At 50.8% G+C, this 511,996-nt stretch overlaps 24 protein-coding genes across 76 annotated transcripts; 14 read left to right on the forward strand and 10 right to left on the reverse strand.

The window, feature by feature from the left end:
* Nucleotides 1-2,969: 2,969 nt before the first annotated feature.
* On the reverse strand, nt 2,970-9,784 carry PARK7 (Parkinsonism associated deglycase). 5 transcript variants are annotated; one of them, XM_048967743.1, is made up of 7 exons: nt 9,716-9,784; nt 7,730-7,836; nt 6,979-7,080; nt 6,360-6,419; nt 5,806-5,875; nt 4,207-4,293; nt 2,970-3,401 (listed from the first exon to the last, which is right to left on the reverse strand). In XM_048967743.1, the coding sequence occupies exons 2-7, from the start codon at nt 7,817-7,819 to the stop codon at nt 3,241-3,243; spliced, it is 570 nt and encodes a 189-aa protein (XP_048823700.1). In that variant the 5' UTR covers nt 7,820-7,836; nt 9,716-9,784; the 3' UTR covers nt 2,970-3,240. The 5 variants fall into 5 exon arrangements, with proteins under 5 accessions (XP_048823700.1, XP_048823699.1, XP_048823703.1 ...); XM_048967742.1 differs by lacking the exon at nt 9,716-9,784 and adding an exon at nt 9,383-9,494; XM_048967746.1 differs by lacking the exon at nt 9,716-9,784 and adding an exon at nt 9,352-9,373.
* Nucleotides 9,785-9,936: 152 nt separating this feature from the next.
* Nucleotides 9,937-15,791, forward strand: TNFRSF9 (TNF receptor superfamily member 9). 3 transcript variants are annotated; one of them, XM_048967740.1, is made up of 7 exons: nt 9,937-10,375; nt 10,447-10,563; nt 11,310-11,447; nt 12,099-12,165; nt 12,247-12,383; nt 12,602-12,736; nt 14,478-15,791. In XM_048967740.1, the coding sequence occupies exons 1-7, from the start codon at nt 10,279-10,281 to the stop codon at nt 14,600-14,602; spliced, it is 816 nt and encodes a 271-aa protein (XP_048823697.1). In that variant the 5' UTR covers nt 9,937-10,278; the 3' UTR covers nt 14,603-15,791. The 3 variants fall into 3 exon arrangements, with proteins under 3 accessions (XP_048823697.1, XP_048823698.1, XP_048823695.1); XM_048967741.1 differs by having other exon boundaries at nt 14,483-14,599; XM_048967738.1 differs by lacking the exon at nt 14,478-15,791 and adding an exon at nt 12,875-14,465.
* Nucleotides 15,792-23,505: 7,714 nt separating this feature from the next.
* On the forward strand, nt 23,506-27,749 carry UTS2 (urotensin 2). The gene is made up of 4 exons (XM_048967928.1): nt 23,506-24,397; nt 26,479-26,589; nt 26,712-26,755; nt 27,285-27,749. Exons 1-4 carry the CDS (start codon nt 24,295-24,297, stop codon nt 27,399-27,401), a joined length of 375 nt encoding a protein of 124 aa, XP_048823885.1. The 5' UTR covers nt 23,506-24,294; the 3' UTR covers nt 27,402-27,749.
* An 80-nt stretch (nt 27,750-27,829) lies between these two features.
* On the reverse strand, nt 27,830-48,993 carry PER3 (period circadian regulator 3). 9 transcript variants are annotated; one of them, XM_048967718.1, is made up of 22 exons: nt 48,881-48,993; nt 48,020-48,171; nt 47,352-47,467; nt 46,290-46,491; nt 45,149-45,197; nt 43,615-43,757; nt 43,164-43,242; nt 42,336-42,442; nt 41,974-42,130; nt 40,952-41,057; nt 40,418-40,543; nt 39,530-39,656; nt 39,128-39,272; nt 38,527-38,651; nt 37,869-38,051; nt 37,087-37,338; nt 35,779-36,515; nt 34,547-34,727; nt 33,786-33,966; nt 33,070-33,220; nt 32,611-32,741; nt 27,830-32,474 (listed from the first exon to the last, which is right to left on the reverse strand). In XM_048967718.1, the coding sequence occupies exons 1-21, from the start codon at nt 48,979-48,981 to the stop codon at nt 32,640-32,642; spliced, it is 3,522 nt and encodes a 1,173-aa protein (XP_048823675.1). In that variant the 5' UTR covers nt 48,982-48,993; the 3' UTR covers nt 27,830-32,474; nt 32,611-32,639. The 9 variants fall into 9 exon arrangements, 8 of the variants coding, with proteins under 8 accessions (XP_048823675.1, XP_048823677.1, XP_048823678.1 ...); XM_048967720.1 differs by having other exon boundaries at nt 27,830-32,741; nt 37,087-37,335; XM_048967721.1 differs by having other exon boundaries at nt 27,830-32,741; nt 33,786-33,903.
* A 214-nt stretch (nt 48,994-49,207) lies between these two features.
* On the reverse strand, nt 49,208-53,029 carry VAMP3 (vesicle associated membrane protein 3). The gene is made up of 5 exons (XM_048967838.1): nt 52,904-53,029; nt 51,481-51,562; nt 50,711-50,869; nt 50,007-50,058; nt 49,208-49,634 (listed from the first exon to the last, which is right to left on the reverse strand). Coding segments are annotated over exons 1-5 (315 nt in total). The 5' UTR covers nt 52,906-53,029; the 3' UTR covers nt 49,208-49,614.
* A 2,962-nt stretch (nt 53,030-55,991) lies between these two features.
* Nucleotides 55,992-280,685, reverse strand: CAMTA1 (calmodulin binding transcription activator 1). Of its 11 annotated transcripts, none has more exons than XR_007380850.1 (24): nt 280,602-280,685; nt 277,506-277,599; nt 258,678-258,796; nt 217,256-217,323; nt 192,845-192,980; nt 140,099-140,170; nt 96,985-97,138; nt 91,092-91,232; nt 87,471-89,326; nt 86,211-86,337; nt 85,705-85,839; nt 75,745-75,884; nt 75,311-75,507; nt 74,868-74,946; nt 73,585-73,900; nt 72,688-73,211; nt 72,159-72,346; nt 71,510-71,756; nt 70,965-71,036; nt 70,056-70,076; nt 67,624-67,817; nt 67,355-67,429; nt 64,853-64,977; nt 55,992-57,742 (listed from the first exon to the last, which is right to left on the reverse strand). XR_007380850.1 is itself a non-coding variant. In XM_048967819.1 (24 exons), the coding sequence occupies exons 2-24, from the start codon at nt 277,570-277,572 to the stop codon at nt 57,710-57,712; spliced, it is 4,992 nt and encodes a 1,663-aa protein (XP_048823776.1). In that variant the 5' UTR covers nt 277,573-277,599; nt 280,602-280,684; the 3' UTR covers nt 55,992-57,709. The 11 variants fall into 11 exon arrangements, 10 of the variants coding, with proteins under 10 accessions (XP_048823776.1, XP_048823783.1, XP_048823779.1 ...); XM_048967819.1 differs by having other exon boundaries at nt 64,947-64,977; nt 280,602-280,684; XM_048967826.1 differs by lacking the exon at nt 140,099-140,170 and having other exon boundaries at nt 64,947-64,977; nt 280,602-280,684.
* A 58-nt stretch (nt 280,686-280,743) lies between these two features.
* Nucleotides 280,744-297,301, forward strand: DNAJC11 (DnaJ heat shock protein family (Hsp40) member C11). Of its 2 annotated transcripts, none has more exons than XM_048967835.1 (16): nt 280,744-280,870; nt 283,874-284,003; nt 284,372-284,445; nt 285,278-285,379; nt 289,707-289,835; nt 290,538-290,660; nt 291,276-291,349; nt 291,589-291,778; nt 291,861-291,946; nt 292,353-292,469; nt 293,154-293,309; nt 293,586-293,655; nt 293,768-293,825; nt 294,482-294,624; nt 295,029-295,158; nt 295,747-297,301. In XM_048967835.1, exons 1-16 carry the CDS (start codon nt 280,799-280,801, stop codon nt 295,770-295,772), a joined length of 1,680 nt encoding a protein of 559 aa, XP_048823792.1. In that variant the 5' UTR covers nt 280,744-280,798; the 3' UTR covers nt 295,773-297,301. The 2 variants fall into 2 exon arrangements, with proteins under 2 accessions (XP_048823792.1, XP_048823793.1); XM_048967836.1 differs by lacking the exon at nt 280,744-280,870 and adding an exon at nt 283,432-283,534.
* Nucleotides 297,302-297,455: 154 nt separating this feature from the next.
* On the reverse strand, nt 297,456-303,976 carry PHF13 (PHD finger protein 13). The gene is made up of 4 exons (XM_048967837.1): nt 303,848-303,976; nt 303,044-303,145; nt 302,243-302,795; nt 297,456-301,521 (listed from the first exon to the last, which is right to left on the reverse strand). The coding sequence occupies exons 1-4, from the start codon at nt 303,884-303,886 to the stop codon at nt 301,295-301,297; spliced, it is 921 nt and encodes a 306-aa protein (XP_048823794.1). The 5' UTR covers nt 303,887-303,976; the 3' UTR covers nt 297,456-301,294.
* Nucleotides 303,977-304,075: 99 nt separating this feature from the next.
* On the forward strand, nt 304,076-313,809 carry KLHL21 (kelch like family member 21). Its single transcript, XM_048967834.1, has 5 exons — nt 304,076-304,181; nt 305,230-306,323; nt 308,076-308,481; nt 310,215-310,287; nt 310,606-313,809. Exons 2-5 carry the CDS (start codon nt 305,300-305,302, stop codon nt 310,897-310,899), a joined length of 1,797 nt encoding a protein of 598 aa, XP_048823791.1. The 5' UTR covers nt 304,076-304,181; nt 305,230-305,299; the 3' UTR covers nt 310,900-313,809.
* Nucleotides 313,810-313,933: 124 nt separating this feature from the next.
* On the reverse strand, nt 313,934-319,925 carry ZBTB48 (zinc finger and BTB domain containing 48). The gene is made up of 9 exons (XM_048967833.1): nt 319,106-319,925; nt 317,960-318,071; nt 317,439-317,531; nt 316,877-316,963; nt 316,278-316,432; nt 315,617-315,753; nt 315,013-315,177; nt 314,769-314,857; nt 313,934-314,445 (listed from the first exon to the last, which is right to left on the reverse strand). Exons 1-9 carry the CDS (start codon nt 319,810-319,812, stop codon nt 314,149-314,151), a joined length of 1,842 nt encoding a protein of 613 aa, XP_048823790.1. The 5' UTR covers nt 319,813-319,925; the 3' UTR covers nt 313,934-314,148.
* Nucleotides 319,926-320,485: 560 nt separating this feature from the next.
* On the reverse strand, nt 320,486-325,238 carry TAS1R1 (taste 1 receptor member 1). Of its 2 annotated transcripts, none has more exons than XM_048967831.1 (6): nt 325,081-325,238; nt 324,706-325,012; nt 323,734-324,522; nt 323,035-323,247; nt 322,498-322,618; nt 320,486-321,428 (listed from the first exon to the last, which is right to left on the reverse strand). In XM_048967831.1, the coding sequence occupies exons 1-6, from the start codon at nt 325,212-325,214 to the stop codon at nt 320,497-320,499; spliced, it is 2,496 nt and encodes an 831-aa protein (XP_048823788.1). In that variant the 5' UTR covers nt 325,215-325,238; the 3' UTR covers nt 320,486-320,496. The 2 variants fall into 2 exon arrangements, with proteins under 2 accessions (XP_048823788.1, XP_048823787.1); XM_048967830.1 differs by having other exon boundaries at nt 322,498-322,621.
* Nucleotides 325,239-325,316: 78 nt separating this feature from the next.
* Nucleotides 325,317-329,820, forward strand: NOL9 (nucleolar protein 9). The gene is made up of 11 exons (XM_048967832.1): nt 325,317-325,508; nt 325,612-325,837; nt 325,930-326,244; nt 326,327-326,423; nt 326,928-327,025; nt 327,304-327,465; nt 327,657-327,945; nt 328,313-328,424; nt 328,736-328,913; nt 329,103-329,236; nt 329,552-329,820. The coding sequence occupies exons 1-11, from the start codon at nt 325,317-325,319 to the stop codon at nt 329,678-329,680; spliced, it is 1,932 nt and encodes a 643-aa protein (XP_048823789.1). The 3' UTR covers nt 329,681-329,820.
* Nucleotides 329,821-330,444: 624 nt separating this feature from the next.
* PLEKHG5 (pleckstrin homology and RhoGEF domain containing G5) lies at nt 330,445-342,798 on the forward strand. 8 transcript variants are annotated; one of them, XM_048967673.1, is made up of 22 exons: nt 330,445-330,462; nt 333,436-333,512; nt 335,803-335,932; nt 336,023-336,125; nt 336,233-336,293; nt 336,393-336,484; nt 336,560-336,696; nt 336,773-336,921; nt 338,390-338,575; nt 338,731-338,904; nt 338,976-339,071; nt 339,159-339,209; nt 339,342-339,491; nt 339,568-339,678; nt 339,743-339,892; nt 339,963-340,100; nt 340,174-340,293; nt 340,370-340,502; nt 340,579-340,694; nt 340,764-340,924; nt 340,997-341,785; nt 341,866-342,798. In XM_048967673.1, exons 3-22 carry the CDS (start codon nt 335,890-335,892, stop codon nt 341,873-341,875), a joined length of 2,970 nt encoding a protein of 989 aa, XP_048823630.1. In that variant the 5' UTR covers nt 330,445-330,462; nt 333,436-333,512; nt 335,803-335,889; the 3' UTR covers nt 341,876-342,798. The 8 variants fall into 8 exon arrangements, with proteins under 8 accessions (XP_048823630.1, XP_048823628.1, XP_048823622.1 ...); XM_048967671.1 differs by lacking the exon at nt 330,445-330,462 and adding an exon at nt 330,521-330,617; XM_048967665.1 differs by lacking the exon at nt 330,445-330,462 and adding an exon at nt 330,754-332,348.
* Nucleotides 342,799-342,912: 114 nt separating this feature from the next.
* Nucleotides 342,913-346,961, forward strand: TNFRSF25 (TNF receptor superfamily member 25). Of its 2 annotated transcripts, XM_048967677.1 has the most exons (8): nt 342,913-343,132; nt 344,806-345,001; nt 345,125-345,256; nt 345,352-345,510; nt 345,585-345,666; nt 345,732-345,790; nt 345,867-346,075; nt 346,156-346,956. In XM_048967677.1, the coding sequence occupies exons 1-8, from the start codon at nt 343,103-343,105 to the stop codon at nt 346,588-346,590; spliced, it is 1,302 nt and encodes a 433-aa protein (XP_048823634.1). In that variant the 5' UTR covers nt 342,913-343,102; the 3' UTR covers nt 346,591-346,956. The 2 variants fall into 2 exon arrangements, with proteins under 2 accessions (XP_048823634.1, XP_048823633.1); XM_048967676.1 differs by having other exon boundaries at nt 345,455-345,790; nt 346,156-346,961.
* Nucleotides 346,962-347,112: 151 nt separating this feature from the next.
* Nucleotides 347,113-358,989, reverse strand: ESPN (espin). The gene is made up of 12 exons (XM_048967675.1): nt 358,696-358,989; nt 357,375-357,568; nt 354,958-355,144; nt 354,699-354,881; nt 354,493-354,624; nt 353,834-354,397; nt 352,115-352,520; nt 350,740-350,885; nt 350,359-350,640; nt 347,902-347,981; nt 347,805-347,816; nt 347,113-347,710 (listed from the first exon to the last, which is right to left on the reverse strand). Exons 1-12 carry the CDS (start codon nt 358,987-358,989, stop codon nt 347,563-347,565), a joined length of 2,628 nt encoding a protein of 875 aa, XP_048823632.1. The 3' UTR covers nt 347,113-347,562.
* Nucleotides 358,990-359,971: 982 nt separating this feature from the next.
* LOC125703359 (transcription factor HES-2-like) lies at nt 359,972-360,740 on the forward strand. Its single transcript, XM_048967731.1, has 4 exons — nt 359,972-360,081; nt 360,153-360,248; nt 360,389-360,479; nt 360,547-360,740. Exons 1-4 carry the CDS (start codon nt 360,025-360,027, stop codon nt 360,738-360,740), a joined length of 438 nt encoding a protein of 145 aa, XP_048823688.1. The 5' UTR covers nt 359,972-360,024.
* A 1,921-nt stretch (nt 360,741-362,661) lies between these two features.
* On the forward strand, nt 362,662-369,123 carry ACOT7 (acyl-CoA thioesterase 7). The gene is made up of 8 exons (XM_048967852.1): nt 362,662-362,978; nt 363,423-363,579; nt 364,193-364,284; nt 364,388-364,502; nt 365,102-365,188; nt 366,587-366,703; nt 366,915-367,099; nt 368,503-369,123. Exons 1-8 carry the CDS (start codon nt 362,817-362,819, stop codon nt 368,605-368,607), a joined length of 1,020 nt encoding a protein of 339 aa, XP_048823809.1. The 5' UTR covers nt 362,662-362,816; the 3' UTR covers nt 368,608-369,123.
* A 378-nt stretch (nt 369,124-369,501) lies between these two features.
* Nucleotides 369,502-373,225, forward strand: GPR153 (G protein-coupled receptor 153). The gene is made up of 6 exons (XM_048967566.1): nt 369,502-369,598; nt 370,720-371,188; nt 371,329-371,758; nt 371,821-372,010; nt 372,085-372,275; nt 372,345-373,225. The coding sequence occupies exons 2-6, from the start codon at nt 370,812-370,814 to the stop codon at nt 372,975-372,977; spliced, it is 1,821 nt and encodes a 606-aa protein (XP_048823523.1). The 5' UTR covers nt 369,502-369,598; nt 370,720-370,811; the 3' UTR covers nt 372,978-373,225.
* A 37-nt stretch (nt 373,226-373,262) lies between these two features.
* ICMT (isoprenylcysteine carboxyl methyltransferase) lies at nt 373,263-376,712 on the forward strand. Its single transcript, XM_048967760.1, has 5 exons — nt 373,263-373,512; nt 373,593-373,681; nt 373,853-374,022; nt 374,584-374,801; nt 374,969-376,712. The coding sequence occupies exons 1-5, from the start codon at nt 373,279-373,281 to the stop codon at nt 375,149-375,151; spliced, it is 894 nt and encodes a 297-aa protein (XP_048823717.1). The 5' UTR covers nt 373,263-373,278; the 3' UTR covers nt 375,152-376,712.
* Nucleotides 376,713-376,844: 132 nt separating this feature from the next.
* On the reverse strand, nt 376,845-381,965 carry RNF207 (ring finger protein 207). 3 transcript variants are annotated; one of them, XR_007380842.1, is made up of 18 exons: nt 381,343-381,964; nt 381,124-381,256; nt 380,902-381,046; nt 380,752-380,833; nt 380,599-380,674; nt 380,409-380,534; nt 380,251-380,297; nt 380,092-380,164; nt 379,916-379,984; nt 379,761-379,829; nt 379,551-379,672; nt 378,364-378,553; nt 378,100-378,285; nt 377,974-378,025; nt 377,781-377,898; nt 377,615-377,695; nt 377,124-377,354; nt 376,845-377,015 (listed from the first exon to the last, which is right to left on the reverse strand). XR_007380842.1 is itself a non-coding variant. In XM_048967759.1 (18 exons), exons 1-17 carry the CDS (start codon nt 381,711-381,713, stop codon nt 377,183-377,185), a joined length of 2,112 nt encoding a protein of 703 aa, XP_048823716.1. In that variant the 5' UTR covers nt 381,714-381,965; the 3' UTR covers nt 376,845-377,015; nt 377,152-377,182. The 3 variants fall into 3 exon arrangements, 2 of the variants coding, with proteins under 2 accessions (XP_048823716.1, XP_048823715.1); XM_048967759.1 differs by having other exon boundaries at nt 377,152-377,354; nt 381,343-381,965; XM_048967758.1 differs by having other exon boundaries at nt 376,845-377,354; nt 381,343-381,963.
* Nucleotides 381,966-382,204: 239 nt separating this feature from the next.
* Nucleotides 382,205-384,868, forward strand: RPL22 (ribosomal protein L22). The gene is made up of 4 exons (XM_048967574.1): nt 382,205-382,334; nt 382,681-382,785; nt 383,448-383,572; nt 384,666-384,868. Exons 1-4 carry the CDS (start codon nt 382,323-382,325, stop codon nt 384,808-384,810), a joined length of 387 nt encoding a protein of 128 aa, XP_048823531.1. The 5' UTR covers nt 382,205-382,322; the 3' UTR covers nt 384,811-384,868.
* A 64-nt stretch (nt 384,869-384,932) lies between these two features.
* CHD5 (chromodomain helicase DNA binding protein 5) lies at nt 384,933-411,965 on the forward strand. 9 transcript variants are annotated; one of them, XM_048967477.1, is made up of 42 exons: nt 384,933-385,042; nt 385,465-385,658; nt 388,935-389,111; nt 389,862-389,980; nt 390,501-390,739; nt 390,964-391,088; nt 392,839-392,962; nt 394,275-394,441; nt 394,742-394,960; nt 395,817-396,023; nt 396,099-396,310; nt 397,192-397,323; nt 397,919-398,027; nt 398,529-398,720; nt 398,799-398,999; nt 399,390-399,527; nt 400,016-400,137; nt 400,531-400,704; nt 401,139-401,280; nt 401,468-401,599; nt 402,062-402,179; nt 402,656-402,780; nt 403,574-403,805; nt 403,895-404,020; nt 404,127-404,299; nt 405,234-405,408; nt 405,728-405,814; nt 406,248-406,336; nt 406,487-406,620; nt 406,773-406,917; nt 408,108-408,267; nt 408,422-408,501; nt 408,654-408,783; nt 409,316-409,405; nt 409,772-409,906; nt 410,076-410,184; nt 410,350-410,482; nt 410,859-411,054; nt 411,220-411,383; nt 411,468-411,600; nt 411,704-411,754; nt 411,829-411,965. In XM_048967477.1, exons 1-41 carry the CDS (start codon nt 384,979-384,981, stop codon nt 411,709-411,711), a joined length of 5,931 nt encoding a protein of 1,976 aa, XP_048823434.1. In that variant the 5' UTR covers nt 384,933-384,978; the 3' UTR covers nt 411,712-411,754; nt 411,829-411,965. The 9 variants fall into 9 exon arrangements, 8 of the variants coding, with proteins under 8 accessions (XP_048823434.1, XP_048823435.1, XP_048823432.1 ...); XM_048967478.1 differs by having other exon boundaries at nt 411,832-411,965; XM_048967475.1 differs by having other exon boundaries at nt 411,704-411,965.
* Nucleotides 411,966-412,935: 970 nt separating this feature from the next.
* On the reverse strand, nt 412,936-432,207 carry KCNAB2 (potassium voltage-gated channel subfamily A regulatory beta subunit 2). 5 transcript variants are annotated; one of them, XM_048967492.1, is made up of 16 exons: nt 432,127-432,207; nt 426,374-426,492; nt 426,122-426,163; nt 418,929-418,972; nt 418,740-418,777; nt 418,564-418,643; nt 417,498-417,542; nt 417,058-417,102; nt 416,941-416,984; nt 416,787-416,873; nt 414,914-414,999; nt 414,701-414,821; nt 414,371-414,465; nt 414,171-414,291; nt 414,013-414,101; nt 412,936-413,874 (listed from the first exon to the last, which is right to left on the reverse strand). In XM_048967492.1, the coding sequence occupies exons 2-16, from the start codon at nt 426,448-426,450 to the stop codon at nt 413,785-413,787; spliced, it is 1,104 nt and encodes a 367-aa protein (XP_048823449.1). In that variant the 5' UTR covers nt 426,451-426,492; nt 432,127-432,207; the 3' UTR covers nt 412,936-413,784. The 5 variants fall into 5 exon arrangements, with proteins under 5 accessions (XP_048823449.1, XP_048823448.1, XP_048823450.1 ...); XM_048967491.1 differs by lacking the exon at nt 432,127-432,207 and adding an exon at nt 429,913-430,165; XM_048967493.1 differs by lacking the exons at nt 426,122-426,163; nt 432,127-432,207 and adding an exon at nt 429,913-430,165.
* A 44-nt stretch (nt 432,208-432,251) lies between these two features.
* Nucleotides 432,252-453,053, forward strand: NPHP4 (nephrocystin 4). 5 transcript variants are annotated; one of them, XM_048967484.1, is made up of 29 exons: nt 432,252-432,462; nt 432,842-433,028; nt 433,544-433,681; nt 435,046-435,218; nt 435,291-435,355; nt 435,996-436,151; nt 437,017-437,159; nt 437,503-437,651; nt 437,730-437,844; nt 439,288-439,470; nt 439,570-439,696; nt 441,708-441,754; nt 442,535-442,791; nt 442,883-443,068; nt 443,645-443,832; nt 444,670-444,830; nt 445,394-445,562; nt 446,765-446,875; nt 446,958-447,157; nt 447,227-447,444; nt 447,610-447,799; nt 447,914-447,994; nt 448,134-448,290; nt 448,581-448,666; nt 449,468-449,553; nt 449,880-450,051; nt 451,000-451,179; nt 452,270-452,413; nt 452,497-453,053. In XM_048967484.1, exons 2-29 carry the CDS (start codon nt 432,894-432,896, stop codon nt 452,635-452,637), a joined length of 4,158 nt encoding a protein of 1,385 aa, XP_048823441.1. In that variant the 5' UTR covers nt 432,252-432,462; nt 432,842-432,893; the 3' UTR covers nt 452,638-453,053. The 5 variants fall into 5 exon arrangements, with proteins under 5 accessions (XP_048823441.1, XP_048823444.1, XP_048823442.1 ...); XM_048967487.1 differs by having other exon boundaries at nt 437,017-437,153; nt 437,506-437,651; XM_048967485.1 differs by having other exon boundaries at nt 437,017-437,153; nt 452,497-453,052.
* Nucleotides 453,054-511,996: the final 58,943 nt, after the last annotated feature.

The raw sequence follows: 511,996 nt of genomic DNA on the forward strand, positions 1-511,996 counted from the left end.
TGAAAAAAAAAAAAAAAAAAAAAAAAAAAAAGCCCCCACTTACATCCCCTCACCTTCAGTCTAGCTCAATACTTTGTTTGCTCCATAGCTTGTTTTCCCAAATAGCTTATATTCATTTAAAACGTATGGTAAATTTTCTGTTTCTCATAGTTCTTTGGCACTAAATCTAGCACACAAATTTTAATTATACTTATTAATATTTACTAAATACCATTGCAGAGATTTCTGGCTGCTGAGCTTGTGATTAGCATTTGTATAAACTGAGCGAGGTGTTACCACCACCCATCCTGCATTGTAATTCAGGCTTTGCATAATAACTGCCTAAATGCCTATTTTCATCCACACAGCTCATTACTTCTTCTGAATCATATACGGAAGCCACACCTGTGATTGCTCATAGACTGTTGCTCTATTATTTATATATTGGCATGCACCTTGATCCTAGTTGTGGTTAATTTTGAGAAAGGTGTTAGGTATTCCATATTTTAAGTGGTGTGCCACTGAAACATGGTAATCGTTACTGCTATTCATTTTCTTACAAAGTGATTCAGAAGAAGAGATGCTTCCCTGTTTAAAACCTGCAGCTTCTTTCTGAACATCACTCAGCATTATGGCCGTCACCCAGAGTGTCAGCATCTTAAAGCCACAAAGGAAAAAGAGTGCAAATATACTGCTGTGAAACATGAGAGAAAAGAGAAAGATGCCAAATGATCCCACTGTTGTCACCCTGAATCTATTCACAGGTATACAAAGAGCCACCAGAATAAAAAGCTGAAGCCATCAATGCACAAAACCTCCACATGAAGCTTACAATCATCCGGTCTGACCCTTCCCCCTTCCACCCCTCCCCCCCCCCCCCCCCCAAAAAAAAAAAATTACCACGTTAATGAGTTTCTTATTCTCACAACAACCTGAAGGGAAGGACCAGAACTACTGAGTATCCTTCAGAAAAGGAAAAGAACATACACCCAAACCTACATGCTGAACAGTCCTTATGCTTCAAGACCAGGGAAATCCCCAGTTCCAGAGAAGGGCACCCCAGTTTGTGCCACATTGAATCCAACTGCTGCTTAGCAATATGTGAGTGAGACACTAACGATAGGCAGGTTACTTGTTGCAGCCCCTGCATGTCATTTACTGGATGTTGAGCAAGGGCCAGAAGAAACCAAGTACTCCAACCATATTAGTTTGCACATGGTGACTTCATTTGTTATCTGTCACATTGACAAGCTACTCAAGAAAAGTTTCCCTGCATCCTGCTTGAGCACCTGTCTTTAGAGCTTAAGCAATTTGAATGGGCATTGTGCTGTTATGATGCAGAATCTGTATCACTTCAGTGCACCAACAGGCACCTGGCACCAAAGCCTCTAGCAACTCTGAGTGGAGGTCAGTGTACACCCTGACAGATACTGTTGCTCACTAGGTTAAAATTGCTGGGGTTGGGATAGGGTCTCATCACGTTTAAAAAGAAAACAAGTAAACAAAACAAATAACACCCACTGAATGGCAGTGCTCATTTCATTAAAAGCCACAGGGACAGACACGCTTGTCCAAGAGCTACTCTTAAAAATGGATGGCAATGAAGCGAGTAAGTGAATCCCAGCTTTACACAGAAGCTGATGGGGACCAGCACGAGGCTGCAAAGCTGAAGGGAAAGCCTGAAAGAAGAATGAGCTGTCTAGCTCTTAGCTTCAATTTAAATGACTTAATGCTACAGTTTTGTTAAAAAACAGCCTAAACACACGTTTTCAGGGGTGAGGAGGAGACGATTTTCTGCTACAGGTTTCATTCATCATCTGACACTCTATGCTGGAGTGCAATCCACAGAAGTATTGTCCAAGCATGGTGCCATCCTTAGGAACAACTGTGAACCCCAGTCAACCTTTTGACTGGAAGACCATACTGACGTCTGCAGCCCAGTCCTAACATTAGATAAGGACACAGAGAAGTCAGCTCAAGATTGCTCAGCCTCAGGCCTCTGATGGACCAGCCTGCTCCAGACACAGTGTATCTCTCAGGCCATACCAGCCATCTACACTTAATCAGACCAACTCGACCAAAAGCAATCGCTGCGCAAGGCAGGCTGCTGCTGCACGCTCCAGAGCAGCACGGTGAGGAAAGAAAGCTACTATTTCTTAAAAAAGCCCACTGCCAGGGACACAGCAGAGGAAGCCAGGGATGTGCAGGCCCCACATGAGGGTGAGCTCATGCTGCCCTGGGCTTCTTCCATCATCACAGCATTGACACCAAGCTGCTTGGCAGTACCCTCCGCTGCACCCACTTTTCTGTAGATGACTTCCTACCCCCTCCTCTCCACAATCAAAAGAAAAGCACAGCAGAAGAGCAAGTGAGTAACATGCTAGAAGAAACAAGAGAAGCTAGCACAAGTAACATCCTCTGTTGCCAATTTTCTTACAGGCAGCAGTTCCCTACCTAACAAATTTCCTGTTAAAAATGCAAACAATGGTGCTGTGCTTACCAGAGTCCAGATTCATTACTGTTTGAGGCAATTTGCTTCCTACCTGCCGCTCGCTATCTCACCTAGTAGCGACTTCACTGCAAGAGGACTTTCTCCAACTAACACTTTAAAAACGAAAACAAACAAACAAAAAAAACACACAGGAGAAAGTGGGAGTTTGAACTGCATGTATGTAGAAGTGAGCAGTGACTTCTTAGCAGAGCTCATAACAACTCACTTATAATGGTTTTGGAACAATCTTCCCCAAAATAACTCACTGAAATACAATACAGGGAAACTAACTAGCCTAAGAACCTCAAAAAAATACGCCTCTTCTGGGCACAGTCATTCAGAGACTCCCAAGTTCTAGAACCTGTGAGCAGTCTCTTCAAAAATTAAGGCACTTCCAACCAGGCTACATAGCAGCAAACATCCTTATGACCAAACGCGGAGCCAGCAAATATTTCATAGGTCTGGGATGGGAGAAAATGCACAAAGAAACAACACACAATCAAGGTTGGTTTGTTTTTATTTAATCAGCAACATTTATCCATGCGATTTTGAAATGCCAAGAGCTAAGATTATTTATCTAATCATGCTAATGATGATAAAGTCTTTTGCTAACAGAATTTTCTTCCAGGAATAAAAACTGGTAAGATATTCTAAGTCGGGTGAGTACAGCTGCTAATTTCATCCACAACTACATTGTGCATCTTTCAGTTATTCTAAAGGACAAGACTCTCCACCTGAAATTGTTCTACTCCACGTCCCACAACAGCATTTCAGTCTTTCAGTATTAGGGGTGCCTTCACTTGTTCAGCCACTTCCTTCCCCATCAGTGCTTCAACAATGGCCAACCCAAACTCAAAGCTGGTACCAGGGCCACGGCTGGTGAGGATGTTCCCATCTTTCTCCACACGGCTCTCGGAGTAGCAGTAGTGAGCTTAGGGGCGACACAACAACAAGAGGGTCAGTCTCCAGTACAGTGCCACAGAGCACAGACCTGCCTGCTCACAGGCTACGACAACTGAGCAGCAGCAGGCTCTGACACCAGCATCACATTTGAGAGCACACACCTCCATAGCTCACATCATGGGCTCTGACCCCTGTCCCTGCAGAACCAAGCAACTTATTGCTGCCTACAGCCCTCAGAGAGGAAGAAGCCCTACAGGAGCTCTACCAGCCTGGGTATCAACCAGGGCATACAAGTGCACCTATCTACAAGCTTATCAAGAAGCCATGTGTTCACATCTTTCTCTTCTCTAAATGTGTGCAGAGGAAACCAGAGGAATGCTGCCATCTCCTCCCCCCCTCCAGACTTGTTAACATCCATAGACCTGAACAGTGTTTCACCAGCACCTTACTTTGGTATGAGAAAGACAGCTGGGCCTGCTGGCTGCTCACAGCACCAAAGCACTGGGAAAGCAGAAAAGGTGCTGCTGGGATTTGCTGTTTGGGCCAATGAAACAAAGAACCAAAATGACAGAAGGTAACATGGCAAAAAAGTGCTTGCAGCAGCAGCATTGTTTTCCTGAAGATGAGAATGTAAACATAGCCTTGTATTTCCAAGTTAAACTGACTTAAAGATAGTACATTCAGTTGAATTTTGATTATTTATATGAAAGCACTAAGGAAACTCAGAGATACAGAATGAGATGCAAATGCTATTTGCTTTTCTTTAAATTAAGAGTTGGGATAAAAAACTTTGAGAAGAGTTTAGAAATAAATTTATAAAATTAATTACATACCTCCATTCATCATTTTATCTTTGGCCAAAGGATGTGTTGTGACTTTGCTTCCAAATCCTATCCCATGTGCCAGAAGGGCAGTAGGACCTGTAAGGACACACAGTCACATCTGTGATAAACTCTTCTGCCATTTAAGCATTAACAGATAAAATTTCATTTGAAAAGGTCTTTATGTGTTGGAATCACACCCCAAGCAGCATTTTGGACAGATGATGGGTTAACAGCTAACTTCTCAGTTTTAACATTCTTTCTCTTTCTCTTTTCATCACTTCCTCCTTTGCCTGAATTGAGGAAGGAGCTTGTGTAAAGTTGCCTTAGGTCACCAAGAAAAAATCCTTACGGGAATTCCAGAAGAAACTGAACGCAGGATTTGCCTGATTCAAGTTCATTTCTGCATATCTGATTCATTTCAGAAAATGAAGTAACAAAGGACAAACTTCCTTTGTGTTCAGCTGGAGAAGCTAAAATAAACAAAGTGTCCTGAATACAAGCAAAGGACTTCACTGGGCAACTGAGAACAATTACAGTCATTCTGCAACAGCTGTGGGTAGAGAAGGAAAAGACTACCAGCACCACATTCAGAACTGCTCACGAATTTGTATGCATAGTGCTCAACTGAAAAATGAAAACAAAATAAAAAGCAGCTATGAACCATGCAAGATATGAACACGTGCTACAAATACACACCGTTAGAGCATCTGTCACACAGTCATCATCACACTCCTCAGTCTCCCTCACATGCCCCCAGATCGCTCTCTCTGATCAGCTGGGAGCACTGACAATTTTTCATCTTGTCTTTCTTCCTTATATACAAGTCACATGAAGAAGTGAACTAGATATCTAGCCATGCAGAACACATGAGCAAACAAGCCTCTCTGCAGAGTAATTCCATATTTTAGTACTGCTCCATCAAAGGTGAGCCTGTAACACTATATTTACAGCCACCCTACTAAAGCCAAAGGGCAGAAGAGTCATGAGATAAATTTGTAGCAACGATATTCTGCCAGCACTGTGTCCTCACACAGAAAATAAGCAGATATTAAAAAAAAAAAAAAACACCCAAACTAAAAAACCTGTAACACAATGGAAAAGTCAGCAATGACAGCAGAGCAACAAAGTCCCAGGCTACAGCAAATGAGGACTTGCTCAAAGGTGGCAGCTGCACGCACAGAAACAACAAAAAGAAGCTACTTACCCTCAGAAGGCCTCAGCTACACAGGGAACTCGAGAGAAATACTCTCACTTTCACAGCCAACCCTTAAATGAGGGCTGGAAGGGGAGGATCCTGGCTCCAGCCCTTCTATTACTCAGGTTCACTGCATGCACCTGAGCTCCCCTTCGCTGGCCCTGCCTTCACACCAGGTGCTCCATCTCTGCTTCAGCTTGTGACAGCATTTCCACTACACCCAGCAAAAAGTTTTCATTTGTTAAGACACTAACCCAACCGATTGAAAAATTCAAATGCTGATGGGTTTGCTCAGTAGCACAAATTCCTATAACTAAGTTACAAGAATATAAATTTCTAAGCCAGGATGACTGCTTGCCTGTCCTTTCAAAATACCCAAGTATTTATCAAAGGAAGATGTGTTACTAACCCACCTGCACATATAGCAGCAATCAGGCCTTTTCTGCTTTCCTGATCTTTCAAGACGTCTTTAACAGCAGCAGACTGAACAAAGATAAAAAAAAAAGTCATTGCTTTGAGTTGATTATTTGGGTTGATCATACAAAGCACCATTTGAACCAATTTCTACTGCATATTTATGAACAAGATTTACAAAGAAAAACAGCCTGACAGCATTCCATCCCGTCTCAGGACAGGGAGAGTGATGTGGATTTAACCTGCTCCAATGTACATGAAATTAAATCTTCATTTGCAACCATTTCATCTTCATATGATGATGAAGACCGACCTTCTATTGAGCAGCCTTCCATTTTTACACAGCTTAACCAGGTAGTCAGGTACCAGAATTTACATCCCTCCTCTACATTTCTAAGAAAGCTTAATACTATTAACAATTACTTACCTCTTAATGATTCACTCAGAATAGAATTTTCAGTTGTTTAACTGAACTTGCATTATTACTATGCGAGTGCAGACCATCTACTGCACACGAGAATGCTTCCGAATCTTTACGATACCAGGACTTTACCTCTGACAAGTTCTGAGCTCCAAGGTTACCTCCAGGCAGGACAATGACATCGTAAGGTCCCTAAACAAACAGATAAGCTTTGTTGAACAGAGGATAGTTATCTGTCACGTTGTTCTAGGGAAAGTACAGCTAAGTGAATTGAGAAGCAAAGGGATCCTTCACTGAGAAGCCTTTTCTTCCACTGAATGACACTTGAAAAGCAAATAATTGGAAATAATTATGTAAAAAATATTTCCAGGAACAGCCTATGAAGCCTATGAACACACTTCTAAGTCCAGTGACTTTAAGAGCTTCCACAAGCAAATGGTAGCTCTTCCATTGTGAAGACAAATGTTTCTGCTGTACAGCTTTCCATCAGAAGCTTTTTTTGCTGTGTCCGATCAGAGTATTTTGGTGGGCTGACCAACATGTGAAATAAAGCTCCATGTCTGACATTGTGCAAAACCAAATCTGATCTTGGCCTGCTGTGAAGTAGAAGACAGAAGGGACTTATGTGCCATAGTGACTTGCAGAACTGCACATAACAGAGTGAACATAACATGCAACACATTTCTAAAGGCTTTAAGAATTCACAGGAAGGCCATACTGATCATTGTATCAATTCAAGATGATGACAAACCTCTTTTCTGGCATCTTCTAGACTGGCATCAGGACAAATAAGGACATCTCGACTACACTGCACCGGTTCTTTCCCAGTCAGGCCTGCAACAGTCACCTTGATCTAACAGAAGAATACATCTGTCATTACAGTTCAAGAGTTAAAGACATTTGACAAGCTTGTACTTCCTATAGAACCCAAAAAAGGAGAACATTAACAAATTCAGAAGAGCATTGGGGAAAGGTGGTTTTTATTTTAGTCCTTTCTGTCAGTGTTCAGTTATTGTATTTATTTAAAATTTTATTTTCATACTTAATCAGAATACAATACTGTGTACAACTCCTAACGCAGAAGTAACAAAGAACATGAGGAATCCCACCAGGCACAGGTCAAGTTACTAACAGAATTTTAAAAGCTCAAGTAGAGCTGTGTAACACCGTAAGCTTGAAGAGAACAAAGCAGTTCAGAACCCTACACAACAAATGAAAGCCCCTACTGCTCAGCAGGGCAGCAGACACATTTGGTAGGGTAAGACTTACTTGAAACATCTGCTGTAGTTTACTTTAGGCTCACATTTTAAACGCTTCCTAAGGACAAATGTCATTCCTCCCTATTTGCTGTGCAACACAAGTACCAGCTAACTAGTAAGGCGGCTCAGGCAAACATTGACATCATGTATCAGAGTACACTCTGAACTTGAATTTGAGGCCCAGATTTTGATGATACCAAGCAATCATGAAAAAAACAGATTCTTCATTGTCTACGTACTCACCCCAGCTCTTCTCATAACATCGGTGGGGATGACAGTTTCCATTTCCTCTGCCCCTTTCGCCAGAATCACCAATGCTCTTTTCGAAGCCATGTCTGAAGGGACTGCAACTGCAAGAGAAGTTTGTGAGCAGGGTGACATTAGAAGGCAGATCCCCTTGTGTAAAGTCTTCCTAACAGTAAAGTTTAAAAGTAATTTGCACTTCTGCACTATCTTTCAATTAAGCCATCTCAAAAACAGTTCACCAGCTTAAGTGACATTCACAGCAATCCTAAGAGCTTTTTTACAAAGCACACGCTGTGACACAACCAACACATCTGTGCAGTGGGAAGCACAGCACGTCAGCAGCAGAACATGAAACACTTCGGCCCCATCATGACCTGACGTAACTTCAGTCTGCCACAGAAGGGCTCAGGGTGGGTGGCTGGGCTGTCTGCAGTTTGCCCTCACTCATACCCAGACTACCAACTCCTACCCAGGTCAGCACTTATGAAAAGAGCTTCTGTGAGCTTTGACCTCACAGCTGGTATTTAGTTTCCACACTTTGTTAAGTTTCCTGTGACTTAATAATGACTCGACCTGTGCCCCTGCAAACCCTCAGCCATAGATTTTCTGAGTATTTCATAACTGAGTGGCGGAGAAACGTGTGCGCACATGTGACGGGGGAGCAGACCACAGAATTTAGAAAATGGAACAAACGGAGCAAACTCAGCTTAAGAATTATTTTTTTAGCTACAAAGTTCACGCTGAGGTGAACGACCAAATTTCCATTTGAAGGTTAAGTAACAACATCACGTAAAAATCCACATTAACTTATGCTGGTCCGACAGAAGTCTTTGAATGCCTCCACAATGCGAGAGGAGGCATTTGGCAGGTCTGTCACTCTGAGGTAGATCTCTTCCTCCCATGCACTGATGCAGAGCACCCAGGAGCTCCTCATAAAATGAAATCCATGCCCAGTCGTCTCCACCAAAGAAAACCATCCCTCCCTCTGTCTCAGCTGCCGTATTTCCAGTTGGCATTTGTTAGAAAGCCGTTATTTCCAGGCTGCGTCCAGCAGGACGCCCTGCGGCATGCAGACCTGACCGACTCGGGGCGTAGCGGGCGCTCCCGTCACGATGCGAGCCGCGCGTGCGGCACGGCCTGCCGGCGTCCCAGAACAGCTTCTCTGGAAGGCACACGTTTATTCTGCCCGCATTTTCTTACGGATCAGAACAGTCACAGCGCAGCTTCCCCACTCGTTCCGCGGCACGCAGCGCTCCCACAGGGCTGGCACGGCGCAGGGCCGGCGGCTCAGCCCGCCTTCGATGAAAGGTCACGTCTTTACGCGCTCATTTTAGGACGCGGCACTATTTCGGTTAGAAGCGGGCGACCTTTAAGGCCCCTTCCGACCGCGGCCGTTCTACGGACGGACGCAGCGAATCAGCGGACAAACCAACAGGCCACAGCGCGGACGGAGCACAGCAGCACAGCGGCAAACCGAGAGCGGGCAGCGACGGGCCGGGCCTTCCCGCCGGGCCAGCGGCCGAACGGGGCCGAACCAGCGGCCTCAGGGCCCCCCCACCACTACCGGGCCCGGGACTCCCTCAGCGGCGTCTCGCGGCCTAGCACGGCCCCGCACGCACCGCACGGCCCCACGCGCGACTCCCGCCTCACCTCACACCGCCGCTGCTCCGCCCGGCCCCGCCCCGCCCCGCCCGGCCCCGCCTCCGGCTGGGCGGGGGCGCCGGGAGGCCGCTGACGGCCGTGCCGCAGGGCGGGCTGCGTGCTGCTGGCGTTTACCCGCCGGGCCGTTACCCGACCATTCGTTGCTTAAATCTTCCCCGCGTGTTCTGGGGAAATGCTCCCATTCGTCTCTGTGGCACCGCGGCCAAACGGCGCTGCGCTTCGTGACGGGCGGCCTCGGCGCCATCGCTGCCGCCCCGTCCCCGCTGCTGAGGCGCGAGCCACCCGCCCCGCGCCCACCCCTCAGCCCGCGGCCGCACGCACCGTTCGCGCCCTCGCTGACGGACGGCACGTGACGCTGACGCAACCGGGGATTGGCTGTGGGAAGCCGCAGGGGGCGGGGCTTCGCATCCGTGTAGCGTCCGACGGCTCCGACAAGTCACGTGTCTGTAGCGACGCCTCGCACCCATTGCGGCGCTGCGCTTCGTCCCGCGCTGCCACCCACAGCGCGGTTTGTTTCCACGCTCCGCAGGGGGGCGGCTCGCGATGTCTCCCCTCCACCCTCGGCGGCCGCTCGCAGCTGGTCACCCCGCACCACGCGGGACGGCACCGGGCCGGACTCCCGCACCCACCGCGGGGATTCCTCGACGCTCAGCGGGAAGCCCCGGCGGGGAGCGCTGGTCTCTGCCCGGCAGCGCCGAGGTGGCGGTCCGCGCGGGCGCTGCCCGGCAGGACGAGGGTCTCGCCGCAGCCCGGAAAGCCCCGCCGGGCCGGGGTTTCCCCGCCGCCCCCGGGTGACGCAGCCATCCCGCTGGGGGCGGCTCTAAGGGCCGCTGCCCGCCGCCACACGCGCACTCGGGAGCGCCGCTCCGCCGCACACCGACCCCATGGGAGCGGCCGCCCCGCTGCTGCGCGCCGCGCTGCTGTTAGCGCTGAGCCCGGCGCACGCGGCCGCCGCTCCGTGCGCCGCCATCTGCCCCGCGGGTGAGCGCCGGGCCGGGACGCGCTGCGAGCCCCGGCGGCGCTTCTCTACAGCCTTCGTGTCTCTCCTGCAGGTACCTTCGCGGCTGGCGCGGGCTGCGGGCGGGGAGCGAACTGCCAGCAGTGCCCGTCCGACACCTTCTCCAGCGCGGTGGGAGCCAGCAGCTGCAATCTGTGCCGCAAGTGCGAAGGTATCGGGGGTTAAGAGCTGCCGTTCGGCTCGTTGTTACCGCTCGTGGGGCGCTGCTGGACGGCGGGTGGGCTCAGCCGGAGGTGCCGTGCGCTGCACCCACGGCAACGCGGCCAGCAGCACGGAGGAGGGATCCGCACCTCTGCTCTGCGCTACGGCGCCCCGCCTGCAGTGCTGTGCCAGATGAGCGGCTCGCAGTACGGGGCGGACGCAGACCTGCAGGAGAGCATCCGCGGCAGGGCCAGAAAAGCTCCGAGGGATGGAGCAGCGCCTTGCGCGGACAGACTGAGAGCTGGGCTGTGCAGCCAGAGAAGAGAAGGCTGCGGGGAGAGCTGAGAGCGGCCCGTCTGCGTCTAAAGGGGCTGTAGGAAAGAAGGGGACAGTGCTTTTACCAGGGTCTGCTGTGACAGGATGAAGGGAACTAAAAGAGATTGGATGTAAAGAAGAAGTTTTTTAAAGTAAGGGTGGTGAAGCACAGGTTGGGCACAGGTGGTGATGCTCCATCCCTGGAAACAGCCAAGGCCAGGCTGGAGGAGCTCTCAGTCCCTGGTGGAGCTGTGGGTGTCTCTTGCATTGCAGTGCGTTGGACCAAGTGACCTTTAAGGGTCCCTTCTAATTCAAACTTCTTAGACCTCTCTCTGAGCTGGGCAGCTTAATTTCTGTAAGAACAAATGACCTGGACCTTTGCTGCACCAGGTTGTGTGTGCTTGAGGCACATGTAACATCATGCTCGTTTCCTCCTTCCAGGAAGATTCAAGTACTTAAAGGTGTGTTCACCAATAAGTGACGCTGAGTGCACGTGCAAGGAGGGATATCGCTGCAGTGACGATGGCTGCTCCCGCTGTGACAGAAGCTGTGGGCTGGGCAAGGAGAGAACTGGGAGCGGTACGATCTCCCTTCACCACCTCTTGTGCAGCGCAGAAAAAATTGCATGAAGGACCTCCTGAGCTCCTGAAACTGTGCCTCAATTGGTTCCCTTTGCATGACAGCTCTTTTGTCAACACTGTGTAGGAAACTGTACCCAAGTATCGTGCTGGTACAAAGCTCACGTAGCTCACAGGGATGGGCACAGGGAAATACATACCTTGTACTCCAGTATTTGATGGAACTTATGAGCAGGAGGGAGACCTACTTTTTGTGTGGTCCAATAACGAGAGGACTGGGGGGAACAATTCTAAACTAAAAGAGAGGAGATTTAGATTAGATATTAGGAGGAAATTCTGTACTCACAGGTTGGTGAGACCCTGGCACTGCAACCCAGAGAAGTGTGGGTGCCCCATCCCTGGAGGTGCCCAGTGAGAGGTGGATGGGGCCCTGGGCAGCCTGAGCTGGTGAGGGGCAGCCAGCCTACAGCTGGGATGGAGGGGCTGTAAGGAACCTTTCAACTCAACCATACTGTGATTCCATGATTGTGTACTCACAGCAACTTATAACAATTCTATGAACGTAGATAATACCGTACAGTCATGAGTAACATTTCATGTGTTCTTTTAAATACTCACCTTGTACTAACATACCTCTCCTTGTCCGTTGCAGGTTGCCAGACTTGCCCCTATGGAACTTTTAATGATCAGCCTGATGGCTCCTGTAAAAACTGGACAATGTAAGCAACAAAACTAAATGCTTTAACTTGACTGGATTTTTTTCCATTGCTTTTCTTTTTCTTTCTTTAAATGTTTTTCAGATGTTCTGAAAACCAGGTTCTGCAGCCTGGAACTGCAACAAAAGACGTGGTTTGCAAACACAGTCCAGATAATCCCACTTTAGCCACCACTTTACCCACCACTTCTCCTGCAGTTCCATTTCCTATCGCTGTGCCAGGTGAGTCATTGTACAACATTGCTTTTAGAGCTGAAGAATCAGGACTAACTGTGAAACGTGCTATTGCTCATTCACTTACCACTGGAAGTAGGATTCCTTTCTCATACCCATTTCCAGTACTGCAGACTAATCTAGAAGCAGACCTATTGAGATGGGGACAAGAAAGCTGGCTAATTTACATGCAGTAGAATTTTGTTCTGTTGTTTGCTTCTTCCTAGGGAGGGACCTCCAGATGGACATTATCAGAATTTCTCTGGCTGTAGCAGGGCTTTTGTGCATAGCATTTCTCCTGCCTTTGTGTGTATGCCTCAGCGTCTGGCAGAAAAAGAAGCTACGCGCTGTCTTCAAGAAAAGTAAGTTAGATACACTCCGATTCCATTTTTGTTTTTCAATCTAGGCAGAAATCAGAAATTCATTTTTAAGTATCTTTTTAAAACATGTTTAAAAAAACAGTTACAGATGATGATGTTTTTTTTAATTTCCTCTGAAAGTCAGAAATAGTCATCTGGTTCAACCAACCCTGCTCACGCAGGGGAACACCCAGAGCAAGCAGGGAGATTCTGCAACCTCTCTGGGCAACCTGTGGCAGTGCTCCATCATCCTCACAGTGAAGAAATACTTCCTGATGTACAGACAGAGCCTTCTGTATTCCAGTTAATGCTCACTGCCTCTTCTTCTGGCACTGGGCACCACTGAAAAGAACACTCCTCTGTCTTCTTTGCACCCAAAGCTGGAGTCATGACTGCACTGTAGCAACAATCAGGACTTGCTGCTGCAGAGCCGCAGAGCCAGCTTGAAACCAGTACTGCCCTCCCAGGAGACACAGAAGTTCTGCACAAAGCTGTGGTGAATTGCATCTGACTTATTTTATGAGCTCTGGCATGGCTCTACCTGCAGATACTTTTGTGTTTACAGTGAACTGCAGTACCCACATTACCTATATTTTCCTATTATTTGAAGAACACTGATCTGTATTACCCTGGGTATTGACTGTAATCACAGGTTAAGCTACAAGAAGAAAACATACTGCGTTTCCTGAGTTCCAAAGTAAGACTTTCTTCTCAGTCCTTTGCAGCCAGTGTTGGTTGGTAAAGACAAAAGATTTAATAAACACATCTTAAATGAACAAAGGAAATTATAAAGGAGGCTCTGCTGCCTCCAGGAAATAGGACTCTGAAAGCTGCTGTTGAAGCTGACCATGTGTATAAGTTTCTGACTGTTGTAATGTTACAGTTGAATGTTTTTTGTGTCCTCTGTATAGCTCCAATGTGTGAATGCTGAGCCTTCATTGCCTCCTCTCAGCTCACTCTCAGTATTTCTGTCACCACTTCTGACAAGTAACACGATTTCTGTACTTGGCACTCAAACGTACTTGGGTGTAGGTTCCTTATAAAATCTCGATCAGATAAGTATGTTTTTCATCTTGAACTCAAAGAAACGCACCAGAAGTTTAGACATAATGTGCTTTGCTATCTAAGCCAAGGGTTTAAGTAAGTATTAATTGGCTCTGGGTAATTTTTCATTTACTTTTAATAAGTATTCCTTGTCTTGGATAATGTTTTAATACAAGCACAGGATTCTAAAAGGACGTAAAGGAACTCTATAAGGTTGCAAGAGCTCCTTAGATCTTTTCCCAAAGGGAGAGCATGCACTGTTCACAATTGCCAAAAGTCTACCTTTGAAGTTTGGCGCAGTTCAGTGCTTTTTAGCCTTGTAAGACAACATTCTGTTTAGATGGCATTTAGACCTTCCCTGCAGACTAGAACTGAGCAACTAGAGCAATGAAAATATGAAAGCTCAGCAAACAACACCTCTTCTCGATTTCACTGCTTCCTAGCTTTCTGCTGTATCCCTCGTTACATTGGTTGGAATATACTGTGGCAAACACAGCACTAGCAGCCCTGTCAGATTAGGGGAAACTGTGAGAAATTTTCTCTTGGCAAACCACGATGCAGAGGAATAATTCCAAAGTAGATTATTGGATCAACTGGAAGATTTTTTCTTGCTGCCTTCCTCCAGTTGTGACTGAGGAAGGGTGAAACAGGGTGGCTGAATAAAAGCAATAGGAAGTGAACATCTGCTCTCTTTCTTCAGTACAGACTACGCCTGAGCAGTCAGTCCAAGAAGAGACCTGCAGCTGCCACTTCCCTGAGGAGGAACAAGGCGAAGATCAAGATTGTGGCAAATCCACAGAATTCAGAGACCTCTTGGAGAACTAAGAATTGGACTGTCCAGGTCACCCCTATTTGTCTCCTCTTAGAACACAACCTTTCAATTTGTGAATTTCAGAGTGCTAAGTAGTCCATTTAAGGAGAAAGCACATCTTTCCTAGCTTGTTGATTGTTATCTGGGACTGGGAATCATATTTCTAAGCAGTAGTAGTACTGCTGTGCTTAAAACCAAGGCCAGTATGGCATTCTGGCTCCTCTTATAAATGCTGCCTGAGCCATAACTTACACGAAGCCTGAAAGCATTTATCCCTAAAATGGAGATCTGTAGCGTGTAGGAGAGCTGTGTGTCCCACTCATGGTCTCTGCATTACTGTTGCCAGCTCTCCTCCTCAGTCTGGAGCTGCAGCTCCTCTCAAAGCATAGCTTAAACCCAGCAGTGTTGGGTTTCTTCTGCAAACACAGATCTCATCTCACACTTTCAGTTGCCAGCAGCCATGGAAACAGATCTGGCCTGACCACCACACAGCCTCTTATGTCAGAGACAGGAAAATGTAAAAAAAATAAATAAATCTAGAGCTGCAAAGTTTTTTTTTTATAACAGCTTGTATCTGCTGTCGTAGTGCAGAGATTGCCTTAATAGAGGCAGTGGAAACACTGAGAAAAGCTGTGGTTGACTTGCTCTTAGGAAGGGATGTTTCTGCGCACTTAGACTGCAACACCTCAGTCCTACATCATTCAGCTTTCATCTTTTGGGTGATGTAAATGTGTTGCAGATGAGGTATATGTAGAACGTGATACATTTCTGGTACTATTTCTGTTCCTCTAAGGGTGGAAAGATTTTAACCTCAGACAGTATATCTGTCTTTCTGATCAAGTGCTGTTACTTTGGTCTAAAAGAGAAAAGAAAATGCTGGCAGTGACAGCATTTTTAACCTTTTTCTGAACCAAATATTTTATTTCTTCAGTAAACGTTATTCAAAAATCGAATTTAAACCTATCAACGTGTAGGTAAAGGGTGATTTTCTTCTTTATGTAATTTCAGTTTTGAAAAAAGAATACAGTTGTCTGAAGAATGACTGCTTATGTGTCTATTAGCACAAAATTAAGATTTTTTTACATAGTAATTTTAAGAAACCTACTGTTTTGTAACTTTTTTGTAACTTCTGTATATTAGACAGTAAGTACAGAAACCTGAATTCCAAAGTTAAGTATATGTAAATAAATAATTTGTTTCGAAGCCCTGGAGTCCAAGTCTCCTTTCCTTGAGTCTTTTTTTCTTACAAATAAAGTCAAATTCACAAACTGAAGGAGAGGGGAAGGAATAGGAAACCTCACCAGTAGTTATAGACATCTTAGAATAGGATAAAATAGTTCTGCCTGTGATTAGTTTACAATTCACACATTAATGATGAGAATTAATGTACACACGTTGTAACAAATCAACATACCTTATGTTTCCTCCTAGGAAAGAAAGGCAGCAGTTAGACTTTCGTATTTTGCCACTGCATTTTGCACGTCAATTTGCAAATTTCATTGCATCCTCTAAAAGCAGTTTTCTTCACTTAAAGGTCTCAGCGAAGATAATAATTTATTCAGCAATTAAGAATGACTGGTGTGAAGTGCCTTGGGCTGAACATGACAGTTGATTCTGATTAGAGCAGTCCACCTTTCTGGACCATTCAGGTCCATATCTGAAGTATTATCGCGAGACATTTCTGCCTCTGGAACCATTGCAGGAATAAGTTCAAAAAATTCACATTTTCTTCTCCTATACAGAAGAATTCCAGAGCCAAACAGCAACATAAACAAGACAGTTATTGCTTACCCAACAGCCTTAATCTGAAACTTAATTCCCATTTAGTGACATCCTATAACTTATAAGTCTCCTGACTGGCAAAAACATTACCACTCAAAACTTGGCTCTTTAGAATCATCTCTGCAGTCACAGTACTTCTTACTGCTCTAAACAACTCCAGTTTGTTCCTCTCTTTTTGATGCTCACGTGCACCTTGGCTGCACATGCAGCTTTTTCTTCAAAATATCTGAATAAACTTATCAGCTGAAAGAAGTGCAGACAGTCCTAACACTGAGCTGTAACTCAGAGAGTTTCTGTTTCGTTGCCTGTGACTGTTTCTTTTCTCAAGTCTTTTTAATTTATTGTGTAGTGAACAAAAAGGAATTGGGAATTCCATGATGATTCTTGAGCAGCCCCATTTGGCTGAAGATGAGGTAAGGTGCCATGCCAGATGTAAGCATTTCACATTTCCATTTGTTTTTCTTGGAAGTCAGGAAGGGCTCTTCTAGCCAGACTGTGTGTGGAGGCCCTGGTGATGTCAGACCAGAAGTTTAAAGGCATGGAAAAAGGAGACAGGTGCTCTTGAAAGATAAGTTTAAGCAGGGAATCGTGCTGCTTTTTTATTGCTTGCAGAACCAGTACCATTTCCTGGCACAGTTCCTGGCATCACTACTTAACACTCTGGTTGTCAGATATCTTGACCTCATAGTCCCTTGCAAGAGTTGTGTGGCTAAGCTAAGCAAAAGCGAAGCATTGATGTCCCTCACGCCCTCCATTCCACAGACAGGTCAACAACACCAGGACACACCAGTGTGTTTCCATGCCTGATACATCTGGGGAGAGACTCTGAATTGTAACAGGTGCTCTTAACCACACAAACACATATCACTTCAAAATGCATGTTATGAGTTCCTAATTTCAGCCCTTTATCAGGTCTTTTATGCCTCGCCCTAGCAACAAGCATCTCTTGCTCACCCTGAGGACCACCTCCTTCCACTTCAATTTACCATCCTTCAATTGCACGTCTACTTCCAATGGGAAAAACAAGACCTACTGTTCATTGAGTACAGACACTGTATAAAATCTCCCAGAAAATCCCTTCATGTCTGACATGGTGTCACGCTCAGGATTCCAAACGGAATCAATGCTATTTGAATCACACAAGACACAGGATGCTCTCTTGTATAGTGCATTCCCCAAATAAAGTTCTTCAGTACTCTGCTAAAAATGAAGTCATCTTTGACTAATTGCATAGCATTCTCCATAAGAAATGATCCACTCTGAGATCTAACTCAGAGAAATGATTATTAAACAATTAACTTGTAGCCCACCCCTTGCAGTTTAAGCAAGTCACAAGAAGTGGAGATAATTTTCACTTAAATACACGAAGTCTTATTTCTGTCAATAAGCATTACCTCCTATTTTCTCTCTCAGAAGCATCCCCAATACAGATGCCTTCTGCAGAACCTGTCACAGAAGCGCTCTGTCCCTCAGGATATTTGTGCAGATGCTTTTGTTTTGTTAGCTGTGTATCACAGACAGATGCTGAAGCATCCTTCTGTCCCTGGAACTGGCATGGACAAGGCTGCTGGATGCCCTCACTGTAAATAAGAGCTTCTAACAGTCGACAGATGAAATGGAAATTCCTTCTAACCTCAACGTGGCAAGAGTTAGTTATGATATCACCTACTATGTTTCCATTCACCTTCTATCTCCGGGATGCCTGCCAGTTAAAGCAACAGATCTACCTGCAATACTACAGAAAACCATTTTATTGTAGTGGAAAGGAAAACCGGCTCAAAATCCATTGAAACCAATGCAAGTATCTCCTGTTTGCATTAAGAAAATAAATCAGTTATTATTCAATGAACCAAGTGCAAAACCCCACACAAACACACCTACATCAATTTAAAGATTATTTAGTGTGACTTCAGCCTGTTAAAGCTTCTCTTGGTTTACATAATCTGAACTGAAACAAACCCTTTCAAAACTGTAATGAAATCTCAAGCCACCCATTTAAGTCAGTCTGAAACCAAACCTTAGGTTATGTTGCCAGCTCTGCTCCTGCACGCGTTTCAGCAGGCTTAGAACAAAGCTACTGCAGAAGGTGAACAGAGGTGAAAGAGACTGCATTTATCTACAGCATGTATCTTAAATTCCTTCTCATATTTACAACACCGAAGTTTGGTTGATCTATTTAGAACTATAAACCATTCAATCTGAAAGAGAATGCTACACTGGCCTGTAAACAGACAAAAGCAGCACTGCACTACTGTTACTCAGTATGGAGAATTTGTAGACATCTTAAAACAACTTTGAAAGAGTAGAACAGAATCCTATAAGAATTATACATCAGTGTCTAAACCAGAGCTTAATTAAACATCTGAAGTACAATATTTCTCCTCAAACTAGAATGGAAAATAGAGTGAAAAGGTACATGAAAGTAATGATGGGGAAAAACTATTTTACTCCAAAAGAGCTGCAGCATTGCAGTTCAGCACCACAGATGTCTCATCAAGCTGGAATTGCATCAGAAAGTCAAAGATTGATTTATTTATTATGATTCACACTGGTACTGTTATAGCCAGTCATAACAATGGATCTTTGCCACCATACACTTCAATAAATACATTACCTTGTACCAGTACAGGTGTAAGTGACCACAGAAAGTGCTTGAAGGTTCACTCAAAACACAGATTTCAGTTTTAGTAAGTAGAAAAGAAGCCAATCTCTTCCTTAGGCAGGGAATTTAAGGATTTAGAAATCCAAGCAGGCACTGCACCCAAGAAGCCCTCAGACACAGAAATAACCTCCTGTCATTACAGCTCAGGAACTTCCTGCACTCACCAGCAGCACAGCCTACAACCACTGCTCGTGTGGATGAGGCTGGAACATACAGCACATTAATTATGCCTCAGAATCCAGGGGCAGGTAAGGGATCGTTGTGCTGCGGCAGCACAAATCATACTACCCTACAACATTCCTGCTACAAGTGTTATCTGTTATTTGAAAAACTGGAATCCATCTCTCAGACAGCAAAGAGAAGCTCCTGCGTGGCTGACTGCCAAGGAATGGGCATTCATTTGCACAGTAACCTTGAAAGAACCGCTTTAAACCTCAAGTTGCTCGGTAAGACCTATGCCAACTTTCCCCTTGTTAAATACAGACATTTGTCCTGAGATGTGAATCACTGAGTCTGCAAAGATTCCATTTAATTAACAAAAAAAATTAAGGATTAAAGGGATTATGCAATTGGAAAGAAAACAAAAAAACAAAAAAACAAAAAAAAAAAAAAAAATGGTATGAGACATTCATTTACTGCCTACGCTAAGTAGGACAGAAAAATGCCAACAATTAGGAGACCTCCTTCATCAGTCAGTAGCTCTTGGCCAAGCACTGATCTGCTGCCTGAAATTTGTCCTCTAATCTCAGTTGCAGGAGAAATAAAAGCTATAGTATTTCTGCAAAAAAAGTTTGACCAGGGAGTTTGATTCTGCGCCTCTAAAAACAACATTGCTGTGTACAGCAAATAACCTGAAAAGAAAAATAAAGCAGGACGGCTCTGATGGAATTGCTGTTGCTCTGTCCCCTCAGCAGGTTCCAGCCCCCACCTGCCTGCTGCTTAGATAACGGATCAATGCCATCTCCAAAGACTCCCAAACGTTAATTCCACACCCTGTCCGACAGACTCAACCTCGGGGGCTCCACGCCTCTTCAGAAGGTTTCTCAGCGCCATCTCCTGGGGCAGCAATTTCATTATCACTGCTTTTTTATCCAGTAAGGGACAAAGCCCAAAGTTTATTTAGCTTAGTTTAGAAAACCAAACAGATGAACGTACTTGCCTATCCCAGTTCAGTCCCAACAGTTCTCTCCCCTCTCAGTTCTCACACCAGGAAATTACTGGTGCACTGTTTCTAGGATCAGAACCAACCTGAATTGCACTGCGATACTGGAAAGACTCCAAAAAGTCAGTTATTACAACACGTCCCAGAACACTTCAAGGAAGCCCAACCTGGACACACTAATGGGTTGCAGCAACACTGCAGAAGTAAACACACATCTCAAAAGAACACAAGCCCAAAGCCCAGCCCTCCACCTGGTCTGAAAAAGGAGGACAGTTGTGGGCAGTCATTGACTTGCAGCCTTACAGCAGACTGCCTTGTCCTACATTCTGTGCAGTGCTGACCAGGTAGGGAGAAAGGCTGTGAGAGTTCCATTGTGCAGAAAGGTTTCTTGCAGTGCCTGTTCTCATCGCTTCAGGTTTAAAAATGATCCGTAATTGCATCGTCAGTTCCATTACATCTTTTGTGGAACAAACCCTATTTCAGGCTCTGGTCACTGTTCCTCTGTTTGGGACTGCGTTATCCAGAGTTCAATTCCCACGAGATACTGATGTGCTGCATTTCCAAGCCCCGGTCACGCCAGACTTATTTTCCTTCATGCCAAACTTTAGTGTGCTAATTCTGCAGTACTGAGAGGATAAGGGAGTTAAGGACCAGTTTGTCAAGCCTGACTTGGAGAATATACCCAGACTACAGTGTGCCAGCCCAGCAGGGGAGAAAAAAAAAAAAAAAGAAAAAAGTTTTTTTTCTTCCCAAAGTGGTGGAAACTATACTAACCAAGAAGCGATGTTTTAGCAGCTGTGATCTTGTAGCAGACTCAGTTTCTGGACCACTTGCCAATTCCACAGAGAAACAGACTATCTTCAGAAAGGTCTGCAGGCCTCCCACCTTCATTCACCGCAAAGGCACACAGTTACACACACATACTCACTTCTGCAAACACTTTGGCCCATCACAGAACAAGAAAACACCCAGGTCAGAACCTCTGAGATCTTAAGAAACAAACAAACAAAAAACTTGGAGAGAATTTCAGAAGATAGAAGCACTGCTGTGCACACCAAGCACTCCACATTGCAGTTCCTACTGCATGTGCCACATCACAGTTTGCACTGTGGGCAAAAGGAGCATCTTCAAAAAAGGATGCTGGCCACATGTGGCTAAGGTACAGTTATTTTGTTGCCATGCAATAATCACGTAACAAAGCTGAATAATAACCAAAACAGGAAATACAAATTTTAAGTGGTTATGAGGACAAAAATTCACTAAAACCCTGGGCAGGCTGATCTGATGGGGGGCAGCCAGCCCATGGCAGTGTTTGGAACCAGCTGTGCTTTAAGATCCCTTCCAACTCAACCATTCTATGATTTTATGATAAGCTCATCCACTATTACAATTCCAATATAAAAACGTTGTACTGCGCACCTATCTTCCTACACACTAAATGCAAGCCAGAAAAATCACAGAGTTCCATATCCCAGCAGCAGCTCCTCACACAAGCACTGCAGCTCAGTCACAAGTTGTCTCATCTGAAGTTCCTCCTCTCACCCCCTGCCACACTACTTGACATATCTTGTGCTGACTTAGCACAAAGCAGCTTAAAACAGGTGAAAGATCTTTTGCATTACTGATCAGATTTCAATCTCAATGCTTAACTCAGAAGGTGGACAGCTGGCAGTTTTTCCCATTTTCTCCTCCCTTGACTTGCAGTTTATTTTTCATGAGTCATCACTTTAAATCAAGAATAGTTGTTTCTTCTGATAATTCAGGACAACTTGTTTAATGCTAGGTTAATCTGCATTTACTATTCTTTGTTTGTTCAGTAATGTATTCCCATTCCTGCTGCTCTGTTACATTAAACCAAAGCAAGTGAACGTCAATTAACAGAAACAAGAACTAACAAAAAGGTTTTGTTGTGTTTTTTGTTGTGTTTTTTTTTAAAAAAAAAAAACAAAAAATGGCACCTTTGATAAAATTTAAAAAAGTTCTCTACAGATCAGTCCTTAATTTTTTTTTTTATTAAATACAATTCCCGTTTCCTTCCTTCTCTCCATGGAGTTTCAGGGTTTTGTACCTTTATTTGGGATGAGCTGTTTCTTCACTTTGCATCCTGACGTGTGCTCCGTCCCCTCAGGAAAATGCCTTTGACATTTTGGTAGGGGAAAGAATGTTTAAGTGACAGCTTCAAAGCTGAGTAAAGGCAATAAGCCGTGGGCAAGCTGCCCAACTTCTACATGACGCACTTCATGATCGCCCTAAGAGGCTGAGTCTTCCTTGTGAGAAGACAAAGGACAGAAGCTGCTTGTGAAGAATGCTTCATTAGCTTTCCTTGGAGGATACTCAGAGTGAATATTGATAATGCCATTGTCATTGATAGTTCACTGAAGGAGAAGCATTTGTACAGAGCATCCAGCACCAACTGTGAGATCACGAATCAGATCAAACCTAATTACTGTCTGCAGTTTTGGAACAAAGAGTTACATGACTCAGATGAGGAGAGAGAATTCCTCTCTACTTCTCTCGTAGGAGAGCAAAGGGAAAGAGGCACATAAAACACATTAGGATAATTCTGTAGGGGAATTCTTTTGCCACATTCATTGACTTCAGCAAAGTCCACCACAGCAGGTTTTATAGCTACAGAACGCACGCTACAGGTGTGCAAAGTCAACATCGAACCTGTCTGTACACAAAGGACAGTAGCGGAGTTTAACGAGAAAGGACCACTGAAGTCCTCCTCCACCCCACTGCCTTTGTACTCAAAGCATTGGAACTTATGGGGTGATGCTGATTTTAAAACAGTTATGTGGCTCCTAGAATTTACAATTAAAAAATGAATCTTCAAAAGGAAATGTTAAGAAAAAAGGAAGTAGATAAATTCATTTCTTGTGTAACTTAGAAAGAACAACAGTAGCAGTAGTTAGATTTCACAGTATTTGGAAGAGTATTTGAAAGCACAAGTGTTTTATATGAAAGGCAAGGAGGGAAATTAATGAACTGCTACTATAAGTCTGAACAGATTTTTTTTTTCCCCCCATTTTAGGAAAATCATCATAAAGTTCCTTTTCAGTTTGAAGTTTCTAGACAGATAGAATGCTTCATGAGGAATGAGGATGAGGGACCAGTCCAGTGAGTTCTTCCTCTGATATTAAAAAAAAAGAAATTCTAAGTAGAGAAGGCAAAATATGCTAGATGGAAGGAAAGAGACTCGCCTTATGAGGTTATGTATTACATGTGGCAGCTACTGCATTTACTTTACAAGCAAAATGCAAACTGGAAAAGCAGCTATCCAGTATGCACAGAATAAATAAGTTAATTCCAAGTGAAGGAAGCAGAAGATGAAGCAGAATGGAGAAAGGACTCCCAGTCTAGGGAGGGACCCGAGTTTAATATCAACCAAGGTAGTTTATACATATCAAGTAAGTTTCCACATAGAAGCTCTACTTTCTCTGCCAAGACGATTCTCCAGGGCTACACTGGATAAAGTCATCTCAAACAAAATGAAAAGCTACAAGAAAGAAACCAGCCCCTTCCACTTTCATTCTCTTTGTGAATCAACTAGATGCTTTAACTCTGCTTCCCTTTCGCATCATCTGGCGCAAGAACCCCAAAAATGATACATCCATCTATTTCACAAGAGAGAAAAAAAAAAAAAAAAAAAAAAAAAGAGTATTTCATATCAGATGCTTTGCGTCAAGCCTGCTATGGCTCATAAATCTTACTGCCCTGGTCATTTCAGCCAACGTCTGACCCTTTTGTTAACTCATGATTTATAACTGGAAGTTATTTTCTTTATGCCAGATTTATAAACTTTACTGTGCTTGGTTTGATATAATATCCATTTCGTACATCAAGCTATAAGACAGTAAATTTATTGTCCATGAGGTGTTACCTTGAAAAATTACATCAATGCAAAGTGGTTTCCATTTACAATCAATAGACAATAAATTCATTGGATTTCTTTTTTTGGGGGGAGGGAGAGAAGGGGTATGACCATATTTATGAGGTCATGAGTGGCTATATAATGAGTGAAACAGGGAGCAGAGGCAGCAGTCTGGAGTTCCGAATTACAGGCGTTGACAAGACGAAATATATTCAACGGAGCAACAATGCATAAGCTGGTATTCTGCTGTCTCATTATCATCAGCTTCTCCTGTCCTCTCTTCTCTCTCCCTGTCATCAACGCCAGCGAGATGTCTTATCAACTCCCAGGTAAGCCCTTCGGATTTAGCGCTCATAAGAGAGCAAACGGAACACGAGAACCAGAGCAGCAGCAGGTATGCTTTCAAAGGGGGTCTTTATCTGTGCCGGTCAGCTGGATAAAAAGCAGGAATGACTTCAGAACACCGGCCACAAGTAATATCACTGGTGGGCAGCAGTTCTGTAAAATGGGCATTTTGTTGGGTGCTTTTACATATTTCTTCCTGCTGCTTTTAAATCTAAGGGGCAATATAATTGAGACTTGCAGTAAATGAGCGTGAGCTGGCAGATGCTGCATCTCTGAAGCAACATTAGTAGACATTAGGTAATTTACAGAAACTTGGCTGAATGGCACTTGCTGCACTTTAAAGTGAACTATGCTTAACTGAAGTGGCGTTTTTAAGGGGGTAAACCCACTACAAGGATTAATGCATTCCTACTCACATCAAGTGCAGGCAAACCTGACTTAAAGTACAAACATAGCACTGTATTGAGCATGATTTTGTACTAAGCATCATGCCTTCTGCCTGCACTAATGCAGACTCCACTCCACGCTGTGAAAGAATAAATCTTTGCTTGAAAAAGCTGTTCTCAAAGTTTGAAGTCATACTGTAAGCCAGAGTAAGATATATCATTAAACTGCATGCAGTGCCTACAGGATTATCCTTATCAGACCTGACCTGTGCTGGACGCATTGCTGAAATGAGCTCTGAAAGAACAGGCAGTTCTAAAACGGAACTCTTTCACAAGGCTAGATACAAAAGGGCTCCTGTAATATAATGGCTCTGCAGGTGAAAGGTGCAGGTGTTGTTGGTTTATAGGTATCCATCCATCACCCCTAGTTTGCTGTGTATAACTTGGACTCACTAAGCCAGCATCTTCTCAAACATTCCACAAAATAATTTGCCATTTACAGGCAGCCATGACTTAGTATGGACAGCATCTATCTTATCATAAAATGAACCAGCTAACTAACCATTTATCTTCAAACAAATGTGCTGGATATACCAGTTAGGCTAATTAAATCTTCCTTGTAAATACAAAGAGTAATACAAGAGGGTAAGATAGGAGTGGAGCTCTCTAAAGACTGTTTGTTTTGTTTGTTTTAAATCTCAAAGCAACACCACCTGTTGACACTGTTCTGAATTGAAAAACAGTATGGGGATATGCATACAAACTTCTCTCTGCACAGAAAAGGAAACTTACATTATTCAGTCAGTCCTACACTGCAACCCCCACCATGCTCTATAAGTGCCCTGACCAACTAAGCCTGCACATCAAAGGTTTGCAAATATCTTCATAACAGACCAACACTGAAATGTTGGGGAATTATTTGCAGTGTTTTTTCTTGTATATAGATCACACAAAGGAGCTACAGTTTCACATCTGCACAGGTAAAAGCAACAGAATAATCCAGAAATGCAACTGAAAAAACAACACAATTAAGAGCTTTGCAATAGCTCTCTCTCAGCATCCATTATTTTGAATAGCTGCTGTTAATTAGCAGAGAAGTTTACTGTTAACTTAAGTGTAGAACCATTAAGGGCTCCTGTTTGCAGCCTACCTTGGGGTAACAGGTTAGTTACAGAACTACAAATTCTCTATTCACATCCAAACAATTCCATCAGGTATCACCAACCCTACTTTCAGAAAGAGTAATACCAGTACTGGTACACACTGACTGAGAGACAAGAGAAACAAACCAGGAAGTACACCTGCCAAAATCTCCTTTAAGATTCCCAACATTTATTCCTGTCCTTTCCCCCATTTTATTGCACTTAAAAGGTGGCAAATAGAGTAAGTTAATAAGCCTCCAACAGTAAAATTAGTCTTCAGTCACAGAAATGCTCCAGTGGAGGAACTCATTTGTAAAGGAATTCAGATATAAACCAACCAAAAAAAAAAACAACCCACACAAATCTAGCTACTCCCTCTAACACCCATTAAACGACGATGGGTGATTTATGATTTTAAGATCCTTTTCAATAGATGGAGCTAACTTACCTGCTTGGAAATCATCTGAAATGGAATGAAACTGGAATTAAAGGTATAAGGCCTCCATCAAACAACCACCTCCCATCTTCCTCTTGCAGATGATGAAGATTCGAGGCTAAATTTGGAGCAGCTGGGCAGCTCAGAAAGTACCTCCCTGCCTCAGTTTCTGCAGGAGCTCTTGGGCACACTGGTTGAAGACAATAAGGCAGGTGAGGCTTTGCCAAAGCACCTTGCATCAGAGTGCCAACAGTTTACACATCCACCAGTCACAGCAGACACACGTAGGTCCACTATTTATAAACAACAAAACATTTTGCCTCCTCTCTCCCAGGTCTTACCTCCAGCAGCTACAATCCAAGGAAAGATATCAAAGAGGTAAGTAAATAACTGTTTGCTAAATTAAGACCTCATGTTTTAAACTACGTGGGCTTGTTACAAAGACACCGCTTAAGATCCACAGATTTAACATAGTAGGCTAACATGTGCCACGATATTCTTGAAGCTAGAATCACTGGGCAGTTAGGTTTGCAGGGGAAAAAGAGAACAATAAAAACAAATTTAGGAAAAAAAAAATCTGAGCATTTCATGCAAATAAATCCAGTGTGTCTCTCCCAGTGAATCAACTTTGTAAATGAAGGTCAGTACCCAACTTCAGCAGGCCTGCCCTGCACATCAACCAGCATAAGCCATGCATCCTTTTCCCCCCAATGCAGCACAAGCCATGCAATATTATCAGAGCTGCTATCAGCCAGTAGGTAAATTGAGAACATTCTTTCTGCTTGACTGAAGATGTAGACTGTTTTAAAAGTACATCATCTAAACCTGAGGGGTAGTGAAGAGTATGCTTTCTCAATGAGAACATTAAGCAGCCACCAGTAACCTGTCTGTCTCTGTTTGACTTCAGACTTTCTATGGAAATCACCCACGAATTGCTCTGCTGGGCCGCTTGCTGATGAAGGACAGGAAGCAGTACAAGAAACGTGGCAACCTTTCTGAATGCTTCTGGAAATACTGTGTGTAAACAGAACAAACCTCCCCTGACTTCAGCTGCATAATTTATATATATATCTAAAACCATGTACATAAACTTGCTTGATTTGAAATCAGAAGGAAGAAATTTGAAGATAGCTCCTAACTTCAGACACTACTTGGAAATTAATAAATGGTTGATGTTTTGCAAATATTCTGTGAGCAGAGTAATATTTTCTTAGAGTTCAGCACAACAGGATGAAAGTAACAGTACAAAATCACAGAATCACAGAATCACCCGGGTTGGAAGGGACCCCAAGGATCATGTAGTTCCAACCCCCCTGCCTAGCAGGGCCACCAAACATACACATATGAATGAAGGGTATGTAACATGATGAGAACTCAGCAGAAGCATGATTCCCATGGGGTCCCATGAAACATCCCCCCCTTTTTTTTTTTTCTCTCAAAAGTGGCCTTAACTGCGTGTAAGAGGAGCTTCTCCTTCATTATTTGATCCCTTGATGCAATTGGAAATGCTGGGAAGGGCGGGCTCTGATAATGCTAGTGAAGGATGGCAGCACAGGTGGTACCCAGTCCCCTCCTGTCATTCCTGAGGCACCCTTACAAAATAAGCACATGTCAGGATCAAGCGTCTATTCCTACAGCCTCTGGAAATATCACTCACAAATACAGTTTGACCAAGTCTGTTTCTCTGCAGCACCTTGACCAGCCCCAGCTGCTTAAGACAACAGAATTGCCAGTGCATAACAAAAGCTTTGCTAATTGTAGCTGAAAATGATCAAATACAGCAGAATGTAAACAGTAATGCTGTCAATGACAGGACTTTGAACTCAGTGCAAACTGTCAGTGGAGAATGAGATGACTTGACAGCAGAATTCCAATACCCAAAGATAGTGAAGAAAAACTACTGAAAAGCTTAAACAAGCCCATTACAGACGTTCATAGAGAGAATGATAAACTAGGTCTCTTCTGATCAGAGCAGTGGGCACGAAAAGGGCTCCCCAGGGTAGGTGCCACAGCACCAAGACTCCTGGATTCAAGCATTACAGACAGTGCTCTCAGACACAGGGTATGAGTTCTGAGTGGCCCTGCGAGGAGCCAGAGGTTGTATCTGATCCCCGAGGGTCCCTTCCAACATGAGACATTCTAAGATTCCTTTGTTTCCTGAGCCCTAGCACACTTTATCTCAGTCCCAGGTACACCCTGATAGTGTCTGCAATGAATAAAGCTAGAGACTCAAGAACTGTCTCTAGGCAATATCAGTCTTCATGATACACACCAATAGTTTGAGCTGCAAAGTCCTACTTCGTTCACTTTGTACTTCGCATAAACCTCACACTAATCAAGGTTCAGAAAGCTTGAATTAAACTTTGCCTAAGATACATATAACTGAGATCAATGTAGCACATACCTCATAAATCTCCACCTGTTCTGCCTAGACAAGGCCTACAGGCTCGATATAACTCGTTCACATCAGATAAGTCATAAGATAGATGAAACCAGCTGTAACAAAGAAAAATGTCCTCACGAATGCAGAGTAGCTGGATGCACTGCATAGTACATAGGTACATCAAGCCTTCTGAACATTTGTCTTCCTCTTACACAGTGCAACAAGTCAGTGTCTGACTGGAAATTACTCCTTCCCTGCCACCTCATCAGTCAATAAAAACCTGTAGGAAAAGGCTTCAAATTTATCTAAATCTTCAATAGTTATTCATTTATCTCAGAGGCAGGAAAAGGTATCCAGCTTATGAAGACTTGAAGAACAACTGTTAAAGCCTCTTCCAAAATGGCAAACAAACTAAATAAAATAATGAAGAATAAGTGAAAAAACAAGCACTGCAAGTTATCTCCAGTGTCTGAGACCAGGGAGCCTGCCCAGCTCTTGACAGAGAAGCAGCAAACTCAGCTTCTCCCCAGTGCTGCTGTAACTACAGCTCTCGACAGCTTCCACCTCAGGCTTTCCTCCCAACAGGAGTGCAGGAAGAGCACTCAAGCCAAACTGATCACTTTTGATCAGCAAATTGTTTCTCTGCAATTAAGAGCTTTCTTGCTCGAGGAGACACATCTGTGATAACCCACGAATTGCTTCTGTTTTCTCTAGAAAACAATTTTTAGCATGGTGAGGCTCAAGTGCTCTCACAGTGTTTATTTACTCTTCTCTAACAAACTCAGGGAGAGACAGAAGCTTTCAACTGTGCACACCAAAGCTGAGCACTTCATACATCCAGCAATAATCCTTCACATTCAGTGTTTGTGCCCCTCTAGCTGGGACACGTACAGAAACAAAATAGCATATCCTGGAAAACAACGCACAAAAAGTACAACAAAAAACCAACAGCATAAATAGCAATGGGGATCATTTTCACTGCACCTACAAAATACTGAATGTTCCAGAAATTACCCAATAACAAAAGCAAACATGCTTCAAAAAGTTATTGGATGTTTTTTTGTTTTGTTTATAAAAACAGGTGTCCTTCCAGGTTGTACAGTGAAAAATCACAACTGCAAATTAAACCACAGCTGAATAATACTTCAGTGAAATATTCTTATCGACTAATGCAAGTATTCATTCAATTGTGATTTAAAATTGATTCAGCTGGAGGATAAACTCACCAACACATTCATCACACGCTGCAAAAAAACACTGGGGTCCCCCTTCTGTTCATACCAATGCCATGACGCATCTGCACAGCAATTAGCTTATTTTAAACATAAAACTAATTTTGAACAGGAAAAAAGCAGCCTGCTTAATCCAAACTGCTGAAACCCCCACAGGGGCCAGAACTGTGACATTGCTGTACTTGAGTTTATCCCCTTTGGTGACTAAAAACTAGAACTTTGAGAAGCTTTAAACTGTCTCTAGTATTTTAACTATATCAGCCAAAACAAAGTCACACAAAACAGTGCACATCTGGCTGCAGTATTTACTCCGTCGCTCTTCCAGATCACAACTGTTTCACTGTGACTACTTCAGCAGGCTACGAAGAGTGAAAAACTGACATCAGCTGAAGTAAAAACCATCCGTTCCTAAAAGCTTACAGAAACAAGGTCCTTCCCAAGAGGCCTGATAAGGCACTTTGTTGCTAGATGTTGCTGTTTCAATGGGGTAAAGAACAGTTTGGAAAACTGTTTTTTGTCTTAAATTCAGTTTTGCAGATAAGACTGTGATCCTGAGCAAACGATTCAGTGTCATTATCACACAAGGCACCCATTCACCACTTGGTTTCTCTTAAAGAATCTTGCACCTAAGCTTGAGCCAGGATTATGTGCTTCGTATTTAAACTCCAAGGCTCGTGCTCCTGCACTGCACGTGATGACAGTGGGCTACAGTGGTCACACCACTGTAAAAACTGTCCAGGATTTCAGCTTTCATATGGATCTACTGAGCACAGGTTCATGCAATAGTCAGCACAGGAAGGGTTAACATTCTCCAAGAAGAAACACTATAATAACAATTTGTGTGTCCAGGTGAGAATCTTGACCATTTACAGCAAAGACAGCACTGGACAGAGTGAACCAAGATCCCTGGCCACACTCCTGGGTTTGTATGAAGTGGGGCTGTGCACCTGTGCACGTCCTTCGTGCCTCTGCCTCTCCATACAAGAGGGATAAGGACACATCCCCAGACCTATGAATTAAAGGGATTATTCAAGTTATTAGGACTAAGTTATCATTATCCAAAACTAAGTCTTGTTCTTCCATAAAACAGATGTCTTAGCATTATAACTAATCTCACTTTTCTTCTGGCTTACACATTTAAACTCTCCTGAAGGACATAAATGGCCTTATTTGGAATATTCACTTCACTGTATGAAACAGATTATTTCACTAAGCCTCAAACCATATTAAAGCAGTGAATTTAAGTACAGCTAACCAGAACTGATTCAATTAAGTTAAATAAGTTAGTTAAGAACCTTCCCTGCTAGGGAAATAACCCATACAAAAAGCATCTTACTACAGGTTTTAGAGCACATGTTTCAGGCAGTGAGGTTATAAAACCCACATTCCATGTTTGGAAAGTGCTGGAAGTAAAAACATGGGTAAGGTACCACACTTACTGTGCAAGTTGGGGACTTTCCTACAAGTGTATAACTTTCTGTATGTGAGCATCTATTGAGGATTCTTATTTTAAAAAGCATTTAAACTTCAAGCACATGAGATACTGAGAATGCATGAATCTTTGCTGATTTACAACAGTTAAGAAAGAAAAGCTCAAGATGAAAACCAAAGAAGTGCAGCTTAAGAATAAAGAGAAAGCAGTATATATAAACAAAATGAGCAGAAATACTGTAAAAAACAACACTGCCCGAGTTGAAATAGTCTTGAACACTTAAAATACAATAAAAATAACATTCCATGAAATAAGCTTCAGTGACAAAGATTTCCACTGAATTGATTAGAAAAATAGGAAAAGCCTATAGATAAATTTATATTTCTTCCACTTATCTGAAGTCGAAGTATTATTTAACTTACTCAACAAGAAGCTCATTAGTAAATAAAACTGAAAACCTTTCATGTAACAGATGAGTTACATCACACAAAAAGCTGAAAAACAACATTCAAAAAATACTTGTGAGAAGCATAAGGAATAGCTTTGCTCTTTTTCACTTCAGTTTATTGGACTTCTTTGATGGTCACAAGCTGAAGAAAGGTATTTTGATGCCCAGTAACTTACCCAGTTTTCAGTCACTCATTAAAAGGCTATGGTATTCTGCAGAACTTAAAGCCTCAAAGCATCTTCTGAACCCCTAGTTTAGATCTTTGCAGACTGAATAAACAAAATTGAAGGATGTTCTGATGTAGCTCAGATTCACTGGTACAAATACATCTACCTCGATGGACAACAAACAGGGCTGTGCCAATGTAAGCTCATAACCACTGCATCTTTTCAAACTCTTACCCGTTCAGTTAAAAAAAAAAAAAAAAAAACAACAAAAAACAAACAGTACAGCACCACCACAACACAAAAAAAATCTTTATATTTTGCTCAGCACTGAGCAATCAGAAGTTAGAAACAATCCATCCACAATCATTCGTTCTTGTCAAGTTGTCCTTCCTGACATCACAAACAACCTCCCAGTGAAACATTGCCTTCAAAATCCTGCCAGGAGCAAAGGGAGTAATGGAGAAAGGTTTAGTTTTGTGTATGATTGCTCATGGTGGGAGAAGACAGCTGGAGAGATTTGCTGCTAGCATCTTGCAAAGCCAAAGGAAAAGGGAATGGGAATTATTCCAACCAGTTTTACTGTCACAGGCAGGGATGTCTTCAGTGTTCCAAGACTGGAAGCGATTTTCCCTTGTTTTCCATATTGTCATCAGCCATTGCAGCCTCACAAGTTGCTTCCCTGATGTCACACGTAACACATCCCTTTAGAAAGGAACAAGGACATATCATTTAAATTCCCTGGATATTGCAAAGAATCCATCCTGGTAGCACGATATGCTGCAATCTCTTGAAATTTCTCGTGAATTGAATGAAATCTCTTTAAAAAAGCAGAGACCATACAGAGAACTTTAATTTTCAGAGGCATGTACTTGCACTTCCAACACTTAGCTAGTATTCTCAAGCCTTCCAGCATTCACAAGTAACAGCTATCAGTGACCCTCATGCTGTAAAAATCACATTAGCTGGAAGCAGCACTACCTCTAGCTAGCCAAGACGTGAATAAGCAGCTGATTCCTTCCACAATCCTTACTTGAGTGTTGATTTGTAGTGGGACAGTCTGTGTCCGGAGCCACGTATGCACTTCTGCAAGCTCCCTCTTTTGCCTATCTGAAAACCAAGGCTGTTGCTGTCGCATGACTACCAGCTTCTCCATATCCTCTTTTAAAACTTCCTCTTTAATTCTGTAAAACAAAACGAACCACAGACACCTGTTAATGCAGCTGCACTGAATACAACGAGGCAAGCATTGCTGATATTGACTGTGGGATACAGCTGTGTGTAAGGCTGAAGTCAGCCAATGAGAAGTAACTGTTTTGTTATACCTTCTTTTAGTTGGGAAGCTTTTTCAACACCAATTTAACTTTCAGGTTGGCTTATTTAGTTTTTTAAAATGAGGAATCTCACCACAAATTACATAGAAGCATTCAAACACCACAAATATTCTTACCCTTCAATGCAAAGTGCAGAGCAAAATCCAATCTGCTTAGCACTTCAACAAAGAGGCTTCATGTTATCATATCTTAAGTGTTAAAGAAATACAGGCAAAAAGTAGATTAAAAGAAATGCCCAGAGCCTAAAACAGTAAATGAACACAACTCCTGAGTTTTATTGGTCCATACAGTATTTCCAGGGTCTTGTTTTTAACTTATTGGTCCATACAGTATTTCCAGGGTCTTGTCTTTAACTCTACATTTCTCCCTTGCACAATTCCAAACTATATGTCAGAAAACGTTGATGCTTTCTAACCTGTGAGGCATTTGGTACGTCATTAGAACTTGCTCAGGTGTGCGATCCATCGTCACCCAGGCTGACTCATGTTTAGATTTATGAGATGTCTGTTTTTCTTTTGCTTCTTGATTAGTCTCTGTTTTGGAAGTTTCAGAAGAATCGTTACTGGCAAAATACTTGCTGCTTTTCCTACTGCCTGCTGAGAATCACCATGAAAAAAAAATCAACTCTGACAAGGCCTTCATGATCCAGCACAAATAGTAAAATTCACCAGAGTGTTTGTGCAAGCTATTTCCAATAGGGTGAACACAGGCCCTCTCAGATGACTCCTCTGGTAAGAGATTACCACTTACTGAAAATTCAAAGATAAAATCCATTCTATTAAACTGCTTGAGACCTCCAAAGTTTTACTTACTCTTCTCAAGATTTGTCTCAACTTCCCTGCTTTTGTTCCAAGAAGCCCTGTTCTATGCAGACTTATCCTTACTCAAGTAAGATGCAAACCACCCTCTAATACAAAGAAAAATAACTTGATGAGCATAAGTTAGAAGCCTAACTTACAGTTTTAAGGAACAACTTCTGGACTCTCATTTCTGACTGTTGTGACTGAACAAAATTTGGCCTCAAACACTGAAAGCTGGTGAAAAATAATGACAACACAGCCTCTTATTGGGACTTCCCACTCCCATCACAGTAATTTTTTTTTTAAATGACTTACCAACACGTTAGCAACCCACCTAACACTGGAGTAGCAAATGTCCAGATCTTAACTTCCTTACCTGTGCCACCACCAGAAGTTTCACAGGAGCGAGAGCCTAAAGAACTAGATAAAGCCAATCCACTGCCTGATGCTGCTGAACCCGCGCCTGACTGGGCGTCCTCACGCAGCAAGCGGTCAGTAAATTCACATGAAGCACAATGGCTACTAGCACTGTTACCACTATCTTCCCGACTATCGTCCTGGAAACAAAAATCAAAACAAACATCCATGGAAGTCACCCTCGAGCTTGAAAAAGGAAGTTCATGCATTTACTGAATTTGTGACATGTTGACAAATTCTTGCATCAGTTCAATAGCTTTGGAATTTCTAGCTCTGAAAATGAATGGCTAGCTAGAACTCATGATAAAACTCTTCACACGTGAAACCAACAAGCGTCCAAGACTTTCTGATTCATGCTGCAGATCTTTCCCCACAGGGTTTCCTTCAAGATATTGTACTTTTACATTAAGTCGAGTTTTTTGCGGACAAGAGTCAGTTTTCTCCATGCTCTGTTAGGTGGAACAGAGCAGCCACATACATTAAGCGATGTTGCCCTACAGGGAAAATGAAAGCATTCCCCTGAATCACTGCATTAAGCTCATAGCTTCAGCAACTACAGATACATCAACTTCCCCTCAGGACCCTACCCTGCAGTTTCAGCTGATCCAGCCTTTTCAGCACAAACTGGATTCCCGAGACTTTTTTTTTCCTTGCCTGCAGAGCTCAGATTCCTGCCTCTGAGTTTACCGCGGAAGCTGGAGAGGCCTTTTCTATGCCCATGTATGGAAACCGACCCACACGGATCCCTGTTCTTCGGTCATTAGCTGCATCCCTGGGAGACAGAGGGAGTAATTAGAAAAGTATCTTCCCTTTGTTTTAACTCTCCACAGAGACTGTGGGACTCAGTGAAAAAGATGAGAACCATGTAGTCCTAACCAAGTTCCACATGCATAAAAGCCCACCCAAAACTGCTGACAATTTAATGGGAAAAAAATAAAGTGCTGCCAAAACACTGAGCAAGAACAACTTGCAGCAGCCTAGACCAGATCTCACATCTGTGGCATTTACTGAGCACCAACTCCGCACTGCTACAAGTTCCCATGGGCTCAAGCGTAGTTTCTCTGCCTCCTTTGCTATTTGTGCCCTGCAGTCTACAGAGCATAGATATCGGTAAGAGAAGCTAACAGAATCTGGTGACTGAACATTGTGGAAGTCAGTTTCTCCTTGACACTAAAGATCTTTGTTACTTACACATTTAGCTTCTGTACTTGCTTTAAAATCAGTGTTAACTGAAGGCTCCACAGATTCTGGCAGCTCTTCTTGAAGCAAATTCAGCTGAAGCGGGGAGCTGCTCCGTGAACTACTCAGCTGTAAGGCCCAGCCATGTTGGCCCTCCGGCTGCTCCTCAGTGGATGTGGCAGAAGAGGCCGGACAGGACTGATCCGCAGAGATTGGGGCTATTGGTGATGGAGCTGGAGGAGGAGGGGCAGGAGGTAGAGTAGAGCATGGATATGAAGAAGGGAGATAAACGTTCTGAGGGCTAGGAAGAAAGGCATACTGAGGCATCTGAGTATATACAGGGAAATTGTGAAAAAACACAGCCATAAACATCCCTATGTTTGGGGGAGAAAGTGCTGGAAATGATGGTGCTCCACAGCACAGCTGTGACAGTGACATGGGCTCAGGTTTTGTTGAGCAAATAGCAAGTTCCTCTCCTGTAGAAGAGGCCGGAAAACTAGACAGTGCATCTGAATAGACAGGAAATCCCACAGGAGGAAAGCAATTCGTACTGGAGGACCTTAAACAGGACATTTCTGAGGGAGAAAGTGACTGCTTCTGAATTCTTCTCTTCTCACATTGAAGACCGTTTCTGTTTTTACTACAAGATCGTCTATCTGAGGACTGTCTCTGAGGCTTCCGTTGTCTGAATTTTCCTTTTTTGCCATTTTTACAGGTAGTTGGAGTCATCTCCTTAGAAGGAGAATTTCCTGAGGAAAAAAAAAAAAAAAAAAGAGACGTTCATTGAAATGACAGACAGAAAAAAATATAAAATAAACAAAAAAAACAGGAGATAAAGAAGAAAAAAAAAATAAAAAGAAACATCCAGATCATTGAGTGTAGCTCATTCACAGAGCTGTCTTTGTTCTGGATAGTTCTGCATAATTCTTCCACACACTACAGTGATAGAGTTGCAGACATACCCACAATGTTTTCCCTTCCTACCATCAATTTTTTTTTTTTTTTTTTGGGGGGGGGGGGGGGGGAATTATCCCAGTCAGATCTTTCATATTCTTTCAAAAGGAGGCAATAAGCTATTTCAGACAGATCAGGTTTGCTGCAGTATTTGGGAGCTTTACAAGAAGTCTGAAACAGCAACAACCAAAATGCAGCAGATCTTCAGCACGGGCAATGACACTGTCAGGTCTTGACAATTCAGAACTACTCTGTTCTCAGCCACAGTAAGATTTTTCAACAAATCACACAAAGAAGAACAAGTTTTCATTGCTAAGCTTTTAAAATAAGCCCAGTAAATCTGTATTTCTCAAAAGCACTGCCTACCTTGGTCATAGGAATGCCCATTGTTACTTCTGCTATCCCACTGAAGGCAAGTCCTAAACGGAGAGAGCAAGATCCTCCTGCGGAACCTGTCCACGTAGTTTTGCTCTTCCTTTTGCGTGTGGACTGACAAAGCCTCTTTTGTTAACCCAACTGGCTTTAACTCCTCAGCCACTGTAACAGGATTCTGAGCATTCAGAGGAGGCAGCTCGACGTGTTCATTTCCAACATGAGTATTCTCCATTGTAGTCACTTCTTTGGAGAGGAAAGAAAATAAATCAGACTTTGATCTGGCCTTCTGGGGTCAACACCCACAGTATGCAGAGGGCTAGACAAAATAAACACCTGAGCTACTGAGCAGACAGACACTGCAGGGTACCACTTACACTCAATTACATTAACACAAATTCAGCAAATTAGTTCTTTCCTCATACCTCTTACGATTGCAGCAAAATACTCGTTTTTGTGTTTCTGCATTAAGTAATATCAGCCCACTAATCACGTTTATTTTCAACAGCTCACTGTTGCATTTGAGAAGTATGTAACGAAGTGACAGCACAAAGGAAAACAGGCACTCAAAGCTTCATAAAAACACTGTAAACATTTTCAGGCTCAAGTTTTCTTCACAGCATCTGCAGAAGTGCCTCAATTGTGTTCAATTGAGATACGTTCTGATGAATATGAGCTCTGAAATACAAGTTTCCTACTGCATATTTCAGTCAGAAAATATTGTTCAATCTAAAAATCAGTGAGTCTAGTCAATATTTTCCAAGAATGAATAGTACCTGATTCAGGGTGTGGGACGTGCACAATAGTGCTGCTGTAACTGCACTGGCTGGTGGCAGATACCACACTCAGAGACTTGTTGGACAGGCTCAGGCCTGGCAGAGGAGCTCCCACAATGCCTTCATTGGTCTGCTTCTTCACCATTTCTTCCTGATCAGCAAATACTGGAGTTTGGGAATTAACTGATAAAAGAACAGCAGTATCTATTGGTAAATTAAAAGATTTTTACTTTGAATTTCTTTCCAAGCATTTCAATTGCTCCTAAGCCATCAAATCTGATTGGTTCAGAAGCAACCACTCAACCATGCAAACTGTTAAATAAAATAGATATACACACAAATAAATGTAACATTCATATACCACTACAATGGCGAAGTACACTAAATGTGGCATAAAACCAGTGAGCTACAGAAGGCTTATTTAGCAACAGCAAGTACTTTCTGATGGATTCTAAATTCGAAGACTTACTACTGTAACTTCTGCTTAACTGCACGATCTGGGCAAGGGAAGTAGATATTTACTGTCTGTAACCAAAACATCTGCACTGTTTGTGTGGCAGTGATTTAAAAAAATGAAAAGAAACCTTGAAACATACAACAGTAGCATATCAGAAAAAAATACATCGGTGTTTCCATTACAATAAGCAGCATCCTTTACCTCCCAATGCCCTGACCTCCTGCAGTCTTTGCTGGTTTTTCTTGTCACCATCTGAAGATGATGATGTATTTGTAGAAGATTTAGATTTCCTTTTCAATACTGGAACACTGCAGCTCTCTAGATATCTGAAACATAAGCATATCACAGGAAGCTCTTCCCATTTAAAAAAAAAAAAAAAAAAAAAAGAGACCTTATCCACTAAAGTAGAAGCTTTTCAAGGTGTTACAGCCATTGATACAATACTCAAGAGCAAATTATAGCTTTGCTGTAGTGCCTTCCTACAAAAAGAAAGCACAAAACTGAGATATCATACAAATGTTCTAATTGTTGCTAATATAGTGGCATATTGGTTGGCAATACAGTTTGCGTATAAGTATATACAGGAGCTGAATAAGGAAAGAATTTTTAATTACCACAATAGTTTTTCATGTTCTGGCTTTCTTGAGAAACGAGATAAAGATATGATTCACATATTTAATGCAGATATTCCAAATCAGAATTTTATCCCAACCCAAAATCCAGCCAATGCAAATTGCATACATTACCTTACGCTAACTGGATCTTCAGTATTATTCACTGTAACTGCTTTGTTGTTTCCTACCTGATGATACTATCAACACAATTAATCTGCTGATAAGAAGGAACATGTGGAGTCTTCTTTGAATCATCATAAAGTGCATTGCCCAGTTCTTCTGTGCTATCACTTCTCAAGGTCGGGAGAAAACAGGAAGCGCTGTGCCTCTTCCCTAGAAAAGGAAAAATTCTCAAAGACAAGGAAGCAACCCCCACTGAGATACCTTCAGAGGAACATATGGCCTATCACAGCACAGCTCTCGTTACCAAGTTGTTCTGCATTTTCATCTCAAAAAAGCCCCACCAAAATACTTCCCACATTCAAGCCACGTTAACATGCCAACTTCAGTACTTCAGCAGTAAGCCAAGTTCACGGCTCCAGACCTACAAGAGTTTCCATCAACTTCAGGATCACAATTACATACATTACCTTCTAGCACTTCTGAACCCATAGGCTGTTCGTTTCCATCCTGTGGCTTGCTCCTTGATGCAATATACAGCTGCTGTCCCAGATTCTTTATCCGGTTGACATCTGCACACATCTGCTGCAAAGTCACCTTGAGATACATGAAAACGTGAGGTCAGATTAAAAGGAATAGAAGTGGACACAGGAGGCTATTGAGATGGGGTTGGGTTCTTGTATACTCCTAACTGAAAGACTGTCAGCCTAAGTCTAGCATCTACTGGCATATGTAAACATACTTATCATGGCGAATTTAACTGTGTGATAAAGCCCAAACAGCTTCATCATTTAAGTTTCATCATTTTTATATTGATGCAAATTCAGAGTATTTGCTGATTATTTACCCAGCAGTCTCAAAAAGAAATTAAGTAACAATGCTTCTCTTTTAGGACAGGATCGTCTCCACTCCTACAGAAGTTAATAACACCACTCTAATGTTCTCTTGAGGAAAAAAAAAATATGGGAAAATCGAAACCGAATAGAGCCCCCCACTTATCTTGTGCAGCAACACTCTCCCTAGTTGTGTGGCTTTCTCGCTTCTTCTTCCCCTTGAGTCCCCCAGTTCTTTGAGAAGGCTAAACTTTAAGCACGTCTTCAATTTCAGTCTTCAAGCAAGTCTTCAATCTCTACAACTTCAGTGTACTGCAGCTATCTGCTCTTTTCTGAGCAAAATTAAGATCTAACCCCAAAACCAGCATTCTATAATTGACCCGCTTAAGGATGCTTAGCTTGAACACAACCACATGCCTTTACACTGAAGTAAAATTCTTATGTATGTACATATACATCGTAACTCTTCATTTCTTAAAATGTGATTTTATTACTGCACAGGCATTGATACATCTAAAAACTCACTGGTTCTGGTGTTTCCTCTGCACAATTTCCATTGGAGTCGCTTGAAGATGCTACACTGATGTAGTGCTCATAAGAACCACTGCTACCAAGGCTACCGTAACCACTAGAAACGTTGCTATGAACTGGCTGTATTGGGGAAAGAGGTGGAAGGAAAAAAATAAGCAAAGAGAAAGGAAAAACAGTTTGCAACACAGAACTCCTAGTGAGCAACAACAACGAAAAAAATTAAATGAAGAGTCAGCACTGTTTTGAGTTCTACCATTTTCTTGTAGAAAAAAAGTTCTACCATCCTCACACTCGTCCCAGGATGAAGATCTACCTTTCAACACAAATATCTGCAGAACATGTCCAAACAGCTTTCTAATCAGATGGGCTACATAGAGCCTTAGTTTTAAAACTGGCACGCAAGCCTGTCTCGAATTAAAATGTTCTTCCAAAGGAGCGCAGGCAAAGAAGTTTGCTAAACAGACCCCAGTTCCTTCAGTCTCTCATTCAAAAGGCAAAATGGTGTTTTGAGATTTTAATCTTCCTTACCTGCAAAAGCAACTTGTAGATTTGGCCTTGCAATTCTTTTATCTCTTTCTCAACACTGCTAGTTTCTTGACTTCTTGTAGCAAAAACATCTTCATTCAGAGGGCTTCTAGAGAGTCAACAGAATTCCATAATTAATTCTAAACTGATAAAGAAAATATAACTGTAAGCAGAGTTAGGAGAGTTTACTATTATTAACCTGTATTTTATGTTGACTTTCCCTGAATCAACAGAAAGGGATATCATCTGTTCCACCATCAGCTAAAGCTAGAGTAGTGAGGCTGTGATAAGAAAGCAGTGCTTAATGCAAGGCTTCAGGATTTCAGAAAGCCAATACATCAGGCACAATGACACGAGCAAAGGCTGATGAGCACCCACCCTTTTGCCTCCTTCACACTCCAAAAAGTCTTAAAAAAAAAAAAAAAAGCACTAAATTTGAGAACTCAGAGGCCATTGCCAGAAAAGCCATCTCCTATGAAAGGAACCAGGTAAGAGGAAGCATCAGTCAGTCATATCTCCAAATACCTCAGAAATCAGGGGGAGGCATCTGAAAAACATTAACTGAAACATTCAATGCTAATTCAATTCTTACATGAAATCAATCAGGTGCAGAATCTAAAGATTTACCAAGCAAACAATTCCAAAGAAAAACAAGCCAGATTTTGGTCATACATCTATCAATTACAGAATTGTAGGAATCACAGAATTGTAGGGGTTGGAAGGAACCTCCAGAGATCATCGAGTCCAACCCCCATTTAATTAGCAATTTCTTTCTCTGTTAAGCAAATCAAAACCAAACATCAATTCCTTGCTAAAGTGGTCTACCTTTTAGATAAAAGTAAAAGCTAAAAAGGAACTTCAAATTGGTGTTCTGATTAAGGCATTCTCATTGTCACAATGTTTGGACATCCAGTACGTACACACGCGGCTTAGAAAAGTAGGTTTTTCCTTATATTTCAAAGTATTGAGAATGAAAAGAATTAAGAAAACCTAGCTTCAACAATTCACTTCTACAACTGACTTACGTTCGGACTTTGTGTCGGCCAATGATGAATGCTACTTTCCTGCTCCATGGATTCACAAAACTGGACCAGCTGGTATCCAGGATGACATAATCCCCATTTTGAGTGCAAAACCTAATGGGTAGGTATTCAAAAGGAGGCTGCCCAGCAAATTTCAGGACTGAACAAAAACAACCAAGAAACAAGGGTTAGTTTACCTTATGGCACAGCAGCAATAGCACAAACACAAGTGACCGGGGTACGGTCTTGACATCTAACTGCTCAGTGTATTTGTGTCCAGACTGGAAAACAGTCACATAGCAAGCAAGAGAGTAATGAACAATGTTAGGAGGAGTTTAAATTCTTTTTATGACCATCGTACTCACTTTTACGGTGAATAGTGATCATTAAAGGACGATCTTCTGGATGCAAATACATCAGTATGGACGTTCCAACCAAATCCTGAGGTAAGTAACCCAACAAAGGCACTGCTCTGAAACACAAACACACTATCATTGCATGTAATTCAGTCTTGACTATTTACATTCTTTAACCTTCGCTGGCCAGCAAAGTCCCCACAGATGATCTACAATGACCTGAAGTACAGCCACAGAACATTCTCCAACCCAGTTATTAATCCCCAAATATGACATAAATATGCAAATATTTATGTTCCCAGAGAGGTAAACTGGAAGTTCTGTTGTGCTTCCACACATGGTGGGGTCAAGGGGGAAAGAAAAACAGAAAACAAAAACCACAGAGGTTCCAGACAAAACTATCAGTAAGAAATCCAACAGAGATGCTGTGAAGTGTGTTGTAAAAACATCCCTGGGGCTCCGCAGGAGACAACTTCAGCCTGCTCAAGTTTATAATAGGCAGCTGATTAAAGCTTCAACCTGCACTGTGATTCCTCAAACACTGAAAAACCACACTGTACATCTGTATCACCAAAGGTCCCCACTGCCCCAAGGGCAACTGACTGCAGTTATGCTTAGTTTCACTTTTTTAGTCAAAGCTGATTACGTTCTTGAAAAACCTCTGGAACTTCAATGACTAACAGATAATTACTGAAAATTAACACAAAACAATTTTGCTTCATTAACTACTGCCAGCTGCACAGTTAAATAGTTTACTACTGTTTACAGCTGCATTACCAGTGGATTTTTTGCCACCTCTCCACACACACCTCACAATCCTTAAGATCCAAATCTCACCTGTCATCTATCTCAAGAAAAACACATCCCGGAGTGTGAGTAGTGGTGAAGATTCTTTTATCCATAGGAATTCGAGGAGCTAATTGAAAAAGAAGTATTTACTGAAACACAAAACATGCATTGAAACAGAAAATCTAACTTAGCTCTCCCACGTTTGTGTGTTACAGACTTCTGAACTTTTTAACCGTTCACTTACTTCTGATCAGTAACTCAAAGAGACATTACAAAATTACAGGTGATACAAATCTCTCCCAACTGTAAATGTAGTGAGGTCAAAGGTCTCAGGACCTAGCAAAGAAGAAATGTGCCTTCTGGATAGGCATGTGTGCACTCACACTCACTGGAAGTTACACCTGTGAGAGTTTCCAAGTGCAAACGCCAATCAAAGTAAGCTGACATTCATACATTGTTTCCCTATTGTCTTGTTTTTCACTGGATCATCCTGACTTGCCTTCATATCCAGAGTGAATTTTCTCAGCCAAAGCCAAGCAGCAGGCCTCTGCATCCACATGGACAGCGGTGCAGACATGGACCAAGTATGGGGTGATTCGGAATGGGTACCAGTGCATTTCTTGTTCTTGATCTTTACCACCTCTGAGGAAAAGTAAAAGGAATTAACGTGTCGGTGTCAAGACCCAAATACTTCACACCAGCACTGAGAGCCTTACACAAGTAAATCGTGCAGAGCACACAGAACCACGTGAGGGTGAATCCCTCAAGGCTCTATGCACAACGCCCTGCAGTCACAGGCCAACACGTTCAGCAATACTGATCTTGCTTCCCCTAAAACCCATACATACTTGGCCTCTAGCACATGCACTGAAAGGCAGTTCCCAAAAGCCCTTACTCTGATAGTTAGCAACCACCTTCTAATTCTCATCCAAACGTATTCATGAGAACCAACAACTTGTTCTTGTGCTAAGTTAAATACATGTATTTTTTCTTTTTTTGTTCTTTACTCTGTACTACTTTCAGGCAAAAACCTCTGTGTCTCAGACTTCATTCCATCAACCTAATTAAGCAGGGTTTCTCCAGTGTCAGCGAGAAATTGTTGCTCTCTGATTAAAGCAAACAGAATCTGGATATAACAAAAAGAGTTTAACTAACACAAATAATTTTCATATTTAGCCCTTGTGTATGCTAGTGAACAGATACTTTTACTTATGAAGCTCACAGAATTGAATGTTTGTGTTGAAGGACGGAAAGATGCACGAAAACATGAAAAAAAGAGTTAAGCATTTCACAGTATTTGTGTACCTCACATAATTCCCCAAATTGAAACTAAAATTTGCCCCGCTAAACTTATTCCAAGCGTTAAACTGAAGAGACTTGGAGGTTTATTTTAGACCCAAGTTTTTGAAAAGCGTGACTATGTTGGTGATCTGCTGACAGATGGAATAAGTATTTTATCTGCTCAGAAACTAACAGCTCTTAATTAAATCAAGAGACACCTCATTTTGGAGAAGAGCTGCATCAGATATTACAGGCCAGCCTCTGTTATATTTTGGTTCTTTCAGTACTAAGATTAGTCTGGCACAAAGCAACAGATCCCACCCCACAGTGACAGAAAGTAGCATCTCCTGACTCGCATTTCGTGTTGGAACTCAGATGACCGAGTTTCCATTACTACCTCTGTCACAAACTCCCAAGCAATCTTAAACAAAACATCCCGGCCTCCACTCTCAAACTGCAGAAGGGGGACTCTTTCCCACGAAATCATTCTTCGACTGCACAGCAGTAGAAAAGGAAGCTGTTAGGCCTAAAAGAAACATGCACGAGCAGTTTCTTCCTCTACCCCATGCAAGCTTAATGATCACTATGGAAAAGATACTCAAAACATCCTGCTGAATGCTGATATTGAACACAGTAAGCCATTCCCCTAACAGAGTTCACACTGGTCATTGTGACAACAAACCACCACCTGTGCCCCATAGCATTCCCTGTGCCCAGCCTTCATGAATACAGAACTATAATAATATACTTGCCTGATCCTGCAGAAAAAGGATTTCACCTGGGCATAGTCATACAGTGAGGCTAATAAGAAGAACACACATTGAAGGTATCAGTTTATATCCTAAAACAGGTCACACCTACAAGAACTTTCAAACTCTTTATTCCCCAGGCTTTCTGAGCAAGAGCAAACTCCCACAGCCTTCCTTATAACAGCTATTAATCAGTTGGCCAACAGTTTGCTCCTATCTCAAATATTTCTTCCACTGCCCAGTCTGAGGAATGGCTGACCTGGAGTTAAATTCAGAGAAAACTTCAGATTTCCAAGAACTGATGCCAGAACAGTTCACCAGCTAAGCAGACAAAAAACAGAGCCTTGGCTACTCAAATCACTCACTGCTAAAGTGAGGCTCAAAAACTATCATTCAGTCACGTTTAGTACCAAACAAATAAAACCCAGTACAACCTGGGTTCAATGAGCTACTCTTACAGCAGGTTGCAAGTGAATCTGTAACACTATAACATGATGGAAAATAAAGCAATAATAACAGAGTAGCAAAGTCTACGGCTGCAGCGAATGGGGACAAGCCCAAATGCAACAGCCATAGACACAGAAATGAAGGGAAAAAGCTACTTACCTTCGAAAAGCCTTGAGTACACAGAGATCTCTAGAGAGATCCCCTCACCTCCACAGCCAACCCTTACGTGAGGGCTGGGAAGGGGGGGGGAACCTGGCTCCAGCCCTTCCATCACTCAGAACATTGCATGCACCTGAGCTCTCCTGAGCTGGCCCTGCCTTCCCTCCAGGTGCTCTATCACTGCTTCAGGCTGTGACTTAGCATTTCTGCTACAGGACCATAATAACAGAGCACCTAATCAATTCTAAGCTGTAGATTAAGCCATTCTAAATGGACAATTAGACCTTCTGTTTCTTTTCTGGAAAGCATTTGGAAAGAGTAAAATAGCAACTGCCTTTTACTTGTAGGCCATTTATCTGTTTATGAGTAAAAGGCATCTGCATTTTACTTACTCCAGGTAGGCTAGGAGTAGCTGCAAAGCTACTCAGCTTTTCCAAGTGGAAGAAGGGTGGCCTGAGTATATTGCTAGTGTAAGTATTTAGAGCAAACAAGCATTCTATCCTCATTCTGTGAAGACAGAATCATTATTATGCCCTACCTGTTTGACTTTCCGTGCACCAAAGTGGCAAGTGAGACTGATCAGTGTGTGCATAGAACACACTTGCATCCTGAGGGGCAAGAAGCTCTACAAACCGGGAGGATTCCAAGACTTTCTTCTTATGGTTTAGAATGGATGCTGCCTGCTCAGAAATATGCAATATGCGCCCGGAGAGCAGGGAAAACACAGCCACAAAGGTGTCCTAGAAAACAAACCTTATTAAAAGCAGTTCTCCCTCAACACATGGTAGCAATATTGAATGGATGAAAAAAAAAAAAACAAAAAAAAACAAGTCAAACTTCGCCCCAATCTCCTCCCACAAGAACTACAGGACAAACAACCACACACCATAACGACAGAGGTACAGAAGAGGCTTCTAAAGCCAGCATCCAAACAAAATCGCATGTGAGCTACTACAGCCTGCCATAGCGTCACAGCTTACTCATTACTTACTCATGCTAATGAGGCTGCAATATCAATACTGAAACAGATTCCACAGATGCTTGCCATTTTCCAGAACAACTGCTTATCTGGCCACAGATTTCCCCCTAGATTTCACAGGTCATGGTTCCATGTACAGAAATCTGAGAACTTTCTGATAGAGTATGTGATAGTACTGAAACTCAGCACTCTTTGCAATAGAGCCAGAAACCACAGCATGTACTGCAAATTGATTAATCAATCGAGAAATAATCCAAGAACACAAACAGAAACCAGAGACCTTCACAACTACGGATTTGATCAGGTATGAAAACATTCTGCTATGCCATCCGAGGAGATTATTATGCTGCAAGTGAATTCAAAAATTCTCACAGATCATGGTTGTGTCTGGGAAAAAAACGAAAACAGGAAACAGAAGTATTTCTTCACTTACAGCTGTTGGGTCTGCCAATTCAGCACAGATAAGCAGTAACACTGATCTACCATTACTAACAAAAACCTGTTTGCCTTTTAAAGGCTTTTTGATTTTACACTTCTGTTTCCCTAAAAGATATCAAGGTGATAGAATAGAGACTGAAACAGAAAGTGATGAACTCCTCTCAGCGTGTCTGAATTCCTTACACTGTTTTTTGGAGTGTGTTCTGATGCAACTGTCACCAACTCTCCTATGCTGTATGTCATCACACCCGTCTGGAACACTCTTCGATCACCAAGAGCCTGGAAAAACTCATTGTTTGCTAATTGAAGAAACAAGAAATGCAAAACAAACAGAAGGAAGTCAGTAAGAAGACAATTTTAAAAGTATTTCTTACAGCCCTCCTAACTGTCATTGTTTTGATGAAGCCCAAGTTGAGATGAAGAATGTTTATGGAGTAACAAAGAAAAAAAAAAAAGAGTACTGATTATACCACTGGAGTGACCTATGCTGCAGAAGAGAAGCACAAGGAAGTAGAGAGGACAGCAAGTGACAGCAAAAGAGTGATGAGCTACTTAGCTCTGCTGCAGAACACAGGAGAACTATCCAGTACATTTTCCAAGCTACAGAAATGCTGTTTTCTCAACATGCATGACAAGTTATTAGCAGTCACCTATCTGTGCCTGGATGCGGAATGGGATCGAAGCAGTAAGCGGGCATTCTGACTTTGAAGCTAAAAAAACTAGAGCAGCTCAATTGTTGACAGGATAGATGAAGTGTTTTCATTTGTTTGAATGCTATCTGTTGTCAGACGCGTCCATTGAAATCAAGCTGCTGCACAGCTCATGTGCTTCCAGGCGTTTTCCATGCTTACCTCGGACCTGCTGTACACACCGTAAAGCGTAATTGAGAGCACTAACAGTGCTGGGCTTGCTGGAACTCCTTTTCTCTTCAGGCAAACAGTTTTTGATTTCTTGGATCATCACCATCAGATCTTTGTGAGACTGACACCAATCCAGCTGATCACTGATCAAAACAGAGGTTGAACTCCGATGGGGACTTCTGCTATAGGAGATTCCACCCCCAAAAAACTATTTCCACCGTACGGCTCGACCCACAGGACTGGAGGAAAAGCCCTAAAGCTCATCTGCTCTATTTCATGCCACACCTTTTGATTTCTCTGCATTTTAACCTTTCTGTCCCCTCCTTCCGTGCTGAACCCAGCTCGTTTTGGCTGGCAGAGGCACCGTAATCCAGCCGAGAGCAGATCCTAACCAACGAAAAGCTCCAGATGTACTAAATATCGCCGGCATCGATACCAGCAATGGACGCTCGCTCCCCCACGTGCTCAGAGCCCAGCAGCTCCCCGGATCCCGGCACACCCAACGCCCGCACAACTCGGCGCTCAGCGCCTCACCCTCGGCTGCCCGGGACGGGGCCGCACCGCAGCCGGCGCGAAACCGACGCCGCCGCTCACAGCCGCCGCTCGTTTCCCCGCTCGCTGCTCATCGCGGCACGCCGCAGCCCCGTCGACTCACCCGAGGCGTCACGGCTGCGCGTTGCACCGCACCGCAAACACAGCGCCGCGTGAACTCAGCCCGGAACGGCCGACCGCTGCGGGTCCCCGCGTCTAACCCTGTTCCACGCACCGCCGCCCCGCCCGGCCGCCCCCGCCGACCGCGATTCGGGCGATACCCCTTGAGCCCCGCGCGCCCTCCGCATCAGCGCGCGTTACCCGAAGCCTCCGCCCGGCGCGCGGCCGCCGCACTCCGTCCCGCCGCGCCGATCCCCGCCGGCGCCGCTTCCCGCGCTCAGCCCCGCGCCGCAGCCGTCCATCTCGGCTCGGGGACGCGGACGGCGCCCCCCACTCGTTACGTAACGGCCCTGCACGCGGCTGTGCCGCTCCCACACACGGCGGCAACGTGCGGCACCGCCCCCCCCGCCCCGCCTCCCCACACACAGCCGAGAGGCGGGAACGGGTGCGGAGCCACTTTATTGGAGAGCGCGCGCGCAGCGGAGGCGGCGCCCCGCCCCTCACGCGCCGCCGCACGCGGCCCCCGTGCGCGCGCCAAACACAGCGCCACGTGCAGCGCCGCGCGGCCCGCCCCGAGACGGGCGGAGCCGGGAACGGCCGCTGAGGGCGGCGAGGGCCGGGGCGGCTCGGCTGAGGCACTTCAACGGGGCGGGGGTGCGGCCGACCCCCGCGATGGCACCGCGGCGCGGCGCGGCGGGCGGGTGAGGAGGACTGAGGACGAACGCGGCGCCCAGGATCCGATCCTCCTCACCGAGGCGCCGTAGGGCGGCTGTTAGTAACTGACAGGAGTGTCTTAAGGCAACCAGGTAAAGTTAACGTTTCAATCATCAGAAGAGTTTCGCTTTAAACAGCAGTAGGTGGGCTGAGAGTACAGCGGGCTTGGAGCGGGAAGGCTGAGGAAAGGCACCTTCGGTGTGAGGGTTTCCTCCCGTAACTCATTTGGGCACACTCAGGACTACAAAAAAAAAAACAAAAAACAACAGTCTCAGTCCTTTCCTTTCAGCCCTCTGCCGTAACAACCCCCCACCTTATGGGTTCTGAATGCTGCAGTTGCTCTGTGCTCTCTCAGAGTGCACAGCTGTATGAGAAACGCAGTCTGCAGCCCAGTGTGCTCACCTTCACAGCTGATTGAGACCCAGTTAATCAGCTTTGCAGCGGGGGTTTATCACTCACTGCAGTCAACAGCAGTGAAAGCAGACACTACTGCCTGAACGCAGTGTTGTCTGTAACTCCTATAGAGTGTCCCAGCTGCCTCTGAACTTCACCGGCTGGTGAATTCACCACATCTACTCTAACTCTTAGCAATCCCCATCCTGCTGAAACTTACCAATAATGATGATGATGATAATGACAACAACAGCTATCAATATTGCCCACATCTGTGAAGAAAAAGCCACTTGTCACTTGATATAAACTGCACAGGAGTACAGGACAGCAGCCCTTGCAAAGCACTTTCACTTGGTGTGGCAGACCTACCATGGCAATTAAAACCTTTTCCGTATGCAGTCTTGTCTCACTATTGCACCTAGAGATGGTAGGCTTTGTAACACAGCAACTCAGAGTAGACCAAGTTCTTTTCTACAGTGACTCCATGCAGGCAACCACACAGCAGGAATAAAGAACTTAAAGATTACACCTCCTCTTACTCTACACCACATTTTCTGTTGTCTCTGTTGCTCACCAATGAGGATTCCAACCTCCGCCAACAGCTACAACTATAAGGAGACTGTGAGCTAATTCTGCTTGCTTGCACATTAGTATGCATTTTTGGCCTTTTCCTCCTGTATCCCAAAGCCTCAGATTATTGCAGCATTTCGCTGGTCATTACCCACTCACACAAGGCCTTGTATCAAGCAGCATGGCTGGTATCCCACCTTTCAGTTACTTCACCTGACCACTGCCGTGCTTTAAAACTAGATGCTATAAAAGCGAACGCTGCCTGAAGTCCCTTTTACCTGTGCCTTTTGAGATGCTGACTGTAATACTGTTAGTTGTGATACTGAATACTGTAAGTGTACATGCCATGATTACCTTACAGTTCTTCCACCAATACTTTCTTTTCAGCTTGGCTGCACTGGTCTCAAACTGGGAAGCTCCCGCTTGCAGCGCATCAGCACGGTCATCCAACTCTGACAGCTTCTGATCTCTTTCCAGCACCTTGTCCACATTCACTCTCATGATGTCAACAACCTATATCAGTAAGTTATCAGTTTTATTAATCATTACAAAATTCATTTGCAGGGAACAGATGTTCTCATCTAAGAAATAAGGAACTCGCCTTTTAGGGTATCTAAACATAAGCCTGAAATTTGCCTGCAGCTGGAATCCCTACTTCTCAGTGTCAGTATTGCCAGTTGTGATGATATTCCCTCTAACCTGGGATGTAAATCCTGACTAGCACCAGAATGACTTGAGGCATTCAAGCACAATAGTCAACCGTATGTCACAAAACATTAGCAGCCAGACTGGCTCTTGGCCTCCCCAGGAATCAGGACTTGTTGTATTTAGAGGTAAACCTTCTTTGCTAATGAAGAGAAGCAAGCTTTTTATCTGTAAATCAAAGCTTGTTGTGTTCCCAGCTAGCATTTGGGCACTAGAAGCTTTTCTCCATTTAGTGCAGCTGGAATGGATTATTATTTTTCCAAACCTTTCCAAGACTTAAGGTGACATACAACAAAGAAAGATGAATTATAAAAGGTTTCACCTTCATATCACAGAATACCTACTTTGGCCTGTATATCTATTCAACATACCAGATTTTATTAAGGAAAAGGATTACACTTATCTAGCTAGATTTTTACCTCATCTACTTGATGCTGAGTTTGCTGAAGTCGACGGTTACTGCCAGCAGGCACATTTGTGTTTCCAGGGACACTGGCTGACCTGCAGTAAAGAAAGCCATTGATATTCTGCTTAGTTGCTCTTAGAGATTTTGTTTCATGTTGACATGCTTACAACGCATAAGTGATCTGACCTTCCTGAAAGCAGGAAACTTTGATTCCTGAAATAATCTTAGAGAAGTTTCATTTCCTTTTGGAAAAGTGATGTTTTAGCAGCTGTCTATAGGTCTAAGTCAAAGTGCATCCTAAATCTTTTGCCAATGGATTGACTGATGTACTAAAAGAGAGTAGTGATTAGCTAACACAACAGCCTATATTAAAGCATATGGCAACTCCTGTAGTGCTCAGAAGGGGCTCAGGTTCTCAAGCACAGGCTCAGCAGCATTCAGTTTTTCAGTAACAAACTATAAGCTTTAAAACCAGTTACCAAAGTACAGGAACTTCCACGGTTGTTCTGTGTTCTTGCACAGAGCGGTCATCTGTCTATTCTTTTGAAACAGTCGATATTGAGCAAGAGAAAGCACAAGGAAAAGGCACTTGGCATACAGAACAGTTAACCTCTACACAGCCACATTCTTGTTACCCAGTACAACACTGTGATGGATGCAGGAGTTCCTGTATGCATTTCCCAAACCCTGTTCACAGCTTTAATGACTTTCTGTTGTGTAGCTCCGAAAGTCCATTTGCTTTTCTGTGTTTTTCTCTGTCTCTGCATCAAAAGCATGTATTGTTCAGTGCAAACTGATATCCAGAGAGTCGAACCTGAGTATTGTTTATTTTTACATCTTTGGGCACTAAATTCAAATCTACATTTAAAGGAAGTGGACACACACAGGGACCCACGCCCAAGTACCCTACAATAACAGCACAAGGCTCAAGAGCAGTCCACGTTTGACGTAGTTGCCACTCCGGTGTTTTGATGCTCAGGTCACGCTTCCGTGCTGTTTCACTGCTATAAAGATTTAGAGGCTGCTTTCTGAGGCTCCAAACGGAACAAACACAAGAAAAAGCTGCCTCTCATTGCTCTGCCTACATCGGCAGCGCCTTCAGGAAAGGATCCGTAAGTTGGCAAGGCCGCCTGCATTGTCACGGTAAGCCGGACGTGCCGGGATGCCCCCCGCCTCCAGCAGCCAAAGGCTCTGGTAGCCGGCGGCTCGAGGCGCGCAGCTCCAGCGGAGGCCGCGCTCGGCCTCTCACGTCTCGGAGCGCAGCCGCCCCGGGGAGCCTCCACCCACGGGCGGCGCCCGGCCGTCATCAGCAGCTCGAGCCGGGCCGAGACGCCCGCCGTTCCTGCTTCACCCGCCCGGCTGCGGCCGGTCTCCCCGCCGCCCCTCCGGGCCGTTCCCCACCCGCCGGGGCTCCTGAGGCGCAGCTCCGTACTCACATCCTGCCGCGGGAACGGAGCCGCTGCGCACCCAAAGCGTTCGGAAGGGACCCGACAGGAAGTGCGAGCTGCCCCGGATGTGACGTCAGAGGGCGGGCCCGGGTGAGCCACGCCCACAGGGGCGGGGCGGGGCGGGAGGATTGGCTGCGCTGCCACGGAGCAGCGGATCGTTTATTGCTGCTTTACGCGCCCGGAGAGCCTCGCGGTCGCGTACCGCGGTTGCATTACTGAAGATCGGTTCGTGCAACTTACGTATCTGCCCAGTGCAATAAGTAGCCATTAATGCTCAGTTACTAAAATTATTGTGATACTAAATCCTGCTAGTTTTCTGCATTAGCAAACCTCGAAGTTCACCAGGATTTGCCCCCATTCTCTGTGCGGTGCTGGAGGCAGCGCCCTGCTGCCAGCTGTGCCAACTCCAGCACTGCGTCCCAAAAAGGGGATCGTTCTGCTCTGTAGGAACGAAACCGACGCAGAAGAGCTCCTCACCCCGCTCAGTGCTCACCTGTTGGGCAGCACTGCTTTAAGCTGTGACAGAAGACCTAAGCAGAACTACTGCCAAGGGCTGGTCAGGTATTTACAGACATGCAGTGTCATCACCCGATGGAACCTTCAGAGTATTTTACAACTTAAAAAAAAACACTGCATGTCACCTTGGCTTGGAAATTAATTTCCACTGAGCAAAGCTGCAGCTAGGCTGAACCTGTGTTTTTGGGGACTACTGGGTTTTTAACACTTCTGTGTTGTCATTTTGGCAAAACCTGCACTGGAAGCTTTGAGAGGATTGTTACCCAGCACCAGAGATCGAAAACAGTTCTTTTTTTGATGTAAGAGCAGCCAACACACAACAACAAAAGCTTCTGTTGGTGGTGAGGCCGCAGGGCAGCAGGGCAGCTGGCATCACACGCTTTCTCTTCAGCTGCAGGTGTTGAATGGGGCTGCTGCAGCACAGAGCTGTGCAGAGCTGGAGGAGCTGCTCCTTGCTGTGTGTTCTGTGCCCAGGCTGAAGGCTGCACACCAGAATGCAGGAGCAGAAGGGGCCGAAGATCCGGAGGCTGCGTTGCTGCCTGCAGTGAATCCCAAAGGCCGCAGACCCAGAGGCAGGCAGACTTTGGACCGTTTCAGTTAGAAGCAGGAAGAGACTAGGTGGTGTTAACAACCAGCTTCTGTAGCAGAACACATTATTTTGTGGTTTCATATGGCCACTAAAGGGAAATGTCACCTTTTTAAACTAGAACAGATCGTTTAAAAAAAGGCAGACACTTTGTATGGGGAAATTTTCTTTGTTTTTAATTTACAGCAGAAAGAATATAAAGCATTCAGAAAACATTTTCCATATTTTAAGGGCAATTCAAAACATTTTGCATGGTTCCAGCAGCTGAGTTCTTCAACAGATCCATTGATTCAGTGATGCTTTACATGCACGGTTACAAAAATAAAACTTACAAAAGAGAAGACATCTATACTAGTTTTACATGCAAGTCTTGGGGACCCCCCATTGGGCACCAGCTATTGTGTGGAACTGCCATAAGCGTGCAACCAGAGAGGGGGTTCATGTTATATTTTGTATTTCTTTCACACAGTATTACTGCTGTCAAATGCGTTTCACAAAGGAGCAATTCCATGATCAGAAGACAGAAGGTTTGGCTCCTGGCACTTGGGAATCTGAACTTTCCCGGGAAGCTGCACTGAGTTTATCTTCTGTGAAAACAGGAGTTCCACAATGGAGAGAAGGGTGAGCGAATCACTTCACTTCAGTGGGAGTCTCTGCAACTCCCATGCGATGCACTGAAGGGTTATGACCCACACAACAAAGCACTTAGAAGCTGTACTTGGCTTCAAGCAGGCAAGTATTTCTGCTGACCCTACGGAACTTCTTGCATGTTTAACACCAAGTACACGCTTAAACGTTTTGCTGAAGCAGGATCTAGGTTAGTAGATACACCACCAGGCCCATGGATCTGGAAGAGTAATTTGAAATAGCTCTGTATATTACTGAATCATTTTTCTAAATACAGGGAATTAAAATATTTCCACTGAGGTCACTACTCTTGTTAGGAAAAGATCAATTCGCATCGTCACGCACTGGTGAATGTGTGGAGCAACGTTTCAATTTCAGAATGTCAGAGTTCCTCCAGTATTAATACAGAGCATTTCCTATTCATTCCAAGGGTGATTCTTCTGCATTTCTATTTTTGTGTGTAGGGAAAATTTAACACATAAAGTCCCGATTCCATAACAATAAATTGAGGCTATGAGCTGCCCAAAGCCACAGCATGAGAACCATTCTTCTTTCCTTTTTTTTTTTTTTTTTTTTTTTTTTTTTTTTTTAATTGAATCAGGTCATAAAGCAGCAATTCAGAAATGTACAAGATAATTCTGATAATGAGCTATAGCACACATCTACTGTAATTCAATGCTGGCAGTGAAAAGAAGTAATTAAAAACAGGTACAATTATAGAAAAGGCACCAAGAGCACTGACCCCAGGTTTGTTTTTATGTTTTTTTTGTTTGTTTGTTTTTGCCACAATCTTTGTTTTTACTCTTCTTTTAAAGACACCAGTTTAAAAGCTTCTTATGTGTGAGTATCTGTAGGCTTCACAGAAAGCCTTCCGTTTAAACATTGCAGTTGGTGGCCGGGATCGAGCCAGAACGATTCCTCCCATAGGAACAATCCCAAAGTGACATCAGTCCGCTCAGAGACCTGCCGCTGCTGCTAGCAAAACAGACAAGAGGAGCAGCTTCTGACCTCAGACAGACGAACGGAACCCACTTAACGGCGGCTTCGGAGCTGCTTCCCTTACATTCCTGGGTAGCCGAGATCAGAAACTGCTTCCCATCGTTGAGAATTTGTGACAGTTTTAAATTAGTACTTCAATTTAAAAAAAAAACAACAACACTAATTTCTTTGGCTCCTCACTATGTGGAAATAGCAATATACCATGACACCCCTACGAGATCAGTTTGCATCTTTTTTTTTTTCGTTTTACTTAGTTTTTTTTTTAATTTTTTGTGCAATTTTTATTACATTTTCTGACTTCCAGCAGGAGATATGAAAATGTGAAAGATATTTTCTACTTTCATACTATTTCTTTTTTTTTTTTTTCTTCATTTTATATTCATTCTAAGTGTTCTTTATTGGAGTGAGTGTATGGTGTTAAGCTAGATACATTTCTGTACTTTTATGATTATCTGCTTTGCAAAAGTAACGTAAGTTTCTGAAGCAATATTAGCATTCACATTACTTGGCACCATTGGCAAAAAAAAATAAAAAATAAAAAGGAAAAAAAAGACGGGGGGGCAAAAAGAAGGAAGGAATAAATAACGGAAATTCAACCAAACCGAACTCCTGGTAGCCAAAATCAAATGTAAACATATCCTTTTTTTTTTTTTCTTTCTTTTTTTTTTTTTTTTTTTAAAGTAATGTTGCTCTGCCTTTTTTTCCTAAGTCTAAATACAGTAGCTCTTTTTTGCCATTTAGTCATGCTTTAGCAAAAATGTTCTTCTAAAGAACATTTAAAATAAAGTTTCTTATAGTGAAATAAAGTTTTTGTTTCATTTTACAGACCATAGCCACTAATGCTTTGCTTTTGTTCATTTCTTTTTCTTGAGTTCATGCACATATCTCTTTGTTTTAATATATACAATATGTACAAACAATACATCCACACTCTTCTCGTTCATTCAGACAAAACTATACAAATAATAATTTTATCTTGCCAAGTTATTGACCCTTTATGAATAAAATATTTAGTAATTAATCAATATATTCCCTTTCAAATATTTTTTTTCTCATTTTCCATTTCTACCTTCTATATATACAGAAACTGCCCAGATTTGATGAAAGAGCCAAAAAAAGAAATTTACTGGCCAGAATGCAGCACCACTCTGCTCTTTAGGTGGTATAAAATGTCCAGGCAACAAATGTACGTGACTCTGCAAAACGACAAGAGGTTTGACAGTTACGACAAAAAGCTACATGTCTTGCAAATTATTGTAAGAACTTAATTAAAATAACAGTACGTGAAAGTAAGGCTAGAAAATAAAGTGCTGAATATGAGAGAAAATACATGGCAACTGATACGTTTTTGCAGGTTCTAGAGTAAAAATACCAAAAAGAAACTTTTTAAAACTTGCTTAAGTTGCTCTCTCTGCTTCTTGCACGTTACCCGTTTATCTCACATGCCAACCCCTTCTCAAAGTTCCCACGGGATGTATTAAAAACCTGCAGATTTAAAAAGTTGCATTAAGTGTGCTGTAGAGATTTAAATAAAACACAAAGGACAGATGTGCAAAGGAAATGAGGATGCATGGACCCAATAAGGACGTACTGATCTAAGCCCCTCCACTGAGACTCTCAAAGCTTCAGTTTCTTGGAGATGACCGACAAGTGCAGGAACACCATTCTTGTGTTGCTTGTGCATTCCCACCTTTTCTGAACAATATTTTTGGTATAATATTTGTACAGTTCCACATGTTGTTCAATACAGCCCTATATGAAAAGGATAATTAATCGCTTCTTCCTTCTTGGAGAATGAAGCAACTCACAAATTCTTCCTGGTGTCTTTTTTTTATTCCTATGATCCAACAGAAGATTGAGTTCCAAGATGTCTTGCTGAACAAATTAAATGTTGTCCATGAAAGTGCAAATGCAATGACCAAAACATTACTGTTAAAATCCTGCAGATGGTATTTCCAGAACTGCAGTGGGTATTTTTGTTGTTGTTGCATGTCTCTGCTAAAAACAGAAAATGAAAACAGTCTGAGAAGCAATGTCACATTGCTACGGGATGCTGCTGCTTATCTTCAAGTTCCTTGGCCTTTTTCAATTCTTTCACTCTGAAAAAACAAAGAGGAGCTATATAACACTTCTAATCCAAAACGCCTTCAATACAGAAAAATCAAAGCCATTCCTCCCTCTATCTTCCAGTACAAAAGAGACAACTCTCAGAGCAATGGCAGCAGGGCTGTATGCTGCTGACACCATAAACAGTTGGAAGCGCAAGAGTGGGACAGCAGAAATCTGAGACAAAGCACATTTGGACACATAATCTAATTTCCAGCTACTGAGCTAACGTGCTCTCATTCCGGCATTGCTGTGGTATGCATGTCAGCAAAGGAGCCCAACCAAACTGGCAGCCCCTGTACCTGAAGGCAGTGTGGCAGAGCTGGGCAGGCTGCTCAGCTTCTGCAGCTCACAGCTCCCTTCCATAGAGCCACCCTGTGCCCTGCCTGCTTCCTCTGCCTTTCCTCCTGCCCTGCAAGGGGACGCCCACCCCTAAGGGAGCAGAAGACAGCTTAAATTAAGGTGATTTAGCTGGGCGTGTATGTGCCCAATTACTCCAGTTACAACTTGAAAGCACAGGTAACAAAGGTACAGTATACAGAATCACATTGGGGCTGCAAATCCACGTAACAGAATCCAATTAAAAGCAAACAAATTTAGTGAAGGCTAAGTAAATATAAATTAGACACTAAGAGGTATCAGGAGAGCTAAGCTGCAGAAATGTCCGTTTGTAGCCTCTTTAAGCAGACTTCCACTCATATGTTATCTTTTGGCTCTTCTACCAGCTTGCTCAGGGTGTGAACTGACCTTCGTGTCACTGTTTTATTTATCTTTCTGTATATACAACGACAGCAGTCGGGAGGAGCTGGCTGCTTTAACTCTGAGCTCACTGACAGCTCCAGCACTCACAGACACTCAGCTTGTGAAACTTGAGGAAACAGGAGCCCGTGAACAAATCACACTGATATAAGCAAGGTCAGACCTTTGCTGGTTATCTCACGCTGCTTGAGAATATCATGCCTGGAAAGACAGAGGGTTCTGTCAGTCCAGATGTGTGTGCCATTCTCAGAGCCTGCAGATCTACCTTCAAGAGGCCCTGCCACTCCTGAAACCCAAGTCTGGCAGAGACGAAGCCTCAGTACAGCTCTCCGAGATGCCAAGAACTGCTCTGATTTCCCGGCAGAAGAAAGGGCAAGGCAGCAAGCAGCACCATGTGCTCTGACTGCCTACTTGGGCAGTGCTGTGCTGAGCCTCAGTTCCTCCTAGTATCACAGTGATGTTTTCTACAGGGAAATTGTGGCTCTGCGCAAGCTGGCATCTAAAAGATCCTGCAGACATCAGAGCTCTGAGCGAGGGCTTCAGCACTGTACAGTAGACAGCAAGGCCCTGCTTGCCTCCAGGGGGCTGTGATGTGTTATGGTGTTACCTGCTGGTAAGTCCACATCATCCTTTCAACTACAGTAAACCTATGAGAGTTGGTGCAGTGAACTGAAAACGTTCACAAAGACAATTTGACCATCTTCAGTATATTTAGTTTTCTTGTAATAGAAAAGCAGCCTCTCCTTTGAAATCTGTAATGTTTCTTTTGCTGCACCACTTAGAAACAGAAATTGCATCAAGGTAATTGCTGTACTAGAAAAACACCTGCCTCAGGGCAGTAGTCCATTGTTAAGGTTTAGATTAACTATACATCTGTTCAAGATACCATCTATTAATGCATGGTTAGCAGTGCAACTTCCAAGTGTTTTCTGTTGCACTTCAGTACTGCAATGTAAAATTAAGCAGTTATTGTAGATCTCTTACTGAGAACATGCACATTATTTAAGCTAGTGGCTCTTTCATTGAGACATGCTACACCTCACTTTAGCACTTCAACATGCAAAGTCTATGCTAACAAAGCATTTTTGCAGGAAGAATGCAAGACATGCTTTGCTGCAAACTTTAACCTACAGCATGCAATATCTGTACTGGTGCACACCTACTGGATCTATTTAACTGGAACATACATGCCAAGGCGAGTTATTATAGCTATACTATATTACTAGTTACTGTATTACAAGTTACCATTACACTCAACATTTGCACTAGCACAGATCTGTTGAGAAACATACAACGCTTTCCTTGGTTAAATGTGTTTTACGTTGATTTACATATTTTCAGGCTGATAAAAATTCTGCAAGTGCAATAATTATTGCTTAAAAACCCAGTCACATACTAGTATTGAATTTCCCTACTGTGCAGTTACAGCCTTTGAAAAGTTGTCACGTGTACCACCACTGACAGATGCAGCTCAGTATAAAATGGCTTGAAAGAAACTATGAATTCCACCGCATTTATAAACTTCAGGATGATGACCATCCCAACTTATTAAGCTACTACATCTGTTTTTAATTAAACTAACCTCTGTGTGCAGTAAACAGAATTGGGCTCTAATGGGAGTGCAGATAGGTACCAGGAGTTCTTTATTTGCCCACTGCACCAGCAGCATGCAGGAAGACCTGCAGCCTGTGGCTGGTGTTCCCTCCTCCTCACTCTGTGGAGTAAGATCCAGGGATGCCCTGAGTTGCTCTCCCCTCTTCTGGCTGCAGGTTTGAGGCAGTGCTGCTCTGCTGAGGAACTGCAGCATAGCACAGCCAGAGTGGAACTTAAAGTAGTTCTTTACTCAGATCTTCGCTTTGATTTTGTTACTGCAGTATGAAGTGTCAACATGAGCCTGGGGTTAGCATCTCCTCTTTGTTAATCCTCTGCATAATAAACCTCCTGCATTTTCAAGTGCAGTTAAAGCTTGACAGGGGAAATAGCTCTGGACAAGGCAGGACCCTTAAAAATAAAAATACACTGATGAAGTGCTGTTAGGACAGCTTTTAAGTGAGCAGCATAGCACTGCCTGCATGTTGGAAGGCAACCTACCTTGCCTCCTGTATCTGTACTCTCGAAATTCAGATAAAGGAACAAGGCCAAAGTGTAGGACTTGGAGTTACAAGCATTAATAAAGTACTCTAAGGGAAAGCACACTAATAGATTTTACAGAACAGTGCAGACTACTGCAGAAAAGAAGAATGTTCTCAGAGAAGACATTTCAGCCTTGTTTGGCAGACTAATTGTGAAACTTTGTGTTTGTTTTAATAACAGGAAAGTGAGAGAGCTGAGAGCACATCATACCAGCAGGCCACGTGCTGACAGATGGCATACAGATCTCAGCAGACGTTCATAGGCACCAGTTTGGATCTCTTCTAAAGCACCTCCTGTTGCACGAGGACTGGTGGTGAGTTCAAGTGCAAGCCAGAGCACACCAGAAAGGGCACCAGGCTGCGGCTGTCCCCAACAAGAAGTACCACCTCACTTCAATGGCCACTAGAACCATGCACAGAATTACAAGGAATGCACTTTTGTTTTTGCACTGAGGAAGCAGTCAGCAAAAACCTCCTCAAACAAACTTTCTCTAGATGTAAGCATCTCTGAAGTACAAAGTCATTCCCTCAGCAATCGCTGAAGAGCAGATGGACAGAAAAAAGCACGTGCAATAGAGACGGTGACTGCTAAGGGGTCCGAATCACAGCCATGGCGCTGACACACGAGAGGGGACAAGAAGATGATTTCATCTCTGAGCTCAACACTGGAGAGCTACGTCCCGCTCCACAAAGCTCTGTCAGACCAAGCCTCTGCCCTCTGAGCAGTGGGACTTCCTCGGGCACCACAAGGACGTTGCATCATTACGTGCTGAAGCAATGTGGAAAGCAGCCCCAGAAGCGAGCAGCAGCTTCTCTCCCCACGTGCCCTCCCGAGTCTCGTATGGGAGTGCATCAGCAGATGAATTAGGCCTACTTACAAAGAATTACAGCAAACAATGGCTTCATGGGTAAAGCGAAACACAAAGCTGCTTCATCAAACTGACTCCATAATGCCCAGCCAGGGAAATGTTTAATGAATCTGTGAGTTTTACAGCAGTAAGTTCTGGCAATGCTGAAGATCGGTGTAACGCACAGGGTGCAGGAGCCAGGGAAGTCTTTTCCGGCAAGTTACCTGTTGCTCTGAGAGCTGAAATAGCCTGTGGGACATTTAAGAAAAGGGAGCTCTTGCCTTTCTCCAGATATCTCATTTGGGTTGCAAGACAAAAAAGACAGAAAGGCCCAATAAGAATGACACCCCAGAGTACGCGGTCTGCAATTTAACACACACATTTGAGCTCCAAACACATTCAGCCCCTGCAAGAGGGAAATGAAAGAAGAAATTACTTTGGAAACGTCTCTCACAGTGCTGCATATCCCAATATATTTCCTCCTAAACCTGAACAAGTGGGACTTTTCAATCCCTTGTAACGTTCCACCATTCTCAATATGATTAAGAAGAAATCAGGTACTTAAATGCAATTGCATATATTAAAAGAATAAAATAAAATAAACTAGAAATCCTGGTTGTAGTGGAGTAGGAAAAGGTTTGTCACTGAAATGCCGAGAAAGGGAAGGTTATGCAGAGAACAACAAAACACAGTGATCGTTGTTTTCTCAGGTACAAAATAAAGTTATACTTACCAGAGGAACTGAATTCAGGCACTATGTGCACGCTCCCCAAACTGGAGAGCAGCACTTAACGAAATAATAAGAGACGAGGTAGAAGGAAGGAGAATCTACTTCTAAACGAAAGAGGCCACCAATGAATATTTTCTGCTCATCACAGGTGGCAGCAGCTGTGCCTGTTCCGTCCCAGAGGGGACAGAAGTTTTACCGCAGGCACGAAGAGAGCAGCCAGCATGAAGAGACCTCAGGATCTGCTGCTGATCCCAGCCCAGAGGAGAAGGCACAGCTCAGGCAGACACCCGTGATCATGTCCTACACCTACCAACAAAGGTCTCCTTCACAGGGAGCTGCAGAGGATGACTTCCCCAGGCCAGCTGACACTGCGTTCCCTGAGATGAAAGCTATGACTTCAAGGCAATAATCACCGGACCCCTTTTGTCTATAAAGCTCCTTAACTTCTACACTAGATTTAGCCTCACTTCAGTTGGACAAAAACAAATCTCTCCCTGTCTCATTTCTCTGATCCTTGTGTAATGTAACCCAAACAAATCCAGGAAAATTAATGAAAAATATTTATCTCAAACTGAAACACAGACGCAAATACTGCGACTGTTTATCTGCATATGCAGACTGTACGAGCAGCGTCAGTGTACAGAATACCTCCACACTGTATGCAACATTCCTTCAGGAGGGGGGACATGTCAGCCTGTGCACATCAGAGAGCCCAAAAAGCTTTCCATGTGTGCGTGCGGAGACAGCAGATGGACATACACTGCTATACAAACTCAAGGCAGCAAAGAATTATTTGCCCTAATGGAGTTTTTTTGGCAGAACAGCAGCTGATATACTTCACGAGAGATATTTGATAGGTATTTTATGGTTAACCTTTTCCAGGCAGTGAAAGAAAGCTCACTTAAGCCAAATAAAAAGATCATACGAAGGCAAAGCCAAATGCTCTTTAGTAAGGAAAGCATCACCTATGCACCCAGAACAGTTTTTGCTGAGACATGCTAAGGTTGTCACAGCCTCCCCCCTCACATACTGCCCATTCCTCACCATGGAACACGCTAATTTTGCATGACTGACATTCTTTTCCTGATCTGTGCTTCTTTGGTGATGGGCTTTAGATGCAAATCCAAATGGCTGCACCATTGGCTGTAACAATGTATAGAATGACAAATCAGTGCCTCAAAAATAAAACACTGAGCTACCAGGAGAGGGAGGACATTACCAACACCATAAATGTACATAAATGTCTCCTTCTGCAATGCGTTCTTGTATGATTTTTAACACCAGCAAAACAATATTCCCATGAGCCCCTCACCTCACTGTCAGATGGGAATGAGGAGATGGAACACACTCCAGCATGGGGTATCAATGCTCACTCCTACAGCACTTTATATGAAGAATGCGATTACGGTCCTTCCCTTGGAAAAGCTACCAGCACTAAATCTGTCCCTGCAGGCAGCAGTAATAAAGCTAAGGGCAGACAGCTACACCACACCTAGCAGTTGGGTTTTGCTTAGTATTTTTCTCATCACTAGCTCAAAGCCTTTTTAATTCCATAATTCGTTCAAAGTTTTTGACTGCTTTTACTGAAACTTCCAATGCTGCCGTGGCACTCAGTCTCCCCGTGGAGCACCCAGTGCTACACAGCAGCTGTGCTGCTGCTCTCCTTCCCATGCACACACGCTACAAAAGGCTGAAACGCACGAAGTAGCCTTGATTTGTATTGACAGAAAATTCATTATTGTCCAACAACCACTCATGGAACAAGCAAGCTTCCAACATTCGTGCTCCAAGGTTTCACACATACACTCCTCCTAGCTGTCTCCTGTACCACTGCCCTGACTGCCACATAGATCAGCTTCAGCACATCTTGCAATTGCAGCAGCATCTGCTCTCTGACTGGGAACCACCTGCTAGCCAAAGCACATCAGGCAGCTGCAGGGCTGGAAAGCTTCAGTGTGTGCTCACCCTTCTGCTGAGCAGCAAAGCAGCCTGCCATGCGTGGTCCAGCACACAGGAGAGCAGACTGTCCACACAGAGAACGACACATCCAACAGAAGCTTACACAGCACTGATTCTAAGAGTTACAGCAATTTTTATTCATCGTTTAACTTTCCCACAGCATGGACTGACAGTAACAGCTTAGAGAAGCAGTTGTCAAAGGTCTGGCCCTGTCAAAGTAATCAACCAGGCATGTAACTTACCACAAGCAACTTCTGGGAGACAAGTATTGGTGCTTAGCCATCTTAGGATGTAAAGAGCTCTTCTACTTCACTTTGGCTCAGGCAGAATCAAATACTCATCTAGTGTAAGCTGCACCTGCACAGCAGCTTATAACCTGAACACCATCGCATTGCTCATGACAAAGGGCATCGTTACACAGTGAGGGTGTGTAAGTGCAGACCCAGTCAAGTTCCAAGATCTACTAATAGTTACGTTGGATACTGTAAAATATCCCATCAACACCAGCACCTAAGCATGCCCATGATGAATACACATGTCCTTTTTCACACACTCATGCATTGGTAACATCTACTGCGGAGCTCTGTCCTGTTATAAAAGCAGCAGTGTTAGTCATTGCAGTAGGGTTAGTTTATACAGGATTCTGTTTATATAATTAATGGAGGTGAAACTTACTGGCGCATCTTGGCTGCAGCCCCATGCAAGCAAGCAGAAAGCAAAAATATTTAAAATGGAAGAGAGGAACTGGCTAGCAGGCAGCTACACTCACCCTTTTGTACAGCCTATGGTCCACCAGTGGGCTTCAGATTGCAAAACAATACCAAAGAGCTATTAGCACACACATGGCAATAACCATACCTTACCAAGAGTTTCACTTCAGAGAGAAGGAGATAACACTTCTGCTTGCCTGGAGAGAAAGAACCCTTCCCACCTCCTACCTAACGGACTTCTTCTCTTCACCAGGGAAGAGCAGTCCTATGTTTAGGTGTTCTAGGGAAGGATCTAAATAAAACAAACCCAATACTGTCATCCCCATGGTATTTCCAGCTGCATCTTGCCTTCCCTTCTTCCAATCCAAACACTACTCCACAGAAGATACTGCAGATCATAATCACAGTAGTAATGGTGTAGATACTTCCAAGAAGAAGTAAATTTTCATACAATTCAGAGAATGAATATGAAATAGTACATTATCTTCCTGGTGAAAGCTGATTGTATGGACCATACACGGATTCTGTTCAGCTAACCCAAACCTACTCCAGAACTCTCCATTTTCCTTACAGATCTAAGTTAGTCAGAGGTCACTGAATAGGTGGAGTCTTTCCCAAACAATTAAATACGAAACCTTTGGCAGTCTGACACAGGACAGGAGACAGGCCAACCCACAGCAGCTGTCACAGCAAAGTTTGGAAGTTAAGTCAGCTGAGCAAGGAACGTGGATGGGCAAAGATCTGCTGTGAGGTCAGGAAAGTTCTATTTTTCATTCTCCACAAACAACGGTTCAGTGATGAGTCATGCTGGTACCACGTTAAGGCTGATGCGTATCCTTCACCAGACTTTTGTCAATATAACAGGAGATGGACAACTATTTTTTTCAATGTTAAATGGAAAAGATGTGTCTGATCATTAGAATGACTGGTGATGATGAATGATCACTTTTGTCCCTGTGCTGTATACTAACACTCAGCCATTAGAGCTCCAATATCCTCTCTAAAGCCAAAAACAAAAACTTACATCCTTCTTATTTTCAGCAACATCTACTCATCCATTATGAAAAGAGCTCCAGGCACAGAGCACCCGTTGTTTGCAATCATCGGGAATACTATCTGAATGGGGAACAAGGGTGGGTTCAGACCAAAATGCTTGTGATTGCTTGGAGAAAGTACCTGATCACGAAGGTGACTGTTTTCATTTCAGAAGGAAAAGAGAGGCTTTTGCTGCTCAAAGGAAAGATCAGAGCATAGGCAATAGGGAAGGATTTGCCTGCAAACTTCAGTGATGCAAATGAGTAAGTAGTGATGCAAATGAGTAAGTCTTGCACTGCAAAGGGAATAAGAAATGCTGAGAACTTGGAACAAGATGAACTGAAGGCAAGAAAAACTGCTGGAACTATGGGCACTCCTGAAGAGTCAAGGTTAGCTGACAGCTAGAGATCTAACAATGTGAGTGCACTGCAGTCTCCACAGATGACAACACAGGTGGCTTCTCCACAGACTGCCTGGACCTCAAGCGGAAGGAAGTTCCAAGTCTTTGTCCACCTCAGTGGGACCAACCTGCCTAATGAACACAACCAAACCTTCCAGTCCCTTCCACACACCCCACTGACAATGAGAAGCCATCTGTGCTTCTTTGCCAACTGTCTGACCTGCTGTTAGAGGATGAAATGCACATGTGGTGAAAATGGAGAGTAGAGTCAGAAAAATCTGAATTCACTTCTGTCCAGGCAATTTACAGTTTGCAGCCTAGGCTATTTGGTGCCTTTTAATCAGGAAATCAGAACAGACACCTGCACACGGCAGGTGCAGTAGTGAGGCACAAGGAAGTGTGTGGGCAAGTGCACTGAGGTTCCCACAGTGGCACAGAGGAGTCACTGTCGTATCTACCTGTACTCCAAGCTGCTGAGGGCTGTGTGGAGTGGCTGAACTAACTTGTCTACTGCTCTGTCGGCACATTCCACATGTCTACTATAAAGAAGCTGTATTTGATGAGAGTGACCTCACTGATGGGTTTCTGGTGTATTCCAGACATCGCATTTTGCTCTTTAGCACATACCACAAATGCTCTGTGTAGTGCACAGGTCAGTGCAGCACTCATGCATTGCTGCTATCCTTCAAAGGATATCCTTCTTTTTTCCCCCCCCTCAAGCTTCCTTAAGTCCAACTTTAAGAATCTTGTGCCTTCCTTTGCTCAAACTTCCACCCGAGTCTGTCCAGCACAACCTTGGGTGCTCTACCATACCAGCAGTGCAGCTCGGTGTGATGACTGCCTTTCTGCAGCATTCCTAAGTTAGAGATTTCCTTTCTGCCAGTTCATCTTGAAAGCAGCTGTGCTGTGTTATTCCGTAAAAGATCTGAATAGAATCGATTCTGCTCCCCTTTACACTGCACTCACTGCTGACACACATGAATACATCACATTGCTCTGCTGAAGGGCATTGACCAGAGGGTGATGTCATACCTGTGGCGGCAGCGTCGTAAAAACCGCATAATCTTGCGAGCAGCTTGGTCCTGCTTCTTGGTAAGCAGACTGCTTCTAAACATACACACACACAAAAAAAACCCAACTTTGAAGCACAAACGAAAAAGGGGGGACTAGCACTAAATGCAAGAATAATTATCCTACAAAACATGGTACTTATCCCACCACCTACGTCCATTACAGCGCAGCTCTGATCTAAGCAATGACACACACGTATCCTGGTGGTTTCTGACAGCCTGGCAGCTCACCTGAGTTTCTGCTGCACAATGGTGGCCGTCCGACGGTTCTGCCTCCTCTTCCCACATTCTTTGTAGCTGCGGTAGTACTGCTGGATCAGCATCGCGGCCCGTCGGCTCTGCTGGAATTTCTTCTGCTCATAATAGCTTCGGAATTTGCTCTGGATAAGAATGGCAGCTTGCGTCATCTTTTTATAAAGTGCATACTAGGAGAGAAACAAAGAGAGGCTGAGGCACTCCAAAAGCCCCAGTGAGAAGCAAATTCCTACAGCAAAAGGCTCTCGTGCCACTGAGACACAGTGGAAAACAAATGAGCACCTACTGACTGGTTGGGACTCTGAGAAAAAAGGCAACAGCCGATGAGAGCTGTGAAATAGGTGCAGAACCTTCTTAAAGCTCTCACTAAATCATATCTTTCGAAGGAGTTACTGTCAGAACCTTATTTGCTGTTCACAGGTGTATTTCACTGTCCCAGGACAACATTTTGAAGAACCAAATTAAATCAGCTTTGTCCATGCCATCACAGAGTGCTGCAAACATCTGGGCTGCTCACGAATCCGTTTCAGTCCAAACATCTCAAATAGAGTAACATTCCACTCTCACTTAAACCAAAAACCACAGTAATTTAGCAAGTCTAAGACTGAGCCTATGGCACAGACAAAACTAATTGTGTTTGAAGTCTGTTGCCAGCACTGACTGAACCTGGAAACCTCTACAAGCAGTCACCCGCATTGGAAACCCTCTGCAGCACCGCAGTGTTGCTTCTCTCCACACACTTCCCAGTGAAGCAGGAACCCTTTAAAAGCCAATCTGTATGGTACACCCTTTCCCCTTTAAAACAAGCAAGTAGGAGGCTGCTCAGCAGAGATCAAACACCACCACACCTATTGTTTAACAGCCATCTTTTATAAGAGTAATAGAGATGCAAAATAGTACAAAGAAGTTGCTCTCACACCTCTGAGCTGACACTATGACAGAGGTTACTTGGAAAGCTTTATCACATTCACAACTTGGTGACTTCCTGCTGTTCCGGGAAGTTCATTTTAGCAGCTCTGACATCTGCTCACTTTATTGGGCAGATGGGACACAGATGCAGCCCTGTAGGGGCAACACCTGAAGATACTGTAGAGGACTTTATGTGTCCGGTGGGAAAGCAAAAATAAAAAAGCAAACGAATAAAAAAATCCCAACATGATCCCACAAGAACCAAGAAATCCCTCCAGTACTGTCACAGACCACCATTTACCAAATTTCACTTTTTGGAATTGAAGCAGTCATTAGGTGTACTTATATTTTGTCATTATTTCTTTTCTTTTTTTCCTTCTCCTGCTTTTATACGTTTGTAATTAAATAGAGCAGACTGCAGTTTTAAATTAGCTATTTTAAATAAGTCTGCTCGCAGGTTGGCCGTGTTTTTTCTTCCAATTTTTAGCCCAGAGGGCACTTCTGTGGCTGAGTTACAAACCCCCGAATAGAAGGGTTTAAGTCTGAAATGGTGATGTGAGCTACGACTGTTCCAATGTCCTCATAGGCCTGCGCTGATCTCAGTAATGCAGTGACAAAGCAGCAGAGTATGGCATGTGAAAGAGAAAATCACAGCCTCTGCATGCAGAGCCCAGCAGCGTTCACACTTGGATGGCGTTACCTGCTCTGCTCCTGAGTCTCTGGCCTGCCCACAACTCCCTCTCCTCCTCTTTTCCCTCCCTGAGAAGAGGAAAGATGGAGAAATGACCCAACCTCTGCCTCACCCCAACAGAGGCCAGAGGAAGCTGAGAATGGAAAATCAACTGGGGATGCATTCCCTCCAGGAAAAGCACGCCTTGCATCCTGGTGAGCTTTAGAAAAAGCTCAGCTGATTTCAGAATGCTTACAGCAAGACGCTGTGTAGCTGGAAAATCTGTCTTTACAGCAGAAAATTACTGCCAGCGACCAAAGTAAGAGTGGCTGTGCCTCCAGCATGTGCAGCACCACACAGGAGATGGTGGTCTAAGGAATCCATGGCACAGTGATCCTAAATCCCAACAGTCAAAGCCTTCTGGGCAGCAGGCAGAGCACAGAGAGCAGTGGCTGCATGGTTGGGACAGGCGCTCCCCTACACTCCCTGAATGCCAAGGCAAGGATCACAGTGACAGCTAATGAGCAGCAGCAAAGGAAAGCTCCTCTTCTGGAAACAAACTCCAAAACACTGCTTGCACCTCAGCCCATCACTGCGTATATGAGCTTCTGTAGAAGCAGGAGATTTGCTTTTTCCAGCGTCCTTCTACGCTGACATGCTGTGGCACAGCAGCCCCTGCATCCCTTTCTGGAGAGGTTTGGTTTGTCAGTGATTTATCTGCCACAGATACTGTGAAAACATTTCACTGAATGCCAGTTCTCCTGCTTTATACTGAATGTGAAAGCTTTTCACCCAACGGGAACGGTTCCCAAAACAGTGTTTGTATTACCTTCAAGGCTATCCAAGTAAGCTTAGGGAGAAACAGAAAATACACAGTTAATGTTAGTTCTACAAATAAAGAATTGGAAAAAATATATATATATTAAAAAAAAATTAACCCATCTTCTTTCAAAAAGATGCGATTCCAGGAAATTCCAGGATCCCAGACAGAACAGTTTGCCAAGCAGCTTTTGAAAGGAATTCGGTTTCCTGTTTACAGGAAGCATCACTCCAGGACCGACATGGGACAGTTTGAATGTACAGCACAACGCGGTCATTGGGCACCAGAAATGCTTCTCAAATAAATGTTTTTGAAGGTTGGAAAAGAGTTCAGCATCTTGCCTTTCATCTTACACCACATGCCTGTGTGGAGCAGACAGCTCGAGTCGAAGGCACAGCAACTGCACAAGGTGGGCTGCAGCATCCACCAAAAACCCAAGCCAAACCAAAACAAACTTCTTGTTCTGGGGTTGAGAACTCAGCCTAAAAACTTGTCTCCAACCAGAGACTGGAGAACAGTCTCAGTCCTGGAACAAGCAGCAATGAGCTTTAGCACAGGACTTGCTATAGCTTAGAAGTTTAGGATGTGCAAAATAAAACAACCTCATTTTTCACCTTCACCCTCATCCAAGGCAAAACCAACTTCAATTTCACAATGAAATTTGGCAAGCAACTAGTTAGAGAACAGTCTCACCAGGCATGCATGTTGGCCAATACAGGATATGTTACTGCCCTCTGTCTCACAGCAAAGCCAAATCCTTTCAAGGAAGAATCCTCTGAATTAAGATTCAGGATACACATTTTCTTCCCTTTTTAATTCTGCCTGAGCAGGGTAAAATGCATACAGGAGAAATTCCCACTACAGAAGGCTGTGTTTGTGGCACCTGTTTGGTTCAGAAAATCTGACTTCCTTGATTACCTGTTTGTATTTTCGGTAGCAACGCTGAATGACAGCAGCAGCCACCTCTTGCTGTTCCCGGAGTGGACGACCCTGCGTGGAAAAGCAAAGCAGCAATCATCAGACTGCACCAAAACAGGACAGTGGTTTTTAACAGCAGCTCACAGCAGTTTGCAGGGCACAACTTCCAAATCCCTCCTGCTACTGTTATATGGTCTGATCCACATCTACACATTTTCCAGAGACACCTCTACATCCAATTCATGTAAGAGAGAAAACCCTCAAAATTGATCCCTGGGCTGAGCATGCAGCTCACCAGAGCTTGTACTTGGAGGACATTTTCGAGTGTTGTGGCAGCACAGAACACATGCTACAGCATGGGATACTCTCCCTGGTACAGCAGATGCTATGCAAACACCAACGAGTGGATGCTAGCAGCACTGAAAACATTACGACAGAAACAAATTTTTGTTTGACCCTGGAGTGGATATTACCCACATTTTATTCTGCAACAAACTGTACTCTCACATCTGATGAGGAAGACATTTTATGTTCTGGCCACATACCTTATATTTCCTGAAGACTGTCTGGACGAGTTTGGCAGCTTCATAGAGCTCTCTCTGCTCATGATCAGACAGAGTTAACTGTGCAAACTCATTTTCTACCTTCTCGCTGGTGGATGCACTCAGAAATTCAGACCAGTCTGCTGCCGAAGGAAGGCTGGGTTTCTCAAAAGCTATTTCACTGATGGGTGAGCCTGCAGGGCTCAAGCTGGTGTTTGAAGAAGGGGTCAAGGGTTCACTATACAGATTTCTGAAATACCAAATCACAGGAGGAGTTATTGCTTGCAAAGGAGCTGGACTGGCATCACAGACAAGGAATTCAACATTTGTGAGTTTAAGGGAGAAACTCAAGCACCCCTCTGCCTCTGCAACCAACATCCTGCATTTCTAAGCCTGCCTGTATTGCACTGCATGGCTTTGGGAAAAGAAGTCAGGAGTCAGCCCTTGTGGCATTATTGAGATTGTGCTACACTTCTCTCCTGCACGCACTTCCATTCTTCCATGAATGTGCAGCTGTGCTGGCAATGATACATCTGTGCATGAGTGCATGCCTGGCTGGAAGCACCCGCATTAAGTGCCACTGAGAAACAGCATCTGCAGCTACCCAGCACGGAGCCCACCTAAAAAGCCCAGCGCCCCAACTCACACTGACCTTATCTGTGCAGCACTCGGCAGATGATCGACATCAGCAAGGTAACTGGCCAGCCAGCTCATCGTGGTGCTCATGGCAGCACTCTCTGCTCTCTCCACCTGCGGTGACTCCATTGGCACAAAATTCTCCCGCTTGATCCTGTCAGGCGTAGCTTCAATAATGTGCTCTGCAAGTGTCATCATGTTCACCTGGGGGAGAGGAGAGCAAACTTTTGCTGCCTGGTAACAAAAGCCTTGTGTTTGTACGTGACAACCCAGCTTTGTGCCTCAGAGAAAAGACGTGCCGCTCAGCACCGGAGAGAAATCCTTAACCAAAGCTCACTCACTTTCGTCCCTTCTGACGAGGCACGGCAGGGTTCCACACTCCCCAGACCATTTTCTCACTGTGTGGGGAACCTGAGAGGTCTGGTGAGAGGTATGCACCAAGCCACTACCCATCAACCTTTGTGTGTGGGGTGGAAGGACACCCTCTGACAACAGGAGAAACTACACACTGACCTCACCACCACCGCAGTGCTACGGATGTTTACCTGCAAGTCATCCATGTGGCGTAAGCAGTCCTCATCCCCTACACTGTCCCTATAGGATAAGAGCTCTGCATCCACCAACTCCCTGTCAGCCAACATCAGCACATTCATCTGCTCTCGCTGGCGAAGCCGATGGCCCACAGCGTCCTTCCCCAGCGCAGCGCCCTTCTGGCTCCCCACCAACTGCACTGCAGACACACCAATATAAATGTCTTTTGGGTTCCATTTGATGCCCGCTTGGCTGCCAGAGCCCCGGTATCCAGCTGCTTCTGGGATGTGCTGGGAGAGCTCCCGGCCATAGTCCCTTATCCCTTCACTGGGGCTGATTGTCTCAGTGGTGGACTGCTTGGAGCTGGAGTTCTGCTTCCTGACACTTGGCTGTTCCAGGCTCAGTGCAGTGGAAAGCAGCTTCTCTTGCCGGGCTTGAAAATATTCAGGGCTCAGCTTATGTTTTTTGGGTGCAGGGTAATCTTTCTGAGTCTCACTACTGTAGTAACTGGAAGGTTCTGATCTTGGTCGTCTCAGCTCTGAAAACAAACAGATCAATGGTCAAGTGAAGTATGCAACAGGTGATTGCTACAGAAACAACTTCTGCTGCAGAGCAGCAGACAGAAGTTCATGCTGTGCTCTGCAACACCCAACAGTGTATGCAAAGGAGTCAACACCCAAGGAGGATATTATCCCAAATATTCTTCAGATACACACATCTTCCTAAGGCAGACATTCACTCCTTTTTTCAGTATTTACAAAAGAGCACGGAGCGCATAATAGAGAGCCCACAAAAAATAATTAAGCATGGACAGCAGGGCTCCTGGTGGCATCGGCCACCCAGGTGAGCCCTTTGCTCTAGGATTTCACATATCACATAATCAGCAAACAGTGCTGTTGGGTTTTTCTTACCCGTGTTGGTACTGGAAATCACAGTGACTCCCTTCTGAGGCTCTTGAGAGGCAATAAGCTCACTGTGCCACTGGGACACCCAGCTTTCTGTGCTGGAGTCGGTGCTCGAGGGGCACTGAATTCTGGGGTTCTGTCCAAGCTGAGTTTGCTCATCACGCTGCAGCTGCTCCAAGCATTCTGCCAGCTTCACGTGGCCCCGAGAGCGGGCAATTGCCAGCGGCAGCCTCCCAAGGGAGTCAGGAATAGAGATGGCTCGGCGGTCCCACTTATACAGCACAACAGCTGCATCCATGTGGCCCAGGGCACATGCCCACATCTGAAAAAAACAATTGACCCATTGTGAGATTTGTTATTTCCTTCTCTTCTGAATAATGCAGCGGAGTCTTATCCTCAGGTCACAGAAACTTGATTAGCAAATCACAGCATGCATCACCACCAAGGGGTTTTTACAGATGTCCTCTACAAACAAAAAGTCACTACAGAGGATTAGATGCACGCTGTTCTCTCCATTGAGAAACCTCCATCCACCAAATGAAGCTGACAGTTTCTCACCATCGAGGCCTTGATTTTTAGCTTTGTCAGGCACACTAACATCACTGCAGAGAAAGAACGGCCTCAAACGGAGATCTCTGAAGGTTGGGAACAATACAATCAAACACTCTGCTGTTGTAAACTGGCACTTCTGGTTCTACCTGCTTTGGCGTTTTACTTAAGCTCTTAGTCATGATTCCACAAACAAGATATTGTGATGACTTTACAACCTCTACAGCAGAAGAGGAAAATTTGAAAGAAGGCATGTAAAGGCCTTAACCCCAGCATGACACTGGCGAGTAGAGGTTGGGTAAAAGACAAAAGTAGAACCACCTGTCTGTCCCTTGCCCTCATGTTACTCAATTACAAGGATTTTAGATTAGATATTAGGAAGAAGTTCTTTACCATGGCACAGGCTGCTCAGACAAGTGTGGGTGCCCCATCCCTGGAGGTGCCTGAGGCCATAGATGGGCCCTGGGCAGCCTGACGGAGGGGTGCAAGCAGCCCATGGCATGAGGTTGGAATTGAGGGGGCTTTAAGGTCCCTTTCAACCCAACCATTCAGTGATCTTTCCGTCAGGACTGCCACCAAAGCTCTAGGAAGATGGTAGCACCACGTCTTAACATTCACACAGCAAGGACATGCAGGAAACATCCACTCTTCAGAATGTAACATACATCAAAAAAATAACATCAGAAAGGACTCCAGAAGGTCCTCAGACACCTTCAGAAGTTTCTGTCTCTGCTGCTTACCAGGGGGGTGCAGGAGAAATGATCCACATTCAAAGGGTCAACTTCCAGCTCCAGATCAATGCTGTCTGCGTGTTTGGTGCTGCAGAAGAAACAACGGAACAAATGATGCTCTGTAAACAAGTTAGGATAATTTCCTAAATGTACAGCTTTATCCAGTACATCACACCACAATGAAGTGGCCACGTATGTGCCCACAACACACATTTACTACCCATGGTACCCCCAATAGAGACTTTAAGTATGACACGACCAGTAACTGCACTGTCACAAGATACAGGTCCTCCCAGACAAGGGGAGAGGAAGAAGTTTGGGGATTTGGCTGTTTGTAAGGGACACACGGAGCAGTTTGTAAGGGACAAGCAGAAATCTGGAGCAAGCAGAGCTTACATATGTTTCCACCATGTCTATATTGGTACCCAAGAGCCCAGCAGGCCGCGTCTTACCGCCATTTGATGAGGGTCTGGATCAGCGTAGCGTAGCCCTGGGCAGCAGCTAGGTGGAGCAGCGTCATTCCTCGGAAAGTCTTTGAATGGATCAAGTGTTTGGACTTTGCCCAGCAAGCACGACTCATCATCTTCTCACACACCACCACCACGCGGCTCTCAAAGCAGCTGCCCAAGGTTCCAGTCCCAGAAACGCACTGAAACACCACACACAGCCCATGTTAACCATGGAGCAGAGCTGTGCTTGCCCTGAGCTGGCAACTTTCCCTTTCAGAAGTAATGAGACAGTGGCAAATGCGAGTGCAAGCCAACTGCTCTTAAAGACATCCACAAAGAAGCCTTGTGGCTTAAAAAGAAACAACTACACTTCGTTCCAACCCCCATCACATAAGAAACCATAAAGCTACTGTGATTGGGCGCAGCAGGGTCCATACCTGCACCTGTGTTCCTCCATTCCCACTCCCATTGCTCCCGCCTCCTACTCCTTGCTTGTGCTGCTGGGAGCCCGTCATTTCCGCCATTCTCCTCTCCATCTGCTCAAGACGCTCCAGTATCGACATCCTGAACTGGTTATCTGGGTTGACGAAAGGCAGAATAAGGGCATTTCCATAGTAAGGAAGTTTAGTTTTTGGCAGCCTACTGTGGAGAGCCACAACCAACCGCCTTGAAAATCACAAAGGAGATCTGCTCCACTTGGAGCAAAGGCATGAGTGCCCTGCAGCACTCTGCCTCTTCAGGTTTGAATATATAAGTAAATCCTGAGCAAATGGAATTGTTCAGACAACATCTCAGCAGAACCACATAGAAATACTCTCAGTTCTAGAGACAACCACTCTGTTTTCACAGGAGTATTGAATTAAGCTTGGCTTGCCTCCTAAAACCATGCAATCATAGAATCATAGAATCACAAGGTTGGAAATGACCTACAGGATCATCTAGTCCAACCATCTCCTCATCACCATGCAATAATGGCACTTGGAAGAAAAAGACAGCTTTGCTTCTTTCTGCACTCAGAATAAGAAGCTGTTAAAAAGGTCCACATTCCTGACCTGACAGATGGACTTCCTTGGACAACTTCAGCCAAGCCACCTGGTACAGGATTACCACAAATCTCAGGGGATGGGCACTGATAAACCAGGAACACCTCCTGCAAAGCAGAGTCGTGCAGTCTCTGCACAGATCTAAAGGATGTGTTAGTTATTTTCACCTCCCACTGTAAGCCAGCACTGTGATGCGGCTCGTATTGCTTGAACAGTGGAGTGGGGAGAATGAGGTTGCAGCACTGCATGAGGGCACTGCTAAACTGAGGCTGTAGAGATCTCTGTGATCTCAGCAGATATCTCTGTGTCTGTGTCCAGTCAGTGCAGCTCTTATGCTCCACAGCAAAGCCCATTAGCAGCAACAGAAATCTGTGCATGACAATTAAAATATTTTTATTGGGTTCTAAAAGAGAAAGTCCTGTCTGAGAGACCTGCTTACATACAGAGCCCCTAGCAGCACGCTCTGAGTCCCTGCCCCTCAGAAAGTTTCTTCACGGTTCCAGTAGTGTAGTTTAAAGTGTGACAGACTGTCAGCGATACTCTTAGAAAAAATTGCCATGAAGGTTCCCCGAAGTGCTCATCAGCACAACTCCCACTTGCCAGATCCACCCGGATGGCCTCTGTTTAGCCCAAGAGTCAGGCATCAATTAACTGAGGAACGAAACAAAGCCTCCCTTCGTCACCTAACCATTTGTCAGTGAGATGTCAGCTCTGACTTCCCAGCGATTAGAGAACAACAACAACAAAGCGTCCATCCCTATGCCTTGGCAGCAGACATCAGCTCAGCTCCAACACAAATATGTGGTAATTCAGCACTTTTGTGGCTGTGTTTGAGCTGTGGGTTGGACCCGATGACCTCCAGAGGTCTCTGCCAACCTCGATCACTGACCCCGCAGTCCCACCCGGGCCGCCCAGGAGCCAGGATCACAAGAGAATGCCGCTTCCCACTGCAGTCATCTGCCTTGTTAGGTGCCTTGTTATCAGTGCCCAATTAACAGCTCAGTTGCCCTGTGAATTGCAAACCCTTTGGAAACGCTGTCATGCGGATGCACTCTGACAGCCTCACCTCTCAGCTGCAGGCAGCGCGCAGCAGTGAGCGGAGCCGTGTTGCTCAGCCAGCCTTTGTTCAGGCAGTGCTGCAGTGTGCTGCAGTGCAGTCTGCTCCTCTGCCTCCTCCTTCCCATCGCCATGCACAGCACGTACGCTGCAGAGCCCGGCAGCGACCCGGCGCCGCTGAGCCATCCCTCAGCTGAGGGCTGTGACACACAGCTCGCGTTGTGGGGACACAGCTGCATCTGCAGGGCAGCAGCTCCGTGCTGCATCCCACACCAGCGGCCCGGGCTGCCAGCACTCGTGCTTTATTACAGCCGGGAGGAGCAACGCAGCCCAGCCATCGCATCCGAGCCACCAATGTCACACAGACAGAAGTTCTGTATGCCCCCAAACAGCAGCAGAAAACGATTCCCATGAGATACAACAGTAGGCAGTGCAGACTGAGATAAATATTGATATATATGTAATTTCTCTTTACTAGCTCCAAACATAGTAGAACAGAAATGGGACCCCAGGCCTGTGCACATCTTCCAGGCTTCCCCCAAAGGACTGCAGCCTCAGTGACGAAGCTCCCCCCTTCCTGCTCACATTAAGTGCTTCCTCACACCTTCTGCCAAGTCACCGAAGGGACGACTGTCACTGTCCCACTGTCCCCAGACAGAAATGAAGAACAAGGGAACATTTTTCAGGAAACTGTTTGAAAACAGCATCTAATATTCCTATTCAGACACGTGGGCAGCACTCCCAGGAATCATTTAGGACAGCACTGCCAGGTTTTGGGTAGCAGAGAGTCTCTGTCGGACCCAACAGGAGTCCAAAGAACAGATATCAGGAATTTGAACCTGTAACCCTCGGACTCTTGCTGGGACAACGGTGTTTTCCATGGCTAATTGTCAATCACCGCTCAGTCTAAAAGCAGATCAGAACCATGCTGCTATTAATAAAGAGGGAAGGGAATGAAATCTTCTGGAGCTTCAGCATAGAGCCAAGGGAGCCCTCCTAAAGGCTGGCAGAGGCTGCTGCTATTTCTCCAGCCTGAACTAGAAAGCTCCAGGCAGCAAAGATGGAAACGGGGTGAGAATACATAGCAAGTCTCTAACGCTGCCCATTTTGCAGGTGACGTAATGCACCACCTCAGCACAGAACAAAGACGCAGCTGATAGCAGTGGCAGAATTCTGTGCATACAGTCAGCACAGCTCCCGCAGTGCCAAGAAACCAACAGAGCTGCAGAGAGAACCTCTGTTCCCATGGCAGACTCAAAGCAGCCCACCTGCTCACAGCGCTGCTGATCTACAGCCAGCTCCAGGACCTGCATGCATGCAGCTACAGCTCCGTGCAACCATCGGACCCCACACGTTTCCTTCTGCTCAGGATCCTTTTAACCCCTTAGGGAGCACCATTCTGTAATCCCCAACTCTGTCAGCTTCAATCTAAACGTTATCACCTCTACAGTCTCCATATCGGGATTTGCCGGGCCGTATCTGCACAGACATCAGCAAGTTGAAAACGCAGTGTGCAGTGAAACCAGGAAACTGCCGTGAAACATCACTGCCCATTTGTGTACCCTGAGTTCAACATGCTGATTGCCAGAAAGGCATTATCAGCCAAGTGTCAGCAATGAACACAGGATGAAAGTGCAAATGAAAGGGGGGGGGAGGAAGGAACAGTAATTTGTTTTTACCTTTACCAACAACTGCTTTGCATTGCAATAATTAACAGAAGGGCTGTAAGCACCACAGAGGATGTCCAAGACCATTTATCCTTTATTATTTTTTATTTTGCTATGCAAATCCTTGTGTTTGGGCTCACTTCAGGGGCCGTGGGCAGCCAGCACTTAGTACTCAAGGAAAATACATCACCAGTGTTTCTACATTCTTATCTTTCATCTCCAACAGGGGGTCTCATGGCAAGTACCTGCGCACTGAAGACAAACGCTCAGCTGCACATAAATCAAGTTACCAAAACAAGCTTTTCTCTGCTTACATTACACAGGAAATCTGAGCTGTGTAAGGTTCCCTGCACTGGAAGCACCAAACTTCTAAACGCAGCAAAAATGGGTGCATGCCTGTGCTGCCCAAGGTCAACCTCATCCTATGTACTCTCACCTCTTTAAAACCTGGGGCAACACAGAACCAAATACCTTTTGCCAATGTAACATAATTTGCAGACTGAGGGGAATTTGTGGGTTCTTCAAGGCTGCTTCCAACAAAGTCGATGAAAACGACTGCATTTCTGTATCGGAAACACCTCATAATTTACAGAAAACAACCTGAAATTGCAGTCTTCTCTGGAGATTATTATTCTTCAATTTTAACCATAAAAGCCCAACTCTGAAGGCCCACACGTAACTCCTGGACAACATATTAACTCAGGAAACCTGCTCCATTGTGCCAAAGGCCGTTTGCACTCCTAGCGCTCCCACTGCTCACACAGGAGCGAGGCACTGCCCCATGGGTCACAAACTTGGAAGTGCAGCAAAACTCTCCAGAGGGGCAGGAGGAGCTGCTCAGCCAGAACCCGACCCACGCAGAGATCAGTCTGAATCTGCACATACGCACCCTGTGTTAGAAGGCAGCCAACACAGCACTTTCCAACACCTCCCAAGTTTTCTCCCACGTGTGAAGGTTACGGGGTCACTGCTGCGAATGCACGTGATTGCTGATAGCAGGTGGGACAATCTCCCCACAAAACCACCAAAACCACACAGCCACAGTGCTGCCCAGCCACGCCATCCCACCAGCAGGTAATAAGATGCTTAAAGGGTGGAGCTCCCACCCTAAATGGCACAGGTAAAACAAGAACCAAACCTTGTGCTGCAGAAGGCATTCACAACTGAAGCGCTCCTTGTGACAGAACACGCGTCCATCCCCATCTTCCAACCCAAGCCCTGTCCTAGAGACAATTATTACCCAAAGTATTTCATGCCGGGATTCTCACTTTTCAGGCTACACAGAGTGGCAACAGTGTCCCCATTTGGTGGGCAATGGCTCACACTGTGTCTCTGAGGGATCTGCACTGAGCTGCTTTTCTCATCTCTACATGCAGCTTTACTGGACGAGTAAATAACCCAAAAAGCACTTCATTACTGCTCTCTTCCTATTTTACAAATGATTGGTTGTTTGCATGTAACATTTTGCTTGGTTCCTCTGTACAGTAAAAACACCAAGCAAGTCGAAGCATTGGCTTGACCTGCTTTGTTTTTGAGGAGTCATCACTGTCAGTAACATCCTGGCTGGGTCCGTTTAATGGTGGAGCTCACAGGCAGCGATCTCAACCACCAAACAAAAGCACTTAAAATTTCTCCTTAATATTGTACAACGTATGGACAACCCTGCTTGTCAGGGAGATCGCCGTCAGGCAGAGAGAAACGCCACAAGTACAGGAAAACACAGTTCACACTGAGCCCAAGATACAGGTGAAGGTCTGTGGATCTCTGGAACGGAATCTCTGTGTTGTGCCATTCCAACTCAGCAGGAGATGGGGGGGTCAGGCTGACTTTCCCCCCTCAAGTGCCCATTACTGTCCATAACCTCCGTAAAGCACTTCCCAGCTGCTCAGAAATTCGCTGTGCTTTCCCACAGGTGCCAACACCGTACGGGATGTGCACGAAAGCACACAAGGAGCATGAGCTCCCGGCACGCTGCTCATCGGCACGGCGGCACGCGGTGCTTGCAGCGTCTGCCTCCTCCAAGACGGGCTGCAGCAGCTGTACGCAGAACTGAAACAAACCGACCCGCTGGAACCGGGCAGAGAAAAGAGGCCGAGATCTCCGACACCGGGAGCTTTTGGAAGCAGACATCTACCCCGTTTGTCCCATTTCTCAACTGAGAGTAGCCCAGATGGTCTGAATTCCCGCTCTTCCTTAAGAGCCGCTTTGCAAAACGATTTTGGGAACAGATGTGCCTACAGCATCCCCAGCTCCTCCGGGAAAGTCTGGGCCATCCCGTTCGTCATGCCCACCCAAATGGGAAACCGCGAGCCGGAGGCATTACAGCGCGCTTCTGCACGTGCGATGCTCCTGCGAGCGCCGGGCCGGGAGCCGCGTCTGTCCGTGACGGCGCCCGAGGAGCGGCGAAGAGGAAGGAGGGCACGGCGACGGACCCGACCCCGAGCAAACGCCGCCGCGTCCCGCAGCCTTCCGCGAACGGAGCGGCGATCCCCGCCCTCGTACACTGACCTGGGCGCCTACAAAGGCATCGGCGGCGGCTGCAGCCCGCGCCCGGCGGCGGGGCAGGACGGGCCCGGCTCTGTCTGCCGCGGCTCCCGCCGGGCTCATGGCACGCCGGCAGCCAGCCGGAGCTCCCCGGCGCGCCGCAGCCTCAGCAGAGCGCTCCCCGCGGCGGAGCGCGGACTGGCGGCGCGCAGGGCCATATTCCGGCGGCGGGAGGAGGAGGAGGCGGCGGCGGGAGCCGGAGCGGAGCGGCGGGCAGAGCTGCGGCGCGGGGCGAGCACCGCCTCCGGGCTGCGCGGGGATGCGGCACTGCGCGCTGGAGCCGCCGCTCCGCGCCCCGACGGCGACCGTCCGCCGCCCCGCGGCTCTCCGCCCTCAGCCCACGCCGGGGCCCCTCGGCGCCGCCATGGCGGGGTGCGGGATTCGGGCCCCGTCCCGCGGCGGCGCTCAGCGGCGGCCCGGGGCTGCGGCGGGCGGAAGGCTGCGGCCGCCGCCTTCCATTGTGTGCGGCGGCGCGGGCGGCGGCCCGGCCCTGCCCTGCCCCGCTCCGCGCCTCTCCCGGCGCCGCCGGGCCCCGCCCCGCCCGGGTGACATCACCGCCAGCACCGGGCTGGGCGCTGCCGGCGCCGAGCGGCCGAGCTCCGGCACTGCGGCTCTCATCACTCCGTAGGCGCCCCGAGGCCGACGTGCGGAGCTAAGAAACGTTAACGGTTTCTTTGCGCCGTTAAAAGCCAGCGTGAAATCCCCGAGGAGCGCCGTGCGGCCCGCGGTCCGGAGCCGTCCGGGCACCGCGGCGCGTCCGCCGGCAAGCGGTCGGAGCCTCGGGACGGGCAGCAGCCGCAGCGCTCCCGTCTCCACGCCTCCACCGCAGCGAAGCAGAAAACAGCGTCTGCGAAACGCAGTCGGAGCAACAGAACGCAGCCTTCAGAAACAGGTGTATGGGAGCTGCCTGGCTGTACGTAAAGGGACCAAAAATGCAAGTCTCAATGAAAATACGGAACAGATAAAGCCTCCATGCATCTTCAGACCTCACCAGTATGAGCACACGGTGCCTGCAAGGTCGTCTTGTCTCCATCTCACACACTCCCATGCTAGAAACAGGCATCAGGTCCAGGTGAACAAGACGCCACCAGCTCCACACACACAGCCTGGGGGCTGCCTGGGTGCTATGCATACATCCGTTGTCACACCAACAGCACCAAGCCACCACACTTCTGCATCTTCCACCCGGGAAAGGCAGCCAGAGCTCACTGAGCACCAGCGGGCTGGGAGAGCTGCCTGTCATGCTCCCTCCTATCAGTGCCATTTAGTTCCCACCACAGCTCTGCCCATCCTATGCACACCCAAACCCTCAGCTCCCTCAGTTCCCCACCCAGACTTTTACATTCTCCTTGACAATTTAACTTATTCCTTCACAACTTCCCTCCTGCAGGTGCATAATAAGCACAGCCCCAAGGAGCAACTCATGGTGGCCCCCTCTAAATGCCCCATCACACCCCATGCCAAGCAAACGCCGTCTCTACAAGTGCCTTTTGAAAGCAGCAAATTCTGCAGTGGGAAGCAAACACACTGAAAGCCTGTACTAAAAAGCCTTTCTCATTTCTGCCCTTCAGGTCAGAAGGGTTTTGTTTGCTTTTCATTTGTCTTGAGAGCGCTTCTCTACCAACAGCAAACAAGAGGAAGCAGCAGCAGCAGATCATACTAAGGTGCTGTGTGGGCACAGGGGGATCTGCTGGCACTGATGGGGGCAGGAGGAGCACCAATGCACACCAGTGAGCAGACAGATCCCTTCATGCTCCTTTTTTTCCTGCTGCTGGAAACTTGGAAACTTCTCCAGAGCTGTGATTCCTCCTGAAGAAAAGAAGCTGAAGATAAAGCATTCCGGGTATCTGCAGAGCTGAGAAAAGACAGCTGATTTATTGTCACCTCAGCGCACACCTCCCCTACATAGCATGCCTTTGTCTTCATTTTACAGGGATTTGGGGATGACACCATTTCTGCAGTACGGTGGAGTTTGTTAACCCTGCAGTGCTCACATAGCTGAAATATTTAAACACAAAGGAACTCAGAGCGTTCCTTCAGATTAAGTAGAAAGGATAATAAAATCCTGGTCTGTATTTTGGGACTGCGGAGAGTCCTTAGCATCCTTCCCTCCAGACAACAGAACCGGCAGTAGTACAAGGATTTAATGCAGTGCAATTAGGAGCAAACAAAGAAGATGAGGATTTGTGTGTTTATTCTACTGGTAGAATCAATTCACATTAGCTTATAGCTGAACTAACATCTGTACTCTTAGAATAAAAGCAAAGATGTTGCTTGTCCATTAAAAAGAATATCATTTGCTGCTTTCAGAGCACTGTGCACCACGACAGAGCCTTCTGATAGCTCATGGTTCATAGAATTATTCAGTCTTTTTCCCTGAAGGGCCTCTGCATTGCAGCGGTCCTTTTCCTTTTTTTTCCCCCCCGTTAGCAATGCCCTACTTTGTTCACTGCTGCAGTCCCCCTCCCTTCCACCACATCACAGCACTCATGGAAAGCCTGCCCGCTCCCCAGCACACAGACAACACAAGCAGGCAGCACTCAGCCACCTTCTGCAGCTCCTCCAAACCACCAGCACTGAGGAAAGGACCAAAGAAGAGCTTTAAGACGCAGCCTCTTTGCACGCCGCGCTGGAGAGATCGCGCGATGATCCACACACACCGATGAGCAGGGACTGTGATGGCCCCAGACTCACAGCTGCTGCCGGCACACAGGAAGCATCTAACTGATGTCTGAATGAGAGCAGCTTCTTCTGCCTAGGCTTCCCAGACAGAAGGAAGGAGCCCACCAAAATCCCTTCAAACACCGCCTGATGACATTTGCACACTGCTGGCCTGCATTAAGCTTAAAACTATTCAGTATTTCTTCCCTTGGCGTCAATCAGTTCTACATATCTGCCGAGTCTGTCAAAGTATGTGCAGCAATAACACAGTAACACACATTTCAAATCTTTGTGATTACAGCAACGTTTTGAAGTCAAGCTCCTATCGAAGTAATACATCCACAGCAGATTTCCCAGAGCATGCAATTCTGTGACGATTCTGTGACTGAACTGCAGTTACTACATTGGCAGCTCACAGACAAAATTAGATGAGGTTAATTGACTGAGCAACAAACAAAATCAGTGTATTAGCTCATTACTGCTCATCTTCAGTACAGCCCAGTGCAAACAACGGCTCCTGTGATTTCTTTCGTGTAACACTTTGTAGCACTAATATTAGTTTCTCAGCAATGAAATCTCTGAAGACTTCGGATCTGACCCTACCATATTTGTCTCCTGTACAGAGCAGAGAAAGCAGGCACTTAACAAATGGGTCACCTAACATGAACATGTAAGGACTTTGCTAAGAGTGCATAAAATGCAGCACTGCAGCAGTTGACTCTCTGGTGAAAAAAGACAAAAGCAGTACTGCTTGTTCTTTTCCATCCTATCATGTCTGTTAAAACAAACCAGCTCTTTTCCTTAGATCTCCTTGCTCTGAGTTGGAAGCTGCTCCAGCAATCACACTCAGGAAGGGAAATGAATTTTGTTCATGCCCATCTTGTTCAAATTGTCACCTTGGCGACTTCTCAAAGAAAATCAATGAATTTCATGCAGTAGTACAGAAATAACAGACCAGCCAGCAGATCTGTTGCCTCCTTGCAGGCCGTACTGACTTCTCATTTTCTCCAATAGCTTTTAGAAGGAGCACCAGTGGGCACAGGTAAGTGGGGATATTCAGTTCCTCCAGCCCACTGTTCCAGGCTCCCATGCTCTTCTACTATCTTTCTTCCCATCTCTCCTCTACAAAATGCATTTCAGGGGTGTGCCCAAATGTAACACTTGCAAGCACAGCTATCACATAAATCTCAAGCCCACATTTCCATCCCTCACTGCTGACATCAAGCTAACAGAGTTCTGTTCTGATCGCTCATGTTTTTTTCTGTCAACAGGAAGAGGGCTTTGATTAATGGAGTGCTGAGTGACAGACCTTCCCCACGACGCAGCCTCAGCCCCCTGCGTCCCTCTCCCATACCAGGGGCTGCTCCTTTCATTCACAGTTCTACCATTTGGTGAGCTTAGTTAAAGAATATCATGCACTTCTTACCATCCAAAGACAGCCAGTCATGCTGGGAGGAAGGCAGGGTTGGCAGAGCTCTGGCTTTGTATTCAAACACCACAGAATTGGAGATGATCTGATTGTTGAAGGCAACTTGCAAAGTCACGAGCCCAGTGTCATGAGCTAAAAGAGAAGAACGAGTGGTGAGACAGTGACCTCCCTGCAGAAATGCCAAAGTACAACGCTGTGGGTGAACTCCCCATGGGCAGCCTGGCAGCAGACGAAACGAGAGCAGAGGGTGCACTCAGCAATATTTTTGTGACTACACAACTGAAGAGTCCAAAATGTCAATCTGCATTTTAAAACAGGCAGGCTTTAAAACACATTTAGGAGCCATACAATAGGTTCTTTTGGCATGAGGTAGGATCCCATGTGCTCCAAAATTAACCAACTTCACAGCATTTCAAGTAGCAAGCAAGGATCAGTTATTCTGCATGTATTGAAAGTCAAGAACTTCCTCTGAAGCCACCAGCTGTAGGAGAGCCATTCCTTACCTGGGCAGTAGCAGCGCAGTACTCCTGGCTGAATTAAAGATGCAGGCACTGAGATCTGATCAAACAGACAGCTGTAATTATTGCTGGCTTCTTGCCATGGACCAGTGATTAGAACTTTCACTCCTCCCTACAGTGAGCAGAGGGGAAAAAAAGGGAGCATCATGAAGAAAGCCCTATCCAGGGAGGACCATGCACCAAAATGGTTAAACCGCAAACAAACTCATGAGGGCAGATACAGATCTTTGGCACCAGTAGCCAGCAACATCCCAGCGCTCTGCAGAGCCTGAATACCTCCATCCACCTGCCCTGCCAGGACTGCTCTGCTCACAGCTGCTGCTGCTGCAGCCTTTGGGACACCTCGTGGTGCCCTTCTATGGCCACCAAACCTTACACTATAGGAGAAATGCAAACAGCATTCCATAACAGAGCATCTCTGTTTCTCTTCACTCACTCTGTTCCCTCCTCCTGCTGGCAGTGATACACCTTGCACTTTACTGGGTATTGAGAAATTGGTAAAAAAAGGAAGCATGGTCACAAGGGGTGTCCCTGAAGGAGCTGTGCAAAGCAGGGGTACGAGGGGGTCCTTCAACCCCAACTTTAGCAACTGGAGCCTGTCCTAGATCTCTCTCCTTGCCCTGACATGGGTCTCAGTAGTGCTGTGTCAGCCACACAGTGCAAGGCTTTGGCATCCGCCTCTCCTGCTGGTGGGAAAGGCACCAGCTGCATCCAGCACAGATCTGCAGAAGTACGGTTGAGTTCCTCCCATAGTCCTTGTGCCTCCTCCCTGAGGCTCAGTGTGGAGCTGGGCACAACCAGGACATTCACCATGCCATGATGGGAGTGCTCCTCTTCTCACACACGTGAGCAGGAAGGAACAGACTGCAGAGCTGTGCCAGGACATACACCTGACATAGGATAAATACTACTTTGCATCATTAGCAAGATCCATCACACGCAGTTCAGTGCAGTAAGGCTGTACACAGTAGTGCATGAGGCCATCATGTGGGAATACTTGGCCTTTCAATGAAACAAAACATTTCTGTTCAGAGGTTTCTAGGTAAAGAAAAGGCCCTGTCAGGGTGACAGAGTGCTTAATTAAAAGTACACTGAGACATGCAAATGGCCTTGGATGCTCTTTCTTCTAAGATAAATGTGTTTGAAACCTAGTCAAAGCTTTAACAAAACAGTTATTGGAGCTGTTATTAACAAAGCAAGTAAGGATAAGGCAGTAAACGTTAAGGACTAAAAGCCCTGACTTACCTCAGGGTAAGACCATTCTGGTGAATAATCTGTCACCATGAACAAGCGCCCACTCTGCTGTAGCAACCCCAAAGTGCCTTGTGCTGCAGCTGCCGAGACCACCTCAGCCACATGCATGTATGCCATCGTGCTGGCTCCATTCTCTGTGCTGCTGAGCTGCATGTTGGCTTGCTGAGGACTGCAGCAAGGAATGCACATTTCAGCCTGGTTGTAGGTTGTTCTGTTACTGTCTTCAGGCTGAGAGAGTCCGGCACTGTCACCTGACACCAACTGGTGTCCATAGAGGGCATTGCTCCCACCTTCCACAGATATGAAATCATTAATTAGATCAGAAAACTGGTTGCTGAAGGAGATGTCAAAGTGGTCCAAGTTAAGCTCCATGTTGGAGGAGTTATTTAAGCTGGGATGGGCCACAGGATAGAGTCCTTGTACCATGTTTCCTTGGAGAATAGGGAGATTGTTCCCATTCCTGATACCTCCATTGGTCTCAGGTTGCAAGTAGTGTTCTGTGCTGCAGGCTTGAAGATCCCCTGATTTAAGTAGATTTTCATTCCCTTCTGCCTGCTGGGAGGTCTCCATGGGAACTTCAGCTTCTGCAGTCATAGCCTGGAAATTTGCTTGGAACTGCATGAGCTGGAGAGACGAGGTGGACTCTATTCTGGTTTCCACCGTGCCATTGCAGTTGGAAGTGGTTTGGGATGGGGACTCTGTTTTCACACTGGGGATTCCTATTGTATTCACAAATGAGCCACTTGTGTCATTCAGGTTGTTGTGGGTGTTTTGCTCAAGGGGAAGAGGTTTGCTGGCATCCTGCAGAAAGAAGCTGGGGGAAGGGGTCTGATGAACGTGAGGGCTCTGGACTGTCTGATTGAAGCTGGAAGAATAGTCCTTGTTGGAGTCAATGGCACTGAAGTCCATCTGCTCCAAGGTGGTACTTGGGCTCAGACCCCCTCCAGATGGAAGCAAACCTGAACCAGTAGTGAGGGTGAGAGTGTTAGATGCAGAAGTGGAGGAAAATGCTTCTTTGGACATCTGTTGTTCAAAAGACGTGTCCTCTGTTTTAATTTCCTTCGTGAGGGTTGTATTGAAGTTGAAGCTACGTTCTGTGGTGGGTGACTGCCTTATGTTGGTACTGATGCTGTCACCTTTCATACCCCCTCCACCATAAGTCTGCCCTTGCTTGGGGTTATTAAGAAAACAGTCTGGGTCAAAATTCATGGTGGTTTCTGGAATTTTTCTATTTCCATCTAAAGTTGTGGAGAGCACAAGTTCCTCGGAGACGGTGCTGGGTAGCATGGACAAGCTCTCTGAACTGGCTGTTGTTGGAAAAGCAAATTTGTGTCCATCAGAACTCACAGCAAGTACCAGCCCTTGTGCAGCCGCATCTGAGGACAGAAGGTGTTGATTCGGGCCGGAGGTGGGTGACATGGTGTACACAGCCTCACTGGTGACTTCTGACATAAACACTGTGGCACTTTGTGACAGGCTTCCCATAACTGATGCTACAGCCATGCTGGACACGCCAGTGACTGCTGGGCTATCCGCCATATCTGGATCGCTATTTAATCCACTGCTGATGGACACAGGAGAATTCTGGGTTGTGTCAGGGACTTCAACCTGGTTGGTGGAAGAAACCTCGGTACTGTTTTGATGGAGCAACACTGGTTTTGCCACTTTGCCATTCCTCTTCTCCCGGCTGGAGGCCTTGCCATGACTGTGCTCGTTCTTGCCTTCAGAGACATCGTTATTTTGTACCTCTGAATGAGTGCTGTACCCACCTGTCCTTGGTTCGACCTTTGGTGATATGATGCGGTGTTTGGCACTGTTACACTTGTGATGCACACTGCTTCCTGCCCCTGTGCCAGAAAACAACATTGGTGGTTCAGTAAGCACAAAATTAAACCCATGCTGGTTGCCTGTCTTACGGCTGTAGTAAAGGAAAGCCATGCTTAGGTGCTTGTGTGAGGGATGGAGAGAGCAAGTGGCACCGCGGAAGTGATTTCTTGCTCATGCCACGTGTACAGCTCCCCCTCCATCTGACACATAGATCCATTGTGCACAACGACAAACCTCGGAACAGGAACACATGCACACTTAGCTTCACCACACATAGCGCCTACCCTCACCTTACTTCTTTCTGCCCTGATAACAAATAAAGAGGAAAGGAATCAGCATCTGTGCCAAATTTCAGTTATTTAACGTGGGCAAAGTCTGCAAAGTAAGTCTGTCAGCTATGGCAGACTGTTTCTGCCTTGCAGGCCCTGTTCTGCAAATGAGGAAATCGGGCAGTCTGAGATAAACTGTTCTTTCTGGAAAGTGTCCTATCCACAAACTCCAGTGCAAGAATGGCATTTGTTGCTTAAAGAACAGCCCAGCCATTGAGGCGTGCTTCTTTAACGGTTCATTTTCCCTAGAATGAGGTAAGAACAACAACTATTGTACTCTACAATGACTAATGGGGAAAAGAAGCTCCCTGTAGCTAATGGCTACAATTATGAATGCCATCTTCTGGGCAACACAAAGTGTCTGCATAGGCGCTCTAATTTGCCAACCCTTTTGTTCCTTGCCCTTGAAGGGGAACTTCTCTTTTATGCACTCAAGATTTGAATCAGGTCACTCAAAGTAGTTCAGGACAGACTAAATGCAGTATTAAATCTCTCTATTCTCCTAGGTATAGAGACCAACAGGAACATGAGAAGCTTTCACTCTGCAGTCTTTGCCTATGACTGCAAAGAACTGGGGATGTGTGTGTCAATGTGCCAGCCTTTACAAAACAAAGTGATACTGTTATGTTAAAAACCAGGCGGCAGACTTAGCACAAGACAAAACATCAAAGGGAAGCATAAAAGGATTCGTGTTCAGATCTGCAAACCTGGATCAAATGCTGAGCCTTCAGGCTTGAATTTTAATCCAAACCCAGGTATTTCAGAGGTCATCATTCTTACTTAAAAACCTCAATTGTATAACACAACGGCCCAGAAAAGCAGAAAAAAACAAACCCTTTGAAGCACAGACAGCTTTCCTTTATAAATTTCTCTGAAGACTAATTAGTATATGATATATTTTACTTGACCAAAGTAGTAGGAAGGACTGGCTATAAAGCAGATGAGATGGAAAAAAGAATAATTCTTCTTCCTACTTGCTGTGCAAAGCTCTAACACTCAGGATGCTGCTTCCTGCCATTCTAGTCTCCAAACAAAAACATCTTTTTTAACAGGAGAGAAATCTCTCATGTCTTCATGGTAATTAAATAAAACCTGTCTTATTCCAGTGCAGCCTTGTAAGTAACCACCTGAGCCCTTCTCCAGCAAAGCAGGCTGCAGGGCAACAGTTTCTGAGGGTAATGTTGTCAGAACAATAAATTCTGAAGCATGCAGAAGAGAACGCACCTTTCTAAGCAAATCACATACAGAGGGCACAGCACAAAGTGTTTGCTGTTGGTTTTGTGGTGTTTTTTTTTTTTTAAACAGAAATTCCAGATGCATTTTTTTTTCTTAAATCTTCTATTACTTCTACACTCATTGGGTCTCAACATTTCACAATACAGCATTTTTGTGCTGCAAAACCCATTCCAAGCCTGGGTTAAGCTGCAAGCACGTCCTGCCCTCCCGTGGCACTCACCCAAGGTACCAGTGCACAGACAGTTGTGTGTCCGAGGCTGCGGTTTGGTCTGGTGACTATCGAGGATCTGCTGCACCAGCTGCTCCACTGAGAACCCTGAACTGCTGTTTCCATTGCTGCACGTCCACTTAATACCATGAACTGGAAAGGGAACAGAAAAACTCATCAGGAACTTCAAAAACACACCAGGAAACATCAGAAGTCATCCCAAAAGAACAGCAGAAAGCCTCTCCTGCTGATTTTACTCAGAGCTGATGAGATCTATGTAAAGTAACAGCACTTTAAGCACTGGTTTACCACTTTCTTGGTTTCCTATCCAAGACTTAGCAAACGCATTAAAAAATCCAGAAGCAACAATAGAGTACTTGTGCTTCACTGAAGTAAAACAATGCATTGTAAGGAACACTTTACACCCTTATTTTGTCTTTCTCTAAGCAATGTTAGGGGCACACTGCGTGCATACCCTGCATGTGCAGTAGGGCTCAGCGAACACCTTGCCACGTACTGGCTGTTGGCAGCACAGTTCCCATGGCGTTCCTTTCCTGACAGGTTAGGCTTGAAAAGCTTTTTTTTCCAATGCCTTTGTCATACTCTGGAAAAGCAGATTTCTTCTAAAATCTAAAATACTAAACCAGAAAGCCCTGCCAAAGTTGAGTCCCACTGACTTCACCTCTCAACTCACAGATCCCTGCACACTGACATCCACAAATCGATAGCATGGAATGGCAGGGCTGAGCCTCACCTCACAGCCAGGAAGACCCGCAGGCTCTCCATCAGCAAATTGCTTCATGCAAGAAAGTCAGAAGCAAACAAGGGCCTGTTCACAACATTTATTGACAACACTGCCAGAGAGTAAAGATGGCATGTGAAATGTCCTGTTCCCCTCCTGGGCCCTTCCGTATGTCATGAACAGCCAGTGGGACAGGGCTCCTGGGTCTGCCTTTTTAATCACCTGTTGTTACACTTCCTCATCACCCACTGATGTTACACTGCCTCGCAGCATCTCACCTCACTCCAGTTCTATATCAGAGTTTGCATTTTTATTGGCTGAGATGAGAAACTTGCAGAAATGCTGTAAATAAGGTTTACAAGTATTTTTCCTCCTATCACTATTTAAAGTGTTGCACTTGGTTTAGTAATGAGTCCCTCTATGCTTGCTTGACAACCACTTTTATCGTTATTGTACCCACCAGATTTTGCTTTATAGCACGCTCACATTTTGCCTTTCCTCCTAAGTCTCAGTGTCTGTTATGACATGGAAGGTTCAGTTCACACATGCTTCCTGTTCCAGTTCCTGCACTCACATCCATTTTATTATTCTCAATACATTATTCTGTCACATGTGATGTTAGGCTTAACAAGAAATGTTCAAACAGCAGCTTTGTGAAAAAAATAATAAAAACACTGAAAATGAGATTAAACTGCACTGAAGTTTTTGGTTATATAAAGTTACTGAACTGTAATTGCTACTGAGAAACTTAGCAGTGTTATCTCTGGTTACTTCAGAAATTATTTGCTGCAGAAGCTCAGACTGCTGCATACAGAAGTTCTGTTTCACAGCAGTGTATCAGAGCCTGCTTCCCACTATGACTAAATCTGGTGATGAGCACTGTGTTAAAGAGAGCAAATCTGACCAGTGATCGTATCTCATGGTTTGTGTATTCATGATGGTTCCTGCTGGACCTGAATCAAGCTGTGAGCTGGAAGCTGAAAAGCAACAGACAGTTTTATGTCTGGATATCTACAGTGCCATGCCTGTTATTTTCAGTTCCTTCCACTATAACAAAGTTCCATCGTTTGCCTACTGCAAGAATCAAGCAGAAGCCAAAGCTTTTGATCTTCCTAAACCTATCAGTAATATTCACAAAGAAGTTCTCCAAACAATGAGTCTTCTTGGGAATATCCTATCCTTTACTCAGTGTTTCTCATGGTTTCCATGCTGTCCACGCCGCTCTCCGTTCCCTACAGCTCAGCTGCTGATCCTTTGCCTCTTTTCGATAACAAGGGTCTGCCACTTGTTTTTTGAATAACGATACTGCTGCCTGCGTGGAGCAGGTCAACATTTCATCAGATTTATTTACCTCTTCTGGACACCCACATAGAATTCTGCTTTGATTTTCCAGCCCTCCTCTTGCCCTTCATTACTTGCACAGCAAGATTTCCTGAGCCTCGCTGCTGGGGATGCAGGTGAACTCATGTTTCCCATTTCTTAACATTGCTCACTGAATTTGCCCGTCTCTGCACAGGTTCACTCTTAGCTGTGCCTCATAGTCCTTCCAATAGAATGAAACCCCTCCTCGAACGCCTGCTCACATGCGGATATTTAACAGCTAATGGGAGGCGGCACAGAATCACAGAACCTCAGAGGTCACCAAGTTCCAACCCCTCCGCCGTGGGCCGGGCTGCTACCCGCCAGGTTTCGCCCACGCGGTTCTGTTACCCCCAGAGAGAACCGCCGGGCCGCCGCTCTGCCCGCCCTCACACCGACATTCGCACACGCAAATTTTCACACGCAGCCGCCTCAAGTTCCGGGCTGCTCCCCGCGCGGAGCTGCAGCGCTCCCGCCGGCCGCCAGGTGGCAGCACGCGACAAGGAACGGGGCGGCCCGGCCCACTGGAGGCGCCGAGGCGCACACGGGGCTCCTCCGTCCGCGTCACATTTGAGGATTCTTTGGCTTCTCCACGCGGATCTCCAGCTCTGTTGGTAAAACCCGGTCTGGGAGAAGCAGTGTTTGGTAAAGAGGTCACAGAAGCTCCAGCTTCCATCGGGGGTCACCTCATAGCTCCGACAAATGGATGGGAAATGATGGAAATCATCCTTGATAGAACAATTAATCTTTTAAGCATAAATGATCCTAAGCTGCTAATGAAATTGAATATAAATTTAAGTCAGCCTAGAAAAAAAACAACCACGCAACAAGAACCCAACAACTCAATTCTTCACATCACCTCTGTGCCAATTATCACTTCTCAAACCCCACACTGGGCTCAGTGCCCTCCCTCCCATTTGCAGCAGGGATGCAGTTTCAGGTCACCTCCGTGAGTCTCTGCTGCTTCATTGACGCATGCAGGACAGCCTCTGGGGATGTGAGATGTGAAATACCCAAAGGCATTAAAGTTCAACCAGTACCACAAGGAACCTCCACTGCCTCAGCTGTGGTTGTGTGCAGGCCAGGAGCAATCCGTTTGCAAGCAGCAGAGAAATGAAAAAAGTACTTTTTTTTGGGGGGGGGGGGGGGGGGGGGGAGGGAAAGACAGGTCTTACAATAGCAGATGTGAAATGAGGATGGCAAGGTAGCATTGGCTGCAAGTCTGTAACACACTTTGCCAGCTGAGGGACATGAAAGGCAGAAGGGGATGATTTGGAGAAGCCTCGGTATGAGCTGGCCAACAACCTGCTGATCACATGGAGTTTATATACTGAATTCGGCTGTGCTGAACTCTGCATTTGGCTTTTACCACCAGATACCTGAAAGGACATCTGCTGATCTGTTCAGAGAAATCTCAAAGCAAGACTACAGCAGGGCACAAGAGAAGAGGAAAACAGAAAAGCAGTCCCACATCAAGGCCCACTCCTCCTATCAGGCACACTGAATGACTCAAAGCTCCCACAGAATGTCAACTATTCATTTTGCACAAACGTCCTGAAGGGTGCCTCCCAAATTAAGAACTGAATGCTGTCCCTGACCTTGGACGAGGAAGCAGCACTGTGCCTAAAGGCAGACCTAGCATCAGCATCTCCTAATTCTGGGACGTTCACTGTCTGAATCAGGATACAAAAATCTCCCTGCAGATGCAGCACTGAGCCTCAGCGCTTTGAGCACAGCCTGGCTCCTCCATCACTACCGTGTACTGAATGTGAAACTCTTAAGAAAACAAATCAACAGGAAATCTCACACAACTTCAAAGTCTGGGGGAATGAAACTGAGACACAAGATGGGACGTGTAGGAAAGGAGGTCACAAGGTCACTGACAGATGAGCTTTAAGGCAGAGAAATTTGGAAACATCAGGCAATCAAACTGAACTCTTTGAAAGAATGTGACTGATGTGGAAATGCAATGAAACCAATATGCTTGGCTCCTTAATTTCATGGCACACCCAATAGTGGAAAGAAATCCAATGGCTTCTTGGCAAACGTGTCCCTCCGTGTTCCCTGAACATGGTTATGTGTGTCCTCTCTAAGTCTGATCAGAATATAATGCTTTTATAGTAGCTGCATTTCCAAGGATGTGCTTCCCTGGATACGTATCCATAAGCAGAGACGTGTACTTGCATACATACTCTGAATAATTGTGCAGAATTTCACTCTTCCTTTCTGAGACATAAAAAAAAGCCAAGTGTTATTAAATTTACAACTAGTTCGCTGTAGTTTTCACATAATTTTCTTGATGCAATACAAGCTTTTTTTTTTTTTTTTTTTTTTCCTTTCTTCCTCTCCCCCAAACAGGCTGCTGCTTCCCCTCCTGTTTAATGTTGAGGCTCTTGTTCAGTCTCAGCTATCCTTTCAACATCTTGGATTTCTGTCTAAGCTTTATCGGTCCCAGGGCAATATTCTGTTTAGCAGATGTGTTGGATTTTTGCTTTTTGCTTTTTTTTTTTTTTTTCCTTCCTTCTTTCCTGCTTGCTTTCTCTACTTCAACTTTTCATGGAAAAGAAATACAGGGGAGCAAAAAAAGAAATGGGGTTTTGTTTGCACGAGGAAATTACCTTGCTTCTGTACCTCGGGCATCTATGAGAAAGTGAAATTGGTTGGTGAGGCGAGTGGCATTTACAGCAGTGGACACGAAACCAATTTCTGCTGGGGAAGGGGTGCGGGACAGAAGCAGACTTGGTACTGTTGCTTCACATTAAGCACCTAGATTTGGTACTGCAGCTCTGGCAATTAATGCTCTCTTGATTAGAGACCTCCCTTTATGCCTAGTCTATCTTTCATTGCACAACTCCACGTGCATTTTCAGACATATTTTCCAAGGGAAAATATATCCATACAATATCATTGATGTTTTAGAAAATACTGTGCTTCAAGGTGGATGCATGAGGTGCACAGAGTTGCAGTGTGCAGGACACATTTCCTTACACACCTTAGCAGCCTTAATTTACACTGCAGAGTTTAGAACAATGGTGAATGATATCCATCCTGAAATACATCCTATCCACTACTTTTTCAGATGGGATTAGGAGAAATTCCTGAAATCTATAAGTGGGCTTTCAAGAACAAGCTTGAGCTTCAAACCACATTGAACAGGGGAGCTGGACAGTATAACAAAAACTCATCCTGTGGGTGACTGCAAGGAAGTTCTGCATCACCAAACCATCTGACTCCAGTTTTGTTGTGTAGTGGATAGGAAGTAGATTTACTTCAACAGGAATTTCCCTTTGACAGTTGGCACTTGAAAGGCATCTCACAGCAGGTACACCTTGCTGATAAAGATACTCAGCTCCACAGAGCCCTCCTATAAATGGCAGCAACCAATTCTGATCTGACATAGAAAACACAAACACAGAGGGCCCTTCAGGGACCCCTACTTGCTGATACTGTAGTAAAGGCCCTTTGAGAGCGAGTAGATACCTAGAAATGGCACGTGAAAAACATAAGACTGCAGGTATACTTCTTCCATAGCATGGAGTGTGCTGAGGGGAGCTTAACCATAATCCCTTTTGGGACAGTCTAGGCAGCTCTCATAGTACGTAAATGGGTGCTCAGTAAAAACTTTAATGCGGAAAGAATTGACAGCTGATACATGGATAAAATACATGAGGAAGAAAGTGCATGCAGATGCAAGTCGGATTTGATGGTGACAAATAACTCCTTCAGAGAGGTCAGTGGCAGGGAGAGGCACTGTACTCTAAATTAATCATCCAAGGAGAAGAAAAATATAACCCAGATACTCACACATGGGTTTGAGCTGTCCAATGAGTTCCTCTTTTGTCCATTTTGCCCATTCTTTCTTGTCTGTATTTATTGAGCACAAGATAGGGCCGCAGGGTTTTCCACAGTCCTCAATGGCAGGAACATTCAGGTAGTGCACCAACACGATGTCTGGGTTCTACAGGGAGAGCAGAGAACACAGGTTACATAGTTGGACCTCTACCTGACTTGGTGCTCTCTGGACTTGCTTTCCTAATGAAAATGAGGACAGAGAGCATCATGGTTAGACTGCATGATGTACCAGGTTCCCTTGAGAGCACAGCTGTTCTTGCAAAAGATACGGAAAAAGTTCCAGTCCACATCAGATTATTTCAGATACGTGGAAGTTCACCTGAAAGCATCAGTAAGAGCCACATTTCTCAGAACAGCTGCAGAAAGAGGGAGGGAAGAGGTTGGCTAGAGGGGCTACAGTATGGCAGAGTGCCCCCAAGGTCCTTCTCAGACCAGCCTGTAATTCCTTGTCTTTTGAAGAATTTGCAGGTTTGCGATGAAAACAGCAATTTGCAGAAGGTTGGGACTGGGGGGGATGGTGTCTTTAGCAGCACTGCTGCAAACCAATGCTGGGGCCAGTGCAGGGTGGTTCCTCCCACAAGTTTTTTAATGCTCCACTCTCCTTCCCAATGCACTTCTTACAGGAGCTGAGGGAGAGAAAGGAAACGCAGTGCTGCTCTGATGCTCTGCAGTGCCGTCCCACTGAGAGGGGAGATTCCAGCAGGAGCTCAGCACCGCGTGACCACAGTGCCTGTAAATAAACCATCATCACATCTACAGACACAGCTCAGCCAGCTTCCCAACAGCATCCCTGGGATGCTGTGCAATAGATAATAATGAGATTGAGAAGCTGATTTCTTTCCCTTAAGTCATTTACTCCTAAGTTCACAAACTTAAATGACTGCTTTGGAATTATTTATAAAAATAAATAGGATAATGGTGTAATTAAAACTCTAATGTTTCATTAATTATGTTAGAGCCCCATTCTGAGCAGCACTGGGAACTTGATCCATCATTTGCTTGCAGAGGTGAGCTGATGGGAGCACTCCATTCTGAAACCCACAGAGATGGAGCTCAACGTGGAGGCACCTGGCCAAGGGGAGCCTGAGCAGCACTGGAGCACAGTAAGAAGCCTTAGCACACAACTGTCCTCATGTGCAATTCAGAAAAGATCCAGATAATAAAAACCATTACCTATACACCCAAATAGTCTCCATCAGCTAATTTAACTTAATTAGTGACTTAGATGATGAAGTAATAAAAGGTAATATGCTTCAGAGATTTCATGGAAAGACATCTCTTTGCACTCAGGGAAGTTGTGAAGAAGAGCAGAAGGACGCGTTGCAGCCAGCCTTATTTCAGGTGAGAGGGAGTTTTCACCACCAGTTCAGGGGCAAAGCTTCCCAACCTGCTGCAGAAGTGGGTTGGCACTAGACTTTGTATAACAGGACATTAAAAGCATATAAAATAAACACAGAGCCAACAGGTTTGTTCACAGTGTCTATATCTAAAACTTGACTGCAAGGTTGGCACAGCAAGGCCATCTCAAATGCCATTCTACGCAGTAAACTAAAGTGTTCTGACAGAAATTAAGAGAATACACATTTTTGAAAACTCTCATCAGAAAATTCAACACGTTCCTGTTACCATCCCTGGAGGTGCTCATGGCCAAGCTGGATGGGGTCTGGTCTGATGCCCATGGCAGGGAGTTGGAACTGGATGATCTTTAACGTTCCTTCCAACATAAACCATCCTATGATGCTATGAATTATGGTTTTCACGATCCGCAGCCCCCATATTTGCCTGTGTGCACACGCCTGTAAATCAGAAACTGATGAGACATCTTATTGTCATAACTTTGCTCTGAGTCAAGCCTCTCACTTGCCCCTATTGAACTGGCTTGCTCTGGGTGCACCAAACCTGCTCTGTCCATAGTGAAGGCAACTGCCATACAGGAAACATGCCAGCATGTTGGATGTGCATCTCAGAAACCCTGCAGCTGGGCGGAAGGGAAGCCTTGCAGGGAGCCCTCAGACAGACACTGCAGGCTGGGAATGTGCCCGTCAGAAAGCTGTCAGTGATTTCATTCACACAGCCTCAACAGAGCTACGTGGCTTCCCTCAAGTCAGAAGCAAAGTTGTGGCCATCTGTCCCCAAACTGGGCAAGTCTGCTTGGCACGCTGAGCCCCAAGGCATCCTGTCCTGAGGAGGTTCTCCTTAGGGTCATGGAAGGACTTGTCCCAGTACTCCTGGCATTGTAGGACAGGCAGAAGTCAGTGCAAGAAATGGTTAAAAACACAAAAAGCTGCTAGTTTTGAAAAAGAAAAATGCCACTGTAACATCTGTCTGACTCTAGTTTGCAGCTTCATCAGCACTAAGTGGTCAATAAATCAGACTGGCGTGGCGTTACCTTTCTTCTATGGCTTAACCATTAATCTAGTGCCAGTTCTTATGAAAAATGAAGGAGAAAAAATTATGTTATAGAGAAAATGTATACATTATCCAGAAAGTAATAATAGCATGTAATGGTGCTGCAGACCTCCCAGCATGATTGCTGGAGCACAGAGGCAGCCTCCCTGTGCTACCCACTCTGTGCCATTTAAATTAACCAAGTAAATCAGCTATTGTTTGTTCCACCAGCCTTTTTCATGACTGCTTTTGGAATTAGCACAAACACAGAGCTGAAACAAGAAAGGCTTTTCTAGCTCCAATATTGTGGCAGACAAGCAGCACAGAAATGCTAAGAAAAGCATTTCCAGCTCCTAAGGGGCTGGAAAACACCAGGACAAAGAGAGGACAGGAACCAACAGCTCAAGGCTAAATCTCAATGGCAGTGCCTTCCAAACCACCAATGACCACAGCTGAAAATACGTCATTTGGAGAAATACCTCTGAGCTGAGGGGAAGTTTTGCAACTCTACTCCCTGCTAGAAAAATAAAAGGGAGAAAAACTCTCTTCAGGAGTGCTGGTTTCTATGTAATACAACCACCACTTCTTAGAGCAGAAACTAAAAGAGAACAACGTTTGTGGAATTTGTTGCATAATTGCCTGCTCTGAGTGAATTCAAGTACTATAACTTCCCATTGGTTTCATCTCCGACATTATAAAGAGGGTTTTTCTTTTCTGAGTGCTGTTCATGAAGTTTGCTCTGTGTTCCTCAAAATACACAAAGTATTCCCAACTTGCAGGGAAGACAACTCTCATCCATCACTGTGGGACATGTGGATAACAGATTATCACCCAGGAGATTCAATGCAGAAGGTTTCTGCAGTTTGAGAGGCAGCCGTTACACGATGCTTCGCTGACCCCAGAGATACTGAGAAAACCTGCTTATCTTCTCTATAGAACCTAAAAACAAACAAATGAAACAATTTCCAGAAGTACTGAGATACAGATGATAGATTCTTCTACTATCTATTAAGGGAGTTTCCTCTCAAAGCTTTGCAGGTGGAGCTGGGGACAGCTGGAGCTTAAGGCACACAGGGCACTGAGCACAACAGGCATAGAAGGAACGTGAAGAGGCTGGTGTGCTGGCTTTAGGCTACTGGTTTTAATACACCATTTTCTTCCTCCTGGAACTAATTTCCAGTTGAAGCCTTGCTACAAAAGGCAACCTGGCAGTTGATGCATTAGAATACATTGATCTTTCATTGCAGCAGCAAAACCGAAAGGGTTCCAACAGAACTGCCCAGAACTCCCACCCCAGCACTTCTCCAAGTCCCTCACATCAAAACCTTTGGAGATATTTTGTTTAAATCAACTCATGTCTGAGATGAGAAACTGGCAATGGGCTGACACAGCTCCAGGCACCACAGACAAGGAAAAAGACTGTGAAGGGCTTGGGAGATCTGAGAAATGATTTTGGACACTCAGGTAATTGTAAGATTGAGTTTCCCTGCAATTGTTTTAAGGGAATCAAGATTTCATAGGCCTGTATGTTTTATAATATGCTCCCTGGTTCCTCTTTAATACCTCGGTAAGGGAAGATAAAGTATAATCAGGAAAGTAATTGCACTGTTCTGCAATTTATGTCTCAAAAGAATGAGTAGGGGGCACAGAGCCACTGCAGAGCAGAGCTGAATTAGAAAAACACAGCTTTTCCCAAACGCTTACTAACACATCATCAACTGTGATATATTTTAAAGTATTTTATACACAAAGAGCTGCCTTTGAGTTCTCCTGGGGATCACATTTCTTTAATATGCACTTTGAATGTAGGAAAATGGAGTGCTGTAATTCCATGGCCTCCAAAGTTCCCAGCAGAAGTAATTCCTGAGTTGTCTAGACCCTTTCAGAAGAACATCTCCTGTGCTATTATGAAGCACAAAGACGTGCAAAGCAACAGAAAACAAAAGGCACTTCATTTTATCATGCAGATATTAGCCATCCAGATCTGTAACTGCCATGGGCAGCCAATGGGGACAGCAGAACCCTGCCGAGATCTTCAAGGCCCCCTCCAACCTAAGACATTCTATGATCCTATGAGAAATACCTCAATCCCAGGCTGTGGCTGCAGTCAGGGCACTGCAGATCCTCAGAAGCAAAGCCAACTTGCAGGGATTCCCCACACTCGGGGCAGGGCTCCCCTGCTCACCTTCTGCTGCCAGGAACTGGGAGACGCAGCTCAGTTCTGCTCCGCAGCAGCAGAAGCAGCTTCCCAACGTCGGCACCAACCAAGGCCTGTCAGCCCAGTGTATAAAAACAGTATTCAGACAGCAAATATTATTTAGCAGTGCCAACTTCTTTTTAGACTTTTACCCTGCTGAAGATTCACTTCTGTGTTCAGACCATATTTCTCCTATTAGATGAGGAATGAGACAGATATCCCTGCGCTGGCATTTCTAAGTTCTTTGTTTTCATCATCCAGAAGCACAGAATCTCCTCCTCCTCCCTCTGCTCCTGGAACAATCTTTGCATGCGAATTCAGTCACCACATTTCAAACAGGTTTAAACAGAACTAAACTCAAAATGTTTCCATCCTCACCTTCCAGAAATTCCAGCACTATGACACCTGCCTCCAGTGGCTTCTACCCTTTCCCAGCTAACCCAATCCAAAGATGCAATCACAGCTGTTCTGAAACAAAAAAATCTTCATTTCAAAGCTCTACTGACATTCACTGAGCACTTCTTAAAACAAGTTTTTAACAACAGAATGCACTGCTTCCAATTCTGTTTTGCAGATGGTGCAGTTTTTTCTCTGATGGTCTCATTTGCCTCAATAACTCTATTAACTTTTAAATATTAATGCATTTCTATGAATTAAGAGCAGTTCAATGTGTACCTGAAGATATATATACACATTTTAAATGGTACAGTTGTAGGCAGACCAAGAAATAGGAAGCTGACATTTCAAAATACGAAAAGAGAAAACCTCAGGAGGAGCACCCAGCTCACAATAAAGCTTTCCCTCCAGAGAAATGCTGTCCCCCAGCGCCGTTCCTAAAGCATCACTGAGCTAAAAGCTATTTTTGTATGCATGCAAATGTTTCAAAAGCATTTGGAAGCCAATTGCCTCTCCAAAGCTGTACATGTTCTGCAGCAGCAGCACAAGAGTCTCAGTGCATAGGAGCAGAGGTAGGACGAAGGACTTGCCCAAGGGTTCGTGTGAGGGTTGGATGGCAGAAAGCAAGCAGCTTCACATTTCACAGGGTGCCACGGACTCCCTGACCACACAACTCTGCTCATGCACCTCTATCAGAGGAGGATGCATTATCTCAATGCCTGCCTGGAGCAATGGCAGATAAATGCATTTAATGCTCCACACTGCCTGCATGGTACATAGTAGCCAACGAGTCCTTGTTACTTTTATACTTGGTCAGGCTCTGAGGGCTCTGTCATTCATAGCTTCTTTAAATTTGTTACCTTTGATATCAGTGACTGGTAATACAATTCCCAGGGGAAGAGCATCAGTAATGTTGAGAGTGCTTTCATAATGTTTGCTTTGATTGTCCTGCGATATTTTTGTTCCTGTGGTGCAACCCTTATGGCACTGCTATATAACAGAGTTCATTCACTGAAAGTTCTGTTGTGCCTTTGTAATCTTCCTAGACAGAAGTAACGCCCAGTGTCAAGGAGTCCAAAGTTCTTTTGTGGTACACGTTTTTCATTTTAGAGTCTAACTTTACTTTGCATCGAAGGTTCAGGTAAATAAATAAAGAGTTGAATCAAAGATGCACAGGAAGCCCAGCGATGTGCTACCCAGATTGGAGATGTCACCAGAGAGCAAGACCAGGACAGGTGGCAGCAATGTGCCAAACTGCAATGCCAAAGAGGTGCTGTCACCTTCCTCAAGGTGGAAGTCGTTCCTATTGCTGGCTTTTACTTGTAAGGCATGATGTCCTAAAAGGACTCAGAGCAACCAGCAGGGAACTGATGGAGCATTTAGATTGGAAACATTGAATCCTAGGGCAAAGAAGCATCAGACTTGAATTTCTTCTGAATTGCAAGAGAAAAACTACTAGATACCCTTCCTTCTTCTTCAGTATCACTCAGAAGTCATGCATTTCCCCAGACTGAAGAGATTAACAAACAGAGATTAGCATCTAAGAGCTCCTGCTGTAGGCTGTTAGACTGAATCTAGCTCTCTGGGCTTCCTGTACATATTTCTAAGACTCCCAAGTGGATGCCTTGAAATCTTAAAAGGAAACGCGAACCTCATCAAAGCTTTGTTATGCTGCTCTGACCTGTTAAGGTGAGTAGTTATCTCCTCATCGTACCTTTTCAAGGACTTTGAGTTCTTTATAATCGCATTGGCTCTTGGCCTTTGGGGCTTCCTTTAAGAAGATCTCTAGTACTTTCTGATCAGATTTTGTTTCTCTACTCCGTGTAAGAGTGCAAACGAAGAATTATCTAAGTGTAGCATCCTAGGCTACAGGAATGCATTGTGGAATTCCCAGCACAGGCTTCCAGTTCCCCCGTGTGCTCCACTGACAGCTGTGCTTGTCAAGCAGGGGACACGCATGATCATGTAATGCTAAAGCACTCAGCAGCAAGATCAGCCAGGGGTTCTGTCTGTGGGCCTAAAACATCTGCCAGTTTCATCAAGGGTGGGGAGTAAGCCCCAGAGCACTGGAAAGCATATACTACTGTAATTAAACAAGGAGAGTCCTGCTCCAAGCGATACAAAAAGTCACTGAAGTTACTTTCAAAGGAAAAAGATAAATAATCCAGCAGACAATTTGTTCTAGATTCTTCCCTTACACTTGGTGAGTAGTTGGGAATACCAAGTTACCCAGCACCACTCTGAAAGCTGCTCCATGCACCAAGTGCTGGAGCTTCCCAGTGTGAGGGGCTCCCTGATGCTCCAGGGAAGCTTTTGGGCTTCAGCTGCTGAACTCACCACCAACAGGCACCTAGCAATGGTTTGGGCCCTCTGCTGATCGCAGCACAGGTGCTGAACTCCCAGGGGTGTGAGCAGGACAAGCTGTGCCTGCAGGAACGCAGCCCTCAGCAAAGGCTTCCAGCAGCCAAATGCTCAGCTCCGCAGAGAGCTGCGCCTCCTGGGCCACAGGGAGGTTCGAGAACTGCGAGGATAAGGAAGTTTTGGTCCTCAGTGCATTTCTTTCATTAGAAGATCTAGAACACTGCTTTATCACAGAAGCCTTATCACAGAATGCAGGTGACACAGAACATTAATACAAAGTGTATCTTAAGGAACATTAACATTTTCATAAAGCTACCATGTCCCTGTGCTCCCTTCCAGGAATACAATTCTATGGCTCTGCGACCCACAAGCAGCTCCAGCCCACACCTCACAGCACTGCACTCAGAGATTCACTTCCCCAACTCCTTTTTGCCTGCAATCTGATCTTTCCCAGATGGAGAGGGCTGTCAGACACCGTGAGAAGTGAATGGTACGCTGGATACCCAGCCCTGCCCTGCCTCAAACTCCCAAGGTAGAGCAAGAAACTTGGCTGCCAAAGATACTGTTGTTATTATTTGCAATGAGCAGAAGGGGTGCTACAACTCAACTACAGCAGAGTAAGTCACCTTTGGTGTAATACATCAGTCTCAAATCCACTGCATGGGAGCAGCCTGGTGACTTTCTAGCAGATGACAGGACACCGATAACCTCAAAAGCCGCGTTATTTAAACAGAAGAAGGCAAGCTTTGTTTAGCCCTTGGGCTCAGGTTGAATGGATGACAGATGTCGAAGCTGCGACCAATTAGATTTTTAAGCAGTGAGAGCACATTTATCAGATATGGAGCATTGGAGGCTGTGGCACACCAGTGTCACCAGCTTCATGCTGGCCAGGTGCTGGGGATGGGGAGCAGTGTGCAGGGCTGGGATGTGGGTCTCCGCTTCTCAGACCCCCATGGCTTTCCTCTAAGCTTTACTAACAGACACAGACCATTCAGATGGCAAGGCATGAATATCTCACCTAGCTGCTGCTGGTCTCAGCTACACACACACACACACACACACACACACACACACACACACACAGCAGTATCTTCTGAGACATCCCAAAAAAGAAGCAGTAGTCAGAACATCCAGTGCCAGACATGGGAATAATTAAAGTTTAACTAAAGTGCTTTTAAGTTTGTAAATGCTGGGGAAAGCGAGCACGGATCAAAGGGATTTTTTCAACTTAGGCATTCATGCATCCAAAGCCGTACCTAAGAAAGTGGTAACTGAGGAATGAAAAGCTTATGGAGAAGATTCTTTGAAATCCCAGGACCAGAAATGCCCTCTGCTACCCGGACTGTGAGCTCCGTGCATTTCCAAATGTACTGCTTTTTCTTCCCCCCGACTTGCACACACCATCTGCTGCCAGCCCCTGCAATCCTCACCAGCAGCCCTTCGGCTAGACAAGTGGGGAGGACTTATCTCATCAAGGTGATACCAGCAATGCTCACTGAAAAGCAAAGCACAGCTTCTCACATGGCAGGGATTCATCGCACCGACCAGGATTATAAGGATTACAGGCGAGCACATCATTGTAATTTTGTGATATTTGGGTGGCAACAAAAGCAGACCCAAGAATTTGAAGGTAAGTTCTCAATCTTTTTTTTTTTTTTTTTCCTTTTCTTTTTTTTTAAGATAGAGACACAAGGAAAAAATGAAATCTAGAAAGCATTGTCAGCTTGAATGATTTTCCAGGTTCTTGACACTGAACAACCATCATCCCTCAGAGCACAAGGCAGGCAATAAAACCAATAAAACTAATAAAGGAAAACGGTGTGGAGCTTGACAGATTTAGCTGTCCCTGGCATGTGACAGCCTCTTTTACCATGCAGGCAAACCAAAGTTGCATCAGACTTGTCCATAGTATGAGACCTTAACAAAACTGTTAAATTCCACAGGTGACTTTTCTCATTATCTGCATTTCTCTGAATGCTGAAAACCTGATGAGAAGCTTTAATTACCCACTGAAAGTTGGAATCCTTCAGTCTGTGCAGTGAGCCCACTCTAAATGTTTTGCAGTCTGCTACCAAACTCCAGACTCAATCTATCCAAGAGCTTGTTAACATTTCCTCTGTACACTCACTGAATGAATGAGCTTTTGAAGTCACTTATTTACCTATAAATTACAACAGTCTGAAATCATTAACAACAAAGTAAATTGTTTTAATTGATCTGAACTTTTTTTTTTTTTTTTTTTTTTTTAAAACACAAGGCAGGAACTTTGTTTCTCTATGACCACACTTTCTAAAGAGCTCAAATTGTGTATTAATTGCTTGGAGCTAAACGTCCTTAAAACGCTCTGAAAAGCTGCATGGCTGAAATGATTTGCTAAAGCCAAGTAAAAGTTCAGAGATCTCATTCCTAAATACCCACTTCTAGCTCAGTGCCCTCCTGCCATCTTAATAATGGCAGCCTCTGCCAACAGCAGCAAAGAGGCAATCTATAACAAACAAGGTGCACTGCCAATTAGTTCCTATTCAATTTTCAGTTCAATTTGGCTGGAGGTGGTGGTTCGGAGGAAATATTCAATTTATGAATAGTTTTAATGGTGTATTTCAAAGTTCTAGGCACAGGTAGGGTCTCCATCCTTGCTGATCCTGGTAGGGCTAATCACAGCCCTAAATGGGTGCTTCAGCTGAACCTGACACTGGAAATCACACATAATTACACTGATTAAATTTGCTGAAAACATGCAGCATTTTGCTACAGAAGTATAAACATAAGCAGGTGAAAGGATGAAAAAGCTGACTGCTGCTCAGAATAAAATGCTCAGGTGCTAAAAACACGTGAGCAACTGCGTGTATTGAAAGAGCAACACTGACTGTCACACCTGCTTACTGATAGCTGTAATGAAGGCAGAGAAAAAATGGCGGAAGGAGGACTCAGGAGTACAGCTGCAACCTGCTGAATGCATCGAATTATTTGTGTATATGTAAGAACAAAACAAGATGGAACACTGTAGAAGGACAGCTGGAAAAAAGCACCAGTGGTGCAGACCATCTGCATGTTAAGAGCTGGGATTGGACAAAGAAACAGGGAGATCAAGTGGGGCAGTGCATTAAGACCAATGGAGATAAAAGCAGTGGCAGCATCAATGGATATTCTCACTGCTTCCCTGGGAGCCAATTACTTAAAGGAAATGTAACCAAAGAGATGGCGAGAGAGAGAAAAGCAAACCAAGATTTTTTGTCTTCCCTGCATAACATCAACATTTCAGAAGAACTACAGCAGTTCTAGAAAGAGACTCAATCACCAGCACCTAAAGACACAGTGCTGCTCATCTGAGGGGAGAAACGAGAACAGAATTACAACAAAACCTGGTAATTTCACCAAAAAGTGCCTCCATGTTACACGCAGCATGTGAAACAGATGCACTTCTTTATAGCTGTCTCTTGCTGCACAACATGCTGAAAAGCCACTGAAATAAAATTGCTTGGTTTTCAATTTTAAAGCTGCACTTAACCAAATACTATCAGTCTTCAGCCCTATTGGCAAGGAAGAGCAGCAAATTACCTGTTTTTCCTGGAGCACCTCAAATCACAGCAGCCATCCGACTGGTCCCTCGTTACCTACAAGTCAATGCTGATAAATCGCTTTGAACATCCTGCCTGCGTGCTGCCTTTCGGGGAGGCATCTGAGGTTCTTTGGATGGTTTGGCTGATTTACTAGCACACAGAATCAGCAAAGCACCCAAAATCCACAGAAAAGAAAGGTGGTTTTGATGGAAAACACCATTTTCTAGGTATCCTTCACCTGGAAAACTCTTTCACAGACATCCAAGCATGGTGTGCCTTGGTCTTACAAAGCAGCATTGCCTTCATCAGAGGCAGCACTCCACTCTCAGACCCAAAGTTATACCGTTTCCTCTATGGCAAATGAGCTCGTGGTGAAGACAAGACAGAGCTGAACACGTGTTGGAGCACAGAGTGCTTCAGCAGCCTGGGGGGAACCCAGGGCTGCTTCCCTCAGCCCAGGGGTAAATGAGGAGGAGGGACAGCATTTGCCTCCTCCCCATAAACATGAAGCTGCAGCTGAATACGTAACATTAAGCCTGACATGGAGAAGCTGTGATGCATTACTCGCCCTGCTAAGTTTAATGTACAATTTAGAAAGATATCACCAAAATGGAACAGAGAACATCTTAAATAGCTCTGAAGGGTATTCAGCTCAGGCATCGCACAGAGTTAATGTTTAAGAGGAGCTCCTAGCCCAGTGGCAGAGAACCACCCCACGCTGAACAATCTGATTTAGATGCGTCTCAGCACCGAGGCACTTTAGAAAGAACTCATTTATTTTCATAGGCCAGATTTAGGCTTTGCACTGTTAGCTATTACCTTGCTGTCTGATAACCAAAAGCCATCAGATCTGAAAGCCTTTATCCTCCAACTGCTGCTCGGCAGAACAGGCAGCCTGAACCTGCACCTGAGAGCTGCAAATGGTCTCAATCTGCATTCACACAGCCCTACAAGAGGCATCACCACAAGAACTCCGAGACCACAAACCACCCCAACCGTAGCACAGGAGGCAGCAACTCTTTGGCTTAAAAGGTAAGAGTACCGGTGGCAGCCAGCTTGCCAAAATATTTCAAAGAAATACTTATCTTGAGAAAAATGTGATTTTTGCAGTGCTGGGGGAGTCATCTGCCCTGTCTGCTATGGAGGGATGGTGTGAGGGAGGAGCACTGCAGCTGCTTTTTGGTTTCGTTTCAGGAGAACTGCACACAGGTGTCAGACCTGGCAGAAGGAGATCAGAATCCAACCCCTCTATGGCACAGCAAAAGCCCTGAGGAGCACAGAGCCCAGCACAGCACTCAAGCACCAGCACAGGGTGACCATTTCCCACCCAGCTCTGAGGCAGTGGGAACAGCACAACGGCTGCCCCAGAAGCAGCTGACCTCAGCTGCTCTGACATCAGACAGCATCACTCAGAATTATCTCCTCAAGAAGAGAACCCTTGTCTCAAAACCAGCCTACCTGCAGCACCCCAGACATCAGCCACGTGGAGTGCAAAAGCAGCATTAGCAGGGCTGATGTGTTAATTTTTGCTCAGTATCCATCCACAGGCCTCTCACAATGACTTTCTGCAGGCCAAGTGTGCGCTGCCTCTGTGCTCTGCAGGCACTCAGCTGTGGGCTGGAGGAGCTGTGCTGCCTCACACTGAGGCTACCAAAAGAAATAGGGGTCCATAACTGATGCAGCCCTATCCTACCTGTCACACCTGGCTACATGGAGTCTCCTGACCTGATAGGGGTTTTAAATTAGGAAGAATCCTCAGCTCCTTGGACATCCTGAGGACGCCTGCTATGCTCTGCTGAGAGGACAGCTTGGTTTGGATGCTGAAACCTGCAGAATTCAAACTCCTTTGTAGCCAAAACTGTCTGTTGCTTCTGCCACAAATGTTTCTGGTGTCCCAATGGTCACCTGGCTCAAAGGGCAGCAGTGCTTTGTAGCAGTACTCAGGCCATCCTCTTGGCAGAGGATGCCTTTTTGTTGCAGTATTTCCTCTGAAGCATGCTGGCCCTGGGAGAAGAGCAGGATGATGTCTGTGCTGGGTGGCTGCTCATTCTGCATGAGCAGAGCTGGGGCTGCAGCACTGCTGGGCTCACACACTAACAAAACAGCCTGGTGTTCTTCATCATGGTTAGCTCTCAGCATCGCACACCCTGAAAGCATTTCAGCAGTACTCAGTGTGCTGAGAAAGGAACTAGGGAGATGGGATTCCTGTGGACAAAAATAGTTTAAAAGTTACAGCAAAAGAAGACTGTTGGAACATGGAGTCCTCTTTAGCAGCATCCAGCCAAGCAGCAAGAACCAAAAGGAAATAACCTATAAATAATACACAGCAAATCTGCTCTGATCTACTAACCCACTGTAGGGCAGGTTTACAGTGAAGAATAGAAAGAATTTAAGCTTGATTGTGATTTAGAAAGAGTACAGCATCAATGTATGTTCCTTGCCCTGGTTTCGCAGCTGGAATTAATGGATAACAGACTCAATGTGATGGAAGACCAGTCCAATTTTCTGCTCATGGTGTGTGTTTTGTTTTGTTTTTTTCCTGAGAAGGGAAGGAGCACACAGCTGCCAGCTGCACACACTGCACAGGAAGGTGTGTGTTCCACTGGGCAGCTCTGAGAAGCACCTCTGGGGCAGACGTGATCCTGGATGCTGTGACCAAAGCACAAAGAGCATCTCCACCAGCACTGAGACCTCCTCATGGGAAAGGAAAGCAAACAGAAGTATGTCACCATTTATCAACTTGTAAGAGCTGCCCTGGGATAGGCAGCACATGTAATTCTCATGTACTAACAGGACATAACATCAAATAGAATATGGGTTATTAATTCCCATTATGGAATAACTGATGTTTCTTTAAAGTAATGTGACAGGCAAGAAGCAAGCTCACCTTTCCCACAAGATACAAAGCCATACTCAGACACTACTGAAGCTTTGTTTTGACTATAAGGAGGTTCTTCAGGATTGCCAACAGAACGTGGCAGAAGGGGGGTCCTCCTAAGATTGTAATGTTTTTGCTAAAATGTCCTTTGTGACAACATACTGTTGGTAAAGCTACAAGAGCAGCTCTGTTTTTACTTAAATAAACCCAAGTGATAATTATCTATATGGTTTAATTGAATACAGAAAAACGATGACCGGTTTTTCTGTGCCTTGCAAGTGCTGCCGGATGCCTCAGTTGAGAACTCCACACATGGGATGCCCCAGTCCCACACTGCAACATCACGTCCTCCCACACTCTGGCACGTCCAAATGAGGTACCAGACACCAATCAGTCACTGGATAAAATGTTCTCCAGATCACATCACACCTGCTTCGCAGAAGAACCACACGTTGCTCTCTTAGATGAGCCAAGAAACATGGCACCTTTGCCTTCCTATATCATTTTTACATTGAGGTACAGCGAACAGGAGACAGTTAACTGAGCCTTAAATAATCTCATATTTTACTTCCTCTATTTTAGCAGCTAGCTGCCTTTGATACGAGCAGAGGCAGCCAGCTCTGAGGAGCCATTTGCTGGGTTTTGCTTAAGTGCATGTTAATAATGCATTTTGCGTGTGAGGGATGGCTATTTGAAGCACAGCCTAGAAGCTCGATTGCACAGTTAGTCCAAAAGGAAACCGCAGGATGAGCAGCACTTACATGAATTTTAAAGAAAAAATAATCATGTACACAGTTTTGGCTTAATGAACAAATATTTCTTTTTGTTTGTTGACATGATGGAAGTTCTAGACAATCAAATCAATTGCCTCTATTACCTAATTTATTATGCCAGAAACCTCAAACCTGATACATCTTCTTTGCTCCTTCTATTCAGATTTCCTATTTGCATTTCCTTTAAGCCTAAAGGAGAAATTTTGAAGAGCAAAGCTACCTGGAAGGCACAGAGAAGTGCAGTCCAAGATCAGCTAGCTGCGGGACTGCAGCTTGTGCATGGCACAGGACCTCAGAAACACCGCAGTTTTGTTTTGCATCATGAGCTGGGGGAGCAGAGAGCAGCACTGTGAGGGATTGGCAGAACAGATGCAGAAAAGTTCATCGTGTTTCTAAGGGAAAAGGCAAAAAGAAGTCCTGAAGCTATTTTGCTGTAGGTATTTCTGGAGCTAAGATCCAAGTCCAGATGACAACTAAAAATAAGATGGCATTTGAAGCAGCTGTGAGAGAGCCCCAGCCTCATTCCCTATGAGAGGAGGATCCCACAGCTGCCACAACCCACAGCCTCAGTTCAAACAAAATCTGTTTGCCTGTAGATTTGCTACAATCTGATTCCCATCTGCCTATGGAAAACATCAGCCACCAATGGAGAAGTGCCCAGACTCTGGGCAGAAAATGACCCAACAAGTTCATATCACCAGCAGTGGGCTAACAGATCACCTCATTGAGATCATTTGGACATAGGAGGGGGGTGTAGGAGAAGAGGAGCATCCTGGAATTAGGAGATCTCCTGCATTTTGGTATTGGGTATTTCTTAAGCTAAAAAAACCCAAAATCTCATGCTCAAACCTTACCTACACTCCATACGAGAACACGTCCAAGCTTGTAACAAAATATTCACTCAAATTAAGCACTATATTGCATTACTATAATTTTTTCTTTTCAACACAGGGAACAGATCAGCTAATTTTAGATGCATTATATTTCCAGTTTAAGAAAGTTTAAATAGACAATATTGTCTGTGTTAGGGGATGCCTATGAACGCTAACAATAGTGACCATGCATCTCAACTCACCAGAGTTTAAACACTGATCACACCCAGGGATGCTTGGAAGTTCCCAAGCAAATCACAGTTCAAGTCACAGGGCTTCACTCCTCCAGCAAGCTGCAGGATAACCACAGACTCACTAAAGAAGCAAAAGAGTTGTGCCATGACCACGCTTAAAAGTAACACCTACAAGTAACCCTGTTTCACTAATCTGGGTTTAGATGTGTCTGGTGAGCACAGTGCTGGAAAGCAACAGCTTCGTTCACCAGGGCTGCTGTGACCAAGTATTTAGGCAGTTTTGCAAGAGTAAGACCGCTGTGTTCTACCTCTGTGAGGCAGAAATTTGAACACGGGTGGCAACTGTGCACAAGGTCTGGCTCTTCTTAAGCAGATTTCTGCTGTCCTTTAATACTTGCATTCCCCTGCTCACCCGCTGTTTGCTCGCTTTGGGGGATACCACTTTGTTTTCTCACTTGCATTTGAGAAACATTTAAGATTTGCCTGTACTGCTGCTGAATTCACCTTTCTGCCTGCTACTATCGGCGAATCTCCCAGTAACTGGCTTTGGTACAGCTACCAGCAGCATACATCACAGACCTATAGATGGCACATGAAGCTCAAATGACATCCTGGATCAGACCTGCAATACCGTCACTTAGCAGCCCAAGGTAGGCAGACTCCATGTTTTCTTCCTGAAACGGCCTACAGCCACATACAAAAACAGCTAGCAAGCATGACATTAAGCCTCTGGATATTCCTTCAAAATGAAGAAGAAAGCCATACATGTTTTTTGGTAAGAAGAGTTAATTTCCAGTCTGAGCGTGTGGGAGTATGCCCCAAGGGAAGGGAGTAATGAAGCCCCAGCATTAGTTGCAAAACAAATAGATAAATCAAAGTTTCAATTTGTTCCATGTGAGCAAATGGGCCACAGTTGCTTAGCAATTCAGGGAACATTATTGCAGGCTCCTCACACACAGCTACAAACACTACCCAACTGGCTGCCTTTTTTACCACTTTAGAATTAAAATAAAACTTACCTTCTGGTGACAGCAGCAACTCCACAGCCAAAGGAAGATGTTATTTTCATGCTAAGTTTGAAATCCTTTTCTGCCACATCACCAGCTCACAGCTGAACAAACTGGCAAATACCTTCTTAGAGTATTTTCAAATACAGTTAGCATGAGAGCTAACACTACCGTTAAAGAAACACCACGTTTCTTTAAGAAAAAGCCCTTCATTTCAGCCTCACACAGAGACACAAAGCCCACACTCCAAAGCAATGGACATTCCATCCACCAAGCCTTCCCCTCAAAGCTGGGTGCTAATCAAGGTCAGGGCTTATAAAAGGAGTCCCACAGCTGGGCTCTGTATTGGAGCAATTAGAGCTCTAAACCCCTTCAGGTGCGGAGATCCCTGCAAAGCTGGAGGTATTTGCCCCCTCCAAGCAGAAAAAAACTGCACTATTTCATGGAATCGTAGCACCACTGGAGCTGGAAGGGACCCTTAAAGGTCATCTAGACCAACTCCAATACAACCAACTGCAATGAACCAGTGAGCTCTGTGGCTGAGGAGGGCACTGTGGTCACTGGACTGCTCTGTGCACGTCTCTGCTGCCTCTCCCAGCTCAGTGTTCCCTTCTTGCAGTGGCTTTGCAGAGCCCCACAAAGCAACACCAAAAATAATCAAAGCCAAAAAGGTTCTAACTCATCCTAAAGCCAAATGTTCATCCAAACTGAGACAGCCAGATTTTTGTTACACACTCCTGTGTTTTTCTGATTACAGGAGCCTGTGCTAAACATTTCTAAAAGCTCTTTTGGCCCCAGGTAATTGATTGCTAATATCCTTTCTGGTAAATCGGTTTTGGGGGTGGGGGACTCTGTGCAGACAATCTCTGCATTTGGCTGGCAGGTCTATAATGAATAAAGGCTCCATTATTGGAGGGTACTGTAATCTCTCAATCAAATCCAAAATCACAGAAAAGCATTTCCCCTTAATTCAGTTTAAACACTGAACTGTTCCCCAGGTAATTAATAATGTTTGCAAATATGCCTTCTTTGAAGGAATATTATCGTAGTTTCAGTGACAAGCTCAGACTCTTTATTCCTCTTTATAATTCTTAACATCTACTCAGGCAGCATTAATTGGATTCAAAGCAATTACACAGCAGTCGTGTTGGCCACTTTACATCGCGTCGCATTCTGTTCCGTGCTGCTCCACGTCCCAGCGCCGCTTCCCAGCCTCTGCCCCATGGCAGCGCTGGACCTCCATCAGCTCTGCACAGTGCTTCTCTGGACACTCCAGGAGCACAGAAGCCCAGATCTGGCAAAGAAGTCTAAAAAAGCGGATGGCTGCCTCTATATGCTGCTGACCCATTTCTCAGGGCTCAAACAAGGACACTGCCCAGTTATTTTGCTGATGTACGGACCTGTGCACAGAGCCAAGCAAAATAAAGCCAACACGAGGGCCCGATGGAAGCGTGCCTGGAAACGTCTGGAGCAGGGACTGCTGAGAAGGATGGAACATTGGAAGAACATCAGCGTGATGCTCCATTCACTTATTTAATAATCATGAAGAACATCCAATATATAATCCAATAGAATCCAGGGATCCTGGCTGCTGCTGGGAACAGGCAGCCAAGCTTTGCCTTACAAACTATGCTCTATCTTTGGCTGGTTGAACATGTGGTTTTTTTCAGCGAAAAATTAACTTTAAATTGAATCTACATCTTTGTAATCAAGACCTGCTGCTTTGTTCAGGTGTATCTGCTCTTTTCTCATTAGAGACTCTTGAACAAAAGCAATTTTAATAGCAAATCTTACATCTAGCATCTACCTACTCACAGAGCTGCTGGGCAAGGAGTGCTGCCCGAGCTGGCAAGGCCACCGGAGTCCTGAATGCTTCCCGAGATTGGAATGAACAACCCAACAGGGGCCTCTGGTGGCTGGGATGGGGACACGGGGTGGGAGGAAGTGGGAATGGAAGCCAATGGGAAAGCAGCGGTGATGGGCAAAGCCCACATCAGCCACACAGTGACCGACAGGCGGGGGCCCCAGGGCCATGTGGAGCTGTTCACTGCGCCTGGCACTCAGTTTTGGAAATCAGGGGGCTTCCAACGGTGACACTGCACATAGGACAAATGTCAGCTGAGCAATAAACGGCAGAAATTTTAAGTAAAAATGAACACAACTAAGTATTCTTTAACTGTGTGTAGTTTTCTGCGCAATACATTTTGTACCTTTAGCACAGGTTGCAACTGCTGTGCTTTGCTGTTCAGCTCAGCAGAAATGAGGTGACTGGAATGAAGGAGTTGAGGCCAGGAGTAGAGATACAAAAAGAACTGGGAAAACATGAAAGACAACATAGTGCTGAAAGGAAGGGATTGCAAGTGATTCGGTTACAATTTTACACCGCACCTTTTACGAAGCCCAGCCCTGTGCCACACTGACTGCTTGCAGAAACCACAAGGCACCATATCTGCTATCAGCTCTCCGACTGCCCCCAAGAACACGCAGATCTCCTTTGGCTGCAGTTTCCAGTGTCAGTTGTGCACCCGGTTCAGAGCCAGGATCTGCAGAAGCCGCTCGGTTAGAGTTAATGGGCTGCTCTGCCAGAGCCTACTTAAAATTCCAGGCAGCGCTAATTTAGTTTTAATGGGCACAAATTCAATTCCAATGGCTAAAGTATGCAAATAACAAATAAAAGGGAACCCCTGCTCCAGCAGATGCCGGAGGGAACACGAACAGCTCTGAGCTCCCACCTTGGCCTGAGCCGCTCTCCACGTTTGGGATCCTGCAGAGCTGGGCTCAGTGCTGTGGGGAAGGGGCTCAGCCCCGCACTGCCAGCTGAGTTATTTATTTGCTGATGAATGCAGGGCTGACACCAAAGGGCCCTCGTAATATCGAGCCTCATTAAATTTTAATCAGGGCATCTCAACGCTCACTCTTCAAGACTGTGTGAGCAGGGAGATCCTGCGGGGGAAGCTCGGGCAGGGCACGGGAAGGGCCTTACAAAAATCCTTCCCAAAGGCAGCAGCTTTGCCCGCCAGGGTCACCGCATCCCTCTGCAGTGCCTGGTGCATTTTGTCTCCTGGCTTCCTGTGGGAGGAGGCAGTGATGGTCCTGGGCAAGGGGCGATGCCTCCAAAGTACACAGAAAAAGTGCTGAATTGAATATCCTTGTACCTTGATGCATTCAATCCAGGGCAAAATACCATAGGATATGCTGAGTAACAGCTGCCTAATGCAGATCTCTCTTTCAAAAACTTGCCAAGGCAGCACAAACTAAGAGCATGAGCACCAAGACTTTGCTTCCTCCACACCTCTGGGAAGCTGCTAACAAAGCCAGTAATGAAGTTGGGAGCGCAGCAGTGCTCAGGACAGCAAGCAGACAGCAGAGGCACTCCAGCCACTCCAGCAAAGGCTGCTCTGTGGTACCAACGGTCTCCATGCTCCCTACCGGACAGCAGCGGTCCCTGCTAATCCCTTCCAAAGCACTGGGTCACATAATCCTTTCTTTCTTTGAACTCATTTACTCCTTGGCAAAGGCTCCTTGTGCCACCAGAGGAGCATTACAAAAACAGTGATGGACGAAGGACTCCACAAGGATGCTCAATGCTGCCAGGCCGGGAAGGAAACTGCCGGCAATGTGCTGCAGGGCAGGAGGGATGTGAGGGCCTGTGGGACAGGACGAGCTGCACTGTGCACCCACAGCTTCACTAAGGGAATGAAGAGCTCCTGTAGGGATGCATCGTTCAGTACTTCCGTGACCGCTGCTGCCATGAACAGCATTCACAGACATTTTCAGCATCCTGACAAAAATGAAAATTTACATGGAATCACTGAGCTGAAGTATGGGAAGCGGGGGACCACTTACCCTGACCTGGTTTCTGCTCCTCTCCTTGACACTGACGGATTTCCCAGTGCAGACATTTCTCACTCCATTAAAAGTTAAATCCGAGCGGCGCTGGGCATTATGCTCATGTAACCCCTCCACGACCTCAGCAAAGTCCTTCAATGCAGTTCAGATTGAAATGCTGACACATTTTCTTTGCCTCTCACCTCTAAGGAAACCCATTCACTGCACCACGATGTTCCAACTGTCCCAGGAGCAGCTAAAGCTGTGCATGCCCATGTAAAGCACACAACGCACCACGTCAGCATCATGCCAACAACAAGGGCGTACCTCTGTCCACAGTTATCACAGGGCAGAATGGAAGCATCTCCTTGCTAACAAGAAATAACAATCTGCAAGGTGCAGAGAGCCTCAGGCACCGGGAAATGGAATGCTATTCACGTTCAACATAGAAAGCATGAACAGAAGAAATGCGCAACCTCCGTGCAAGGCTGGGATGGAGAACGGAGCAGGGGGTCCTTAAAAAGAGCTGCAATGCATTAACAAAAAAGAGTCTGGGCCTTCTTACACCTCTGTGTGCACAGTGTCATTCTTCCAGCTGTGGGATGAGCATTATCATTTTCAAAGATTGCCTCTCCCATCCTTCACATCAGCGACTTCAGCTGAAATCTGAACTCACAGTGCTGTTTCTACTTATAGGCTCACGTTCTGTTTGAGAAATAAAGGAGTTAACTTCCAAAGCAATACCACGGATACTGGAAGGTGGAATTTCCAGAAGAATTCATCTCGAACACAATGGATGCAGTTTGCCTGAAATTTAATTTTACAACTGCTGCAAGATTGCCTTCCAAAGGAGATCCCTTAAAAGGCCTCTTCAAGTCGCAGCAGCAGCTCCGGACTTTTCACTCCCGTACATCTGAGTTCAGAAAGCCAGCAGCAGCCCAAGCTGACTGACTTACCAGACTGACTTTGGCTACTACCTTTACTCTGTAAACAGCACTGCGTTTTTGGTGGCTTTCCTTGAGAGAACACCAATCCCACTACAGGACAGCAAGTGGCAAGTTCTGATTTGAACAACCTGCGTTAGAGGAGAAAAGAGAACACACAGCTTTCTCCAAAAGGGTTTTGCCTCCTGGGGGAGAGAGCACTGTGGACAAAGGCAGTCCCTGTGCTGTGCTCAGCATCAGCAAGGACAGAGTTAACACTGTGTGTGCAGGTGGGTGAGAAGCGACTGTCCCTAAATACATTCTAATGAGGCTCAGTGCAGGGGGGGAAAGCAGCCCAGCATCAAGATTCGGTGAGGGCTGAACTCATCTCTGTGGCTCAGTAGGGAGTTACTGCAATTCATTACTTCTCAGTGCCTGTATTTCCTCGGAAGGAAAAACAACACAAAGCCCAGGGCATGGGACTGGTGGAGGGGGAGTCCCCTGGGACACAGCAGGCTCCTTCTACTGCTGCCTTAAGTTTCTGCGCCAGCCCAGCTGAGAGCACCCGAGATAATCTGCTCCATAACTTTCTCGATGCAGAGAGGGGAGCAGCAGTCACCTTGAGGAGGCTGTGGCAGCGACAGACAGCAAGCAGTGCAGAAGCAGGCAGTGTAAGGGAGTCCCTGGCTCGGGTTTCCCATATGTGCAGGTAAGCAGAGCCTGCAGCGAGTCACCAGAGACTGCGAAAGGCACTCGGAGGTGCCATGCTGTCACTCCAGCAACAAAGAATAAGTAAAAGAAAAATCATCAGTTCCTAATTACATCCTGACGTTCCTACCTTTAAGCTTTTAAATCACAAGTGGCATTTCTGGATCAATCCTGTTCTTTATTGGAGAGTTTAAGAAGAAACATTTGGTCTCCAGGAGTGCTTGGATTTATTCTGATCCGTAATTTGACAAGAATCCATTAAAATATCCTGGAGGTTGCTTTACCCCCCAAGGAGATATTTTAGTCCAAGGGCTTTTTTCACAGCTGCCTTTTGGCAAAAATGTAAATGGAAACTCATTTTAGAAGTGCAACTGCTTGTAATTAGCAAGCTCCAAAATGCTAATAGCAGCAGCCCCTTTTTCCTCAGCTCCTGATTAGAAACCACACCTGAGTGTCTTCAGGGAACCGGCAGTGTTTCCCTGTGCTTCGGGCACATCCCTGAAACCAAACAGGAGGCAGAGCGGTGCTGCTGGGTCACCTCCAGCTCTCTCACAGAACAGCTCCGTTCTGAGCACCCTCCCAGAGCCAGCAGCCTCACCCAGGCACGTTTTCCCATGGCTTTCTTCCATCTTTTTGAGTGACACCGAAGCTCCGATCTGAAGCAGCCATTCTGCACTGAATCTCAGCTGCGCTTTTTATCCCCCAAAATTCCCACCACAGGCAGGAGCCCAAATGCACACCGTTGCATTTCAGCATCCCTATAGAGAACCATTATCTTCAGCACGAATGACCCAAAGCTGTGAGCGCTCCATGGCAGCGTGCCAAACAAAAAGCAGACCTGCAGCATCGTTTGCACCAAAGCTTCCAAACCCAGACACGCACTATGGGGCAGCTCTGAGTGAAGGTCTGACTGCCATGAGTGTGTGCTGACAAGGTACAACAGACTGCAGTTACTTTATCTATTTTCTATTCTATTTTCAGTTTAGGGAATTTTGCTTTATTAACTAAATTGGGTTTGAGGGCCATTACAGCAACCTTCCTCTAACCTCAGCTCTGAAATTCCTGCCCAGCAGCACTTACCAAGAAGATGACAGAGCGGGCCTCCACTTTTTGGAGGGCAGCAAGTTCTTCAAACACATCAGCACAGCAAATGAAGAGGTTCTTTTCTTTTTTAGGAAGGAAGAAGGCTGGAAATAGGAATGCGTGAGTCCTGAGTGAGTAAGCAAGTCTCGCCACCGTTGGGTGCTAGAAAAGAAGTGGCAAGGATGGCAGGATGTGCAGGATTTTAATGCATTCTTTCTTCACCTGCTTTGCACAGGATTTGGAAATCTCATTCACCACATGAGTGAGAAAAACAGTTTGCCCAAAAGCATGGTTTGGCACTTTTCAGTGCAGGTCGTTTTCTGGAGACTGCTGACCTTCTCAGCTTTTCTGCATGAAACAACTTTCCATCACTAATCAACTAATTCATTAAGCTTCTAAGAGGCAGGTCAAAGCCTCTCTAATTTGGTCAATTAATCAAGTTGCTATAGCTCCATTCAGTGTTTGGGCCCTGACAATACTTTCTGCGACCTCTCTGACCACATCTCCATCCCTCTGCAGCCCTGGACCCGCTGCATTATTCATTACCAACTGGCTGGTTGGTCACCACCTGCGCCAAGGAGAGCACCAGCAATCACATCTTTGAGTTCAAGTTGCTGCCAGTGATGCTTAAAGCTGAGAAACAGGAAAACTCCAGCTGCCAATTCTCAAACAAGGTGTTCGAGGGAAACTTCAGAAGCTTTTCTCCCTTGTCCCTGGGGAACATAAGGCCAGTTCAGTGCCACTTAACTTGTCTTCCTGGAGACATTTCTGCAGGTCATGCCAGCAGCCCCCTGAACTCTCACACTGCATTTATTTCCGCAGGGACACCTTCCTGCTGACAGGTCCTCACACAGGAACACAAGGACAACACCGTGCAAGGGAAAAGTCAGGGAACAGAGCCGCATGTGGGCTCCTGTTAACCCAGCACCACCCCTCCCTCACCTCAACACTGCCGCCTTTCTACAATTAATGACGTTCCACGCAGCACATCCTGCATGTAGGCCGTACCACCACTGTGGCCCATTAAGGGATGGTATTTTGGGATGTCATCTCTCTGAAACATGAGTTGTGGTGCTGAAATGCAGTCACTAAGAATGTAGAGTCGTTAAGGTACAAATGTTCCCCCAGCACTTCAGACAGGGTGCTAGACTGCTTTGATGGACATGAGGCTGGAGCCCCAGCCCACAGCACCGACGTGACAGCGCTGATGGATGCGCGCTGTGCTCTGCGTTCTGCAGGATGCTTGCAGATACTGCATGCATACATATGCAGTCTGGAGAACTGAGCCAAGATCAGAGATGCCTGGAGAGAAAACAGGATCCTATTAACTTGGGCTGAATTCATTTTACAATATCACAAACATTCATTTTCAATGTAGGTGTTGTTGGTTCTTCTATGCCGTGGATGCAGTTTTAAAGCATATGCAGCAGATTTGCCCTACCCTCTAGCATAAAACATCCAATCTGTTTTCTGGATAAAGTCCTGAAGTTGGAAATGCCTTCCTTAGAGGTATAAAAGGAGAGTGACCTCCTGCTCTCAGGTGATTCTCTTGTCAGGGAAAGGAAATGCTCAGTTCCTCAACAGGTTAAAGGTGCTTCTCCCTGCGTACTGCTGCAGCCTTTGAGCTGGCATTCTGGCATTTAATTCAATGCTGATCTTACTTATAAGTCAGATGCATAAAAGAAGGCTTTTAAACTAAGTTTGTTAGCACCCATTGGAATCCACAGCTGAAAAAGGCAATAAAATTCAGAAAAAGTAACAGCACAGCCCTATTCCAAAGGATCTGATCAGCAATATTCCCTAGGAAAAATAATTGAGAGTCAACACCCCGAGTCTACATGGAGATCCAAGTGCAGATACAGTCACAAACTATTAGTTGAAAATGAGCTTCTCTACAATAACTGCCGGTAGAGCCCCAGTAATTAATTGCTTATTGTGGTGCCCTTCGTTTTGTGTCTAGGCAAGGAACATATAAAGAGAATGCAAGGCACAGGATAATTACAGGATGAAACGGGCATCAATCTTTGTGTGCTGGAACCTGGCACCTTTCAGTGGGAACAGCCTGTGTCGAGTCAGCTTCATTAGGTGCTGTCTAGAGCCAAACCCTCATTTGTTTGCATCAATAATACATTCAAAAGATTTTTCTAATTTGCAAATGAGAATTCATTTATTGGTCCCACAAGAAGAAAGAACTGTGACTAGAGAAGCATTTTGTGTTACAGGTTGGATGCTAAACTGGGACTACTTGCTGAAATTTGAACAATTGTACTCCATTATAACTGTAAATATTAGCAAGATTTCTCTGCTTGCAAATACGTGAGTGTTAAGAGATTTGATTCTAAGGAATAACCTTAAATACAAAGTTAAATAACAGAGTGAACAGGTATGATTTGTATGGGGTTGCCAGACTGCCTGCGGGCAGCGCCGCCCCAGGGGCTGCTGCTGGTCCTGCCTGGCAGGGCACCCCCCTTTCACAGCCCAGCACTTTAATGCCGAGAGCTGCAGAGCTGCCCTCTCTCCTCATGCCATTTCAGAGCCCTCTGATTCCCCCTGAGACTCCTGGGGCATCAAACATTAAAAGACAAACGTTATTTTGAGCACGCAACACCACTAAAGTTCAAGATATTTTGCAGATGGATTTTAAGATCTTTTTAATCTACTGTAAAGCCCAAATCCTGCCGTAAACATTCTGCAGTGTGCTCCAGTTAACTGCTCATGCAGATATAAAGCAGCCTTTTCAGCTCCCTGCTTGCACACGACCTTGCAGTCCCCCTGCCCCATGTCACACAGACCTCGGGGGGCCGGCTGGGAATCAGATAAAAGGATTTCATTTATTTTTGTAGGCATTGTTTTTACGAAGCTTTCTTTTTATCGACAGCTCAACTTCAAAACGCTTTCAGATGCAAAGCAAAGCGATGGAGATCAGCAGGTACTCAGAGCACCGCGCTGAAGGTGTTTCTGTTCTGCCCAACTGTTCCTGCAAAGAAACCACCTCTAACCTCAGTGCCTCTGCAGAGGCCCTCAGTGCTGCCCTGCTCAGAGCCCAGTGTATGTGAATGGTCACCAGGAAGGGATGACACCAGGGGAGAGAAGGCCAGGGGAGAGACTGCTGGAAGCCCCGCGGCTCCTCTTTCCTCCTCATTTTTTTTCCTCCTTCTTTTTTTAACAAACACTGTGTCTGAGTAGAGCTGCAGGCGGCGTGCTCTGCTTAGAGCAATCCACGGAGCTTCCATGGACAGCTTATACCCTTCTGCCACCATTACTGCTGCCCTCCTCTTATCAATTTTATAGCAGCATCAGTTGAGTGGGACAGCTTTAATACATGCAAATACAGAAGGCTGTACTTTGTTTTAAAAAAATATCTGAGCCTTCCTAAAAAGGGCATTTATGTCCAGAAGTCTCCAAATGAAAATGACAGACAGCGAGATGCATCGCTCCCTATTTGTTCCTATCTGGTGCTTATCCATTCAAACTGTAAACACAACTCCAAGCTGTAATTCTGCTGACTTCAGCTTACAGGTGCCACTACCTACTTCAGCTTTTGTCTGTGACAACTGCCCAAATACAAGTGCAATTAACAGGCTGCAACCAAATCTCTGCTCAATCCCCTCTCTGAGACTCTTCAGCTTCTGGCTATAAACTCTTCACTAAAGCCAGGACACTTTTCCACCTTTAACAGTGAAAGGACTGTGATGGATACGTTCTACCAACTCAAACCTCGCAGATTGGGACAGCAATGGACTGGCAGCCATTTTCAGAGACGCCGTGAGCTGCTACTGGACTATCCAATCTGAACTTCTGCAGTATTGCACAAGATTTGCTTGGTAAGTGGCAGGGCAATGGATCAGAGCAGCAACAGTTGCCTTGGAGCCAATAACTTCAAAGGGATGCTGGAGCAGGGCATGGACACGGTTCGCTCCATGATCCAAATGTCGCTCCACATTCCTCAAGCGTAATCCCTATCCGGACTGGCACAGGAGTGGTGCATTGGCTGCTTTTTTTTTCTTCCCTAAAAGTACTGCAGCTGGACACAGGCAGAATATTGAAAAATATTTCTACACGCTTCCCTAAAATGACACCCAGCACTTCTCCATTTTGCATCACAATTTCCAGCCATCACAGCACAATGAACTCCCAAGCACACGGGGGTTAGATTAAAAAATGATCATATTGGCTTTCTACGCTTTCCCCATTTTCTGTCTAATGCTATTCCAGTGTACGACAGGAGGGAAAAGCTTTGCAGCTGATGAATGCAGACAGGCTGATATTAAGAACTGTGGAAGTTTTGTCAGCAAGAAACCATCAGGCCATCAATGCAATATGAAAGAGAGAACACCTGGAGCTCTCCCGAGCTTTCTGAGAACACAACCGTGGCAAGTAAATCCCCCTGTCAATATCACACTGCCAAAGAGAAATATTCATCATTACCACTATTCAACTTGGTAAGATCAAGCACTGTTGAGAGCACAAATCTTGTCTGCCTTGTAAATTTGATATCCGTTTTAGATAAGACCGCTTGAACATTTTCTCATTTTCTCTATTTATGTAAGCTGCTTTCTTCACAATGAAATTATACATATTTTGAGGCATCCTAAAGTGAGGACAAACTGCTTGGGGAAAAGGCTGGCTGTGCCGTATGCACACATCTGTGCACAAACAGGGAGAACGCTGCCTGCACCCCTGCACTGCAGGGGAAGTCCTGCAGGAACAGCCAGCTTTGTTCTGCTCCCTGCTCTTCCCACCCTTCCTTTCAAAGGGTTTTGAGGATTTCCCTGAACTGAGGTCCATGACCGCTCTGGCCAACCCGTCCCACTGTGGGATCGCCCGCCCAGCCAGTTCCTTTCTTACGTTTCAGAGGAATTCTCTCTTTTTCAGCTTGGGCCCATCGCCTCCTTCCACCAACAGTCCATCTCCACCCTCCTGAACTCCTCCCGTCGTCAGGGAGTAGCAAATTGTGATGTGATGAGGAAACAGGAGCAGGTTTCTTTACTCATCCCCATTTCACAGTCACATGAGCTTCGGTACCATTACTGTTCCATAAAAACACGGAGCATGGGAAGTGTGTACATGGTAATAGGTTCCAAAGGGACCAGACGGTGGGATGACAGCGAAAGAATTACTTTTTCTTCTGGTTGCCTTCTGCCTTCCAAGGAGATGACGAAGTGCTTGTACATCAAGAGGCAGCTCTGGATGTTACTGCACTTAGAAAATCCAACACCGTTCCTGGCATTCTTGCTTACAGAAATCACCCTATGTAAAAGGAAGAGATTTGCCGCTAGCAAACTCACCTTTTGAGTCCTGATCTAAAAGCCACATGACATATTACCTTCTGCCTCGTTTAGTACTCCTACAAATTCCTCCAGGCCCACCGCTGTTACTCTGCATTATTTTTACACTTCTCTTCTGTAGCACAAGTTTAATTAGAAGTGCGACTTCGGCTGATGTATTCCCCAGCGAGAAGGGGCTGATGCATGTATGTGAGGACCTGATTATGCAGGAAGGGAAGGAACTGCTCGGAGAACTTCTGACTGCACAGAAAATTAATTCTTCCTTTCTGCAGAAGTTTATAATGAGAAAGCTCCATTATCAAATTGTTAATGATTTCGCAGCCACCAAAACAGTGTCACGGAGCGAAATCTCACTTACATAATTTCTTTTCTAATGAATGACCACAGATGTTGGCCATATTCGTGTTACAACTTGAGGAAATGTTTCACAGTTCAGACTTCATCTACGTGGTTCATTTCTGCTGACCTCAGCATCAGAGGTAATCCGCACACATTTGTGACTGCAGTTATTCACAGTGGTGAGACTCAGTGCCAAAACCAGAACAGGCGTTGCTGACCTCGACAGGGAGCATCCAGCACCGCTGCTTACTGCTGGTGAAGCCACACAAAGTGTTGCTCTTGGCACTGGCAGCCTGCAGTGCAGGTGTGCAGCTGCAGCCTGGCCAGGGCGCAGCAGTGCTGCTGTTACCACATTGCCCACGTCCCCAGTGCCCCCAGAACAGCAGCACAGAGAGGAACCACTTGGCTTTCAGCTGCAGACATGAACTTTATAGTTAAATTACTTGTTTGGCTTGCCCTTAAATGCAACCAAAGAATCCCATTATCCCAGTTAAAATAACTCTTCCTTTCCTATTTATATGCTGAACTGATAAAGCTTAAAACCATTTTACTGAAAACCATAAACTCAGCTTCTCTTCCAGTCAGCTTGTGCAAGCCTGAGGCAACACTGATAATATTATTACTGAGGCTATTTGCATAGGAAGACATTCTCCTTTTGATAAGAAAAAAAAAAGAAGCCTTTCTATAATTCTTGGCTCGCTGTGGTGGAGAGAAAGATGGCAGCTTCATCACTATGCAAATGATCCAGAGATCTGAAACACTGCACCACGGCAGTTCACAAGAAGTCCAGTGACTGTATTTGCAAACTGCAGTCTGGTGTCTGCCCCGGTGATGGCATCCCTTCATTCAGCAGCCCAGGCAAAAAGGGCTGCACGCCTCAGGTGCCACGTCCTGCAGGACAGAGGGTATCTGCGTAAGCTGCAAGGAAACCTTCTGCTTCTGGTGGGCTCTTGGGTACTTCTGCTGCTTTGGTTTTAGATTCCATCGCACCTTTGGAAGTGCTCAATCAAACCATTTTGCTGAGCCTCCCTATAATAATCACATCTCCCTCCTGCTACTTAGATGATTAATGGTGGAATTTGATTGAAAACCTGGTGCCATGCCCTGTTTTCCCAAACCTCTCTGTCAAGAAACCTTATTCTACTATTCTGAGAGGAGACCTCACCTTGCTGCCCATGCCATTAATTGAATAACTATCAGTTCCAATTTATTCCACTTGGCTACAAATTAGATTTCAGCTGGCTATTTCCAAGCCCTGCTTCAACACAACCTTATAAAGCTGTGTCCCCTGGCTGATGCCACTTGTCAACCTGCATCTGTTCTTGGTGTATTAAAAGACAGCAAAGCCAGAAACCCGCCAGTCTCTTAATGAACAGAATCCAATACATTTGGATTTGTTCTTTTTAAGTTTATCGTTGCTTTAATGAAGACAACTAGGCCTGGTATGCAGAGCCTCAGCTTGCTTGCACCCTGCAACTTGCTACTGAAAGCAGAAGTTAAAACGGATCTCCAGAAAATGAGGAGCTACGTTCTCTTAGAATAAAACGCCTTGCAGAAGCAATTACTTGTTTCACATTATACAGCAGCTGATTCTTTTCCTTCTTTGCTTCTTTTTTCCTTTCCTTTCCACTCACTGAACTATGTCTGTAGCGCCACTTCCTGCTTACCTCCCTGGGTCTCTCCCCACACCAATTAAATATCCACACAAGGAAATTCTGTTGCTTGAGGAATCCTCATAGGAAGGGACGTGTCTACAACCAGTGCTCTTTGGCAGCAGCACTTGCCATGTTTACAAAGAAAGCCACATGCTTTGAAAAGCATATACTCTCACTTGAGAGGGCGTATATTCTCAAGTTCTTCTATTCCTAAATTTTTACATAATTCTGCAGCAATCTTATTTTTCTGTTCAGAGCATCTTCAGGAACGTTTTAGCCTCTGTCCCTTCACTGCTCAGTTTTATCGTCACAGTGACGTGTAACTCAGTTTGCTGTCTTTACCACCCAATGCTGATGATTCATCAGGACTTGCAGTGATTCATCAGGACTTTCAGAACGGTTCTCATACGGCATCTGTGAGAGACAGGGAGGACACGTGGTGCTGAGTAAGAAACAGAGTCCATGTGTGAGGCAGGGAAGATTTTCCTGCCAGCACTCCTTGCTTAACAGCAGCTCTTGGGGTGTGAACATCATGCACTGCTGCTGGCTTTGCACTGATAGGAATACTGTGACAACTCCTTTCAAAAATTCACTCTGTGCTTAGATGCTGTAACACAGCACTGCTCTGCATCTTCTGCTTCAGCTCAACACGTTGCCAGCCAGCCAGAGAGGAAACTCCTGCAACAGGAGGAAGTGGGCTAATTATCCATTGCTGACCTCCACGCATTCTTTCCTAAGATTGCTTTGCTGTCCGGATGAAAGACGTGTCCAGGTTTCTGATTTGGTATCTCCTATGTTATTCTAATGGAAAATGATGGAGATGCAGTATGTACAACCAGCAGCGTGCCTGCCTGGAGCGTCCCAGCACTGATCAGCGGTGCAGTATGGCACAAAGAAATCCTTCTTAAGAAATGCTGCATTCCCAGGCTTATTTGTTTTTGTATTTGCTAGAGAAATCTGAACTCTTATTGGTGTAGGAGGTCTAAATGCCAAAATATACGGTCCTTCGAGGAATGAATATATTTACAAGGGAGAAGAAGCTGTGAAACTCAATACTGCATTCTCCATATAAATTAATCACAATACAGAATTTACAAGGCATGTTTCCCAGCAAGGACTGAAAAGAAGATGCAATTAAGGAAGCCACAGTCAAGTGAAAGTCTCATCTCATCAGAAGATGCAGACGGTGTTTGTTTAGAACACAGTGCCTAGGGATAAGCTGTGTTATAATACCAAATATTTCCATCCATTGTTTGCAGGAAACTGAAGAATACTCCTCCTTCCATGCCCTAGAAGTAAAGATTGATGGGATGACTCTGAGATTTCATGAAAGCCTGTTCTTTGCACCCCCTTTGGAATGAACACAAATAAAATCCCAGCAGTTTCACTGTTTTGTCTTCTTTTTGTAAGCTTTCACAAATATGTAACAAGCAGACACTGCACTTCAGAACATGGCATGAAACCTACAGTATTGTTTTAAACATGAAATAGGTTGGAAAAGACCTTCGAGATCATCAAATCCACAATGTCCTAAACAGAATTTTGTAAGCTTATGATTATACAGAAGCTCAAGACAAAGTGGAACACAAAAGGTTCCCAACCCAACTCAACAGAAGCATCTCCAGTGCAGAGTACAAACCAGTGCTGCAATCGCAGGCTTATTCCTATTAGAGTGTAAAAATTAATAACATTAAAACACTGTGATAATCTCACGCTAATCGTGCATCTAATAAATAATTAGCTGTGAACACATTTGTCACATTGGGTTGTAAATTTCGGCAAGGCTTTAAGCCTTAAACACTGTTCCACGTGCCCATGGCCACCACTGGACATGCAGTACTGCTGTTATACAATAAACTCGTTACAGAAAAGGGAAGAGGGTCAAACTCCGCATGTGCACACACTCATCTTCCCCCCCTTGGCTCAGATGTTACTGCCCTTAGCATCCTCTGTTCCCTTCAAATCCATCTCCAAGAATGTCCAGAATGAAGGGAAAGAAGACAGGAACAAATCTCTCCTGGATGGTAGAAGTGAACTCAGAAGGAATTCAGTACAAAGTTTCAACATGCTTTCAAAGTTGATGGACAAAACACGTTTAAGGATGAGGGGATGTATAAAAAGGTCACAAAAGACCAGAACTACCAGCAGGCCAGACACATAACAGAGACAAAGCAACAGATGTTTCTCTCCTAATTTACTCCTTTAGGATCTCCTCCAGATAACGTGCAATGCTGCTTGCTAACAAAGCACTTCAATCTTATTGCTGCATGGCCCATAAATAAGCATTCCTAAGGTCAGAGACAGGAGCACGCAGAGGCAGAACGGCTCCTCTTGGGCAGGCTTTGTCTGATTTCATAAACACCACTTTTTGTCAAAGAAAATGAAATCTGTTTCCAAGTTCTGACGTGACAATTAGCTCCTCTTTGCTGGGCCTCTTCCTTGCACAGCACTGCTTCCATCTTGCCTCACACCCCAGTTCCCCGAGTTCATCAAAACTAACCTCCCTGCTATCAACAGCTTTGTATACCCAAAGTATATTTGTTTTTAAACTACAGAACACACAAAACACACCTAAAACAAAAACATATTTCAGCTCTTCTTCCCACTCGTGCTATTTTATACTAAACCAAACAAACCTATCCCAAACTCCTCAGTGCTTCAGAGTCGAGCTCCAAATGCCAATCCCTAAACGCAGTTCTCACCTTCAGAGAGTTTGTCACTGCTGGTTTTCCTGCAGCTCCATCTGCCAGGACTCTGACTCCATCAGCACGGCCCCTGTGCCAGCTGGGAGCAGTTCCCAGAGACAACCGTGGCTCAAAGGCCTCTGAACAACCTGTGGATCCAAATGAAAGAAACCCGCCATGCTGTAGCGACCCTGCTTGGCCACGAGCACATCTGAGCGCTGTTATTGGTCCACTGAGACAGAACGTTTGGGAGATGACGTTTTAGAGATGGTTTTCCAGCTCTCCATCCCCTGAAACACAGACGCATTGGCACAGCTGCCCATGGAGAAAGTGGAATCCCCAGACCTGGAGGAGTGCAGTGCAGAGATGGGCACGCGGGGATGTGGTCAGTGGGCACGGTGGGTTGGGCTGGGGATCTTGGAGGTCTGTCCCAACCTCAATGATTCTACACAAAGGTGCACAACGTGAGGCCAACACACCGCCTCAGACAGAAAGCTGCCAGAAATACACACCAAATGCACGCTATCAGAAAGTGTTTACATGCAGATTTCCACTTTAATGACACAGTTTAGAGAGAGACACTTTCAAAGTAAGATGCTTTCCTGTTGTGCTATGTCTTAATTATAATATTCTTGCAAAGAATTTCAATTTTTCCTGCTGCGGGAACAAGCTCCGTAATGAAAGGAATTTATTAGAAAGAAATATAAAACATGCTATTAGTTAACGAGGCAGTGCAGGTGTGCTCAGGAAAGAGCTTGAGCTCTGTGGACACTGAAAGGAGCAAGATGAAGGGTTGGTTAGCTGCAGCAGAACAGCCCTGCATTGCTGCACAGCCAGAAACGTGCTGTCATTGCACACCACACGTGGAACAGCGCGGTGCACTCGGATTTGAATTCAGAGAAGTACTGAGGAGCACCTGGGAAAGAGGTGGCACAAATCAGCTCCTGCGGTAACTCAACGTGACTCCTAAAACCAAAGCAGCTCTCAGTGTATTTCTGCTCCCTGAAAGGAAATCTGATGGTCAGAATTAACGCAGGATGACAGCATTAGGGTTAAAATGTGTTACAGGCAGCAAAATCAAAGTTTAGAAACAGACCTGCTTGATGCTGAAAATCAAACCCACATGGCAGGGGAGCGCCTGGGAGAAGCCCTGTCCTTCTGGCACACCACTGTGCTGCTGGGAGCCAGCACCTCATGCATACTGAAACTCCACAAAAGACACACTGAGCTGCAGCCCAGCTTGCAGAATCTGCGTTCCTCCTTCACCATTTGACTGTGGGTTCAGCACTGTTGCTGGATTGATGAAAATGTCTGAATTATGGGCATGAAGACATATTCACAGTCTTGTGACAGCTGCATATAGCACAGTGACACAAACAGCCACTTTCTGGGTTTCTTTCAACACAAGCGTTTGCAGCACTGTGCAAAGGTATTCTCAATTCATCTGTTTGCTTATTTGCTGACATGCAGCAAATTCTCTGACAGTGAGCGTGAGGTGCTGAAAGGAAGTTGGTGGCATCTCAGGGATATAAGAAATCCTGTGCTGTGTGTTTTCAGTCTGTTTTGCATAGAGTGGAAATCTTTATGGACAATGGTTATGGTGTAGGCCAGGCATCCCCTGCAAGCAAGAATGGCACTCAGAACTCGTACTGCTTCTGCTGTACTGGTGGCTCTGAGTTAGCTGAAGCCATGAGGAGATCCGTCAGATTCTACCCTTACCAAGGTTGCACCCCTCAGCACACAGAAGGGGAAGAATTGAAGTAGTGGAGGTGGCCAAGAATGAGGCGTTCTCTGCCTTTCAAGTGATTCACTTTGAAATCAAGAGATAGTGCAGCCAAAGATTGATTCTTAATATCACTGCATGGACCTCTGTGTAAAACGAATGCATGCAAACCGACCCTCTGTGTAGCTGAGATGCAGCTCCTACATTCTGAGTCCCAGCATACAGCAAATTTTTATGGCTAAGCCATAAACCTCTGAAAAATGAGGTTTATAATAGAAACTCTGACACCCTCTAATATATAGCAGCACTATTGGGTGCTGCTGTAATATGGCCCTAATTTATAAAGCACTGAGGGATCCTGTTCCATTTTGAAACTTACAGACAGTAATCTGCAAAAAGAGTAAACTACAAGGAAAAATGGTCACGGTGCCCATGAGCTATGGCACCTCGTCCATCTAACAATCCAAAAATCAAATAGGATGCCACAATATTTAGGCCGTGCACTGAATCCTGGACTGTCACAAAATAAAAACATGGCACATCACCGGACGTGGACGTATTTCATAAAGCCGTATGCCATTTCATCTGCCTTGGGGCAGTATTTCTAGAGTGAGAATTTGATATAAGAGCACTAGAAGGAGAGGAAAAAAAAGCACAGTGAAACACAACCCCAAACCTCCGGTTTTGCTCTGACATAATAGATGTTTTTGCAAGAGGGCTTCAATGTACTCCCGTTCAAATTGAAAAAAAGTGGCTAAGGAAGCAGATTGTTTACTCACAGGAGACAAAAGTTTATCACTAAACATTACAAAAAAGCTTTCAGTGTTCTGAGCCTCCAGCTCTGTGTAAAAACGCATTGAAAAAACAATAATTCACAGAGGCAGCGCTCCATCTCACTGCTCAGAATCCACTTTCCTGCAGTCTGCTGGGCCAGAAACTTGTTAGGAACCTTTGCTGTGACCCCAAAATGCTGAACACAGACTGCGGCCCTCAGAGTTATGCTTGGAGGCTGCTCACTTGGTGCTTTTCGGTCACCGCTCCCCCCAGACGCCTTTCCCTGCACTCCCACCTCTCCCAGCACTGCAGCAGTTCTGCCCCAAATCCGGTTACAGAAGGACAGCCGTCCTGCTCCTTCCTTCGGGGCCAAATTCCCACTGCGCTGCCACAGCCATCGCTTGTTGGTTAATGATGCTTGCTTCCTAGTGTGGAAACAAACGGGAACCTTTTGGCTGAGCTGGAAATATCGTTTCTTCCCACCACTCCGAGTTGGCTCATCCCAAATGTTGAGGCTCTTCCTCACACTGAAGACATGTTATTCACAGCAAGAAATAACACTTCAGCAGCTCACAGCTGTCAGGTTCAGACAAACTTCCATCGCGGCCATCCCAGATCCCTTTTGTAGTTCCCATAAGCAGTCTCCTTTTGCATGCTTGGCATCAAAGGAAAATAAATCCCAATTTATTGCACTCTCCTCGCTAAAACTGCATCACTGTATACTTGCATTAAATCAAGCTCCCCATGTTCCTGTCAGCTCCATCACCGCCCACCAGCATGGCAACGTACCGCAGGCCTACCCGCTCCACACCAGTAAGCCCTCTGCTCTCTTCATTAACAACAAGCAGTGATTCGTTTGCTTAAAAAAGCCAACAAGCAAAGCCTCCAGCAGCACTGCACAGCTGTGCTTCCCCAAAACCTCCCTGGCAGGCGCTGAAGAACCGCAGTGCAAACATCAGGGCGAGAGGCGCTGATGACTTTGCTCTTCATAAGCTGTTAGCAGGCTAACGAGGGCATCTGCAGAAGGAATAGGCACTAAAACTGAAACCAGATACAAAATAAATATTCCAGAGTTGGATTCCTTAAAAAAAGATTCTGCTGAGCTATAGTTCCACATCAAATTTTTATTGAATACATTTTCTACTGAGAATTTGTGCACTAAAACCAGTCAAAATCATACGAGAGGGGTATAAATTTCACGTACAGTTTTCACTGCAAATATCCTTCTTGAGAAAGAGCAAAAGCACTTTTTAATCAAACCTATTCCATCGCCTCTCATCCCTTTCCCTGCAACACGAGCTGGAAATGGAGCCTCGTGCAGCTCTGGTCACGGAAGCAGCAGAGGCAGCACTGAGACAAAGGCACTGCTGAAGGTCACAGCAAGGGACGGGTTGGTTTATTCATCATCGTGCCTAAAGCGCACCTCACACGCAGTGCGGCTGCACGCCGGGAGGAACCGCACCACTGCCCTCATCCCAACCTCACCGTAATCCACACAGTTCCAGGACGGCGCTGTGAAGCTCACTGCTGCTTCTTTCCTCAAGTTCAGAGCTGCCCTCCCAACACCACGCAGGTCACACACTGGACTGCAGAGTTCACGCTTTGTCACAGGTTGCAGATGTCCTAAAATCAGGACTCAAATGGGCCTCAGCTGCTGTGCTGCCCCACACGCCCTGGGCTCCCTGGGATGAGCAGCATGTGGGCTCCCAAGAAAATTACGCTGAAGAAAAGGTCAACGAATGGCAGTACTAATGATAACTACAGTTAATCAGAGTGCCTCGCCGCACAGGTAGCAGGTTACACGGCATCTCTGCTGTATTCTTTTACAAAGAGAGGAGCACTGCTGTACAATCTGGAGCTCACGCTATGAGATGTATGGCTTCTTACACTGACGCTGCTCTATTACAGAAAGCCCAATGCAGCTACATTACCTCCAAAGAAACAATCCACATAAGTGACCTTGAAAGGCGTTGCATTCATTCTTCTTTCTGCATATTTTTGTGATGGATTTAATGTTCAATAAAATTGAAAGAATAACAGCTTTTCAAGCTCAAGCTATTTGTGCAAGTGCCAAGCCCTGCAGAAAGAGTTCAGAGCTGATTTCTGTACCTTACTCAACCCATTCACATCAAAGCTGATGTAGTGGCTCCGTTCTCTTTCGTATAGGCTGAGAAGGGGATTTATTTTCCACCTGAATTCCTTTTCCTTCCAGTTTTCATATGACATATGTAAGGCAAATTCCTAGCAGGACAGATGCAACTTTTCAGTTTGCCATCCTCGGGTGGTGGTGATGGGTTTTTAGTTCTGTGTTCTTCTCTTTCTTTCTCTCTCTACAAAAAGAAAGCCTGAGCTGAGCAAAACTTGACTGATACATTTCAGGAAGGTAGCAATTCTCCAATGTATTACATATCAAATGTGGATACCGTAACGTCTTCACAGTTCACCAGAGACCTCACATGCACCTCTGTACTGGAACATGGAGATTTACACATGTGGTGACATTCAGCACTACAGCCACTGGTGTTGTGTCTTAAATCCCTAAAGACGACACAGATGGAGGCTACAAGGAGAAACAAATGTGAACAGTGTGATTACTGAGCACCTGATGTGTGACAAAGGGCAGGAAGAGATTAGCAATAATGATGGACACAGAGTGCTGTGCGCCCCTAGTGAGTCCCAGGCGCTGCACCAGAGCCAGCCCAGCACCGTGCTGCAGCCCGGTGTGAGCAGAAGCCTTCTGAGGGTCAGTGCCCAGAGCAGGTGACTGAAGGAGGTCGCTGATCAGAAGAGGTAGACAGGTACTCCTTCAGAAACAAAAGATGATTTTGAGAACGAAAGCAGCCTGGGTAATGACAGGGGAGTTCACGCAGGCAGAAGAACAGCATCAAGACTGCAGGTTTACCTGGAACACTTGGAAAAGAGTGCCTGAGCAGACAGAATGCAAAAGGAGGGGACTCACAGCAGGGCCCAACACCTGTGTAGGAGTGAGAGACCTTCCCTGTACCCACCCAAAAACGTGCTTCAAATCTCTAAACTCAAATCAAAATTTGCTTCACTTTGGAACTTCTAAGCTCACCCTCACACAGCCTTTGCAGTGAGGGTGAAACTTCAGTTGACAGTTTAACACATTCCTGGCACCTGCAGATCTCATAATTGAGCAGGGAATACGACATGAGATCAGCACATGGCTGCATCCCTTCTGTGAGGCCAAGCGTCCCACACCAGCAAACAGCTCTGCTAATGCAAGGTGTGTAATTTAATAAGCCATTAACTCAAACCTGAGGTGAAGTAAATTCAGCCCATTATACATTCCAAAATAGTATTAGAATTCAATTTAAGTGTCACCAAAAGCCTAATCCCCAGAATACAGAGAATGTTAATCAGTGACTTGGAGTTGGTGGTTTGATTTAATTTCCTGCTGTGCTGCGCTGTCGCACGGTTGTGATCCCTGCAGTGAGGATCTCTTGGTGGCAACCCATGGGTCTGAGCACACACAGCCCCAGGGGACCCTCCTGGTGAGCAGTGGGACTGCAGACAGAGCTGTGGGTGCCTCCTGCCTGGAGGTGCCTCAGGCCATGGACGGGCGGCCCCGGGCAGCTTGAGCTGCTGGAGGGCACCCAGCCGACAGCCTTGCATTGGAACTGGGTGGGCTTTGAGGTCCCCTCCAACCTAAGCCATCCTGTGGCTCTGTAACACCGCAGCAGGGATCCCAAGCATCCCTGAAAAGCCGGTTTGTTGTTTTTGTAACCACAGGAGTAAAATACAGCCCTGGTAATGCAGACGCTGCCAGAAGGAGCTGCTGGGAGCAGGCAGAGAGCAGGCGGTTTGCACACGGGCAGTGCCACGCTGGTGCCGTGCTGCCCGAAGGATGCACAAAGCGCTGCCTGGTAACACAGCTGGCACGGCACACTGCTCTCCCCCTGCATTCCTGCACCGATAGCACATGGCAGGATTACAGCGGCCATAAAGTGACGGATCCACCGCTTTCAATCCCCCCAAGTCAGATGTAAAGTGCAAATGGTGCATCATTTTCACAAAGAGCCAAAAGCGTAAAACCTGCTTTCCATTTCTGCAGCAGTCGGCCATGTTTTGGACTTTGTTATGTCGCCCCTATAATAACTCCTCCTGATTAGCAACCAAAGCACGTCACAGAGCAGTTTGGGAAATGCATCTCTTCTATAAATGACAACAGATTATTTAAGCAACAGCTAAAAAGCACTCCGACTGCTTTTTCCTTTGCTTGCATTACTGTCAGTCTTCTCGTATATCTCAAGAATGAGCCCAGGATTTTCTTTAAAATGGTGGAGAGCAATACAAAAATAGCGGAGTACTCATCTAAAATAAAGTTATACGTTTGAAATAGTTGGAAATTGTTTTTTAATCACTGCCATTCTTCTTCTGGAATATAATCTGCTGGCCATACATTTTGCTTTTCTATCCAATTTCTAAGGAAAATGCAGCAAGTGTGTTAATAAATAATTTATAAAAACATTACAAGAGATAAAGCACTCCTGCTAACCCGTTTCCAGCCTCCTCGATACCAGTTCATTTGTAATCCTCTCCTTCCCCCTTTCCTGGAAGATTGGAAGAAGGTTACTGCTGCATTTCTGCACAGCCCCACTCTACTCAACCCATAGGTGTCAAAGCACATCTTGGTTCTGAAGGCATCCAGACTGATAAAAGGGCGCAGCCCGATCTGAGTTGCAAGTTCAATTTTATATACTACAGATTTTTGTCACGGAAAACATTTTTCACCCCAAAGGGAGGGCTCACAGGTGCTGCTCCTTCAGTGCTCTGTCCTTCCTCTAATGATGGACAGCTTTGTTCTTAAAGAGGGGAAGGAGCTCACTGAAGACAGCTTGTGATGAGCTCTGCCAGATGGAACTCAATTTTAGCAAAGGCAAGGGCCCTATAAGAAGTAAAACCCGAAGGAAGAAAAGAAAAAATAGCCTTTGACTTCAACAGATCCTGAGAGTACGTGCAAGTGGAAGCATCTCTGTTTACACCTGCGCTATTTAAAAGGCTGAAAGTGGGCTTCAGTGGATACAGATGCCTTAAAGTATGTCTGCATCCACCTCTTCAAGAAGATGATGTTGGCACAGAGGTGGCCCTTGGGGTGTCCCCAGCCCCACACCCCCTGTCAAACAGGCACTGAGTGCCCAATGCCCACCGCTCTCCTTCAGCAGCGCAGCACCTCCATGTGCCGCACACCGCACGAGCATCAATGCTTCATCACCGTCATTTCCATCTACCCAAATAAAAAAGAACCATCACTGAGCAACAAGTCTGAAGATTTTTAAGAGACTGCAATATTTCCAATACACGTTTTAAAAGGCCCGACTCTTAAAGCTGTCCCAGGGCAGTGGGAGCTGAGCAGAGGATGTCCTGATCTGCTGGCAGTGCTCTGCCAAGGACAGGACAGGATGGGTCATAACAAACCATGCCAACTGCTGGCATCACTCCTGCCCCACTGCCCCACAGCCGTACAGCACAAGAGCAGAGTTGTGAGCGGGCACAGAGCTGCTGCCAGCAGCCATCCACACAGCGGCCCTCCAGGAGCCTGGCATTGGATCCATCTGAGATTCCTGGGGTGCCAATTACCACACACAGAAGGAAACTCTGCATTTGGTATTCAGCTGTGCCAGTGTTTGAAAATAGACTCTCTCTGAGAATCCACATTTTTTCTGTGTTAGTCATTATGGGTACAAACGTTTTTCTTTCCCAGCAACAGAAAATCTGGTGCTGTTTGGAAGGACTGCTCCTAGCTGTGCCCTGCAGCACTGCCCATGTGCTGAGCCCTTCCAGGAGGTGGAGGGCTGCCACAGAGCTGAGCAGAAGCACTGTGCAGACCTTAGAAAAACATCATCTGTTGTTCGCTCTTCTCTCTCTGGCTGCATAACCTTGAGAGCATGACTGAAGGATGCCCACTTAGCCTGGAAGACGCACTCATGAATCACAGGCTCACGTTCCTTGCACAGCGGAGACACAACGTGTCCTTGTTGCTAAATAAAAACACACTGCATTCACAACCAAACGTCCTGCACAAACAGGCTCACAAGGAACACACTTCCAAGTCCGCCCATCTCAATCGCGATCAATTACCAGAGCACAGAACATGGCCTCAATGTTGAACGTGGATGAGCCAGACCTCAGGATACAGGCAAGATCCTCTGATACTGCAGTGCAAGTAATTAGATACAGGGGTGCTAATTGTTTGCTGTTCCACCCACAGCCTTCAGCAGGGACAGCTGGGAGAAGCACTGTGCCGCACCGCACCATGCAGCTGGGGATGAATTTAGAATATCCTCTGAATTTTCGTGTCACATCATCCATCAACAGCAGACAGACACTAAATAATAAAACAAACAGCTGTCTGCTGCCCAAGGCAAACTGGACTCTAAGTTTAGAGATTTTGTTCAGTTCAGTGTGCTGAACTGTGAACTTTTACTTTTAATGGCTTCTTTAGTTGTGCCTTTGCACAGCTCCCCATCTCACTGCCTGCTCCATCCAACCACAGGTCAGGTCTGCTGCAAGAAAGGGCCTTGAGGTGGGTTCACTGGCTGCGCTCTGCTTTCAGCAATCACACAGCACTGCTTCCCTCCATGGAGGTAAAATACCACTGACTGCAGCAGGGGAAAGGATGCACATAAGAGAGGACAGTGATGCTGTGTGCACAGCCCCTTTGGGGACTCACAGCACAGTCACCATCACAGAACTGTGGGAGATCCTTTTATGCAGGCAGCAACAGTTCTGTTTTAACATGGAAGTGTGATTGCAGATTAAGGGGAAAACACAGGGATATTTTCCATTTTGCCTCCGCACCCTCAGCACTAGTAACCGACAGTAAGGATCAGTACAGGGAGCTGAGCACTCCTTCAGCTTCAGCCCACCCCGGGCAGAGCACAGCCAAGGGATCCCTGAACACACCAGCACACCCCAGGGTCTGCACTGCACACTGCAGAGCTCAGAAGGCTGGAAGAGCTTTGCTGTGCCCACAGCAGCGAGGACAAAAGTCAGTGGTAACTCAACAGGACTCCTCCACACCAACCATTCTGCCACCCGCTCCTGATGGAGCCGTGTGCCGTCAGGTTCGCACAGAATTCACACCAGTCCCCAGTGCTGCTTCCTCTCCCCACAGCTCTGCACGCATACACAGCAGCTGGCTTCCCGAGTCCTGCTGCACGGCTGGCTCCAAAATGGAAAAACACAACTAAAAACCTGGAAAAGGTCTCACTTCAGCTGACCCTGTTTAGGATACACATAAGCTGGCAGCAGCTCGGTACTTGCTAGACATTTATCTAGAAAAAGGAGAGACGTACCGCCTTAAGGAAATCCATATCACCTGCAGACAAGAAAATCCCCAAACCATCCAATGCCCAGCCATGCAGCTTCACTTGGAACAATAGCAGGAGGAAGGAATCCAGCATCATCCTACCTGAAGAAGCCAGTAGCACCTTCTGTGAAACGTGGGGATGATGGAGGAATGGACGTAACAGCCGTACAAGCACTAAGGACAGAAACAGAGAAAGCAGAGACAGGATTAGGGAAGGAAATCGTTATTTGGGCTCATGATGAGCAGGTTTACGAGGCAGCACCCAGAACAGGAAGGAGAGACGGCATCTGTTGTCACGCCAGTATTTGCTGCAGTCATTCCAGGGCTTCAGCTCTGCTGATATAACAGAATGGCAGCTCGCATCAAGCCAAAATTTTAGGAGAATACACTTTGAACACTGCTACAGGTTAAAGACCCAACAGTCTTTACACGTTTCTCTAGTTTGTATACAGGTATAAACCCCAGCTGCTGACCCCCAAATCATTCTCAGCCTTTGTGCCAGTCCTGAGAGCAGTGGTGGAGCTCTCCCAGCTCTCTGCAGTCCCACATTGGACCACGTCCCCCTCCAGACAGAGGAACCACCCAGCACCCGATCTGGGGCAGGGCAGAACAAACAGGGTCTGCCTGCACTGCATCCAAACAACTCAACACCCTTCTTTTCTTTTAATGCGACAACCCAACGCCTCTTGGCTTATCACCCAGCTATGTGAACTGAAAACAGAGGGCATGTAAACCCTGCCCACTGCTTCATGCAGGAAAATAAGAAAATGCATTTTTTTCTTATTCTTTACGTTAAATAAACTTTGCTTGCCCAAAAGGACCCAAAAGGACTAAGGGTAAAGAAATCTTTCTGTAGCAAAATCAAATTTCCAGTGTGTTAAAATCCTAAAACAGCACTGTCAGGTGGAAGCTGCGCCCATTACAAACCAACCACACTGAATCATTATTAATTTAAAGGATCCCAGTACAGTTCCTGTTCACAAAATAAGTTTATTGCTAAGAAAGCAATATTATTTTCTGACTCCACTGGCTTTTAATATGTGGGGATGGGGACAGGTGTGCGCATGATCACATATTCCCCTTTGCCAAAGGTGATTAGTTTTCCTTGAACGTAGTGCTTTATGCATACCAGGATTCTGCAATTACAGAAGGAAAAAAAGAATCTGAGAGGATTTTGCCCACAGTCCCACACCCTTCAGTAACTGCCCCTCCTTGAGCACCTCCAGGGACGGTGACCCCACCGTGCACCACCACTCTGTCAGACAAGAAATGGCCCCCAGTACCCAGCCTGAACCTCCCAGCACCAGCAGGATGGCATAATGGGGGGAGTGCTGCCCTCGGGTGCGTGGGTAAAGGCATGAACAAGTTCACCACCTGCAGGGTCAGCTTGAATATTAAGGGTGTTAAGGTCCGCCAGCTTCTATCACAGAGCTACTTCCAAAATATGGATGGCAAAGATTAACAGTGTTTTAAAACAAGTCAAAGGTATATTTCACATGCAAGAAAAAAGAAAAACCGAGGAGGAAAAAAGAGAGGAAAAAAGAATTCAAAGAAAAGCTTAACATCTTAATCCTGCCATTCAGCATGGGAAAAAAGCAGACTGTTTGCTTAAGATAATCCGTGACAGCAATCCTTGGCTCCACTGAAGGTCTCCACCGTGTGGCTGTGCTGACTCAGGGCTGTCTCCCATGTTGGAAAGCAGTTTGGGAGCTGTGGGGTCACCGAGTCCCAACAGCTTCCCAGTGAGGACCTGGCAAGCAGCACAGCTCTGGGCCTTCCCAACACGTGCATGCAGTGCTGCTGCCTGCCTGCTGTGGAGCCCGAGGCAGAAGTTAAAGGACATCAACCTTAGGAAAAGCTAAAGTGAAACAAGTGACAGATCCCAGAAGGGACAACTGCGTGCAGTGCGGTGGAAGATCTCCTCCTCACAAGGGTAGTGCCCTGCTCTGTGCATTGCCCAGCCCCTTGGACACCTCCTCTGCTCCAGGCTGCTGCGGCATGCTTAATGCTTTTAGTTAAAGGGGTCTTTAAAACGATCTCTTGCTCAAAACAGACAAAAGGGGTTTCATTAGCTGGGTCTTCCTTTTCTCTTTTTTTTTTTTTAATGGGGGAGGTAAAAAAATGCCAAAGCCTGTGTGTCTGTGGCTACGTTAATGCCGGCTGGGCTCTCAGCCAACACATTAAGTGAAATCGAATTCCTGAAACCAGCTTTAATCAGCAGATTTTTAAGGTTAGAATTACTCTCTCCTCTACAAGGCTTGCCAAGGTTAATTCTGTCCCGAACATGCTGAATTAATGGCCTGGACAGAGGAGAGCCGTTTTTTCCCCAATTCTCTTTCAAAATTTACAAAATGTCTGGAAGTAAAGAAAGAGCATTTCTGAGCAACTGGAAGATTGGTGATGGGTTATGGGCTCCGTGTTGAAAACAGAGCCCACAGGTTTGTGTCACTCCACATGCGAGCGCCGGGCACCACAGGACAGCTCTGGGGAGCCACAGCCACCTTCCAGGGAAGGGATGTGCTTGGCCTCACAGATTATATGAGAATCAGAGGTTTAAAATCACAGCTTCGCATCCCCCCAACCCTCGGGCAGACTATAAGCAGGATGAAGGCTTTGGCCAAAAACACCATGAGGATGCTTGCTGGGAGGCAACAGCCACGTGAAGGAGCCTTACAGAGTAGGGATGAGCTCCACTTCATCTCATACCTTTCTAAAATTGACTGATAATTGAACAAGAAAGGGCTTTTTCTGGACAGAGAGGAATAGCTGGGCAATTAGAACTGCCTGCTCTTCCATTTATATGCAGTTCACGTCTTGCATTATCAAACTCCTGAAAACTGGAGAAAAAAAAAAAAAAAAAAAAAAAAATCGAAGTATTAGTGGATTTTTCATCCTGAGCTCCTTAAAGTGATTGCAGCTTATTTAAAAATAATACAATAATGCTGAGGTGTTCTTCCTTAACAAGAACACCTTGGGAATGGAAGCAGGAGAGCAAGGAATCAAAAATTCAAGATGGGGTTGGCCAGGCTTTGAAATTCCTCTCCCCAGTGAGTTACACTAGTGGATATTTATATAAAAAAAAGTAGATTTTGTTCAGATTTTCACACTGAATTCCCAATTCCCTTAATAAGAAGCTAAATCAATCTTTAGAGAACAAACCAAGTAAGACCCGTGGCTCTAAATTATTAAAATATACTCTAGTAATCTTATGGCATAAGGCATCATTCACCTTCCAGCAGCTCACACACACTGCGTGTGCCCCATCCACGATAGAGGGAACAGATCAGGTCCTCTGCCTGCAGAAGGGAGGCAAGGGGCAGCCCTGGCTTCTTGCACAACGCTGCTGCCCTGGTGCCTCTCCTTTTCCACAGGGAATAACACAGAGCTTGCAGCAGAATCTACTGCTGCCATGGATCAGACCTCCCAGGAAAGACAAATGAGGCTTTAGCTTCATTCTTTGCATTGCAAAGATAAGACAGGGGTCTCCTAAATTAACTGTGGTACCTGAGGCCAATCAAGTTCTGCTCTCGACCTCAGCCTCCATGTTATTTCCTCACACACACCACAGAAAAAGTAGAACAGTAATTTAAGCCACGCATGCTGTACATCTGAGAAATGCAGATGTAGAAGAAACAAGCTTTCTGTCGCCTTCCACGACTTTAAATATGGGCGTACTCCAAGGGAGCGCGGCCCTGCACAGCAGCAGCACTGAATTTCACGGCCATGCAGAAGTGCTCCAGATCTCAGGCATTTGAGGACAATGCAGTGGAAAGCGTAAAGGACAGCCCAGCACCCCTCCCTGAGGGGTTCATTCTTCCAGCACTGCAACCTGTGTGTCAGAGACAGCACTCAGAACGCAATGGCAAGAACCCTGCCCTGTGATTGACGCTCCCATTCTCTCTCCATATGGACACTGTTGCTATCCCACTCTTTTCCCTGACTCCTCCACATCCTAGCAGATGCTCTGCCCAATCTTCCTGAAAACAGTATCTGAATTCCATACAGAACGTAAACGCCACGTGCAGAAGTTTGCTGACTGCTTATGTTAATGTATTTGTTTCACACGTAGGAGCCATTTTCCATTTGCATCAGTAACACCCACAACATTCTCCACCACTTTTCTCTGAAGGGGCAGAGCGTGGTTAGAAGAGCAGGGCTTTGGGCTTTATTCTGTAAGGTGAGCTGCCTATTTGCCACCAAATGAGTAAACGGCAGGGAAAACCCTCAGCCTCAGTGTGTCATCTCTCCTCTCAAACAAATCCGAAGGAAGTGCCCTCTGAGATCAGGTTATCGTGTAGCAGATGGTCTTTCCTTCAGGACACGGATGCTAAAGCCACAGACACGTTCCAAATCCATTTAAACATCAGATTACACTCGCCCCTGTCAGCTGAAGGAGCTGGGAGACAGCAGCAGCTCCAGCCCGCTCCATTAATCAAAATTCAGCGAGAAAAGCCAACATGCCGCTCTAAAATCTCCTGACTCGATGCCAGCACCCCGCACAGGGATCCTAATGCCATCAATCTTCCTTTTTCTCCCCGAGCAGTAAGATGCAGCTGGGGAGGGGGAGAGCAATTACAGAGGCTTGGCCAAAGGAGCAGAGCCAGGAGAAGATTTTTTTTTTTTTTTTTGACAACTCCCAAAATGATCCTGAGTTGATGGGTATCAAAGGGGAAACCAACCTAAGCAGCCCTTGGTGCACATCAGCCCCAACTCAGCCTTCGCAAACACGGACGTGTAACAGCGGCTGAACCCAGCAGCTTTGCACAGCCATGCAGGAGGGCAGATGGGTGACACCCCAAGGGGTTAATTTTGATCTAAAAGGAAAAAACGTGTCATAACATAGGGAGGCATCCAACGTTTCCCGCTGTGCCATCTCCACCGCAAGTCTTCCACTAAACCACTGCTAAACAGCTTTTCTCACTACTGATCTTAGAGAAACAGACAGCAGTTGAGGTTTTTCCCCCACAACATTTCTACTTTGTGCCACTGCGCAGAGTAACAGACACTGCCAGAGCTCACTGTGCCCTCAGGACCTGGAGCCAAGCTGTATCCCCACAGCAGCCATCCCCATTCGGGGAGCTTTTGTTACCAAGGATTTTTCTAGTTACCTCATGACTTGGTAGGAAGCAATTTTGAAACACTCAATATTGAATGGAGAATTTCAACACTTCATGGGTGATTTTCCAAACCTTTCTCCCTCTGTGGAATTCTGTGATCACCACAAGGACAGCAGGTTTTCATTTTCTGTTGTCGCTACTCCTGTGATGATGTCCCACCACCATCCCTGCCCGTGCAGCCCAGCAGCCCCCAGCAAGTGATGCTTTCAGCACTTTCTTGGGTTTTCCCAGTGATTACTACTTCCTTTTGATCTGATCTTCTGACAAAGGCTGTGTCTATGTACCACATCACTGCACAGGAAAAATGAGATATGCCAAACTGCACTATGTAACACTGAAGGACATGATAAATTATTGTAATAATAATAATAAAGACTCAGTAGCTGCATATTTTCCAGTATGCCCCAAGCACTCTTTTCTATGCATTTTCTTTATGCTGGTGGCCTGCATGTTTTCTGGTACTATCCATTCACTATTGAATCCTCTGGCACTCATCCATTGATCTCTTACCTGCAGCTCAATAGTAAATTAAAGTCCAAGGTCAGGCCTTTTTGAGCAGGCTGTTTACATTCAGTGCAAGTCCTTGCCTCTCTCTGAGAAAGCCTGGAAGTGGACATTGGCTGCTGATCCATTCACCATTACCAGTTTTGATTGTATCAGCCAGAGGGAAAGGGCTTTGATCCACAGGAACGGGCAGCCAAAGAAATAAGTTTCTATTTGTGCCACCTGCAGAAAGATGAGCAGGGAGTGGAGTTTCTGCAACAAAAGGTGAAAGCCCCTCCTGCAAGGTGAGGGCAAGGTGAGCAATCACTGCAGTGCCAAGACCCAAAGGCACCGGGTCCTGAGCTGCAGACATGGGATAAGGGCTGAGGAGCTGCAGTCCTTCCTTCCAGGAGGAGAGGGGAACCCAGAGGCAGCCTAAAAGCCTGAAGAGGCGACAAGCTGAGATCTCAGCAGTGCCAGCCCAACGCACAGATATGGGCAGCAGTGATGGGAGACATCACTGCACCTTCCTCAGACAGCAAGAAGCACGTCAGCTCCCTGACCTTCTACGGCAAGCTGAAACAACACAGCAGCATGCTATGTGCTACCAAACTCATTTTTTTATGCCGGTAACTCTTTTAATAAGAATTCTTTAAATATTTATGAGAAGAAAAGCATGAGGCCGGTTCAACAAGAAACGATCGCTTTAATCTCAGCACGCTCTGCAGCATTCTTGCCTGACTCCAGAGACAGCAGAAACAACTTGCAGAGTCACCTAATCCCCTGAAGATGAAATTCCAGTCTTGCTGCAGTTGATGGGAATTTCGCCAACGACTTCAACGTGGTGAGAGTTTCAAAATCCTTCTTTGCAAGTCACCTAAACATCCCGTGCTCTGTCACAATATTAAAAGCACAAGGCTCTGCTGCTCCAAAAAGGGAACATTAGACAGCATTTCTTCAAGAGCAGAATTTGATATGCATTTTATTTGCAGAGCTGTCAATTCCAAGACAGTTTCATAGGAACCGCCTCCGCTAGCCTGCTCATTTACTGTTCAAATTGATATTAGCCACACACTGCAATTGGGTTAGCCCTGAATTTTGACTGAAGCTAATCTCGTAACATCTTTCTTAAATTAAATAGGAAACAAAATGCACAGCCTGTTCCTGATGCAGGATAATTGGTATGCAATCCCACACATCTACCTGTAGTAGCTGTCTGTTCATAAACACACATTCCTTTACAAGTATGGGGATGCCTTAATCTCAGCCCAATTTTACCTTTAGGGAAGCCATATCCTGGAGCTGCTGGGAGTTAAACCCTCCAGATGCAATAGTGCCATTTGTATTCCAACCAGCAGCTCTAGCTGTCAACATGTTTGTCTCCTGTATCTGCCAACTCTTACTTATAATCCCATTCAGATTAATGAATGACTGTAGTTCTCATCACAAGAAATTTGATTAATCAATTTAAGTGCTTAATCACCCCAGCCCTGGTGAGAACTGTACAGAAGGGATGTTGCCTCAACATGGACAAAACTGCAAGACGTCGGAGAAAAATGTCACAGCTCCACCTCTGAAACGACTCAGACAGGGCTGTACAGGGACTCCTGGCAGGATTACATGGCTTCCAGGAGCTCGCAGTCTCCTTAGGGCTAGCAGTCATGGTCAATTACACACAAAACAACCTTCTGAAACCACCTCTTAGCCTGACAAAAAGGACTTTGCCTTGCAAAACTAATTTCTTGTCACTCATATGCCACCAAACAGTGAAATCCAAATCCATTGGTCATCAAACCAACGGAGATCCGCAGTGTGCAGCACTGTGCTGCTCCAGCAGCAGCTCAGGTCATTGCCTCCTGTTGTCACATGAACAAAACCATGAAGCAGCACATGAGCAGCATGAGCACAACACAGCTTCCCCTAAAGCACCTCTGGAAATGTGAGAGAAATGCTGGCTGTTCAGTGCTCAACTGCACGCATTCTCCAGCCCAGCCCTAGATGAGCGAGCACCTGGCAGCAGATCCTTCCTAAACCTAATATCTGCAGCATCACCTCTGCCCCCAGGAGTCAGATGGTGGATGCGGACATGGAACAAATAGCATGGTGGTCTGATGGTCCACTTAATGACACCCTGTTAAATATGAACTGATTTGAGCCATTTGTAAGAACAGGGCTGGATGGAGTAAGCCTGACATGAAACCTTGACATGACACCCTGGTGCCACTGGCATGAGTGAGGGGTTAATAAAAGGGAAAGCAATACGAAAGGCTGCTGTGCCCCCACAAGACAGTGCTCTCACTGCACCCATCCTGACATGGGATACACAAAACCCACAGCCAGAGCTCTGCAGCACAAACAGTGCAGGTCCTGCACACCACGCGGGCTCCAGCAGCCTGTGCCCTTTTTCCAGGTATGAGGATTTCTTGACTGCCACCACAAGGCTGGAAGAATTGTGAGCTGGGAAGCAGTGCAGCATATTAAAGTCAGTCTGAAATATGACCACAATACACAAAAGCATTTTGTATTTATTCTCTTTTAGGAATGTTATAAAGGGAATATAATGAGAATGTTGCAAACAAGTCAAGTGTTTTCTTCCTAATCCCGCAATAAAAATATGTCAAAGAAATGCTTAAAATCCTAATAGGAGAACAAAAAAATAATGGCCGAGGCTATGACAGGATTTAGCTGTGATTTTACTTGAAGGCTTTAATCATGCCTACTACAACATAAATGGAAAATCAGATACAAACCTGTACTATGAACGTCTGCATTGGCTGCTTCAGCTGCTGGAAGAGCTGAGACCAAATGGATTCAGTGGAGGTTGATGAGGGTGGGGAGAAGACTGAACACTTACATCTAAGGAAACGTTGTAATAAAGAACAAAGGGTCCCTTGATTAAATTAACGTCTGAGAAAGTTAGAATGAATAAAAAGGAAATACTTTCTTTTTTTCCAACGGACAGAGAAGCTTTAGAAGTCAGCACTGGAGAAAAGGGAAAGTCCAACATTGGAGATGGATTTCAAAGGGACGGCTGAATAATTGAACAACTCAGAGCGTAGCAGTGCTATGACGAAGGCTTGGGTGAGAATAGTCAAGGGGGACAGCATCAATAGATCCACCTGACCTTGAACCCTTTGGAAACGCAGACTGAAAAGCTGCACTCTTTTTTGGGTGCTCTCAGGTGCACCGTTCAATAGAAACACCTGCAGAGATGAGGGGGAAACAAATCCCTCAGGGAATCCGACAGTGAGCCAGGAGGGTGGGAAAGCTCACGCTGGCTTAGAGTGAAAATGTCAAATACCCAATAAATGACATCAAACACCACTTCCTGAAGCCCACCGGTCTTTGGTGCAGCTGTAACACAGTCAGGCTGTACTGAAGTTAGAAGTTGCTATTACCCAGTGGAACGTCTTCTGGGGGGGGAAATCATTACTGCACAGGGCCAGAAGGGAAACTGCACAAGATCTGGTGAAAGGCTGCCTGAGCCAGGATCTCTTGCACACATGACAGAAAAGCTGCATGGGCTAAAATGGCGGTGATGGGAGAGCACAGGGCAGGGCTGCAGCAGGGACGCAGACCAAACCCAATTGATAAATATATAAATATCTGAAATAACTTTTGGGAGCTATGAATTACGCACAGTTTTGTCATAGATTAATTTTGTGCTAGAATGGAACAGAAGTCTTAGCCAAAATCTTTTTTTGGCAGCCACTCCTGTGCAAAATTAGCCCCAGTGTTATTGCTGACTGTACCTCCAAAGCGAGGCATCCAGCTGCTTTGTGAGCTGACTTCTTGGTCCTGTTCTCTACTTAGAGTATTTCTTTAAGGCCAGAAAACACTGAAGTTGGTGAGTCAACACTCGACACACCACATCTTCCCTTCATCACCTCTCAGTTCTTCATACACGTGCCACAGTGTGCAATGCAGCTCCCACCGCACACTGTGCAAAGCCCTGCAGTTGTGGCACAGCTGCCTGTATGCCAGCAAGGGAGTGTTGAGGGCCAGCATCCACTCCTCCATCACTGGAAATATTCCTTACGTCAGTTCATTTAATGCATTCAGCAGCTCCTGAATTCCAAACACTCCATACTCTTTCCAAAGAATCCCTTAATTGAAAAGCATTAACACAACCTAAAACAAATTATTGTGTACGTCAATAGTAAATCTTTCCATTCCAATTTAAAATCCTCAGACCTTTGCTATCACTCACACACACTGGCAGGAACCACAGGAAGCAAGCATTTAAGAACGTCTTTCTGGATGAGCTGTTGTGGAAACACCAAGTTTCTATTGCTTGCAATCAACACAAATACTCTTCTCCTGCCCCACAAACACCAACGCAAGATGAGTGCACCTGAAATCTACAACCAGCAAACAGGGCAGAGTGCTTTTGACATTCCTCAAGCAGAAAAATGTCAACATTTTACTCGTGTTCGTTTGGAATGGCAGAACAGAAAGCCCGTTTGGGTGACAGGAGAGAAATGTTGGTGAAGACCTGATACTGCAAGGTGCCCCAGGTGGGTGCAGCTCCTGAGGCCTCTCCAGTCATCCCAGCCCATTTTATCTGCAGGTTTTGGTGCTGTTGCTGCCTCATGAAGACTTTTTTCAGGACTGCAATGGCAGAACCCCTTGGCCATCCCTTGAGCGTGCTCCTTTCTTACAGAGACACTGCCTGCACAGAGGAACTTCAAAAGCTTCCTGCGATTTGCACTGGCTAAAGATACAGATTAAAAGAAGATCAATACTTCCACATGTAGCTCACAGCTTTTAGACATACACAGCATTCAACAGATCGAGTTTAAGTGCTGCTTCATTTTGGTAAACAGAAATTTATTAGTCATTGGGAGAGAAGGCAAGAATACACATTCAAATACCCGCCCGCTGTCAGCATAAAGTATCTCATTTGCTCTGATCACATCCTGAGCTTTCCTTCAGCTGCCCTACAGCCCCAAACTGAAAAGCAGCATTGCCTCCGTCAATGAAACCATCTCACATTTAAAATAAAATACCCCAAAAATCAGGAGAAAGTTCTAGGTTGCCGGCTTCCCCAGACCGTATGCTAAAGCTACAGAAAGCATCATTAAAAACCGGTCCCAGGAGCAGGCAGAAATCTGTTTCCTCAGCCGTCCCATTCATCTCTTTTATCCAACACGTTGCCTGCGGGTTTACAAGTCACAAGGAATTTACTAAGCGGGCTTCCATAAGTAAAAATGGACAATAAATCACCACCGTGCCAACAGCAGCCACATAACACACAGAGTTCCACTTTTGTGCCAAATTTCATTATTGATAACTGTAAAAAAAAAAAAAAAAAAAAGTAATAAAAAGAATTAAAAATAAATCCCAAAAGAACTTCCCAGAACTGTGCTCTGCTGAGCCCCCCTTGAACTGCAGGGACATCATGGAGGAGACGAAATACAGCAAAAAGCCATTTCCTTCCCATGACTCCAAGCAATACATACGACCTACTGAAAGCCTTACAGTAACGTCTGAGCATATGTGAACTGTCACTAGTTTTCTACTTTTACACAGTCTGTTTTTATCACACTAATAGCATGAGAAAACCATCTTTACCAAGCAGAACGAAGCACGTTCCTTTCTGATCAGCTGTTACAAGAAACTCCGACTTCTCCCCTCTCTACCAGGGCCAAGAGTTGCATGGCAGCGTGATTCTCTCCCTGGGCATTTCGTCACCACGAAACACTGTTCTGCATGGGCTAAAATGGCCTTAAGCACAAAATCCCTGAGGACAAATGCATTTCCAGGGCACATTCCCCCTAGAGAGACATGTGTAGCAGCTTCTCGTTGGCACACAGTCACCGTTCCCTTCTGAACTGCTACTTCACAACAGAAAGACCAAATACCCTATGGGAGCAGTAAGCACTTCCACATTGCACGCAGTAAGCCCCGCAGATAAGGGCCATCACACCCCACTCCCTTTCCTACGAATTGCCCATTTCCCTGCCGTACCACCGCACAGCACCGTGACAGCCAGCAGCAAAGCAGCTCTGCAGGAAGGCACCAGGGCAGCAACAGGACATCATGGTGCAGGGGCAGCTCCCCACGTTTGGGATGCAGCCTCCAACTTCATTGGAGCTTTGCTTAACTGCTACAGGTATAATGATGAGCCCCGCAGTGTCTTTTTCCCACCTCTGGTTCTGTGGAGCACAGAGCCCAGGCGGCACAGCGCTGAGGACAGAGAGGCATTAAATAATTCATCTGTTCTTTTTGCTCTCGTCCCACACTTAACCCACAGAGGCAGGAACGTGGCCCACACTGGGTCAGGATTGCATTTTGCTTCAGAGAGCTTTTAAAGAGCGATGTTTTCGTTTCCATTAAGCACGAATCTCTGACAGACACCGGCGTTCCCCTGGGACTCGCGCTGCTGCTCTGCAGTCATTGCTGCACCTCCTCAAACTTTTGATAGATTCTCATCTAAAATTGCCATTAACACCTTCTGCAGGTCGCCCCACAAGATTAATCTTCTGAACATAAGATTAATGAAAACGCATGCAGAAATATTTAGAAAATATTTTCTCTATTAATCTCAATCAGCAGCAGATTACCAGTAGGGCAGCTAATGAAGATGTGATATCATTGGGGTGAAAGCAGACAGAAGCACACTGCAGCTTTCCTGGGCACTGTGGAACAATGCCTCTGACAGGAGCAGCTTTGGGTTGCTGCCATTTATTGGGGACACACCACACGTCAATAGACAACGGACCTGAGGCAGTTTAAAGGCAGCTCACAAATCTCTCATTCCGCATTTTCCCCATGTCAAGAAAGTGATGTTTAGTATTTATGAAGCTCGAATCAGTAGCTAGAGCTCGATTTTCTTTTTATTTGTATTGCACTCCTGAATCCATCTTTACCCTGTATCAGCCTCTGGTTTTCCAGAATCTAAAACACCACAGGCCCTGGTCCATGACAACGCGCTCCATTATGACCAAAGCCATCAGTTCCCCAACAGGAGTCAACTGAAAACTGAAAGCTTTCAGTTTGCAGACAATTCAACCACAGTCACTGCTTTGGTTTTGTTTAGAAGTTTAGCTGTAGATGCTCCTTGTCTAGAGAACTTTTAAACAGATGTAAAATGCTAAGAGTTGTTCAAGCCAATTACATAAAGAATTGTTTCTTCATTACCTTTTTCTGTACAGTGTTAAACTCTTAAATTGGAAATTATTTTGCTGTCACCCTTCTGTGTTCACTGGTTGCAATGCTGCATTTTGGTGCGGTGTAACAATATCTATTTTGGCTTCAGCAGATGCAAATGTGTGGCCACGTACCTCTTCTGCCTTCAGGAAGGAACTCTGCTCTTACCTGACTCACTACAAAATCAATCATGATGTGTACTTAATACTCTCCTTGAAGGAAAGCAGCAGGATGAAAAGCTAAAACCACATCCTTTGTCCTTTGCAAGGGACACAAAGCTTTACGGTGACTGCATCCTTCAAAGCTCCTTGTTCTTCCCAGGCTGAGAGCAAACAATTACAGGGAACCTGTGCTGACTTCTCCTTCACAATTCATCCCTCTTTTCATAGCTACCCTCAATCAATGCATTTTCAGATCAACACCAAAGACTTGTTTTAGGTCAGCACTGAACTGAGCAGAAGGACAGCTGAACGTAATATTAATAACAGTTATCTTCAAATCTTGGGTTTTTTTTTAATTTTTTTTAATGCACTCTTAATAAATTAGGCCTTACCTTTGCAGTAGCTCACTATTAAGGATGCCACCACCTGAAGGACAGCATTTGGTTTATAAAGTGAGTATCGCTTATTTCAAGGTTCACTTGCGACTTCAATTTGGGATAAAATAGTAAAACAGTCAAGCAACAGAGAGAGACTGCCTCGTGCTGGGGCTGAAGCTGGCTGTGACTGTCAGCTGAGCATCCCGCAGGGCTCAGGGAGAGCACAGCTTGTGACATTCCCTCCTTGAGCTGCAGGCAGACCCAGCCTTGCCCATCCTTTGGTTTGCAGATGCCCCCCGTGTGACCCACACAACCAGCTGCTCTCACACAGAGGACGGGGGGGTCCAATAAGTACCAGGTTTAATGCTACCCTATTTAAATGATATTTTCACTTCAACTGAACTGTAAAATTAACTGAGAACTTACACTAAAAAAAGAGACTTATTTTATGCTGATCATTAACTAAGAAGGTTTCACACTTGAGGTCTGTTATATTCAAGGGAACTGAAATTGCTTATATCAATTACCTTATTCTACGAGAACAGACCTCAAACTGTTTTGCTACTATGCAAAATGAGAGAATGGTGGGAAAGGTTCCCCTCCCAGCCTTGTTGTGCCAGCCCTCAGTCCAGGCATGAGACACAGCCCAGCTGCTGGGCAGCACGGCAGGCATGGCAGGAAAGGGCCGTGAGCCAGGACACGTGTGCCTGGGGGCTGCTCTGTTTGTCCATTGGGCATCGGACACCCCAGATGTCAGTTTGCACAGGACTAGGATCGAGGACATTGGCAGTGCCCCAGCTGACTGATTAACCCACAGAGTAACAGCATCCATTCCCTGTTGATGGGAAATAATTAGATCTTTGCAGAATGGAGCTGACTGGCACAGGCTGCCCAGAGGGATGGTGGTGCCCAACCCCAAGGCTGCCAAGGTCAGCCTGGAGGGGCTCTGAGCATTCAACTGGGAAATTTCAGTATTCCAACTATCAGCACAGAGAAGATACTCAAAAAACAAGTTGAAACAAACTCCAAACAACAGCTAAAAGCCTAAAGCAAATATCGGCGCAGGCTTATTTATTCAAAGAAATATCAGTGGCTGTTGCAAACAGCTAAGATTAAATGCTCTATTAGTAGAAAACAAACCAAAGGAATACAGACACACTGTGAGAACAGTAACAGCAACCCTGGGAAATTCTTATCAGTTCCAATGCCAAACCCACCACCATCTCCTGGAGAGGATGCTTTACCCTTTGGTGTAATCAGTACTGCCAAGAAAGCTGAACGTGCACCAGAGCAGAGCCAGATGCAGTCTGCAGCACGTTTGTTTGAACAAAAAAACAGAACTCAACAGTTGGGATGAGCAAATGCAGCTCAGTGAACTGCTCTGCAGGATTTACAGACACCCAGGGAGGTATCATGAAGTCAAGCCTTACATTTAGAAGTTGCCATCTCAAATCTGTAAATGAAGAGATTCATTGGGATGGTAACAGCAGCACGAGAAATAGTCATGCGGTGAAGAATAATAGAGGCAGGTATTTGTGAAGCACGGGGCTAATTGCAGCTTTTGGGGCCTCCTAAGTATTGATTACACCATCCCATAAGGGTGCGACTTCCCCAGTGCTCGGTGATGAACCCGTCACCACGGGTCATTAACGAGCACACCTCTCACACAGCACAAACTGTGCTGGAGGGGAAAAGCAGAGGGCAAAGATAAGGACTCTCCTATCTAGAAATGTAGCTTTCACCAGCATCGCCAATTTCTCAGCATGAACATCAAGTGTCACCTCCATCTGCCCAGTTCTCTTGAACTTACGCAGCCCTGTTTTCATCTTGACATGGGACATAACTGAAGGGCTTTTCCAGGGCCTCACCCACAGCTCAGCGCACCCCTTCCTAACAAAGCTGCCCACACAACAGGGTGCGGACAGGACCTCAAGGCTTTGATAAGTGGAAATCATCTCCTCATCTTCAGTTTGCGTTTATGGGCTGCAGTTCTTGCTCCAGGCAATCCTGGCACCAACGCTGTCCTTCAGTTTACATAGCTTTTAGCTTTTCACCTCCTCACTTTATTTCTTTGACATTTGTGGATGCAATGGCCATACCACCTCTCAGCCTTCGCTTTGCCAGATTAACCAAGCTAAACAAGTCTTTTATTTCTTCCCATAAAACAACCCATTTTCTTGATTAGTTTGAGTTGTCCTTTCCTGTTCTGCTTTCAGCTGGGGTTCCCTGAACACCTCGCATACGGCACTGCAAACAATGCTGCCTTGTTCAGTGCCTGCAGCTACTGATTGCCCCATCTTCCAGCATCTCAGGGTTGCATCTGCCTTTCTAACACCGAAGAGTACAAGCCATTAATCACAAAAATATTTCTGAGGGTTCCAACAGAAAAAGATGCGAGTCCATTTTCTCATTTGCTTAATAAAAGTGCTAAATAAAACTAATTCAACTTTCAGCATTGTACCACTGCTGTAAGAAAGTTGGTATAACAGCAAATTAACATATTATGTCCTCTTCCTTAACTTCCTTGTAAAATATTTTATCTCCAAGAAGTTCTGCAGAAAAGACTGCATTTGCATATAAATAATAGACATGTCAAAACATAAGCTGCTCCAATTTGGTATTCTTACCACAAGTATTAAACATAATATGTATTAATTTCCTTAGATTTCAGTGTAACTCCACAGAACTCCACTGCTGCCACTGGCACTGTACAACTAATTGCATTACCAGGTATTTACTGAAGTCTCGACTGCAGATTGTTCCTTTCAGCAACACATACTTTGGGGCCATTCAACCTGTAATTTAAACACAGCTTAATACTGCACTTTGTGGAGGGAAAGCAGGACCACAGTAGAGCTTTTGGGAGTAAAACTGGGGGGAAAAAAAAAAAAAGGAAACTTCTCTTTCCAGAGGATGAAGAGGAAGCACCAAATGCACTGGACAGCTGACGGAGCCAACAACTCAACTGCAGGCAGCTAGCAGCACCGCTTGGATCTGCCAGATCCAGCCCAAAGCACTGCACATTAAACACTCACCAGAGCTCGCAATCCAAGCAAAGAGTGCAGTTATCTGTATGTGATTAACAACACAGCATCCAGACACGCTGTCAGAGCGTTTGCTGCCAGCAGCCAGGAGATGTGGTTTGTGTGCATTTCTGTCTGCCTCGCTGCATTTCAGTTACTAGACAGAAGCAAAGTCCCAGAGGAAAGCTAATCTCTGAAGATGATGATCCACCACAATGGGCTGGAAATTGAAGTAAAAACAATCCTGAATGTTAAAGGTGAACTTGAATTAAAGATCCATTGCACACTTTGCTCTGGTCCACGACAAAGACATGAGCTTTAGGGCACAAAGGCAACACTGTATGAGCAGATGCCTGCAGGACAGTACAGAGCTGGCTCACAGCCTCCCACAGCAAACACAGCTGCTTCCACCCAGTGAGAAGTGCTTAAATGCTGAGAAAGGGCAAACATGCACTGACCATGGTAAAGTCCCTGCTTTAGAAAGTATTTCAAGTAGTTGGGCATCACTCAGAGGGCAAGTTTGCTGCATCCCTGCTGGTAAATGCTACACAGCCAACATACCCATACAGCTGAGCAGAGAAGCCACAGATAAGGATGTTGGCACAAGCAAAATGTTGATGAATTAGGCCCAACGTAGATAAAAATCTGCAACCTGAGGCCTTAAAAAAATATCAATGTTTATATGAATTAATAGTATTAAATACAGAGTGGGTAGATACTGTAAATCAGAAGCTGTTGGCAATAGGCCACCCCCAGAGCCCCTTCTGCACTCCCCATCCATCTCACTTGTCTCTCTCTCTCATCTGGAAATAGGGTCTAACAGTATTTAGATCTCCCTGAAATAGAAAAGGGATGAGAAATCATAGAATCACCGTGGTTGGAAATGCCCTCCAAGGTCATCCAGTCCAGCTGCCCACTTTCCACCACCATTTCCCCAGCCAAGCTCCTCAGTACCACATCTAAACGTTTCTCAGACACCCCCAGCGATGGTCACTCTCCCACCCCCTGCAGCCCATTCCAGCTCCTCACCACTTTTCTGAGAAGAAACTTCTCCTAACCTCCAACCTGGATCTCCCCAGCCCAACCTGAAGCTATTCCCTCTTGTCAAATCCAAGGTGATAAATAAGATTCTGGAAAATTTCCTCCTGCCTGTGAATTTATCTTCCTTAACAAAGTCCACACAACTGAACCTGGAAACAGTAAAAGAAGTGTGAAGGAAGGTTGTATCATTTAAGACCCTGACTAAAGTCAGCACCAAGAACTGATGATTTCAAAGCCACACATACCATGAATAAATACCACCAGAAAGTACTAACTAGAAAAACGGGAAGAAATCACATAGCAAGTCAGTTTATAAGAGTTTATATAACAGTGATTTGTGCAGAAGTCTCACTGTTAAGATGTTGAAAAAACACTGATGGAACCCACGAAGGAGCAGAGCAAGGGGATACTAGAATTTCTTTCCCAACACAGGGGCAGAGGCTCACAAGGCTCTTGGGTATCATCCAGCCAGTGATATCATTACTTGAAACATTTTTATAGACTCTGTAGATGTACAAAACCAGCTGGCTGCCTGTGACAGCCCAAGAGAAAACCATTCAGGAGGTCAACAGACACCCCTGAATTATAGGGAAGCTTTTGTGGTCAGTGTGCCTGGATGAGATTTGCAGCCAGGAAGATCTCTATCAACAGCTTCAGACAAAAGAAAAACAACAGACCTTCACTGAAGGCAGGGACAAGGGATGGAAAGTGCAATTCATCAACTGCAGTGCGGTGCCTTTTCTGGTTTTCATTGTGTGACAGCTTGTCTGTGCCGTCACCTGGCAGAGTAACTTTGGTGGTGTGAGACACAGTTGGCTCCAGCCAACAAAAAAAAAAGCATTTCACACTCAGGTGAGGTGACTCACACAGAGCTGTTGCAGAAGCACCAGGGCTGCATCAATTATGCAGGCACTGAGCATTAAGCTCACCAGAACTGAGTCAGAGCCGCGGGCTCAAGGAGCAAGGCTTTCCCCGCATGGATGGAACATTTCAGATGACAGAGACAGACTGAGAGAACCCTAACAGCCTGAAGCCACCGCAGCCAGACTTCGACATCCTCTGTTACAGGAGAAGATCAGCCAGAAAGCTCCTGCAAGTCCCCAGACACTCACATTCTGCACACTAATTTCTAGTTCATTTCTTGGTGAGCCTGATGCTTGCTGCTGCTTGGACAAGAGGGAACAGCCTCAAGTTGAGCCATGGGATCCACTGTATCAGGTTGGATATTAAGAATTCCTTTGCAGAAAGAGCAGTGCTGCACTGGCACAGCTGCCCAGGGGGGCGGTGGGGTCACCATCCCTGCAAGCATCCAACACAGCTGCAGTGTGGGATGTGGTCAGGGGGCACAGTGGGGATGGGTTTGGGTTCAGCCTGGGGATCCCAGAGGTCTTTTCCTGCCTTAATGATTCTGCAATTCTTATCACTTCATTTCAGGTCAACCCCCACAAAGCCATTTTTGTTTGCCTCCAAGATGATGCTGAGCTGAGAAAGCTGTGGAGGGAGCAGACAACACCAATCTTTGTTATTTGGATCGATCAATTAAAATGCCATTACAACAGGAAACGCCAGGATGTTAGGCAGCCAAACAGCCTGCATTTATGCCCGTCTGCCTGGAATTCCCTGCTTAAACTATTTACCATCACACGGAGTCACCTTCCCCTTATCCTGCTCTCAGAGCAAGACTGGGCTGTTTGTGAAACTCGTGGTGTTGGGAGGAAGGGCAGCTCTGCTGCCTCGGACACGCAGCATCCCGGCCAGACGCACCATCACGTCAAAAGATGCAACGAAAGGCACGAACCGTGCCCACATTTTCAACTTCAGAGAGGTCTCTGAAGGCAGGTCGCGCTGCTACCTCCTCTGTATGAATTATTACAGAACTCCCCTCTCCAGCTCACGGAGAGCTGCGGGTACAGCAGCAGCAGTTTCCATGGCAACAGCGGCAATCTGAAGCAGGATTTCTTTCTCTCGGCTGAGGTGGCTCAAGTATCCATTGCACATTACTGTGGTGTATTGAATAACAAACACAAATGCTGACAAATCAATGAGACACACAGAATTTTAAGCCCTGAAGAACGCTTGCTGGCTTCTGCATTCCCACGAGTCTGAGGCTCCTCAGCCAAGTTAGATTCTCAAATTTGGCAGGAATCTGGGTGACAGATCCTCATGAAGTGCAAATTGCCACAGTTCCACTGAAGTCAGCAGAGATGCGACAATTTACACCCACTTAGGTTCTGCCACAGGGTAATTAGCGCGTTGCAAATAACTGGAAACATACTCCCAAATAAGAACACTCTTCAGATTGAAGCAAGAATATTTTCCCTAGGATTAAGCAAATTTACAGGCTTCTCTGCTGCTTTACTCTAAGGTATTACTGGAGGAAGCCAAAAAATCATCTGCCTTTTGGCCCTTCTGTATCCCTACCAAAACCAGGATGAAACCATGACGTGTCATCTGCACTGATGCACCTGATACACTTCATCCAACACGTCTCCCACCATGAACAGCCAACTGCTCCTTCCCTGCTGATCTCTTCAGTTCCCACCACCTCTCTGCTGGCCCTGTGCACTCAGCCATGTCCTGTTTGCGCCGCCTCCTCCATTTTACAGCCTTTTATCTCAGACAGTGGCAATGCTGCACCTCATTTTCATGCTGAACACTCACAGGAGTGCTAAGAGCTTATTTTTACATCATGGCTCCTTGCTTTTTATAAGGGAACCAGAAACACTATTTTTGGCTGGTTTTAGTTCTTAGCTATATTCAATAAATGCATGTAATAAACAGAACTGTATATTTGTTTCACTGTTATATAGTTGCATTTGGTCCTTGTAGCACAAGAACTTTCAGTTACACCTAACGCCTACATCCTGCAAAATACATCCAAAAAGGTCAAGCAGAATGAATGGACCTCTCATTCATCTGTACTGGGCCGACTGGACAAACAGTCCCACGCAAAGTAGTGGAAAAGTGAAGGTGGAATTCAATTAAAATGGAACTAGAGGATGTGACCATAACTAATGCCAACCTGCTTTTGTGGGAAATAGCTCTGAGGATATTCAGAGTTGGGCTGACGAAGGTAATGTATTTATAAGGTACTTAAAATTTTGTACAGCATTTTACTTAGTAGCAAACAGCATTCTAATATAAAAAGAATAGTGCTATCCATTATCTGCAGCACACATTTAATGGATTAAAAGCTGGCTAGCTGACACATCTCAAAAGCAGCAGTCAACTGGAAATAACAACTGAATAGAGTTTTGGAAAAGGAGGCGCATCCAGCACCCACAAACTGTTACACTACAGCAGAACCCAGCAAGACTCAAGGCACCTTCTGCATTACTCACAGGCAAAGCTGACCTTCCTACATACGCATGTGCATTCTGATACCATTCCACAGGGAAAAGGAGCTTTTCTAATACATTTTTTCTACTCTCAATCACTGGTTCTGCTCTTTTTCTGCTTTTGAGAAACACAGAGCCATTCTTTCCCATTGGCTCCCGCAGAGCAACTGTTCTTTATTAGCTAGAGAAACAGAGGATGTCCAATAGCAAGGGGGGAATAAATCATTGTTCTCAGTTAAATGGAGTACTGCAGATCTGCTAAAAACGCTGCCTTTTATCAACAGCGCAAATAATGAAGATTCCATGCACTAAGGACAATGCAATGAGCCACTGCACTATTGATGAGGTATTTGTACAACTCCATGAGTTATGTTTCAAAGCAAGCTCTGTTAAAGGCGGCATCTTTGTTTAGAAGCTGAGGATTAATAGTGCTCCTCATGTAACGTACAGGCTTCCAAAGCTTAGAACTACAGGAGCATAAGAGAAAGAAGTGCTTTCCTGCACATCTCAGTCCTGGATGCATTTTTGACAGGTCCCCCTGTTACATGAGTGCATTCAAACAGCCACGTGCATTAATGTCTGTAAACAAGTATGCATGGAAACGTTCAAAATCTGACCTGTATGGGACTATCCATTCGCATACATGAAATAGGAACCACCACACCAGCTCTGTGCCTGCCCAGTCTTGCAGCTCTTGTTGGAAGTGGGAGACCAGCTTTCCTTCCCTTGTTTTCCCTTCTCTCTTCTCACCATTCCTTCCACCAGTGGGATGCCTTACAGCAGAGTGGATGCCATTGTTCGTAGTGTAACACAGGTTCCACAGAAACTGACATCAGATTAACTTCTCAGATATTCTTGATCTGATAAGACTCCCGCTCAAAAGGCACAAGCCATTTTCAGATTTATATAGAAGGGCTTCAATGCGCTCAGATCTCACCTCCTTTAAGCTGCTGAGAGCCAGAGGTGAGTTGCTACAGCAAAGGAAAAGCTTTTTTGAAAAAAATTAACTAGTCTGCATACGTGTGCTGTAACTTCTCATTACACAGAAGCAGTAGGAGCCTTCAGCGCAGAAAAAACCCACCCAGGCTCTAAAACCTGCCACAGCACCAGTCCTTCTGATCTGCAAGACTAAAGAAAGAAATCACTACTGTGCTGCATATGGATGCTGTGAAGGATGGTCAATGCATCCTTCTGCCACGCTTCCAGATAGCTGGCCCAGTAATTATTCCTCATAATCTCTGACACTATCGGTGCAATATTAATTAAAAAATGTATTTATAGCAGTGCTTTTAAAGGTATGTTCCTGATTTGGTGCCCCGGCTGCCACAAAGGCTGTGGAATTTCCATCTCAGCACTGTGCTCTGAGGTGACTCTCACGAGCCTGAATTCAGAACATCCAGAGAGCAGCAGCACTCCTTCCACTCAAAGGCTGCACAGACAGATTTTTACCTTCCATGACCAGCGTGCTCAATTTTTAAAACTTACTCAGAGGAGAAAATACATAAATAGCAGCAGCTGATCTGCCAGAGTGCATCCACTCAGAGCTACGCAGCCGCCCCCGAGGCGAGCAGCCACAGGCTGCCTGCCCAGCTGCCCCTGCTAACACCATCCCAGTGCAGTTGATTTCTGTCTCTTCAGCATCAGCTGTTCACACCTCTGATGGGGGGTGATGGCCGCAATACGGACAGCATTTCAGACAGCTGGAGCACAGAGCAGGACCTGACTGCACAGCAGACCCACGCTGAGATGCCTACAAATTCAGTTTTTAAAAACTCAAGTAACAGAGCTAGTTCACAGCGGCTGCTGTGCAAGTGAACGTTTTAGCTAACTCACCTGGGAAGGCTGCTCACCAGCTCCTACCTCACTAGAAGAAAGAGCAGAATGCACTCAGTCTTTTAGTTCAGCTTTTGGTGTGGTTACTAAAAGCAAGGCACACAGTGACGAGGCAGAGCACCTCAGCTATACCGGCTTAGGGCTCACCAGCTTAATGCTCTGCAGCTGTTTGCAGCAAGTGCAGAAGGTCTTGCTCGTTTGTGGATAACGATGAAAGGATTTAAATCTGTGCAAAAAAAGCACTGTGTCTTCAAAGAAGAAATACAGTGAAAAGTAAACAGTACAAATGAACACCAGACATCAGCTGCAACAGTGCTTGCTCAAGAAACGAGGAGCAGCAGATCAAACTCTTCAGGTTCACTTTTTTTTACATCAAAAGTTTCCAAAATGTTATTCTTCAAGTAGAGTTACGTGTCAGTAAATATCTGCGAAGCACAAGAAAGCAAGAAGGGTTTTCCACTGAGAGCTTTGCTGCTTAAATCCTTCCTGCTCTGCAGTGGAATTACTCTTTCTACTCCCTTATATGCATGCTTTTAACATATATCTTACAACCCTTGGGTTCAACCATGTGTTATTACGTTTTAAAGCCTTTGGATGGTAGTAGAAAAATGTTCTGCACTATAAAACAGAACACAGCTGAGGTTTGATAGGCTTGCTTCTCTTTTCTACCCCACAAAACACTTTCTAAATGCTATTAAAATTTAGCATGTGCCATAATAACCAAGCTGCATTTTTTTTCCACATTTGAGTCAATTGACTTTCAAGTTTTATCTTTCCATGTACTTTGACTCAAATAAAGTTGTTTCCTCGGTTTAAGAGGACTGTAGAATCCCTCATTCTTATGAGCAGCAGACCCATCAGTAAAACTCTGCAGGCTCAATTAGAAGCATAAGTTAAGAGGCTGCTAAGAGCCACACTGGTGCTTGTTGCTGGGCACAGCATCACTGGGTGCTGTCTGACCCAGCAATGGGCTCCTCCAGAGCTCAGACTCCTACAGGGTTTCACAAGCACACTTCCCCAGAGTGCTTTACCTCAGCTAAAGCATTTAACCCCCAGAATAAGGTCAGCAGAATCCCAGCTTCACAAACCTAGAGCTCCCTTCTTGTATCTAATTTCAAGTCACAGTAGGAGACCCCAGAGCTCCTGGCTGCCTCCCTGCGCTCGCGCTGCAGCACGAAAGAAAGTTGAAGAGCGTCCATTATCTTCAGCTGAGCAGCAGTTTAAAGCAATAAACCCTATGATCTGTATGAAAGGTGCAGACACGGCACCAAAGCTCCGTGCATGGAGCGGGCGGCTGCAGCGCCGGCAGTTGTGTCACCTGCAATTCAGCAGCCCCTGCCTGCCGAGCTGCAGACAGAGCAAGCTGAAGTGTCAACAGCCCAACCCCATCTGACAGGGGGAAAGTAAAAATAAACCTAATAAATCAAGCAGAGCGGCTGCTGCGGTGTGAGGTTCGGTTTTGTACCGCTTTCATGTCAAGGGAGCTTAGGGCAGGCTCCTTTTGCTGTTACCTGGGGCTCTGTTCTTTACAGCAAATTGGACCTTTCTCTCCGAAAGAAATAATTACTCTCTGCGGAGAAGGGAGCTGGTCGTGAATGCTGATATGACACACAATGTCACCTTGCCAGTCAAAGGAGGGCTCTGGCACTCGAGCTTGGGCTCCGTCCAAATGCCGATCTCTCTCTCATAATGGAGGTCACCTCTCCGCAGAATTTGTTGACGATCTCCAAAATGACAAGAAGAAAGCTCCCGTCAGCACTCTTTAGGAGAGAAAAAGACTGTAAAGGGAGGACAGAAACAGGAAAAAGAAATTGCAGACAAAGGTCACTTTTTGCATAAATTGGAGGGCTACTGACGCACAGCCGGTCCCAAATTAACTCCTGGAAATACCGATCCCAACACAGCACTGCTAACCTGCACAGCCTGCACCCAGCTGTCAGGACCACGTGTGTGTTGTGCCATAGCTGTGGGCTGCACTCCAAGCACCCTGCTTTCTAAATTAGCAAACGCCCGCGTTGCATTCCCTAAAGGCAGGTCATATCACAGCAACACCACTGGAGGAGGATTCCCGAACACAAAGATTTGCTTTCCCACTGAAGACTGCAAATGGCATCTCCATAAGAATCACCAAACACGAACTTCTCACCCATACGCTCCTTGCCTTCAGCATCCTGAGTCATATCTATGCGATCTGCATGCAGTTAGGTCCATCTCTGCAGCATCTCTCATATGGCAAACACAATTAACACAATCATTGTGCGAACACGTAGGAAGGGGAATAATTCACATCTGAACTGCAGCCAAGACAGAGCAGAAAACTGTTCTGAAATAGGACCTCACCACATGTTGAACTAGAAATTAGTTTCCCTCAGTCATAGCAAGCAAGGAGTCATAATGCCAACCGGATACAGAGACCAAAACGAGCTAATTCTAAACTACCTTCAATTGAGCATTAAGAGAAAAAGGAAGAGAAAGCAGCTAACAATACACAACAAGCTTCACAAGTGGCCTCCCTGCCACGCCAAAGCAAGCACAATGCAGTTGGAGCAGTGCACAAAAATGAGAGTATCAGACACTGAGGTGTGAAATACAACATTTCTGTAGACAGTCGAAAATTTATAGCGGGTAGAAATAAGGAAATTCTTCCTTGGCTCAGGTGGAGCACTGAGGAGATCTTCATGGCACTGTGATTGATGGCATTTTAGAATCACCTCCCGGCCAAGTGTCAGAAGTTTCATCAGCTGAAACATTTTAGATTCCATGCAATATTAGAAAACACACTGCAGGGCACAATCCAATTTTGGCTGAAAAGACAGGATAAATCACATAATAGATTTTCCCTATATCCAAATTCCACGATTCAAGACAGTCAAATCACAAAGAATTAAGAATAGGAATTCTGTATTATAACACATTTGATTACCATTTTCCTCAACTGATGGCACCGCTGCCAGGGCGGGGGGAGCAGCTGGAACCATGCTGCCATTCGTACAAAACAGCAGTGAACAAACACGAACGCTTTTAAAGAGGACTCATTCAGGGACAACCTGAATTAAAGGTGCCTCTCTCTCTGCAGCACCCTCCCGAGCTGCCCTGCAAGGCTCACGCAGGGCCTGCCCAGCAGTGGGATGGGAGGTTCACCCCCTGCAGCCCATTTGCTTGTGCACAGGTAACCTCTAAATGCATGCAGGATCAATCTGAGGTCCCAGGAGTGAGCCCCATCTGAAAAATACGTGCTAAGCAAACTCCTTCCCTATATTTTTCCCTCCCTACTTTACCATTACCAGAAAATATAGAAGGTGGAACACACAGCAGCTGTAAATTCAGGTTATAATCTACTGTCCCAAGGAAGCTCTCAGACATTCCCTCTAACTCACAGGAGCCAGGGACTTTTTAAAGGAACTTTCCTCTGCTACATCTGTTTGGTCTGAGAAGGGTAATTTACAGTCACTGGCAGTTCCACAAATATCTGTGATTTAGTTCCCCAAATATTTGTCTCTGTGAAAGCTGAGAACCTCTCAATTTTACAAGAGTTTTTACAAGTCAGACAAAAGCTATTCATAAGACTGAAAACTGCAATATCCCCAAAGGGGGACAGAAAAGAAATCAACACTAGAAGTAAAGATCAAGTGAAGCTCCTGTGACAGATGGTGTTCTACAAAAGGTCAGCCCTTGGCTCATTCAGCTGTTCATTATTTATTAACAATCTTTCTGACACTGGCATTACAGCAAGAGTCCGGCATCACGCCGATAATAAAATGCTGGTTTATAGTTCAAGGTCTCCTGCAGGTACAGCAAAAAGTTTACAAAGCGATTCCAACATGTTGCATGGCACTTCTGGAGGATACACATCCCAGCAGCCCGACATGCCCTGACTCCTTGCACAACAAAATTAAGTCCATTCTTAATGTCTGCTCCTGTGACTTGCACATAACAGACACCTTCAAGGTCACAGCTCGTTTAGCAAGCTGAGAGCTTTAAGTATGTGTAGGAAAAGCACCAAAGGCTTCCCACTGACCTGAATGGAACTGAGGGCATTATTGTGTCTTATTTCCCCTTTAATGACAGATTACTAAGATGTATAAATTCTTGTTCATGTTATAGACAGGGTAAGTTCTACACGCAGCCCTGCAGGATTTATAGAAGTCTGAGAAATATTAGGTTACCTTGTTTCCTATCCAAGTGAATTTTTCTCTGTGTGACAGCTCAGAAGATAAAAGAGTCCTCTCCCAGGGTTTCCAAAAGTATCTTTGTTGTTTGCAATGCAGTACCTCACAAAAAGCCTCAACAGCATAAGACTTTAATGCACTAAATGCTTCCCCCAGTCATGTGTTGATCCACCATATCCTAAGCATATGCCACTTATTTATCAGGATAGACTTCTGTATTAAACGCCCCAGACCTGACACTTTCATGATGGTTTCAATTTTCTGCTCTTTGCTTTTCTGCTTTATAGCCCGTACTGTTCAAAGCCAGAGCACATGGCTTTGCTCCCTGGTACAAAGCTCCTTTCATGTGGGCGCTTTTCCCCGTAGTCTACACCTCATCATTTGGCCATAACACCACAGCATTTACACTTCCATAAACGTCGAACCAAAGTAATACAGAACAGTTTACTTTACAATGCAGGGGGTTCCTCATGGCTGTGTGTGGAGTGAAACACCTCCAAGAAGCACAAAATGCTCTCTGTGCTTTCTTCTGAAGGCGCGGGGCCAGCTGGCATACAACATGAAACCAAGATCCTGCTGCCAGGACCTGGGACTCAGCACGGACAGAAAATCTTTGTGTCCAGATTTCATCCAGAATTACAAAATGGCAAGGTTAAGGAAAAAAAATAGCAAATAGTTATCCCACTTCCATACGCTAACAACTTTAAAATGCTGATGCAACTTTTGCACTGAGCTTTACAATTACTCTTCTTCCCCCAGTCTGAACTCATACCATCATTACTACATGCATCCTCCCCAGATCTCAGGGCACGTCAGGACCTTCGCAGTGGTTACAGGTTACTATTCACAGACTGCTGAAGTGAAAGAGGCAGTCTTTGCAGTATCACAAGAGTGAACCAAAGAACAAAAAGAAATGGGAAGTCTCTTGGTTAACTCAGAAAGCGGGCTCTGGTACAATAAGTTGAAGTAGAATCACAGAAGGGCTGGGAAAGACCACTGAGATCATCCAGTCCAACCATCAGCCCACAGCCACTGACAGCATCCCTCAGTGCCACATCCACGTGGCTCTTGAAGACCTCCAGGGACGAGCCTGCACCTCACTGGGCAGCCTGACTTCAGTCAGAAGGAATCTTAAACACCATCGAGCCCTGACCCCCCGCCACGGGCAGGGTTGACTTACAGTACTTACAACCTACTGAATAATCACCGTGGGATATCCTAGTTATCAGATGTTTCTTAGAGTTTCAGTTCTGTTGGCTATGAATGAAAGCATATATAAATGAACACAGAGTACAAGGCAACGATGTTAAACGATGCTTATATGACTGTCACTATTCTGTGATGCCATTAACAGGCAAAAGTGCAGAATTCTAATGGCCATGTTCATATCATAGATCAGATTTGTTGTCTAACTCCACCTGGCTGTAAAACATTTTAAGGTACCCGGCTGTTAGTGGCAACATAACCTGCTTTGTGCACGAGCAACACCATTCCCCTCACACACAAGGAAATAACACCTTCTCTATTCATCAACTAACTGTCAGAGCACAGACCATATTTACACAACTCCTCCTACTGCTCAGAAGCCATATTTTCTCCCCCAGCGCCATGCAAATTCATGCAGCCAGTGCAGACCAGGATCCTCACAGCCAATCTGCTGGGCCAGCACAGCACCTTTGCCCTTGCATTAACCCCAGCAACAAACCCAGGCCATTCTCCAGATTAATGGGAGTGACTGGAAAGCACCTGCACCTCAAGACAGATTGCTTCAGACCAAATAATTGTCTGAACTCTTTTATGGGGAGCATCAGCTTACATCCAAACCCATTACAAAAGGACCAGCAGCAGGACTGGACAGAGTAAGCTGGTACTGAAATGCTTTCTAGGGCAAAAGGAACCATTTTTACATCATGTAAACCCCCATGAAACCGAGTCACCACCATAGCATAAAACCTTACACAGCTTCAAGGCACTGATCCTCGTTATTTCATTTCACAACTACATACCTCCACTTAACTCTGAAAAACGTTACTTACAAAAGATGATTCCTAAAAGCAAAGTTTGGAATTTTATTATACCTTTGGGCTAGATTGGCGGATCTCCTAAAAAATAAGGTTGTACTCTTTTCATTTGATGTCCACAGGACAATATTTGAGTGGTGAGCGAGGTCAGAAGAAAAAGTTCCTCAGGGCTCTTGCCATGTGATGCATGTCTTAAGAAGTAAGGCTGGTATCAGCAGGCTCACAGGGTCGCTGCAACAGCCTTCATAAAACAGCAGAGTGGAATTTCATTGATCATTCCCTACCAAGGGGGGAAAATACCATTCAAAAGACTGAGAAGCAGCTGGAGCACATGAGAGGCAATCGGAAGTGAAGATAAATGAAAAAGTCAATCATTTTCATGGGTAAAAAGAAATCACGCACATTCCAGCCCACTCGGTTAGAAAAACTCGCTGCTTTGCTCAAGCAGAATTCTCCTCACTCACCCAAGCAGCAGAACGCAGGGGGGTCACTGAGAGAACAACTGTAATAAACTCCATCCCCACAAGAGAATTATTCCAGCCGTAGCCACTGCTGAATCATAATGGGCCACGGGCATCGAGGCTCACTAATGTCTAACAACACTCAGTCTTTCTTAAGGCAATGCAGCTCCAGGTTAGTTCATGGGAAACAAGCAGTGCAGATCCTTTTAACATTGCTGTAAGTCTCAGTCTAACCTCTTACTCAGGGTGCCTGCTTTTCTTTTTTCATACCTGCATGCCCCACAGAAACCACAAAATGCTCAGCACACCATTCAAAAGTCCAATGCAGGAGAAATTTGAGTAGAAAACAGAAGTTCTTACGGTATGTTAAGTAAAAACGGAATTAAATTACACATCATTTTCAAAGTTATTTTCAAAAACTTTTGAATTAAGAGGCAATGAATCACTGGCAATGCTGAGGACCACTGGTTTTAAAATAAAGCTGGGTGACAGCCTCGCTGCCACGCTGGGAAACTGCCCCAGCTGACAGCAGGCTCCCTCCCTGCTCGTCTTCCCCAGCAGTATGTGAACACAATCAAGACTGACCACGCAGCTTGGAAATACAACTGACAAGCCATAACTTCACAGAGTGAATTTCGGAGCCTCGCACAGTGCTTTACCGCACAGCAGTTAAACACAAAGCACAGCATGCTGGATCTCCTGGCTGTGAGGGGGATTGGGGTCTGAGCACATGGGGGCCGGCCAGGGAGCTGAGCGCCAGCACAGCTCAGCACCAGCCAGGGAACACATAAGTAAGGAGCAAGGCACTGGGCTGCAGACCTGCACACACAACATGTCATCAGTGTTGGTACTGGTGGGTAAGACCAGCATAAGCAGAAGAGCTCACACAGACCGAGAGAGCAGAACCAGAGGAAGGAATCTCATGTTTGCTGTCCATGACACCGAGCGGGTTTGCACCTTATGCCTCTGGGTTACTTTCTGACATCTGGATCTGAGTCAAGGGGAAAAAAAAAGCCCTGTGTATTCAGAACCATTTCTGAATTCAGCTGTAAGCAGGTGAATTAGGACCAGCACTGCTGAAATCCAAGAATTTAGAGCAGTGTTAAGAAGTGAGAACCAATCCCCGTGATGCTGTGTTTGTCAGCAGCTAACATAAAAAGAGACCTCTTAACCTCAAAAAAATCAAACACTTTCTCATTTTATAGAGCTCTCAGTTTATAATAAGCATTTATATTACTATTAACGCATTTAAACTTCATTTCGCCGTGCGAGCCACAACACTTGTCCCTTTCAGAGTCTTATTTACTCCTCAGAGAGGGCAAAAAGCCCAGACCAGGACAGACATGATTTAGCATTCTGCAGGAAAACCACTGGACTCTGACCAAACTGCTGAGCCAAGGCTGTCTGCAGCTAATGCATGCAGATGATGTTTATGAGGAGGGAGAACTACCAAACATTCATTCTGAGCACCTCTCATGCTATGTGCTATGCGAGGCCAGCGAGACTTGGTGAGAATTCTTCCGCACGGAACAGCTGCATTTCTGCTGCACCCTTCCAGAGCGACTCTGAAACAAGTGACCTTGCAGCTCAGGCAAAAAATGCATTCCTTCCACTTACCAGCATCAGCTGTTCCTCAGTGTTAATTATGGTCAGCATTAGTTTTTAGCTTTCATGCAATTTACTGCCAACGGTTGTGAACCTGCGTGCTCCAAAAGGACACCTGATAGCAGAGCACACGGCCTCCTCCAAGCAGCTGGGACAGCAGCAATGCCAGAAGCCACCCTGAGGTTTTGTGGCCACGCACACAGCTCCGTACGCTTTCTAAGAATGAACTCACAGGAAGGATTGTTGCAGAGATGACGAGAAGGCTGCATGAGACAGAAAACAGTGCAGACCTACGAGTACAGCATTCAGCTACTCAGGACCCAATTTATTCCGTGCTGTATTTACTGTATTCTTGCATAATTTTCATCTGAACTGGATTGCTATTAATTTTTCTACATTCTCCTAACCAGGGCTGCTTTGGATGTAGCAATTCCATACAAGATGTATCTGGGAAGAAGCAAGAACTTTGCAGCCAATCTCTAACCACTTTCATTTTCAAAATACAGAAACACACCTTTTCCCAAAATAGGGTACAAACAGCTGCAGCCTCATTCACCTGAACCCACACTCTCAACTCGTGCTCATGCAGGGCTGAAGGAATGCAGAGCACAGGGAGCTCCCGTGCCCACCTGGCACCTTCCTGCAGCTGATAGAGAGTGGTTCCAAGGGAGGAGGCACTGCAGTGAGGAAGCCTTTCTCTGGGCAGAAAGCCAGCTGCAACAAGAAGCCGTGGGCAGCAGCAGCCGTTAGCAAACACTGCCGTGCGTGGGGAGCGGCCGATGCCAGCTTCTACACAGAATCCAGCTTCAAGTCATCCCCTGCCAGCAGCCAGCCAAGAGGGAGCCAGGACTCAGCAATGTCTGCTGCTCTGGGTCAGCTCCTCCACTGCCAGGCTGAGCTGGGGGACCCACACTGCTCTGCTCCCCTGCACAGCCACCAACACATCGCTCCCACCATCGGGATTGGGGACGTAGTGGAGGCAGTCAACAAACCCACATATTATACTAAGGGACATGGATTTCTGTGGTTGATATTGGTGGTAGGCGGGCAGTTGACCTGTATGATCTTAGAGATCTCCTCCAACCTTGGGGATTCTATGATTCCACAAGGGAGGAAGAGCACAGGGACAGGGAAGCAAAACCAAGCGAGAGAGAGAGCAGGGTGAACACCAGAAGAGCTTGGAAGCAGGTCAGTCCTGTGAAGGACCTGTTCTGTCAGTGAAGGGTGGGGGAGAAAAGTGAAAGCAAAAAGAAAAAGAAAAGGAAACCTTCCCCTTCTTCAATGATCTACAGCCTCAAAAATCTCTCAGCACCTGCAGGAAAGGCTCATTTCAAGAACTACAGATCACTTAGAGTTCACTTTGAAGGTCAGAATGTACTGCTATCTTAAAATCCCATTAAGTAACATTTTTATTTCCTTACCAGTCTGTAACCCCACAGCTCTCCAATCTAAATATGTTTAAAGAAGAACCAGTGCAACAGGACATGTGGCTGTGGGTCTGGAAAAAGCCAGAAGGCATCACCAGGATGCTGACACTGCAGTGGGGATCCAGCTGCATAATACAGCATTATTAACTGAGGATTTGGGACCATATCTCCATCTGACAAAGTGCTCCCACAGATGACTATTGAAACCACAGAAAGTAGACTTCTACCATCAACTTCTCCTGAGGGACACACAGAGCTTCCTGCACCCCAGCACTACCACAGCCACAATGCAAAAAGATGTGCGAACATAAGAGGGTCCACAGGTGATCAGAGACAAGACATCAAACTGATACTTCACAGGGTCAGCATCTAAAAGTTGTCCATCTTTAGCTACAGAAGCAGCTTGAAATAGCAACATATCGAAAAATATTTTCACTCTAATTTAATCCATGCTTTTTCTTTGATAAATGCGCCAATAGGCGCTTGTTGCATATAAATTGTTACACTAAGGAAAACACAAAAGTCAATTCACTTTAAAGAAAATTGATTAGAGAACAATTATCAACATCCTTCTTTTCCCCCCCCCAACAGAAAACCAAGCATGAATCACAATTCAATATCCAACCCCAAAATTGTGGTTCGAGCATCCGACTCAGTGAGCACCGTGCGACTCCGCACATCGAACCATGTCACACTTCAGCCAAATGGGTACCAAAATGTTTCATAGCTGGGGTTCTGCAGAACAAAGCTGTATGTCCTGAGCAGACCCATATTCGCTTTAGCAAGCAGATCCATCAGCCCAAATTGCCTGCAGATTGCAAAATCAGAGCTTCCTCCTAAATCATGATATGCCATGTTCTAGTTAGAGAGTCAGCTTTCACAGGCGCTCCAGATGCCAGGTGATAAGAATTACTGATGCATTGCTTTCAGAGCAGTTTGCTTTATGGCCTGGCAGGTCTGGCTTCGAAATTCAGCTGTGTTCCATTAGCATACAGAATGGCAGCCTACAGAAAGGTTATGTTACAGCATCAAACACATCCGGCCTTGTCTATTTTTGCTGTCAGTTATAGGTCATTTTAAACATCTGGCAAGTGTATTTTTAAACTGCATCTGTAGTTTTAATTGGCCATCTTCTGGGAATGCTAGGAGAGGAGGGAGAGACTTCCCTAGGGGAAAAGCTGGCAGCTTGGGCTGTGCAGCATGGCAATAGCTGACTCGGCTGATTGTGGATCACACAGCCAACAGAGATGCGCAGGACCTCCTGCACCACAGAAAGCTGGTGCTGAACAAACACGAAGGATCTGAAAGCAGAGCCTTCCTGCTTACAGCAACACTACGGGAGCATCACACAGGAAGCAATTACTCCCCATCAAAGGAGGGCCGCCAGTGTTCAACCAGGTTGTGTCTGCTTTCCTGCTCAACTCTTTTCAGTACTCAAATGCTCCTGTAAGACAAACTGCCTTTCAATTGCAGCACTTTGAATAAGTGGCTTCAAAAGTTTACATATTTGTGCCTGTTCTGTTAGGTCTGGGCAGCTGAAACGCTATAAGGCAATGGAAAGCACAGCAATGATAGCAGAACAGTGAAGTCCCAGGCTGCAGCAAGTGAGAATAAGCCCAAATGGAGCAGCCATGACACAGAACCAAAGGAAACAATTTGCTTACCCTTCCTTGGAAGGCCTCAGGTACACAGAGATCTCCAGAGAGATCCTCTCACCTCCACAACCAACCCTTAAATGAGGGCTGGGAAGGGCAGGACCCAGGCTCCACCCTTCCATCACTCAGCAGCACTGCATGCACCTGAGCTCCCCTGGGCTGGCCCTGCCTTCCCACCAGGTGCTCCATCACTGCTTCAGGCTGTGATTTAGCATTGCCACTACAGCATCATACAGGTCTCCCTTTTGGCATGGAGCAAAGGGATGTAGCTTTCAGCTTCCCATTCATTTCACGCCATGCACTCATTGCCAAAAAATTCATTTTTAAATAGTTTTTCCTCTAATGTATATTAAGCAATCAAATGCTGACACAACAAGGTTAATTGACAAGTTAAATTTTCGTGGGATTTTCCACTAGAAAGTTTCACATACTGAGAACTTAGAAGCTGCAACCTGGCATTTGGTTTTTGCTTATTAATAAATGCAAGCAATAAAAATATGTTCTATTTCACAGCACTACCTCTTAAAATGTAAACACAGCTCAGAGATTTTGAGCAGGCTACAAAAATGCTTTATTCAGCAGTCAAAGAGAAAGGCTGTCTGAGGCTGTTTAAACTCGGCTCTGCATGCAAATACATCAGCCTGCATGTTCCACTAGAGGTCAATATCACAGTTACACACTTATTAAAGGCACTGGAATGAAGGTGACTGCCAGGAGCGCTTGCCCCATGGTTCTGCAGAGTTGGGATCCTGAAACCAATACTACAGGGAATTCAGGATGTGCTCCCTGTTACATCCAGGCTGTCACGCAGGGGTTTTAGCTCACAGTTTGTCAGAAGCTTCTCATCACAAGAACACAGGCCTGCACTGCTGGGCGAGGGGCTGGTTTGACAGACACCAGAGAAGCTCCACTGCACCCAACCCCAGATCTGCCTTGCTGCCAGCAGTGTCCACAGTCCTGGTCAACTCCTGCCTCTGAGGTCAGAAATACCCTCACAGTCCGTGTTAAGCAAGAAGTAGATAAACTAAAATTCAGACCTCCCTCATGAATAACTCACTGATGTGCACAAATGAATCACAGCCATGTCAATATATATATATATATCTCTACATATACATATGTAGATGTGCAAGTTGATACATTAAGGGCTCAAGCTATCCACAAGAAAAAGAACAGCAATATAAGAACATTTGCTTAATATCTGATCAGGATGTAAAACTGTAACTAAAGGAACATCCTGTAAAGAGATGAAAACGTGATGCAAAGAGTCCTGCTCCCACGTGCACCTGCACTGAATCAGGTGTTACAAGCCTGCCTTGAATTTTTCACTCCCCTTAAGAACACTGAAATGCACCTTGATTTCATCTCCAGTGATGACCTGCTCAGAAGCACGCACTGCTGTGTGGAGTCACCCATCACCTGCATCACCACACAGAGCTGCTCAGCAATCTGCTCCATCGCACGCTGCTGATCCGCACCGTGCAGCTCCACGGCATGAATAACAACTACAGTGTAAGCAAGGGTATTAAAAACCTTGAATTCTTATAAATGTCAAAACAATATAAATGATAGATACAGGTGTAAAGTCCATCGATCTCCCTCTTTGCAAGATAGGTGAGATTGCATTAAAAATAGAATAGACACCTGCAAATAGACTGATATTTATACAGAATATTGTGACAACTGTCATTTTGCATCAGTCAGACAGATCCCACAGGATCTGTGCAAGTCTTAAATGTACCCATTTTTGTTTACTGACAAAATATAACAAAATCCATTCTCCCTGATGGTTTCCTGGTGGGGATTTTTCCTCTCCCTCAAGTCATTCATAAAATAAGTGCATTCCTCTGAGTTTCCTGGTAGAAAGCACTTTATCAGGGCACTAGAGTATGGAGGGGTTTTAATACTCCTCTCACTTGGATTTTTCCATGTTTTTCAGGATGATTTGATTACACTGGGCTTGATTCTCAAGGAAATTTTACTAGCAAAAAAAAACAACAATAAAACACCCAACAAGAACTCACTGTGCGACACCATTCTCCACGCAACGTTAGAGGTGGGCTGACAGACAGGCCTACGCCATTTGTTCATTACAACACCAGATCCAGTCACTGCTTAAAACAAATTATGGCTGTTTCTGTTGGTACGTAGTAAGCAATTAATAAATTTATACCTATACCACCAAGAATAGAGCCAAACTCTGTCGCAGCATGAGCTACAAAGCAACATTAACATTGATAAGGAACCATAAAATTATGAGTGCTTGAAAAGCTTCAGATGATCATAAGCACCTGGCCCTCATTCGTGAGAAGGAGAGCTGGAGCACGTTACATACTTGCAGCAGCACAGCCAGAATGCAAGAGAAATAACTGACATACGTAGCATTTTTTTAACCTGAAATTTGCACAACTCTCTCATTCTAACTGTGTATCTCCTGGTGTGCACTAGTGAACAAACCTAAACACAAGACATGACAACTGTTAGAGAGAACTGAAAATACACAAGGACCAGAATGTATTCTTAGGTTCAACAGCACTGGACAAATGCATTTTTAGTCTCAAAGCGATCAGCTGCAAAGAATGGGCAACTGCATTGCACAGGCATAACACAGCTCCTCAGCCAACGCAGCTTTATCACAAGGAGAACAGCTCATACCCCAGTAATATCCCTCATTATCTCCCATGAAAATCTAGTTGGGAATTAAAATAATTAGCAATAACCACTCTGGTGGCTTCAGCCTTCCCAATGCAGCTGGTGCTCTGCCCACCTCTGTTAGCACCTGGAGGTGCAGCAGCCAGCCTGGTCAGACAGCAAGCAAAGCACTGAGCTCCAGCAGTGTTCAAAACCACCAAAATGAAACAAGATGATATGAGACTGCTGCAATTGAACCTATTTCCTGTGGCCCTTGTAACCCTAACATCTAATTATCATGATTAAATAACTAAAAACGTGACTGATTGCTTGATATTTTCCAGCAGCTATTCACTTATTTTAGGTGCGTTTAAGTACATCTTCAAATAGAACTCAAATCTCTCAGGGGTTACGATGCTGAAATCAGCCCAAATATAAAGAATAAGCTCCCAGAGCACAATAAATCTAAGACATGAGATGCTGTCCATGGCATACATACACTACGTGCCCACAAATGTACAGCATTCACAGAAGAAACAAACCACTCAGCGTGTGCAAATGGCAGCAGGACCAGCACAATGAGAAGATGATACAAAAAGGGCACCCACCCACCTCTGAAGATTTAGGCTCACAGAAAGACTCCACAAAGAAGGGACCTCCAGCAAGAGAGCCCTGCTGAGGGGCAGTCAGCCCTTAAATGGGGCCGAGGAAAGGTGCAGCCAGGCTCCACCTCTTCTGATCACACAGCTAAATTGCCTTCACCTGTGCTCCCAGGGCTGACTGCTCCTTTCCCCAGGTGCTCCATCAGTGGTTCAGGCCATGACTCAACAGTTCTGAATGACAAGCAGACATCATCAATGCAGCACAATTCACACAGGCAAAATCTGGATTCTGCCAATAATTTGTGTTGCATCCTGTTCTAGGAGATATGCATATTTTCCCCGCATTCCAATAAAGACCAAGAGCAGCACTTTGTGAGCATTGCTAGGAGGACTTATCAACTTTTATCTTGACTTTGTTGAGCTTTGCTTTTCCACACCTTTGGACTCTTTGTAGCTTTCATACACTTCCAGTGTTTCCTGGGAATCTCACACAGCTCCAGAAGGCAGGGGTTCACACCTTCCTGCCTGAAGCAAGCATTGGTTCTGTCAGTTTTGCCCAATTCCTTAATTTGCTAACCAGGGGAGAGAAACAATAAAAAGGAAACAAACCCTGATTACATTTGCCAGCTTGACCTGTGGGAAAACATCTCAAACAGAGTTGCTGAAGTGACAGAAACGTGTTGTTCCCCATTTAGCCTAACTGACAGACTGTAACAGCTGATTAATTACGGAGGGAAGGCATAGGAAATCAACTCTGCACCTTACCTTTATTTCCCAGATCTTGCAGACATGACTTTCAGTCCAGCTCTGCAGAAATGAGGCATCCAACACCTTGCCTTGCAGGGAGGAACGGCCCCATGCCAGGCCCCACATCCACCTGGTGCAGCACAGCAGCCCTGTGCCCCCAGCAGCTGCAAGCAGTGAGACCGGCACCGCTCCGTCCCCTGCCCCACAGCAGGCATGCCTTCCTGTAGCACAGCCCTCTCTTCCCCATCAAAGGTGAGGACGTTGTGCATTTTGTGCTGTTGTTATGAAAGAGCAAACTGCTATTGAAACTTTCACTGTACCAAAAAAATGGCCCCCTCCTGTCAGAATAGGGCTGGGTACACACAGCCAGCTCTTGTCTCACAGGCTGCAGTGGCACTTGCTGCGTCCATCTGCTAGCACAGGTGACCCTGAGTGGGAGCTACCAGACTTTGCTGAATACCTGATCATATCATACCTGATCGATTCTGGAATCCGGTTCTCAGATTCAGAGTTTCCAGAGCAGTCTATTACATGGAGAGCCCTCCAACCCCAACCTCTTCCAGCACTTTACAACTAGCAGCTTGGATATGTATTTGCTTCTAGTTCAGCTCCAGAGGAGCTCCCAGTGCTTGTAAATAAATCAGTGTTCTCCTTCCTCTGAAAGCAGGGGAAGAAGCACTACCGCCCTGCTCAGCAGATCCTTGGGGAGGAAAACCTGAAATCCAGAGCTGGAGTTGGTTCTGTTTACACAAAATAAAGCCCTGTGCCTGCAAAGATGAAGCACTTCAAGGTCTTGTTTGTTACCGTGAGCCTCTTACTATGAAAAATAGGACTTTGTGAAGGTCCGAGGCGTTTCTTTTACTTGGTGAAAGACATTTGCATCACTTGAAGTGCAGTGTATTCTCAATGGCAATGTAGTTCCTATCCAAAAACACACCATGCCCTACATTTTGTCGTCAGCGTGGTTAATCATTTATACAGCCTGTAAACGTACACAGTATTCACCGAAAAAGAAGGCCCCGACATGCAGTGTAGTACAGAGAAGGCATACAAGGACAAAGGAAGAAAGGATGCTCAGTATAGACAGATAGGGCTGGAAATGGTGAGAAATGAAGGACCAGGAGGAGAAACTGGAAGGGGGTGAAGGGGATTACAGAAATAAGCAAGAAATCAGGACCAGAGCGTGAATGGGGCAAAACACTAAAACATGAAAGGTGAAGAACGGGGCCTTGAAACAAATACAGGGAAAGCCAAGATGCCACTAAAGAGATTCCAAAAAAGGGACAGAATCAGAATGGCAGGCAAGGACAATTCTGAACAATTTAAATGGTCAAATGAAAGCTGCTGAAAGAACAAGAGGGCTATCACAGTGTATGGGAAGGCTTTTAGCAGAACGACTGTAATGAATACGAAAATGGGAGTATCCTTCTAGAAAGAATGACAAAAATAGTTTAAAAAAGAGGAAAGCCAGGGTGTGTGGGGAGAGAGCAGCCTCAGCATTTTGTGTGCTGTTGGACTATTCCCTCTGCTGCATTGCCTCCAAGAAACATGCTAACCAATAACGGCTTAGAGCTCATGCATTAATATTTCTTCTATATTTAGAGCTTCCACTTCTCCAACCTTTGCATGCCCCTTATCTAAAATTATGATCTCCATAGGAAGAGATAATATTAACCTGAGCATGTGTGCAGGGCTTGTTACTTATGTTCTATCAGATCAGAAATAATACATAAAAGAACTAATGTGCTGCAGCAGAAAGTACAAGAATTGACCCATCTGTTATGCAACACCGCCAGAAACATTTTATAGATACACATTAAAATTCAGGCTCTTGTTTGTGACCAACTCTCTGCTAGGTTTCATGTTGCTTGCCAAAGGGACTGAACGGGGCATGGCCTTGACTCACGCTCCTGTGCTGAAGTCCCAGACTTGCCAGCCTCAGATACACACTCCCAACAAAGACAATCTGTCAGCGGCCTTTTGACATTCAAATTTTCCCTCTTGTATTGTTCCAATTTCCTAGGCATCTGGGCATATTTGTACTAAACCACACTCGTATCGAAGGAAAGCATGTCAAGCAACTTCATATCATTTGGGCTGGGAATTGGCTTGCTGGCTTGACCGTCCTTCCCTTCTGCCTTGTTAGCAGCATTATGAAGGACACCCTACTTGAGCAACTCCTTCTCCCCGCTCAGAAGTGGGGTGAGTCATCCCTCACAAACTCTACTGTAGCTCTTGGAGCAATCAGCCTGCACTTGCACTGCTCACACACATCGATTTCCTGAACTTCTTGCCTCTTTCTGTGCCTGACTGTTAGCAGGCGGTTTCTTCAGCTCCGCTGATCCTGGTAAAAGTGCACTCTGTTCTACCCTGCAATTTTCCATCGTGATATTTTTATAACCTACTGTAATTAAACTCTGCTTGATAGACTCTCTCCATACAGCTTTGTATAAGAAAACACAGTTGTGTCATTTCTTCTCACAACACAGATCAACTTGGTGGAATCTTTCTCCTGTGCACATCACTGCCTCACCAGGACACTGGTTGTGCTGCTGTATCAGCTAAGAAGTGCAGACCTTGACTTTGCCATGTTTATGTTGTTCTGTCCTACTGACGGCTATCTCTGGCAACCTGAACAAAAGCAAGTTTTGTTTTTCGAACAAGAACAAAACTTTCCTTTTTTTGAGAAAAAGTTTCCTTTTCAACAATACGCCTCCCAAAGACCAATACAAGGAAGACAGACCTTACGAATAAGTTGGAAAAACTTTTTCTGGAAGCCAGGAACCTGACAGCCATCAGGGCAATGGCAGGGAAGCAGCGTGGATTGAGCAGCAGGGGCAGCGTATAGGGCAAGAAGCTCTGAAAAATCATAGGACGTATAAACTCAGAAATGGCACATAGATGGAAACTGGAGAAAGTGGGAAGGTTTAGCACAAGGTTCACAGAAGTATACGTGCAATCTGCCAAACTTATCTTGCTGTTGGGAATTCAATTTCTTTATGTCTAACCTATCCAAGTGAAGAGTAAGAGAAATAGGAAGGCTGTGGGCATTTTAGAAGGTTATCTTTAGTCCAGCTGGGTTTAGGATAGCTTACTTGCATGGGTTGCTCTACAATCAAAAGGCAGTTGTTCTTCCCATGGATGATTCCTCTGGTTGCCTGCCTGCACACAGCCCTCACTACAGGGAGCCCATGTGATTAATGTTTCACCTGCCCTGCAGATTCTCCCAGCCATGACAATGGCAGTGCTGACAAGTGGAAAAGATCCAGTTGTAGGCTCTTTAAACTCCTGGAAAATAGGAGACAAAATGTAGTGGCATTTGAACAGTACAAGCCATCAGCCACTTGAATCACTATTCCTAAGAATGCAGCAGATTCTCCATATCTTTAAATGGTGACCAGCATTTTTTTGTAAGATAAAGAGTAGCTCAACAAGAAAGTAAAGGCTTAAATCAGAAATCAATAGGTGGAATTTTCCGATTCGTGTTATGCAGGTCAGATGATCACAGTAGTCCTTATTGACCTTGTAATCTATATTTTAATTAACGTACCCTTCTGATTATAAGATATCAAGAAGCATTACAGCTAAAAATCCTCTGCTTGGGTTTCTCCTCCCAGAATGGACTTTCAACAATCGTTACACATTTTTCTTTGATTTTCATAATTTAACATTAAAAATATGAGCTATTTCCAAAGCACTTGAGGTTTTGTTTGTTTAATGAAGAGTTGAGCAATTTCAAAGGTGTTCTTACAATTCAAATATTAGTTGGTTGCATGCTGACAAGTTCCTTTGCTATCTGATCGTCCCTCAGCAATGGTCTCTAGGTTTGAATCTTTCTGGTATTGAAAGCAACCCAGCTGATTTTATAGACAAGTCTCTTCCCAGTTTTTATGCAAATATGTGAAATGTTTATAACTACTTTTGCCTTCAGCTTTGCGTGTTAATTTCCATAGCAAAATCAGAGCATGGCCGTGTGGAGGTAGAGAGATGAGGTTCTCTGCCCACAGCACTGCAGGGTGAGACGTACCTCTGCTTCTGCACTATTGCTTATGCCTGAGAAATGCTGCTCTGGCCACTTTCACCAGCAGTCTGCACTCCTGGACAGGACATCTATCTTCATTTATGACAAAAATTAGTAAAAATCAATCTTTTTAAATAATTGCTTTGTACAAGTTTAAATGTACTGTCTGAAAGAGAGAAAAAAAAGAAAAGAAGGAAAAGAAGGAAAAGAAGGAAAAGAAGGAAGGAAGGAAGGAAGGAAGGAAGGAAGGAAGGAAGGAAGGAAGGAAGGAAGGAAGGAAAAAGAAAAAGAAAAAGAAAAAGAAAAAGAAAAAGAAAAAGAAAAAGAAAAAGAAAAAGAAAAAGAAAAAGAAAAAGAAAAAGAAAGAAAGAAAGAAAGAAAGAAAGAAAGAAAGAAAGAAAGAAAGAAAGAAAGAAAGAAAGAAAGAAAGAAAGAAAGAAAGAAAGAAAGAAAGAAAGAAAGAAAGAAAGAAAGAAAGAAAGAAAGAAAGAAAGAAAGAAAGAAAGAAAGAGTAATTAAAACAGACTTCTTGCAATACCTCAGAGTCAGGCAATTATAAGGCACTTTTAATGAGTAACTTAGGTAACTAAATAAGTCAAAATGCAAGGAATGCTATTGATGAGTTACTGCTTCATGGCTCTGTGCACTTCGGTCTCTGACTCTGGGCTGCTCTGGCTGCAACTTGAGGGCCATCTCCCCCCAGCAGGTCCAGCTTTGGCTGGAGAATGGTTAAGGAGGATTTTCTGCATAAGCTCGGGCTGCAACTCATATTCAAGTGTGTTTAATACTGACTTGTCTAAAGTATGTTGGGTAATTGCTGCTGAAATTCAATGTGTGCTGTATCTCATCTAGGATGTGCAATTTACTGGCTATATTCTAGTAAAATAACTTTATGGCTTTCTGTCACAATAAATAACAGTTTATAGCATAAGGGAATTAATATTTACTTTGAAAGCTACATAGACTATTCAAATAAAGTTGCTATATATAGAACAATCTCAACCACTGCTGGATTTTTAAATGCTTTGAATTGACATGAGAACTCACGTAAGTATTAAATTCCAGTGCCCTACAGCTATTAATAAAACTTTAGTTTTCAGATTTGCAATCAAAACTTTTCCATACATTGTATGCCGCTACAGTAGATCAAAAAATTCAAAAGCGTGGAAAAAGAGATATTGAAGGGCCTCTGTGTGCCCCAGGGATGGAAATGGAAGGATCACGGGGACACAAACTTCAGTCAACATTCTCAAGAAAGTTCATGATTTAACACAAAAATGGTTGTAATTAGGAATGTGTTCTTTGTTACTCTAACGAGGAGAGATTGGAAAGACACTGAAATCTAAAAGCAGAACAGCAGGCCTGCAGTGCTCCTGTGGCTGTGGGCAGGATGGAGCCCCACGCATCCTGGAGAAAGTTCAGTTATGGCTGATACCATTCATTTGTTTTCCAAAGGGGTCTGCGACTCCTTGCCTTATAGCCTACAAAAAGCTGAACAAAGCAGAACCGTTGTTAAAATTAAGCCTAATGAGCACTGGGCAAAGTCTTCTGTCTGAGAGGACGTGTAGGAAGGGACGTGATGCAGGGCAGGAGAGGAGGATGTATTTCATCTTTTTAAGCTAAGGAGCTTGTTTCTACTTCGAGGAAATAAACTAAAATAAATGGCTGTGGCCGTGACGGGTAGCATTACATACTGCTGGGAAAACTGTCCCCTAGGATCACAATGAGCCTGGCTGTCAAAAGGGCACGGAAAGGGCAAAGCACTTGCTTACATCATGCACACAAAAGAGTCAGAGCAGTAGAATGGCAGCCAGCACAGCCAAATCACAGCATTGTGTAACAACCTTCCCGTGCTTACGTATACATCTGTTCTTTCTTTCTTTCTCATTTCTTCAGAATTTGTTTATGGCAATAGGCACATAAAAACTGCAGGCAAAGTGTAACCATAAACAGAAACACCCACGCGGCATTATAAAATATACTTAGGTCAGACAGAAGACATAATCTTCAGAACATTTATAGTACTCTAAAATGTTGCAGTCCTTAGCAGCACGGGGCCTTTTTATGGGAAAACGCACCGTATTTGCTGCAGTGAGGGGCAAGAACAGCTACATGGAGGGGCACCGCTGTCCTCAGCCAGTGAAAGGTTCTGTTCTCACACATCAGCACTGCCCCCCACCCCCAAGTGCTTAACAGAAACGGTTAGGTAAACAATTGGGTTTTTTGTTCATGAAAGGTCCCACACAACACAGCCAGGAGTTGAAGCCTCTGAATTGGGACAGGTCTACCTTGCACGCAGCCAATCTCATCTTGATGCAGAAAGGAGAGTAAAAACCTGAAGCATCACCAGAGTGCCCATGTCCGGTATGATATGGTGGGCATGCTGTTCCTTACTGTGCCATAGTGAGCATTAGGTTGGTAGGAACACCAGAAGCCCCAGAGGGGACGCGAAGCCCCATCAACCGCCAGCAGACCCCAAAGGCAGCCGGCACTGCGCTGAGACCCAGCCGCTCTCCCGGCAGGCAGCAGTGCCTCCCCAGTGTCTGAAGATGCAGCAGAATCCCAACCCCTTCCACGGCTCTGCAGCCCCCGGCGGCCCCGGGGCTCCGCTGTGGCAGGGATGCTGCCCACAGGCTGCTGTTCATCCTCAGCAGCCACGCGATGGCAGCAGAAATATGAAAACACGGAGATGAATGAATACATTATCATACAATTATAAGGGAAGGATATTCTGCACAAATGAGGCAGTTGCTAAACGCAACCTAATGTCCGTGGCATTTTTAAGACAAGCAGAGAGTAGAATTTTTTTTTCCCCAAATGCAGTAATTTACATTTCCTACATTACCTTAATTGCTGGCAGGATCACTTGTGCTTTTTTGTTGTAGAACAGATATTTGGTTCACGGGCAGCTGCCTGTACCATGCTCTCAGATGCTGCATATTTGTGACTGGAAAACATCACCGACCTCAGCCCTGTCTGCCCCTCACACCACCGACCCTTATTGCAGCCATGTTGCAGCAGGGGCTAATATTTCATTAGGGCTGTTTTAGTTTAAGATGCCTGCTTGCTTTTTCTTTTTTTCTTTTTTTTTTTAATGCTTTTGCAACCAGGCTATTTTCTGAGAGCTGGTCCAAGCTCTTCCTATTTTGCAAACAGTTGGCCACTGAAGTGAGACCACATACAAAAATCTGACAAAGCATCCAGCTGAACAGATCAGCATCACTCTGACCGTCTGCTGCTCACAGACGCGCTGCATCCAGCAGCACTGAAAGCTTCCCACCTCCACCACAGGGGATTTCAGCTCTGCAGCCTTCATGCACGCAGCTTTGCCATTAAGAACAGGTATACACAATTGCAGAGGACCGTGAGCACACATCAGAACACACGGAAGAGGTAACAGCGTGTCCCAAGGAACAACCAGGACCATAAGTGTCATTCTGATCTGGCTTTAAAAATGGGAACAGGCCAATATAACTCCATTTCTCTTCGTTCAGTTCCATTTCTTACAAGAGGGTGTTAGTTTGCAGGCAATGCAAACTGTGGCTAATTCACATCTCTTGTCGGCAAAAAATAAATACTGTCCTACCAAGTGGTGGCCAGTAAGAAGTGCACACAGAGAGACAAAGCCAAATTGAAATCCTGTTCTGTCCGCTTCTCCACTGTTAACTGTGTTCAGTGTCCCCTGTTACACAACAGGAATTGTCTTCTGGATAAGGGCGCCTCCCTGCACACACACTGACCAGCACAGAAACCCGATGTGTGGCAGGGAGATGGTAGGGATGAGGCAACACCAGGTGGCATCTGGAACTTCCATCACAGAATCATTGAACTTTCCTGTGCTCTGGACTATTTTTGCTTTCTTTCCTTTTTTTTAAGCGAATACTGAGTCATAACCAATCCCACACCAGTTATACCAACACTACCTACCAACAAGTAACTTGATTTCAAACATATTGGTTTTAAACTTTCATTCCCTCTGTTTATGGCTCCTGTATCCTTGGGTTCTTTTCTGCTGTACAAAGACAATACCGGATTTTGTTTAGGACCTCCAGAGCCTCCCGACCTCTGAACGTGACTCACATCTTCCTGCTTCCCCTCCCCGTGTACACTTTTGTCTTCTGAACACGAACTCAGGAAATGAAAATGTTTAATGCATCTCTGATGCATACAAAATTAGCAGCAACACAGCAAATGTGATTTGATTTCCTTTCTAACGCACCACAAAATAAATAAATAAAAATAAACACATTAAAAAGCCAGAAGTGTAACAGAACAACACAGGAGTTCCTCCTTTCCAGGGGAAGTTCTTATCTCCGTCACAGCCAACAGTGCAATTACAAGATTACAAGACACACACTGCTTCATCATCTGGATCCTCTGTGCAATCAAACGGATCCCTGCAGAAAAAAGTGAACCTCTTCATCTCACGTGGAAGCGCAGCGTTGCCCTTCGCAGCAGCTTTGCTTCAGTGCTACAGAAACTGGTGCCTACTGCAATCTCCTGCAAGGTCACTGCAGGCGCAAAAACACCAAACCAACCCACGCCGAGTCCTTCTGAGTGCCTGTAGGGACACCCATGGAAACTAAGGGTGGTCCAAAAAAGTAAACGCAGAACACTGTCTCTGACCCCCAAATACTCATTTTCATTTTGCTTTAAAGTTCCTCATCTAAACTGCAGCCATCGGGATAAAGTTCAGAGCAATAAACCTCAGCGTTCCTCTCCAGCCCCCAGCATGTTAAATAGAGCATAGATCCAACAATCCAATCTCCATATATTTTATTCTCAAAATATTTCATTTCTGCCCACCAATCTTTAGATCTCCTATTGGATTTTGCTTTCATAAATGGATTTTTCCACAGAGCTGGCAGAAAATATATTTAATTTCAAATTTCTCTAAATGGAAAAAGTCAATATAAATGTCAACGTGCATTTGTGCTGCAGGCTTCGGGTGACACCAACCTCACGTCTCAGGGCAGGGCAGGAGGGGCTGTTTGCTCGTTCCCTATCTGTGCACTTGCTCTAATGTTTTATTTAAGAAGGACCGCTGAAAGAGGGGAGAACTCTTTGATCTACCATCTTTCTTACCATTTACAGCATCGTGATGTAGCTGTAGTATCAATTACTCAAACCATTTCAATCTGTCCCGACGCTAATGTCATTAGTCCACAGAGATTCTTTTGGAACAATTTACATAGAAACCGCCTTTACATGCGAAATGAAAAATGCTCAGACCTCAGTGAATGAATTTGAATTGCAATCCTACGGCACGTGGCTCAGCTTTATTCCCATTAGTTACTAAACAGGAAAAAAGGGGTGATGCAGTCCATTGCAAAAGCACTGCCTGCATGGCTACTGCAGAGCTGCCCCGTGCAGCAGTCACCACTCCTCATGCCCCACGGCCCTCCATTGCTCCTGGCAGCCCAAACTGCAGGATAAGCTACAGCAGCAAAAGGTTGGGTGGTTACGGGGTCAAAGCTGCCCAAAACACAGCAAGTGCTGCAAAATGATGCCAGAACCCACCAACGTTTGCTATGAATTGATGCTACTGTAAGTGCACGCATTGGGAACCCAGTACAGAACGTGAGTGATTGATACGTGTGACCTCTTTGGAAGAGGTTCCTGGGTGACTCACTGCAGATCCAATGATGACCCATACGCCCTTCAGACATGAGGAGCCAACCCCTCACTCCAGCACTGCCCAGCTGCTCTGCAGGAGCTCCGCGTGGGTCGGAGCCGGGCCTTACGGTCATCAGGGACATCAGAGCTGTGGGACACAAACCGTAAGTGGGGAGACACTCCTATGCTCTGTGCCTCCAATGAATTGCAGGAGATGAAGGGGGATTCTGGTTAGAAATCATATGGCAGAAGTTAAATATTTCCAGCGACCTAAGGAAAAAAAATCCTTAATAGCGATGATAAAGAATAGATTTGTATAGGAACTGTCACTACTCCCAAGCAATTTTTCTCCTTTCATTTCAGGGCTGTGCTTTTTTGTGTTAATGTATGCACATATGTGTGTAATATTTTCAGAAAGCCTTTCACATTAAACTCTAATTTCTTCTCCAAAGCCATTCCGCGGTATTTTTCTGGAATGCATTAAGCAGCCTGACTGAACAATGTAATCCTAATTAGTTTGCAAACTACGCAGCTCACCTCTGAGGGGGAGTAAAGCCCATGTAAATTAAAGCGAATTGGATCAGGCTGTCCTAGGAATAGTTTACAAGATTAGTGCTGCTGAGCGTGTGATCTCAGAAGTTGCTTGTTGCTTTCGCCCTCCAGTAATAACTTACACGTACATTTCACTGATGGGGAATTGAAAGGTAAAAACATCTTTGGTTTAATATTCCGCGATGGGTTGTTTGCATAATGCAGGAGAGCCCACTTGGTCACCTCCTAAAAGGAGAAGTCGCCGCTGTGCATTTGCAGCTCAGCGCTGCGCGAATCGCGGCGTTATCGCACCGCGCGCCAGGCCGGGCTCACGGCGAGCTGAAGGAGCCTCTGTCAAGTCCTGACAGTGATATTCCAGGGTTTCTGTAGTAATTGAATAATCTAAAACTTCCATTTGTGTCCTTGTGGACTAATCTGTAACAGTGTTAAGGGACTGTTATGATAATAATTAAATACAAGTCCTGCATACAAAATTGGTATTCTGCATCTCCATCCTCACAAGGGAGTTTCTCTCTTAATAAGACTTAGATCAAGTTTTACCTTTTTTTTTTTTTTTTTAAGAAATTCATAAAGATTGTCCCATTGTACTGAGATAACACACATCTATACGTTAGAGAACAAGACATTTCAAACCTACAAGCTTAACGCGCTCATCTTGTTCACTGATCGCTCCAATCTTAAATCAGTGGTGCCAGACTAAATCAAAACTGATGAACCCGCCTCGCTAACGAACTGGGGCTGCAGAGGGGGGTCCTCACTGTCCAGCAGACAGCACTGCTCCTCTTCCACACAAGTATGGAGATGAGAGGCAGCGCACAAAGCGGTGCTGCTGCTGCCACCACTGGATTTTGGTAGGGCAGCAGGTTCATGGCAGCAATTTGGCACAACCACATCCCAGGCAGTGCTGCTCATGCTCAGAGCGGCTCAGCAGGTCAGAGCTCTGCCTGAAATTTAGCACAGCCATTTGCTCTAACTTCTCTTCAGGCAATGGGATTTGGAAAGAACAAACGTGTTTTCAATATAGGATAAAGAGCAAGAGCATCTGTGCCAGCCTTTCAAAACATGGCGATATTTCCCACAAAAATGCAACCAAGCATTAATTGCAGGAGCAACCAATTTGTGTGGATGTGAAATTGATGGACACCTGGAAAGACGCGTGGAAAAAGGAGCAGCAAATGCACCAAGAGCCCCGCAGCCCAACCACAACCCATAGCAGCACCAGGCTGCAACTACTTGACAGCTATTTCAACTTACTCCTTATTTATTAGTTAAAATTTTTAATTATGTGAATTGATTAGGAACATATCACCAGGGATCCTAATTAATTAGAATTTTAAAAAGGATCACGGACTGGAGATTTTTAATAGATTCCACAAAGAATTGCACAAAGATGTATATTAAGGGAAAGGCCAAATTAACTTCTTTCTGGTTTATCAAGCATTTTCTAAGAGGATTGTGCACCAGATTAACCAAGTAATATCCGAACCCCTTACTCATAGTGATGCTAAGTGAGGCAGCAGCTTAAGCATTTCAGGCAGTTATCACTTAGCATCTGCTTGATTAATTAGTTTATTCCCCTTCCTAGATTTTCTAGTTTTTCTTTATTGTTCACGCTCACCAAATCCCTCTGCATGTTATGGATGAACACAAAGATCCCAAAGTGCAACTGCTTCCATTTTTTTTCCTTACCCAAATCTGGGACAGATGCAGAAGCCATTCCCTGTATCGAACTCAGAAAGCCATTAGTGGTAAAATCCACTCACACAAAGAACGTTTCAGAATTGGCTGGTCAGTGCTCATAGGGGCCAACGTGTTTTTCCTTTTTACCTAGCAACTGCCGTTCCCAAAACTTGATTTGGACACGATCTGTGTTCTTGGCTGTCTTTGTATTTTTCCATCAGTACGGCCATGATACCTATTTATCTTCTGGCTGCAAGAACAGCGAACGCGATCTGGCAGTGCCACAAGGCAGACAGTTATTTCATGCCCTGTTAAACTCTAATGTGGTTAACAACAATATCATTCCAACTTTTAAAAGGGTCTTTTTTTATTATTTTAAATCTGTTGCCTGCATCCAAGTAAAGAACATCACTCCCAGTTAGGATGGGATCAGAAACATAACAACGTACTCTATCCATGAAGCAGCAGTGCAGGGTGCCCTGAGCCAGTAATTAAAAAGGTTAAAATACATCATTCTTTCCAAGTAACATTTTGGGGTCAAGAAAATTAACTTTTTCTACATGGTTCAGAACTCAGATCTGTAGCAATTATTAGATGCAACACTGTCAGCAAAATGAGCAAGCAGGTAGCAACAAGACCTAAGAGTGGGCTGGAGAGGAAAGCACTGCGGTGCAGCAGAGTGGAGCGAACCTGAGCTCATCCTGCAGGGAAACCTGTCCTACAGCCTTCAGAAAACACTGGAATGGTGCACCAGACCCAGACTGTTACTTATTAGCACTCATTTTTGCCTGTTTCAGCTGGAATTAAGTCAGCAAAGCTGAAAGACAAGCGAATGGGACGTACTCAAAGTACAGGAGACATTTCCACAATGGATCCAGCTCTCCTAGCTCCAAACGTATGCTGGAGTTAACTTTCTGACTGGGACCTGAATCTCTCTTTGGTTGTTCAGGTGGGTTTATTTTCTCCTGACATCAACCACTGCTACCTGAATCATCGCTTCCTTTGCGTGTTCTGATGCCCTGAGGGAGAAAACGCCCATTTCTTTTCAACGCTTAAATGATCAATCTGGATTCTGATACTCCCTTTTTGCTACCTAATGCATAGAATTATGTAGAAACTGTGTTCCACCAGTTTGGGGGCCCGATGAAAATCCCATTAATTGTCCACAGCATTGATGCAGGAACCAGATCCGTGCTTTTACCTGCTGGGAGACCCCTGGCACTGCAGCACAGAGTGAGTCCCGCATTTATCACAACAAGGAGGCCCGGGTTCTGCCTATTAGGCTTCACATTAAGAAGTCTGAAAGACAGCTTGGATTAGAGGGCACAGGTATCTCCTTGGAGGCTAAATATAAAGTACTAAGGGGCTCTTAAAGTGGAGAAAGACATAAGAATGAGTGGCTGAACTCAGACACATTCAAATCAGAAGGAAATCACTATGACCCTTATTTTCTTAAGTGGTGAAAGTGATTGACCACTGAAAGAAACTTCAAATTGGTGCATTCTCTGACCCTTTGTACATTCCATTAAAGGTGTGTTACCTTCTAGAAGCAGCAAAATAGGAATTACTGCACTCAGAGTAGAAGTATTTTACTTCAATGCAGTAGGTGCAGACATACAAGAAGTCAGGTACTAATGGCTGATCACCCTATTTAGAAAAAAAAAAAGCCATCAGGAAGTGTTCACTGAAGAATGCATATGTGTGGTTGTCAAAAGTTGCTGTCCTATAGCTGAAGTTTGCGGCGCAGGTTTTGGTATTCTGCACTGTTAAAGTTCATGGAACTTAATTAAATCCCGTTCTGCAAACACTAACCAAAAACAAACTACAATTTCTATTATGCTGACTTTTTTTTTGGCTTGTCATAATAAAACATTGTTATTGGATGTAAAAATTATGGAACAAAGTTATGTCTCCCTGGTGTAATATAATGCAATCCATTTAATACTATTTTAAAACCAAAAACCTCATTAAAACAGACAGAATGTAAGAATGACAAATTGCCTAGAAGGGAGCGTGAGCACGGAACGCATTCCATGCACCCAACTGCTGGGAGCAGCGCATGCTGAACGCAGCTCCGCGGATGTTTCTTTACAAGGAGAGTGGTTAGGCCCTGGAACGGGCTGCCCAGGGAGGTTGTGGATGCCCTGTCCTTGGACGTGTTCAAGGCCAGGTTGGACGGGGTCCTGGGCAACCTGATCTGAATGTGTATGTTTGGTGGCCCTGCTAGGCAGGGGGGCTGGAACTACATGATCCTTGAGGTCCCTTCCAACCCGGGTGATTCTGTGTGATTCTGTGTGATTCTGTGTGATGTGACACGAGCACAAGGCCCCGTGCAGCTGCTGCTCCCACCCCAGGGTGGGCAGAACCTCGCTGGCCCTTCAGCAGCACCAATTCCTCGCAACGCCACAAACTGTTCTGTGCTGTGCCTGCACAAACGGGTGCAGCCTCAGATCCATAGTGGTGCTCACAGTCTATTAACTACAAAAATCAATACAGCTTATACAAATATATACCCTTACAGCTTCACTATTCATTTGCTGAAATCAGAGCATTTCTGGGTAACACAGCTACACCGTGCTGCCGAACATTTCCTCATCCTTTTGGCCCAAAGGTCGGCATTAACGCAGAGAACAGTCTTGTTGTCTTAAGAACCAACTTTGCATCAGGACTCCAACCACCAGAACACGCAATTCCCATTTAATACAGTAAAAAAATTAAAAACCCTCATTTTTTTAATCCACATCTGCGCATCAGAAGTGATTGATGCGATCCAACAGCTCATTTCTCACACACAGATTGTAAGAGAATGGTTATGTCAAACGGTGACATATTTTAGAACAAACAGGCTCGTTCCAGAAACACCGCGTCAGGTGAAATGATCCGTCTGATTTTTTTTGAGTTGCTAAGGAACATCAGTAGAGCAACAGTCTCTTTCAAAACATTCTCTCAAGCAGAGTCTGATTCTGGTCTAAATTCAATAGAAAATCTATTTCTGCACATTCTAAGAGCAACTCTTAATGAGCATATGCAAAACGATGACAATTACTGTGAAAATTACCTGTTTGGTGAGAATTAATCACAAACACACAGCTTCCACGTGAAAAAAAAAGGGAGAATACTTGCAAAGTTCTCCTACCTCCACTCCTTGGACTTTCAGCTTCATGTGATCCTCTCGGGTGGTTTTCCCATCTTTCCTTTTTTTCCAGCAATACCCATCTTTCCTGTACTTCACCTTCTTCCTATTATACAGGATCATAGAACCATTCTGCGGTCTGCAAACCAGAAACAAAGAATGAGATAAAGCAAAAAAACACTCCAAGAGAACTTATGAAACAGCGTGCTGCAGAGCGAGGAAAGTCTCTGTAGAAAAGCAATGTTCCATATTTGGCACCTCTTTCTTTTTCACCTTTCGCTGCTTTGAATCAGGTTAACTATGTTTTACAGCCTGCCAAGTTTTACTTTAGAGTCCGGCGTGTAACAAAGCGCCAATGGCTGGTGTAAAAAAGAAGGAAGAAATAAGAATGACGATGACTTTGCAAGGGCTGCTATTCTTGGGCTCAAATACAAACTGAAAATTAGAAGGAAAGAAAAGTGCAGAGATAAAAAGGCGTTATTCTGGGGGGGGGAGAAATCTCTGTTCTCAGTGCCTGTGCAGGGTCAGGTCACACCGGTGCCTCTCACACAGCACCAGGAGCTGAAAAGTGTCAGTTCATACATCACTTTCACTGTTTGCACTCAGATCGATGTCAGACGTGGGATAACTTTCTCTTTTTTGAGCAATGTGACTTCAGAGATGTATGAAAACATTTTCCTCTTAAGAAGCACACTGACACTTTAGGGTATCAGTAAAGAAACACGGACATCTGTCCAGCAGACAGGACTTAACGCCTTCTTGCTGCACTGCATTTCATAGAAGTGCTTTGCCATTTGCTAAGCCAACACACAAAAGGGGTATCTCTGCTGAAATATTAAAAAAATACACTAAAAAGACACCATGCATCACACGCAGACAGCAGCACTGTAGATGCTGCAGAAATTTACAGTGGTACATTAGTCACAGTAATTTTGTTTTAGAACACCAAGAACAGAAAGAAAAACAACATTAGCAGCAGCTGCAATAAACAACTTCCATAGGCAGTCCTTGGCTGGAGACACGCGATAAAGCACAGCTCCTGAACCCACAGACACACAGTGAGCAAACAGGGTCCTTCCTGGGAGAGGGAACCCTCTGTTACACTGCCTTCCCTCAGAGAAACAGCACAACAGTGCGTGACAGTGCGTCACAACAGACCTTTGTGTCCACGTACTGCACATTCCTATACATTTGTGCACTTATTTCCTCTTCCAGAACTGGGAGGAGAGGCACTTCTATTAAAAAGGTACGCTGCCCATACCAGCAAGAGGCTTTGGTGAGGGATGGTGGGACGCCCTTCCCGAGGAACACTTCTGCCTCGTGACCACAGCAGAACTGCAGGGAGTTCAGAAGGCAGTAATGATGGATGCTTTGTTTTGCTGCATCCTTGCCGCTGTGTCACAGAGCGGCTCCAGGACGTGTTTGGTTTCTCACTTGCATTCCTATTAGTTCACACGTGGAAGAAGCACCAAGTTTGGATGGGATGCATCCAGAGCCCAACAAACACTACGGGAACTCAGCTCACAAGAAAAGGTGTTTGTGATCACAGGGAAATCTTCATTCGTGGAACCCAAACAAAAACACAGTATTCCCCTCCCCAGACAATCTGCGTAGGATCACAGAATCATTTGAATTGGAAGGGACCCTGAAAGGTCACGTTGTCCCACTCCTGCAACGCACAGGACATCCACAGCTCCACCAGTGCTCAGAGCCCTGCAGCCTGACCTTGGCTACGCCCAGGGATGGGGCAGCACCACCTCTCTGGGCCCCCTGTGCTGGTGCCTCAGCACCTCATTGTAAAGAACTTCTTTATATCCAACCTAAATCTCCCCTCTTTTAGTTGGAAACCATTCCCACTTGGACTATCACAGCAGGGCCTGCTGAAGAGTCTGTCCCCTTCCTTCTTACTGTGTAACAACAGTTTGTGCATCCATGGCCACGTTTAGCAGTGGGAAGCAGAGGGTTTTGTGCCAGCTGATCCTCACAACGAAACGGTCAACCCAACGAATCCAGCCCAGTTATCTGTCTCAGGGAAGCAGCCCGTGAAATGGGTGGAAATAAATACATGAAATTAAAAAAAGTCCTTTAGATCACAGCCTGTATGGCATGGGTACCTCCATAAAGCTGAAATACAAGCCATCATCAGTACAGAAATAACAGATTTTTTCTTGCATATGCAAACATTTATAACCCTAACCCTACTATAACCTGCAACAGAACCTCAGGCGCTCCCCAGCAACTCATCCTCTCCTCCTCCCTGTAAAGAAGACAGCAAGTCCACTGACTGACTGAGACAAGTCCTAGGGCCTGCTTGGAGGTCTTGAACATGTTGACATGGAAGTAAAATATTCCTCATTTTGGATGAGGAGTGGAGAGACCACAAGGTTGAGCTGCGCAACCTTGCTCCTTGCTGGGATTTTGCAAGGCTGAAATCAGTTTTTTGTTCTTTTATTTCTGTGATAAAAAAGAACACAGTCAGAGGTCACTGGAAAGCAGTTAACGAAATTTACACAAAATAAAATAAAACACGATAGAACAAAATCTCTTGGAAATCTCTGGAGCTGTCGATTCTGATAGCAGTGTATCAAGGCAGTTTAACGCTCGTGGAAAACAGCTGGTTTCTAAAGATATCTTCATAAAACGAGAGGCAATTCTAACCTGATATACATTGCTGCTATATTTCTCTTCCTGTAGGAAAAAATAGAGAGGGAAGATCTCCTGCGCTTATCTCTCTTGCTCAAGCACAGCCAAGAGCAATAAATTGATGGCTGCTGCGGGACGTGGCAGATCGAGGGCTGATAGCAGCGCTGGGCACACAGCGGGCACGGAGCTCAGGTCTCCTCTGGAGGTGTTACTGCTAAAGCCAAATGCAAAGGCTTCACCTGCACCTCTGCAGAAGGGGGGAAGGAGCTGTAAGCTTGAGCACCAACTGCTCTGCAGCTGTAATTTCCCACCAGTCCGCTCCAGAGGCGTTTGTGAGAAGTCTGCATCTGAAGTAAGGTGGGATCCTGTGCGTGGCATCAGTCACAAAAAGCAACTGCTCTCCTGCGTGCTAAAACTCCACCTGGAACCACAGCAGCAAGAAGCAGAACTGGAATGATAACAGCAATTTGATTAGGAGCTAATCTGCAGCTCCACAGTGCTCTGTTCATGAATGCAGGACAAAACTGAAAATAATCAAAGAGCATTTTAATGGGGCTGTGCAGCTGCCCATCCCCAGCACCCGTGGCCCTCAGGCTGCCCCAGAGCTGAGTGGCAGAGCAGCAGGGAAGGGCTGGAGCTCACAGCAGGGCACTGCGCTGCCACAGCCGGTGCAATTATTGCTGGTCCCACTGTGTGGAGCTTGCAGGATAGCCTACTTGCTGATGGCCCAAAATAGCACCAAGCATGCAACGAGAGAAGGCTCTGTTACAACTTTGAATTTCCTTCTTTTATGAGTCTGTGGCATTTAAAAGCTGCCTGATCTCTATTTAGGTTGCTTGTTTGTGGCCTGGGGGAAGGAGGGAAAAGGACAGGAAGAGTAATTGCAGAGCAGAGAGCCTTTTGTCTTAAGTATTGATGAGATTTGAGATGCTTCCCTCTCTCCTCCTGTTATTTACCACCACAGCTCTCAGATAAATGGGCACAGCAGTAGAAGAGCTATTTTTGCCCAAGTTGTTCCTGCTACAGCCCGGAAAGAGACACCAAATTCCACGCCAGGCTTATTTTCAAGTGTGTCCCCCTGGGCTCTGCAGGGATCCCCAGCACGGGGCCGAACGAAGCTGTGTGCGCCTTCTTCCGCCTCCCAGCCCCATTTGGAGGGGTTTTTGTTTGGTTCTTTTAATCAAGTTATTTTCTGGGATAATGAAAATCTAAAGCAGCTCATCTTGTTGTGAGCGTGGAACAGACACAAGGAGAGAGCAAAGAGAAAACAAATTAAGGTTAAGATATTTCGGTCAGCTGATGCTTCATATCCGCCTCTCTGCTGTGCTCGTAAATTAAAGCCCCCGCGGCCCAAATGACCGCGATGCTCCCCTAATCATGTTACTGCAATATTAATAAGGCTGCTCAATGCAACTAGTTCCCTCTAAATTGTCCATAAAGATTTGGTAAATGTCAGACATATCATTTAATGAAAACTATGTTTTAGTGCCGAGGGAGCTCCGGTTGCCAAAAGGGAATTGCAGATATTGCAGCAACAAAAGAGAGCTTTTTTTTCCCCCCGGATGACAGGAAAAAACCCTTCCCCTAGAAGGTCCACTGCTCTAAAACTGATTTTTATTGTGTCATCCCATCTTTATTTCAACTGCCTGGAGGTGTTCAAGACCAGGTCAGATGAGGCCCTGGGCAGCCTGGGATAGCGTTAAATGTGGAGGTTGGCAGCCCCACCTGCAGGAGAGGGGGGTTGAAGCTCGATGGTCCTTGAGGCCCCTTCCAACTCAAGCCATTCTATGATCCTCTGATATGATTCTATGATATCTAAAGCCGCTCTGTTCTTTACAACAAAACCCACAAAAGAAAGCCTGAAGCCCATCAGGGCCAAAAGCAGTGGGCGCCCACAGCTGCGCAGCTCTGCAGAGCAGAAATGGCCTCAGATGAGCAGCGCTGCATGAGGTCCAGGCGGGTCCCACCAGCACTGAGAGGCAAAGAGGTCATAAGGAATACTCTGTTACACTGAAAAAAAATCCTCTCAAAATATTCTCCGCAAGTTAATTAAACCAAAGAGGGAGGGCTGAGCTACGATACTCCTGGGAAATCACACACCTGTCTGAATACACTAAGAAAAATAGCGTGCGGCCAGCGCGGGGCGTTTTAAAATAACATAGAATGTACGTAATAACATCTGAAAAGAATGATGCAGTCCGCTAATTCCCTCATCCGGTACTCTGTCAATTTGCTTAAAAGCATCATCTATTTTAGTTCATGTCGCCGGGTCGCTTTGCTTTGCTGGGAATCACATCCAGTCTGTTCCAAACCCTTGGGTTCCAAACCCCAGGGCCTCCTGAAGCTCGTCCACCAGCAGCATCAACACTCACTGCCTGTTGGGAGGTGGGCAGGGGAAGGAACAGCCAGGGTGAGCACAGAGAACCTACATGGAAGGATGGCTGAGATCGTGGGTGGAGAGAAGCGCCAACAGCGAGCGCTCCCAGCGCCTCCCATTCCAGTTACAGCCACGGCACACAGAAACCCGGGCAGGCACATTTTTATCTTGGAGAGCTCTGCTCCATCTGGGTGCCATCAAACCTTCCAGATGATGGGTTTCAAATAAACTTTCTATTAATTTCTTTTCTCTGCTATGTGCAGCATTTAAAGCCCTTATATCACAGCTCCTACTTGCAGGGTAGGAGAGACACATGGTGACTGTCAGCTGCGATTCCTTCTGACTGACATCAAGTTTTAGAAAGGCCTCATCTCCCGTTTCTTGTTTTAACAGGGAAAAAATCTGATGACAGAAGTTATTTCTCCCCTGAGAAATGCTGCTCTGCAAGTCTTCATTTGCCTTGACATTTCTCCTCCACCGTACCAATGGCTCACCGGGAGACTGAAGTCCAGACTGAAAGCTGAAAGAGGAATCTCCATCTCAGCACATCCCCAAGCTGAGATGGTTAGCGTGGCTTTGGGGGAATTCCAAATCATGTCTGAAATTTGCCTGACCTTTGAACTCTTCACTTACGAAATAAAAACTTTCGAAGAGATGTTCTTACCCACATGGGAACAGATGCAAATCCAACAAAAATGCAAACACACTGGATTTTTTCTCTTTAGCATTAAATATAATCTGTACTTAAGATAAAAGTGAATTTATCTGATATCTGCAAAATGTAAGAGGTTAAAGTCTAAAATAACAGATTTAGCAATTTTATCCAGAGTTGCAGTTAATGCAATGACTAATCCCATCAAGGGGACATTAATTGGTGTCTAGATGCTCCTTTTCATAGCAGCAGTAGGCCATAAAACTTAATCCTTACCTCCTCTTTCCAGCATGTAGCCTCAGCGTTCATCAATAAAACTAATGCTGTTCATTAAGTATGAGAGTAATTACCTACGGCTCTAACCAAACGCGAGTGAACGGGCGCACACCAGTATGAAGGCATCACCAGACTGTTTATGGGCGGCCAAGTAAAGCACCTCCATCAGAACAGGATACATGCTGGGAACTGAAACAAACTGCAGCCACAGAAGCCCTGGCCCAACAAACTGCAGAAGCACTGGGCCGCACAGCACAGCCGTGTGCCAGCTCCAGGCAGGCTCAAGGTCCTGCCGTGCTCTCACAGAATCATACGATGGCTCGGGTTGGAGGGGACCTTACAGACCATCCCGTTTGAAACCCCTGCCGTGGGCTGGGGTCCCACCAGGCGAGGCTGCCCAGGGCCCCAGCCAACCTGGCTTTGAGCACCTCCAGGGATGGGGCACCCATCCTCCCCCCACACCTCCATCTGGATGCCATCCTTCCTCAGCCCACACCGTAGGGCACTCTGCATTAGGAAACAGTGCTCTGGGAAAATGCTGACAGCCAAACTCTTACTCAGAGCAATTTTTTTTTTTTTTTCAGGAAACAATTTCTATGTGCCATTATGATCTTAAATGGCCCAAAATATCGAACATTAAGAACCTCTCAAAGGCTAGAAATGCAGAAACAGGCAGCTGCACTGCCAGAACCTGCACTGGCAATACTGCAAAATATCCCACATCACCACAACTTGTTCTTCTGCCTCCATTTATCAGACATGCTTCGTGACTCAAATATCTGCATCTCAGGACCATAAACATATCAACAAAAAGAAAATAAACATCTACTGAAGAAATGCTTCATTAAAGAGCTTGAAAGAATTTCCAGGGAGGCTATAGGTTAAGCGTTATTTTAAATCACCTCAGTACACAGGGTGGTTTGATGTACTTTGCTCGTATAAATATATGCCATATTGATTGGGAGCACTGGTCTATGCTTTCCAAATTAGCTCTGCAGAAGAGCAGCCTCATTCAAAACCCTTTATGTCAGAGGAAGAACTTCCATTAGCTTCATGGATTTTGGAGTCCAAACAGAGCCTTTGGCTCACAGCACTCCCCATGTAAATACAGACTCTATTAGACCTTGCCTAGGGTGCAGCTTCAGAATATCTAAGTGGCACAGTTGCACCAGTTCCACTTGGCTTGTTAGACAGAGTTAAAGATGATTCTCCAAACTTTTCCTGTTGGGATAGCAGAGCAGAGCAGAGTTATCTGACACACACAGACAAAGCTACAACCAACCCACTGAAGTTTCTCACTCTATCTCCAAATAAAAGACAGAACTGAGGCTCTGAGGTTCATTAGCTGGAAATTCACGCTTAGAAATTAATGTACTGCAAACGAATCTGTACAAAAAAGAATTAATAAGGAAGAGTTCCATTACTGGGCGGCTTTTTATTGTCTCTGCTGGTCGGGAGTTTCAATTTTTCAGAATCATGGAACCACAGAATATCCCAAGCTGGAAGGGACCCACAAGGATCACTGCATCCAACTCCTGGCAACTGGGCTACGTGTTCTCAGAAGGGGCCACGATCCCCCAAAACAGGGCCAGAAGCCCTCACAGTGCCTCGATGTTCCCATGCTGCAGTACACCCCGCCATGCCCTCCTTACTGCTGAAATCACGTCTGGTATTTCTTCTGGTCAATAATGGCAATACCCCTCATGCACACAGTTTGTATAATATGACATGACAGAGGAGCTCTTTTCTTTTTACCACAGTAGCAAGCCAGAACTTGTTTTTAGTACCTTTTCATTCGGCTCACTAAACAGGAATATGCTTCTGGAAACTGCTGTCCCAGAGCTCTATCTGTAGTTCAAGCTGCAGGCTAACAACCGTATTTGGAATCTTTTTTTCTTTCAATAAAGTGATAATTCATATGCTGAGGGTTTGAAACTCTATCCCAGATTTGAAAAAAAAATTAGAAACAATTTTTATGAACTTCTCAGTATGCCAAGCAATTGAAACCTCCTTGTAACAGTATAGGAAAAAAGCTAGAATATTAAAATTGTCATTAAGTGAAATGCATATGAAATGCTAAAAAGTCTTTTGGAAAATTATTTCTTGATATAATGATGTGCTATAGAACTAAATCTTAGTACAAGGCATGAAGAAGGATGGCTGAATCAACTTTGTCCATTTAAATATAATTTTAAAAGAATTGGTGTTCATCTCTTTCTTGCTCAAGAACCTTTATCAATTTTGTTAGCCCTCATTTAGTTCTTATTCCTTGCTCCTATGAGGATGCTGCTTGATTTACTGAGAATTACTTCTTACAACTCATGAATGCTTTAAGCTGTTTCCATATTAATCATCCCAATTCTGTTGTTGTGCTGAGGGGAGCCCATCTCATCTATATTTCCAAATGCACCTATGGGGTTTCCAGAACTCCTTGGTGTTAACAGTTATTCTGTGTTATTGATTGCTCTCTTGTTGGACACAAATCACAACGCCAAAGACCTACAGCTCTGATTTGGTCAGAAATATTGTATGACAGTCAAACTCGCAGAGATGCTGCCAACGACCACCGCCTAACATTGTGAAAAGCACGACTGCTCTGCAGGAAGGTCAGCAGGAGTTGAGCCTTGCAATATTTGCTAAGTTATTTCTGTCTACGTGAGCATCCATGTGTTTGCACATTTTAAAGACAACATGCATTTGCATGCCCTTAAAATTAGCACCCAGGAAGATGTGCTCAGGCACATCTGTCTGCCTTCGCTCCCATCACTCTTTAGCATGAAAAAGGATCTCCCCCACAACCGCAGCTCCAGACTGGCACCAAATCGCTGCTCCTCTACAGACAGGACCGTCACCCCACCACAGTTCCTCATGCTCACACCTCTCACGACTCCAGCAGCTCTTGAACACCTCGCTGGGGTTGCCCACCTCCCGAGCTCCATTCCTGCAGCTCTGACTGCGCCTGGCTGAACGCCCCCGGGAGCCCCTCCTGTCTTTCAGATTAACCTCGAGAAGGTAATCTATTTATTCATATCAATTTGGTTCCATCAATTAATGATGACAAAGCAATTAACTAGAATGCCAGACAGTAAAAAATAACCACATAATGCCTTCTTCGGAGGAAACCTATTATGTAATCCCAGTCGGTCTTCATTAACACGGAGTATTCCAGTAAAAGGTAGTAATCTGGTTATGGCCTGTGAAATATGGAGATCCATACAGTAATTTTTCAGAATTAAGAGTAAGGTATTTTTATCAAATGGAAAGGAAACATTTCTGCGCTGCTCCCGCAAACCTTTTCCAGATGAAGGAGCGGCGCAGCACTGCTCAGGGAGGCAGCGGGGTCACGGTCCCTGGAGGTGTTTAAGGCAGATGCAGTAGTAAGGGACGTGGGTCAGTGGGCAGTATTGGTGGTAAGTGGACGATTGAACTGGATGACCTTAGAGGTCTCTTCCAGCCTTAATGAGTTGATGGATCCATAATGTAACACAGTGGTGCCGCGCAGGCTGTGCGCCATCACCAGCGATGCGTTAAGCTGGTCACAGGGCTCAGAGGATCCCCTGACAGCTCACCTCCTCACTGCCTGCTCCCTCGGCCACGCGGAGAGCTGGGCTGTGCCCAGGTCCTCCCTCCGTCCAGCACTCCGCACCTGCCAACATGAAGGAACCCTCAGACCTCACCACCACAGCCCTCAAAGACAACAGCACTCCTTTTTATGCTGATACACAAATACGAATGCAGTCAACCATTTCCCAAACACACCAAGCTGTTAAGCATCCTTGACTTAAAGTTTATAATAAACTAACTTTCTAAAAAAAAAAAAAACAAACCTTGAGTTCCTCCGGGACTTTGTTTACAATGCAACTCAATTATTGTTTTATTCGGATGGTTATCGTTTCTTATACCTTCTCAGCTCATCCCATTTCTGAATTTAATTACTTCGCGGTATTTTTAGTTGAGATAAAATTACATGTTTTCAGATTAATTTAGCTGGAGCTGACTTTTAATAATAGCAAATCCTTTTTCCATCGCACCCTAATTTGAGATCATCTAAATGAGTGCGAATCTCTTTTTAAAACCCCACGTCACACCCACATGGCAAGCTGCAATCACAATTTCAAAGCCTCGTGCAGCGTGCCAGACATCTAAGGGTAAATGTTGGCTGACTCTTTAATTAAAGACCCACTGTTTGGCTCTTTCCTCTGTTATTTTCTCAGCTCACGCTGACAGCGAGCAGTCAGGTGATTGCTGTTCCCTACACGCTGGCACCAGAAGCGCTGCTAAAAAAGGCACAAGGCAGGTTTGACAACACCGACCAAAACAGTTTGTGCTCCCGTGCCAAAAGCAGCATCTCTCTGGTGTCCGGTCACTGCACCGTCCTCCCAGGAGCGCCCTTGCTGGGATCGTGCAGCACGCGTGTGAGCCAGCACTGCCATCTCGTCCTTCTCGTTTTAGTAAGAAAGGTCTGATTAAAAAGCAACGAAAGGAAAAAAGAAAAAGAAAATACAGCCCCGTGTACGCATATGTTGTGAAATTTATGGAAATAATTAAGAAATAATTAAGAAATTTAATTATGATTTTCATTCAGGGGAAAAAGTCTCTCGTGAATACTTTCTTTAACCATAGTTACGTATTCCAGAGCATTTTCATTTAAAGCTCTGCAGAATTAAACCACCCTGAGGACAGCATGGACCCTACACCGCATGGGACCTTGAGGAGTTTCTGCGATAACAGAGCAAAACTGCTCTGTAAGGCTCTGGCATTCGGGGATCCACAACAGAAAATCGCGGTGATGCTCTCACAGAATCGTATCACGGAACCAGAGGACGGCTGAGGTTGAAGAGGACCTTAAGGCCCCCCCAGATCATACCCTATGCCATGCCTGAGTGCTCCCAGCAGCTCAGGCTGCTCAGAACCCATCCGTGGCCTAGGGCACCTCCAGGGATAAGGAATCTCTGCTGTCTCAGCAGCAGAACTCAGTCGAACTGCAGCTCTCCTGAGGTTCTGTGCAACGTTGAGCAAACTGAAACCTCCCTGACATACTGTAAACACCATCTTTAATTTCAGTACAGGATTTTGGGGAGGAAGATGGTGGGAATGTTTTACTGCCAGGGATGGAAGGGCACACACAATTTATTCACTCACATTGCAACTGAGCGTTCTGAATAGCAGGGAGTTTGCTTTTTTCATGAATATAAAACACTCCCATTACAATCCATGTTTCCACACTGCAAACACTGTGCAGACTGAGGAGCTCAGGTATTCATTTGCATCTGTCCCATCCAGCACAGGGAGCCGCGCTGCAGTAATGACCGCGATGGAACATCTCTGCACCCACCCAAACCCGTTTCAAGTGCAGATGAGATGACCTTCGTGCTCACCCAATTTCTTTTCAATTGCCTTGAATGCAATATGCAGATCTGAGAACCAAGATATGAGCTCTGCCACTTTTCAAACTGCTCAGAATCGCAAATCCACAATGCAGAGCACCAGGAAGCAGCTCTAACCGAACCCAAAAGCCAAAATCCACCTGCCCATTAAGTTTTGCTGCTTTACATGCTCAGGGCCTCGTCTCCATCCCCACTGCCTCTTGCACAGCCTCCCTTATCCCGAGGTCACATCTAAGTACCGCTTCTAATTTTTCCCACTTCTGATGGCATCACAACGCCATTGGGATGTAATGCATTTATTATGAGGACTCTTCACCAGCGAGTATTAAAACTTCGGAAAGTGACTTTGCAAATTACCAAACAGTCACCAAGCTAATGAAGCAGGACTTTTAAAGTGACGGAGAAATAAGTCCTACATTATAAGATGGCAATCTATTGTGTGAAGAGAGATTTGGCTCAGAGCGAAAACGCTCCGCAGCGTGAGAAATGCTAATCCATACCGAATCAGGCAACAGAGATGAAATAGGAAACAGATTTACTTCTGATGAAGGATGGCTTAGGGAAGAAATAACTTGATAGATAATAATAATAAAAAAAGCAGCAATGCTCCGTGTGTCATACTTTTACTTTCTTTCGAAACCAAATTGCTTCAAGGAAACTCGGTGATGGTTCACAAAATCCTGGCAGAACTTTCCTCGATTCAGATGGAACTTCTGAAGTTGCCAAACGAAGACATTGCAACGAGTGGCTCCTCAGCAGCAGCAACAACCAGAGTTAATCATTAAAAACAGATTTAAAAAATCCAAAATGCACAGCTTGCTTATTGGTTTGGATGTCACAAGGCCGCTCAGCAGAAACGTAGCAGGGAAGCAGCACTAAAAGCAACAAAACAAAGGCAATAACTCCTCCTCTAACACAACATCGCTCCCATGGAGCAGAAAAAAAGAGGCAGCCAAACCTTCATCTCTCAGAGCACTTCTCTGCAGAGAAGGTGAGGATTCCAGAAACAGAAAAGCATCAGCGGAGGGGAAGGGAAGCACCAAACCGCTGCTTCTGCTGCAGAGCACCAGCAACGTGCCGAGCCAACACAGGGCACGAGCCGGGCAGAGCGGCTGCGCGGTGCAGGCAGTGCCCTGCTGGGCCAGGGTCCCCTCCCTGCGATGCCACACGGATGGTTTTTAGGAGCTTCCCTCTGAAATATTGCATAATAGAACTAAGAAAGCGGGACAATGAAAAAAACAACCTGCCTCTCGGCCATGTTTCATCTGAGCGTTTCATGACCAGGACAATGTGTTGTTCAGTCAAGCAAATCCTCCCTTACACACAAACTGTTTTCCTGGTAACCGGTCCAACAGTTTCAACCTTTCTCAGCTGCTCACAAATCCTGTTACACAGCAAAGATTTGTACCATAGCTTTAATTTACTTACTGTAAATAAATTCAGCGACTTGGCCAGATCATTTAATGAGTCACCCGGGATACCAGAGGGGCCAGAAAATTGTAATCCTTATTCCAACAGCATGAGGTAAAGCTGTGTGCTATAACCTAAGGTAATGCACCACTAATAACGTCGTACAATTTCAAATAAAACCTTTAAAATCTACTTGGCGTTAATGTCACCTTGGAGTTTAAATCACGGAGAGCAATTAATAGCAGAATGATGTTAGTTTATAAAATTAAGAACTCAAAACATTCCTAAATCAGAGCTCCAGCAGCCACCTGCCAGGAGCCATGCCAGGAGCACGGCTGGCTCTGCGTGGTTCTCCCAGCTCAGTGCGCCCGCGTTCAATGCGAACGCCGCCAAGCAGCAAGCAATGAGGGCTGCCAGCTTTCTGCCAACGTCCCGCACAAAAGAAATCATTTCTGGAAACTGCTCGATGAATTCCTGTGTGCCCTGCGTGCTTCTCTACAAAACGCCCGGCCAACGCCGCAAAGAGAGGCAACCCTCACGGCACCACAGCTCCATTCATTTCCATGGCAGGCACCTTTAATCATTCTGTAACTGCTCTTTAATGAAGTTGCTTTTCCAACGTTCCAGCTCAGCCAAGCCGCCTCCAAAGGACGACGTGACACGCAGGCTCAGCAGCGGCCATGTGAAGCTGTGCCCAACCTGAGCATCCCATGGATGTGCTCAGGATGGAGGCTGTGCTCAGCACCTCAGTGCCAGGAGCTGCTCAGCCCTGGCTGGGGAACTCTGGTCCCGACATATGTGGGATCCTTGAGCTGAACTCAAGTCCTTCCAACACCACTGCCTGAGCCCTTTGTAGGAGAGCACATACCACCATCCCACCCCACCTCCTAGCACTGTTTAACACAGCCTGCTTTGTCCAGGCTGCAGCCAGAATTCTGATGACACCTCAGATAAGGGAATGCAATAGATGCTCCCAGACCTGCTTAGAAAGAAGTTTTGTTCCTCTTAATTGAGAGAACCTTTACACATTTTCTTATCACTTAACCTCCTTTATTTGTATCTGTGTAAATCAAGTTGTAATATCCTGTTTGCTCAGCATGGCAGCAAAGAGCAAAAGGAAACACAGGAGGCTTTTCAGCTAGTGAGAAAGTTAAGTAAAATATAGGGAACATGCCGCAAACACAAAACAAAGTCAATTAATTCATTTGTCACAGAGTGAGAGCCCTGCATAATCTGCCCTTTGAGCAGTTTATTTTAGCTAATTGCTTATCCAGCAAGAAGATCTCCACTGCACAACCCCATTTGCTGCACTGGAGGCTCAGCAGATGAGAAGCAAACGGTCACTTTTCAGAGGGCACAGAGACAACAGCAGGTGGATTCTCCTATGCACCACTTTGATCCTCAAACCAACAAATGACACCAGCTAAATGGGAGCACCACAGGAGGTAGCATTCCCCCCTCCAGGACAAGCAGAGTGTGCTTCCTGCAGGATGCATGTGGAAGACTTCACCTCCGCCCATCTCTGCTGCTGCGTTTGCCCGTCAAACAATTCCACTTGTAAATATTGTGTTCTTCTGTCATCTGTCCTACTTCCCCACCAGCGTTAGATGAAGTGCAGGCAAAAGCAAACGACTTCATACAACATTTGCCAACTCCTCCTTTTTCTCAGGGCTGCTGAAGAGCAAGCTGAACGTAGAACTGTCAGCCCTGCTAAGAGTCTTCCAGCCAGCAGAAAGATGGAACAAGTACAGATGTTATTAGTCTCATTAAAATTTTGTAAATTAAACAGCGAGCGTAACAGCCTTATTTGTCTTAATTTAGCTCATCATTAACATTATAACATAAATACAGAAACATCACTATGGCCAATTCATTCTTACTGGCAGCAGCAGTCGGGGGCACCCCGACGAAGTGCGATGCAGCACTGCCAGGAGCAGAGCTGGAGGGGGCAGAACGGCCCCGTGGCTCCCTGCCAGCACCAGCAACCTCGTACTGCACACAGCAACGTTAAATGAGGCCAGAAAAAAACAACAGAACACACCAACAGTGCACACTGGCACAGTTTGGCTCCCCAGCAGAAAGGCATGACAGCTTTGACAGACTCGATAGATTTTACTATTCATTTTGTAAAAATGCCAGGCGTGTAAGAAGTAAACAAGACACCCTAGGCTGACACGCCAGGGAAGACTGAGAAGTCAGTGCTTTCCAGGTAAGCAGAGTCAATTTCAGGCACGCTGGCCAGGTCTGGGCAGTGAGCAGTCCCCCAGGAGCTGCCTGCAGACCCACTGCTCGCAGGCTGTTGGGGCTGCTGGTTCAGAAGTCACCCAAAGAGACAACAGTATTTCTTGTAGGAAAGATTCAACTTATCGGTTCCTTGGGGAGGCTTACGATGGGCTTTTACTGCTGTTTTATTTCCCTCAGAATCAATAGAAAACAATAATCCTACAGCTAAACATAAATCACATTGCAAAACTTGGTGAACGGTCACGTGCGGCGCCTTGGGAGCAGGCATTTCATTTAATTCCAGAACCAGCACAGTTCATGATCTGCAGACTCGTGTTCTGCAGCCGACCGGCGCTGTGGGGCTCTGCTGCCCCACTCGTAGCCCAGAGGTGTTGGGGAGGTTCGTCCTCCGTGAAGCCCATCCCACCCCAGCCTGCTCTGGGACACAGCGAACGGCCTCAGCTCGCAGCGCCGTGCTGCACAGCGGCGCCCCCAGCACAGGGCAGCTGCTCGGCAGGCACCGCTCCACAGGGCAGCAGGAAACACAACTTCACCAACAAACTTCTGCCAGAAGCAGTGCCAAAAGCTCGCAGAAGAGCCACGTAATTTAACATTCTGACAGTAAATTACAGGAAACAAAAAGGCGCGGGGAAAGTTATCTGAGGATGTTAGATTTAAGGTACATTTTTAATTAAAATAAAAAGACCAAAGCTGTGATGCAGTATCATAAAGCAGATAATTTTACAGCTGGATGATCTCCCTCCGATGTACTGGAAAACCATTTTTAAGTGACATAAAGTTTAACATAGCGGTACATCTGCCTACCCACCAGATTCTACATGGAATTTAAAATTTAATTATTTTCAAGTATTGTTGCAGCGCAAGAACGTCAGCCAAGTGTAACTGTGAGAACCTCTGCCAGATTTCTGTAAATCTACGTTTCTCAGGACTGAAAAATAATCATCTTAAGATGATTTGGTAATGAATTATCAGTACCATTAAGCAAATCCTGGGGGTTACAGGACTATTAGTGGCATCCCTTCCTATCAGCCTCCTTGCAAGTAGCCAGACCCTGCAAGCAGCAGCTGTGCTGCATCTTGGTTTGTTACAGACATGGAGTTCCCACAGCAGTTTCCTGTAAATACAAGCAGGGGGATGTACAGACACTGCAGAACCAATCTATACCTGCAGGAAAATATATAAAGCCACAGGGAAACAGAGTATCACACACATCATAGTCAATGGATGCAGCACAGAAAAGCAACAGCAGAGGAAATGGAAAAATGTGCCCTCAAGTACCTGATGGTGATATCACGAAGAGGGCAGTAATGAGTTTTGTTAGAAGGGAGGATTTCTTCTCAGGAAGAGCAGTGGGGCAGCGGCACAGGCTGCCCAGGTGGTGGTGGGCACCCATCCCTGTGGGTGTTTAAGGGCAGGAGTGGTGCTGGGGGATGTGGGTTAGTGGGCAGAGGTGGTGGATGGATGGTTGGACTGCATGAACTTAGAGCATTTTTCCAACCCAAACAGTTCATGATTCTATGAATACAATGTTGAACAACCCATGAGAGGACTATGGGACTTTAGATTTCTTAAAAAACAACAACAACCTGAGCTAAAATCATCAGCCTCAAGAGAAATTCTAACGGTGTACAGAGCAGCAAGCAAGCGGCTGCCAAGATGGATGAGGCAGCACTGAAGACTCTGAGTGCAACATGGGTGCAGCGCAGCGAGCGCGGCTGCACGAGTTCCTCCTGCAGCACAGAGGGCCGCACAGCTGGGGCACCCGCTCATCAGTCATTGTCCATTAGCCGAATAATTAAAGCCTACAGCGCTGCTTACTTTGCTGATTGTATCCACAATTGTCTGGAACAAATAGGCAGTTGGCAATTTGGAAGCAACACGTCTAAAATAAAGAATGCCGTCTTAAAAACAAATTCACACAGAGAATTCCTCCCAGGAGCCGGGGTGAGCGCGGGACGCGGCTCCTGGGGACAAGGCCTTCATCAGAAATCAACACCACGTTCCAGGCCCAGTGGTTACCTCATGATGTTCAACTTCAGGGTTTTGCCCGCCAGTGGCAAATCAAAACCAATGAGAGCCACCGCAGCACGGCCAGCCCAAACACACAGACGCCTCCAGCACAGGACAGACGCCCTACGCACCCCTTCTCATAACTGTCATTTTCTACAGCCCCACTCACGCCATTATAACACTGGAAAGTCTTTCCATTTAAATGCAAAACAGATGCAACACGTTAATATGCTCAAAGGAAGCGATGCAGAAGCATTGTCTCCACAGGTAAACACAGCAGGTGACAGTCACTTGTTTTAGCTCCCCACGTTCCCATTAAATATTTGTAAACCACTGTTATGAGCCTATAGCCCACAGTGGTGGTTCTTTCCTTAGAGCAGCAGCCAACCTCTGAGCTCCAGCAGAGCCCGCGCTGCCGGCAGGGCTGCAGGATCCCTGTTCCTCTGCAAGGAACAAAGCAGGAACCCACCAAGGAAACACAAAGAGCGCTTCCATCTGCACAGGCAGCAGCATGGACCTCACCACCGAATACACAGCTCTTATAAAACATTGATCCCCCCAGTAGGCGGGGTAAAACATGAATCCAAAGTCCTGCAGAGATCCCACACGCAGTGGAGAACGCACAGCAAACAGAAAGGGAAAAGGAGACATCTGCAAGGTGGTCTCAGCTGTGGTGATGTCCACAGGTCTCAGCTCCACCATGGATCACCTCAGTTACGGCATCCTCCTTGGCTTCAACATCAGGAAGAGCAAGGCAAATGCGTGCTGGGCTGCAAACGTCACCCTTCCTGCTGCTTCTCTGGCAACAGCAGTGAAAAAGCCTATGATTGCACCTGATCATCTCAACTGTAAAAGCACGTTTTTCCACAAGCTCAAAGAGAAAAGGAAGAAAACAACCAGAAGCTGAAGCTAGTGCCTCAACTGGGAGAAAAGAAGCCGTCTGCTACTCAGACACACAAGAATTGAAAACAGAAACTCCTGGCTTGAGGGATGAACCTTCTGGGAGGAAAAAAAGGAACAATTACACCTTTCTGTAAATATCCACCGAGACCACAACCCATTGAGAGGAATCAGCACAGGAGATCACAAGCACAGCAGCGTGCATAGGAACAGCACATCTGTCAAACACGCCAGCTACCTGCTTAGCAAATGATTCCTCGTTCCACACGAAGATAAAGCCGACTCATTACCTACGCACGCTCTTATTCAGCACAAAAATGAGTCTCTGCAGTGAGCTGCTCATCTTCTGACAAACACGGTTTGTTATACAAATCAATTTGTATTCTTCAAGTCTGAGTAGCAGGTCCTTCATTATGCACAGCTCCCCTCCATCAAGTTCCCTGGCTGTTCCTCAAACACTTCTAGAATTTTAGCATGCACTTACTAATACACCCGAGTGCAGTTGAAATCATGCTACCCTGATGATAAATATCACACTGTAACACTGCTCCTGTCTGAAAAGGGAAGGATCCACATTCCCGACACACGACATGTCTTTCCCCTTGGAATTTAAATCCCAGTGCCAGGCTTCCTGGAGGAAAAGAGTCTTTGTCAATAAATAATCCCATAAATATTTGTTTTTAATCAGCCGGTATTCGCAGGCCATTGGGATGCAACAAGCAGCCTCAGATGCTCTCCCTGTGTGTTGTTTTTGATGCAGAGAATGTATTGGAGAAGTGAGAGGATATCATTAAAGGTTAATTATGAGCAACTTAAAGGTTATTTTTGCATGTCTCACCTCCTGGACAAAAGATGCTTCTTTACTACGGTACCAGAATATCAATTAAGTCATCGAGCATTTAAAAGAGGACAAAGGTTTTAACTTTGTTACTTTCCAATGCAGTATGAACCAGTACTGCTTCCCTGGTCCTTCTGCAGCCCTCACATATTGCACAGGCAAAGCACCTCCAAAACCATCCCTACTTCTCGATGCCCTTCAACCTAGAAGCAAGGTACAGAAACGTGTCAGGCAGTCTGGTTCTGGCCCCCAGGAGACCAAAACAAAATCTCTTTTTATACATTTTTAATCTTCCTCCTGCTTTGAGCAGGACAATAAGCAGCCGCTGTCTTACTCAGCTCACAGTCCATTAAGCCCAGACCACACAGTCCAGCATGGGGACTCAGCCTTTGAAACCCCAACCAACCTCTTGCTCCCCACTGTATTTTATCAAGAATCAGAGCCTGGCCAAATTCTGAATGCCAGTTTTGTCTGAAAAGAGCAGCTACGTGTTTTCATGGACCACATCTATCGATGGGACAAGCTTACCAAAGGCTGGGCTGAAGGCAGACAGCAGTTTGCAAATAACTCAATCACTGTAAGATAATTGCTTTTCCTGATGAGCCCGCGTTTTCCAGTGTTCAGCATCCATGGCAGGAGGAGCAATGCTGCAGGTCTGCAGCGCTGTCCTTCGCAGCAATGCCACTCTCCTGAGTTCCCAGTTAAATATTAAGTGAGACAAGTTCTCCAGTAGCACCAGCATTCACCTGCTATCCTACCTGAATAATTCATGGCGAGCATTTAAATGAAATACTTAGAGGGTGAACAGATCTGGGCCATGCATTCTGAAGGCTACCAGCAATTTTGCTATTAGGTCATTTTAAAACAAAAGGAATGAGCTGTTGAAAGAATTAATTATTGGCTTCTCAACTCTCCTGGACCACAGGGGCTAAAAATCTATACAAATCAATGCCTATTAAAACCATCCCCATACAGTTTATCCTCTTCAGGGAGGAAAAAAAGAAGTAGGAAATACTGAGCAGTAAGAAGAAAGTGTTTAGAGTCATGAAATCTTTAAAGTGTAAAAAGAGATGTGCCATATTTAGCAGGGATTATGTCAAGCAGCATCCCAAGCTAGAAAAAGCTGACAGCTCACACATTTCCTTTCATGGAGGAAAAATAGGTCATACAGGACCCCAAACATGTAAACAGAACTGTCAGCAACATGAGCAGAAAGCACAGAACTTCAGCATCAGGCATGGGGAAGGTTGAGAATCGCACACACTATGGAACGTATGAGCTGTGTAAGCGAGGGAGGACCTTCAAAGTGTGTGTGGGATCTCAAAATTGAGTTTGAGTACTGTTATTTCTGTGAATGAGAACAGGAGATCAGACATCCTGGAACCACTCACAAGTACTGTGCTGTTGGCTTCATGGGACCTCCAGCCACTGTGTAACGCACGCTGCTGCACCGCCTGCAGCCTCAGGAGGCATCTCCATTCCATTCCATCCCATTCTCCTTATCCCCTCCAGGACACCACAGCAGCAAAAATAAACAAATAAATCAGTAAATAAATGCCATGATGGCACTTCTAAAGGACTTCTCAAGACCTGAAGAGCTTTTCACCGATTGCATCGAGCTTCAGAGCCAAGGAATTCCAGGTCTTTGCTCCAACAGTTCACTCACGAGCTGTCAAAAAATAAGTGCAAACTGCAACAGACTGCTGCCTCTTATTGCACAGCTGAAAGATCAGGGCGAACTTCAGCAGCACTTTTGATGTGAACCAGCAGCCAAGTAGGTTGAGTTTAAAAAGGTTCCTGCAAGGAGTTGTGGGTACCTCGTATTTTGATGACATCAAGTTTTGAGAAGCTTATAATAATAAAAAACCACTCATAAAGGGGTGTGGGGGAGAAACACATTTTGAAACTGAATAATTGCACTGAGAAAAGCACAACAAATGCAGTGTGCCACAGCGGCTTCAGCACAGAGCACACTGGAGAGCTGGCTTGCAAAGCATCGACCTAACAGCAAATTAGCAATACAGCACAATTGTTTTCAGTCCTCACTGAAAGCCAACCTGAGTTAATCTCACTTTAATGACACAGGAAATGGAAATTCCCTTAATAAAATAAGTTATGAATATTTATTACTCTATTTTTTTTACCTGAAAATTGAATAATTCAATTAATCCTACTATTAATTATTGAATACAAAATTAATATACTGCAAAATCTCAACTTATCTTCAGGAGCCCCCGGCAATGTTGGGTAAAAATGGCTGTCGGAGATGGGACGTAATTGTGCTGTATGTGTTTGTGCGTGGAGCTGCAGAGCACAGAGCCCAATGGAGGACTTGGTGGCCTCACTTGCAAGAAGGAAAGCACTCATAGGTGAGAGGAGCTCTGCTGCTCCCCGCCAGATGCTGCCAACGGAGCGAAACCTTCCTGTGCTGCTGTGATGAAGCAGGTCCTGACAGCTTCGTGATTTATTAGGTCAGAATTTATCAGCAGGAAACGCTGTGCGGCCCCACTGTCCTTGTCTATTAAATGAAAAGCAAGGCTTGTTTTCCTTAAGCCGGGAAAGGGAAATAAAAATGCTAAAAATAACCCAGTAGGTAGCATAAGTAAGACTAAATTACTGCAAATAGATACTGACAGCGTATGCAAATCGCTATTGATTTGTATGGGTGTGCTGCAACTGAACTTTCTTTTCGTTCCCGAAATATTAATCACTGCCAAGTCTCGCTGCCTAAAAACAGCACTCAGTTCCTTTCAGGGCTGAAAATCCGCATCTGGGAATTTCCCCAACCACTTCACATCTCAGCACAAATGAGGGCTCATCGCAGTGTCAGCTTCTGGAAGCTGGCTTACCAAGCAGCACCCATCTCTCAAGCTTTGCAGCAGCTCGGAGCAACTTCTGTGCTCCTGACATTTGTTTTTTGGAGCTCTGGAGCTCACCCTGTCCGTGTGCATGGCTGAAACATCCCAGCTCCGTGCCCAGCTGAAAACTGACCTCACAGCTTCGGCTCAGCGCCTCACCTGCAAATACAGGCAGAACCTCACTGGATATTGCCAACACTTCTGACACACACTCCACGCAAAACAAAGACAGGTAATTAGAGAAGGTGCTGGGAAGCAAATTAGCAAAGTAAATCCATAGAACAGAACTTTCTGGACGAAGAGCGTCAGCTTTGTCATTGAAATTCCAATGTAAATAATGATTAAATTCTACTTGATATATAAATGTCAAGTAATTTTTGTTAAATGATTTGCATTTAAACTTGGAAATGTCAGAGATTGCAGTATTGCTGCATTAGCAAAAAAAGCTTTGCCAATTTGCGCTGATGACTGGAATACCCACTGTGGATTATCTGGCAAATTATCAACTAACCAAACACCATCACAAGGAAACATCAAGGTCTGTGCATAGGGAGAGACTTGGTAATTTATGTTGATAAACTGGAAAGCTTGAAAGACAGTTTTAATAATATTCCAGCATATTTATTAGCATGTTTCATCAACTCGAGTCGTCTAACGAGAAGTTTCATAAAAAAGCCATTTTGGACACCATTAAAAGTTTTCTTACGGCCCCCTTAATGTCATCACAGCAGCCACAGCACAGCCGTATCTGACTGCACCGTGCTGGCAGCACTGAAGCTTCTCAGTGAGACAGACCAGGATGTTCAGGCATTGCAGGCGCACACCTACGGCTGCAATAAACTCTCCCCTCTTCTCCCACCGTATGCATTAAGTTCAGCAATCAGACATTGCAGAACTCGCTGCCTGCCAGGCACGCCGCACTGAGCCACCAGTGACAGATCCTCTGCTAGAGGTTCAACCCGGCTGCAATTAAACCCAATATCCAACATTCACGGATGTTGCTCTTCAATATCCAAATTCCAGGATACACAACCAAGCGTGAGATTGCAATTATCCACATTTACAAGGAGCCCTAAGTACCAGGTTACACTTTTAAAACCAAGGCCGGATGGTGGTTTTACAGAGGCAGATACCCAATGTTCTTGTGCACAGAAGGTAAGTAGGCAAACAGTTCCCAGCCCTCCTCCCACCAACCCTGGCCAAGGGGATCCCACAGCACATCCCCAAAAAGCATCGACCCACTGCTCCCTGTGCACGCAGAGCACAGACGCCAACCTGATCCTGAAGCAGCTCCTTGGGTCAGCTGGAGCAAGTCTTCTAGTAGTGGTCCCTCAAATCACACCATGTATCATTTTATTAAGAAGCTCTATAAGTGTCAGTGGTACAATTCATTTTTATTAAATTTCTGAAAGGAAATTAGAAGCACCCACAGCAGCAAACAAAGAATGGGGAACGTTCCAGTTCAGTGCAGGATCGATGTCATTAATTCTTTAATACCAAGAGCTCTGATTGCACGATCTCAGCATTTAACTGCTCCAATTAATTACAATAATAAAAGAAATTAAAAAAAAAATCAAAACTAACTCAACAATTTGAGAAGGTCCTTGAACAGCCATCACAACTCTGTGTCTCCTGGGACATTATTTCTTTCAAGTGTAAGCACGCAGGTATTGTAATATTAATAGGAAAGTATTTCCATGCATTGCCGTTAGCAAATCTAATTCTTAAAGTCATAAACACTACTACAAACACAATGATAATCTCCTCTCTTGAATGGTGCCATGTGCACCCCAACTTCTTAATGTGTTTTCCAGCCAATTAATGGGCTCATGTGGAAAAAGGTCAGCAAGAAATTATTCGGCCTCATTTCTGAAACTCGGATTACCAGCCAGGTCAGAAAATAACCTTTTCTAATACCATCATATTAGCTGATGTATTGCAGCCAAGAAGTGGAGTGAAACAAAGCATTTATGCACACCAAAGACACGCGCACAAAAAACAACAAAGACAAAAAGAAAGAGATGAACCTCATTGCTGTCATCAGCAGAAAAGGTCAATTTACTGCATTTCCTGGCCCTTCAACCAGAACAGAGAACCATTAAGGAAACAATAGGGGTTTCCAATTTGGAAGGTGGATTTGGAATGGGGGGAAGAAAAAAAAAAGTGTAATTTTAACGTGTTACTGATAAGTAACAAAACTTTGTGAGTCTTAATGCAGCAAGAAATAGCAGAAAAACATCTGCAGTCTAAACTTAACATACCAGACCCCATGGGATGGGAGAAGTTAAACATTTATGGCAGTGAGAAGAATACATGACATTTACTGAATAATAAACTGCAAACATGTCTGTTAATTTGGCTTTTTGGGATCTCCTCACCATCAAACACTTAACCCCAACAAGAAAAACACCAAAATGCAAACAATCCCAGAGAATGCATTTTAAACAGGCAAAGCACAAGGGAAGGCTTTGTGCTTTTTTATTTATTTAAAGTTCGAGGCTGCAGGGAGAACTGCTGAGATAAATAGCCTGCAACCTCACTGCGAGCCTGCAAAATCCGCTCATCTGAGGGATACAATTAAATGTTCAACAATCAAGTTAAAACTTTAACCTGTCAAGATTGCAGCTGTTCTATTTTTAATCAATCTGATTTCATTCAATAAAACGCTCATTAAGTCAATTAATGAGACTTTGGTGTCACAAGCCATCAAGCATGACTGGGAGTTTTCACTTTGTGGCCAACGGATTGATTAGCAAGTCAAGTAGTCAGTGGAAATCAGTCAATGTACATTTCACAGGCGGAATTATTAGCAATGTTACCTTGTTTTAGGGGAAGTTGTTAGCCATTCTTCATGCTTTTCAAACGTTATTAAATAAGCTGCAATTTCCTGTAAAGAAACGCAGAAAAAGAAAGTTATTGGCGTGGCTGTCCTGGAAAAGTGAGAGTTTTGTAACACAGAACCCTTCTGAACGTCTTCAACAAGCGCAGTCCCAGCTCTGCCTGCGACTCAAAGCAAGCCTTCACACTTGCGGGTGCCTTTTACCATGGAAGTTCCCACAGCTTACAATACAAACAACGCATTTCTGTCTGTGAACTGGGATGTTGGACAACTGCTGCAGAACACACATTACTATGGTTAAAAGCGTGTCTATTCCCTATTTCCCACTCTGCTTCAGCCGCACCGCCCCATGAGCACAGAGCCGGAGCCTCGCGCACATCCGTGCACCACGGCCAGTCTGCAAGAGCAGCAAGGAAGGGCACGGCTGAGAGCCGCAGCAGGCAGGGCGGGCAGCGCCAGAGCTGGGGCCCGGCCTGGAGAAGGAAAGGCAGTGCAAACACGGACACTTGAAGCTAAATTAAATATTTATAAATAGAACAACATCACTGCAGAGAGAATTGCTGAATTATTAATTGTTGCCATAAAAAGCCGGTGGGTGACATCCGCATCAGTGGCTGTTCCCACCCGCACGGCCCACGGCTCCAACAGAGCCCGGCTGACAGGGGGCAGCCCTACAGGCCCCAAGCAGCGAGCTGTGGGTGCAGCGGGAGCAGCGTGGGGCAGCTCGGCCATGCAACGCCAATGCAAGGACTGCACTGCCGGCCACGGAAGGATTTTCTTGTTTAAATGAGAGTTCTGTGTCAGGGTTTTATCTGTGTAGCACCAAAGCTAAAAAAACCCGCAGTGCTCTCCAACCAGCTGGCCCAAGCATCTGCTGGAGCCACACAACGCAATTATATTACTCCCAAACGAGACGTAAAAATATCTTGTTTCCAATACTCTTGGTTTTAAGACTCATCCATAATGTCCTCCGGGTGTTTCAGCGGTGCCAGATCTCCGCGCTCTGTGCTTTATTAGAGCTGTGTGAATGTCATATTAATGACTCCTAACCAACATGTTTACACTGCAAATAAATCCTCCCAGAACCCCCTGCACCACAAACCAGCACGCGTCTGCCTTCCCAAACACACCAACCTGCCGCCAACAGCCTCAGAAAGACGCGGTGAGGTTGGGCTGTTTTGCACCAGCTTTGCATTGCGGGATCCCATGCTGCGGCCTCAAAGACCCGGCGGCAGCACAGCACCCGAAGGCAGAGGCTGCAGAGATGCGGCGGAGTTCGCAGCACCTGATGAGTGAGACGGAGCACCTCGCTGGCGCAGCCCCACGGCAGCCCTTGGCAGATGGTCTGTATAAGCAGGCATTTGAAGAAACAAATTCCCTTGAATGCAGAGATGAGGATGAGGCTGATTCACCCTCAACATCCTGCAAAAATAGGCAGGTTCCGAGCGTTTCAAATTAGCAGAGGATTGTGCCTATTCTTACATTCGTTTACCGTGAGGAGAATGAAAGAACTAGTAGCTCCCATGGCAAACCAAACCTGCACCATGGCACTGTCAGCACCGAAAAGCAAAGCATTTCGGGCTCATAAATCAAGGTCTCAACCAAAGGCTGATCTCCTTCCCCTTCCCAGCTGGCCTGAGCGCCGCATGCTTGAGATCTTCATCCCCAAACTGTCAGGGAAGAAAAGAACTGCAGCAACAAAACGTTGCTATTTAGAGACAGAAAAATTGTTTTCCCTCACCTCCACTCTGCTGACCTGGACTCGCTCAGCACATTTCAGCAGACAAAAGAATAAGTAGATTTAAAGTCTCCGTTATCATCCCACTTGGACAAACGGAAGCATCAGAAATAAAGAATGGTCACATAACTGTGTGTGTGTGGGAGGCGCTCAGGCAGCTCCTGCTTTTGTAAGTGGGCTTTTCTTTCTCCAGGTAGCCACAAAGAGCACAAGAAAAGCGTGGTGGTGCATCTGAAGGCAAAAAGCACTTCCTTAAAACACCAGAGGTCACCCAGCTCAGCAGGCAGGGCACAGCAGGCAGCACTGCAGGGCTGTTTCATTAAACGCACCATCGGTGCATTTTCCTTCTCTGAAACTGTAACCTGTGTCTGCCCAACAGCAACAGAAACAGCAGCCCTGCAGCAGCTCAGCCTCACTGCCCAGAGCTGGCCTGCAACTTCCTACCAGCTGCAATCCATGTGTGTGCAGTGAATGCAGAGCAATCAGTGCTGCAGGCACACGAGTGACCAACAGAAGCACATGTGCATGTACGTGCTGGGTGCTGCTCAGGGAGGCGTCCCGGGAGCTCCTGTCCCTACTCTGGTAATATGGAAAACAAGGGCTCCAACCAGGCCCAGAGCTAGATGTTCAGACGATTCAAAATGCATAATTCAATTCTTCTAACAGGATAAAAGCGGGATTCACATCAGCCAGGATAGGAGTTCCCAGAGGCTTTCTGCTTAATGATACATTACAGCCTGATTTCCCTCCTCCAGAGGAAATACCTTGGATAACAAGGAAAACCGAGCTCACAGCGGCAGTATGAATTAACACGTACAGCAAGAAGGCAGAATGCCCTCCATGTGCTCCTCATACACAGAACAAGGAGTCACGCAATGGGGCAGCAGGATGGGATGCGCACAGAGCACAGCACAGCCCAGCAGTATGGCCAGCAGCCCTGCACACAGCTTGGGGCTCAGCACAGCACCTCCCCCAGCCCCATCTGCTGCAGAATGCGCCTCCAACCCCACTCCCCACTGCCACAGCTGCAAAGGGATCCAGGATACACAAAGTCAAAGCACTTCATTTCAGGAGTGCTCCTGCTAAAATGGCTGCAAGTTATCCCAGTCAAACAACTCCACAAGACGCGGAGCAGAAACAAGCAGAAATTCCTATTTACAGTTTGACACCTATGTGCCAACTTCTGTCACTACATAAGCAACAAGAATCTGGGAAAATAATCTCTTGTCTACCACCTCACATTGTAGCAGAACCGCAAGAAACAGATGACTCAGTGATGCTCAGTGATACTTGGAGCGAACACTTGGGAAAAAATAGGCAGACAAAAAAGAAAAGCTTTCAGCAGAAGGCATGAAGTGAGCAGGGCTGGTTTCCCCCAGCAATGTTGGCAGAAGGCTCGGGGACTGCTGGGTGCCCCACAGCATGGGGAGTGCTGGGATGGAGCAGGGCAGGGGAGCGAGCCTGGAAGAACAGACGGGTGCAGGGAACTGCTGTGCAGGTGGAGGGAGACGTGCAGCTGTGCAGGCCATGGGACAGATGCTGAAGGAGTGCCTGGTGCTAAAGCACTGTTCAGCCTCACATCGTGACCCCTCCAATAGTAAAGACTGAAATTTATTTTGCCAAGCCAACAGCAGCACTGGCAGCTTGGGAGCTGCAGAGCAACCCTTGATGCAGTCGCATTACCAGTGAAATAAATTAATGCTAGAAGAGATAAGCAGACAAAGGGAATATCTGTACCTGCAGCAATGAGACGCACCAGCTAGCCCAGCGCAGCAGAACGAGCGATGCAGAGCCAACCTTTCAGAAAGGAACACGTGCAGCAATGGAAGCCCAACAGAGCAAGCAGGGGATCTGCTTGCAGGACCTCATCCCACAGCAGCAGCAGATGGAGCCAGCCAACCTGCTCCCCCTCTCCCAGTGCCAGACTGTGGCTGCACCTCACCCCAGACCAAACCTAAACCTGCTCTGGGTTTGCTCCTCTAGCATTCATACAGGCACCACAGCCATTCCCATTTCAATGTCCCTCTTACTCGCACATGGGCTGAGGGTGCCCTTAATCTCACAGCTGATCAGAACCTGTTTTTGGCAATCACTGCAGCTTTTCATATGAGGAATTTGAAAAAGAAACCAGGTTTCCAATTCTGGATAGAGGGAAGGGTACACCTGCTCAGACTTTCCTCATACACAGATTAGGAAAAACATCTGAAAAGCCAAGCAGAAAGTGGTCAGACATGGAATTTCACCAGCAGCATGAAGATGGTTGTTGGAAATTGTGGTTGTCAGTGCTTGGCTTTGCAGGGCCAGTAAAGAAGATTCAGTATTCATCAGCTCTGTTCACACACCACTTTATGACACCAACAACATTTTTCCTTTAGAAAGGGGGAAGAAATAGATTTATCACTACGAGACACAAAGTCATTAAATAATTAAAAACAAAACTATATGCACAATAAAAGCTCTCTGATTAAAAAAAAAATCCCTGCATTTTAATGTGTGTTAATTCCCCTAATGATTCACTCTATATGTCTTACAGGGTCAAATCAATGTCTTCACAAAAAATTCAATTAAATCCCATTCATCCTATCTTCCAGGCGAGCCATTGTTTGCACTTGTATCCTATCAAACCACCTCTCAGTCGCTTCTCACCCAAGATTACAAACAAAAGGCAGCGTGTCAGCAGCAAGGTCAGAAGACAAAGACCCAGGCTTTGAAAACCCAACTCTGTCCTCATCTGTGTTGTTTAATTATCAGGAAAGAGAAGCCAAAAGGACGCCATGGACACGGCCATTCCCTTTTCCCCACACCCATCTCTCCCCCAGTCCTGCAATTTACTGTCAGTGCTGTGTGAACGCATCGGGGAGCTGCGAGCTGCTCCCTCCAGCCTCGCCACAGCAGTCCTGTGCAGGAGTCCCACTCTTAAGCCCGGTGGAACCTGAGCAATGCAGTTAACTGATCTCACTACGGCTGCGGCCTGGTGCGGCAGCACCAGAACAGTGCTCTCCAACCACAGTACGTGACTGCAGCTTCTCAGCTGCTTCAATATTTTAACAGCGCAGACAACAGCACAGAGCTGCAGCAGAGCCGACCCTCCTCCTGCACAGCGCTCCTCACCTCACGCTGGGCGCCATGTGGACAAACGCCGTTCCTTCCCGCAAAGCTCCTCCTGTCTGGCAGTGCCACTGGTTTTATTCTCAGCACCCGCAGCCGCGCTGACAGACCAACAGCTGGACGTTCAGTGTGCTGCAGAGCAGCCACCGCTCCGCTTAACAAGGCTGAGAAAGTTAGAGGAGTGAAAGCATTTTCCGTACTCCCTGAAGCTGTGCTCCAGTTCTCAGCTTCCTCAGGGCTGGTCATGGCACCAAACAAAGAATAATGACTAGCTCCACAGGAGCTGTTGTCAGCATTTAGCCTCATGCCACAGATTAATTAGAAACCAAGCACGCGTGCCTGCGATCCTGGGTTGCAAAGCACCATCTTACCCTCCAGAACACCTTGCTGGAGAAGGACAGGAGCTGGATGCCCGGCAAGCAGCCCTCACTGCAGAGCATCACATGGCAGCCATGCTCCCAGCACGCAGCCCTGCACAGGACATCAGCACCGAGCGAGGAAGGCGCCGGCGGGCAGGGATCCAACACTGACTGCCTCCAGAGGAGCCCAGTACTCATCATGCTTGCAGGAAAGCTGCAGACTTTATTCTGCTTTGAGCTGAAAAACTTGCAGCAAAACAAAGACATCGTTTGGAAGAAAAAATAAATTAAAAAAGAGCTAATAAAAGTGCTGAGATTTGCAATGAACATCCCGCCTGGCAGAAGGCAATCTCAGCCTGAAGGAGATGCATGCAGGCAATAATTCCATACAGCCAAACCCAAAGTACTGTGTGCAGGCACTCCTTGGCTTGAGCTGGTTGTACTTGATGCACTCAGTCCAGCCTCCACTTGTCCAAGGCACAGCTCGACATCTCCCCCCACCCCCGTTTTTTTCTTTGCGTCTTCAAATGCATCAGAGATTCCCACCTGACCTCTGCAAAGTGAAAAAAGAAACCTGGAACCAATCTGCAATTCCCAGTGTTTGTGCCAGTTACCTCAGGCTACCTATATTGTCTCTAAGTAATAAATCAGTAGTTTAAAAACAATGCCTAAACTTCAAGTTATTAACTGGCATGAATTACGCACATCTGAATTAATAAACTTGACAAATATGCATGTTTTAAGAGAAAGCATGAGAGCTCGTATGCATCCCTGAATTTATACCACAGAGCTAATAAAATTGAGATCTCTTAAGCAAGCACATTTATCCTCTTAGGAAATCTCCACGTCCTCACTGATACAGAGGCAAATTCCAGCTCACAGATCCTTTATTGTCCTTCCACTCTGAAATAAAAATACAAATTTGTGATGATTATGGAGCATCTTCTCAGCTGGGATCAAGCAGTTCTCATTTCCTAGCAGCCTCCATCCTCCAATCCATTAATATTCTGAATATTACAAACAGAAGCAGATCTGAAAGCCACACACAGCAAGCTCTCAGTATCTCGTTGAGATCAGTGGGACAGCAAATGCAATGTGACTGCATTCGTCCAGTTGTTCCACCTAAAGGAAGCATTAAGTATAGGGAGGAATGTCACTCAGTAAGCAGGAAAGGAACCAAAGCACAAGAAAAGCAAACCAAACTTTTCACTACAGTCCTGGGAAGCACAAGTGGGGTCGGTGCGGTTTGGCAGGTACCTACCAGCAACACCTTTCTGAACAAAATGCGTGGTTTCTTTTGCAGGGTGTAAATATGTGGGTACCACTCAGTGACGTGGCATGGGCTGACCCTACAGGCAAAGGAGAAAGAAATGTGCCTCGGCACCACCGCCCTGCTGGGCTTCTATCGCTAGCACCTGAAAGCAAGCTCACACATCACCACATCACCTTTTGCACTGTGAATGAACTAAAGACAGAAATAAATTAAATCTTCATTTAAAATGTATTTTTCTAGTTGAGTAAGGGTGCACCAACTGATGTTCTACCTGATGAGGTAGAGCTGAGTTTTATCACCACTGAAGCCATGGATCAGCCACAGTCACCGCTGCGAGGTGAGCGCTGCTGCCCGCCCTCTGCTGCAGCCCTGTGCGTCCACTCAGCTGCCTGTGCAGCAGGAAGGCATCCATCAGCGCAGGGCTGACGTCCTGCAGCAGCGCTGGGACAGCGGGGCAGGATGAAGCCATGCAGTGGAAACCACATTTGGGTTGGGAGATGCATGGATGCATGCCTTATTTCTTCCAGTTACAGAAGACAACGAGTGGCTGGATTTCAAACAGTAGGATGTTTTCATTAATAACAATGTCTTACTAACCATCTGTTAAAGGTCCATACTATTAATTTAACAAAAAAAAAATTGAATAGATTACTCTTACAGTTTTCAATTAAAGTACATGATGTCTTCAAACTGCAACCTTAATTAGACATTATAAGATGACATTTAGAAATCCTGAGCTCTGATTAGCTGATAAAGTCATCTGACTGTGAAGAAGTTCCACAATAATGTCATGGCAGCAAGTACTCAATCTGCTGCCGGGATGAGAGCGCGTCAAGTCAGCAAGAGAGCGGCTGACTTTAACTCTTCAACACGCAGAAGAGTGAAACAGCTGGCAGCCCTGGAACAAAACCAGCCTCAAACACACACATTTGAGATGGAAGGGCCATCTCCAATCTCCCCCACAATGAAATGATAGGTTATTCTCAAGGAAAACTTACAGGAAGAAACAGGAACACGCAAAGAATGGTCCTTGTCCAACCCCATCCGAGCTGCAGTGGGTTCACACCAACACTTAAACCCTTCCAAAGGGCTTTCCTGGAAACTGAGGACTTCACACACTCAGATGTATGTGCCCCATGTGCCCCAATTCCAGCACTTCCTGACCTGAGAAATTGCTGGAGATGTTTATTACCTGAGGAGAGCACTGATGGAGCCGTGCAGACGGCAGGGCTCAGCGCAGAGCTTAGCCAAGAGGACAGGTATTTTCTTTGAGGTCAGCACAGTTGCACCTCTCCATGCTTAGCCCTGCCACTCCATCTTAAAGTGGCAAGCGGACAACTTAACACTTTATTTTCAAGGCCAGACCTGGCACGAAGCAACTGGAATAAGATAAGAAGTAATTTCCACTCCAAACCATTAAGAGGAGGAGGAAGAAAAAATTAATCAGCCAAGTGAGTGATGGTTAAAGAGCCTCTGAGTTGAACGAGATCTGCCCAGCAACTTTACCTGCCAGGTGCACGTGCACACAAATAACAGCAAATGCACACAAACGGGTCTTCATGACAGCACAAACAGCTCTGCACGAAGGCTGTGCTGGACTGCCTGCATTGGGCCTCAAATCAGTCAGCGCCCGACGGTGTGAAGATGGATTTTAGCCGCAGGTCCTAAGCTGAGGGACAGTCAAATCACAGAGTGGCATTCAATAGCAGTCTCCAGCAACTGGCAAACACCCCAGCTGTTACACAACGGAATCACCACTCCTGAAGTGACCTTGGCCTACCCTGCCGTGTGACAAGGCACGCGGTTCTCCTACTCCCATCCACAGCCCCCGAGCTCCGCCTGCTTTCCTGCCCCCTCCTCCCAAATTCTTCCCCCACTGAGGGTTTTTAGGCTGCTCTTAAGCACCTCCCAGTCAGTACCGCGTGTTTTTATTGTCTTCTTCAATCAAGAGAGATAAATAGAGAATATTTAGCTCTTCTGGCTTTTTTTTCAGTACAACAGCAAAGTTAATTTAAGTTGGATGAGTAGTAACTGCAGTAATACTTCAGGCAGGATCCGTGTTATTAATTTAATCTTTTCCCTCCTTTATTCAGGTTTAAGTACCACATCATCAGTAAATGCACTAAGTTTAACGTTTTATATTCTGTCTAAATTGGAAGAATTCAAACTCACTTGATTTCCATTTTTTAATGGCAAGCACGAGCTCATTGCAGGTAAGGAAGTGCTTAAAGCTAAACCCCTATCAATGGAACAATCCAATAGCAGATATTAGAGGAGATCTATAGCGAGGGAAAACTGCAAAGCTATTTACATTAACTTCTGTCAATACAAACGGGCACATTCTCTGCTGAAAGGCAATTTCATCTGCAGAATCAAGGCACTGCTCTCATAATCCTCGAGCTTGCTATAGACTTTTCATTAACAGCAATAAATGTATAAGGCTATGCAGGCTCATGAAACGAAGGTTTATTTATGGGAAGCTGATACGGACCCACTTGTAAGAGCACTGAGGTGCAATTCCTCGATGCCTTCCCAGTTCTGAACCTACATGAGGTGGAATGGCAGCACCCCCAGCTCTGGCAAGGAGCCGTCAGCAAACCCTTCCGCCCCACGACTGGGCAAGGTTCATTAGAAGGGAACTATCAGTGGTAATTGTCCCTTTCTACATATCCTTCACTCCAATATCCTCTACCGTAATAACGTTCCACATTTCTGCAGAACTGTCTTTTCAGCATGTTTTTGCATTACGCCTAATTTTGTAAGAGTTTTTCAGCCCCACATAACGACACAGTTCAATGCAAAACCAGATATAAATCTGGCTTAAGAGACTCTCAACAGGAATTCATTTAAAACTGTAAATGTTAAAAGATTCTATGCGTGATTTATGGAGTTTTCTTATTTCAAACAGGGAATTAAAATCCTCCTTAAAAGATACATATTAAATCATGATAACAACAGTTGGAACGACAGCGTGGGTCAGGCGGCCAGGAGAGCTGGGAGCAGCAGTGCTGGTGCCTTTCCCTTCTGCACTGCGCCCCGACAGAGCAGAGCTGCCCTACACTGAGCTCAGCAGTGCTCCCCACCCTGAACCCAAATCTTAATTACTGCAAAATGTTATCTTGGATGCCGGCACCTATCTAAATAATGCAGTGAGTTTACCTTAAATGATTATTTAATGGTTTTATTCCTCTTGTATTGTTTACATAGAACACGCTTCCAGCTGTCTAAGGGGCTGTGAAAATACAGCATAAATGGCCCCATATCCTTGTGCAAACAGCTCTCAAAAATAAATAAAATTTATCAAAGCTAGTCACTATTATTCTTGTAGTAATTTTTAATGTTTCGTGCCTGTGAGCAGATGAAATCGTTCTGCTAAAGCCTCGAGTGCTGTGGTATTTGCAGCACCAAAACCAAGCAAAGGGAGACCAACGGAGGAAAGCCATGGGGAGCTGTGCCAGAGCCTGGTGCTGCTCTATTTCAAGCAACAAAACCATCTAAATGGAAGGCAGACCTGCATTAAGCACAGCAGTAAACAAGAGGAGAAACTTCACCAGATGAATGCTCTTCAAATATTTATGTAAATTAATTACTCATTACTTGCAGACCACAGACCTCTCTCTTAGCAGAGATCAAGAGCTCCTTGCAATGCAGTGCTCGCAGACGTGAGAAGCCAAAGCAGAGCAGGGAGCAGATGCTCCGCGTCTGACCGCAGCCAACACCGCTGTGCCGGTACTGAAGGCCCTCCAGGTCACCTCCAAACACAGACCCGGAAATCCTTCAGCCACCTGCGGCAATAAGGCTCCCAAGTTCTATTTCCAGCACCCAAGCATCCCTCACAGGCAGCCCAGCAGAGTTTAAGGCCTTCTGCCGCCATTTTTCTTCATCACGCAGCTGCGTGCGTAAAATCAAACAGCAGCACATATTTGTTCTCCTTCCCAAACATCCACCTAATTAATCCAAATAAATCTCTAAATGAAAACCAGAATGTCAATGGGATAAAAAAGACCTTTTGAAAGTGTTGATATTATCACCTAAAACATTATAAATGACCCTATTACAGAGCTAATTGAGAAGCACGCCTACCTCCCACAGGCAGCACGGAGCTGGGACTGTTTTTCTTTCTTTTATCCCCATCCAAGCGCAGCCCAGCGCCGCAGCCTCACAGCGATGGTCAGAAAAGCATTTCCCTGAAGGCCAGCAGGTGAGAAGTGCTCAGGTGTGGAGCAGGACTGAGGGCCCCAACCAGCAGCAGATGTAAATGTGGCTCTCAGGGTAGGTTAGAAAAGTATGAGAAAATAAGACTAAAGCGTAGAGAAAAATTAAATGGAAGTGAAAGTATGAGCAGGCAACTATCGATTTCCAAGCCACTGAAGAGTACTGCTAATATCTCACCTTCTTTTTGCTTTTCCTTTACAGACTCAATAGTCTGAGAATGTTTTCAGGCTGCTACATTGATTGCTTATACTTAAATAACACGCGTGTATGAACATTGATCCTCACAGCAACATCTGAATTAATACTGGTGATATTACCAGGAATCCCAGGTCGGGTATTTGGCACAACTGCTCAGAGCAGTGCTGCGCTGGCACAGCTGCCCAGGGAGGTGGATCACCACCCCGAGGTGCCCATCGCAGAGATGTGGCATTTGGACACGTGGTCGGTGGGCAGTGAGGTGGGTTGGGGATCTTAGAGGGCTTTTCCGACCTCAATGAATCTGTGATGCTAAGCTGCAGCCTTGGGGCAGGGCCCTGCTGCCTTCCCCTTTCTGCCACCTGCTTGAGCTCACGGCAGTTTTCATGTGCCTGTTCCTCCAAGTGCTCACTTGTGCTCCTGAGCTCCTCTCTGCTGCCTTCTGTATTTCTGATAAACTGGTAAATTGTACTGTAAACCCAAACGTTAGGCTCTCTTTCCTCCTTTTTAGTGCTCTCAGCTCATTAAGATTTTCCTCCTTCTTTTAACTGTTACTTACTTGAGGTTTAAAAATGAAGAGGGGGGAAAAAAGAAAAAAAAAGAAAGAAAAATGAGTATTAGAACCTGGCTGCAATTTCCAATTCCTAGCTAGTGCTGCTGGGCTGTGCCTTTCAAGTCCTGCATGTACATGCCAGATCTAATCTAGTAAATCAGTGGGTTCTTAGCAGTAATGGGAATGATAGGTCAAGTTTCTAGAAACAGCTAACAAACGCTGATTAATGTACAGGATCAGCTCCTGTGCAACTCATTACGCTCACAGCTGCAATGAAACTGTCCTCCCTTCACAGCTTTGTGCAGCGCATAAAAGTGAAAATATTTCTGGACTACATAAGTAGCAGGCCATGAATATTAAACAAGCAGTATTATTAATCCTGTGCCATTAGTCTCGGGCAGTCACAGCAGAGCTGACCCCCAAGGCAGAGCCACTGCTGCCATCTATTTCTCATCACGAACTCACCCACCACCCGAAGTATCTGCTATTTTAGAATGGACAGTAAACAGTAAAACCCAGAGCAGCACCAGGGAACCGTGGATCCTTTGCACTCCCAGAGTCGTGAGGTTCATTCCTCACTGAGGAGAGAGCAGCCAGGCTGGAGGAACGGGCAGATCAGCATCGTGGGCAGCGCTGTGCTCTGCTCACACCTCCGTCCTTGCAGCTCCCTGCTCAGCTCCCCCAGCTTTAACCTTCGAGCTCACAGTTTTTGAAAAAGCTTTTTAAAAGCAACCCTGAGACCTGTCTGACTCCAACGTGAAGCCTCAATCCTGGCTCCAGAAATCAAATGATGTGTTTTCAGCAAACCCAGAATTGCCCATTACAGAAGCAGAACGTTTTTATGGTACTATTGACTTCAGCACGCTGTCAGGGCAAATCTGCAGCGCAGACGAAAACAACCCTCCCTCTTCTGAGGCGCTCCAAATCCAGCCACACAGAGGACACTCATCCAACCGTATGCTTTGTGCTGACAGTAATGTGTTAATTTCATAAATTATTGAAGTCAGGTACCATTTCTTAAATTCTGTTCAACAAAGAGGAGGAGACGTATCTGGGCTGCTGCACAAGGACAGGGTGGTGGCCAGGGTCCCCAGGCTCCCCCCGTCAGCGTGTGGCTGTCTGGGTCAGGTGTGACATCCAGCAGACCCGGGAGCTTCCCAGCTCCACCTGTAATTTAGTCCTCCACCGACATCCTGCATTGCTCAGTATTTACCAACAACCTTTAAAGGAAAGCCCTGAGAAGCTGAAATTTAAATGTGACAGAAAGCATTTGCAAGTCAGGATCAGACAGGCTGGAAAACAGCTGAGAGACCTAAACAAACTAGGTGAGTGATCAGCATGATAGCAACAAAGTAGTTGCTGGGAAAAGAAAGCCAAGAAATGTGCATTGGCAGATGCATTATGCATGGAGCCTGCCAGGCTCAGAGCTGGGGGCATCACCTCCAGGTGATGGAGCTCCTCAGTACACACAGCACAACGAGATTGAGGGAGGATGAGTCAGGGTGGGACAAAGCAGCAGAAGCCTGCAGAGCCAGCGGGCTCCATCCCTGCAGCAGCACCCAGCTGCCCTGCGAGCAGTGATGACTTTCAGAAGGTGACGTGTGCCCAGAACGCTTTCATCACCATATACTCATTTTGAAGGCAGGTATTTCTTTTACTCCTTGGGACAACTGATTTCACTATATGGTTTCCAGAACGGGACTCACTTACAGAGAAGAGAGAATTTAATGAATAATCATGCACTTAAGGAAAACCAACTGAAAATCCTGCATTAATTGGACATAACCGAGAGTCCAGCCCCACCACTGTTTTGATTATTAACTGCAATTTATGGGCCCACACAAATTAGCAGCTATCTCCTCCTGCAGTGACCTGCTGAGCACTAATTGCTTGGTCACCTACTGCCCGCTAATGTTTTCCCCTGCTTTTCTGGGAAAACGTCAAGGTTTACCTCATTTTCCTTTCCTGTGGTGTTAGCTGCCTTACCTGGCCCCAATTTACCTCGTAATCACTCTGAAGAAATGCTGGCTCAGGGCTCCCAGCCCTCCAGGACGCAGTGCGTGCTCAGCATGCACCAGCACAGCGCCGACTCAAGCCTGGAGCAGCTGCCGAGGGCTGCACTGCACCGCACTGCACCGCGCTCGGAGGCACTCTGAGAACAGCGCCAGGGTGAGAGGCAAACAGGACGGATTTCCACCGGGTGGTGAAAAAAGACGGGCATTCCCTGCGGAATACTGGAGTTATGGGAGAATGAGAACACGGCTTTGTCCTTCACGGCTAAAGGTCAGATGCTCGGTTAATGGAAATCAGCACGAGGCCTGCAATGCAGCAGAGCTGTGTGGGTCAGCAGAAGATGAGGATCTGGGCCCCGTAGGGCCTTAAAGGAAATGGGACTGCAGGTGCAGAGGTGCTGCCCACAGCCTTCGGGGCTGCGCAGGCCCCGTGCTCCGTCACTGTCACACAGCGGGCAGAGGCAGGCACTGCTCTGCACTCCTCTCTTCCATCACAGTCTAAAACCACAGCACTCCAACAACAAAACTCCCCTCTGCTCTCCTGCACAGGCTTTACCCGAGTCCTGTGTGCGGAAGGACAAACGTGTTCTCAGCTCAAGACTCCCCAGGCTGGGCTCTGGGCTCCTGGCTCTTCCCGATCCGTGCGTAATCGCAGCCAGAGGCCCTGCGGGTCCCTTTGAAACAGAGCAGCTCTCAAACCGTTCCGTGCTGTCGCGCTGCGCTGCTGGGAGAAGCCTCTGGCACGCAGAGATCTGCTCATGTGCACCTTAACACCCTTTGGTTAAAAACAGCCCGTGCTCAGGGCTGTGGGGAGCCCCACAGAGTGGGGAGGGCGGCTCCCAGGGCCCCGATCCCAACCCTGCACTGGGACGTGGTCTGAGGGCGCCGCCGCCATGCTGTGCCCACACCCAGCGGTGGCCGCCACGCTCGGGGCCCTCAGCTCTGCCCTCCCACTCCAGAGCTGCATTCCATCACTTACCGTATGCAAATTATGTTAAATATTTCATTCATTAAATGGCTCATTTTATTACTGAATTGTACCTTAAGCCACTCAGAAATTTAATTCTTCTTGCACTTAGTCAGTAATGTGAAATAACCAACTTAAATGAATATTTTACAGTTTGTGCTAGACAGAACATTTATTAAAAATTCCTTCCCTTTCAGAGTTATTCTTTTAAGTGGGCTTCAATGCATTATGCAATTTAAGTCATCAGGAGGGAATTTTTTTTTAATTTTTTTTTTTTAAATTTCTTTTCACCTCCATTCTGGAGGAGCCCAACGACCCACAGAGGGCACAGAAAGCAGAATTCTGAAGCTGTTTTCGCGTTCCTGTGACTGCAGACAGCTTTGCTGTTCAAAGTGACACAGCTCCTGCTGCAGCCCGTAACGTGCCACCAGTCCTCTGGGAATTTAATAAAAGTAACATGAAGTGACAGAGCTCTCGTGTCTGAGCATCGCCCCCTCCTGCGCACGCTATTATCACCCATACGTAAGCAAGACATGTTCCTAAAGGGGAAAAAAGGTGTAATTACAGGGGAGGCTCTGGTTATTTCCAGCTTTACCGAAAGATAACACAGCAGCGTCCTCACTGGTTATGACAAGGTCATTACTGCCTCTAACCGAGGGAACGCGCTCCAGCTGACTCATGGGGACAAACCAGCAGCTCCCAGCCCTGAGGGCCGTAATGCAGATCTCTGCCTGGATGGCAGCTCTGGCAGCCACCGAAGGCCCTGGCTGGTGACCCTGGGGCAGAGTAGCCCCAGCACAGAGAGCCTGACAGCCTCACGATGAGCAACAGCACAGCCAACACCCCTCATGCATGAGTTCCCATAACTCTTGTCTGGGAAAAACCTTTCAGTTTCCAATGGAAATATGCAAAACAGACTCCACACTGTAAATCTTCCTTTTCGGCTCTAAGGAGATAAGTAGGACCTATTAACCTTCCATGTTATTTTCAACTTCATTATTTGAGCTGACACGACAAGAGAGAGCGGTGATGGCTCTTTTTGGCAGAGTGCATGTAAATCGCTTTCTCAAAGGAAATTACTTCTCCAGGCTGAACGTTATTAATCTAAATTCTCCCTTAGTCAAATCGTTGCCCATAATAAATATGAAGCAGGCTGCGATACCCATCTCTGAGGGCATCCCGTCCCGATGGCACAGCTCAGTGCCTCCCTTGCACACCACAAATGGCACCACGTGCCATGGAGCTCCTGGGGGTCCCAGCACCGAGTTCTGCCTTGGGGAGCTGTGCCCCCACAGCCTCCTGGAGCCACCTGATACCAACCACACACCCAGAGCTTTGCTGAGAACCGGCATATTGCCAATGGATTCCCACTGAAGACACTCATTGAACACCTATGCCTGATCCCTTCTGCCAGAGTATGGCCAAGCTGCAGGTGCTGTGCTGCAGCCTGCATGTGGCCTACACACAGCTTCACTGTGCTTCCATGTTATCTGCAGACATTTTGCTATAGGCAGGCCTGCACCATCCTGCTGAAAGCATTCCCATCCAAGTGACACTCATGGCGCGCTGTTTTTCCTCCCTCCTAACATCAGGCTCCATCAAGCAGAGGCTGAGGAACGCTGCTGTTTCTCTTGGGCTATTCTGGGCTAACTGCACAGCCTCCAGAACCTGCTCTGAGAGCCACAGATCACTACACGAGCTCCCATCCACATCCTTTCTCCAAAGAACCACCACTGTGCCCTGCCAGGTGTGCAACACAGCACAGCGATGGCAGGAGCCGGGAGGAGAGCTCAGGGCCACGTGGTCCCTCTCCAGCCCTCCGGCAGCCAACGAAGGAGGCTGTGGGCACCTCTTCCCCTCCTTCACATGGGGCATCACCAGCACAGCCCTTCCCCCCAGCAGAGGGGAACTCGAAGCAGGAGGATTTAATCCTCCGCAGCTGAGGTGAGGGCAGATTAAGCTTTGGCACATGCAGAGGTAGAGAGAGTGTTGGGAGCATTATAAATCCACCGGTACAGAAAGCCCTTTTTCCTCATTTGTTAGTCAGCGAAGTGTGAAAATGTTAATGAAGGAAGCTATAATCTATGAGAATTTCACTATTAAAATTTAGTTCACGTCTGACGGCTCCTGCTTACGCACAGCCCATTGTACATCAATCCTTGCACCGCGCTGCTAATAATAGCCGTAATTGCCTTACTCTGTCTAGCCACCTTCACCCGGCAAGGCTCGGATTTGCTGGAACCCTCATCGTAGAAATTATTTTCATTCTATCAGCTTGAAGCTTTATTGCACATATTCCTAAAAGAAAATAAACACGGGGAGATCTTAAGCGCAGAGCTTCTCCCCTTTTGTGGGTGCTCAATGAGCAGAGCGACGACGGCGAGGGACACGGATGGGCTCACACTGTGGGGTCATGGTGTGCCCATGGGTGCCCACAGAGGTCCCATGGGGAGCTGCAGCTGAGCACTGAGCTCACAGGGATGTGCTCATGGAAATACCTTTGGCTCTCACATGTTTTCTGCTCACAGATCCCGTATTTCTTTCAGATCACACACCAGGCTCTGACTGTACGCGCCCCGATATGGGGGTGCATGGACACACAGACACATAGCAACAGCTTTCCTCTATCACTCAGTGCCACAGACCTTCACAGCTGTGGGCATTCCACAAAGGAGGAGAGCAGCAGTGGACTCATCCAACGTGCCATGGAAATTAAGCCATACAGGTAATTGAAAGACAAGTAATTTTCCTAAGACTTGAACATTTCACAAAAGATTCCTTCAGCGCTCTTTCAGCCACCAAACATCCCAGACCAGCTATCAGCTGCCTGGAAGGGACCGGCATATTTATTAGAGCTAATCACAGTGAAGTTGCAGCTCATCAGGATGCACACGCAGGCACATTCCCCTCTTGGCTCTTTGCAGCACAGAAATTTGTTCTTAGGGACTGATTTTCAGAGCAGAACGCGGATCAACCCCCCCTCCTCTGAGCTCCTGGCCTCCCCCTGCAGGTCCGGGAGCCGCTCGGTGCGATGGAGCGCCTGCAGCAGGCGCTGCTGCTCCCGGAGCCGGGACACGGCCCTGCACCCACCTGACACCCGCTGGCTCTGCCTCCAGCTCAGCACTCACCTGCAGATTCACAAAAGCTCCCCAGAGCTTCCCTGGAGCGCTTTGCCATCCTTTTTTTTCCTGTCTGAGCTGCTTTGCATTACACTTTTTCCAAGGAAGACCGATAACTTTGGAGGTGTCACCGATAACAAATGCGTTCTGCTCGGGCCATAAGCGCCGGGCACAAAGAGTGCGCAGGCAGGAGCTGCTGAGCAATGCCTGCTGCGGGGCGAGGATGCACTCCTCATGCAATCTGCAGTCAAAGCAGAAATGTATCATTGTAGTAAATGGGAGAGAAACAGCACGGCAATCTGTCAGCAGCAGCCCCAGACGAAGATGCGCATCTCTCTTCTGGCAAAGGAGTGAGAGAAGAGAACATGCGATAAAACAAAGCATGCTCTCCAAAGATTACTTCCACTGCCACAGCCCTGTGATTTTTAATTCTCCTCTAATTTCGGGACTGCAGCACTGATATAAAAATCCCTATAAGTGTTTTAGGGAGATGGTAATGGTCCTATACTAAAATAATTCAACCAACACTATAATTTTAGTACCACTATCAAAATGAAATAATGGCTGTTTACTATGTTACACCTTTCAAATGACCTTCATTTGAATACAAATTGTGGCTCGAAATTCTGAAAGCTGCTCTATTTCGGGAGGCAGCAAACCGAGGGGGTTCACCCGCGGTCGCCTCTCCCAGCGGATTCCTCACTGCAGCCACGCAGACCGAACGGTTTTTTCCTCTGAAGATACCGAGAGCCGCTCACAGAACCGGCACAGAGCTCCGAGGCGCCGGGGATCCCGGCTGAAGGGCACTGCGTGGGGCTGCCAGCGGCAAGCCGTGCTTTTCAATTACCCACAGAGCGAAATTACTGAGTCACCGCGCTCACGGGCGCTCCCGATAGCACAGCTCCTCCAGAAACCCCTTGAAAAGGGAAAATTCTTCTGCAGGTTTTGTAACATTCTGTTGTCATTCCTAATTAAAGTCGCATTCAGAGCCGGCAGAGGATGGCACACACTGCACTGTCATTACCTTTCGTAGCTGGAGTGCTACAGAGGGAAAATTTCCACGCACCAAAAAGACGGAGAGCATCTGTAAATACTCCCACCACGACACCCACAGTAATTACTCACAGGGAGAAACATCACAGCTGTGCCCCCGGGGCACGCCAGCACCTGTGGAAAGGAGGACGCTTCCTCCGGGGAGGAGAGAAGCCAGAAGGCGGTTTTCAGACCTGCTTTTGCCCCTTTTTGTTTCCTTTTTTTTCCCAAATTCCCTCCTTCGTGCATAAAGACCGCCGCAGGGAGAGCCGCCGCGGGACGCCCGCAGGAGGGCAGCAGGCAGGGGATGCCCACCCGGCACCTCCGCTCGGCGACGGCCGCGGGGACCCGGCGGGCTTTGGGGCGGATGCGGGGAATCCCAAGCTCCCCCCGCGCTGCTGCCAAGCTGTGATGCAGCAGAACGCAGCAGCGCACGGCTGCCTGCAGCGATGGGTTGAGCGCGGCGTCCGCCGACGCTGCTCGGCTCAGCCTGCCTGGTTTTGCGCCCGCTCAGAACACGGGGCTCCTCAGTAACAGTGCCGTGCTCCCAGACACCGGGAGAACAACACAGCTGTAACACCGGCACGTCCAGAGCACATCGCCTTCTGTCCGTCTCAATGACAAAAATCGCTAACCGACCGCATGCTGCACCCGCAACTACAGCGCAGCGCCTTGCTGGGCGTCCCCAGCACAAAGGCAGCGCGACTCCTGCGCACCTCTGTTCGCAGCCAGCGGTGCCAACAAACCCAGCAGCTGCAAACCAGGCTCTGCGGGGGCGGCCGCTCACTCACCCAAACCCAAACACCGGGGGGAGCAGCGCAGCTGGGAGGCATTAGCAGGAGATCCTGGAATAACGCAGTTCTCCTTCACGCTGACATTGCTGGGAAAGAAATGTGCTTTAAACAATAGGTGTTGTATAAAGCATCTGAAAACAAGACAAATTAGTCATTAAAAATTAATTTTAGAAAATTACACTCTTGTTAATAGACGCTGTTACAGCTTTGCACATTCCTTCTCAGGCAGGAGGGAGGAAGGGGATTTAAAACACACTTTATTGTATTTCATCAAAAATTGAAGAGAGAGAGATAAATGCCTTCGGAAGCCTGCGTTTCTGCATTGCACAAATTCACAGCCCAAGTATATCTGCATTTGCAATTCACACTTGCAAAGAGGAAGAGCCATTACACAGAGTGATTTCCCCCTTCTCTCCCCCAACGTTCTGCACCACTCCACTGCTGCTCGGCAGCGCAGCCAGACCTCATGGTGCACATCAAGCACAGCAGAGCCTCGGCCTGGCCAGCCGCTCTCCATGGCACGCCTGCTTTCCCCACGAGCACTTGCTTTCTGCTGAGGCCAGCACACGTTCATCGGCACTGCCAGCCCCAGCTGATGGGCTGAGCCTCACATGGGTACGGAGCACAGGGCGGTGGTACGGACAAGTGCACAGAGCTCCCCTCCACTGACAACAGGAGGGGTCAGTGCACAGCACTGTGGGCACCTCCACCCCACAGGAGCCGACTTCTTCACCTCACGCTAAAAGCTCGACAACAAAAGCACTCGCAGAACCCACTGAGTGATCGCTGCCATTATTCGCACATCCTCACCAGCAAGGACTACAGCAAAACACTCAAGGTCAAGAGACCAGCATGGTTCTAGGCAATCTGTACCTCTTAAAACAGTGACAAATATGTTATTTAATTTTAATGAGCTTTTTTGCATCTCAAATCTAATTACAGCATTATCAAGTACTGCTCTGAACTGCAGGTGGCTTCTCATTACTTGTGGTGGGGCTGTCACAAGCATTTTTCATGAATACTAAAAACTGCTTAATTTTACAACGCACTTTGGAACTTGGGCGCTGAGCCCCACTCCCACGTAAGGTTCACACCAGCACGGCACGGCTGAGCACTGAGCACAGCTCCCACCGCCGCCACGGCATCAGCCCCGCTCCGCGTCTTGGTGGCCACCATTCGAAGCAGGATGCTTCAAGGAAGCGCTCCAATGTCAGAAGCGTTTTGGCAAGATTCAAGTATTTCAATTCTTCCTCTCCTTCACCAAAGCCTGATTGTTTTTTTTTTTTTTAATGATAGTTTCTGGCCAATCCCTCTGGCCCACGGGGATCCCCACCACCTCCAGACACGGGAATTCCAGAAATGCCAATGAGAGCAGCACAGCTGAGCACCCCGGGATGGTGGCCGGCCCCATCAGCACCGCGCCTCCCGCTTCGCTCCCCACTGCCACCAGCATCAACTCCATCTCTCTGTGATAAATTATACAAAGGCAATAATATAAAGAGTAAATAATTAATATGAATACAAGAAAATTTGTTTCCAAGAACAAATCTTGCCACGATCACCAAGGAGCCTGCAAAGGAGTGGGCTGCCTGGGCTGGCACCGCGGTGCAGGGCGGCACACAGGGTGAGGCCACAGGCTGGGAAGGGCCGCTCCACGCAGGACTTACTGAACAACAGTTCAGCATCCCCAGCCTGCCCACTGCATCCTGCTCACTCCTCCTGACAAAAGCATGAGCCTACCCGGGTTTAATTGCCTTTTCCGGCCGGCAGTGTCCTTGTGGATACAAAGAGGAATTTGTAATTTCCTCTGACAGTACATTCACCTCTCCTTGTCTCTCTTTGTGCAGAAGTTAATTCTGCTTTTCTGGTCACTGTTTGTACGCACGCCTAATTGTTGCACCACACAGCTGCAGCGAAGCCCTCGGCAGGGCGCTCCTGCATTAGCAGCCCATCAAGTAATATGACAGCAATATCCCACAGTTAATTACTGCGTGCGGCACCAGAAAAACCTCCTGGTACAGGGACAGCGATCCCCAGACACCTCCTTGCTCCTTAGAGCTGCCACCTGCCTCTGTGCAGCTCTGAAGGCACTCCAAGCCACACACACAGACATGGGAGAGCTCCAGGGACCACGTGCAGCAAACAGACAAGCGCTGACCCCTCAGAGCCACCCAGCCGAGCCGGGGGGGCGGGCAGTGACCCCAGCAGCACCCCATGAGCACACACTGCTGTAACAGCGGGATCTGTTTCAGAGGGCTCTGTGGAAGCACTGTGTGTTGCAGACAACAGCAGTGAATTATGCAACAGCCCGCATACATCAGGTGTTCCTATATTCCTGGTAATGAAAAACAACATTTCCTACCTTGGCAATTTCCACAGACACGATGCTGCCGTTATCGGGCAGTTACAGAGCACATTATTAATCCCCATGAGTTACTGCTCCAAGACAACAGCACCAGTGTCCTATGGCAAAGCCCCAGGGCCAACAAAAGGCACCTGGGCACCCCTGGCCCTACTTGTTTGCACCAAAGCAGCCCAAGCAGCAGCTTCAACTGGGAGCACTCATCTGCATCCAGAGGCCGACGGAGGAGAAAATGGCTGCAAGGTGCCGTGTGCCCCCACAGCCCCATGAGCTGCCCATTGCACACAGCTGACAAACCCCAGACCTGGGACAGCTGCTCCCAGCATAGACCCACAGAGCAGCCTAGAGCCTGGCAGAGGAAAGGGCTTGGGAAGACCTGGGGCAGAGCCCAAGCTTTGGAGTGAAGGCTGCATTAGGATCAAGCTGAAGGCCCTGACAGCACACAGCAGCGTAAGAGAAAGGCAGCTGGAAGCACGCAGCCCCGCATCCCAACCCCAAAGCTCCTGGTGCCATGCTCCTTGTGCACAAGCAGAGAAGTTGGACTCCCATTGGCACACCCGACACAGGCCATAGAGTAACTGCAAAATATATCGTGCATATAAAACACACTAAAGCTCCCCATACAGCATGCAGCTTTGTATTAAAACATAAAACGCTTAATAAAAATTAATGCAGGAGGAATGTGCAGTTATCCTCATTTGGAAATGAGACCTGTTAGCACCTTCTGCCGCGGTGCTGCTGATGAGCTCCTAATGACACGTTTCATCTCTCCTGACCTTGACGCGAGCCGTAACTCTGATTGAGAAGCATCTCTCCCCTTTAACAACTGTCCCAATTATTGGCACACGATGGTTTAATTAGATTTGCCCACACGCTGCCACTGCCCCAGCACAGGGCAGAGCCCCGCAGCACTCCAGGAATGGGTGTGGGGGCAAAGAAAGGTCCTGGGCCGATGGGGCACCGGGTGGGCAGGAAGCGGCGGCGAGGCCAAACGGATCACAGTCAGTGCAGGGGAACACAGCACCAATCTGCATTTGCTCAGCTGCTCCTCAGCAGAGTTCCCCATTCTCCCTCTCCCACCAGTCAATTTGCTCAGGGAGATCGGGCTCTTCTCCAGATAAGCACATTGACTTTAAAATAAAGTGTGTGCCAACAGCTGCAGCACCGAGACTGAAGCAGACAGAGATGTGGCACTGAATGATAATTAAATACATTTTCATCATCTGTCATTTTTTACTGCAGGTGCCGGCGTAATAAATCTGCGCTTGACTCTTTTGTCAGCTGGCAGCAAACACATTTCAACGTGAAATCCCGGGGGATGAATTAAGAGTCACTTGGCCTTGTGCGGGAGGAGGATCCCACCTCCGACACAGCGAGAGGGGAACGCACACCTGACTGCTTCCATAACACCTCCATTATTTTGGTGACACACATCTGACGTCTGACGCAGCGCTTCGGCCCCGCTGGATGGCGGCCACTCAGCCCCGTCCCTGGGGGCACAGGGAGCCCGGGGACCCCCAGAGCAGCATGGCTGACCCCGAGCTGCTCCCTGGGGCTGAAACAGCTGCTGCCAACTCCGCCAGAAGGAGAGCACTAAGAAGGGCTCAGAGCATGGGAAGCTCAGCAGCTACAGCACAGCCAGCTCTGAGCAGAGCCAGAGCGACAGAGCCGAAACATCGCCAAACATTTATCTGAGCAGCAGTTCTGCTCGTGTCCTTACCTACCCTGAACACAGAATGCTTCTCATTTGGTTAAGTAACACCTGTCAGAGCAGCACCAGGCCCAGCTCCCAGCCCTCCCATTGCTCTCCTGACTCCCCCTCCCCCCAAACCCGCTGCTGTCACCCTGCCAGACCCCACTCTGAAATTGCTTTTCTTTGAAGTGCAGCTCTAACCCCAATAAAACCTACTCAGCTGGTCTGCGGGGAAAAAAAGCACAGAACTTAACAACTTCCTTGCCCTTTCTCTGCTCCCATAAATCAAAGTCATGTCCATTTCCTGACATGGTATTTTAAGAACAGAGGCTTGCCAAAAATAATGCACGCAGCCCTTTCACAGCACACCCCAACCAGGCACGGTGCAGGAGGTCCATCCAGTCCTTCCCCATCTGCCCCGCAGAGCAGAGCAGGAAAATGCCAGCGTGAATCACAGAGTCTAACCGGACAAACTGGTGTGGGATTCGCACAGATGTAGGCAGATTGCAGGCAGCAAACCTGCCGGCCACATCCCTCCGATTTTGAGAAATGAAATTTTTGGGCTGACAGCCCAAAACAACCAAAAAAATGAGAGAAATGCAGATGAAAGTCTGCCCCACTTGGCTATTTTAAATAATCAACTTCTTGTACCTGCCTTCATTCAAACACATCAACTAAAAAGCACACAACTTTTTAATCCATATGACAAAGCCTACTGGTCACACTACCACCCTGCAGGCAGTGCTGCAGCCCAATCTCATTTTCTGTATCAGTGGGGTAGAACAATTCTCAAATGGAACCATTCCATTTTGCTCCATGCGCTGCCCCCTACAGCACCGCGGTGTTTTATTTCAGGTCAGAAGAGGATTTCAGCCTGCGACATCGGCAGTCCCAGCAGGAGGCGGCCTCGGCTGCTGCGCTCCAGGCACGCGAGGACGGAGGACGACGATGCCGTGGGATGAGGCTGTGAAGCCGGAGCTCCCGCACAGCACGGGCAGCTCGAACAGAGCGCAGCACAGAGCAAACGGGAGAGATGGGAAGCGCCGACACGCGATCACCCTGCAGACTTTTACTACGGAGCGCACGCTAACCCAGCGTGCGGTGACTGAGGCTTGCCAGATGTACCGAGCTATTTATAACAAAGCACTTACATAATTAGAGCCTGACAACTTACCAGCCTGGTATCAGATTCTTTATTTATCCAGACAAACCTATACGAACGCACTATCTTTAAATGGTAGGAATTTGGCAAATCTGCAGCAAGCACTGCATCTACCGGTCACACACCGCCAAGTTGGGATGTCAGGGCCAGTTCTGCGCTGATGACAAAGCCCCCACGTCCACACGCACTTCACGAGGTCAGACTGGAGTGCACTACGATGGCACAGAGCTCCCATCTGGGGAAGCTGAGGTCAGCTCTCATGCGACCGTGACAGCACAACACTGTGCTCCCTTCCATGCGCCTTACGGAGCACCTGCAAACACCTGAGCTCAGCCCGGGGCAGCGCAGCACCCCCCAGCCGTCAGCCTGAACGATCCCGGTTTTCATTGATCCGGGTGAGCTGTAGACAGGGCCGCGGAGCTGCTGCTCCTGCCTTTGCCGCCAGAGCTGACACAAGCGCCTGCTTGGCACCTGAGCCTTCTGCCTACCGGCTCTGGTTCCCCTACAGCTGAAGCGCTGCCCATTACATGAAGAGGGACGAGCTGCCCGCACCGCCCCTCACAACGCGCAGCCCCACTGCAGCTCCGCCTGCAGGCAGTGCCTGACGGCACAGCGATGTTCCAGGTGTAAGCCTGGACCAGTGGCTCCTCATAGACACATCTCACACCGACTGCAGCACAGTGCAGCCGAACTTCTGACCTGGCAAACTACGAAGCACATCTCTGTCTCGGAGCAGCAGAGATGGCTGGGCCTTGTCGCCTCTTAGAGCAGAGCCACTGGAGTTCCCTTGTCCCAACACGAGTTGCAGCCGCAGAACACAAAGTGGGTTTTATATCCTGATTGGTAAGCAGCGCTGCATGTGGTTACTCCAGCTTTCCTCAGAGGGAGCTGCCTGTGAGCACAGCACTGGGAGCACTGCGGGGCTGAGCATCGCACAGCCGGAGAACGGCGCGCGGCACCGACGGGAAGCTGTGCACACTGCGCTGCCTGCAGCGACTGCAAAGGATCCTTCTGCAGCGGCGCCCGAAGCAGCGGGCAGGGGAAGCGCCCGCCATCCAGAAAACGCCGCTGCTTAAAACAAAATGCTCAAAACGTCTCTCAGATGGCCGATAACGCTTTGTTTAAACAAAAGAACGCTTTCGCTTTATTATAAATGCTCCCATGGATTAAAGATTTGGATGCCACAGCAAAGCAAGTTAAACATTTACTTTCTATTAAAACATCTAAATGAGAAGATTAAAAACTGTTTTACATTTAGCAGAAAGGCAATGTCAAACCAGCACAGCAGCAGCTTAACTGCATTTAAGGCTGAGCAGTTCTGATGTTAGGAGGTATTCAATTTAAGGAAGGAGGGATTTCTTAAAATTACTCAGAAATAGAGGGGAAAAAATACACAGATGTTTGAAAGAATCTTTCAATTACGTCTCCCAAAGACCTCCTTCCAAAGCCTTTCTGCTGCCAAGCCTAATAGGCTTTCTTCAGAAGACAGCTCCTGCCCCAGATTTCCTGGTACAATGTTTTCATAGCATGCTCTGTTCTGCATGCTGCATGCTTGAGCTTTGTTTGTTTATTTCCCATTTGTGGCAGCAGGAGGAACAGATCCTGTAGGACACACAAAGGTCTTCCTATGATCACAGCCTTGCCAAAATTCCTCCATGAAGCAGAAGTCTTCTACAAAACCAAAATTCAAGTCTATCTGTCATAACGCTCGGCCAACCCAACATGGGTAAACCAAGGTACCCCATGCCTGTGACACAGCACGGCCCAGACACTGCCAGGCAGCATCGCCCTGCAGTGCTCATTGGGTGATGTTTAATGGGTGCGCCAAAAACCCGCAATGACATAAAGCATCTGAGCTGAGCAATACAATCTTCCATCCCAAAATGTGACATCTCCACATCTCACACAGAAGCAGCATGCGCAGTAATACAAATAAGGCCGCTAGCAAATCCTCCTCAGTACCACACAGACCACGCATGGATTTCTGGTGTCAAGTGCATGAGTTATGGATTCTCATTTAATGACCAGCAGACAAAACACCAGAACCGCAAAGGTCGCTTCCAGCCCTCCGCACGTCTGCTTCCCCCATCCCACAGAGCCCCTGCATGTCAGCCAGGCACATCAGAACACCTTTCCTGTAAGCCACTGTGATTTAAGGCACCGCTCTGAACCGCAGTAACAATCAGACCCCCGCTCACATGTAGGAGGAAGGCTTCAGAGAGCTTCTAACATTACTCAAGTTTTAGAAAAATGGCCCTAAGTTCATGCTGTTGTTTAACAGTATTCATGCTGTTATTAAGATACAGCTTCCCACCGCCTGCAAGAGCCTTACAGAACTGAAGCTCCACAAGGCTCACAGGCCATCCCAGCAGGCAGGAATGGCTGAGCCTCACCCCAACACCTGCAGAACACACACGGCCCACTCACCTGCACTACCTGTGTTTATACCTTTGAAGCATTTGACACCAAATTCATTACTCTCGAAAGATGATGCTTCTATGAAGCAAGCACTCAGCTTCCCAAATAAGCAGAGCATTTAAAAAGCAGCAGACATGAGACAGCTGCAGACGAGCGCACTGCCACACACAGAGCAGAGCAAGAGCTCCTGGTATTCAGATGCTACAGGCACAGGAAGTGGCAGTGGGAGGGATGGCATCTCCTCACCTCATCTGCTCCACTTTCACCTAACAAATAAGTCCTTTCCACGAACTCATTCCTTCATGATGGCTTCTCACCGACAGGAACCACATTCCCACACCTTGCTCCTGTTCTCTCCCGACCCGCCTGGCCTTCAGCAGAGGCTGCTGCCCACGATCTAGTTTTACCCCATCAGTCCTTATATCTGAATTGCGACAAAAAGAACTGAGGTAGCAATGAAATAGCATTTGCATAGAGCTGAGGAGAGCTGCTGGGGATGAACACACTCCCCACAGGCTGAAGCAGAGGTAAGGCTCCCCCAGCTCACAGCCCGTGCTGAACGGCAGCTGCAGCTCGCTGCAAACCAAAGGCCAGAGAACAGGGGTGGCCGTGGGCTCGGGGTCACAGAGCACACGGGTCAGCATGGCACTGGTGTAGGTGCTGGCACTGAGAGCACATTGCCTCGTGCCGGTGCACCCATGGAGAGGCAACAACACAGAAACAGAAGGATTTCTTAGGTCTTCCACTTATGATTTAGAAAGTTCTCTAAGCTCAGAACCTGAAAATACTCAAGCCTGAAACCATTCATTTCCTTTAGTCATCCCCAAAGTAACATTACAATAAACTGCATAAGATGCATTCTGCACTGCCAACAACTGAAATATTCCAGGGATGTGATATGCATAACTTCAACTTACCACATCAATCGGAAATCAGCTGTCAGAGATGAGAGTCTGCTTTGGAAAATCCTAACATGAAACTCTAAAAATCACCTTTCCCATGCTGGAAAGTCTTTGTAACTTGTCACAACTAAATTCACCCCTTGGAAGATCAAAGCTGTTCTGCAACCACGGAACCATCAGAATTGCCTATTAGACCACCACCAGCTTGCTACCAAATCTGTCTGCCTGCAGACATCACTGCTTGTATGGCAGAGCAGAAGCCCAACGAGCACAGAAGCAACGTGGTGCACCTGGAGGCTTGGAAGCCATGCTGGGGAGCCCAGCAGTGCAGCAGCACACAGGAGCACACAGGGATTGCAGTGAAACAAAAGAAACTAAGAACACATTTTCTGTTACTGTGCCACAAAACGTGTTCTGAGGAGAACGCTTGCATTGGGTTGGAGCCTCCAATTAACTGATAGAAGATAGCACTCATTGCCCCTGTCAAAGTGCAGCACAATCCCTGGCAAAAGCAGGGCTGTTCTCTGGATGAAAACACTCCATGTTTACCTTAAAGAACATCACTTCTTCCACTACTCTTCAACCTGGCTTAGCAGATAGCAAAGCCATTCCCATCTACAAAGAAAATCTGCCCTAAATACATGGAGAAAAGGAAGGCAAACAAAATATCACATAATAAAACCTTGCAAGCTGAGGTCTTTTACTGGAGAAAAAAAAAACAAAAACTTGATAGACACCTTTATGTGCATCAAGGTCAGAAATCCCAAAGGAACAGGGGCCATACAGTGGCATGCAGACTGGCCCAAACCCAACCACACGATGCCCTGAAGAACACTGCTCCCACTTTGCTTTCATCTACATTTCCAAGAGACAAAGCAAATGCGAAGAGCACAAACCCTCATTACCAAATTACAGGTGGACCCTACTACTGAGTTCATAATTTCTTTACATCTCATCAGCCTACACCCCTGCCAATACACCATGAAAAAGAAGGATCAGACATCAGCAGATGGGCTTGGGTGAAAAACAAGCACCAGCTCTCATGGGGTGCTTACAGCTGAGCACCACAGCACCTTCCCCTTCCAGGCCCCTCGCACAGAGCTAAACCAAGTTGTAGGACTTGTTTCACATGTTTATATGCAGCAGCAGGACCAGACCAGCAAGGTGTTACAAAAAGTAGGATGCTCACCTGTCTCCGAAGGTCTAAGCTCACAGAAAGACTCCACAAAGGAGGGATCTCCAGCAAGAGAACCCTCCTGTAGGGCAGCCAGCCCTTAAATGGGGTCTGAGAGGTGCAGCCAGGCTCCACCCCTTCTGGTCACAACTGAATTGCCTTCACCTGTGCTCCCAGGGCTGACCCAGGTGCTCCATCAGTGCTTCAGGTCAATCAGTGACTCAGCAGTTCCCACACATCATCTCAACAGGAACATCTTCCAGATCTAGACTAGGTCCAAGTAATAATCACTGTAATTAGCACTTCATTCATATAATTACCTGTAGACCCCCGTAATATTTTACAAAGGAGGTAATTACCCATATTTTACAGCTGAGGAAACAGATACAGCACAGGTGAACGAGTTAAAAGAAATCATCAGTGAATCTGTGGCACAGCCAGAGATTGCAATTAGCCTTATTCCCAGCCAAGGCTCTCCTCCCTGTAATCCATGCTGAATTCGCTTCTGTCTCGTGGGAAGGAATCCAGAGAAAACAAAAACAAGCTGGAACTTTCAATGTCTGGAAGAGCTGAAAAGCAGATAAGCCAAACATAAAGGAGAAATAAAGGCACATTTTTATCAGTCCACGTTTCTTCACCCAAGGCAAGCAGCTAAGAGCAAAGGAAAGGCGAGGAATCCTGGTGCTAGCACACAAAGGAAGCAAAACACTGCACTTTGATTGGTACAGACATGCTATTTCTGTCAGCAGGGTAAAAGCAGAAGCACAGAACCGAGTCGTGGAAGGCTGCCCAATAGGCATTGGCTTCCCAATTCTGCGATCAAAGACCTTAATGCATTTTGAGGATTTGAAGATGAAAGCAATAGCAGTAATTAAATTATTTCAGCGCTTTCAAAACAATATATAGGCAGAGCAGCAAGCAGGGCGAGCCGCAGAGCTCAGTGCCACCCGAGCAGCTCACAGCTGTGTCCTCCTCCACAGGTTGTCCCCAAGCTCCCCATGGCCGATGTTCAGTGTGAGAGATCCTGACCGTGTTCCCTCAGACACTTTTTTACCCATCCTGTATGCTCCTTCACACTGCATGCTTGGATGGGTTTTATTATTTATGGGAAGAACCAGCAGTGCTTGCTTGTGTTGACTGATACATCTGTTTTTCAAAGTAGCCCAGACTGAAGTGAGCGATTTGTCTGTGGCCTATGTATATTTTATTAAATGAACAGCACGACCCCATGACTGATACACAGACATGTCTATCGGATGGAATAAAGGAGATTAGCTTAATTCTACTCTGGCTGCATTACCTGCAATGCAAGACATGCGGTGTTCTAAATCTAGTAAATGTGCAAGGTATTTCATTCCAGCCATTTAGCCTTATGCTAAAGCCAGCATATAAAAGCATCCAGCAAGAGAAAATACTGCATGAATTTCAATATTAAGAGTTGTTTCAGGAGTGGATATTATCAATATTTTAGTTTTGAATAGAGGAAAAACCTCGTAAACAGAATCATTTCTTTCAGTGGAGTATTCTCCCAACATTTAAGTACATCTCTCTCGACAATGTTCGCTGGCTTTACCAATGCTCTGTCACATTTATGCAGTTCTTTGATCAAGTATTTGATTAAAACGTGCTTTATTTCCTACCTGGAGAAAAACCACATTCAGTAACATGAATAAAGTTCTGTAATCTCAGGTTATAAAAGGGTAAATGCTGATAAGATTTACTGTCATCCAATAACAATATAGTGGAAAACTGAGGAAAGAATTCAAGTTAGGGTAAATGGCAATGCTTGTTGTGCTAACCAAGGAGCTTTGCTCACTGGTGTTTACTGCTGTTTACACACAAAACTGAAAACAATTCTTACAGCTGAATTTTAAATACGGTGTCAGCACTGAACCGAATGCTGAAACTTGCTGCAACACATCAACACCACCTCTGCTTCATCACTGCTCTGCTCTGGCTGTCACCACGGCTCAGGAACGCTCCTTTAAAAGAGCTACTTTTGGAGAGGAAACACGTGAAGTCTTTGAAACATTGCAACACAAGCTTCCCAGGTTGTATTTGTTACACTGCACAAACAGGAGCTGACCGAAATTCACCATTAGCACAGCAAGCAGCAGCAACAGAATAACTCCACACCTACCAACGTTTGCAAACATGATGGAAACGCCATCCTGCTGCACGAGGACTGAGATGAACTCAGCCATTTCTCAGGAGTGCTTACCTGATGGAAGTCACGGGGCTGGCAGTGCTGGCTCCTCAATGCACCAAGCCCATTCCCTCCAAGCCACCTTCCAACATCTTTATATCATTGATCCCAATGCCCAGCACCGCACCTTTTTATTTCCTTGTTTGTTTCCCCTTCCTGTTCCCGTTACCAGAGGGCAGCCAAAGCTGCACAGCAAGCAAGACACCCTTCCATTGCCCCATGCTAACTAAAGGTTCTTAAAAATGGCTTCCCAGAAAGTCACAGCATTCAGGTCTAACTGCTGCTGGTGTAAAATACACGTTATGAGAAACAGCCCTCGGAGTTTTCTTGGACAAAATAACTATTTTTTCCACTGAGTTTTAAAAACACCACCCTGTGTTCTGAAGACATAAGAAATAGCTCAAGATGACTCTGGAGGATAAACCTGTGAGGCTGACAGCAGTGTTATGCTCACAGGCCAATGCTCAGCACACAGGGAAGCATTGTGGGAACACGGCCTGTGTGCCCGGATGGCTTCGGGTCTGCAGAACAGTTACAGCCGTGTTTGGAACAGGACAGGAAAGCAGAAACGACTCCAACGCTTCCAGTAGCGACCAGGGTGCCGCCTTCCTCCTTGACTCTAATAACCATTGGGCTAAAAAGAATCACGTACATCAGCACGGGGGAAATACTCAAAAACAGTGCTGAAAAAGTGCTCACAAGTGCCACAGCACTGTAACAGGTGACTGTGCAAAAACAAGATGAAGTTTCATATGATCTTAAAAGCAACGATCCCTGCTGTCAGAACAAAGATCGGGACTGGCAGCATTCCTTCCTCCGGCTCTGCCTGGCCCTGAAGCAGCCCTGCCCGCAGGCTCAGCTCCCAGCTCACACTCATGCAGTGCAGTCCCAGCGATCCCAACTCAGCAGTGCGTCCAGGAAGGGACAGACAGAGCGGTAATGCCGGGCTGAGGTGACGAGCAGCAAACCTTTGCTGAAAGGAGCGCACTTCATTCGTTCTCACTTCTCGGAGTCAAGAAGCTGCAGTCGCCGTGCTGCTCCTCAACACCGACGCGATGCTTCCTACAGCCTCTACCATGGGGCAAACGGCAGCAAAAGGGCTCTCCGATGTGCTTCGGGTCTGCCAACAAGGAGCAGATGACAGCAGCAGCCACGTGAGGTCCGCTCAGATCTCCTGCTAATGGTTCCCTACAGGTCAAACTTTAATTTGTGGTTCTAATGAAAGATATAAACTTTTATAAGCAGCAACAAGGCTCAGAGAAGACCTAAATCCATGTCAGCACTCATTTAGCAACTTCAGCTGTGTGCAATTAAAACTTCAGCATTAAATGTTAGAGAATGAAATAACGAGACACTTAAAAAATAATCCGTGCTTCACTGGGGCCACACTCAGTGGATTCCTCGCTGTCCTTCATGAGAGACACAGGAGCCGTGTCCCATGTCTCACGCGCAGGACCTTCCATCAGAGCTATGGAAGAAATGGCTGCTACGCTTTGGGGTCCCCACACAGCACTGCCTCCACGAGCACATGTGTGACTGATGACCTCACAGCACTCACAACTTTCCTTTTGCCTTCAGCAGTGCAAAAATAAAAGCAAGTTGGGCTTCGATTGAGATTTTCATTTCCCGCTGATGGTCTCAAATTAGAACAGCTTTTGGTTTTAAGCTGAGCATTATGAACAGTTGTCTTCAGGACATGGAACAAACTGTGACAACGACAAATATTTTTATTCAAAAGAGAATCTTAAATGCTCCTGTGATCGCTGTGAGCTACCAGAAGTTGACCAATGAAGGAAAAAACCGCAGCAAACATCATAAACGTACTTCTGAACAAAAGAAACGTAGAGAAATGTAAATTCAAACCAAAGATGTACAGAAATGACAAAATAAATTAGTCTTGGGAGAACACAAGTCAAAAGCAACGTACCATACAGGGAAATGCACAGCGTTAAACTTAAAAAGCAAAAAACAATGAGAAGTACGACCTTTATTTCTTTTTACAACAGCTGAAGTCATTTTTATTTAAGAAAAGCCAACAACACACACCTTCACAGAGAAAAGATATACCCGGGGAAGTCAAAGAACACTACAGTTTAAAACGATGAAATGTTACAGCTTGCACAGCAAAATTAAAAATGAAATGAAATAAAAAAATGAAATGGTTACCAAAGTAATGCAGGTCAGGGGATCAAAGGTGAAGGGTCACACATTATTAAAAAGAAATCCAAAAGGACGTCTGCATCAAGATCTCTGCAAAACAAAGGAGCTCCAGTAAGTAACACTGACACCTTCCATGGGATCAAATCACATGTTGAAATTCACACAACAGAGCTGCCCCAGCACAGGCGGACATCAGCCCGCCCACAGCCGCGTCCCGCACGCTCCTGGCGCGTCGCTTCTACGCAGAAGTGCTCGCAGAGCACAGGACGCAGCCCAGCAGCGCCGGCAGCCCAGGGCCGGGCACGCAGCCGTGCTGGAGGTGAGCAGCTGCTGCAGGGCGCAGGGCAGCGCAGGCCGTGCTGCTGGGCATCGCCTGCTCCGCAGAGCGCCTACAGCAAGCGAGGAACTGGAGGTATTGTAATTATTGACACATCCCTACACCGAGTCACTAACATCATAACATGGCAGTTTAACACTACAATAAAGAAGTAATTCAGACGTGGTTGCCGAGACAAAGGCCTCTCCTGCTAGAATTTCAATTACACAGAAGCTATAAAAAAAAATCTTTGGTACCCATTTTCCAGCAAGACACAGTCAATTATCTTCCTAAATTTATGCAGAGAGTGTAATATTTACATCAGATAGCTTTAAAGACAGACACCCACCAAGGGCACCGCAGCCCTTCCCAGCTCAGCTCCCCTGTGGCCGCCCTCCTCCCCCAGCTGCGGGCATTTGGCCTCAGCAATCCCATCTGTACCAACACAGCCGTGTCTGAAGCAGACACAAACCTCTCCATCAGGTAAAGAAGCCACCAATGGTGGAGAAATCAGCGTGCTCAGAGCTGCAGCACACGCAGTGCTCTCCTTTGCCTCAGCACTGCTCCAGAGCACACACTGCATCCTCCTGCACCGCTGCTGCCCCGCACACATCCCCGCACCGCCATGGAGGAAGCGCTGGTTCCGCTCCCACGTCCCTTCCCAGCCATCTCCAAACTCTCCACTGAACTTATTGCTACATCAGACTTAAAATGAACCTCCATTATTTCCAGCATTTACCAGCTCCCCATAAGAGTTAAAACAGCCCACCAGTGCCTGTTCCCTTTCCCAGTTAACACTGGATTTTGCTCATGTCACGGTGTCATCCTGCAGTATTTGAGCATGGAAGCAGACAAACGTCGGGGTGGTTGTGAGCAGGACACAAAGGAGTCCCTGCCAGCTGGGGGGCCGCACGCCCCGTCCCAGCCCAGGCTCAGCCCCACGGCACACACTGGTTCGGAGTGCTTCCCAACAGCCCGTGGCCACATATCACATCAGAAGCAAAAATGTGCATGATAAAATGTTGACAAGGAGTGCTGCTAAAAGCACAAGGAGGAAACAAACAAACAAAACCCAGACGTTCTGGGGAACCAACCAGCCGGGCTTCCCCTTCCTTGTGTTACACGAAGGCTCCGTGCTTTGCGGCAGCGTAAGCCACACAGCTTGAAGACAGCCTCATCTTGGAGGACAAATCAGGAACAAATCAACTCAGAAACAATTTAACAACAAAGACACGGGTTTTCAATGACTCAGCAGGCAGTTAAAGCCAGAAGGCGTTAGCACAAACCTTACCAACAGAAATTCCTCAAAGATAAATAAATTAAGGATAGCCGCCACACCACGGCCACGGGCACAGCAGGCAGAGGGTGAGCACCTGGGAGTCCCCGAGTGGCTCTGACAGCCACCACATTGTTCACGAAAGGCCGAAAAAAGCCTTCCGAGATCACAGGCACCAGCCGTCTTCCTGGAGCTTTGTGCTAAGTAGGCTTTTTTCCCCATACTCACATTATCTTTCTCCAATAACCAATACCAGACACGCGCTCCCTGCTCCTGCCCTCATGACACAGCTGTGTTCGCCCACCAGCAGTGCCAGCATCTCAGCTCAAAGCTTTCCTTTTTTCAGCCTCCCCCTCACTGAAAGCGATTCCTCCCCCCTCCTCCAGAGCTGCTGTGCTGCCCGCAGTGCCCCCACGGTCACTCCTGGTGCCCAAAACAAGTTTCGGTTCCACTCAGGCCTTTCCAAGCACCGTCCCTGTCTGAAATCCGCACTTTTCCCTGTGCTGATTTTCCCCTGATGTCTGGTTCTCCTTTTTCTCCTAGATTTTTCTCTTCTAAGCAAAACAGTCACCCTTGGAAGTACCGAACGCGAGATGGAAAAGGCAGGATTTCAATCACTTACAAAATGTAATATCCTCCGTTTCCATTCAGTTGACAAGCGAACCAATTCATTTGTGTTTATACACGCAGTCCCGGCAAAGAGACATTTAAATTGACTTTGTAAATTGACTTTGTTGTAACATTTTCCTCGCAAAGCGCAGCTCTGAGTGCCATGCAGGGATCTCACTCAGTGCTGGGCAGGCTGGGGAGCCAACGCGCCACGCAGCAGCACCCCACACAAACACCTCCAGAGCTCCTAAAGCAACGCACTTCACATTCCAGGAATGGCTTTATGTAATACACAACTCTGACTTCTCACTCCCCCCCGTGCAGGATTCTATGGTTTTTGACAGCACCTTTCAGAGCAATCCTTGCCCCATTAAGGAGTAAGAACCAGAAGATGCAAGTCAGGAGAAGCAGACGACAGAGAATCGGAACTGACGGGCAAATTTAAACCCACCCATGACGACTAATCAGCTTTGCATTTGTATGAACTTCTAGGTGGGGGCTGAAACAAGTATTTGCTTTCTGAGCTTTCTGTGTGGATTCATCCTTTATAGGTTAGTTCCCATCTTCAAAAGAATGATTTTTTTTTCCATTTTATCTGGCAACAACTACAATGAGCCCAAGCTTTTAAGAATGCCAGGCTGAGTGACAGACCCAAATCCTATAATAAGGAATCTCTTTAGTGGAGAAAATAAACAGCCACGCTTCGCCGGTCAGTTCCCACCTGGACAAAAGGTGCTTTTCTCAGTTGTACATTCTCCTTTTTGCCTTATTTCCCCCCACAAACAAAGCCTATGCTGTTGTTTGGTCATGCTCCCATTGCTGCCTCCCAGCATCACACCTCCAGACCCAGCTGGCAGCACCTGGCTGCACTTTGTGGCAGGGCACATCTCTGGTAACCCAGCATAGCATCAGCAGGGCACAGAGGGAGCCAAGCCAACACAAGTGGGGTGAGCTGAGCCCGGAGCAGGAGCGTACCCACACAGCAGGCATCGGTGAGCCACTCCAAAGAGGTAGGGGAGCTGTTTTAAATGCAAAGAAAGCTTCCTGTAATTCCTGCAGCCTTCCTGGGCAAACAGTTGGATCCTCAGAAACATCCTCCTTCCTCCCTGCAGCTTCTAGAAGCTTTATAGCCCTGATATTAAAAGGTTTGCACCTACCCTACCAATAGATATGTATTTTTGAAAGAAGCTTTAACGCGCAGACACGAGCGTCCCCATAGATCTAAAACAGAGTCATCTTAAATGGTTTCAGGCACCTCTGCCAACATGGGAAACCCTTAAAATAGTCTTTAAAGGGAGAACCCTCATGCCTGGAAGGCAGCTTTCCCTTTTTTCTCTGCAGCAACAGACATCGCAGCAGGACCACGGCTGAGCTGGGGCTGCCGAGCTGCCCTCCACACGTGGCACCTTCTCCTGCAGGGCTGCAGAGTTATGCACTTTCCTTGCAGTGCAAAAAACAGAAATAAATGCTAGAATGGTATTGGCTTGAGCTAGAATAAGCTCACACTAATGAAGATTTTGTTTTTCATTTAGCTATCAACTAATGCAAGAAAGACAGGCTCGCCTGGAATAAAAACAGGAGGGCAACGCATTGCCCAAAACAATACATCTCCATCCATTTGCTTTGCTTTGCAGGACTCAGTTTGGTAGCAGGACTCCAAGATGTTAATGGCACAGAACAGCAAAATCAGCCATTCCTGAAGACTTAACACACACAGTTACAAAGTTGGCTCTAGCATTTAACAAAAGGGAAGGGAAAGTAAGGCAGCTCTTCCTCAGAGGAAGCCAAAGGATCTTTCTCCACCAGCCCACAAGTGTTACAGCAGGTATTAATGGGCTTTTGCTGCAGTTGCCAGGAATGATAACCTTTCAGTTCTGCTCAATCATGGAGCCTGCACACAACATTCACTAATTATGTAAACATGACTGAGAAACTGCAAAAGCAAAGCCAATAGCACATTTTCTGCTTTGTACATTAGGCAAAGCACAGAATTTCATTAATTTCACAAAATAAACCCGTAATGAAGTGCTTCTGTTAAACACATTTCCATCTCTTTCACTGTTCAGCCTCAAACCACCACGATGCGTGCAGCGCAAGCATGCAAACGTAGCAAAGTACTACAGCACATCAGGCTACCCAGCAAAGCCTGAAAGCTACAGGTGTTCTATAGGAAAATGAGAGAAAATGAAGGAGTGCCAATTCCAAAATGCACCTCAAAGCATGAGAAAAGCACCCACAGAAGCGGCGCCCCGCTGCTCAGGCAGCACGCAGCCAGCAGCGCTCAGTGCCCAGTGCCGCCCCATGGGGCTCCCAGCCCCACCAGCTGGGTCCCTTACGGCCCTCAGACAACTCCCAAAGCCTTCTACATCTCTGAGGAGATGGGAAATACCTCAACGTCAACTGGAAAGGAAGAATATCACCAACCTGCAAGCAAAGCAAAAGTGCAAGACACAACCAGAGACATAAATGGGTGTGCAACTGAAGTCCACGAACGCGGCGCTGCGCCTCGACTTCCCACAGCAACAGCAGGCAGACTCAGCGGGGGAAACCCGGAATGCTGCTCTTAAAGGCTGAAACAAATGCATGCAAACATGGGGCTGCAGCAAGCACTGCCACTGCAGGAACACGGATGTCCCACAGCACAAGAGCTATGCTAAGGCACGGCTCTGCTCTTCTTTACATGTTAAAGAATCACTGCTCTAAAGAATGCTCAAATCGAGTTTTGCAACTGCACTTGTTTGCACGTTACCATGCAAAAACTAAGTACAAAACTTACAGAAAACTCAATGAAGAAACTGATCTTAGATATTCTATAGGAAAAATTGCCATGTCTTGCTTGACCCCTCAAGCCAAGCCTACAAACACCTGGCAGCTACAGCAGCATGCTGTGTATCGCGCCAGCTCCAGCTTGTCCCTTCAGAGAACATAAACACAGGATGTGGCCAGAAACAAAAGTGCTAAGTCATATTTTATATTTTGGGTGCTTAACTTTTTCGTCTTTCTTTGACTGTGCCATTAAGTGTTTACGAGGATGATTAATGGCTGCGGCTGCCAACCCCATTAATGAATGGCATCTCTGCTCACAACTGCAATCCGTGCTTGGCAGGCGCGGCACGAAGGCAAGGTTACACCAACAGCCCCGGCCCCGCACCTATCTGCGCTCCGAGACAGCGCAGCGGCGGGGAAGCTCCCGGTGCCTCGATAATCTGATCATTGTACACGAAGAAGCAGGATGAATTTCCTGCAGACAACATTTCTCGCTGCCTAAAGCGATTACCGGCTAATGAGCCCGCGACCTCTGCCGTCTCCATTAGGGGACAAAGCGCAGACAAGAGCCAGCAGCAGGCGGCCCTGCAGCCCCGCAGCCGCGTGGGGAAGGCCTGCTGCTCCGCTGGGACCAGGGCTGTGCAGCAGCTCCCTGCCGGCCGTGAGCAGAGCCCAGTGCTGCGCTCACAAGCGCTCGGATCCACAGAATGTTCTGGCGATTAACGACTGCGTGAGGAATCGCACGAAGATCTCTCTCTATTCTCCTGAGCAAAATAAATAGAAGCTCGCAACTTCCACAGGCATCTCAAAAAATCTCAATCTATAATTAAACGACTTGGCTAGACTGATGATTGTGCATCGCGGGGAAAAAAATTAAATTGGAAGGAACACTTCCTTCTCTGCAAAATATAAAAACACCATGAACTTGATTTAAGAAGAGATGACATTTCGATATGGAAACATATTTCCATCAAACATTTTAGTTAAAACTGCATAATCGGACTCAAAGCAAACATCTCCATAACATGTTCTAAGCGTTAAGTGGTTGTAAATGCTCCATTTCTCTTGCTGCTCACCGCATTATTTGGCTAAGCGTGAAGTCAACCACAACGTTCCCACTTCTCAGAGGATATTGTTCCTCCGCCCTAATTACCCAACCCAGAGCAACACACGACCATTATCCTCAATCTACAGATGAAAGTGCTCAGAAAAAGTTATTTGCCTGCGTTCCCATGGTGATGCCCTGGTGGAGGAAAGAACAAACCCCAGCTGCTCCCTGACCTCTGCGCAGAGCGTTTGCAGCATCTCATTTGTAGATGTAACAAAAGCCATCAGCAGAGCCCAGGCCGGCAGGTTAACGTGCAACACGTGCCCTCTGAGCAGCATGTTAAGGAACACAGCCCATATACAGGCTGTGCTTGGAGCTCCTTGAAACACTGCCACGGAACGCAGCACAGCAAGCACAGGGAAGGAGCCCTGGCAGCCCCACGGCCTCCAGAGCTCAGAGTGCTCAGACAACGCTCCCAGACAGCTGGTCCTCACGTAGTCCTTTGCACAGCCAGCAGTCGGACTTGATGGTCCCCAGAGGTCCCTTCCAACATGGGACATCCTATGATTCCATGACCCTTGCTATCTGGGAGAGACCTTGCAAGGGGCACCGGTGGTGTTGAAATTAACACAAGGAATCTCTAAGTACCATTTCTACAAAACACGCTTTTTCCTTCAATGTTTCAAAACTTGTGCCCTCCCCAGCACACTGAGAACAACTGAGAACACCTGTGCAGTCAGATGAGAAATGTGTTCCCTCAGGAATCAACCACAAAACGCAGTCCAGCATTATTATTTGGTTATACCCTACGAAAATTCAACTTCTATAACACTGAGCATTTCAAACTCCCAGGTGGGGGACAACAAAATCTCTAAGCTACGTTACCTTTCCAATATACCCAACACAAACTGTCCAAGGCTTTCTGCAGGCATACGATTCTGCTGTTTTGCTCTGCCCTAAAAAGGCCAAAAATCTCTGACCATGATGTAAGCTCTCTGTTTTCAGTAATGCAGTGGGAAAAACACCATCAACGTGCAGCACATGCTGGAAGGGCCACCAGCAGCACTGACCCAAGCACAGGGCGAGCTCCCAGATTTTAGAAGTAAGAGATATAAATGAGTGACAAACCTGATGCTTAAAAGCACTATTTTTTTTTAATGTGCTCGTTGATTATTTACGATTACTAGCAAACAACCCATCTAGAATTAAGGCATGAGACAAGCCTACACCAACAATACGCTGACAAGCATTTTACACTTTACCTCCTCCTGTGCAGGATGCTGAACTCTCCTGTGACCCATCTGACCCTTCCACCTTCCAACCCAGGGGAATAAAGGCAAGGGATCACAGACACATTTGGCCTGCCTACCCTCACCTTCGACCACCAGGCACCTGGATCTTAAGCAGTGACTTCATTTCAGTGAACACAAACGTGCTGGCTAGCAGGAGATATGCAAACTAACGCATTCAAAGTAACTGGATTCCAGTATAAAATGTCTGATTTCTCAAACTGCAGGCAACGTATTCCTCAGAATCCTGCTTTGCAAGAAAGAATGTGCACTGTCTTGGGTTTTGTTATTTTGTGTGTGTTTTTCTTTTTAAAACAGCCTGCACACATTCCCAATAGCAAGGCAGCACTGTTTAACACCGCACCTAAGCATCAAATTTTAAACAATTCTGAAACACGTCCCTAAGATGATACAAAATTTGACTCAGACAGGTGACACACACACGAGTAACGACTCCTGCCGTACCACTGATCAGCTCCTGTGTTTGCCTTCAAGCCTAGTTTAAAGCCCGTTTTCGACATTTAATGTGATTTGATTATTTAAACAACATGGTTCAGAGCAACTGAATTCAGATTCTGTAACTTATGCAGCACGTTGTCAAAAAACAACCCGTGAGGATAAAGAGGGGACTGCTTGAGAACAGCAGAGTTAATTACCTCATTAGTGTTCCAGCGGTGCCTCTCCTTGGGTAAACTTGAGCATTTTGGTAGACATTCGAGCAACTTCTTCGGTAAAAAGATCTTTACATGACTGCCATTGCTGTTCCCATGATCATCTGGAAAGAAGAGAACACACGTGATATGCATGGAAGAGAACCTGTGGTTCCTGTTAGCAGACCCTAATCACAACCCGCCTCGGAAGTCCCCCGCTGCAGTCCTCAAAGAGCAGCAGTGTGCAGCTGTAAGCACACAGCTTCCTGTTGGAATTCACCTTTATCTCAGAAATAAAAATACCATTTAATCCTTATGGCTGCAAAGTTGAGAGCAGCTTTATGGACTTGCGCACGAGCAGACGTGTGCCTACCTGTGCCCATCTCAGCTCACCGTTTCCCCCTGAGAGAATTCTTTACAAGCAGTAGTAACGAACCATTACAGAAGCTGTGAGCACGGCGATATGACCTGCCAGGAAAGGCATCAACGAAGTCCACACTAGATGAGATTTGCAAGTAAATAACCACAGAGCTCCCCTACCTGCTATAATTTTGACGAGCTGCAGCAGAAATGCAACTCAAGGTCTATTAGTTTCTGTAAAACTCTAAGATGTGCTGCACCCGCTTGAAAACAGGTTACTTTTCTTTCCATGACAGCTCAGAAAGCAAACAGAGTTCCTCAAAACGAGAGGTAGAGGGATGAAAACCTTCCTGCCTCACGATGCCCAGGTGTCTCAATAGCATAAATACTGAAGAATGCAAAATGATCCTTTTTTTGCTGCTGAAGATGCAGACTGAAGGTGCACCGATGTCCCTTAAAAGCAAAGGCACCCAAAACACCAAAGCCCTGACATCAGCCTGGCAGAGGTGAGCACCGACACTGGGACGCCTCTGCCATGCCTCCCGCAGCACCTGGGAACGGGAGTCCAGCAGTGAGGTGTGTGCACAGCCGCAGCAGGGCAGCGCAGCTGTGCTCCAACACAAGGGCCAGCAGCTCCTTTAAGCCTCCCCTCCTTCCCTTCCTCTGCCATTCTCACCCTTCTGGCTCACCACTGCCCAGAATCCCTCGGGAGGGATCTTCTGATTTGCATTTCACCCTACAAAATTAACGTAATCTCTCATTTGGAAATATATAGGAAAAAGACAATCAACTTCTTCCTTTTACACATCTCATCATTTTATGTCACTGAACAGATGCCAGCATCATGATAAAACTCCTTCCTAATGATGTACAGCACAGCAACTTGCTGTGACCTGTAGCCAACAAAAGGGAATCCAGGCAGCAATCATTTCAGAACGCAGAGCAAGAGCACAACCCGGAGCTGAGCACACCCGGTATTTTCAGAGCTTGATTATACTCTTAGATGTGTCAAGTTCAACAATATACATGCTGTTAAATCAACTACTCGTGCAAGCACAGCAGATGAGTTTACAAGATAAGCAGTGATGTGTATGATAAACGTGAGCTGTTCTCTAATTTACGAGCGCCGTGTGCCAGGAGCGATGGGAGCGCAGTGCACGGCAGCGGGGCTGAAGGCAGTGCCCACGGATGGGCCTCCAATGAAGGTCCCACAGCACTGCTCACCTCCCCACGGCTCCCAGCTCAGCCAGCAGCTGCTGAACATTCCTGATTTTGCATCCTTCTCATTTCTCATTCAAAATAGCGCTTTGCACTCCGTTCAATTCATTAAGAAGGCAAAGTATTTTACATCATACATTATTGCTTTTATCAGCCAAACCACATCCCCAGTTACATCTCATCAGCTTATTTTCCATAGGCACATTTTAATTGACATTAATTGTATTATTTCCCCTTACCTCCATATCAGTCAAGTCCTATATCATTCATTCCATTATTTTGCAAGGCTGGCAGACCTACAATTATTCAGCTCGCTTTATTAACTTTTTTCCACTGTCATCAGTTATCAGTATTAATAATCCAGAAATTGCCTATGGAGAGATCCCTTAAAATGTTTTGGTAGAAGTTTTCAGAACTTGCTGACTTTAAACCTTCAGCTCCTACTGTCAGTACCTCCCTCCTTCGCATGACAGCGGTGGAAGGTTCATCCTCTAATGCGACTGCCCTCCACGCACCCCTTCTTTGCGTTTCATAATGGCATTTCTTCACTCCACGACATAACCAGCACTACCTCTGCCACCTCCCTTACCTCTGAGCCTGTCTGATAAAGAATCTTCAAGCTGCATGGTCAGAAAGACACACAGTGATCACATTATGTGAAAGAATGCTAAATCTGATCAAACCTAAAACAGGTCTGACCTTGAAAAATGGCCCCCCAGCTACAAGGACCAAGCAAGAGAGTGGATCACCCCAAGTGATGCATGCATATTTGCTTTGAAAGATCCCTTTCTATCTGGTGGAATTAATCAGGATAACCCCACACTGAAAATGGTTGTTCTGTGTCTTCCTAGTGTAATTCTGTGATCTGGACTTTGAATACAGAAATGTGTCACTCGGAAGTGCTGCTGATACAGCACAGGAGATGTAACACAACCACTGCCGGATGTGTTCTGCCAGGAATGCCTCGAACCCTGTTTTGTCACCTCCAAATGGAGGACTGCAGACAAAATGGCAAGGCTTGGCACGGAGGACAAAGGCTGCTCCTCTGCTGTGCCCACGAGTGTTGGCAGACCTTACCCTTACCAGGTCTCCACCCCAATATTCGGCTCCCTTCCTTGCAGAGGGTTTTCATCAGAGGTCACAGAGGCAAACTGTGTCATTGCCACAGATAGCACGAGTTAAATTCCTCCAGGCATCACTTTGCTACTTGGTTTCCTCACAACCACCACAATGCTTCCCTCTAAAACACAGTAGGGAAGTGGAACAAAGAAGAAAAGTCACAGACGTTAGGTTCAAAACAAACCCACCCTTTCGAGCTGGTGAACCCCCCCCATTGCCTAAATACTTCTGATGAAGCTGAAGAATACGAATCACCACGAGTCAGCACTCGGCTCTGACCTGCACAGCAACTGGGCCATTCCAGAGGGAATATCCCACATTTGCTTAGGACTGTATTTCCCTCTGTAGCTAAAAAAAAAAACAAAGCAGCTGTAATTTCACAACACTTATTTGACTTCATGGTGGAAATCGGGCCAGATTTGTACCTTGAACTTTCATCCTACTATGATTTTTGCTACAGATGTGACTTACGACATTGTGATCTGCTAAACCATCCAGCGCCGACGAAAAGTGCTTCTGCAAGCAAAGCTGCACTTGCACATGGAGGATTTGCCAGTAAAGCTCTATCGATGCAGTATTTATTTATTTTTTAGTGTAAAGTTGGCCACAGCTCAAGAACGCTTCCCAGGGCACGCACAGCCGGCTCGGAAAATTACAATAAGGCAGGCATGTAGGCTGCTTCACTTCAGTGTAATGGATCTCGTTATAATTCCACACGAAACTCCAAACCTTCAGTTCCATTAGCAGCGTTCAAGATTACTCATTAGCGAGCCAAAAACTCGTGTGAAATTAAGAAAGTAAAACTATTATAAAGTTCATAGAAAGTTCCATATTAATTATAGCACATAAACCCTTCGTAACTTTATGGGTTTGTTCATGCTCCTTGCGCTTTATCCTCCCAGGGGATGCAACATGGGCCATAAAACTTTAACGCACGCAACAGCAAATCACAGCGAGCCTCTGTTCCACCCCCACTCCCCAAACAACCCCCTCTGCTTCTCTTAACTGGATCTTAAATTTCCTGTGACCCAGGAAGGTGAATTTAGATCTCTGGGCCACTTAACTATCATAGTTTATCCACATAACACATCATTGGAGAATTCAGAAGCAGCTGAACAGGCGTGGATCCAATGCCGATTTGCAGACACTTCGTACCGGATGTAAATATAAAGAATAAGCCCATAAAACCGCAAACAGAAGTTTTATGAAGTCGCTTTTATGAAGTAATAACTCAGGTTGGCCATTGGGTAACCCACCCAACAGCAGAGGTGTCCCAGCACTGACAACAGGTGGTTCTCCACAAACAGCTGCAGGGCTGCTATTCGCCACCTAAACGGAGCTCAGGATGAGCAGAGCTGCCCCTCAGCCACCGCCGTCAGGAAGCAGAACCGCGGCTGCGCTGTGCAGTGGGAGCAGCCAGACCCACACGGCAGCACTGAGCACACAGCGACCTGAGCTGCACTGACCCCAGCTGAGCAGCGACTGCACGCAGCCAAGGATGTGCCTCACTGCCAGCGCCGTGCCTCTCATCCAGTCGGCATTTCCTCTTCCCAACAGCAAAACCAAACCAAATCTTCCTCTTCCAACAACTTGCCTTCATTTTCCAATAGATTGCATGTGAATAAGATGAAACTAAAAGTGACCTGTATTCAGTCAGAAGAGATTGATGCAATTATTTTACGTTCTGCACGTATGGATGTTGATATTCGCTGGGTCCATCTATCCTGCACAAGTTGTGCTATATTGTTTCCACAAAAACCCACCTGTGACTTCCCTGGGTGGCAGCGAACAGAGCTCTGCTGGGTCTCCACATCAGACACAATGTATTCAGTGATTTTTCACAAGGGACAGATTGAGCTCTCAAGATTTGGAAACATACTTGGCAGGAAAAAAACCCAAAAGCCAAACACCCTCAATGCTACAATGCGACAAGAGCAGAAGGACAACGGGCTCTCCAGAGCTCCCCGGTTGTGATGCCAGCTGTAGCAGCAGCTCCTGCGATCAGCCCCGCTCAGCACAGCCCCATTGCTGGCTGAGGACAGCCGCCCTGCCCCACCGCTGCAGCTCGCAGGGCTGAGCCAGCGCTGCCGTCAGCCTGCAGGATTCAGAACAGGGCAGATGCAGCCCAAGGGCACAGGAAGCCACGAGACCCCCGAAGCGAGGGGGAAAGGCCACCAAAACTCAGCGAGGTGAGGAGCAGGAAAGCCGGCAAACACTGACGATGCACGAAGCTGGTGGAAGCATTTTAATTCAGAGGGCGCCGCATTCCTCAATGCTCTCTCCCAGCCTCGTTCCACTCCATGCAAAGTTTATTCCCCTGCAGATATGTTTGGTTGATTGAAGCAGAGGGGACACCGACAAGGAAGGTCACATTCCTGCAGGCTGCCTGGGAAGCAGCAGCTCCTTCCCCCTCCCTGTCTCCTCCAGACAGGCCTTGGGATGGCTGCGAGTTTAGAAGGAAACTTCTAAGAATGGCAGCGATGTAAACTTCCCACCTACGCCTGAGACACAACCCAAAAACATTTGATGTAACCTCACTTTCATGTAAGACTTCCACTGTTTCCTGATACAGAAAATGAATTCCAAGTTACAACATCTGTAGGAAACCTTCCAGTAGTTAGAGAACAGCAAAGCAACCAAAGAACCGAGTAAAAGTCTTTGGGAAGACCATCAAAAACGAGAGGTGCAGAACTGGGCTACAAACCCTGAGCTCTGCACAGACCCACGCCTTACATCAGTCATGTCCTGCACAGAACAGTTGCCCCCATAACAGCACAACTAAAAACCTGCCCACAAACACACGTGTTGTTCTACTGCTGTGGAACTGAGTTTGGCCAACCTCCCAAAGCTGCACTGCGGGCTCACAGAGTCCGTGTGGATCCCAAACTCCGGCAGGCGGCGGTTTGGCTCTGCCTCCAACAACAGAAATGTGGGCAACGCTTCAGCTGCTGAAATTCAGCAAAAAATTTGGGGCAAAGAATGCACAAAGTTGAACGTCCAACTCTGCTCCTTCACTGTGGCTGCCGGGTGGGGCAGCAGTGGGGCAGCACAGCCCAACCCACGGCAAGCAAGGATTTGTTTAAGTCCAAAAATGTTACACAACACTTCCACCGAGGGAGGTAAATATCTGTAAATATCTGCTGTTTAACAACAAAATCGAGAACGTTTGGGTTTCAAAAAGCGTTGCTTGCCAAACTGCTACAGCATGCAAGAACAAAACCTGAGCAGTTGCCCAAATCTCCAACAACTCCCCCAGAACCATCATCGGTAACACCTAACTGAGCCCTGCTGAAACCCTTTCCTTGAACCGCAGCTCACCGCTGCCTATTGAGGCTCCTGGCAGGGACTCTGAGGGGTGAATGGCTCCCATCCCAGCCCCTGAGAACACCGCAGGCCGGGCTGAGTTGTGCTGTGCTCCGTGTGGAGCAGGGCCGGCCGCTCAGCCCTGCCACAGCAGGCCCATAGCCCAGCAGCACCACGGATCCAAACCCTCAGCTACAACCCGACCAGCGTGAGCAGTTATTATGAGGAACACAATGAAAATGGCACCAAATAACAGGAAAGAAAGACCAACCCGGGTGTGCTTTGGTAGCAACCAAAGAACTGAAACTTCACCGTTCAAACTACAAAGCCAAGATAAAAACCGACTCACTTCTGACATACACCAGCATCAACCAGCTGGCATTTTACTACTTCGGGGGAGTTATCATTCACATCGACGCAAATGAGGAAAGAAGAAGGCCCAGCATTTTCCAGACCACAGGAAAGATGGAACTAATGAATTTGGGAGCATCAAAGAGATGAATAAAAGATGAAGCCAATGACATGCTCGTAATCACCGCCACTATTTAAAATTCAGATTTCTGTACAGCACTGAGGTTTCACCACGAGGGACGAGGAGGGGGCAAAAAGAAACCAAAGGCAGCACGGCTACGAACAGCCGCAGCTCCATCCAAGGAAGGGAAATAATTCCCCAAAACAAAAAATCCCACAGAGGCGGAGTCGCAGCTCATCCCGAGAAGAGCTTTTCTGGCGGGAGCCGCCGATGCGTTTCGAGGCCGAGGATCTGGAGCGCACCCCAGCGGCGGGGCCGCACGGAGCGCCGTGCCCGGCAGCTCGCGGCGTCGGCGGGCATGGCCGGCGGTAGATCGGCTCGGGAGGAACGAAGCACGCGGAGCCGGTTACGCAACGCAGAGAAGCGGGAGGCGAAGCACCCCTCCTCGTAAGATGGAGGCCCCGAGGCCCTGCCGCTCGGCCGTCCACCGCCCCCGGGATCGCCGCGGTCCCGCCGCCGCGGGGCGCCCCCTCCCGCCCGGCCCGAGCCCCGCCGGGGCGACCGCTGGGAGCGGACCGGGACAAACTCCGCCACCCTGCGCTCCGCCGGAGCCCGGCGCGAACTCGGCCCGGGACAGCGGCCGCCCGCCCGCCCGGAGCGCCACGCCGGGCACCGGCGGAGCGTCGCTACCCCCCTCGCGGGCGCCCCGCTCGGCCCCGCCGCCAACTTTCGGCCGAGTTGGGCGCTGCGGCGCCGTGGGGTCGGCGCGGACGGCGCCGCGGCTCCGGTACCGCCCGCACTCACCTCCGCGGGCCGGCCGGGGCCTGCGGGCCGCGCGCTCCGGGGGGCCGCGCCGCTCCGCCCCTGCCCGCCCGCCGCCGCGCAGGCCGAACCACCCGGCTCGTCACCGGCGCGCGCCCGCGGGGCACGTGCGGCGGCGGGCACGGCGCGCGGCGGCGTTGCGGGCAGGCCCGGCCCGGCGGGGGGCGCGGGGCCGCGCGTGGCGCCGTGACCCCGGGCGGAGGCGGCGGCGGCGCGGGGCGGGCGGGCGCGGCCTCCATGTTGTCGGCGGGGGCACGTGCCGGCGAGCGGCGGGAGGCGTGCCCGGCCCGGCCCGACCGCGGGGCCCGCCGCACGCGGCCTGCCTGCCCGCCCGCCCGCCCGCCCGCTCGCCCGCCCGCCCGCTCGCCCGCCCGCTCGCCGCACATGGCCGCCGCTGCCGCCACCCCGGCCCCGCGGGGGCGCCCTCCGCCGCCACCGAACTTCGCGCTTCGGCCCCGGGTGCCGCCGCCCCGCGGCGGGGGCAGCGCGGGGGGCGGCGCGGAGGCCCGGCGGCGGCGCGGCGCGCGGCGCTTCGGGCGGCGCTCACCTTCCGGCTTGTTTTCGGCAGCCATTTCCCCTCCGCGCGCCACATCCTCCTCCGCCTCCTCGCGACCGGGACCCAGGCGCGCGCCGCCTCCTCCCGCTGCCGCCGCCGCCGCCGCCGCCGGGCCGGGCACCCCGCGCGCACGGCGCACACCCCGCGCCGCCCATTGGGGGAGCCGCCGCACTGACACCCGCGGCGGCCAATCGCGGCGGGCCGGGGGCGGGCGGCCGGAGGGGATGGGCGCGACGGACGGCGCCGCCCGCCAATGGGCGCCCGGCGGCGCCACAGCGACACGCGCCGCAGCCACTCGGCGGCCGCGCCGGGAGGACGTGCGGGCGGGACGCGGCGCCGCACTGATGGCCGCGGCGGCCACTCGGGAAGCGGCTCCGCGCGAGCGACGGCCGCCGGAGCCAATCGCGGCGCGCGCGGAGAGGGACTCCGCCGCTGACGCACGGCGCCGCCGGCGGAGGCAGCCAACGAGGAACGGCCGCCGACGGAGCGACGGCGCACGGGCCCAATGGGGAGGCGGGAGGGGCGGACCCCCGCCGCCGCTCCCGCCCCGCCCATTGGCTGCCGGCGGCCCGACAGGCGCACGCCCCGCGCCCCTAACCCCAAACAAAGGCGGCGATTGGTGCGCCGTGTCGCCCCGCCGCCAATCCCCGCCCGGCCGGTGGTCGCGGGCCTCCCGCACGGGCACGGCGGGCCGGGCGCCAAGACCCCGACCCGTGGGACTCCGGCCCACGCCGCGCCCCGCCGCTCGCCGTCCGCGTGAGCGGGGATGTCTCGCAGCTCCGCCCACCCGCATTGCCGGCCCGGGCGGTACCGGAGGGCGGCACGCACGGAGCCGCGCTGAGCACCGGAACGTGGCACGGCCCCGCTTCCACCGGCCCCGTTCTGCTCCTTGCCCTTCGCGGGTGGGCCGCTGTGCGTTCAGCAGTTAGCGAACATTAAAAGACCGTCCTGACAGTATAGTGAAAGCTGAAAAGTTTACCAAGGAAGCAAATGAAACCCGACACGTGCGAGACCTTCAGGAGCCAGGGGGCTCCTCACGTGTAAGAGACTTCGGGAAATGTAAGAAGAGCGGAGCGGGCAGCAATGAGCCGCGCCGGCTGCGGCAAATCCTGCGGGATGCAGCGGAGGGAAGGTGAGGCACACAGCTGCCACCCCCTGCCGTGAGCTCCTCAACTCAGGACAGCGCTGCTCCACCTCCAGATTGCTGCCATCGAATGAAAAGCTAACGGCCCGTTCTGTGGCTCCCCCCGAGCTCTGAACGGCTCCCTGAGGAGTTCTGCTGCCTCCGAGCACTCGGAACAAAGCCGCGGGCCAGCAGCGGTCCCGAGCTCGCTGCAAGTTAAGCCTCACTTCAGGAAATAATGGCCAGGAGATCAATGCTGTCTGCCTTCCTAGAATTGGATGTCAAGGAGCTTTTGCTGTAAAGAGTCTCCCAAGAAACAAAGTAAATTGTTCTGTCCTTTTAAAAATGGAAAAGGCCTTGCAAGAGTGATGTATTATTTGCCTGGCTGAGTTCTGTCTCCATCTCATCAAAGCCTGACGAGCACTGCCACTTCTGCCTGCTGGAGCAGCTCAGTGTAACTGGACCACATCTAATGCCTGCACAATGCAAATGAAGATTGAAACGGTTGTTTCCTTTGATGTGACTGAGCGCTCAAAAAGGATATTTTCCTTTCGACTCTCATGAGAATGGAACTTCTTTAAAAAGACCTGTTGACTTTCTGCTTTTGTTAAGGTCTGAAGCCATCCCCGAGCCAAGGCAAAAGATGAGTGTGGTAGGATGGGGCTCTTGTAAGAAAGAAGAAAAGAAAATTCCTTTTTCCTATTTCCAGCAACTGTTAATCTTGTGGAGCGTGAAAGGCACATTGCTACAGAGGCTTCAGGACAGCAGGGACTGCTGACAGTCACACAGCTGATCTAGAACAGTTTGTATGAGAAATGTACACAAACATTAATGCGTCAGTGGGATCCACTATAATTGCTTTCCTTCAGATGTTCAAGATGCCCTGTAGGCTGGCGTTCACAAGGGGCAAGAGCTTCTTCCACTTGAATATTCAGGCAAGATTACCTAACAAGAAAGAGATGAGCTAAAAGTAGAGCTCTCAGCTGAAAAGATCCCCCTTTGCTGCCCACAGCAGTGCTCTTCAGGCTGTGCTGAAGCCAGTGCTTGTGGCTGAAACAGAGGCCAGCATCTGGGGCACCACCAGAGCCTGGATGACAACTGTTGCCATGAACAGATTTCCAGTTCCTTTCTGGGAGGCCGGCACAAACAGTTCCTTCAGCCACATCCCTCACTGCACTGTTCACCTGCAGACTCTTGAGAACAAATAACCATAAGGTACTCCACATGGGGTTAGACCTTGAGATCACCACACACATATTAAATGCAAGATCAGCTACACATGGACTTAAGAATGTCCAGGTCTTCCTTCTCTTCAAAGCTAAAGCGGTTCCTTATGTGCTTCAGTGGCTCATTACAGTAATGAGGTCCATGTGGCCTGATTGACAAGGTTGTTTAGGACACCAGCTGCCTCCCCTCAGCATTGCAAGCTGGGGAAGAAGGAACTTCCACTTGATTCAGAAACAGCTCAACTTCTAGAAAATACCATGAACTTCCCTGGGGCTCTGTGCAGCACTCCTGGGAAGGCTGTCTGGCTTTCTAGATCCTTCCTGGTCTGCAACAACAATGGGAACTTACATGGATAAAGATGAGTATTTTCAAGTGGTTACAGAAAAAATGCACTACTGTCACATACGGGCTAAAAAAACTTGTTTCTCTTTCTTAATGTAAGCTTTTACACCAGGAGGAATAAAAACTAATAAACTGAAATCTTTTGTATCTGAAACTATGTGATTTTAACAGTAGCACAGAAGGGATTCCAACAAGGTGATCTACGTGACATTAGAGGCACCTTGAACATGGCTTCACCAAACACACCAGCAGTCCCAAATAATTTCATGCAATTCCTTGCACAACAAAGAAAGCAGCACCTCCATTTAAGTACTGCTGGCACCTTTAAAGATACCCAGCTCCTTCTTATTTGAAATTATGGTTCAAACACTATTGAAGCATTGAGGTACTGACCCACAAAAGACTCTTGTATGTACGGTACAGGATAACCTGAGGGTCATCTAGGGCACAAACGTGCAGCTACCTCCAGCTGATAAGCAACAGGAACACAGATGTGCCAGCAGTTTTGCAGTTTGAATCAAGAATAATTTTTAATGGTATGCTCATAAACGCTTCTACTGTTCTGTTTGTTTTTGTTTAAGAGGGAGGTAAAACACCAAGAAGGTCCTGAAAAAAATAATTGTCATTTCATAACAGGTGTGGGTCTGGCTCGGTTAATTGATAATTTGGCAAGCATAGTTATCTGCAGAAGTCAAACTGTAAGGAATACATTCAAATGCCCTGTTATGGATATTCAGCAAATTCTACATTCACAGTTGCTATGGCAAGCATCGAAAATGAAAACAATTCAGACAGTTTTAATAACTATAATGACAGCGTTGGAACCCCATTTCTTCTGAATCGTTTGCACAGTTACTCCATGATTTAAAGCAAGGAATGCAAAGTGTTCTTGCAAAAAAAAAAAAAAAAAAAAGTCCTGTAGAAATCTGTGTAAATAGAGATGTTTTAAAACCTCCACAATGACAAAAATCAATGTTTTTGCCCTTTCCTCTCTCTACCTAAAGAATCAAAAACTGTTTTTTTCTAGGGGGAAAAAAAACCCACAAAACTCAACACGTATGCATAAATCCAGTGCTACTTCACTGTATTTGTGAGGCATAATTCTCAAGTTCAAGCCAGTTCATCAGATCATCAAAATGAGGTAAATATCCCCAAACAAGCATCTCTCCAGAAAGGCCTTCCACATGTACTCTATTTAAGACTGCCTTCCAAATAATGGGCCTAAAAGCACTGGATCACTCATGCTGGATGGAACTCATAGCACAGCAGGGAGTCGGGCAATCCCCAAGTTCTGGGGTTTGCACACATTCTCCTCCCATTCCTACTGCAATTCTGAGCCCATTTTTTACTCTCAAACACAAACTACACTCAAAGAATCCCTGGTGGAGCTCTGCAGACTAGAAGAAATTTATAGAAAACTGAACTGTAGCGCAGCTCAGGAGCCCAAACCTTTGCAACAGACCTTGGACAAAAGACGTTTTTGCTGGGCAAAGCCCAGTGAAGGTTTTGTAGATACCTCAGCCAGCAGCCTCAGCTCAAAACACGGCATTCACCCACCTAACCAAAACCAGCAGCACAAACGCTTTGCTCCTGGCACTCAGTCTGGGGAAAAGCACACGGCCAATGAGGCAGTTTGCTGGCGCCCCATTTATCCTGGTGCCACTTCAAACACCTTCAGAAGTTGCAACCGCGGCGTCAACCTGCCAGCTTTGCTGCAGCCACAGCAGCAGGGCGATGCCAGCTGTGCACGCAGTGCTGCCGGCCCAGGGCTCCTCCTAGGGCAGTCCTTCAGGCTTCATTTCTTTGGATTGGGGCAGACTCCTTCACTTTGGTGCACTGTGGATGCTCCATGCACCCCGTAGCACTAAGAAAATTACTATTTGCTATAACATATGCTCATAAACCAGATAGAGGAGAAAAAAAACTAAAATATGAGGTAAATTAAAGCTTCCAACTAAGGGGATTTACCAGAAAGTCACCATAAACTTCAGATAATTTATTTTTTCAATTCTGCTGCAACTTTCTCCAGTTCTTCTGGACAAGCCATTGGACATGACAATTCAAAAAACTGAAGAAAATGCCTTTTGACCATTATATCAAATTCTAATTTTAGCCAGAAAAAAATAATTAAGCAGTGATTTACTCTGGTAGTCAACTTAAATTAACATTTTTTTCCCCCATTTATGTAATTCTGGCAAAATCTAATAATATACACAAGGCTCATAAATGCTGGCTAGATTTAGTAAAGACAATTTCCTACGCTATATTCGGGACATTTCTCTTTGCATTCTGTTATAAGAAGACAAACAAAATAATTTGATTAAGGAGGTAATATGACTGCCGTCCACAGTGGTTTCATTTATAATTTTCGGGTGGCCTTCAATAAGGTACATCCAGGAATATATTTCATTTATTTTAAAGCTGTCACCATGAAACAAGCTGCATATGCTGGCTGTTACTGCCTGGGAACGTTCTCACTCCTGCACCCAGCACCTGTCATCTGCAGAAACGCTTCTGCTGCCTGAGAAGCAAGAACCAAGAGTAAATCCTTCAGCCAGCACAGCAGTACTGGAGGAAAAGGGCATGTTCTGCAATTGTTACTTTCTCCTCACCATCTTCAAGATGCTGTAATCTTCAGGTTAGTTTGGTATCTCCAGCAACAGTTGAAGCAAACACAACGGGAAGTATGTTCAAAGCCCAAATCCCTAAAGGTATACGACTAAATTTCTGTTCCTACCTTTATTTAAATGCCTTTTCCAAGACACTTAACTCCTCTGAAATTGGTCTGCTGTCTGTATTAAGTGAATAAAAATGGATTTAGGAGCCAAACTTTAGTCACCAAGGTATGACAGTGTCAGCCTCAGGCACTGCAAACAGAAGAATGAGTAATGGAAGGAGACAAAAAGAACTGAAGGAAGAGAAAACTGATGACAGTAGTGGAGAGGCAGAAGATGCTGAAAGCCACGTGGATTCAGGAACTGAAAGCCAGAGAAAGTCAAATTGAACTGAGTCAGCCTGCTCCCGAGCAGCTTCCATGACAGCACTACCCGGCCTCTGCCCTGCAGTTATCAAACCAAGGCTTCAATCACACACTGCTGGTATTTACTCTGCACACACAACAATAATGCCCTATAATATGCTTTGTCTTCCTGTTGGGCTCACGGTGGTAAGCCAGATGGATTTGATGACCACTGTAGAGTTCCTCCAACTGAACTCTTCTAACACAGAAGTGCCATTAATGAACAAGAAAATCCTCAAGGTTTTCAGATAAGCAGCATTATCATTGAAACCATCATCTCATTTCTTTAAGGGACTCAGCCAAGACTGGGATTCTGCCATGCTATAAATTCACAATGAGAAGGAACTTCCCTTACAATAAATGTTTATTTATGAATAGATAAACCAAATGGAAGCACAATTCCAGTATCACAAACCAGAACCGACTGGGGCCTGCTGACAGCGGCGCTATGGCAGCACGGCTACTTGAATCGCCTGGTGCCCGTCTGGAGCCTCAGGGCACAAAACCTCCCAGTTATTGATAGAGTCCCATGTTATATAAAGTATCTCAGCTCAAGACAGCATGGGGGTAAAACCAGGAATGCTGTCAGAACTGCTGGGCAAGGACAGGATACCCCTGGATATCCCTCCACAGACAGTGCTTTTTATTGAACTAAGAAGTGAAAACACCTTATGAAGTTTGTGAACCTTATCAGTGCTAAGTGATATGCACTATCTTCTTTTATTTTGGACAGTGTCAGTCCGTATTTAACATTTACCTAAAGGACTATTTGTAAGGGAAACAGCACACATGCTCCAAACACACACGTCAGCATATCCTCCACCACACAATGGCCACTGCCTTCTCTTTACCCTGCTTACCTCTGTGGAAAAGCCTGCCATGCACATTTCACAGCTTGCTCCAACTGACCACAACTTTCTTATTCCCACTGCAATGGCAATACCAACACCAAGCAATTCTACAGCACCAGCCATGGATCAGATGCTACCAACCACCTGTAGGGACCACAGAATCAGTTTTAAGGCAACTTCCACCAGCTCCTCAGAAAGGGAACACACTTAAAATTAACAAGTGCTCCTCAAGAAAAGGATTATGCATAAAATTTATTCTTTTTTAATCTGGTAATAGAACCATTAGTATTAGAATTAGCTTTTCTTCTTGGGATGACATCTTTCCACTTCCATCTCTGATTAAGCAGCACAACCTGTGCCCCAGTATTTCACCATTTGATTCTGACACCTCTCTTGCTTTAAAGAAAAAGCAGGAAAATAAGATACTAAAGCTAGAAATTAATCTGTGAGATAACAGACTGTGCAAAAATCAACTGAAAAATGCAAAAAGTGAGCAGATTTAATGACATTAATTAGCGCAGTAATGAAAACAGGTGGACACCTGGACCATGAGCCTGAAGAGCACAGTTCAGGTCTGGACCTGCTACGTCTGCTGTGAATTTAAGCATAGCCCAAAGGCTGCATCTACTCATGGTGTATTCAGCACTAAAACCTTACAGCTCAGGTCAAAATCTGGGCGATGAAATTATACCCTTAACCTCAAGAATCCACCACAATCCAAACAACTGCGTTTTACACAAACAATACAAAGGCAGAACTGCCAGCACACAGTGGCTACCTGGAAACAATCTAAGCAAAGCACGTGAGGCAGCAGGAAGCTCCTGGCACAACACTGCAACCCACTGCAGCCCTCAGGACTGAGATGGACACGTGTGAGCATCCTCCTTCCTTCACAGCTGCAGCCGAACAGCACTTGCTGTGCTTGAGCTCTGCCAGTCTTGTGGGCCATGCTTTGCAATGACAAACATCACATCTCTCTGGTCTCATGAACGTACATAATTTTACCCCAAACCTTTGCCTTCAGGCAGCATATTTGCCTTTTTACATGGTGTGAGCCCTAAAAGGAGTAAAAGAAAGGTTACACTGCAGTAGAGAACAAAAAGCATTTAATTAATCCCAAAGTGCTCACTTCTGTGAGAAAACAGAGCACACTGGAACTCTGTCCTTACTGAACTAGATTTGTGGAGTTACTTCTTACAGGGCTAAATCATAGTTTTTTTCCACAGACTTCTATTCAGATTCTCATTCTGTTCCATTCAGGCCATATAGGTATTCCCACTAGAGGTATGTTTTTTACAGACAATGGTGATTAAGAAATGCTGAGAACACTCTTCATCCCTCACCAGGTGCAATGGCATTTGAAGAAATATGTTCTAGATCATCATTTGTACTTTTTTTTTTTTGTATTAACTCTGCAAAAGCTCTTATTTTCTGATTACACACAAGTCATTAGCCACACCAACCCCATAAAGCAGTGCATGAGGGGCACATACACATCATCTATTACAGGAAATCCTGTGTTATCGGTCTTAGAACAAGCAAAGAGAAAAATAATCCACTCCTTTTGTAACTCTACAATGTGATGGAAAACAGCAATGACAGAGGGGTAGCAGAGTCCCAGGCTGCAGCAAGTAAGGACAAGCCTAAGTGCAGCAGCCATGGATGCAGAAAGAAAGGGAATAAAGCTGCTTACCTTTGGAAGGCCTCAGGTACACCGGGATCTCCAGGAAGAGATGCTCTCACCTCCACTGCCAACCCTTAAATGAGGGCTGGGAAGGGGAGGATCCTGGCTCCCCCCTTCCAGTTACTCAAATATATTGCATGCACCTCAGCAACCCTGGGCTGGTCCTGCCTTCCCACCAGGTGCTCCATACTGCTTCAGGCCATGACTTAGCATTTCTGCTACGCCTTTGCTTTCTGACAGTTAGTTACCTGCTTTTACTCTAAAAAAAAAAAAGTATCCTTAGTAAGGATGAATACAGTTGGAAGTAGACAAGTTGTGTGGCAGATTATTAATACTCAGTAATTTACAATTTCAAAATTGACAAGCCCATGAAACTGAACACTCCAAAAATGGAAGGATTCTATCTGCTCCTCCTCCAACCTCCTGTCTTTGACAGTGAGGGTGAGGTCTTCAAATGCAATGACAAAGATTTTGTCTGACAAACCACTCATGGAAGAGTGATGACAGTGAACTTTACGATCCAAGTATGTAAGCAACTCACATTCTTGTCTTACATGCTCACAATCAGCGAGGGGAGGCATGCAGCTCTCAACTCCTGCACGCAGTTCTTTCTCAGATAAGAACCTTCCTTCACCACCTCTATCAAACCGCGACACCTGCGTGATCTCCCACTGCTGTCACCAGCCCCAGCAAGCAGGAGAGTAAGCAAAATAGAAGGCATATTTCCCAGTTCTCCCCAACTGCAAACCTGAATACTAACAAGATGGAGGGGAGAAAACAAACTAAAATCTGTAGGCTACCCGGCAGGCTGTCTGTCCTCAGGGTCATATAATGCACCACGTGCTGGGAAACAGCAGAAGTGAGGAGCTGGCAACATCCAAAGCACAACGCCTGTAGAAGTGATTATTCTGATGCCAAATCTGGTCCTATCTGAGCTTCCAGCCACTGCTGAGTTGACAGCACATGCAGCAATGCCAGAGCTGGCAGAGACGATGCTGAACACAGCTAGTGGCTACTGGCCACCTTAAAGCAGCAGCACTGAGCATTTCCTTGACCCAATGTCTAATGGCATCAATAGTAAAGTTCCTGTATACGGTGCTCTTTGTCAGAAGCACAGCAGATACTGAGGGACAACTCCCCACCCCCTGCTTCACCTTTGCCTCAGACTGCTGTGGTGCCAGCTTCACAGGGGCTGGAACAGAGCAGCCAGAAGTCACAGCCCTGGGAAAGCAGCACAGACACAGCACACATCAGCACTGACCACGCTCCAAATAAGGGTTACAGATCAATGGTGAAGAATGTCATACCTCAAAGCACGTAACAGATTCACATCAGAGTTCATACAAACAGCTGAATAACATTCCAACAGCCTTAACATTCACACATGCACAAAAAGAAGGAAAAAACAATCAGATCTACCAAAATATGGAATGACAACAGCGATTTACTTGTTCATATTTTAAGAACGTCCGAATTCTCAACTCCGGTGTTGTTAGATTAAAAACTAGATGTGTATATCAACCATACAATAGCTTATACCACTTATAACCACAAAAGAAGTATTCCCAATAAAATTGTTTATATATATTTCAAGCATAGGTTACATTTCCCAAACAGCACAGGGCAAACTACTACAATGGCACTAAAGGAACTGAAGCAGCTGTTGTTCCTCCATAGCAAGGACTTCAGCACATCCTATAGCATCCAGAGCTACTTACTGACAAAAATGGGAAAGCATTTCCACTAAATTGAGGTAAAAATAAACCATAACATTGAGCCCAATTAATATTTTCATTGGCACAGCAGAAATTAACTTGTCATACAGCTATTCTGCTAGAGATAAGTTGGAGACTCATTTTGGAGATGGAAGAGCTGGTAGGGAACACAAACTCCTACTTCCAGCTACGACCACAGCTCAAAACACAAAGAGCTATTAGTGGAAAATGGTTTCTTTAAGTCATTCCTATACATTTCCTACTACTGAAGATTTTCTTGTTCCCTGCCAGTTCCTTCCACCACTTTTGCTGCCATTGGTGAAATATAACCAAGGCCTTTCTACTCCATGGCTCTGTGCAGGTGTGATTAAATCCAATTCCCAAAGCCTAAGTGGACTATCATGCCTCGGTTATAATTTCTCAGAACCAAAGTGCCAATAAGGGATTCCTTGGGAGCACCTCACCAATATGAACACAAAACACAGCAAAAACAATCAGAGTAGCAGCAAGCAATTCACTCTTTGTGGAGGCAACTTGCTTGCAAGACATTTCAATCATTTTAACCATGTGTATCTGCCCAGGCTTAGGTCAGAAGTCAGAACAGCCAATTACTGCATGGTCACCTGAGGAAAACAGCGCCGGATGCAAATTAACTGGTCAAGTTAATCTCATTTCTTTTTTGTTCTCATCACAAAATACTGCAGCAAACAACCCAGGATGAGCAATTTGACAGTGTCACCTGCAGGACAGGATGAAACAGTTGCTGGATCTGCAAGAATGTACATGCAAGGGCACACGTGTGAGTGGTGGGAACTTGTAGGTATGGAACAGCGTAGCTTTAGGGAAAACCTGGCTCAGAAAAATAGGTCAAGAGTGAGGTGTCACTAAAAATTCATGCAAAATTGAGGAGGTGGGAACTCAAAACTCAGCTACGGTTGGAGGGAATGTGTCATTTGCCTCATGGGGGAAGGTAACATAAGTCCTACAGGCTCCAAAATGCACTCAATTAGCTGTTTCTTTTACCTTTTTGTTCTACCCAGCATTTCTTCAAGAGCACTGTCATCTCTGGCTTTGGCATCCTACTCATCATCTATGAATTCATGTTGCCGTTTCCTTCCTGAAAGGAAAAAGTCCCATAGTCAGTTACCTGCTACACAGAGGAAAGGACAACTTTGTCAGTATCTTTGCCACTGTTCGAGTCTGAAGACCATTGCTCCTCGAGCAGACAGGACTGCAAGTTGTGTTCTCTTCTAACATCGTTTACCCTAAATTCTCTGAGCAGCCTGTGCTGACTCTAGAAACTTACCCCAATTTTACCTGTAAGCAGCTGAAAAGCAGCCAGACACGCCTGGAAAGAAGGAGCAGGTCAATGACTCACCCAGACTAAAGAACTCCCAGCAACAAGAGAGGTTTGTGCCAAGCAAATGGCTTTGTTTTATTTTATAGCATTCTGAAAGTGTTAGTCTATAAGAAGCAGAATTAATACAACACAAAACACACAACGTTAGGAAAGTCTCCTTTCCAAATCACATGAGCCAAATTAAAAATAAAACTAGACAATTGTACAAAGAGGAGACAAAAAAATCAATTTTCTCAAAGAGATAACATGAGGGACTCCCATAGGGGTTGGCAAATTCTGGAAGAGAGAAAGAGATTATATTTTATGGGAAGAGATTCAATAACCATTCTTTTCCCATAAAGCTAGTGATGGAGGATTGTCACTGCTCCATAGACACACTGTGCACATTTCAGGACAACGGTAACCGAAAATCAATAGCATCTTTTATATGTGAAAAGACATTATCTCTATGGACTCCTAATACTAACAAATTGGGCCATGGAAGACCTGTACTAAAATGCAGCAGTCGCCGTTGATCTGGCTGCAGGAGAGGGGCAGCACGCTGTCCTACATCTGCGGACGTTTTGTTTCGTGTTGTTTGCTTTCACAGCAACAACTCAGTTCAAAGCTTCACCTTTCACTGAAGCCAAAGAGCCCCCAGATGACACTACATTAAAGTCTAACTAAGTTGGACCCCGGCTCTGTTGCTCAAAAGCCCCATCAGCATACATCTCCTCTCCTCATTGGCTGTAATCATTAGGAGGGAGGAACTTAATCAGGTGGTAACTTGACAGCATTGACAAGCTCAGCTAAATTGATGGCATCTTCTGCTTTTCCCCTCCACTGACCCGAGATAGACCCCAAATTAATATCAGCAAAAACGCTGTGTGGGGGCAGATTTCTAGGGATGACTGCGTGATTCCAGCAAGCTGCCAAACAAGGCCCAGCACGCACTGGCCACTCTCACCAGACTGAGGAAGATGGGCATCACTGAGCCCACCAACACCTGACCCTACTTTGGGAACTCTGCACTTCAAGCTAAGCACAGCGATGCTCAGTGTAACGCTATAATAGGAGGGAAAGCGCTGCAATAATAGCAGGGTAGCAAAGTCTCTGGCTACAGCAAATGAGAACAAGCCCAAATGCAGTAATGAAGGAAAAGAGCTGCTTACCTTTGGAAGGCCTCAGCTACGCAAGCATCTCCAGAGAGATCCCCTCACCTCCACAGCCAAACCTTACATGAGGGCTGGGAAGGGGAGGATCCTGGCTCCAGCCCTTCCATCGCTCAGAACAGTGCATGCACCTGAGCTCTCCTGAGCTGGCCCTGCCTTCCCTCCAGGTGCTCCATCACTGCTTCAGGCTGTGACTTAGCATTGCCACTACACTCAGTGGCATCCCTTTCTCAGTGCAGGCTCTGAACAGAGCACATGCTTTATAAGCAGAAAAGAAACATTACAGACATTACAGCTTAGGGAAAAAATAATAACGAGAGTTTCTTTGATTTGAATGGTCCAGACTAAAAAGAGCAGTTCTGTGTGAGGGGGAAACGTGCCCTTAGGTTGTGACCTAAGAAGAAACCAGTGAGGCTGCTCACAGCTTCCAAAAGCAGCACACCAGGCAGAAGCTGCAGCCACCTGAGAACACAGGAGCTGCTAAACCCCACATCTGACTACTTGGCATCTGCAGCTCTCAGCACAAAGGCTGCACCCCACAAAGCACCACGATGCCTTCCTGGGCACCGCCAGTGTCCTGCAGGGCAGTGTGGACAAGAGACTCCACACCCAGAGCCAGAACTCGGCAACTCGGAAAAGCTCAATAAATATCTTTTTTCCCCTTCCAAAGTAACCTTTGTAACCTTTTCCTACAGCAGTTACTTTTCCTCCATTTAGCTTAATGTTGTAAAGAGAAGTCTCCAGATGCTTAGAAAGCACAGTTCATATTTAGCTCACTAAAGTCTTATTGCTCTCTTCCTATGCTTCCCTGCCAAGATGTGACATCTGTGGACCGTTCCCAGAAATTGCCCCTGAATCATCCGTGATGCACACAAAGCAACGGCAGAGCTGGCAGCGGGCAGCAGCGTCGTTCAGGAACGCGTCAGGTCGGCCCAGCAAGGGCAAGGATTCCCAGTCACGCTGCCACCAACATCCCTACGAGCCACGCCGTTCCCACGCGGCATTCGAAACAGCATAGCACGGACCGGACCCGAACCGTCCGGCTACAGACCGGGGCAATTCGCATCCCGGGAACCGGAGCGGTCTCTGCATCTTCAGTCTTTGAAACCACGTGGGAAAAACGCTTCCAACAGGCGGGCAGCCGATCCGCCTCCGTGCCGAGCCTACACGGGAACGGAACGCGATTCGACCCAGGCCAGCCGCAGTTCGGGAAAAGAAAGCAGACCCAGCTTCCCGTCAGAGCACGGCAGGGCTACGAGGGGCGTCCCGGAGCTCCGTCCGAGCACAGAAGCGCTGAGGGACCGCGCAGCTCCCGCACAAAGCGGCACCACCCCCCTCCCAGCGCGGAACACAGCGCCCGGCCGCGGGTCGCGCCGCCGCCGAACTGCTCCGCCGCTCCTCGTCGGTGCTCGAGCCCGTGCCCGGCCCCACCGTGCCGAGAACGGACGCCGTGCCCCGCCAACCCGCAGCCGCCAACGGACGGCGCCGCGCCGGATCCCGGAGCGCCGCTCCCGCCTCGCGGCGCACCCCGGAGCGGAGACCGAACCGCGACGCACGAGGGAACCGCGAGGACAGAGGCGCCCGGGAGGTACCGGGCCGAGCACTCACCGCGGGATCCGCGCCCGCCGCCGCGCGCCGCGCTTCACGGCTCCCGGGGCGGGGCCCGCCCGCGCCTGCGCACTCGGCCCGGCCGGCACGCGGCCCCGCACGCACGCGCAGTAGTCGGGCTCCTCCGGGCCGTAGGGGGCGCTGTCGGGACGGCGCGGCGCATCGCTCCGCCCGGCGCGGGGTGAGAGGTCGGGAAGATGGCGGCGGCCTTGGGCGAAGAGGCGCCGGACAACGAGGACTACTACGCGCTGCTCAACGTGCGGCGAGAGGTGAGCGCGGAGGCCGGGCCGCGCGGCTTCGCGAGGGGGCCGCGACCCCCCGTGCCTGACCTCGCCTCTGGGGCGGGCCGTGGGGCGGCCCGGGCGGCTGAGAGCGACCCCAGCGGGCGGCGGTGATCGGATGGCGGGGCGGGGCGGGGAGCGCGGCCTCGTGCGGGGCTTAGATGGGGGCGGCACCGAGGGGCGTCCGGGGTTCGATGGCGGGGGGATCCTTCGTTTTGGTACAAAAGCAGCCCTCGGAGCCGCTCGCTGTGCTGGCAGCGCCCGGGGCTGAGCGTGAGATGGAGCGGCGAGGTAACGCTGTGCTAAAAGCAGCGCGTTTGAATGGATGGGAGAACCCCAGGGTTCGTGACAGCGTGATTGTAGACCCGCCTCTGTGTGCATGGACCTTCTGTGCCTTTCTGGTTCTTCATTCTGGTTCGAATCAGGGCTGTGTGAACCGTATGTGCTCACATTAAAAAAATAAAAGGCTGTCAGTGCTCTCCTGTTTCCTTTCCGAGGTGCAGCCCCTTGTTAGCCGGCACGCAGTGCCAGCAATAGCTGGTCGAGTTGCAGGAGGTCAGAACGTGTGTGCTGTGCTGAGCTGCAGGCAGGTTCACCACGGCAGTGTGCGCACAATCAGACCGCGCTGCTCAGACCCTTCAGCCCTAACAGTTAACGTTCAGAGATGAAGAAAGCTTTTATTGAGCTACTGCTGCCTCGAATGGTAGGAGTTTGAGACATAGAAGCAATTTCGTCCTTTGGTTCTGAAAATATTAGTTTGGGAATTGACGTCAGTGCTTCTGGCCGTGGGGGTGGCCTTCTGTGTCTTCTTTATGGAAGCCTTTCGTGTTTCTGAAGGAAACAATCTCTGACTGTAACTTTACACAGAGCTTTCCAATACTGTGCAGAAGAGAAAAACGTTCTTTTTTGAAGAGTGTTGTGCAGCTCAAACACGAGCACGGTTAACAGTCTGTGTGTCATACTGTTACATCAGCCAATAGCCTTGTAAATCACACTCCCAAATGCCATCGAGGTGCAGATGCAAAGGTTAAAAGAGTGAGGTAGGAAGCGTGCAGGCGCTGTGACTGCCTGGGGATGAACAGGGAAGGCTTAAAGGTTAACTTGGCCAGACTTTCAGCACTGCAACGGATAACAAAAATTCAAGTTGAGTGTAGCAGGGAACTGAAGCCGAGCTTAAAGGATCTTTGAGAGAGTAACTCTCGATGAGGGTAGTTACGTTGTTAATTATCTCCTTGCTAATTAAGTTCTGTAGTGCTGTCCTGCATGGCAGTGGTATGCAACGAGGCAACACTGCTGAATGCTGAGCCAGTTTTGTGTGCTCGGGCGGCTGGGCTCAGCGTAATGGTTAACCACTGAGCTTTGCAGCCATGGTAAGGAGAACAAGCTACTGAGCAACACATCTCCAGTGTGTCTGTATGCTTAATCTTCTATGGATTTCAATCCAGTAAAAACATGGCAAGTGTGAAACACTAAATTAAGGCATTTAAGCCCAAACAATGAGGTGACACACATCTTAATTTCGTCTAGAATTTTGGTAATAAAAATGCAACTTACATATGGTTATTACTGACTTACGTATCTCATTGCAATTTGAAATGATGTCAGTATTTCTTTAGTGGTTCCTAAGAGGTTATCTCTCATGAAATATTGAACCGGTGGCCCAATCTATTCAGAGATGATGAAAGGCCCAATCTAACCTTGTATTGAACGTGGCATTTACAAAAAATGAAATTGCTCATTTCTATTATGTAATCAATAGCACATTAAACCATTTATCATTAATTTGATTAAGGAATGTCATTTTAGAGCTCTCTCTTCTCAATCTAGTTTAAATTCAATGTCTGAGGAAGCACACAGTAGTAAAAAGAAGGCAGCTGTTCTGCATCTGCCTTGCTGTCCTGGTGGTAGCAAATTCATCAGGTCTACTTCTGCCGTATCACTTCAGAAATGTAACAGTAAGTATAAATGCAGAGACATCATCTACTCTAGACTGTCGAGATGGAACAAACCTCTAGCTTTGAGATGCAAAAGAAACTGCACATTCTCCTCACCCTTTGAGGGATAAATAGTGCTGAAATACAAGGAATGAAGTGAGAAAGGGGAGGCTGCCGAGTCTCCCCTGGTCTGAAGGCGATTCTGCCCTGCGATTGTCTCCTGGGAGCGATAAAGGAAGGCGTCCGCTCTGTTATTCCATTGATTCCGAAAGAGCCATCTAAAATCTCTGTCTTTGGAATGAGGCCAGGTGCCACCTAAAATTCTTCATGCTGAAGGACGCATTTGTTTTGTTGATGCATTTAGTGACTTACTGTTCTGTTCATCCATCTGTGGCAGCTGAGTGAATTTTTGAGGGAGGTGAAGTGCCTCCTATTCTCACAGCACCGTGGAGCATCCTTGTTGTACAGCAGTGGAAGTGCTAGGGAGCGGTGAAGTGATTGCTGTAACATGAAATGCTGGCTCATGGCCTGAAGCAGAGATGAAGCACCTGGTGGGAAGGCAGGGCCAGCCAGGGGAGCCCAGGTGCATGCAGTGTGCCTGAGCAACAGGAAGGGGTGGAGCCAGGATCCTGCCCTTCCCAGCGCTCATTTAAGGGTTGGCTGTGGAGGTGAGAGCATCTCTTGCTGTAGTTTCCTGGGTATGTGAGGTCTTCTGAGGGTAAGCAGCTCTTTTCTTTTGTTTCTGCATTTGTGCTTATTTTTGTTTGCTGTAGCTGAAGACTTTGCCTCTCTGTTATTATCATGGTACTTTTCATCCCATTTTAGCATTGCCTACCTCATAAATAACTTAGAAAGCACAGATTGCATAGCTGAATGCTTTGTTGACTTATATGGCAGCTGTGTCCTACTGTGAAGTGTAGGTCTGTTCTTAAACTTGTGTAAGTGATGGGATGTAGTGGCTGTTAGATTTCTCTTTTAAGGCTGATCTTGAAAATGGTCCTTTTGTCTTTTCATTGTCCTTAATTGTATTTTAATTCATCTGCATTGCTTTTCATAGGCCTCTCAGGAAGAGTTAAAAGCTGCCTACCGCCGGCTGTGCATGCTGTACCACCCAGACAAGCACAGAGACCCAGAGCTGAAGCTGCAGGCTGAGCGGCTGTTTAACCTGGTTCACCAAGCTTATGAAGGTCAGCAGAAGTCTTTGAGTTTGCCAGAATTTCCTAGGGGCTTTTTAGGCAGGGTTTGTCTTTGTGCTCTTTAAAGTACAAATAAATATTGTCACATTGTATTGCTATAATATTGCTGATACTTAGTAGTGCTTTGTTTCCTTTTTCTGTCCTGTAAATTAGAGGAGTGATGTATTGTAAGTTTGCAATGAAGAAAATATGGAGTCCTGGTTCTTACCTCCTATGTATTATAAGCAGTCTTGTCAATGTCTCCCTTACTTCTCTGTAGAGCGAATTTCCAGAATCTGCCTGAATTCTAAGTAACACAGTTTTGTTGGCCTGTGACTTAAGAAGACCGAGTTATCATTCTTCTTTGATTGTAATTGTAGTGCTTAGTGATCCACAGACCAGGGCCATCTATGACATATATGGGAAGAGAGGACTGGAGATGGAAGGATGGGAGGTGAGAGAAATTCCGTACTTTATGGCTGGTGGGATTGGTTGAATCCAAGTTTGTCTGAGTTTCTTGCTGTACTGAGCTGCACTGACACCTTTAATGTTTAAAATAAAATAAAAAAACAACTTGTCTGCTTGTAGCAGAAATGCAGGATGCAGTCTGCAGCAGTGATGGAGCATGTGGTAGGAAGGTAGGGCCAATCCTACAGAGCTCAGGTACACCTGGGTGAGGGGTGGGGCCAGGATCCATTTAAGGGTTGGCTGTGGAGGTGAGGGGATCTCTTGCTGGAGATCCCTGTGTACCTGAGGCCTTCCAAAGGTAAGCAGCTCTTTCCCTTCATTTCTGCATTTGTGGCTGCATTTGGGCTTGTTCTCATTTGCTGTAGCCAATGACTTTCTCACCCCACTATTGTTGCAGTAGTCTCCATCCCATTGTAACATTACACTGATAGGAAGTAGTCTTCTTTTGTTTCTTTTATTTTCCTCTCCCTGCCTCCAGCTCTGGAGCAACATGGTGGGTTTTCAGAGTACTTTTTGTTGGTGATGTTTTTCCCCAGAGAACAAAAAACATGGCATTCAGAGTTCCCTGCTAGGATATTATCATAGCAGGCAACATGTTTGGCTGGGACAAATGCATCAATATCCCCATTTCATCTCATCTTCATCTGAACTAAATCTAAATCCAGTACTTTTTCTGTCCTTAATTAGAGCCTCTTTAAAGCTCTAACTCCCTGAAACATGTAGGGAAACAGAGCAGTGGGCGCAGCGTGTTTGAGTGTCAGCAGACCTCTGTTCCATCAGCAGTGAAGCAACCAGTATTTCAATTTCTTTTTGAGCAGGTTGTGGAAAGGAAGAGAACTCCAGCTGAAATCAGAGAGGAGTTTGAGCGTTTGCAGAGAGAGAGGGAAGAGAGAAGACTGCAGCAGAGAACTAATCCAAAGGTGAGCAAAGACTTCATGCCAGTCTCAACGTTGAGCTCTTAAGTGTTTGGGAATGCAAGGGTGATGAGCCTCAATGAAGGGTTATAGTAAATAACTCCTTAGGTATTCACAGTTAATGAGCTGCTCTTTGCAGCTTATCTGGAAAATGTAGGGAAAACAACTAAATCTTTGAAATCATTTTTTCCATTTTTTTTCTTTTCTGTTTAAACATCAGAGAGCAAAAGTATCTTTCAATGCTTTTACGAAAGCATTCCTAACTCTGAGGTTGTTTTGAATTCTATCCAAATATTCCAAATAAAATGTAACTCCTTGCAGTAACCTGACAGTTTTTCCCTTTAATATTGCTCTAGTGTCACAGCAATGTGGAGAGAGATTCAGATGCAGCCTTGAAAAGAAAAAATATGAAGCAGTTACTAAACCAGCTGGATAGATAACTGTTCCCTCTCACTATAGAGTGCTTGCAGTGCAGTGAGCAAAATCAGCATGAACAAGATTGGGGTCTTGCCTGCTTCACAGTTAGTCCTGCTTAAAGAAAGCTACATCATGTTCTTAAAAGGATAATCATTGAGCATTCCATCCTCATCTCTATCTGCTTGAGCAGCAATAAATCGACCCTAAATGACCCACCTTGCTGCTTAATCTTGGCTGTTTAGGAATGATCTGTGTTAAGGATGATGTTCTCATTGTAACATGGGGATGGCAGGGAGATGTGGAAATGATGACTGACATCTGTCACCTGCTGTGACTGGAATACTCCAGTAGGTTGCAATGCTAATGGCCTAGCAGGCTCTTGGCTTGATAAGTGTGCAGGCAACCTGAGCCTTTGTCAGGATTGCCCCGACTGAGGTTTTGGAGCTTGTTGAATCAGAAAAATCTTGGTTCTCATGCAGTGAGCAATGCTATCAAAGAGTTGCATTGGCACTCACCTCGTATACTTGCACTTTAGTCTACCTCTTGTCTGTATCTTTCTCCTTTCTTCTTAAACTGTCAGAAATCATTTTGTGCCCATTTTTTTTGAAACCTCTGTTGGAAGCCTTTTCCTTCTATGCAGGGTAGAAATGCTCCATGGTGGGGAGCCTTAATCTTCCTCTCTCAGCCCTGAGGTAGCTGTGCAGACATCTACATAGGTAAATAAACTTCCTCTGTCTTCAAACAAAACTGTAGTGTGACATTGAATTTTGTTTGGCTTGCAAATGCTTGGTGGAAGTACAAAGATCCTGCATCCGAAGCACGGGTGGTGGTACTGTTCTGATGTCCTTGAAGAGGTTCTCTGTCACTGGCTTCATGCCTGGGCCTTTACAGTGTTGCAGCATAGCTCGTGTAACCCAACAAAAAGATTGCTGGTTGAGTAATTGCTACTAGAGCTGGTTTGGAAGGTTGCTCTGGTCTTTATAGTCATTATAGTCAGTGTGTTTTCATAGGGGACAGAAGTGTGAGTTTAGAACTGAATCAGAAAAATATCCCTCTGAAAAGACCTGTAATGTTTTGAGGTATTCCTTGGCACAGACTTTGAATCTGTGCTGGTCTTAGCAGAGCGAATCGAGTAATGCAGATCACCAAGCTGTTGTGAGTCGTACAGATATTAGGAACTTATTTGTTCTGAAAGGGTGGCTAAGCATAAGGTGATATGTAAATATCTGCTGTTCATGTATTCTATCCAGGAAAGGATTTCTGGGTGCCACAAAACAGGGCAAGTCCAAATGTCTGTACTGGAGATGAGAGTGATTGTGGTCAGGAGGACACTGGCACAGAGGGGCATGGTTATCTGTGTAGTGCTTCACTGTGACTTCGGTTCAACACTTTATCTGGGTATTTCACTGTGTCTGTGAGCAGTAAAAAAGTATCTGTATTGCAAGCCTTGGTCTCTGTGTCCTGTGATAAAATTAGCCATCTGGGTGCTTACAGCAACTGCTGATTGGCAGCCTATAGAAATGTCTCTCCAGGCAATGTTCCTGTGGAATTAGGTAGCACAGCTGTGATCACTTCATACATGAACACAAGTTATCTTAAAATCTCAAACATTTTGTCAGTTCTATAAAATGGTTTCAGCAAAGTAAAGCATTTTAACCAGAAATGTTGAGCAATAACCAGATGTAGGCAATTTGGCAGGTTTCAAATTGAGCCTATTATTTGCTTTTAGAGTTTTGTTTTTGTTTTCGAAGCTGTGCGGAAGGGTTGAAAAGTTCATTACTTGATTTGAGAACTGCTTCCCATTTGGAGCAGTGAGTCCCATTATCTTCCTGCTGCAGAAGGTCGACGCCTAAGAAATGCAGATTCCTCAGGGCCCGGCCAGGTTCCACGTGTGGCTTCCAGAAGGAAGGTGATCTTCCAGGAAAAAAGAGGAGGAAGGATATATTCTTCTCTGTCACATCTATTAATTTCATCATGAACAACTGTTTTGTGTTTGCAGGGATGTTAAATGTAGGTGATTTCAAAAGGTGCTGTTGGATCACAGTTCTGATGGTCCTGAAGCGCATCACGACCTCCTGCTGCACGGCTCAGCGCGTTGCTTGCCGTGTGTGCAGCCGACCTCTGAGCACAGCTTTGCAGCCTCTCCCTGCTGCTCTCACTTGGGGAAGGCTTTTCCTTTTTTTCAATGGCCTGAGCAGGTGGCTGACGGGAGGCTGTGTGGAGCAGTGCTCCTCTCTACGATCCGGTGCTGCAGGGGGTGCTGTCGTTCTCTGGGAATATTTTTAACATTGCCATCTGCTGCTTTTCCTGTGCTCGTGCACGAGCCAATTTCCTTGCCAGGACCTATAGGTCTTTGAAGGTGACTTCACCTGTTTGGCAGGAGGGAAAATACCTGGTGGAGTCTGCTGCTCCCTTCACCAAAAGGCGCCTGAACAGAAATCCTGCTGCAGAGGGCAGGGGTGGGGGCAGCTGAGGTGCTGCTTTCATCTGAATTAGTTTTGTAGATTTTCATGCATAGATTCAGGTGTTTTCCTTTTGACTTCTCCATTTTCACTGAGAGGAGTGTTTTGCAGTTCATAGTTGTGAAAGGAAGTTGCAAGATTTCATTCAAATTCAACATGGCTACTATTTAGTTTGAGAACCTTTGTTTAAATTACTCTAAATTAGTAATTCAGAGTTGCAGTCTTGCAGAGGTTCTGTGCTGAATGCAGCACCGAGCAAAAAACGTTGTTGTTGTGCAGCTGTTGTGAAAGATCCTGGGCTTGTATATTTCTGAAGTGAACAGCATCAATAAAAGAGAGGAGTGGTTCTGTTTTGATGTGCGTTCGCCTGTGTTTAAATGTTTGATCAGTCAGTCTGCAATGAAGTGATTGGACTCTCATGGAGTCAGGCTGGCCCTTCTTGCTTTCTTTGGCTCTTCTCAGTGTGCTTTGTAGGCATCTGGAGCAGCAGTGCAGGGTTTGCAGCTTCTGAGGCACTTGGCAGCCTTGCTTTGCTCCACTGTTAGGTTGGCCTTGGCAAGGAACTGTGCAGCAAGGAGGGGCTGCAGCTGAAGAAGTTTTACCTTTGGAGAGCAGGCTGCTTGAACTCCTTGAAGTGGTGTTGGAGGTCATTCCTGAGAAGTAATCTGCATGAATGGTAGTAATTTGCCATTCCTGTTTCTTTAAACAGGAAATAAGTGTAATTGATTTAAAATTCAGCGGCCTTCCAAAAATGTAAAAAATAAATAAAGAAAATAAAAATTAGGATTCAGCCCTTATTCCAGAGTTCTGGAAATAATCCCACCTTTCTGTGTTAAAATATGCTGGTTTTTTGTTGTGCAAGCAATCAGAAAATAAACAGCAGGAATCTTCACAGCAGATACGTGGTTGGCAGCTTGAATCCTATCAAACTCTGCAGTCTAAGGTTCAGAATTCTATTAGAATGGAGTGAGCATGGAAAAACTCTTACAACAAATTCTTATTTCAGTCTGTCTGCATTCTGCTGTCAGGATGTTTTTACACCTACCCTGAGTTGCTTTTGTTCAAACTGCCTGATGTTAATCCTGTGTGCACAGAGGTTCTGTTACTGCAGATGGTTGTTGCCCATTTTGAGGTGGTGCAGTGCAGGAGGTCTGTGGGGAATCAGAGCCCCTCGTAGCTGTGTGACCCAGACAGAAATCTGATGGCGCTCTTTTCAAACATCCCCACTCTTGCTAATGTTCCAAGTTGGTTCCTCCTGGGGAAAAAAGCGTTGTAGTGTTTGTGTTTAAAAAAAACAAGCTGGTTAGAATGGAGAATGTAATTGCAGAAGAAGAAAATTCTGAAAAGCAGTCTTTAAACCAGCAATGTATGTGTGAGGGTGCTTTAGCCGTGTAGCCTGAGTAAGCTGGGTGTTTGTTAATACCTTGTAATACCTTGTTTCACTTCATCCATAGGGAACCATCAGTGTTGGAATAGATGCTACGGACCTCTTTGATCGTTATGATGAAGAATATGAAGATGTGCAAGGGAGCAGCTTTCCCCAGATTGAAATAAACAAAATGCACATATCCCAGTCCATTGAGGTAAGGAGGGCAGGCGCTGTGGCTGGCTTGGTCAGGGTCTGAGAACATGAGGCAGTACTGGGCAAGCAGCAGAACCTGGAAACTGCTCAGGTCTCCTCTTTCTTTACAGGAAGTTCCATTAACCAGGGTGAGGGGGAGGAGACTGGGTTCCAGCAGGGCTGTGTTGAATGTGTGGCACGCGTTTGTGTGAGCACAGGGCAGAATCTGATGGCTTGTCTGTATGCTGCAATGCTCCCTGCTAGCAGGGAGGCTGAATTGTGATTCAAAGTGGGTATCTAGCTCTCTGTGAATGCAGGACACTTTGTATATGAAAACATATCATCCAATTTTGAGGACATAGGCAGGAAACAAAGGGCAGATGTTCCCTTTGTTCCAAACAGTTGGAGAAATTGAGTCTACTAGTGAGAATAGAAGGAACTACAGCTCAATATCGGGACTTAGCAGTTCATTAAAGCTGTCACAAGCAGCTGCTGCTGTAGAACTTATTTCACATTTCGCTGTGTTCTCACTACAAAACTTAATATGGGTGTGCCTGGCTCAAACACCTGGGTTAAGTGGATGACAGGAATGCAGCTGTGCTGATACTTGTCTCATGGTGCTCACAGTCTCTGCTGTCATCTGCAGTTTTGGCTGTGTCCTTGTAGAATAGGCGTTATGTATGTGAATCAGGATTGTTTTGGTAGCAGTGTATTCTTTTTTCAGGCACCACTGACTTCCACAGACACAGCAATACTGTCTGGTAACCTTTCTACCCAGAATGGGAACGGAGGTGGATCAATTAATCTTGCTTTTAGACGAGTGACATCTGCCAAGGGATGGGGAGAGGTAAGAAATGCTGGATGTTATGTATTGTACCCAATTTTTTTCAGGCTGCTTGGATGAGCTATCTAGACTATTTTCTCTTCAGCTTTTTTTCACCCTTGTGTGCTTCCATTTCAGAAGATAGGGAAAGCAGTGCTGACAGACTTTCTTGAATGCCCTATGAAGAGAGCTCCTGGAGATTTAGGTGGTAGCAGTATTTGTAGAGCGATACTAAAACAAACACACTGTGTTGGATAGTAGAATAATACTCGGTACATGCTGTCCAAAGTTTTCCTTCATTTCTTTTCTTCCCATTTTTGGCCATGCATGATGTGCTTGGCTTGTGCTGATAGAATGTTACCTGTTGTTTCTTGGGCCCTTCCCAAGGGCTGTGTCTTCCTATAAGTGCCTGTTGCCTGTGTGGCTACAGAAACTGCTGTCCTCTGCTGGTGACAGCCTTGCTCAGAGAAACACTTGTTATTCTCCGTGAGAAATTAGCAGAAAGGAGAGGATACTAAAATAAGTGGTGAATTTGATTCAGATGTTTTAAGCACTTCTGAATTAAAACAATGCTTGTAAAGTACTCTGTCTCTTGACAAAACCTATATTCTAATTGCTTATCACTGTGCATTTCAACAGTTGGAGTTTGGAGCAGGAGACCTTCAGGGGCCTCTCTTTGGTCTGAAGATATTCCGTAATCTTACACCAAGATGGTAAATAGTCAAAAATTGATGTTTGGTTCCTCAGTGTGGAATATTAACCTTCTTAAAGTCATTTTCCTGTTAATTCTAGATTTGTTTTCTGCTCTGCAAAAGGTTTCTCTAGCCTTTACGTAATGCTTCAGTGCTAATTGAAATGCATCTATTCTGTTCATTAGTGTCTTCTATTTTAATACCACTAGCTTAAGGGAGTCTGCTCTACATCCTGATGAGGCTTTGCTTGTTTCTTCTAGCTTCATCACTACCAACTGTGCTCTGCAGTTCTCGTCCCGTGGGGTCCGCCCAGGTCTCACCACAGTTCTGGCCCGCAACCTCGACAGGAACACGATGGGGTACCTGCAGTGGCGGTGGGGCCTCCAGTCAGCCATGAACACCAGCGTTGTCCGGGACACGAAAACCAGCCACTTCACTGTGGCGCTGCAGGTGAGAATCCTGTTGCTGTGTGCAGGGGACGTTGGTGCCGTTCTGGGAGGGAGAAGCCTCAGCTTCTGCTGTTGTATTTCAGCTGGGAATCCCCCATTCCTTCATGATGGTCAGTTATCAGCATAAGTTTCAGGATGAGGATCAGACGCGGATAAAAGGCTCTCTAAAGTAAGTGTCAGGTGGGAATTCACACTGCTCAGTCTGTTACCTCCTGCTGTTGTAGGTTTCTGGGTTCCACGCAAATTGAGTGCTTCTGTATTCTTTAGGAACCTGCTGCTCTTTAATTATATCTGTTAATGACTGAAGTGAGCCTCTTGGAGGCTTAGCTTTGTGTGTCTCTCCAGTTAAGTAAAATGTAAAATACATGCTTGTTGCCTCTGTAGTCTGTTAACTGGTTTACTAACTGAAAGGGCTGCTCTCATCTTGGAGATGCACCATGAATCTTCTGACAGCCAGCATCTGCCCCACACAAATGTATTTGTTGTGTGTTTTACTTGTTGGGGAATTACATGAAGAGAATTCAGTGATGAAAAAATTGAAGTCTGAGTCTTAGCAGTATCTGTTCTCATTCTAGGGCAGGGTTCTTTGGGACCATTGTGGAGTATGGAGCAGAGAGGAAGATTTCCAGACACAGCATCCTAGGAGCCACCGTCAGCGTTGGTGTTCCCCAAGGAGTGTCTTTGAAAATCAAGTCAGTTAAAGATTATAACTGTAGAGTGTAGAGGCCAATCATAACTTACATTATTGTATTTCAAAAATTCAGGTGAGGGGGTTCCTATCTTAGAGCAAAGCACGTATGTTGATATTCCAGTGTAAGGGTTTGCTGCTGCCCTCATCTGTAAGGCAGGTTGTGCCTACTGAAGCAAAATGTGCCTTCTGCTTGTGTTATTCTGAGCCTGAACCACCTCTTACAGGGCTTCTGTGTGTATGCATCAAAATACTCTGAAAGTACAGCTTTAAGTTTGGGGTATTATGAGTAAGAGGGTGGAATAATTCAAAAAATATTAAAGACATGTATTTAATTGCATTCCATTTGTGAAACACTGTGCGTGCTTATGTGCTTCAGTGGGTGAATTGCCATCGTTGAGTCACTGAGGATGCTTTGTTAATATGGCAGTTCCCAGGGATGCCCAACTTCTGAGGCTTCGTGTTCTGTGCTGCACTTCTGAGTTGGTGCCGGCAGAGGGCGGCTGGGATGCAGAAACTGCCGAGATGTTGCTGTTGAGACTTCTCAGAAATTAATGTTCTTCCAAAGTTCACAGTTCTGCTCCTCGTGTTTTTGGGATGACTTAATCATCTCTACCTTGTGTACTTAATCAAGAACGCTGGACTCTGCATTTCTTCTGACCTGTCCTCATGTTCTCACTCCTTCCAGGTTGAACAGGGCTAGTCAGACCTACTTCTTCCCTGTCCACCTAACAGATCAGCTGCTTCCCAGTGCTGTATTCTATGCCACTGTGGGACCCCTGGTTGTCTACTTTGCCATGCACAGGCTAATCATCAAACCCTACCTCAGGGCACAGAAGGAGAGGTGAGCTGGCAAGGCTGTGTTTGTAGTACAGAGCTGGGAAGTCCTGATGGAGTGCTTCTGGGAGTCTGGTTCAAAGGCTGGGATATCCATGGCATGGTGTTAATGCTGCTGGAAGGCTACGGAAATCCCCTGGAGGGTGGGGAAGAACCTTGAAGCCCAGCTCATTAGAGTGATAATGTGGGCCAGCTGTAATTGGGGTGAATTAGTGAATGTTTGCCACTTTGGCTGAATCCCATTTGTTGTGTAGACCTGATGTGATTTTTGACTTTATGCCAGAGAGCTGGAGAAGCAAAGGGAAAGTACTGCCAGTGACATCCTTCAGAAGAAGCAAGAGGCAGAAGCTGCAGTAAGTCTTTCTCATAAGTAATCCCTCTTGAAGCTGGTTTTACCTGGCTTATCTCTTTTGGACTCAGTGTCTGACAGTGCTGAATTTTTACTCTATCCCTGTGTTATTACAGGTTAGGTTGATGCAAGAGTCTGTCCGGAGGATAATTGAAGCAGAGGAAGCCAGAATGGGTAAAGATGATAATGCCATTTATTTGCTCCATAAATGTGGATGGAGGAAGGAGCAATAAAAAGGCTGGGTAGCTGAGGGGGAGAAATGCAAAATGCAGTTGCTTCATTTCTACTCTTAATGAAGCATGGCATAATTGCTGTTGTGCATATATTGGGAAAATTCCATTGTGATTCATCTGGTGTCTGCACTTAGGGACACCAAATATTGTCTTAGGAAAGGCTGCAAGATGATCAGCAGGACGTAGGCAAGTCTGGCTGCTTCTCTGTACAAAAGAGAAGTGTGGGTATAGGCATGTGGAGAAAGACTCTGCTCTGCTGATCTCTGATCTGCACAGTTTGCTCTTAGATTATAATGGAAATCTGAGTGTTAATGCTTATGAGCAACAACCATGAGAATCTTCCAAAGTGAAGTGGCATTTGCTTGGCCTGTCACATCAGCGTGATGTCGAAGGCAAGTCATCCTGTCTTAGTGCTGAAATACTGCTAGCAAACTCCCAGGTATAAATGTTCCTCTGTCTTGAAAAGAGTGGGTTGAGTCAAGGTGGATTCAAGTATCACTGAAAGCAAAAGAAGGTGCTGGGGTGGTCTTTTAATCCATGTCTGCCCAGCTGTCAGTGGGAAACAGCTCATTGCATTTGTCATTTCCTGAAATGCAGGTCTGATTGTAGTGAATGCCTGGTATGGGAAGTTCGTGAATGACAACAGCAGGAAGAATGAGAAGGTGAAAGTAATAGATGTGACTGTGCCCTTGCAGTGCTTAGTGAAGGACTCCAAGCTCATCCTTACAGAGGCATCCAAGGTATGTAGGTGGTGTCAGAGCACTGCTGAGACACTCAAGTGTGCGATTCAGCGTTCTGAGTCTGTCTGCTCTCCTCACAGGGTGCCAGTTTAATTCACAACCACTTTCCATACAAGTATCATAAACCTCTAGGAACTTCTGTTTCTCTGGGCATTTCCAATGTCAAACAGTGCCTCAGTGTTTATGGCATAGGACAGTGTTAGAGATTTTGGGGCTGTACGTCAGAAACTTCCTGGGTTCAGTGTTTTCTGCGTTCTTGGCACTGGGGAAATAATTTCTTAGCTTCTCATCTCATTGGCAACAACTTTTTTTGACACCTTATTCTGGTGCTAATGATATTTTAAGAGTTGTTGAAGAGTGAAAGCCTGTGCACTGTTTCCCAGCCTGTCCTTCTCTGTTTGAAGGCTGGGTTGCCGGGTTTCTATGACCCCTGTGTGGGTGAGGAGAAGAGTTTGAAAGTGCTTTATCAGTTCCGGGGAGTTCTGCACCAAGTGATGTCAGCTGACAATGAGGCCCTCAGGATACCAAAGCAATGTAAGTAACAAGGACTACTGTGCTTCCTCCTTCAGGAAGAGCTGGGGTTTCTGAAATGGACTGGGGTGGCTACAGTGTGTCTCCAGTCATTGAGGAGCTCAGTTGCAGCATTGCAGCAATTGATGCCACCTGACCTTAAATATCCAACCTGAGTTTAAAAGAAAGCAGCTTCCAGCAGCTGCTGTTATCACTACTGGGCAATTCCCAGCACCAGGTAGCCCACTGTGGGCTGATCTGAAGGCAGCTAGAGGCCTGTACCAGATTTCTTTCCCATCTGCATTTTATCTGTCAAGATGTTCACCCTATTGAGGTGATTTTGTGAATTGTCTCCTGATGGGTTTTGCTGCTACCACGTAGCCCTGGGCAGTTGGCCACGGGGCGCAGTCCTGTTAACTCCAGGCCACTTCCACAGCCCGATTGGAGGAGTGTATCCAGTTCACAGATCTGTCATAAGTACAGTGCAGTTGTAAATGAACCACGTTTAATTACTGGCCAGAATTGTTTCTGTCTGTTCCTGGTGCAGTAGTTTTAAGTTCAAGCAAGGGTGATGAGAGTGGCGTGTATCCATTTACTCTTCTCATTCAACAGCTCACAGAATCGATGCAGATGGCTAAATCTGATGAGAGCTGCACGTCTGTTACAATACCTGGGTCAGTGGAGACAGCAGAACCTTCCCCCAGATGCTACAAGCTTGAACAAGAGACATTTTTATTTTTATCTGTATAGCAGGTGGTGGCCTACCAGTCACGTTAGGATCAAAAATGAGAGAACCTGCTTCCTGAGGTGGCTTCAAAGCAATACTTCTCAATTGTGGCTCAGTAATCAATAAAGCAATGTGACTCTGAATGTGCAGTACTTTCTGCTGAGGTTGTGTGAGCAGGCTGAGCACCACCCATCATGCAGCCAAATCTTTCCTGCAGCAATTTGGCCCAGTCTGTTTGTGCAGTCTCACATAGCCTTCTGTACTTAGCAAGAAAGAAGACTTGTTCTTACTACTTCATGTACTTACTGAGGTAGGTAACATGCCTTTTTCCACGCCTGAGTGAAAATTCTTTGTGAAGGCCACCTCCTGGGAGTTTTCTGTGTAAATCCTTTCGTTGGAAAGAGGGCAGAGATTGTTTTCCACCCTAATTCTGTATTTGAAATGCACTTGTTAAGAACAAGTATGTTTGGAATGGAGTTCTTTGCTTTTTGTAATGACACGGACCTCTTCCCTATGAATCCATTCAGCTGCTCACTTCAAACACTGCTCTACCAGACAAGGACACTGGGTATAATTGTCTTATTAATTCATTTTCCTGTCAAGGTGTTCAGGAGACCAGGGAAGCAGAGCGGGGGGGAAGGACAGCAATTCATCTTATTTCTAGGAAAAAAAGAGCGTGGTTCATAGGAGTAAACCAGACCAAAGTGAGGAAAGGCACAAAATGGGGAAAAGAGCTGAAAACCCTGAATTCAGCTGCCACTTCTGCTGCAGCATCAGATGTGAGGTAAACTTGTTGGATTTGTCCTGCATGGAAGCTGTGCTGGTAATCTGCCAGCAGAAAGGGTGGTGCTGTTCCTGTGACACAGCAGGTGGAAGTGGCAGCCGTGTGCTATTCCAGTTTTGGTGGGAGTTTTGTGGTGCTTTCCTTACAGAGAAAAGGAATAATCAGGCTGTTTCTGAGCCACAGCTCTGCTCGGTGAATCCTAGAGCAGCCTCCATTGCTTCCGTGGGAGAGACAGGAAACAAAGGGTCTTGGCTGTGTGTTGTTGCATTACCATGAATCACTTCCTGATGTGCACCTGACCCCTTTTTCTGGAGTGCCATTCTCTGCTCAAGTCATGGTCTTAAGATGACAGGCAGGAGAGCATTTAACAGGACAATTAATTTTCTAAAACCAGACTCATTTGAGGTAGGCTGCAAGGAACTTCTCCCTCCAACACACATTCACACAACTAAGTGTTCACTTTTAAAAGTAAAACAAGGCTCTTCAGTTGCAACCAGTTCCTGGTGTAGGACTCTATTTCACATATGACCAATGTTCTGTTTTTTTTCTGATACTAAATGTAAAATGTGCAATAAATTATGTTCAGCTGAGCACTGGCCCATGTCCCATTCTCATCTTCTGGGCAGCATTGAAAATAAACTCCTTCCATAACGTAAGGGTTGCAAGTTCTATGAATTTAACTGCATCCTTTGTTACGTTCTGCTTCCTGCTCTTTTGTGGTCATTTATACCCACTGCTAGTTGAAAGGGACAAGAAATGCCACCAGAATTGCCTCTTTCACGTCTTGTGTTGGCCTGAAGTGGGCAGCAGTGGGAGTTGTTCTGTGTTAACTGGGATGTAACAAACTGCTCCATGTGGCAGTGCTGGGAAGGAGGAGTTTTGCAGTGGCAAGTGCAACCAACTGCTAATTAAAAAGAAAAAGCATGCTCCTGTAACTAGCAGGGCAAATACACTGAAAAGTTTGCACAATAAAACAATGCTTCTTTCTGACAAGTTCCTGAGCTCCAGTTCCTGTTGTCATTCAAGTGACTTTTTGTCTATGTTAAAAGTGCAGAGAAATAGCAGTGTGAATGTAAAACCTGTTCAGGCTGTGAAGATGAGCTATGGCATTACAGCACCTGGAAAAGAGGCCATTTCTGAGCTGTGAAGTACATCCTTAGTGTAATGGAGTCATGGAGGTACTGCAGTAATGTAATTACAGTGTAATTACTTAAATGCTTGCAGTAACAGGGTAGTGAGCATCTTTGGGTGCAAACCAGAATGCCAGATACCTGAGTGCATCCTTTGCTACCTGAGCTAGCAGAGCAAAAGGTTTGAAATAGGGTTTGAAATACCTTTATGAGGATCCGTGACTGCATGCTGGCCTTCTGATCTTGAGCCTTTAAACTGGGAATTCCTGAGCTGGAGATGCAGGTCAAGGTTTTACTTTTTGTCATCTTCCCTGTCTTCCTTTCCATGCTCCTCTGTGCCAGCCCTCAGCTCCTGCTGTCGCAGTATGATTCAGCCAATGGCCGCTCCAAGGAGCCACAGCTCTGGGTACCACTTGTGCTGTGAAAGCCTTACAGCCTCCCCTGCTGCCAGTCACCCTGAGCATTCATACCTGAGGACAGCTCAGCCGCCCTGGCAGGGCTTAGATTCAAGCAGATGCTTTCTTTGTCATTACAGCTTAGCAAAGAAAACTCAGTTCCTCTGCCTTCCCACTCTATTCTTTCTTCCCCCACCGTATCAGAACCATCGTTGTCTAATTGTAAAGCAGTTCACGCAAAGGACAGGTGAATCTTAATTTTCATCTCTTGATGTCATAATTCTTGAAGTAAAATTACTGACACAGATCTCGCCCCATTCATTTGCTAAGTGTTTACTAAGGTTTGTTTTCCCTGCCATATCAGCCCACCGAAGATTCAGACTTCTGTTTCTCCCTTCCGTGAAAGCACTACCAGTGGCTTTTCCCCTCCGTGAGGCACAGCTCCCGCAGCAGGCTCTTCTCCACAGCAGTCAACGTGCAAACTCCATTTTTGCTCCCCTGCGGTTTGCAAGTCAGGCACTGCTGAGCTGCGTCCACACGGTGGAGCCCCTTGCCCGCCTCTCTCCCTTACACCCCAGCTTCAGGCTTTCTTTCCTGCTGAATACCAAATTCCAGCCTTCCTCCTCTCTTCTTCATTTTCTGCCAGTCATTGCAAAGTCTTAAATAGACTGTGAGCATAGCCCTACTTGAGAAACTGCTCCTTTTAACAACTTTGTTCTGTGACAAACTGCCATCTTACAGCTGCAGCCTCCTCTGGGACTTCTGTTCGTTGCTCTATACATCACCAACAATTAAAACAGAAGCTGTAAGCAACAGAGACTCAGTTTTTAAGGTGATCCAAGTCTTGCTGCCACCCAGCACAACTGTTTTGCACACCAGTAAATCATACTAGCAGACTCTTGAATCCAGAGTAAAGCAAAGTCATTATTCATTTGTTTCACTTAAAAAAAAAAACATGGTTCATTAAAACAGTTTTAATGAAAAAATAAAGTTCTGAATTAAACTATAATTATATATGGCTGAAAGTGATGAACTAAATGGAGATGTTACTTTTTTTCTCTCTGCTGATACTGTAATGTGCTGGACTTGTCAGACACCATCTATTGGGATAAATCTGAAAAGGTAACAGAACAAGAGTCAGTCACATTGATTAGTATTTAACCTCTGGGAAAAAGAGGCAGTTTGCTTGGCCGTTTAACACTTAAAACTTCAGAACACATTCCAGGAGGTCCAGTTGAATTGCAGACACGCTGTAAACAAAGATGCCAGTGCTCAGAGCAGGTCCAGCCCTCGCAGTTTGCAACCAGGATCTTCCAAAGCCTTTCTGTTTGCAGAGTGAAATGGCAGCATTAGAGAACTTTGGTTGTATTTCTGGCTGCAAACAGCAGTCAGGCAGCCATAAGGGCAAGTCTTTGGCAAACTCCTCGGCGGCTGCACTTAGCCTCTGGAAGGCAGCATACCACAGTCACAGTCTAAGTTTTAGCAGAAGCTGGAGCTGGTTTTCAGAACCTACAGTCAGTTGTTACGGTGTGGCGGGGTGGGATTTGTATGCAGAACCAAGGCTGAAGAGCAGTTGCACGGCGTGCAGCTCCATCGTCCCGACACAGCCGTGCCCACATCCCACACCGGAGCCCCGGGGCGCCGCAGTGCTGAGCTGCCTGCACCGAGCTTTGGCAGCCTGGCGTTCGGCGTTCGACTGCGCGTGCGAAGACCTGCTGCTCACCAGGGCGCCGCGCTCAGGTAAGGCAGTGGTCTGACGGCCCTGTCTGCAGCGACGCCACGCGTCCGTAGCAGCACAGCTGGTCTCACATAAGCTCCAGTGCCAGCCAATGACTCTCCTCATCTCACGGGACAGAGAACACATTCATCAGGTGTAACTTCAGAGAAATGTCTCAAAATCATAAACCTAAGTTGCACAATGCATACAGCTTGCTCTGTTTGGTCACTGAGGGACAATGCCTCCATCTTGGTGGCCTCGCAAACAAGCCTGGACTCCCTGCACTCTCTTGTCCTTCCCAGCACCAGATGAATCTTTGTTACACTTCACCTTGCTAGCTGCATAGCCTGCACTTGTGGGTTTTTTTTTTATGTGTAATTAGCAGCCAACAGGTTAAAGAATTTGGTTTTCTGATTACAAGTCTGGTCTCAAAAAATAAACCGCAGAAACAAAGTCAACTCAGCTGTAGTACTGATGGAAATGATCAAATCTCGAACCAGACTGGCCAGGTTCTACATTTACTACAGCCTCTTTTACAGTCCACGCTTGAATTCTGGGCTGAGAAAAGAGAGAATCGTCATCTTAAAACAGCACCTTAGAGTTTAACAAAGGGCCAGGACACAGAGCAAATGGTTTTCCCCCCAAACACATTTGAGCCAATCATGCAGAACAAAGTCACAAAAAATCACCGTTAAGAGACTTCTAAGAAATCTGATGTCAACTAATTGCCAGCGCTGCCTGTCCAAAGAAAGGAGCCTTCTTTCTCTACACGCACCGCTCCCCCAGAGCAGGGTGAAGTCCTGTCATGACACAGCGCCAAATCACTGCACTCACCTCCTGCCCGGCCCGTGGAAGAGGAGGCAGATCACGCAGAGGTTGGTATGCATTCACACTCACTCCTACAGAGCCTTAGAATATCTAAGATCGATATATACGGACAAATGGGCAGGTATAATAATACATTAAAATTAAAACACGGGGCCATTTACTTTTCAGACTCTTCACACAGATTCCCTCCTCCTCCTCCCTCCTCAGAGGATGAGTTTTCTAGCACAGAGAAGGTTTGCAGTTTCCCAAGGGGATGAGAAAAAACTCGTGGCAAAGATATTATACATTCCCAAAACATCGTCCAACTCATAGTTGTAACTGGACAAAACCCCACCGAACCCAGAGAGCTTAATTTGTCTCTTGAGCTAATTGGTATCTAGCGGCAGTTTTGACCAGTCTGCTTCTTCCACCCCGGCCATCCACGACTCGGCAGTACCTCATCCCTGTACCGCAGGCAGGCTGGGCAGCCCTTGGCCTGGGAGCAGCAGTTCGGGGGACTCTGCCCGGCCCCCAGCCGGTGTCTGTGCTTGGCACGGCTCACCTGGCGCCCGAGCAGCGCAGCAGCACGCGCCTCCTCGCTTAGTCCAGAAAGCGCCTGCGCGAGCCCGTCCGGGAGCGGTTCGAGCGGCGAATGTCAAACTTGGAGTCCCGGCACTTCTGGCATATGTAGACCTCTGGGACGTTGGACTTGCGGATCTTGGCGCAGGAGAGGTGGATCCAGGTGTGGCACTCGTTGCACTCGATCATCGGCCGCCCGGCAAAAGGCTTCATGCAGAAGCAAGTGACCAGGTCCCAGGAGTCGTCATCTGGAAGGAAAAGCGGCAAGTTGCGTTTTTACCTCCTGATGGCTCACCAGCGTCTTTTGCCTGCACTGGGAACTCTTTTCCTTCTGATCTAAATTAACTCCCTGCCTCCCAAAGACAGGTGCTTTGCTGATTTTTCCAGGTCCTACAAGGAACCAATATGCAAGCTCTTGTCGGGAAAATACTCTTGTATGGGAACTACTGAGTCACAGCCTGAACCTCTGATTGATCACCTGAAGTGAGCCATGAGCCAGCCAGAGGAGCACAGGTGAAGGCAATTCAGCTGTGCTGCCAGAAGGGGTGGAGCCAGGCTGCACCCCTCCTAGACCTATTGAAGAGCTGGCTGCCAGTGGGGAAGGATCTCTGCTGGAGATCCCCTCTATTGGTGTTTTGTGGTGAGCCCAGCCTAAGGGTAAGCGCCTTCCATTTATTCTCTTTTGTTATCATTGTCCACTTTGCCTACCTCTCTTGATTATATTGTGATTGTAACATCTTGATATCCATTGATCATACAACTCTCAACGGCACAAAAGAGGCTGTATTCTGGGAGAGAACACCAAGCTGCCTCTTAAGGTCCCAGTAGTTCAGAACCTCGCCCCTCCCCCAAAGAACACCTACTAATTGGTTCTGAATTCTCCTTGCACTACAAGTACTAGAAATCAGTGGCAGCACCATTGCTTCCACACGGCATCTCTCAAGCCACCCCGGCAGCCAAACCACCTACCCGAATCCACCATGATGTCCTCATCATCACCGGTGCCATCCTCGTCCCGGAAGACGACCTGCTTGCCCTGCCGAATGACCGTTCGTTTGCCCACACTCTGGATCTCCACCGCCTGCTCGCCCGTCCCTGTGGGGTAGGTGACGCTGGAGGCCGTGTCAGAGTCCCAGACTGAGCAGTGCTCAGCCACAGACTGAGGGTCACCCTCAGACGAGGGGCTCATTGGTGTCTCTGTGTAAGAGTCCTCCGCCTCCAGCTCCAGCAGCTTCTCCTCATAGTCTTCCTCTGCAGACACCTCTGTTTCCCTTCTCTTCAGCTTTTTCTTCTTTCTGATTTTATCGATCTGCTTTCGCTCCGGCAGGAAGTTGCCGGGCTTTGCCCGCTGGAACAGGGAACTGTAAGGCTTTGCTCGCTTCAGCTGGCTGAAGTTTTTTCTGTTCTTGGCAGGAAGGGAAACCGAGGAGGGGATGTCATTGAAGCGGGGGTCCCAGCTATCGCTGTCAATGGTGCCACCGGTGCTGTTGGGAGGGCTGGGGCTGTTCCTCAGCGGCGTTTCCTAGAAAAACACACAGCGGCGTTATTTCCAAGCTGACTTACAGGAGGTGCTGCAGTGCTGGTATCGCACCCCTCCCCCTCCGGGGTTGTGCTTCACACCCGGGTTCAGCCCCGATCCCTTCCCGCATCCCGAGCCGCAACTCCCAGCCCAGCACAGCCCCGGCGAGCGGCCGGGATCGGGCCCAGAGGAGGGCACGAGGCAGTGCTGGGAGCACAGGGACCGAGGCGCCCACCCGCTGCCGCCCTCACCTCCTGCGGGTAGGGGATGTATCCGGCGTAGGCCAGGACAAAGGTGCAGAACTTGTTGAAGTCTTCCACGGTGCGGTGCCTCCGGGAGGTGGGGGAGAAGTCCTGCGGGGGAGGGAGGAAGGGATGAAGCGGGAGGGAGGGAGGGAGGGGTCAGCGCGGCCGCCTCCGCCGCGGGGCCGGGCCGGGCGCAGAGCCGGGAGGCCCCGCTCCCCGCTGCCGGGAGCCGCCCCGCCTCCCCCCCACCTTCTCCCCGGTACCGCTCCCGGTACCCGCCGCCCCCCCCCTCGCAACCGCTTCTCCCCGGAGCCGCTCCCCGGAACCCGCCGACCTCGCGCTGCCGGGAGCCGCCCCCCCCCCGCGCCCCTTTTCCTCCCGGTACCGATGCCGCCCCACATGTCCCCCCAGCCCCCCTCATCGCCCCAGCGCGGTTGCCGGAGCCGCTCCCGCCCGGAGCCCCGCCCGCCGCCGCCGCTCCCCGCGCGAAGCCCCACCCCCACCGCCCGCGGCGGCACCGGGCACTGCCGCGCCGCCCCCCCGCGACCCCCGGCCCCGGTCCCGCAGCCTGACCGCCACTCCCAGCCCCACGGCCGCCCTCGCAGCGGGAGGCGGAGAGAAGAAGGGGGGGGGGGGGGGAAGCACCGCCGGCCGCCGCCGCCATTCCCGTCCCCCCTACCGCCCCCACTCCGGCTCCCGGTCCGAGGACGCTCCGCGCTCGAGTGGCACAAGATGGCCCCAGGCCGGCAAAGGGAAGCGGGCAGCGGCGGGCACCGGCGGCGGGAGACGCCCCCCGGGAACGCGGCTCACCTCCGGGGCGAACGGGGAGGCGCAGGAGTCGGAGTCCATAGCCCGGCGCGGCGCGGAGGGAGGGCGAGCGGCGGGCGCGGGCGCGGAGCGGCAGGGGCGGCCGGGCGGCACCGACACCCGCGAACCGCTCGGTACCGGCGGGAGGCGGCGAAGGGGCGGGCGCTCGCGCGAGGACCGCCGGGAACAGTAGTCCGACCGCGCGGGGAGCGCCGGGAGGCGCGGGGAGAGCGTGCGCAGTGCGGGCCGCGGGGAGCGCCGGGAGCGGAGCTGCGGGAATGTGCGAGAGGGGCGGCGCCGCGGGGCGGAGCGGCGCCGAGAAGCGCGGGGGCGCGAGGTGAGCGCGGGTGCTGCGGGGCTCCGGGAGGCGCGGGGGTTTCGGCGGCGCTGGGGCGGCGCTGCCGGCGCTCGGAACGGGCCGCCCGCGCCCTTCGGTTCTTTGTGGGGCGGCCGGGCCGGGGCCGCGGGGTTCGGGATCCGCCTCTCTCGGCTCGGCTCTGGGGCCGGGCTCGGCGGGCGACGCCGCCGTGTGCGGCTCTCCGAGCCCCGAGAAGCGCCGTGCGGAGCTCCGGCCCGGCGGTGCCGATCCGCGCGGTTCCCCGGGCCGCCCGCTCCTCCCGCCCGGTGCCGTTACGCTGCTGCGGGGCGGTTCGGGGCCGCGCGGCTCCCGTTTCGGTGAGGCCGTCCCGAGGGGCTCGGAGCTCCGCCGCCTCCCATCGCTCCGGGCGCCGTCGCCGTGCCCCGGCCGTGCTTTCTCGTGTAGCGCGGTTCTGTTTGGTGGCCGGCAGCGCTTTGCCGAGCGCCGTGCGGGTCGGGGCTTCGGCTCTGCGATGACCGCCCGCAGCAGAAGCTTTGCGGGAACTCGCTCTGCGCGCGGCCCGCGCGTGTGACGGACGGCCGTTATCCGACGGGAGCGCAGCGCCGTTCCCGGTGCTCCGGCGGTCCCCGAGTTGCCCGGTTGTCGTGTCAGCGCTCGGAGCTGCCGGCGGGGCCCCGGAGCGCCCACGTGGGCGATTTGCTGCTGTGGACCCGGCAGCCCCGAGGAGCGGGCGAAGCTCCCCGCTGGGCGCAGACCTGCAGGCGACGGCCGGGCCGAGGTGCGGCGCTCCCGGAGCGATTCGGTGTGCGAAGTTACCAGCTCAGCCTGCGTGCGGAGCTCGTGGGATCCCTTAATCCCGTGAAACTTAAACACGGGCTTCTTAAAATATAATTAGCCTAAGCTGGGAAGACTGCTGGCAGCGCCAACGCGTTATGCAACTGCAGCTCCTCTGTGTCAGGGCAGGAGGATGTTTCCGAGCCCTGTTTAGTTCATCCGTTTCCTGGCCGTAGGACGTTTCTCCTTGTGCTGACCTACCTGCTCGTTTCTTTTCTCCCCCTCCCGCCAGCTGCTCGCAGTGCTGAACCCCGGTGTCCCTTCGGGCTGCGACTCGGCGTGCGCCCTCGTCCAGACACGGCATGGCAACCAGCGCGGGTGGCGGCGGGACGGCGGCGGCGGCGGGAGAACCGGCACACGCGGTGTCGCTGCTGCGGGGGCTGAGCGCGCTGCGGGCGGAGCGGAGCCTGCTGGACGTGACGGTGGTGGCGGGCGGGCGGGAATTCGGGGCTCACCGCGCCGTCCTGGCCGCGGCCTCCGGCTATTTTCGCGCCATGTTCGGCGGGGCGCTGCGGGAGGCGCGGGCGGAGCGGGTGCGGCTGCATGGCGTGGAGCCCGAGTGCCTGTCGCGCCTCCTCGACTTCGCCTACACCGGCCGCGTGGGCGGGCTGGGCCCCGACATCGCCGAGCGCCTGCTGCGTGCCGCCGACCTGCTGCAGTTCCCCGCCGTCAAGGAGGCGTGCGGTGCCTGGCTGGCGCGCCAGCTGGAGCCCGCCAACGCGCTGGACATGCAGGACTTCGCCGAGGCCTTCGCCTGCCCCGCGCTGGCAGCCGCCGCGCACCGCTTCATCCTGCGGCATGTGAGCGAGTTGGGCGCCCAGCTGGAGCGCCTGCCACTGCCGCGTCTCCTCTCCTACCTGCGTGACGACGGGCTCTGCGTCCCCAAAGAAGAGGCCGCTTTCCAGCTGGCACTGCGCTGGGTGCACGCCGACCCCGCCGCCCGCGCCCCGCTGCTGCCCCAGCTCCTGGCGCACGTTCGCCTGCCCTTCGTGCGTCGCTTCTACCTGTTGGCCCACGTGGAGGGCGAGCCGCTGGTGGCCCGCTGCCCGCCTTGCCTGCGCCTCCTCCAGGAGGCCCGCGACTTCCAGGCTGCCCGCCTCGACCGCCACGACCGTGGGCCCTGCGCCCGCATGCGGCCCCGGCCTTCCACCGGCCTCGCCGAGATCCTCGTCCTCGTCGGTGGCTGCGACCGCGACTGCGATGAGCTCGTCACCGTGGACTGCTACAACCCGCGCACCGGGCACTGGCGCTACCTGGCTGAGTTCCCTGAGCACCTGGGTGGGGGCTACAGCGTCGCTGCCCTGGGCAATGACATCTACGTCACCGGTAAGGCGCTGGGGGCGGGCGGGGAGCAGCTCTGCTCCTGCAGCAGGCCGGGTGCTGGCAGGCGTTCTGAGTCCCCCACGGGGCATCGTGCGGGCCTTTTCCAGGAAATGAGTAACTCAGCCATGGGAGCCCACTTCCCACACGGCGCCCACCTCCTGTGCTGCTTTCATTCCTTTCTTGAGAACATTTCTGCTCCTGTAGGTGGAGAAGCAGCCGGGCTGGCTGGCTGATGCTGCACGCAGGGCAGGAGCAGCACGTGATCGAGAGCAGCCTGTGCATCTCTGTTTTAACGTTTGTTCTGGGTCATAAACGGATGTTCAGGTAGGAGGCTGGTAGGAAAGGCAGCTGCATCTTTGAGTAGGGCTTAACAAGGGCAGGCAAAAGTGTGAATTGGGAGAGCTTGTATGAAAACCTCAGTGTTGAGACTCCCATTGAAAATACTGGGGTGATTGCTGTGAGAATTGGCTTTCAGTAGAGGAGCGAAGAATCTGAAACTCTGCTCCAGCACAGCATGGCTGGAGCCTGCAGAGGAGCAGAGACTCCTGGAGGTGGTGCTGGGTGAGGATTTAGCAGCTGATCTCAATCTGGGAGGTATTTGGTTGTGACTAATACTTCTGAGTATGCAGACAAGTCACAGAACTCGCGCTGGGGAAACTTTCTAACTGTTTGCTCTGGACGATATGAGTGACTTGAGAGGGGTTTTGGATTTCTGGCTGCAAAACAAGTGTTTGGGTTCAGAGCCTGCGAATTACAAGCCTGGCAGAGACAGAAGCATGTTGGAAGGCTCTGGGAGCAGTGGGCCTCTGTGCAGATGAGGCACTGAGGAGTGGCAGCAGTGTGTGTGAGTCAGTGTCTCCCTCGGCACACACCCTGCCTCCTGACGGTCTGCTGGGGCCGTCATTACCTCTTCAGAGGTGACACAGATGTGTAACTTGGTGCCTAATCCACATATAGGTACCTTTTTGAGCTAAATCCCTGTGCTCAGAGTGGCAGTCCTGTGTTTGTCGCAGGAGTGTGGGATGTGCTGTTAAAGATTTGAAGTGCAGGTGGAGTGGAGTTGAACAGAGAACGGCTCGTTCTCTGCTTTTAGCAGGAAACAAAGCTTAGATTTTCAAGGCAGCAGTGTGAAAAGGAAGATTAGTTTGTATTAATGCCTTTACATCCCTTCCGGAGCAATTGCAGGCAGATCTGGGGGTGCTCTCTGCTGAGAACCCTGCGCTTCAGCCAGGCTGCTGCCACTGGAGGTGGTTCTGTGTAACATCAGTGTCACTGCTCGGGCGGCAGGGAGGGCTGGGAGGGCTCCATGCTGCTAACAGCAGCAGCGCCTTGGCGCCTGGGTGCTGGTGAATGTTAATCTCTGCTGTGTCACAGCAGCTTCTGGAGAGAAGCAGAGGAACTGCGAAATGGAAAAGACAGTGATTGTTTGGAACAAAGGAGGATATTGTTTTGAATCATTGCTGAATACGCGCTGGGAATGCCATGGGAGAATTCCTCCTTGGCTTACTGGGAATCTGGGTCAGAAATAGCGCAGAAAGTTTGGTAGCATCTTCTCACTTCTGGTCTCCTATCTGTGTGCACAGTGCGTGGCTCTGCGGGGCAGAAATGTGTGTGGATATTGAGGAGGTGTAGCTGGAAGCCACGATAGAGTCCAGTTCAGAGCCGTGCCCTCTCCTCTGTCACCACAGAGCGCTTTCCTTCCAGGGAATGTTTTTCGTGAATCAGCACTCTTAAATGCTTTGTGTTGTGCTGCAGGGGGATCGGATGGATCGAGGCTGTACGACTGTGTCTGGAGATACAACTCCAGCGTGAACGAGTGGACAGAGGTGTCCCCAATGCTGAGAGCCAGAGAATACCACAGCTCTACGGTGCTGGACGGCCTGCTGTACGTTATCGCCTCCGACAGCACAGAGCGCTACGACCACTCGGTGGACAGCTGGGAGGCCCTGCAGCCCATGCTGTACCCCATGGACAACTGCTCCACCACCTCGTGCCGTGGCAAGCTGTTTGCCATCGGCTCTCTGTCTGGCAAGGAGACCATGGTGATGCAGTGCTACGACCCTGACAGCGACCTCTGGTCCCTGGTGAACTGCGGCCACCTGCCTCCCTGGTCCTTCGCCCCAAAGACCGTGACTCTGAACGGCCTCATGTACTTCATAAGGTGAGCAGTGGCAGCAGTTTCTCCCCATCTCCCTGCTTCTGCGCGAGGTGAGCCGAGGGTTTTCCCTGGGAAAGCCTTTGGGTCTTAGGAGTGGCCACGTGGGAGCACTGTGTCACGAAGGCAAGGCAGTGCTTCCTCTGCTCTGCAAACTACCACGCTTCTTCCTTTTAGCTCTGTCACAACTAAACCTCAAGGACATATGTTTGAAGTCCTGTAAAAATATCTGAATTTTAAAGCTAGGGCTGGGAAATAGCCAGGGTTACAAATCAGGCTGACGTTGGCAGTTGTGCTTGGAATAGACTTCTCAGTTTTCTTGGCTTCTGGTTCAGTCCCCCTTGTTGCTATAAATAAGTGAGTAAGCTCCAAGAAAACGTTGAACTGTGGCATAGCAGAGGACACCCTCTGTCTCAGCAGAGGTAGGAGGAATGAAGACGAGCTGATTGGTCACTATTTTTAAGCACCTTCCCAATTTGGGATGTAATTACCTTTCTGAAGCCATCCCGGCAGAGGCAGCAGCTCTTTGTTCTGAACCATTTTGAGGAGGAAAGGTTTTTAGAAAAGCATCCTCAGGATTTAAAATATGCCCATGTAAAGGATGTTTGGGTCTTGTTTTCTGCTGTACGTCAGATCTTGGATACTTCCTATAAAGAATTTGCAACTATAGGCCAGTAGGCTCAAGAAGGGAAGCATGCAACTCCTGAAGTCAGTTCTGTTAAATAAAGAATTGGGTGCATGAAATTGAAAGAGCACAATTTCAGAGGCTGAATGCATGTAAAAGGAAATTCAGATTGATCAGCCATTGAAGAATAAAAGATTTTCTTCTTTGCCATAGCCTGTGAAGTCTGTTGTAACTGAACTGTCTTGGGCTGACTGGCAGTGCTTTTCTGTCTGCCCTGACCTTGTCCTTCTTGCATTCTTGTGTCAGCAATGAGCATTTCTGCCTTACAAACATCTCTCACCTGTTGCTGTCGCGTCTCACAGTGGTGAGTGGCTGTAAGAAGCCTTGGGGGATTGTGCTGCCTGTCAGCTCTTCTGTTACAGTTCTCTGGCCTGTCTAAATTTGGCGTGGCAAAAAACTCCAGCAGTAGGGATCTCATTGCTTCTAAATGCATAGAGGTTTAAGTCTCTTCAGAACAGTGCTGATTTTTCTTTGAGACTCTTAAGTGTTTGGCACCGAAGCCAATAAAATACGGGCTGACAAATGTTAGTCTGTGAACACGCCTACCATATATGCAAACTGAAAACAGTCTGGGTTTGAGAAAGCCCTCAGGATTGCCTCCATGTTGTCTTTTGTACCTCCTAGGTGGTATCCTAAAGCTCAGTGTACATCAGGAAGTGCATAAAGTGTTGCTTTGCCCAGGGAGAAGCTGAGAAGGGCCATTCGGGCTCTTTCAGTGTAGGTTACTAGCACTGAGAATTAGGGCAGTGCTACTTGAGTGTTGTCTCTGCTGGCATGTTTTGTGTGTAGAGGTGCAGCACGGAGTTCTAGGGGTTTCCTGGGGTTGAACTTTACTGCTGCTATCTGAGAAGTCCATGCTGGAGACTGGGCTTTGCTTTGAGACCGGAGCCTTCATACAGCAGCCCTCTGGTCTTCAATTTATGTGGCAGGGCTGGAGGAAAGGTGCTCCAGGAAAGGTGCGTTGCAGGCCATGGCTCAGGCTGTTCAGATGTGGGCTTCACAAGGCAGAAGGTTTTGACAACACAGAAAAGTAATTTTGTGTTTTTTCCTGCAGGGATGACTCAGCTGAAGTGGATGTTTACAATCCAGTGAAGAACGAATGGGATAAAATCCCTGCCATGCTTCAGGTAGGATGCTCACCACCCTGCTGGATGCTTATCTGTGCTCATAATGGGGTTAAATTACCTTTGGAAAGCAGTGTTCTGGTTAGATGATAGCCCTTGAGCACAGAATGCATTCAGATGTATCACAGTTACCTGGACGGAAAAGTTTCTGATGAGAGGTGCTGGCAGTGCAGCAGGGCACGCGTGGCCGTGGGGGCAGCAGCAGCTTCAGTGCCACGCAGGGAGCAGCAGCTGCCGACGTGTCCGAGTGGGCAGGAGACCTCCCTGGTTGGGCAATACCTGCCCTTCTAACTGTGCTGCTTATTTAATCTTACTTTGTAGGTCCACGTTGGGGGCAGTGTGGCTGTGCTGGGAGGGAAGCTCTACGTCTCCGGTGGCTACGACAACACCTTTGAGCTCTCGGATGTCCTGGAAGCTTACGACCCCGAGACACGAACGTGGAGCATAGCAGGGCGGCTCCCCGAGCCCATCTTCTGGCACGGCAGCGTCAGCATATTCCGACAGTTCATGCCAGAAACCACACAGGAGGATGACAGCATCACGCTGGACAACACCATCAACCTGAACAGGCAGCGCCCGAACCTTCACCACCAGAACCTGAATGAGCTGCGTTAGCAGGGCAGCGTGCCGTCCCTGCCTCAATGCGAGTTCGTTGCCCACAACCGGTGTTGCTCTGAGAGAAGGCAGAGGCAAACTGGAGCCTGGAAGCAAAAATGTACTGATTAGTACAGGGAGTAAAAATGGAGTGTTTGAAATGCTGTTGTAGAAACCTAGCTGGCAGAACACGAGGCCTTTGGGTGCAGCGTTCCTCAGCCCTTTTCTTTGGAGGCCGAAGGTGCAGTGATACTCACAGAGAAGGTCTGAGAAGTGAACTCTGCAGAAAATGGCTGTGTGAAGCACCACTTAAGCACCACAGCTTACAGCTTTCGGGCAGACGCCCTTCACCTGGAGCTCCTTCACTTTGCAACGCTTTGTTTGTCACGTAATTCCTTTCTTCAATCTCTGCCGATGGGGAAAAAGAAAAGGAGCAGAAGGAAAACAGGCAGGACCAAAGCCCTCAGGAGGAGGGTTCTGCTCGGTAGGACTGGGGTCTGGACTCCCCTCCTCTGCTGTATGCTTTAGAGGAAGGCAGGCCTCTTGGATCTCTTCCTCTGTGCAGTTAGAGGGGACGAGATGTCTCTACAAGAAGCTGAATGAGAGGCTGCTGTGAGGCTGCAGCCCTTCGTCCGTCGTGTCACCGCAGTCCCTGGCTTTGTTCAATGCCTTCTGGAAGAACACGTGTCTGCGCAGCAGGGATCTCCGAGGGGCTGGGTTGTGAAGCTTGACCTTTCCTGTTGTCTGAACTTCAGTTCTTTGTGTGTTCTGCTGTTTTTTAAGTTGTGGCATTTAAACTTTTGCAGGTATTTGTTTTCCTACCCTTCTTAGAATGGCACTTTTGTTTTTCCTAATAAGAAACACCTTTATTTATTTTTTAATCACATTCTCACAACTAGGTTGCCTTCGTTTGTGATCACCTGCACCGTTCCTTAAAGGGAAAGAGAAAAGTGCCTGCCTTGGCTGGCTTGTGGAGCGCCGGGGCCCTTAGGGAGGAGCCTTTCTGCTTTCCCATTTTGACAGAGCTTGCTGGTATCAGGCTGCTCGGCTTGTAGAACACGCCTGGGCAGCTCGTTCTTCTGACCAGGGCTCTTTGCTGACAGTCCTTTTACATCAAGCTCTTGGCACGTGTGCAGGGTCAGGCAGATAGGCCCTGTGCAGCAAGGGCACGCTCTTGTCCGCTGCTGTAAAGGAACCGGGTGGAAGTTGTACTGTTTTAGAAGGCTTATCTGGAAAGGTAAGCACAGCTTCCTTAGATTTGCTGCAGACTTGTGGAAAAAATAAGCTAGTGGTGTTTAGACACCATGATGCAGAAATGCATTAACTGGTGTGAAGGAACCTACTGAACCTCTGGAGAGTCCTTGTGCCTGTCTCGTCTTCAGTTTGCAGAGGCTCTTGGACTTGGAGTAATTGCAAAATGCTGCTGGCATCATTTGGCTGAGTTGTAGGAGGTAGTGAGAGTGCTGCAGAGTGCAAGGTAGTTATTTAGGGTTTTCTTTTGTTGTTGTTTTGGTCTGTGTAAGATATGCCTTTATACTTGCTCAAGTGACCTAGCTAGCTTGAATTGTATTTCCTCTGTATACCTTCAGCTGAAGAAAAGCTGCTTGCAGTTGACTTGTGGAATGTTTCTCAAACAAGCAAACAGTTACAATGGCTCATCTGAAAATGAGCACTACGCCTTCAGGAAAAGTGAACTGTAACAGTGGCTGAAACGGTGGCTGGATTGGTTTTCTTTTTCATTCTGGTTCTTAACCAAGGGGTAAAAAGTGAATTTGAGCTTGATTCAGAAATGGAAAGCTCCTCTGTACCCTCTGGCTTGCCACCACATTGAGTACATCAGAACTATCTCCATAAAATCGACGCGTTCACAGCTTTAAAACACCCGTTTTGCCTTGGATGCTGTTTTATGCTGGGCCGTGAGACTCGAGAAAGCTGTTCATCAGGCTGGGCTGTGCTCGAGGCTGGAAGCTTGGACCGTGCCTTGAAGCCGCCGTGCACAGAGGAAGCGCGGCTGGGACGCAGCGGGGCCTCGTGGCTCAGCGCCCTGCTGCCATCGGTGCACGCAGTGCAAAGCTGCTGCTGCCGGGAGCAGCCCTGCGCCCTGCACCCCGCTGTGCTGAGCTGAGCACGGCCAGAGCTGTGCATGCTGCACACGGATGTGGCAGTGCTGAGCTCCAAGCATCCTGCATACACCACTCCTCATTCTGTAGTGCTCACTGCTGCATCTGCCACCCGCAAATTCACAACCGGTCCGACTGTTAGGGGGCTGTATTTATTTTTTGTAAAATCCATTGTGTCCAAATCTTTGCGTCCTGTTTGAATACCATCCTTTGAAACAAAGGCATTTTACATTTACAGATGATGTATTTTTATTCTCATAGTTTGTTTTTAAGTTTACTTGCAACGGTCAAGTTAAATAAAAGATGTTACATTACGTCTGCATTCCTTTTGATGCGAAAATCACCACAATTAAGCTTTCACTGACGTTTCTCAGTCCAGGCCTGAGCTGCATTTAACCCAGAGGGCTGCCTTCCAGGTGAGTGCTAGAAGGAAAAGGGTTGTGGGTGTGATGTGTGCACCCAGTCTGATGTGTGATGCTTCCCTGGATCCTGTTATTTCAAATATTTCAACTTCAACTCCCCACATCTGACAACAGGAGCTTAAGGGATGGCTGTGCTCCTGTCTTTCAAGCTGAGTAACAGCTAAATGAGTTCAGTGGGGGAGAAGGTAAGAGGACACACCATGCCTTTAATGTAGTAAAGAAACAGTAATGGGCAGCAGAAGCTTAACGAAACCACAAGGCATAGATTTAATTGAGGAAAGGGTCGTTTCAGCACGTGTTTAAGGAAAGGGACAGCGTCACACTCTTCTGGAAGAGCTTGAATCATCAGCATAAAACTAATGGAGCAAGGTAGGAGCTAGCACTGGAGCTACAGGTGAGCTAGCCTTCCCTTCCAGCCACAGTTGAGAGCTCGTTAAAAACAATCCACAGTATTACACGTATGGAGTCATCAATCACATCTCGTCTCATACACTGTATGTACATTTACTTAAGTAGTTGTTCTGAGTGGTTTCATATTTCTTAATTTGATTCCTGATTATCACTTCATTAGAAACGTTCTTTGCAATCCAGGGCTGGGATCATTACCTTGAAGGAGGAGGGAGGAGGGCTGGATGTACAACTTAGAGCTCCCGGAGGCTGAAGAGAACAAATGCAGCAGTGACTCAGGCCCGATGCTTTGTTTGGTAGGGAGGTATGACTGTTTGCAGTCACGTGGCCTCACAGTCATCGGGAATTGTTGTGATGATCAGCGACTGCTCCATCACGTCTGCCGTGGGGAAGCTGTCGTTTGAACAGAGTCTCTGCACAGGGATCTCCTCAGGCAGGGGGCCGTGGGACAGGGACTCCACGATGACCTCAGCTGAGCCCACCTCCAGCTCCTGGGGTGGCTGCAGGGCCACCACCACCGCCTTCTCATCCTCAATGATCAGATTTCGAAGCTTCCGCTGCCGGGGGTTGTAGTTCTCCACCCGGTCGTGAATCTCCATGTGGCGCCTCAAGTGTGCCTGCGAGAGGGAGAAAGGAGCAGGAAGGGTTTTTGCCTGGTGTGCCGTGCTTCTCCGAAAGGGAGGGCTGGCAAAAGCACAGCAAGGCTCCCCTGACCCACAGAGCACCAGGCTGTAAGGGCAGGCTGCCCAGCGGTGAGCACAGCCCCCCCCCCGCTGCCTGTACTGCCTACAGCCCTCAGAACCCCCAGTGCAAAGAAACCCGTTCACAGCCTGGGAGTCTGCTGGTGTCACTCACTGCAGCAGAGCAACCCTGGGTTCTTGTGCCCCCAGCAGGTAGGGGGTGTGAGTCACTCACGGCCCAGCACCGAGCTGCGTCCTACCTGCCGTGTGAACTTGTACCCACACTCGGTGCACTCAAACTTCCTCACTCCCTTGTGCCTGCGGACGTGGACACGCAGCTGCTCGACAGCTGAGAAGGAAAGGAAGGAGTTCAGAGCAGCCCTGCAGGCAGAACAGCTGCAGGCCCACGCTGTGTGAAGCACTACGGCAGAAGGGCCGTCGAGGCATGGAAAGGAGCGCAGCCTGGAACGGTGGCCCAAAGCCACAGCGGTAGGCAGAAGGTACCTTTGAATGTTTTCCCACAGATCTGGCAGAAATGGGGCCTCCCCTCCTGGTGCCGACTGGCGATGTGCCTCAGGAGGGGCCCCTTCTCTGTGAATCTCTGGTCGCAGAACTCACAGCTGAAGGGGCGCTCCCCGGTGTGGGTCCGGTTGTGTTTGTCCAGACTGGCTGCCAGGAGCAAAGGGAGAGAGAGCTGCAGGTCAGCAGCCCACTGGGTGCCCCAGTTTGGGCACAGGCACATTGTGCTACGATGTTGAGACCACGTGCTCTGTGCCAGGCAGGTTAGGAATGCTTAGAGCGGGGCAAAAGCAGGAGCTTGTTGTGCTGAGCCAACCATAGATGTGAAAAATTCACCACTGTTTTCCTCTTTTTGTGTTATGGAAGTAAAAAAAAAAAATAAAGGCAACATTCCCTCCTGAGGTGTTATCCTACATACACCAGAGCATGCCTTGCTCTAGAAGGAAAACAGGTTTCTCAGCACGGCTGTTTCAGAGGTGGCAGATACCCATGGGGGGAGCAGGGCGCTCAGCACTGCCAGCTCCCAGGTGGCCACTTGGGACAGGAGAGGGGGGCTGCAGGTACGCAGAGCTGTGTGCCCTGGGGGTACCTTGTGTCCTGAAGGTCTTGCCGCAGAGGTGGCACTGGAAGGGCTTCTCACCGGTGTGGGTACGCAGGTGCATGTTGAGGTTTGCTTTCTGTGTGAAGGCGTGATGGCAGAACTCACAGACATACGGACGCTCGTTCCTGAGAACAGGGGAAAGGCAGCTGAGCCTCAGGCAGCCCCAGTTGGAGAACTGCCACCTGCCTCTCTGTCTGTCTGACACTAGCTGTCGCAACTCTCAAAGCACTGCAATTAAATCCTACTTCAACTTATCTCCAAGTATTTTGCAGGGACACAAATGCTCCTCTGCACCTGTATGCTTCTGAAGTGCAGAGCTGGTGCTTCCTGCCCCTCAGGCACTGTACAACCAGCCCAGGAACCAGAGCTCTGAGGGAAGTGTGGAAAGCTAACACAAACTCACCACTTCACGGACAGGAATTAGCCAGGCAGGACAGCTGATGAGCTTCAGCCATCACCTGCATTATTATCCTTAGAGGAAGTGCAAACAGTACAAATTTCCTTTGGTAGAGAGGCAAGCAGAACTAAGGTTTGGCCACCCACCAACAGCTGTCAGTACCAGCAACCTGCATTTGTCACCATTCAGTCACCCCACACACTTCAGGAGGCTCCCCAGCACCCACCCCCTGGGGAGGAGCTCACGTCACACCTGTGCTTGGCCTTGATGTGCATCTGCAAGCCGTTGCGACTTGAGGCTCTGTGTCCACACTCCTCGCAGACAAACAGTTTCTCTCCCCGGTGCTTGAATGCCTCATGCAGGCGCAGCTCTGTCCGAGACAGAAAGCACTTGGAGCAAGTTGAGCACTGCAAGGCCATAGGAGAGCTCAGGGTTAGGCAGCTCACCCACACGCAGCTTGCAGTGTGCACCCAAAACAGACCTGCTCCCCTTGCAGCACAGCTGTGCCATGCAAGATGCACCCTGCTGCACCCTGCAGCAATAGCAAGCTTCAAAATGCTGAATGGGATGAGACAGCCAGCCGGAACTGAGAAGCTGGTCAGTAGATATGGATCTATCAGTTAAGAAGAGCCACAACGGCTGCTCATTTATCCAAAATAAAACCCATTTCCAGGAGCTTTTCAGCATTCCAGAACTCCCTGCCTTGTTTAGCAGAACCAGAAAGGATAATGGGAACTACTCTTAGGTCAGAGCAGGATCATTCTCTCTCAGGATCTCTACAGTACCGCAGGGAAAGCATTACAAAATGCCACCTCCACTCACCCCACCTTGTGCCAGCGTGCTCCCCTTACCGCATGGGGCTTCGGTGCGCCGTGCAACTTTATCATGTGGCTCTGCAGGTCCTTCTTCTGCATGAACTGCTGTGCGCAGGAGGAGCACTGAAATACAGGAGAGTCAGCTCCCAGCCACCTCACAGTGACTGCAACACGAGGACAGGATCGGTGACATGCCTGCACGACTGGCACGGGAGTCACTCCGACACAAAGACCTCCAGCAAGGCAGTAGGTGCCCATGCTGCAGAGCCACAAAGAACTGTCTGGCTCAGGTGTGTCTCAAGAGCCTGTTCCAGCTCAGAGGTGGGAAACGCCTCTGCTGCCGCTCGAGGCACTTGACAGCTCCCAGGGAAGGGAACCAGTGAAGGCAATATTAAGGACAAGGAGAAAGGCAGATACTGGGGAGAAAAGCCACGCTTGCAGTCAGACTTGATGCACTGCAAGCACCAGAGCGTCCCTGCCACCAGGTGGTGACACAGCCCCCCGTACAGCACCTGCCAGGCCAGGCTCCCCAGAAGAGAAAGGCTCGCCCGCCCTGCTGGGCCCAGCACCAGGCTGCACAGCTACGTGCACTGCTGACCTTATAGGGCATCTCCCCCGTGTGCGACACCACGTGGAGTCGCAGTTCCATCCGCCTCTTGAACACCTCCTGGCAGACAGAGCACGTGAAAACCTGCAAGAGAAGGAAGGCATCAGCTTCTGTGTGAGACAGGAAAGGAAGATGCCAGGAGTTGGAATGAAGCCAGCAGCCATCCCAGCAACTGAGAGCAGCACTTGCCATTTGGGCACCATGCCTAGATAATGTGTTTCACCTGCACTGCAAAAACTCCTATCTATTCCAGGACAAAGAGTGCTCTCATGTGCTTGGGGAAAAAAAACAAAGACACCTGTGAGAAACCATGTGCTAGCATGTCATGAACAGAAGAGCTGCTAACCTCTTGGACTTCCGTCACGCTCTGGGGGAGCCAGAAAGCGTGCTCCAATAAGGAGGGTTTTGTCAGCAGCTGGAAAGAGGCTGAATTCTGCTTCTGCAAAACAGCACCTGCATCTGCAGCGTTCTCCCACCCCCTGAGGAGACTGGTGGTGACTTCACACGTGTACCTGCTCAGTTCGGCTCATGCAATTTCTGGCTTCGTGCTCCAGGAGATTCTCCTTTCTAAAATAACATTTACCACACTTAGAGCATTCAAATGGCTTCTCTCCAGTGTGTTTCCTGGGGAGACACAAATTCAGAGCATCCATTACTGACAGAGTAACAGCAGCACTGAGCTCCTGAGCCCACACGAAAGAACAGCCGCTGGTCTGCGTCCTCCAGCACTCGTGCTTTGAAGAGAGGATGCAAGAACCCCACTCGCTGTCTCTGCTGCCCACAGCCTGAGGCCTCACCAGCTGCCTCTGCTCTGGTGTGTGGAACAGCTGCTGATGAACCATTTACAGCCTCCTTTTCACACACTTCTGCTGATCCCAGGGTGTCCACAAGCACCTCCATGTTCCCAGAGCACGCTCCATCACCTTGCTCGTTGCAAGTATGGGAACCGTGAACCACAGCCTGAATCTCTGATTGAGCACCTGGGGAAAAGACCAGTCAGCCCTGGGAGCACAGGTGAAGGCAATTCAGCTGTGTGATCAGAAGGGGCAGAGCCTGGCTGCACCTCTCCTAGACCTCATTAAGGGTTGACTGCTTCTAGGGAAGAATCTCTGGGTGGAGATCCCTCGCCTGAGGAGTCCTTTCTGCAAGCTGAGATCCTCAGAGATGGGTGACTACCTTTACTTTTCCTGTGAAATATCATCCTATCTGTGCTGGTCCCTTTGTTGTTACATTCTTGTATCGCCCTTCTACCACGTTAATCTTTCTGACTGTAACAGCTATGCAGCTCCTGCCTGTTCTGGAAGCCTAGGAGCTAGCAGCTCCATGCATTGCTCTCACCAAAGCCAAAGGAGTTGGCAGCTCCTTCTGCCTTCCCTGCCATCCACCTGCAGACTTATGTCCCCCCAAAAGGGCTCCTGAGCACCTTCACCCTTCTTTGTGAGCTGTGCCGGCTGATGCTCGCAGAGCTACAGCTGCCAGCAGCACCTCGGGCAACGCCTCCCACACTGCTTGGGGAGCTGAGGACCCGAGGTGCCATGGGGACGCCCAGCCACCCCTCAGCAGCACCAAGCAGAACCCCCTGCACTTGGGGTGAGCCTCTACTCAGCCCCCACCCCGCCGGGATCCCGTGCTCACAAGGATGAAGCTCACAGCGTTACCTGTTGTGCACTTTGAGGTAATATTTGCTGAGGAAGCTTTTATGGCACGTAGGGCACTCCACCGGCACCGCCGCGCCTTTCCTGCTCCCTGCCGCCCCCGCGCCGGGCTTCCCTTTACTGCGCAGCGCCTTCTTCTCGGGGAGGAGCTCCGCGTCGCTGTCCCCGGTCCCGCCGCCGCCGGCCGCGGCCACCGGGGGAGAGCTGACGGGCGGAGGAACGGGCAGGGTCACCGCGCTTTCCGGGCCGGGCAACCCCGCCGGGCGCTCCCCCTCCGGCACCGCCGGGCTGAGGACGTCGGGCGGTTCTGCGGGGCGCAACGCGGGGCCGGGGGCGCGGCGCGGCCGCTGCCGGGCGGCGGCGGGGCGGAAGGCGCGGCAAAGCGCTACGGCGTCCGGCACGCCCAGCAGCTCGGCGGCGGCGAGCAGGCGAGCGCGATTGTGCGCCGTCAGCGCCAGGCGCCCGGTGTAAAAGAAGTCGAGCAGCAGCTGGAAGGTGTCGGCCAGGCCCTCGGGCAGCGCCACCGGCCCGGCGCCGCCGCCGCCGCGAGCGCGGAAGAAGCGGGAGCAGCTGGCGAGCACCGGCCAATGCGCGCGGAACTCGCGCCCGCCCACGCCCAGCGTCGCGTCGCAGAACTGCCCGGCCGCGCGCTGCCGGTTCAGCTCCCGCAGCACGCGCACACTGTGCGCTGCCGCCGCCGCGCCCGCCATGGCCGCAACGCTACCGGGACCAGCGTCGCCACGGCGCCATTGCGGCCGCGCGCCGGATGTGACGCAGACGGAACTGGGGCGCGGGATGTAAAGAACAGGGAAATACTACGCCGGATGTGACGAATAAGGAAGTGACGTTCCGGATATGACGAACCAGGAACTAAAATGCCGGATGTGACAACTGCGGAAGTGACGAACAGGATGTGACGAACACGGAAATAGAATACCGATGTAAATAAGGAAGTGGTCCGCCGGATGTGACGAAAGCGGAAGTGACGAACAGGATGTGAGGAACACGGAAGTAGAGTACCGATGTAAATAAGGAAGTGGAGAGCCGGATATGATGAAACCGGAAGTGACGAACCGGATGTGACGAACCAGGAAGTAAAGTACCGATGTAAATAACAGGGCAATATACGCCGGATGTGACGAAAGCGGATGTGACGAACAGGATGTGACGAACAAGGAAGTAGAGTACCGATGTAAATAACAGGACAGTATAACGCCGGATGTGACGAAAGCGGAAATGGAGCATAGAATGTGACGAACAAGGAAGTAGAAGCTGAATGTAATGAATATGGAGCGGCGCGCCGGATATGACGCTACAAAAAAAATGCCGCTACCGCTCCCGGAAGAGACGTGCCGTGCTATGGCGCCTTGCCCGCGGCGGCCGTGCTCCGGCCGTCAGTCGTCGCGGCGCCGCGTGTAACTGCGGATCGCCCGCTGGAAGTGCTCGGCCGTATTGAGGTGCGGCCGCAGCAGCACCACGAAGCCCTTCGGCAGGAAGTAACCGCCCAGCAGCGCTGCCAGCGTGCCCAGCGCGCCCAGCGCCGCCGTCACCGCCGCGCTCCGCCCGCGGAAGGCGCTCCGCGTGCAAAGGACGGCGGCGGAGCAGATGAGGTGCAGCAGCAGGCTGCAGGTCAGGCACTTGGCCTCGTTGTAGTCCGCGGGGAGGTCCTTCCCCGCGTAGCTGAGCGCGAAGCAGCCCAGGCTGAGCAGCACGTTGTACAGCATGGCGGCCGTCTCTCCGGGCGCGCTGCCCGCGCCGCACTCCAGCACCACGCGCTCGGCCGCCACGCTGTAACGCCTCCGCGGCACCGCGGGGCCCGAAGCCGCCGCCGTCGCCGCGCACAGCGCCGCCTGCGCCGTTGTGCTGGCCGCGATGAACAGCGCCGGGCCGCCGCGCCGCTGCCAGGCCTCGTGCAGTGCCCGCCACCGCGCGCTCAGTTTGAAGATGCAGACGATCTGGAAGCAGCGCGTTGCCACACACGAGAGGAAGACAGTGAAGCTGATGGTGAAGAGCGGGAAGTGCACCAGGCACGAGAGCCGGGTGGGCTCCCCGAAGTTGAAGAAGATGCTGCTGCAGGTGCAGGCCAGAGCGCCCAGCATGAGGAAGCACATCTTGCCGCCCGCTGACCTGACCACTGGTGTGGAGACATTCCGGGCAAAGAGGGCAGCCAGCCCTGCCGTGAGCAGCAGCAGGAGCACAGTGGGGATCAGCAGCACCCAGCAGAGGGGATCAGCCCAGGACAGGAACTCCACGGTCCTGTTGAAGCAGGTCTCGCTCCCTGCAGGTGCCCACTCGTCTCTCCCGCAGGCCTGGCAGGCGTACGGGGCTGGAGAAAACAGGACCCAGGTGGGAGCCACAGCCCAGGTAAGTGATTTGTCCTGGTGGGGCACCCTGACCTCACCCTTCTGCATCCTCAAGCACCTCCCTAGAGCTGCCTCTGATTGTTTGCCTTTCCCTCAGTGCTTCTGAGCCTTCAGCAGCAAGGAGTGTTCTTTTTCCAAAACTCCATTGCTTGGGAGAGGCACAGTGACTTGGGAATTACAGGGCGTAGCATCCTGTGGCTGGAGCAGCACATAAAGGAGAGCCGTGGGCTGCATCGTGCCTGCTGGCCCAGAGGGACTCAGGTGAGTGGGACAGGGCTGCAGGGAGTATGGGCTGGGAGACAGAAAGGGGTTTGTGTACACAGCAGTAGTTTGCATTGGCAGTTCTCTTGCAGGTCAGAGGAATGGTGTCTTTTGGGGCTCCTCACTCCCACCATTACCCAGAGCTGGCATTTCTGCCACCCTCAGTGCAGACACACCAAGGCTGTCAGGGACCATGAGCACATGTTGGCAAGGCATTTGTCATGCTGGCTAGTGAGTCTGTGCAAGGGAAACCCTGCCATCAGCCCCAGGAAAGGGACATTTCCATATGCCCCGAGGACTGTGGAGCTGCCCGTGACCACATAGTGCGGAAGCACTGAGTACCATCTACAACACATAGGCAACACTAGGCTGAATTTCCCTCCCTGAGGATGTGGCTCAGGAAGCAGCTGTCAAACCAGACATCCCGTGTCCCCTGGCCACAGGAGAAGGGGGCTCTGCTGGCACCATCTCTGCTGGTGATTTGACTGCACGGAAACATCTGCTGACAGTATCCCTCAGGGCTGAGTGCAAGACATGAGCTTTGCATACCCACAAGTAAGCAAACAGGGAAGCCAGACTGACCGCATTTAGGTGAGCTCTGAGATTTTTTACTGCGCACAGGAAGTTAAAAGAAAAAGAAGTGGTAACTGTAAAGGCTAGGTGCAGGGAGAGGGTAAGGCAAAAGCAAGGAACTGGTGTGATGGAAAGGAAGGGTGCAGATAGAGAAACTGAGCAATAAGGGGGGGGAGAGGCTGCCAAGGGTTTACTGACCTGTTCTGTTCAGGAAGGTCCCTGCTGGACAGGCCACACAGCTGAAGCAGCACCTGTGGCGATTCTGCTGCAGCCTCATCTCCCCAGCTGCACAGGGCCAGGAGCAGAGTGAGACAGGAGCCTGCTGGGAGCACGGCAGCCATCAGGCAGAGGCAGGGCCTGTGGGGCAGCACAGACTGAGAGGACAGACTGCAGCCCAAGGTTAGTGAGCACTGGACAGTTGGCAGCTGGCCATCAGGATGGATCCTGGGCAGCTGGGAGCTCATCATGTTGTCCATTTTCTAGATATATTGGGAAAAATCAGGTTGTTTGAAGGTAAAAATAGTTGGTGGGAGCCCTTAGGTTCACGTTCCCTGCTTGTTTTGTTGGGTTTTTTTTTTGACAAATGAATATTATTACTCAGAATGTAGGTAACCATCTGTACCCCCCCCCTCCCATCTGCCTTCACATTTCTTCTGCTCTGGGGAAATACTCAAGAAGTAATGCTGGGGAGGTAGTTGGCTTGACAATAAATAAGATTTGAATGCAGAACTGTACCTGGTGATCTTTTGTGTGCCACAAGATTTTGCTCTGGTCAATGTGCAGCTGGTCAGGGTTCACAGTGAAAGCTCCAACCACATCAAAAGCCCAACTCTGGCCTCTCCAATTCCAGGCAATGATGTTATAACCTTTACGAATGTTCCCGTTGGCATCAAATGAGATCTGGCTCTTGTGCAGGCTGAAGTTCACCTGCTTGATCTTTTGTAGGAGCTGTAAGAAAGAAGAGTAAGAGTAGAGCCCTTCCTGATGACAGGGGAAGTCTTGTTTTCAGAGAGGAAGGTGCTAGCAGCCCCCTCTCTGCCTTCCTCTGGGATTCTGTTGTAAGCAGTACATGTCCAGCAGCAGATCTCTTCCAGGTTTCTGCAAGGGACTACAGACAGAAGAATGAGAGTGAGCTGAGAGTGCGGGTTTGGATTCAGGCTGCTCTACCTGTGACAGCTGGAGCCTACAGGGAAGCTGCTGTGCAGTGACCAGAGGGAAGGCTGAAGGCAGTCTCACAAGGCTGTTGGCACCAGTTAAGGGAGAGCCTTTTTTGTGCCGATCCCACAGCCAGAGGCCAAGAGACTTCAAACTCTGAGCAGTGCAGCCCTGTTCTCTTTGGCGCAGATAGGACATTCAGAGATGGAAAACCCCTGAGCACAAGGGGAAAATCTCCCTCTGGAGAGGGAAGAGGGGCCTTCCTCACCTTGCTCTTACCTGCCAGGGATAGACTCTGCCTTTGCTGCACACCCCTGAGGTACAACCCAGCAGGTCATGGAGGCCGTGGGCCACCGCATACACAGCAGAGTACACGTTGTAAGAGGCCTGCATGTCGTATACATCTGGGGTATCAGCAAGCAAGTGGCCTCCTGGGCAGTGCTGGGTGCAGTTCAGCTGGACTCCTTCACTGCTGCTCGGTCCATTTTCCCCCACCAGCCCTGTGCTGCCAGCACTTCCAGACACCCCACGTTCCTTTGCATTTTCCCAAGATTGAAGGCGTTTCAGCATTGTGGGCTCTGCCTGCTCCACCGAAATGCCAATCACAGAGCCGATATTTCGGATGCTGGGCACCTGCCGGATGGTTTGGGCTAAAGACCAGTCTTCAGAGCCCACCCACACCATTCCCGTGATGTTCTTCTGCACCACCGCCTCAAAGAAGGGCTGGGCATTCCTCCTGTTGGAGAAGACAACAGTGACGTTGACCCTGATGTCCACAAGGATTTGGATCAGCTTGTGGAACTCTGGGCTGCTGGCATCCTTGGTCGCAGGGATGATACCTCGGTAGGCAACACACACATCACTTGCGGCCAGCAGCTCGTAGAGGGCATTTAGCCCATCCCTACCATAGCTGTTGTCGCTGCCCACCAGAGCAACCCAAGTCCAGCCGAAGTGCTGCAGCAGCAGTGCAATGGCCTTCACTTGCTGCCCATCGCTGGGGATGGTGCGCAGGAAGGACGGGTAGAAACGCTTCAGGCTCAGCGTCTCCAGAGAGGCTTCGTAGCTGATCTGCAAAGGAGGCCAGGAGAGGGGGTGGTGCATGAAGGGGGGGGGGAAATCTGCTGCCCGGGCAGGAGGGAGCAGCGGCACAGGGAGCAGAGCTCGAAAGTGGGGCCGGGGAGGCAGGGACGTTTTGGAGCAAGAACCCAAGCAACGCTAGAGCGCGTATTGCCGCCAGGGAGGGGGACCGACCTCCGGCACGAGGAAGACGCCCAGGATAGCGGCCGCGGTGAGCGCCAGCTGGGTGCTGTCGGGCCCGATGACGGCCACGGCCCGCGGCTCGTAGCGCTGCAGGGCGCTCGGCAGCTCGATGCGGTGCCGCCCCTCCCGGCCGAGGGCGCGCAGCGTGGCGTGCAGGTTGGCGGCCTCCGTGCAGGTGTCGTGGATCTCACAGCGCAGCGTGACGTTGGGGAGCAGCGCGCTGGAGTTGTTGATCTCCTCCACGGCGAAGCGCATGGTCTGCGCGAGGTGGTAGCCGTGGCTCTTGAAGGCGGCGGCCCTGCGAGCACAAACGGCGCGAGCTGCGGCAGGGAACGGCGGAACTCCCACGGCCCCTCGCTCACTCACACACAGCAGCCGCGCGCCAGCGGCCGGCCGGGCCGCAGCCCGTGGATCTGGAAGAGCCCGGCCAGGCGGAACTCGCCGCGGCCGCTGAGGGCGGCGGCGCAAAGCTGGGCGCACAGCAGCACCAAGAGCAGCATGGCGCGGACAGGCGGGGCGGCGCGGGCGGCGCCTCTTGAGGGCGCGGGGCGGGGCGGGGCGGGGCGCGCGGATCTCGCGAGAGCGGCGCGGGCGAGGCCGCCATGGCGGCGCGGCGCGGCCGTCCCCGCCGGGCTCCGAACCGCGGCGCTGCCGGGGAGGGCCGCGCCGAGGCCGCGTGGTGGGAGTTCGCCGCCTCCTTCGCGCAGGCCGGCATGGTGCCGCCGGGCGGGGCGGGGCTCGCGGCCGCGGAGGCGGCGGAGGGCGCGGCCGTGCTGCTCCTGGGCCCGCAGCAGGTGCGCCGACCCGACCCGACCCGGCGGCCGCCGCCGCGCCGCCTCCGCCTGACCCCGCCGCGCCGCCTCCGCCTGACCCCGCCGCGTTCCCGCCGTTCCGCAGGCGCTGACGTTCAGCGGGAAGTGCCGCCTCACGTGTCTGTATGGCGCTGTACGGGTGCTGGGCTTCGCCGTGGCTCCGCACCAGCCGCCGCTGCCGCTGCTGTCGCCGCCCACGCACTGCGCGCTGTCCCTGGAGGCGCTGCCCGCCGCCCGCGCTGCTCACGCCGACCCCCGGCAGCTCCGCACCGCCGCCCGCAGCGCCCTGCGCGCTCACCGCGTCCGCCGCCGTGAGTTGGGGTCGCCGGGGGAGCGCGGGGCCGCCGCCGCCATTTCGCGGGCCGCCGCCGCCATTTCGCGCTCTCCTCCCCCCTTCCCGCAGAGGCGCGGCTGAAGCTGATGGCGCGGTTCTCTCCCGACTGCGCCGTGGTGCTGCTGGAGCACCTGGACACGGCCGTGACGCGCTTCCTGCTCAGCCTGCCGCCGCTCTGCCGCCTCTTCGAGCCCCAGGTGAGCCGTGGCCCGACCCCGCGCCGCCCCGACGGCCGCGCTGCGCAGCGTGAGGACGAGCCCGACGTGACGGCCGAGGCGGCGGTGCTGGCGGCGGTGGGCATCGTGCCGTGCAGCCCCGAGCGGGGGCTGCTGCTGTCCGACAGCACGCTGTGCGCCCTGCAGGAGCTGGTGCGGGTCTGCTGCGGTGAGTGCCGGCCGGCTGCATGCTGCTGCGAGCCGAGCGCGCCGTGGCGGCCCTGCAGAGCGTTTGTTGTGTTCTGTGCTAGTGGAAGATGAAGGCGTTCCGGTCATCATGGTGTGCGGCCCTAAGAGCATCGGCAAGTCCACGTTTAACAGATACCTGATCAACCTGCTGCTGAACCAGTGAGTGCTCCCGTGCTCTGCAGCTCCTTAAATGCTGCGTGCGAGCGGTGGGAGAGGGAAAGCTTGCTGCCAAAAATGGTTTTGTCGCTGCAGATTCGTGGCAGAGCAAGGTGTGCCTTTCATCTTGGCCGCTGCCTGCTTAGCGTAGATGCTAGGGTTTATAAACCTGCAGTCAGTGCTCTTAGAGTGCCCAGTTAACATGGAGAGAGGACAAACTGATTGGTACCGCCTCTGATTTATCATGCTGACTGCTTTCCTGAGGACTGGATGGGTGCAGAGCTATTACAGTATAAGCACAAGATCTGCAGTGTGGTGTAGGAGTGCCCTTTGAGTCCTTGTCTCTGCCCTTCCCTTACTTGAGGGAACGTTGCACAAGCGTGGTTTGACTGTGTCCAGTTTAATTCTGATGACCCGGAACAAAATCATATTTTGCTTCTGCTGTATTCAAAGCGGTGTTCTTTTTCTTCTCAGTGGGTGCTAATGCATGGGCTTCTTTCACTGCAGCCTCCCCTCTGTTGAGTACATGGAATGTGACATAGGGCAGACTGAATTCACGCCGCCCGGATGCGTGTCTTTAAGTAACGTAACGGAGCCGTTTCTCGGTACGTGCCTCGTGCTTCCTGTAGTTGGCAGAAACATCTGACGTTCCCAGAAGGTGCTTTTTGGGTATGGGCTGTGTGTACTTTGGAGAAGTCGCTACATGTGGCAAAAGTGCATATAGAGAGTAAAAGGCCATAAAAGTTCTCTTGCTGAGGGCATCTGAGCTCCACGTGCAAATCTTGATAAGTAGTGTGGAGCTGTTCTCCTCCCTTGGTCTTTCCTCTGTGTGTTAGCAGAGAGAAGATAAGTGGGAGTGCCAGAGATGTGCTTTCATTTCCAGGCCCACCATTCACACACCAACGGACGCCGCGTAAGATGGTGTACTACGGGCAGACCAGCTGTGAGCAGGACACAGAGAGATACATCGATGTGGTGAAGTACGTGTTCAGCTCCTACAGGAAGGAAGTACCTTTAGTCATCAACACTATGGGCTGGGTGAAAGGTAAACAATGAACCCATTCTGGAGGGGTGGTGCAGAGGGAGCCTAACAACCTGGCGGTGTATCGCCTCGCTCTGCGGAGTCGGGAGCGTGGAAATAGAGCTCACTCCACACAAGCTGTTGTCGGCCTCCTGTAACAGCGTTCGGACTCCTTAGCCTGGTGACAGTAGCTGTGTATTCTCTGCTCCCTGAAGGTGAGGGGTTGCTGCTTCTGACTGATATGATCCGGCTGCTGTCGCCCACTCACGTGGTGCAGATGGATGTGTACGACTGGAAGGCCATGGCTCCGCTCACCCCCGAGAGCGTCCATCTGGCGCCCGGGCTGTACACCAAGGGCAAGCAGCGAGCCAAGGGCGAGCGGATGGACCTGAGTGCAGCAGAGAGCTGGAAGTGCTCTGAGGGGGAGGAAGATGCGTCAGCTCCTGAGTACAAGCTGCTCTACGTCCACCCTGAATTCCCTCGAGCTGGGGCTGCAGGTGAAGCGTAAGTGGAAAATGAGTGTTGTGTGGTTCTTCATTGGCTCGGCAAAAGTACACTTTGTCTTGATAGTAAGTGCATAGGAGAGAACTGTCATGTTGGCCTTCAGAGCCCATTAATTTGGTCAGAGCCTGTGAGGCTGTTCATTCTCTTGACAGATTTGCTTGGGCTTTGATTGAAGTTTTTGGAGGAGATTGTTGAGAGCTTTTTCATTTTATTTTTGAGTAGGGGAAGGTGTGAGGACCAGGAAAGGGATTATTTGTTCCTTCCTACCCCACTCCCAGTAATTACTGCCAACTATGTAGACTTTTCACCAAGTGCAGCTTCCAATTAGAACTTGCACTTCTTCATTTGCTGTGTTTATTTTTTCTAGGCGAGTGCACAGCAGCATCTTACGTGACATGTCCATACTGGGTTACTTGGGGCAGCTGCAGCCCCCAGATGTGGCGTCCGTCCTGCCGCTGCACAGCCTCGTGCCATATCAGGTATGAGGGCCTTCTGGAGGGGCGGCAGGTGCTGCAGGGGGTCTGGCTGTTGGGAATTGAAAGTTGTACTGGGACGTGTTTTGGAAGGTGGGGTAAAAAGTGCTTTGTAATCCAAGGTAATCAGCTGATTGGTGTTTTTAATTAAAAGACGAGGTTTTTGTTACTGTGCATTCTGTTGCGCTTGCTGTAAGGTCTATCTGTAGATGCGGTTGGTGGCTTTCTAGTTGGGTTCAAGTTCAGGGTAAGTTAAGCACACAAAGCTGATGCTGAGCTGTTGACACAGCGTGTTTCTTTTCATTCCTCCCCCTCAGGTACCTTTTAATGCTGTTGCACTCAGGGTTATTCACACCGATGTTGCTCCTACCAACATCATGTATGCAGTGAACGCCAGCTGGGTTGGGCTCTGCAGGATACCAGATGAAATCAGATGCCAAACTGCCGGGCCAGTGCTGCTGACACAGACACCCATCTGTGATTGCCTTGGCTTCGGTGAGTGACGCTGGGAAACCTTAAGCCGCGTTCTCACGTGTTGCATTTTGAGCCGTGTTGCAGAATGGTGGAATTATCTTTCCAAAAACAACTGGAAAAGTAGGATTAGGTTCACGTTTCCCAAAGCAGATTCTAAGTGTGTTGCACAAAATGTGTGGGCCAGGTTTGGCTGAACGCTGTGTTTCTCAGGAATTGTCCGAGGGGTCGACATGGAGAAGCATCTCTATCACATCCTGACCCCGGTGCCTCCTGAGAACCTGAGAGTAGTGAACTGCCTTCTGCTGGGAAACATTGCTATTCCAAACTGCATTTTTGTGAGCCAGGTAGGAGCTGCCTGGGAGGAGGGTGGAAGAACCGTTGTAGGGTTAATCTTGCTGGCAAATTCTTGCTTTCTTTGAGGCTTGCACATGTCCAGAGCTGTCTGGATACTAGCATGGTCGTTACCCCTGGGAAATTGCCCTTAATGCACAGAAGCAACCAAGAGAACATTCATAGTTCTCAGATATCAACATAGGGTTGGTTCACTGGTAGCTTTCTTGTATTCATCACTAAACGCTGTTCTGTTTTTAAAGGGAGGTGCCTTCAATTGAAGGCACAGATCTGTAAAGCTGTTCTACTTCTTGTTTTGTTTTTTTCAGGAAGGAATTGAGGGAGAGATCCCTTATGTCACCTCCGAGTATAACTACAGCATTTTGGGGTCTGGGAAGCTGAGAAAGAAGAAGCATTTCAAGAAGAGGGAATGCACGTTCCAGTGTGATTACACTTGAAGCCTTTGGACTGCAGGATTTGTTTTGTGCTGCAGGAGACCCCAAGCAGCTGATCTGTAGATACGAAAACATCATTTTTAACAGTATTTTATATTTTCAGTATGTATTTTGGTGTTTTGTAATAAATGAGTTGAAAAATGGTTTGAATTCCTTCCAAAGCCTGCAGTGATGTGGATGTGGCTCATACAACACATGGGAGATTGGCAGAAGCTCTTAGTTAAAGCAGTTGTGCTCCTCCTGGCTGAAGCTGGAGCTCAGAGGAGTGTGAGCCTAACTTCACAGCACCTTAATACTGCTTTACTCGTGGTTTTAGGAGTGTGTGCTGATCTTCCTCTTGCCCGTTTTCTGCTGAGTTTTTGGTGAGCTCGATGCCTCTTCGCTCAGACTGCAGGTGGGGTGGTGGTGCAGCAGAAGCAGCGATGCTTTGGAGAGGATGGGGGGGATGGATTGCTTGGGCTTGAAAGCCTCGAGTATAAGTGCACGTATCGTTATGTAGAAAGCTCTGTGGGGCGGGTAGAGGCACGGATGTGGACAGGGATGCGTTACCTGCGTACTGCGTGGGGCAGCAGTGAACCTCAACGCAAAAATGGAAACCAACGCACCGACGGCACCGGGAGGTGCGAACGGAGCTCCGCGCGGTGAAGAGTTAAAGCTTTAACTTAATCCGGCTTTAATTCCGCCCATATGGCTGGCTCCGGCGGCGTGGGGAAGGCTCGGCCGGCACGGCGGCGAAAATAAATACGGGGCCATCTGTGCGGCGGGGGGGGGGAGCACCGGGAAAGGTGAGACGGGGCCGGGCCGGGGCGGAGCCTCCCGCTGCGGGGCTGCTGCGGGCGGGGGGCGGCGGTGCGGAGCGCGGCATCGGCACCGCGCGATGAGCGCTGCGCCCGGGCGCGGGTCCGTCCCCGCAGCCGCCTCATCCTTCGCCTGGGGACGCGTGAGTGCGCGGGGGGTGCGGGGCGACGTCCGGCCGCCGCCGTTCCGGGGGTGCGGAGGGAGGGGCGGCTGCGGGGCGCCCGCCGGAAGGGCCCGGCCCTCCCCCCCCGGGTCCCGCCCTGCGGTTCGCCGATCGTCTGCCGGGTTCGGGCACGCGCTGCCCCTCCTCCGCCTCCCAGCACGTGAGCGGGGGTTGGGGCCGGAGGAGCTGTGCCCGCCTGCCGCGCCGTGGCCGCCGTCTGCTTTCCCGGCCGCGAAAGCTCGGGAGCGGCTTTTGCTTTCGTCCGCTGCTGGCGAAGGGTCCCGGAGGCGGCGGAGCTGCGCGCAGCGTGCGGTGCTGATGAAGCTGGGCAGGAATTGCCTTCGCCTGATTTTTCCGCGCAGGTTGTCCCGTTTTAGGGAGTTTTGCCCTGCGCGGATCTCAGCTGCCTGGTGTTGGAAAGGAGAAAAATGAAACTCTCGGTCTCCACGCACGTGTGCTGCGTCACCGCCAGCGGCGCTAGGGAGAGCTTGCCAGCGAGGAGACGATGAGGCTGGAGCTCATTCCTCGGGACGGGCGGGCAGAGCCGTTTCGGTGCTGATGAGGTCCCCTCCTGTTGGGCTCAGCACCGCAAACACCCGATCCTGGCTGAGCGCATCCCGGGGTGCTGCTGACCCGTCAGCAGTGGCCGCTGCCAGCAAGTGTGGATGGTTTCACTGATGGGGGTTCGGCTCTCTTTGGTGGCCGAGTTGGCGTATGGAAAACGTGGCTTCACGTAGACAAAGCTGTGGTAGTGAGGCCGGGAGGGCTGTGCCGCTGATGCAGGGCCGTCCCAAAGGCAGTCAGGTGGGGGGGCTCAGCCTCGGCCCGGCTCCTGCCTGTCACCTTCTGTGCCTCGCCGGGGAGCCGGGGCACGCGGCTGCTGGCTGTCCCAGCTCAGCACTGCCGCCACCGGAGCTCCTGTGCGGGGCGTGGGGCGGAATGGTGTGCAGGTTCCTCCCGGGACCCGGAGCTCAGATGTAGGGAGAAAATTCCGTTGTGTGAGCCAGGGAGAACTGCTGTAAAGTTGTGCCACGATCTCAATGCATGAATTGCAGCCGAGTGCTGAGCGCAGGGCGGGGGTCCAGAGCAGGAGCTGTGCTGGTGCCGTGGGGCAATGTGCCCACCCCCAGAGCTGTCCTCACTGCTGTGCCCGTCCTCCCCGCAGCGCTCAGCCCCCAATGCCCGCAGCGTTCCCCCCCCGGCCCTGTGCTGCCGGAGCTGCCGAACAGCCGCGCTCTTCATGCCGATTATTTCAATCACAAGCGTGTCTTGTCTCCCCGGCCGAAATTTCTTTCATAGACGGCAGAAAGTGAAATTTGTGCAATGTCTGTAGGAGGCTGAAGAAAGGCCCTTTGTGCGCCCTGTGCGCGGGGCATTGGGCAGCCTCCAGCAGCACCCTCCGCCACCCCAGCGCTCCCGGCTCACGGGATGAATGCTGCGCTTGTCCGGAGAGCGGGACCTGCTCTTAAAGCCGGAGCCGGGCCCCCTGGCCAGTCCCACCGGTGTGGGCACGGCTCGGCCGAGGCAGCCCCCTGGGTGCCCCATGGTGAGGGCAGGTGCCGCGTTGCGGCCGCACGATGTTCCTGTACTGGAAGAAGCGGGGTGCGTACGAGCTGGGGGCTCTGCCCCCTGCGCTGGCAGGCATGGAGTACGGGGCAGTGGAGCGCTTCTCCTGGAGCTCCAGCCTGGACATCAGCGAGCAGCTGGCGGGTACGTCATGGGGCTGGAGGGCGGTGGCGTGGCGAAAACCCTGCACAGAGACAGAGGGACTGCTGTGCGCAGGGAGGCTGCGGCAGGGCTGAGAGCAGGGATGCCGCGGTGCAGCTGGGGAGCACCCAGAGAGCTGCCTGCCCAGTGCACCGCAGCTGGCACGCAGGTTGTGAGGTCCCGGTGTGTGTGTGTGAGCCCCTGCTGCCGGTGGTGGTGTTTGGGAAGGGCCATGGCAGTTTGCAGCGTGACCTGGTGTGGGGCGGCGGGGCAGGGGGCTGCTGTCACCGTCCTCGTGGTTTTGGTGAGTTGGGAAAACTTCCCTTCGCCAGCCTGAAAGAATTTCTGATTTGTTTCTGTTATTATTCATAATAGGTCAAGTGAAATGATGGTGGTGGAGGGGCCAAGCAGCCTGGCGGGCGCTGTGGGGTGGCGGTGGGGACAGAGTGCCCATTGTGCTGCTGCGGCGTGGGGCCGGCATGTGGGCAGCGGGGCCCCCCAGCAGCCGCACTCCTGGCTCTCTCCCAGGGGCACTGCACCCAGGGGTGCCCAGGGGGGTCCTCATGGAGGTGCCCTGGGTCGGTGTGAGCACAGCCCCCACACTGCCCCACAGGAGAGCTCTCACTTCAGCCCTGGTGCCCGCCGGTGTGCCGCGAGCTGCCTGGAGTCTGTTATTTTTAAACTATTAGGCACGACACATAACAAAAGCTTTCAAAATAGGATTTGTCCTCAAGGCCGATTTAACTGTTAGAGCTTAAAGCAGACCGTAAGCCCCTTTGGGGACTGGCGAGGAGCAGATTTAGCACTCCTGGCACTGCCCTCGGCCCGTGCCTCTCCTGGCAGCGGGTGCAGGATGATGCCCCCAGGCCCTGCTCTCTGCTGTGGCCATCCCAGCTCTGCTACCCGCCGCTCGCTGGGGCAGGAGGTTGGCAGCTTCTGCTCTCTGCTTTCTGCCCAAAAGCTGGGCGCTCACTGTCAGGGACCTGTCTTCCTCCAGGGGCCATGGGGCAAGAGCAGTGGGGCAGGGTTTTGCATGGGGTTGCAGGGCCCCATGTGTGCACCCAGCGCTAACCCCAGCTCTCTCCTGCAGATGAGCAGTGCCCAGCAGAGGAGCAGGGGCTGCGTTGCCAGAATCCCGACTGTACAGACAAGAGGAGGGCAGCCAAGGTAGGTCATGGGGTGCCGGCAGTGCTGGCAGCTTGGGCTGTGCCATCAGGAAGGCAGCAGGCATGCTGTCTTGGTGCAGATCTGGGCAGGTGGAGGCTCCCATGGGCTCGCCCTGGCTCCCAGTGCCTCTGGTGCTGGCAGAACCGGTTGGTGCAGCTGGCTGGCAGGCAGCCATGGGGCAGAAAGCCCTGTGCCGATAGGATGCGGCTAGGTAGCAGGGAAGGGCTGCAGCCACTTCCCACATGGTGGGAGCTGCATGTGGCACGCATCCCTCGGCAGCATCACGGTCCCGCTGCCCGTGTGTGCCTGCAGGCTCGTGCGTGGCTGGGATTTAACTGCGTGGCAGCAGCTTCCCTGTTTCCCCACCTGCCGTAATTCAGGCTAATCTCATTGAGCCCGTCTGTCCTGTTCCCGGTGGGAGCATCGCTCGGCAAGCCAGCACAGGCAGCGCGGCTGTGCCCAGGAGGGAGGGAACCTCTGCTGCAGCTCTGCTGCACACCGGGGCTTGGCAGCAGAGCTACACAGGGCCCCTCCAGGAGCAGCTGCGTTCATACCCGCGTCCATTGAGGCATGTGGAGGGACGGGAGCGCCGTGATCAGGCTGGGAAGTGCAGGGCTCTGGAATTAAGCAGAGCCTGCGGCTGGAAGCGCCCCATGCCACCTCTCCTAATCTTGTTGATCGCTAATGTAAAGCCGGAGTGGATTTAGGGCCCCTTATCTCTGGCTGCTCGACCTGCTGGCTCGCTCCTGGCTGTCCTCGCTGCCGGTGCCGTGCTGCTGCTCTGCTCCTGGTGAGTGCTGGGTTCCTGCTCAGTGCGCCGAGGCCGTGCTGGTGGGGAGGGCGTGCAGTGCTCAGCCGTGCGGTGCGATGCTCCCGGCCTCGGTGGGAAGGGAAGCGCAGGGCGATTGCTCCAGCAACAAGAGCGATGGTAGTTGGGCCCTGGAGGCCCGACAGCACCACCGCAGGCTTTTATGGTGAGCAGATGAGCTCTGTTTTTTGGAATGAGCCACCCTCTGCCTTTTGAGAGCATCAGGGAGGAAATAACGAAGCGGTGGCCTTTCAAACAGTGCGGGTTTCGGGAACGCTCTGCTCTCCTGCTCCTTCCAGAGCCGGGCTGTTTCCTCAGCCCCCCAGCGCCTCAGACCCTGCAGCGCAGGCAGTGATGCGGGCACCTGCCTGGGGAGGGAGCGCGGTGTGGGCAGAGCGGGGATCAGGGGGGGCGAGGCGGGCAGGCAGGTGTGCAGCGCGGGCGCAGGCGTGGCGTGCCGTGTTTGCACGGGTGGAGCTGCTGGGTAAACACAGCGCGGGACACACGTGGCACCAGGCTGCGGCCTCGTGCCAGCACCACCGGGAGCAAGCGGCCGGGAGCCATCGCCAGTGTTGGACAGTTGGATGGGGCCGAGCGGGGACGTGCAGGCGGGCAGGTTGGTGAGCAGTACGGCTGCGGTGCTTCGACCCTGCAGCCCTGGGCTATGCCTATGGGTTTGGGTTTCCCTTGGCATCCCTGTGGTGGGGGCAGCCGAGGCGCGGTGAAAGCAGTGTGGTGCTGGGGGCAAGTGGCCCCATCGGGGAGCGCGGGCGGCGGGCCGCGTCAGCATTGACCTCAGCAGCGCCGGGAGGAAGGAGGGCAGGAAGCGGGGGCGGCTCGGGGTGCACCGGCGCTTCCTCTGCCGCACAGTGGGGCCGCGCTCCCGGGATGCCGCACCGCAGCCTTTCTGCTCGTGGGGTGGCTGTGGGGCACTGCCAGATGTGGACGTACCTTGGGTGTGGGCTGACAGCCCCCGGCAGCACCCCAACCCCTGGCGCAGCCCCCAGCAGGGGGTCACGGGCTGTGCACCGCGCTGGGGCTGGCCAGGGGTTTAAAAATAAATGCCTGTGAATGCCCGGCCGAGGCTGAGGCTGGGCGCACAATCGGAGGAAATGCATCGGCTTGCGAGCATTGTTTTGCTGCAGACACTTGCTTCCTCCGTCCTGCCGTGGGGACACTGATCTTGCAAACACAAAAGGGCTCTGGAGTGGCCCTGCAGACCCCTGAGAGCACAGCAGGTCCTGGTGCACCCTCAGCCCAGCATGGGACATCATGAATGGGCACGTGGGGGCCAGGTGCCCCCAGTGCCTCCAGTGCCCTCTCTCCCTCCATGCCCAGCCGTGTGCAGCCCTTCTGCTGCAGTCCCAAGGCTCTGAGGGTCTCTGTGCAGTGCAGTGGTGATGGGGAGGGGGCTCAGCACAGCCCACGGGGGTGAGGGGGTCTCGCTGCTGCTCTGTCCCAGCCCACAGCTGCATCCCACAGGTATGCCACCATGCCGAGTGCCAGCAGCTGAACCGCAGCAGCCCGCTCAGCCTGTGTGAGGCCTGCGACGGGCACCTGCACGACACCATGCACTTCGATGGGCACATCCGCTTCGACCTGTCCCCACCAGGTAAGCCAGGCTGGCTGCACCCTGGGCCCTTGGTGGGACACAGCAGGGCCAGTGGGTTCAGCACTGCCCGGCCCCAATGCTCATTGACAGGCTCCATCCTGGCTCGCAACGTGTCCACACGCTCGTGCCCGCCGCGCACCAGCCCTGCCTCCGACATGGAGGATGACGACGAGGGACCGGCGGACGGGAGGGGGTGAGTGCACGTCCCAGCCCTTTCTGCAGTTGGTGGGACAGAGTGGGTGTCTCCGTGTTGCCAGCAGAGCCTGCAGGACACCTGGCTCACTCTGCCCATGCCTGCAGGGACAGGAGAAGCTCAGCACTGAAGCTGCCCAAGAAGAAGGCTCGGCGCAGGCACACGGATGTAAGACACCATCCCCTCTATGGGGCTCTGCTGTGGGGTTATGCTGTGGCCATATCCAAGATGGGTGGGAGCCCTTTGTGAGCTTTGTGTCTCCTGCAGGACCCCAGCAAGGAGTGCTTCACCCTCAAATTCGACCTGAATGTTGATATCGAGGCAGAGATCGTGCCGGCCATGAAGAAGAAGTCCCTGGGGTGAGCTGCCTGTGCCAGGCACAGCCCTGATGGGCACACAGACCCCACAGGACCCATAGGGATGGTATCCCACAGGGACGTGCTGCTGCCGGTCTTTGAGAGGAGGGCGATTGAGCACAGCAAGGTGGACATCTACCTGGACCAGTCCAACACACCACTGTCCCTCCAGTTTGAGGCGTACCGCTTCGGGGGACACTACCTGCGGGTGAAAGGTGTGGAGGGGGGCAAATATAAGGCCAAAACAGGCACCATGGGGCTGGGGGCTCTGACAGCTCTGTGCTCCTGTAGCCAAGCCTGGGGACGAGCTGAAGGTGGAGCAGGCGGCACGGGATGCACGCTCAGCCAGCCTGCCCATCCTGCGCCCCGCCAGCACCGCTGCACTCCTTGGGACAGGGCTGGATCCAGGGCCGGGCCGTAGGGAGGGCACTGACATCCTGGTGAGTACCCGCAGCACTCTGCGCCTCGTGTATCTGGAAGGGTGGGGGCACACCAGAGCAGGAGGGCGTCTCCTGGTTGGCCTCATGCAATGGGGGTGCAAAGCCCCTGGAAGCCTTGAGAACAGGCTCAGCTCCCAGCAGTGCTGTGCTGTGCCAGCGGTGCCACATTGCAGTGTGGGCAGTGCCCTGCACCAGGCGTGGCAGCTCAGCTGGCAGCCCTGCAGCTGTGCCACGTATGGGCTGGTACCTGAGCAAAGCAAAGCTCCGCGCCCCAGGGCCTCATGGCGGTGAGGCTGGCACTTCTGGCCAGGATGTGGCCACTGTCCCTCCTCGCCTTGGCACCTGTCAGCTGCTGTGTGCAGCCTCAGTCCTGCCCTGTGGACCCAGATAAGCTGTGGGGCCGGATCTGCTGCCACTCCCCGTGGGAGCAGATGCCACGCTCGTGTGGCCACACAGCGCCCGCTCCCCAGAATTTGGCTCTGGGGATCCCAGCGTGGGGACAGCAGCTCTTAGCTCTCTGAGCCAGAAGCCCCCGAGTGCACCAATCTGGCTGTGTGGCCGGGGCTGGTGGCTGCCCGCATCCGGCAGTACGATGCCTGGCAGTGGGACCGGCACTGCGCTGGTGGGGCAGAAGGGATGGCGGTCACAGGGCCACCTCCACAGCCGGGTCCCCGAGGGCAGGTGGGAGCAGAGCCGAACCAGGGCAGCAGGGCCAGCGTGGGCCAGGGCGCCTGGAGACACCGTGGCATGGTGAGCTGTGGGGCTGTGCTGGGGCAAAGTAGAGATTCTGCAGGGCTCACTGGGCTGTCACGGCTCGGGGACAGTAGGTCTCTGTGGCATGCAATGGCCATGCTGCACTTTGTACCAGGTGAGGAGAGGGCAGCAGCCACGTTGTGGTGTGGCCTTGGCAAGGGGCTGTGGGGATGCATGAGTATGGCGTGAGCCGAGTGCCTGGGCAGGCGGGTGCTGTGTGGCCGGGACCCAGCTCCGCTGCGGGATGGTGGGCTTTGATCTTTGCCAGCAAATTGTTCGGGTCTGTTTAGCTTATCTGGCGAGGAGGGAAATTAGGTTTTCTGCGCTGGCCCCACCTCCTTTTGTTCGGAGGAGCACAGCCAGAGCTGCCTGGCTCTGCGGTTCAAGTTCAGAGCACGGCTGGGCGGTGAGGGGCTCGGGGTGCTGCACCCTGTGGGATGCACTGAGCCACAGAGCCCCTCTGCTGCGGGGTGTGGGCACAGGACCGGGGCACTTGGCCCCCTGTATGCAGGATGCAGGTACGCAGGTCAGTGCGGGTGCGGGCGCAGCGAGCTCATGTCCCGTGGGGGCCTGGCTCTGCACACCCTAGAAAGGGATCGGCTATGGGGTGTGGGGGACACATCAGCAGGGGCAGAGCATGGCTTCGGGGGCTGTCCCTGTGCTGTGAAGTGAGCAGGGCTGGTGCTGACCTGCGGCACTCATTGTACCCATGCAGGCTCCGGGCAGGCGGCGGAAGAACATGACGGAGTTCCTGGGGGACGCCAGCATCCCCAGCCCTGAGCCATCCCTGCATGGCAGTGGCTCTCTGCCCACCAATGGCACCGACACCTGGAAGAACCGTGCTGCCAGCCGCTTCAGTGGCTTCTTCAGCTCCAGCACCAGCACTGGCCCCTTTGGGCGGGTAGGTGGGCAGGGGAGGGGTGTGGGAGTCGTGGTGCTGTGCTGGGGTGGTGGTGGGATGAGGTCCTGCATGGCTGTGCCCCAGATCCGTGCGCAGGGCCAACAGAACTGTGGCATTCTGCCACTGTCCCCAGCCCATCTGCTCATGCCTTCCAGCAGGAGGTGGACAAGATGGAGCAGCTGGAAAGCAAGCTGCACACCTACAGCAGCTTTGGGCTGCCCAAACTACCACCGCAGCTCCGCTTCGACCAGGACTCCTGGGAGGAGGATGGGGACGACAGCAGCCTGGTGCTAGAGGACAGCTGGCAGCAAATCATTGAGGGCACGGAGGTAGGGCTGGGGTTGATGGCGGTGCTGGTCGCACTCCTTGGATGGTGAAACACTGACGCTTGGCCCTGCAGGCCCTGACGCGCCGGCAGTGCCACCAGCAGGAAGCCATCTGGGAGCTGCTGCACACTGAGGCCACCTACATCCGAAAGCTAAAGGTCATCACTGATGTGAGTGCCCATGGCCCATGTTCCTCAGCCACAGGTGTCCCCCATACCATGGCTCCTGCCCCACGAGCTCCTGCTCTGTCTCCACAGCTCTTCCTCTGTTGCCTGCTGAACCTTCAGGAGTCAGGGCTGCTGTGTGAGGTGAGTGCGCTGCGTATTTGGGGCTGTGCTGTGGGGTCTGGGGGAACAGCAGTGTGGTGCATAGCAGGGGTCCCCCAGCATGGTGGGTGCATGGGGATGTGACCCACAGCGACTCCCCACCTCCCCCCGTAGGTGGATGCTGAGCGTCTGTTTGGCAATATTGGGGAGATCATCCAGCTGCACCGCAGCCTGTGGAGCAGCGTCATGGCCCCGGTGCTGGACAAGGCCCGCCGGACCAAGGTGCTGCTTGACCCCATGGACTTCCTCAAGGGCTTCAAGACGGTGAGTGCCGACCCTGTGCTGCACCATGGACTGTGCCAGGCTGTGCCCTGCAGTGACACCTCTGTATTGCCCGCAGTTTGGAACGCTCTTCAAGCCCTATATCCAGTACTGCATGGAGGAGGAGGGCTGCATGGAGTACATGCGCAATCTGCTGCGCGACAGCGAGCTCTTCCGTGCCTATGTGACGGTGAGGGGGGCGCAGCAGGGGTGGGGCCGGGGCTGGGGCTGGAGCTGACATCTGCATGTTGCAGTGGGCCGAGAAGCACAAGCAGTGCAGCCGCCTGAAGCTCAGCGACATGCTGGTGAAGCCGCACCAGCGCCTCACCAAGTACCCACTGCTCCTCAAGTCCGTGCTGAAGAAGACGGACGATGCACGCACCCGTGATGCCATCCTCACCATGGTAAGGGGCACGGCGTGGGGACGTGGGCAGGTGGGCAGCCCAGCCTCTCACCCCTGTGCCTGTGCTGCAGATCGGCTCTGTGGAGCACTTCATCAACCACGTCAACTCGCGGATGCGGCAGCGGCAGGAGCAGCAGCGCCTGGCCGCCATCCTCAGCCGCATCGATGCCTATGAGGTGGTGGAGGGCAGCACGGATGAGGTGGACAAGGTAGGCTGGGCACAGCGCGGCTGCAGTGCTGTGCTGTGTCCTGACCTGTGCTGACCTCCCTGGCTCCCTGCAGCTGCTGAAGGAGTTCCTGCGGCTGGACCTGACGGCCCCCATGCCCGGCACCTCCCCAGATGACACCCGGCAGCTTCTGCTCGAAGGCAGCCTGAAGATGCGGGAAGGTAAAGACAGCAAGGTGAGGATGGGGGGGCATGGGGAGCTCATCCCTCGTGTGTGGGCTGGCACCCATGGCCCTGCTCTCACCTCCACAGATGGACGTCTACTGCTTCCTCTTCACCGACCTCTTCCTCATCACCAAGCCCGTCAAGAAGGCTGAGCGCACCAAGGTGATCCGACAGCCCTTGCTGGTGGACAAAGTCATCTGCCGGGAGCTAAAGGACCCAGGTGAGTGGCACCAGGGGAAGGGGTTGCACCCTAGGAAAACATTGGAAGTCCAAGCCTCACAGCTCCTCATCCACAGGCTCCTTCCTCCTCATCTACCTGAATGAGTTTGGCAGCGCCGTGGCTGCCTACACCTTCCAGGCCAGTGGGCAGTCGCTGTGCCGCAGCTGGGTCGAGGCGCTGCACAATGCACAGGTGAAGACACCGCGTGGGGGGGGCGTGGGGGTCTCGTGCCCACAGATCCCTGACACCTGCCATTCCCAGAACCTGCTGCAGCGGCTGCGGCTGCAGGAGCAGCAGCGTGGGCAGTGCCGGCGCCTGCAGGAGGAGGAGGAAGATGAGGAGGATGGTGAGAGCAGCACCTCGACCGCCAGCTCGCCCACGGTGCTGCGCCGCAGCAGCACCAGCCTGGACTCCCAGCAGTGGTATGAGTGGGACAGGGGCACTGTAACCACATCTGCGGCGCAGCCTCCTCCTCACCTTCCCCTCTTCCGCAGCCCCTCGGACGGCTCCACCGAGACCATCTCAGTGGTGGTGGTGGACGGCGGCGATGAGCTCTCCTCCCCAGACTCAGACGTGGGGCCGTTCGGTTCACCGTCAGACAGCACCTCTGTCAGCACTGGTACCTCTGTCAGCACCGCCACCGGCACCTCTGGCAGCACCCCAACCCACGAGCTGCCCTCTGGCAGCCTGCCCCTGCCCCCCAGCGCCACCGCGCAGCCTGGCAGCTTCTGCTCGGCGTCCATCGACAGCGCCTACGGCACACTCTCACCCGCCTCACCACGGGACTTTCCCCGGCAGCAGGACGTAGGGGCTGAGGAGGGGCCAGAAGCCCTGGCCCCACAGCCCCCCTCGCCCCGGCTGCGCCGTAGGACGCCCGTGCAGCTCCTGCCCTGCAAGGCCCGAGTGCTCAAGTCCAAGTCAGAGGCCAGCCTGCTTCAACTGCTGGCCGGACCCCCTACCCCGCTCAACCAGAGCCGGAGCCTCTCTGACCTATGCATGGCCCCTCCTGCTCCCCCACTGCTCCAGCGGACTAGCCATTCCCCGGAGCTCCTGGCCCCCGGTGCCAGCAGCAGCAGTAGTGGTGACTCCACTTCAGAGCTCTCAGAGCCGGAGGAGCCCGTGGAGCCCCGTGTACCCACCGTGGGCCAGCCCAGCCACAGCCCTCAGCCCCCTGCCCACCGCACGCTCTCAGACTCCTCCTCAGCGCAGCACCGCAAGCTGACGCTGGCACAGCTCTACCGAATACGGACCACGCTGCTCCTCAACTCCACGCTGACGGCCTCGTATGTGCAGCCCATCCCCTCTACATGCCGTGTGCCAGGCCCCACACTGACCAAGCCTCTTTCTTTGTTGTGCCCTGCAGGGAGGTCTGAGAGCTGCCGGGGCAGCGAGGATGAGGATGGACGTGCGGCTGCTCCAAGAGCTCTTCCTGCTTCTAACCGTAGCGTAACGTCGGGGCTGGGCAGAGCGGGCACCCACCAGCTTGTGCCAGGATGTCACACGTGGGGGACACAGAGCAGTCCCATCTGGGAGGATGCATTCCTGCAGGGCAGCACCGGGCTGCCCATTGCTACCCAGGGGTGTCCGTGTGGGGCTGGACATGGCGCACTGTGTGGTCATGGGGCTGCGCCTGGGGAGGCCATGGGCTCCGCAGCTCCATGCGAGGAGGAGGGATGGCGACGTCGGCAGCAGGGAGTGGGGGAGGTGTGAGATGGCTGCGGGGTGGGCAGCACAGGGCTGCTGGCATGTGGGGTGGGAGGCGGGGGGTGGTGAGACGAGGGGACAGGGCTGAGCTGGGGCTAGCAGTGGCCACAGGGTCTGGCCAGGGCATGGTTTGGTGGCCAGGGAGTAGGAGCGTGGGAGCTGTGGTGGCCGAGAGCTGGGTGCCGTCCTGTGCTGGGCTGGTGGGGAGCTACTGCCTGTTGACACAGCCCACACCGGAGTGGGATGCCACTGCAGAGTGTGTATTTATTGAGCTTCAGGCTGTCCCTGTAGCAGTGCTGCCTGCTGGCACTGGGAGGTGGCGGTGGCTGCACTGTGGGCATGTACTGGCCGTGGCACCTGTGCTGGCTGCGGTGCGGTCCAGCCAAGCAATAAACCTTGCTGTGTGCATGCTGTGCCTGCCTCGCCTCTCCTTCGGGCAACAGCCAGGCACCGTGGGGTGAAGAGGAGTGGATGTGGAGCAGATGCCATGCAATGCTCATGGAGCCAGCCCCAGATCTGTACCCCAGCTCGGGGGTTTGGGTCAGGGTGCAGCTCTGCCTAGCAAAGCAGAGGATGCTGTGTCCCCCCTCCAGGCTGTGTCTGTGCTGCTGGGGGGAATGGGAGGGACATGTTGGGCTGGCACAGGTCTCTCCTGCGCAGTGTTCCTGTCATGTGCTTTCGAACCCTCTGGTCTCATTTCCAAAAAAGCATTTCCTCCTGCTGTGGTCACATATAAAAGCCTGCTTGGGGAAGGCTGGTGCTCATTCATCACACGTCGTGCAGCAGCAATGGGGTGTGGGGGAACCCTATACTGAATCTCCCCAGCACCGGGAACCCCATGCTCAGTTGTGCCCACCATTGCCACACGGCATGACCCAGCTGTGCCGGCTGCAAGGATGAAGCACCGCTGCCCAGGGGTGGCCTTGGTGAGTGTGGGGGGGCTGGGGGCCTGCTGGCTAGGCTGGTGTGGCCCTGGGTGCTCAGAGCAGGTGGTGGCTGTGGGTGGTTTCAGTGGAAGGGGTGAGAGATGCACTCGGCAACTTGCTGAGGGGTCCACGTCCCACGAAAGCGCTCACTCTGAGCTGTGCTGAACACCTGGAGGCTGCAATCTGCCCTCCCGCAGCCTGAGCCAGGGCACAGCAGTGGGGCTGTGGGTGGGATATGGTCACAGGGGTGATAGGTATGGTACAGCCGTGGGGACCACAGGCACAGTGCGCTTATGGGAAGCACGGGTATGGCACAGCCCCAGGGCTAGGCATGGCCACGGGTGCTGAGGGCACAGCGCAGTCACCGGCAGCGTGAGCGCAGCCACAGGGATGGTGGGCAGAGCACGGCCACAGGACCGTGGCCAGGCTGCGCTGGGAGCCTGCGAGCGCGGGTCAGGGATGCCGTTGCAGCCCCAAGCACGGTGGCAGACGGTGGCAGCGGGCTGGCTGAGTAGGTGGTGCCCCAGCCTTGCGGGGCCAGGAGCAGAGGCTGCAGACAGAACCGCGTTACGGGTAGGGGCGGCGCTTGAGCGGCACAGGAAGCGGAGGCCCCGCTGCGTAACCGGTGCCGCGCAGCAGCTGCCCACCGGGCGCGGGGACGGGGCGGCACACGCGTGCAGGTCGGGCCCCGCCGCGGGGTGCTCGTGCCCGGCAGGGCTGTGCGCTGACTCAGACGTGCCGCTGGCTGCTGGGCTCCTTGTTGTGGTGCGGCCGCCCTGATGCGATCGCAGCGTTATGCAAATGGCGCAGCCTGGGCATGGTTTCCAGTCCGGCGGCGGCGGGTTTAATAGAAAATGATTCAGTCCTTGTAATCGGGGTGATCTCGGCTGGGAAATCCAGCCCCCGGCAAGGAATCCCCTGGCTCCCTGCCTGCTGTGGCCGAGCAAACGCTGCTCGCATCACAGCGCCGTGTGCGGCTCCGGGACCCCAGCCGGGCTGCGGGTGGTGGAGTGAGGCAGGCACCCCCTGTGCCCCCCCCAGAGCTCCCCTGCACTCAGCAGCCAGCGCCCTGCGGGGTGGCGGGGGAGCAGTGACCTACTTTGGGACGCACGCATGAAGTGTGATAGCATCGGGGACAGCGTGAGCTGGGCATGGTTTCCTCTCAAGGAGGAAATCGCCTCATCTGCGAGGCAGATAAAAACGGAGGAAAGTGGAGGGAGGCGTTAACCCTCCCGTGCCCTGAACTGCACTGTGTGGGGCTGAGCACTGGGCTGGCTGGTGGTATCTGGAGGTCTGAGCTCCTGTGGGCAACGCTGGTCTGCCTGAGCTCAGCAGGACGACCCGTGTGCCCACACAGTGTGTGCCCTATGCTGAGGTCAGGAAAGCAATTACTCAGGGACCAAGGGGAAAGCCCGGCACAGGGGCTGCCCTGGGGCATTCCCAGCCGTGGGGCTGTGGGCTCGGGGCTGCCCCTGGCTGTCCTGCCCTGCTGCCAGCCCTGCAGGGCACCGGCATCTGCTTGGCCTAACACCCTGCAGATTGGGCTTGGCTGGGGCTCAGGTGCCCGTTGTCCATGGCTGGAAGCCCAGTGAGCGCGATGGCCCAGCCCTGCTGCCCTGGGATGCCCACTCTGCACCCAGGCTCTCTGCAGCCTGCCCTCTCCCTGCCCACAGGTGTTCCTGGCAGTGCTGTGGCTGCTGGCCAGCGGGTCACAGCCCCCGGGCTGCAAGGACTGTTCCATGCTACGCAGCCAGCAGGGCCTGGTGCTCCCATCCAACCGCACTCGGAGGTCCACCATAAAGTCCTCCTGCCCCTCCGGGATGAGCTGGATCCGTTCAGTTGGTCGGTGCTGTACCCAGTGTCCCCCAGGTGAGAAGTGCCCGGCTGGCAAGGCACCATGCACCAGGTGTGTCGCTTGCCATGGGCATGGTGGCATGGCACTGCCTGGGCATGCAGCAGTGGCCGTGCTCATTGTGCCTCTGCTGCCCACAGGGACATTCCTGCAAACCCCCTGCACGAGCCATGGAAACGACAACGTCTGTGTAGCCTGTCCCGCCGGCACCTTTCTCTCCCACCCCAACACCCGCCCCAAGTGCGATGCTTGCTACACGTGTGACCATCAAAGTGAGTCGGCAGTGTGCTGTGCCACACTGTACCATATTGTGCCACGCTGTGCCACGCTGTGCTTGTGCTGCCCTGCTCACCGCCTGCCTCTGCAGCTTTCCAGACTGTGGTGAGCAACTGCTCAGCCACCAGCAATATTGCCTGTGGCTGTGAGTCTGGCCACTTCCGTGAGTGCCAAAACAAGGATGATTCCTGCAGTGACTTCTCCTGCAAGAAGTGCAAGACCTGCCCTGGGAAGCTGCTTCTACAGCCCTGTGAGTGTTTCCACCCAGCCCATGGGATGCCACCTGCAGGGCCTCCACTGGCCTGACATGCACCCTCTCCCCAGGCTCAGACAGGCAAGACGCACAGTGTGGGAGCTGCAAGCCCGACTTCTATGCCGAGGGCAGCGAGTGCCGCCCGTGCCGCATGTAAGCAGCTCCCGGGGGGGGTGTGCTGGCAACAGGCACAGTGCCCACCATCCCTCTCCTTGCAGGAGCACCCCAGAGACATGCGGCGAGGAGTGCCAGCGGGTGTGCGGCCACCGTGCCCCAGGTGTGTGAGGTGGTGAGGCTCGGGGTGAGGGCAGTGGGGTGGGGAGCAACCAGGGGACAGCACTACTTCCTTGCAGGCTCGGGGCTGGAGTACATCCTGCTGGGTCTGACCGGGCCCCTCTTCCTGGGTGCCCTTGCCATCTATCACAAGCGGAAGCGGCTCCAGATGGAGACCCCAGCAATCAGCCCTCTACCTACTGCCACACCCTGGGACTGCTCTGGCCCCACAGCCTGTATGCACCCCGTCACCCAGAGGGCTGCAGCAACAGAAGTGATGCAGTGCCAGGTGAGTGCCTGCGGTGGGGTGGGTGGCTACCAGCCACGGTCGGGCGGTCTGCACTGGACCTGGCCAAACTCTCTGGACAGGTGTGGGAGCCTGGCTCCAGCATGGCGAGGAGGAGCTCCGAGTCCTCGGCCTTGCTGCACCAACAACCCAGCAGAGCAGCATTGCCCAACGGCACCACGGAGCCCTCAGTGCCCAGCACAGCGCACAGCCCGGCCCCACCACTCAGCAGCCCCCAGCGCTGTGCCCTGCTGCAGGGCAGCCAGCTCTACGCTGTCATCAATGCGGTGCCGGTGCGGCGCTGGAAGGAGTTCATGCGGGTGCTGGAGCTGCGGGACACGGAGATTGAGCTGGTGGAGATGGAGGTGGCCCCGTTCCGCGACCGGCAGTACGAGATGCTGAAGCGCTGGTGCCAGCAGACCAGTGCCACACTTGACCGCATCTTCGCCGCCCTGGAGCACATGGACCTGTCGGGCTGCGCTGAGACACTGCGCCAGAGCCTGGCATTGGGACCCTGATTTCATGTCTGCATTGTGGTGACACAGCCCCAGCGGCTGCCCCACAGCCGTCCTGGCTGCACTGTGCCCCCTCAGCAAAGCGAGCGGATCCGGCACACAGAGTGCCCTACCCCTAAGTATTGTTACTTATGCTGTGTAGACATTTTATGTCAGTTATCTGGACTGCTGGCTCAGGCTGCAGGAGCAGAGCAGAACTCCCCTTCTGGGCCACTCACCCCCCCTATTTATGTCCTCCTGCTCCCGGGATCCCGTGCTGCTCGCAGGACGAGCAGGCACCGAGCCCGCTGCAAACCCATGGGATAGTTCTCGAGGCCGCCCAGCTGGTGCACATGGGTGGGCCTGCCCCTGCCCCAATAAAGCACTGTGTTCTCCACCCCTTCACACCTGGCCCTTCTTCTGGGGCTGCTGCTGGCCTCACAGCACAGAAGTGGGGCCAACTGGGCTCCTGGATGGGAGCACCACGGATGGAAGCACCATCGGGGATGGCACTCGGGTGGCACAGCACAGCACAGGCACCACAGGAGGGCAGGAGGGGCATTGCGGGCAGCCCCAGGAAGGCGCGGGGCACCGCAGGAGGGGATTTATTGTTTTAATTGCCGAAACGCGGAGGGTCTGGGTCAGACGCGGGCCGGAAGCCTCCCTCTAGCGGCTCCGGAGGCGGAAGGAAGGAGCGCGGGGAGCACGCAGCGCGCGCCGATTGCACGGCAGCCCCCGTGCAGCGCGGCTCCAGGGCCCCGTTCTGTGAACGGCAGCGTCGGGGGCAGCAGGCGGGGGCAGCGGGATGGGGCTACGAGAACCTGGGCGGTGGCAGCGGGCGCTCCTGCGGGGCGGGTGAGGTGGGAGCGCCGGGGGCCGTTGGCGGCGGGAGGAGGGCGCGTGCGTCCCGGCGGGCACCGGGCGCGGAGCGGAGCCTCGTCCCACCGCTAAGAGCCGGGGGCAGCGCGGGGCGTGACGCTGCTGCAGGGAGCAGGGCTAGTGCTTCGCTATGTCCCCTTTCTTGAGGATGATCTGCCGCTGCCAGGGCGCCAGCTTTGTCTCATCGTACCCAAGAGTCCTTAGCTTTTCTGACTGCTCCTTTTCCTTCTCCTCCTCCTCTCGCTTCTGCTTCTCTTGCTCTTTCCTGCTCAGCAGCAGAGGGATCAGGGCGCCGCGGGTCGCTGAGCCCCCCAAGCACACCCACCCACCCGCCAGGAGAGGGGACGCATGGCACTCACCGCTTCTGCTCTCTGCAAAGGCAAAGGGATGAGACACCATTAGTGTGGGGCCGGGGGCAGCTACCCGGCACAAACAGCCCCCACCTGCCCCGCTCACCTCTCCTCCTCCAGCTTCTTGCGCAGGATGTCCCTCCTCCAGGCCGGCATGCTGGCCAGGCGTGCCTCCTCCTCCTTCTCCTGCAACAAACAGGCGCGTTACAGCCAGCCCCAGGAGCACAGCCGGGCTCCACAAGGGAAGCAGGGATGTGCCGGCTTCTGGGCAGCAGCCCTCCCACGGACATCACCCCTGGGCACGCAGCTCCAGGGAGCACAGGGAGCACAGGCACGAGGCAGCACGGCACTGGTGGGATGCAGCTCCATGGCGCTATGGGCACGGCACCAAGTGGGTCCTGCTGTCCTGGTCCCCTCTGCTGTCTATGTTTCCCCGGCACGGGGAGCACGCGTGACCAAGGACCGTGCGGAGCGCTGAGCCCTTCACAGCACACACAGCTTTATTGCACGGACACGTAGGGGCCCATGCTGCCCCGGCACTGCAAACCACACCATAGGGGAGCAGCGCTCCAAGCACAACACACAGCCACAGCAAGTGGCACACAGCAACCTCAACACAGCCGGCCACGGGACCCTCGAGAGGTCTGGGCACCTGGGACTTCACGGCACAAGGCCAAACCCGGCAGTCCTCAGAGCCGACCCGCAGCCCTGCCGCCACGAGAGCAGCAGGGCAGCCGAGCCATGCAGTGCACTGGTCCTGCTGCTGCCTGCACCCAGCTGCACGCCCAGCTCTGTGCTCAGCAGCCCCACGCCTTCACCACAGCCCTGCCGCTGCAGCACCCTGTTCGGCTCAGATATCAAACATCTCTGCTTCCTTCTCCTTCCAGAAGGAGAAGCTGCGGTCGATGTAGCGGCAGATGTCCTCATTGCTGAACTCTCCCAGCTCTGAGACCAGCTGGGCTGGCTCCTGCGTGCCCCGGGCTGTGGCTGCTGGACAGGGAGGCACAGGGCTCGATCCCACTGCTGCCACTGTGTTGGTGGGGCTGTCCCCAAAGAACTCCTGCTTGAGGTCCTCAAAGCCATCGAGCCAGCAGCGGTGGCCAGCCTCAACCCGCTCCAGTGCGGCACGGTGGAAGCGCCGGATGCACTCCCAGCTGTGGGTGCTCAGGCGGTCAAACATCTCATAGCACAGCAGGTGCCGGAAGCGCCGCTCCTCGGGACTGAGGTTCATCTCCAGCAGCTGGAAGTAGCCCAGCATGAAGAGGTCCAGTGAGAGGCTGTCGTAGGGCATGGGCGAGCCTCGCACGTGGGGCAAGAAGTGCTCGGGCCAGTAGAGCACTTCAGCACGGCTCAGCCGCCGGATCTGCCGCCCCGGCACACGGTGGGCCACACTCCTCCAGCGCGCCAGCAGCCTTGCCACTGCCTGCCGCTGCTTCCAGAGCCGCCGCAGCCGCTCGTCCCCGTGGGTTTGTGAGCCCGGTGCCTCTGCCAGCGCCCATTTTTTCCAGTGCTCCAGGAAGAGGGAGACAGCACGCTCCTTGTGCGCATCGATGCGCTCCTGCAGGCAGCTCAGCTCTGTCTGCACCGGGCGGCTCCGTCGCAGCATGCCATCCACATCCTCATCCCCATAGTCCTCCTCCAGGACGGGCTCACGGGTGCAGCCATCCATCAGCACACCGGTGGGCAGCGATCGCTTTCTCTTGGTGACCCTGGCGTGGGGCACAGGGGCTCCCACCAGCCCCTCATAGTTGGCCTTCAGGCTGCGCACTGAGACACCGCAGCGCAGGATCTCGTGCCGGGCATCCTGCTGGGTGCTGGCAGCAGCAGGGGGGGGCCTCTGCGGCACGGTGCTGCTCGCTGCTCCCCCTGCCCCAGAGCTCTCGCGGCCTCCTAGGGCAGCCAGCAGCATGGCCATGCTCCTCAGCAGCGCGGAAGTCTTGCTGCACCAGGCGGGCAGGTCCTCAGCACGGCCCTGCAGGCGCCGGGGATCGAGGGAAAAGCGCTCGGGGGCCAGAGCGGCCGAGAGCGGCAAGAGCTGCTGCAGCTCTTCCTCCAGCTGCTCCAGCTCTGTCTCCACTGTCTGCACCTTATGCATCACTTGTAGGTTTTCAATTTGCCTCTCAATGCGGAGAATGTCCTCCTCCGTCATGAGCTGCCCAAAGGGTCCCAGCATGCCCCCGTGGGCAGCGGAGTAGCGCCAGCACGGGGGGGGCGAGACGTTCCCAGGCTCCAGCTAGGGCAGGAAAAAGGGCAAAACAGCTCCTGAGGATGCACCCCACAGCCCTGCACATGCCAACCCCCCAGTGCCAGGGTCCAGCAGGGAGCCAGGACCACGCACCAGCAATAACCACACGGGATGAGTGCTCCGGAATGGGTTTGTAGCCAGGCAGGGTGCATGGCACCCACGGCACACATGGTGAGGCCATCTCCTGCATGCAGCAGGGCTGAGGCCATCCCAGCACAGGAGCCAGAGCGATGTGGTTCCACACCATGTCCACGAGCCAGGTCCTGGGCTGTTCTCACTGCACACAGCTCGCAGGACCCCACAGCAAGGTCCCCCTACCTTACGCCGCTGCTCCTCTTCCTCCTGCATACGGAGCTGCAGCTTGCGCACCATCACCTGCCGCTTCCACTCAGGGATGGGCCGGCCCTGCTCATCGTGGCTTGGCACCAGAGCTTCCACATCTGGTGGGGCCACGGCCCCCGGCCCTGGCACTGGTGAGCTCCCATTAAGCACTGGCTCTGGCGAGCCCCCTGCCATGCAGCGTGGTGGCCCCCCGGCCTCGGGGGTGGCTGGTGGGGTGGGAGTCCTGGTGGGCGATGGGGAGGATGCTGGTGAGTCAGCCTGTGAAGGGAAGGAGGAAATGAGTGCTTGCTGTGCCCCCACCCGACCCCCCAGGTTTTGGGGTACCCACAACACATCCCTCTGCCCCATGCCACCTACGTTGGCCCCTGCCTGCCCGCTGCCAGAGAATACGGTGGTGAAGCCTTTGCTCTGTGGCGTTGGCTTCAGGCTCTTCCCGGCCTTGATTTCAGCCAGGAGCTCCGAGTTGTCGCCGGTGGGGGACATCATGTTGAACGACTTGGTGCCTGGTGAAGGAAGGCAGTGGGCAGCGCGGGCCCTGCTGCTGCCAGCCCCTGCCCGTGGCTGTGTCAGCCAGAAGCCTGTAGGACCCCATCAGACCAGCACCCAGCATCCAACTCCCCGGAGCATTCCCAGCCCTGAGCACTGCCTGCAAGCACAGCCCCGTGGCACCGTGCTGCAGCGCTGTGACCGCACAAACAGTACTGCTGCCGGCAGCAGCACGGTAGGACAGCCCTGTGCTACCCTGCAACCCCCTGCAGTGCCCCAGCAGCCGGGGGCCAGCACTGTGCCCTGCGAGCACCCACCGTCCGTGCCAGCCATGCGTGAGTCCCTAACGGCCCATGGTGCCGCACCAAGGCAGAGCCCCTTCCCCACTGCCCCCTGCTCGCCCGCTCGGCTGCGTAGCGCCGGGGCCCAGACGCCGGTTGGTGCTGCGGGCACAGCCGGGCGCTCGCAATGCCATCCAGCGCCGCTGAGCCCCCCAGCCCCCGGGAGCCAGCGCTAATAAAGCAGGCGCTGAGCTGCTGCCAACCAGCGCGCTGCAATCAGCGGCGGGGGAGCGGCCGGTGCGCTCACGTGGCGAGGTAATGCCGGCCGGCTGAGCGCAAACAAAGGCTTTCTGTGCACAGGGCCGTGGGGGCCGCAGGGGGCACGGGGCCCTGCCAACCCTGCTGGCCCCACGCTCCGTGCCTGCCCCAGCCGGAGCCGTGTCAGTGCAGGGCCCCAGCTTGGCATTGCGCAGCATGTCGCCCTCGTGGCCTGGGACACATTGGCTGGGTTGCTCCATGTTGGGCTGCAGGGAACTCGCCCTGGTGGCCATCGGTGCTGGGAGAGGTCGCGTGCCCACAGCACCACGTGTGAGCGCTGCCGCGATGCCAGGCTGCCCCACTGAGGTGCCCTGCTCCCAGCAAAGAGCAACAAGCTGCAGTACTTACTCTTCATCTGTCTCAAAGCTTTTCCTTCTAGGGGGAGAAGAAGAGAGGCGGCACAGCGCGTGTAGCAGAGGAAGGATTTGGCCACCACAAGACAAGAGAGAAGAGAAGCAGCCAGCAGTGAGAGCAAGTGGGGGCGGGCAGGCGTGGGAGCCCCCGCGCCGAGACCGGAGGAGAGAAGGACAGAGAGACCGTCAGGAGCCGTGCCGCGTGGAGCGCAACGTGGTGTGAGGAGAAGCACGAGGGCGGCCGGGAGGCAGAGCCACGATCCCGGCAGCACGGTGCCCAGAGCCCCGACTTACTTCCAGTGGAGGAGGACGAGCGGCGGGGGCCAGCGGGCGGCGGAGGCGGAGGGGGCGGCGGGCAGGCGGCGTCGGGCAGCGGCGGAGGCGGTGGTGGAGGCGGCAGCTCGGTGCCAGGCTTGCTCTCCACCGGGCCCCCATTGTGCATGGCGTCCGCAGGCAACAGAGAGCTCTGGAAGAGCGCGGGCAGGGATGACGTAGGGTTGGGGCGCCGCGACGCACGCAGCTCCGGGGCCGCGCTCACCTCCTCGCTGTGCGCCATCCTGCGCGGGCCGGGCAGCTCTGCCACGCTGGGCCCCAGGTGCTTGTAGTAGTCACCTGTGCTCGGCTGCTTGCTGAAGTTCCGTGACCGCCGCGTGGAGTCGGCCCGGCGCAGGCCCTCGGGGCTGCCCTCACGCGACACCAGCTGCAAAGGGAGCGCAGCTGAGCGGTGTGCAAGGCGAGACCCTGGAATGGCCATGGGGCAGAGGCCGGGTGTGTGCCACGGGCCGGCGGTGGGCCCTGTGGGTGCCTGGCACCGTGACCCCGTGCCCAACGGCCCGGCTGAGCTTCCCCTGGGATAACCCCCTGGGAACAGAGTGCCGTGTCCTGGTCCCGCGGATTAGCCAGGAGCTGGAGCTTATCCCTGTGGCCTGGAGCCCCGCTGCAAACCTGGCAGTCAATGTCACTATTAAGGCAGCACGGCCTCAGTTCACCCCTCTGCATACCTCCGGGACTTTGCAGGCCGTGCCGTGTGGCACAGTGCTGTGTCTGCTGCTGGGCGAAGGGTCCCACTGTGTCCTGCATCCCACGCCCCACGCTCTGCTCTCAGGGCCCCACTATTTACATTTCCCTGCATGCCACCTCCACCCAAGGCGTTTGCATGGCAAGCCCGGCTGCTCCGTGCAGCCTGCAGCCTCAACTAACTCAACAAGTGCCAGCTCGGTGCTTCCTGCTCCAACGGGCGCTGAGCCAAGCCTGGCTCTGGCCCCAGCAGCCACGGCCCCAGCCCCATGGGAAGGTACAAGGGTTGGTGCTGCAGGACCGAGCGGCACTCACGCACCCAGCACCGGCTGTATCCGGGCTCACCTACACCCCATGGGCAGCCCCAATTATTAGCCCCAGGTAGGGCTGCTCATTAGCCCCGGTTCTTCTAATGAATCCTGTGGGGAGCACGATAGGGAGCTGAGCCCAGAGCAGAGCTGGTACGCACTGTGATACCGAGCCCCCAATCTGCCTGCCGCTGTGCACTAGGACCCGTGGCCGTGCTCTGGGCCCCCGCCCCCAGCCTGGTGCTGCTGTCCAAGGCCAGAGGACCCTGAGCCCCCCGCACCCTGCACCCCCCCGCCCTGGGCGGCTGCACCCCTCTTACCTGTGCGTCCCGCTGAGCCCTCTCAGCTCCTGGCAGCACCAGCAATGCCACCCGACACCTGCGGCGCAGGTGACACCGGAGCCGGGCACTCAGGTTACAGCTGCTGCTGCACCCCACGCTTCCGCACAGCCACCCACGCCCAGCTCACCCAGGGACGCTGCGTCGGTGGCACCACTGGCACCACGTGGGCTCGGCACATGCTGCCCACACAGTGCGGCATGCTGAGCTGGCACAGCCAGGGCATCAGAGCCACCCGCTGCCACAGCGATGTTGGGGCACCGTTGGCCCCAGCTTGCCACACTCCCCTGCAGTTAGTGGTTCTCACAGCCCATTGGTGGCTCGTCCCCCCTGAGCTATGGGGGCCGTACCTCTCTGCGCAGCGCCTGGCTCTCCACGTGCCTCAGGTTGTTCTTGGCCCGCACGTAGATGTCGGCGGTGTCGGGGGCAACGGGCGGTGCGGGCGCAGGGTAGCCGGGGGGTGGGGGAGGGGGCCGGGTTGCAGGGGGGGGTGGCGGTGGAGGGAAACTGGGGGGTGGCGGTGGGGGACCCTCGCTCGCCAGTCCTCTGCCCCGTGGCCGCGTCTCGGGGTTCAGCATGTCCATGTAAGCCTGCATGTCTGTGAGTGCCGGCTCCGGGACCCCTGCGGGGGGGGAGGGGGTGTCACAGCACAGCTCAGCCCATGTCCCCCCTGAACCCTGCCCCAGGCACTCACGGGCTGCAGGGGCCGTGTGGGGGCCGCCCCTTTTCTCCCCGGTGCTGGACTGGCTGGAGTTGCAGGAGTCGTAGTTGGAGAGGGTGCTGGCGGGGGAGCCAACCTCGAAGCGCGCCTGGGGCACCGATGCCGTGGTGTTGGGTGACGACATGCCTGAGTCAGGCTGACGGCACTCCCCATCTGCCGAAGGGTCTCGTGACAGCACGCGGTGCTCCATGCTCTGTGGCACAGAGAGTGGTCAGACAGCCGCACCCAGGTCCCGCACGGCCCCCACACCCCTGTGCTCTTGTCCCACATCCTAGCACGCCATGGTACCATGTTCTCCACGGTGCGCAGGTACTTGGCGCAGTGGATGTGGCCATTGTAATCGGCGAGGTCGGCCGCCGTGTAGCCATCCTGGTCACGGATGCTGAGGTCAGCGCCGTTCACCACCAGGATCTGGCAGCACTGGAAGAGGGGGCACAAGACAGGGCTGGCGCAGTGCCTCCTACCCCTGTGCCCCCCCACTTGCCAGCACCCACCTCCAGCTCGCCATTCTCAGCAGCGTCGTGCAGCGGCGTGCCGCCCCATCCGTCTGCCGTGATCTCACCACCGTGCAGCAGCAGCCAGCTCAGCACCTTGGCGTGGCCGCGGCTGGCAGCAAAGTGCATGGCCGTGGCTCCGTCGTCATCCCGCTCTGACAGGCTCACTGTCGTGAAGCTCATCTGTGGAGCGCAGGGGTGCCGTGCCATGCCGTGCCATACCCACTGCGCCACCGTGCCGTGTCCAGGCAGCACTTACCAGCCAGACGATGACGGTGTTGTGGCCCATCTGGGCTGCAGCATGCAGTGGGGTCATGCCGTCGTTGGCGCGTACGTGGGGGTCGGCCCCGCAGTCCTTCACCAAGTATTGGATGATCTCGAGGTGGCCCTCCTGGCAGGCGAGGTACAGAGGGGTGGCACCAGTCTTGGTCTGGGCACTGAGCGTGCTGCAAGCAGAGCACAGTGCCGGGTGCCTGCAGCCCCTCCGATGGGAGCACAGCGGGCACCGGGACACGTGGGGCACTGGGGTCGTGTGGCTGCAGAGCACAGGAGTGTGGGATTCACAGTTATGGGGGCACAGGGGTTCTGTACGAGGACGCGTGGTCACAGAGGATGTGTAGGACACGAGGGACATGTGGATGTGCGGGGACATGAAGTCACGCGCCTGGGGACACGCACGGCACAGAGCAGGCAGGGCAGCGCTGGGACCCTCCACCCTGCAGCCCCACACAGACACGGCGGCTGCTGCGGGAGGTCACTAAGTCAATAAGCTCGGGCTAATCGCATTCCTTTGGCTGTTTTTGGACACTGCAATCTAGCAGTATTTTTAAGTAAGCAGCTTAGGCACCTGCAGCCAGTGGGGAAGGGTAGAACTGTGCGATGGCACTGCCCAGCCCCACTGCTGGGCATCGCATCCCCTTCCCGTTGGGTGGCCCTTGACACTCCATGGCCTGAATCCCCCATCCCACATTCCCCACCCCGCATCCCAAATCCTGCAGCCCTGCTGTGCAGGAAGCTGGATTTTTTGAGTGCTCCACAAAACCTGTTGAATATTTAAAAAAGGAAGAGCAACAAATACTCCACTCAGTTATCACACAGATCGCGGGCCTTTAATAATTGATCCCTGTAACCGTGAGACGGTCCCAGCCGGCACCGGCCCCATGCTGTGCCATGCTGTGCCATGCTGTCCCGCTGAGCACTGCACTGGGGACAGGCCTGGGGGTTCAGTAGAACCCCTGGGAGGTGGTGTAGCCACGTGGTGTGGGTGCACTTGTTACGTTCCCAATCTCTAATCGCCATTTCCCAGTTACGAGGGGAGGTTAATCCATTCTGGTGAGTGCCGGCTGGCAGCAGGGAGTGCTGTGCCAGATGGCCACCACCCTGCATTGCTGCCTGCTTTAGGACCAGCTGCTGGGAACCCACAGGTGGCCAAGCTGCAGTGGGATGGGAACCACAAGCTGCCCACAGCAGTGCTGGGAACGCCACACAGCCTCCACACTGGTGCTGCAGAGCCCAGCACGCACCCACCCGAACTGCATCCACATCCCACGGCACCCCAGGATTGAATTTCACAGCTGTAACAGAGCCTGCTCCGAGGCACAGGGCGAGCAGTAAATAATTCAGGGGCCACCTCGGCAGGGGAAGGCAGCTGGCAGCAGATTAACCCCAGCAGGAACGTGAAACTCAGTGCAAAAGGGCTGCTGCTAAGAGCGCTCTGCAAGAGAACGGCACGGAGCTGTGAGGGAACAGGGCCTGGGGTGGGGAGGGTTGACTCATCTGGGCACGGGACGGCACAGGTGCCTCCACTGCGCCAGCACACCTCGGGCAAGGAGACAAAGGGCAGGGCAGCCTTGCTCGAGGAGCTGCCTACAGGTCAGGAGAGCGCTGCTGGGGGCGGTGCTCTGTGGGCAGGGGTCCTGCGCGAGAGGAAGGCGGGAGCGGGGCTGGGGGCAGCACGGGTCCCTCGTGCCCCTGAGCCCAGCGCGGTGTGGCAGGGCTGCACGTCCCCACGCCCCCCCCCCCCCCCCCCCCTCAGCCGGGGCCCCGGTTATTTATAGAGCCTCTGCCCACCGTGGGAAATGAGATTAGGGCCGCGTAATCGCATCGTGAGCCCGGGGTGGCTCAGCACGGGGCGCTGCGCTGCATCCCCAGGCACGGCCTCGGGGAGGGCTGCGCAGGGGGTGAGGGCAGCATGCGGGGGTCGCGGCGGTGCCGGGCATCGTGCAGCCGCGGCGTCCAGCGGTGCCCGGCCCTGCGCTCCTGGAGGCAGCGGGAAAGGTCGCCTCTCCTCCGCGGGCAGCTTAATCCATTTACATAACGGAGGTGGACAAAGGCGGCTGTGTTATCGCCCCGCGCCACGAGCGCAGGGAACAAACCGCGCTCCGTGCCGCCCGCGGCCGCGGGCAATATTTCTGTCAGCGCTCGCTGCGCTCCTCCTCGCCCTTTTTCTGCGGGTGATAAAGGAAGCGCAGCTGTGTGCCCAGGTGATAATGCTGCCGCGTTGCCCTTGGAGCTGTGCAGCAGGGGGTGGATGTGGCCGGCTCCCAACGCTGGCGCCCTGCCCAGCAGCCGAGGTGGGGGGGTGGCAGCGGGGCCGCCCCAAAGCCTGAATCCTCCCTGCGCTGCCGAGCTCTCAGCTCTGCCCCCCAGCCTCCCAAGGGCAGCAGGGGCCGTTACCTTGGGCAGTGTCCTAAGAGAAGTCGCAGGGAAGGGAAATCCCCTTTGGCCGCAGCATAATGGACCGGCAGCGCTCCTGTATCTGTGGCTACCGTAGGATCGCTGCCTCCGAAGCGGAGGAGCCACTCGATCACCTCGTGGTGACCGAATCGGGCTGCGAGATGTAGGATAGTGGCACCGGAGTTGTCTGTGTCCTGCGGGAGGAAGGGGAGAGGCCGTTGGCATTCGGGACAGCTCTGCACCTCCAGCCAGGGAGAGCGTGTGGGGCTGGGGGGCTGAGAGGCTTCATATGCAGCCCTGCAGATCACGAGAGGATGGCCCTGGAAAGGACGGCAGAGGATCCCGGGGCCGTAAGCGTGCCGGCTCCCCGGGGGCCTCAGCAGCGGTTTAGCAGCCCGGCGCTGCACAAAGCCCCGCTTGCTTTGCCGCGGGGCTCGCTGCTGCCCCGGCCCCGCTGCCCTCCTCGCTCCACGGGGCACAGAGCTGAGCTGGCCTCGGGCCAGAACGTCGCCGAACCGTGCTGAACCCGTCCTTCCTTCCTGCTTAATCACCTCTCCCACCCCTCCTCCTCCTCCTCATCACATGTTGTTACCTCTCAGCCAGCCCGGGGCAAGCTGCTTATCTGCCCCGGGGCTCGCTCCGGTTGTATAAGCCCGAGAAGGTACCGATGCCCCCGGGTCACAGCGCCCGGACACCCACCCCAGCCACCGTCCCCTCCTCGGGGCTGCGTGGCTTTGTCCTGCGTGTGGCGGATCCGCCGCCCCGAGTGCCGCGCAGGCAGCTCCCACCCGCACGCAGGACGAGGCCCTCCGCCGTCGAGCAGCACAGAGGCTGCGCGTGGCTGTGCGTGGCTGTCCGCTCTCGGCAGTCTGTGCGTGACCTTGACGCCGTGGGCAGAGCCCTTCACGCAGACCCACGCGGCCGGAAACGTTGCTTCCCCCGCCGGACCGCGGCTGTGGAGCTCCGGCTCCGCGGACGCCCTTCGGGGCGCCGATCTCTGCTCTGCCCCGCAGCGCAGCGGCTCTGGGGCCTCTACTGCCTCTCGGCGTGGGCTTCTCCCACTCTGGGGGCTGCGGTAGCTGAGCGGGAGGCTCCGCTCCGCCTGAGCTTAGCAGCGCACGTGGCGGTCTTTGGGGTGCGTCGAGACGCCTCTGGGCTCTCCGGTGCCCCGCCGGGATCCTCCCCGGGGCCGGAGGTGCCGCAGGGGCGGGGGCAGCCGTCCCGCCCCCCGGGGCCCCGCCGCCCGTCCCGCGCTCCCGCCGAGCCCGCCCCGTCGAGCCCCGCGCCCCCTCCCCGGCCCGCGGCCGCTCGCAGCTCGCACCTGCACGCCGCAGCCTCCCTGCGTGAGCAGCCACTGGAGACAGGCGAGGTTGCCGGTGGCGGCGGCGTCGTGGGCCGGCGTGGCCCCGTTGCGCGCCCGCGCGTCGCCGCGGAGAGCAGCCTCGGCCGCCAGGTACCGAAGACAGGCGAGGCGGCCGGCGCGGGCGGCGTGGTGAGCGGGAGAGGCTCCGAGCGCGTCCCGCAGCCCCGGCCGGAGCAGCCCCGCCGCCCGCAGCCCCCGCAGAGCCTCCACGTCGCCCTGCCGCGCCGCCTGCAGCGCCCGCTCTAGCGCCATGATCCCGGCCCCGGACCGGCCGCGCCGGGCCGTCCGGCCGCCGCTTGGCACTGCGCGCCACTCCCACGGCGCGGCGGCCCGGCCCCGCCGGCTCCTCCTCCTCCCCCGGGTCCGGCCCGCCCCGTGGCCCCCCCACCCCCTCCCACGCCGCCCCGCGCCGCGCTGCCCCTGCCGGAGCCCTGCCGTCGGGCACGACGACCCACCCGCCGCAGGACCTGCCCGCTGCCCCCTGCCCGTTCCCCGGGCCGCAGAGCCGCCTTGCAGGGTGCTCGGTGTCCGCCGGTACCCCTGACACCTCGCAACCTCCTGGGATGAGAACCGTCCCGGCGGATGGCACTGGCTGAGCTGCTCCGAGTTCCCAGAGCGTGGCTGCGGGGCGCAGCGCTTCTGTGCAGGGTGCTGCGGATTTTGGGCGGCCTGCTGGAGCCGCCGTGCCCCTCAGCAGCCTGTGGTGCCGCAGCTGCAGCAGATGCGTTTCAGCCCCGATTTGAAGCCCTCGAGACCAGAAAGTTACTTTCAGATCTGTGGCTGTAACGGGAGTCGCGCCCGGGTCCGCGCTCCTGCTGAACGAAAGAGGCGGCGAGGGAACAGGGAGCTGCCGGTCAAGGCCCGGGGTGCCTCCTCGGGTGTCCGCAGGGTGAGGACCCCGGTCTGCCACCGCTCCCAACGGTCCCCACGTGGTCTACAGCGCTCCTCCCTCCCGGCACCGCGGGGCGGGCGCCGCTGGCACCGACGGCGCTCACCGGGGTCGGGCCGAGACCCCCGCCCCGCCCGGCCCCGCTCCGTCAGCACCGCGGACAGCGGCGCCGGCTCCAGCACGGCGGACAGAGGCGAGGCCGGGCCGCCCTCTACCCTCCGCCCGCCCCCTGCCTGCCTGCCTGCCCCCTTACCTGCACGCCCTGCCCTCCCTACCTGCCCACCGCCCGTCCTGCCTCCCTGCCCCACTGTCTCCGCTCTGCCATCCGCACGGGGCCGGGAGGCGGGGCGGCCCGGCGGCTCATAAAGGCGTTGGCGGTGCCGGAGCGCCGGAGCGCGATGTCCCCGCCGGGCGCCGTCCCGCAGCCCCCGCGCAGCCCCGCCGAGCTGCGCAAGGTGAGCTCCGGTCTGCAGGAGAACCGCCTCCGGCGATGCCGGGCCGCCCTCACGGCCTCTTCTCCCCGCAGACACTCAAGCCCCTCCTGGAGAAACGCCGCCGCGCCCGCATCAACGAGAGCCTCAATCAGCTCAAAACGCTCATCCTGCCGCTCGTCTGTAAGGACGTGAGTGCCGCGGCCCGGCCCTGCGCCCCCCGCTCCTCGCCCCGTCCCCCTCACGTCGCTCTGTCCCCGTCTGACACTTCCCCCCTCCCCATGCCCACCCGTCCTTCCCGGTGCCCGGTGCCCACCGTCGTCCCCCACAGAGCTCCCTGTACTCCAAGCTGGAGAAGGCGGACATCCTGGAGATGACCGTGCAGTTCCTGAAGGAGGTGCCGGCCGCGTCCTCGGCCCCAGGTGAGCCCCCCAGCCCGCCCCTCGCCCGCCGGGGCCCGGCCCGTTGCTCACGGCTGTCTCTCCGCAGAGCCTTCTGAGAGTTTCAGCGCCGGGTACCGCGCCTGCCTGGCCCGCCTGGGCGCTCTGCTGGCCCCCGCTCCGCCGCTCCCCCCTCGCCACTGCTTCCCGGAGCCTCCACCGCCCGCCCGCCCCAAGGCGGCCCCGCCGCCTTCCACCGCCCCGCTCCGCGCCCCCACCACCCCACTCTGGCGGCCCTGGTAGCCCCCCGCACACAGCTGTACATAACCCTATTTATTTGTACAGACCCCGCTGCCGGCCGGGGGATCCCCAACCCTTTGTACAAATAAACCTTTGGCCAAAGCTGAGCAGCGGTTGCCCCAGCAGCGTCGGCACTGCCTCCCACTCCCACCCCTGGTGGCACCGCCTGGGAGCTGTGAGGTGTCAGCAGCAGCCCTGGCAGCCAGTGTTGTCAATCTGCTGCCACAGCCATGGCTAATTACCAGGCAAGCTGTGGCATGGGCCCCTTGATGCAATGGCCTGGCAGCGCTTGCACCCCGCTTCTGTGCCAGGCCTGGGCTTGTCCCTGCCCCTATGTGGGCACACGGAGGCCCAGGCAGGTCCTGGCTGTGGAGGTGACGCCCGTGGTGGGTGCACTCTGGCAGCCCAGGGCTCCGAGGAGCTGAGTGGGGCACACATTGCATCCCTGCTACCCATATTTCTCACTGGCTGACCTGCCCATCTCTGCCACCTGTTGCCTAAAACCCCAGCATTCCATAAAGCTCTCAGTTGGACCTACGGGTGCTGGGAAAAAGGGAACAAGAACTGAGCTGCTTGGGCAGGTGCTGCACTGACACGAAGGCTGCAGGCTCCCTGAGCCCCCTTCTGCCACACGCAGTGGCACAGCAGCAGCTCAGTGCTCGGTTGGGATGTGGAGCTTGGGGAGCTGGCAATGGGGGGAGCCCCATGCAGGGCTGCTGCCTGGGCACGCCGCAGCCCTGCCACCCACAGGGGCTGTTGGTGTGTAAGCAGTTTTGCTCAGCATTTCCAGTAGCTGAGTGCTGCCGGCGGCATCCAAGGGCTGAAGCAGAGCCCTGTGTGAGCGTGGGAACAGAGCAGGGCAGTGTGCCCAGGCCATGCACGTGTGTCTGCAATGCTGCAGGGCTCACTCGTGGGCCTCGGGTGTGCCACACCGCACCGCGGGTGGGCGCGGGAGCCGACGGCCGTGCTCTGTCCTGTGTGGAGGAAGGGGGGCCAGTGAAGACGCCGCGCTCCTGGGCACGCAGGGGTCACGCAGCCAACTTTGTGGCTGGGCTGTGCACCGAGGGACGGGTGGAGGCAATGAGACCCCCCGGCCACAGGACAGGGTGGGAGATCCGCGCGCCTCTGGGATCGGGAGCACCGTAGGAGCGTCTCTACCTCAACGTGGCGGTGAGAGCCCGCCCGGGGCACGGGAGGAGCGCCGAGGGAGCGGCCCGGGGACAGGGAAGCGCGGGGCGGGGCGGGGGGAACGACCTCGGTGCCGGCTGCGCCCGGGGAGGGGTTTTTCGGTCCGCGGGAGCTGTCGGAACCGGGGCAGCGCCGGAGCCCGGCGTGGGGCCTCGCGGGCAGCGGGTGGGCGCGGCAGGGCGAGGTCCGCCGCGGCCGAGGTGTGCGAAAACCCACAGCAGCGGCTCCGGCGCCGCCGGGACGCGCTGCTGCTCCGGGACGGGCGGCCCAGGGCCACCGGCCGGTCCCGCGCCCTCTCGCTCCGAGGAGCGCAGCCCGAGCGCTGCGCCGCGACGGATGCGCGCAGCTCCTCGCCCTCCGGGCCGCCGCACAGCGCCGCTCCCCGCAGCGCCCCCGCGCGGCACCCGCGGGCACAGCGGCCGCTCCACCCCCTGCGCACGGGCGGGGAGGGCGCGGGGCGGGGCGGGTGCTCTCGGTTCGGTGCCGCCGCCGCCGCCGCCGCCGCAGCGCCGTTGCTGGCGGGCGCCGGTGCCGCCATGTCGGAGCGGGGCGCGGCGGGCCCGGGCCCGGCCACCATCCAGGTGTCCAGGTAACGACGCACCGCCCCGCTGGGGGCCCGGTGCCGCCGCCCGCCCGGTGTCGGTGCCCTTGAGCCGCCCTCGGGGTGCGCCGCAGGCGCCGGGCGGGGCGGGGCGGAGCGGTGTGGCCGGACGGGGGCCGGGATGAAGCTGCTCCCGGGGTGAACCGCGCTGCCACCGGGATGGGGCCGGGGCGCGGCGCCGTGAGGGGGGCGGCCCGAGCGCGGCGGGTACCGGGCGGTTACCACGGAGACGGGCAGGAAGCGCTCGCCACGTGCTGACGTCTCCGGCATCCGGAGCGGCACGGCGCGGCATGGCGGGGCGGGACCTCCCCGCCGCTGAGCGCTTCCTCCGCAGGATCATGCGCCCCGACGATGCCAACATCGCAGGCAACGTGCACGGCGGCACCGTGCTGAAGATGATCGAGGAGGCGGGAGCCATCATCAGCACCCGGCACTGCAACTCCGGGCAGGGGGTGAGCGGGGCCGGGGGGGTCCGCCGCGTTCGCCCCTTTCTCCGTTCTGTGCTACGTGGGCGGCTCTGCCTTGCCGTGCCGCTTCGGTTCGAGACGCGCAGAGAAGCCTGGAAGTGCCGGCAGGGCAGGAAAGCGGTGGCTCCACGAGGTGCTCTGCGCCTGCCCGCCCTGTCCTGCTCTGCTGCCGGTTGGGGGCACGCAGCTGTGCAGCCACCCTGCTGCTGTGCGCTCAATTCCCGCTGCTGGAAAGCTTTTTGTTTCCTGTGCCTCCCCATAAGGGAGGACCCCGCAGCGCTGGGGGCACAGCGGGTGCTGAGCCACGGTTCTCAGGGCTCCCTGGGCTGTGGTGGCTCCGTGCCCTCCTCTTCTTCCTTCTCATCAAGTGGCCAGTGCTGGGTGCTCCCCCTCTCACTGCATCCTGACCTTGTGGTGCTGTGCCCCCAGGAGCCCTGCGTGGCTGCGTTGGCACGCGTGGAGCGGACGGACTTCCTCTCACCCATGTGCATCGGAGAGGTGGCCAACGTCAGCGCCGAGATCACCTACACCTCCAAGCATTCCGTGGAAGTCCAGGTCAATGTGATGTCTGAAAACATCTTAACAGGTAAATGGTTCACGGGCGGGCCGGGCGCTGCTGCTGCTGCATGCCAGGATGGCAGTCTGGACACTAGAGGGCTGCATTCACTGCCAGCATCCCTGCTGCTGGGTCCCAGCATGCTGTGCCGTGGCACGCAGGACACCGTGGGCACCCTGCAGCAGCTGCCTGGTGACACGCAGAGCTTTCTGTGCCACCTCCTGGGTTAAACTCTGCTCCAAAGTTTTTGGTGCAGCATGAACTCCAGGCAGGGTCTGAGAATGCCTCCCAGTCCTCAGAGCATTGGGGAAATGACTGCTGTGAGCCGGGACCACGTGCTGAAACCTGGGCTTTGCTCCTTGCAGCACCAGGCTGGGCTGGGCTGGAGGGATAGTGGCAAGTGGGGCACAGCTCTGTGGCCCCTGATTGTGTGGCTGCTGCTTTTGGTGAAAGGATCGGATCATTTAGCACACATTTCCAGTTTTGTCCTGACAAAAGCCCTTCCCTGCAGTTGCCATGGTAACCAGCTGGGCTTGTTGGGATGCCTGTGGTGTGACGATGCACTGCGTTCCAAACACCGTTGCAGCCACGTGGCTGTGTGGCACTGCTCCCTGCCTCGCTCACACTGCCCTCCTTCTTCCAGGGGCCAAGAAGGTGACGAACAAAGCGACGCTGTGGTATGTGCCACTGTCCCTAAAGAACGTGAACAAGGTGGTGGAGGTGCCCCCCATCCAGGTAGGGTTGCTGGTGGCCCCGGGCTCAGTGGGAGCTCGGATGGCAGACGGGGGTCTCTGTCCCTGCCATCAGGGAGTGCAACGCCATGCTCCTTTCACTGCAGTACGTGCACAAGGAGCAGGAGGATGAGGGCAGGAAGCGCTACGAGGAGCAGAAGCTGGAGCGGCTGGAAACCAAGCAGAGGAATGGTGATGTGATCCTCCCAGTGATCAACCCAGGTAACGAGGCCGGTGTCAGTGATTGCCATTCGGAGCACATGGTGACTGTAGGCTCTGGGGTCCAGCAGACAGGTGGGGGGCTGAGCTGGGGGCACAGAGCCAGGCTTCTGCAGCTCACTGCGTGCGAGCAGTGCTGCTGTGCTGCTGTGTGCTTGGAGCTGCGGGGCCAGGTGGGGGCATGCAGGTGCTCACAGCTCCAGCATGGCCAGAGGAACCAATCCCAGAGTGCAACTCAGGCTGCAAATGGATTTGCAGGGATGGAACTGGGTCACCTTGGCAGTAATTAATAATGCAGGTTGCTTAAATGCCTTTTCTCCCTTGCTCCTCATGCTCACAGATAGGCAGACGAAAGGTAAGGCTGTGGCACGGCGCGCAGTGGGCAATGCCTTTGAGGTCGGTTGTGAGGCGCTGGGACCAGTGGCACGGTTTCTGTCACTTAGGTTTAATGGCACTCGTGTGTCAGTGGACAGCAGTGTGTGCATGGCTGGGGGTCCTGAAATGGAAGCACGGCGGTTTGCAAAACCCAGCGCCGCATCGCCCGTAGGGTTCAGGGTGCACGGCTGGGCTGTGCTGACCCTGCTGTGTTTCCCCCTGAGCAGAGCCGCACACGGTGGGCTACAGCCAGTCCAGCCTGATCCACCTGGTGGGCCCGTCGGACTGCACGCTGCTGGGCTTCGTGCATGGAGGTGAGTTAGCAGCATGGCTCCGTCCGGGGCTTGGCACCAGGTTAGTCCATGGGCACACTGTGGGATTCAGCATTGCTTTGGTGGAGGGGAAGAAAAGCTATTCTGGCACGTGGGCACTTTGCAGCTGGTGTCTGCAGCCCTTGTTTGGTGACAATTATAATGCACCATTTACTTCATTTCTCCTGCGTCGCGCTCGCCGTCCCTGAGCGCTGCCTAATGGCACCGCGTGCGGTAATCGGCTCGCAGAGAGCCGGAATGAGCCCCCGGGAGCCCGGAGCCAGCAAATGGGCTGACAGGGTGAGGATAATTGAGGCGTGCAATTTTCTCATCTACCTACAAAGTGCTGTCTGCACAGCCAGCCGAGCTGTGAGCGCAGCGGTGCCGGGTTCCTGCTGTGTCTGGGCAGGGCAGCGGGGCGGTGATCTGCAGCGCGCGGTGAGAGCTCTGAGGCTCACTTCTGAAGAGCAGAGCTGAGATGCCACCAAACTTCAAGGTCTAATTAGGAACCGTGAGGTCTAATTAGCACCAGGTGGCAGATTGAGTAAGAATAGCAGCCGGGCGAGTCGCAGGGTCTGGGCAACATCCCGCCACGTGAAGATGCAGTGCTGGGGCTGCACAGAGCTCCGTCCTGCTCCTCAGCAAGGAAATGAAGTGTGCAGACGGCGATGACTTAACCAGCAGTGACATGGCCTGGGGAGGGCTGGGCAGCACCGCTCCTCCCCGGGGGTCGGCGCCATCCTGGCAGTAATAAAAATGGGCAGTTGCCATGGCAACTCTGCATTCCCTGCGCTAATGCTGCCATCCAGGTCGGTGCGGTGAGGCTCAGCACCCGGCGCGGCACACGGCTGCTGCGTGCCAGGCAGCACCCTGCCCTGAGAAGGGCTTGTTGTATATATGTGAAAAGAAAGGCTGTTAAGAATAGATCCTTCAAAGACTGTCGATGTGCTGTCGCTGCTTTTGAGATCCATGGGCAGTTAAATATTGCATTTGGAAAGATCTGCAGCACCAGATGTTTGGAGATGTTGGGAGCCAGATAGGGATTTTTTTTTCCCCTGTTTAATAAAATAGCCCAGGAAACTGACACAGTCAAACTGTAAATCCTACAGTTTTGGAGCCATCTTTTAAATTGCAAATCCTGGATTATAAATACTGCGTGTGAAATGACTGTAATTTGCCAGAGTGAATTCTTCTGGGCCGGCAGCTCTGCAGGGATGGGCAGGGGGGATCCCCCACTGCAGCAGCAGTAGGGGCATGCAGTGTGCACAGAGCCGGGGCACGTGGCTGTGCTGCTCTGTGGGTCTGGGGGCTGTTTTCAGGGGGAAGCCTTTGCGCTCCATAGTCTGTAGGCTTCGGAAGCTCGGTTTGAGCCGGGTCCCAGCCGCTTTCCTCCCCCCGCAGGGGTCACCATGAAGCTGATGGATGAGGTCGCCGGGATCGTGGCCGCCCGTCACTGCAAAACCAACATCGTCACCGCCTCCGTGGACGCCATCAATTTCCACGAGAAGATCAAGAAAGGTGAGGGCTGGGCACGGCTTGGGCACCTCTGCAGCCGTGAGCCTCGCTGGGCCCCGGGGCGCGCGGTGGGTCGGCAAAGCAGAAAGCAGCCCTGGGGCGGGTGGCATCCGATGCCTGGGAGATGGCGCTGGGCGTTGCATCGATCGGCGGCTCCCAGTGCTCTGCACACGAGGGCCGTGCTGTGGAACCGCCGCCGCTCTGCGCCCCACAGGCAGCGTCATCACCATCTCCGGGCGCATGACCTTCACGAGCAATAAGTCCATGGAAATCGAAGTCTTTGTGGATGCCGACCCGTTTGTGGACGAGCCGCAGGAGCGGTACCGAGCCGTCAGCGCCTTCTTCACCTACGTGTCGCTGAGCAAGGAGGGGAAGCCGCTGCCGGTGCCGCAGCTGCTGGTAAGCTCACAGGGATGGAGCTGGGAGCTTGCTGCTTTCTCGTGGCTCAGCGCTATCGCTCTGCTCTGCTGCGAGCATGGGAGCTTTCAGGCTGCTTGTTTATTAAACGCCAAATATTTTCCATACTTGGGCTTTTCATGTGATGCCCTCAGGGCTTCGCTGTCCAATAAAACCTCTTCCTTGAATTATTCAGTAGGAAAACAGAGGCTTGAGCAAGCCTCTCCAAGCCAGGCTGCAGGGTGGGTTTTCGTAATTCCTTCTGGTTGAAAACCACCAGCGCAGAGATGGGTTTTCCTTTCTGGTGATGGAGGAAAACCTGGCGCTGGGCTCCGCAGCTCCCTCGTCCCCGCAGCCATCCATGCTCCTCTGCTCCCCGGGTGCTGCCGGCTGGGAGCAGCTCCTTGATGAATGCTTTGTGCTGTGTGGTCTCCTTCTGTGCTCTGGTGTTTCAGAGTATTTTGTTGGCTAATTAAAAATCAGCCATCCCAGCTGCATTCCGTGGAGCTTTGTCCCACCTCAGCTCCCGCAGCAGGAGGTGCAGTGCTGTCCCAGCAGGATCCATCCCCTGCCCTGCGCTTTCCTGGCTCCAGCTGAAAAGCTTGGGGAATGCATGCTGCTGGGCTGAAATGTGCTGCTCGCTGTTAACCTGCTGCTGCAGATACATCCTGCTGGGGCCCGGTGGTGCCGTAGTGCTGCGGGGCTCCTGGTGCGCTGCCTTGCAGCCTAAGCATGAGCTGAGGGTGTTGCTCATCCCTCCTGGACCGCGTGGCTCCGGCCGGGTCTCTGTGTGACATCCCAAATTATGGAGGTTGCCAGAGTGGGGCAGCCCATGGCCACGCGGTGCTGCCGTGCCGGGGTCACTCCTGCATGGCTTTGACGTTGAGGTGAGCGCAGCTCTCAGCTGTGATTGCGCTGCCTGTCCAGGCAGTCCAGGCAGGCCACAGTTGCATCTTCATGCTGGCAGTAATTTAATTATTAATCTCCATTGTCCCGGCGGAGCTCAGACTAATGCATCTTTAACGAGCTCTCAGAGGGAGCCGCGCTGTGTGCACTGATGGCATTTCTTTTTTCTCTCCACTGCCTGCGGACCCTCAGGGCATCGGTGCTGTGGGGTGGGGGCTGTGTGGGGCTCCCAGCACGGAGCAGAGGTTTGCAGGGGAGCACATCGGGGTGGTGGGGCTGCAATATGGGGCTGTGGTGGGTGCGTGCCCACCGGAGCTCAGAGCACGAGGATGCAGCCAAGCCTCCAGACGCTGCTGTGGGCGACGCCGAGCCCGACAGCTGGGAGGGAGCTGCATGTATCGATCCAGCAGGCTGTGTCAATTTGCCCACGCGTCAGATCTGCCCGTTTGGCTGCTAATTAAGCTAATGCTCGTGGCACTGCTTTCTTCTCATTCTGCCAGACGGAGAGCGAGGAGGAGAAGAGGCGCTTTGAGGAAGGGAAGGGCCGATACCTGCAGACGAAAGCCAAGCGGCAGGCGCAGATGCAGCAGGCTGCCCAGCACTGATGGCCCCGCGCCGCCCCGCCAAACCTCCCCGTCCCCATTCGTGTTGTTGTTGCGTGTGCGGGGCCTCGTGCCGCGGCCGTGCCGCCGGAGCAGGGCTCGTGTGCGGATCTGGCGCTGCAGGAGGGCCGTGCCGCCGGCTGTGCCGCTTCCACCCTCGCCCCGTGGTTTGGACGGCTCAGGAGCTCCTGCGCGCTCTGCCGGGAGCATCTGCATCCCTCTGTCGTTCGGAGCCCTGCGCTGTGGTTTCAGCTGCCTGTGTGGAGCGGTGCGGGCGCACGTGGCTGCAGGAGGGACGCACGAGGCCTCGAGTCTTTGTGATGCTGTGTTACACTTACAGTATGTCCTAAAAACGTACACCAAAGCTTATTTATGATACTCGCAGCTATAAACGCGACCAAGTATTGTATTGAATGTCTCAGCCCATTCCATTGAAATCTCTAGGTAGTTTCTCTCTGCGCATCCGAGTTATTTAAGGAATACTGTGACATAAATAAAGTCTGTCATCTTTGACTGAAATAAAACCGGTGTCACTTTTTTTTTGTTCTCGAGCAAGGCAGCGGTGCTGCTTTGGAGCTTGTTCCAAAGGCCGTGCTCCGAGCCGCGGACGCCCCCCTGGGGGCGGTCGGAAACCCCCCCCCCCGGTCCTACGGGCGGGGCCCGGCGGACAGCAGCCGGGTGGGGGTCGCGGTGCGCAGCCGGGGACGGGACGGGTCAGGGGAGGGGGCTCGGCGGTCCCTGTCCCGCCCGTGGGAGCAGGGAGCCGAGCAGCGGAGCTGCGGCACCTCGGGTCTCGGGCGGCCGCTGCCGGGGCCGCTCGGGGGGCGGGGGCCGGGCCGGGGTCCGTGCCCGTGCGGCGCGGCGGGCGGTGCCGAGGCATGCGCCGTGCTTCTCCCGCCCGCCCGCCGCGGCCCCGGCTGGGTGCTCGGCTCGGTGCGGGCGGCAGCCCCGCGGCGGGGCAAGGCACCGGGTTGCGCTACGCCCGCGGCGGCAGGTACGGGCGGGGCGGCACCGGCACCGAACCCGGCACCCGCGGCGTCCCGCCGCCCGCAGGGTGCACCCGCCGTCGGGCAGCCGAGGAGCGCGGGGCTCCGGTGCCGGGCGGGGGGCGGCGGCGCCGAGGGTGGGCGGGGGGCGGCGGCGGCCGTGGGGGGAGAGCGACCGGGAGAGCGGCGCTGCGGCCGGGAGGCCCCTCCGTGCGGCCCGCGGGGAGGCAGCGGAGCTCAGCCCGACGACGCCTCCCCGCTCCGGGCCGCCCGGGTCGGTTCGGGGGGCCCGAGCCGTGCGGGGGTGCCGAGATTCGGCCGGCCGCGGGAGGCGCGGCCGGACTGCGGGGGGAGCGAGGGGGGCTGCCGGCTCCGGAGCATCCGCGGAGGACGGAGCGTCCGCTGACCGTCCGCGCAGCGGTCCGCCGAGGCGGGTGGCACCGGGGCGCTTGCAGGCGGTGTCACCCGCGCCCCGAAATCCCTCGAGACGCGCGCGGGGGGATGCGGAGGGGCCGCGGTTACATAAGAGCGGATGCTTTTCCCCTCTTCTTTTTATTTTTTTGTTCCTTCTTTTTGTTCAGCGCGTTGCACAGCCCCTCGGGGACGGCCGAGTGGTGCCCCCGTGCGGGGATTGTCACGCGTGGAGGAGCAGCCCCTGCACGACCCACGCGGCCGGCACCGCGGATGTGGGGTGTTCGGGAACTTCCCGGGGCGCCGGCGGCGTGGGCTGCGGGCTTCCCTTGTCGGCACAGCAGGCTCTGGAGGCTGGTTTTCCTATAGTTATTTTTAAGAGAGAAAATCTTCTAATGGAAAGCCCAGAATAGCTTCTGACGTTTGGCAGCCGTGCGGGTAGCTCTGGGTGCTGAGCTGTGCCCCGTGCGGGGTCCCCGAGCACTGCGCTGCACATCACAGGTCGGGGACACGGGCAGCCCCCCGTGCCCAGGGTGAGGCGGTTGTGCCAGCAGTGCCTCTCGCCGCTTCATCCCTAGGAGTCTAATTATAGCCGAGAGGCCGCAGTGCCGGCGGGCACCGTGAGCTCAGGCGTCTCCTTGGTGGGGAAAAGCTGGCCGGGCTGTGGTGGCACTGCGGGGTGCCTTGTGGTGCTGCTGACAGCCTCACTCACTTGCAGGTGTTGGCCTTGGCAGCAGCCAGCACTGCCCGCCCAATGGAGCGCAGCGTGCCCTAGGATGCCTCCGGCCGCAGCCCCGCAGCGCCCTGCCGATGGTGCCCCATCCCTCCACCATGCACAATGAGCAGCAGCTGCCTGGCAATGCGGTAGCCTGGCTGGCGTGTGCCGGCATCTCGCTGCTCACCAACGCCTGGGGCATCCTCAGCATCAGTGCCAAGCAGAAGAAGTGGAAGCCGCTGGAGTTCCTGCTGTGCTCCCTGGCGGGCACCCACATCCTCAACACTGCCATCCCCATCACCACATACGCTGTGGTGCAGCTCCGGCGGTGGCACTCAGGCTACGAGTGGAACGAGGGGCTCTGCAAGGTCTTTGTTTCCACCTTCTACACCCTGACACTGGTCACCTGCTTCTCTGTCACCTCCCTTTCCTACCATCGCATGTGGATGGTCCGTTGGCCTGTCAACTACAGGTACCTCGGCCCGATCTGCCCCATATCACACCCCCAGGCATGATTCAGTGCTTGTGCCGGAGCCCAGGGAGAGGGCAGCAAGCACTGGCATGCAGACCCCACTGTGCTTAGCACTCCGTGGGCTCTGCCCCTCTCCCCAGGCTGAGCAACACACGGAAGCAAGCCGTTCACACAGTGATGGGCATCTGGATGGTCTCCTTCATCCTCTCCACTCTGCCGGCAGTGGGGTGGCACGACACCACTGAGCGCTTCTACGCCAGGGACTGCCGCTTCGTCGTGACAGAGATTGGCCTGGGCTTTGGCGTCTGCTTCCTGCTCCTCATTGGGGGCAGTATGGCTGTTGGTGCCGTCTGCATTGGCATTGCTCTCTTCCACACTGTCTTGGGTCGACGCGGCCCTGATGCCAGCAACAGCCGCTTCCATGTGCCCAGCATTGTGGTGGAGGATGCCCAGGGCAAGCGGCGCTCCTCCATTGACGGATCTGAGTCTGTCAAGACCTCCCTGCAGATCACCTATCTGATCACCATCGTTGTCCTCATCTATGACATCCTGATGGGCTTCCCAGTACTGGTGAGTGCTACAGGGAAGGGGTGCGGGCGTGCGGGGCTGCTGGTGACGGGTTGGTGCTACAGGTGGTGAGCGCTGCCAGCCTGCGCTCGGACACCTCCTCCGAGTGGATGGTGCTGTGTCTCCTCTGGTGCTCGCTGGCACAGTCCCTGCTCCTGCCCCTCTTCCTTTGGGCCTGCGACCGCTACCGCGCCAACCCGCGTGCTGTCTGCGAGAAGTGCCGCACCGTGCTGGCCAACGAAGATGAGGACGAAGGTGGGGTGCGTGGCAGGGGGGGACGCGCTGAGGGCAGGGTGTGCCCAAAATGACAGCGCACCCATTCCTGTCAGAGAGCAGCCTGGAGGGTGCAGTGGCCGTGGCAGGAGAGCTGGTGTACGACCGCCCCTATGAGTATGGCTGTGCGGCTGAGGTCCTGGTGCTGGACCCTATTGCCACACGTGACTTCTCGGTGCTGGAGCAGAGCCTGCCCCCAGTGAGCCCTGCCAGGACGGAGCCGGGGGACCGCATGCAGTACCTGCAGGTGAGGGTGGGTGGTGGGTGCCAGGGCAGCGGAGCCGCAGCCCCCAGTGCTAACAATACTTTCTCACAGGTGCCCCCACTGCGTCGCTTCTCTCACGACGAGACAGACCTGTGGACCAGCAGCCAGGTCGCGGCATACCTGCAGCACTGGGGGCCGGGCGGAGAGGCGGCGGGGCTGGCCCGGCTCCTGGCCCCCCAACGTGACCGGCCCCACCACAGCTTCAGCCCCCACCCCGACGAGCGGCTCGCCTTCCGCCGCCGCTCCGCCGACAGCCTGGCCGTCCCGCTGCACCTCTCCCGCGAGGACCTTCGCCTGGCCGAGCTGCACGCGTTCAGCGGCGAGCGGGGGGCGGCGGGCGGCACGGGGCGCTCGGCCTCGATGGCACTGCTGCCCGCGGCGGCGCAGCACCGGGCGCTGCTCTCCGCCTTCCCCCTAGCCGCTCTCCAGCGGGAGCCCCGGCGGCCGCCCGGCCTCGCGGTACCGGGACAGCCGTCAGAGGACCCGGCGCGGCTCCCCGTGCCGATGCCGGCCGGGGGCTGCGCGGGACGGGCGCGGCGAGCGGGGCCGGGCGCGGAGCCGTGGGCGGCACGGCCGGGCCTGGGGGACGGCGGGCGGGGCAGCACCAGCAGCTTCTTCAGCTCGCCGTCCGCCTCCTCGGGGTACATCACCTTCCTGTCGGACTCCATCGGCTCGGCCTCATAGGGCGCGGCGCGGGGCCACGGCCCGAGGGAGCGCGCCGTTCGCCGGCAGCTCGGGCCGCAGCTCCTTTTCGCCGTTCGTGTTTTTCAGTTTTCAATAAAAAACGCTGCACAGAGCTGCTGGCAGAGCGGCTCCGCGCGCTCCGAGCGGCGTCCCCCAGCGACCGCGCAGGCGCGGGCTTTCGCTTTCTCGCGAGAACGCCGCCGCGGGGCGGGTCGTCTCGCGAGAACTCGGGCGAGGGCGTGGAGCTGCGCGCGCGGCCGTTTCCAGGGCGACGCGGGGCGGGGCGGGGCGTGCCGCCAAGATGGCGGCGACGGAGGCGGCCGGGCGGTGGCGGCGCGGGCGGCTGGGCCGGGAGGCGCGGGCCAGTCTGGCCGCCTTCCTGCTGGGCGCCTCGGTGGCCGCGCTGCCGCTGGCTCTGGGCTCTCCGCCCGCCCTGCTCGCCGCGCCGGGCCTGCGGGGCCGCCTGGCGCTCGCCCTGCACGTGGCCGTCGTGAACGCGGCGCTGCTGCTGCTCTACCCGCGGCCGCTGTACAAGGTGTGGGGCGGGGCGGTGCGGGGGGCGCCGGGTTGGGCCTCGGGGCCGACGGCAGCGCGCTGCCTGTTCTCTGCTTGCAGATCGCCATCCGGGCCGGCTTCCTGGGCTTCGCCTTCGGCTGTGGGCTGCTGCTGAGCGCCGGCCGTTCCGCGTGGCGGCACTTCGGCTGGTGAGGGCCGGGAGAGGCTATCGGGGGGGTTGGGTGGTGCTCCGAGGGGGGCGCCGGGAACGGAGGAGGGGTGTCGCAGAGCTGGGGGGGCCGCACCGGGAGAGGAGGGATCACCAGGCCCCAGGGCCGAGATGCGAGCGACCCCCGGGCCCCGCGGTGCCCCTCCCGCAGGTACATGTGCTCGCTGTCGCTGTTCCACTACTCCGAGTACCTGGTGACGGCCATCAACAACCCGCGCAGCCTCTCGCTGGATTCCTTCCTGCTCAACCACAGCTTCGAGTACAACCTGGCCGCGCTTTCCTCCTGGGTGGAGTTCACGCTGGAGAAGCTCCTGCTCCCAGGTCAGCCTCAGCCCCGTGCTGTGCTCCCCAACACACCCGCTCATGTGCTTGGATGGTGCTTCTGGCCGCGCTTGTCATGCTGTACTGCTAATAGAAATAGCCTTACTTAAATTACGTGTGTCTGCAAATCCGTTTGCTTTTTGGTGGAGGGTGGTGCTATCCTTCCCCTGCAGTGGAGGTGGCTGTAATGCCAGGCTGCTGAGCCTCCTGCTGAACCCCAGGGTTGCTGGGTGAGCTCTGCTCTGCCTGAGCTTTGCTTCACAACACAAAGCCAGGCCCTGCTTCATGCTGTGTCTCAGAGTGGCAGCGCTGTGTGCTGCAGACGATGCTGTTCACTCAGTTAAGGGGCAGGGGTGCAGCAGCTGATGCTTTTCTTGTTGCAGAGTGGCAGCGTGTTGAGCACAGCCTGTGCGATGTTCATTGCTTTGCTCTGAGGTGGGGCAGAAGCCCTGCCACCTTTGTGACCCTGCCTGACCTCCCTGGGGTCCCGCCTGCACCCCCTGCCCTCAGCGCGGAGCCCCCTGCTCGAACCTGTAGTGACCCGTGCTTCTTCACTTGCAGAGATGAAGCAGATCACCTGGCTGAGTACTGTAGGGTTATTGATGGTGATCTTTGGGGATTGTCTGAGGAAAGCTGCCATGCTCACAGCTGGCTCCAACTTCAACCATATTGTTCAGAATGAGAAATCGGACACTCATACTTTGGTGACAAGTGGGGTGTATGGGTGGTTCCGGCACCCGTCTTACGTGGGATGGTTTTACTGGAGTATTGGAACACAGGTACTGTATGCAAAACCCTCGGATCCTTTCCTCCTATGATCTGATTGCTTGTTAATGCTGCCCCAAACCTGTATGTGACAGAACCGCGGGCTGTCAGCATTGGTGCCCTGTGGGGATGGGGCCGTGGTGGAGCCCAAGGGGCGTTAACTGCTGTTGTCTGCTGGCAGGTGTTGCTCTGCAATCCCATCTGCGTGGTCGGCTACACGTTAGCGTCATGGCGCTTCTTCAGGGAGAGGATAGAAGAGGAGGAGATCACGCTCATTCACTTCTTTGGAGAGGAATATCTGGAGTACAAAAAGAAGGTGCCATCGGGTCTCCCTTTTATTAAAGGAGTGAAAGTGGAACTGTAGCACGGGCTGGAACTGGACCGGTTGAGAAAACCTCCAGCTCTGGGTGAGGAACTATGCATAGTGCTGGCGCCGAGCAGCCTGCTCCCATTTCCCAGCTGTCCGCTCGCTGAGGGCTGCAGGGCTGGGCGGCCTTCCAGGTCACTAGGAGATCAGCAGCTCGTTCATCCTCCTCGAGATAAGAGTCCTCCGTTGCACATTCAGGGATCTTCTGGATAACTTAGCCTATAGCAATCTTAAAGAGAAATGATCCTCCTGCCTAAAACAGCTGAATTGTACTGAAGCTCATGTGGACTGATTCCTCTGGAGAATGAGTTTTGCCCTTCCACCCCTGCACTGGAAAGATGCCAGCTGGATCGTCGTTCTGATGGCATAAATTTTTAAAGCTTTTTGACCTCACAAGCCAGACAGCACAGCTTTAATCTCTGGAGGCCTGGTCCTGCAAGCCCCTGGCTGCTTCTCGGGCAGCTTGCAGGAGCACGCCTCTCGTCTTGTCGGACGCACCGGTCTGTGGAACGTCTGCATGTCAGCTGGCGGCACGGCACGCAGTGGGGCTCCCCTGGCGCTGCTGATGGAGCTCCTCCGAGCTCCTGGCACTCCTGCATTGCCAGCACCTCCATGCCGTGCCCGGGGATGAGCGGCTCTCGTTTCTCTCCGTGAGCTCAGGAGCCATCCGGCTGCTTCTGTCCCAAGCCTCCTTGCTGTGTCTGCTCTGCGCGTGCAGACGGTGCTCGTCCAAGACCTGCTTCCAAATCACGCTGCTTCCTGCCCTGCCAGGCGTCTCCGCTGGCCAGCTCTGTCCCCAGAGATCCCAGGGCTTTGGTTTGGAGTCGGGAGGGGGCTTCCAGAGAGCTGTAGTGCTTGGTTTGGGGGAAAACCTGGGATGCTGGTGTGGATGGGAGAAGCTTCCAGGGAAATTCTCTATAAACAAAAAAAGTTTGGCTAGCTAATGCTATTTTAAACATTGCCATTTTGGAAATGGTTCCTATTCAAGCTTTGTGGTATAATTTATTCAGTTGTGATATACCAAAGAGGTTCACTGTTTTCTTGGGTTTTACGTAGTTCTTCCTTGCTGGAATGGAAATGAGTCGCTTGTCAGCACACGCTTTGGGCTTGCAGTATTCCTGGCAAGATACTGTGATTCAGCTCAGGAAAGAGGGCACTGATGGGAATCGCTTTTGTGACTTTTTTTATAAAAGAGGAAAAAAAATAATTGCCAACTTCTGTCTGGTTGTTATTTGGGGACCTCGAGGTGACGGTCAGAGCATCAAACCTTGAGTTCCTCATTTTATAACTCCCAATGGGTTTTCAGTGCTCTGCAGTGTTACACTGAAGTGTAACTACAACTCCCAGTACCTGAATCTCGTAGCTGGTGAGATAGGTGCAAATCCTTGGGCTCCACTTGCTTAACCTGTGTGGAATCCTTTCTTCTCGGGGTTGTGCTTTGTATTACAGAGCACTTTCTGCACTGGGCATCAGCTTAAAACGTTCACTGACAGATTCTTTTACTGTGTTTTTAGCTTGGAGGAGAAGAGCAAACATGAAAATATAACAACCAGGTAGTGTTGATTTCTGTGTAGTTATTTGTGAGCTCAAATTTATTTATTTTTTACAATTGTTTCAACCTTTTTTGAGAAGGGCTGCACCAACGAGACCTGGCAAACCCCTTTGCCCTGGGCCAGAACAAAGAGCAGAGTCCATTTATGCACTTTTATTTTCACTTTTCACACACAGGATGGGGAATACAAAGGAATTTTCTTTCAGTCATCCTAAGCCGGATGTTTGCTATGCGATACACTCCAAACTCAGCCACATTCAGTCTGTTTTTCCATCCTTGCTGACGGCACGAGCCACGTGTTTGAACATTCTACGAGGAAAACCACAACCCCCGCTAACAGAAAGACAAAAGCAGGCAGCATCCAGGCGTGCTGGACACAGGTCTGTGCCTCCACAGGGCAGCTCTCCCACAGCTGACCATTCCCACGCAAACCGCGGTCGCTCACAGCCGATGCTGAGCAGCGCAGCTCCCGGAGCTCAGCTGGAGCCGGGGGGCTCCTGCCGCTCTGCACTCGGGGTCCCGCTGCTCTGTGTGCTGCCACGGTGCTCCTTCCTCTTTGGGGGTGAATCCCCAGGGATGAGAGCGGGTGTGCAGCCCCCTCTGCCCAGCGCCCGCTCCCTGCTGTCCGTGCCGCCGGGTGAGTTGTCCCTAGGGTAGGGGCAGGCAGCTGAGCCCGCCGGGTTAAGCAGCTCTTTTCCCGAGCTCTAATCCCCTCCGATCCCTTGTGCTCAGAGGGCACGCAAGGGCACCTGACCCCCTGAAAGCACTTTGCTTTCCCTCCTTGCTGTCCAGAGAGGCGTGGGGCGATGCAGATGGCACCAAGGTTTTCCTGCTGCCAGCACGAGGGGCTGGAATGAGGCGTCCCCATGCCCTGAGCTGTCTGCACTGAGACCCTGGCTGTCACCTACCTTTGTGCTGCCTCACTGCTGTCATCAACCCTGAGCAGCATCTGCGTGTGCTCATCCTTGGGCTCCCGGGGCTCCTGCAACCTGCAGCAGGATGAGCCGGACGTGGCTGGGTATAGAAAGGGGAGCAGGGACGGGCCCCAGCACCAAAAGCACCCGCACTGCTCACCTGGGCTCCAGCCGCTCCTTCACCTTGGCGATGGAGCGGACGTAGGGCGCGATCTGCTTGGTGATGGTGGTCAGGCAGCTGTTCTCCTGCCGCAGCTGCAGCAGGTCGTGGAGCTGGGCTGGGGACGAGAGTGCCGTCTCTGTGCCCTGCAGCACTGAGCTGCTGCTGGGCTGGCTCTGCCCGTCAGCCGTACCTTCATAGATCTCCTGCTCGTTGGCCACCCTCTGGTACGTCTCCTCCCAGACCTGCAATGGGAACCGGTGCTGCTGGCACAGGCACGCAGCTCTGGGGGAGGGAGGAAGGGATCCTGCCCCCGCACCTCCTCAAACACGCTGCGCATCATTTCCACCGAGGAGTAGTGGGCCGCAATCTGCACATCCATCTGCAGCGACTTCTGCAGGATCTCGCTCATGATCTCCGTGCGGATGAGGGAGTGGTGCTTGGTGAGGTCACGGTGCAGCTCCTGCACCTGGTCCTTCAGGCCCTGGATCTCTGCCTGGAGCATCTGCGCGCACGGGAGAGGCACAGCAATGGGCAGTGAGGGTCAGGAGCTTCCTCCTCTCCCCCCCCACCTGCCCCATACCCTGTAGGTGTTCTCATAGTTGCGGCAGTGCTCAGCGAACGGCGTCTCACGGCCCTCGGCCAGCAGCACTTTGGTGCTGATGTATCGGTGCAGCGTCGGCTTCCGCACCATGGAGCTGCTGGACATCTTATCACCAGCGGGGGGGCAGCCGGGCACCATCAGTGTCTTGGAGCATTGGCCGCCGGGGATCCTGCATGGAGGTGACGGCGGTGGGATGCAGAGGGCAGCCCCTGGGACCTGCTGCTCCCTGCAGCTGGAACCGTGTCCAGGGCTGAGGACATCCAACCCCTGAGATACAAACTTCCAGCGCCCCCCTGGTGTCTTCCTGCACTCGGGTACCCAGGTTGGTTGGAAGCACGTTGTGCTGCCCCAAAATCAGGCTTCTATAACAAGCCCCGCACTGGTGCTCAGTGCCCAGCTCAGCTCTGGCACAAAGGAGGCAGGAGCCAGCTTGGTGCAGGAGCTCCCTGCCCACCTCTGCCCCATCCTGCACCCCTACTGCTGCCACCACCTCCCCCGGCTCCCTGCTGGCCCCGTGCAGCGCTGCAGTCCCACTAAGCAGCACCACTTCCCCATCAAGCAATGCCACGATCCCACCGTGCAGGGTTGCAGTCCCACTATGCAGCTCCGTTGTCCTGGTGCTCAGCTGCCCCATGCCGCAGAGCCCGGCCGGGTGCGAGGAGTGGTGCCCATGGGTGGCAGCGCCTGTTTGTCCTTTCTGCGGGACGAGCAGCCGGCAGCGCCTGGCAGGGCCTGCGCCACTGTGACATCAATGGGCCTAAATATATCCCAGCAAGGAACGGCCGGGCACTTCTCTGAAATTCTGATAAAAATAGTGGTGGGCCAAGAGGCTGCGGGGCCGCGGTGAAGCGGGGTGTGCGGTGAGCAGGAGCTGGCACGGCGCTGGCTGGAGCTCGGCATGGCCCTTGGTGCGGCTGCGGACTGCGCAGTGTTGCTCGGTGGCCGCTGCCAGCACTGCCTGCCCCGTTCCTAGAACTGTCACTTGAAGCCCCCGTGCCTGTCGTTCATCAGCACAGCTGCATTCTATGCTGTCCCCGTGCCACCTTCATGGGGACAGGCTCAAGGGCAGGGAAGGGGGGTGAGCTGGGCACGGCGATGCAGCGATTCGGGAGGGAACGTGTGGCACAGCATACAGCCCCTCTGCCCACCCCACCCCAGCACCTCACATGTTTGCTCCGCTGATGCCAGACCCGATGCCACCAGCACTGCCCACCACAGAGCGGCGAGGGGTGAGCACCAGCAGGGGCTCCAGGCAGCGTGCAAACTCTGCACGGTACTCAGTGTTGATCTGCAGGGTGAGATGGGCAGTGGGGCTGGGGCAGGGCTGGGGCTGGGGCTGCCCATGGGGGGGTTGGCAGGGGTCAGCCCCGTGGTACCTTGCTGGTCTGGGCTGGCCGCAGGCGGTGCGGCAGCTTGACGATCCTCTGCAGCCGCTCCATCAGTTGCTGGAAGGCAGTGTTGAGGTGGGTCGGGGCTGTGTGAGGTCTTGGCACCGTGGCATCGCACACTGCGCAGCGCCAGCACTACTCACGTAGCCCAGGTCGAGGAACTCAGCTTTGTTGGCGGAGCTCAGGAAGGCTGAGCAGATCACCAGGTGGACCTGTGCACAGCGGTGTCACTGCTGCCACTTCCCCGGGGTCTGTCCGACCCTCAGCCCAGAGCCAGGGCTTGGCACACCAAGGGGTGGGTGACCCGGCCCGGCCCTACCTGCAGGGTGGGCAGCAGGGAGGCAAGGTGGGCCAGCTGCTCCTTGAACGCCTTCTCTTTCTCCTCGTGCTGGCTGTGCAGAGCAGGAGCCGGCCGTGAGGAGCTGCTCAGGCACTCAGTGCACGCCAGGAGGGAACCCGAGGCCCCGCAGCCTCTCACCTCTGCACAGCTTTCAAGAGTGCTTTCTTCCTGTCAGAGAGCTGCTCCTGCCAACAGCACGGGCACACTTTGTCCTGCAGCTCAGCTCAACGCCAGCACCACGCTACAGGGCACGGGGCTGCTGGGACACCCACGGGCACAGCCCCACAGCCCCGCACCTGCATGCCACTGAACAGGGCGTTGATGGCTGACTCCTCCTCGCTGGCACTGTTGCGCACCTCCTCGATCATGGCCTTGAGGAGGACGATGGCCTCCCGTGTGGATGTCTGCAGCTCCTTCACTGCCTGCGGGGCAGCAAGGAGGTTGTGGCACTGCTGTGGCCCTGCACCTGACCCCACGCTCACCTACCAGCACCGCTTGGTCCAGCTTCTCGCAGCCCTGCACGTACGCCGTCTCGATGTCAATGCAGTGCGCACGGCTCTCCCTGTGGCGAGGCGGGCAGGAGGGCACGGCTGGGACACGTGGCCATGGGGAAGTGTATGGGGACACGGGGACACTTACCCCTGCATGTCCCTGAAGCAGTTGATGCAGAGCATGGACTTCTTCTCGGTGGAGAACATGATGTAGGGCTCCTCATGCAGTGCTGCAAGGGACAGGGACGTCCTGCCCGGTGCGGCAAGGCACAGCGCGGCGCCCGCGGGCGGTACTCACGGCACTTCTTGTGGATGGCTTTGGTGCGCTTGCTGAGCGACACGATCTCATGGCGGGCGAAGACTTTGGCGCGGTGCGTCTCCTCGCGGCACGGGGCGCACAGCGGCTGGCTGCAGGTGTTGCAGAAGCACATGGTGTCCAAGTCCTGCGGGCACAGAGGCGGTGACGGCGGCGTCGGTGGCGAAGTCGCAGCGGGGGTCCCGAGCTTTGCCGGTTCCTCACCGCCTCGGCGCATCGCCGGTCGCAGTTGGCGCACTGCGCGTCCTCCGAGCCCTCCGCCGAGCTGTCCACCAGGAACTGAAGCAGGCGGTCCACGGGTGGCAGCCCCGTGCCGCCCCGCACCACCGAGGGATGCCTGAGGGAAGGGGCGGGCTGAGCACCGGCGCGGGGCGGGACTCGCGGGGCAGCCCCCACGCACCGCGGCGTCCCGCCTGGCCGTACCCGCAGAGGGGGCAGCGCAGACGGCCGGAGGCGGCGCGGCCCCGCAGGCAGCTGGCGCAGAAGGCGTGGTAGCAGTCGAGCAGGCAGGGCTGCTGGAAGGGGCCGTGGCACAGCAGGCACACCAGCGGGTGCCAGGCGCCCTGCTCCAGCTCCGCGCAGCTCCCCAGCGGGGAGAAGATGCCGCCCGCCATCGGCAGCCCCTGCCGCCGGCCCCAGCGCCGCGGGGCGGATCCTCCCGGCCCGGCTATTTTTAACCGCGGGCCTCGCGGGGCGGCTCCGCGGGCTGCGGGGGGGGGGGGCAATGCCGCCGGGAACACGGCCTTGGGATGGGGCCTCGTGTGGGGTGAACCCGCGACGGGTGTCCCCGTCATTGGGGCGTCGCTGTCTTTAGGGCATCCCCGTTACTGGGGCGTCCCTTCCAGTGGGACGTCCCTCGTGACACGGCGATCCCCACGTCGGGGTGTTCCGCGGTGACGGGGTGACCCCAGTGACGGAGCGTTCCCCTTCACGGGGTGTCCCTCGTGACGGGTTGCTCCTCGGCTGCTCCGTGTCGCCAACACCGCGGGGACGCGCCCGCACCGTAACCACACATCCGCCCGGTGCAGGGCGCGGCGCCCGGCCGCACGCACGTGGCCGCTGCCGGCGGGATCCGGGCCCCGCCCCCTCGCCCCGGCCCCGCCCCCAGCCGGCGGCCCCGCCCCCTCCGCGGCCCCCGGCCTCGGCCAGGCCGCGCCGCCCGCCGGCAGAGACACGAGCGGGCGGGGCCCAGCGGCGCGCAGCGGCCGGAATCCATCGATCGTTCCGGCGATCGTTCGGCGCTGCCTACGCACGGCGCGCGCCGCCGCTCTCCCTGCGCGCGGCCCGGCGGCGGCGTGGGCGCAAGCGGTGCGGGGGGCGGCGCGTGCGCGGTGGCCGCCCGAGAGAGCTTCCGCGCATGCGCGCGGGGAGGCGCTCCCTTTTTGCCCCTCGCTGGAGCCGCCATGCCGCCTGTGGTGAGTGCTCGCCGCGCTGCTCGCCTTCCCGTCCGTTCTGGGCCGCCCCCCCGCTCTGCCCGACCGGCTTCTCCGGTCCGCCCGGCTCCGCTCTTGGGGGGCCCGGCCCGGCCCGGCCCGGCCCGGCCCGGCCTGGCCCGGCGCAGCTCGGACCTACGCGTGGTGTTGGGCCCGGGCCTCCGCCTCCCCCTTCCGCCGGGCTCGGGCGGTGCGGGGCTCCTGTCCTGTCCCTGTTTCCCTCCTCGAACCGCCGGCCGCTCCCGGCTGCCCTCACCCCGTCCCTTTTGTCTGCCCCCGGTTCCTCCCTCGTCGGCCCTCACGGCTTTTCTTTCTCCCCGTCCCGCAGAAGAAACCCGCGGCGAAGGGTGGCAAAAAAAAGAAGCAGGTGCTGAAGTTCACGCTGGACTGCACGCACCCGGTGGAGGATGGCATCATGGACGCCGCCAACTTTGTGAGTGCTGGGGCCGCCCGGGGCCTGCAGTGTGTGAGCCCTGTGCTCCTCTTGCTGCTCTGCACTCCTCGGGCAGCCCGGAGCCTCAGTGCTGGGCGCTGGTGGAGGTTTATTGCTGCTTCGCAGCTTGCAGCTAAAGCGTGTGCCTATCTGTGAGCGCTATTTAGTATCCATCTTTGTGAGGCTTTATTTCACACTGGGCTTTGAGGAGCAGCGCTGGAGGAGAGCACCGCGTTCCATCGCTGTTTGATGGCTGCTTTCAGTCAGGCTTTGCTTGTTGCTGCGTTCAGGCACGTCTCTGAGGTGTGGGTTTGTGATGAAGTGTCTTTTGGGAATACTTCATTTGGAAAGGATCTGCAAGGGTCGTTGAGTCCAAGAGAAATCAGAACATGCCTTGCTCTGCTCACAGCGTAGATGTCGTCTTACTGCAGTGCTGTGGTCACTTGGACTTTAGTGTGTCCCTTCTGTGCAGGTGTGACTGGCTCGGTGTGAGCTGTAATGTTTGCCCATGTGAGAGGATCCAGGCCCACAGGGGAAGGCTTTCCTTTGCTCTTCAGTGTCATGTGGTCCTTTTGCCTCCTCTTAGTTCTGGCCAAAACACTGAAGTGCTGAGCGTGAACAGCTGCCAGCAGCCCTGACTGAGCGTCTGTTCCCTCCTACAGGAGCAGTTCTTACAGGAGCGGATCAAAGTGAACGGGAAGGCTGGAAACCTGGGTGGTGGCGTGGTGACCATCGAGAGGAGCAAAAGCAAGATCACTGTTACTTCAGAGGTGCCCTTCTCCAAGAGGTGAGAACGTGGTGGGTGCTGCAGGACAGGGCTGTGGGCTGTGCTGAGCCCTGGGCTGTGTGAGGCAGCACTGCACAGCCCTGGGACCGCAGCACTGGGCAGTGTGTGCCGGTTGCTGGGTGTTTGGGCAGTGAGGGCTGCGGGTCCTTTGCTTATAATGGAATTGAGCTGTGCTCTGGGTTTTCCCTGTGTGCTGCTGTGGATGTGTGTCATGAGGAGGCACTTTGTTTTTCTGGGGTTGCAGTGCTTGGTGAGGATGGCGTCATTAGTGCCAGAGGTGCAAGATCTGAACCTCTAAAATGGGAATGCCTGAGGAAGCACTAAGTGATAAAGTGATGCTTTGCATCAAGGTGTGCTGACCTGGTGAAGCACCATGTGCAGATAGGTACAATGACTGAGTGATTAAGACAGATGTGGTTGAGAAACCTCAGCAGGACGGCTGTGTGAGATGCACAACTGACAGGAGCGGAATTTGGAGCGGGGTGCTCCTTTGTGAGCCTCACCTTTAGCATCCTGCTGGTGTTTTGAGGTGGCAGGCAGGCAGTCCTGGCCTTTACCTGTGTGGCCGTGCCTGGTATGTATCCAGGCTGTTCCATTACAGCCTCCTTACTCTCATACTGCTGGCCGTCTGCCTGGCTCTTGCCTGACATTTCTGTCTCTTATCTGGCCTTGATAATGTTGATTTTTAATTTTTTTTCTGTGGGTGGAGATAGCAAGTGGGGGAACTGGAAGCTTGGAGCAGTGGGAAGAGGTTGGTGTGTGATGGTGCTGCTGGTATCGCTGCGATGCTCAGCACATCCTGGGGGCTGCTGAAACACACAGGGACCGGGGCCTTGTTTTCCCCCTCCTGGAGGACAGGGGGAGGTGGTGGCTGCCAGCCCAAGGGGGGGGTTGGCCAGGTGGGGATGTTGGGGATCATTTGTGGTGCCTGCACACAGAATCCACACATTCCCCGGGGGGCTGAGGGCAGCACTGGGTGGGGGGCCTGGAGGTGGGCGCTCCTTTGCTGGCTGTGGCTGGGGGAGGTGAGCGGGGCCGGGCAGCCCACCCTTGGGGCGCTGCCGTGCGCTGGCCCAGCCGCTCTGTCCCGCAGGTACCTGAAGTACCTGACCAAGAAATACCTGAAGAAGAACAACCTCCGCGACTGGCTGCGTGTGGTGGCCAACAGCAAGGAGAGCTACGAGCTTCGCTACTTCCAGATCAACCAGGACGAGGAGGAGGAGGAGGAGGAGGACTAAAGCGGAGCCGGAAACGTTTTGTACATTTTCCTGAATAAATTGTGGGAAAGAATTGTTACCGCTGCGTTCCGGCCGATGGGGACTTGGGGGGGGGGGGGGCGGAGCGTGACGTCACGGGGCGGGGCCGCCGGCCGCCATCTTGGCGCGGAGGGGCCGCGCCCGGCCGGCATGCGGGGCCCGGCGGCCGGCGAGGAGCTGCTGGAGGAGGCGGACAACGACGAGGACGTGTCGGGTGGGCGGCGGGGCGGAGGAGGGGAGGGGGGGAATGGAGGGCCGGGGGTGTGCGCGCCGTTCGCGGGGCCGGGGTCTGACGGGCGCTGCCGCGATGCCCTCCCGGCCCTCGACGCTGCGCTGCGGCGCGGTTGACGCCGAGGGCGGCTTGAAGAAGGACGGGGTGTGAATGAGGGGCGGGCGGTGAGGAAGGCGCGCGGTGCGGCCGACGCCTGTTGGACGCCTCGCTGCGGGCCGTTCTATCGGGCCGTGCCGGGAGCCGTGCGAGGTAAAGGTGGAAGTGGCGCGGCGCTCGGCTCGCCCCGTGGGGCCGGCGGTGCTGCCGCGTCTGGTGTCCGTGGGTTCGGCCGGGCGCTGAGCTCCGGCGCGCGGTGTCGGCGCTCCTCCGAGGGCGCGGCGCTGAGCGGCTGCGGGTTTGCGCAGGGAGGGCGAAGCTGAGCTGTGCGCGGGGAGGCCGCCCACGTGAGTTGTCCTTCTCGTCCTCAGAAGATGATGATGGGGTCCTGGAAGGGCTGGAGGAGTTTTTCGCAGAGGAGCGAGTTGCTGCGCAGAAAAAAAAGAAATGCAAGAAGCTGAAAGACTGCAAGGCGGCCAAAATCAAGAGGAGGAAGAAAGAGGTAATGCTGCGTGCTCTGGGACAGGGCTGGTGGGTTCCTGCCAGCTGTGCTGTGGAGGTGGGCTGCCCGGGGCACCCAGCGCCTGCAGGGACACCTGGGGACGGGCAGCTCCCTCGTGTGTGAGGATGCTCGTGGCCCTGGGAGGTGACTGAGGATCGGGTTTGGGTGGTTCTTGTGCAGCTCTGATGATCTGCTGAGGTGGGTGCTGTTTCTCCTTGACTGTTTTTGTTCCTGGTGGAGACTTTTAGCTGTGTTGTGCAAATAAATGAATGGTACGGAAGCTTACAGCATGCAGGGTGTAGTAACAAAGCGCCAGGATGGTTCCCAGCCCATGAGGTTTGGGTGCCTGCAGTGCCTTCTGGGGGCTGCTCTCTCCCACTGCAGTTCTCTGGTACGTCTGTACCCCGCTGCACTGCACCAGGAAGGCAGGCTGTGCCTGTGTGGCACTGATGTGACAGCGAGGTAATGGGAGATGAGGAGCAGACTTCCATCTGTGCTCTGAGCCTTCCTTGTTCTGGTTGCTGGCATTTTGAGAATCTCTTCTTTTTGGTGTATTTCCTTTAATGCTGGAAACGTGTACAATAAAGGTTAGTTATGGTCCTCAGTTGTGAGAGTTATCTGCACATCATCTTGTTCTCTCTGTACTGACTCCCCTGCTCTGTGTGTCCCATGCTGCACAGTGAGCTGGTGGGGAGTGTGAGGATGAGGATGCTGGATGCAGGATGAGGAAAACACCTGTAGGCGTTTTTGTTGTGGGCTGCTTGACAACAACATTCAGCAGGGAGGACGGGAGGTTAGGGAGGTCTCAGGATTCAGCGTGTGGAAGAGTTTTTGAGTCTTATGAGAAAACAAAGGTGGGGCATCATGGCCTTGAGTCTAATGGCACCTGAGTGGTTCTTCCCACCACTCCCCCCCAACCCTGGGCTCCACCGTGTGTCCCAGGAGGTGGCTGGGCTGTCCCTGCATGCTCTGGAGGACTGGCTGTGTCTTGGCTGAGGGCTGTGAGCACCAGGCGGACGCTGTGGGGAAGGAGCAGTGAGCAACTCTGTTCCTCAGACCTTTCCCCAGGAAATTTGTGCCTGAAGATGAGCATCAGATGTTCTTACGCAGCAGAGCCAGAAGCATCCCCACCCCTTCCCTTGCAAGCAGGGGATCAGTGATGCTGTTCTCTTCCAGTCATTGCTGCCACTCCCTCTGGGACTTGTATGAGCAGATTGGCTGCATGAGGTGGCACAGCCAAGTGCTTTTGCTGCCGACAGGAGCATTATGTGCTGTGTATGTAAGAGGACCTGACTGACTCCAGCATGCTTTGACCTGGCAGCTGCGAGCAGAAGCCCGGAGGAGGCTTTTCCCCTCCTTTGTGGCCATGGTGATGTTCTGTTTCTGCAGATACCACACAAAGCTGGCTCAGGCCGCCTCGCTTCCTGTGTATTTTGCAACGTGGGATGTGGTTTTTTTCCTGTGCTGCTTTTTAACGGGGGAAAGATAAAATACAAACGTGTGGTATATTTGTTCCTGGCAGTTCTCCATTCACGTCAGCCTGCCTGAGGCTATGGGAGCAACATGTGCAGCCTGAGCCGTGTCCGACTGCTTCCTTACAGGGAGCAGGGGGAAAATAACGGGATGGATGTCAAGGGCGTTTTCTTCTTTAATTAATGCCTTGTGTGGGCAGTGTTAATCAGGCTTGGTTCTGCCTGTCAGAGGTTGTTCTGTCTTCCACCAAAGCCTGCGAGGAGCTGCAGTGCTGTGGGTAGGCAGTGAGCTGTGTTTCTGACCAGCACCCAGGCTGCGTTCCCAGTCAGGATGTAAAAGAAAAGGGAACCCTCAGTTTGGGCTCTCTTTTCCTGAATGTCTTCCTGGATGTTCTGGGGTGTAGGAAGCTCTCTCCTCCTATTAGAGGAAGGGAGAGGTGGGGATGCCTTGTGAACCTGTGCTGCGATGCAGGTGCTTACACCATGGCTGACCTCACCCCGCAACGCCCCATGTTTTTGTCACAGGGATGTGTGGCAGAAGTGATGCTGCGTTGCTCTGAAATGGGAATTTGCCTGTTTAGCCTCACTGCAGCTCATTCTGGCTTTTGTGGCAATGCTCACTGAAGCTCTGGTGCTTGAGTGCTTGATGCTGCAAACCCCAGAAAGATCTGCATAAAATAACGGGCTGCGGTTTGAACCTCAGCGTATGTAGATGAAGGCCCTCATCAGGCGAGAAAGCAGGGAGAGTGGGAATTTCAACCTGTACTGCAGTCGTTGCCACGGCAACCAATTATTCAGCGCTAAATTATAACTGCTAAAGGAAAAGCTCTCTTTTTTTTTTTTTTTTTCCAAACCAAAAAAGACCCGACATCAGCAATGGCCGCTGGGCAGAGCCGGGCTCTGCAGGCAGCCGGCGCTTCTGCGCGGCGCGGAGCTCCGGGCGTCCGCGTGCCCCGGCGCTGTCCGAGGTGCTGAACCGCGCGGCTCCTGCGGGGCGCTGCCAGGGGCGGGCAGGCTGCAGGGAGGAGGTCGGATGCCCGGTGCGCGCGTTGCTGCTGTCTTTCTTGCAACGTGGGTGAGCCGCCCCACGAGCAGTGGCTTTTGTTAGGGTGCTGTTGACTTTGTTGCAGCGAGTCTCTGTCTGTCCCAGAAAGAAACCTAAATTCTGGCTTTCCAATGCTTGGTGTGTACATAAGCCTGGTCCCTACTGACTGCGTCTGTCAGCCATCCAGCAGGGCCCAGGCCTTTCTGGAGAGGTTCTGCTTGCTGCTGAAGCTGTGACCAAATGCCTGGTGGGAGTTCCACGTGGCTGCTTGTCTCTCAACATCTGTCTAGTGAGCTGTAAGACATGCAAGTGACTCCAGTGATGACCTCTTCCTTTAGGTTCTTAACTGTTCACCCTGCGGTAGAAAAATGTTACTGTACTGTAAAACCAGAAGCAAATATGAGATGGGGCGCCACACACTACAGTGTGTTATGTCAATCAGAAAAGTTATTCAGGTTTCACCTGTCTGAAAATTGAAGATCTCTAGCTGAACGTTTAAGCACCTCTCAGAGGAGTTGCTCATCGCTTTACCGTATGGCTGTTTTTAATATGCGTGTTCATTTCTTTGCTGTGTCCTGGCTTTCTGTTTACGCCACTGCACATCAGAATGGTACGTGAACATTGTGGTATTGCAGCTTTCTGATGCTTTTAGAGGAGTGTATTACAACATGGAGGCAGAAGGGGCATCTGCTTGTGTGCCTGTGGCTGAGGGAGGGCAGGCAGGCGCTTCTCTTTGTCCACTGTCGTCTTCTGTTGTAGGGGAGCAATGATGAGATATCAGACAATGATGAGGAGATTGAGGAGAAATCTGAGAGTGAAGGAAGTGACTATTCCCCCAACAAGAAGAAAAAGAAAAAACTGAAGGAAAAGAAGGAGAAAAAAAACAAGCGGAAAAAGAAGGATGAAGAGGAGGATGACGATGATGGAGGGCTAAAGGTACCAAAGATTTGTTCTTCCTGAGCTGGTGCTCAAACGTCGGATGTCATGGTGTGGCCAGGTCCCTGCTGGCATCCGAGTACACAGTTCAGTGAGTCACTGAATGAGAGCAGAGCTGTAATTGTGGTCAGTCACCTTGCACTGATGGATAAGTTCCTTTGCTTAAGGCACGGAGGTGGAAGCGCAGTGCTCCCCATCAGGGACACCGAGTTAGCCGCCTGGCGATGTGTGCTCAGTTCCTCATGGTGCCTTTTGTGGTACTGCAAGCACTACTGAAAGCAGTGGTTTGTTTTATTTGAAACAAACGGAAAAGCAGCCATAACAATGCTAATTTTGTGGTTGTTTTTGTTTTTAAAACCATGAAGCATTTGCAATTCCAGCAGCAGCCCAGCCTGTGGTGGACTAATCAGGCGCTCTCAAGCATAGCCTGGCATTTTTACTGACAGATGAAAGGCCAGCATGATCCCATGTTATTTTTGTTAGATACAGAGATTGTGTTTCCTGGAGACATGAAACCTGGGGAGGCTTTGCATTATATTGTGTGGTATGAGGAGCATTTGGATGACGCTGTATTAATTTGCTTCTTGGAAGCATTAGTTTATTAAGCACTTGTGCATGCTTTGTTTCTTCATATTGCGGAAACAAATCTCTGTGTGTCGCTGACTTGGGAGAGCGTTTGATGTGGGGTATCTGACAGACACTGTCTGCAGAGCTGTCACTCACATTAACAGTGTCTCTCTAATTCTACAGGAGCCTAAGAGCTCAGCCCAGCTGATGGAAGAATGGGGCCTTGATGATGTAGATTACATTTTCTCAGAAGAAGATTACCACACTCTTACTAATTACAAGGCTTTCAGCCAATTTCTCAGGTACAGAACTGTAGGCATCAATGGGGTCTTGGGAATGATTGAGATTTGGATGTGACTCAAATAAGAAGTTGAAGCTGTGATGCAGAATTTACTCCACAAGCTCCTTACTGTTTTTCCCTCCATGACAAGATCTGGGCTCCATTTTAATTGCAGGATAATTGACTGGAAAACAACTGGATTGTTTCTCCCCCCATGCGCGCTCTCCACAATTCCATTTTTTGTGTTTGTTTATTTGTAAAGTTGCTGTAGGGGATAAAAATAAGGAACAGTAGCAATTTGGGCTTGTATTATGAGGTGTTCAGCACACAACAGCAGTCTGAGAAATCTAAGCACGGGCTTCTCTTTATTTCCTTGATAACAAAGTTCTGGTTTCTGCTGCCAGTAGCAGTGCCCCACAGCGACCTGCTGCCATCAGTCACGCACTGCTGGCACTCCAAGAGCCTTCCTGCAGCACGTGACAAGCAGGAGCAGGCGTGCATTTCCTTCAACCTGTGTTTTTTTCCTTTCCCCCACCCTTCAGGCCTCTGATTGCCAAGAAGAACCCCAAGATCCCCATGTCCAAGATGATGACTGTGCTTGGTGCCAAGTGGCGAGAGTTCAGTGCCAACAACCCGTTCAAGGGCAGCTCGGCGGCGGCAGCAGCAGCAGCTGTGGCTGCAGCAGTGGAGACTGTCACAGTTGCCCCAGCACTGGCTGCCAGTCCCCAGCAGCCTGCATTGCCCCCTGTCATCAGGAAAGCAAAAACCAAGGAAGGCAAGGGTAGGTACCGAGCACAGTGAGCTTACTGTGAAAGTTCTCCTGTTTCTGACAGCATTTGGCATTTCCAGCCCTGGTGCAGTTTGCTGCAATCCCCTCCTGTGTTCCAGGGTAGCTGTGTTCCTCCTCTGCCAGTTTTTTCTCCCATTTCCTTGCAAGCACCGGATCTGGGCTGGCAGTCCAAGGACTCTTGGAACAGTGGAACAATGAGTCTTTTGTTCCTCCAGGCCCAGGTGTGAAGAAGAAAATCAAGAGCTCGAAAGATGGGAAGAAAAAGGGGAAGGGAAAAAAGATGGCAGGCCTAAAATTCCGGTTTGGAGGAATCCCCAGCAAAAGGAAAAAGGGCTCCTCTGTAAGTGTGCGTTTCTGAGGGGGCCTTGGGTGTGGAAGGGTGCAGCAGGGAAAAGCCAGGACAAGTTCTCTTTGCCTGGAAATCTCCTCTGTGCAGGGCAGTGTGTGCTGCTGCAGCAGGACTGCCCTGTTCTTACCAACTTGCCTATTCCTCTTGCAGTGCCTGTTGCCTTCTAGAGATAACGTGGGTCACAAATCTCTGCATGGTCCCTGCCCTGCAGCCTTGTGCAGCACGTCCTTCCCTCAATGGCCCTCAGAGTGTCAGGACGTCCCATCTGAGGAAAGGGCCAAGCTGTCTTTGGTTGGGGGTGGCAGGAAGCCTGGATGAAGGCTGCTGAAAAGAAATGCCACAGCCTCATTGGTGCCCCTCTTTGAGATGCCAGTCTCTGTTCAGTGTGATTTTTCATCCCTTGTTAGAGACCTGCATCCAGGCTTGTGTTGGTAAAGATGTCATATCTGGGCATGTTTGCTGCTAAAGCCATATAATCACATTTATTTTCAGCGATGAGGTTGATAATGCCATCATTTCACATTTCGTTTGCAAAGGAATTCTTCAGGGCTTGCACTCCAGCTGAACTTTATGTCAAAGAGAATTATCAAATGCTTTAATTAAGTTGCCATTGCTTGCCTCCTGGCTTCTGTGGCTCTGCAGCATGACCCGGGGACAGCTGAGCACCCCAGGAAGTGCATGGGAGCAGGGTTCTGCTGCAGTTTACATGCAGCACTCTTGTCAGTGTATAAATATCAGGCATAAGCACAGCATTTTAAAGAGCAAACCTCCTGAATGTCTACTCAATAGGAATGGTGCTCCTGCAGATCTTGATCGAAGTCCCATTATTTCACCTTTGCTGGAGTTCCCTGCCTCTCTTGCTCTTGTTCACATAACAACCAGTTTGTCAGTAACTCTGTGTATCAGAAGTAGAAGAGGAAGGAGCAGGCTGGGGCAGTCACTCAGCCCCGCATCACAGCAAATCCATCCCATGTCTGGGTACCTGGATGAGGAGCTATGGGACATGGTTTAGTGCTTGTGGTACTGATAGGAATGGGAGGGTGGTTGGACTAGATGGTCTTGCAGGTCGTTTCCAACCTTGCGATTCTATGATTCTACGTTCCAGATCTGTGCACTTGCATTTCTAAGACTGAGGAGGAGCTGGGCTTCTTCCTGCAGTCACAGTGCTAAGCACACAAAGGCATACAAACTGGGGCTTTGCGTGCAAGTCTGGCCTCCAGGATAAGAATTCAGACCCTGTTGTGTTTTGAGGGAAACCCAGAACCCATCTCTTGACAGGCAAACGCAGTGTGAACTCGAGTCACTGATTGATGTATTTTAAATGTCTCTGAGATTTGCCCAGTGGCCGCACCTCAGTGGTGCTGCTGAACCCGGCTGACTGCCTCTGTGCTGTGCTGAGCAGTGTGAGATAATTGCTGTAGTCTGTGCTGATCGATTGCCTGGCTGGAACATCGATCTGATGGAGGAGATTTACCTGCTTCCTAATGCCTGGTGACACAGTCTTATGAACCCTGGCTGCCAGTGCCAGGAATGGTGCCCTGCCACCGTTCCCAACGCCCTGAACAGCCAATTCCCTACGGTGCTCCTCTTGAGGGGGCCCCGAGGAGCTCAGCTGCTGGTCGGTGATCCTGTGTGGCTTCATGCAACTGCTGGTGCTCAGCTCTGCTCTGTAGCAGAACATCCTGGAAGTGACTGCGTGCCAACACCTGGACAGTGCGTGGTTCTGTTTTCTCCTCTGCAGAGTGAAGAGGAAGAGCGGGAGGAATCCGACTTTGACAGCGCCAGCATCAACAGCTCCTCTGTGCGCTCCGAGTGCTCGGCTGGCCTGGGGAAGAGAGGGAAGAGGAGGAGAAAGAAAAAGAGGAGTAGGCCATCTCTTTGTACTCTGCTCCTGTTCTGTTTGGATTTCCCTCTCGAGATGGTGCTGTCCCGGTCCTTGCAGTTCCAAGCAGTGTCCAGCACTGATTCTGTGGGCAAGGAAGGGCTGTGCTTGTCTGTGTGTGTGGGATGAGAGGTGCTTTCTTGGTGTCCAGACTCTGCAGTTGGTTGGCTTGCAGAAAGCACACTCTACTGTAGTGCTTTTTCACAGCTCTGCTGGCAGTGAAGGAGCAGCCCGATGCCAGGGCCTCTCCATCCTCCCCTTTCCCTCCATGGCCTGGGGCTCCTCTTGCCCCATCAGCTCTGTGTTGTGGATTGCACTGTGTCAGGAGGGCAGCTGCAGTGTTGTGTGGTGCTTTGGGCACTGGGGTGCAGTGTGGGCAGGCGGGCAACTGCCACCCTCCTGCATGTCTGCTGCTCCCAGGTCTGTCCTGAGGCAGCACGGTTCTGCATTCGTGGGGCTCTGAGGCGCAGCTTGTGGCTGGCTCCTGGGGAGCAGGGCTGGCTGCAGGCGAGGCAGTGCTGGGTGGTGTTTGTCTGTGAGGTGTGTGGTTGGTGGCCAGCCGGGGCTGCGATGGCGTAGGGAGATGGAGGGCAGCAGTGAGAGGTGTCTGGCAGGCTCTGAGTGGCTGTGGGCCGCTTTGATGTGCGTGTTCCTTAAGTGGTGGAGGCTCTGTGTTGGTCTGGTTAATGACACCTCCGTGCCTGTTGAGGGAGGTCCCTCTGCACCAAGACACTGTGCTTCTGCTGCTTCTGCTGATGAGATTTGCTTTTGAGAAGCCAAAGGGTGCCTTCTGTGCTCGGGGACAGCTGGAGGCGAGCGTTCTGCCTGCTGTGAGGTGTGGGCCTCGTGGCCCTCGCTCCTTCCTTCCCTCCTCTTTTGGCATGGAGCTGGAAGAGCTCCTGTTCTGCACCCAGCGAGTGCCCAAGGAGAGTGCAGCAGTCCCAGGAGGAGGGTCCTCAGCTGCATTACTGTTGCATGGAACATTTGCTGGCGCTGGGGTCTGTGGAGGTTTCTCTGACTGCCTCCCTTGCAACCTCTCCAGGTTCTGGCATTCTCCATTGAGAGCCTGAAGGAACCAAAGGATGATACAGTGTGGAGAGAGAAAGAGAGACAGAGGTGAGATGATGCTGTGTGCGAAGATAAACTGTGATGCTGAGGGACAGAGAGGCAGGGGGACATAGCAGGAGGGGCCGAGGTGAAACATGTTGCGTTTTCCTTTACCATAGAGGAGCAGCTGTCTTGGGAGAGCCGGCGGCTCTGCTGTGCCACTGACTGCATCTGTCCCTTGCTTGTAGTTGAAGAAGGGGATGGCTACGAGACGGACCACCAGGACTACTGCGAGGTGTGCCAGCAGGGAGGGGAGATCATCCTGTGTGACACCTGTCCGCGTGCCTACCACCTCGTCTGCCTGGACCCTGAGCTGGAGAAAGCCCCCGAGGGCAAGTGGAGCTGCCCACACTGCGTGAGTGTGGGTGCCGGGGGGAGTGCTGCCCGGTGGGGGGCACTGGCAGGGGGTCTGGGTGATGGGGAGACTCTGGCCCGAGCCTGGAGATGCACAGTCAGGCTGGGGCTGGTACTTGGGAGCGCGTAACTGTCTGCGCTGGGCCTGGGCTGTCGAGCTGGGGTATTGCCTACGTGAGTGGGACGGGTGGGGTGTGGAAGTGTGCCTCCCTCTTGTGATCCCGCTCTGGGCTTGGGGCCTCCTCAGTGCTGTGGTGATGCTGCTGTCCCCCTCAGCTTTACTCTGGCTGTACTGCCCCAGGAGAAAGAGGGCATCCAGTGGGAGCCAAAGGAGGAGGAGGATGAGGAGGAGGAAGGTGGTGAAGAAGAGGAGGATGACCACATGGAGTTCTGCCGTGTCTGTAAGGATGGAGGGGAGCTGCTGTGCTGCGACACGTGCCCGTCCTCTTACCACCTGCACTGCCTGAACCCACCCCTGCCAGAAATCCCAAATGGTGAATGGCTCTGCCCTCGCTGTACAGTGAGTGTTTCCTGCCTTTGTCACTTTGTCCATGCTCCTGCACCCTTTCGTCCTGCCTGTCCCCTGCAGCTCAGCTGCCTGTGCAGGCTGCTGAGTTCCCTGCCTGCTTCTAGTTTGCCTGGCAGGTCCCATTTGATGTATGCCCAGTGTAGTGAGGGCTCTACCCCTGAGGCAGGCTTGCTGCAGAGGTGGGTGTGATTTGTGGAGCCTTGAATTGTGCTGGACAATTAAACGTGGAAATAACGAAACATTTATTGAGCTCAACCTGCTCTAGTGGTAAAGCCTGTCCCCTCAGGGGGTGTCATGGAAGTTCTCCTCAGACACACGTGCACCACTCAGCCCTCGTCCACTCTGTGCACCTCACCTCCTGATTCTGTCTGCCTAATTAGCAATAGCAAATGAGTAACTTCTGGGAGCAGAGCAGAGCAATGCCTCGGCTGTGCCCAGGGCAGCTGACCCTGTTTGCAGGGTGAGTGAAGTGCAGTCAGGGCCTGTGCTCATTCCAGCCCACGTGGTTCCCTGGGGTGCTCTCCTCTACTCTCAGCAGCAGGCTCAGAACGGGCTCAGCCTGGGGCCTGGCTGTTTTCCCCCTCACTGCACTGCTGATTGGCTGCAGCCTGTGTGGGTCCCCTGCCCTCCAGACCCCCATGCCCTGCAGACTGTCCTCCCTGTGGCAGGCTGGGGCACATCCTGCCTGCCAGAGCCTGCGGGCTCTGCGCCTCTGGGCCGAGGGATGCAGCGATGCAGTGTGGTCACTGTGTTCTGCATTCCGCACAGGGAGGGATGGGTGGGACACAAAGCTGACAGGGCTTGTGTTAAACTCCCTGCTCTTGTGTTTTTCTTTTTTCATCCTCAGTGCCCTCCTTTGAAGGGAAAAGTACAGCGCATCCTGCACTGGGCCTGGAAGGAGCCTCCGGCCCCGCCACCCTCTGCGCTGCCTGCCCCAGATGCGGAGCTGGCTCTGCCCCTGCCGAAGGTGCTGGAGGGCATCCCAGAGCGTGAGTTCTTCGTCAAGTGGGCAGGGCTCTCCTACTGGCACTGCTCCTGGGTCAAGGAGCTACAGGTGAGCACAGGGCTGGAGCAGCGCGCCCGGCGGCTCCCGGCAGCCCAGGGGTGACGCGGCTCCGTCCTGCCGCAGCTGGAGCTCTACCACACCGTGATGTACCGCAACTACCAAAGGAAGAACGACATGGATGAGCCGCCGGCCTTTGATTATGGCTCTGGAGACGAGGACAGCCAGAGGGAGAAAAGGAAGAACAAGGACCCTCACTACGCAAAGATGGAGGAGCGGTTCTACCGCTATGGCATCAAGCCCGAGTGGATGATGATCCACCGCATCCTGAACCACAGGTGGGGACTGGGAGGTGTGTGGGTAGGCAGCAGGATGGTGTGAGCCAGGGTGCCCAGGTGGTGTGAGCACCGAGTGACCTTGGTAGGGGAGAAAAGGGGCTGAGACCCGCAGAGTGAGCCCAAGAGCTGCCTTAACTCTCCCTGATGCCGACAGAACTGTGCCCAAGGAGAGCAGTTGGAACAAGTGCATTGCTCTGATCTGAAGTCTTGACATTTGCACTTCTTTTGTGCAGAAGATCTGCACAGGAGATCTGCAGTGCTGGTATTTTTTATTCTTTCACATCAAGACACCTTTTTGTTGAATCCCTGCATTTCAGGTGGCAACTTGAAATTTCAAGTGGCGACGTTACTTGGAGTCTACTTGACAGAAAATAAATAAAGCTAGCTAGCTAATTTTCCTGCAGGCTTTGCATTTTCTGCTAGCAAGGCAAGGTTTAGCTCATCATAGGTACATAATTGGCCTCTGCAGTGTGTTTGTTCATTTTTCGGTGTGGTTAAAACTTTACAGAGTAATGCTACAGAAAAAAGAAAGGAAATGGAGTCTGGTCTTCATCCAATGCTGGTAGAATAGGACTTGTTGCCCTTAGACATGCAGTCTCCACCCCTGGCTGACAGCAGTGCATACGTATATGTGAACAGTTACAGAGAGGCAGAGCTCTGTCATACAAACAGCTTCTCAGGGGCTGATATCCTGCCCTCCCCTGTGTGATTCTCCTGGGTTTTTGCAGAGCTGGCATGCCAAGTTGTATGTAGGGTTCATTTTCTCAAGGGATTTTCATTTCAAAATGAACTTTGTGCCAGTGTGGTGTAGTCCAGGCTCAGGCTGTTGTCATCAGGTTGTTCTGATTTCATTGATGTGTTTTATGCTGCATGTGTTCTAGCTTTGATAAAAAGGGGGACATCCATTATCTGATCAAATGGAAGGATCTGCCATATGACCAGTGCACCTGGGAGATTGATGAGATAGACATCCCATACTATGAAAACCTCAAGCTCCTCTACTGGAATCACAGGTAAGGGGTGGCCAGGCAGAGGGACCTGGGCTGGTGCGTGCTGCAGCCTGGGGCAGAGTCCTGCAGAGCTGCTGCAGCCTGCTTGGGCTTTGCCAAGTGGTTTGTAGGCATTGCCCTTCTGAGCACACACTGGAACCACTTGCAGGGACCTCATCACAGAGAGCAGATATGAGCTCTTCCTGAAAGCCAGGTCTTGATGAAGTCTTTCCTGAAATGCTCCACCACTCCAGGGCTGCTTTGAAATGCTGTCTGCTGGCTGTTTTACAGCTATGCTCCCCTTCCCCTCCATGTATTCTGCTAGAACTGAACTATTCATGGCCTCGCTATGCTTCGGGGAGGCTCTGTGGTGTTATGCTGGTGTGTGTTGTGGGGAAAAATCTAATTCTGTGAGATTGCTGTCCTTTATTTTGGATGATGTTGCATGAACTGTTGGAAGGGGATAATTAATGCTCCATGAGTGCCCATGGGAACTGGGCCAGAAAAGCTCCTGTGGGGAAAGAGGCAGTAGAGTTTGGGAGGCATTTCTAACCCCTGGCTTGGAAACACGGAGAGGAGTGTCTGTCTGCTTTCTCCTAATGCATGTTCACTGTTTCAGGGAGCTGATGCTGGGGGAGGACACACGTCCTCTGAAGAAGCTGAACAAGAAGGGGAAAAAGCTGAAAGAGGAGAAGCTAGAAAAGCCTCCAGAAACTCCTCTTGTTGATGTAAGTAAGAATGGCAGGGGCAGAATGAAGGTATGAGCTCACACAGAGGTTGGTCAGTCTGGTAAGGTTCTCTTCTCTAGTTCCTTCAGGGACAGGTTTTTACTTCTTGTGAAGTTATGGGGTGGCTTTACCCTGTGCATGGGGGATAACAGTCCATTTTCTGGAGCCATGGTTGAGATCCAAGAGGAGAGTTCTGAAGGAGGGCCCTGGGGTCTTCTTTCCCCAAACCTTTGCATATGTGACGTGCAGGGGGGAGCTGGGCCTGTGCTGTGAGAGGCCTTGCAGACTTTTCCAGCACGAGGGAAGGAGGCTGCCAGGTGCCATCCTGCTCAGGGCTGCTGTGGTGGCACACAGCAAAGCCTGTGCTGAGGGCAGGGCTGTGGTGTGGATAGTGTCTGCACCTCTTACAGGGCTGTTCTGTGTCACTGATCTAAAGAGGAGCGTGATTGACTGCAGAGAAGCAGGAGGGAGTTGGTTACTGCCTTGTGTCTTTTCCTTCAGCCTACGGTTAAGTTTGACAAGCAGCCTTGGTACATTGATGCCACAGGAGGCACGCTGCATCCTTACCAGCTGGAAGGGCTCAACTGGTTGAGATTTTCCTGGGCCCAAGGCACTGATACGATCCTGGCTGATGAGATGGGACTGGGGAAGACTGTGCAGACCATTGTGTTCCTGTATTCCCTGTACAAGGAGGTGAGCACCCTGTGATGGCTGTGCGCCGCACAGACTGCGGTACGGAGCAAGCAATGTGGGTTTTGTCTCCCTGGGCAGGGCCACTCCAAAGGGCCGTACCTGGTCAGCGCCCCACTCTCCACCATCATCAACTGGGAGCGAGAGTTTGAGATGTGGGCGCCCGACTTCTACGTTGTGACCTACACTGGGGACAAGGAGAGCCGCTCGGTCATCCGGGAGAATGAGTTCTCTTTTGAAGACAATGCCATCCGCAGCGGCAAGAAGGTGTTCCGGATGAAGGTGGGAGCTAAGTCTGCGTGCTGCCTTGCTTTTGGCCAGGAGTAGGAAGGAGAGAGAGCAGAATTCGACCCAGAGAGGGAAGTTTCTTTGGTCTCTGATCAGCTCTTTTCCAGAGAAGCTGACATCGTTTAGATGTAGAAGGTTTATGAAATCTGAAGATTTCTGCCAGGCCCTTTTCTGTTTCTGTAGTTCCCTGCTTAATTATGTTGTTCAGCTCTTCTGCTGGTGTGATTCGTGCTTGAGCCCTGCTGCTGGTGCCATGCAGTAAAAGCAGCCCCCAGTCTTCTCCTTTGGTTAGAACCAGTGTCACAAACAGCATCACCAGACGTGGAGGCTGTCCGCTTCTCTGCTGTCTTCTATCCTGACTTTTCTCTTCTTCTGCCCCTCCAGAAGGAAGCCCAGATCAAGTTCCACGTCCTGCTCACCTCTTATGAGCTGATCACCATAGACCAGGCGGTGCTGGGCTCCATCGAGTGGGCTTGTCTGGTGGTGGATGAAGCACACAGACTGAAGAACAACCAGTCCAAAGTAGGTGGCAGGTGTTTGTGAGCCATTCTTCCAGCCCGCTGCTGTAGCTGTTGTTACACAGCTGGTTTGGTGCTCTGTTTTTTCCTGCCTGGGAGTCAGAAGATGTCTTCAGCTTGCTCAGGCTGTGCTTGAGGCTGCATTTTGGTGGGGTTGTTCTCCCTAATGCCCTCTGGGCACCAGCAGTGATCCGTGTGCCATCCTGGCAGTGGTGCCCACAGGCTGGTGCCTGGTGCTGGATGAAGCTTGGGCTGAAGAGCTCTGCTTGCCCCTGTGGCAATGTGAAGCCAGCAGAGAGAGAGGGAAGCGCTCAATGCAGTCAGGAGCTTCGTGTGCTTTGTGTTCACTGCTCCAGCTCTGCATGCAGAAGATGCAAGGTTGTTTGTTCTAAATGAAGGGGAAACCACCAGTGCTTTTCAAGTAGAATGCACACTGCATTGCTTTGATTTGCTTTTGTAAGTGCATAATTACAACTTGATATCACTTCCAAGTTCTTTAGGGTATTAAACAGTTACAAGATCGATTACAAGTTACTGCTTACTGGGACTCCACTCCAGAACAACCTGGAAGAGCTCTTCCACCTGCTCAATTTCCTGACTCCCGAGAGGTTTAAGTAAGTTGCACAGATTCCCAGCAGTTTGCTGTAACAGTTGTGTGAATGTGTAAGGTCAGCTCAGGTTTTGTTCACATTGAGCACTGCGCTGCAGGCCCTGCAGGTAGAGCTTGCCTTCCTCTCACTGCGGAGATTTGTGGATGAGGGCTGAGATCTGCCCTGCTCCTTCCTCTCTCTGAGGAGGCAGTGGTGTTTTGGGCAACTTGTTCAGACCTCTTATTGGCATATTCAATTTCCCTTGGCTATCAGCCTGGCTCCTGCTCTGCTCAGGCACAGGAGTGTTACTTCACTGCGTGCCCTGAGGGCTTTGTGTTCAAGTCCTACAGAAACAAACAACTTTACCCCGGTGCGTCTGTTCCACTCAGCGCTGTGTGTTTGTGGCTGCTTTTACAGTAACCTGGAGGGCTTCCTGGAGGAGTTTGCAGACATCTCCAAGGAGGACCAGATCAAAAAGCTCCATGACCTGCTGGGCCCCCACATGCTGCGCCGGCTCAAGGCAGACGTGTTCAAGAACATGCCGGCCAAGACGGAGCTGATTGTCAGAGTGGAGCTGAGCCAGATGCAGAAGTGAGTGCTGGCAAAAGTGGTGGTGGGCTGCACCTGGCTGCTGCTTCCCCCCATCTGTGGTGCAGCAGGGCTTCGCTGGGGTCGGTGGGTCAGAGAAAACCTTTGTGAGGAGAGCTGAAGTCCTTTGTGTGCTCCTGGGGAGTGCTCAGCCCCTTCAGGTGGGCTCTGTGCAGTGCTGGCTGCTCTGCAGGGAGCGACTGATGCGTGCTGCACTCCTGCCTGCTGGGCACTGAGCAATCCTGCTTCCTGGGGCTGTGGTTCCCTCAGGACAGCTGAACAGACCTGACCCCAGCCTGGGGAAGCTGAACCAGTACCTGAAGAGAAGTCCCCATACCAGACATCCCTTTTGAAGCTCTGTTGATGTATCTAGAGTTTATGCGCTGATTTCTGGCAGTCCTGCAGTGCCAGTGTCTGTCCCATTCCCCTTCATACAGGAAGTACTACAAGTTCATACTAACACGGAATTTTGAAGCCCTGAACTCGAAAGGTGGAGGGAATCAGGTCTCACTGCTCAACATCATGATGGACCTGAAGAAGTGCTGTAACCACCCATACCTCTTCCCTGTGGCCGCTGTGGTACGTGAACTGCGTGCACCACAGAGGCGTTTTGCAGAGTAGTGTGTGTGCAGTCTGTCAGTGGGGATTGTTTCCAGGTTAAAAGCACAGGTTTTGGTGTGAGTGGTTTGATATCAATCCTTGCCTTTGCAATGCATGTGACTTTCTCCATGACCTTCCTGAAGAAGTTAACCAGAATCCTTCACAGGAGGCCCCGGTTCTGCCCAATGGATCCTATGATGGGAATTCTTTGGTCAAGTCTTCTGGAAAACTGATGCTGCTCCAAAAGATGCTGAAGAAGTTACGGGACGGGGGTCACAGAGTTCTGATCTTCTCCCAGGTGTGCGGTGCGGAAGGGCTGATGATAAACTGCTGAAGGACTTGGTTCTGTATGAGAGTTCTGTGTTAGGTACAGACATGGATAGATGGAAGAGCTGCTGCCAGCTCGTGTCACAGCTGGGTGCCTCAGCAGTCGGGGATGAACCATTCCCCTCCTGAGGGTATCCCTGAAATGTTTGAAACCACTTCTTATCTGCACATAAAAGACAGAGAACAGCAGTAGTGCTCCCCTCCTGGGCGGGCTGTTCAGACCCAGTTCCTTAATGTTGGAAAAGCTGCCTGTGGAGGACGAGATATGAGTGATGCCCTGGTTTGCAGGGCTGCTGTGGGCATGAGCACAGCCATGGCAGCGCCATCCCCGAGGAACGTGGGGGGCTGCAGTGCGTGCCGTGGGGCCGTGACCCCCAGCCCTGGGCAGGCTTTGGTGAGTTCTGTGCAGGGCTGCTCACACCTCACCCCTCAGATGACGAAGATGTTGGACCTGCTGGAGGACTTCCTGGAGTACGAGGGCTACAAGTACGAGCGCATCGATGGGGGCATCACTGGAGGCCTGCGCCAGGAAGCCATTGACAGGTTTAATGGTACGTGCCTTTCCTCCTTTCCACACGTGGCAGTGGGCTGTGTGTGCTGGGCCAACTTGCATCAGCCTGCAGAGGGGTCGGGTGCTGTGGGGGCTCTGTGCACACCTGGAGGGCAGTGTGCTGAAGCCCAGAGCCCTGGCATGATGCAGGGCTGCTCCTGGCACGTTAAGCCTCTCCAGGTGTTTCACACAATAAACCCCAGCCTGGTGTAGTGGCAGGCTGTTTGGCTTGAAAGACTCCTGCATTTCCCTTTGAGGCCTCAGAGCCTCCCTTTCAGACCTGGAGCTGTATTTTCTCCAGTGACTGCTTTCCAGGCAGTGATGTGTTTTTACCCTTTGCCTTCCCTGCCTGTTGCTTCTTGGCGTAGACTGGTGGTCCCTGATGTTTTATAACTAAAACATCGTGCTACACCCTTCCAAATAAGCCCAGCTCCTCTTTGTCTCACCTTCTGCCACCTGTGGGTTTGTCTTTCTCAGCTCCTGGTGCTCAGCAGTTCTGCTTTCTCCTCTCTACCCGTGCTGGTGGTCTGGGCATAAACCTTGCTACGGCTGACACAGTCATTATTTATGATTCTGACTGGAATCCCCACAATGACATCCAGGTTTATTACTTTTTCTTTTCCTTCCAGTATAGTAAGTATGGATGGGCCCTCTGTGCATTCTGCCAGTAAAATGAGCTCTCTCCTCTTGAGAGCTGCTGAGCGTTCCTGCGGTTTGCAGGACACAGTTCTGTTCAGGAGCCAGTTTCACACCTCTACTGTCCTTATCCTGGCCTGTCTGCAATGCAGGGGTGGACTGGCACCTAAAATTGGCTTTCTCCTGCTGCTTGTCTGCAACCTAGTGTCCTTCCTGTTCTGGGGGCTTTCTACTTCCATTTCCAAGAGCTGTGGCAGACCCTATCTAAGGACTGATTGCCAGTGGCAAATGGCAGCTGGGGAGCTTGAGCAGCAAATGCCCCTAAAAATAATGGAAAAGAGAGGACATGCTTTTCCCTTTCTGATTGAGGGAAGGTCCTCTCTAAAGTTACTCACAGTGTTACGGTCCAGTTGTGTGAGCGTTTCCTTTCCCTGAGTCCTAGGCAAGAGGATGTGCTGGTACAGGGCGTGATGGAGAAGTCAGGGCCTGGGCAGGCTGCAGCCAGAGGATTCCTGGGAGGAGCTTTTCTGCACTGCATTCAGGCCTTTCAGTTAGAGGCCTGCACAAGGAAGCTGGCTTGCCTGTAGTCAGAGGAGGGGGAAGGAGAAGTGTAAAGTTGGCTCTAAGGAGCCTTTCTGGCTCCACTGCCCCAGAGCAGCCTGAAGGCTGAGTTCAGCCTCTGGCTGAGGGGGTCCAGGGCTGCAAGCATTCCTGTTTGTGTTGCGTTGGCTGTTCTGCAGTGATGTCCTCTGCCTGCAGGCGTTCAGCAGAGCGCACCGCATCGGGCAGAACAAGAAGGTGATGATCTACCGCTTTGTGACCAGAGCCTCTGTGGAGGAGCGCATCACCCAGGTGGCCAAAAGGAAGATGATGCTCACCCACCTGGTGGTCCGTCCTGGGCTTGGCTCCAAGTCAGGCTCCATGACCAAGCAGGAGCTGGATGACATCCTGAAGTTTGGGACGGAAGAGCTCTTCAAGGATGATGTGGAAGGTTGGGCCGGGAAGGAGCTGGAGATGCTTTGTGCAAAGGCAGTCCCTGTTGGAGCCGCAGGGGCTCATTCCTGTGCCTTCCTCTTGCAGGCATGGTGTCTCAGGGACAGCGGCTCACCATGCCGGATGCCGTCACCCCTTTCTCTGACACGCTGTCCACCAAAGGGGGTGCAGTGACTCCTGGCATGAAAAAAAAGCACGGTGGCACCCCACCAGGTCTGTGGCCCCCGCTGCTGGGGGGCCCTGTGTCCAGCCTGATCTTGCCTGGCTCTGGGAGCACGCCGTATGATTTGCTTTCTGTTCCCCTTGCTTTGCTCTCCAGGTGACAGTAAGGACGTGGATGACAGCAGTGTGATCCACTATGATGATGCTGCTATCTCTAAGCTTCTGGACCGAAACCAGGACGCGACTGATGACACGGAGCTGCAGAACATGAACGAGTATCTCAGCTCCTTTAAAGTGGCCCAGTATGTTGTGAGAGAAGAGGATGGTGTGGTAATGTGATCAGTATCATGTCTTATAATCACATCTCTCTGTATGTCCCTGTTTGCGCTCCTTCCTCTGCCTTTCTTGTTCCTGTGGGTGTTTCTCTGCAGAGCAGTGCTCCTCCCTGCTCTTTGCTGATGGTAGCAGTGATGGTGCAGCCAGCACGACTGCAGTGGCTGAGTGTGATGCTGACCTATGGCGAATGCTTGGTGGCACTTGGGTTTCTCTGAACCCGTTTTTTCCTATTGAAAAAAGGAGACTGTAGAGAACTGTTGTTTGGGATGGAAGCAATAATGATACCCAGGTACTGATGGTCTGGATCTCAAGTGACCTGAGGAGCTGTAAAATGGCCCCATTGATTGATACTATTTCTGAGGCTGGGTCCCTTCCCTGCAACATTGCTCTTCTGGTACTTTGTTCTGCCCTTCTGAAGGCTGCTCCCCTGGATACTGGGAGCAGGGCATGGCACTGCTCATGTGCTGTGCTGCTGTCATTTATTCTCCCTGTAGCTAACAGACTTCCTTTGTCTGCCTCTCGAGCCAACAGTGGGCTGCTATTCTGGGAAATCTCTGCAGATCTGTAGTTGTTCCTCGTTGTGAGCACAGGCTCTGCAGGGCAGGATGGATGGTAGTGCTCTCAGCAGCTATTTCTAGGTGTAGGTGGCTTGCTGGGATGTTGTCTTGGCCCTTTGGTAACCGTGCACTGAGGTCAGTACATTTGGGTGAAAGTGAGACTTGGTGTGTACATACATGTAGAGCAGGGTGGAGGAGGCACACAGCAGGGTGGTCAAAGCATGTCTGAAGATCTTGCTTGCCAGCAAGTGTCTCAGTGCTCTCCTTCCCTCCCTCTTCCCTGGAGTGCAGTTAGAAGACATGCAGCAGTGTGATGCAGGGAGGTCTGCAGCTCTCTTATCTCAAGCCTTTTTTGTTTTCTTTATTTGCAGGAAGAGGTGGAACGTGAGATCATCAAACAAGAGGAGAATGTGGACCCTGACTACTGGGAGAAGCTGCTGCGGCACCACTATGAGCAGCAGCAGGAAGATCTGGCCAGGAATTTGGGGAAGGGGAAGAGAATCCGCAAGCAGGTCAATTACAATGATACCTCACAGGAGGACCAAGGTATGGCTTTGACTGCTTGGCTCCTGCTAGGACTCAAGTCTGGGAGCAGGCTCTGTGATTTTTGTTCTTTTATTCTATATCTCTCCTTGGGAGAATTCAGGAAAAACCTGTCTGTGGGCAAAATATTCTAATTTTTTTTTTTCTGTGTAGGAAACTAATAATAATAATGGAAAAGTTGAGTCTGGTTTCCTGTTTATTGCTGTGCCTTTCTCTCTGGCTGCCTGGTACTGGACGCTGGAGGCAGACTCAGGGCTCCTGCTGTCCCCCTCAGGCAAACCTGCAGGGTTCTCTCCTGACCTTGTCTCCTTGTGGTCTGCAGAGTGGCAGGACGAGCTCTCTGACAACCAGTCTGAGTACTCCATTGGCTCTGAGGATGAAGATGAAGACTTTGAAGAAAGACCAGAAGGTCAGAGTGAGTTAATGAACTTAGTGCTCTGCAGTGTACTCTGCGGGAACTTCAGTGGTGGCCTGTGATTGGGGCTGGCACTTGAATGCAGCAGGAAGGTCTGGGCTGGGGGGACCCCCTTGCTTCTGAGGGAAGCGTTCTTTGCCCTGCTGGGTGAGGCAGTTCTCAGCACAGGGAGCATGACCTGCTGGCTACTTGCAGGGCTTTGGTCTGGTCCTTGTGGTAGCAGAATCTGGTCTGCAGTGTGACCCCTGGCACGGGGAGGCCAGCTGAGTGAAGGGGCACTGAACAACCCCGACTGCTGCTCTGTGCAGGTGCTGCTTCCATCGGGAGGGGCTACAGGAAGCTTAGGGCACAGGGTTGGTCAGCATGAGCTCTTTGGCCATCCCTCTGTTGGCTGGGCACGTTTGTCACATAGGTTGTGTGACTCTAGGTGGCAGAAGACAATCACGGAGACAGCTGAAGAGTGACCGGGACAAACCTCTCCCTCCTTTGCTGGCAAGAGTTGGGGGGAATATTGAGGTGAGCATCAGCAGTGGGCAGAGCATGTCCCCTGCCTGTCTGGTCCGCTGCGTGCTGCTCTCCAGCATCAGTCCCGGCTCAGGACTCGTAGCAGCCGTGAGGCTCTGAGGTGCCATCGTTCTGAGGCCTCCCAACCTCTGCTCCCTGCAGGTTCTCGGGTTCAATGCCCGCCAGCGCAAGGCCTTCCTGAACGCCATCATGCGGTGGGGCATGCCGCCCCAGGACGCCTTCAACTCCCACTGGCTGGTGAGGGATCTGCGAGGGAAGAGCGAGAAGGAGTTCAGGTACTGCGGTCAGGCACCAGGGTTCATGATGACACACAGCTTCGTGATGCCGTGTGCCCGAGGGCGAAGCTCTGCCCCCGGCCTCTGGCGGAAGCAGGCGCTGCAGCACTCAGCAGTCCAAGCTGCAGCCAGCTCCTGCTTTCCTTCCGCAGGGCTTACGTCTCCCTGTTCATGCGGCATTTGTGTGAACCTGGAGCAGACGGTGCTGAGACCTTTGCTGACGGGGTTCCCCGGGAGGGGCTGTCGCGGCAGCACGTGCTGACCCGGATCGGAGTGATGTCACTAGTAAGGAAGAAGGTGGGTGAGTAAAATCTCACGTGCGCCCTTCAGGGATGTTCTGCATGCTCAGGGGTTTCATGAGCTGCTGAACGCCTCCTTGCCAGGGGTTCCCTTACTGAATCTCCAAGACTTGGTGCACGGCTACGTCTGTGGTATTGCAGTGATGTGGGTCAGCTGGAGGTAGAAGTGCACGGTTGGCAAAAAAAAATCATGGCAAAATCACATTTTTTATCTTCTAAAAATTCTTGGATTTATCGTTCTTTTCATTTCTGGTGGGATGATTACAGGAAGCTGCTCAGACCTCCTGTGCTGTACAGGCCAGAGACTTCTTCGCCGAGTCTTGCATTGTGCCCAGCATCTCGTTGAACCAAAGCATGTCTTTCAGAGAGACATTTGGGCTTGATTTGGGTCTGAGTAATTATTGATTGTGTTGCTAATCCCAGGCATGTGCTGGGCCCCAAGGATACTGGCAGTTAGGTGTATGGAAGAATCCTCAGCTGTCTTGCAAGGAGATCCTCTCCTCATAATCCATGTATTGACAAGTGTGGCACTCAGAGTTGCCCCAGGAAGACCATTAGTGGTTCCAGTGTGGCAGTGGGAAAGGGCAGATGCTGAGAGTGATGGCACCTGGTTTTGCTATGTCTTGAGCACTGGCTGTTACTCTGCTGGGTAGAGAGAGTGAGAAATTGCAGCCTAGGGAATGGGGTGTGCAGGAGAGGCTCTGTGGAAGAGAGCAGAGAGGCCCCAGCGCTGGGGTTTAAGCGGAGAGGAAGCAAAGAGCATTCTGATGGAGGCATGAAGCCCTCGGGGCCAGGGAACTCACTGCATGAGCACCCCCAGGGTACAGCTCACCCTGCATGCCTGCCAAGGCTTCACATGGCACCAGCATGGTCACTCACACGCTGCCCTTCTGCCACCCACACTCAGTACCTCTCCCTTACGTCCAGCACAGCAGCAGTGGACCTGCAGGGGACAGGAGGCTTTCTGTGGGACTGTGATGTCTGCTGCCATGGGCAGGCAGCACTGCTGCTGGAGGTGCTGCTGAGGCTGGGAGCTTGCAGAGCAGCAGGGCAGGGCAGTGGCACCTGCTGCCCAGCAAAGCGTGCCAGCTGGGGTGGTGGGTGTAGGAACAGCCCTGGATGGGGCTGGCCTGCTGCTGCTCTGCTGCTGGCCGCCGTGTTTGACTTGCTGTCGTGTGTCTGCCCCAGGTGCAGGAGTTTGAGCATGTCAATGGGAAGTACAGCACCCCAGATATGATTCTGGAGGGCCCGGAGAGCAAGAAGTGCAATGAGATGGTTTCTTCAGATCCCAACACCCCTGTCCCCGCCAGCCCTGCGCACGTACATGCAGGACCTCTTGCCCTTGCAGGTAAATGTACAGTGGCCTGGTTGTGGCTGTGGTCTGCCTTAGGAAGGGAGGTGGAACAGGACACCAGAAGGTTTTGCAGGTATCTGCCTGGCACTGTGCCCTTGGCACCATTGGGATTCCTGTCTATAGCTTCCTTGCTTTGCTGGTGTTACAGAAAAAACAGATCCACCGCTTGGATTCCAGGAGGAAAAGGACCAAGTGGAGCAGAAGTCCAGGAGAGCATCTGACAGCCAGGTAGGGGGTCATGAGCCTGTGCCCACAGTGCTGCCCTGCGGGCTGCAGAGCTGTGGTAATGGTGTTTCTTGGGAGGTACTGCAGCATTCCTCTGCAAGCAAGCCACGTCCCTCTGGCTGCTGGGCTAATTAGTGTGGGTGCTTGGCATTAAGGTGCCCGGAAGCACTGAGAAGGTGGAAAGTGAAGAGTACCAAGAAAACTGTGAAAGCAAGGAGAAACTGAAGGAAGAGAAACAGGACGAGAGTGAAAAAACTGAGCCTTCTCCTGAGCCCCTGGGGAAAGGTGAGTCTCTGTGGCTCAGAAGAGTGTGGGCTCCATTCTGAGCAGCATTTGGGACATCTGTGAGGGCTCTGACAGTTACACTGACATTGATGTGTGCTGGGGAATTTCTTCAGCTCAAGGTGCACAGACACAGAGCACTGCGACAGCCTCAGGTGCTTGGTGCTCCTGACAGGCAGATACTCTCTGTTGGCAAATTCTGGCACTTGCTGCTGGCTTCTCTTCTCCAAATCACAGAGGGAAACCTGAATGTCACAACATCCAGTGGAAATTCCTAAGAAAAGACTTCCTGTTGGACTTCAGATTGCTGTGTAGATGATGATACCATGTTGTCACAGATGTAATCTACACTGTAATGTTAAAGCATCAGTTTAGTATAATCTACAGGTTAAAACAAATCAAAAGTAAGCTGTGATCAGTGCTTGTACCCGATACAGTCACTTTACCCTGGAAGTTACAATCCATACAGATATATTATTTCCTGCAGAGCATTTTACACGTTATGCTTCTCTCAGAGTCCTGTTCCCTTCTGCAGATGAGGGAGTCCAAGAAAAAGAGAAGGCTTTGGAAAAGCCAGAGTCAAACAGCAGTCCTGGTAAAGGGGAGGACAAAGAAGTCAAGCCAGGTAAGGTGCCAGGAGGCTTTGGAAAGAGAAGTGGTGTGAAGTGCCCTGCTGGGCAGGGTCTCCAACTGAAGGCAGGTGTCTATGTTGTGGCACGGGGCTGCAGCCAGCACCTGCAGTGGGCAGTGTGCTCTGTGGTGCTCAGGAGCCTCCGCAGGACCTCATTACAGTGGGCACTGCTGTGAAAACATCAGGAGCTGCTGGAGGTGGCAGATGGCCAGCAGCTGTTGGCAGGAGGTGGCGGGTGGCTTCTCTAGCAGTGATTTTAGTGGGGACTTCCCCTCACAGTTGGGAGGGCAGTGGTAGCAGCAGTCAGTCTGATGGCTGCATAAGTTTGGGCAGGTGTAATTTCCAATGTTTGCCCAGCAGAGGATACCAAGGTGGAAGAGAAGGAGCAAAGTGAGGCTCAGCAAAATGGTGACAAAGAAGAGGAGGATGGAAAGAAGGATGACAGAAACGTGAACTTTAGATTCATGTTCAACATTGCTGACGGAGGCTTTACGGGTAAACACGAGAGATGAGCCGTTGGTTGTTTTACTGCTGCAGAGCTTTTACATAAAGCTCTGTACTGAGCACTGCTCCGTGGCTCCCTGGGCCATCTCCTCTCTCGCCCTGCACGCTGTGCCCAGCAGCCCTGCTGGCTGACCAGGCTGTCTCTCTTCTGTTTCTGCAGAGCTGCACACGCTGTGGCAGAATGAGGAAAGAGCTGCCATCTCCTCCAGCAAGATCTACGACATCTGGCACCGCAGGCACGACTACTGGCTGCTGGCAGGCATCGTCACGTACCCTTTGGCTTTTGGGTGATGGCTTCCCTGTGCTGGGCAGAGGAGGCTGCGCTGTGAGGGCAGTGGGGAGGGAGGTGATGGAGCGGGGAAGGGGACTGGGGAGGTGTTGCTGAGAAGTGCTGTCTGCTGGCCGGTTCTTGCCTTGACGCTCCCTCCTGGCAGCCACGGCTACGCCCGCTGGCAGGACATCCAGAACGACCCGCGCTACGTGATCCTGAACGAGCCCTTCAAGTCAGAGATACACAAAGGGAACTACCTGGAGATGAAGAACAAGTTCCTCGCCCGGCGCTTCAAGGCGAGTTGCAGGTCCAGGGCTGGTGAGTCCTTAGTGGTGGCACAGAGCAGAGCCCCATGGCGAGGTGAGCGGAGCAGAAGGCGGCAGATGTTTGCGAGGCGTCAGTGGCAGCGAGGCAGCACCCTGAGGGGCAGGGCTGGAGGAGCAGGAGCACTTGCTAGCTCCAGAATGTGGCACATGGATGGGGCAGTGCTGTGGAATTGCTGCCCAAATCTCTTTCTGGGGTACTTTAGTGTGTGATTGGGCTGCGTTGGGATGACACAAACCCAGGAGTTGTGGGGCTGGGGCGGATGGACAGATGGCAGGCATGTGGGTGGCACTGGCTCACACAGGCACAGGGTCTGGTCCTGATCCGTTGCTTTCCTGTGCCTCCCAGCTGCTGGAGCAGGCCCTGGTGATAGAGGAGCAGCTGCGGCGGGCGGCGTACCTCAACATGACTCAAGACCCCAATCACCCGGCCATGGCATTGAACGCCCGTCTGGCTGAAGTGGAGTGCCTTGCCGAGAGCCACCAGCATCTCTCCAAAGAGTCCCTCGCGGGGAACAAGCCTGCCAATGCCGTCCTGCACAAGGGTACGTGGGGGCAGAGGGCAGGGGGTGCAGGGAAGGGTGGGCTGTGCCGAGTGAGACCACGGGGCAGAGCAGCCTTGGGGAACTGCTGGAGGAGGAGCTGATGTTCAGTTGGGTCACGAGGTGCCGTGGGGCTTCGGGGTCAGCAGTTCTGGCTGTGCGTTGCAGTGCTGAACCAGCTCGAGGAGCTGCTGAGTGACATGAAGGCTGATGTGACGCGCTTGCCCTCCATGCTGTCCCGCATCCCTCCTGTGGCTGCACGGCTGCAGATGTCGGAGCGCAGCATCCTCAGCCGCCTGACCACGCGTGGCGGGGAGCCCACGGTGCAGCAGGTGCGTGGGCTGGAGGAGTGCAGAGCTGCCCTGGGGTGCCCTGTGTCCCTGCCCCAGCTCTGCACTGCACACCCTGTGTTCCAGCTTCCCTTCTTTCCTCAGGGCTCCTTTGGTTCCTCCCAGATCTACAACAACAGCTTTGGACCGAATTTCCGAGGTCCTGGGCCGGGTGGGATTGTCAACTACAGCCAGATGCCTCTGGGACCCTATGTGACAGGTAGGCTGAAGCTTCTGACGGACACAAGCAGGGAAATTGAAGTGACAGATCTTAGTGCAAAGCAAGGATGGTGGTGAGCAGCTGTTTTCTCTCTTACCAACAGATATTTAGCCCTTTCCAAGACTTTCTTCTGCTGTTCCCATTCCCACCCGAGGTAAGGCTGCACCTGTGACCATCCTCTGAGCTGTCGTGTGCTGGCAGACCACGAGTCCCTGTCTGTCCCCTCAGCAGCCCCTGGGCCACTCTGCAGCCCCGAGAAGAAGCCGCAGGGTCACCAAGGGATGGGGATGCAGTGGGCAGAGGGGATGCAGCCCCGCGCCCCTCGTCCCCACATGTGCTTCAACCCCCGTGACCCCGACCATCGCCAGAACTTCTCTGAAGGGGATTTCATTTCCTTGTACATTTTTTGCACTTTCTTATTGAAGACTTGAAGAGTTTGTCTGGAAGTGTGGGATGAGTTAAGAAGGGATACAGAATAACAGTATTTATGTCTGTTTTTATTGACATGTATCAGAGTTAAAGGGAGACCTGTTGGAAGCTCTGTTTCTAGTCCAGTTCCACGCTGACCGTTAGGCGCCAAGCTTACTCCTGTTCAGTAGCTTCCCTGTAAGTTCTATTTTTATGTCCTTTTTGTGTTTGAGCAAGCGCATGCCCACCGCTGCCCTGCTGCAGCACAGGGAGCAGAGAGGAGGAGGAGGAGGAGGAGAGGAGTTGGCTGCCACCGCTCCCAGCCCATCCCTGGGCTGCAGTGAGCCCTGCCTTGGGTCCCTCTGCCTGCAACCTGCCCTCCATGCTGCACGGAGGAGAGCACGGTTGGGCAGGGCTTCCTTCCATCCTCTCTGCGGCCACAAGCTGCCTGGAGCTGGGGGGGGGTCGTGGGGGCTGCTGCAGCAGAGCAGAGGGTGGCCGGACTGCTGCCTTTGTGCCTGGTGGGCTGCTATTTTGTGATACTGACTGCACCGTGGTGACCTTTCGTAGGAGGTTTATGGCACCTGTAACCAACACACTCACATTTACTTTGTACTCTGTGTGTTTTGGTTCATGTTCTCTGTGTTTTAATAAATCCTGTAAAAAGGAGGTGGGAGCAGCGTCGTTATTGTGCTGGCGACGAGGGGAGCTCTGCTCTTCCACCCCAGGGATCAGGGTGGAAGGAGGGCACAATGCTCAAGGAGGAGCCAGCCCCTGCCTGGACCCCCCCTGCTGTCCCCCTTGGAGCCCAAAGCCCCGGGCAGTGGCACCATGTGCCGTGGTGCTCGGTGCCATCCCAGCGTGTACGTGTATGTAGGTGTGCCTGCGGTGTGTGATGTGAGCACAGTGACACATCTGTACATTGCCTACAGATGCACGCAGATATGCAATTCTATATACCTGCTTATGTGTATTTCTGCGTGGTTTGTGCAGATATATAAAAATGGCAGCTCTCCCTTCTCTATCCCACCTGCACGCACCTTCACTGCTCCACCTCCCTGCCTCCACGCAGCAGCGTTTGCTGTTTCCCCTGCACGGGGAGAGGGACAACAGGCGCTGCCTGGGGAGGGGCTGTGTGGAGTCCCCCCGCCCAGGGGTTCCCGTTGCCCACCCATCTTCTCCTCCCTCACGCCCATCCCAGGCAAGGGCACAGACGCAGCGTGCCGGGGCTGCAGAGCAGAGCGCTGGAAGGAGGGGTGGTGGTGATTTGTTGGTGGTGTCGCACAGCAGCCTCTTACAGCCCCGGCGCTGATCCGGGCCAGCACCCAGCCCTGCGCACGTAGCGCTCCCGCGGTGCTCTGAGCACAGCTGCACCCAACGGCCTCCTTGTCCGGAAACACAAAGTAAAGAAGAGAAGCAGCAGGGAGACGCATGCAACGGCTAGGGCTGCCGCCCAGGACGGCCCCCGCCGGCTGAGTCCTCCGCACGGTGCCGGGACGCCCCCAGCAGCGCAGCGCAGCGCAGCGCAGAGCCTGGCCGTGCGCCCCGCGGCTCCGAGTCCAGGCGCGGGCGCGCGCTGCCCAGCACTCTCCCCGGCGGCGGCTTTCTTGCATTCAAAGTAAATGTTATGTAGTAAGCGTTATGTTCTCTTGCAGCGACGTTTGGAACGGTTTCTCTACACTCTTGGCGTGCTGTTCTTGATGCGGGCCGCGCTCTCCACTTTGCTTCATCCAAGCGTAAGCAAGCGATCGGGCGGCGGGGCGGCGTGCCGGGCGCCTAGGAGCGGTAGTCCTTCTTGCTGTAGGGTTTGTTGCCCAGGATGCTGTCGATCTCATGGACGATGGAAGACGACAGCTTGGGAAGGACCTGCACGGAGCGCAGCCGCAGCTGTGCGGGGTGCCCCGCCTCCCGCTCTGTGCCCGCCGCTCAGCATCGCCGCGCAGCGCTTTCGACTCATCCGCAACGTGTGGCAGCACCGCGCGGCCGTGCCGCTGCGCGTCTCACCTGTATGGCTCCGATGTTCTCCATCAGCTGGTCGGCGTTGGAGGCTCCCAGCAGCACGGAGCTGACGCCCTCGTTGCGCAGGCACCATGCTGGGGATACGGAGTGCTGAGCTGAGCGGCGCCCGGCCGCTGCCCCCCACTGCCCCCCCACCCCCTTACCAATAGCGAGCTGTGGCAGCGTGCAGCCCAGGCGCTCGGCGATGGCTTGCAGCTCCTTCAGTTTAGCCTGCTGCCGCCGGCCCTCCTCACTCAGGATCTTGTCCTTCAGCCACTGGTACCCCTGGGGTGGGAGAGAGGTGAGTGGGGGGCTCTCAGGAGCCCTGAGACCCCCACACCGCATATCTCTCCATGGTGCTCACCTTCAGTGATGCTCTTGAGTACGGAGGAATGCCGCCGTCATACTTCCCTGAGACGATGCCGCACGCCAGCGGTGACCAGGTCATGGCACCGACACCTGGGGTGAGCAGAGCAGAGCAGGGAGTGACCTGGGCACCTCGCAGGCTGCCTTCGGCCTGGGGCTGGGCAGCACTTGGGTGCTGGGGCTGATCTGGAGGGCAGGAGGAGCAGCAAGGAAACCAGCCTGGGGAGCTGGGATGAGGTAAGCAGGAGTGGAGGTGGCTGGGGCACACGGGGAGATGCAGGAGCAGTGGATGAAGCCCTTGGGAAGAGGACCCGCGTGAAATGGATACCTATCTTGTGAAAGAGCTCAGGCAGCTGCACCTCCACCTTCTCCCGCTGGAACATGTGGTACTCAGCCTGCTCGCAGATCGGTGGGATCAGGTTGAACTGCCGTGCCACTGAGTACGCCTCCTGCAACCCGGATTGGCAACGTCAGCGCATGCTGCCCCATCACCACGCAGCAGGGATTTGGGCTGTGGGACCCCGAGGGACGCGGCTCCTACCATGATCTCCATGGAGCTCCAGCGCGACGTGCCCCAGTACATGGCCATCCCCTGGTTGATGACGTGGGTCATGGCGCGCACCGTCTCTGCCGGAGGAAGGGAGAGCAGCAGGCGGGCGTTAGGGCACAGGGATGGGGCTGGGCCGTGCACATCTTGCAAGCAGTGTACATCCAAACGCCAAACGGGCAGGAGTTGGGTGTGGAAATTAAAACAAAAGGGAATGGAAATCGACCCGAGAGAGAAAGAGAGACTGCGTGGAAATGGCTTCTCCGCAATGAATGCATTTCCAGATCTATTGAAAACAGACCCAGGTCAAACCACACGGCGAGCATCACATGGAGGTGGGCAGAGGTCGGAGTGCTGAGATGAGGAGGGAGGGACAAAAAGGCGATGTATGGTCCTCAGTCAGGAGAGGGCACAGGAGGGCACTGAGGAAGGGATGCAATTGGGGACGTAGCGCTGCTCCCAGGTAATGGGGCTGGAGCTGCCTCCAGCTCATCCCAAAGTGCTCCACCACAGAAATTAGTCAAAACAGGGTTTAAGGATATACAAAAGAGAGCACCCTCCCAAAGCCGGCATTCTGTAGCTGTAGCCCATTCTGGGCTGTGCCATGGCCTGTGGGAATGGGGGTCCCCAGGGCTGCGCTGGCACACAGCGCTTACAAATGCTGCAGGAGGAGGGAAGCAGGTGGATGTTCCCACACCCTCTGGTACCAACGGGCTGGAAGCACAGCTGCTGTGCCCACTGTGGCTCAGGGCAGTAGGAAATGTGGAGCTGAGGGATTCGTTGCTCCATCCCAGAGCGATGCTGGGAGGAAGGGGTTGGGGGCTGCCACAACTTGAGGCGGCAGCAGGCTGCTTCAAACCACGCGGGCTGGGTTACAAGCCAAGATGCCATGCCAAGTGAAGGAAGCAAGAAGGAGAGCATGGCCGAAGTTCGGTTTAACAACACCAGCGCGTGCAGCGACAGCTCAGCCGAGCACGAGCTTTGTGTCAACCAAAGGCTTCAGCAGCCGGACCTGGCAGCTCGGCGTGGGGCAGGAGGGGCCTGCATGGAGGGCACCCCATCCTGCGTGCCAGCAAGGGACGCTGCGAGCAGCACAGGGGTACAGCTGGGTGCTGGGTTATGCCGTGCCCTTGGGGCGCACTGCGTGGGGACAGACTGACAGCAAGAAGAGCTGCGTGCAGCAAGGACTGACGGCTTCACCTGAGCACTGCCCAGTGCCAGAGCAGCACCAGAAGCGCAATGCTGGAGCCATGCGGGGAAGGGGAGCGGATGGGATGGGAGCACAGCTGTCTGCTTTGTTCCTTCACTTGCAAGATGTTCTGGGGACGGGGGCGTATTTTGGTTTGGCTGTTGCTGCTGTTTTCCTTTGCGCATTTTATGGAGAGGGTTATTGAGGGGGGAAGGAATCAAAATTAATGAAAAATGCAGGTTCTGTCTCATAAAATGCCACTGGGGTTTGGACTGCGGGTACGATGTACCTTCTATGATGAATGTTCTCGACTTGGAAGAACTAAATGGGTGCCCTGGTGATAAAAGAAAGATGTAGAGAGACCAGAGGTTACAGCCGCCGGTGTCACAGTGAAGGGCACAGCGGGGGACGGGGCCGCGCTCCCCCAGCACCACGGCAGCCCCCGGCCACGCTCCTGGCACGGGGCGAGGGATGGATGCTCAGAGAGCTTTAGCTGAAGGGGTTACGCTCTGTCATGGGAAACACACTTTCAGAGGAAAGCCTGCCACAAGAAGCATGGTTACAACCCACGGATGGCAATGGAATACGGCACACGGCATGCAGAAAACAGGGAAAGAAGGGACGTGGCCCCGGAGCCATGGGTCGGACACCTCGGCATGGCCGCAGCGCAGCACCCACCTTCCATGGGCGTGTTGGGGTCGGGCCGGTTGGCAAACACCACGTCCACGTAGTCCAGCTGCAGCCGCTCCAGCGACGCCTTCAGACCTGCAGCCATGCAGCACAGTCAGGGCAGCCCGCGCTCCGCGCCGCACCCTGCACCCCACAGCCATACCTTCAATGATGTGCTTCCGGGACAGACCCCGCTCCGTCTCTGCTCTGAAAGAAGAGAAGGGGCAGTGGGAGCCTGCTGCCAGCCGCAGCACTGCGGGGCAGGGCGGCTGCTACCTACTTTCCTCCCCAGAAGATCTTGGTGGTGATGACCAGGCTGGATCGTCTGCAGGGAGAAGGGCAGAGTCATAGAGCAGTAGGGTAAATAAGATGGAAAAGACCTCTAAAGCCCACCTAGGCCAACCATCAGCCTATCACCACCAAACCCACTCGCAGGAGCATTAAGGTTGGGAAAGGGCTCTATGACCACCAAGTCCAACCCCAACCCATCCCACTGTGCCCACTGACCACATCCCCAGGTGCCACCTCTCTGCACTGCACACCTCTGGGGTTGGGGATTCCAGCCCCAGCTGTGCCGGTGCTCAGTCAATGCATGAGCCCTGCGCCCTGTGGGCTCTTTCTCCCTGCTCCTCCCAGCCCACGAGCATCACAATCACCAGGGAAACCTGCTGCCTAAAAGTAAAGCAGTGTGGGATGCTGGACCTTGGCGGTGAGACCTACCTCCAGCCCTTCTTTTTGATGATGTTTCCCAGCACAACCTCGGCCCTGCAAGGAAAGGGAGACATAAGCCTTGAGCTCTTTAGGCTGGAGCAGGAATTAGGTCAGAGACGCGTCAGTAATGAGAAGTGACTGCGAGCAGCGTTGGGACACAGCGGGGAGCAAAGGACTCCAAAACAGCAGGAGCTGCTATTCTGAAGCAGCTGTGTGGGCCCACTCGTCACACCGCTCGGCACCGGGGCCGCCCCCAGCCCAGCATCAGTGGGGCTGAGCAGAACCGGGTCAGCACACGCAGAGGCCACGGGCCGGGACGGAGCCCTCACCCCAGCAGGAGACGCTGTGGTGGGATGGAACGTTTGAGCAAATGTGAAATGACTTCCCAAAACGAGCGCGGAGAGGCGGAATGATTTAATTATTTCCACTCTCCAAACTTTCAAACCAACCTGCATGACAGCGGCTGTCCTCAGAGAGCAAACGGAGGGCAGCGTGCGGTGCGGGGATGGGAAGCGCCTATCAGTGCTCCTGGGGGGAACGTTACTGCGTGCCGCAGGACAGCAGCCCTCCTTCCAAACCCTCTCTTTCAAATATTTAGGAACTGGAGAGCCTGTGAGCATGCTTGTGCAGAAGGGCTTTGAAGACTGAATGAGCACCTGGGAACCTCGGGAGTGTGGAAATGCAGAGCTGAGGGAGGGGGCTGTGTGGGGTGGGGGGCTGTGTGGGGTGGGGGGGCTGTGTGGGGTCAGGGGGTGCCCAGCCTGGAGCAATCCCTGGGTGCTGGGGCTCCTCCTGCTCAGCACGTGGGACCAAGTGTGCAGAACGCGCCGTTCCTCCCCCAGCACAGGTTTCTGCGTAATGCAGGAGTGGGTTTAAAGGGAAAAAAAGAGGCTCTGCCATTGTGTCGATACCCACAGTGCTGCTCTGCCTGCTAAATATATCCCAGCCCACAGCTGCGAGGGGGCTCAGGATGTGTCCCAGAGCACCTCCAGCTGAGAACTGGAGGGATTTGGCCGTGCTGAGGAGGAGCAGGGCTGGCGAGGAAGGCTCCCCGCATGGTGCCAATGGTACTCACTTGCCGGCAGCGTAGACTTCTGCCGTGTCGAACAGATTAATGCCGTTGTCATACGCTAAAGTCATCAGCTGCTCGGCCATCTGCAGGGGGGAGAGGGGATGCCTGGGCATGGGGACACCGAGGGCCGCAGCCCCAGTGCACCCAGAGCTGCTGCTGAGGCTGTGTGCTGTCCTTACCTCGTCTGTGATCTGCCCTCCGAATGTCACCCATGTCCCTGCAGGGAGAGATGGCACGCAGTGAGCGCAGCGTGGCCGTGCTGCATCCCCAGCACCCCTACAGAGCGGGGACAGAGCCGACTTCTGTGGCTCTGAGCGGCGGCTGGGAGCGCGGTGCTGCTTGGGGCAGGATGGGGAGCGTGCACTCACCCAGGCCGAGGCAGGATACCCGCAGCCCAGACTTGCCCAGATTTCTGAAAGATAGAGAGCCGTTAGAGCAGCAGCTGGACATCGCACCGTGCTCATTAACTCAGCTAATTGCACAGAGAACCCCTCTGGTGCTGTGCGGGAGGAAGGGTGGAACCCACTCAGGAGGGCACCAGTGCAGAGAAGGGCAGAGCACAGCAGCACTGAGCTCTGAGCCCTGAACTGTGGCTGGAGAAGTCAGGGTTGGATTTTATGGAACACGGAGAGGAGAGAAAGGGGAAAGAGTGGCTGGGAGCACCGAGCCCCAGCCCTGGTTGCTGCTCTACTTCTGCAACAGAAATAAACACGGAGCTGTCGTGAGCCAGAAGGCACCGGAGAGAATGAACCACAAAAAAAGGAGCGTGGATGCAGCTCCTTCCAGAGACAAGAACTGCTGCTCCAGAACACCGAGCAATGGGGGCTGCGTGAGGGCATGGGGCAGGAGGGGCAAGAGGGGCACCAGTGTGGGCACAGGGCAGCAGCCACCCACGGGGACACGAGGACACAGGGAGCTGCAGCACTGCCCACAGAAACACAGCAGCCCTGCGTGATACCCCAAACTCAGCAGCGAAAAGTGGAGAACGTTCTTTTGGGAAGGAATCCAGGCTGGCAGGCGTCCTTTCCGCCTTTGCCACAGTGATTGATGGCGCATTTTTACAAATCACAAAGGTTCGAACAACAAGCTTTAAAATAAATAAAGTGTAGGTGAGCTGCTGCTGCCCGCCCGCGCGCGGCCGCGTCGCGTAGCAACGTGCCACGTCCCGTGCCCACAGCAGAGGGACCCATCCCTGGGCCGAGGGGACGGACCGCAGCAACGGTTATTAATTTCAGGCTGAGATTAATCAGGATGTTTTCCTTCTGCGCTGCTGCGTTATTGTCCAACATCTGGAAGACGTGGGTGCTACAGAGCAGATGCTCTGTGTCTCGGCCCCATTTATTTTTAGCTTGCATAGCAGAGGGGCAGAGGTGATGGCTGTGGGCTCTCAGTGGGCAGAAACAGCGACATGGAGAGGAACCAACCCGAGCCAGGAGTGCGGCACTGGGGCAGTGGGAGCTTCCCTGCTCACGGCTTCCTGCATGCAAGCCTATGGGTTTCTTGCTCGCAGCAACGCAGGGATGGAATGAGCATCCCCTGTGTGGTGCACAGCCCTCCAAGTATCACTCTGAGCAGAGTTTGTATGGAGCAGAGTGGGGACATTTGGAGAGCTCGGTGGCCCTGCTGCAATGCCATCGCCGCCGCCTCCAGGGGCTGCCCTGGGGGACCCCAGAGGGGTGGCCCAAGGAAAGAGGAGCAGGGCAGAGCAGAGAGCAGCATGCCGAGTGCTGAGGACGCACGGCTTGTAGGATGGTTGACCCGGCTAATGGGGATGCTAACAGGGGCTGATGGCTGATCTCGCCCCAGCAACACGCCTCCCTGCTGCACTTTGCAGCTCAGCACCGTTCTGCTGGCCTGGAGCCTCTGCCATCCACTGCTGCAGCATTCCCTCATCTGCCCAGTGCCAGGCGCCCCGTGTGCACGCCGTGCTTCATCCCAAACCCACGCACTGAGGGCTGAGCCCTCATCCTGAGCTCCGGGGGTTCTGGCAGCACTGCACAGCCCCGATGCCATCACAGCCCATGGATGGCTGCACCGCAGAGCCCCTACATCCCCTACAGCTGCTGCTCCCACAGCACCCACACCGCGGTCCTCCTGAGCCCCACAGCGCGATGTGGGAGCGCTTTGCCTCCTCCTGTCCCACTGCTTCATGCTAAAACCACACCGAGAAGGGAGAGAGCAAACTGCAAAGAAGGGAAGGAAGGTGAACAAAGCGCACAGAGAGCAGAGCAGCACTTGTAGCACTGAGAAACCCACAGCCAGGAGGGGAGAGGTGGTCTGGGGAGAGCGCGGCACAGCCCGGAACCCCCTCCTCACAAATCTGGGGGGCATCCAACGCACCCAAACAGGCAGCAGAACCCCAAACACAGCACGTCCTCCCCTACCTGTACTTCATGCCCGGCTGTTTGATGCTGGACTCGCTGGACGACGGCGCGTTCTGCACCGAGAGCTGCCCCAGGCTCCGGGCCACCATGGCCACCGCCCGGAATTTGCTGCGCGTGCCGAGGCTGGGGCTGCTGGCATTCTGCCTGTTCAGCCGGTCCTCCGCGCTCCGGCTCTTGATGCTGTGCTCGGAGCACACAAAGGAGACCTGCATGGTGCCCCGCTGTCGGGCTGCGGGTTCGCTCCTCCCCGGGGCTCAGCCCCACGCTCCTCCCGGTGCGGCGCGGCGGGGGCCGGGGATGGCGGGGCTGGCGGGGCTGGCGGGGAGGGCTTCCCCCAGACGGGCGGCTCCGGAGGTGCGGGGGAGCTCCGGCGCTCGCCTGCCCGAGGCTGAAGGCAAACTTCGAGTCCTGCGTGCCTCTGACGCCTCCGGCGGCGCCGCGTCCCTACGCCCAGGCTGTTCCCGGACGGCGGACGCGTGGTCCCCGTAAGGTCGGTGCCCGGGGCGGGGGCACCGAGGGCACCGCGCGCCCGCGGCCTCCCGGCATCGCCCGTGACCCTCCCGCGGCCGCGGAGGCGGCAGCAGCCTAAATTTAGACGGCCAACTCCGCGCGGCAGAGCCCTCCTCCTAACGTCGGCGGAGCATCACTCAGCCAACATGACGGCTGCGGGGCTGGGGGAGCGGCACGGCTTAGCGCGGCTCCGGGCCATCAATATTTGATGAGTTTTAGGAAGCAAACAAACAACGGCGGGGCAGGTGGGGAGGCAGAGCGCGACCGCTCCCCCCGCTCCGTACTGGGGAGCCGCGCACCCCCGCTATGTCCGCAGCGCGGGCACCGCCAGCGCCCCCGGGGTCGGAAGCCCGGTGGGTTTGAAGCTGGAGCCGCTTTGAGCCGCGCCCCGAGCGCCTCTTCCCCGAAACTTCCCCAGACGAGAGCTACGGCAATTAAGTGAAACCCAAACCCGGTGTCTCCTCTGAAGGACGGAGCCGCGGCGGTGCCGATGGCCGCTCGGCTCCGGGCTGTGCGCAGCAGCTGCCCGTCGCCCCCGGTGATGCAGGCGGCTCCAGTGGTCGGGAAGTAATGGGCCGAGCGGGAGGGATCGCCCAGGCGGCCACAGACTGCGCTGATTCCTACAGCGGAGAGAAGCGGCGCGGGGCCGTGGGTCGGTTTGGGGGGTGCGCGGGGGATTACATAAACTCGGCCTCAGGCGCAATGAGAAAATTGGTAATCTGCTCGGGTTTCCCCCTGCCTCCAAGCTGCTCCGCTCGGGCAGCGGGGATGGGTGATGTGGACCCAGGGAAGCCCGCACCCGTTGCGGCAGCGCGGCTGCATCCCCACCAAAGAGCATCGCCGCTGCCTCCCACGGGCAAGAAATCACGGGCGTTTTTGCAGCCCCCCCTCCCCCAGCCCTGTGTTAATCTGCCCGCAGCCTGAGCCCAGATTAAGACTCCCACCAGCAGCTTTTGCTCAAAGGAACAGCTGGAGATCTGTGGGGGCAGCCCCACCGGGCCCCACCGGACCCTCCAGCCCCTGCACTGGGCCTAAGGCGAGGGGCTGCCCGAGGGCTGTGCCCGCACGCGCCTCACTCCATCAATAAATAACCACTGCATGAATACTGAATGAGCCATTCCACGGTGTAAATGTTACCTCTGCTTATTCTGAAGCGGAAGCTCCCACTGCCCTCTCTTCCACGGGAGCTGCTTTCCTCCTTTCCCCCCAGCAGCATCATGAAAGCTGAGACACCGACGCAGCGCTCACCGCCCTCACCTCCATGCAACATTAATGGCACCCTGCTGGCCCTGTGCTTGCAGGCGCTGTGCGCTCTGTGGGACATTGGCTCAGCTCTGTCCCCTGCCCTGTGCTCTGGTGCTGCATTTCACAGCTGGGGGGGTTGCAGCATGTGCACCATGCATTGGCACTCACCAATTCTGCGCCAGCGCTGGAGTTAAAGTGAAGAACAGACAAGAGCATTGAACTGCGCCTACAAGAAAGCACTGCTTTGCTCCAGCCTCTCCTGCACACATGTGCTGGGCAGCACAGCACAGCGCTGGGCACACGTGGAGCACACTGCCACATCTCCTGCCCCAGTGCCACCCTGCTCCTGTACTGTACAATCAACAGATATACCATCAGCAGAGTGGCGTGGTTAGGATGGCATTTTACAGGTTGTATAACTAGAAAGGGGAAAGAGATGATCAAAAACGAATGAAATGCCCACCCGTGTCCCCACAGAGAAAACTCCACAGGAAGCAATCTCCAGAGAGAGATCCTTCCCTGCTGGCAGTCAATGGGGTCTGGGAGAGGTGGAACCACTGCCTTCACTCAGTGCTTGCCTCAGCTGATCAGTCAGTGGCTCAGGCCACGATTCACCAGTTCGCAGAGTGCTGGGGGACGCCTGGCCACAGCCCTTACCTGTACTTCATGCCCGTGGCGCGCGCCGTGCAGCCGTCCAGCGAGAGCCCATGTGTCCGCAGGAACTCCTCCAACGTCTTGGCCTGTGCCGCCGCACGCACGTCCCGCAGCCGCCGCAGCTCCAGAGCGTCCGCACGGCGCGGCGGCTGCAGCCCCCAGTCGGCGTGGTGCCGGCTGGCCACGCTGCGCAGGCTCTCACTGTACGTCATGGACAGCATTCTGCTGCCTGAGCGCGGGGGCTGCGGGGCGGGCGGCGGAGCTCAGCGGGCGGTGGGGACACCCGGTTGTCCCCGGACCCCGCAGTGCTGCACGTGGCATGGGGATGGTGAGAGAACCCGGCCATGGGCAGCACAACGACCGGCCGAAGCGGGAAAGCCAGGGTGCCAAAGGAACGGGACATGCGGCGCAGCAGCGGGGAAGGGAAGGTGGCACACGGCACGGGCACAGGTGTGAGGCTCCGCTGCCTCCTGCCTTGGTGGTTGCTGCGTGCCATGTGCCAGTTACATGGGGACCCACGAGGACGCGTCCTGGCAGTGGAGGGCGCATGGCTGCCCGTGTCAGGGTGCTGCAGTCCGTGCCACCAGCCAACACCGCAGCACTGACAGCGCGCTGCGACCTCACCACAGCGGCACCAAAGAGGTGGCACTGATTTTCCCCTGTTGCTCTCCCTGAGGCTCCCACTGCACTCAGTGACTGCAGAGAGCAGCCGGCGCCTGGGAGCTCCGTGCGGCCCTGTAGTGGTGATGGGCGCGGAGCAGAGCCTGCCTGCACCCCACTGCCTTGGGGCATTCTTTCCTTTTCCCGTGAAGTTCAGTTTTACAGCAGTTCTATGGCACAAAGTGTGCTTTTGTACTCAAGTATGACCTCAAGAAAAAAGCAAGAATGGGAAAGAAAGAGCTTTAGCTTCAAGGAATTACCAAAAACCCCAGGGAGCTCCTGCGATAAACAGTGCTTTTTGAAAACGCTCTGGAGCTCCTCATGCACAGGAAAGCAACCCAGCGTGTTCCTAAAGTGCAGGGAAATGCAAAAAGAGGATCCCCTACCTGAGGTCAAAGCCACAAGGCGCTGAGCACAGCACTCCCTGTGTGCCCCCACATCTCTGCAGCGGGGCCATAGGGCTGAAAGCAAAACGCCCCGACCTCCGGCACCCCCCAGATCTGCAGTGCCGGCACTGAGCCCTCCTCTGTGACTGACGGATCTCACACACAACCCCACTGGCTGCCCCTCACTGTGCAACCGGAGGAGTGCAAAGCGCTGCTTCTCTGCCTTCATCTCACTGCAATTAAATTAAAGCGGCGGTCGGAGTCGGAGGGGGACGATCGGAGCAGCGAGGCAGTAATTAATGGCATGCCCTGCACTGACACCTCTGTGATTTCTGGCTGAGCAACAACGCCATGCGGCGGGGAGAGCACCGGGCGCACCCACAGGCACTTATTAGCACAAACTTTCTGCAAACCAAAGAGTGAGAAGCAACGGCTCAGCCCAGGGCTGGGGAAGCTGCCGAAGGCGGGCAGTGATGTGCAGCGGTGCGAAGCATCCGTGCCGGGCTCCGTGTGCTGCCATCACCCCGTGCTCCCATCCCAGCCCACGGGGCCCCAGCGCCGCACGGAGGAGTGAGGTGCGATGCACTGCCTCTGTCCCAGCCCACAGCCCGGGGTGTCACAGCCTGCAACAACAACTGCAACAACGAGAAGCCCAAAGGAAGCCCTCCCCAGCCAAGCAGCTCAGCGTTACATTGCAGCCCCAGGCAGGGAATGCAGCCCCACTCGCAGCCCTGAGTGCCGCCCTGGCGCCTCGGACTCACCCGGCTTCTGGGGTTCCTGCTCATTAAAAAGGAAAGCTCTGGCTGTTAGGGTTCCCTCAGACAGCTTTAAGGGAGGCACAGCTGTGGTTTTTTTCATGGAGGGGAGTGTCGGCGCACAGCATCCAAAGCAATTGGTGAACACAAGTCCCCCCAGAGTCAAGTTTTTGAGCGGCGCTCCATTAGCCCTATTAGGGTATTTTCTTCCTAGCGAACAGGAGCTCAATTATTCATGACTTCTTCGCTAAAAGCCTGTGGATGTGCAGCTGCTTTATGAACGCTGGCATCGTTTCCTCCGCCCGGAGCCGACCCTCACCGGCGGCTGCGGCGCGGCGCCTTGCGGTGCCATGGGCTGAGCCGTCCATCCACGGAACACAGCCCTCCCTGCAGTGCCAGGACTGAAATGCAAGCACCTCTGGGTGGACACGCATCTCCTGAGCACAGGTTTGTCCCCCTCTCGCCACCTCACGCCATCCACGCGCTGTGTTTGGGGACACAGACTCAGTGCATCGCTCCTCGTGCCGCTGTGGGCCATCCTCATACCCCACAGAGCCCTGCTGGCACGCTGCAGGGGAAAAGTGCCTTTTTAATTTTAGGCAGTAAAAGGTTGGGTAAAAAAAAAGCTATCTGCGGTCTTAGGTATCAGTTAATGACATTTCTCTTAATGCAAGGAGCAGATGAGAGGGCTGGATGGGTGCCCGGAGCACCCCCTGGGAACGGCTAACAGCCCGGGCTGCTCTCCACACAGCACCAGCCCCACATCCCGGCCCTCCCAGCGCTCCCCATGCCCCAGCCAGGTCCTTCAGCGTGCAGCTGCCCACGGCAGAGCCGGCATACACAGATGTGGGTGCCCCGGCCCAGCAGAGCCCTGAGACGGGACCTCAGCACAAGCAGGGGTTGCCCCACCGGGGGCCATCTGTGCTTCCCAGAGGCGTTTTTAGGGAGAAGGAAAGGACGCGGTTACCTGTAGAACTGGAGCTGGCGCTTGGGGCTCCCATACCTCGCGCTTCCGACAGCAAGGAAGGAGGAGAGAGAAGAAAGATGCCACAAAGCGCGTTAGCAGAGTGGGCAGCGTGGCAGCACCGCGCAGCCGAGCCGGGACGGGTCGCTGCCAAACCCATGAGCGCTGCGCGGCGTACCGGCAGGGATCAGCTCTTCTAACACGGGGTGCTGGCACCCAGGGGCTGCCCGGGGCTGCGCTCACATGGCTGCTCACCTGTAGATCATGCCGGGGGAGCCCGTCTGCCTCAGCGAGAGTCGTGCCGGGGAGTCCGTGGTGGATTCCGGATACATGGAGCCAGCCTCGCCAAGCTCGCCCCGCGCGCTGCCTCACCCCTGCAAAAAGAGGAAGCCGGGTTGAATCAGCAGAGAGTTGGAGTGTGAGAGTGACGGCGCTTCCTGCTGTGGGCCGGATGGGTGTGCGGTGCAGTGCGGGCATGGCACAGCTCTGCCATCCCGTATGAGATCCGGCACGGCCACCAGACCATCACGGCTCTGCTTGCCCCATGGCTCCCCACAGCCCATCCCACGCCACCAGCCCTCATTATGGGCTCACAAACTCCTGCCACTTGATGGAAGGCAGAGCTGCCATCGCAGCTGGTGCAGACAGCAGGACCAGCTGAGTGTGTGCTTGGGTGCCGTGCGGATGCTGTGCCCAGCCTGGCCCGTTGCTGCACTGCTGGGTGCAGAGCGGGGCTCCCTGCTGCCTGTGCCTGCATTGCTTCCTGCCCTGCGCCCGCCCTGCTGCCCTAAGTGCGCTCTTGCGACACAGCAGGAAGCAGTGAAGAAATTCAGGGCCTACAAAATTCAACATTTTGCTGATGGGAGGAAAAAAAATCTCCAACACGACGCTACAGCATCCCCCGGAGGCTCCCCCTGCAGGCTGTGCGTTATTCCCACCCGCACCAATCCCCGCGGCTGTTCTGCAGCCTTCACGCTATTGTACTGGGGGGGGGGAGGGGGAGGAGGAATGCGGGAGGGGAAGGGCGGGATTTTAATCTTTCAAATTCAAATGATCCTTCCATAAGCGCACGGCACCGAATCTTCCGCGCTGCAGACGGCGAGCTGCTTTCTGCCCTGGATTTGAGGCGAGATATTTCCGTGCCGCTTCTCCAGCGGATGCACAGCCCGGCGCGGCACGCACGCATCCCGCTGCATCCCTTGCAGCCCGCACGGCCCAATGGCAGCGGCTGCGGCAGCGCGGTCGTCCCCGCGCTGCAACCCTGCAGCAAACCCTGCGCAGAGCGGCAGCGGCCCCGCGGCCCCTTCATCTGCTCCCGGCTGCAGCCGCAGCGCCTCGCACGAGAAGGAACGGGGTCACTGCAGCTCACGGCAAGGACGGGTTCGGCTGCTGAATGCCGGGAGACAGCTGCTCTCTGCCGCACCGCTCCCCGCAGCGACGCGACCCGCGCTGCTGCAGTGTCACCCGGATGCGCGATGCTGCCAAGCGCCGCAACCCCATCCCGGCCCCTGGGGGGTGCCTGGGAGTCCGCATCACTCCTGCAGCACGAGCACCTTCCCCCCCGGGGCTCAGCAGCCCCACGGGCAGGGCTGGATGGAACGTCCCCGAACGCTGCAGGGCGTCCCTGTGAGGGGGCAGCGCGGGCAGCAGCAGCGTTGCTCCTGCAACAGAACCTTGCATGCACAGCACCTCCCACCGCACGCTAATGCTCCTGCACCGCGCTTCACACCCTCCCCAGGGGAGTGAACAGGAAGCAAAACGCTGAGGCTGAGGGGAGCTGCATGCAATGTGGGGCACCTGCAGGGGACGGACCTGCACTGAGCCACAGCCGGGCATGGACTGAGCTGTGCCTGCATAAGCAGGAGCGTGGGAGAGGCCAGAAAATGAAGGCACAGCACAGCAGTGGCTCATTTGTTCTGCATAACTGTGGCAGTGCCAGCCCTGCATTCCACAGTGGGCTGGCTGTGGGCAGCCCGGGATACACCCGGCCCTGTTTGTGGCAGTGCAGAGCAGTGACCACTCTCAGGGGGACCTGCTGGTGCCACCGAGATGCAGAAGCGGGTGGGAAGCACACAGAGTGCCTTCTTCTAGCATGGAGCAATGGCTCCTGTCCCGGCTGCAAAGGAAAGCAGTGTGCCATGGGGCAGCTGGCACAGTGCAGGGCAGCACTGGAGAGCCAGAACCAGTGGCGACCATCCAGAAGCTCAGAGCCAACATCCCTGGCCCCGCACTGCTGGCATTATCCCTGCTGGAGGCTGAGATGATGCCTTCAGCTTCAGTTTCATCAGGGCAAAACTCACAGAGAGGCCCCAGCTGCACTGATTTCTGCAGGGTGGTGCACGGAAACAGACGCGTTTTCTTCTGTGGGGTACTGGGAATAAAGGTGTGGGATGTGCTCAGGACCTGGGGGCAAGGGCTGCCCTAAATGCTCCCATCCCCATCCTCATCACAATGATGGTTTAGGAGAGCCACTGGGATGCTGGAAGGATTGATGGCTAATAAGGCCCGGAGCAGAGGCTCTGCCTGATGCATTGCTTGAAGGAGGCTTTAAGACTCATTCATTAATGTTAATTGCTGAGATCCAATGGCATGGTTTTATCCTGGTCTCCACAAGATGTAGTACGGATATGGGAACATGCTGGCAGAGATCAGGCAGGCAGCACCTACCCCATGGATGAAGTGATGCCAAAAAACCAAAGTGAGAACCCATGCCTGTTTCTTGGCCACGAGGAATCCTTTGGGTAGAGCCACCACGTGAGGCTCACGTGCCCCAGCCAGCCCCAGGCACAGGGGCTGCTTCCAGTGGCAGACCTGGCACCGTGCTGTTGGATGTCCCAACAGGATAGCACCGGCTTTGGGTGGCTGCTACATGGGAAACATCATGGGCACAAATGTCCTCCTACCAAGTCCCAGCAGGACTGGATTTACGCTCGCTCCTTCCCATGCCCTGTGCAGCTGTCATTGCCGTGGCTGGGGCACAGCAGAGCCTGGGCTGAGTGGAGAGGAAAGGATGGAGGAGCAGTGGGACCCCCCCGGGCACCCAGCCCCTGCCCAGCTCCCGGCCCTTCACATGATGATGTGGGTGAGACCACACAGAGCCTCTCCTCACTCAAGGTGCCCGTTCTGAGACTGCTAATTTTTTTCCCCTGGATCTGGTAAACAGCATCCTCAGCGAATTCTCCCCCAAACATGCTACGGAAAGATGAGTTAAGGACGATTACTCATTGCCCTGCTATGACTTGCAAATGCTTCGCATATCCTCTGCATCCCTGGGTCCCTCTACGCCTGGGTCCCCATGTCCCCGTGTCCCTGCCCGCAGCAGTACCTGCAGGGCTGCAGGCAGCACTCGTGTCCCCGCAGGTCCCCGCAGAGCCGGGCCAGCCGCAGCCACACCGCAGCTCCCTGCAGCAGCCCGGGCGTGCAGGTATGGCATAAGCCATTCATTGTAACGCCAGGAGACCCGCCCGGCAGGGACTGAGCTGCAACACGTGAGGCCGCCTGCTCTTCCCGTGCACTCCGAAACAGCACCGCTCAGCTCCCGGCGTGACAAACCCCATAATCGCATGTGGGCCCACGGCGGGCCATCGTTCCTTTTCACATCCGCGTTATGTGAGCAGCCAAGTAACGCTGCACCCCAACACCCGCGGCATGCAGCCCTGCGGGGACTCACTGCATCCATCTGGGCTGGATGCGGCACTGCACCTGCGGGCGAGGCACAAACAGCCGCACCGCACCGCACCGACCCAGCTCCGTCGCACCGCACCGCACCGCACGACCCCGCGGCGCGCACCCACCTCTCCTCCGCGGCGTGCGGGCACTCAGAGCCAGCCCTCCCCGAAAGTTTTTCCTCCTCGGTGATGAAGATGCACGGTCGGGAGGGAAAAAAAAAACCAACAAGGAAGAACCACAGAACCGAGACGTAAATCAGCTGACGGCGGCGAGATGGAGGCTCTGCAGATCTGGGAGCGCGGTGCCAGGTGCCGGTCCGCAGCGAGCGCCGAGCAGGGCGCGTTTACCCCATTCCTCCGCGCCCCAACGCGGTGCTGGTGCGGGGGGAGGGGGGGGGGGGCGGCCCCGCCGCTCGGATCGGCGCTCCCGCACCGCCGCCGCCGGAACCGCGCAGTGCGGGCGTGCGCAGCGCAGCACCGTGCGGGACAAAGGGCTGCGGGGGGGTGGGGGGAGCGTCTTCCGACCGCGCCGGTGCCGCTCTGAAGGAATAGAGAATAGGGCAGCGCGGGGATGGGGCAGGGCTGCGCGGAGCGGGGCGGAGGTGCCGGCACCGGAGCCGTGAGATCCGAGGAGAGAACAGGACGGGCACCGGCTTGGTGTCCTCAGCGCTGCTCCAGAGGAGCGGACAGAGCCAGGACGATGTGCCGGCACCCAGCGCCGCCGCCAGAATCCCACCGGGTTCAGCTGAGCTCGAGGCGCAGCACCGCATCTCGGGACCCCACGACGCCGGGTCACCTCCGTGCCACCCCGCGTGGCACCGGGACCGAGGGCTGCTTCAGCCCCGAGCCTTCCTCCTGGCACCAGCACACAACGCGTGCCTCTGTCTTTGCACCAAGAGCTCCCGGTGAGCGCTAAGAGGTGCCCCGCTGGCAGTGGTTGCTGCTTTTTAATTAATTGGCTTTTGCTTTTTTTGCCGTCTTGCAGAGCTCCTCCCCAAAATGTGTGCTTTGGAGGTGAAGGGGAAACATCTGCATAAGCCCGGTTCTATTACAGTAGAGCTGACCCTGCCCAGGTTTAGCAGCAGAACCAGAGGCCAGGAGAGCAACAACAACTGCTGCTTCAGAAGCGTGCAGCTCGCGGCTGCAATTGGGATGGGAAAGCAGGAACCCACCCTCTGTGCCACACGCAGGACATGGGGTGGCAGCTTGGAAAAACAAGGAAAGGCATCTGCCTCAGGAGTCCCAAAATAGCCCCAAATTCAGCCTTGTTGTGCCTGTAATCACACTCGGATGGGGAAAAGCCAACGGGGCTCTGTGCGCAGCCGCGGCCCCAGCAGTGCCACGCTGCCGGGACTGATGGCACCGCAGTCAGCACAGCCAGAAAATCGTCCTCTGTTCTGCAAACCCAGCTTGTGGGCGTGCTGCCCGGCACAGGGAAACACGAGGAGAAGCCAGTGCCGAGATTTACCGGGAGCACCAAACGCGGAGAGCCCCTCACCGCGCCGCAGCACTCCTGGCACGGCAAGAAACCGCGCGCGGCCCTTCCAGACGCGGCGCTGCACTTTGCTCTGCGCCAGGGGCTGCACACGGGGCAGGGGCGCAGCGTGGGGCTCGGGCACGGCTCAGCGCTCCCCTCCTTGGGCAGGATGAAACACCATAGGAAACCCACGGCTCTCGTGCATCTCCACGTGCGGCGGCGAGCAGCGGCGTTCTTGTGAGCCGGCGGGGGAATCGCCGCATATATGCATGTGTAATTCCTCGGCAATATGCGCACTTGCTACACACGCGGATTTCAGCTGTTTTGGCGCTCGCCCACGGCGCGGCGGCGCGGTTCACAGCAGCGCGCTTTACAGCAGCGCGTTTCCAGGAGCCAGCGGCAATCTGGCTCTGCTTGCTCGAGGTGTGCGGCGCGGGGCCGTGCGGGGCGGCTCGAGGTACGGCAACGGAAGGGCAGAAAGGAGGAATTTGTCGGCGCTGCCGCCGCACGAGCGGTAACGTCCGGCGTGACCCCATCCGACGGCCGCGCGGCAACGCGGTGCGGGGGAACGGCTCCGCACTGCGCGGACATCGCACCCCGCGCGGCGCCCTCGTGGGGGGCGTGCCCCGCCCCGCCGCCTCCCATTGGCTGCGCGGCCCGCCGCTCCGGCGACATGCAAATCGCGCCGCGCTCATTGGCTATAAAGGAGCGCGGCCCCGCCCCATCCCCCCGCCGAGCGGCCGCCGGGAGCCCGTAACGCCCGGGGTCTGCCGTTGCCCGCGACCCCCCCACCGACCCTCGTCCTTCGGCCCCGCATCCCCGCCGCCCGCATCTCCTCCCCCGCCGACCCCCGCCCCGCTCACCGGCGCGGCGCTGCGGGCGGTGGGACGGAGCGGAGCGGCGCGGAGCGGAGCCGGGCGGTGCCTCCCCCGCGGGGCGGCGCGCATCGCCCCAGTAACCCGACGCCGCGCGAGGCGCGACCACCGGCGCAGGGGGAACCGCCGCCTCTCCCGGTCCCGGCCGTGCCCTGAGCCCCGCACCGCCACCGCGACCTCCGGCCGTTCCCAGCGCCGCGTGGGACCGTTTGAGGGTTGCGGGATGCGGGCGGTGCGGAGCGGCGCGGAGTGGCGCGGGGAATCCCCCCTCCCGCACGGCGGTGGTGCGGTCCGGGAAGATGGCGGCGAGACGCGGCGGGAGCGGTGAGTGCGCGGCGGGGCGGCCCGCATCGTACCGCAACGCTCCAGCTGGGCACGCGCCTCGTGCGGGGGTCGGAGATGTCAACGCGTAGAAGGGCCCCTATAGGTGCCGTGCGCTCCTGCGGGTCTCTGCCCCGCGCACGCGGAGTGCGGAGCTCTCCGGTAACACCGGCACCGCCGGGTCAGCTCCTGTCCCCACCTTCAACCTTCGGCAGCTCTCACTGCTGGTTTGCAGGGCGCTGCTGCGGGTCCCCAGGGTGTCACCGTGCTGCGGGTGAGGGGGGGTGCAGGAATTCTGTGCAATTTGCAGACTTGGGGTCGTGCACTTGTGCTGCTTCACCGCTCGGCCGTGTTTCCCCTCACTGTGTGCTTTCTCTCGCAGCTGAGCATCCCCCAGCAGAGTCCTGCAGGAGGAGGTGACCCCAGAGGGTGAGATGGCTGAGTGGGAGCGGTTGTTTGCATGGAGCCGTGCTGTCCCACCTCACACCCAGCGCAGACGCGGCGTGCCGGAGCCCTCGGTGCCTTTCCAGTGTGTCCTGAAGTGCCTCGAGGGCTCTGTTGTCACGCAGGTACGGAGCTGTAAAGCCAAAAGCAGGAAGCACATCGCACTCCAGAGGCTCTGCAGGACAGTGCTGGGCTGGTTGGAAATCCCCTCCTGCTTATGGGCCTGGGAGGGTGCAGGCATTACAGGCATGAATGCTGTGTGCCCATGCAGCCTGCTTTGCACAGTGCCCAGCAGCCATCTCATGTCTGTCAGGAGAGCTGAGCAGAGCTCAGATTTCTGCTACATTTACTTCCTTTTGGGCTCCTGAATCTCCCAGTATCAAAGCAGAACTGTATGTAAATCCCATGTGCTTCCATCTGCACATCTGAGTTAGTTTTACATGCTAACCTTCAGGGTCACCAGGCATTTTCTGCAATAGAAGGGTGATGTATTACAAGTATTCATCAGCATCAGTGTAGAAACCCCAGTCAGCTGTGCTCTATCCCCTAGGCGGTGACAGCCTGCCCTATCAGAGGCATTTCCCCATGCCCCCAGGTGCAGGTGAGGAGCTGCATTCCCACACCTCTCCCTCTCTTGCAGCAGTCCCCAGCTAAGCTGCAGCTCCGCCTGTCTCTCTTTGATGCCACCCACCGCCACTTCTTTGGCCACACGTGGCACAGCAGCACCCGGACCCCCCGCAACCCCCCAGGACAGCCCCCCTGTGTGCTCTTCAATGAGGTATGGCCGTTGAGGTTGGTTGGCTTCATGCTGGGCTGTTGGTTCCCTGCCTCTCCACAATCTTGCAGCTGGGTGCATCTCCCATTATTAATTATGATGTATTCTAAAGGACAAACCCTGCAAGCTGCAGGCTGGGTGACGCGGTGCTGTGCCTCTGTGCCAGCAGCAGAGTGCACTGTTCCTTCAGACACAGATGGGCTGAGCAGCAGCTCTTGTGGAGGTGCTGCTGCTGCACAAAGCCAGGCTTTTATCCACCCGGGTCCCTGCAGAACTTCCAGCCCTAAGGCAGGACCTTGCAGGGGTCCCTGGGTGTGCAGCCAGCTGCACTGCTGCTGTGCACAGCTGTGGTGAGGCTGCAGTCCCTGCAGCATCGGTGGCAGCTGAGGCTTCATCTCCTTGGTCATGATAGTGTCTAATTATAGCCTTTATTTCCACTTGAATCAATGCGTTGTGCCAAGGATGAAGTTTAGCACAGATCAGAGCCGTGCTCTGTGATTTATGTAAATCTCTGATGGCATCTGTGGAACATTGGCATATGCATTTCATCCTGAGGTGTTTGAATCATCGCTCAGTCCATGCTTTGTGAATAGGAATGGGGGAAACTGTGGCACAGAGAGCTGCCAAGAGAGAGGAACACAGTGCTGCTCCATGTGCTGCATGAGCCCACATGTGGGGCACTGTCCCTGCGATGCAGGTGGCACTTCCCAGGCACCAGGACGTGGAAATGGAGCTCTGCATTGTGGTTCAGAGCTTCCCCAGTCTGGCACTCACCAGTTCAGCTCTGCTGGCACACTCCTGCTGCACTGATGGAGGGCTTAGAGGAGATGGGAGTGTTATTGGAACTGCTGTTGGCTCTTAGGAGACAGCTGTAACCTCTTTCTTAACAACAGATGTGCTGTAGCAGCTCCTGTTCCTGTGGCATCAGTCTCTTGCAGCCTGGCCACCTGTCAGCAGCCAGTGGTCATTATTTCAGCACTTTGCAATAAAAGATAATAGAGTAGCGATTTATTTCTCTGGGATGATGTGCTAATGCCTCTCTCTGTTATCCCTTCCTGACAGTCCGTGACTGCAGCCAACGTTTTCTCTGGGACGCTGCGTTGCGATAATGAGGCTTTACTGGAAGGGTTGATCACACTGTAAATCCCATCCCGGGGAGGTGACCACGTCCTGCCCTCCCTGTGCTGTGGTTTAGGGGCTCCTGCAGCCCCTGGGGACCCAGCAGGATGTGTTGGTTGGACCTGGCACCGCACATCAGCATCCCTTCCCGGTCCCTTTTGCAGTGCTCACGTGCAGTTGTGCCCTGTCCTCAGTGAGAGCTGTGCTGTCGTTGCTCTCGGCTGCCGCACTCTTCCTTCTCTCCCCAGGCCGTGTATTTCCACACGTCGCTCAGCCACCCCAGCATCACAGCCGTGGTGGAGGTGGTGGCTGTGGCCCCTACCCCAGAAGGGCTCTCACGGAACGTGTCGTGTGGCTTCGGGCTCATCCCACTGTTTGACAGCAGGCGGGAGCCCTCAGACCTGGCTGCCAAGGGCAGAGTGTAGGTACTGCTCCCAGGGCTGCTGTGTGGGCCTTACTGGGAATCCACTGACTGCTTCCCCTTCGGTTTCAGGCTCAAGCTGTACCACGGGACGCCACGTGCCTTGCTGCACCCGCTTCTCCAGGACCCTCTAGAAAGTAAGCAGCAGCACGGAGAGCACGTCGCTCCTTTCTTTGCACCCAGATGTGCGCTGGGTTTGTGTGATAGAGGCGGCAGATGTGGGCTCTGCACCCTTGCAGCCCAGGACAGACCGTGCCTTGTCCTTGGGCTGTGTGCGGCTGCAGCAGAGGAGATGAGAATGTGAGCCTGGGATCTGATGCAGAAAATAGCTGTTTGTTTGAATATATGGTTATTACCTTGGCTCCTTTTGAGAAGCGATATCCCCATTGCGCTGCGGATGGAAAAGAGGAAATTCTGTGCTGTTTTGGTACATTTCAGGGGAAATGTGTTAGAAACGCTTTTCTAAGCAATGTAGTGGAAAGAAAATGTCAGGGTTATGGGTTTCCATTCCAACAAGATGCGTTGGGTTTGGAAGCTGATAGCTGTGCTGTCCCAGCTGAGGAGGCTCCCAGTGAAAGTCACCTTGTGTGAGATGCTGCTGGCACAGCACGGAGCTCCCCGTGCTGGAGTGTGTGCATTGCTGGGGCTGAGATGTGCTGGGGACAGATTCTGTGCCTGCCCTGCACTGATGGGTCTTAAGGATGTGGGAAAAATGGCAGCTCTGTAGCACTGTCTCCCCACAGCTTTTGTCATTTCATCACGTTTTCTTTTGATCAGAGAATAAATACATGACTATAATGGAGAACAGCCACCTGCAGTACAGCCTGAAGCTCCACCTGCCTCTGGAGAAGGTATTTCATCTCCTTCCTGAAAACCTCCTGGTGTCTGGCCTGCAGAAGATCCCTGGCCTGCTGCCTGCACATGGGGAAGCAGGTGAGGGTCCCTCTTGTCCCTTTGCCACTGCTGGAACTGTGAGGTGATGCTGTGCTGCTCATGGCCACTTCTGCTTGTGCACCCATGCTCCGTGGCCATGAGCAGAACCCCATGCTGCAGGCTTGCCTCTGTCTGGATCAGACTGCAGGTCCTGCTGCTCTCTTTCAGCTTTAGAATCTGTGCTCAGAGCATTAGAAGCAGCTCCCAGAGCAGCAACAGGACCTGCAGGGCTCATTCTCTCTGCTTTCCATTTGGGCAGAAATGTCATGGACTTCTCTGCAGCTCCCCCACGGCAGAGGAGCAACTGTAGCATTTGCATCCAGTGCTGCAGTGTGTCTGCATGGCTTCATTTTGCTCTCTTCTCCGTTAATTGCTTTGCTCCTGGGAAACCAGGAGGGATAAATAATGGTTGGTTTAATTGGAGTCATTCAGAGGAGTCTTAAGAGAAGGCTGCACAGCTTGGCTCAGCTTGTCCTTGGTGGTGGTGCTCTGGGCAGCCAAGAGCTGGCAGGGCTGAGGGATGAGCTGCTCCTGCACGCAGCCCTCCGAAGCATTGCCTTGCAGATGCCAGCCTCGTTCCTGTTGCTGACAAAGAAATGATGTGATCTGGAAATTCACAGAACAGAACGACTCTGTCATCTATTTGGCAGTGGTGAATTCTTCTGCTGAGGGCAGGCAGCAGCGCAGTGCAGTGGTCCCATCTTGTGGCTGTCAGGAGAAATCCTCTGAAATCCTGCCTGGCTTGTGCTTCTCCATCGCGTGGCGCTGTGCTGGCTGGAGATGCTCTCTGTTCCATTTCTTGCCCACAAGCTGGAGCTGCTGGCTGCTCATCGCAGTGTGACCCTGTTGCTGTGTGTCACTGCAGGTGACATCTTCCTCAAGCCGCGGCTCATGCGGACGGTCCCCTGCTACCTGGACGAGCTCTGCGTGCTCCTGCACCCTTCTCTGGAGAAGTTTGAGGAAGAGCTGCTGGAGCAGCTGAACAGCGACCGCTTGCTGAAGGTGATGGTGTGTAATTAAATGGGGTGAGATGAGCTGCGTGCCAATGCCCGTCCTCAGGTGGAGTGGCAGCATTCAGATGTACGGCACTGCAGCACCGGTTCTGCTTAGCGCCTGGTTTTCCTGCTATGGCAGGCAGGGATGAGCACAGAGGGGCTTTATGTGGGGTGTGCTGGGTGTGCAGACCATAGCTAGCAGAATTTGGGTGGGCCGCTCTGAAAAAGGCAGGGATGTAGGGGTTGTGCAGACGGCCCTTCCAAGTCCTGTGCTGCTGGCTGTGGGCTGAGTGGGATGAGGGCAGACGTGTGCCCTGCTGCTCTCACTGCCCGTCCCCCATCTGCTCTGGCTGTAGCAGGAGGTTGGCAGCACGCTGTGCGTGCAGGAGCGGCGGCTGCGTGTCGCTGTGCACAACGGGCTGCGCTTCGTCCAGGCCCCACAGGTGGCCGTGCTGCAGCCAGCAGCTGAGGCGGCCCGGAGGCAAACCACCAGCAACACAGACAGGTAAGGGATGCACAAACCGTGCCCTACTGCCTGCAGGGTGCAGCCTTCCTCTTCCTCCTCCTCCTCTTCTCCCTGCAGCACTGCAGAGCAGGCGCTGCTGCTGCGGAGCCGCCTGCAGCTGAATGAGATGGTTGCCCATCCAGCCTTTGGGGTCTGCTTCCAGCTGGAGTACGTCGTCTGTGCTGCAGCCAAGGTAGGGCCAGGCCTGGGGGGCTTGTGGGGTGGTGGGAGGACCTGGTGTTTTTTCAGCATTTTCAGCCCCTCCCATGCCTTCCATACCCAGAAGAAGGCACTGCTGCTGGTTTCCGCAGTGGTTTACAGAGCTGCTGTGCCCCCGGGACCTCAGAAAGCAGAGGAGCTGCTTCCCCACCTCTGCTTGCTTCTTGAGTGCTGGGTTGGGCTCTCAACAGTTCCTGTGGGCAAGGAACATCATGCAGAATGCAAAGCACTCCCCATAAGGGAACATCCCACCAGCAGAAAACCTGAGTCCTAAGCACTGCTGTGGGAGGGGGGTTGAACTTGGGGGTAGGAGGAGGGCTGCTCCATGGGGATGCAGCATCTCTGGGGCTCCAGCAGTGCTCCCTTTGCTGCTGATGGAGGGATCCATCCTGGGCCGCCTCCTTGTGCTCGAGGAGCTGAGGCCAATATCTCACATCAGAATGTCAGAGTGCTTTCTGCAGCGCTGGGTGGAATGTGCCACAAATGGGCTTATTAAGTCATTTTAATTATATGGTGTTAAATTTTTTCTGCTGCCTGTACGTGGATGGAGAAACACAGGCTGCAGCAGTCCTGGGGTGTTCTGGAGAACCCAGTTGGAGAACTTCAGTTTGTTTTTTGAATTCAAAAAAAGTCTTGTCTTTAGAATTCAGCCTTTATGCTGAAGGGGGATTAACCCCTTGCGTTCTCTTTGGTTTTGCTGATTGCTGAGGTCTTTCTGGCAGCTGAAATCTGATGGCTTCTGGGTCTTGAAACCACGAAACCTGACTTTTTGCAGTGATGGGGACACGTGCAGGGCGCTGGTCCCCAGCTGCCACCTCTGGGTGCTGCTCCTGTGCCTGGATTGATTGGGATCAACTGGTTTACGAGTCCCCAGTTGTTCTGCTGAGGTGGCAGTGTGAGGGTCATTGGTAACACAGTGAGTGCCTCCCATGTGCACAGCCTAATCCCAGAGCTGATTGCTGAGCCGGTCGGTGCTGTAATTAGCAGCCGGCAGGAGCTGAGCACTGATTGCCAAGGCTGGCAGCGAGCTGTGTTTGCCTCAGGTCTGCACCCCTTGGCTTAAGGAGAGGCTGCTGTGGCACTGGGGTAAGCAGAACCCTCTGGACTCTGCTCTGTGTGGGTTTCCCATCACTGGGGAGAGAAATAATGCAAAAATACACAGCTGAGTGCAGAGGGAGGGATGCAGCTCCTCAGCTGCAGGTAGATTGCTGCTGAGTGCAGCTGAGCTTTCATTGCCTGGTCGTTCTGGTGGTGGGGGGGGTGACTCCTGCTGACGTCTGCTGGTGCTGCTGTTGGGCTCAAACACCTGGAGGCAGAGATGGCTGAGGAAGGGCCGTGCTGCAGAACGGTGTTGTTGCAATTCCCCTGAGCATGGTTGCAGGGGAGGGAGGCACTTTGGCTGTATGTTCTCCTGCAGGCTGCAGCTGGCAGTGCGTTGGGCCCAGCAGCTGCCATGCACACGGTGCGCTGGGCGCTTTGGAGCCCCTTCCTGGGGGCCACCTCCTCCCCAGTGCTGCTGCCCCTGCGTGGTGGTGCCCATCCCAGCCCCGGGCAGACCCTGGTGTACAGAAACCCTGCAGACAGCGAGAGCTCCCAGCAGGTAAGGGCTGCTCTGCTGGTGCTGGGAGCAGCGCTGTTCCCAGCTGCCTGAAGGTGTGTGTGGCTTTTCTCTAACAGTCCTCCAACTTGAACCTCGCAGGTGAAGCGCATTGCGTCGGGTTCTGTCCAGTTCCACGTTTCCACTGATGCAGAACATCGTGTAACTTCGACAGACATCTCGAGTAAAGCTGGGAAGGAGCCGGAGGAGCCTCCTACGCCATCGCTGAGTGAGTGCCTTCTGTGTTGGTGGCATTTAAAATGCAGAACGTGGCAGTGCTGTCCAATGGCTTATGAATTACTGTGCGGAGGGGACTTCAGGTTGGTTTGATTTCAACCCTTCTACCTGTTCCCTTGTCACATCCACACGTGCTGTGGAGCAGAGCCACACGCAGGAATTGCACTTGTTTCCCTCTGTGTTTTACTCTGGGTCACTCTGACAGCATTTGGGTCTCAGTGCTGAACAAAACAGCTCTTGAAGGGGCCTCGTGGCCCCACCAGCAATGTGCTGCTCCGGTGCTTATGTCTGCAATCGTAATCCTTCCAGATGGCTGAGGATGGGAGAGGTGTCACTTATAGGCTGTGAGTAATAAATAATCTCGTTGAGCTGCAGTTCCTGGAGCGTGACAGCAACGCGCGTTTAATCAGCGTGCGCCTCTAACGAGGGGGGAGAACCAGGCTGCTTGTGTGTGTGTGTGTGTGTGTGTCTGCATGCATATCTGTAGCACAGGGGGCAGATGGTGGGGCTCTCAGCACTGATCTGTGCATTTTGGAGATGGAAAGGATTTCTTTGCCTTGGCTTTGAGCGGTGGCAATCTGCTCCCTTTTGTGCAGCTTCGTTGGTCAGTTCCCCCCTGCCCTGATCAGTGGGAACAAACCTGTAGGTGTGCTCTGCTCTGTGCTTCCCACCCTACAGCGTAGCACTGGGATCAAAACCAGGCTGTGCACCACACGTCCTTGTTTGTCCAGTTCGGAGCGATTTGGTGGCTCTGCTATGGGAGATGCTCCTCTCCCACCACTCCCTTGTTGTTAACGCTTTCCAATTTGGGGCTGTGCACACGGGGTTGCTCACAGCTGAACTGCCTGTTTAAACATCGACGTGCGAGCTGATTACCTGATTAATGGGGTGTTGTCACCACGAGATGGCAGTGGCACCGCGGCGTTGCTGCGGGATGGGAGCCCGTGGCGCATCCAGCTCCGGGCTCACTGCTCTCCAGGGCTGTTTGTTGGTTTAACGGGCTTCACAGCGGAAGTCTTTGAGGGTGAGACGGCGCTGGAGTTGGTGGGCTGTGCTGGGTGAGGCTGCCAGCAGCAGTGCTGAGAGGCGTTTTGTTCCTGGTGTTGCTCGAAGGATCTCCTGAGCGATTTCCAGCTGGTGTCAGTGCACGGAGAAATGGATGTGAATGCAGGCTGATGGTGACCCTCTGCTCCCAGGCACAGGGCGTGGGGCACCCTGACCTCGCTCCCTGCCCTCGAGGGTGGATGTGGGGGCTCAGCTGTGCATGGAGCTGATCCTGGGGTCTGACAGATGGACTGGGAATCCTCCTGCAGCACCAACAGCTCCGCGCACCTCTGCGCACCATTGCTTTAATGACAGGCAGAGCCACTGTAATGGAAAGAAAACAATATTTTAGACATAAGGGAAGTGGGGTGATTTCTGCTGAACAACGGTGAGAACAAAATAGCTGTGATTAGACGTGGTTGAGAAAGCAACCTGAAGTTGCCAGAAAACATCTGTGTTCCTCCTCTGCTGTAAAGGATTTGCTGCTTACTGGAACAGCGAGTTCATCCGTGCCAGTGAGCAGACCAGCCAAATATAAACACAGCAAAACTCATAGCGTTTGGGGGCATGAATGTACGAACAGATGAAAGTAGTGACAAGAAATAATGGAGGAGCTATGAAAACCTTAAGTATCCTAAAAACTTTCACGTCTCATTAAGCAATCCACTTAGCCAGTGCCACATGGCTTTAAGGGAAACTGCAGTACTGTCTAAAGATGGAGGAGCTGTGTTTTTACAGCAGGAAAACTCTTGCTGGCAGATTCAGATTCCCAGCAAAATAACCTCCGAGTGTGGAGATGTGCTACGTGTTCCCCTGCAGGTAGCAGTTTTGCTGGGGGGGAAGGAGCCAAGCAGGCTGCTGGGAGGTTGTGGAGTGCTTTGCAGGGCTGTGCCCATCCCTGGGCAGCAGGGCTGTGCTGGGTGCCGGCTTTGCTGAGCTTCTCCTGTGCTTCTCTGCAGGTCTGCGCTCCCCGCCGCGCCCGGCAGCCTCCATGCAGGGACCAGGGGTGAGTGCTGCACGTGCAGTGCTGTCTGTGCTCTGTGCTGTCCCTGTTACCTTGGGCCTTCTGTTTTCTTCCCCTGGCTGTGTGCCTTCCCCATGTGGTCGTGTTGCTGAGCCCCATGGGCAGCAGGCAGCGATGTTCCCGCGTGGTGCAGTGCAGGTTGGTTGCTGACAGTGTGCCTGAAGTCCATTGGAAGCTGGTTTTCAAGGCTGCTGCGGTCACGCAATGCTTGGCACGTGCAGCTAAAATCTGAGTTAGCAGAGGGAGGAAAGTGAATTCTATGTATAATTTGCTGGACAAAATCCTCCAAGCTGTTTTCACACCCCAAATGTATTTTTAAGGACTGTTCTGGGTTTTGACAACCCGGATTTGCTGGGCACTGCTGTCCCATGGTGAGTGCCAACAGCGATGTGCTGCAAGGAGAGCTGTCAGGTTTTGAGACGAGCTGCAAATACTCACATCTTGTTATGGGGATCAACGTGCACAAATATTTTTGGTGTAATGAAACGCTTCATAGGACTGCATGAAACTGTTTGATCTTTCTACTGCCTTTTCCTATTCCTCCCTTTGCAAGAGAAAGTACAGCATAGCTGCTAAAGCAAGAAGCAGAGGTGTGAACCCGCAGGCAGCCAAGCTGTGCCGCTCCTCAGCGGAGCAGGGATGCTGCTGTGCCAAATCTCAGAGCAAACAGCATCTGAGCTGCACGAACTGCTGGCGGAACCTGGGTTGTGGCGTGGTGTTTGTGCATCATTGCTGCGTTCATCACAGCCTCTTCCCTTCCAGCTGTCTCTCTCACAGCTGCTGGCCTCTCCGCGGAGCAGGGACAGGCGCACGGTGCCACGGAGCCGCAGCGCCCCAACGCCCCGGCCCTGCAGCACTCAGGATGGCCGCGCCAAGCGCACTGCTGGCATCACACACCTGGAGGCTGACCTGCGTCTGGGCTCCCCACGCGCTGATGCCTCCAGCAGTGAGCACCTGTGGGCGCTGCCTTTTGTGCCGACGCAGCTGCCCGTCACGGCCATGGCGCTGCCTGCTGGGAGGTGAGGGCTGTGGGGCTGAGATTTCGGGGGGTTGGCATGGGTTGGTGCTGCTGTTACCGCTTGCTCTGCCCCGTTTCTCTGCCGCTTCCAGCACTGCACTCAGCCGTGCCTCATTGGCGCTCCTGCACACCTTTGGCTTCCCAGAGATCCTCGATGACAACAAGGAGCCCCTGGAGCTCACGGAGCCGCTGAACCCCGCGCATTTCAGTCCTCGGCTGGAGGAAGTGGATGCTCTGCAAAGCAATGAAATAATCCTGCAGTTCCTTGCGTTCAGTAGGTGAGGTGTGCGGGGCTTCAAGGAGCCTTTTGGGGGAGAAGCCTATTCCAAAATGAGCTGCTTTTGTGCTTGAGCAGCAGAAGCCCTTGGGCAGTGTGCTGCTTCCCAACTGCAGCTACAGAAGTAAAGCCGTGAAGAGCTCCCAAATGACACCATTGCTCTCTCAAGGCACTCTTACAACACATTCCAGTTTCTTTGTGGTGCACCTTGGCCACACATTGGTATAAAACTAGTTAGTGCAGGGTTCCTGCTTAAATGCATGTTACGTAGAGGAGCTGAGTTTTTGGAAAGCTATCTATGAGGGCGGCTTTCTCTCTCCAAAGCATTGCTCACAGCTCTTCCATAGATGGCAAAGGTAAAATGCTTCTTCTGCTTGGCTCTTCCATCAAGCATATGGCAGAAGACAGCTGGAACTGGGAGGCTTTTGGAAAGCAAAGACAAACCATATGCCCTCTGTCTTCAGAGAAGTCCAAGTACTTTTGATACTACCAATCTTCTCTTGTTCTTCTGCTTCTTTTTGGTGAGGAGCTTATGATCCAAACAAGGCTGACCAAAAGCACTTTTCTCTTGCTCCAGGGCTCCTCAGGATGCACTGGAAGGGACGTGGCCCAGCACAGTGTTCCTCACCTTCCAGTTCTACCGCTTCCCCCCGGTCAGCACGCCGCGGCTGCAGCTGGTCAATGCGGATGGCGAGAGGGCGGTTGGGTCTGCTGTGCCAGCACAAGTGCTGCTCCAGTTGAACGAAGATGGGACCCCAAACACTGGTGGGCTCTGGTCCTGGGGTGGGTAGTGTCCTCACACGGCTCCTCCTCTTCAGGAGGGCTGTGAGAGGAGGAAGGCTGCCATGGGAGGGTTGGTTGTGCGGCTGAGGCTGGAGGTCTCGATGCTGTTTTGCGTGGTCCTGCACGTAGTTCATCAAGTTGACTTGTTCTTTTTTGTGTGTATGGGCCATAGCATTGTGTTACTGTACAAGGAAAAGCCATCTGGGAGCTTTAAACAACATTTACTGGTTCAATTGGCATTTTTGTCAATCAGATTTAGGCATGCCTCCAGGCCAAGGGAACGGACTGCTATCTGCTTTCATAGCAAACCTCCATTAGTTTATGTGGCACATAATTAAAAATGTTCAAAACGTCAAAGCATGAAGTAAAACATCAATAAGCATCAGTGACATGATCCAGACATCAGGATTGCTGACTGCAGCTGGGGCTGAGCGTACTGAAAAAGAGGCAGAGCATTAAAGCGAAGTGCCTGGAGTAATCTCATCTGATCCTCTGAGCAAAATGCTTTGTCTTTCTCTTTGTGTCTTATTAAATTCCTGTCCCGGGAGATGCCTTCAGTGCAGCTCCTTCCCCACCTAGAGTTCTTGGTGGCAATGAGGGATCCTGTGCTGGGGTCCTTCCCAGTGTGATTGATGGGGTTAAGCTGCACTGCGTAGGAGAGGAGGGTGCTGGGGTGGATCCAGGTGCTGTCACACCATTCTGGTTCAGCAGCAGCTCCACACCTGACATCCTGGCTTTTTCTGGTCCCTGTGACAGCATGCTTGCGGGCAGGCAGGGCCCAAGGGATGCAACCCTCTATTGCTGCTCTGTTTCTTGCAGAAGCCCCAGGGCTGCAGCTGAGGTACGTGGTGGACCCCACCTTCCTGAGGCGTGGGGAGCAGCGTGTCTTCGTGCGCTACCTGGCTGAGCAGAGCCTGCAGATGGACATCTGGGACGGAGACTCGCTGCTGCTGGTCGGCTCTGCTGCGGTTAAACTGAAGGTAGGGAGCCCTTCTCCCTGAGCCTTAATGACTGCTAACGATGAGGGAGAACTGCTTAGCATGCAAGAGTTTAAAGACGAGTCTGACTCTTCCCTCTGTCCTGTGCTGAGATGCTGTTAGATTACCCTTGAGTCTTCAGTAATCAAGTTTTTATCAGCCACTCTGTTTAGCGGAGGCTGATGTCAATCTGACAAGCCTGTAATCACAGGATTTGTCATCTTATCCTTGAAAGCGACGGCAGAGCATTAACTTTCTTCCCTGGAACTTCTGTGCCGTGCTAGGGCTTACTGGATAGAAAAATTAAAGCAGGCCTAGGAAATGCAGAGACATCTTTATCCAGATCTCTAAATCTCTTGGATCTGAGTCGCCCCAGTAACTAGTTACCCTAACGCCTGGCTGTTATCCTCTCGGGGAGAAGTTGCAATGAAAAAGCTCCATCTGGGCAGCCCGCGAAGGAAATGCATCTGCTGAGAGTGGGAGATGGGTGTGAGTGTGATGGGGCTCTGAGCTGAGGCCGAAGGCACAGCAGCATCCATCCTGCCCCATCCCTGCTTCCTCCCCAGCCCCTGCTGCGCCAGGGCCGGCCGGCTGTCAGGACGCTGCACGAGCTGGAGGTGATCACCACTGAGTACGAGCAGGATGCACCACCAGCAGCAGGCAGGGATGTGCTGTGCCCTCTGGGCGCCCGTGTGGCCGTGCGAGGCCACCTGCACCTCTGCCTGGCCAACGTTGGTGAGTACACCTTGGAAGCCTTCATAGCGCTGCAAAGTGTTGTAGGAAACAAAAAGCTTTCCTGAGAGATCCAGCAGGGTTTTGCCCTGCGACTGGGGAAGGCGGATGCTGGCAGAGCTCTGAGCCTGGAGGCACGGAGCGCCCTGATGCTCTGCCCAGCATCCCTGCCACCTGCAGGGTGGCCTTGAGGCCGGCGGGATGCAGGCAGTGATGCACAGGTGGGTAGCAGGGATGGGACGAAGGCAGAGCCGCATGCGTCAGGAAACAGAGCTCTCGTGAGGGTGTGATTCTTCCTGGAGTGTAGCAGGTACTTTGTTATATTTAATTCACCGTCCTATAAATGTGCAGTGACTCCAGGTTTTAAACTCTTATCTTCAGAAGAAAGATTAGCTCCATTATAAGATATCTTAAATTGTCATTTTCCTACTTTGCCTGCAAAGGGACGATAAGCTCCTGGGAAGGAGAATCTGAGATTCACAACCCAGAGAGAGGTTTAACTCCAACCTGGCAAAAGAAGGGCGAAAGGAAAGACACTGATCCGGGACCACAGCTACCCTTTGATTTCTCTGTCCTTTCTAAAAAATTATTTGTTTTTCTTTTCTCTAAATAAATTCCAAATACCTGCAGTAGGTTTCTGAGGGCTCTTCATGCCTTGGGCTCAGGCGTGAGGTGGTGGTAGAGCAGATCTGTGAAACGCAGCTCGGGTGGTTCTGCTGAAACTTCACAAAGTGTGGATGGAAACCCGAGCTGGTTCCAAAGGTCAGCATTAAATCTCTTGGATGTCCCCATTGCTTTTCAGAAGGAAACTGCTCTGTCACTTAGAGAAAAGATAGATGGAGTGCAATAGCAGTAGGATTCCAGAGGGATCGTCGTAAAACGCAGAGAGTGTTGTAAGCAATGAGATATTTGCTTCCACTTCTTTAAACTGTCTGTGAAGATCTGCAGTGGGAATAGCATTTTCCAGTAGATTTTGTGACACTAAGAGGTCTACAACAATTTTGGGGAAAAAAATGTTGGGAAGCTACTCCTGATAATTCACAGGAGGTGGCTCTGTGCTGGCTGTTGTCTTTCTGTTGGCCTGAGCCATCACCAGTGCTGTTTGCTCCGTGTCACAACTGGCTGTGACCTGCTGTTGCCACATGCTGCTGGTGTGCACAGCCCAGCACCTGATATGGGGCTGACCCCGGTCTCTGCCCCCACAGGTCACCGCTGTGAGGAGCCCCCTATGAGCCCCAGGCACCCATTGCTGTCCCACACCCACGTCGTGTCCTCTCCAGCCTGTGGCCGTTCGCTGTCCCTGCACACCAGTGGGGGTGAGTCCTTCTCTGCCCTCCCCAGATGGGAGGGTGCCATCCTGCCCTGCGCAGAGCGGTGACCCGAGTGCTGTCCCTGCAGGTGTCACGGTATCTCGGCCACGCAGGCTGGTTGAGGTGGATAGCGAGCTGGCAGCCATTCTGTGCAGCCTAGGGCTGGAGCAGAGCACAGAACCCCTGCATGCCCCGCATGAGGCCGCGGCCATCCAGCAGCGCCAGATGCAGTGCTTGGCAGCGTTGCAGCAGCAGGGGGATGGTAACAGGAGGATCCCCCAGCACGAGGTGAGGGCGGGCTGGGTGCCTGGCACAACCTGTGCTGCCTCTGGGCTCACAGTCCCCTCCGTCCTGCAGGGCTGCTCTAAGCAGTGCACGCAGTACCTGCAGATCATCGATGCCTACCGGGAGCGCACCAAGCAGCGGTATATCTCCCAAATGCTCAACCAGGCCATCACCGTCACCCACACTGTGTACGCCATGCTGGGGACGGCCGAGTTCTTTGAGTTCGCCCTGAAGAACCCCTACAGCACCCAGCACACGGTGACGGTTGAGGTTGACCACCCTGAGCTCAGGTAGCGCCGACAACCATCCCTGTGTGTGTGCTCACAGTGCTTGTGCCGGGCTCTGTCCCCGTTGCTGGGGTCTGTTCAGGGTCTCCTGCCTGCTTTGGTGCTGGACCTCTCCCAATGCATCCGGGGCGATGGGACACCAACCAGCTCCATGTCTCGCTCCTCCAGTGTCATACTGGACCCAAGGGAATGGAGGCACTTCAAGGAGCTGACCCAGACAGCCACCCCGCTGGAGGAGGACATGTTCCACCTGCGGGATGACCTCAGGCCTCAGATCTACCTGCGCCCCAAGGAGACTGTGCACATTCCCTTCCGATACCAGATGTTCTCCACGGAGCCAGCTGTCACAGCAGTGCCGGTATGCTGGGAGCTGCATCATGCTTGGGTGCAGAGCACATGGTGGAATTGCCGAGGAAACACTGCTTATGTGTCATGGGGCTTCTTCCAAAACCAAGTGTTTTGTTTCCTGCAGGAACCGATGGGGCTGAGCAAAGAAGAGGATGCAGGGAGGGCGCAGGAGGAGCCAACGGCTGCGCAGATGAGGCTCATCGAGGTGGGGATGCAGAGACACGTGGGGCTGTTGGCTGCTGCATTGTGGAGCTGCCTCCCAGCCCTAGGAACGGAGTGCTGACCCCACCACGCTGTTCCCATGCCTGGCACTCAGCCTCTCTGCTCTGCCCCCCCTATTGCAGGTGGCTTTCTGTGTGAGCGGGGGCAAACCCATCGCCCTGCTGCAGGTGAAGGTTGAGCCCCGGCCCCACGTGGTGGATCAGACCTTCCGCTTCTTCCACCCCGAGCTGACCTTCCTGAAGAAGGCCTTCCGCCTGCCTCCATGGCACACGCTCCCAGGTGACCCGCAGGGCTCTGCCAGGAGGTGGGGTGGCATCCAGAGCGCGAGTTCCCACCATCAGGGATGGTTTCTCTGCATCTTCAAAGACCGTTCATGCTATGGCCTTGGGCTTCCTTGCTTGCTTTCTATCCATCTGCTTGCACTGATTTTATACTCTCTTGAACCAGTATGACCCGGTTGCTCTCTGATAGCTCAACGTAAGGGATTGCAGCTCACGGCTGTGCGATGGCGTAGAACAAAGCATAAATAAAACGTTCTGTGGTGTCACATGTGGTGTTGCCTCCTGCAGGTGCTCCGGTGAGGATGCCGAGCGGTGATCCTGAGGTCTATGTCCGCTGCAGTGACCCTAATGTCATCTGTGAGACCAAAAATATGGTACCAGTTACACTCCTGTGTTGCTTTGTTTTGTATCCTCCTGTGTTTTGCTGTTTTGATCAGCCCTGCACCCATGGCAGCATCCTGATCTATTGGCCTGTAGGAATGTGAAATACTGGTGGTGATTAAGACAGAATTGCCCTTGATTCCAATTAAAATGGGCTGCCTTGTTTTGGTATCTGATGCCTGATGTTGTGCCTGTTTTCCTGGAGAGCAAATAGTTGGAGGTTGGTTCCAGCCCTGTTTCCCTCCTGACCTGGTGCAAATCAATACCGGTGTCTTCTTTACTTTGTGTCTCTTTGGATCAAGCCCTCAAAGTTCACCTGGAAAATGCTTTGTGTGTCTCCCCAAACACCACTTCAGTTTTGTACTTCCCAGCAAAGATGTGAGGTCTGCAAGGCTCTCTTTCTGCTGCTTGAGATAGAAGTGGAAAAAAATAAGTGTGTGTACAAACACAGACTGTTATGAAGGGTAGTTACTAATTGCCAGTGCATAATCCAATGGTAATTGGATTATGGCTTGTTAGAAAACGTAGGGAAAATTTGCCAAAATTTGATTATGGATGCAAACCTGGAATGCAAGAGTCGTTTGTGTCCTCTTTTGTAATTAAAAATACTGGAAGAGCTGAACCACGCTGTATAATAACTTAATAACGTGGTTTTTAACTAGATGCTGAAAGCATCTGCTGTTGTAAGTGGGTTGGTGTTTTTTTCATTAATAGAAAGGAAACCCTGGAGTCCTCATTAGCTGGTTTGATCTCTGGGTTAACCATCCTAACGATGCTCTGATTTCTGTGCGCAGGGTCCTGGGGAACCACAGGACGTCTTCTTAAAAGTAGCTGGAGGACCAAGCCCACAGATCAAAACGTTCTTTGTTGTTATTTATACGTAAGTAACAGGAGCCAGAGAGAGGAGAAGGAACCACCCAGAGCACAGGCAGAGCAGGAGGGAATGTTCCCATCCATGTTCTCTTGCTTGCTGGTTCCCGAGCCCTGCTCGCTGAGCCAGGCAGGAGGCTTCCCAAAACACCTGTTTGCTTTTCCAATCTCCGTAAATAATGCTCTGAGTGCAGCAGACAGCTTCTCTGTACTCATTCACTCTCTCTGCACGAGTAAGGCTGAAATTTGCTGTGGAGAGGTTTGCCCAGAGGTTGGGGTGGTCGTGGGGCTGAACGCAGCAGGCAGGGGCTGTGCCACTGCTTCGTCTCGCTGCAGGGACCCCTGGCTGGCCACGCCGCTGCACATCTGGCAGTTCTACCTGCACTCCCTGCAGCGTTTGGATGTCAGCTGCACTGCAGGGCAGCTCTCCCGCCTGGCCGTCCCGCTGCGCGGCACCCGCACCCTGCGCAGGGTGAAGGCGTTCTGCTCCCATCCCCACGAGCTGAAGGTAATGCCTCGGGGCTCCTGCTGGGTCCCTGCGGGTGCTGGGCTGGGCTGGCAGCTCTGTAACCCTTACAAATGCAACGCGTCCCGTTTGGAGTTGGGAAAAGTGCCTTGGTGATAATTACCTCTTGATTAAAGCTGTCGTGTGTAGGATCGTTGGTACGAAGCCCCAGAGGGCAAATTATCTGCGTTAATGAGACTATCTGAAGACTAATAATTTCTTTAGAATTCATTTAGTCATAATTGTAAATGGGAGTAATGAAAGGAACAAAAACCCCATTACTGTCCCATAAACAAAGGAAAAAAAATCTCAGCTCTCTGAGACTGCAGAAGGGAATGAATCCCATTGAGGATGGCATCACAGTGGTGTGTGCCATCAGTCCAAGTTTGGGGACTGCCTGCCCCCCGTGCCATGCCAGCTTTGTGCCTTGGCCGTGCTGATGGCAGTGCGTTGGGTTCTGCTGCGGTGCTCAGAGCGAGCAGTGCGGGTGGGAGAAGATCCCTGCAGCTGTTGGTAAAGCACTGTTAGGGTCCTCTTGCTGGTCAAAGTGCAGGCTGCTGTTGGCACACGTGCCGTCATGCAGCCAGACCTGCTTCATTAGTGCAGATGGGATTAAATGTTCCAATCATAGGTGTGCATTCCTTAGTGTAATCAGAGCTCATCTGTATTCTGAGCTGGACCTCATGGAGGTGCAGATTCTCTCCCAGCTGTTCCTGCCAAGGGGTGCCAGCCTGCCATCCAAAAACGATCTGCACACAGTTTGTCTTCATTTATCCCTCTGCTTCCTCTCGGGGGGGTTCCCCAGGATGCTGGCAGCAGCTGTGAGCGGTGCTGATGCCATCTCCTCAGTGAGGACACCCTGTTCTGGCTTTTTGTGACTTCAGAGCATCAGGAGCTGAGGGAGGAGGTTCTGATGGGACCCGTGCTCCTTCCTCTGCGGTGTGTTTGCAGGTGGACCCAGCAGGTGTGTTCACGCTGCCCCCCAATGGGGTCCTGGATCTGTTTGTGGGTGTGAAGCCGCGCCGGGCTGGCAGCAGATTCTTCTACCTCAACCTGGTGGATGTGGAGTGCCACCAGCTGGTGTCCTCCTGGCTGCTCTGCGTCACCTGCCGACAGCCGCTCATTTCCAAGGTAATCATGGGGAGGTGGGGGGGTTCAGCGTGGTGACCCCACTGGGCTGGGGGTTGTGCATGCTGACAGCCTGGGCTGGCTGCTGCTTACTGCTTTATCTGCACCCGCTCTTGGTATCCATTCTCCTCCTCTGTGCGTGAGGAGGGACGCGTGCTGGGAGCCGTGCCGCTGCGCATCGATCGCCGGGCGAGCGCTTGGTCTTCGTGCAGACACTGCCATTATTCCCGACTGTCATGAGCAAGGATCCTAAAGCCAATTTCTAAGAATTACTGACAGATTAGAGATTAACTGTCCTCTTTGAGTTAATCTCCTAAAGCAGTATTGCAGAGTAACTCTGGATCACTTGTCTTTACCTGCCAGGACTGCAGGATGTGTGTGGACTCTACCCATGCTGCCTGTTACTATTTCCATTTCCCCATCTCACTTAAGCTCTGGAGCACACGTTTAGCCTTCCAGTGCCTGAATAATCTCACTGAAGACCATCATAAAATATCTTTCAGCCTGTTTTGAAGGCAATTCCATGCTGAGGAGTGTCAACTCTGAAGTATACCCAGTTGTGAAATTAAAGTTACAGCATGCTGCTTTCTATTAGCACTGTGCTAGGTTAGGACTTTGCTCAAAGATGGAAAATTAGATCTCCCAGTTAACGTGTTCGTTTTAGAAATGTTTTCCTGGAACACTTGGTGCTGGGTGAGGTGGAGAGCAGCATTTAAACTGATGTCACTCCACTCCTGATGAGTGCGAGCCCCAGTCCCTGCGCTCTGCCGTGTTATCTGAATTAGCACCACGGTTATCCCTGTGGAAATAAATTAATTAGTCGGAGCGTTCGTTGGCCGGTCCCCAGCTGCTCCTCTGGCCCTTTGTCACTCAGTCTCATAATTACTGCTGTGGATGTAGCGATGCAAACCGCAGCCCGAGGAGATGCTTTTACTCAGAGGTCGTTGCGCGTGTCGCTGATGGCAGGAACTGAGTGTGCATGGAGCAGCAGGGGAGTGGGACACAGGGCAGCAAGGTGTGCTGGGCTCCCCTCAGGTGCACAGCAGAGCAGCCCAGGCTCTGTCTGACCTCAGTGCTGTTCTGTGCCCCGCAGGCCTTTGAGATCACCATCCCTGCAGGCAGCGGGAAGGGCTCCAACAAGCGCATCACCTACACCAACCCCTACCCCACACGCAGGCTGTACTTTCTGGTCACCAGCCGGCCCGACTTGCTGCAGTTCAAGGAGGACTCCTTCCAGGTACAGCCCTACCCCCCATAGGAGCTGCAGCAGGCGCCCTGATGCCCCCCAGCCTCCCCACGTGCCCGCTGTGCTGTGTGCAGGTTGCTGGGGGGGAGGTGTACACCATCGGGCTGCGCTTCGCCCCGAGTCAGAGCGTGGGTGAGGAGGAGATCCTGATCCACATCAACGACCACCAGGACAAGAACGAGGAGACCTTCTGTGTGAAGGTCATCTACTACTGAGGCTGTGGCACGGCTCTTGGTCCTCGTTTGGGCAATGCAGCCCCGCACAGGTGAGGGCAACGTGTCTGCTTCTCATCTCACCCCACTGAGCTGTGGGGTCCCTCTGGCCCTATGGGAGCCCCGCTGCTGGACCAGGCTGCCCTGTGCTCAGAACAGGAAGGGGGGATGTTCACCGCTGTGTGCCACAACTGCAGAAGGTCTTAATTTTTGTTAGATGTTTTTAATGTTTATATTGCAAGGGCTTTAAATCTTTGTGTGTTTTTAACTTAAAGTTTACAAAATGTTTCTGAAGGATTCTGTACCCGCCATCGAATGTTGCAGAAACGAACCGTTTGGAGTTGGTGATGCTTTTCTACTCGTTTGAGACCAATAAAATTTGTGCCCTGCTCTGACAGCATCGTGGTGTCCCTTGTTGGGCAGAGCCCTCCCTGCAGCCCCAAACCCACGTGGGGGGAGCACTTGTGGTCCGTAATATGGTGTCAGCCCATTCCCACAAGTGGGTCCCAGCACTGCTGGGCTGACCTGCCCTATGTCACAGCTGTGACTGAAGAGCAATGGCCCTCATGCAATCTGTTTTAATCTTGTTTGCTAAAATGCTCCCCTTCTCCCTCGCTACTTTACACCGCATTTATTTCTGTTAAGTCACGATCATTAGTACCCAGAAAACATCAAGCAGCACCTAATTTTCTGATGGCTTCATTTTCACTAATGGATTAGAAGGAAGCGGCTGCGCTGCTGGTGAGCCTGGCAGGATTTTAATTTATCTGCCCCTACTTACAGTGCTGACTTGCTTGGCCTTGACGTAACTATTGGAAATCCACTGTGAGTTCTACGGAGGGGAAGATTCATTATGCAGAGAGAGGAAAAAGGAGATGAGAACAAAAGCGTGGAGCAAAGGAGGGCCGGATCCCTGCTGGCTGAAGGCTGTCCCCACTGCTCCCATCTCGCAGCCATTGGGGTGGCTGTGCAGCTGTGGCACTGCTTGTTGTGGGGCGTTAGGGGGATGAATTGCAGCCCCAGTGAATGGTGTGCTGAGTTACTCTGAGTTACTCTGCCTCCTTAGGACTGATGGGAAACGACAGCTCATATTTTAGAAAATTATTGTGCTGTCTGCAATGCAGAGAGGTCCCTCTGTTGGGTTATTAAAGTCGATTAGATGAAAAATTTTCATTACGTTTTCATATCATAACGTTTCTTAAGGATTATCAATGACTTGGTGCTTTATCCTTGGCTGCTGCAGATGGGGAAGGTCCACAGGTCTCCCATTCCAGGGGGGGGAATGCGAGTCACAGCTGTGCCCCCTTGGAACACATCCCTCAGTCTGCAAAGTACCATAAATCGTGGCAGGGCTTTAACGTACCCTTCTGCTGCCTATTAGTTTGTTCTCACTACATTAGCTTTAATTAAACTCCACTTTCTTTGAAGCTCAGTCCAGTCAGGAGCAGTTTAAGGGCCCTGCAGGGGCAGCGCTGCTCCTGCGGGCTCTGACAGCTCTGGGATGGCGATGGCAGCAGCGGTTACGCTGCTTTTGTTCACACTTGCTAATGAAGTTGTCCCCCTTAATGACAACACCGAGTCGTTAACGTGCAACTGATTCTTCTCCCGACGTTTCTCGAGGAGTGCAAGCGCAGCACGGAGCTCTGATGGAGGTAATTTCACAGGGGTCACGGAAAGGTTGCGGGATTGACTGGAGGTGAGAGGAGGAGCTCCGTGAAGCTCTGCCGGGTGTTTAATTCCGCCTTTGGAGCTGCCCGCCTCTCTTACAGATTCTGCTCTGCCCTCCCTCTGCGGTTTTGTCCCGGCTGTGTTTGCAGGAGTCGCTCTGCAGCACCCAATGCAGAGAGAAGGCGCTGAGCAAACCCTGCCTGCAGCTGTTTCATCAGCAGCGACCCTCCCAAGTGGGGGTTAATCAGTTAATTATTTGCTTCCATATTTATGCCCACATCTATTTTTATGCGGCCACCAATACCTGGGAAGAAAGTGCATCAATGTGAATGGAAATAACCAAAGCCCAATAAAAAGTGGAGTAAAGGGGGAATCCTCCACCACATCCCAATTCCCCCATCCTGTGCTTTTGAGAGGAAAACACATCAAAAATCATTTCCTTAGCCAGGCAGGACTTAGCTGCAGAGCATCCCTTGAACTTTGCCTATCAGCCAGAACAAACAGTGTGTTGGTGACTGTCTTTGGAAGCCCAAAACGTTCCTCTGGTGCATGACCAGGCACAACCCCTGCCTGCTCCCTGCCGTTCAGCACTCATGGGCCTGGGTTTGCAGTGTTGGTTTTTCCCCTACCCTGCACCGCCCACATGGTGTTAGGAATAAAAACGTTGCCTGGTGCTGCTGTGCTGTAATTAATCACCGTGTGTGGACGTGCAAGTGAGGGAGCGACCTTGTATTGCCTGGCTCAAGGATAAGGGGATTTTCCTCCTGAGCTGGGTGCAGGGCTGTGCTCCGTGTGGCTCCCAGCCTCCCCAGCTCCAGAGGTCAGCAGTTATCTGCTTTGCGAGAGCAGCTGTGCTGGGTGCACCAGCACTGAGTGCATCTGAAATGGGCTTCTGAAAGAGGAGAGCTGGAGCTCCTCAGCCCCAGGTGTGAGCAGGGAACGTTCCAGGTGCCGGCAGGAGGGCACAGAAGAGCTCTGGCTTTTAAGATAAGGAGGCAGGAGTGGTGTAATTACCTCCCATCAGGTTAGAAGATAAAAACAGCCTATCTCTGCCGAGGCAGCTGAGTGCAGCTGGCTTCTCCAATCAAGCTCACCCAGAATGCTGCTTGCTGGGGAGGCTGCTCACCTCACCCCGTCCCAAACTCCCATCCCAAACCTATGGAGTTTCATTAGGAAACTCCTGACACCCCTTTTCCTCCAGCCTGGTGCAAGGGTGTTTTCAAAGTTGCTCCCAGTTCCTCCTGCTTTGGAGCAAGGAAAGCAGCTCCAGCGTTCTCTGTGCTTGCACTGCAAACACCCCTGGAAGTGTGGTTTGGGTGGAAGCTCAGCTCTAAGCAATAGGTGGGATTGAATTGAGCCTCTGTGATGGATGCTACGAGAGAAGGAAGCGCCCAGAGACCTGGGGGCCCTGGGATCCATCTCCCACCAGGCTGCCACAGGGCTCCAGCTCTGCTCATTGCTCTGCCTTTGGAGAGATCCCTCGGAACCGAGCAGCACGCGCTCAGGGCAGGCCGCGCCAGGCAGCCATCCCATAATATGAACTCCCTCGGTGCCAGACATCACGCCGAGTTCCAAGAAGGCTCTTTGCCCATCAAGGCACCTGATGGCCCTTATCCCGCCCCCCGCTGGGTCGCGCCGCAGGCTGAGAGCCGCTGAATGCTCTCAGCGGAGGGGAGAAGGGCGACTTCTGGAGTGGAGCGGTGGAAGTCTGATGCTTTGTCTGAAAAGAAAGAACGGGGGGGGGGGGGGAAAGGGGAGTGGGGAAGTGAGCGCAGCTTTGAAACACAAACCCAAGCAGAAAGTTTCCATGACAAAGCTTTCGGCTCCTTCCCGGGGAGCACAAACCGGCATTTGCATGAAAAAGGGACCGCAGGGGTGCGTGGAGCTCCTGGGCAGGAGTTCCTACAGGGAGACGGGGGAGGAGAGCGATGGGCGCTGCGGGCAGCGGGGTGGACGAGGGGGGGGAGACACGTGGGAGTGGAAGGCACGATGGGGACCGCATCTTTTTTTCCTCTTATGAGGAAGAAATGGAGAAAACCCGATTTGAACAAAAGATCACCATAGCGTTGGCTGGGAGCCTGCCAGCGTTGTAATAAGATGTTACCGGGTGTCTTTATTAGTTAAAATGGGTATTCAGATTGCCTGCCAAATTGAAAGATGAGAGACTTGTTTGAAAATGGCACCGCAACAGCAAGCAAACGTTCTCCAGGCTGCTAACGAGCTTTTGCTGTGCAGGGCATTGGGAGCAATGAGGGCAGCTGGGGTCGGGGGGGGGGCAGACATGGAGGGGCCTTCCTCCACCTCATCATCATCCTCACCTCCCCTGCTAGCAGCCTTCAATGGCAGGAAACACATCCTAGAGCCCCTCAGCCAACGAGCTCCAGTGCCACCGTGGAGCCCTCCCTCAGTGCTGGTACTGAGCAGCCCCAGTCCTGGTCAGTGACAGAGCTGTGCGGGCAATTACAGCCCAGGGCATCATTTCATCAGCAATCAATCCATGACACGCAGGGGGTGGCTGAGATGGCAGCAGTGTGGGGCCCAGGTGACCCTCCAGGGCTTTGCTCACCCCTCCTGCTGAAAGGTGCTGCTCTGAACAGATTTTCCACGTCAGGAATCAGAAAAATTAGGTGTTATAATGCGTTGCCCTGGCATTTCCAGCTGAAAGTGTTGTGATTTTCGAGTCTGAAATGAGTTTTTATTTTCAAATGCATTATTCATTTTCTTTAAAAGGTCAGAATCCGAGCGAAATGCTTTGGTTCACCTCAGATGAATCTGTTTGGGTTTGTCTTTGCTGGCACACGGCGGATCGATGGCGTTGGGCAGTGCCAACCCTGCATCGCCCAGCACTGGGGGGCACAGGGACCCACGGGCAATGGGGCTGTGCCAGGGCAGGGCTCATCTCCCCACCTCCTCTGAGCACAGGACGTGAGTGAGGTGCGTGGAAGCCTTTGGCTGCTGCTCACAGAGATTATCTCAAGGTTTTCCTGCGGGACTGTGACCTTTCCATCCTCCTGTTCCCACCCAGGACCGAGCAGTGCCCAGCCAAAGCTGCCCGTTAGCATTTGCAGGCTTTGATTTGGAAATTTCAAATGCATCGCCCCTGATTAGAGGAGCAGTTGCTGAAAAACTGGAAGATGACTCCAGGGAACCATCGGGCTTCACGGAGAAGAAATATTTGCTGGTGGTAATTATATATTAGCTTTAAGACAACCAAATTATTTCTGAAGTGACAGAGCATTATGGACACGGTCAGCATTGCTTTCAGCTCTAATTCACAGCGCGCAGGAAGGGAGCGGGCAAACGGGGAAGCGACATTAATTGTGGCCCAATTCATTTCCCTGCATGGAAAGCCACAGCTAATCTCCTTAAAAGAAAAATGGTTCAATCTGGAAGGGCTGCGGGGGACGATTTGTGACGCCGGAGGGAAGCAGCGGGGGGCGGCCCTGGCTGAGCGCGGCCCTGCGGCTCGGTGCTCTCAGGTGGTCCCAGCTCCCAAAGGGACACAGAGCCACCGACGGCCCCCAGCCTGCAGTGCCCTGCACCCCTCGATCTGCAGTGCCCATGGTGGGGGATCCATGCCTCCCACCCTCCTGAAGCAATAAGTGTGCAATATTGATTACATTGATGGCCACGCGCTCTCGTGTCCCCTGGAACTTCGTGCCCTGTGGTGCTCTAAAGCGAGAAGTATAATGCTCTGCTGTGGAGAAAAATCCCTTTCTGGTTATTAACATTTAGCTCGAGTATGGCAAAGCAGTCCCAACATTTGAATTGGGAAGGTTTATTCCCCGTTTCTCCCACACATCTTCCTGAAAGCATACCAGCGACTTGATAAAAAACTGATTTAATGGCTACAAAACCCGGAGATAAAACTACTCTTAATGGCTTTCTTTGAGATCAAGGCTGTCAAATACCGGGCTCAAAATCCTTTATACAACAAGAGCAACTATATTAAGTGCACTCAATCAAAACCGGGCTGAAGGTTCTATAAATGAAACAATGGCTGTAGGAAATGCATTTTATTAACATCCCCAGGAGAAAGCAGAGGAGATGAAGAGCCCCAGAACTGCCTGCTCCCATTCATCCAGGATGGATGGAACGAGGAGGGCGTCTTCCCTGCACGTCCTTGCTGTGTGCACTGTTCAGAAGGGCTGGGGCAGCCGCAGGATGGACTCACAGGTTAATATTTGGTTTTCACCCTGCTTTTCTCCAGCTTGGAACCCTTCCTGCTCACTCATTATGAAATATACGAGTTTATCTTTGAAGTCTCATTCCGAGGATGCTCTTTCTCCTCCCCCCATCAGACCCATTCGTTGGCTCTTGTAAATGTATTCAGCCAGCGCTGGATGCACGAGGAGAGTGGACTGTGCCAGAAGGTTTGGCTTATCAAATGTCACGCAGATCTCGTCTCGGGGGAAAAATACTTCAATAATTAAATTAAATGAAAAGTCCCCGAATAAAAGCCTGGGAGGCTGCGGGCTTCTGTTTATCTCCGAAGTGCAAATAGAATTGCAAATGGGGAAGGAAGATGCCAGAAGACCACGTTAGGTCTCTGGTCCTTTTACTGTGCATTTCTGTATGTCACAGAGTGCTTTGCACTTTCATGCTGATTTTCTCTATAGAAATGATTCTTTTCCATAGGAAGCTTGGACAGGGGAACCAGCTGGGTGTGCTACAGGGGACAGAGCTGCCCTGGAACAGCTGTGCCCAATGCACTGCATACCAGGCATTGCTCCAGGTGTCCCCTATGGCTGGGAACATCGCAGCACCTCGGCTGAGTCACCTTTCCCATCTGAAGCCGTGTCACCAGGGGTCCTGTAACAGCCGTGCCCTGCTGTTAAACCTGCTTTGCTGAAGAAAGGCTGTAAAAGGAAATTGATCATAAAAGCAGCCCTCTGCCTTTACTGCTGCTTTAAGCTCCCTTTGGGACAGAGGCTGAAATTTACACCTGCTGCTGTGGGATAAACAGGATTGGGGTTAGGTGAGGATGGTGTGCGGTGCTGGGTCCCAGCAGAGCCGTGTGATGCTGTGGCACTGCTGGCACCCGCCGTGCTGCTGTTCCAGTGCTGCCAAAAGGGAAATGGCTCGAGGTGGTGGCCTCAGTGCCTGCTTATGTCACATTAACAAACAAATTCGGGACAGCTAAAGGCTCTTTGTGGATAAATAGCACAGAGAAAAGAGAGGCTAAATTAATAACATAAATCATCGCTGCGAGCGGCTTGCCCTGCTCCGCGCAGCGCCTTCCAGTAGCAGGTTTCATAGCCTAATTGTATCAGCTACTCTTTTGGCACCCATTTGCTGCGAACCATCCCACCCCTGCTGCTTCTTAATGCAGCTAATCTCCTGTTGATTATTCCCAGGGTCTCAGCCAAATAAGCACTTCAAATTAAAGCTTTCCCCGCAGCTCCTATCGGGTTTCCATAGCGATCAGAGTGGGGTGCTGCATCCTCACTGCCAAGAGGCACCGCTGTGAGCATCCCCGGGCCCCCACCCCCTGCTGCTGCCATCCCCACACTGCCCACCCCCAGATCCCCATCCCTGCCCACTGCCTGTAGGCATCAAATTGAGTTCCTGTCCCATATGGGACCGGATCCCCACCGGCTCCAATGGCGCAGTCCGGGCGGTGGTGCCGATCTGCAGGTGGGACGGCCCCAATGCTTTCACTGGGTTCAGCAGTATGGATCATCATTCTCTGAAGGGTGAATGGGCTTTGTGGTCTGGAACAGGTTTGCTGGGGTGTGTGATGGGATGGAGTGCCGTGGCTGAATGTCTCTGGTGCACGGCACGCGTCACGGCGTTGTGACAGCAGAGGTGCCCTTGTGCGCACAGCCGAGTTGGCAAATAGCTGTTAGATGGAGGGGATAATCGTAATTACAGGAACAAAATAGTTATTAATGCGCTAATTTACCTGGGAACCAGACTTTATGTAATTACACTCCAGGATCAAGATAAGGTTAATGCATTTACCTTCCTGGATATTTATAGATGTTTTACAATCGCTCTCCTTTGAGCACCACGGCACCGAGCAGAGCCACTGGGAACTCCTTCATGGCTGTGGGACTGGGACAGGAGCCCATCAGCAGCATTAGGAGGGAACTTTGCAAACACCTCCCAGCTGCTGCCTGTGTCTGTGCAGCCCCCGTGCCCCAGGAGAGCCTCAGCTGCGGTGATGGCATCCTTTGGAAATCCTTGCTCCAGCAGCGATGGCAGCGAGCGTCCTAGAAATGACAGGATAGAACAAGATGGGGTGTGGGAAGCTCAGCCCCCCCGGTGTCCCCACGTCCCCAGCGCCTGGCACTGCTGGCAGCTGCCTTGCTGCATGTCACACCATGTGGTGCTGCTCCCCGTCGCCATCCGCTCGCTGTGCGCTCCGCATGGCCGCCCCGCAGCGTTGGCTCCCAGGCTGCTCGCGAGCATCTGAGTGGTGTCACCAAGGATCTGCGTTGTGGTGCCACGCAGGGGACAAGCAGCAAGCTGCAGAAGGTCAAAACTGCTCTAAAAATACATACGTGTGAGTGTGTGTGTGTGTGTGAGTCCCTCGCTTCACTATTCAACACACATGCTGCTGTTTAAAAGGCAGAAGAGGCTGAGATTGAGCACAGGTAACCTTTAAGACCAACAGAAGGGCTTAATAAGGTTACATTGGGCCTCGAGGACCCCTGACACGCTGTTGGTTTGGCCTTTTGATAATTTACAAGGAAATAAATCTGTGAGTTATTGTTGGAAGCCCAATAGTTCAACCTCCCCTCCAGATCTTTGCAGCTCAGTAATCAGATGGAAACAGAATCTGCCAAAGGGAAACCAACGGCACTCGGAAAATTTGAAATCATTTCCTTAAAAATCAATGTGGAGATTTATTTCTCTATCTAGATGGGAAGGAAAGGCAGCTCTGGGCTGTACGTCAGGGCCTATTTAACCACATCGTGTAAAACCATTTTTACAACAAACATAAGTTTGAGTTATGTATGTTATTTTTGCTAACTGTTTGCACATGGCTGGATTTCATTATGACAGAAGTGACTAACTGTGTAAGGTTATGCAAATGAAGTGCTTAATTAAGTAGGAGCCATATAAAATAAATCCCAGCTCTATGAAGTGCCCTCTCTTTTTCCTCTAAGTGTGGGTTGATGCTGATCTCCATTCCTGACTGGGAGATGCTTTGCTGAGGGCTGGGGAGAAGGATGGATACCCCCATGGGCACGATGCTCTGCAGGACTGCCCACCCTTCTCCTTTCTCCAGAACCCATTAATCACCCTTGAAGGCATCTCATACATTATCAGGCCCAGATGTTTCCCACTGTATGTTACAAATGTTAATTATCTCCTAATTACTTATTAGCAGAGGCTGGGCTGGCACAGATTGCGGGCAAAACGCAGCCAAGTGCATTCAGTCCATGGATGGCACTGCCTCAGCCGACAGCTTCTCCTGGCTGGGAGCTCACAGGAACTTCTCATTATTTCCCCCTGCTTCTAAATATTTACTGAGGAATTCCAGGCAAGATCCAAGCACTGTGATGGATCAGCAGGTGGGTGGCTGCAGCTTGTCAGTGTGGCCATTTCACCTGGGCAGAGCAGGGCAGGGCTTATAGGAGCCCCAGTGAGCATCCCTCCTCCTGCAGGACTACCTCTGTGGTTGTGGCACTGGGCAGGAAGGTGCAACAGGAACTTTCAGGGTTGGCTTGGGATGGGGATGCTCCATAGGGGTTCCCTATGGTGGTGTGCAGCCCCTGCTGCTGCTCAGCCCTCTGTTTGTGCCTCTGCTTTATGGATCCTGATGTGTTTTGGCTGCTGCTTGTGTCTGATAGGTACTTTATTGGGAGATTCATTGTCGTCTGCGAGGATTAAAACCTGACAGGCTGAAATGATATTGGAAACTGAGGAGCTGAGGGTTTAGTGGGATGGAGCCCCGTGTGTGTGGCAAATGGTAACGTATTTCTTCTTGGCACTGCAGTCTTATTGATCGCTGTGTGATACGTGGGGCTTTGTGTGTTTAATTCTATCAGCTGGAGATGATGGATGGGCACGTGGGCACGTCTAGGCGGGCAGCACATCGTGTGTTATCCCAGCAGGCATCAGCCCACGTTGCTGCCGTGCCCAAGCATTTGATCGCTGCTCAGTGCAAGGGCCGCTGGAAGCCATGCAGGCAGAGCACAAACGCTTGGTGTGGGGCTTTCCCTACAGCAAACCCATATAAAGAGAGCAGTGTGAGAGAAGGTGCTCCAATAAAGGTCACTGAAAGGAGGTGAAAATAACTGCAGGGCCGCATCTCTGCTGGTACAGACCTGGTGTGAGGGAGCCCGGAGCGCGTGGATGCTGGCGGTGGGTCTGCGTCCCGCATCACCCCGGTGTCCCCGGAGCACACAGCAGCACTGCAGGGCTGGGTAATCCCATCCGGAGGATTTCTGCTGGATGGTTTCACAAATAACTGTTTTCCATGAAATATTGGTTCTCATTCTGCATGAAAGGGCTGTTTTATTTCAATCTGCGGAAGAGAATGATGAAATCCATTACATCCAATAGTCTGAGAACATCTATAGCGCAGCTCCTGCGAGCTCATATTTTTTCCCAGAGACCAATAACTTGGGGGCTTCGGGCTTTTGTACAACCTTTAATCTTCTGAAGTGCAGCATAATTTAGCTTAAAAAGTGGTTTGGTAAATTTCTGCTTTTTTGGTTTTTTATTTTTAGTTTTAGCACTTTTAAGCTGTGCTGAGCAGCGCCGGACCTCACGGTGCAGAGAGGCATTGCGCTCCGGCTCTGAGATGGGGAGAGCAGGTGGGCACAGCAATGCTGTGGCCCTTCCAGGTTTGGAATGTGGTGCTGGGATGCAGACAAACCCCACGTGGCAATTCTGGTGTTGCTTGGTCCACCATTTCTTTCCTTTCTCTCCTGTTCCAAAGTGCTGTGGGTGAGATGCACCCTGGTGCCCCCAGGTTGGCTAACGGGGCAGTTGGTAAATGCAGACTCATTTTGCTTCCAATGCTCTTTTTTTTTCTTGTGCCCTCTCGTCAAGAGAAGATGCCACTTGTAATTCCCCACAGTAATTACAATGATGCACATCCCAGTAGCACTGACCTAATTTGCATCCAGTCTGGATGCCAAGAAGGTGTTTTTTCTCCTGTGCTTATAAGGAGAAAATGCTCAGAAACAGTCACTGGGGAGGATTCCTTCCCCCTCCCCTGCGTAGGGAGGCTGCAGAGAGAAGCAGAGCCTCCCACAGGATGCGTGGAAACCGACCAAACCCAAGAGCAAAGAGGAAATGGAAGGCTTAGCAAGGGAGCTGGGAGAGTTAATTGGGGCGGGGGCTGCTCTTGCTTAGCTGTTAATTTGAATGTGGCACTGCACAGATGGGAGCGCAGCATCCAAGCTGCCGTGAAGCTCCCTTTGAAGCTCACTGAACACTTCAGCGTGCTAAGAAAAAAATAATCCTGCTGGCAGCTAATGGGGTATTTTTTAAAAATGTTCCTCTTTCCTACGTGCAGAATTGAACATTTTTCCTTTTTTCTCCCTCTTTTATGATGTTGCCTCACTTTTTCCACTCTGGAGGTCCCTGTTTCAATTCCTGTGACCATGGGGCATCGTGCTGGGCTCTGCTCCCTCAGCATCCTGTATTCCATCTGCAAGTGTTCTCTGTGGAATGAGATCTTCCCGGGTCCCAAGCAAATCCTCCTTCCTGAGCTCCCACCTCACTGTAGGGCTGACCCTGCATGGGCTGCTGAGAACCCTTCTGCAAAGCCAGCACCAGGCAGGGAACAAAGCAGGCAGCTCATTTAATTTACTTTCCTCTCTATTCCACAGGATTCCCAAGAGTGGAATTGGAAGGGTTTAAATTGTGGAAGTAGCTTGTTTGGTGAAGTTACAGCCCCAAATTGAGGCCATCTGTGATGCTGCACAGTTCGTGCCATGCGCTGCGTTCCCAAGCAGTCTGCTGTGCTCCATCACTTCCCTGTGGCAGACGTGCTCGTGTCACCACTGCTCATCTGCAGTGGTGCTCAGTGGGGTTGGGACAGTGCAGCAGTGGGGCTGGTGGGGCTGGGCTGGGGCCGGGTTGGGGCCGTCTTGCATCCTGGATGTCCATTGGATTGAACTGTGCATATTGGAAGGGAAGGAAAAAAACCACATCTTAAGAGTTTTGTGGAGGTTTAGAGCTTTTTATCAGAAGGCAGCGTTGATGGAGAGCTTGGGTGGTGGCTCTGTAAAGCAGAAATTTCCTATTGCTTCTCAGGCTGTGTTTGTGCTGAGCTCGCTGCTGGTGACCTTCCCAGCTACGGAGTGCATCGGTGGGGAACCCAGAGCCAGAAGAGCCTTCTGGGGAACCTTTGGAACTGATTAATCCAAGAGTAATTTCTGCTTATGGAGCAATTGCTGTGCTTTGCAAGCAGCCCTTTGTGGAGGTAATGGAAGTGCTTTTGTTCCACGTGGGTCCATCCTCCCCTCCGTGGGGCAGAGGCTGAGGAAGGCTTTGGTTTGTGGATGCTGCAGAAGCTCATAATGGATGAACCTGTAATCCCATGGAACGCTGTAAGTGTGGGCTGAGCGTTAGCAGCACTCCTAGTTCAGGGACTTCTACATCAAACAGCGCCTTTACAAATTGCTTTGCTACTCCTACAGACAAGTTTTCCTCTCTCTTTTATGTGCTCATAGAAAGGGAATTTACCAGCTGTTGGCAACCCACATCAGATCATTCTAAACGAGTTATTCAAAATATCATTAAGGAACCTCAGCTCAGAGAAGGAAATAAAACCCAAACCTGTAGCTTGAGGCAGAGCCACGGGGGGGGATGCTGGTGTGGATGTGGTGATGTCGGGTCGCTTTGGGAGCTGCCATTGCAGTGCTGGGGCTGGGCTGATCCTGAGCTGCCCCAAAGCCATGGGTGGGGAGGAGGGAGGTAAGGAGAAACACAGACGTCGCTCCGACTCTTTGATAAGGGCTGGAAATGCCGACAGCCCACAGACTGCCCTGTTTCCATGGCAACAGGAGGATGCATCCAAAAGGACAAAGTTTGGAACACTCCCACAGATGAGCTGGGATTTTGTTGTTGTAAGTCAATTATATATTATTATACCTTATTTTTGTAGCCATGATCTCCTGCCTTAATAGATTTCAGAACTTCTTACGAGCCTCTCACAGGTCTATTTTTACCTCTCTCTGGTGCAAAAAGAAAAACTAAAACCAAAACAACAACAACAAATGAGAGGAAGTCAAAAGGGGGGGGGGAATAAGGCACAGAGTTGGAGACAAATGTCAGCACAGCTTTGATCCCCCCCGGATGCAGCTCCAGTTGTATCAGTTTATAAGCATTAGATTTGCATATTCATGTCCTTTAATTTGCTCTTTGGGGGCTGAGATCTAATAATTAATGAACAAAATCTTCCTGTGTGTGCGGAGGAAACCCTGGTTATGCAATAGAGAGATAATCAGACATAAATAACCTGATGTGCTGGGGGAAAGGCAGCCTGAAATCCCAGCATACGATGGCAGATCCTGGCCAGGTTGGGGCTGTGGAGGGCAGCTCCCAGCAGCGTGAATCAAGCAATGAATCCCTCGTGTTCACCCTTAATTACATTTCTTTTAGGAGCACAATAGTTCGCAGCCTTGTCCGCCGTTTATCAGCAATTAAAGCTACTTGCACTCAGTGGTGATGCAGCGTGTGGGGCTGCAGTCCTACAGCCCAACCCACGGCACCCATCCCCCCCTGGAGCCCCTCTGTGCTGTGGCACATCTCCCACCTTCAGGACTATCTGTGAGGATGCTCTTGGCTCGGCAGCGCTTCACTGTTTGTTTTTTTTCCCCCCCCTCCTCTCAGCATCTGGGTGCTCTTTGTGTGTGCTACGTCAAAGAGCTGTAATTACATATATTGTTGTCAGCAGCAAATAAAGATTAAGTTGTCAGGAAGATAAAGCACGCTGGCTGCTGCCTGCAGGTGGGAGCCGTGTGGCACCAGGGAAGCTGAACTGCACAGCTCACAGAGCTGCTCCCCTGTAGCATTTCTGCCATCCTCCCCTGGCCCTCTGCTGAGACGAGCCATGTTGAGGCTGCAATGATCAGCTCCCACCTCCCTGGCCCCCATGAGCTTTGTCTGCTCTCCAGGAGCACTGTTTGTCCTCTGCTGCGTTGGAGATGGAAGTTCCCCTATCAGGACTTTGAGAAGGAGAAGGTGCTGTTGGCTCTGGGCATGGCTGCAGTGAGCGATGCCACTGGTGCTGCCGTGTGCTGGGGGCTTGTTTGGGGATGTTGGTACAAACATTTCTGCCTGGTGCTGTGCTGATGTGGGGATTTGTTGTGCTGCAGCCAGTGGAGGAGGAATTAAGGCTGCGTTCCCCACTATCAGCCAGCGGCAGGCTGAGAGCCGGCTCAGCTGCCAAGCTGATACACTTGGCCTTCTTCCTCCTTCTCGTGTTGATTTTGGCCTTACAAACAAAGGCATCACTGATGTCCTTTAGTCCCGCAGGCTGCCCATAGAGCTGCTCAGGGCTGGGGCAGGCCAACAGTGGCTGCTGCCCATGGGAACTCCCACCCAGCAAATGCCACAGAGCGCCTCCTGGGCTGCGCCCTTCTCCATGCCCTGGGCTGATTCCAGGGCTGCCAGCAGAGCAGGACCCTTGGCTGGATGTTCCTTCTCTCCCTTGCCCTAGGACAAAGCACAGCTGGGGCCACTGCTTTAGGGTACGGCTTTGGAAGGCTGCAGCTACTGCTCTGAGCATCCTCCTGTGGGTATTTCCCATGAAAAGTGCTCCATTCTGCCTCGAGTTTACCATTCCTTATAAATATTTTATGGCTCTTAAGTAAGAAAATGTTACACAGCCGTTAAGTGTGTTGGATGGCTCTTTAAGCCTCCCTTGTTTTAACACGAGGTGGTTTATCATTACTAATTCCTGTGGTAATTATGGTACGAGCAATTATCAGAGCGCTCACTTGGTTTTAACAGGGGTTGCATTGGATCCACGAGAACTGCCCTTGGTGGTTGGTAGGACACGGCCCTTTGGGGCAGCAATGCAAGACAGAGGGCAAAGGAACAGCAGAGTGGTGGGGTCACCATCCCCAGTGTGGAGATGTGGCACTGAGGGCTGTGCTCTGTGGGCATGGCAGGATGGGGTTGGACTTGGGGACCTTCGGAGATCTTTTCCAATGTAATCCTATGGAGGATTGTGCTGCTCCTGGCCTGGCTGAGCGTCGCTCCCTCCTTCCATCCCCTCAGCACAGCCCGTGCCTTCCTTTACAAGCACCCCGAGTGCTTTATCAGAGAGCAGTTTTGTTTTTTAACAAGTGGAGCAGGAGAGCAGAGGCGCGCGGCGCCGGCGCTGTGTTTGGCTGTGTAATGTTCATTTCATGCTCCGCAAGCAGTTGCCGTATTTAAATTGCAAATATTAGTAATGCTGTCAGACTTCAAGGGTGAATGTGACTTATTCATCCCAGCATGATTTGAGTTAAAATGCATAACTGGAGCTCAAGCAGACAAGTCACTTTTTATTGAAAAAAAAAGAAAGGCGATATGTACGTATTAATGAAATTGCTCCAGATTGATTATTTCTCTTTTTGAGTGGTTTATCAGGGAAACAATTCTAATTCCTTAATAGACAGAGATGGGGAGCTGCCGTGTGCATTTGGGCTGAGAGGCAAACCTGGCACAGGTCATCGCAGCCCTACAGCAGATCTCACAGCGGGTCTTTGCCATGGGTGGTGATGCTTTGAGGACTGATTTAGGAGCTCGGTGCTGGGATTAAGGAGCAGGAAGGAGCTGACTGCTCAGAGCTGCGCCTGCCCCATCCGTGGGTTCCAACGCTGTGCTGTGTGGGCAGTGCTGCCCACTGTTGCCCGTGGCAGGGGTGGAACTGCGTGATCCTTAGGGGCCCTTCCAACCTGCACCATTCTGTGTTAGAACCCAACCCTCACCATTCTCTGATGCTGAGGTGGAGGATTTGAAAGGCTTGCACCAGAAATTCCAAATTTCCCTGCAGGTTGCCAATTTCAGCCCATGTTCTGGGGCTCGGTTTGAGTCACTGACATCAGAGCTCAGCTTATTGAACTGCATTATCTGTTCCTAGCATCAGCTTCTGTAAAACAAAAAAATATATATTTGTAAAACAAATTTTGCTTTCTTTTCCCTCCGCTAACACGTTTAAAATAAATTCTATGATTAAAAATGTTAAAAGTTTAATTGCCTCCCCTGTTGTGCCAAAGTTCAAAAGGAGCATTTATCAGTCTCGAGTTTAGGCTGCAATTGATGTGTGCAGCTGAAAGCTTTTTAATTCACTCAACAGGAAACAATGAGCACGACTGATTAAATTTGAGCTGGTAATTTATTCACAAGCATCAGCATTTCACACCCTGTAAGAAAGTTTGCAACCACGGGGCCACGGGAGATGGAGCGGAGCGCTCAGCGCGCTTGGTGCCCATGGGAGCATCCCTGCAACCGTGGCCATATCAATTGGGATGGAGGGGACGTGCAAGGCTCGGGTGGGGAACCACTGTGCTGCTGCTGGGTGCAGTGGATGGGGAAGGCCCCTCGTAACCCAGCCCCATAATGTGGATTGCAGTATTTGGATCAGAGCAATTACATGACGTGTTGGAGCCGTTCGCCTTGTTGCTGCTGTGGCACTGAGTGTCCACTCAGACAAACGTTTGGGAACCCGCCGTGCACAGCCTTCATTACCAAATGGAGACCCGTGCAGCCCTCCCTCCTGCTCCCCTGACAACTGAGCGGGGTTTTGCTCTGCACACAGGGCTCCAGGTGAGCAGTGGAGCAGCCTTGGGATGCTTGTTCTGCACTCACAGGCAGATAAATGATTTGCTCCTATGTGGGCTACAGCCAAACTGCTCAGTGTGGATTTGTTCCAGGCTGTCCCTCCCCCGGAATAAGTTTAATTGGTGGTTAGTAAGGATCCGAACAGACTTGGTGCCGTGTTTTTAAATTAAAGGCAGTGTCTGTCACAGCATTCCCACCCCTCACCCGTAGGGCTGCTCCTCTTCCCAGCTCTGCCCTGGGCTCAGATACGCCGGCATCGCATCCAGCACAGCACTGCCTGGTGTTTGCTCTGTTCAAAACGTGCAGAGACTTTAAGGGCAGTCAGGAAATTTGAGCAGATTTCGCAGTAAAACTTTACAGTGTATTTCTGAATGATTCACCCCAGCTCTAACCTTAAAACCCCTTTATCCCTCATTACCAACACGCTCAGGTTGGCCGAACGCTTCCCTTTCCCTTCGCAGAACAATCCTTCCTTCACCTGCACATTCACTTTTATTGTCCAATAAAGGAAAGGTCAAAGCCGACATCACGAAGCTGCCGCTATTGCTGCATAAAACCACTCTTTCACCACCTGTAATTAGGGGTCGGCGCCGTGAACGCTGAACAAATACTCTTGCAAAGGTATTTCAGCAGCTCGCTTTGTATTTTAATGAGCAAAGCTGCCGAGGTGGCAGCAGTGCCTGCGATGAGCTGCTTGGCATGGGCCCTGGGAGTCAGTGGCACAGGGCAGCCCCAGAGCCATGCCAGCCCTTGGGAGGGATTCTCTGTTTCTGGTGCCGTTTCATTTTAATTTGCTGTTTCTTATTGGTGAAGCAGGGGCAGCTCTGCATGTTTGAGTTTCCTTCTCCTGAAGCTCTTCTGGCTCGGGCAGGCAGTGAGGGGTGCTGGCGGTGGGATGGAGCTCGCAGGGATCGGCGTCGTTGCTCAGCCCCAGCTGTGGGTTGGCTCCCTTTGCCCACCCTGGAGGCTCTGCTCTCTGGGCCCCATGGCCCTGCGGGTCTTCAATGAAGGATGCAGCACACGGAGCCAAGTTTGTTTTATGGCAGTATCTACAAAGTGAAACCCTTATCCATAAACACTGCTGTACTGCTAACAGCAACACAGGCAATTGCTGACATGAAGGCTATTCCAGACAGCAAGCTGCATCCGTCCTAACAACTGAAACCATGCCAGCATGCTGATCTGCTCTCTTCTTTGCCTCCTGCCCTCCCTCCTCCTCTGGCCCATCAGGTGGGGATGCCCGTGAGGAGCATCGCCAGCAGTCGGGTGGTGATGAGTTAAAGCCCTTTTATTCTGCCGTCACTCTTCCTGCTCCAGGGAAGACAAATGGTTCATTATATCCTCCATCATTTTCTCTGATGCCTGGCTGCCTCCCATAGAGATGTTGGGGCTGCACCATGGCACGTCATTACCATGATCTCTCGGAACAGACGTGGAGAGCAGTATTTCCTATTTGGATGTGTTGATTCATGCCGGGGGCAAACCAGAGCGATCAATTTTTATTTTTCTTTAAAAACCGCCTCTGTCGACAGACATAGCATGAGAAAATAAACAATAAAGTGCATCTTTCAGCAGCTCGAGAGGGAAAGAAGGGAGAAATCTGTGGCTGCAAAAGGTTTTGCAGCAGTCAAACAGATCTCGTGGTGGCGTCTTTCAAACTCGCTGACATTGAGCTTGAACAAATCTGGGCACATCCCCAGGGTCTGGGGCACCTCACCCATTTGTGTGGATGTCTTCACGTGAGTTGTTTTTGCTACCTTAAGGGAAATCTACTATTGATGCTGCTCTTTGTAGTTGTTAAAACGCATATTCACAAATGGCTTCGTGGACACTCCGTTCACATCTGCATTTCTGATGGTAAATAATGGCTTTCTCCGGGTTTTTAAGCTTGTCTGCCCCTGGGAGTGAGAGTTGCAAATGGAAAATGGTTGCACTCATTGAATCCGTGTCTGCTGGGGGAGATGTCTGCAGATATTTCAGGAGAAAATATTTGGAATGTATATAGCAGTAGAATACATACACTGAGTATTCATTGCGGTAGCTATCAGGTTCTGGTCTTCTTAAGGTAAATATTGAACTCATCTCCTCCTGGGCAATATTGCCTCTCCAATCCATGAATTATGATATTCAATTTAGCAGAAGCTACAGGCAGGGCAGAGCTGAACGTGAAGGGCAGGATGAAGTCCTCCAATGGCAGCTTTACCTTCCACAGCAAGGGAAGGAGGGCTGAGGGGAAAAAGAAAACATCCGAAAGCTTAGGGTGGATTTCTTCTCCCCTGAAAAGGTTTCATTTTCACTTAAAAGAATGACTCACTCCTGGCTGTACGTATGACTACATGTTGTTAAAATAATAGGGCTGGTGTTCCTAATGAAGTGATGGCTGGCTGTGCAAGGAAAACACTTGAGTTTTGATAGCAAAATCCTGATTGCTGTAGCTGCTACGAGTGAGGGAGAGTTCACACGAGCTGCACAAGCGGAGCACAGCGCAGGGAGCTCCAGCAGTGAAGAAATCAGCGTGGGCTTGGTATTCTAAGCGGGATTTTGGTGTGTGCCCCATGTGGTGCAATGGGACGATGCCAACGCGCAGCCAATTGGAGGCCAACGTCGACCAAAGCCTATGGATGGATCCCAGCCCCGTGCAGCTCAGAGCACTTCTCCCACACCACGGCTGCTCTGTGTGCAGCCCCATGCACTCCCCAGAGATCCCCTTTGGTTTCTGTGCTGCGCCGAATGCACGAAACACTTTGCCAGCTTGGAGAGAAACAACAATAAAAGTGATGAACGACGGGGCCCTGTTAAGACATAAAGAGCAAAGTGTGTTTTATTTTCTCACTGGAGGTTATGTTATTCCTGTTGTTATTTTTAACTGTCTTCTCCCTGGCTGCTCGAGGGGAACTGGAAGAGCACGCTTGAAATTAAGTGGAAATTGAGGTTCAGTGCAGGATGCTGCCCAGGCAGCTGAGGAAGGGGCTGGGATGGCTGCAGCTGCTGCCTGCTCCCAACCGTGTTTCCTTCCAGAATGTTTCTTCCATAAATTGGAGCTTTATTTTGAGAGGCAGGAGCCATTCCTGTTCACACACTTTCAGTATAATGTGGGAATTAGTAATTTGTAATAGTGGCTGAAATCACTTTCTAATACATAAAACATAAATACAGCAAGCACGAACAAATGAGCCATAACTCTCTCTAATGGAAAACACTGCCTCCCTTCTTTTTATGGTGTATGGAAAAAATGGCCCCACTATTTTCGATCATTAATTTTGTATTGGCCCAAACCGTGGTGCTGCTGGTTTCCAAAGTACTTCTTGCAAAATAATGAGGCTATTTATTAGTACCAACGAGGCTGCACAGAAAGAACAGTCGAGATAGTTTCTATAGTAACTCCCTGCTAAAACATTTGACATTCACCCCTGCTAAATCTGTTCTGCCGCCTTAATTGCGAGGCTCAGCCACGGAACCCATGGTGGAGGCTTTGGGTTGAGGAGTCCCCACGCTAATTTTTCTCCATCCATTACACGATCCACTTTAAGCCATTATCACCATTCCTGGCAGCTGGGCTGCTAACAGGGCGCTGTCTTCACTTTGGTCATCGCAGCCCTGGTGGCGCCTCTCTGCAGTGCGCTCCAGTTGAGGACCTGTGGAAAGATGCATCTCCTCCATTGCTTCCGCTGCCCTTTGGCACAAATGCAATTCCAGACCCCTCCCAGGCTGCCTGGGCCCTACACAGGCTCTCAAAACCCCAGCAAGGCTCAGCAAGGGAGGGAAAGGAGCTGGGCTTCCTGGTATCGCAGCACCGTTGAGAAATAATTGTGTTTGGCCATTCAGTTATTTCCACAAATAAAGGAAAACACAATTATTCACATTCACCAGTCGGATGCTCTGGGAAATAAGAACTAATTCTATTTTTTTATACGCTGCTCTAGGAAAGGTTTGTATTGAGTTAGAAAACAATAAAAATCCCTGGCAGCCCATTTATGCATTCATGCACAACAACCCGCCCGCAGGTTGCTGCAGTGCCACGCGTGCTCCTCGCAGAGCAGAGCCCCTTTCGCCCAGGTGCTGCCATGCAGCGCTGCTCCTGTGGGGTGCCCTTGTCACCCTGTCCCTATGGGATCCCACCTGCCATCACCAAACAGCTGCTGACATCCCTGCCTTTGCAGTGGGGCTGGAGTTTGGTGATTTTTGTGGTCCATTGCAACCCAGGGTGTTCTATGATTCCCCACTGCATGCGTGATGACCATAGAATCATAGAAGAGAATCAGAATCAGGAAGGTTGGAAAAGACCTCTGAGATCATCGAGTCCAACCATCAGCCCATCCCCACCACATCCACCAAGTGCCACATCCACGTGGTTCTTCAACACCTCCAGGGGAGTGACTCCATCACTTCCCTGGTGGGGAGTCCTGTGCCAGTGCTTGGCCAAAAGATGCCCACATACCCAAAATAGCCCACAGTATTCAATTACCTCCTGACTGACTTTTATTCAAATCTGTCTGAGGTCATCCTGGAAGAATTATTCATCAAAAATAGAAAAAGTTACCGCCACTTACTGAGAGCACACGGACGAGCTTGCTGCAGGAAATGAGCAAGACAGCTTTATGAGTAAATTAACAAGATTTATAACACCAGCAAGACAGAGTCAGCACTAATAGCTGCTCCTCCTGGTGCCCCACGCTGCAGATGGGCAGATAACGAGGGCAGAGCATTAGGGGTGGTTTACAGGGGCTGTGGTGTGGGGATGGCAGTGCCAACTCCATGGGAGCTGTGGATTTCACAGGCTACTCCTTTCAGCTATTTTTTTCTCAGATTGCTCTCTCTTCCGAGGAGAAATCCCTGCCATGACGTATTGCTCACAAGCAGCACATGGCAGGATAAAGCATTATAGCTAATTCTACATAATTAAAGTGTAATTGGAAGAAATAATTAGTGGGGCTACCTCTGATCCTCAGCAAGGTCCCGGAGCGCTTGCAGCCCTCTCCAGCTCTACGGGGCAGCTCAGGGCAGTGGGAACAGGGTCAGGGTAGGGGCACTGGTGCAAACCCCCCCACTGAGGGGGGCAGGCTGGGCAGGGAGCTAGGGGATTATTCTGATTATACCTTATTACTCATTACGTCTAATCACTTTGTCATGGCAGTCTCTTGTTCGGTTTCCCTCACTCCCGAGGATGCCCTGACACAGGAGCAATCAGAAGTTGATGCTCCCCAACATTTCCTTCTCCACCAGCACTCCCAAACTGAACACTCCTATGGGAAGCCCGAATGGGAAGCACCAAGGCACCTTCCCAGCCACCCCAGCCATGCATGGGATCACTGTGCTTTCAGGAGAAGAACTGGAGGTGTGCCCATCTCCACGCATCTCAATTTGGTAACACAAATTCCGGAACATCGTGCGTGCCCAAAGATGAAGGAGTGGTTAAATTTATCAAGGAAGTTTCCCACTGACAATTATCCACTTAGCTCTACATGACAGCTGGAGAAACAGGACTGGGGGGGAGGCATCCATCAGCCCCAACCCGTGGGTGCTTGCAGGGTGAGCGGAGCATCACCTGTCCCACATTGCTGCTCTGTCTCACCGGCTGCTCCCGTCCCCCATCAAACCATTATTAGAGCTGTCAAGCCATCACGAGGAATAAAGATTTATCATGGTGTGACTTCCCATGAGAGATTAATGCTGGGGAGAGAGGAACCAGTGTTAGTTCCCCATGGGGTTTCACCCCTCTGGCACCTCACCTCAGGCAGCCCCATCCTCAGCACCTTCCTCTGCTGATCTGCTGGGATGCACTCACCCCAGCCCCAAAGCAATGCTCTGGGGAGCAAGGTGCTGAGCTGCAGCACCCAGTCACAGCCCTGCTGGGAGACCGGTGCAGAGCATCTGTTCCAACATCACATCTGTGAGCCCTCGCTGTGCTCCTCGTGTGATGGCACAGCAGCTCCATCGCACTGAGAGCTGTGCTCATTTCTGTTCCTCTACGCACTTCAAAGACATTTGTTCCCACAAAGGCCGCCTGCTGAACGCTGCTTTGTTCTCTCCCTGCTTTGCAGGACAACAACAAATGCCTGGCACTGGTTAATGAGAATGACGTGTGTTCTCATCTGGCCATCACTCCGGGCACAATCACAGGTTGCAAGGGAATGTGCCATGAATACAACATTCTGGAACTGGGAGGTTTGGGGGTGATTTCTTTAAAGCCATTGCCCAGGGAAAGCTCCCCGATGCCCAGATGGAACAGAGCTGCAGCTGCAGGACCTGCGTGGCTCCACTCCTGCACCTCAGTGCTCTGCATCACCTCCTACTCCCCAGGCAGCGCTCAGCTCCCTGCGTGTCACCCCGTTGGGTCCCTTACGCCGTGGGACTGCCATGCACCAGCGGGCTGGCAGCAGGCCACGCTGTACATCACGGCAGGCTGTTGTGCCCATGATGTATGGCACAGCCCCAGCCCCGAGCATGGCGATGGTGATGGATTGCAGAGCAGGAACAGATCTGTGCTAAAATACATCGGCATGAATTAGTGCGAGGCCGGCACCTCGCCGAGCGGGAGCAGCCACACGTGCAGCAGCAGTGCCTGGGGAAGGGGAGAGGAGGAAATCCACGGAGCAGCTGAGTATTACACTCACTTATTGCTTTTTTTATAGGGAAAAAGGTGATCCGCGGGCTCAGAAAACAAGCAGCCCTCATAGACTGTGATGGAGGGGCTCGCACGAAAGGCCGCTCCTTGTTATGGCTGTTGGTGGGCACCTTTGTAGGAGGAGGGAATGCTTATAATGCCTATTTCAGTTTTGGCTGGAAAACTTTCATCATTATCATTTCAATTAAAATTGCTCTTTGAAGCAGTTTGTCTTCAGGCTCTGCCGCATGAATCTTTGCTCTCGTGAACACAGGGAACTTGAAAACTAAAAATGACCCTATTTTATCCAGGCCTGTTTTATTTCCCCTTTGATGGGTCCCAGGGTTCTCATCCAGGTGTGTTCAAAGCAGGGCAGGCAGAGCAATGGGGCCCTTTGTGGGCAGTCTTTTTGGGTGCCTTCTCTATGTGCACCTCTATGGGGTTGCTTGGGGGTTTCAGAGACCCACAGTGGATGATCCCCTTACTCTTTTTATCCTCACCCAAGATTGAGCTGGATGGTTCTCAAGCCATTTTCCAAGGCTCACTCTCCTACCTTCTGGAATGAGCGATGAATATACATGAGCTGGAGATTATTCAACACTTCCATAAAACAAACCGATGTTCAGAGCTAATTTATGGATATACCGAATTATCTCACACAAATGTAAATAGGGTATAAAAAGAGATATCAAAAAGCGGAACCTACAGTCGAGTCAGCCTTCTTAGGAATGAAGTAAGCAGAAGGAAAGAGCAGAAAGGAGTGGTGTAATTTATGCATCTGTGTGTCCCATGCTGTCCTCAGGAAGGCGAACACCACCGACTGCCGACTGTCCTTGATAACCGCTCGCAATGTCATCTTTTTAATGAAAATTAAGTGCTTTGGTTGTACTGAGTAGAAGCTGTGCGGACATGTTTAATTGCAGCACTGGGAGATGGCAACCTCATTTGAAGGGAAGTGGGTCCTCAGAGGATTCAGCGCGGTCTTTTCTTCAGAAACAACAGCACCGTGAACTTGTAAGGACTAAAAATGCTTTCCTTGTATCTGCGCAAGGCGTTTCATCTCCTCTTCGTTTTCTCTAATTCTCTTTGTCTGCAGCTTTCTGTGAGCTGATGCAGTCTTAATTACAGCCGCATCTGCCCGCCCTATGGGTGATGCCCACCCAACGCAGCTCAGCGCGGCGCTTCCAGCCCTGCTGACAGAGCACGGCGCTGGCTGTGCTCCCATCCTTCATCCGTGCTGTGGTTCCTATCAGCATCAACCAAGGCTGTCCCTGTCTCCCCGGCCGTGCCTGGGCCGGCTTTGCCAGCAGAGCTCCCAGCAATGGTTGGGATGGCTGCTGGCCCTGGGAGCCCCACAGCTGGGACTGGTGCAGCTTTTCCATCGCTTAAGAAAAGCTCGAACAAATCCAGTTTTCAGAAGTCATATATTCCACTTCTAATCTATGACGCTGTTTTTCATTCCCATCTTAAGGCAAAGCCGTGCCCGCACTCCAGCTAAAAGCAAATCCCTTGCTGGATTAGGTTAGCCTAGAAAAACTCTGTACATAAGCAATTACACATCATTTCTGAGGTGTTTTGTCTCCTCGCATAAGGAAATCAAAATCCCCAATCAACAATTCATGGGAAGAAGCAGCTCTAGCACAGAACAAAATGCGTGTTGTGTCCTTTCTTTAATCAAGTTAATGGTCATCATTTCACATGCTAATGTCTCCTCAGTGGTCCATCAGCTCGCTGCAGCTGCAGCAGTGTTTGATCTGGTGCAGTTTACCTAAGAGACCCAATTACGAGCTTTCCTCCAAGCAGGCAGGCTTGGAAACCTGGCGAATAAAACCCTGCTGTGTCCACGGCAAAGTTTTCCTCTGTCATCACAGATGGCAGGTGAATAATTTCAAGGCTTTGGGTAAAGCAACCAAACAGCAGCGTGGTTCCTGTCCCACTTTTTTCCATTCCTCGAGGGCTTGGGAACCTGCAGGAGGGCACGGGGCTGTTGGTTCCAACTGGAGATGCAGCTCTAGGGCTGCAGCGGGTGCACGCCTGGTGCTGGAGCTGCATGGCCAACAGTGCTTGCACACCAGCAGGCAGGCAATGAAGCGCTGCTCGCATCCCACCACCACCCAGAACCCCTCCATCTGACTGACGAGGCTGGAAGAACAATTAGCATTGCTTTCCCCCGGTTATTTTAATTGGATCCGTGGCGGCGTGCCGGCACACCAGCCGCCAGGCCAGGGGTTGTGTGCAGCAGCTCAGCGGTGTTCCACCTCCAGGCTGGGGGATGCATTGGCCTTGGCATTGCCATCTAGTGGCATTTGCTCACAGCTGCCCTTTGCCTTCCATTTTCTTACACAAATAATCAATAATAACCAACTGTGTATTTGATTTGTGTTCTTGTGATCTTTGCATCCATTTACTTGGCACACTGCGCCTGGAGAAAAGATGCTAACCGAAGGAAAATCCAGTACACGATCTGCTAACAAAAAGGTGCACCAGCTGTCTGGATTGGTTTCCAAGAGCTCCGTTCCCCCTTTGCTCGAGTTGAAAGTCAACCACGAAACTCTGTAAATGGCAGAATCAATTTTCTCCTGTATTATCCAGGCAAGGAGTAAAACACGCAGCAGCATACAGCGTATTTGAAGATTACAGTGCAAAAAGCAGATGGAACCCTGGGCAGCCCACAGCCATGACAACACGAGGTGTTGGCACAGCCCTTGGCCGCCTGCAGCATCCTCAGTGCCCAGCAGGAGCATCACCTGAGCAGGCAGTGATGTTGGCAGCGCGGGTGCCGGACGCAGCACCCATGCGCGGTGTTGGAACGAGGCCCCTCTGACAGCCACTCACAATCTCCAACAGCTGCAAGATAAGGGGGCCGCTAGGGAAAAGCCAAACCAGAAAGATAAGAGAGCTTATTCCGTTCAATTATTGAGCAGATAAGGCAGCAGAGGCGAGCCTGGCTCTCCTAATCCATCCCCATGTGCCGCAGAGGGTCGGCCTCTTCTGAACAAACCATCCCCACGTGGCTGCTGCAGTGTTCGTCAGGGGCTCAGCAGTTCAGACCTCCCACCAGCTTATTTTTAAATATATAATTAGCCTGCAAGGCTAACCCTCAGCACAAGATTCACTGAATGTGTCTGCTTTTAAAATGAACTGAAAGGGAGCTCGCTCAGATGGTGCCAGCCCCAACCTATGCAGGGCCAACTCTCCTGCAAGAGCCCCTGTGAGCCTGGGACCACTCTCGCCCATATTTCTTGTGAAATACGAGCTTGGCATTACTCACAACCTTTGCACAAAGGTTAGGAGAGAGCTTGCTGGGATTTTCCCATTGATTCAAAGTTGGGATGTGCTGTCAGCAGGGAAGAACAAGCATTCCTCCCGGCAGTGCCCATAGCTGGGATCGTGGGTGCAGAGCTGTGCCGAGCACAAGGTCACAGTCCTGCAGCAATGATGCTCAGCCACAGCTCATCTTGGCCACAGGGACCACTGCCTGCAACCACAAATGCTGCGATCTGAGCAGGGCACAGGTTCAAGCTATGGGGAAACTTCCTCAGATTTTTAATTATCGCAGGCAATTAAGACTTTAATTCTGCCAGGCTCCAGCTGCTGCGCTGGCAGAGCTCCAGCATTCCAGCCACCAGATCCCAGGTCCGTGCAGGGATGCTGGGCATGGAGCAGGAGCTCTGGGATGGGGTTAAGGTGGCAGACCAGCAGGAGCAGGGCCTGCTGCCTACCTGAGCACCAGGCTGAGCCCAGACTGCTTTCACCATCCCCACTGGGCAGGCTCAGAGCACACACATGCCAAGCAGAGGAAGCAGGAGAAGGAGCAACGTGGAAGAAAAAAGATGCATGGAGGAGGAACGCCGTGCTGTTCTCTTGTTTGCCTTTGCTTGTCGGCTCTCCCCTGGGCAGCAGAGCAGGCAGCTGGGAGCAGGGCAGGGAGCACTGCTGGCACAGTGCAGCGTGCACCTGGGGACAGCAATGGCCCGGGGCTCTGCTGGGGTGCAGAGCACCATCCTCTGCAACATCCTTTTTCTTTTTATGATGAAAACCTCTTTTGCAGCTGATCCACTCCAAGTCAATGTAACGCACGCACATGAGAATGTGTCTCTCCACTGTTGCCTTTCCTGTTATCACAAGTAAATATCACCTCAAAAAACAGAGGGAGCTGCGCTCTGCCTCGCCTGGCGTCCCGCAGTGCAATTAGTTAGCACACATCAGCTGAAGCCTGAAATGTGGAATACAGGAATCAGAGGAGCTCACCCAATGAAACAGAAAATGAGAAAGCCTCACCCAATGGAAGAGCTCTCTAAATATAACCATCACTGCAAAATTATGTCAGAGAATAATTCATTCTCAGAAATAGCTCTGAAACTTAGTGGGAGCAAGAGCAGCTAAATAGAGCGAGCCACAAGGAACAACACGTAAACGTGGTGGACGTGGCAGAGCAGAGTGTAGAAGTGACAATAAGGAGTGTTCCAAAATAGTCCTGAGCTGGTTTGTATGGGAATGGGAGAAGCCTTGCGAAGAGGTGGGAGGTTTCCTCCCCAGTGATCACCTTCTGTGAGGGCTGCTGCTGCTCCTCCCAGCACGGCTCGCACCGTTCCTTCACTTTGGAGTTATTCCGGCTGCTGTCCTTAATTAAATTCAGCGTGATTGGATTTGATTAAAAGGTATTGATTGCGGGGAGGGGTGTAAGGAGCTGTAATTGTGGCCATTTGTCAATAGCTGGGAGCAGATGGGATCCCATCGTTAATAAATCAGTGCCGGTGCTGCTCAACGCGTGGCCACTGCGGTGCAGAAACACAGGTGGGCTCTTCCCCTTCTGGGCTCAGTGACAGATTAATACCATTGCAAGCTGCAAGCCATTGCAGCAAGGAATGAGAGGAGCCCCAGAACAGAGGGAGGAAGATGGCCCAACGCAATGTGGGCTCCTGCTCCCCGTGTGAAGGATTTGGTTTGGCCAGGATGTGCTTCTCCAGCAGCTGAGATATGGAGAAGGTACAGAGCCGTGCCTGTTAGCTCTGCAGCGGCACATTGACACAACTCCAGCAGAAAATGGGGGACTAAAATGAGCAGATTGAACACTTCTGATGCATTTCCATTATTTTCAGCGCTCTGTCATAACTCCCAGATTGGGCATGTCCAATGGCTCCTTCCAAGCATTTCGTACGTCTTTAGAAATGAAATGGGCCGTGCTGACGCCTTCAGATGTCTACTAAAAGTGCCACTTATTGCTCCGAGACACGGCTGCAGTAAATCAATCCTATTTGCACTGCTTGTGAACCACAAATATTTTGTCAGGGCGACTCCGGCTCTCCAAGATCAAGGGCAGAGGATGCGAGGGGCCCTCAAGGGTGCAGGGTGCAGCTCAGCCACCCACCCCCAGCTCTGCCATCACCTGATGGCAACGCAGCACGTGGAGCACGAGGACTCATCACCTGCCCACCTCCTGAGCTCTGCTGCCTGGACACTGATCTGCACTGACTTAAAGGCTTCGTGACTAATGCGGCCATAATCAAAATGGACCGTAATCATTATAGCAGTAAAGTGATCCTTGCATTTCCCTATTACTAATCTTCAGCTTCTCCTTGTGACCTTTACTTTTAAATGTTTCAATATAAATAATGCACTTCTGTGAATATATCCCTCTGATTATTTCCCACAGCTCTGATTCTCCATGTGCGACAGTCCCTGAAGTGGTAATTTGTTCTCTTTCCTGGTAATTGCAATTTTAGAAACAGCTTTCTCAAACGCTCACAGCCTGATCTCTGCTTCCAAGAGATTTTCTCCTTCCTCCCCTCCGCTGCTCTCTGTGTGCCCGCAGTGACATGGGGTGGTGATACAGGGTGGTGATATGGGGTGGTGATATGGGGTGGTGATACGGGGTGGTGATACGGGGTGGTGATAAGGGGTGGTGACATGGGGTGGTGACATGGGGTGGTGATATGGGGTGGTGACACGGGGCAGAGTGGGGGCTCACGCTGCCCCAGAAGACCCCACTTCAGCTGGGAGCCTCCTAATGATTTCCAATTAACTCTTACTAATTCCAGCTGTAACAGGTTCATTTATTGGGCCGGGATGGGCAGCACGCTATTGCTGATAATAGCAGATATTTTCCCTTCGTGTGGTGATACGCAGAGGGAAAATGGCCCAGCAAAAGAGATGCTGGTGGGAAAGCAGTGAGACTTGCAGTTCTCAGTGATTAATCCTCATCATACTCATTCCTAAGAATTAACACGATGGTCACTGGATGGACCGTGCTTTGGGGCACAACCTGGCAAGCAGTGGAACCCCGAGGGCATGAAGCCCCCCCAGGCACACAGCCCCCAGCTCAGCTCTTCCCCGCCAACGGCTGAAGCATCTGCCCATGTCTGAGGTGGGGACGCTGGGGGACACAAGGAGGTTCCTGACCCCCTCCTCCCCCCCAGAACCATTCCCCATCCCTTCAGTGCCGTGCCCCTGGGCCTGACCTTCCACCCCAGTTCAGAGAAATGGCCGGTGATTAATTTCAGCTGAAGGTTAAGAGCCAACATAAGCTACAAAGTCAATGACTAATCTATTAAGCTCCCCAGTAACTTAATTTACATGTTTTTAACGATTACTTCCTACCTGGGCACTCTGAAAACTAATTGGACTTGAATCGTTAAGTGTATTCAGAGGTGGACTCAAATTAATAAGTACCACTCAGGTCTGCTTTTAGCTGCAAAAGGAAAATCAACGTCGGTTCTGTGCTGCCAGAGCACTCATTGCTATGCAAATGCTGCAGCCTCCTCCATTCACGGGGTATCTGCTCTCTAATAACGTGGATGCATTAGCTGGGGAGCCAGGCTGTGCTGTCCCCACTGCCATTTAGGAATTAAAATCCCAATTAAGGGCTCGATGCACTTCTTGAAAATTGAGTTTTTTCTTCTACTGTGGGGAAAGGAAAGAAGATGCCTGTTCAGGACTTGGGATGGGCAGCAGGCCATGCACTGCCCCGTGGCTCCCGGTGTGCACAGGACCAGTCAGGTTCAGTGGTTTCTGTCCTCCTCCAGCAAATGCAGGTGGTCAGGATGGGTCCAGGCACAGCACATGGTGTCCTGTCTGCACTGCAAGCAGATGAGGTGGGTCCCTTCCTGCACACAAGGAGAGTTCTTGCTGTGAGGAAAAGATCTGGTGATGAAGAAGGAGATGTGGTTGGAATGAGAAGCACCTACTTAGGAGTTAACATGAAAGCCCTTTTAATATAATTTAATGGCAGAAGGCAAAATGAGGCTTAGAGATGCAGCATGGTCTCTTCTTGAGAGGATGAATGCTCGTATGGACCAATCTACAGAAGGATCACACACACACAAAAAAAGCAGCGTGGTATTTATTTCCTTGAGAAGTCTGGCATCTTTGCTGGAGCTGTGGGAAGTGAAATGAATTCATTCTGCATCGGATGCATACAGCTGTCCTCTTCACAGCATGCTCCCATGGCTGCAAAGCCAGGATGCTCGTTAGAGAGGAGCATTGGGATTGGGGTCCATGGGACCCTGGTGTGAGCTCTGCTCTGCAAACACACGCACACAAGGCAAGGGGAAGGTGCATCACTGCATCATCCTGCCCACGCAGCCACAAGAAGTGAACCAGAGGGTGCACAGCTTCTGCAACCCACTCTGCACCATGCACAGGGCTTCACCCAGGCAGCCCCAGCCTGCAGGATTCATTACCATCATCATCATCACGAAATCGAGAGTTTTGCAGATTGCCATCAGTTAATTGCTGAGCAAACAGAACACAGCGGTTATACTGGGGGGGATGCTTCCCCCCTGAAGAACAGTTCTTTTAATGAGGCTTGTAATAATAGTAATTAATTTGCGTACGGCTGAATGTTCAGGTTTGCAAACAAGAAGAGGCAATGGCTTTGCGTTATGGTTGAGCCACATAAGCGATGCCCCCCCCCAGTCCTTCTGAGCCTCAAGTGGGTCATGGAGAATTTATTTTCCTGATTAAAAAGTTTATCAGGACAAATCTGCAGCCCCAGGAGGGCGTTTGTTGGGTCGCATCCCAGAGACCCACAGTGTCTCCAACGAGGGGGGGCCATGGGTGCCCCTCACCTCAACCCCTGGGGTCAGGGCAGGGTGGTCGCTGGGCCCCACTGCTCTCCTCCAGCACAAATAACGGCGCTGACAGTGGAAGCTGAATTTCCCCTCAGTCCTCAGAGGATGGAGCCTTTCATTGTGGGTTTTTCATTAGCTCACAATACAGGAGCTGTACAGATGCTGTCTGTTCCCCCCCAATAGCGAGGAAATTATGCACCTGGGCTAGCAGCCAGCATACAGAGGATTTATGCTTTCCAAGGCCTTTTATTAACTTGACAACATATGGCTCTATCCAGAGCTCTGCTCCTGTTCCCCAGCACCAGGCTGGGCTCCCCCACTGCCCTGGGGAAGCACGGAGGGGGGAAGTATTCATGCCTTGGAGTGGGTGGGGGTTAATGAGGTGACACCGAACAATTTCCATATTTAATAACATTTTAATTCTCTTTTTTCCCCCCTGTACAAACACAGAACGGTTTTTAAGTGGCATTGCCAAGCTCTTAGGAATGTCAAAGGATCTCTCTGGCATGTGCCTGAGCTCAGGGAGGCACAGCACAAGACGGGCTGACACAGGACAAGCCGTGACTCCAAGCAGCTCTCCATGGAAACCCACACTGAAGATGCTTTTTCCACTATAATTGGGACACATCCCTGCACCAACAAGAACCAACTTCTGAAGCAACAGAACCCCAAAGACAATCCTCTACTTTTTCACATTCGTATCTGATTTTTTATTCCTTGTGGATTGCTAACATGAAAGGCTCGATGGTCCCTTTGGAACCACAGCCTGCCCCAGCCTCCCCATCAGCTCCATGCACGTGAGGCTGCATTGGAAAGCAGGATGACAATTGATTTTTGTCTTTAAGATTCAGGTTGCAATTGATTCCTTGCAGATGGAAGCTTTGAATCTAATGAGCGCAGCGATGCTCCTGGAAATGCACGCTCCTGGCAGCAGGGCTGCGGGCAAAGGATGCTGCTTTTGTTTTTAAGCATAAGTAACTCCCAGCAAAAGCCCAAACGGTGGAGCTTCAGCAGGTGAAGGGCTGGCAGGAGGTGGGAGCAGCTCAGAGCAGGCAGCACTGCCAGGAGAGACCTTGCCAAAACATTTTCATATCTCAATATGTGTGGGAGGAATGTCTAACGATGTTGAACTTAAACTGGCTGGAAAAGTGTCACTTTTCTGCCTGCTGCCTGGCTTTAGGCATTTCTCTTTCCTCCTCAGCTAAATCAATGCTGCGTGGCACTGAGCCGAGCCCCAGCTCTTCCCCCCAGGCTCCCAAGCCGTGTGGCTGCCCATGCACACACCTGCTACAGCACTGGGTCCTGCCCCACGCCACCCTTGCTGACCCATCAGAGCACAGGGGCAGCAAGGAGAAGCCCTCCTGGAAGCAGCAAAGGGCTGAAGCGAGCTGAGTGCTCACACCACGCACACATCCCCCTCCATCCCAAAAGCCCTACTGAGCTTTGCAGCAGCTCATCATGGGCTGAGTGCCCCCAGCTGTGTGCCTTGCCCAGCTAACACCTGTGTGCCCCCCTGCTGTTTGTTTCTGACCTCCATCTCCATTTCTAGCCTTCCTCTGCAGCCTTGCCTGGTAGCTACCAAGTATTTCCAGCTCCTGCAGTTTTGCTTTAGGATCTCAGACTGAAAGCACAGCTTTGCTTTGCAATGTGTGAGCTGGGGTGGCTTTGGAGGAAGAGAAGAGAAGAGAAGAGAAGAGAAGAGAAGAGAAGAGAAGAGAAGAGAAGAGAAGAGAAGAGAAGAGAAGAGAAGAGAAGAGAAGAGAAGAGAAGAGAAGAGAAGAGAAGAGAAGAGAAGAGAACTTACCCACACTGAGGTACTCAGCTCTCAGCTGTCTCCTGCTAGACGTGCAGTGCTCAGGCTGTTTTCATAGATGTGTCAGCAATATACTGGAAATGCCATCAGGAGCTTTGAGTTGAGATTAAGAGCTGCCATTTATACGTACACGAAAAGCCTCAATCTGATGGAGGCATGATCCCAACCAGCCTTGTGTAAGCTTGGGCACAGCCTGGAGCTGCGCAGCCCCTGCACCCCCAGCCCTGCAGACTCCAGCAGCTCTTAATCTCACACGCTGCTTTTCCCTTCATGCTCACACCCATCCCCAAGCATCCCGGCCTGCACGCCTTCTGTTTGTGCATCCTGAGTGCTGGATGAGTTTGTTTACCAAAGCTCCTTAAAGTGTGGAGCAGGAGGATACAATGGCGTTGGAGTATTGTTGAGTGCTTTCAAGAAGATTACACCCGCTGAAGTAGTAATTAATGTTTGTTTTATTATGTTCTGGGGGATGATCGGCCAACAAGATAATTCAAATAAAGCAGAACATGCTCTGATTGAGCACTGCTTAAAAGCTGATTCATTGCAAAGTGGCCCATGCAAAGGACTAATAATTAAGAGAAAAGGCACAAGAAGGAGCATACTCACCATTCGCCTGCCCTTCTATGTCATTAAAATGATGGAAATTATAGCTTAATGAGTGCAAATCAGATGTGCTCTTGAGAATTTTGCATATTTGGTTTCCTTACCCACTGCAGTCTCCCCCACGTGCTCAGCACAGTGCGGCTCTGGTGGGGTTTTGGCAGCAGGATCGGGGCCGCTCCGCTTGCAGGATTAATTCTTTGCTAAAGTGTCATTAAGTTATACACAGGGAAATTACTGAGCCCCATTATATGGTAAATAAACCTCAGCAGGGCTCGAGTGCTGAGCGTTCAGCAGGCTGAAATCCACCCAGCTCTGCGTACTGGGATCTGGCAGCACCTCTGCTCCTCTCCGTGGAACCAAAGCAGCACGGAGCTGCAGAGCAGTGGCTTGGGGCACCACGTCCCCGTGGGGCAGAGATGTCAGCTGTGCTGCTCCCGGCACGCTGCGCTGCTCTGGTCCCACGAAACACCGCCTTCGTTCCCTTTTCCTGTTTGCTGATTCTAAATCCCCCTAAATGGGGAGGGATGAATTCTCTCTGCAACGGAGCAGGCAGGGCGAAGACGGCGGCTACACCTGCTGTCCGTGTAAATTATCTGCTGCACGGGGACGTCGGCGAGGGGAGGTGCACGACGTGTCAGTTAAACGGCCGGGAGAAAATTGTCCTCCATCTGTTGATACAAATTCCACCGCTTTTATTTCTCGGAGCAACCGCGCAGGGACGCAGTGCGTTACCAAGGGGTTTGGAAGCCGGGATGCGCTCCGAGCCGCGGTCCTGCACCGAGGGCTGGACTCCTCTCCCTCTACGGGTGAGGATTTTCCACCAGATGGAGCCTGCGGGCAGACGATGCGCAGCCGGGAGGAGAGCGGCTGTCGTCTGCCCTGCTGCACGGCCGTCCGTCTGTCCGTCTCCCAGGCGGTGCCATGCAGAGCTGGAAATAGGTTGTCCTGCCTTGCCTCGCTTTGCCACGTGAGCTCCCTGCGACCTGTTGCAGGCCGTTGCATGCATGCGTTTATCTGTGTGTGTGCATGTGTGAATGCAGCTGCCAGCTGCAACCCTGTCGCTCCTCCTTGGATCTGATGGACCGAGAGGTGCTGCCAGCCATCATCAGACACAGCCTTTAACCACTGAGAGCTCCCACCAGGACCCCCCAGCAGCCCTTCTTTCCCAGGCTCAGCGTGGACCCCTGTAATACCCTGCAGCAATGTGTCCTGTGAGCTCTGATACAAGTTGGCATGGCTGTGGCACTGAATCACGAACTAAAACCACAAACTGTCACCCAGCAGGAGCTGCTTTGCTCTGAGCAGACTGCAGAAGAGGTGAGCAGCACATCGCCCCAATCTCTGCTCCTTGGCACGGGGCTGAGGAGCAGCTGGGTGAAGTGCTGCCTTTGCTGCTTCCTGGTCAGCAGCCACTCAGTCCTGAAAGCATCATGGCCAGGGAAGGAGAGAGACTTTCCGGAGGGGTCAGCCCCATTTTGCAGCCATCAGGAATTCCAGCTGGTCAGATAGACTGGAATAGAGCTGCCAGCCACAGCATCTGCTGGGGAGATGGGAGAATCTTTCATCCAGAGGTACCCCCCCATTTGTACAGGTAAAATCCCCCAGGTGTGTTTGAGCAGAGCCCACCTCAGTGGGGCTCAGCACGCTGCCAGCATCCCCACGGGCTGGGCTGGCAGCAGGGCTCCCACACAGCGTGTGTTCCCCCTCCTCTGTTGACACATCACTCCTCTCCTTGTTCATCTGGAGGCGGGAGCACAGCAGGGATGGAAACAAATGCCAGAGCCCAAAGAATCACGTCAGGAGCAGGGGGTGCTCTGCTGAGGCTGCGCCCACGTTTCCACCTCCAGGGAAAGCCTCTCCCTCGCTGTAAGCTGGTTTGTACCCAGAGATCAGCGGAAAAAAGGTTTGTGAGCACTTCCCCAGCACCTTCAGCCACGCTGTTTCTTGTGTGGAAATGACTTACTGGAAATTTCCCTCTTGCTAGAAACTCCTGAGGAGCGGAGGGGAGGGAAGCACCGCTTACTGTAAGCAGCTTGGGTAGAAAAGAGCATTGTGCTTCACATCATTTCCACATTATGCTAATGCACATCTGTTGAATGTCTCCTTCCCATTATGAATTCCAGCAGGTCTTTTCTAGTAAGTGGGAATTACTTCCATTCTCTGTTTTTTTGTGGTGTTTTTTCTTTTTTTTTTCTGGTTGTTTCTTTAATTGCTAAGTGCTCAGTGGCCGTGGAGATGCTTGGGCTCACAGCCCTGCCCAAGGTCCCACATCTGCATGGAGGGCTGCGCTGGGAAAGCCAGCAGGTGAAAGCCTCTGATCATGGAGCAAGGCAAGAGGCTGGGATGGGTTATCCTGAATTAAACAAACCCAGGATTGCCCAAACCCCTCTGAGACCCAATGATGTATGAGGCTGCAGTGTGAGTGAGGCCGTGTGCATGTTAACACAAGGCTTAACCTGGAAGGATGGAAAGGGATTTGCTGGTGACACAGTGTGTGGGGAAGCCTGGAGCCTATAGGGAGCATGAGGCTGACGCAAGGGCTCAGAATTAAAAGTTTTTGTTAATTAAAATCGAGGAGCCCTAATCTTGTGCAGAGCAGTGCGGGATGGGCGCAGCTCCTGCATTGCAGCTGGCACCACGGGACAGCAGGGCTTCATTAAAGCCAATATAAATGGAAAGAGGATTTGGACACACAGAGGCGACAGATAAGCAGTGACAGGGAATATAGAAACATGGCCTACTTTTGTCAGCCCGGGGAAATCGGTGCTGTGTTATTAGAGAGGCAACACAGCCGCTTTGATACGGGACACCGTGCCTCCCAGGAGGGGATCAGGCAGGGATGGCAGCGCTGGGCTGCAGCCAGCAGAGCCCACCCAGCACAGCAGCACCAGGGCTGCATCTCAGGGCTCGTCCTTTGCATCCCAAAGGCTCCAGAGGCAACAAGGCTGCAGGTGTGCTCGCCTCTGTCCCGGCTCCCATTCCAACATCTCTGAGCCAGGAGGCCTCAGCTGCCCTTGCACAAAGCACAGGGAATCCTTGAAGTCTGAGCCTCGGTTCTGAGCCCAAGAGGAGCAGACAGCACAGCCTCTGTTGCTGTCATCGCTGCTGCATGCTCAGCATCCCAGCACTGAGCTTCCCAGGTGGGACCTGACAGCGTGTGCCACCAGGAGCCTGTTTTTCTCTTTCATCAGTGGGAGGTTTGCAGCAGCTCACCTTCCTTCTCCTGCTTCCTCGCACTGATGTCTGTCAGTGCTGGCCAGGAGCCCAGCAGGTGCAATTTGTTCCCATCAGGGCGCTGTGCTCACAGCTGCCCTCCTCCTGCTGCCAGTGGGTTCCAAGGCACGGCGTTGCCATGCTGTGTGTGCTGCAGTGCTGTCGTGCTGCAGGCGCTGCAGTGCCACGGGTGCCACATTGCTGTGGGTGCTACGGGTGCTGCAGAGCTGCAGGAGTTGTGGGTGGTGCAGGGACAGACGCCTGCTGCCAGCCATCCTCTCCAACCCGGCTCATCCTGCCCTTCCCTGCCACGCTGTTGATGCACACATGACTTTATTTAGCAAACGCTTTCGGTGTGAAACTCACCTATTCTGGGACACGCTGCTCGCGCTGTGGTGATTAATGAGCAAGACGAAGACCTTCTCCTTGCCCCATCACCCTTGAAATCTGCTTGATCGCGCATACTGAGCAGGAAGAAATTGTAGTGATTATCCTTTTTTAGTGCTCTTCAGGTGGATCTTTGCTGTGATTGCAGTCTCTGGGTTGGGCTGGGCTGGAGGAGAGTTTTTATCTGAACAGGAGGTCAAATGTGAATTCACCTTGCTCCAGACACAAGATAATGCCTCCAATTTTGGAGCCTTTTGGCCTTTTTAAAGGAAAGGAAAAGAAAGAAAATCCTCACTGTCTAATTACATTGGTTACAGGCAATCAGATTTAGTCATCGTCAGACGGCTTTCATTTGACATTGATTGATGACACTTCAGCAGCTGCCCCGAGCACTTTCTGGCATTGCAAAGAAGTTTTGCAGTTACATCAACACCTCCCCAGGGCTGCCTCCATCTCCATCCATGCTGGCGATGCCCAATGTGGGGCAGGACCCCCAGGTTCCTCTGTGGCTGGGAATCTGGGAGCTGGTGATGGAAACTCCACTCGGACCTGAGGTTTGAAAGAGAAGAGCAAAGTACAGCTCTGAATAGTCCCTATCATCTTTTATAACACTGCATTCTGATAATGGAACAATACTCCAAAGGAGAAGGCTGATGCAGCTGATAAAAAAGCAGATTTGTGTTTCGAGATAGGAAAGTGAACACAGAGGCTGAGCATATCGCTGTGGGGAGGCATTCCCTGACAGCAGCACTGCGCTGGTGCTCCTGCACAGCCAGCTCTGCATGCTGTGCTCTTGGTTTTGGACTAATCAACGCTGCTTGTTGGGAATTTGGCCCATTTGTAGCCTTTTTTATCCTATGGACCTAATCTAAAAGTTTCCATGCTGCACTTTTCAAGTTGGGAAGTCTCTTCTGATGCCTCAAGGAGTTTTCTCACTGTGCTGTGCTTGCAGCCCGTGACCTTGCTATGGAGCATCCTAGGGTTGGGTGCTCTGCCAAGGAGCACCGCTGCCATGAGGAGAGATAGACACCTTAATAGTCTGATAAGGAAGCCATCAGAACATCCTAATGTGAACATAATAAATAATAAATCCTTCCACGTAGCCAAGATGTCAAATTTTCAGGCCTGTTTCTTAAAATAACTGACGGCGTCTTTGAAATATGCATGTTATCTTCTAATGGAGCAACGGGGTGGGAACAACAAGTCTGAGCTGCAGGTCCCCTGGTTTCTGAAGGAAAACCTTCTGCTCACTGGGCAGAAAGCAGCACCCAGGGACAGACCCCACATCTTCCCCAGTGGGGTGCGGGGAGGATGCAGCCAACCCCTACGGCTCTGCAGATTTGTGGCAGAACACAGCCTGAATAATTGAGGGACTCAGGCAAGCCACTTTTGCAGAGTAATTGAAACACAGAATATTGCACCTAAAATTCCTAGCTATGTGTTTTAGTGAATAGCTTTAAGCAGATAATCACTTCCCTTTGCAGGAAAGGTGCAGACGGGGTCAGGTTTGATATGCTGTAAATCAGCGCGCTGGAAGGAGCAGCACCTTGTTGTTACTCAGCGTGCTGCTGCCAATTTGGAATTGATGTATTATTATTCTACTGTTTGCTTTATAGATGCCGCTCTTTGGGGGATGAAGTATTCCCCTCGGCACTCCAACTTTAACATTAAAGGTAAACTAAAACAGCACTGCTGCTCTGGGAACTGAGAACGAGGTGGAATAGAAGTGTTTTCTTTCTTTGCTAAACACAAAACACGTGCAAATGCTTTGACTCCTCGGGCTGTTTTCATGGCTAATGTCACAATTCCTGGCATTCCCTCGTTGTCCCAGCCCCACATGGTCCCAGCCCCACACTTCCTCAGTCAATGCCTCACAGCTCTCCTGCCCGAGGAGGAGGGATGGATGTGAGCTATGGGATGGGAGCGCCTGAGCATCGTCAGCACGGCAGGAAGGGAGATGCCAACAAATGAAGGATCTCCTTATTATTAGAAGGTCAGCAACGTTTGAGTCTGAGGAGACCTGGGGTTGCAGAAAAATGTGTTGATGCAGGAAAATAACCAGGAGACTGAATAGGGAATGGCACTGTGGTGGTAGGAGCGTTTTGACCTACAAAAGAGCCCCAAATCAGCTGTGCAAGAACGCGGCGGAGGCAAAGACCAAATCAATAAACAGCAGAGACCCGTCTGATAAAATCAGCCAGGGAAGGATGTGAAACGAGCTGACAGCTGGGAGGTGGATGTAGGACAGGGAACGGCTTCAGAAGTGCCACGTGTCAAAGAGAGAGACCCCGAGCAGCAGCCAGCAGCACAGGCTGTGGGGGAAGGAGGCTGATGGTCCTGGTGTCACAGCACGGTGCTCACGAACCCTTCCCTGCATGTTATACCTCTTGTTATCGCTGTCTGCAGTCGGGAACACACCCAGCAACAGATATCCCAGCCGATGTAATTGAATTATTTAGGGGCTGACATGGCGTGATGGAAGAGGCTTTCTTCCTATTTTTAGGTTTCCATCTACAGGGCTGGAAATTACAGCCATTAAAATGCTCTATTAGTAATGATATATAAAGGGGAAAAAAAAACTGATCAGACTTTTCTGGTGCACATGGAGCATTAGGATATCATTAATTTTAATGATAGAGCCCAAAATTACAAAGCCATTATAATCACACTTGAAGTTTCCAAAAAAAAAAAAAAAAAAAGAGGACCATTCTAAATTATTACTAATGAGTAAAAAAATATTTAAATCATATCTAACGGACCTTACAATTACAGTGGGTATTGCCATGAGCTAATGGTTACATTGGCTGGTTCCTCTGGGCAGCAGACGCTGCACGGCCAGAGTCAGGACTTGGTGTGATGGCGATGGAGACGGAGCAGATGAAGGACTGGTGATGTGGGAATGGGTTCCATACTGGAACATACTACACCAAGAGCTGTGCTGGATCTTTGAGCTGTATCTTCCACAAAGCTTTCTGGCAGTGCAGCAAACAGGAGGGCAGAGCTGTGTGCACGTTGTGTTGGCTCAGGCTTTGCTTTGTCTTCTCATCTTGCCGCTATTGGAGCTTTGTGTGGGGATGGTGAATGTCCTCCAGGAGTCAGCACGGCCCTCCCCTCCCTCTGAGGGATAGAAGTGGTCCATCAGCCACCGAGCGTAAAATATAATTACAGCCCAGTGCGCTCCGAAGTCACAGCAATTAGGGAGCCCTGGAGGACGGGAGATTTTATCTCGGTTTTCTTTTAAAACCATAAATGGCTGAGGAACAAAGTGCTTCCAGAAAGCAGATGGAGGAAAAGAAGAAACTTAAGAAATGAAATCCCAGGGAGCGGAGGCTGCGGCCCCCCAGCTGCCTGGGGAAAGGCTGTGAGCACCCCCAACCCTCTGCCCCACACCTCTCCCCAGAGCAGAATGGCACCGAGGGAGTCCTTCAGCCTTTGGCCCCATGGATGCTTCCAATGTCCATCCAGGCCTTTCTCTATGGAAGAGCCCTACTTACCAAGCATCCCTGCTGCATCTTGCTGGCTGCTCTCCCACAGCTGTTAAACATTGCAGAGCAGAATGCCTAGGATAAATACACCCGGCTGTAATTGTCTATGCAACATTAAAACCATTTTCCAGATGCGTGATATTTGAGATATTGCAATAAAAGGGTCAGAAACTTTTCAAATTCATTAGGCTCTTTGTACAAAATACCTGCCTCATTAAGTGCCAAGGAGATGGCCAATAATGGGAGGTGAAGCAGAGGGCCCTGGAGATTGGATGCACACACAGTGCTGATAAATGGCTTCTCGGTGGATATTCCAGAGCTGGCAAGGAGAAAAATGCCATCCCACGGTTGAACAAATTTTGAGTTTAGTGCGAAAATTCAAGAACAACCTTGGTCAGAAAAAAGCATCTCTGTGCTGCCTTGTCTGATGGCAGCGTGACCTCTGGGAGAGAGCTGCAGACAGCGAGGAGAGCTGAGCACTGACCTGAGCCCTGCTGCACTGGGCCAACCCTGCAGCTCTGCATCCACAAAGAGCTCCCACTGGATCAGCATTCCCAGCCCTGCATGTGGGATGTGCAGTGCAGAGCAGCAGCGGACTGTCAGCCCCCTCCTGATTCATAGGAGGGATGGAGACGGACAGATTCCTTTGACCAGGGCAATGGAGTCAGCAGTTTCACTCTGCTAAGCACATGGTTTTTATGATGTTCCCGCGCCGTGCCGAGCAAAAAACACCCCGGTAGCAGAAGATGTATAATGCTATCTGTGAAACAGCCTATTTTCTAAATGGAAACTTGCTATTTAAAAAGAAAGCACTTTAACACTTTGGAAAATATGAAGGTCCCCAAAGCTGAATTTTTGAGTGCTCATTTTGCAGCCTGCAAAAAACCCGAGTTCATTATGGAACGGCAGCGAGCGCCGGGTGGCACCGCTCCAAGACGCACTTACAGCACGCATAACTTCGAGCAGATCTACAGTCCCAGCGCAGTCGGAGGCATTATTCACACCCTAAAAGTTAAGCATTTGCTTAACTGAGTTTTTAAAACGAATTTACTTTTTTACCAGGGCTGGCACCAGCTTTGCTTCCAGCCTCGTTCCTGCCCTGAGAAGCTGAGACCTGCTGCAGGCAGGGCTTCAATGCCACCAGATGGAAAGGCTCCTGTCCAGGTTTCAGCCTGGCTTTGAGGCAGGGCTCCTTGTGCACAGTGTTGCCGGGTCCCCGTTGTCCCAGCGCTGCCACTCTGTGCTGTGTTGCCCCTCCTGAGCCGTCTCCATGTCCCTGCACCTTGCCCACAGCATCGCCGGTGTCCTTGCTGTCCTTCACCAGTGCTGGGAGGAGAATTCACCACCAGCTCTTCCCCTCTGCTGGAATTCCAGCATGAAGCTGTCGTGCAGTAGAGGAAGCCCCAGTCTGATTTCATCCATTGCATTGGGCTCGGCTCACCTGGCGCTGGGTTACCTTGGAAGGGGGAAGGCACAGAGGAACGCACGACTCGGACATTGGGTCCAAAGGCATTCTGGTTTTCTGTGCTGAATCTCCATAAATCTGGGCTGCGTTTCACCAAACCTATTGGTCTGATCAGATTTATGTAGCGATTCCTGGATGAGGTGAATAATGAAAATGGCTCATGAATATTTCATTTTTACAAATCACATAATTCATATATATTCACAAATATTTGCTTCGCCTTATAAACCGGATGAATAATTTATGGAAATATGCAGCAAATATTTTAAAGAAAACACGAAATTCATTGACTACATTAATCAACAAATATTATTCAACTTATATTGGGCTAGCTTGCTCACAGATAAATTCTCTGTTTATGAAAGGAGCTGGAGGAGCAGGTGATATTTCCTGTATTAAAACACAGACAGAGGAGATAAAGCCCGTGTCTGCAGATGACAGTTATTTGCACATTTCCTTCTCTGTAATGGAGATGGATTTGTGGCACAGGAGTTGCTGCCCTGCGGTTGCATTCTGGGGAGAGCAAACTCCTCCTGAAACAGCCATGATTTCAGATGGACACCCCAGAAAAACCTTATTTCTGTACTTTTCAGCCCGCGATAAAGTTGCCTTTGGGACGTTTTCCTTTGGAAGCGCCTCCAGGCTCCACGTCAAACCCCTCTCCAGCACCAACAAGACAAACCGCGCTGCTTTGTCGCGGCGGCGGCTGCTTTGTGCCGAGGACGCCGCGCTTTTATCTGCGTGACAACACAGAGCGTTTTCCTGTCATCGCTCAAAGTCATGTTTTGCAGCAAGCGGTGTTTATCCAGCGGTAATGGGAGACGGCAGAGGCTGCTCTGCATACAGAGCAATCTGTGAACACAGCGGAGGTTCGGGTCGAGCAGCGCCAGCGCGATGGAGGTGCACGGATGCAGCGCGGGGCAGCCCGAGGCCGAGTCCCTCTGTCACCTCTCTGCCTGCTGACACTGAGACAGAGACCTGTTGGGAAAGTCCTCCTGCCCGTGGCTGATAACGGGTTGCCAAAGCCAGGGGCTGCAAGCACAACGCTTTCCGAGCTGGCTTTGCTGCTCTGGGCACAATGGAGACAAATGAAGCGGAGTGTCGCCAGATTCACATTAACAGATGGGCTGCATGGAGAGAGATGGGCTGTGGTGGATGAAATGATAGCTTATTGATAGCACTTCTACTGGAGAAATATTGTCATCTGGAGAAAATACAAGTGCCTTTTTTTTTTTTTCCACCCCCTCGTGTATTTCTTTAACTTTTCATTGCATTTAGATTACAGCACTCAGCCACACCAACAGGAGCAGTTGCTGCAACAATTCGCTAGCATGCAAAATCCAGTTTTGTTTGCCGGTTGAAATCAGCTGCTCAAACAGAGATAAGGGCTGTGCCAACCACCTGTGTCCAGGAGATGATGTGATTAACCTTGCCCAAGCTCAGCAGTGGCTGCAGAATTGCCCTGGTGCAAGTGTTGCTGCATGGTCCTTCCTAGTACAGCAACAGGTGAGGAATGCAGGGATGCACTGCCCACACTGAGGTTTTGGCTGCTCAGAGCTCATTCTCCATCTTCCCCATGGGGTGTGCAGAGGGTGGTGGGCACCACAAGAGCTGCTCTTGGTCCTGCATCCCAATCGCAGTGGTTGGGCACAGCCCCCACTGCTCCCAGCTCCTGAGCCTTAGAGCTTTGGGAGGCCCAGTTCCTTGCTTGGAACGGTCGTTTCGTGCCTCTGCTGGATCCGTCTCACCAACCTGTTGTCATTCTGATGCACGGACACAGCTGGGAGCACTTCACGTCGGCACGTCGCGCTTGTGTGGAGACGCCGGCAGATGAGACAGCATCTGTCAGACAGAAGATGGGGAATTTAGCTTTAAAAGAGCGGTGTCAGTTCACATTTTTGCAATCCAAATATTTAAAGAACAGAGCTAACGCTTGCAACTAAACACAGCTCCTGCAGAGACATCCCCAGCCTGACTGAAGGAGGAACTGGGTGAAAATACCACTGTGGGGCGGGTGCCCATGCAGGGGTCCAAAGCTGGCTGTGGCTCCTTGTGCTTCTGCCCGTTGGATCCCACAGATGAAACTGAGCAACTCCAGGCCCCATTTCGGTATTCCTGTTGCTTGCAGCACGTCCATGAGCTATTCATCTGTAACATTTGTAGGCCTATTAAGACGGAAATACAATTTCATAGCCACAGATAAGAGATTAGACAGATCAATTTCTCCTCACAAAACGAGCTGTGGAGGGAAAAAAAATCACTTTCTTGATTGTGTTGTAGGAGATTTTTGTTCTCTTGGTTTATTGAGCCATGGTCCTGCTGCCAACTTCTCTGGCCGTGTTTTTATTACGAGAGCAAGAAATTCGCTGCATTAATCACACAGAATTGGCTACTGTCATCAAAAGATCATCCTCCATGCAAGAAATCTAATTCGGGCCCTTCCTGATGGAATGCACACAGAGAGGTGCCTGCTTCCTGGTACAGAAGCAGTAAGTCCAAGCCCTGCATGCTATGGAAAGACTCTGATAACTCACAGAGCCGCAGCATCGTTAGGGTTGGAAGAGACCCCTAAGCCCACCGAGTCCAAACGCCAACCTGTCCCCATCACCTCCTCTGAACCACTTCCCTCAATGCCACCCCAACACATTGAACTCCTCCAAGGACAGAGACCCCACCAGTTCTCTGGCCAGCCTGTGTCAGTGCCATAAAGGGGATGAGCAGAGCCTTACCATGAAGTGTCCTGCGTGGGCCATGCACGTGGTGGCTCTGCCCACAGACCCCACAACCCTGCCCCGTCTCCCTGCTGCCCTGGCTTTGCTGGCATCTGCTGGAGCGTGGCGAGCTGCCAGCTCTGGGAACCTTCCATCACGCTCTGCATGGCGGAGGGGGGAGAGCCGGAGGGGCTGTTACCATACGCATGACACACTGTGTTAGGTTTGGAGAAGAGAGGCTGTCAAAATATTTAGAGCCGGAGTTAAACTGAAACCGCTACATCCACAGATGGGGGAATTCTACACAATGGCTCTCAGGAAAATCAAATCCATGCAAAAAAAAAAAAGAAAAAAAAGAAAAAAAAAATTACTGCTGTGCTCCTACGAGCACGAGCAGAGCTGTCTCCCTGTGCATGCTGTGACTCACGGCTCGCAGCATGAGGTGAGGGGCAGAACTGTGCTGGTTTCCTTGGCTCAGGAGACGTCACTGCAGTGTACGCCTGTGGGGAACATCCACGAACCATGGATGTGGGAAGGCACTGCTGAGGGATGCAGCAGGGCCAAGGGCTCGGGGTGCAGGGCCCTGACCAGAGCCCCATTCTGAGGGCAGGGATGGAGCAGGGGCATCTCAGGAGAGTGTCACCCTTGGTCCTCTTTAGAGAATGGGACTGAGACATCCCCCGGGTGCCTGTGTGCTCCTCAAACTCTCACGCAGCAGCTTTGAGCTGGAGAGATCCTGAATTATTTATAACCCGTTATCATCCCTCAGGTATTATTTGTGTAACCATTAGTTTCTGTAAAGTGTATGAAAGAAGCTGTAAAATATCAAGCATTTCCTCACTTCACTTTGGAGCTGCTCATTTCCCTGCATGACTTACCAGGCTCCGGCTCTGCTCCGTCCCGCTGCCAGCAGCGCTGCTGGCCCCAGCCCCAAGCAGAGCATTGCACATGGGAGGGAGCTGGGAGCATTTGTCCTAATGAGATGGGCTCCTGGCTGGGCAGCAGTGGCTCTTATCAAGATAAATACATTAAAAAAAAAATAATAAAATTATTCAGCAGTATCATGAATTCAGTGCCTTTTAAATGTGACAGCGGCTAAAATACGTAGCCCTTCTACGGGCTGAAATGTCATCTGTAAATATCAGGGTTTTCTTCCTGCGCCATTTATTGCTCTCTCACTGCAGAGGGGTGCGTGGCAGGGCTGGCTGTGGGTACCTGGCACCCAACACCCCACGTTCCCATGTTCCTGCACCCCCAGACCCACCAAAGGGGCAGGGATGCTTAGCAATGGGGAATTGGGCTTGGAGAGAGACAAACAGAACCGTGCAGCTCAGCTGGCTGCCCAAGGGATGCGTGCCTCGTAGGGGTTTTTGGATGCTAGCATATTTCTTTTCATGTCCAAGTCAGCAAAACAAAACAGAATTACACATCAGTGTAAATTTAGGGCCAACCAAAAACAATAAAACAGAAACTAGAACGCAGACTGGAAAACAGCCCTCAAACCCACTTAGCGCAGACATGACAAGAGGCTCTGACAAGGCTTGAGAAATTACACCCAAAAACAAGCACTTTGGAAACCAAATAAGCCATTCCAAGGACAAATGCATACCCCAAGCAAACTCACAGTGATTCCAAGCATGGAATCAAAGCACAGCATCACCATGGGCAGGTGTGATGGACACAGCTGTGGGAGCTGCTCTGTGCTGCAGGCACAGAACCCTTTGTCCAGGGCGCTTCTCTTTGGATAAAAAGCCTTTCCCTTGCTGTGCACTTTTTTCCATACCTTTATTGTTGTTTGTATAAGTCTCCCACGAGGCCTTTTCCTGCCTCAGGGCACCCAAAAGCTTCCAGCCAAACACTGCTTCTGAGCCACGCTCCTTAATCTTTGTACAAAAACTTCACACATTCATCTTCCCAGGAGTTCAGACACCCAGCCCTGTGCCAGCCTGTCTATCCGCAGCTGCAGATTCCCAGCTATCTCTGGGAAAATGGTCTCTGGGGATGTCAATGTTTTTCTCAGTGCTCTCTATAGAATGCCAGGAGAGCTTGGGAAGCTGCAGGCACCGTGTGGCAGTGCCATCCCCCCACTGTCAAGGGGGTTCTGACAGCACGGACTCTGCCTTCTCCTGAATCATAGAACCATAGAATCAATAAGGTTGGAAAAGGCCACTTAAGATCACTAGTCCAACCATGAACCCACACCCACCGTGCCCACCAACCATGTCCCCAAGCGTCACCTCTCCACAGTGCCTGAAAACCTCCAGGGATGGTGATGGAAAATCACATCGTGAGGGCGAAGTGGGTTTGATGGGTTAGAGAAAAAGAGGACATAGATGGGAATCTGCCCAGAGCATCAGTCCTCCTCCTGCAGCAGCTCAGAGCAGAGCCTGCTATGGGATGGGAGCCACTGCTGTGGGACAAGTGCTGCTGCTGCTGAAATGCCATTTAGAGTGAGGCTGAGGAGCCAGGAGGCCCCAGCAGCAGGAGATAAAGATGCTGTGGCAGGGAATATAGATGCGCCTGTCAGTTTTAGAAAGGAGCAGCCTGAAATCAAAGGAAGAGACAGATAATAGCAGAGAGAGAGAGAGGCAGAGAGGAAACAGGCAGAGAAAGTGAAGAGGAGCACAGAATATAGAGAAAACTGTAGAAACAACCGTATAAACACAATCAGTCATTACCAACACCAGGGTGTGCGGAGCTAATAAAGCAGAGAAGAGTAATTAATTGCCTTTGACATGCCCCAAACATTGCCTTTTGGTGCAACATTTCCTGCACTGGTGCCATTTATACAGAGACAGCTTTAAAACACATCTTCCCTCTCCCTCCCTGCCTGACACCGGTGTTTCTGCGAAGATCGTTCCCCTCTGCTGCCCTCCAGCTCCGTGCCCTCACTGAGAGGTGGAAGGCAGCAGACCCCAGGAAAACCATCACAGAGCACTGTAAAAAACAACGACCTTTGAAACTGTTTCAACAGTTTGGTTGCTGCCCATAATACTCACAAGCCGTATCCAGGGCCTCAGCGCAGAGCCGCTGGGATGCAGCACGGGCACTCCAGCAGCAGAAGATGCTTGGCTCATGCTCATGGGCTGCTTGCTGCCATTTCCCTTTTGCTGCTGGCTCCGTTGGCTCCCATGGGCAGCAGGCAAGCTGTGGCTAATTACCAGGACAGGCTGCCAGTCACATCCTGGTGCTATTCTTGGTAGGCGTGAGCTGCGCTGCGTGGCGAGCTGCCCGGCTTGGTGAGCAAGTGCAGGGCTTCATGGCCCCAAAAAGTTCTGATTTTGCTATGATTTGGAGCTTGTCAAGTCAAAGAAATCTGGAAGCACGAAAGCAGCAATCGGCCATGCGTTAATTAGAGTCAGCCTTACCTCGAGAATATTTTCTCTCTGATTGCATTTGCAGTACGGGAGCAAACCCTGTGGTCTGGATGAGGCCGTGACCCCATGGGTTGATGTCTCAGCAACGTCTCCATAGAGCAGCACAGGAAAAATGCTGTAAATTGAACCCCATTCCAACAGCAAATACACCCCTCCAGTGACCGATACAGGTGAGAAAAGTGCAATTGGAAACTTAAGCAGCAAAAGCGTCGATGGAACATTGGCATCCGACGTTCAGCAGTGCTGGGTGTGCAGAGCTCCCCATTTGGTGCCCATTTTGGAAGGATAAATGGGCTGTGGGGTCCGGAGGGCTGGTTGTGAAGTCTGTATGGGTTTGGATAGAGCAGGGTCGGGATGCTGCAGGCCACGTGCATTGTGCTCTGTGACAGGAGTCGTCCTTCCAGGAGTGGCAGCTGGTACACAGTAAAAAAAAGTTAAAAAAAAAATGTTTTCCTTTCAGATTATTGAACCAACTGTAGTAAAAATGTGATGTTTAATATGCATGACCTGCTCCATACACTCCACTCTAATAAATTGGTGGAACATCTTGCACAGCTAAATCATCAGGGGGTGGATGGAACATTAGGGGCCAGTTGTAAATGCACAGAAAAAAAAAATCAAACCAGGCACATAAAATATGAACCAATTTTCTCATCTTGGCTAATAGATTTTAAATGGGAAATCTGATCGTGGCTGAGCACCAAGAACATTAAAAATTTGGGTTTTGCCAGGGTCCTACCTGGATCCATAAAGGAAGGTTGAAGTGTGATGGATGTTCCCAGGAACGCGATCGAGGCCATGGGCCCTTAATGGCTGTTACATTAAAGATCTGCTGCCAAACATCACGCCTTTTAGAGCTCTCATTTGGAGGTGTGTTGTAGCTTGCTGCTTTCCTAATTACCTCGTATGTTCTGCATAATTTTTGTTTTTAATTTCAGATGGGAAAACACCATAAACTAGCTAATTAATTACTTTTTAACCCCAGCATGTCATCAAAGCACGTGGTTTGCTGTGTCTCCCTTCCCTCTGCAGGATGTGATCCTCTTAGTTTTCCTGTGCTCTCGTGTCTCATGGGAGATTTCCAGCTTGGAGTTCCTTGGCTCCATCGTGTTCTACATCCAACAGTCCTCATGTGAAAAGCAGGGCAAATGGATGGACCTGGGGGGAGAAGGGCACAGGGGGGACTCAGGGTACACAGGCAGGTGAACAACGTGCTTCAGGGCATGCAGAGTGGGAGATTACTTTTTCCTTTGTTTTTATGAGTCGTTCATACTTGCATCAACTTAAAAAGCAAACAAGCAAATGTAAACACTGGGATTTTCGAATCGGAATACACTGATGCAAAAACAAATATTTATTTTCCTCTGCTATAATTCCTGTGGAATGCATGTTAATCAGGAGGAAGTGCAGCAGGAGCATTGGCTGCACTGCCAGAAGGAGCCACAGCGAGATGCACGCCTGGCTGAGGATGAGGAGGGGAGCAGAGGCTGCTGGGGATGTGGTGCAGGAGACCTGGGAGGACACTCAATGGGGGCTTCCAGAGCTGAACCCCACAGAGAGACTGTGAGAAATGTTCTTGGTGGGAACTGAAGGGCTTGGGAAAGGCTCAGCTGGGTGCCATGTGCATCCCAGGGTTGCATGGTGCTCCCTCACCCCCACCCCTCGCACCTCTGCATTCCTGCCCCTCCTGAGGAGCCCCAGTTTAGGATTTGGCCATTGGAGGTGCCTCGGCAGCTCAAGAGCCCCAGCACCTGCTCCCCTGTTCCAGTGCCTGTACCTCGCTGAGCTGTTGGCACCTCTTGCATCCCATCAATCATTTTTTCATACACTTGGAAGATTACAGCTTCTTACTGCTACCTCCAGTCCAGCTTGTCGTGGGAAAACTCCGGGGGGAGAGATTCGCACAGATGTATTAAAGCTATCTAACACTTTCTCCATGGCAACTGGGACTGGTGCAAATCCCATAAGCCCTGCCTGGAGGCGGGATGAGAGCTCCTCCTGAATTCTTCCAGGCACCCAGATAATGGCAGATAGTAGGAAAACGTCTTCATCGCTGGAGATGCCTCCCATCTGCAGTGCTCAGGAACGTCTGATTAATACTGAAACATTTCTCATGGATGAAACGCTGGCGTCTGGAGCTCTGTGGTAACTTGCACTTCCCATCCTTTCTTTAGCTTGATCCAGTACCAATGAGCAGAGAAGAAGGGATGCAGGAGGGGAGCACGCCAGATCTCATATGAGGACAATAATTATTTTAAAGCTATTCTTAATTTTACAACTTTTAAAGTTTCTGATGTCCTTTGCAGGGTTGGATGCCTCAAGGCAGGGAGAGCGTGCAGCCCTGCTGTGCACAGGGGGCTCATCAAGGTTCACATGCCTGCAGCTTGGGGAGGCTCCCATACCACCCCCCCATGAACAGCCCTGGGTACAGAGATGGGATCAGCTGGGCAAACGTCCTGCTATCTGAGAGAAAAAAAGTTGTTTAAACCACTGGAGACAATCTGCTGTTTTATTTTAACACCACATAGGTGATGGTCACCCTAACACCAGGCAGCCAAGCCCTTTGAAGTCTGCCATGTCCAATCCATTATCAATCATTGTAAATCTGCAATAATTTCTACCAGCACATTCCACTCCCTACAACCTTCTCTAACACACCCTGGGTCAGGCAGCGACTGCACCTTCGCTTCATACAGCATTTCCCAGCAGTAATATTTAAACAATAATGGGCCTCCATTTGGTGCAGTCACTTCTTGTTTTAGACGAGTACAGTCTAATATGTAAGGGACTCAGAGTTTACAGAATGGCTTTTGTTTATGCCATATTTTCTTCCCAATGCTAGTTTTTGATAATCCCCGTGAGGTATTGCATACCTCCATTTGGGTTCTGAACTTCGTGCCTCTGCAGCAAGCAAGAGAACTGCATTTTTCCACCTGCCAAAACTTGGGGCTCAGCTCTGAAAAGGAAAAGGAGCAAAACTTGAAAAGAAAATCTGGTACCTCCTCCCTGCAGACCAGCAGCACCTTGCTGAGCACTTTGGGAAGAGGGGGAAGGTGCGTGTGGGGAGCGCTCTTCACGCCCAAGGACTTTGCAGGCCAACATACGGCAGTTACTGAAAATCAGTACATTACCTCCTACCAGCCTTGTGAAGCAGACCTCGGGAAGGAAGATAAGCCTTCATGAATCTTTCCCTTGTAATGAGGTTTCCATGATTAACGCAGTTTAAAAGGAAGGAGCTGGCTGCCAGGCAGGGCGAAGGAACGCGGTGCTGACGCGCGTAACGGAGCGTGGGCATGGAGAGGGTTGTGATACTGCCACTCCACCAGGAAAGGCTGAAACCCAAGTGAGAAGGCTGTGGGATCCCTAGAAAAACTCCTCCTGGAAGAGCTCCAGCCCTTCCTTATCGCACTCAGACCCACAGCTGCTCATCATTTGGCTGGAGGTGAGCGCTGCCCTGCACACGGTGATGCTTGGCTTGCTGGGGGATCCCATGGGCAGAGGCAGCCAAGCAGCCAAAACCCCACAACATGAACAGAGCTTAAATCTCAGAGCACACTCTGACAATAAAGCATCGAATACAAGGCTGACAAACTGACCCACAGGTTTTACTGCTGTATATACAAGTGAAGAAGGAATTTAACTGCTGCTACTGCATGCCATGTATAAGCAACTTCCAGAGACTTAGCTTGCAATCTATGTCAGACAAGCTCCTAATTTGTGCAAACACCTGGCGGTGTTTATTTTGGGCAGCACTCTCAGATGGCGCTGGTACCTCTAGAGATCTGGGAAGCACCGTGCTTTGGTACAAAGCCAATTATTCACCAACGTGTGAAGCTTCTCCTGCAGGAGTTTGCAGCCCTGGATCTCCATGTGTGCCAGCACTGCGAGCTCTGCTTTGCACATTCACAGCCATCGACGGCACAGAGCTGTAGGCAGTGCCAGGGCTCCCCAGGGCTTCTCCTTGCTTGGGTGGTGCACAGCACAAGCAAACAGGAGACAGAGCCCTGAAGGCCATCCGTGCAAAGCACGGCTCATTTTCTCTCTCACTGGTGAATGAGCTCCAAAAGCAATTTGGTTTGGGAATTAACGTCCACATACCCATGGCTCAGGCACCAAATGAGCAAGTAGGGGGAGGCTGTGTTGAGCTCAGGAATTTTGTTTTCCCTTGACTTCTTCAGCTGGTGACTCAGTGCCAACTCAGACGCTCCAAGAGAAGCATCCGTGCTGCTGCTTCCAAGGACACTGGGCAGAAAAAGCTTTTTCTCCCCTGATGCTCTACATTAATCCTGCTTGTTTTCTTTACGCTTTCTCCGGTTCCCCCAGTTAGAGGGTGATTAAAAAGGAAATCAAGGAAAACTTGAGTGAAGAGCATTCAGCAGATCTCTGAACCAGCCAGCAGCTCTTGCGGCACAAGGAGCAGCTCTGGCACCTTGTAACCTGGGCACAGCAATAACATATCCACAGCTCTGCCCTTCTCCCAGGAGCACCACTCATTCCACGTGCACCGTGCACAGGTGTGGCATTCCCCATCCTTCCACCAACCTGCAACACCGGGGCCAAAACACGGCTCTAATGACTGAGCACCAGAATATTAATGCTCACCGTTTGGGGAGTATTTGGACATGCCACTTCCAATGAAGAATGGAATTAATTTCAGTTCTTGTAAGAGACAACCGAGGCGGCTTCCATTATTTTTCAGGAGCTGTCTGCCGACAGGTTGGAGCCCGCACTTACAGAAAGAAAAATGCTCCTCGCATACCTACCCCTGCTGAATTTATTTCTAGCTGGAGTTCATCATTTCCACTTACTTCCCTATATTTAGATTCCCTCTCAAAATATGTTTTGAGCAGTGTCTTCAGTAAATAAACTGCCAGGGGCAATCCCATCAGTTCATTAAAGGCGTGTGCATGGCCCATGGGATCAGAGTTTCTAATGGTTCAGATCAGGCTTCACTTTAGTGCCTGCACTGAAGTGATGGCTAATTGCATCTCCTGGGGCTCTCGCCACTTCCAATCCTCACTACCTGATTGCAGCAGCTCATTAGTTTGTTTTACAGACATGCACCTGTCACCTCCAGGCAGGGATGAGGAGCCGTGTCCCCCTGTGCCAGTGGGCCTGGCCACAGCTCCAGCATTGTCCCCAACCCCTGTGCCCAGCTCCTTGTGAGCAATGCAGGTGTTGGCACAGAGCGTGGAAGCAGCCCCTCTCCGTGCAGCAAGATGTGCAGGAGGACACGCCATGTAATTAAAGCTGACAAAAAAGCCCAACGCGACACAGCTGATGGAAATTGAGACGCAGCAGTGGCCCCTGAGATCTGCTCCTTTTGTGCCAAGTGAGCGATAACCAGCAGCGCACGCTGCCCATTGCTCTCATGCAAAGTGCAGAAGTCACCTTCCGACAGAAGTCACGCTATTGCCTCCCTGTGTGCAGCTCCCTGCATCCGCCTCTGCTGTCACCACCGTGCCAATTTGCTGAGCTGCCCGAGCAGCACACCCTGAGGAGGTGCAGAGAGACGTTTTGCTGGGCTCAGCATCCTCAGCCACAGCTCAGGGCTCGGCCTTCCCTCTGAGCACCACCAGGCAGCTGTAGTGCTTTGCCTTGGAGTGCAGAGCAGCTCCCAGCCCCGCGCTGCAAAGTCCTCCATGGATGGATGGATGGACGGATGTGGAGCCCCTCTGCCCACATGCTGGTGGACACAGTGCTGCTTTTCAAGGGCACACAGTGGTTCTTTTGTGGCACTTCTTAAATCGATGCGCGACGCAGGCTTGGCCGCAGTAACTAGCTTTTCCCAAAATATCTTCCCTCTATCGGAGATGCTCTATTTTTAGAGCTGCAAAGCATCACACTGACAAGTGCCAGGGTCAAAGCTTACCTTTAAACTTTCTGAAATTCATTCGGCCTTGTGTAAGCATCTGTTGGTTTCAGCCGGCCGTTAGCCATAACGATGTGCAGTAACTCCACGCTGCCCCACGTCACCGAGCACACAGTGGCACATGGCTGTGGTCCTGCTGCTCTCACACGGACAAAACCCGGCGTCCTCTCTCACCCTGAGCAGTCGACACATGTCTATGAAAGTGATCTATAATTTAAGCTCTCTCGCAATGAGATTTCCAGGCGGGGAAATCACTGTTCTGTGACTTTTGTGTTGGAGATGGATGTGCTCAGGCAGTGCAATAACTCCCTGGGTGTCCGAGTCCTTTTCCCCCACTACAACAGAAGCAGAAGAATGGGGCAGGTTAATTGAATTATCACAGATCTGAAGGCTGCTCAGTGGTGAAAATGCAGCCGGACTCCAGCCTGAGCTGCAGGGCTACGGTGTCTGCACTGCAGTGAGCTGAGCGTGGTGTGCAAATCTAAAAACCCAGCAGCTCCATTGCTGGGAATAAAGGACATCATTGGCATGTTAAAACATCCAGGCCTACTCTGGCAACGTTCTTCTTTTTCTTTTAACTTTCCAGTATGAATAATACGATGAAACTCTCGACTGGTGATAGGATTTTAAAGATGGCAGAGGGCTGCTTCCTCTCCCTGCCCCAAACCAATGTCTTCTGACCAAGAAGTTGGGTTTGCCCTGCTCTGCTCTGCTCATCATATTTGTGCTAGTAACGATCAATAAAATAATGGTAATACATTTAGTGACTGATGTGGAATCCTGTTCCCCAGTAATGATCAGGGAGACATCAGAAGCCGTGCCTATCTGCTCCTATTTATGTTAATGGGATGAATGTGTCTATAATAATGCTCCTAATGATTCGTCCATTGCTCACATTACTGTGTGACAGCTTTCCTGTTTGCTGAAATTAAAACATCATCTCTGCAGGCTTACATTAACCAGATCCTGCATCTCTGCCTTCAGGAACGAGGAGTTGAGTTCATGGTAAGACATTGCAACCCAGCTGGTCCTGCAACCTGGGAGCAGGTGGTATTCCATTCAAATTATCTAGGATAAGTGTAATTTCAAACAAAAACTGAAGGTAGAACAGCCCCCAGCTGCCATCCGCCACTCTGCCCCTCGCAAAAAGGAGCCCTGCACCAGGACACCACGTGCTTTGATTTCCACGTCCACTAACACTTATGGAAGTAATCTACTTGTAAGTAATGTACATAATCTACTTAGCATAAGTAATGCACTTCCCCTCATTTGCATGGGCAAGTGTTTATTAGTTTTTACTTTTATTATCTGTAACGCAAAAATATTCTGCTCAGCTCGAGACAAATTGCTTGCAGGATTTCATTAGCCAGGAAGGGCTGAGTGCTGGGCGCTCAGTTACAGCACTGCTCTGAGTACATGTCATCATGATATGGAAGATGCTGCTGAGAGCTGTGCTACAGGCGTGGGATTCGGTGTCATCACCACCAAACGGCTGCATAGAGCTGGAGGCACAACAGGACCTGGCCTGGCTGCAGCCTCCGACACCTGAAAAAGAGAGAAGTGAAGTGCTGAAAGCACAGCAGAGCTCGAGGTGTTGGGGAATGTATATTATACATATATGGGATGCTTCCATGTGTGTGTGGGAGCTGCGTCCCCGGGCTGAGCCCAAGCAGCTCGCCCAGCCCTTGCTCGTTAGCAAAGCTGTTCCATAATTAATAAGCTGCCATTGAACTGTTTCTGCCGACCTCACTTTGCATTTTCAAAAAACTGCCGTGGCTTTTTGGTTAGTTCCACTCGGTGAAACAAGGGCTAATGCTTTCCTTGGAGCAGATGAATATTTACGATGTGCTTCTGCTGGTTGTGGAGAAGGGATTATTGCTCAGAGTCCTGCAGCTCCTCACCCTTCCCAGCTCCTCTCCTGGGGTCCCGGAGCCTGAAGGCACAGAGGTGTGGGTGGCTGGGGGCCTCTGTTCCCCTCTGCAGCTCAGGGGTTGAAGCTCTTTGCTCCCTTCCTTCCACACCAGCCACTCCTTCTCCAGGAACGGTTATCACAGTTTCAACTGAAAATGGCCACAGTTTGATAGGAGGAAATGCTTAAGGGCATTCAGACAAAACACCTGTATTTACTGTGTGTATAATACCCGTAAAGATGCTATCAGGGCTCCTTAGGAGAACAGGAGAGCTCCCCCTTTAAAAAAAGCGTGCTGCGGAGATGCACAATTGCTCTGTAGTGGAACTGCTTCCCCGTGTGCTGCTCAGTCAGCTCTCAGCACCTCGCAGTGATGCTGGTGGGGATGTGGGTCCCAGCTGCAGACACCCAACCAAGGGCTTCCCCATCCCTCAATCCACTGCAGCTCTGTGCTGGGAGCAGTGCCCGGCTCACTGTGCAGCTCTGATCCTACGGGGCAGGAGCCTGAAACAGATCTGCAGTGCCTTCATTCTGCAGCAACCCAGCTGTGCACTCCTCAAACCCCCTTGGCATGCGGCAGTCCTCCAAGGATGTCACCAAACAACAGGAACAAGGCACTGGCAGCGACCTTCTTGTCATCATCTTGTCAGCGTCCTTGAAACACCGTAACGCTGCAGTGGTGATGCCAATGAAACCTGAGCTGAGAGATGCTCTCCTGCTCTCCAACAGTGTGTGCTGTCCCTTCGTTCTGCACTGCCCCTGTTCCAGGAATTGAGTCCTCCTGCAGCCTCAGCTGTGTGCTGAAAGCAGATATTTTGACTTTGCTGTTTATCCCCGAGTTTTGAAAGTGTCTTCTGAGTGAATAATAAATTCACTTTTCTGAGGCGGCTGGTGATTCTCTCTAAAGCACAAGGTAGGCTAGAAAGCAAACATATTTGCTTTTGCTCTATTATGAAATAGTAGTAGCTGCAGCATTCGCTGGGAAAAATGTAATTACTGCACAAGTTCTCACAGGCCCTAATTAGCACATCGTTTAAGCATATGCTTAAAAACTTGTCTGCTCTGTGGCAGTTCAGTGCATTTTGAGCAGGGCTCTGCACGGGCTGATGGCAGCCAGCTGAATTGGGGCCGTGCCCTCCCAGACTCACTCAGCTTTCCTCAAGGGCTGACATCTGCACACCTGGAAAGACAGAAGTTATTTCTGTGCCTGACGTGACCAAGCGGTGCATGATAACAACACATCCCAGCCATCAAAAGCAGAGGCAGCTGCAAGAGGGATGCTCAGAATGAGTGCTCCGGAGGAAATCTGCAGCCCCATTAGGGGCCCTTTGCTGTCTCAGAGCAGCACGGGATGAGTTCACCTTATTGCAGTGGAATAAGAGAGAAAAATCACTGAGCATGCAAAGCTGCATCGCCAAACATGCAGAGCTGTGGCCTCATCCACCTTCCATTGGGCGCAGCCACCCAATGACTGGATCCCATAACCCCAAGCACTGCGGCAACGATGGGAGCCAAGCAAAGGAGCTTGGGATGGGGGCATGCAGACAGCCCCAGCTCCCCAGGGCATATTGGGGGCCCTGCAGCCCCACAGCACTCACTGAAGGGACTCAGCAGAGCGGAGCCGAGCCACGTGTAAGCTCCTCTATTTACATAAGCTTTAGTTGTCTTATTTCTCGCACTGAGATACTCAGATGATGTACTCTTGTGTCAATGCTTAAGTAGCTGAAATTTAATTCCTGACTTAATATTTCCCTGGGTGCTTATTTATAATGAACCAAAGAAAAAAATATCGTCTTCCCCGGTGGAAGTGGAGCAGGCAGCTAATTGCAGGTACGCTTTGAAGCTCAGAATGAGAGTTCAGGAGGGCACGAAATCCCCTCCCAGGGAACACAGAGCTCTGTGCTCACTGCAGGACGGGGCAGCATCGCCAGGGTGGCAATCCCAGTGCTCAGAAACCACATGCCTGTGGCTGTCAGTATATTCTGCCCATCTCCATCAGCACTGTGCAGATGTGACTTCTCCGAGAGTGAGAAGGCAGGGCAGGTTCTCCCAGGAGCACAGCAGTGCTGAAATCATCACTTCTGCACGTGGAGTTGGGGACCCAGAGCTGCTTTGGGGTGGAAAACATTTCTGCATCTCCCAGTCACGAGGCTCTCTTTGGGCAGAGTGGGGCTAAGAGCCACGCTATGATTTGGGGATGGGGCAGCGCTGGTGCAGCTGTGCACGCTCTGCTCCTGCCTGGCACAGAGCCCCTGGATGCATCAGTGTGTGTGCAGCTCCCAGAGCCACAGTGCACACTTCTGGGTGAAAACAGCTCTGAAATCAGCAGATAGAAAATTAAAAACTCCCTGGAGAGTTTGCCTGAATCTTTTGCTCTGTGTTCGGGAAGAACAGCAGCTGCTTGCACTCAAGAGACCCAGCTCTGTTTTCCAGAATAAATTCAGCGTTGCCCTTTTCTACTCTGCACGTAGACTTGTCTTTCTCTTTCCCCTTTGGTTCCCCCACTCTGCCCCCATATAAGGAGCACGGAGACCCTGAGTGCCATTCCACACCCAGGGCAAGCTGAGGTTTGCACCATGCACTGCTGTGCTCCTGTGCTTGTGGGGATGGGACTTCAATGCCCCAGAGAGACCCTGCCACCTCCTCCCAGCTGTGTGACTGCAGGCTTTCCTCTGTTCTCTCCCACTGCACTTGGCATCTTGGCTCGGAATGCTTGGCTCTCCAATGGGGCATGTGGGCATCTGTAGTGGCAGTGCTAAGTCACAGCTTGAAGCAGTAATGGAGCACCTGTTGGGAAGGCAGGGCCAGCTCAGGGGAGCACAGGTGCATGCAATGTTCTGAGTGATGGAAGGGTGGAGCCAGGATCCTCCCCTTCCCAGCCCTCATTTAAGGGTTGGCAGTGGGGGTGAAGGCATCTCTTGCTGGAGATCCCTGCATAGTTAAGGCCTTCTAAGGGTAAGTAGCTCTTTTCCTTCATTACTGTGTATGTGTCTGCTGCTTTTGGGTTTGTTCTCATTTTCTGTAGCTGAAGACTTTACCACCTTGCTACTGCTGTGGTGCTTTCCATCTCATTGTAGCATTGCAGGATATATAGAGGAATTATTTGGAAAATGCCTGATTATCCAAGCTGATTGCAGTAGATTTGAATTATAGAATGATAAGCAACAAGTTCACCCCAATCCCTCAGGCTAGGAAGTTATAATTAGTGCATGCACCATAAAACTAGCTTTTAATTAAATAAGCTTCGGAATGGAGGAGGTTTTATGAGGTCCCTCTCTTGCTTACACAATAAGGAGTTTGTGGAGGGCCTCTGTGAGGGACAGTGCAATTCTCAAGCAGTGAAAGCATTAAAGAGAGTTTGAAAAGGAAGAATGAGATGGCAAATGAAGCAACACAGCTCATCACCCTGCTTGGGCAGCCACAGTGAGTGGATGGTTTTGA

Source organism: Lagopus muta, chromosome 21 (genome assembly GCF_023343835.1).
Source record: "Lagopus muta isolate bLagMut1 chromosome 21, bLagMut1 primary, whole genome shotgun sequence".
NCBI classification, from domain to species: domain Eukaryota; kingdom Metazoa; phylum Chordata; class Aves; order Galliformes; family Phasianidae; genus Lagopus; species Lagopus muta.

Bases quoted from the DNA above. Each gene is read 5' to 3' on its own strand.
- ACOT7 (XM_048967852.1), top strand. From the start codon at position 362,817: ATGGCGGGGCGGGACCTCCCCGCCGCTGAGCGCTTCCTCCGCAGGATC. The intron at 363,580-364,192 runs GTAAATGGTTCA...TCCTTCTTCCAG, and splicing joins GTCTGAAAACATCTTAACAG to GGGCCAAGAAGGTGACGAAC. The intron at 367,100-368,502 runs GTAAGCTCACAG...TCATTCTGCCAG, and splicing joins TGCCGGTGCCGCAGCTGCTG to ACGGAGAGCGAGGAGGAGAA.
- ICMT (XM_048967760.1), top strand. From the start codon at position 373,279: ATGGCGGCGACGGAGGCGGCCGGGCGGTGGCGGCGCGGGCGGCTGGGC. The intron at 373,682-373,852 runs GTGAGGGCCGGG...CCCCTCCCGCAG, and splicing joins GCGTGGCGGCACTTCGGCTG to GTACATGTGCTCGCTGTCGC. The intron at 374,802-374,968 runs GTACTGTATGCA...GTCTGCTGGCAG, and splicing joins ACTGGAGTATTGGAACACAG to GTGTTGCTCTGCAATCCCAT.
- PHF13 (XM_048967837.1), bottom strand. From the start codon at position 303,886: ATGGACTCCGACTCCTGCGCCTCCCCGTTCGCCCCGGAG. The intron at 302,796-303,043 runs GTGAGGGCGGCA...GTGTTTTTCTAG, and splicing joins ACATCCCCTACCCGCAGGAG to GAAACGCCGCTGAGGAACAG. The intron at 301,522-302,242 runs GTAGGTGGTTTG...TTTTCCTTCCAG, and splicing joins GGACATCATGGTGGATTCGG to ATGACGACTCCTGGGACCTG.
- PLEKHG5 (XM_048967665.1), top strand. From the start codon at position 332,216: ATGTTCCTGTACTGGAAGAAGCGGGGTGCGTACGAGCTGGGGGCTCTG. The intron at 336,294-336,392 runs GTAAGACACCAT...TGTCTCCTGCAG, and splicing joins CTCGGCGCAGGCACACGGAT to GACCCCAGCAAGGAGTGCTT. The intron at 340,101-340,173 runs GTAGGCTGGGCA...GGCTCCCTGCAG, and splicing joins GCACGGATGAGGTGGACAAG to CTGCTGAAGGAGTTCCTGCG.
- KCNAB2 (XM_048967494.1), bottom strand. From the start codon at position 423,574: ATGCTGTCCATGACGTACAGTGAGAGCCTGCGCAGCGTGGCCAGCCGG. The intron at 416,985-417,057 runs GTAGGTAGCAGC...CTCTTCTTTCAG, and splicing joins AAGATCTTCTGGGGAGGAAA to AGCAGAGACGGAGCGGGGTC. The intron at 414,292-414,370 runs GTGAGCACCATG...CTCCCACCCCAG, and splicing joins ACTCAAGAGCATCACTGAAG to GGGTACCAGTGGCTGAAGGA.
- NPHP4 (XM_048967484.1), top strand. From the start codon at position 432,894: ATGGCTGAGTGGGAGCGGTTGTTTGCATGGAGCCGTGCTGTCCCACCT. The intron at 437,652-437,729 runs GTAAGGGATGCA...TTCTCCCTGCAG, and splicing joins ACCACCAGCAACACAGACAG to CACTGCAGAGCAGGCGCTGC. The intron at 444,831-445,393 runs GTAGGGAGCCCT...CTTCCTCCCCAG, and splicing joins CTGCTGCGGTTAAACTGAAG to CCCCTGCTGCGCCAGGGCCG.
- RNF207 (XM_048967759.1), bottom strand. From the start codon at position 381,713: ATGACGGGGACACCCGTCGCGGGTTCACCCCACACGAGGCCCCATCCC. The intron at 381,047-381,123 runs GTGAGGAACCGG...CTGTGCCCGCAG, and splicing joins ACCGGCGATGCGCCGAGGCG to GACTTGGACACCATGTGCTT. The intron at 378,554-379,550 runs GTGAGGTGCTGG...ACCTCCATGCAG, and splicing joins GGCATCAGCGGAGCAAACAT to GATCCCCGGCGGCCAATGCT.
- KLHL21 (XM_048967834.1), top strand. From the start codon at position 305,300: ATGGCAACCAGCGCGGGTGGCGGCGGGACGGCGGCGGCGGCGGGAGAA. The intron at 306,324-308,075 runs GTAAGGCGCTGG...GTTGTGCTGCAG, and splicing joins CAATGACATCTACGTCACCG to GGGGATCGGATGGATCGAGG. The intron at 308,482-310,214 runs GTGAGCAGTGGC...TTTTTCCTGCAG, and splicing joins GGCCTCATGTACTTCATAAG to GGATGACTCAGCTGAAGTGG.
- GPR153 (XM_048967566.1), top strand. From the start codon at position 370,812: ATGGTGCCCCATCCCTCCACCATGCACAATGAGCAGCAGCTGCCTGGC. The intron at 371,759-371,820 runs GTGAGTGCTACA...TTGGTGCTACAG, and splicing joins TGATGGGCTTCCCAGTACTG to GTGGTGAGCGCTGCCAGCCT. The intron at 372,011-372,084 runs GTGGGGTGCGTG...CATTCCTGTCAG, and splicing joins CAACGAAGATGAGGACGAAG to AGAGCAGCCTGGAGGGTGCA.
- ESPN (XM_048967675.1), bottom strand. From the start codon at position 358,989: ATGGCGCTAGAGCGGGCGCTGCAGGCGGCGCGGCAGGGCGACGTGGAG. The intron at 357,569-358,695 runs GTGCGAGCTGCG...TTCCTCCCGCAG, and splicing joins AGGGAGGCTGCGGCGTGCAG to GACACAGACAACTCCGGTGC. The intron at 347,982-350,358 runs GTAGGGGGACCT...TGTTTGTTGCAG, and splicing joins AAGAGGAGCAGCGGCGTAAG to GAGAAGGAGGAGGAGGCACG.
- PARK7 (XM_048967743.1), bottom strand. From the start codon at position 7,819: ATGGCTTCGAAAAGAGCATTGGTGATTCTGGCGAAAGGGGCAGAGGAA. The intron at 4,294-5,805 runs GTGGGTTAGTAA...GTGTCCTTACAG, and splicing joins GATTGCTGCTATATGTGCAG to GTCCTACTGCCCTTCTGGCA. The intron at 3,402-4,206 runs GTATGTAATTAA...GTCGCCCCTAAG, and splicing joins AGATAAAATGATGAATGGAG to CTCACTACTGCTACTCCGAG.
- PER3 (XM_048967718.1), bottom strand. From the start codon at position 48,981: ATGGACGGCTGCGGCGCGGGGCTGAGCGCGGGAAGCGGCGCCGGCGGG. The intron at 42,131-42,335 runs GTGAGTACGATG...GTTTTTGTTCAG, and splicing joins GATCACTATTCACCGTAAAA to TCCTGAAATTTGCTGGGCAG. The intron at 33,221-33,785 runs GTTAGAAAGCAT...TTTGTTTTACAG, and splicing joins ACGTACCAAATGCCTCACAG to AATTAAAGAGGAAGTTTTAA.
- LOC125703359 (XM_048967731.1), top strand. From the start codon at position 360,025: ATGTCCCCGCCGGGCGCCGTCCCGCAGCCCCCGCGCAGCCCCGCCGAG. The intron at 360,082-360,152 runs GTGAGCTCCGGT...TTCTCCCCGCAG, and splicing joins GCCCCGCCGAGCTGCGCAAG to ACACTCAAGCCCCTCCTGGA. The intron at 360,480-360,546 runs GTGAGCCCCCCA...GTCTCTCCGCAG, and splicing joins GGCCGCGTCCTCGGCCCCAG to AGCCTTCTGAGAGTTTCAGC.
- RPL22 (XM_048967574.1), top strand. The intron at 382,786-383,447 runs GTGAGTGCTGGG...TCCCTCCTACAG, and splicing joins TCATGGACGCCGCCAACTTT to GAGCAGTTCTTACAGGAGCG. The intron at 383,573-384,665 runs GTGAGAACGTGG...TCTGTCCCGCAG, and splicing joins GAGGTGCCCTTCTCCAAGAG to GTACCTGAAGTACCTGACCA.
- TNFRSF9 (XM_048967738.1), top strand. From the start codon at position 10,279: ATGGGAGCGGCCGCCCCGCTGCTGCGCGCCGCGCTGCTGTTAGCGCTG. The intron at 12,166-12,246 runs GTAAGCAACAAA...AATGTTTTTCAG, and splicing joins TCCTGTAAAAACTGGACAAT to ATGTTCTGAAAACCAGGTTC. The intron at 12,737-12,874 runs GTAAGTTAGATA...TTCCTCTGAAAG, and splicing joins ACGCGCTGTCTTCAAGAAAA to TCAGAAATAGTCATCTGGTT.
- VAMP3 (XM_048967838.1), bottom strand. The intron at 50,870-51,480 runs GTAAAAATCTAG...TTACTGATATAG, and splicing joins CTCAGCATCAAGTAGATGAG to GTTGTTGACATCATGAGAGT. The intron at 50,059-50,710 runs GTAATCATGGCA...TTTTCTTCACAG, and splicing joins ATTGGTGGAAGAACTGTAAG to ATGTGGGCAATATTGATAGC.
- DNAJC11 (XM_048967835.1), top strand. From the start codon at position 280,799: ATGGCGGCGGCCTTGGGCGAAGAGGCGCCGGACAACGAGGACTACTAC. The intron at 293,656-293,767 runs GTAAGTCTTTCT...GTGTTATTACAG, and splicing joins AGCAAGAGGCAGAAGCTGCA to GTTAGGTTGATGCAAGAGTC. The intron at 293,826-294,481 runs GTAAAGATGATA...CCTGAAATGCAG, and splicing joins AGCAGAGGAAGCCAGAATGG to GTCTGATTGTAGTGAATGCC.
- NOL9 (XM_048967832.1), top strand. From the start codon at position 325,317: ATGGCGGCGCGGCGCGGCCGTCCCCGCCGGGCTCCGAACCGCGGCGCT. The intron at 326,245-326,326 runs GTGAGTGCCGGC...GTTCTGTGCTAG, and splicing joins GCTGGTGCGGGTCTGCTGCG to TGGAAGATGAAGGCGTTCCG. The intron at 328,914-329,102 runs GTGAGTGACGCT...TGTGTTTCTCAG, and splicing joins CTGTGATTGCCTTGGCTTCG to GAATTGTCCGAGGGGTCGAC.
- ZBTB48 (XM_048967833.1), bottom strand. From the start codon at position 319,812: ATGGCGGGCGCGGCGGCGGCAGCGCACAGTGTGCGCGTGCTGCGGGAG. The intron at 316,964-317,438 runs GTCAGCAGTGCA...CCTGTATTTCAG, and splicing joins CGGGGGAGATGCCCTATAAG to TGCTCCTCCTGCGCACAGCA. The intron at 315,178-315,616 runs GTACCCCCAGGG...TGCTCCTGGCAG, and splicing joins CAAGACCTTCAGGACACAAG to CCAGTCTGGACAAACACAAC.
- CAMTA1 (XM_048967820.1), bottom strand. From the start codon at position 277,572: ATGATGAGTAGGATGCCAAAGCCAGAGATGACAGTGCTCTTGAAGAAA. The intron at 75,885-85,704 runs GTAAGAAGTGCA...TCGTCAACCCAG, and splicing joins TGACTGGCTGTCTTTGGATG to ATAACCAGTTCAGGATGTCG. The intron at 73,212-73,584 runs GTAAGAAAAACC...GTTTGTTTTCAG, and splicing joins GATTTCCAGTACCAACACGG to AGCTGAGACGACCAAGATCA.
- TNFRSF25 (XM_048967676.1), top strand. From the start codon at position 343,103: ATGAAGCACCGCTGCCCAGGGGTGGCCTTG. The intron at 343,133-344,805 runs GTGAGTGTGGGG...CCCTGCCCACAG, and splicing joins GCTGCCCAGGGGTGGCCTTG to GTGTTCCTGGCAGTGCTGTG. The intron at 346,076-346,155 runs GTGAGTGCCTGC...CTCTCTGGACAG, and splicing joins CAGAAGTGATGCAGTGCCAG to GTGTGGGAGCCTGGCTCCAG.
- CHD5 (XM_048967475.1), top strand. From the start codon at position 384,979: ATGCGGGGCCCGGCGGCCGGCGAGGAGCTGCTGGAGGAGGCGGACAAC. The intron at 399,528-400,015 runs GTAGGTGGCAGG...ATCACTTCCAAG, and splicing joins TGAAGAACAACCAGTCCAAA to TTCTTTAGGGTATTAAACAG. The intron at 410,483-410,858 runs GCGAGTTGCAGG...TGTGCCTCCCAG, and splicing joins TCCTCGCCCGGCGCTTCAAG to CTGCTGGAGCAGGCCCTGGT.
- TAS1R1 (XM_048967830.1), bottom strand. From the start codon at position 325,214: ATGCTGCTCTTGGTGCTGCTGTGCGCCCAGCTTTGCGCCGCCGCCCTC. The intron at 323,248-323,733 runs GTAAGAGCAAGG...TCTTTCTTACAG, and splicing joins GCAGAGTCTATCCCTGGCAG to CTCCTACAAAAGATCAAGCA. The intron at 321,429-322,497 runs GTCAGTAAACCC...TGTTTTCTCCAG, and splicing joins GACCTTCCTGAACAGAACAG to CCCCGTACGCCTGCCAGGCC.
- UTS2 (XM_048967928.1), top strand. From the start codon at position 24,295: ATGCATAAGCTGGTATTCTGCTGTCTCATTATCATCAGCTTCTCCTGT. The intron at 24,398-26,478 runs GTAAGCCCTTCG...TTCCTCTTGCAG, and splicing joins GATGTCTTATCAACTCCCAG to ATGATGAAGATTCGAGGCTA. The intron at 26,590-26,711 runs GTGAGGCTTTGC...CCTCTCTCCCAG, and splicing joins GGTTGAAGACAATAAGGCAG to GTCTTACCTCCAGCAGCTAC.